A 576,716-nucleotide genomic window follows, 5' to 3' on the forward strand; every position below is an offset into this window, starting at 1 on the left:
CCTCAATGACACAGTTACGTTTTAGCCAATATTCTACCCAATTTATTCCTCTTCTCAATAACACTTAAAATTGTTATTTCCTCTTGCATCATTTCTAATACCCTTCCATTCATTTCCCAACCGACTCGCTAATTCTCTCTACTTTTCTACACAATCAATAAATTCGGAAAAAAACTTTTGCTGTTATAAATTTTCATTAAAGTTTTATTATAAGTGAAAATCCACAGGTACAATACACGGGTATGTTTCAATAATGGAAAACTTCCTCGAAGGAAAACAAGTAGCAAACAAAAGGATTTTGTAAATCAAAGTGATCAAAGTTAAAGCAGGTTTATGAAACAGCATATCATTGAAGTTACATTTTAGGAATTGTATTATGGACTTCTCTCCGGAAAATCGTAGTAATGTATTGGACGATCAAGGGAAAGATAGCAAACAGTAATAGGAAAACGGTATGATTAGAAAATATGGGCCAGACAGTTTAGCACAGTATTGCAAGACAATAATGCATAACCACAATGACACTAAATACTGATGCAAAAGTAAGGTATAATCTCAAATTTATGGTAAATCTTTTAAATATTTTATGAACATAACTGGTAAGAGCTGAATAAATCAGTGATAACGCCACAACTTAAATCTTCTGTTCGGGCTGGTAATGTATATTTTATCATAAAAATGTGGGTTCGGCCTTTCCGAGAAACAAATGAATTTAGTACCCCAGGAAATTAAAACGTTATTTGACATTTTCATCAAATAGGATCAATGTAGCATATATGTTTTTCTTAATGAAGAATATTTTCTTCCAATTACAGAGCAGAATCAGTTAAAAGATTTATTTTGTTCAATTTTGTGGGTTGACGCACTTCATGCATCGCATTGTTAATTTAGGGAATATTATTGTCAGAATTTAAAGCATTACGAAATACTGTAAAGTATTGTTTGATAACGAACACATTTTTAATACAGCAGGCTGAACACTGAGGTTCAGTTTTGTCTGCCTTTCTCTTTATAGTCATCAAGGTATTGCACAAAATCCTTCGAAGCCAACAGCATGTATTGCCTCTAGCATGGTAAGGTATTAAAATGTGCGTCATAAACAGTTATCAGTAAGGAAGAAATTCAGGCATTCAGTAATGAAGTGAGGAATTAGAAACAAACGACAGGTTCCCCCCGTATCGGAACAATTCCGAAGAGAAAATTAACCAAGCGCTGGATGCAATCAAGAAGGGGATGCCACAGGCGAAAGCAAGCAATGCATTTCGTGCATTACAATGTTTAATAACGTCCACGTTAGACAAATGGGCGCGCCTCGGCATCTACCTGTAGTGGAAGAACTGGAGGAATAAATGCTTCAAAATTCCCTAATTACGGAAAGCAGTTGTGGCTCTCGAATGACATCTAGCTACATTCGTCACATGACATACAAGTACGTGGAGATGGAGGTGCGAGTTGTGGAGCAATGGTAAGGAAGGAATAATGTCCAAGTTCCGACTCCCTCAAGGCATTCGCTGCAAGGTACAACTGAAGTGAACGATTGGCGACGAATATCAAGGGTCCAAGAGCATGAATTGGAGAGCAAGAGGTCAAGAGGTTATATGAGAACATATCATGATCTTGGAGACTGCTGAACCAAAGAACGTTTCCAAATACGACGAAATCTGTGTCGTGGACGATCCTAGAGCTGCAACTGATATTGTTTCTCTAGGATGTAGATGTGTTGAGTGGGTGATGGAACATTCTAAAATATCAACAGATATCATGTTCTTCGCGTCGGAGGACAGCCGCCTTCTGCTACCAATGATCGTATAAAGTGCAAAAATCTCTACGAGAACTGGGTGAAAGGAGAGACACCGGGAACGAAATACGTAAGCAGCACACGAACTTCTTCGAGACGTGATTCTTATATGTTCTTGTCCTACACCTCAATAAGAACACGACCCTGAGTGATCTTGAGATTGTGACTGGTGATAATCTCAACAGCCAATTTTCACTTATTTTCATTCATGGAGCCAATGAGAGAAGCATCTACCTCCTGCTCTGCCAATCAACTCGATATACCATCTCTGTCCGCTGGACGTGAGCGTGTTTTAGTCATTAACGAAGAATTGAAGAGTCGTACTGAACCCATGGTGGAAGAAGACAGGACAAAGCGGATCGATTCAGAAATAAGAGTTTTCTATTTACTGTCCCGATTCATTGATTCCCTCGTTCCCACTGCAGGCGAGAACGTGAAGGCAGAATTCCGTGCTAGAGGTCTGGTTCTCTAAACGTTGAAGGTCACCTTTCAACGTCAACCAAAGACTCCCATACCCTACAGGTTTAAGAGAGACATGGACCCAAGTCTCCTGCTGCATATTTACGATTCCAGAGTGGAGCCAAGCACAACAGCGAACACGGCCGAAGGAAGCGAGGGAAAAAGATCTTGGTTTCTCGTGGAAACCATTTGCTCCCACTGGAAATGGAATCAGAAACTGAAGATCCAAATATGAGAGAGTTGGAGTTATACATCGGACAGCCCTTGGTCATAAAAGGGGTAGTCGGCGAGGAACCAATGATAGTAAAACTAAAAAGTAGACAACCATCAAAGCTCCAATAGAATCACTGCCATGGAAATAGGTGAAGAAGGTAAAAGGGTATGACGATAACTTCTGTCTCAACTGTATGTGTAACTTTGAGACTACAAGGGTGGAAAACGGTGGGTTCAGTGTGTCAGGTGCTGAAAATGGGTGCGTGGGTCGGGAACCGGTCAAACCCCCACAGCCAAAACCCCCACACTCAAGAAATGTCAAAACGCCCACACAAACGGTCATAACCCCCACATAAATGGACAAATCTCCCAAACGCACGAACGGTCAAAACCCCCACAGCCAAAACCCCCACACTCAAGAAATGTCAAAACGCCCACACGATCGGTCATAACCCCCACACAAATGGACAAATCTCCCAAATACACGAACGGTCATAACCCCCACTGCCAAAACCCCCACACTGGTAGACGGTCATAACCTCCAACGGTCATAACTCCCACACAAATGGACAAAACAGCCACACATAGCAACGGTCACAATCCCCACATAAATGGACAAAACCCCCACACAAATGGACAAAACTCCCACATGCGGAAATAGTCACAACTGCCACACAAATTGACAAAAACCGCATACTCATGTATTGCCCTTGTACTTATTAATAACATTTTTTATTCCACTTAAACTGATGTTGCAACTATTCTTCTTGGGCGTCATAAAGAGCCGCAACAAAGACGTGAAATGACGATCATTTCAGAGTGTGGGGGATTTGTCCGATTTTGTGGGAGTTTTGTCCATTTATGTGGGGAATATGACCGTTGCTATGTGTGGCTGTTTTGTCCATTTGTGTGGGGTTATGACCGATTGTGTGGGCGTTTTGACATTTCTTGAGTGTGGGGGTTTTGGCTGTGGGGGTTTTGACCGTTCGTGCGTTTGGGAGATTTGTCCATTTGTGTGGGGGTTATGACCGATTGTGTGGGCGTTTTGACATTTCTTGAGTGTGGGGTTTTGGCTGTGGGGGTTTTGACCTAGACCCCGTGGGTCTTTCAATGATGGATTCAAAAACCTGCAGTTTGCTTGTTACGATTGTCATGACGATTAAGGTTTTCATTCCGTTGTTACATATAAATGTATGTTAGAAGTAAATATTTTGAATGTATAGTGGTATAGTAGTGTACAATGATGTAAAAAGATCAATATTCAGTTGTTGAAAAGGATACAGCATATATTACACATGATCAAAACAGTGCTTGATACTGCATTTGCTTTAATTCTATGTTAAAGTAACACCATACATCGGTTGACTTCGACCCTACGCAGTAAATACATATGGTATTCAAGTAGAACCATTCCGCGGGCTGCTTAATTCTTTAATGGATACCTATTGTTATGATGAGAATAGTATCATTGACTGGTTGCATCCAGTGTCCCCTGTACGCATGTATAATAGTACAAAACTAATCAAAGTAGCCCCGTTTTACGGTATATATTATTTCTTGGGGTATAGAATAGAATAATAGAATATATTTTAAGGCAACAGAAAAGATTACATTCGTATTTCTTTTAATATATTTTTGTGTTGCTTTTGGGCTTTAGTCAACCTGTTAAATGCTTCGTCTATACATTCATGTTACTATCTTTTTATATGGAGGGAGTTTGTGTCATTTTAAAGTGAGCTCTCACTCGTTCTAAGAAAAACTTAAATTGTGGTATCAGATCACATCTGCCCACTCACCTGTTCCACGTTGTTGAACAATGTGTCATTTATCATCTTGTGTTAGGAATTTTAACAGAAAATGTTTCCTTCTATATATCTATACACTATGCTCACAATCTTTAGAATTAAACGAAAATCTGATAAGTGAAAATTTTGAACACTCAAGTTTAAAATAATAATAATAATATAGTATATTGTCATTCCAGGAATAAGGGTTTAATGTATACTTACAAAATCTTTCATATAGCGTTCTAAAATCTATGGGACAGAAACGTAGTAATTAAGATAAAGGAATAAGAATAAACACGATCATTTTGAAATAGAAACATACAGGACCATGGGTAAGATAAGATGTGTCATACAAAATGGATTGAGAGGTATTACACATAGTGAGGGATAAAAACATATTTTAAATTTTGTTACAAAGAGAGAGAAAACCTTTTGCGAAATTGATAAGGAATTTTGTTAATATAATTAACGTCCCATACAGTTTCATGAGAGGAAAAACGGGGAGAATGCGATAAAATCTGAAGTTACAATATCTTACGTGACGACGAAAAGACTAGCTGAAGAGCATTTGGATAGTAAGTTCTCGCTTAACGAAGTTACTTGTGTATAATAGGTGAAGGCCCGTAATAATGATGATGTTGGTTTCTCTTTATCTCTGTTTGATGTATACAAAATACACTCAGCCTTATGTCTATAAGAATTGAAACTTTTTTCTAGAAATATTATCTTCTTTTGTAGCAGATTTAGAGTTTTGAGTTGACGTCATACTTAGGACAAAAGTTTCTAGTATAAATTAGTTTTTTTAACATAATTTTTAATTTTCAAATTGAATATTATTACCTTCCTTTTCCGGGCCGTGTGAAGATATTTTCTCAAAATCATAGTGTCAAAAGTGCATTATCTAGGTTGGTGGGAATAGCATTTCCCACTTGGTTATCGTGCAGTAAGGCAGGTCGAAAATGACTATTTTGGAGAACAAATGCCTGCTTCTGTGCGCACCATCTGGCGTGTAAATAGTGAGCACATTTTATTGATTTCTGTTTCCATACAATTCGATCCATACCTATTAGAATTCGGGAGGGGTTGGCAAGAGGGAGCATTTTCCCACCCCTGAAAATTGAAATACATGTATTACAGCCAGAATATATTACAAAATAATAAGTAAAAAATCTTCATTCTTCTACTGTTGGAAAAACCCAGCTTCTACTGTGGGAAAAAACCCAGCATCATATCTACAAAAAAACGGCCCGGAAAAGGGTTAAAATAATCATGTTTTCTGATGGCGAAACCTATCGTAAACTAATATATAACTGAAACAACATCGTTTTATAGTAGAAAAATCTATCTTGTGAGAAATTAACATTTCATACAAAATACATAAAAGGAAATTCGTATAAATAGAAAGAAATCCTGGATTTAAAAACAACACATTTGAGCTTTATACCTCACATGTATGCCAGGTAAGTTAATTAAATCACGACTGATGAGAATGAATGAAATTTTGGAATGAAGAAAGCAAGAACAGGCAGGAGAGCCACGTAAAATTCCATAGTGACATCAAACGAGAGAGCTCAATGATAATAGAGCAAACGGAGTTTCTTCTTACCGACAACTATGATCGAAGCAGGATTTCCGCATATGAGAGGTGAACGCTCTACCACCTAACCACCACGGCTCTCAAAATTTCGATCAATAACGTAGAGCTCCTTCGTGGTTCAGCATTTAGGATACGTGCCTGTTGCGTGAGAGACCGGGGTTTGATTCTCGGCTGGAGCTCATGTGGTTCGGAGTATTTCCACGCTAAGTATTTCCACGTCTCATGTAGCCTAGCTGCTGAAGGGAACTCAAACTGAATTCAACTCAACAACCTTATTATGTAACATGTTATTCTTGAGTTTGGAATATAAGAATTGAATGCATCAATATATATCTCTGTGTGAAACAATTCCAAATATTTATTGTTCCAACACTAATATCAGTTGGACGCTTAAAGAGAAATGCGGGTGAGTAGACGAAATAGTGTTAACCTGATTTTCGTTGATACAGAAATGATGGCGTTGAAGTTTGTAAAGCCTTTTATTATCACCATCCATAATTTTCTAATATATTTCCAACACTTATCGTCATAATTGTTAGTGGATCTACGTTTGCTATTACTATTTAGTATGGAATTATTAGGCCTCTTAACTTCCACTTTACTCCAAGCCCTTCTACAATACTTATAATGTTTTACAACTCTGATAACGCTATGTGAGTGATTTAACATTAGCACATTGACACGGAACTTGCAGTGTGTTATTGTGCACAAGGCCGTGATAAGGTTGCTTATTAGATTACGTTTAGAATTAGATGGAAAACATATATCTTCATTACCAATTGAAGATTACATTTATGTTTGTAACTCCTCATCTTCAGTATCTATGAAGGTAACCAAGAAAGTTCTATCGTTTTTTCACCCACCACTTTTGAACATCAAAAGTAGTCCCCATCGGCATTGGCAACCTAATGTCAACGTTGCCGAAGACCATGATTTCCATCGCGATAGAGCTTGCGAAAAATGTATAAAATGCATTTTGCAGTTTTACTAGGGATTTGAACTGGTGACCTCTAACATGATGGTCCAAGGAATACAACACGTTATAATAGGACGTTCCAATATGAAGGGAGTATGGCAGATGCAATAGTGTTTCCCACCTAAGTAGAAAAAGAGTGTCCAGGGTCATCCTAGCAACGTGAGGTTTAGCTTTATCCTATAAAGGGAAGACCTCTTAGATATTCAGAAGCGGTGGCTCCAGAAGTTTGAGTTTTCCTTGAAGATGGTTCAGCTGATGACAGTATACAGTTGCATTGATGTTCTTTCCTGCTGTTACGAGTTTCGGATGCAGGATGCTGCGAGCACTCCGCCAAATACACAGGGGGACCTTCTTCTGGTTTCAGCTGTTTTAACCGGTTCATTGGTTGCTAACCAATGCTGATAGACGCGTGGAGCTTCGTAAACGACCCACTTTTCATCACATGTGCGCACCCTATCCAAAAATGTCTCCTTTCTCAGACGAAACACCAAAGAAACATGCGTTTGCTCGCGTTGCGTTCTAGCTCGGAGTCAAATCATTTGAGACTCATCGACCCAACCTGTAATACTTTCCAAGTCGATAGGTGCTGCCAAATAGTATCTGCACTCACACTTAATTGCAGTCCAGCTCCTAATATGCCTTGCGACTGTTTGCTTAAATTGCTGCCTGAATATCAGCATTTTGTATATATGTTGGTCTTGCGGCACGTGGTGCGTCTTCGAGTGTTTCCTCACCGTCGTTAAACTTGTTAAACCACAGCTGCACTGTCCGAGTATTAACGACAGCTTCACCAAAGTTCACGCATATCTTCTGTCTGCTGTCCCTACACTCCATTATGACGCTCTTTGGAGGGTCCATGTTAACTCTGTCCATTCTCAAGTTCACGGTGTAAATACACTGCTCCACAAAACTTAACCAACCCGAGAGAACGTGGTATAAATGACATGTGGGGCCCATTCAACACTAGTTAGAGGCATGCACATACACAGAGACACACAGGCAAGGCGAGCACCCACTCTATCGCATAAGTAGCACCGTTGCAAGCGCGGTGAACAACTTATGCCATGAGGCGTACACGACACCCCAGTAGTGTCCGAGGCCCCAAGCATTGAGTTAGTGGTTCTTGTGTGGGGTACACATCTTGCAATGTCTGGAAGACGACATTTGAGTGACTTTGACCGCGGGCGAATAATTGGGCGGTTGGAATTGGGCCGATCGCAAGTGGAAGTGGCGCAGGAATTCAACGTGAACAAAAGTGTTTTGTCGAGGCTGTGGAGTCGCTTCCAAAATGGAGGTGAAGTCAGTAGACGTCATGGAGGAGGCCGTCCGAAGACGTCGGTCGTCGATGACCGATTTCTCACAATGTCTGCCAAACGTAACCGTCAAGCTTCATGCTCTCAACTGGCCAATGAGTTGTTTCAGGCTACAGGACAACGCGTGAGTCGTGAAACTGTTCGTCGTCGGCTCAATAGAGCAGGACTGTATGCAAGAAGGTCTGTGCTGTGTGTGTCATTGAAACTGGAGCACAAACGTGCGCCTTACACATGGTGTCAGGAACATGTTGTATGGGGGGAACACCAGTGGGCGCGTGCCATGTTCTCCGATGAGTCGAGATTCAGCCTGTCGTCTGATTCTGGCCAGACTTTAGTGTGTAGAGAGCCAGGAACACGCTATCATCCAAATTTCATTGCTGAACGGCCGTCCTATGGCGGTGGTTCTATTATGGTGTGGGTGGAATTATGCTGGATGGGAAAACGGACCTCCATATTGTGCAACATGGCACATTGACAGCACAACGGTACCGGGATGAAATTCTCAATACACATGTGCGCAATTTCCGCGGAGCATTTGGCCCAGACTTCCTGTTCATGGATGACAATGCCCGCCCACACCGTGCACATCTTGTGTCAGAGTATCTGGAGAGCGAAGACATTACGCGTATTACATGGCCTGCATATTCGCCGGACTTAAATCCCATCGAGCATGTGTGGGATGCTCTTGGGCGGCGAATAGCGCAGCGCAATCCACTAGCACGCACTCTCCCTGACCTGCAAACAGTTCTCCTCGAGTAGTGGCGCCATTTGACGCAAGACTTAATCAGCATTCTGATTTACAGCATGGAAGCCAGATGTCGTGCCTGTATAGCTGTTCGTGGTGGTCACACGCGATATTGACTGCCTATGCCCTCGCACAATTAAGCTTCACCTGTTGAGGTATCGTTGTGCTGAAATTTTTGGTCACTCTGTACATCCTAATTGTATTGTTCATCTTCACTTGTGTTGCATTGTGCATCTGGACCGTCTGTTTGTTCATTATACTTGCTGCAGTGATCGTGTCGTTTTATTTTCTCCCACTTTCTTCGAGTTGCTTAAGTTTTGTGGAGCAGTGTAGACTGTCAAAACTTATCTCCATTTGCCTTTAACTCACGGTGTGAGAGCCAATTGAACACGGATATCGACGAAAGGAGACACAACTTTCTTGATTATATTTATAAGTGCCTAGCGTATAAACCAGAGAAATGTAAAGTGTGATTCTTAAATTGTAAGTATTTTCTCCAATATTGTTTTAAACGTCCAGTGTACTAAATTAACTTTATCGCTTAAATAGAGACTTTTAATAAGTATGAAAGGTCTTATCGGTTTAGCTTCAACCTTTAATATATTTGCATTAACCAGAGTACATGTATGTACACTTTCCAACCACTAGGATTCCGTGACAAATAATTATCTACAAGCTTATATCTTGTATCATATAAACCTACACCCTCCAATATATTCTAATTTTAACACTATTTTACCTATTGTATCTTCAACCACGGTTTGGCTTTTGTTCCCCTTAATCAGGTCAGTCACTTATGGCTCCAATCTCGAAATTCGCAAATGTTTCACAATCAACAACCTCATACATTACAATAAAATATTTCATATTAATGTGCGTCATTTCTCATTTAATCTCTCTACATTTTTTCTGATTATTCTAGAACTATAAAAAAAGAAACAACATCATACTTAACAACTTTACAAAAAATACTCTCTTTTGTTTCTCTCCAGTATTCTTTTCTCCTCTGTTCTCTTTTCCCAATCTTCATTCATACATTGTACCCGTCATTCGCTTGACGTAAGCTCATTAAACATATACTGTAATAAATCCTGCTTTTGTTAAATAACTTTTCTTTCTATCAACATCGTCAAATACTTCTAGAAGTTTTTTTACCCTCTGCCCCCGAGTATTATTTTTTTACTACCTCACAATGATTTAATTTTGGAGACTTCGTATTCTTACGTCTACTAGTTCAATATACTGAGTGAGTTCCAGTTCTGTGATTGAAAACTCCATCATTATATACTATCACTCTTCTCCCATTGAAAAACCTTCTTTCACTAGTTCATTATTGTTTCGAACGACTTAATCAGATTCGGCCATAGTAAAAATAGAGTAAGCCTTTTTCTTTTTTGTGAGATTCTTTTTTGGGGGGAGGAGAAAAATATTTTCCTCTGATATCTGTTTCTTCACATTCATTTTGTTTGAACTGCTTAAGTAAGATCATTCTGTAATTTTTGATTTCATTTAACTCCGTCACGATAATAAAATTGTCATTCTTAACAATTTATTCTCTTACTTGCAGTTTGCCACACTGATATATTTGTTACAAAATTCAGATTTTGTCCAACGCCTTTCGTATTAGAAACCAACCCAACCGCCGAGCATTTTGGGTTGCCTGCTATTGCAGGAAACGGAGAATTGCAGGTGGCAATACACTTTTGGAGTCGTGTATACATAAAAATAACATTTGAATTGTATTACATACAACTTAATTCAGCAAGGAGGTCTAAAATGTATATTACATTTACACTTTCAATTTTTTTCAATTTACTACTTTATTCTTATTTTTTCTTTGAAGTTAAGAAATATAATCTACTGATATCGATTCCATAATTGAAATATAATTATATCATATTTTATATTTGTTAGTGTTATGATAATATTTTTGCCAAAATAAAGAGTTTTCTGAATCACGGAAAGTTACTTATTTTTTTCGAAAAATAATGTAAAACTATCCACAAAAAGCTTTAAGTGTTAGAATACTAGAGAAGATGAATAATGACGCAAAAACAGAAAAATGTTCTCTATTAGAGACAAAAATTTAAACGCCAAAGCCTCAAAAGGTTTTCTCTACTCATAATTTATATATTAATTCCAGGAGCAGCAAGAGGCGGGGAGCCTGAAGCCGGGGGGCCCACAAAATTTTTTGTTACATTCTGTAACAGTTTTAATTGTATAAAGAAATTGAAAAACACACTTATATTGTCAGACTTGATACCATTTATCATAATACGTACTTGCTTAGTTTTGTTCTTCTATTTATAAATAAACAAAGCATTGTAGGGTTCAGACCTCTCTGGTAATACTAAGGGGCTACCCTCAGCATACACTAACTTTTACATTCCAGCGTTTGGCTATTTATTTTATTTTCCTTTCGAACAATGTTGGTATTAGAATATGCATGAGCAATCTGAACTATTATACTGGTGCAGTGTTGCTAGCAACGCAATATAAATATTCAGTATATATATTTTTTTCTATTTATTTCGTTGGCATCTAAGTATTTTACTTTCCATTAGTTCATTCCCTCAAGCCTGCTAACATCTAAATATGACACTTTATATTATAACCACACACACACAAACATATATATATTGTGGCAGAGCCCGTATATCTTATTTATTTCAAGTATATTTTAATTAATCATATTATATTAAAAATCATATTATATTAAAAATTTAAATTTTAAGTTTTAAAAATTGTAAAAGCAACAAAGTAACACATAAACAATAATCAATAGCAAAACAAATTACATAAACATTATAATCATTACTTTTTAAAACTTATGTATGTAGCACGCTTTCTTTAACAAATTATTTTATATCAAAAAATTTTAAAAAATCTAATTAATGTATAATCACAAAATTCACTATAAATAAATTTGTAAAATGTTTGTAAACACCAAACACTTTCCCGGGTATGTTAAAATTGCCAAAATTCGTAAATCCAAGCATTCCAAAAATTGCCAGTCGTCAACCACAATAAAAAAACAACTGCGTTTCCTAAACAAAAAAAGCACACGCCTCTAACGTCATGCAGAAACGGCGGATTCCAAATGAAAAAAGTTCCATAAAACCAGGAGGACAAGTGGTCAGAAAAGCGGGGAGTTGAAGGAGAGTTAACGAAGAAATAATAAAATAAATTTCACAGAGAGTTTAACGAGGAAAGTTCTACATGAGGTAGCGACAGTTAAAAAAATCAAAAATTAACGTTAAAAAATTATATCAAACAATATGTTTAAGAGTCGGCGGGACTCAAGTGACCTTGACAAATCGAAGATATCTTCTCCTTGCAATACAAAGTGTTTCCTTATTTTGGCAACAGATGGGGTTGTTGCTGAAATTCCGTCAAAGCAAATGGCACCCCTCCTTTTCCTTCTCTTCTCCTGCATGTGGTCATAGTTGCACAGCGCAGGAGGGGGGTGATCACTTCTGCAAATGAGACAGAAGCGTGAAATTCCTTGTTTTGGCTAAAAAAGAAACAAAACTGAAGAAAAAATAAAGAGGGACCAACATGATATCAACCCTCAGCCCCGTGTCTAGAGAGCCATTCAAATATCTACAACGATTACAAACATATCATAGAGAACTAAAGCACTTGTCGCCTGTCTCTTTCTCAAAAGATTCTTCCTATGGTAAATAACAGGATAGTGCGGGAAGAGTCTGATATAAAATGAAGAACCATGCCATTATTTAAAAAAAAACGGGAGAGTCGATATTCTAATTTATTTAGAGCCTTCGTGGTTAAAAAAAATAAACTTGGAATTGAAAGGTAGAAAACCCAGCCAAAGATCTGAAATGTATTGACAATGTGACTCTTTTTAGTGGAATTCATTTCCTTATTTTCTTTTCAAAATATGACAACCCGATTTCCCCTGTCACCTTCATATTCGAATGGTTCGGGATTCGATACCAGTAGCTGACCATTCTGAGGCTTTTTTCCCTATTACAACAGGAAAGGGCCGCAATGTTACATTCAGTCTTGGAGACCGGCTTAGAAGGACAGGAAGTAGCACATGCCCTGCTTGGTGTTGGCTTTTACTTGGGGGAAATAGACTACTTCATTAACAATAGAATTAAAAGATGTGTCACCTTCTTGAATAAGGTGCACTCATGTCCAAAATTATTTTCGCATATCTATAAATATGTTGTTATAGGAATATAATTTGATAACGAATTCATCCGATATTTCTTATAATGTTAGTATGTGTACAATCGGCAGAGACATGTATGTGGCAAATTTCATGTCAAACGAGCAGTAAATAAGAACAATAAAACGAAAATAAATCTTTCGTGTCCTTTCAGCAACATTTGTTTTACTCATTCTAATTTTCGTATTTATAAATATTCTCCTATGAAATTTACCACATATACATTTCCCAATTGTATATACACATAGTATCAGTATTAAAAGTACCCAGCAAAATCGTTATTACATTATATTCTTACAAGAAGACAGTTATAGATATGCGACAATCATTTTGGACATGAGTGTACAATGGCGTAGCAAGTGTTTGTTTCAAACATTGAATAAGTGTTCGTATAAATTGAACTTATTTCCTAACGTCATAGAACTAAGAACTGTTGCAGAGCGACGTAAGTCCGGTGACAATACAACATTCCATTGTTACTTTCATACTTTGCAATATATCTATTTATTTTAAAGGCAAATTTTAATATGTTTTTATTTTCAACTTCCCTATCCTAAAATTAATACTAGCCTTTAACCAGCCCTGGTTTCCCTGGTTGCATATCACTTTAGGATTTGGAAAATGTGTCCAACGAATAAAAAAATGATAAAACACCTTTTAAAGACATTCTTTTGTTAATCAATTCGCACTAAAAACTTAAAAATATTTTGTTTATGCAAGACTAAATAAAAAGAATGGGGTGCGTCATTTTAAGAATTTATAAAGTAACTTTAAGCCTATATTAGAGTGCATCTCTTTTTTTTAGTCATGCATAAACAAAATAGTTTTTTACTTTTAAGTGGGAGTTGATTGATGAAAGAATTTCTTTAAAATGTTTATTATCATATTTTATATTATTGTTAATGTTTCCATCCTTGGCATAGGGTGTTTATTTTCTTAGGGAATCGTATGATGCGTTTCTATACTACTAGGGTATATTAAAATTTAGTTTCCTATGCGTTACTACATAAATTAAACAGCACTTTTTAAAAAAACTACTACCGAATGTAGAGTGTTTCTCCGCTAATAAGATGGAGACAGATTAAAGGTACCAAACACCCTACTGCTGATTGAGAAATATTTAGGTGTCGACACTGATGAGCAACATCTACATTTGAATTTGAATGTTTTATGGGCTTTAGACAATTGATTCAGACCGGGATACATGGGGAACGGAATGTTGGAAGCAAGTAGTCCAGTCCCTAGTTTGAATGCCTGGAATGAGTAAGGACTCTTCTCCCCTTGGTAAAACCTGCCAGAATTGGAAGCAATATCAAAGAAACACTGCTTCGAAAATAGAGAGAGCAAACATGCATAAATAGATAGTCAAAGTCAGATTTATGTTTAGTGGGGCCCCAAGCTGTTTAAGGAATGCGGCCCTTAATGTGTCCAGATGAACATAGGCACCCTACATACAGAAATAATAAAAACTAGAGATAATTTAGAAAGAAGACTAGCAGAAGGAGACCCATTAATTACATGAATGTAGGCTTCACAGTAAGAAGCACTGTTGCTACGTATATTTAAATTTAATTTTTTTAATTTTCTTACATTGTAGAAATGTATATCCAGTTTTTCTTTAGATTTTGGAATCCCCAAGATTTTAGAGCTACAGCTTGTTTATCTTATACGTGAATCCGGCACTGTAAATAGTATACATATACATATATATAGGTTCTACAGACCTTGGTGCAAATTAGTTATAAACCCGGTGCCCCACAAAATGTTCCCAATCGAGCCCCGCACCATCTAAGACCGGCCTTGATGTATATAATATGTGTGTGTCTAGTATTGTACGATGGAAGCTGATGAAAGAGTATAACGAAATACTTTAGTTTGTATAATATTTACCTGTACCGTGGGCAAAAAGTGCTCATAAATATGTAATATACTTAGTAGAATGTTCATTTTAAATTAACAGAAAAGAAGAATGTTTTTAATATATGTAAGAGATTATTATGGGATAGTTGTGGCTATGTACATGTTATGTGTTGACCTAGTCAAGTAAATTTATGTATTTTACGGTCTTAAAAAGAATATTTAAGACATATCAAGCAATAAAGGTGAGACTAATAATCTTAAAATATCTGAGTTGATTCTTGCATAAAGAAAAGTAATTATCGCTTCGTAACTGATATTTTACAAGACGAACCAGGTTGACGACGCTTTTCTATAGAGTCGTTATAAAAATTTGGTTTACCAAACCCGGGACTTTTGAAAATTCAGTTCCCGAAGAAGGAAAGTAGGGCTGAATTTACTTGGATATTACCATTTATGAATACGAACTTAACCGTATTACGAAGCGGTAAGGTCATCAAAAGAAAAATGGATAGTGAAATAGTGCAACAGGAATCTAATACCAGTAATCCAGGTGAAATTAGTGCAACACCAAGTTTGTCATCTGAGGATCGACTTTTGTTAGCTGTGCAGCGACAAATTATGCAAATGACGACTGAGATAAAACAAACCATGGAACAGAAGCTCAATGAATCTAACACAAACATGGAACAGAAGTTCTATGAAGCTAACCAGACCATGGAACAGAAGTTCTATGAAGCTAACCAGACCATGGAACAGAAGATAGAACTGAAGTTCTATGAAGCTAACCAGACCATGGAAAAGAAGATAGAACTGAAATTTAATGAAGCTAGCAAGCAGTATGAAGAATTAAGTAAACGAATAGAACGGATAGAACTGAAATCAGACGATACGAAACAAACAATCGTCCAGGTGATGAACGACATATCCTCGCAGTTTGAAGAGAAGTTAAAAAGGTTAGCCGATGAGTGTCAAGAAAAGCACGATCATCAAAATCATGAAATCTGTGCTGTAAAAAAGGATTTAACGTTAATAGAATCTTCCGTTAAACATCAAAAGATCCAGTTGGCTACTATGCAGGAAGAAATTAAAACGTTACAGGCTAGAGACACCATTTATCGCAATAATCTGGACAGTGATCGCTTCGAGTTTCCCCAATCACCGGATATAAATACGCCTTCGCCGGAATCTGAGGAGGATATTATATTAGAGGAAAATTGTCCGAAGATCACTGATGAACGAAATATAAATGGTATCATGACACAGCACGCTACGGACCGGAACAATCACACCACAAGAACAAGGAGTGAGAAAAGAAAGGTAAAGCTAAGTGTCAAGATGAGCGAAATCAAAGCCATGAGTAAATTTAGTGGTAAGTGCAATGAAAATGCTAGTTCTTTCTTAGAGAAGTTCCAAGACGAATGCAGTATAATGTCTATCGACCGATCACAATACATGAAATTAATACCCCATGTATTACTCCCACCTTGTTCCTTATGGTTTAAGGCAATACGTGATCACATTAGTACATATGAGGAATTTAAAGCGGCATTGATCGCGAATTACGAAAATGACTTTTTGCTGGCAAACAGAGATGCCACTCTTAGAAATCAACATTTCAATCCTCGATTGCACAAATCTATTGTAGAGTTTGTTATAAATGTCTATAATGAATTAAAGGTTGTTAATCCCTTGCAATCGGAATCAAGAATAATTGCATCGATTCGCAATTTGCTTCCATTTAAATTACAGCAGATCTTATTTTCCACACAGTGTATGAGTTTCAGTCATTTATTAATGCTTGTACAATGCTACGAAACTCAATACCATGCTATGAATCTAACACAATCAGGAATGGGTAAAAATAAGAATAATTCAGATCATTTGGTCCCTGTTCGGAATTTGAATATCCGAAGTGTGAATAATAATGAACCGAACCTAAGACGAGTATACTCTAGCAATCAAAATGAACAAAATAGACAAGGCTATGTAAGGAATCCGCCTAACCTAATCAACCGAAGTAGACACAAAAGTAATAGAAATACATGTCGAAATCCTAGAGATGCTATCAATCCTATGTATAGACATAATCATTGTTCACGAGATGGTACTTCGTATCCAAATTCAAATCACGATGAAAGACATGTACAACCTAATGTAGAACCTAACCACGATTGTGCGGTACAATGCACTTTATTAGATTCATATGCCAGTGCGAATGTAACATGATTACCGTTAACGAAATTAGGTTAAACCCTTGTTGGTTATAGATTCTTGTGAATTTTCGTTTTAAAGTTTGTGTTAATATTAATAATGAAAACGATGGTTATAAATATTTGAAATGCATCTAGTTAAAGAGTTAATAGCACCCAACATTCTTGATCAAATAAATAAGAATGAAAAATAACAATAATAATGAAAAATGTGTTTATTTAATAACAAAAGGGTGTCTTTTGTTTCTGTAAAATAAATTTATTTACTTCCGTTTGATTATTCAAACGTAGGTTATGTTTAATTTTTATTCTTTCTTATTAATGTGAAGAATCATAATTCAATTTATAATTAGTTAAAGGCAAAAAAATTTACTTTATATCAGATTGATTTGTGTTTAATTGTCAAAGATTATGTTAAGAATAAGATCCATTCTATAAAATCCATTATTCAATAACTACCTTGAATGAAATTCTCCATTATTTATGACATCTTAGTGCTACTATGTATACATTATAATTGCTATTTGTACAATTGCTAACACCTAACTTATTTGTTATACAATGCGCCCGAAAAGAATAAATATTATTTGTCACATCATCGTTTGTAATAATGATCGAAACTAGTAATCTTGATAATTTGTGTTTCACCCTCGTTAATTATATTTCTAAGCGACGATGTTTTTAATGATAAAGAATAAATAATAATGTAATAAAAGAGAAATATTAATGAAATCAAAGATTTATTGTAAATGTATTTATGTGAATGATAATAACTAATATTTTATATATATATGAGGGTTAACAAAAAAAATAATGAAGATATATACGAGGTGTGATCAAAATATAAAGAACATATGTAATGTACGAACATTAATCAAATCAGACCAGTGGTTCTTGAATATAAAAGCCAAGCCTACTCATGACTTTTATATTCAGTCCCTTTGTCGGGCGACATTTTCTATAACGAAATACTTTAGTTTGTATAATATTTACCTGTACCGTGGGCAAAAAGTGCTCATAAATATGTAATATACTTAGTAGAATGTTCATTTTAAATTAACAGAAAAGAAGAATGTTTTTAATATATGTAAGAGATTATTATGGGATAGTTGTGGCTATGTACATGTTATGTGTTGACCTAGTCAAGTAAATTTATGTATTTTACGGTCTTAAAAAGAATATTTAAGACATATCAAGCAATAAAGGTGAGACTAATAATCTTAAAATATCTGAGTTGATTCTTGCATAAAGAAAAGTAATTATCGCTTCGTAACTGATATTTTACAAGACGAACCAGGTTGACGACGCTTTTCTATAGAGTCGTTATAAGAGCTCTATATTATTCTTGATTTTTTTGACAGGTAAACAAAGAATATTTTGGGGATTAATCTACCCTAAAGATTATAATAATCTTTCTTATCTTTTCTCTTGCATGTATATTCTCAGTCCTGCAGGAAGTTTTCATTTCTTTCTTGGAATACATAAACGAAGACTTTGGTTGGGCTTCTTCACAAATCTTTGTCGGAAAGTTGACTTCCTAAATTACTTCTTCTCATAGAAACCATCTAGAAATACACTGTACTGCTGAAACAGAAACCATCAACTAATTAGGTCATAAATTTTGCCATTCCTCGATTTTAAAGTTTCCGTTCTTCACAATGATTTCCTTCCTTCCGCGCCTGTTAAGAAGTTCGAAGTAGGTTTTCAAAAAGACTGGCTCCCGCTGAGAAGGAAAGTGGGATGAGGAATGACTATAGTGCCATCTAGCAGTTAGACGGCCAAGTACGTGAACACAAAAAAATCTGATTTCTGATTTCTGTAGATTCAATGATGAGGGATATAATTTCTCATCGATTGTGTAATGCATGTATTTGGAAACAGCGAAAAAGTAGTACAGTAGCGCACAAATACAAAGATAGTACTCCATTCTCAAAAAAGTCCGAAGTTTTTAGCTCTTTTTCCTTACTGTAAAAAAAACAGAAGACTTTTCCCTCCAATTTTGATCATTTTCTTATGGGAATTTGGATTATAATTATCTGTTTTATGAGAAGAAAATATCACGCACAGAGTTCAAATTGCACCTTTAAAATGAGATGCATCATATTGAGTGAGCTATTGAGACATTTTTGCGAAAGAACGAAATGAAACCATGATTTCCCTAAAAAATGGTTGAGATCCCATGTTAAATTGAACACCAATATTCCGGCCGCTGTGGCTCACTCCTTCTCCCTCTTAATATCAGCTTGTCTTAAATTTCGCAACTTAACATTTAACTAAACAAACTCTAAAAATTCATTATACATCTCAAAAAATAATCATTATACTAACCGTTGGCAAAACTTCAATACATACAGCAGAGACCGCAGCTTGTTCGTAATTCAAACCACCGTCCCATCCAGTGGAGAGACCATCAGAGAGACACCGCCTAGCCTGTAGCCAAACAATTGAAAGGAATCATTAAACCAGCACCAGCAAGCAAAAACAAAAAATATATACTGCTTTAAAATCATTAATCAACAGCTCAATATTTAATATACAATATTAAATCTAAAAAAACTTCTAAATACCCAAATTAGCACACAACACGTACACTTACTTACATCTAATAATAAAAATACATCAAACATTTAACTATCAAAATTTTAAATCATTATTCTGTTATTAAAATCCCCATAATACCATAAATCAAACTATTACCTCTCGCATAATAATATATTACGTACCCACTCATTTCAAATAGAGAGAGAGAGAGAGAGAGAGAGAGAGAGAGACTCAAGTTTCAATAATGACAGGAAAGAACTATGTTGCAGCAACTCTGGTGTTATCAAGATTTTTAATCACAGAATTTACAAGAAGCAGCCTCCAACACTGACAGAAGACGCATATTTCATGAAAAGAAATTGTCAGTGTGTTATCCTGTGACTGTAAGTTAGAATCTGTAGCAGCACTGGAATAATGTGAAATTGTGCTCTTCGCCGAAGTTCAATTGAGGAAATCTTAAAGTGTTCTAAATGAATCTGACATAGAATATAGTGAACTCAAAGATAGCGTTGCGGATATAAACCTGTCACATTTTGATGTAAAAGAAAGTAATTTGAACCTTTTGTTTGATAATGTTAATGAAACAAATAAAAGCAGTGGTGCGTTTGTTGCTGCGAGTACCTTGTAATATTCATATTGCTTTAGTGTTGTTAGTTTACAAAACTGACTGACAAGTGGTAACTTGTTTGCTTATGCATACATGTGCATTCCACATGTGCAAAAACCTGACGTTGTGCTAACTGAATAATTCTAATTTTATGTTGAATTCGCAACAGTCCTTCTGTGGTGAGTGCAATGACTTCTACTGCATAATGAAGTTCCCTCTCACTGTTCATCGTTTCGCAGAAACAAAATTTAAAAGAATTTCGCCATTATAATGACAACCGGAATTATATAACTCTAAAGTCGCAATCACACTTAATTGTTTGCATGCTTGCACAAAACATACACACATCAAATTTCACATACATCTTTATCATGTGATGTGAGTAACAGGAAAATTCCGATATCGTGAATAAGGCGACATTTTTCATGTAAATGATGGGTCGAAATTTTTTGGCGTTTGGAAATGCTGGTTTTTACAGTAGTTGCACATATCATAGAAACGTCACATTTTATCTGGCAGTGAAGCTAAAAACATAGTTTTTGTTAGAAAAAAAGATAATTGAAATTCGTTTTCGTTTGGAGGCGCAAATCGAGAACATGTGAAATTTTTAATGGCTGTTGCTAGAATTTCAAAAATTCGAGGGCATGTTTATTTTCATGCGTAGTTTCCGAATGCGTGCTTAAAATTGAAAGAAATTGTCATATTTGGTGTAAGAAAGTGCTAGGAGTGTTTTATGGGGGCGTCTAATTCTAGACAACTTGTAGATATGGTGGAAACACGAAATTGCGTTCAAATGTGTAGATTGCAGCGTAAGTAAGGGGAGAAATCGTATATGTTGGAAAAGTCGTCATCTTCGATATAATATGGGGGCTCAAAAATTTGTAAGGATGAAAATAGTAAGATGTGCTCATGGTAGGTAAGTCAGGTTTTGCTATATTATTAAAGAAGATGTGTAGTTTAAGACCTAGAAACAAACCATTGGAGAAGTTGCCATCCTGAATGCAAAATTGCCATATTTTTGAATTTCCTTCATTTGGCCTGGTATTTGGTATGTTGAGGGTAATAGAACAAACGTAAATCAACGTAGTAAGTTGGCTCTGAGATAAAGCGTCTGCTTTCTAAGTAGCAGGTCTGGGCTCGATTCACAGCCGAACATTGATTTATCTTGCGTTTTATTCTCTTATCACCGTTGCTTCGGTTTAGTAAATTAGTTTCTGTTGGTATTACGCGAACAAAATCTTTTCTTTATTACAGACATAGACGGAAGGGGTATATTTATACGATAACAGTTGAGATGGTCTCGAAACTAGGCGGTATGTTCGTGTGAAGCTGCGAGACGATACTGAAATATTTAAAAACAAACATGTAGTTTTGGAGACGGGGCATGATCAGTGTTTCTTTCAGAAACAATGTTCTTGGGAGTGCGTTTGGTATTCCGCGGGGTCACTTCTAATAATATTCTATTTATTCTGGTATTATCTCGTATTATTTTGATCTTCTCCAGGGCCACTCACAGAGCTTGGGGGCAATGCCACCTAAAAATATAGGTCTGGAAGAAACCCTGGGCTTCCCTTCCACGATATAGTGCCCAGACCAGACAACAATTCAGTTTGTGTCGCAACAACAGTGTGTGCCTGAAACCGGAAACTTTGCGAGAAATCACAAAAAAAAAGTCTTATCCTTTTATGCCCCTTTTGGATTCTCGTTAAAATACATGCGTATACCAACTTTGAAGTCTATATCACAATTCTAGCCTCTTAACCAAAAGTACGTCAATATCTGAACAACGGTTTGGAAAATAGTCATAATAGATGCCGAAAAAGCATTATTATAATTTTTAAGAAAGCCCCTCACACACAAACATCTTTTGGTAATTGTCTCGTCGGCAGCTTACATAGTTATAATGTATGAGATACGTGAGAAAGTGCCCCTTTCGATTCAATAGATTGTCTTTTGACCAAGGTGGAAATCAAATTCCATGCATAATACACTCAAGCTTTTTAGGAATCAATATAAAAGTAAGCATTCGAAGAAAGAAAAAAAACAAGGCAAGAGGCTGATAGGAAGTGAACACGGGTCTCCTAGATAGTAACCTATGTTACCGCTGGACTACTCAATATCTTATATTTTTAATTTTGTTTCTACTTACTGCTCACATAGTACATATGGGGCAGGTGTAGATGGAATTACACTTCTGAAGTCGAAATACTAATGACCTTATATATATGTGCTCTTTAAAAAAATGCGAATGAATTTAAATTTAACTGGTAATTCTTTTTATTAATTAATGGGATTTTGAGAAATTGGTTACGTTATTATTATTTTATTTATTTATATGTGATTTAGTAATGGGAAGAATCGCTCCACTGTTTGATTCTGTTTCTTTTTCCTTTTTTAAATATGTGAATATGTTTGTTTGCTTTTAGCTTTCTTACTGTTTTCGGGAGTGTGTGTCTATTTGATATCATAGTGTTTCAATGAGAATTTTTTGTATCGTTTTGTTTCCTTAGGTTAAATATGTGAGTACTTTAGTTTAATTATTCCCCTGTATCTTCAAATGAAAAATATATATTAATTGGAGTATTGCATGATGTTTCTATACTGTTTAGTCTGATAGGTGAAATGTTATTTGTGAGATGAGTTTGACTATTCGTATTTGTTTTGAAACGAAGTATTTAAATGTTAGAAATAGTTTTCTTTTACTACTTTTTAATGAGTAAAATGTCTAATTTTACGTAATTATTATTGTTATGTTCTGTAATGTCTCAACATAGTTAATTGTTTTCATATTTCCCGAAAACATAAAAACAGAACATTTCGCGATATGTTCAGCATGTCGTGTGGGTAACGTGACAATTCGGCTATCGTGAGAAGGGCGCAATTTTCGTTGCAAATGGAGTGTGGAAATTGTTCATATTAGACGCTTCTCTTTGAGGTAATTCGCACGCTTGTGAATGGACTTGCTGCGATTTATGTACCATGTGGAAGTAATAGAATGGTCATTATTGGACGAAGTAGCTTGGGCAAGAAATAAGAAGTCCGCTTACTAGTATGACTTCCGGTTTCGATCTCGGAAAACACTTGTTTTTCTCTCTCATTTTTTTCCTATCATGATTGTTTTGTATTAGAAAAGAAGTTCTTGTTTGTATTGCGCGAGCCAAGTATTTTCGTTATTACATGATTTTATATATGCGTTTATTTAATAAATATCTAATTAAATATTATAAATATGTTTGAACAATAAAGACTAAAAATCAAAATAACAAAGCGGATACTTCAATAATGTATAAAACAATTAAAGTTTTCCACCTACTTATTATCTATATACGACGTTTCTTGAGCATGTCCTAGTTCTGAGTCGCTCATCTACGTTAAATCATTGTTAAAGGTTGTAAAGGTTTATGAATACATAGTTTACATGCAGTTGAAGATGATATGCAGTAAACAATGCCGCACTAAATAATTTGTGTACAGTACTTTTTTTACAAGTCATAACAGTTCATGGCAAAGCCATTGCCCAGGGGTCTGGGGGCGAAGACCCCAAGGAGCTTTAGCGAGTGAAAATTATAAAAGGTTTACCCTGAGTTCATTGGAATACTGAGTTACCCACTCTTCCCCATTCCATCCCACCCTACCGTAATACAACCGAAATTAGAATAGAAGCCACTTTTGAACTTATACTACTCTGCAGTAAGTTGCTATTGATCTATATAATATTTTCCTATAAAATAAATAGTTCATAGTTACTGAAATAAATTAAAATGGTAACTTAAACAATACTCACATGTAGTTGACAACACTGTACTTAGAAACCTAGTAACAATAGAGAATAAAAATATACAAGTTCGCTCATCAGGAGGGGCAAGGTAAGGCGCTCGTCCCCTAAGAGGAAATTATACTTGAGAATATCGAAAACCCAATAGAATTTCTACATTAGTTACAGCAAAATTTGAAACTATATTTGAAATCTCGCTTATGCTTGCCCTCCTTGGAAACCACAACATGGGCGCCCTTGAAAATATATGATGTCTTAGACAGCACAAGTTCATATCAGACAAGATAAGTTATTTTGGGTGAGAAATAATGACCTTTACGTTCTGTGCCTCAGAGAATCCCCCGTTGGTGTTTCATGTTACTCCAAAATATTTTTTAGTTCCTAGAGTTAACATTATCCTAAATGCAAAGTAGAATTGCTATAATTCCTGATGATTCTTTACCCTCAAGTAGTCTGATATGACTTGGTAAGCTATGGATGTTTGAACATCTAGTAAAGAACATTGGTTTTTGTGTGCTAGTGTGATATCGACTCCTATATTTGAAACTAATATATTTTTAAAACAAATTCAGGACCTGCTCGGAAATTTTAAGAAATTGTACTGTAAATGGAAAGGATGTAGATTGTTGTTCTTTGTTCACTCCAATTGCATCAGACCGTCCAGATTGTTTTGTGATGAATTCAATGCAAATCAGGTAATAAAATGAACGTAAGTTTTAATCTGAGATTTCTCAATGTACGTTTACGGAATCTTCGTTTGTTTGCTAAATTAATTGTGGAAATATATTTAGTTATAACCTGATAGTGGATATGTTTAAAATAACTCTTTAGAAATTTATTTTTGGATGAATACACGCTTATTTCACTATGTTGTACTGAATAGCCTAGAACATCACACAGAATGTTTTAGAATTAAACCATCGATTAAAACCTTCGGGGAAATGTTAGGAAATACGTCAAGAAAGTTATGTGGATATAAAAGAGAGTGGAAATACGAGAACATTTTTTAATTGAATTTATATTTAAAAGAAAGACAAGAGTGTGAATCCTGAGTCAGATGTAAAAGTTATTTTGGTATAAAACGGAATACAGATAATAGGACATTCTTTAGTAAATTTATATTCAAAACAATGACGAGTGTGAATACTGAGGCAAATGTGATTCCTCTAGTAAAGCAACGCTCGTTTCACATCTAATGACCAGTCCAAGTAATTCCCAACTGACAAGCAGTTCTTTCTTTATATTAATTCTTACCATAGCAGAGAGAATACGCATGTACAATGTAGTGAAAAAATTGCTTTTAAATCAGCAGATATCATACCAGAAATTACTTTCCTTCATTCTATATAAAAAACTTATCTAGGTAATAGTTACCTAATGTCGACTGAGAATTGTATCGTCTTTGTAATATTTCGTGGAAACCTATTTGTTTTTAAGATGTCAATTTCATTGAAGAATTTTTATCAATTTGTTATATTATTTGCTTCTTCAAGGTGAAGTTAAACTAATTTCGTGCTGCAACACCCTTGCTTGACCCCTGTGCTATTTAAATATTCACTCTCTTCTTATGCAACCTCTCCCCTTAAATATTCACTGTCTGCTCTTGTACAACATACATATTTTATATCACTAGCGCAACAACCCTTCTTTGCACGGGAATAATGCGTTTCATTTTATATACAAATGGCACCAAAACTGTCACAAATCAACTTAGGGACCCCGAAAACTATGAATTCGACACTAATATTGGTTATCTTCGATATATTTCGTCCTCCCCTACCTAAGGTTGCACCTTCAAAGTGAAATAAAAAAACGCATTCCAGTTCCGAAACTTCATCCATGTTAATAAATTGATCGACATCGATTGAGTGGTTCAAGAATTATTAAGTCACAAACATAGTCACTTTCACTTTCATAGACTTAACATCCTCATGTTTCACCTTATTCATTATGAATGTTAGATATGATATTTCATAGTAAATTAAATATCCATTTTCCAAGTGATGAGTAGTATGAAGGCTAAATTTGAAATTGAAATTTTCCTCCAGTATTAACTCCTAAATCGTAGTACCAGTGTGTGAGGTCTTCAACAATATTTGTTTTGGCGCGTCATACCCCTGATTCATTTACCATCTTTCGTATCTTTCCTATATGTTAATATATTTTCTGTTGCACTTCTGTAGCTCTTCAACAAACTTTTATTGATATTAAAACTCTCCTCTTGCCAATAAAGCTATCTAAAGTTTCCGAATCATCCAAATTCTAATGATCGTGAAAGTGTGTTGTAAAGGTGATTGCAATATCCTTTACCTCGTAATTATGATAAATATATCTAGATATGTATTCTAGCTTACTTTTTACTGACATATTACAATCAAGTATTAAGTGTTATCGAATTTTCGTTTTAATTATTTACAAATAAATTATTATATAATAATATTTAGCATTTACAAAAGTAATTTAACGAATAATGAAATCGCACAAGATCTTCTTTCAAAGTAATATTTCGTATCAATCAGTGGCGATGGAAGCTAGAAGCTGAAGCCCTGTTAGACTCGCAAAATTTTCATTAGTGGCTGAGTTCTTCCTCTGAATGATCAATCCATACTTTAATTGATTTGCAGGTAGGACTACTGTTAATAGTTTTAAAACACTATTTACGATTTGTTTTTTACCAGGTTTTAGCAACTTCATGCTACTGTTCTTGCTGCTCTACCAGGCATAATTAACCTTAGAGCGGGCATCAGTTGGGTTGCCTAAACTCACGGATTATTTACCTCAAAAACTTATGTTGCCCGCTGTATATTACACCTTCCCCTTTACACTCAAACAGCAGCGGTACTTATAATGAGCTGAAGGGTAGATGATATTTTCTTAACCTGAAATGAAAGTCCCAGTGGAAAGTTGAATATTGTTTATATGTTTAATTTGGTTTTTCTTACAGAATTGGCATTATAATAATAATTGTATTTACAAATTTTGTATTATAAAACTTACAATAACGTTCATAGTTCAAAAATTAATTTAAAATTTATTACAAATAAACATTTGTCTATACAGGATATGCAAGGATAAATAAGAAAGTTCGTAAAACTATTTATCTTGATCTCCTTTTATTTTACTGATACACACTACTTTCATAAGAAAGAGATTTTTACAAATATTTTAGCTTATTAATATGATGCGTATTTTAATATTTACAAGGAATACCTTTTTGTTCTTAGTTGGTATAATAACTATGTTTCCTTAATTCTAATTTGAATTCATTTAAATGTACGAGTGCAAATCCAACGCAACTACATGCTAACAACATTAACTTTCAAATATATTCAATATTGCTAAATAATATTAAAAATAATGTGTTTTCTCCTTGCATCTAAAAAGTGTAAATGCAGCAGGAAAAAATTCAAATTTTATCCAACTTAACCGTGGGACGTAAAACTCAAAGATTTCATTTCATTTTCAGATTTCTTACGTAAATGTGGTTCTGCCCTGGCAGTGCTTTGAACTTAGGGCAGAGAGGGGAGTAAAAATTATATAAAATAAATGAAACCTAATAACTCTTGACCCAAACGACCGATCTTGGTCAAACGTACAACATAGATAAAGATCAGGCATGTATTTTTTTTTATAATTTCGTTTGGACGAAGCAACGTACAAGACGGCAAGGAAAGGGATATATATACATATATATATATATATATATATATATATATATATATATATATATATATAGATAGATATATCAATAAATATCACAATAAAAGTGACTATGTTCGTGAGTGAATAACTCTTCAACCATCCGATCAATCTCAATTAAATTTTCGACATAGATGAGGTTCAAACCTCGAAATGTTTTGTCGTTTCTCTTTGATGGTAGATGTTAGGAGCGAGGGGAAGCAGGAGGGGAAACATTTAAAAATGAATAAATTTTAATAACTCTTGAACCACCGGACCGATCTCGATCAACTTTCAACAGAGATAACGTTCGGGCCTGGGATGTTTTCGTCATTTCACTTTTACCGTGCAAATAATGGGATTGGAAGCAGGGAGATACAGTTTAAAAATTAAAATAAAAGGAACATTTTTTGTGACTTCATCACTCTTGAACCACTTGACCGATCTGAAAAATGAATTGAAATCTTTGAGTTTTTACGTCCAACGGTTATGCCGGTTAGGCTAAAGGAGACGGTGATGATGAGTAATGAATGAAATGGTGGAATGAAGAAAGTGGGAGGAAACGGGAGAACCCCGAGAAAACACACGCACACGGTGTTTGTCCACCACAAAGTTCACTTGGCGGGGGCTGGGATCGAACCCGGGACCCCTAGCACCAGAGGTGAACGCTCTACCACTGAGCCACCGCGGTACTCGTTGCTCGTACATAAAAATTCCGTGTACAAAACACAAAAATATGTTAAAAACGTACGTAATCATGGTCATGGAGATATGTTTCAACTATAAGAGTAAGACAAGATCTGTTAACCAGTATTTCTCTATTTTTCTCACCTAAATGACTAAACAGGAAACAATTCAAATACTTACGATTTATACGGTAATTATAGAAACATTTTAACTTGATATGTGGAATGGATAGACAATAAAGTTAAAAGTTTTCATAATAATGGTGTTTTGTGATACCATTTTTTCCTTTTTTTCTTCAGAAACCCAGTATCAAGTGATGACTTTCAGCTGATACACGAAAGGAATTATAGAATGTCATATAATTTGAAATGGGACGGACAACCTACCATGGTAGGATATATACAATTTCTTTTTCTTGTTGCAGTTCTTTGTGATCAACTCAAAAGTACTTTTAAATAAAATATCAAGATTTATTTATGTGATTAAGGAATTCAGAGATCAGTACAATTTACATTTTATACATAAGGATTAATTAGTTAAAGATAAATCGAATCTCCCGAGAATCTTCACATTTGGAATTTATTTTTGTGGAAGGTCATATAAATGTTATCAAGAAAGTTCTTTCTCTTTTTCCCCACAACATTCGAACATTAATATGTCACCTAAGATATACCTGGACAAAAGTAGTTACTATCAGCACCTTCGATCTTCTGCCAATATTCTGGAAGGCCATGGATTCCATAATGATAGAACTTGATGGGCCTGGAAGCGAAGAATGTATCAAGTGCATTTTGCACCTATACTAGGGTTTCCTCTAAGGTGATTAAGGAATTGAGCTGCTAAAAATTAGACGGTAAACCCCGGTGATAATCACACAGGAAGTATGGCGGAAGCAATAGAATTTCCAATCCAATGGTGTCCCGGGTCTCCTAAATACGTGGGGTGTACCGTTGTTCTGTAACTGGAGAACACCTTTGCCATTCAGAAGTACTGGCACCAGAATATTGTATTCTTTAATTGGATATGGATCAACTGCTGACAGTGCACAGTTGCATTGATGTTCTTGCCAATTGGTATTAGTTTCCAATGCACGATCCCGCGAGTAGTTCACCAAACACAAGCAAGAACCTTACTTTGGTGAAGTGCTAGTTTCCGGTGTTTGAAACAGGTTGATTGGATGCTAAGAAATGATGACGACGTAGCTGAGGTTCGTACAGAACCCACTTCTCACCACATTTCAACACTCTGTACAGATGTACACCCTTCCTCAAACGAGACAGAAAAGAAACATAGGTGTCTGCTCGCGTTGAATTCTTGCGCGGGGTCAAATCATGTGGGACCCACCGACCGAACTAGAAGTTCTTCCAAAATTGATGAAGGTGGTTCCGAATGGTTTCCTCCCTACCATTTAATTGTAGTCGCAGGTCCTCACATGTTTTCCACGGTTTGTCTCAATTGCTGCCTGCAGTTCTTCATTTTATAAAAGTACTGCTCTTCCGACATGTGGTGCGTTCTCTATAGTTTCATTACTAACCTTAAACATGTTCAATCACTGTCGCACTGTCCACGTAGTCGCCACATCCTCACCAAAGGACTGGAATATCATCCGAAGCGCTGCAATGGTGTTTGACTCCATGTAGTTGTGATTCCACGTTAATCAGTAGGTCCGCGTCTCATATAGCCTCGCTGCTGAACGGGAAGTTAAACTCAAAATCGACTCAACTCAACGGTGTGTGACTCCAGTTTGAACTCGTACAGCACACACGCTTTTATGACGTTAAATGCAGGTCCCATGTTCACTCTGTCCTTAAGCAAATTAACGGTGTCACTGAACTGCCACACCCAGCTAATATATTGAATATATACACAACAACAACTGTTCTGTGCCTTTTCTCCATTTGCATTCAACTCATGGTCTGAGAGCAATTGAACATAGACCTTCACAGAAAGCGACAGAACATTTTTTGTTTACCTTTATAATTATAATTTGTCTCAATATCAGATATACGTTGATAATAGTTTATTGAAATATGTATCCTTAAAAACTTAAAGGGTAAAGACAATTCTAACAAGAGTTGAGTATCCCATGCATATCTGAACTTAGAGAGGTGAAATTAGGCACATTGACTCATACTTTAAAATTAAAAGGTATGTTTCACGGTTTTTTAAAACTCAGAGTCTAAAGAAATATGGAGTATTTTTCTAATAACATTCAAATTTACCCGTATTTATTAAGAATTAGCCTAATGTGACTATATATACACATATTTGTATGCATAATTTTATTTAGGTTGGAATTGTGAAATTTGATATGTACTCTATAAGTTAACACAAGGAAGAATATTTCAGCGTCTTAAACCAATGAAGCTATAGAGAGAGTAGATTATATATAAATTACTTCTTTTTATATCCTTTGTACTGCAAGATCTCAGCATAGGGTTACGTTAAAGTTTCAGGTATTAAGCTCTGTAAACAAACTCTTGATTCAAAATAATGAAATATTTGTTCAATGAGGCTAAACACCTCACTTCCATTGTTTGGAAATGCATCATTCCTGTGATATTCAAGTTGGCATTTAGTTATTAAGAAAATGTCAAATGAGAAGATTCACTCAAGGTAAAATTTTGTAATTTGTTGGATAAACTCCTAATTGAAGGTGAGAAAATATATATTTCGGAGATGTTGAACTTTTCTCCTAAAAAGAAAAGAGAAAGCTTCTAAATGTCATTAGCCTCTCTTTCGCTAATCTGAAATCGCCCAGCATATTCAAATATCCAGTTCAAACATACTACACCATATCAGTTTCGTGCTCAGAATGGACACGTTTTCTAGTATTCGTATAATAGAATGCTCGTTTATACTTTCATGCAATAACTTCCCATGGACGAAATGTAAAGGATTAGTTTGTAGGATCAACAAGAATTCAATTTGGTTAGTGCTTAAGAGTATATGATAGAGAAAAATTTAGAAATTAGGATTTCCTTTGATTTGTAAATTAAAAAGTCAAGTTTTGTTAATATTCCATATTTACCTTATTAATTCAATACATTCATTCTTTGATATTCCTTATGAACTAAATGTATATTATTTACGAAGATAAAATATTTTTTATAGACAGGGTTTGAATCTGTGCCAAAATGAACAGTGGCATAAAGCCTCACGGTGCTATCAACTACACTAAGAACGCATTACTCTAATTGTCCTCCGTTTGTTACTGGTTTTTTGAGGGAACACACTGTATAACCGCGAATCTGGTATCATACAGTATGCCAGTTCATTACTTTTTTATTTCTTACATGACTGTTTTCTAGATTCTAGTTGTAAATTTAATTGGCAGAATATTCAGCAAGCCTATTTATGTTAAGGAATACGTGTCATGGTCTGTAACAGAATGAACGAAAAATATATTTCCCTTGTAAGCAGAATTTTTGTTTAAGTTTTTGAAATAACTATCAGGAAAGAAGTATATTTTAGACAGAAATTTACATAAAACAATGATTTACGGCTCATGGGATTTATACATTAAAATTCCTCTTTATTTGATAACACAGCTCAAACTTCTGATGCTAATTCCTTCAAAAAATAAACTGCATTAGCGGTTTATTTTAAATGCCGAATTGTATTCCCGTTGTTATTCTTAGGTAATTCTTGCATATGCTACTGCTTTCGGATGTATTACTACAATACGTTCCAAAATTGGAACATTGGTGTGTGACACTACATATTACCTAATTACTATATTACATATCTTACCTATTACCTATATTACCTAATTACTATATATTACTATTACCTTTGAGAACATGTAGTTTATTGCTTTGGAATGCATTATATCTATAAATTCCTAATAAATGTCACAAATATTGTTATAATTAATGTCAAATATCCAACGCAAGAAATCCTGTCATTTATTATACCATTTTTACTCAAATAATATAATTCTTCTTTAACGATATATGATTACACTGTTACATATAAATTCAGCTATATAGGATGACAATAATGGATTATATAGAATTTATATCTAAAACAAATACAGAATACGCGTAAAATATTTATGATAATACTTAAGTTATAATAGAGTGAAATACAAGTGTTCCCATGTTGTGTTCCATACACAACCTCTCCAAGCGTTATCTCACTTCACAGTGGTATAGAGGGAAACATCCTCAGGTAGTATCTTAGCAAACATTGAACATTAGTGGTGCTTTTCTTGAAGAAAGCACACTGTCCTTGATTTCCCGTCATCAAATAACGGTTGTCAGAAGTTTTAGTTCGTTGGAAAGGTACTGTCTTGGTCTTTGCCTTTGAAAGCTTTTGGTTTATGGTGAAGAAGACAATGTTATCTCTCTTCCGACCGACAGATGTGTCATACTAGTGGCATCGTTTTTCTGAACCTTTTTACGAAGCAACCAACTTGCAACCACAGCGATATATTGAGCAATTGAGAACAAATTCTACTACCACTTTTTACTTCCCAAACGCAGTCTGTATGCAGAAAGAAGTTCACATAGCAAATAAACATTTCCCATTATCTCGATGTATTTTACAAGTATAGGGCATAGATCATGGCTTCTATTTACGCCTTTCAAATTTCTGGAAATAGTACTAAATGAAGTCAGTTTTGGTAGCAGTGATTAGTTGCTGGAAACTAAAATAAAAGAAAAGCAAGAACGTTATAGAACCTTTGCTACAACAAATATAACAAGAAAATGTAATACGGATAAATATTTGAAAGGTAGGATACCGGTAATGTTTATACTCTACATATTAATCTGCCATTCTAGTGAGCGCTTGGACCACTAAAATGTTCGTACCAAGCTTAATTAAGAAAATATCAACACCAAGTAATAATAATACAAATAATGTTTGAGGTCGCTTTCTAAGTAAGAAATTATGTTACAGACCAATGTTTCAAAATTGGAACGTTTTAAAATAGCATATAATTACGAATTAATATTTAAAATATTGGGCGAATAAATATTGTCAGAATTTTAAACGAACAATTTGCAAAATGCTACAAATTATACATTTTTGTACTAATAGGCTTTTAATAAACAACTATATAATACGAGGTAGGTACGAAAATTTATTGTTTTAAAAGTTGAAATGCGTAAGTCATTTAATTATGAAGAATTGTCTTATGATTCTATTCTTTTTATTTACTTTTTATCTATTCTTACCTACAAATCGATTTTTTATACTCTTGAGTTGATATTAATCATATTCTACAAAATTGGGAACATGAAAATCAATCCCAGTAAATATAAAAATGAAAATCACTTCAATTACAAAGGTTTCGTACAAATACTTTCAAATTTCTAAACGTTATGGGAAAGTGTTTCAGATAGCGTTGAAATAATTGTTTTCAATGCGTTCTAACAAATGGCTTTTCTAAATATTTTTTGTTTTATAATCTATATTATTTATTTTTACTTAATTTTCTTAAGTTAGTGTCGGAAGACTTAGATGTGAGACAAAATATAATTTCTGGTAAGCTTCTAACATAAATCACTGTCAGTCTCTCTTCAAATGTGACATACCTCCAAATCTGCAGACGTATTATTTCTACAACTTAATCGCCACATAGAAGCACCACTTCGTTACCATTGGCAGTATTTCTCTGATCTGAGTACGTACAATCGGTAAATAGTGTATTGTGTTTCACTATGAATGAATTTTAATGAAACAAGAAACCTATAATATTTCTGTTGTACTTCTTTTCCCTATGTGGACATTTCTTAGGTTAAATCTCATCCCTTTCCTTATAACTCCCTAGCGTATACGGCAAATTTAATCAATTCTCCATGACAAGATTCGCGCGTTTCTCTATTTATCTATATTGCTCTATTTATCTGTTTCATCACACTAATTAACAAAGGTTTTGTTACGTAAAAGGAAATACCTGTCCATAAAGGAACTTTTTGCGCTAAATTCGAATATGCACTCGGTTTTTCTCCATCACGTACGATTTTCCCGTAACAGAGGGATTTTCGGGAAAATCCCTCAAAAATTTCCTTTTTCGTTTATTTTACACCCCAAGATCTTGTCCCCTTGCATATACTAACATAGAAATTATACCTAAGTATACTTTGATTCATATTTAACAAACCCTCCAAGTTTCGTAATAATCGCTTTATTCTTTCTAGAGAAATAAATATGTTTGTATGTATACTGTGTGTACTGTTTATTGCACCTTATAGTAATGCTTTCAGATCTCTTAAGTTGACGTAAAACGTTTTGCTTTATTACCACAAACACATATATAGAATATAATACAATATAATTTACAAGTGTGACAATGTACAATAAACAATAATACAAATGTACCAAAAGGTCATGAAAAGACAATCAAAACTATCACAATATATGAAACTTCCATTGGGTTACAAAACGTACACTACTTCCTTCTTTTGTAAGAGATGTTGCATTCTCTAACAAGACCACTGGCGCAAATCCCGGGGGGACGAGGGGGACATGTCCCCCCAATGTTGGACCTGGAGGGGACAGTCCCCCCCAATAATCTGACTTAAAAAGTGCTTTTTGGGATAGCTTGATGATTTGTGTCCTACTGCCACAAAGGAATGTAAGATGAAATTGATTTCTCTTGGCTTTTCCATTTTTAAAAAAGAATCGTAATCTGTAGTATTTCAAACTCGGTACGTGACGTTTGGGCGCCGCCGTTTGGGCGCGGACGTTTGGGCCCCGCCGTTTGAGCACTGGACGTTTGGGCGCGAAGCCATTTGGGCGCCAGACGTTTGGGCGCGAGTTAAATTAAAAAGTCATTATGTTAGGCGCTGAGTACTAAGTTCCAATCAAGATATCACAAGGTGTCTACTGTAGTGGAAGTCCTTGAATTATACTGGATTTTGTTTTACATACTAGAAATACTGGAATTTCAAAATTCTAAAAACTGAATTAACAATTAAATTTTGTAAATTTAAGTTTCAGCCAAAGTTAAATGTGCTTTTTATTTGATAACTTTCCAAGCCAAAGGTAAGTAGACCAGACTAGATATGATTGACTGCATTACATACATAGCGAACCTATTCCATTAAAAAACTTAAAGCAGGACTTCTACTGTAGTTATGCAATAAGTGTGAATGTCAAACACATTTCTAGTGGCTAAATGACCAATACATGTACACTTAACAATATTTTTCACTTTGAAATAGTTCTTTTTTTTTGCTTTTGCCACTTTCTTTAATGCAGATTAAATGCTTACAATGGGACGAAAAAAAAAAGTGTGTTAAGTTTTGATTTTTATATTGGAATATTAATTTTAAAAAAGTGATACCAGAAATACGGCATACTGCAGTTCCTAAACTCAATATCTTAGACACCCTGTATTAACATCTTTCCCTCAACTCGATTAGGATTTAGGATTTTTAGATTTCTGGGCTCTCGGCATCTAAGGCCATTTAATCCGTCACGTTTGAGGGAGCACACTATCCGGGGAAAGGGAAGGAAAGAAGCGGCCTGGATCTATAAATTAGATACCACCCCGGCATTATTAACAGTTCGTCTGATTCCTTCATTTTCTAGCTTTCTTATATAATACAAAAATTAGATCATTAGATCAGAAGTACAAGAATAGTGAACAAGCGAAAAATCAGTCCATGACGAGGCTAGGCAACAAATACCACAAACGCATTAAACTATTTAATTTAGAAAATATACAGAAAAATGAGGTGAGATAAAAACAAAAGTGTAGGAAATGTATATATCTTGATTCGCGCTTGTGTCTATAGCTTACTTTATATGTCGTAAATTGTGATTTTTACTATGCATCTCGCGCCCAAACGTCTGGAGCCTAAACGGCTTTGCGCCCAAACGTCCGGCGCCCAAACGGCAGCGCCGAAACGTCCGCGCCCAAATGGTGGCGCCCAAACGTCCTGTCCCGTTCAAACTGAACTTCGTGCTGTAGTGCGTTTAGTAGTCTCATCAATATGTATTAATTCCACTTCCACTACTTGGGCACAAATTGCAATAAATGCCAGACACTAGCGTGCGCAGGACATTGGGAATGTGGGTGCTAGATCTAAAGTACCACCATATGGAATGTCGTCCTCCCCCCCCCTTTCCCCTAAGAAAAGATAGCATCCGACGCTGCGTCGGCGACGCACGGCACACAAGCAGACGGGAAATAATTAACACGTAATCTCTTCTCAGTTTGTAATAATTCTACATAAAATAAAGTTTGTCTAATGGGGGTGCCAAGGCACCTATGGCACCCACGTTGCGCACGCCTGTGATGCCAGAGGAGGATATACCCCTCTCCTCATGCTGAAAAGTTGTCTCAGCTGTAGGTACGGGCACAAATTCTAGGGAAATGGGGGATATATGTCCCCCCCAACATTGGAATTGGAGACTTTCCCAATAATCCGATTTGAAAAGTGCATTTTGCAGAATGATCTGTGTCCGAGTGCCACAAAGGAAAGTGAGATGAAATTTGTTTCTCTTTTCTTTTTCATTTTTAATAAAAATTAAGGCGTGCGACTGTGCGTGACGTAACCTGATATGAAATCTTCTCTCCTTTTCTCCCCTAGGCCCTAGAACACGAAGAATATATAGACTATCCAATGTCAGTAGAACCCATCTTTTCAGTAAATGGGCATTTAATCTATTTGTAGTATCAGACTAGGCATCTACTCATGCTTCGTAAGCTAACTAACTCTATAGCCTATGGAACCCGGAGGTTCAATGCCGCGTTCACAAAAGCTCTTCACTATCCTTTGCCAACTGGATCTAATTTTTACTTTGTATTCCTATTTTTGCGAGATCCATCTTAATATTGTCTTTCCATCTGCGCCTAGGTCTTCCTAATGGTCGTTTTCCGATTAGTCTTACCGCTAACACTTTGAAAGCGATCCTACTCTCTTCCATCCTGGCTACATGACCTGCCCACCTAAAGCCTCCTAGAATTGATGACCCTAAAAATGTTTGGTAAACCGTATAAATTATGTAGTTCCTCGTTATAAAGTTCCGCCATTCTCCATACCCGTTCCTCTTGGATCCGAATATTCGTCTCACGATCTTGTTCTCAAACACTTTCAGTCTATGTTCTTCCTTTAGAGTAAGCGACCATGTTTTGCAACCATATAGAACAACAGGTATGATTATCGTTTTATATATTTTAGGCTTCAAATTCCTCGACAGAATTTGCGACGACATGAGATTTGAACCGAATATTAACACGAATTCCCTGGTTTTAGTCGTCATTTAATTTCTTCGTGAATATGATTTTCGTCTGTTAATATTGATCCTAGATATTTGAAAGTATCCACTTTATCAAAAAAATTATTTAATATTTTAACGCATCCATAATTTATCGTATTACGGTCCCGATGCACTTCCATGTATTTAGTTTTCTCTGCATTTGCTTCTAAACTCATGCCCCTGCAAGCGTTTAATAAGATCTGTGCATTTCTTTCTATTATTCTCCTGTCATCCTCTATTAAATTTACATCAGCGTATGCCATAACCTGGTGAATACCGTTCAATTCTAGGCTCTGGTTGCTATCTTTGATTTTCCTTATAGCGTATTCCAGCACAAAATTAAATAATAATGGCGACAACGCATCTCCTTGTTTCAGGGCATTCTCGACGGGAAAGCTCGTGGCCAAAAATTTTCCTACCCGGACTTTACTTTGGGATTCATTTAAACATGCCTTAATAGATCTAATTAGCTTTATCGGTATTTCAAATTCTGTAAGAACGTTGTACAATGTTTCTCTCCTAGCCGAGTCGTAAGCCTTTCTAAAATCAATAAATAGTTGATGTACCGGGGTATTGTATTCCGACTTCTTTTCGAGTATTTGGGAAATGGTAAATATTTGGTCGATAGTTGATCGACTTCGTCTAAATCCACACTGATAATCTCCAATCATTTCATCTGCGTATGGGGCCAATCTTGCTAATAGAATGTTTGAAAGGATTTTATAGCATGTTGACAGAAGAGAGATATCTCGATAAGTCAGTTTTGTCGCCTTTCTTGTGGATTGGAACAATGATTGATTCTTTCCACTCTTGTGGCAATTCTTCCTTGTTGTAGATAAGGAGAATGAGTTTGTGTATCTTGTTCCAGAATTTTTCGCCCCCGGATAAAATTAACTCAGCCGGAATTTCGTTAATATTTGTGTTTCTTTAATTTCTTTATAGGGATTTCTACTTCTATTCGGTTGGATTCTGGAATATACGTTTCTGTGGTGTGTATCTCCATTTCCCCACGCACATTAGTTTTTGCTGCGTGTTAAGCAAATCGTTAAAGAAATCTTTCCATCTTTCTAAAACGCTATCTGTATCAGTGAGAACTGTTCCATCAGCTTTCTTTAATATAAGCACGAGGTTGATAGCCTTTCTTAAATTCGTTGATCCCTTTATACATATCCAGAATGTTTTTATTTTTACTATTATCTTCAAGTTCCTAAATTTTAGCTTTCAAAAATTGCGTTTCTTTGTTCTAAAAGTTTTGGAAGTTTCCCGCCTGATGTCTACGAAAGTTTGTGTGGTTATTTCATTTGGATTTTGTAGCCAACGTAATTTTGCTTGTTTTCTCTTTTCTGCTTGTTCGAACCTTGGTTTGTTGCTACGTATTTCCGCGTGTCCCAATTTTTCTTTTGAGAGAGGATGCTTTGTAAGCAAAGAAAAGAATTCAATTACTGGAATATTTATCTCCAGAATCTTAAGGTTACATCTGTTAACTAAAGAATATATGACATGCGTTAGATTTCTGTAACGTTTCCTTTAATGTTATTGAGATCAAGGGTGCCGATCCTGGGAAGTCGGAGGCCCCCCTAAAAGCTCACGTGGATTCCCTGTATTTTTATGAATATGCATTTTTCTATGTATTTTCTCTTGTTATATGTATTGTTTTATGCATTTTTATGAATGCCCCCCCAAAGTTACAGAGAAATCGGCGTCCTTGATTGAAATTATAATCATTTTGCTCAAAGAGTTTTGTTGCGTCATACATAATTGATATTCTTTCTTCATAGTTTTGGGGAAGTCATTATTTATATTATTATAAAACAATTTTAACGTGGATCGTTGTGGATGCCTAATTAGAAACATACAAATTATAAATATGCATGTATTCAGATTTCAGAATGCTTTCACGGCAGTGATTTGTAATACTGATATGTACTACTACTTCATCTACATCGCCTAATATATAGGCTAATATACTCTACAACAGCATTGCAGACCGATAAATCCTATGTGATATGATACAAAAATTTAGGAGTGAATCTAACCCTTTATTCTATTCATAAAAGAAAAAGGAAGCATCCTCTTGGCCTTCCAAATTTCCCGTGGTTATTTATTCCCCCGTTTTGCTTTTTTTTTAAAAAAAATTCAAACATTTCCTTCTTTTAAAAATAACTAAACGATATAATTTTCCTTTGTTATAATAACTAAAGTCCTGTCATGTTGATATACGCGCAAGCTGGTGTGGAACACCAGTTTCGTTTATCAACTCCTCTTAGTTTTGGTGTTACTGATGACGGCCGACTTGAATCACAACTGACAATGGTCGATAAAGTATGATAGACAAAATGAAAGCAAGTAACGTCAAGAAAAAGAAACAGAAAAGTAGAAAGAACGAAAGAAAGAACAAAAGGACGCAGTTCTTACATGGAATGAAATTTGGCAAATACAGTATTATTTCTGAACAAATAGCATAAGAAAATGGAAAGTCAATGACATTCTTAGAAATGGTTAGAAGGATTATTGTTGTACGTGGAATGCGAAAAACTAACAAATTTATTTCGGGGGGAGCTTGAGCCCGATAGCCTCCTAAATACGCCACTGAAGACAATTCTGTCCCCTGATTCTTCACAGCATTGTTTTTCAACTTCATACATATTTTGAACATCGCTTACACACACACACACATACATATATATACGTATATATATATATATATATATATATATATATATATATATATAAAATGGGAGCGGTCTTACCCATCCCCCCCAATGTTGAAGACAGATTTGCGCCGATGAACAATACCCCAACAATAGGGTGTATCGAAAAAAACTTTTTTTCGAAATCCGGTTACGGCTAGTGCGGATTTTTGGCCAAATGGCATCAATAAAACGTATAAAAAATTTCAACTCGATCAGACAACTCCTTCTGCTGCCGAGTAGAGCCCAAATATTAGAAAAATCAACAAAAGATTCACTTTTCAACTGATTTTCCAAATTTTTTTTTTAAATATTTCCTATATTTTTCGGTCTTTTAAATTATTGAAATAGCATTGAAAAGGAGAAATAAGTACATAAAACAAATTTATTACGGTTATTTCTGTACACCATAAGCATAAAAACCTAGTTAATTATTTGTAAAAATGCACTGATTTTCTGGCGTATCGTACAATTAAATTTTAATATAAAATTATTGAAGTCTCTTGAATAACGAAGAAAACACTTTAGTGATAAATTCTAAGAGCAGTAATAGTATAAATAATTTGCTCCCAATGCCGTATGCATCTGCTTATCACACTAGATCACCTGCCGCCCACCTCTTCCCGAACGCCTCTTCTCTTGTACTTGTCCAGCTGAAAGGATCGGTCTTATCAGTCGCCAGTAGTCAACCAGCTGTGTCGAACGTGATTGTCGCTGCTTGAGTTATTTATTAGTGCTGTAGGAAATTTTAACGAAATAATTTGTTTTCGTGTGAAGTGCAGTATGTAGAAGTGAGAACAGTGTTTCAGTTGTGTTAAGTACTTTTTATTAGGAAGAGAGTGACAGATACGCTGACGTTATGGCATCGACAAGTTTGTTACGGTCTGACGTTAGGAATAGCATTATTGGGACACCCAAGGAATTGGGTAGAACACAGCTACCAACCGTTGAAATGTATTGAGACAATACCTATGGGAGCGAGAAGAAAAAATGAGAATTTCGGGATCCCGGAAAGAGCCTTCAACAAAGGGTTTATCTTCTATCGTCGCCAGGAAGATTGTAGAAAATTGAGATTACGCCTCAATCAGCGGCGAAGCAATTTTCAGTGTCAGAAGGATTGTTGCAATGATATTGAAGTACCATAATATTGTCCGTGACTTGCAAAACTCAGCAAAGTCCGGTTTCCAAACTTCTCCGAAACGAATTGATGATTTTCAACAGCCTGCCAAAAATATTTCATTTGATATAGCCTTTTGTAAGTGTTCCGATCCTCTTGCCTGCAACTGCGAAAAAGGAAGAAAAGTACCAGTGCAAGAGGCGCCTTTTCTTCTAGATCAAAGAACCACAAGATTGAGGCGTAATCTCAATTTTCCACAATCTTCCTGGCGACGATAGAAGATAAACCCTTTGTTGAAGGCTCTTTCCGGGATCCCGAAATTCTCATTTTTTCTTCTCGCTCCCATAGGTATTGTCTCAATACATTTCAACGGTTGGTAGCTGTGTTCTACCCAATTCCTTGGGTGTCCCAATAATGCTATTCCTAACGTCAGACCGTAACAAACTTGTCGATGCCATAGCGTCAGCGTATCTGTCACTCTCTTCCTAATAAAAAGTACTTAACACAACTGAAACACTGTTCTCACTTCTATATACTGCACTTCACACGAAAACAAATTATTTCGTTAAAATTTCCTACAGCACTAATAAATAACTCAAGCAGCGACAATCACGTTCGACACAGCTGGTTGACTACTGGCGACTGATAAGACCGATCCTTTCAGCTGGGCAAGTACAAGAGAAGAGGCGTTCGGGAAGAGGTGGGCGGCAGGTGATCTAGTGTGATAAGCAGATGCATACGGCATTGGGAGCAAATTATTTATACTATTACTGCTCTTAGAATTTATCACTAAAGTGTTTTCTTCGTTATTCAAGAGACTTCAATAATTTTATATTAAAATTTAATTGTACGATACGCCAGAAAATCAGTGCATTTTTACAAATAATTAACTAGGTTTTTATGCTTATGGTGTACAGAAATAACCGTAATAAATTTGTTTTATGTACTTATTTCTCCTTTTCAATGCTATTTCAATAATTTAAAAGACCGAAAAATATAGGAAATATTTTTTAAAAAAATTTGGAAAATCAGTTGAAAAGTGAATCTTTTGTTGATTTTTCTAATATTTGGGCTCTACTCGGCAGCAGAAGGAGTTGTCTGATCGAGTTGAAATTTTTTATACGTTTTATTGATGCCATTTGGCCAAAAATCCGCACTAGCCGTAACCGAATTTCGAAAAAATGTTTTTTTCGATACACCCTACCCAACAATAGTCCCCCATCATTGAAGGATCCCATCGTCCCTGGTACCTTTTCTCCATTGCCATTATATCTTGGTGGAATCTTTCCCCCTGTTCGTCGCTGAGAGCACCTAGGTTAGCAGGAAAGAAGCTGATGTGGGAGTGCAAAAAGTGGATTTTTAAAGACATCCTACAACCCAACTCTTTGTATTTCTGTATCATGTCCTGTACGATTTCTGTGTAACTCTCAGGTTTGTTATTGCGCAAAAAGTTGCGCACAACGCACTTAAATGCTGTCCAGGCAGCTAGCTCAGCACTGTTTAACTTGCTGTCAAAGCTGTCATGAAGCATTAATTTCCTAATTTGGGGACCAATAAACACTCCCGCTGAAATCTTAGCATCACTCAGGTTAGGGAACTTATCTCGCAAATACTTGAAACCTTCACCAGATGTGTCCATGGCTTTGACAAAATTTTTCATAAGTCCTAACTTGATATGAAGTGGCGGTAGTAACATCTTATTAGGATCTACCAAAGGAGCGTATTTGACGTTGCATTCTCCAGGTACGTAATTCACTCTAGGTTCCCATTCCTTCACTTCATAATGTTTGTCATCAGCTCGGCTATCCCATAAACATAAAAACATTGGTACTTCGTGTAACCGCACTGCAGTCCTAATAAAATACCAACTACCTTGAGATCACAACATATTTGCCAACAATGGTCCTTGTAATTTATAAGATTTAGCAAAGTTGACATGGAGTCATAGGATTCCTTAATCTTCACTGAGCGCGCAAGTGGTATAGAAGGTTTTTTATTTCCATTATGTAAAAGGACAGCTTTAAGGCTGACCTTTGACGCGTCGATAAATAATCTCCATTCTTCATGAACGTAAGGAATTCCTAGCTCCGCCATCAACCCATTTATATCCGTACATACGCACACATTATCTTGCATTGAGAAATAGCTTGAAAATTGAACATGCCTTTTCCTGTACACTGATATGTTCGTTTCTGCATCCAATAAGTTCCACTGCTGAAGCCTTGATTCCAGAAGTTCCGCCTCTTGTTTTGCCAGGTGCAAATCACGGACTAGGTCATTAAGTTTACATTGCCGGATGAAATGTGGCTCGCGAACACAGTCAGGGATGAACGTTGGATCCTTGGATGTACATGTTGATGTCGATGGTTCATCAAGGTCATGATCATCATCAGAGTCTTTTGGCCATATCTCTTCCCAGTTGGTAGGGGGCTCGGGAAGTGGAAGTTCATCCCCGTGCGGAATAGGTCTAATTGCGGATTTAACGTTGGGATAACTTATTGTGTATTTGCTTTTTTTAGAATGTCCCTTAACTACTGTGAGACAAAAATAACAATCATCCAGATGATTGGTGGGTTCTCTCCACACCATTGGTACAGCAAATTTCATGAACCTCCGTTTCCCTTTGGCCCATGCAAGTAAAGTGACGTAGCACGACGCACAAATTATGTTGGGTGCCCAAGTTTTGTCCTGATCTCCCACACGACATCCGAAATATATATATAATATGCTAGTTTCACCGATGGCGTAATGGTTCTACACTGTCCTTTAACTACAAACTGGCCACACACATAACAAAAACTATTTGGTGAGTTAACACACGAACGCCGTCCTCTTGACGCCATTGTACTGATCACAAACTAAACTTCTGGTCTTAGTTGGGTATAATGCCGTTAAGATCAAACATGAAAGCACTCTTAGCAGCAAAGACAACTTTGAAAGTGAAGTAGTGTTAAACCACACCTCAATATAAAAATGTACAAAACTCCCTCACCAGGTGTCAAGAACACAAGAAAGAAAGAAATGCGCGGGGGGAGGGGGGAAACGATACCGTAGTGGAAAATTCAGACTGCATTACTTCATTGTTGTCAACAATGAGTCTGTATTCCATTCTTTCTTTCTTTTGCATTCTGTTACATTTGATAACAAATATTGATAGTCATTTCATGAACAAAACAAAAAAACTTGGAGAATTGTGTATTAAGATATACATATACTGTACGTTAAAAAAAATATACGTTGGAAGTACATTCTGTTTTATACACGTTTCTAATTTACAGAGAGCAATACAAGTGTGTTGTTGACTATTGTAAATATTCATTTTTATGTCTGTGTTTGTAGTAATAAAGCAAATCGTTTTTACCCCAACTCAGGAGATCTGAAAGCATTACTATCAGGTGCAATAAACAGTGCACACAGTATACATACAAATATATTTATTTCTCTAGAAAGAACAGAGCGATTTTTACGAAACTTTTAGGGTTTATTAAATATAAATCAAGGTATACTTAGGTATAATTTCTATGTTACTATATGTAAGGGGACAGGAGCTAGGGGAATAAAATATCTGAAAAAGGGAAATTTTTGAGGGAATTTCCCGAAAATCCCTCTGTTACGGGAAAACTGTACGTGATGGAGAGAAACCGAGTGCATATTCGAATTCAGCGCAAAAAGTTCCTTCAAGATCAGGTGATGTTTCTCATGTAACAAACAAAAAGTTTAAATTTGTTAACTAGTGTGATTAGTCTATTTCTGGTTCTTATTGTTTTAAATAAGTTTATTATACTTCTCTAATGCATTATGTACCTAATTGGTATTAGTTCTTCCATACCATTAGTCTAACTTTTAATAGAACCAAATTTTTCTAGAAGGTTGATAGCCGCTTTTCTAAGTATTCATGTTTTCAGCTTTCTTTGAGACCATCAATGCAAATCTTTTATGTATTGATTACAATGTATTTCGCTGTTAAATACAACTTTGGGATCACCTGGGCTACTAATTACATATTAGTTACCAGGTAGTGTTCTTATATTAGACTAAGGTATAACTTCTTCCAGCAGAAAACAATCAGTTTCGAACATAACTTCAACAGAAATGAAATTCTGCATTTCAATTATACATAAAGTGTTTAACACTTCTTTGATTCAATAATTATGACGTAATAATACATCTACTTCGAACAAAACAAAATATTGCAAAATAGGAAATTTTTTTCGACTATAAAATCATTTGTTATTTTTATAGAACAGTTCAATACTGTGACATAAGCCATGGTGTATGGAATCTTAAGCTTATTTATTAACGGAAAAGTCATTTATTTCCTTACAGATATTTTTTCTCCCTAATTCTAAACATTATTCCATTTAATTTAAATATTGTAGTTTAAAACTAGGCTAAGCAAGGTAATCCCTGATTATATACCGAGATATTTCTTCACTTAATCTTTGTTTTAAAAATACAATATTTCGTTATTTATATCATAGTTTGTAAACAAACATAAATTTCTTCAAAATAGCTACATAGTAGCTCCATGTACCTTAACGAAATTTCGTTATAGGAGAAAATGAAATACATATAGGAAATTGAAATTCATAGAACTCTCGGACTGTTTTTCATTAAATGAATAGCTAATGTTAAAAATCAATTATAATTCGATAATGTTAATTGTTTATTATAGATGGGATACATGCAAAGATATGAAGTACCTTTGCAGCAACCATTTCAGTCTATGTTTGGACTAGGGAGTATTTGGAAGAACAAGTACTATTACGGGGAGTTTCTGGTAGTAGATGAAGTAATAGATGACGATGTACACACCATTCCTATAGATTCTAGAAAGTGCAGGTTTCCCGACGAAAATGAAGGAATGTGGGCATTCCGGTACTACAGCTACTCTGCTTGTATAGCTCAATGCAAAGTGGAAAAAAAGATGGAACTCTGCAACTGCACTGACATAATAATTGGAATAAAGAAAGGTAATGTTCTCATCTGATTCGGCCTGACATAATAGTATTTATTCAATGATGAATCATATTCACTGCCAAATCGTCATAACAATTAATGGATGAGTCGTTCTCCCAAATCCGATGATGAAACTCTTAACTAACACAACAACTAAAGTAAGTGGAGGTTTGAGTTATAAGAACTAGTAGCTCCTTCCTGAAAGAAAACGGTTTCAATGTAAACCTAGTCGTTAGACAATCAATGTGAGAATAACGGTATGCGCTAAAACATGGTATGCGCTAAAACATGACACAGCTAGTGATGTGAAAATTCGCGGAAAAATATTTTCGGGAATATTCCCTTGGAGTATTCCCGGGAATATTCCCAAAAATAAAAAGATTGTGTGAATGTATTTACAAATACAAAGAAAATTGCGTTCTATTACTGTTTTGATTTCAAAATAAAATTCGTTTTTAACACAGTATACTTATAACCGTTGTCTCCAAAGAATTCTTTAAAATACATATTCTGAACGGTATTATGTTATTTTATTATTATTTTAGTATATTTAGAGACTACGCATAAATGTATGTTTACTAGCAATATGTTTTATGGGAGTTAATGTGTAGAAAAAACAATTGGTGTAGAAGGTCCAAAAATTTTTACACCGCTAAAACATTTGACATTTATATCTAAGTAGATTTTCTACTTTTCACGCTATAGTACTAATATTATAAGCATATTATATTTTTAAATGTTATAAAGAAATTAGGTTTGTAACTGCCAGAAAACATAGTCTCGCGAACAATTTGTAAAGTTGTTCGTGTATGGGATGGCATATATACAGAATGCTGATTTGAGGTGCACTGCTCTTTGTTACTGTGTTCTTACTGTGTACTGTTAAATCTCTAATTTAAGAAGATATGCTATTTCGAACAATATATACGGTGTTAAAAAATTAGCCAAAATATCTTGGTACATGAGTACACAAGTAAATAGAAGCAAACAAATCCCAATTAACAAAAGTATGGAAAGACCGGTACTAATGAAACATCTCAGAAGCAATTCTAATTTCGGTATGTAAACATTACTTTTCAAAAGTATATGTATTTACGACTGCAGAGATTTCTTTATTAAATATCTGCTTCCGCCTCCGGGAGCGAAATTCAAGTCATTAAGAGAATGCACACCGACATGTATCACTGACGGTGGTTCGTGGTGTATTGATAGTACTTAACCTCTATCTCCACAGAATTTCTAGATTACTTTACAAACTGTTTTCTTTAGATCATCTTAGTACTTTGCTACTCTCTCGTGCAAATGGAAATGGAAATTTAAAAATCATAATATTAATTAGCTATATAAAGTACAATAAAAGAATTTTAATTTTTTTAACGTCCAGATTATTTAAAACCTAGAAGTAAATTATAGAAGAAAAATAAAGTAATTAGTCATATGCTTCTTATAATTTGGAAAATATAGTGAGGAAATAAATTAAATACTTTCCCGGGAATTTATATGCGAGGGAAAAAACGGGAATATTCCCATTTTCTATTTTCCTTCCCACCCGAAATATTCCCACCGCCCATCACTAGGCATGGCTAAAGCATGGTATTCCTCCATTTGTAGCAAGAATGAATCTATACTTGAGTATCACTTAGAAAACTGCGGGATAGATAGGGAGAAATTTTATTCACATTATGTTCTAAGTGACAGGAATTAATGCAGAGAAAAGGAAAATACAACAGGTATGGTTCATCATTGTGGAGTACAAGAAACTTGTCTTTCTCTAACATAAATAAAGAGAGAGAGAAAACATGGAAAACCACCGAGAAAGAACGAAAAAGGAGGAAACAGGGAAACAAAAATAACAGAACACATGGAAGCAAATTATATTTTCACTCTTAAGGATACTTGATGTCCATCTCCCTCCGATTCCCCCTCTCCTTATAGTATTCTCTATTTACGGAATAGATCTCTTTCAGTCTGGATCGTGAACATCAGTTACAGTGCTCAGTTCCTTTAAGAAAATAATTGTAAAATTCAATTAACGGCCATTTAGGCATCTATGGCTTAGCCTGCTGCAACAACAAAACACTATCTCAACATCAAGATCAAGCAAAAAATATTCGAAATCTAGAAAACTTGCATCTAAACCAACATATAGATATGTAGACGAAATTAATCGAGGGTTAAAACACTGATTTCTTAAATCTGCGAAACGAGTCACAGTTCCTGAAGGGGCCGGTTTTAAAAGAAATCTACACAAATTTAAAATCTCCACTTATCTCCACAAATCCTTATTGTGAATCAGTGGTAAAAGCGGTGTAGTCTCGGGCGTTGGGTTTCGGATCATGAGGCTCAATCCCTTATAGGTTTCGAGTTTCTCTGAACAACATGGCTCTGAACAATATTAACTGTAATGGATATGATTTTGTTCGTGTAACTGTCCAATTTATAAAGGTTAAAATTATGTTCGAGGGAACTTTGGTGCTCAGGTTACTAAGAAATAATTGATTCACTTTTTAGAAATATCTTTCTGTAGCCTAATTGGTTATGTCTTCTGTTTGCTGAGTGAACTAACTCGGGTTTAAATGCCCAAATGTTCCTGATTTCTTCTTTCACTTTGAAAATACATTTCTGTATGTTCATAGTTCTTATTAATGACATAGCCAGATACAAAAAATAAATAAAATTTCTGTTCATATATCAAATCTATATCTTCGAGTCCGCTGCACTAAACTTTTGCTTTTGTATGGCTGTGTTATATGTATCGTCCCTATTCCTCATCGCTTCAGTTTTCCTCCATAAAAAACTTACACAGTCAATTTCCTGGCGTTTCGAAATTTTTATTCTGTGCAACAAACTAAATTCAATCCATATCCTTAGGTGCACTACATAAACTTTTACTTTTCTTAGTGGTTTGTAATTATTTCGTTCCATTTTTCTAGTTTATCTTAAATTAGTGATTATGATATATTGTCGGTTAGATGAGGTTAGGTGCATACCTGTTAAGTGTCGTTTGTGCTTTTCCAATATGCGGATCACTGAGAATGCCGGATTGTGTTATTGAAACGATTTTGCCCCTTACAAATCTCAGACTTTCTTTTGCGAATTAATTAGCCGGCTGCAAGACCATATGGTGAGTATGAAGTCAAAATTTAGAGCGTGAATTTAAAGTTTTGCAAATTTACATTTATTTTTCACTGCAAAATTTGTCGTCTCTTGGAGATTTTGTCGGTGTGATTCCAAAATAAGGGTCTGATGTAGGTAGGGTAACTAAGGAAGAGATAAACTTCACTCGCAGTACTCTTCCTTCGGCTACTTTTTCTACCACATATATATTAACAACCTTCCACCGTCGTGCCTATATAGCATGGGGATGAAATGTAAAATGGCGGTCGAAGATCGCTGCTACTCACCATCTAGAATGAGTAGGTACAGGATGACGGAAAGAAACCACATTAATTGACTTTGAACTAAAACTTTGTATTTTCATTAAAGCTTGTGTACTACTGTGATTGATCGTCGACTGAATATAAACGCAAGATCACATATCTTTAAGCAGCTAGGAAGTTAACCACGATGAACTCAAACATAGCTGAGATACACGTACCTTTATACAACTGATGACTGGAACTGCTATCGATGTTCTGGACGATCTTTATATTGCTGCCAATAGTCTACAATGGTCGACTATTGTGTACCATTATCCACTATAATGGTCTGCTGAACTATTAGATCTCCTGATCTAATACTGGACTTCGAATCACAGATAAGTAACTACTGTGACATGAGTAACTATGTGAATACTCGATGTACGATGATCTCTTAGACTGAACTCTGAGACTAATGCTCTCCAGACTGATCCACCGAGACTGATCCTTATCTCTAAAAACTATAAGGTTTTATACGAAGATTCCAGACATCTTGGAATTCATTGTCGTCGACTTTCTGTATATCTCAGCTATTGGTAAAACGTTGGTTTCACCCGAATTACATCGTGATCAAATTCTCAGACTTACAAATTTCTGCGAACTCAACGATTATATCACAGTCAAAGTGTGTCAATGTTACAATGTGACAATCTGATGACAATTCAAAAACATTACAAATACAAATTACAATATCTTACGAACTGACGACCAAGCGTCTAGCCGTAGAACATTCATTACATACACACAACATTGATGTCAACACATAAACACACACACGTGTTTACGTTACGTGATAACATTTAGTTTCTTAACATTCAATTTATTAAATATACTTCCTTTACCAAAAATAATCTCTTTTTGAATAAAATCAATGACATGCCTCAACATGCCCCTCCTTCAAAATGAGAGAACTCCGTTCTCGACTCAATTTCTTCCCTGAAATTGACCGAAAACTAATTACATATATTACATAAAATAATCATATATATTCAACCATCACCCTGTATATATCTTTATATTCATTTTTCACATTCGAAAAAAAAATCATCAAAACATTATTTATTTACCATCATTGTTTCCTTTTTTAAAAAAAATACTTGTCAAGAGTCCTCATAAAAATATGAGCTCCTGCCATCTATTGAGTTACATATATAACTACTTGAAGTTGTGTTGCATTTCCTGTGCTCGGAACTGCTCATATATATATTTTTCCGTTCTCGTTCTTGAAAAGTTTCCGCTGAATTCAGTCACAAAGTTCAACTCAGTGTTTATTGTCTCCGCATAGTTTCCACTAATACCAGTGACCATATCACTGATGCTTTCCATAAATATAATGCACTTCATTATACACTAGATATGTTGATATAAACCACTAATACACTAATGAACAACGTCTCTTGTCGCTGCATGATTTTAGAACACAAAAATAAAATTTGAAAATATTATTCACTTCACTTATGGTAAGTTTGCTATCTATAGAGTTAGCAACTCTTGATGCACTTCCTTCCGCAAAATGTTAAGTCAGCAACGTTTTTGACACTGATCTTGAAACCTCCACGTCTCATCCTGTTTGTCGCGTTGCTTGGATGGTTAAAGTTAACTTTAAATACGTGCTCCGCACTGTTCGTGAAAATTTCGGCAAAATGTTCACAGGACCAGTACGTCGCATGGACGAATGTATAGTTTTTCGTGTTTCAAGTTTGTGACAAAACGTTTATCCGTTTTTTCCGCTTCAAAACCGGATAATTCGTGATTTGTGATACATCCCTCTTTGGTTTTGGTGCAGTGCATACCAACAATGTTCAAGTTACCTTGTGGTTCTTCTTTGTGCTTGAGATAGTGATCTGCTTTTTGTTTTGTGCAAATAGTGTGCTTTTTAGTGTGGTTTTTATTTATTTCTGCATAGATTGGAAATAATCCGCAGTTTTCTACGTTACTAATATCGTCATATACCTTTTTATTCTTTACTCTTCCTTCCTGTTTTTTCTTTCTACTAAATCTACGTAATTTAATAATCAAATAAATGATAATTATAGACGTTGCTAGTACTAAGGCTGTTAACGATGTTAAAGCAATAGCTAGTACGGTAAACTTCTTTTCCATAATACCTGTAAATATATAACTAAGTGTGAAATCGTGTTTTTATTTTTCTTAAAAACTTATATAACTATACCGCGGTCTATGACTCTCTTCTGAACAATATATTCATACTTTCAGCATAGGCCTAATGTTAATGTTCATTAATCATTCATTATTCTCTATAAAATGCATAATCGATGCATATTCTAAATAATGACTAGTGTTCTAATCACTATGTAACCTATTCGGATACAAAAATGCTATCCTTGTTACATTTTCATTCGTTTGACGCTGTTATTGTCTTTTTTTTTTAAAGTCGTAAAATCCTACATTTTCATGCATATTTCAGCTCTTAAATACACTTTATTACTAGTTTTAACGTTGTTTGTAGGTACAGTTATCTTTATTGATGTTTAATCTATCTTATTTTTACATTCCAACACTCTCTGTACTTAGAAATCATTCATAAAGCATCAAAATCATTGTGAACACAAGTAACTAGTCACCAGTGGGCAGGACTTGTTGCTACGTTGGCGGCCATCTTCTCGTAAACCACGCCCCTTAGCAACCGCTCTTCGCTTGCACGAGCTGCAAGCAACAGGCTTCCGTTGGAACCTCCGCAAGTAGTATGTTTTAGAAAACAGAAAACTACTCAACGGAGTACAGTATCCTCATGAATATCAAAGATACTCATAACCTGAATACAATAACTTATTATAATACAAATAATCTATATACCAATTGATCATTTGATAATAATAATAAATCAATAATTCTTCTCTCATTTTAAAAAAAACGTGAATTTAGAAAATGAATTTTGATAAAAATAATGTGTTTTCATACAACTTAATGATGATTATTGATATGATGCATTATGATTGTATTCTATTTCCGACTATTTCCCGTCTCTTATCTATGATTTTCCTACTTTTCTATTAAAACTATTTACTTCTTTTTTAACGACTTTTCCATACTTTTTTTCGTACTTTTAACGACTTCTTATTGTAGATTTGTAAGCTTACTTGAACTAGTTTATAACACTAGCATCTACTTTATCTATGATTTGTCTATTTATCTAGCTTTACTAATAGACAACTTTTCTATTTTTCTTCTTTTCGCTTTTGTTTTCTATAGCTTGACGCTATTGATTTCACTAATATTCTGATGTTATTTAACTTAGCTATTATCTATTTACATGCTTTTATCTATGCTTGTCTATGATGATCTATTATCTATACTTATTTTCTATTGCTTCTTTTCTACCAAAAACAAAGAGTTTTGCCGTATTAGTACTACGTAACCATTTTTCTTCTACGATTTAATCGTTTTTCACCGACTCAACTAGACCAATCCTAGTTTTATCTAGGATGACATAACCAAAGGCTTTTCAACTCACGACTACCTCATGATATAGGTAAGTATGTCTACATATTACCAATTGTTTTAAATGTTAATCCGATATTCCTTTTCAGGTTTTATTGCAACTTAGATATTTTTTTTTCAAAATAAACTCCATTCTTCTTTATATTCATAAATGTAAAACTTTTTTTTTCATAACCCAAGGCACATACGATATTGATTTACATACTACGCTTACTTTATTATTACTTTTTGATGATTATTATTATTATTATTATTATTATTATTATTATTATTCCTGATTTTGAATTTTATACTTCCGTATTGCTCTATAAAGCCTACAATACAGTACTAATAACAATATTGTTGTCACAATTAATGATATTATTACTCCACAAATTACATACATGATATAGTCTGTTTTTAAATGTAGCTCTGGGATCGAAGTATCGACTTTCAATTTTAACAATTTTTCAGTTAAACTATTTAGCTCTTGCGTATGTAAGGTGAAATTTATTTGTCTCTCAGTCCAATTACCGATCAATTTAATGTGTTTATTCTGAATCTGAATTATCCGTTTGGATGGAATGACCAGCTCTCCAATTATTATGTTATCAAATTTATCATAGTTTATGAAATTTGATTTAGCTCTAGTTTGATCAAGTTTTGTTGAAGTAACTTCTTGATGTACACCCACTTTTGTCATGTACGCTTCTTCAATAGAAGAATACATCACACCAGCGTGTGTATATCTGAATATCACATTCCCCAAAAATTTTTCCGAATTTTGCTGGCATCCTCCTAGAGATTTATTTAAAATAATATTATTCAAACATTTCGATTCATGGTCCATAGTTATGCTCTCACAAAAATATAGAAAACTTTTAAATTCGCATTTACTTTTATCCAATGAGTGAAATTTACCTTCAGCCAAATAGACTGCTTCCGGTAATTGATAAAATATTCTTGTGTTATTTATTAAGTAGCCCATTGATGTAACGTCATACATTATTGAAATGCTAGTATCATATATTATCGGAGTCTTTATTATTAAATCAACATTATTATCTTCGTAATGGTATTTTACTAGATATACGCTAGACATTTGGTAAAACATTCCAATGTCTGACCTATAAATAGTATTTTTCAAAACATCATGAAAATTAATTAACTTTTTAACATCAGCATTAGATAATATATGATATGTTAACTCATTATTTAAAATGCTATTTACTATTTTATTTACTCTCTCCTGTACAAGATGGACAAACAAGTTTGCCATTATCCTGCGTTGGATTGATGCAAATAACAGTATAGCTCCTGAATTTTATTTTTAAAATCTTGCAACACCTGTTGTACTTTTACGACTATCCCGTGGACTACTGTTATCTCATTATTAAATGATTCTTTTAGATTCTTAATTTCATTAGTTAATACATTCTCATGTTTACTTAACTTATCAATAGACTGAGACAATTGTTTATTATGGATTAAATTATACGTCGATAAACCAATGGACGACAATCCCAGTAACCACGAAAATATAAATCTTTTATTTCTGAGATTATTATTACATCTCGTTCTACCATTTTCATAAACAAAGTGGCATGGCAATAAATTTACTATATTCTGTCTAAACTCTCTCACTTTTACTGCATAATCATTTAAAATCTCGTATGCGTCAGTACATTTGTCGTGTACTGGCACCGATTGTTGAAAATTTAAATGCATTTTAACGGTCGTAAACACCATGTTCGTCGCATGAACAGCATAAGCATTCTGTGTCAATGCTAGTCCAATATCTGATAACGTAATTTGTTGATGTTCTTCTTCAGCTACCCCAATACTAATCAATAGTACTAGACAAACGACAATCTTGACCATGATGATAACTGTAACAATTAAAACTTAGAATTACTATTCTGAATTTACTTATTTATTTTAATTATTTCTATATCTCTTATTTTTTTTATTTATTTATTTTACTTTGTATGTGTACCTTGGATTATTTTACAACTTAAATATATTTACTAGATATCTCTCTAATTTAAACAAAAAAAATTTCTCTAATTTCCTAGTCACTTTACGCTCTGTAAACAATATACTTTTACCAGTTAAGGGATTTTAGATGGAAATCAACATTTACTTTGATTTCGGGACACGGACTTTTGTTGATAAACAGCGGTCCACCTCGCTGTTTCACTGACAAAAACATCTTGTTTACAGATACCTAACAAAAAAAAATATTAAACTTGTTTACTAAAAACTTACTCGTGTTTTCGTAGTTGCAAAAATTTTTTTTTTCTGTGATGTAGTCCTTTTGAAAAAACTTTTTGGTTTTTCCCACGCGTTGTTTTTTTTTTTTTTTTCATTAGACATCACTGTCCAAATCCGATTCTTCTTCTGGTCTATCCGAATCTTCCTCATTTGCACCTACAAATGGTTTCAAACGTCTTATGTCAACAGAATCTGTCTTCTCTTGTCCTTTCTTAGTCTCGTATCTCACTTTATATGAGTTATTATTCAACTTTTGCACTATTACTCCTCGAATGTTATATCGCTTTCCAAAACAAGCTGGAATGCCTGCTCTTGGCATTTCACGAATCCAAACTTTTTGTCCCACGTCGAAGTTTGGTTGAGAGAACTTCTTCTCAATTTGTTTCTTTTGGGATTTGAACCGCTTCTGCAAATTCTGATACGCGATCTTCCTGGCTTCCTTTACATTTCGTATTCGCTCTTCGTTTTCCACATACTCACAAGGTATGTCCAGATCCTGTTCCAAAAACGTTCTGGGTTCACGCCCTGTAAGCAAATAGTAAGGCGAGTGTTTTGTCCCGTCATGAATCTGTGTATTCATGGTAAACACAATTGAAGGTAAGATCTCGTCCCAGTTTGTAAACTCACGGTCTATATAGTGCTTCATAATTTGTTGAATTGACCCGATGGCTCTTTCCGATGTTCTAATATTATAATGGGCATCTGTATTGGCAAAATTTAACCGCATACCAAACCGTTCAGCCATCTCTTCCATCACTCGGCTCCGGTGTGTGCTGTGACGGTCCATCGCAAGAATTTCAGGAATCCCATGTTTTGTAATTATTTCTTCAAAAATTGCTTCTGCTATAATTTCAGAAGTTATAGCAGGAACTGCTCTTGCAATTACGTATCGAGTAGCGCTGTCAACAAATACAATAACATATTTATTCCTGTGATTCTTCGATCTTTTAAACGGCCCAATCTCATCCATAGTTACATGCTGGAATGGCATATAACTCGGGTATGTTTGCGGATGCAGTGGTGTCCTACCAGCTTTACGTTTCTGGATTTGGCAACTGATGCACTGGCTGACCTTCTCTTGAAAAAATCTTTTCATGTTTGGGAAATAGATGGATTTCAATGCTCGATTATAACACTTCGTGTAGGAATAATGTCCTCCTCCGTATATCGAACAATGCAAGTTTTTGAAAACTTGTTCCCTCAAAGAAAAAGGAATGCATAATAGGAATTTCTTCCCATTAGCCATCTTCTGAGTTCTGAAAAGTTTTCCGTCCTTAATTTCATACCAGCGTGCCTGTTTTTCTGCTTTTTCATCTGCTTCTTCCGGATGTTCTATAGCCTTCATTATTGAACCGAAGAAAGGGTCTTTCCGTTGCAACTCTGCCACATTCACATCTTCGTCGAACGTGATGTTGACTTCAAGGTCTTCCGTCTTGACTGGTAATGCATCTAGATCGATGTCTTCATCAGTTGGTTGGATGTTCGTGTTTCTTGATAATACATCGCTAGGATTTTTCTCTCCTGGACAATGTACTGGCGTGTACTGATACTGCGCCATCTCTAGACTATACCGTAATAGTTTCGGCGATAATTTTGGCGTTGTTTGAAGGTATTTTATACACCTGCAATCAGTGTATAGCTCAAATTCTTTATTGTACAAATAATAGTTAAATGCTTTAAAAGCACTAACCACGGCCAAAATTTCTAGTTCCACTATATGTCTTCGTGTTTCGTTTGGTCTCAATACTCTGCTATAATACGCTATAGGTGTCCACTCTCCATTCAATTGTTTCTGCATTAGTACAGCCCCTATTGATTTTGTAGATGCATCCGTATACACTCTAGTTTCCAGCTTTTCACGGAAAGGTGCCAATAAAGGTGCACTCATCAACGCTTCTTTTAGTTTTTCAAAACTAAGTTGGTGTTCTTCCGTCCACACAAATTTATGGTTTTTTCTTAATAATTGTTGGAAATTAGATGTCATTTCCGCGTAGTTTTTACAAAACTTCCTCACATAATTAGTCAACCCAAGGAATGATTTCAACTCTTTCGCGCTTGTAGGTGGCTTACAAGCTTTTATTGCTTGAATCACTTTAGGACTGATTTCGTAACCAGCTTCGCTCACGATGTGACCTAAAGCCATTACTTTCTCTTCCATGAAGTGACATTTCTCTACTGATAACTTTAAACCATATTTCCTTAACCTTTGAAAAACTGAGTGTAACACAGATACTATTTTCTCCTGATTATTTAAATATATAAATATATCATCCATGTAAAATGACACCGCCTCCGGATGAACGTTAGCTAATGTCATTGCCATGATTTTTGTATATATAGCGGGCGATTGGATGTATCCCATCGGTAATTTCGAGTATTGATACGCTCCTACGCCTGGAATATTGAATGCTGTATACTTCCTAGAATCCTTAGAAATTGATACCGTATGATAGGCACTCTTAATGTCCAACACACTAAAGAATTTGTGACCACCCATACTTGTAAGAATTTGATGGATAGGCGGCAACGCCACGGAGTGGAACCGTACGTGCCGATTCAGCAATCTACAATCCAAGCAGGCCCTAATCGATCCGTTTGGCTTCTTTACGAACAACATCGGTGAGTTATACGAGCTATTACTTTCCTCGATGATATTTTGTTCGAGTAAAATGTTTATCTGTTCTTTAACTTTGTCTTTCATAGCTATAGGTATTGGATACTGTTGACGTCGAAACGGAACTTCCGTTTCCAACTCTATCTTATGTTCTACTCCCTTGACTCTTCCTAATTCATTTTTTCGCCACGCAAAAACATCTGCGTAATTGTAGCACAATTTCTCTAATTTCTTTTTGATTTCTGGTTTGGTATTATTGCCAAATTTTAACCGTGATTTATCGTAGTTTTTTCTCGCCTCTAACACTTCTTCAATTTCATCCTCTGATAATCCTTCTTTTCTTAATTCCGATTCATTCATGCATGCTTCTGCATCTCCAATTTTTAAATTTTTCGTCAACATGATCGTCTTATTTGACGGATTGATTACTTCTAAACACTTATTTTCATTCGACAATATTACTCTAGGTACAAATATGTTATATTGAGATTCTAACAATTTATCTGGCTCTAATAGAAATTCATTGTTCGCCCAAGAATTAACTAGGTTAACTTCGACAGTTGTCCTAGTTCTTGGTAACAACTTCACCCTATGACCAAGAACCCATTTTGGCTTTAAACTTGATTTTATACTAATTGCAACATTATCAGAAACTGTTCTGGTTTCCTGATCGTTTCTACAATGTTTAATTGGTTTCCCAAATCTTTGAACAATAATTTTACTAGTTCCATAATCAATTCTACAATTTTGCGTTTGCAAAAAATCATTCCCAATCAACATTTGATATGGGAAGTCTTTTATTATCCTAAAAGCCTGATGAAACGTTTGATTTAAAATTTTGAACTTAATTATGGCTAATTTGTTAATTACCAGCGTGTTCTGCGTGATCCCTTTGATCTTAGTTTGTTGTGGGATTATTTTCGCACTCGGTGGCACTAATTTCTCGTTAATTATTGAAATTTGCGAACCACTATCGAGTAACGCTTTAATCTGTCTATCATCGATTTCTAATGGTAAATATACCATGTTGTTGTCTAAATTAACTGAGGCAATTATTTCTCTTATTCGGCCATTTCGATTGCCTGTAAATGCGCCTCTCCCATTTACAGATGTGTTCCGTTTAAATTACTCGGACCTGGTGTTTGATAGTAAGTGCTGACTTACTTGACTTACAACTGAGTCAAGTAAGTTACTGACTGACAACTGAGTCAAGTAAAAAACTGACTGACTTACATTTACTTGTGCTGGTACCACTTGCACAAATCTCTGCTGATTCGGATTTTCGAAATTATAAGACTGGTGACAACACGAATTCTGACAATTCCCTTGCCAGTTTCCTTGCTGACCACGTCCTCTATTGTTTCTCCAAAAATTTCCTCGATTACCACGCTTACTGTAATAACCGTTATTACCTCTATTGTTGTTTTGATTCCTGTTACTATTACTGTGCCAATTCTTATTTTTATTTCCATTTCCACGGTAATTATTTCGATAACCACCCCTATTCTGCTTATTATTCCTATAATACTGATTTTTCCCTTGTTTTCTCGCGTTATTCTCTTGTTTCTCGTCGTCTTGTGTTTTTGCCGACAATGCTAACTGTAATTTGTCTATTTTCTTTTCTAATTCCGCGATTTGTGTAATACTCGGAGGTTCTTGTTTAATCTTACTTTCTTCTTTATGTTTTCGTACAACTACGTGATCTGAATCAGATCCACTCTCGTCATCTTCTACTTGCTCCCTAATTTTCTTAACAAGATCTTTGATTGTGACTTTACCGGATTCTTTTTTCACACGCTTTGCTATTTTACACTTATTCTTTTCTATCTTTTGCAAATCCTCAACGAATTTGTCTAAGCTCGAGTATTCTCGCGTTCCGACCTTTTCCATATAGTATGGATGTAGACCTCCAACTATAATACCTATTTTCTTAATATCATTCATTTTTGAATCTAGTCGTTCACAAAGAACGAGCATGTCATAAACGTAATTAATTACAGCTTCGTCTTCATGCTGTAACCGCTCCTTAATCTTATCTTCGATATCTATTGTTACATTAGATTTCGTAAACTCGTCTATTATTTCAGACTGGAACTGTTTATATACACACGCTGGTGTATATAAACATAACAACCTTCCACCGTCGTGCCTATATAGCATGGGGATGAAATGTAAAATGACGGTCGAAGATCGCTGCTACTCACCATCTAGAATGAGTAGGTACAGGATGACGGAAAGAAACCACATTAATTAACTTTGAACTAAAACTTTGTATTTTCATTAAAGCTTGTGTACTACTGTGATTGATCGTCGACTGAATATAAACGCAAGATCACATATCTTTAAGCAGCTAGGAAGTTAACCACGATGAACTCAAACATAGCTGAGATACACATACCTTTATACAACTGATGACTGGAACTGTTTATACTGTATTTCTGCCGTGTTTCTCCGTTTCAGGAACAATTTAATCCATTGCCTCCCTACTCCTTTGAAAATATTGGGCAGTAATTCCTTTCGTTTGCTTTCGGCGATGCCTGCCATTTGAGAAGCATCGTCGAATTCATCGAAAAACGACACAATGTCATTATCGTTTTTGAGATCGAATTTAGGTAACTTATTAATATCTGCGTAAAACGTAATGTTAGACGCCATCGTAAAATTCTTATTTTCACTATTTACTAACTTCGGATCTAAAGTTATGATTGAAGGAAAGTCTTCCGATACAGATTTCGTCACCGGACTACTTGGGAAATTAAAAACTGGTTCTTTACTCAAAACAATTTTAGGACTCGCGACTTTATCGTGACTACAATAAGTATTTTGTCTTTCTGGTGTCCTCACCCCAAATAAATTCACATCAATATTTATTCCCTTACTCGCTTTCTGTGCTCTAGTCAACACAGTTCTTTCATTCATTTAACTTAATACTTAATTCAACTTTAATTACGAAGTGAGGGTGGGTGGTGAGGGTTAACGTATTACTTATTCTACTTGAGTCAATTGCCTTAGTTATTCGAGATCCGAACCATATCTCGTCTTTGAGTGGTGAACGATTATAATACAAACTCTTAACATACTAAATTACTTAAATATAAACCGAACTTAACCATAACCTAATAAAATATATTCTTAACACTAAAATTATTCCGTTTCGGGATTCGAGTCATAGCTATTTTCACCATAAGACTGGTGCGACCTACTTTTAGCACTGTTCGGGAATCGAACCAAAATATCTCCACCATAAAACTGCCCTGGAATCGCTACAAAAACCAGCATCTCTACCATAACAATGGTGAGATTTACTCCTAGTACTTTTCGGGAATCGAACCTCAGCTATCTCCACATAAAACCGGTGTGAACTACTCTAAAATACACACCCCGGGTCTCGAACCGAAAGCATCTCCACCATAACAACCTTCCACCGTCGTGCCTATATAGCATGGGGATGAAATGTAAAATGGCGGTCGAAGATCGCTGCTACTCACCATCTAGAATGAGTAGGTACAGGATGACGGAAAGAAACCACATTAATTGACTTTGAACTAAAACTTTGTATTTTCATTAAAGCTTGTGTACTACTGTGATTGATCGTCGACTGAATATAAACGCAAGATCACATATCTTTAAGCAGCTAGGAAGTTAACCACGATGAACTCAAACATAGCTGAGATACACGTACCTTTATACAACTGATGACTGGAACTGCTATCGATGTTCTGGACGATCTTTATATTGCTGCCAATAGTCTACAATGGTCGACTATTGTGTACCATTATCCACTATAATGGTCTGCTGAACTATTAGATCTCCTGATCTAATACTGGACTTCGAATCACAGATAAGTAACTACTGTGACATGAGTAACTATGTGAATACTCGATGTACGATGATCTCTTAGACTGAACTCTGAGACTAATGCTCTCCAGACTGATCCACCGAGACTGATCCTTATCTCTAAAAACTATAAGGTTTTATACGAAGATTCCAGACATCTTGGAATTCATTGTCGTCGACTTTCTGTATATCTCAGCTATTGGTAAAACGTTGGTTTCACCCGAATTACATCGTGATCAAATTCTCAGACTTACAAATTTCTGCGAACTCAACGATTATATCACAGTCAAAGTGTGTCAATGTTACAATGTGACAATCTGATGACAATTCAAAAACATTACAAATACAAATTACAATATCTTACGAACTGACGACCAAGCGTCTAGCCGTAGAACATTCATTACATACACACAACATTGATGTCAACACATAAACACACACACGTGTTTACGTTACGTGATAACATTTAGTTTCTTAACATTCAATTTATTAAATATACTTCCTTTACCAAAAATAATCTCTTTTTGAATAAAATCAATGACATGCCTCAACAATATACTTGTTTCCATGAATTTTTTTAATTCAAATTGTATCACGAATCACCTTCCAAAGTCTTTCAACATGTTTATATTCGATTTCAATTGTCAGGAGTCGAGTTTACATTACAAACTTGCTAACCTGTATCTCCTGTTTTCAGTATTATTGTATTAAATTCAGGGAGATATTTTTACTTGGTCTCATTTCAGAGGTCACTTAACATAGTTTTTTTAGATCTTTTGGATTCACCCTGTAAATGCATGTATGTACTAAGAAGGAACATAATGAGAAGAAACACTGAAACGTACCACATTTATTCGCAATATCTAAGAATTTATGCCTTGAATTATAATTTAACATTATTGTTTTCACATTAAATTATATACGTCGAACCTATTTTTAGAATAGGTAAAATTTCAAGAGAAATCTACAACATACATTGAACAAAAGCCAAGGAATTGGTGGATTTATGTTTTAACATGAATTCTTTTATCTGTGGCGCATACTTTATTACATACGAGACTTCACTCTTTCTCTTATCTCTCTCCGTCTTTCTCTCTCAGCCTCTCTCTCTCTCTCTCTCAAGAGAAGAGGGAGCATTGCATCATGTAAGAAAGAAAAACTCAGTGTGTGTTCAACCCGAGAATTATACAGAAATAAATGATTTAAGCTTTATGTTTTAATTAGTGTTCGTGAAGAAATTTAGCGGTTTTGGGCTAGTCAGTGATGTTTCCAACCTGAAATCAGTATATTCACGCACTGCTACTTAAGTTTGGGCAATGAGAAGTAAAATTTGGTGTAGATAGTACTCAATTTTTGCTGTGTTTTGCTATTTATATTTTTACATTTAGTTTACTACTAAACAACATAGGAATATCGAAATTTTAGATGCCAATTTCACATTATCGCAAGTGGATATTTGCTTATTCTACTGGCGAAAAGCTCGAACTAAGTAGCCCAACCAGCCCAAAGGAAGTATTTCCCAGCACAAGTGAATGATTCGACTGGCTCAAATATTAAGACTCCAACTTCAGACTGCCCATAATCGTTGAACACTAATATCGTTCCTACAAGAATGGCCTACATCTAAAAGGGGCTATCCTGACCAGCACAAAAAGACTACTACTCAGGAAAAATACAGTCGCAACTGGGTCCAATCTTAGGTTAGTAAGCGGACAGCTTGCCCCACACTGGAAAGTTCTATCTCGTTTATTTGACTAGGACAAATGATAAAGTGTCTACCTAAAACAGTCAAAAAATAGTGCTACTATTATACCTTTCAAGTAAACTGTGTTTGCCCAAATATGTGTTGACCAACTTCACATACGTCGATGAATACCAGTATGGTACAGTTTATCCCAAAAATGATGCCTCATGCATTATGGCTGTTTTCTAAGTGCAACATCGAGAATCTTAGGAAACAGTATACTCAAAATGCCAAGTACGATTCTCCAAACGAACACTTACAATCAAAAAAAATATACACATATGTTTCGCTTGTAATAAAATAAGACGTGTTGGAATATAGTAAAGATGTACAAGGAGTTTGAAGAAAATGGAATAATATACTGTATGGACTTACGGAAGTCCAAAACGGGTGACGACCTTCACGTCAAATAGCTCATGACAGCAAGCGAACCATAAGTGACCAGGAATTACGTGACCATTACAATGGTGGAAGCACAACATCCACATATCACGCAATTATACGGCGTACTCTGGCATGCATGAAGTCCCGCATCAGACGACCCACTCCTCACTCACTCTTAGAAAAGATGTTAAATGCATTCTTGAATTACTTGATTCGAAATTTAGGTAATAGTAGGATGCGACTCTAACCAATTGATAATTTTTAAAGTTATTTTCAGTACTATGTTGTGTCTCAGTGAATTGTATCGAGAAAACCCAAGATAGGCATTTAAAGTTATTTAGTGAAAAATAAATTCGTTAATTTCTTTTTCCTAGTTTTTGGAATTTATAAATTTGAGTATATTACAAGTCGATTGATTTTGTTGTTATTTGCATCAGATTGATTTCAGTACATTGAACCCATTCTCGTAAAGTATCGTTACCTAAAACTATACTGAATTTACACCTTTGTGATCCATGCTCGAAACTTCTTACTAACTATCCAGCAGTGTTTGCTATGTACAACTGGACATATGTTGGTAAACTCTAAACGATTTGTACTTTGGGTACTACGTTTACTTTATATTCTTAACGGAAGCAATAAGTCATACTTTCCATTGACACAACCTCAGATAGAATATAACTTCTTCTACAAAGAACTTGAATCCACGTCAACAGTAAATCCAGTAACTTAGAGCTATCGACTGAAAATTCGAAAAGACAATACCTATATGATACGATACACAATACAACTTATTTTAACATTTTCGTATAAGAAATATATAGTACAAATTTTAGAGGATGCATGTTTGATCTTTATTTTATGATAGCATATATAATATATAAAGTTCATATTTAAATTGGTGCCGGACACTCAGAGGACGAACTGAGAAGCTACTTCATTAACGTATTTGAAAAATTAAGGCCGCTGTGACAATCCGCCTATCCAATCGAATTTATCTCTATGTCACCGCCATTACTCGAACGATTACCAAAAAATGTACTTGCAAATTCTACTTACCAAATGTATTAGAAATAAATACCTCAGTCCTTGTTGGTACTATTTGTAAGGAAGACTGAAACGAAATGTTTAATTTTTACGTCGCATCTTAGGTCGGGTAAGCTAAAGGAAATGGGGATGATGAGAAATCAGGAAAAGGGTGGAATGAAGAAAGTGGGAGGAAGCGGGAGAACTCCGCAAAAATACAGGCACGTGGTGTTTGTCCATCACAAACCTCACTTGGCGCTAGATGGGATAGACCGAAAGACCGCATGCATCAAAGATGAACGCTACACAGCTGAGCCACTGAGACTCTTTATAGCAAAAGAGCCTGTACTAGAGCACGAACTCCCTAACAGAAAACAAAGAGTTATTCTACATACCTAGTCAAAATGCATAGTAGTTAGTTCTAATGACTTTGTGAAGTGAGCAATAGCAATCCCTATCCAATGTACAATCTGTCTCTGGAATTCAAATGGTGATTTAGCTGTGTAGCTGAACGTTTGTCTTGATGGTGTTCCCTCTTGCTCATTTACCCGTAATTTAGAATGAACATTTGACTGTTAATAATTAATAGCTCGAACACAGTATCAGATTCAATGGAGTCCGTTACTGTAGAGTTTAGTCGGTAGTGTATAGTTCCTTTGTGACCAATCTGCATAACATGAGTTTATGAAATTTACAGTGCTGCTTCATACGGAAAATCCGTGCTCTTATTACCGTTCAACTTTGTAGCAACAATAATATTAAACACTGGAACGTATTTCTATGTATCCTGCACAGAGTCGATTTGTTTTCATTAGATTTAAACTCCAGGCAAATCAACTTTTGAGTACATAGACAAAACATTGCTGCGTTTCAAGTGCAATTTCAGGTTCTTGCATTACAACTGAAGTGTACCAAGATCTTTGCAGTCTGTCATTGAATAGAAGTCTATCAATTTGGTGCAGAGCTTTTAAATAATATATTTTGAATATAAAATTATATTTTACAGGAAAGCAAACCCTGTGTGACGAAAGAGGACGAGATTGTATCCGCAATATTCAAGGTATTATTTATTCCTAATATCAAATATTATTTTAAGTAAGTAGAATATATTATTACATAATAAGATAAAATTAGGTGTGTCATTTTAACTCTCTGCGATATTACTCGGCGGAATATGAAAGTATAATATCAACATAGAAATTTCACTATTGACAATTACCAGACATCTAAAGAATTCAGATACATGTTAATATCTTATGGTTATTACACTAGTATAACTCTTATTGATTTAAGAGCTAAATTTATATATATACTGATTTAAGGTAGTATAACTATGTCCACAAGAATTAATTTGAATATCAGTAATGCTATTTTCAAAAGTAAAAAAGATTTTTAAACTTTATTGTTTAGCAGAGCAGTAGTTAGGGGAGCCAGCGGGGCAGTTGCCTCCGGCGCTGATAGCAAGGGGGCGTTGAACATGCAAGAACAAAGAAAAACTGTTGGAAAATTGCAAACGACGCGCACAGTATAAGTATTGGCGCCCTCTTAAATCAATATTGTTGTCGGTTTGAAAGGAAAAACATTTGTTACAAATTATCTTACTTGTTTAAACCGCAATTCACACCTTTCAATTGTTACTTATTATTAGTTTGATTTGTTAATGACAACACAATATATAAAGTGTCGAGTAATGACTTATTTCGCAGGAGCAAATTCAAAATCAGAAACGATCAGTCTAAAATATGTGTTCGGCGTCGTAACGATAAGTTAACTTAGTTAATCATGCTTTTCATTCTAATCGGATTAATCAACGATGATGAGAATGAAGGTGTGAAAATGAGACGAGTAAAGAGACACACGCAAGCTATTTTCTTGCGCGGCAATATTAAAAGTATACTTAAGAAGAGTGATAATAACATTTTTGATCTAGTAGAATATTGGCTTAAGATTTCAGAACTTATCCCAACGAATTTTGTCTTTTTCAAAGCCTGATAACTACAAGTGATTTTCCTTTATTCCATTGTTATATGAAATACTTCCAACTCGAAGGAACTTATTGGGATAATTTCTCTATCAACTACTTGTACCGCCAGGATCTTTTTTCTGAGCTGGTCATTCTTGCTGTCTTTGAAAGTTGAATAATAATGTTCACAAGGCATCTCCTTATTTCATGCCACTCTCGACGTGGAAGCTCGTGAGCAAGAATATTCCTTCTCTAACTTTAATTTGGAGTTCATTTAAATATATCTTAATTAATCTAATTAGTTTCCTTAGTATTCCAACTTCTGTAAGATCGTAGTAGCAAGCCTTTTTAAAATCAATACATAATTCATGTATCGTCATATTGTATTCATATTTCCTTTAGAGAATTTGTCGAGTAGTAATTATTTGGTCGATAATTCATCGATTTCGTCTAAATCCGAACGGATAAACTCCAATAATTTCATCTGAGCATGGGATCAGTCTTGCTAATAAAATGTTTGAAAGGATTTTATAGAATGTTAAGAGAAGAGAAATTCCTCGATAATTACTACAATCTGCTTTGTCGCCTTTCTTGTAAATTTTAACAAATATGCATTCTTTATAATCTTATGGTAATTAACCTTGTTCCAGATAAAGAGAAAGGGTTTCTGTATATTGTGAGATAATGTTTCGCTTTCAACTAAAATTAACTCAGCCGAAATTTCGTCGACGAGATTTGTGTTTCTTTAATTTCTTTATAGCGATGATTCTGCCGTGTGCATTTCCCTTTCCCCACGAACATTAGTTTTTGGCTGCGCGTTGAGCAAATCATCAAAGAAATCTTTCCATCTATTCAAGATGCCATCTTTATCAGTGAAAATTGTTCCGTTATCTCTCTTTACCTTATACGCACGAGGTTGATATTCTTTCTTAAATTCAATTATGCCTTTATACATTAGGGTGGAGTGTTTAGCACTTTTGTTGAAAATTCGATTTCGGCTAGTGCTGAAAAGGTGCCATTAGTGGACAACCCCTTACCCTGCCCCAATGGACTTAAAGTTTTTAAGTGTTCGGTTATTCAACACACACAATACCAATTACACAAAAACTACTTGTGGTTGTCTTTAGTTACCTGATGGCTATAATACAATTATTTTATTAAAAGAATCTTGTAGCAATGCCAGTAAATAATTTTGTAATGTTTATGAGTAAAAATACATCCATATTAGCTCAGTTGTCGGAATTAATATCTGGATTGTGTTTGGGATGCCACGTTAAGGATGATTATTATAGGCATAAATCTTGATATAACACGGTTTGGTTTTTGGGAACTCTTCGTTTGTTATGTACACCGACAGCAAATTCCATCTAGCGGCAGGCTACGCAACTGCGTGGTTGCTTACCTTGGACATGCTCTTGGAGAGTCGTTCCAACGTCCAGCTCCGTCCTGAAGATTCGCGCACCTACCGATCGCCTCAATGGCTCCAGAATCTACACCGACGTTTATAGAATATTCTCGCTCGAAGTTCAACGGTAGTATAAATATTGCGAACTTCAGCCAACCAATTCAACTGGCCATTTTATTGAAGCTTAAGATTTAACAGTTTTATTTCGCTACTGTTTCTGTTAAGACAGAGAGTTTGTGCATTGTACCTAAAGTTACAGTCTTCTTTGTCCGATACGATTCAGAGACATTTTGTATACTTTGGTTTCCATGTTCGGAAGCAATGGATAGCAAGGTAAAAAAATGTCTCATAACAAACCAACGCCGGAAAGTGTGAAACGAGGCTTATTTGGTACTAGAAGTGAAATGAGTGAAATGCAGTCACCTACGTACGCTGACGCCATGCGAAATTATCATTGGTTTCGAAGTTGTTTCAATGTTGACGAAACTGTAACTAAACTACCAGTGACTGACATTTGTAAACAACTTGGACAAACAGTTGCACATATTTGGCGTAAAGCAAGCATTCCTGTGGTTTCAGAAAAGACCGTCGAAGATTGTAACTGTGAACGGACACGCAAAATTCCAAAACGAGAACTCAAGATTATTTTGGACCAGAGAACACCACGGAAAATGAGCATTGCTAACACTGACGTCCGAACAAGCAAACCTTTGTCAAACATGTTTTCCCGTAAAGTGAGCAGATTTTAGTGGCAGACAACCAAGAAAGACGCTGGAGGTGTTGAAACAAGTCCATCAACTAGTGGGATTAGGCATAGGCACAGGTCAAACATACTGGCGTCTTCAGGGGAATCCAGCTAAGCTCTTGAATCGGGAAGCACGTCGGGACCTGACTTCCAGGAGCGACCAAGAAGTAAACATAGCCTAAAGCGGATCTGTCTTCAAAATACAAAGGATGCAGCGTTTAGAACTGGAGCTTCAGACAGACACGTTGAACTGCAGCATCTCATTTGTCTTCTTCATACCAAAGTGTTTCCATTTCGACACCTTGTTACCGAATTTGATGATGATGACTGGACCCAACACTTTTTGCGGCTCCATCGGAAAAAACTTAAAGGATTGTGAACGCTCTTTACACACATTCCCGTTGAATGAGTGTCTTAAATGGAAAAACCAGATGGTTTAAGCAGCGACCAGAATTATCTCCTTGAAATTTGTAAGGCTGTTGCTACTGAAATGTGTACTACCGATCTAGCAAACAGAAAACCAGGACCATTATCACATTTACGATGGCTTACATTGCCCTGTAGAATGTTTCACTATTACATCAGTACTGATAAACCTAGATCAAGTTTGTGTCTACTTTGCCAGTACATTGTTAAAATATACGCTCCCATCTGGTTTTCAATACGTCAAAATCCTTCGTGCAAAATGGGCGTCATGCATCTGTTTAGCATAGTTAAGCTATCACGTTTTCTGCTAGAAAATCTACAACACATAGTTCATTCTGTTCTACAAACGAACGGATACTACGCTCATAATGAAAACCTGCTGATAGCGATGATATCAGATAATCAAGCCTTCCACGTGAAATTATTGTTCCGAAATTAAACTTTACAGCTGAAAATTACTACGACATGATCAATTGGTCTAAATGTCTAACAGAGCCGCCAATCACAAGAAACATAAGGGATCAGCAGCTTGAAGAAAACATCCGAACTTCAGCTACTCTAACAACAACATTCCCTTGCCAAGGCCAAGCTGTGGAAAGCACAGAGAAGCTGGTGTCGGAGGCAGCTTTGAAAAAGTGCCTCCAGAACGCAAGAGATATCTACGTTAGAGGCAAACTGAATTCTAGAACAAGAATGCACCGCTTCGAGACCAAGAACTACGTGACCTAAGGCCAAATGTCAATGTATGCCTACTTCGGAACTCGATGTACAACCACCTCCCCGTAGTGATTTTCTGGGTTATTTTGCGTAAGAGCAAATTAAACGAAGAGCTCCGCAAAGAAAATTGTGTTATTCCTATAATCGCCGTTAATTTGGCATTCCAAAAAAAATCTGTACATTAATTCCAACAACTGAGCTCCTATGCCTGTACTTCGACTTCTAAACATTTTAAAGTGATTTACTGGCATTGTTACAAGTTTCTTTTAATAAATAATTGTATTATATCCATCAGGTAACTCCATAAACAAACACAAGTAGCTTTTCTGTCATTGATGTTGTGAGTGTTGCCTAACCCAACACTTCAAAGAACTTTAAGTCCCTTGGGGCAGGGCAAGAGGTTGTCCAAAAAAATCTTCAGAAATCAATAAGGTCCATGGCACTAACGACATCTTTTATGCACTAGCTGTCATGGAATTTCCAACAAAAGTGCAAAACGATCCAGCCTATTAAACATGCATGGATTTTTTACAAATTTTCTTCAAATTCATTAATGTTTGCCTTCAAAAATCACGTTTCTTTTTTCTATACATTTTGGAAGTTTCCCATCCGATGTAAACGAAATTTTGGGTAGTTCTATCGGTCGAATTTTGTACCGAACGCAGTATACCTTTTTTCCTTTTTTCGTTAGTTTAATACATTCCGGTTGACCCATGGTTTATACCTACGTATTTCCGTGTTCCCTATTTCTTTCTCTTGCTGAAATTTTAATGCTATACCTAATTTGAACCCAAATATCCTTAACACTAGTGCTCTCAAAACCTTCTAAAACAGAGAATCAATTCGATACTACAATCTGGTATTCCTCTCTAGCCTTGTTTATTTGTTATTTCTTTTAACTAAACCTCTTCGTTTTTAGATTTTGAATTATTTAACGATAATCTCTCTCTTCCTATTGCTGCTACCGGATAGTAATCAGTGTCACAGTCAAGTCCTCTCAACGAGCAAACATCAATAATGCTCAACTGTATATTTCTATCTACTAAAACGTGATCAATTTGATTATGTGTTCTCCCATCTAGCGAGGCCATGTGTATTTTTACAAAATGCGATATGGGAATGCTGTACTCTTCACGATCAGGTATTTGATGTTGGTAAAATCGCGATTGTAACACCGTTGTGATTACTTTCGATGTGCAGACATTGTTTCTCTTTTGCATTGAAATCCCCTAATAGAATTTTCAAATGATATCGTGGGAGCTGGACAAATACCCGTTCCACTACTTCTTCGTAAACACTGTCTTTTATATCGTCCTCCTTATCTTATGTTGGGACATGAACATTTAATACAATAATATTAATCCACCAAACCTTCCGAGTAAAAAATAATGTATATCGTTAACAAATTCAACAGGTTTAATTGCTGGCATTAAACGAATCGAAATTAAAATGCTATTTGTCTGCTCATATACAGAATAAAATTACGAATGTTTGCAATCATTACTAGGAATTAATGCGGTCATCTATTTCGTACATTTTAAAAGCAAATTGTTTCTAATGTATTGACCTTGCATTTCTTATCGATAGTGTGAAGTGTTGTAAATAGATGTAAATTTTTATGCAACCAACGATAGTTTTGGGAAGTTTCAGTTAAAAAAAATCCTCTCGGAGACAATTCTTATTTGTAGAAAAATACCTAATGATAATTTTTGCATGTTGCAATGGTCTATCGAAGCAGCTTGATAAAAATTCAGCATAATAGCACAAGCTGACTCTCTCATATTAACAATACGAGGCCGCAAATGTTTGGTATGGGAAATGTATAGGCGCCAAATTCTACTTCGCCCTATGCGCCGAAGTCTCTACCTACGACTCTGTTGTTTAGTAATTCGGAACAATTGATTCATAGAACATCATAGAATTATTGTTCTTTAATTTATTAAAATAATATTTTGTTAAATTATGTTTCTTCATTCATAGTTGTAAACTAAATTAAATATACTTTTTATAAGCTCTCTGACACTTTATAGACGAAAATGTAGAATTAAAATAAGTATTTCAGCAATTGCTTACTAATCATATTTAATACTTGATTCTTTTACATTCAGATTTACTCACCATCATAGGTATTCTGCCTTTATTGGTAGGACACTTGCCGCAGCTGAGAAGCTTCCATGCTACACGGTCCTCCGCTAACCTTTTCCTCTTCGCGTATGATCTTTCTCTTTTAATAACATCCATTAATTGTAGTCTCCTTCGCCCCCTCCCTTTCTTTCCCGCCGCCATACCTTCTAGGACGTCCCTCATGATACAATCTCTTCTTAGGCAATGTCCCAACTAGCTTCTCTTCCTCTTTCTAATAATATCTAAAAGTGTTCTTTTCTTACCCACCATTTCTAACACTCTCTCATTCATTTTCCGCTTGACCCAACTAAATTTTTCCATTCTTCTCCACACCCACATTTCGAAGGTTTCCAGTCGATTTTCGTCACCTTTACATAATGTCCACCTTTCCTTCCCATACAGTACAACACTCCACACGAAGCATTTTATGAGTCTTTTTCTCAACTCTTTATTCAAGGTCCCACAAAACAGACTTTTCTTCCTCCTAAAGGCTTCTTTCGCTATTCCTATCCTTGCTTTTATTTCACATTCGCACTTCATGTTATTACTAAGAATACTACCCAGGTATCAAGAACTATTCACTTGTTCTTTTTTCTCCCCTCCTACTTTTATATTTGACACAGACCCCTTCGTTCCAATCACCATGGCTTTTGACTTTCTAACACTTATTTTCATCCCATATTCTTCAAAGCCCTTTCTTATTTTTTCTAACATTTTATTGATTTTCTTTTCAGATTCTGCAAGAATCGCTATATCGTCTGCAAATCTTATGCATGTAATCATTCTACCACCTACCGAAATGCCATCATCATCTTGTAGGTTCTTTTTCACTATCTCTTCTAGATAGACATTAAATAGTGTTGGCGATAGGCAGCATCCTTGTCGAACTCCCCTTCCAATTGCACTCTCTTCTTTCAGTTCTTTCCCTATCGTAACATTTATTTGTTCGTTCATGTATAAGTTTCTTATAAGTCTGCTATCTTTCCATTCCAACCCTATCTTCATTATAACGCCCAACAACAATTCCCAATTCACGAAGTCAAAAGCCTTTTCTAGATCAATAAATACAACATACACCTCTTTTCCTTTTTCTGTAAATCTTTCACCGATCGCCCTTAATAATCCAATTGCATCTTTTGTGCCCTTGCCTCTTCTGAACCCGAAGTGCTCCTCCTCAACATCTTTATTTGTTCTTTCATATAGTTCATTTGTTCTTTCAGATTTGCTAGGTACAGTTAAATTTAGGAAAGCATTGGTTTAGATATCACCTCTAAATGACATAAAACACTTTTTCAACAAATAAGTCATTTTCTTCAAGTTATATAAACATCTTTTAAGCAAGCTTCAGTAAAAAGTAATAAATATCGTGCGACTTTAAAAACACAAACTTGTATTTACTGTTAACGTGACAATTACGAAACATTTGACAAATTAGTACTGTATATGAAAGCTCTTTAGTGTATTGAGTGCGAAGAAGGAAGTTGCATACATCTGAAGGTGACAACGGTAAAGAGAAAGATAAAAAATCATTTTATTGTTAGTATGCAAGGTCTGCACAATGCCCCAAAATAATTATAATTATGTAGTTACATATGTTCTCCATGAATGCATCCTAAACCCTATCATAGGCAATTATAATCTATGTTTCCACACGTCAAAACAACATTGTACCACATTACATTTTCTTCGAAATCAATATTCCAAGCGTTTCATTTCAATCTTCTAGTTAAAAGCATTCATTAGGTAAAATGATGTTAAGGAGATTTTCAAGAATTAAGTGTTACGGTGAAATAAATATATCTTATTTATTTTCTATCGTTTTGTAAACACAAAGGCGAATATGGAAATGATTGAGTAGTTCCTGTCTCCGGATTAGGACATTGTTGTGGTAAGCAGCGTAAGGTATCGATGTACGAATTTCACATTTCCTCATTCATCATCATTCTCAAACAATGTTGAGTGAAATCTTTACGGTGAGATAATTAGGAAGAATATGTTCTTACGATGGTAATTTGAAACAAAATAAATATACAAATTCACAACAGAAGAAACATTCCCTTTCTTTTGTCCTTTTATAATAAGCAGCTTAATGAAGTATATTAACTCCGAAGATCCACAAGTTCTTTTAAGCTGTATTTTATCAAAACATGTGAGATTCTTTAACCTGTGCAGGCTTGTACGTTTATATAAAGGTAGTATATTTTGTATTCAGCAATATATAATGGAAGATATAAAACTTCATTTCTGTAAAACTTTATTTCTCTGTTTAATAAAGAAATTAATTACGTAGTTATAGTTTGAAAATTAGATATTTTCTAGCAAAATCATGTTTGTTCCTGGGTTAAAATATAGCATTAAATTACATATGAAAGTTTCTCGTAAATTAATAAATTATTTCTCCAAAAGTTTAATTTTAATGTATAGTTCAAATATGTAGTTCCTTCATACAACCATAGTAATGAAGGCCTAGCTACCATTTCCAGATTATATTGAAGAATGAGTAGAGTTTGTAATTCCAATGATGAAGCTTTTAAATGTGTCTCCTAAACATCCTGTCGTACATGTGTGTCGAATAGCTAGGATGTACAAATCTTAGTACAAGTTAATCTATATTTCTCAGAGCAGTGTACTGTTATTTAATGATTGACAATTAAAATTTTTTCTCAGACCTTCTCGACCCAGTGAACACATTTGTGGATAATGATCGCGGAATAAATTGTAAATGCGAGTTGTCTTGTGTTCAGAGTCATATCATTCCTACTGCTTCAATCAGGTAAGATAGAATGAAAAGTTGTTACAACCAATCTAATAAAATTAAAATAATACTCTATGTGTAATTGTTCTAATATCGAATAGAATGTTGAATAAAATAATATGTTGTTTATTATGATGATGCAGTATATTCAAAACGAATGTATCTCAGACTTTATATATATATATATATGATATTGAGAAATCATTCTGGCATAAATATTTTATATAAATAAAATATAAGATGACCATGAATATTATTCTCTATTGAAGCTCTATTGAAGAAAACGTACTCCTAATTTAATTGACATATATCGTTTGACCTATTATTAATGAACACGTCATTAATTGTATCATCAAACTCTAAAGAGTTATGTAATGAATTGCCAATTATAAATAACATGTGATTGAAAAAGTGAAACATGTTAAAGTTTTATATCCACTGAGTGAATAATTAATGAAGAATGAAATCTTACGTAGCGAAGAGCGTCATCATTATTATAAAATCAGTGTATAATATTTTCTGTTTTTCCATCTATGTCTATTTATAACATTGAAAAAATTTAAGACAAATTTATGACAATGTTTACAGGTTCAAACGTTAGCCCTACACAAGCAATTACGAAATTAGTACCTTTATCATTCTTTAAGCTTACCTAAGAACAAAACTGGCCGATCTAAGCAGTACTTGTCACAGCATCGGTAGTTTGAAGTCAAGCTCATAAAACGTACCTATTAAAAGTGGTATTACTGAGGAAGGTAACGATACATCCCTGAGGCATAAATGGTGGAATGAAATGGTGGAATGGAGAAAGTGCAAGGAAACGGGAGAACCCTGAGAAAACCTACGAGCACGGTGTTCTTCCACCACAAAGTCAACACGGCGCAAGCTGTGATGGAATCAGGGACTCCAAGCATCGAAGGTGAACGCTCTACCACTGAGCCACCGCGCCCCCTACACATGTTAAAAGTAAATAAGCAAACTAATATATTTATATGAAAAGAGTTACTGGCTTGTTTTGTTTATTAACGAATCCGGTGTGATTGTTCTGAGAAGAGCCACGAAAACTAATTATCTTCTTTATGGAAAATGAAAGCACACCTTAAATTTAAATCTTTAAAATGTATCTTATATTAAAGAACACGGAAATAAGTTGCATAGAAAAATGTGAATCTGAGTCTATTATCATAACAGATGAGTTACTTTCCAAAAATTATCGAAACCAGTTCATAAGGGACCAGAGAGTGTATTTGCTGCAATGAATAATTTTACTGAAATCCCTGTTCTTATTAAGGTCAAAGAAAATATAAATTTCATTTTCATTCATAAATGTGCATATTAAATCACATGATTTCCAAATATCAGGATAATATACCATATAGTCCTAGATATAGTATTTTTTATTGTTGTCTTGTCCAGATATAATACTCGTATTTTATCATTTAAATAACATTTTGAAAGAATTATTTTAACAACTTTTTGTCCATTTTCGTTACTGATCCCAAGTGTTTTCTTTAGTCCAGAGAATACCTTAATGTAATGTCCGTGTTTGCGATTTCCACATTTGTAAGATAATACAGAATATTGTTTTTAAAATGTAAGTAAATCTCAGGAAAACAAACTCAGGGTATTGTACTCACCTCCACATGCAAAACGTTAGCTTATTCTTATTTGATACTACAGGCTTATGATAATACGATATTATTTAAATGTTATTGTATACCTGATAAGTCTATAATAAAGAATGATATCCAAGTAAGAATAGATTCGTGCATTGCTATTGTAAGTTACTTGATATGTTCATATGATGTAGTACATATGATAAAATGTCTTCACGGTTCCATTACTTAAGGAAATGTGTTGTATACTAGGACCTTAGAGTTCGTTAAGTTGTATTCTCAATGAGGAGGTAATCCTTATTTTTAAATGTGCTCGTAAGTCGTTTAAGTGAGAAAGGTTAACCTTGTTTCTTATTTTGTGTGATGTATCATATATGTAAAAGTAATGGTGGCCTACTTGTGTTCTCATTCTCCGAAATTAACAATGCGATCGTTAGTAAAATTACATTAGTGTTGAATATCATTCCTCGCCAGATGGAGAAAATGTTAGTTACAAACATGTGCATAAAATTTCATTTCATTTTATAAGTCCTTTGCCAAACATTTAGATGTCTAGTTTTACACCTCGTGCACAGGCTAACAGAACAGGTGAGAAACGTAAATGGAGTTGAGTTGATTTTGAGTGTAACGTCCCGTTCAGCAGCGAGGCTATACGAGACGTGAACCTACTGATTAACGTGGAATCCGAACCACATGAGCTCCCGCCGGGAATCGAACTCGAGTCTCCCACGCCATAGGCGCGTACGCTAACCGCTTAGCCACGGATGAGCTCCGAAATTTAAATGGATGATCATTAAATGTATTGATAAATTGAGAATCGGAGGAAACAAACAATACAAACTCACGTGACACGGGAATAAATAATTAACAACCCACATTGAAGGTGAGCGATCTAATATAGAGCTACCGTGTTTCTTATAGTGAATGAGGTCTACTTAGAACTAAATAACTTGTCCTATATAGCTTCTCTTTTTGAAAAATGGCATAAATAATAAATAACGATCCTTTTCTCCCAATCCTGAAGTGCTTCTTAAATTTGACGTATGTAATAATCTTAATGCCGGATTTGTCTCCAGCGAGAATATTTCTTCTCATACAAATCATATAATTACTACAGCAATAAGACTGTTTTTTAAATAACCTTGGAACTGGAAGGGAGATTAAACTATAGTCAAAAAACCACTCTATAGTCTGAGAAACGCATACTGTAATATATCATGTCGTAAACGTAGACAATTGCACAGCAAAGAAGGGTTATAAGGTTATAAGGTAAAGGATAACTTTTCTTCTTTTTGTACTTCACTAATTTAATTTAATTGGAACGATGTAAATTATATTTGGTAAAATAGTTGCAAATTCTGTACATAAATTGAAAACTTTCCAGCAAAAGCCCGACAAGTTCAAAAAGTAAAAGTGCAAAGAATATAGTTTCACAAAGGTTTTTCGTCATTCGATTTTCTTCAAATTTGGCAGATATATATACTAGACCAAATATAACTTGATACGTATTTTGTTTCTTTCGGAAAATAGATTAAGGGGCAAAGGGTCCCTTTTCAAAAAAATTGCGAAATTGTTTAAAACGACCATATTAAAGAATCTGAACTCTGCCGATGAAAATGACTTCAAAGTAGGAAATACGTGTTTAGATCAGTGCAGACGTCCACAAAATGTGACCCAGAACCTTTTTGGAAACCTTTTGATAGATGACAAATGGGCTACCACAAATCTCCTTATGTTTATGGGCACACGTTTTGAAATTATATTTTTGTTACCAGAGTTCCAGATGTGGTTCAATGTTAAATTTACAAACCACAAAGGTAGTCGAAAGCATATTGAATGAAAGATGTTGTTAAATAGAAGGAGACGAAATAAGTCTCGAATCTCTACGATAGCCCTATGCAAAATAGAAACATAATCTACACTGAAACATAAATGGTCAGCTTTATAAATATGAAACGGTTAGATAGATGTGAAACAGGAAAAAACGTAAGGAAAAAATAGGTCCTAGAGTCTCAGACGAGTAATACTCATCATTTTCAAATAACAAATTGCGTGTCTTTTGATAGTTGTTATAAAGTGAAAAAGTATACAATGCATATTAATGTGCAATAGAAAGACTAGTCATTACGCCAAAAATGCTGGATATTATGCAACTTACTCAAAACGTCTACCGTCACTCCCAAAGATATGAAACGTTGATAAGAATATCAAACAGGAAAGCACGTATTCCATCATGTAAACAGTAGGGTAACATAGAGACGACACAAAACCATATAACATTTGTTCTGAGTGTTTACGTGAAAATGATTATAGATAAGGGATGAACGCCTCCTAAGAAGTTCCTAAATTACTAATCATTGAATCTCTACCAAACAAAGGGAAGAACTACATAAGATATTCGCAAAAAAAAAACGTCAAAAATATACAGTGGTGTCTAGCTTAAAATTGGATTAAGGTAACGTAAACCTTCTAGTGGCAGAATCAAATAGATGCCATATTTAATAAAGTTCGGCGCTAGACCAACAATAATATATCTAAGTGCAGCTGACCGAAAATGAGGGAAAATGGGCGTTTCGTGCTTCTGAGGAAAAACATAACGCATTTTATGTTATGTGAGGAGGAAACGATGAAACCGATATTGAGTGCAGTAAAATTAAATAGTTCGGTGAATAAACCGGTGTTATTCAAACACTGAAATCTGAGAAGAGACGGAAGACACAAACCACGTCCAAAGAAAATGCAAATATGCATGGATACCAACGTGACTCTGCAACTCAACTGTATGTTGATTACAAAGACTTTTAATGTAGAATTGACCTTTCCTCCTAATACTGTTACGCCGAGAAAACAGATGTGAATACGGGGGACTGGAATGTTTCCCATATGTTCCAAATGGGGAATGTTTTATCACCGATATCTTAGAATTGTTTCAGTAGTGTGTCCCTTTGCACGACACTTAGTTACGAAGGCACTTTCATTTCATTTGCAGCCGGTCCAATAATTTCCTTCATAACATAGATATATCTTTCTTTCCGAATTATATGCTCTTCTCTCCTCGCCTTCCAGGACTTCCTAACATTTCTCACTTGCTCGTTTTTCACTCGTTTTTTTAAGTCTTCATTCAAGTTATTGGTTATCTCACTTGACCTGGTGGTTTCACTGAAATCTTTCGATGTGCTTCGCATCTCATCTTTCCTTTTCGAACTTCTACCACACTCTCTATCCATACCTAACATCTAATGTACACTCTGTGTTCAACAGATTACATCTGATAAACCGCATTGTACTCATTGCAGCTAATTCGCGAGCTACAAATATGACGTGTTTGCTACTTAGCGCAAAGTATTTTTGCCTCGTGATTCAATTACGTTCCGACTTGTCTGTTTTTGCTACAAATTAGTGGAACACTGGGGAGATTTCACGTTGTCTTTGCATTGACACAGCTTCGTTTGTTTTTATCGAGCATGTATGAACCCCGACTTTTGCCTTCCTCGCCATATCGTGTTTCTACGCAGAGCACCAGCACGTGCACTTCATCTTCATTGTTTAACAATTTTCAAACCTTATGCACATCATCCCTCTTCCATTTGCAAATTTTGGGTTGGACCCCGTCTGTGAACCTGCGGGGGAACCTGGGGCCAAACTATTTCAAACTGTGTGCCCAAAAGAACACAATGGTGCCCGTAGTCACCCATTTTTCCATCCACCAAACGATTTCCCATAAAACAATCCGAGGTTACATTTTGTGGACTCTGCACTAATCTCGGCAAACTTGTAATTTAGAAGGTGACTATTGCATCTGCAATTCCTTTGTAGCAGGTATGAGAAAACACGTATTTTCTACTTTGAAGTCTTCTTTGCATCGGCAGAGTTAGTTTTATTTAATATGATCCCCTTAATCTGGTGGTCCGAAAAGAGGCCCTTTGTCCCCTTAACCTATTTTCCGAAAGGAACACAAAAAATACGTGTCGACTTATTTTTAGTCTAGTGAACGTGTGCCAAATGAGAAGAAAATTGGAAGCGAGATAATCCTGTGAAACTTTTTTGGACTTAACATATTTCTGCCCAAAAGTTTGAATTAAATACAGAACACTATATTTTCTATTTCTCGGAGCTTTTGCTTTTGGTGCCAGTGGGAGAACTCTATCGAAAAAGTGTAAAAAGCTTCTCCATGACAGACATCCTATGTGAGGTCTTCCTGGGTTTTCCTCAGTATCACCAGGCAACTGCCGGGATGGTACCTAACATACAGGTCCCAGGCATCTTCCTTCCATCCCCAATCCTTTCTTCCTTCAATTTCCTCGGATAGTGTAATCGCCGAGGGACGTCATCCTTCATACGTGACAGGCTAACAAGGCCACAGATGCTCGAAACAAAGAAATCTAATTTATTATTCTAATCATAATCTCCATCATGGTAAGCTATACAATGTAACTTTTAAGCTCGGGAAGGCTTGAGCCCAACGAGTCTGTCAGTACAGACAATGCTACAGACCTTATGATCATTTTGATAACGAAGAAAAGGTTGTGAGATATAACTCAACATTTAGTTATGCTTTTCGCAATACCGTTCACAGACATTTGATAAAACATAACATATATTATAAAATAATATTCTCAAGTTCTAGAGATATGTACCATCAGTCTCAAAAACAAATGTTATTCACGAGTTATGCAGCTTGTAGTGAGCTATACAGATCAAGTATGAATTGTAATTGCCTAAGGACTGAATAATACATAAGCAGAGTAATATTCAAATTTACGATGAAGAATAGCTCTTCATTCAAGTTAGGCCCGTATATATTCAAGAGAGGTTTCTTGAGGAGAAGAGCCCTAGTATTATGCGTGGAACGTACTTCGCTTCGACTGCACTTACGGATGGCCACGATATTCAATAAAGAAACGTTAGGGAAATGGAGTTTCTAAAACTGGTCTCTACATGTGATTACGTTTCAAAGGAGGTACCAAACGGTGAGGGTTGCTATTTAAAATTTTGTAGTTAACCCCCGTAACTCCTTTAGGCCCTTCTCTCGGAAAATTCTCTATAGCAGCATAATGTTATATTTTACGTCCCTTGAAGGTTAAAATGTTTCATGGTTCTATCTGCATTTGTTTCTTCAGGAGACGAGCCTTAGTGTTATTCATGGAACGCTCCGCATCAGCACAATGTTCTATCTTATGTCCCTTCAAGCTTACAGAAGGTTCCATGTTCATATCTGAGTTGGTTTCTTCAGGAGACGGGTCTTAGTGGTATGCGTAGAACGTACTTCGACCGTACTTCAAAGATAGCACCCATGTTAGATAGGGACACGCTAGCGACATGTAGTTTCCAAAAATTGGTCTCTACACGTGATTTCCTTTCATAGGAGATTCAACATGGTGGGGTTACTATTTAAAATTCTGTAGGTACCCCTAACTCCCTTGACCGCACACCATGGGGGGTTCCCCATATCAGCATAATGTTTTCTCTCATGTTCCTTGAAGTTTACGAAAGTTTCATGTTTCTATCTGCCTTGGTTTCCTCAGGAGACGGGCCTTATCGTTATTCGTGTATTGCACTGAAAATAATTCACCATGACTCTACAATGCGTGCATCTATCACGCAAACAATTCAAATTCTCCCAAAAACTATGCATTCAATTAAAACTAACCCACTAACAAAACAATACGTAGGGTGCCTACCAGCCAAGTTGTGACACTCACATTTTTGAGTCGTGTGTGGTCAGCACTTGAACCTTTATAAGTTAATCTTGGCTACTTGAACCGTGTAAGCTAATTCCTTATTTCAAGTAACTGCCAAATTCGCCTTTGCGTGTTATGCATTAAATTATGCATTTAATGCATGTTATGCATTAAACTATGCATTAAATTAAAACTAACCCATTAACAAAACAATACGTAGGGTGCCTACCAGCCAAGTTGTAACACTCACATTTTTGAGTCGTGTGTGGTCAGCACTTGAACCTTTATAAATTAATCTTGGCTACTTGAACCGTGTAAGCTAATTCCTTATTTCAAATAACTGCCAAATTCGCCTAACTGCACTTTGTAGACACCACAATCTGAGGACCAATTTCTCACTACGAATGATAAGCAATCTCTCCAGGTAATCCAACCATGTTTAATATGCTGGTATCGGCAAGACGGATGGGTTATAATGAAAAGTAAATATTACACCACAATTATCTGCCATCAGTTTCTATTCGAGCTCTTGCGAGATGTCTTGTTCAAAATCATACTACCACATGAATAATGAGACGTTCTCGAAATGTTGAGGGCACCCAATCCTGAAACACACAAAAAAATCAGATGCCGAAAATTTGTTGAAAAATAGCAAATATGTAGAATAACACAATGAAGTACTTAATTTTTCTAGTGAAGTTTCCTTAACGTTAACCTACGTTACATTAGTTTAAAAAACTTCGCACATTGGGCAACAAAACTAGCATAAAGGGAAAATTGTTAGATTTGATGTTCATCATGAAGGACCACTGCAATATTTAATATATCATATAGCATAGTAGGAGAACTAAAACGTGCTTAAGGTGATAAAATGTGGTATAATACGAACTTTAATAATAAAACATATATATATACAGTGTATCGTGGGTTCCTGTCACCACGGCATGGCCTCAGGTTACGGATCGAGGAGAAGGCCTCTCGATATAGAGGTTAGCGACTAGGAGTGGTCCTCCAGCTTGCGGGTTTGGGTAGGGCCAACAACCTCATTCTGTAAAAAAAAAAAAAAAAAAAAAAAAAAGCACTTGTTCAGAAATATTCACGAAAGCCTCGAACAAGGACTGATAATTTGCCACGACCTCAGCAAAAGAAAATGGACATGAGATTTGGAACTTGGAATATTAGAAGTCTTTATTGCGCGGGCGCGTTAAAATCCGTAACGAGCGAGATAGAGAAAAACAGGATGGACCTAGTAGGTGTTCAGCAAGATAGGTAGGAAGGCAATGGATCTAGGAATGCCGGAAATTTTACTTTCTTTTACGGGGAAGGAAATAAAAGTCACCAGTTAGAAACAGGGTTTTCGTTCAGAAACCAATATTACCAGTAATTAAACGGGTTGCATTTTTTATGACTGACCTTCCCTTATTACTCTTAAGGGGCTGTGGTGTGATATTATTGTTTTAAATGTACATGCCCCACCTGAAGATAAGAATGGCGATATAAAAGACTGTTTTTACAAAGAAGTGGAAGGATATTTGACAAACTTCCGCGATACCATATGAAAATTCTATTAGGGGATTTCAATGCGAATGTAGGAGGAGAGGACATTTTCAAACCGATTATAGGGAATAAAAAATGCAAAAACCTAATCGTGAAGAATACAAAATTCCCACATCGCGACGTTCATAAATGCACTTGTACATCACCAGACGGAAAAGCACATAATCAAATTGATCACATTTTAGAAGATAGAAGAAGGCAATCTAGCATAATTGATGTCCTGTCGTTTAGAGAGACTCATTGTGACACTAATAACTACCTGGTAGCAGCGATAATACAAGAGAGATTATCGTTGAATAATGGTAATATTCATTGTCCGAAAACGAAGAGATTCAATTTAAAGAAATTTGAAGACAGCCAGGTAAGAGACTAATACGAGATTGAAGTTTCGAATAAATTCTTGGCTTTAAAACATTCCGAGTGCACTAGTGCTTGATGATACCAAAAACTAGTGTGCGTGGAGAAAAGGAGATATACACTGCAGAACAATATATTCCAGAACCCAACCGAATAGAAGTTTAAACCGCTATAAAGAAAATAAAGAAACACAAATCTCTGGGTGTAGATGAAATTCCGGCTGAGTTAATTTTTAGCTGGGGGCGAAAAATTGTGGAACAAGATACACAAACTCATTCTCCTTATCTGGAACAAGCAAGAATTGCCAAAAGAGTGGAAAGAATCAATCATTTTTCCAATTCACAAGAAAGGCGAAAATGCCGACTGTAATAATTATCGAGGCATTCTCTTCTGTCAACATCCTATAAAATTCTTTCAAATATTCTATTAGCAAGATTGGCCCCATACGCAGATGAAATTATAGGAGATTATCAAAGCGAATTTAAAGAAAGTCGATCAATTACCGACCGAATATTTACCATTGCCAAATACGCGAAAGAAAGTGAAATTACAATACTCCGGTACATCAACTATTTATTGATTTCATAAAGGCGTACGACTCGGTTAGGAGAGAAACATTATACAATGTTCTTACAAAACCTGGAATACCGAGAAAGCTAATTAGATTAATTGAGATATGTTTAAATGAATCCCAGAGTAAAGGCCGGTTATGAAAATTTGTCCACGAGCTTTCACGTCGAAAATGGCCTGAAACAAGAAGATGCGTTATCGCCATTATTTAACTTTCTTCTGGAATACACTATGAGGAAAATCAAAGATAGCAACCAGGGTCTAGAGATGAACGGTATTCACCAGGTCATGGCATATGCTGATGATATAAATTTAATAGGAGATGATAGGAGAAGAATAGAAAGAAATGCAGAGTCCTTATTAAACGCTTGCAGGGCCATGGGTGTAGAAGTAAATGCAGAGAAAACTAAATACATGGAACTGCGTCGGGACCGTAATACAGTAAATTATAGATGCGTTAAAATATTAAATAATATATTTCATGAAGTGGATAGTTTTAAATATCTAGGATCAATATTAACAGAGGAAAATCATATTCACGAAGAAATTAAATGACGACTAAAACCAGGGAATTCGTGTTACTATTCAATTCAAAATCTCTTGTCGTCGCAAATTCTGTCGATGAATTTGAATCGTAAAATATACAATAATATACAAAATGATAATCATGCCTATTGTTCTGTGGTTGCGAAACATCGTCGCTTACTCCGAGGGAAGAACATAGACTAAAAGTATTTGACAACGAGATCCTGAGGCGAATATTCCGACCCAAGAGGAACGGGAATGGGGAATGGCGGAAACTTCATAACGAGAAACTACATTATTTATACGCTTTACCCAACATTGTTACGGTCGCCAACTCTAGGAGGCTAAGGTGGGCAGGTCATGTAGCTAGAATCGAAGAAAGTAGAAACGCTTTCAAAGTCTTGACTGGAAGACAAACCGGAAAACGACCATTAGGAAGACCTAGGCGCAGATGGGAGAACAATATTAAGATGGATCTCGCAGAGATTGGAAAACAGAGTAGAAACTTGATGCAGTTAGCTAAGGATAGATGTCAGTGCAGAGGTTTTGAGAAACGCGGCATTGAACCTCCGGGTTCCATAGGCCATAGAGTTATATATATATATATATATATATATATATATATATATATATATATATATATATATATATATATATGTATCGGGTACACCACTTATAGTGTCCTACCTTTATATAACACATGAACCAAGAGAGGGGAGAAGCGAATCTTTGGACAAAGCAACTAAAGGAAGTGGGACATCTACACATATATTGGGTAACATCATAAGATAAACAGTGGTGCTAAATCAATTTAAAGTTATGATTAGTTTAAATAGAATTACCTAAATTTAATATAATAATTCGAATCACCAATGAAAACAAAGACGAAAGAGATGACACTCGCTGATCAGTGTTGCATCCTTTTTGAAAAATATCGTTAAACATGTGTCAAATTTAAAAGGAAATCAACACACACAAGGAATAAAGTAATAACTATTTGTGTGCAGTAAGTTAAATACTGGGAAGAACTCTTTAAGATATCTTCACGTTAGAAGGAACAGTTAAACAGTGTTGCCACAACAGCAGAGAGAAAAGTTGAGTTTAGAAATCGTGCAATAACGTGGAAAACGTCCTTAGTACGGTATGTTTTAAAATTCAGAGAGCAAATCAGTATGTCATTAGGAGCATTGTCACTTTTATTTGAAATCGATGTGTCAAGTACTTACCGAGATATTCAGTACTTTGTAAGAGCAGAGAATTTTCTGCTGCGCATGATGGTAACGCTGTTTCTAAATTCTCTTTTTTCCCTCAGCTTTGGTGAAATCGTGAAAAAAATATTTAAACGAAGTAAAACATTAATGTATGGACATACAATGAAATGATACTCATTTGAGTTCGGGGTATGTTTAGTACAAGGGGTCCAGAAGCACGTAAAAAATACAAAATTTACAGTAGAAATGAGTGATGCAAGTACTTAGACGTAACTTAACGTAACCAAATCTAACCTAACCTAACATAAACTAACGTAAGCTAACCGGAACTAACCTAAACTAACGTAATAATAGAAGAAATAACCGAAATTCTATCATTTTTTAGAAAATTATGCGGGACTCTTACACTAATATAACATAAACTAAAATAACCTAACGTAACCTAAACTAGCCTAACCTAACTTAAACTAACCAACCCTACCCTAAACTAACCGAATGTAAACAGAAATTACCAAAATTGTAACATGTTTTTAGAGAAAAGACATTGGACCCCTTCTGCTATACATAGGCCTTGAGTTCTTGAAGGGAGTAATTAAACGTAATGTGGATATAAACTGTTCTTTAGTTATTAATACAAATTCACATTTCAACAAGATGGTACAAATACGTTTACGAGTTACCTAATAGCTACTTTTGTGCGGTGAATATACTTATTCTTGTCATATATTAGGGGAGTAATATCGTAACAATTCAACATTATGCAATTGAAGCAATACAAAGGATTGTTTGCAAACACAATTTTTTGACTGTGTGGTAGCTGGTCGGTGTAACCAAGATAATTACACACTTCCTTCGTTTGCAAATACACGTGTAAGAGGATCATTCGGAAGCAATTTTCAAGAAATTCTACATACAAGTAAGGCAAGAAGTCATTATAACTGCTATGCCGATGATCACTAACAAAGTGGTAAATATTGCTTTGCGTTGACGCAATCCATATCAGAATCCCCCCCCCAAGTCTCTCGTATTACCCATCAGGTCAAGAAAAAAAATTCTATGTGTGGTATACTTAGTGCATATGAACTCTCACATAGGAACTTAAAATTTTCAAGCCATTGGCCCTAACTGAGTATTTTTTGTTAGTTTGCTATCATATTATAAATCTCTGGTGTGAGTTGTAGCCTATATGCACCAATAAAGTAAGCATTATTCTGGAAATACATAATTACATTTACCATAAAATTCGTGATTTTTTAAAATATATTTGTACTTTGCCGCCAATTTTTCAAACTACCCGTCATCTTCTGTATTTGTCAGCTCATTTGTTGAATGCGTGGTTACAATTCACCGAATAAATTTGAAACGCGCTACTGCCTTTCATGTGAAGATCGACATAATGTTCTAAGCACATATTTTAAAATATTTCTCGTGTAGGTTTACCTTTGAAGTCCCGCTTGAAATAATTGTTTAAAAATTACAATTCTTTTACAAATTCCTTCTTATTGTTTAATCAATGATTTGCGCTGGACGATATGAAAATATTTCAAACGGCATAGTTAAATTTCAAGGGGACCATCATAATCAATTGTTGAAAAATTAAATTTTTTCTAGGATTTGTGTGTAAACACGGTGTCCGGATGTATGCATAAAACTGTAAAAAACATGAAACAAACTGTGCTAGGAGCCCACTAAAAAGTACGAATGCTATCTAACCGAGTCACGGCAGTACGCAGCTGGATGTCCCGAGCTCTAGCGACAGGGTGCGTTCTAAAGGAGCAGGTGCGTCAGCGCATGTTGGTATATGCAGAACTAAAATATTGAAAACGAGTGGATTTTGGAAATATGTCTTTCAATAATACATGTCACGGTTTCATACTAGTAGTCTTCCACTTGTAAACATAAAATAAGGCTCCTTTACACTGTGCACAATACAGGACCGGTGGAAAATAGTTTCTAATACAACCACCTTTCATATGCACTCACTTAGTTTATCCGCAATAAAGTACTTGTAAGTATTTTTACACAAGTAACCTTACACTTGTAAACATAAAATACAGGTGTATTACCTTGTATTTAATTCTATCGCTTGCAGAAATTTGTTTTTATGAACATGTCTTTTTCATGCGAATTATTGAATGTTATCTGTATATCTTTCATAATTAAACCAGCAGCATATTTATTATAAATTCAAAGGTAAATAAATTGACCAAAATGCAAGTAGTAGCAAGTAGTAAGACGAACCTAATAATACTATACAGAGAAACGCACAACTTTGCGTGGTATATATGTTTAACTTATGTAATATAGTGCTGAGGAGGTTCACTAAAATTAGTTTTTCTTTCTTTTTGTTCTTAAACATATGATAGGCAGGTTGGCTTTGGTTAGCTTAGCAAATTATACATTTGGTAAACTCCTTTATGATACTTCATTAAAGGTAAAGATATGTGAATTTTACGTTAATATCACAAAACTCACAGGTTCAAGTTTTCTTTTACGTACGCAGCAGCTTGGTGGTAATTAATAAATGTCTTAAAATTTTTATAGGCTTAATTCTGCAGTGGAGTATGTTAACAATATGTAAAGTCTGTTTTTTTTAAAAAAAATACTTGGTATGCAATTATAATTACTTATTTCATTATTTGCGTTCGTTTGCGATCCTCAAACTTTGCGAACATTATTACAAAATTAGACTCACATACTGTTGTTTAGCGTGGCACATAGACTGTTATTTGTTATGGTACCAATAATGTCTAATGTTTGCATTTAGTATTTACATGTACACTTACGTACAATGTTATGTTCTACCAACTGTTCGGAATATTTTTTCCAATATATTGTACGACAGTCATTTCAAAAGTTCTGGACACTTAAAGATGTTATGGAAGTAAATAATGTATTGTACAAAATACCTTTATAGGCCTTCAATATAAGCTCCATACTTGCTTATGACAGCTTCCCAATATTCGGTAAATTCCGTGTTCTGGCTAAGGCACTTTCATTGTTGAGGTGTCTGATCACTCGAGTCACAACAATGAAAGCTTCGTCAGTTGAATCAACAGATTTTCCACACCCTTTTTTCTTTTAATTTGGGAAACAAATCAAAGTCGTGTGGGCTCAAATCAGGACAATATTAGCAAGGAAAGTATTTCCCATCGATACTTGTCAAGTATCGCCCTTAGTTGTAGAATAGTATGCGGCCCTGCATTATCGTTGAAAATAAGGACACCAGCTGCAAGCATGTCATGATTTTTTTCACGAATTTTCAGGCACAAAACTTTTTGCAGAAATAGCTGAAGTATATGTCTGGTACAGACGTCCCCTGTGGCACACTATTGTAACCATCTCTCCATTCGTACCATACGCGAAGATCGTCATGAGTTTAACCTTTGATTGTTGGCGGCGGAATTTCTTCGGGCGTGGAGAGTCTCAACTGTTTTATTGTGACGACTGAATCTTCAGTTATGGTTCAAAATCTAGTATCGAGTTTCATCAATTGCAACACTCCTTTGTAAAAACTGATCATCTTCTGTTTGATAACGTTGAAGCAATTCTTCTGCGACATGCGTTCTGCTCTTTACTCAGATCATTTGGAACCCGACGACCCGCTCAAGGGAGTAATACTCCCGGAAGTACGATTTTCCGCGCGCTACTCTAGCCAGCTGTTTTACGCGCTATCCTAGCCAGTTGTTTTAAGTTGGTCACAAAATTTATATCATGAAGTACAAGGGGAACAAAACGAGCCTTATATAATGGAGTACAAGGGCATACGTACTACAACTACTTATCTGCACAAAAATAAATAAATCACTTTTTTAAGTATTATTTTCATATTTTAATTTAATAAATGTTATAAAAATGTAAAAAATGTTTTAAAAAAATTTCCTCGGGCCGGGTTTGAACTCGCGCCAAAAGAGACTTCTATTACTAACATATAGCGCTAGTCCACTTGGCCACGAAGGCCGACAGTAGCAAGGGTTTGATTTCTGCTACTTTAATATAACGTGGCAAGAAGTGGATAACGCCAGCCAATAAGAACTGTGTTTCTCGTTTCTGTCTCCCGAGCTAGTCCTGGAACCCGTCTCATCTTCATCTTCAGCTTCTCAGTAAGGATTCTGTAAACTGGAATGACAGACATTTTGGCCCATATGCAATTTTCTTACATGTTTCCGTGGATTCTCTCTCCAAATGTCGTTTACAATAATCTCAGAGGTGTAGTCTGTTGCAGTTTATGATCTTTCACTTCTTGGGTTGTCCGCAGACTATCTTCACGGAAACGAGCAGAGCACTGTAATACAGTGCTATGATCCACAATACTATCTCCACAAACCTCTCGCAAACCATTGCAATTTTCAGTTGGATCCTTTCCACATAGTTTCAATTTTTTATATAGGAACGCTTGGCATCATGTGCAACCCAACCTCAGTGGGTTCACCACTGAATTTCTCGCAACACAGCTACGCAAACCAGGAAAGACAGAACCAATCATCAAGCCGAAACTCTGAAACACAACTAACCTAAAAATGAATTTGATCAAACTACTCAAACGGTCGTGCTTGGGCTCAGGCACGTAGAAAGGATTTCGTGAAGGAGGGGGGGGGGGGGTCCGTGACATGAAATAGTGTGGCCATCACACCAGGATCTCGATCATTCTAAACTACTTTACTGAAACATATATTGGTTCGTTTAGCCAGGATTTTGTAACGGGGGGAGGGCGTGACATGAAATTCTGAAGGCCCAGGAGCTCGATTAATCTAAACTAGTTTACTATCAACATATGTTGGTTTGTTAGGACAATAAAATGAGGATATGTTGGCAAGTATGTTAATAGCAAACTATGAAGAAATCTCGACTATAATAATAATAATAATAATAATAATAATAATAATAATAATAATAATAATAATAATAATAATAATAATAATAATAATAATAAACGTATTGAAGATTTTACAATATTTACGCCCTTCCTCAGTTTATTCAAATATAACAATTTTCCTTTCATTGTGACTTCAACTATTATAAAAAGTACATATTCACTCTTATAAAAACAACATACTCAATAATGTCTTGTAAAATATTTTACAATATCTGCGTTCCTTTCTCTGCTGAATCAAATGCTAACAGAACTTTCCACACAAATTTTTGTTTTTATTATTGAGCCAACTACTGTCGGTTCCAAATGTCAGATTAAAGGAGCAGTAGAAATTTTTTTTTGAAATAACATGTTTGATACTGCAAGGATGCGATGACGAAAAATTATGATAAAAAATGTCCACGTTGTTACAAAACCGCACTATGCTTTCGGAAGCTTAAAATCTTCCTGACTAGTAGCAGATATTCTGAGAATTCAGTAACTTTTATTGTACTTTCAAATTCCCTTACTCTTCCAGGTTATCTCGCTCACCTCGCCACCATGTACTGCAAATAATACAAACCTCCTCATAAGAATGAGTAACTAAAAGCTTCCTGTAGTTTTTTTTTTAATTTTTATCCTTTTTTCTTTTCATTTTGATTAATCCTTCCTTATTTTTTTCATTTCTGGTCTCGAAGGGGGGTCCGGACCCCCCTTGGCTACGTGTCTGTTGGGCTGTGTGCAAGACTTCTAAAATAACCCCCGTACTTATACCTGCGCTCTCTCATTTCGTAACGGTTTGCGTCAACACAAACCAAAAATAAGCCTTTTGATTTTACTTTCACGTGCTGAAGTGTTTATTTTTTACGGACACATTCGCACGTTTGCTTATGCTGAACTCCAAGAATGTGTTACATCATAATGACCACGTAGCACAGGTTGCTGCTCGTTTTTCACCCTTGTCTTCCTTTACGCGTATACACACTGTCGGTGACATGTCTCCTTCATACGAACAAAAGCCCATGTGAGTTTCTAACTTAGGTCTGTTCAAATAGATTATAGTTTCTAGTGACCGCCATGCAGAAGTTTGTACGTATTTTTCGAGAATAATCGGTTTTCCGACATATCATTTGCAGTGTGTATTCAATTATTGTGAAGCATTCTACAAAAAACAAAAGATTTTGATTGAATTGGAAAATCGTGTGGTTGGCGATCTTAAAGTTAAGCTTCGGGGACGGTGGCTCAGCGATAGAGCGTTTATCTCTGGTGCGTGGGGTCCCTGATACGGTTTCCGGTCCAGTAAGATTGTGGTGGATAACATTGTGTCGAAGAGGTTGTCGGGTACTTTCGCTTTCACTCACATTCTCATCCCAATAAATCTTCCATCATCAGTCACTTGCATTAATCATTGCTTACTTGCATTGCTTGCATTAATCACTTGCATTATTCCTTAGCTTAAATGTCATAATCGTGGGACGTTATACAGAAAGTTAGTCTGCGCTAAGGAATACCATGTCGTATATTAATTTGCAGAAGAACTATGGAATATTCTTTACAGAGTATGTTTACACTCTCTTGTTTACAACCCTACCCACTTTTGGTAGCGCACCTGGTCCCTATAGACACTTTGAGTTTCCACTAATTCCACCTACCCTGACTTCGTTAAATACTTTCTTGCTTTTTGTGGCCACCCAGCACAGGTTTTATCATGTTTTTTACACTGTACTCGCTTACTCGCTAGTTCACTAAGGATCGAACAGTTCATGGACTCACCAGGTTCTCCGTCTCTTGACAGGTTGTTTGGTGTTTGTTCCACTATAACTTTTATGGTATATAGGCCCTATACACCTGCTGAATTTTTACGCATAATGTTTGAATCCTCGTAAGGGAACAGCACCTGCGAATCCATAAATGCAACTCGCTTCTTAAAAAACAATTTGTAGTTAATTTCGTTGTGAATGAAACACAAAATGAGTTGTGTATGTTCTCCTAAAATTTGACGGTACGTATGAATATTGGATTATCTGAAAAATTTTCCTAACATTTATTAGAGCTTACCCTATGTAATTTCAATTAAAATTAGGAAACTATTAATATATACCTTTTATTTCCTTTTCTAACGTATATTCAGGAGAAAAACATTAAATTCAAGAAATATATAATGATGATCAAGAAATAATTATTCCTAGCATACCTAGGTACATTACAAAATTCATGAAACAGAAAAAAATGTTTTCTAATTTTAAATTATTTGCCCTCGTTCGGCATGAAACAGAATATAATTTCAGTCGAAGATTACCATATTAATATTTCTCCAACGGAGAGGGAAAAAAGGGAATTTTAAAACAACGTTACCATCTTGTATAGCACAAGATTCTCAGTTTTTACATAGTACTGAATATCTCGGTAAGTAGTTGATCTATCGATCTCAAATAAACATGACAATGCTAGTTATGACATACTGATTTGCTCTATGAATTTTAAACCATAGTGTACTAGGAACCTTTTCCAAGTTATTGCACTAATCCAACCTCAACTTTTGTCTCTTCTGCTCTGACAACACTGATCAACTGATCCTTCTAAACTTGAAGTCACCTTAAAGAGTTCCTCCCAGTATTTAACTTAATGCGCACAGATATTTACTACTTCATTCCTTGTGTGTGTTAAAGACGTTTAAATTTGGCACATATTTAACGTTATTTCACAAAAAATTGCAACACTGATCTCCCAGTTCCATCTCTGTCGTCTTTGTTGTCGTTGCTGATTCAATTATGAAATTAAATTGAGGAAATTCTATTTAAAAATTCAAAACTTTATATTGGGTTGTCAACACTGTTCACCTGGTGATGTTACCCAATATATGAATAGATATGCCCTTTCCTATAGCTACTTTGTCCAAAGTTTCGCTTCTCTCCCTCTTTTGGTTCCTCTGTTATAAAAGTGGGACACTATAAATGGTGCACCCGTTTTATAGATAGATAGATAGATAGATAGATAGATAGATAGATAGATAGATAGATAGATAGATAGATAGATAGATAGATAGATAGATAGATAGATAGATAGATAGAGACTTATAAAAGAGTTTTTCTGCCTTCTTTATTATTAGTTATTTATTATAACTAGTTCCAGCTTATGAAGAAACAACTTTAACACGTGAAAATATTATGGGGGAATTACAATAAAGTACACTCTCTGATTTTTCCAAAGTGGTGGCCTCGAGCTTCTAGACTTTTAAAATCTGCTTTCAATAATCCTGCACACTGGGACACAAAGGTCTCATTAGTATTGTTTTCTTAGTACCCTTCTCTTACAAAAGTAGACACTCGAAAATACTGTGTCTTGATAGATAAAAAAGATAAAGTATATTTGTGAGAGGTCTGGTGATCGTACTGGTGTCTTAACTGACTCTTTTCGAACTTTCCATCGATTGGTTAATTGCACTGTTACAACATAGTAAACAGAAAGTCTCGTTATCCTGCTGATCCGCAATTATATGTCCCGTGGCATGTTAAGTTACATTTCGTGGGAAAGCAATTCTATTTAAAAGAAACATAGAATGAGTTTAGTGTTTACAACCAACCCTAGACGGATGTAATGTTCTCAAGTTTTATGTGGGAGTTTCTTTTATGTGACATGTCCAGTTGTGAATTTTAAGAGCACCGGAAAATTTAAAATTTACTTTATATGACCAACATACTTTACGAATGATACTAGAAACTTATGTTGTTACATTGTATGTTACGTCGCAGAATTGTAACCCGCGATTTGTATAATTCTGTAATAATCTCTGAGATAACCTTAGCCAATATAATTTCAAATATAAATGTTCCATCAGACACCAAAACGATCTATGAGAATAGTCCAACTCACGGGAAGATCATCAACCATTTCAACAATCCCTGTATTACCGTATTGTTTGATTATCCACTTACGTTGATATGGTTAAATTACCCGCAACGATTATATGAATAGAAAAAATAATAAATATGAAGTACATAATAAAATACAGAAAACGTATGTTTAGAAAATAATTAATAATAATAGACTCTATTCCTACTCTTTCAAAATCCAAGCTTTTTTCATCACAATTTATGTTAAAACGCTTGGTATGTATCATATACTTACAAACCTATCCCATTGCTTTGAAATACTACTTTACCCAAAGAAATTGAATGAGTAATATTTCATAAACTAAAAATGGTGTAAATTACATTGTGAAGTTAGACCTAAAGAAGACAAAAGATACATCTAGTATACTTGAACATAAATAAAGTCAAGAAATCACATTAATTTAATTAAGGATGCCAGTGAAAGCCTCTCTCAACTCTCGTGCTCCATAAAATTAATTAAAGATTTCCTTTCTTTAACCAGTACATGATTAGTTACTACAAATAAAAGTGTATGCTACTTATACTAGTTCAGAGTCTAGTATAAACTATACTAGTTAACTGAAATTTATATAAAGGAATTAGGGACTCTTATGAATACGGAAGCTTATGAACTTTATTGTTAATAGAGTTCTTCTTTTTCTTAGCTGTGAGTAAGAATGGAACTTATAAAATTACCTATCTCCAATTAACTTTTCGATCATCCAAAATTGAGTTAACTCATTACTGCATGGCGTATACTTATATCTGATATCCCGTTTGCTGACAAATCGCTATATAGAAAAACAGTTAGATATGTTTGGTTAACAGTAAAGAACACTTGTAGGTAAAAATTCGGTATTAATGTACTGTGCTTTCGAATCAATATTATAAAAACGCACATGTACTAGTTTGACCGATAGCTATCTATTATTTTCAAGCAGCATAAGAATTATGTAGCAACATAACTTTTGCAGTTTCTGGTTTCAAAAGAGATATGTGATTTTCACAGATTTGTTCAAATTAACCTGATATTTTTTAGGGAACACATGAGAATCTGCAATCAATGATAGCCTGACGGTGCAAGATCGGAACTCTATGGTGGGTTTATTACAACCTAAAAGAATACTTTATCAATTCATGATGGGTTTTTAAAAATGTATGCTGTCTGGAGTCATCAGCGAGATATTCAACATTCATTCTGGTAATCAGATCCGGCTGTTTCTTTTGAATTGCTAGGTTTACTCGCGGTAACACTCGACAAAAAATATCTGGGAGTAACATTCTGCCAGGTAATATCCGCTCATAGTGGATGACATATTTCCAACCCAACCAAACGCATACCCTTCCTAGTCAGTATGCGATTTGCCACACACTTTCGATCTTCTCCTTCAATGGACTGTGATGGTTTTGGTACTTCACTTTCCTAGGTTATCAACTTTGAATACTCGTGATCAATTGCAAGGAATGCTTCGAGTTTCTTAAGTCTCATTTGAGAGATTTACATACAGAAATTCCATGGAGTAAATGTTCTAAAGTCAGATCATGTAGCAACTAAACGTCGACCTTTTTGTAAACGGTTTTCTTCATAACTGCAAATCTTTCTCATGACGGTTTTTGATTATTGGTTATTTTATGACTACCTACAAACAAATCGTATTCGAGATTTGCCCCTGTATGGACCCCTTTTGCTGTGATTACTCGTCCAGAGTGAGGAGCATTATGAACATCGACTTTTCCAGAACACAACGTTTGAACCATATTTTGAGTTACGCTTTTGCTAATGTGTGCTATCGATAAATATAATATATTTTCTCTCTGGTCCAGGCAGCTTTTGCACCTTAATCAAATAAAATTGTAAAATTTATTGCAGTTTTGCTAATATTTCTCTCATCTTTTCGAAGCGAACCTAACATCTGAATATAATTAAAACATCATTTCTAGATCTGCAATCTTCAACATCGTTTCCACAGATCTGCAGATGTTATGCTTGCTCCACACTGATTCATATACCCTGATATTTTGGGAAACAACACCATATTGCATATAGAAAATCCACTACTTGTCACATTACTTAATATACATCTTATTTCTATTTATCACCATTTGCGTACTAACTAGTGTTTTCTTCTTCCAGTTATGGACCGATTGATATTCCTGGCAATTACGGATTTGGAACCATTACAGCGAAGCTCTCAAAAACTCGAAAACGAATGCGTGTTCTTAGAAGTATGGTGGATATTGCTGGTGAGACATTTGTTTACAATATAACTAATTATTCATAGTTTATTACAGCGATACATTCCTATTATAATTAATCTGTACCCATTTTACCAACACTGATCAGAGGCGCAATAATTAAGCATGTAGCTTAGATGTAATTAAAAGAAAGAACGCTGTTATTGACAGGACATGTTGTCATGGGAAAAGACTATGACAAAAAACTATCAGTTTGTTATTGACAAGATTATTAGTTGTTATGGGAAAGATCATTACTGAGCTATACACACGAAATTGGAAGATATGTACAAAAGCTATGGTTGCTGTTGATATTTCATGTACGTATAAAACAGAAGAATAAATCGACGATATCTGGACACAATTAATGTTTATGGTTAGTAATTAGTAGTTGATATATTTATTATAATAACGTAGTGATTTAAAGGTACATAAACGAATCAAGGCTAAAGCGAAGTGTTTTTATAATATATTTCGTTTTATCTGGTGCCGAAGACACGGGACTATACTATACTATTTAGTTCCGAAGAATAGTAAGAACTGAGTTTATGTGTATACGTATTTTATGAGTTTCACTACTTTAAGAAGTGGGAAGAGAATCCAAAGAATTAGCAATATGCAGGATTCCGAAATTGAAGAAGTACCCAGTATTTCAAATGAAACCATATCTGGAAATGCCGTAACTGTGTCTGAACATTCCTATTCTAATCTTATTGATATGTTTAGTCAACTACTAGATGAAAAGCTAGAACAGAAATTTGATCAACAACAAAAATTGTACGATGAAAAGCTAGATGAAAAGCTAGATAAAAAGTTAGAACAGAAATTTGATCAACAACAAAAACTGAACGATGAAAAGCTAGAACAGATACTAGTGCAGCATAAATCACTTGCAGATAAAGTACAAGGTGTGCAAGAGAATTTTGACCGCTTGCAACACAATTTGAAAGAAAATTTGCAAGTATTAGCTGATGAAGTTACCATCAAAATTACAAATGATATGACACGAGAAGTTGATACCAGGTTTCAACAATTTAGTAACAAATGGCAAGATAGACAGGATCAACTAACTCTAGAAACCGAGTCGATAAAGAAAGTCGTTGAAACCATGGAATCGACGACAGCCCAACAAAAAAGTCAGATAGCGAATATTACTGCCCAGGTCAATTCACATAGCATACTGATATCCAACATACAAGAGGAAATCAGATCGTTACAAGAGAGGGAATGTGACTACAATAATCCTATGTATAAGGAGGCTTTGGGTACTCCCAACCAACAGGAAACATTGCATCATCAACAGGAAACATTGCATCTTCAACAGGAAGCATTGCATCACTGCCCGAGAACTCCATTAATAGAAACTGACGGGATATCTTCTTCTAAGAGTTCTACTGATGATGGTTTAGTTGTGGAAAACCACAGAAGGCGATTCCAAAGTCCAGATCGCAAAAGGAGAAAGGAGATAAATAAGTGCGAAAGGGTTCCAGACCATTATCAACGCCAACAAAAACATAACTATAGCAAAATAAATGTTAAGGTCAGTGAAATTAAGGCCATGACTAAATTCAGCGGTAAGTGTGACGAAACCGCAAGCTCGTTTTTAGAAAAATTTGAAGCAGAGTGTGAAATTATGGGTGTAGATCAATCTAAATTTATGAAGTTGTTACCACATCTGTTACTTCCTCCTTGTTCCTTGTGGTTTAAGGCTATTCGCGACCATATAAAATCCTACGAAGAATTTAAACGGGCCTTGTTGGCTAATTACGAAAATGATTTCTTGTTAGCTAACCGTGATGCGATGGTGCGAACTCGACACTATTCACCTCGGGTCGATAAATCTCTTACGGATTTTACAATCAATGCATATAATGAACTTAAACTCGTCAATCCGTTTCAGCCCGAATCCAGAATAATCGCTTCCGTACGCATTTTATTGCCGTATAAATTACAACAAATTCTGTTGTCAGCTCAATGCGTAAACTTCAATCATCTCATAATTTTAGTTCAAAACTTTGAGAATCAATTCCCGAATCCTAATGGGAGTAATCGTAATCCATCGAATCCGATTGCCGTCAGAAACTTGAATATAACTAATGAAAATACCGAAAATCTTCGCAGCGATGAGAGATCACGTGACAATACTGGCATTGGAGTTAGTGAGAGATCTGTTATACGTACTGGAACTGGAGCCAATGGAAGATTCAATTCTAGCGGTAGAAATGGAACGAATTATAATAATCCGAGGAACAGTTGGACGAACGGGAGAAACTTTCGTGGAAGACGCAATTACAGTAACAATGTCATGCATACCGGTGTAACTCAAAACAGATGCAATTGGAGATCTCGAGATGGCAGGAACTGTCGGAATAGGACCGAAGTAATAAATGAAACAGGAAATGGATCAAGAGAAAATAACCAAGATTGTGGTGTTCAATGTACTTTAATTGACTCGTTTATTAATCATAATTTAAACTAAAACCCGCTGTTAACTAAATTAAACTTGGATAACAATTCTTAATTTATTCTCTCAGATGTTATGAGTTGTGTTATGAATACTTCATTTGGACTTTATATTTGAGCAACATGTTATGATGTGATTAATTTATCTTATCTTTGTATTAACTTTGAATGTTATGTTTACCTTTATTTTACTTTACATGTTCAAAAGAGATTTGATTGTGTTAACTTGAAATCCATGACAGTGAACTTAAATTGAAGCTTTTAAATGTAATTATTACCTTCTGATCTTGTTGTTGACGTGTGATATGGTGGCAATCTTAATTGTAAATAATGTTGTTTGTATATGAATGTTATCGCTCAATGTAAAAGAGGAACAATTAACTAGTAACTCTGTGTAAGTCATCAGTTACTTATAATTTTGAATGGACCCACAAATAATATTTTTTAATGAATCGACGCTTTATGATATGTGATTAGTAATAAAAGAAAAATGTTGTTATAAATGAATTGATATATATATGGAGAAAGAAGAGAAGAGAAAACTACTTATATTGATGTAATAATAATAATTAATAGGAGAGTTGATTTAGTAATAATTAGTACGAGGGCTATTCAAAAAGTGAATGTTTTGAAAATATACAGGGTTCTTTCCTTCACTATAACACTGTTACGGAATTCCCGTTCTGGGCGACATTCATACAGCGATACATTCCTATTATAATTAATCTGTACCCATTTTACCAACACTGATCAGAGGCGCAATAATTAAGCATGTAGCTTAGATGTAATTAAAAGAAAGAACGCTGTTATTGACAGGACATGTTGTCATGGGAAAAGACTATGACAAAAAACTATCAGTTTGTTATTGACAAGATTATTAGTTGTTATGGGAAAGATCATTACTGAGCTATACACACGAAATTGGAAGATATGTACAAAAGCTATGGTTGCTGTTGATATTTCATGTACGTATAAAACAGAAGAATAAATCGACGATATCTGGACACAATTAATGTTTATGGTTAGTAATTAGTAGTTGATATATTTATTATAATAACGTAGTGATTTAAAGGTACATAAACGAATCAAGGCTAAAGCGAAGTGTTTTTATAATATATTTCGTTTTATTATATTATTAAATACATACAAATTTAATTTAGATGTCCTTTAAAGATACAACATTTTTGGGCTTATAAAAATGAACATGCTGTGATAAATGCAAATTTCCTATGTTTATATTAACATCCTTGATCTGAATCGCATGAAGTCATTCTAAATATATTCATCCATTTATTCACTATATAAATAAAGTCAAATCTAGCATCACTGAAGAGATACTTATATGAATGGTAAATTTATTTATGATTTGATACACTTTTAATCGAACATTTTACATCAATTTTTGAATCTAGTGGCACTACTTTTAACCTAGTAGTGTACTGTAGTGTATTTTTTTTTAAAAAAAAAGAGTTGTGTATCTTGTAAATCTCTGAAGCTAATAAAATGGAAGTTGGCATATAAACTTTCCACTGTAAAGCAAACAAACAAGCAAAAAAAAAAAAAAAAAAAAAAAAACTGGCAGTTCAAAACATAGAGGGAAGGAACAAAGATGCACTTTCTTTAATGTTCTAATTAGTTAGTACTTTCTCAGAACATATTTATAACGTAAAGAAGGTTTTGCTTGAGCTGCATGTGTGAAACTCGATATTTCAACTTTTAACTAAAGTAATAAAGTATACCTTTCAGCGTGTTGAAAATTACATTTTTAAGAGGGAAGGTGGATCAATTTCTATAGTATTAAAATTTCTCACTGCTTATGAGATTTGGGCAGAAAACTATTTTCCTTTATGACTTGGTTCGTACAGCTAAGCCAATGAGACTTCAAAGTTAGATTATTAACTAGGTTATTTTAATGATTTTAACATGTTGACGTAGTTCATATTTTAAAAAGTGTTTCTTTCACATTCTATTATAAACATTATTAATTTGCTATAATTATTAAACACAGACTAACCCCATGTGTGGGGCCAAGAGTTTGTTTTAGGTGTTAAGCCATTACTTACCGTCTGCCACATAACCTTCGATTTTAACTTCACGTAAATCAAGACTCAGGTCTCAAAAATGTTGCATATCTGAAATATACTATTAATATTATTAGTATTATTAATATTACAACAACAACAACAACTACTACTACTACTACTACTAATAATAATAATAATAATAATAGTTCATTCAACGGTTACAGCTATGTTAGTAATACTAAAACAATTGAAATTAATGGTAACGAGTAAGGAATAGTTCCCTACGAGTATGACAACTATTTGCTACGGAAAGAGTTGAATATGATAGATATATGTATAAGAATAATTCACTTCTAATCAGCACAAATAAAGCAAACTTTGTGACGTGTATAACAAAAACACATCGTTATAATACTAATACGAGGTCAATGGCGTGGAAATAGATGAAAACAGACATTATGAAAGATCTGAGAATCACGTTTGATAGGTAGTTAATGTTATGTCACCACACAAATGCTATGATGCAAACACCAAGAAAGAACAATTTTCTTTATTTATTTGTTTTATTTCAGAAAGATAGTATATGTATTTATACAAATTACTGGTAAGAATTAATCTAGAATCTGGTTCAGTAATATGAAAGAGCATACTTAAAACTTTAACTAACAGATTGACAGTATTCTTTTTACGAACGCGATGGTAGTGACGCAAGGAATTTTTATATCCAGTGAAGTTTAAGACTTGTTCCCCTTCTCTCTGAAATTTTTAAGTCTTCTGTCGTTTAGGTCTTATGTCGTTTAGGATTTGTGCCCCGAAATGATTTTTAGGTCTTATGCCGTTATGTCTTATGTCGTTTAGGACTTGTGCCGTGAAATGATTTTTAGGTCTTGTGCCTTTTAGGACTAGTGCCGCGTCCTCCTTTAAGGTACTCTTTCTAAGTGGCCTCATACACGATACGTTAAAACAGTTTAATTGCATTCAGCCTGCTAAATTAGTATACGAATTACTATTAGAAATTTATTCAAGTTTAGGCACGCTTTCCTTGCCGCATAATTGTTAATTATTCGTAAGTGCATGTATCCAAAAACTATAATTTATTAAAAATGATTAACTTTCTCAGCTAGTAAATTATATACTTTTCTTTAATAAATTTCTACTTCCTCTGACAATAATTGAGAACATGAACGTACAAAAATACGTTCAAATTAAATGATTTGAAATAAGAAATTAGATGTGAGCTTTTATCGAATTAAAATTCAATTACAGTTAATTATTGTACGTTAGAATCCAATCTTATATAAGGATTTGTACTGGAAAGGACAATTAATTTATTAATTATTCACTTTAACTCAATAACAAACGGTAGCTACAGTACAATATGTCTTAAACAAATAAGAATGTCCCTTTGTTTTCACCGGCTTGGTTTCAAACTAACTCAACACTGATCACATAATTCAACAAGGGCTGATCAAAATGAGAACCTCATAGCGCCAATGCCATAATATAAAGTGCATGCACTAGAAATTCCAAGAGAAATGCTTACTACTTCTGATAGAACGTTCAAGGTTAACGTGATCTGAATTTGTCACCATTGTATACCGCTGGATTACTCTTTGAAATTTTTAGATTCCCAGTATATAATTTAGACCTGTAGTAGCAGCTACTGATAATACAAAATATTTCATTCCCACCAAAGAATAGTATAGCCTTCGTGGACCCCAGTGCAAGCTTTGGCACATAATGTGGAGACTGAATTTGTTTCGACCAAAATACATTTGTTACATTGTTTTACATAATTTTGTTAATCTGATAACCTGCTTCGAATATGAATCGATTTTTTATTCGGTCAAGTAGATGCTTTTTTCTACAGATGATATGGAAGTCAAATATCGAGTTCATTGTCGGATGCAGCTATATTGACAAGGTTTTACACTGTGAAATTGTATATATGCAGTTTCGTGAATATTCGGTACATATTCACGATGCAAATCCTTACGTATAATTTTAAGAATTCTAATACGTTTATTATATATATATATATATATATATATATATATATATATATATATATATATATATATTCAACCGCTATCTTTGTAGAACCATTATATTTAAAAATTACTTTTAATATGACATCTACCCTTTTATAACGGTCGTCGTATCATTTTTCATGCTTATTCTACTCTTCATTCTTCAGACTGAGGCCTCCCCTTGTTTGCAATAAATTTATATAGACTGAAGTACATACAAGGAATGGATTTTTAGGCAACACTGCTAAACATATACTCGGTGACAAAGCAATCCATGATAATTCATACCAGCAGTAAATTAGATGCCGACCCTGCCTCAGAGCACATCAATTCGCTGCTTTCCCCTCCATGCGCGCGCAGCGCCAGCAGTTAGAAGGCAGTTCTGAAAGAGTGCTCGTGGGCTACAATTGCGCTGCGTAAGTTCTCACGGAACACAGTCATGTTTACAAAGCAAGATCAGAGGAGCTGGTTGAAAATTAAATACTCAACAGGTAGAAATGCAAAACAGTGCTACAAAATATTGCAAGATGTTTGCAGTGCAAGTGCTTTACCATACTGTACAGTTGCGAGTTGCGTCAGAGCCTTTAATGACGGATGAGAAAATGTCATAGACATGCCTCGCTCTGGCCATCCTCCTGTAAGTAAAGAAGATGTGCACAACGTCAACACTTTAGTGCTAGCGGTCGGAACACCACGATTCGTCAATTGGCCAACGTTAAAGGACTATTGCATTCTACTGTGTTGAAAATTCTGAAGAACAATCTGGGAATGCGTGAAATCGACTCAACGTGAGTTCCACATAATCTGAGTGAACACAAGTGGCAGCGATATGATGCCGATCGAACACACTTAGAAGGGTAGCAATTTGAAGGTGAAGCCTTCTTACTTCGGCTATTGATGAGACCTGGGTTAAAGCGTATGAATCACAGCTGAAGCAGCAATCAAACGAGTGGCGTCATCCTGGGTCACCGAGAATAAAACAACGGTTCAAATACCCCAACCAATCTGAAAGCTATGGTCATCATTGCATGCGACTGAGATGGTGTAATCATAAACATACTGTTCCCCAAGGACACATTTTTAGTGCCGAGTACTACTGCAATACTAAGACGAAAACAACGCCACTTCCTAACGAATCCACCCGTCATTCTGAATGACAATGCAAAAGCATATTCTGCAGATGCAGTCACTGATTTGTGAAATCTTTGGGGATTTATGGTAAAATTTGCTATTGATAAGGTGTCAATGTCATGCGTTTTGTTTAAAACTTTTATCTGATTCAAAATGGCGGATTTGAACATGGCCGCCATCAAGGCAACTCTTACCATAGACCTAATATTTATCCACCTGCTTTTTATTTAATTATTATCATTAACACAAAATTTACAAGGTGGGGTAAAGGACATACATATGCTGCAACAATATTTAATTTCCCTGTAACTTTTTACCAATTGCGCGTAAATCAACATTAACGTCGCCATTGTTCTTCTGATTAAATTTGCGCCTTAAATCATGTATTATATGACCCTATTCCTATTTTAAAAACATAACCTTAATTCAATATGGCGGATTTCAAGATGGCCGCCGTCAGGTATACCCTTACTATATGACATCTCCCTAGTCCTAATATGTACCCAAAAATTTGTTATTCACCTTTTGTCGTTACAAGAGGCCTTACAGAGCATTTACCTTCAACTGTATGAAGACTATTCTGTACTTCCATGTGATGTTTTGGTAGCTGTATCTCCTAAATCCCTGGAGCTTCGCACCTACAACTTCACTGAAATACTGACCACATTTAGTACTACTTTCTCATATGTGTCTCAGTCAGTAACTCGATTCACCCAAACGTAAGGTTTGCTTGTGAGATATAGCCCGCCGAAAATGTGCCAAGATAGAATAAAAATGAATAGAACTAGAGAAAGAATTGCCGGGGAATAGTCGGGTCAAAGGAAATAGTGCATTATTTGACCTGTAGATTTGATTCATGTATAAATCAATGAGGAACAGTGGCGGCGCATTCGGCGCTCATACGACAACATTGGTTGGGGTCGGAAACATTGGGTGAAACCTACCGGGATGATGAAAAAGGACACAGAAAGCAATTCGAGAGACGGATAAGTATTTCGGAATTTCAGCAATCGCGAGCTATAGCCCGCCGAAACTGCGATTGACTGATAGTACAAAGAGTGAGAACGAGAGAATGAATTGTCGGAGAAAGATCGGATCAACAAAAATAGTGCATTATTTCACATGGAAATTCGGTTCATGCACAAATGGATGAAGAATAGTGGCGGTGCATGGAGGAGTTCACATGGCAACACTGGTTGGCATGGGAAACATTGGGTAAAACGTACTGGGAGGATCGGAAAGGACACAGAAAGCAATTCGAGAGACAGATCCCTAATTTGGAAATGCAGCAATCGCGAGCTATAGCCCGCCGAAACTGCGATTGACTAACAAAAACGAGCGAGAACGAGAGAACGAATTGTCGGAGAAAGGTCGGGTCAAACGAAATAGTGCATTATTTGACCTGGAAATTCGATTCAGGTATAAATCGATGAGGAAAAGTGGTGGTGTAAGGGTATGTTCACAGGAAATGGGCATACTTTCCGTGCAGAAGGCAAATAAATATCCGACATAGAAGCTGAGTTGTACTTCTCGTGCGTAGAACAGTTTAAAACATCGGGAGCGGGCAACATAAACACAGGATGTAAACAGTGTTATTTGTTTGGAAAACACATGGCTGCAGTAGCATCGAAGTAGGTTGCACTAGTTACCGACAGTACAAATATTGGTGAATTATCAGCATCATAATCTACTACACTTGGCGACTACTAGCCACAAGAGAGCTTCTATACCCACAGCGCGAACATTCTTCATATGTAAACATTACCTTTTAAAATAATTCTTGATGCATTGTGGTTGCACGGTAAAGCATTCAGATTTGAATCCAGGATTCCTGGAGTCGATCCGGAACCATGTAAGGTTTGGTGTTCGAAGACATCGTTGTATTGGTGTCTCTGGGTTTCTCCAATTTCCGTATTCAACCAATTATTGTAAATATCAGCAGGCCTGACTTCTAATAGCCTCAAGTTGCATTTTATTCCTCTTTCGTGACGCTATTGCAAGTACAATAATCCACACGCAATCTCACATAAATCTTTTTTTGAAAGCCCAATCTAATAACAAACAACAAAACACGTTTTGTCTGGGTAAAAGCGTCATTCGAAACCTATCTTTGCTTGAATATCATGCGTTACCTACGTTGTTTATTGCACACCAACATAGGAAACAAGAGCCCCTTTAGCCGTATGCACGCTGTGTTACAATACTCGGAGGTCATTTACGTCATCGTTTGGCATGTGAGTGTTTCGTTTACTAAACTGAAGAGGGCGTGTTCAGTGGGTGGTCTATCAGTATCTGTGCCCGTGCGTTATTTGTGTTCTTGGTCGGTAACAAGATTAGTACCGGAATGAAGTGAAGTACACGCTTGAAGGACTTGCAGATATGGTAGTTTTTTATGAGCCAGCTATTGGAAACAGTCAGGCAGTTACAAGGCTGTATCACAACATTTATCTGGAGAGGCGACATCTAAAGTACTCCATGTTTCCGTGGTTATTTCTGCGTTTACGGGAAACGGGACACTTGCGCTCATTACGTCACGACCACGGAAGGAAACGTAAAACCAGGAGTCCAGACGTTGAAGAAGAGGTTCTTGATTTGAGACAGAACAACCTTCGACAAGCACTAGAGCATTAGCACATGAAGAGGGGTTGATCACAGTACTGTTTAGAGAGCACTCCGTGAACAACGACTACATCCACAGAAAATTCAAGACCTCCATCCTACAGACTTCGCACGCAGTGTGTTGTTTACTGGATGGCTAGTGCAGCGCTGTTTGCTCTACCCGCAGTATGCCGCGTAATTCTTCACTGAAGAAGCTAGTTTTACGAAAGATGGTGTCTTCAATAGCCAGAATAGTCATGTGTTGTGCGACGAAAATCCCCATGTTACCAGTGTGCATAGACATCAACAGATGGGGTAAATATCAGGGCAGGCATCGTCGGTAACAAGCTCATAGCACCATAAATCTTACCTTCTCGCTTAACTGCACTATTGATCGAGCAAGAAACACTCCCTGAATTATTAGAAAAATATAGCTCTAAATGTTCGTCAACGTATGTGGTTTCAGCATGACGGGGCTCCAGCATACTTTGGAGTAGCTGCTGGCCAGTGTCTTGGATATTCCTTCCCGCATAGGTGAATCGGAAGGGGAGGTCCTATTTCTTGGCCTGCACGATCCTCTGACCTCAACACAATTGATTTCTTCTTGTGAGGTTATGGAAAATCTCTCGACTATGAAACACCGATACAGAACGAAGAAACCCTCCTTGCACAAATCCTCGCTGCGAATGTAAGTACATTTGCTCTCTTTACCAGTATAATTTTCAGTCTTGTCTATGATTAATATGTGTCATTCTCCATTACCATACACGCAATGTACGATTGTTGCACCCCTACTCGTACGTCACTCTGTTGTCTTTCATTACGTACATATTTCTTGCTCCAAGGATCCTGTTTCCTAGGATCGCTCACAGACTTGGGTGATATCCGGGCTTTGAGATCCCACATTTTGGCATAATTCATATAACTTTCGTGACGCCGGCAAATTTTCTCCAGTTTTGTTATGTTCTCTTGAATCACTATCAATTCTCCCCAGCGCTTTCTCTAACGCTTCATTAGTAATACAATACATTTCTGTTATCCTTCTCTTGCGCCACCACTGTTCCTCATCGATTCGTACGTGAATTGAATCTCCATTTCAAATAATGCACTATTTACTTTGACCCGACCTTTCTCCGATAACCCGTTATCTCGTTTTCGCTCATTTCATTAGTCAATCGCAATTTCGGGGGCCTTTAGCTCGGAATAGCTTCATTTCTCTCAAATTGCTTTCTGTGTCATTTTCCATCCTTCCGGTATGTTTTACCTAATGTTACCGATCCAAACCAGTGTTGTCATATGAATCCCTCCTTGTGCCGCCACTGTTCTCGTCGATATGTACATGAATCGAATCTCCAGAGGAAATAATGCACTACTTTCTTTTATCCGATTTTACTGCGAAAATCGAGCTCTCCTTTGTATTAGTCAATCGCAATTTCGGCGGGCTATAGATCGGTGCATTTCCGAAATTAGGATCTGTCCCTCGAATTGTTTTCTGTGTCCTTTCTGTAAGTTTACCGAATGTTTCCGATCCCAACAAATGCTGCCATATGAGTGCCCTCTTTCGCCGCCACTGTTTCTCACTGATTTGTTCATGAAGCGAATCTCCAGATCAAATAATACACTGTTTCCTTTGACCCGACCTTTTCCCAAGATTTCGTTCCGTAGTTTATTCATTTTTGTTCAATTTTGGTAGATTTTCGGCTGGCTATAACTCAGACCTGGCGCATTTAAAATAACAACTCCTTATATGAAATAACTTCTTTTGCCATTTTCTATCATTACTTGAAGTTTGACCCATCATTAAAGATACACCCTATAGATATATATATTATAGGGTGTTAAAACCTGCTTATACATATGTCTATGAATATATTGGGTAGTATAAATCTCGCGTCAATATTAGCAGGAAGTGTTGTTACATGTACAAATAAGGCAATAACATAAAAATACAATTGAACATCTCAAACTTGTCTTATCAGATGAGAATGCAATATATAAGACGATGAAGAAAATTAATCTGGACCGTCGCACAAAAATGTCTACCAGAGAATACCTACCTTTATGTCACAAATAATCTTCGTTTAAAGGGCGGATTGGCAATAATTTGAAAGGTACCATGGCTCGGAATAGAAAAACTCTGCAGGTTGACCAAAGATAGAAAAGTTAATTTCACAAGGACGATACAACAGAAGTAAAACCAAAAATAGTAACGTTTGTTGTTTCGAGAAAACAGCTAGTTTTTCTCAACATCCGAGTTGGTCAAAAGACCAAAAAAGGAGATTCATCTTATAAGTGGATGATGAGAGTAGGAAATTGTTGGTACGGAAAAATATTAACGTCCAAAAACATTCCAAGTTTATTTATTCGCATGGGGTAGCTATAAAAAATAAATGTCTTAAAGAAGATATGCATTAAGTGTATACTTTGTTTTAAAAGAGCACTTTAACCGTAAGTTAGAAGAAAGTAGTTAGTTCCTGATGGAGTAATAAATGATATCATAAATGATAAATAATAAATAATAAATATACTTCTCTGAGTCTTAGAGGACAAAGTTGTTTAATTCATATAAAATTGAGGTAAATACAATCTTGGATGTAAAATAAAGTGCTGAAACTATATATTACCGAAAGAAGCGCTACATGAAGTGTAGGCAAAACTTTTACCTCCAAGACTGTATTAACTTAATATATATATATATATATATATATATATATATATGTGTGTGTGTGTGTGTGTGTGTGTATTTATGTGTATTTATGCGTATGCGTGTGTGTGTATGTGTGCGTATGTGGGTGTGTGTATGTGTGCGCGCTTATAGATAGATAGATAGATGGATAGATAAATAGTTATACTTTAGCCGTTGATCTTGAATTATGGCATTGCGCATACACTAATTCTTACATAATGTTAGAATGAAATGCGGATGCCATACGATTAGTGCACGTATAATCAGACCTGTATTCAATTCCAATCTTATTTTAAATATAACTACATTAATATATGCACTTGCAAGTATTTTTAAAGACAAAAGTTGTATTTATTTTCTAAAGCTTGAAGCAAAAAACTTAATTTCACGTTTAACGAAAATTAACTTGGGTACAAACATTCAGATATATACGTTTTGTAATGGAAATGTTTGGATTACAATAACTTTAATGCATAATTAACATAGCTCATCTTGCACTAGTGTATAAACAAGACTTTTACTTGTGATTATAAACATAATGTATGTAGAAAAGACTGAGTAACAATGCACATGTTCCTTACTTTGATAAAGTGATAGTTTCATTACACCTAATATACAAACTACATCCGCAAATTTACCGAACTTCAACAAAAACAAACAAATCTCTTCAAAATGTTACCATACAGTTTAAAGCTGATATACCTTTATGCAAGATTCGTAATATTACCTGTTTAAGCCGGTATTACTCAGTTTGTATATGGGTAAATGTGCGATAAATTGATGAAGTGGAAGTCATCCATCAAAACTGTCTCTTACGTTTCACCATTCGGCAAAATCTCATTGATCGAGTTCAAAGGAGTTCAATTATGAACTGCTCTAAAAATGTTTGGCTTCAGTATTTAAAACAGTTTCATCACCTTACGGTGTATTTACTACCTACGTACAACGCTTCAACAATACATTTCAAGCAATATATAATGTTACAGAGTTATTCTTTTTCAAAGTGTGTGTTCGTTACGAAGATTTGACAATATTAGCATCTTTGTCAGACTTGTCCAGATACAAACTGCACCAAATCAGTTTTAGAGATACTATTAAGAAGATTAGACAAAGATATTTCCACTGCTTTTATACTTCAAAACATTTTCTAACAGGGTGTACAACTTGTGTACAAGAACGGTTATTTAATGCACGCACCTTGTACACTATATATCGTAAAAATTTAATTCGACATTGCATCATGCATTAAAAATAAATTAACAAATAATACACAATCACAGTCATACGTCTTGCAAAGAAAATTTGAAAAATAAACACACTGCTGAACAAGACTGCACTCACTTAACATAAAAACACATTTACACGTGACGTTTCGATCTTCTAATGAGGATCTTGGCTAGAAGATCGGAACGTCACGTTTAAATGTGTTTTTATATTAAATAAGTGCAATCTTGTTCAGCAGTATGTTTATTTTTCTAATAAATAATATGCCATAATATGAGTAATATAAATATTTTACTTGGCTGACGAGATTAATTATGAACTTCCAAAATATAGCTATTGCTAAGAAATACATGTTATAATTTGAAATAATATTAAACTGAAACAAGCCCAGTTTCACTTCTTAGGAATAGGCTAAACAATGACAGAAAAAAAAAAGTGTTCAGAAGAATACAAATGAAAAGTAAATAGTAATTAGATAAAATCCATAATTGGTGAGATCTATTTCGCAACTGCTAAAGCATAAAAGTATGTAATATAAGATAATATTTTCACGTAGATAGTTCATACCAAACCGGGGAGCATTATTAATTGAATACAAAGATCTCATATTTGATACAGCACAATATTGTCACAATGTATTGCAATATTAAATTGTATAATCAAAATGAGCATAACGAGCATCCGGACCTTCTTAGATACACTTGGTCCTGCATTCACTAATGCTAAATAATAAAACAAATTTATCCATTAAGCATTTAAGTTATAATGCTCCATGAAGCAAACCTAAATTAACGTTTTCTTTCTTGCAGTTTCAATTGGAGGTGTTTTTGGATTGTTCCTAGGTGCTAGTTTGATGAGTGCAGTGGAAATAATCTATTATCTTATGATAAAGCCCCTTTTTGTGCTGTGTAGTCGAGCCCATCACCCATATCCATAAGCACACATGCGGCAAAACAAACAGTACTGAAATCATCTCGTTGATATTTATTTATTTATTTTATGTATAACGTAATGAAATATAAGAAATGTCAAAAGGATGTCAACTAATTGTTACTCAACACAAATTGTAAATTTAAGAGAAATCGAGCCTGTACATCACATGTTCAAAATCTTGACCATTGCGTCTAACATTCTTCATAGCCGTTCTCTAGATCGATGAACATGTTAGTGAACACGGCTTGCTGGAACAACAAAACAAATGATCGAATTTTCTCTCTTAACTCCAAAACCGTGGTAGGGTATTATCTATTCGCAAAATTGCTTCCTTTAATATACCCCACATGGAGGCATCTCCACTCATCTCCTGCAGTGAGATGCTGGCCCCGCACCGTATGAGCGGAAATAGTGCTCTAAAATAAACAGCTTCTCCTCTGTTGTAAGTAACATTATCTTCGCTCCAAGTGCATACTCCGCTAGTCCACACACAGCTAAGCATACAATGTGGCGCTCAACGCTCGTGCCACATTGCGCCTGCGCGCCGTTTGCAGGCTAATTTCAGTACTGCTTATTTTGCCGCTTACTTATATATATATATATATATATATATATATATATATATATATATATACGCTGTTCTCATATGGTAATTTTTATATTTTTGATGCTTTTCTGATTCTGATAATTAATTTACACTGTATGTCAATTAAACTTTCTATATTTTGTTTTGATTCACATAATGGGTATATGTCATCTAAAGTGATTTTTGTTCATTACCTGCTTTAAGTTATTGATGCTAAACAATGACATGTATTTTTTCACTTTCTTATTTAGATTGTAGTTGTTCTTTGGTACATTCGCACAACAGAGTATATATTTTATGTTTGTATAAAGTTTTCATCTTACTATAATTTTGATGTGCAATTTTAACCATTACGATACGAAGGTGTTTTCTATAACGTAGCATACCAACAGGGGCGTGGACTCGTTGAACCTATAGACGAAAATTCTTTTTCAAATATAATTCTCAGATATTTTATTAAATAATCATTAATGAAATAGTGTCCCCGGTGGATGAGTGATTAAGGTCGTCGCCTTGCAACAAAAGGGTCTCGGATTCGATTTCACCAGTGGGACCACAAGTGGTTTGAATCCCACGTTTAACAGTAGGTCCCGTCCTCTGGACGTTATAATCATTCAAGGAAGGATATGGCAAAACCATGGATTCGTCTCGCCCAGGGATATTCGGGTACATGGCCTGCATTTGGGTAGAACACCACATCGTCATAATCATCATCATGATTGTAAGTGAAATTATACATGTAGGTTATACAAATAATTTATATTAATTTATGCTACTAGGTAAGTTATGTAAAATGAGATCAGTGCCATTGACTTTGCATTCGTTATACATTTCTCAAAACTAGAGAATTCAACTATAAAAGAAAGAGTTCAATTAAATGGACATATAACAAATTTCTCGATATCTTAGATTTAAACGCGCCTCAAATTCTTGCTAAATCACACACAGTTTTCGCATGTTACATTATTTGTATTGTGGTTTGTATACACTAGCTTGATACAGTCACCGCACCTTGTTTTCATTTTACTCAGGCTGTTGTACTTTTGCTTCTTGCTTTTGCACTCATTACAACATATGTAACACCTGCCACAAGAAGCTGTCGAAGCATCTGAAGTATCGGGTTCAGACTGCGACAGTTTACTCTCTAGGGTCTTTTGGATTGCCAGAATTGTCTTCATGTTGAGTCCTGTTGTTCGTCTGTCTCTGACATGTACTTTCAGCAACTCTTCACTAACAGAATACAGAAACTTACGGCTCCTATCCTTCAGGTGCCACTGAGAATTACCTTCAAAGAACATGGTACCTGCGTTGCGTATGCAATATCTAGGAGTGTATAGAACATTATTGTCGCCATCGGTTTGTTTTTCTCTTCACTTTGCAATTTCTGGTCACTTGATCTATCGTGTCGACCCCGCATTTTGTTGAGTTGTAGTATAGGCTTATTACTGGCTTCACTTTCTCTCCACAGCCCACTTCGTCATTTTGATGTTGCGTTGAAAGCAGATTCAAATTTCGTGATGGCTTCTCCTTCACAATATGTGATACAAGGGTCACGGGCGGCTTTCCTGTGGACAGATCAGTGAACGCAAATTCTGAAGAATACAGCTTGCGTCCTTAAACTTTCTTGAACTAATCGGATATGTGTTTCCTGTTGTGCTGCATAGTTCCAACTAGGGTCAATTTATATCCTTCAAAGGGCTCCTTAGAAAGGTCTACGGAGGCACAGAACCTGTCTGTGGTAATGTAGCGTTCTAACATTGCGATGGGTTTTGCAAGCCGTTTTACAACTTCCTTGTGTCCTCTTTCATACTGCGGTAAGCTGTTTTTCCCTGCATATGGCTCCATAGATACAACATAGCCTGTTTCAGCATTCTGAAAGCATTCTTATAAGAATCCCATTTTTACCTGGTCCTTCTTTCATTAAAAAAACTTCGAAAGGACATCTGCCTCCAAATAACGACAGCATCTCACCTATTGTGGTATGAGAACCTGGAACATAGAATTTAGTAAGCAAATCATTTATGTGAGTAAATAACTCTCTTATGGATGCGAACTTGTCATGTGCTCGTCTTTCTTCCTTGGTGCTCTTATCATCAAATCTTATAGTGGCGTGTGTTTGTAAAAAAAGTTCCCGGCTTTTTGTAGCACTGTACACTGGGCGGCCATACAGATTTGATCACAAATCGGTTATGCTATTTTGACATCGTGATTGGCTCCCATCAAAATTAGCAGAAGAAAGTAAGCCATGAGTTCATTTTTATGTCTTTGTTATACTTTCTTTGCGTAACGAAGAATTATATCATCATCAAAATACTTCAAATCATCATCATCAAAATATTTCAAGAACGCTTCAACAGGCTTCTCAGTTCTTCCTTATTTTGTGAGTTGAGCAGTAAAGCGAACTATATTCTGAGGACCTCTTCTGCACGATCTTGGAGGCTGAGAAACGTAACGTCTACTAGAAGTAGTTATGTACCCAGAACTACTGCACTTACTATCCGAAGCAATTTCCTCTTTCACTAACTCATCACTACCAATCACAGTATTATGATCCTCAACTGCATATTAAATTTCACTTTCACTTCCAAGTTCTTCACTATAATTTGGGTCATTACACGAATCATCACTCTCATAAAAGTTTTCGCCAAAATCCTCTACTTCTTCTTCTTTAAGAGCACGTTTTCTTGACATTTCAGTATTGGATAACTCGCTCGTAACATATTCACTGATATTATTTGGCGATACGACACACAAAAGAAACAATATTCCTCTTCAGAATATTAGCACTGAAGCTACTTAAACACTGCATTGCTATAAATCGAAACATTTAACTCGCAGGATGTTCAAAATATTAGTTCTCTTTTCAGTACTGCAAAGTCAACTATTACGTTCAATATTAACAAACAAAGTGACGATCATCAATGTAGCCAATCAATGTAGCAATGTACCAAGCCAATCAATGTAGCAAAACATTAGTGCTGCAAGACCCAGACATGCCCGTGTTTATTTGTAGCAGAAAAACACGAAGCGGCAACGATATCTTAAGTCAGAACGAAGAAAGGTAACATGCACCACCAAGGCTTGATCCTAGTTCGCATTATTGCCCTATACAAAATAAACGAGAACCCGTTTAGAGCAAAATCAAGAAGGACTCTTTTCTTAACATTCTATTACGCATTGTTAATTTACCGGATTTTTTATCCACGCAGAGAAGCACAATTGAATGGGTGAGTTGAAAAAGGGACATATTCCAAAAACCACAACTTTCAAACACTGGGTGGAAACATGAACACATTCCAGAAATACCTTCGATTTTTCACACATACGTTCCCGTAGACTTCAGTAAAGAGGACCTAAAATTAATGAATGCGTTCTTTGTTCCTCTCAAGTGGTTTAGGTACATACAAAATGAATATAACCATCTCAGTTTAGCTTGCCTATTTTCTGGAATGTGTACCTTTTTCAACTCACTCGTTCAATTCACAATATAATCACAATATTATTGGCTTTGGGTTCGACGAACACTCCCCTCGGTATCGTAAGGGTTAAGAGTGAATTGTAATGTTACCACTGGTTAAGAGAGACTGTTGGCTTATTAAATGTAAGTATGTACTATATGTAAAAATATCGAATGGAAATATCTCTTCGGTTCTCCCGATGATGTGTTGTAAGGTGTCTGTAGGTTAACATGATTTAAATGCCTGATAAAAATCACTAATTTGGCTAGATTGCTCTTACAATGATATGTGCAATTTTCCATGAACCCAGTCTAGAGTTTTGGCACTTGCAACAATGAAAATATAATGTAATGCAACTAAAATTATATATACAATGAACATTATTATATTTTTGTGCAACACATAGAAGGGAATATGTTGTCCATGGATTATAATATTTCCAATTTGTAGAAAAGCTTCAGAGTAGGGGATAAAGTTAGTGGGACTGCGGATGGACACCGCTACCACACTTCTAAGAAATATATATATATATATATATATATATATATATGGCGCCTCCAACTTCCTAAAAGAATTACAATGAGCAAAGACAGGTATGACGTCATGCGTCCCCCTACATTTTGAGATCCACTTTTACTCCTGCTTGAAACGAAGAAGTTAAGTATGTAGGGATGTTCCTTTAGAATATGATGTAAGTGAGCACCTGGTAATTAAGAGAATGTTGAAAAGGCCGATGACAAATTGCATCTACTTGCATTGCATCTACTTGCATTTAAGTCTAAAATCTGTTGGGTGTACATAAATATAAAACCACAACGACCACAAAATGTGGAGGTATTGGAAGATGAGTAATTGAATATCTCTTTCGATTGATTGAAGAACATAAAAAGAAAGAATATCAGCCCAAATACGCTTATTATAAGGTGAAAGGCACAAAATGCCAAGTTGTTTTATATATTCATCAGGCCCGTATCCACGGGGGGCTAGGGGGGCCGGGTCCCCCTAAACTTTGGCAGGCCCCGTAAAAGTTTCACGGTAGGCTTGCAAATGAACTATAATATGGTGATGAAGTATAATATGATTGGGTCGGGCCCCCCTAACTTCTACCGGGCCCCCTAAATTTTGGGGCTGGCTACGGGCCTGATATCCATTATTTCGTATTCTCACATAAAACAGATGGTCAGCACAGTAGGCTGCTCATACTCAGGAAATATACTTGTTTTGATATTTTTTGAATCTATGTAATTCACGAGCACGAATCCTAACAATTGTGCCGATAAAAGTAAAGTATAAAATTTTTATTTTTTCACTTTGTGTAACTCACGTTAATATGTGCTACAAAGAATAAATGTATTATTTCATTAATACTGTCACATATGATTGTAAAAGCCATGTGCCTGTTAGGACACTAATCTATGTAGGAACTGATGTAAATATAGCTTTTACCATGTTTAGTTGTGAGAAGTATGATTGTAAACAGAGAATATGCGTTTTAGTAACAAATCAGATTTTTACACGTGTCTTTAAATAAAATACTTTACCGTCCCCTCGGTACTCTCTGTTCTCAAATGGGAGCAAGCGAATAAGTCCCACTGGAATACTTGCTAAAGCGAAACCTTATAGAAAAACTTAATCCATTTCGATTTCATTAAAAGGTATAAGAAAAAGTTTACTCTAAGTAGGTAAATTTTGGACGAATGATGATTAAATATCGATGATCCTGCAAACGTATTCAGAGAAAGTTAGCTGGTTCATGTGGGTGTGTCGAGTCAGTTTTTGTAGTTAAAACCATATAAATAATTGAAAAGTAGATGTTGCAGCACGCATATAGAGAGAGCTTTTCTGGAAGAATTATATAAAAATAGCGAATCCATTTACTAAATATCTAGAAGTAATGATTGGCGCAGCATTACAAATTCGTTATATGTCGGAAACACAAGAAGAGACAGCTTGATAGTATGCCACTTTTGAATGGTACTGTTGACTATATGTTTTCTTTATACATCAAAGCTCCAGTTTCTGCCAATGTAATCGTTGATACTGAAAGATAGTTATCCCACAAGGGATTTAATATACTTCACAATACTGGCATTTCCCACTTTGCTTAAAAAGCAAAATATGACTGTAGATTTTGATTTTACAAGATACAGTGTCAGTTACGATGATACATTTCAAAAATAATCTTCAGTTACAGATTCTTGAAAATGGATGGCTATTTTCCTTACTTACTATGCGTATGACATAAAAAATATATACTTTTAGAGTCACAGAAACTGAAATCAATTGTACGACTTCACCAGTTAAATATGTGCTTCACCTTCAAACATCCATTTTGTTAGAGAATTTGTATTATCGACACTCCAATGACATTTCCTTCTCCTTTCAAATTGCTACAGGACGGAATAGGTTGGGCTTGTCATCGCAACATTAACGATAATTTGAATTAGAGTAAAATGTTTCAAAGCTCTGAAATCAGAAATATGTTCGATTTTCAAGTAGAAGTTATAATGGTGACAGGTGCATCTCCTACAATTGTGTGTAATCTGTATTTTAACCAAATAAGAGGAAGTTTGAAAATAGTTCAACGTCCGTGTAGCACATTATCACCTTTAGAAAGCCATTATATACAATTATGAACAGAAATATTAGCATTTATAATTCCAATAAAATTTTCAATGCCTTGTTTATAGTCAGTTATTTAAATCATTAACCAATTCTTAACTGCGTGATGAATTTTGGTATTATTTTACCACATTTTACAACAGCTTGATTAATACCATGGTTTCCCCTGTTATAATCTTATAATTTCGAAATCCCACGCTTCGTGAAGGAAGGAAGTGCGCAAATTCAATGCAATGGAAAGTCAAGAAAAGAAGTGTTTTCTCGGATGAAACTTTATTCATTAAAATAAACTAGCTAAAGTATTCTTCCGGCCTCATTGGTGGTTCTTTTGAGCAAGTATGAGCAAGTATGAACAAGTGGAAAATATAATATTACGCTACACAATGATGACAAAGCAAGTGAATAGAAGAAACCCGAAAGTAACAACAAATTAAAAACTGAAGTCTATCGTGTAAAGAAATGGATTTCTTCATATGGTTTAGAGCTTAAGAAGCAGTTTGTAATCATTCTTTCCACAAGGCATAATCTTGGCACTTGCATTGAGCAGCCTTTCTGCTCTCCCACCCACTTGTTTCCACTGCTAACTTTCTGTCTTCAAGGTTAAGGTCGTGATGTGAAAAGCTATATAAGCGAAGAGTTTAACCTCGAAATCGAGCAATCTCCAGTCGACAGCGCGCGGTTAAGATGTTCCCAGCTCTCTTTGCAGTTGAAGCAAGAGCGTAGGGAAAGGCAAAGTCCAGATATGGAGAAACTTATGTTTTTGCTGAGTCTCTTCATTACTATATTTTAACTTGGAAATTTCAGAGAGTGGTATCATGTCTAGTTGTGTCCGGGATCTCCCTTGAATTTTTTTCTTCCTCTTTTTAAGTTTTTTCCTCTTTAACGTTACTTTTTATGAAATGAAGGAAATACGTTCGTAACCTAACATTTCTCGAAGTAGTCGCCATGATAGAGTTCAATACAGCTAGACACTAATAGTTTTCCTCACGTTTAGAGAAATGTGATTGCTTAGCGAATATTTTTTTGTTAATTAGAATGTATATTCTTCTTAGTTTATTGTAATAAACCTCTTTTTATTCTGAAATTCTTGTTTTTAGTTGGATTCACCAATTTACATAAGTGTTATAAGGAAAAAGAAACGAGTACTGGGCAATTCTAGATACAAACCCTGATATTATCAACTCCTATGAGACTTCTTTTTCAGCAAATTACACAACACTTTAGTCTTTCTGAGGCCTACGTCTAATGAAGGCAGTTCTGCTTGAACAAAACGTCCTTCGCCCGCTTGTGCCCCTTAACACAAAATCATACTTAATTCCCGACGCAACATGAGTGGTTGCTGCACACAATATCGGAGTCAAATTCCCTGAGCACCAAAGCTCAAGGTACGAGCCGCAGTGGTTTACTGAACCGGGTTGGCAGATCATTCCAAAAACCACTCAGTTAACTCACCTGTATGCACATACAAACGGAATACAGATAATAATTTATGTTAATTTTTTAGTCTACTGGCTACGATGCACGAGACACTGCGATACCTCGGGCGTGAGAAAGTACAGATAAGGAACTGCAAAACCAACGTAGTTGGTGCCACTCTGATGCTCGAAAATCTGGTCAGCTAGTATTTCCATAAGCGATTAAAGAAAGCACTAATTTAGTTCCACATAACTGCAGAATATATACTGTGCATAATAATAAGTCAGGGAGAAACACTGAGAAGGTTTGTCCCTGACAAATATTCTCACCAAAAAACAATGCTTTAAATATATATATATATATATATATATATATATATATATATATATATATATATATATATATATATATATATATATATATATATATATATGAGAAAACACTAAGAGACTTCTTTGTGCAGTTGTGTGGGAAATAAGCAATTCCCACCCAAGAAAGAATTTATATGAGCTTAGTGCTTATGAGGAGGAGTAATAAGATACAAGGCTGTTATTAAATACTAATATCATGCTGTTTCAAAGGAGATAATCAACGGGATGTAGTTCTACAGGCAATGTTTGTTTTCTGATTAAACATGTACTGAGGAAAACAAAACATGTTTGCCGATACGTACATAACATAGGAAATAGACATTATAATTCCATGAAGTAACTTGTTACCGTTTGAATAATTGTTATAGCTTGAATTTAAAATTAACGAATGTCACAGGAGTGCTAATATATATAATTTAAACAACCAATATCGCTAGAATTTAGCTTAAACATTCTGAAGAAGGACGTTTGGAATTTATGCCGGAAATATCGATCTGAAGTTTAAGAGTAGAAACTACTCATCATTGCTGGAACACATAAGGTTAGTACCGTGTTGAATTTCTGTGTTCTACGCATTCAATTAGTTGTAATTTTGGGTGTTTTGGATGAGTATCTTTTAATGATTAATGAATACTAAAACTATTCTACGACTATAGTTAAATTCTGAATGACTGAGAATTTCTCCTTAATTTATAACAAATCAGTTTAAGGATTATGTTTACATTTGAAATAAAATGAAACAAGTTGTAAAGCGAAAGCAATAATAAATTTAAAGAACATAGCAACCTAAAATATAGGAATTATCGATCGGAATCATCCTTAGAACAGTTTTGGCCTATTAATGTACATTATATTATTTCGACGCCATAAACAAATGGAGACATAGGATGTTCCAAATTTAAATTTAGTTTCATACAATAACGTTCTGACAAATTTTAAGTTTTTTGTCACTCAAAAGTTGCCTACATTAATTTCAGTGCTGTGACGAACCGGTTACATGTTTGTGTGAAAATATTCAGATGATTTGATAAAGGAGTATTTACTTCGGCGCAGGCAACTAAGGAGAAACCAGGCACAGGAGATTCAAAATTCAAGTGCAACGCATAATGCAACAAATGTTCGACCGATTTGGAATATTCTTATTCTTTTCGTACAAGATTTGACCTTTGGTATACTAAAGTTAATCGACGTACATAATCCATGTTAGTGCGGAATCAAAGAGTAAAGAAGTGCTAAAAATTCAAACTTCAAGCGAACTATCGGCAAGTAAAAAAGCTTGACTAATTGGAGCCACATATAAGAAAAGTTTATCCCTAGGGAAAAGATCAGGGAGGGGAACAATTCATATTCTTCATCAACGCGGAAAAAGGGCTTAAAAATCTGTACACATTTAGTACGTCACAACGATCTTTTGTTCTCTAACGGTGCACATGAGTTGGCGCTGGAAGGCATTCTTAGCAGTAAAAACGTACATATTTGATAGGATTACTTTACTAAAACTTCTTTTTATTATTCAAATTGTATAGAGGAAGGACAACTCTTTCAACGTACGTCTAAGTATTCCTAAGAAAGGAATCTTTGTGAATAATTTAAAAAATGATGCCCCTAAAAGGGGACTCTATCTAAATTGGCACGATAGAGTCTATTTGCAAATACAAACAATAAAAGTATGACGGTTTATCTCTAGATTTTCGAAACCTTGTATTTGAAACTTGGCAGTTTATAATATCTGCCTCAATGTTTTCTTCTGTCTAACCGTGTGAACAGGTGAAGGATAGACAATATTCTACTTTTCCAGGAAAATTTCATATCATTTTCTTTCCCTAGGTTATCCATGAAGACTTCAAGAACTTAGAACATATCTCGCAATTCAATTAAAAATAAAGCATTTGCGTAATTACGTCAAGTTATTAGCGACTTTTTTATCAGCTTTGGTATTAGTTGAAGCAAGATCCTTTCTGATGTATCAGGCTTACTGTTGGCAATATAGTAGCTGTTTTAGAAGAGGATGACAGCATTCTGGAAGCAGATGTATTCATGATAGGCTCTCCAGAAAATGATTGGGAAAGTGACGGGTATACTAATGGAAAAGCACCCAACTGTGATATTAGTCATTTCAGTTGTAATCAGTTGTGATGACCTGCATAACTAGTAGTTGGAAAAAAACTTACTGGAGAAGGCGCCTCAATTTACGCTTGAATTTGAAGATATTGATACTAACGGTAGTTATTGCAGTCAAAATGAGGTTTGAGGTAGATATTTAGAATAAGAAAATGGATCCTTCTAGAATTTATTAGTAACCTCTTCTTCAATAAAATCCAGAAAATAAAAAAATCCAGTTGCGGGTTTTCCGCCATTTTGAATAAATAGTCTACCAACCTGGATTTCTCACTTGCACTTACTTTATTTCAAATAATTTCTAAAGGAATTAACGTAGAAGGATCATTCTTTCTTTATTATACTTCTAATATAATAGGCAATGTAACAAGTTATTATCACTTTCCTCCGAGTAAGCATTGTTGCATAATTTTAGGATAAATTGAAAAATGTGATCTCTATTAGGGGACTTATTCATTTCATTGACTGATGAAACTTAACAGAGTAGAAATATGACATAAAGTGCTCGAATAGAAGTTATTGCAAATTTCATAAGCTTTTAAAATATGTGTATATATTGTCACTATATACAATGTCATAGGTGCAAAATGAAGCTTCAAACGTCATCGGACGGTTGCGCAAAATTTCTGTAGAAACATATGAGTGTATCACTTAGCATGAAGAAAAAGATATTTAGTGATTTTATACGGCTTTTCATTGCAATTTTCGGTAAGTATCAACAGGTTTGGAAGTCCGGCTAGTTTAAAAATTAGTTCTTAAACAGTGGCACCTTCAGGGGCTGCACAAGAACCTTGAAAGTAGACATTCGAATTATCTTTCTGTATTTATGCCTGTGCGTGTATTGAAATTAGTTTTTTTAGATAAACGTGTCAAACAGAAGCTTAAATATATTGAAATATGTTTTGCTGATAATACATATAATAAATATTAATTAATAAATAAATAAATTCCTGTAATAAATCTAGTTGCGGGTTTTCTGCCGTTTTGAATAAATAGCCCTAGTCCAGTGCTATTATGACAAAAATTGACCAAAACTTAAAACAAAAAGCAGATAAAAACGAAGATAAGTTTGCTCATCTTACAGAGAATATTGCTAGATTAGAACGAAAAAGAAAATTTCGTCGAGTTAAAGTGCGAATTAGGTCAGAAGTTAGACGCCGTGCAAAAAGAATGTCGCAACAATAACGAAAGATTAGAGGAGAGTATTAGGAGTGTAGAAGTCGAAAATAAACGTAGGCACGAAATTCTCGAACAAAAATATGATGACATAACACTTAAGATTCATGACCAGCTTCACGAAGTCAGTCATACTACTAAAAAAGCAATAGAACTCGCCACAAAGACCATCGTCGAAGTTAGGCAACAAACTGAAGAAACATGTCATCGTGTAGAACAAATAGAAACAAAAGTCTGTAAAGTTCAGAACCACTTAGGAGGTTTGCATGAATACACACAATCCCTCCAGGGTAAGTTGGAATCAGCGCGAGATGTGTGTCAGGCTAATAAGGAGTGCCGCGTTGGTTTACATACAGACACAGTCGATAAATTAGATGAGATGCATGACCGTATCCGAACGCGTAGAAAGGCAAGGAAATGATATTAAGATGGTATATGGAGAAGAGAAACTAATAGATTATAATATGAAGGTAAAAAATGAATCTAACGCAGAATGTCGCGCTGAAATACGGGCAATAGATAAGAACATAAAATAAATTAGGCGTGATACGGTAGAACTCGCCCAGAGAATAGAAAGTACCGAAAAAGAGCGTCAGAATTTGAACCCCGAGTAGAAACAGATACTCTTAGACAAGTTAGAAATAGGCACTATAGGGATTCGGCTTATTCGGAATGTAAGGACACCATAGTAGTGACAGTGCAGATGATGATTCAGAAATCAGGGTTGTATGTGACCGAAGGCGCAAACGCGACAAAAATGTTACTTTCACAAATCGCCAGAAAAAAATACGAAATTAAAAGATGATGTCATCCTGAAGGAAATTCAGTGTTTTCTCAAATTTCAGGGTGATCCTTCCAGTGAATCAATTCACAATTATTTGCAAAAGCTAGAGCTTACAGCTCAATTAGCCAACCTTTCTGATAAAGCTCTGTTTAAGCTAATTCCACATTTATTGCAAGGAGTTTCATTAAGTTGGTATAATATCAGGAAAGACGACCTTACTAACTATGATCAAATCAAACAAGCACTCATTGAAGCTTTTGTGGGAAAAGCTACAGTACAACACAGGCTATCAATCCTTAAGTGTACTAGGTCCGATCGCAAGGCACATAGTTTCGTACATGATTTCGCGCTTGATCAATTCAATATACTTCGTGAATTGACACCGCAGTTGCCTGAATTTCTCATACTTACAGATGTAATACAGGCTTTGCCTAATAGATTTAAAACTGAAATCTTCCTTCATTCATGTAACAATATCAGAGAATTTTTGGCCGCAATTCAAACATTTGAAACTTTACATGCTCAACAAAGTCGTAGGGAGGAAAGATACAAGCAGGGTAATAATTATAATGTAATCAAAATTCCAGTTTCCAAGCTAACTAACGAAATTTTTCGTATAATAAGAGTAATAATCAAAGGTACCAGGATCAGCGTGTAAATAATATGAGAATTGATAGGAATCAGAACCGAGGTCGTACGCGACTTGACAACAGTAGAAATAGTAGGAACCGACCCTCGCGATCCCGTGATCAGAACAATAATGAGGAACGAAACAGGAATCGCAACTCGCCCGATAATTCTAACACTAGACCTGAGCGAAAGAACACTTATCCTAGGAATCAGCGAAACAATAGTAGCAATAATGAAAGGAGGAATAATAATAGTAGAAATAACAACAATAGTCAAAATCACAACAATAGAAACAACTCAAACTGGTCAAACCGACGTAACGAACGGAATTCTGGCCACTCGGAAAACAATTAGATAGCGGGACTGTGGACCGGGTAAATGCCAACACATACTATCCTACTGTAGGTCCAACTAAACATTTTCTGGTATCTCATACTGACATTTGTAGCGTAAATAATCCTCATTTGGCTAGAAGTGACTGTGAATCGGACACCGATTGTCTAGATCATTATATTAATGCGCAACCCAACTCTATCTCTACTAAACTTAAAATTTTAGTTTGCAATACTGAAGTCGAATATTTGGCGGACACAGGCTCCGACACGTGCCTCATGTCTTTAGCGCTTTGGAAACGCATTAGTGCAGATGTGACATCACCCATGCTCACTCCAGCTGATGATATACTTTTAGTGCATTTCAGTGGCTCAACCAGAAGAAAAGTAGGAGGTTACACATTAGTCACTATTCGAATTGATAACAATTCTGTTTATGTAAATGTTTCTGTTACAGAATCTCTTAATCAAGATCTTATTTTAGGACTTGATGCACTTACTGCTTCGAGAAGCCAAATTATTCTTTCGGATGGTACGATTTCCATGGAATATAATAATTTGAAAACCATTATTAATCTTTTACCAGAAATTTTTGACTTTCAGGAAATCTCCGAAAATGAAGAGAGAGATACGATAGATAACAATTTTTCTATTTCAGCTGCCACTTTTGTAAAACAATGTGCTACAAACGAACAGATTAGAGACGTAGTTAACCGCACTTTAAATTGAATCAACCAACAGACAAAGCAATTATACTCTCTTTTATCAAAATATAGGGATATTTTCACAAATTATCCAGGCCTTTGTAAAGATTTTGTTTACGAGATGGAGAGAAAAAACGACAAGCTATTGGTACGTAAAGGAGGATATGCCATGCCTCATAAGTATCTCCAAGATGTACGAGATGAGATTCATAAGTTATTAGAATTAGGATTAATTTGTCAATCCAATTCTGTTCACAGCAATCCTATCCTTGTAGTTACCAAGAAAAACGGGAATCCAAGGCTATGTGTTGATCTTCGCTTGCCGAACCAGTTTGTGCAACTTCGCCAAACAAAATCTGAGGGTATACAGGATTTGTTATTAAAAGTAAAATGTATACCTTTCCTTAGCTCTTAGGATCTTGTAAGTAGCTATAATTAGACTTTGCTTACTCCTAAGTCACAGGAATATACAGCATTCAATTTCGAAGGTCAGCATTACCAATATCGAGTCACATGTTTTGGTTACAAAAATGGTAGCAGCGTATTAAACAGTATGCTCCAAAAATTATTGGGACCAAAGTTACATGCTAAAATCTTATGATATATTGACGAATTGGCTTGCTTTACAGACAGCTTCGAAGAACACCTTGCCTTGCTGGGGCAAAGGTTTGAAAAGTTCAGAGAACACAACCTTACTCTTAATATTGAAAAATGTTTTGTACTAAGTCAGTATCTTTTCTAGGTTTCTTGATTACTCCCGAAGGCATCAAAAAGTATCGAAAAACCATAGAAGCGGTTCGTAACTTACACAGACCCACCAATATTAAATCTTTACAATCTGTAATTGGTCTCTTTAATTGGTCACGAAATTTTATTCCTCATTTGTCAGAAAAAATGCAACCTCTTTTTCAGCTTCTCAAAGAAGGAAAATTGTGGCTTTGCCTTGAAGTACACCAACAACCTTTTCAACAAATTAAGGACGATATTTGTAAAGATGTTCTCTTGTCTCACCCCGATTTGAATTTACCTTATTATTTAGAATCAGATGCATCCCGTCTGGGAGTCAGTGCAGTTTTATATCAGTACAGTGATGAACAGAAAAAAATAATCCAGTTCTCTGGTCGGACTTTAATACCTGCTGTGTCTTGCTATAGTGTGACTGAGCTGGAACGTCTTGCAATCATATTTTTGGTCCGAAAATGGCGCCAATTGCTAATTGGTCACTATGTTATTTTTATTACAGATCATAAAATCTTAGTTGGTTGGAACACTCGTCTTTTAAGATGGTCTCTGGAATTACAACAACTGGACTACGAAATACTTTTCCAGAAAGGCTCCGAGAATCTTTGTGCAGACACGCTTTCACGTCTGTTCCCTTCCAAAGAATTACCAACTAAACGTGTTCATATTTTACAGGCTATTGAAGACAAAATCAAAAATATTTCAGTTGAAGAGTTACAGAACGCACGAATGGAAGATCCTGATTATTTCCCTTTTACTTGTTTTTTAGCAAGCGAGAAAATAGAAGAGCTTCCAAGTAAATCACGCAATTGGGAAAATATTTTCAAATTCGATAACGGTATTCTTTTGTACAGAGATTTCCATTTTCCGGATTCATATAAAATTTGCATTCCGAGGTCATTAGGGAACAATGTTCTTACTGCTTACCATGACGACTTAGATCACCTAGGAGTAGACAAAAAGCTCAGGATCATTACAAAGTCATTTTATCGGAGTAAAATGAGATCAGATGTGAAGAAACATTTAAAGGATTGTGTGAAATGTATGCAATTTAAATCCGATCACCACCCACCAGCTCGTTTCTTGTCCACTAATCCTTATTCAGAACCTAGAGCTTTATTAGCCCTCGATTTTTTTTAGGTCCATATCCATCAGGCTCAAACGGTGCGCGCTTCGCACTGGTTACTGTTGATGAGTTTACTCAATATTGTACAGCTTATCCCTTGATGAACGCCACTGCTACTTCAGTTATCAAGTGTTTATTAGATATATATATATATATATATATATATATATATATATATATATATATATATATATATATATGCTTGTGCTGACGGACAACGCTGCACTGTTTCATAGCAAAAAGTATCTATCTAAAATGCAAGAGTACAATATTAAAGTCCATCATACAACACCGTATCACCCCATGAGTAACATCACAGAACACTCTACTAAAATTCTTGTATCTACTCTTAGGTTATTATGTTGCCAGGCACATAACAAATGGGCCGAAAACCTGACGCAAGCAGTTCTGTTACGTAACTACTCCATCGTTGAAATTCTTGGTGTTTCACCAGCAAGTTTGTATCTTAATATTCAATTTTTCCGTCCCATTTTTAAGCATTTTGGTTTACAAGTATCTGAAGATTTTGATAAGGAAGACGGGATTAGTTGGTCGAATAAATTACTTGTGGCAGACCACCGACGAAAAATCATCATTGAGAAGAGGAACGCACGATGAAACGACAGTCAGCAACAACGACATCGTATAAGACGAGGAAGTTTAATTTTTCTACAGCAGCGTAACATTAGTAGTCTATTAAAAGGTGAAATCTCCAAATTTTTTGATTTTTACCGAGGACCTCTTTCATGTGTAAAGGTTATTAATGAACGTGTTGTTGAACTTGTTGACCCTTCCACAAGTGAATATTTAAGGCTTCATTCCATAGATAGGAGTAAACTATGAGGACCTACCCCTGAAACCCGCGAAATCTGGATGGCCTTGGCACGTCGCCAAACAGTGGCGTAGAGAAGGGGACCCAGAGGGGCCGGGCCCCCCAAAGCGGTCCGTCAATGTTTTTTGGTACTTTGATGTTTGTATTTTATATATATATATATATATATTTATGTTTATATATTTTTGTTTCTAATTTTTCTATATGTATCTATAACAGCACTTGGGCACCCCCAAACCCAATCCTGAGTACGCTACTGTCGCCAACTACCAGAAGATCTTTTCCATGACATTAATTTGTCGCCTGTTAATGAAACTCAAGAACTAATCTCTTTTTCCCTAGTGGAGAAGTCAATTTGTCAGAATCAGAAAACACGTCTGATAAGAATAATTCAAATCCCTTACAGGTCAACAACTTATCAACCACTCGTTTGTTATCTCTATTTATTAGATCCTTGGTTACATTATTACTTCATTTCACCATATTGGGAGCCTACATGTATTCCATTGGTCAAACCCAACCTTACCGGTGGACTACAACTGCGTACAAGTTATGCAGAAAGAATAAACAAAAACAGATGTTAAGTGGTTCACTTCATTAAAAAAACAGAGACTTGCTACACTGACATTTTTTTCTGCGAGGAAAGCGGCATATTTCTTTTAATCTTTGTTTTGCTTTCAGCTTTTGATAAGCATACATGCACACGAAAAGGAGAACTACGCATTTCTTTTAAACTCCTTTTTGCTTGTAGTTTTTAACTGTTGAGCGAAGAGCAGCCATTATGATTTCTTTCCTTTTCTTGTTTTGATAAGATAGCCGCTGCATTTTCGACCACCTGTTTGTGCCTATGAATAACGGGCGACACACACCTGATTGATTCTTTTTCTTTTTCTATCTTTGCTCAACGTCATATTTCATACATTTAATTATATATCAATGTTGCAAACGTTATTAATGACTTACTATTAGTTTAATGTCAATTTTCATTTCACATGTTTGAATTTAGGATTTTAGTAAAAACGCATTCTAAGTGCTTAGGGGAATTGCGTTTTAAAAGCAATTTGAAATCTTGGCGAGATTTCCCCACCCTCAGCCAGTGGGAAGTTATTTTAGCGTTATAAATTATTTTTATTGTTTTTAATTTTTTTAAATTCCTTTTTAGGATCCCTTCCCACTTTCGAAATTCTTAAACATGTTATCATACGTATGACTCACAATTAATATTTGAATTTAAAAAAAATATGTATCGAGATGCCCAGGATACGTTTAGTTGTTAATTATATATATATATATATATATATATATATATATATATATATATATATATATATATATATATATATATATTTGTCATTCAAACTTAGTACGTAATCTTAGGCGTAGAATATGAAATTCTACATTTATAATCAATCTCAAATTTCTTTTTAAGTGTTAATCTTAGATTTTCGTTTTCATTTTAATAGAAACTCGTAACTAAGCATGTGTATTCTTAACATCTCAGTGAATATTTTAATGTTGATGAACCGTAATTCTATTATGTGGATTTGTATGTAAATGTGTTGTAATGTTTTGTTAGTTTTGACAAAATTGTATTTTAGTTGCAGTATGTCCTAGAAACTATTTGAATTCGATATAGATCCCGGAAATAAACTTATTTTCTTTCTTTTCAATAGCATGATGCCATAACGATTTATGAAAATTTCTTTCTGTTAATTATTTCATATGCTCGATGACTTTGAATTTTAATGTGTCAATAAAAGCATTTTGAATATTTTGTAGCGAAGGTGCTTGAGGAAGCTTGTTACAGATGTTTTGTAGGGAATTTAATTTTGATATTTTAGACCGACCAAAAAGCTGTAATGTCGTTGACTATATTTTGTGTTTGTATCTCATGTTTTTCTTTTAATAGGTCTCATGTATTTTGTTTTATAGAGATATATCTTTACGATGCTAGGAGAGCATTTGTATTTTGTGTGTTTACACATCTTTTCCAGGTGGAAGTCGTACGGTATGTTCCAGGAAACATATATGTATTTTACTGAATATTAAAGTGTTGATATTTCAGTTATGTATAGAAACATTTTGTAAGTGCCTATGGTTGCAGGCCTTTTCTCATTTCTAGATTTGCATCGCGGGTGTCGATGGCATATTTTGTGTAAATACGTGTAGTATTACACATTTTTCCCAAATATGGTTTTGGTCAATTCATGGCGGAATGACCGTTTGCTTTCAGGAATGTTTGGGCTAGTGAGTCAACTTCCTTGATTAAGACCTTTGAGAAACTTGGATCAACACTGATAGTTTTCAACGCTTTATTAATAAGTTCTTTTGCAAATAGTAGCCACCTATTCTGGTAACCTTACAATACTTACGTTTTTGGAAGTGAACAACAGCCATTATTCTAGGAATACGCTAATAATAACTTTGTTTCTGAATGAAACCATTTGTTGTATTGAGTATTATCGAAATAGTCTCGATTTTTACGTGACGAACGGATGGCATTTTGATCTTATGGCGTGCCGAATTTTCTTCATACATGTCAACAAAATCGCAATCCTTTCTTTGATATGCAGAATCATGCTTATTTCTTGGAATTACTATGAAAGTCATTTTGCACACTTTAGTTTATTTTTTTTTTCATTGAAAAACGATTTTTCGTTCTTTTCTGCCAAACAACACAAGGTACGATTAAAAAAAGGACATACAGGTTAAAATCTTATTTTGTTTGTATATTGTAAGTTTATCATTTGTTTACACTTTCATTCTTTATACTTTTTTCAATGATTTTCATATTTTTCAAATATATTATAGTAATATCGAAACTTTGACAATAATTTTAATATTTTAATACCTTTAACACGGTTGCTACTAGCATATTCATTCATATTCTAATATTTTAAATACATATATCAGTATATTTAAAAGAAGACATTTACTAACTTTTATTGCAATGTTTGATAATTCTTTAAGTCGATGTTTTCGTGAATAGTTATTGAGTATATTTACTTGATATTATACAAAATAAAGTGATCGAAACGGAACACTTAAAACATTTTGCGGAAAGTATTAATTAGTATTTTTTTTAAAAAAAGTAAAAATTAAATAGCCCTATAAACGATTTCTGCGCACTTTCAGTAAAAAGAGTTATCATACAGGTGTTTTAACCATACCTCGTTTCTCACACCAGTGTTAAAAAATCCCCTTCTCCCCTCATTAACTCATCGTTGGAAAACCGTGGAGGATATTTAAGACAGGAAGACAGCGTGGTTTCAACATATCAAGAAACGGAAGATAAGGAAACCCAACTGCACCAATCGTTCAAGAGGATCTTATCACCTCATGGAACATTTGGATTGGATACTGCTCATGCAGGAACCTCATCATGTTGTAGTGAGTGAACAAGTTATTTAACTATTTTAAATAGCACTTTCTCAGGTGAACAACCATTCATCGTTTATGCACGTAAATCTGACACCATATCCCAGTGTTGTCATCTAACTGATCTTAAATTTTTGGTGAAAACCTAATTTTATTCATATGTCATTATACGGCTAGGGGATCTTAACCTGTCTACGTGTGGACTTAACAGGTCGTTCCCTCTCGGACACCAAATCTATAACCGCCACCAGGTTATAGAAGTATTTTTTGTGGACGCTCTGTATATTTCGTAAAAACAGTGACTATTTTTTCGATTAATCTTTATTCTGCGACGCATATAAGTTCTTTCTTGGGTGGGAATTGCTTCTTTCCCACACAACTGGACAAAGAAAAAAATGAAATGAAATCTTTGAGTTTTACGTCCCACAGTTATGCCGGTTAGGCTAAAGAAGACGATGATGATGAGTGATGAATGAAATGGTGGAATGAAGAAAGAGGGAGGAAACGGGAGAACCCCGAGAAATCCCACGCACATGGTGTTTGTCCACCACAATGTTCACTTGGCGGAGGCTGGGATCGAACCCGGGACCCCAAGCACCAAAGGTGAACGCTCTACCACTGAGCCACCGCGGCCCTAACTGGACAAAGAAGTCTCTTAGTGTTTTCTCATATATATTTTGGTGAGAACATTTGTCAGCTTTTTGGTGAGAATATTTGTTAGCGACGAACCTTCTCAGTGTTTCTCCCTGACTTATTATTATGCACAGTATATATTCTGCAGTTATGTGGAACTAAATTAGTGCTTTCTTTAATCGCTTATGGAAATACTAGCTAACCAGATTTTCGAGCATCAGAGAGGCACCAACTACGTTGGTTTTGCAGTTCCTTATCTGTACTTTCTCACGCCCGAGTTATCGTAGTGTCTCGTGCATCGTAGCCAGTACCAGTAGACTAAAATTAACATAAATTATTTTCCGTATTCCGTTTGTATGTGCATACAGGTGAGTTAACTGAGTGGTTTTTGGAATGAACTGCCAACACGATTCAGTAAACCACTGCGGCTCGTACCTTGAGCTTTGGTGCTCAGGGAGTTTGACTCTGATATTGCGTGCAGCAACCACGTATGTTGCGTCGGGAATTAAGTATGATTTTGTGTTAAAGGGCACAAGCTATTAGCCGGCGAAGGACGTTTTCTTACGGCTAGCCACAACTAGTGAAGTCCCAGGTCCGCAGACCTTGTGCGTACATGTCAGTTATATACGCGACCTCCAACATCAGCATTCCACTTTGGTGGCTCTCTATTTTAATTTGCTGAATACTCATCTTTACGCTTCAGGATTGTTTGGCGCAAGAACTGGATTTTTATGTGGGATTATCCCGGCAACTTTCCCCCAGTGCTAATCCCCCTAAGTGCGTCAAGGTGTGAGAGAAGCAATAATAGTGAAATTTCAGATATAATCTCATATATATATATATATATATATATATATATATATATATATATATATATATATATATATATATATATATATATATATATATATACAATATAAACTGCTACATTGCATTAAAAAGGCAAAGTGTGATTTCAGTGATGAAAATTATTACACTTATTCTGTGTTAAGTGTTGTGTTCATTTCTCTTCGTTATTTTTTTTTATATATTAGTGGTCTAATAAATAAGTATAGTGTCATTTAATCCAGTGTGTTTTCGTTGTTTGTGTGAGTGATGTTTGCGTGCGTTATGGTCTGGATGACCATCTGATTGTCCGTGAGGTTTTTGAGACCGACGAGCGATTTGGAAACAATTTGTAACCCTTCTTGGAGAGGTCCTTCATCGTCCTATCCAGGTATGTTCAGGCCTCAGGGGAATATTTATTGGTAGGACCGCGAACAACGAGACTCGAACTCGAATTGGTTACAAGCTAATTTAACGATAATTAGAGGAGCTAGATGATACATTCCATCTTAGTCTGACGTATTTCGTCTACGTTTTATTTCACTCACGAAAAAGCTATTGGTTGAAGAAAAATATTAACGCTACACTAATTTAGAAAAAAACATTATCAAAAATTAAAATGTAAGATATACTCCGTTTTCAATCACTGTGATCCTTTATAATAGAAACGTAATGAAAGTTGGAAACACATAAGTTGTTGTCCAACACCTTTTTACTTTACTCAGGTCTAAATATGTTTTCCTCTTTCTAACTTACAGAGTGTGTTGAAACTACCTATGGAATTTTCACACTGGTACTATGTACGAGTAATGCCTTCACAAAGATAGGTCTTCTGAAAATCCATCATGTTATACCATAACCTGTATTCTTTTCTAAAATAACATATTTAATAATGTAGATGATGATAATAATGACGTCCTTTTCATATTTTTAACTTTCTAATTTTTTATCTATTTTTTAAAATATTTTCATAGCCTTTGGTTCAAAATTCTGTTTTATCCCAATTCAAGCCAGGATATTTCTTATCTAGATTTAATGTTGAACTTTTCCCGTGATATAACATGATTCAAAAACGTTCCGTTCCATGATCAACTCTTGTGAAAGACTTGCGCTATTTTGATTCTATGGTCGATATTTAGAAATTGTTTTCACAAATTTTAATGTTTTCTGTTCATCCCCTTTGTGCCTCCAAACGTTCCTTCACTCTGGTTTAAATATTTTTGTGGTAGATCCGTAATATTGTTCACAAGAACATAAAATCGATAAACACTCGAAAACAAAAGATTATCTGTAAAATGAACGATGTGGGGCAAGAACAGCTAACTCACAATTTTACTATTTTATCAAATTAGAAGTTTCCTGCTGCACAATTCATTTTCAAACTCGGAAAGCTGATTTTTCACATAAGACTATACATGAAGGATTAAACGGACAAGGCTAAACGAAGTGGTATGCGTTGCTCTTTATCGGGTGCTGCAGAACGCAGCAATTGCAAAATCATGGGTTACCATATTCTAGCCTTACACCCTTCAAATAATTTTTGTATCTAGATAATCCAAATAATAGTGTTTTCTTCTTAATTGGTAAGGTTTTAGAGTAATTTTTTGTGCTTTATTAGCTAGTTTTGCAAGTGTTTGAGATATTTCGGCTCGTACCAATTAGATCATTTGTCACTTTTCTTCTTCTTTGAGGTACTTTGAAATTTCTTACATTCTGAATAAAATTTCAAAGCCTGGTTTTGCATTTACTTTTAATCCATTTTTAATTCCGAGTTCAAAAATGAATTCCCTGTGTTTCGCGAATTCTTCGCTTGGATGTATTAACTATGATAAGTGCTCTAAAAGGACATTTTTCTAGATATTATTTTCAAAATCTCTTGTCATCGCGAATTATATCGAGGAATTTGAAACTTAAAATATACAAAACGATAATCATGCCTGTTGTTCTGTATGGCTGCGAAACATGGTCGCTTACTCTGAGGGAAGAACATAGACTGAAAGTATTTGAGAACAAGATCCTGAGACGGACCCAAGAGGAACGAGAATGGGGAATGGCGGAAACTTCATAACGAGGAACTACATAATTTATATGGTTTACCCAACATTGTGAGGGTCGTCAAGTCTAGGAGGCTTAGATGGGCGGGTCATGCAGCTAGAATGGAAGAAAGTAGAAACGCTTTCAAAGTCTTGACTGGAAGACCAATCGGTAAACGACCATTAGGAAGACCTAGGAGCAGATGGGAGGACAATATTAAGATGGATCTCGCAGAGATTGGAATGCAGAGTAGAAACTGGATGCAGTTAGCTAAGGATAGAAGTCAGTGGAGAGCTTTTGTGAACGCGGCATTGAACCTCCGGGTTCCATAGGCCATAGAGTTAGTTAGTTAGTTTAGTTAGTTTTTATTAGTTTTAGTCAGACAGGAATATGCTGATTTGTTATGACTGAAATAATTGCAAGCTGTGGGCTTTCTCTAAATAGTTGTATGGAACATTTTTGATATGCAAATGTAATGGTGTAGGAAATTTAAGCCTTGTTGGTTTCTTTTTCTTTGGTGGAATTTAATTTCCTGTAACTGTTATTGAATTCCGCTAGCAGATCATTCAAATATTTGTATTTGTAAATCTAAATTCTACATCAACAAATGTGTGCCATCTGGCAAATTTGATTTTTTTTTTATAAGGATCTTTGCTGAAATGCATACAGTTAAATAAGTTTGGGTGTTTGAGTGGAACTTTTAATGATATTAATATTACTAAATATGATAGTATATTTTAATAATTGGAAAAATGAAATGAAATCTTTAGGTTTTACTTCCCACGGTTATGCCAGATAGGTTAAAAGAGACGGTGATGAATGAAATGATGAAATGAAGAAAGTGAGGTAAACGGGAAAACCTGAAGAAACCTAAGCACACGCTACTTGTCTACCACAAAGTTCACTGGTACGAGCTTGGAACGAACAAAAGACCCCATGCACCAGAGGTGAACACTATTACAAGCCTCCACGACACCAGTTTAATAATTTGTGAAAGTTTCTATACCAATAATTTACTCAATACCAATAATATACCAATAAGAAACTCAAAAATTTTTTCTCTGTGCTTGTTCGAACTCTGCCAGGTAGATTTAGCACCAATTCTGATAAACATTTAGGAATTTGTAGTTGAAATGTTACGGTATATGCCGTAGATATGATGGACTTTGCGAAGTGCGATTGCTAAGCCCGGAAATGGTGGTTGAATGTTTTCTCGCCTTTAATAGTATTCCGAAACCTTAGTGCGTACAAAGTTGAAATTTCGTATACATGTTATCCTGAGATTATTACATTAGTGATAAGACGAGGTTTTATGGAAGTCATAACCTAAGAGAGTAGAAAGAGGATTAAATGTTTCACCTCTCTTCATCACTTCTGAAACCACTCGACCTAGAGTTCAAACTGTGTATTGATATTTTCCTTATATTCTAGATAATAGATAAGTTGGAAATTTGAGATATCACACTCCAAAGGACGCGTAGAGTTACTGAAATGACGTAGCATTTTTGCATTAAGAAAATATGTAATTCTGAATTTTAAGTGAATATCTCAGAATATTAAAATAAATTCAAGCATGAGTACTCCTCGTAAATTGCACTGAAATAAACAAAATTCACATGTCATTTGTATATATGTATGTTAATAAGTAATATTTTTTAAGTTGATCTATTCATTAAAAATTCAATAATCCAAACTTGATCGTCTTGGACACATCTTAAGCGAATCGTACAATGTGTGCATAGAATAAACGAATCTTGCTGATGCACTTCACAACAAACTATATGCAGAGTAAATGCAGGTTTACTTTAGCAGAAGTCACAATATTTTTTTTTTATTTTTAAAATATTCAGAAATTTATTTATCTCCTACTTCGATGCCTGGATGCCCTGATGTTGTTACGCATTAGATTGGAATTTGGTTTGTGCTTGTGTATTGAAGCTTTCATAGTTTGAAAAAAAAAACATATATTTTTAAATCGGTGAAATGGCGCGGTGTTTTGGTGCTAGAGTAATCGCCTTTGTTATGTGGTGTCCCTTGTTTGATCGTAACTCTCCCCAAATCGTATTTTTGTGGTGAGCAAGCACCGTTTGCATATATTTCCTTCTTGATTCTCCATTTCTTTTTTCCTCTTGTTTCATTTCATTAGTGTTATCCATCTTATTATCACTGTTTTCTGAAGACTCGACGCATAATCATGGTACGTTAAACGGCAAAAAAACAGTGAAATACGTATGAGGTCATTTTGGTCCTAATAGTTATAGTACTGAATGATTTAGATCTTATTTTATAATGTTCAAGTTGGAATTAGTACTTTCTCTTGTGTTAAGAGTGTGATGTTAATTTCTCTTCATTTTAATTTGTAAACATAGAATTTTATTAACTGAATCTAATATTTAATCTGCTAGAAGGTGTATTTTTTCGATGTTCCCTGACACTTTCTTCATCAAATCCGGACAAGCAGAGGTAAAATTGAGAGGGAGCACCGGGGTATGCCGTCCGCTCACCTCCAAAAAATATGTATGGCGTCCCGCCAGTTCACAAAAAATGCAATGGGTAAAACCAGGCAGGAAACGGCGTGACGTCATGCCACTATCTACCGTCCCCTACCTCTTCAGATCCACTTTTACCCCTGCGGACAACTCACATGCAATTCAGTTCACTTATTAGAATTTCATCTTACATGCACTATCCCATGTGTTGAGAAAATAAATAAATAAAAAAAAACATCAAGTATGTCTCTCTGTTTAGAGAGTCCAGACTCCACCGCCTTTGCCACTTTCAGTGACAGGTAAAGTTTATATGCAGAACAAAAAGTGTGAGTGATACAATTCAAGACGAAGTATACGCAGAGTAAAAGCAGGTTTACTCAGGGTGCGAATATCCTTCACTCATTATTTTTGGAATAAGATTCTTCCTACTCTAATATGCCATTAGGAGAAAAAAGTGACACTATTGTCAGAGGTTTGCAAATTAATTTCAATAATCTTATTTAATTAATAAGAATTTCATATGTAAATAATATATAATTGAAATGGGTGAACTAGTAGCATTGGAAGAGAAAACAACTGAAGTTAATTATTACTGGTCAACTTTGTAAAAGAAAATGAATGTGAAAGGCACTGTTATATTTTGTATTTACAGGTTTCTCTTCTCTTTGACTGTGATGATTTTACAACATAAGTGTCTTTAGCGATAACTACAGTTTTTTTTAACTCTAATGTGTTCAATAATTTGGCGTTCCCGTGAACAGAATACCCGTATACCTGTAGTTTTCAAAGATATTTAGGAAACATAACGAAAAATGAAATGAAATCATTAAGTTTTACATCCCACGTTATGTCAGGTAGGATAAAGAAGATGGTGAATGAGAAATGAATAAAATGGTGGAATGAAGAAAGTGGTAGGAAACGGGAGAACTCCGAGAAAACCTCCACACACGGTGTTTGTCCAACACAAAGCGCACTTAGTGCGAGCTGGAATCGAAACAAGGACCCCAGGCACCAGAGTTGAACTCTCTACCACTGAGCCACCGCGATCTCAGCCAATAAAACAAGTTTCATTAATTTCGGCATGATTATTCAGTAGTCTAACTCGTGCTTCTGCTATATAGGTCCCCTTGACTGTCTTAGACCATATAAGTGTGGTGATCTTTCTCAGCTCCGTATTCTTTCATTATCCATTTGCTATTACACAAGTTCTTTCATTCATCCTATATGATAAAGATTTCGCTTTAAAAATATATAAATCAAAGGTAATGGATTAATTTATTCTTAGTTCTTATGCATGGTACAAGTAGGGCTATTTAATGGGAGAGCACATTTACTTTCGGCTTGATCTCAGGTGACTTGAGTTAATTGTGAAAAGTTCATGTTCGTCAATTCTCTTGGGCCTATACCCTTATATTCCACTTTTCATCCTACTACCTGTTGCCTTGGAAGCATTCATTTGCATTTTATTATCCTTGAATATACAGAGTATAATCATGCGATTTCAAACTACGTATTTCCTTCAATTTATGTTTGTAAAGGAAAACGTGGTAGAGAAGATTACACTCGTTTGATGGATGTTTACGTTGGCTAGGCATCTTTTACGTTTCTGGCGCTGTACTGTAATATCTATAAAAATATAACCCTAGTACTCATAAAATAAACTGGTATTTACAGTAGTATCACAATCCTTTACATTTAGAAGTAATAGCTAAGCTACCGTCAGATCACTAGTATATATTGCGTTCGAAGATACGTTGTCAGAGAAGCTACACCCAATTGTTTTTAAAATATTTTTGGTGAATGTAGAAAAATAGACGACAAATTTAATATTAGTAATTAAATCTGAACAATGTAAAGTGAGTATCGATATATGGAAGTTGAAATAGACCTATGGCGAACATTGCTTATCAAGAGCACAATTTTTCCGCTGACAAAATCATTTTTGGAAGGCCGATAACACATTGAAGATGAACTTCACTCAGGCAGATATTCAACTTCAAAAATTAACGAAACCATTGAACGTGTGAGGGATATTGTGAGATCAGACCGTCGTTTAACAATAAGAATGAGGAGTGAATAGTTAAATGTAAACACTTGACAGACGATTTGAACATGCGAAGGATTTGTGACAAAATGGTGCCGAAAAACCTCACAACTGAACAGAAGAACAATCGAAGAAACGTGTGCGTTGATCTTCTTGAGTGGATTGCCAATGATAAAGAATTTTCAACTGTGTGATCACAGATGATGAATCCTGGGTATTTGAGTACGATCCTGAGAGAAAGCGGCAAAGCGAAGAGTGACACACTCTGTTATCTCCTCGGCCGAAGAAATGCCGAATGAGCAAATCAAAGATCAAGACTATGCTGATTCGTTTTTTGACAGTAACAACCCTTTCTCATTTGGCGGCGAACTGCCGCGCGCGCTGGCGGCAAATTGTCGCGCAGGGTAGAATGACATTGCAAGCAATGGAGCTTTTCATATATACGTGGCGGCCGCCGCAAATTTTCGCGGTAAGGAAAAACAGCCGCCTCTTCCTGCTAGAAAGCGGCGCGGCAGATTGCTGCGTATAGCGAAGCGAGACATTGCAAGCAATGGAGCTCTTTACATATAGGCGGCGATCTGCTGCTTGGATGTTGGGGGAGGTAGGAAGTGTTGCCAGGAAGGAGTAGAGAGTGGTTGCGATAATATGGATGTGTGTGTGTTTTATGTACATATATATATATATATATATATATATATATATATATATATATATATATATATATATATATATGTATGTGTGTGTGTGTGTGTGTGTGGAGTGTGTTTGTGTATCTGGTTATGTTCTAGCTTAGAACACCTGAAGTGCTTTTAACCAAACTTGTTACATACAACATATGGGAAAAGATAATATGTAAAAATAATCGAAAACTACCGTTACTACTGAAGTGTCGGATCCAAAGGTCGTTGTTCAAAAATAGTCCAAATCAATACAAATTATTATTTTTTATTTAATAGAAGATTGGGATATATGTGAGGGCAAATGAGCTTGTAATTCTATAAATTTCATGTGCTCCGAAATTGAAATATATATATACTATTAAATATTTCAACAATATTGCATATTTTACAGTCTTTTGCTATATATTTATGTACTATTTTGCTCTATATAATTTGTTACATAAAAATTCATAATCCGCATTTTAGTTACAATGCTGTACCTTAGCAAATGTTCCTTAGCATCACCTTGTTTATGTAATATTTGATAAATATACCGTATTATATATATATGTTTTATAACTCTTAACACTTCTATGGGTGTAATTCCTTGAATAGTCCTTTGAATTCAAGGACTAGAGCAGTGCTTTAAAGAAACTCTAGTCAATAGTCGGAACGCTTAAAACAGACGAACAAACCCGAAATACTGTGACTATAATAATAATAATAATAATAATAATAATAATAATAATAATAATAATAATAATAATAATAATAATAATAATAATAATAATAATAATAAAAATACCTAAGGACCAGCCTTGGGCTCAGTGGTTGAGTGTTGACTTGGGATTCTGGGATAGATCTCAATCACCGACTGTTCTTAGACTTTATCGTGGTTTTCCCAGTCACAATAGTTGAATATCGGGATGGTATTTTAAATATCCAGACCTGGCCGCTATTTTGCTCAAGTCTATCAATTGTGAAAACAGTACAGAAAATCTCCTTCAAGATACCACTTCTCTAAAAAAGGGTAAAGGTTTTTTTTCTTTTTTTATCTGTCTTAACAAGGCCAGTAGAAGACACTTTTTGCGTCTCTCCATTGCAACCACTACAACACGACAAGAGTCACAAGGTTTTGTTTCTTCAGTTTCACAGCAACCCTTCTCGCATTTTTTTTTCATTCGCGGCAAAACGCCGCGTAATGTAAAAGGGTATATTTCTCAAGCGGCGAACTGCCGCTTGCGGCGACGGCAAATCACCGCCTCAGTGTGAAAGAAGCGTAAGGGTGACAGTGCACAAAGAATTTATTCCACCAGGACAAACTGTCAACTAAGTGTTTTATAAAAGTTTCCTTGAAAGGCTCAGGAAAAGAGTGGTTCGTGTGAGACAACACATTGTAGACAAGTGGATGCTTCATCACGACAATGCCCCGCGTCACACGATCATTTCCATCTGTGAATTTTTGACCGAATCAGTATTAACAGACGAAAATCATATTCACGAAGAAATTAAATGTCGACTAAAAGCAGGGAATTCATGTTACTACTCGGTTCAAAATCTCTTGTCGTCGCGAATTCTATCGAGGAATTTGAAGCTTAAAATATATATAAAACGATAATCATGCCTGTTGTTCTGTATGGTTGCGAAACATGGTCGCTTACTCTGAGGGAAGAACATAGACTGAAAGTATTTGAGAACAGGATCGTGAGAAGAATATTCGGACCCAAGAGGAACGAGAATGGGGAATGGCGGAAGCTTCATAACGAGGAACTACATAGTTTATACGGTTTACCCAACATTGTTAGGGTCGTCAAGTCTAGGAGGCTTAGGTGGGCAGGTCATGTAGCTAGAATGGAAGAAAGTAGAAACGCTTTCAAAGTCTTGACTGGTAGACCCATAGGAAAACGACCATTAGGAAGACGTAGGCGCAGATGGGAGGATAATATTAAGATGGATCTCCCAGAGATAGGAATACAAAGTAGAAACTAGATGCAATTAGCTAAGGATAGAAGTCAGTGGAGAGCTTTTGTGAACGCGGCACTGAACCTCCGGGTTCCATAGGCCATAGAGTTAGTTAGTTAGAATTTTTGACCTCAAAACGCATTACTGTTATTCCTCAACCCCTTGTTCACCTGATTTGGGTCCATGTGACTTTTTCCTTTTCCCGAAATTGAAACATGTCCTAAAAGGACGTCATTTTGGAACTCTGGAGAGCATTCAAAAGACTGACCAACCAGTTAAAAGCCATACCAGTTGAAGACTTCCAGCGCTGCTACCAAGAGTGGGAACAATAATTCCGCCGGTGTACAGTTGCCCAAGGGAAGTACTTTGAAGGGGATAACATTGTTGTTTCAAAAACATAAAAACTTTAGTTTGTACAAAGTCAGTCTCATTACTTTTCTAACACCTCATAACATAAGAAGAAATAATAATATAGAATATAGCAAAACAGTACAGAGAGTAGAAGAAATTGGAAAAGAGAAGAACAGAAGTTCAATTTACATTGTTTAGTTCTTTTATAACGCTGTTTGTTCTAAATAAGGGAAACTATTATTCTAAATGTGGGAAACTATTTTTTTTAACATCATCGGTCCACTGGTGGGATAATATTTCTCCAACGTTTCGCCAGAATACTTGTATTGAGAAACACCCTAAAGAGGAAAAGAAAAATTTCTAATTCCTGAAAATGACTTCTGTTTGGGCTAGTTCTTTCAAAGAGATTGGAGCAAAAAAATATGAGAACTGTTGATTCCACCATTTATATTATTTCACTTAAAGTACCATGGAATTTACTATAAAATTATGAAACATTCATCAACGGATCTGACAATCAGGTAGGGTTGCGACTTTTCCCTTTTTGTTTTTTATTTCTTTTTTAATGCAAACAACGATTTGCAATTTTCTTCAATGTCACCATCTTTCTGCACTTTTGATCACCAATGACTATTATTGGGTGCTTTAAAATTTTTCAGCTATTTTAATTTTTTAATTCAAAATGGCTGAATTCTTTCAGCACGTTCTCGTTGAATCTGAATAGGCGAAGTTTAGTAGAAGAGAGAGAGAGTAATTGCAGCTCTCATTTTGAACACAGCATGGCGAAGTCCTCGATTAGAGTTTTTTTTTTATTAGTTTCTTGTAATCGTTATCCTGTCTGTCCATGTCTCTGTTATGCTTATTGCCTGCGAGGAGGAACAGGGAGAGAGGGAGACAAGGAAAATCAATGTGAAGAGTGTTATAAAAGGGAGTATAAAATACACCACTGCTGAGCAAGCTTTTGTCTCTTGGGGTGTTCATAACACCAACCCACGCACAAAACAGACAAAATCATTTACAATAATGAAATAAAGCATTTCTAGGAGTGAATTCTTTATTAAACAATGTAATGTGTAATTTCTGAGTACATGGTTGTGTTATTTTAAAACAGTGCAAAGACGAAAGCCATTTTTTTACAATTCTAAACTACTTGTCAGTATGCATGAGAACAATACCATGTAACGTAAACATGATTCCCATCCAGCTCGGTTTAAGCATGACCAACAATAATGTTGCCACGAGACAAAATTTTAGGCTGTCCCGACCCTTCTCTGGAAAACGCTGTCCCATCTCGAAAATCGCGTGTGTCTCGTCTTGTTAATCCATGGTTCAAATTCTGATAGAACTTGAAAGTAACCAAGTTTTATCATGTGATTCCACTTCATCATGGACATATGACGTACTCGAAATATAGCAGAATACCTCCAGAAATACGTATCTTGCACACAGTGCACATGCCAGGACAAAGAGGAAAATGAACCAATGTGGCACTTGTAACACTACTACTGGAACACCTTACAAATTTTAAATATAACATGAGAAACAGGACGAATCTTCGAGCTCTGATTATTTACAACTGCAGTAGGAATAATAAAATGAAACACACAAGCATGTCAGGAGACTGTACAAAAGCGCTTGGCAAAGAAAGTGGGTATTCGTCAAAGGAATTAATACAAAGAAATTTAGGCTCCCTCGTGGAATAGGAATAGAGCGCTCGGTTTCGTGCGCGTGGTCGAAGTTTCAAATTATGCTGGGAGCTCATGACCTTAGATTCAAGATCCAAGGTGGGTTTCTTATCCCACTTTAAACTGTAGGTTAAGTCTCTGAATAGCCTTGTCGCTGAAAGAGACGCTAAACGCCCTAATAAAAGCTAACGAAGAAAGTAGAGTAAACATGTACGATGCCAGATAACGTTTCTATGTATAGAAGACCTTCCAGGCATTTCCAGGGATATTTCTTGCTTGTAATCAACTAGTCCGGGGTGGGTACACAAGTGGTTTGGATACTATTTTCAAACTTAGAACGTCATTTTCTTCCGATGGAAGGCAATGGCAAACCATCAGGTTCACCTTGCCCAGAAATCTTTGGGTTGAACACTTACTTCCGTTCAGAACTCCATACCAGCTTCAGCACCATTTGTTGTGATTGCCAAGAGAAGTCATCCCACAAACAAGTGAAAAAAAACATCCTTTCTATGGGGCTGTACAACTCAATGACAGCTTGGTGTGAAATTGCTACCATGAAAGGAACGACCATACAAAGGCCAATCATAATAATAAAACTAAACATTATCGTAATAATCATACTACGATGTACGAAGAACTATATCCTAAAATGACGCTATGTAGTCAGAGTAGGTTGAAAACGATTTCAGCTATGTAATACAGAAAGCGCCACTAGAGGCGTGGGAATTATACCTATGTCTGCTGTGACATATTATGGTCGTTGAATATACCTAGTAACTGTTTTAGTCGACAGTTGATCGTTTTGTACGTCCTTTATTTTGCTGTTCTGAGTTTAGTCTGGCTTGTGGGTGTCATCGAATTGTGTCAAGGAGTATTCTACCTTCAGTGCGTATTCCAGTGTTCATTTTGGTTAAGTGGGTGAATACCTATGTGACATTACATGGATGCGAATCAAAATAGCCATCATCTGTAATTGGGACGTAACTTTCCACCCCATCCGTGTTCATCAGCTCTGGAACATTATAAAGGCGGAATACTCTATCCACGAGATTGCCGATATGCATCTCATCTACGGGAAGGAACACCAACACAGCCACCAAGCACGGCGTATATCAGGAACGCTTTCCAAATAGGCAGCTACCAGCACATACACTCTTTGCACGATTTGATAGTCGCTATTCTCTCGTAAGTGGTACTGTGAAAGACCTCGCACTGTGTAATTTGAAGAGGAGGTGTTGCATGCGGTATATAATGATTCTGGCATTAGCACACGTGCTATTGCTCAGCCGAGACAAGCCCATCCTAGTATTGTGTTCCGCGTTCTTCAGAGAGAGGGTTTGTACCCATACAAATTGCAGAAGGTGCAGATACAGCACATACTATCTGCGGAATTTCTCCATCGGATGGATTTTTGTCAATGGTATGTGCAACAGACACATGCCATTCCTGATTTTCCAACAATAGTGTTGTAGACGGTTGAGACAACAGTCAATAGACACAACAGACACGTCTGGGATATGGGCAATGTCCACGCAATACTTGTGCGTTATCATCAACACAAATCCATAGTGAATATGTGGTGTATCATCGTAGGTGACCATTTGATAGGCCCATACATTTTGCCTATTACCTTGAAAGCTGGGAATTATTATGTGTTTCTTCAGTATGTATTGCCAGAACGTTTCGGAAACGTGCCGCTCGCAGGTAGGTTACGACGTGCCTCCACGCATTTTGACCGGGAAACCAGGGTCGTACTAAACAACATTTTCGACGATTGCTGGATTGGCAGGGGTTGTCCTCGTCACCGGACCTCACACCAGTGGATTTCATTTTGTGGGGAGAAATAAAACGGTTTGTGTATGACATCACAGTGGAAAGTGCTGAGAAACTCGTTGCTCCCATCAATACCGATGCTGGGACCATTAGTGACTTGCAACATGGATTTGCATCTACCAGGCAGGCTGTGCTTAGTCGATGTCATCTTTGTCTTGACGTTAATGGCGAACATTTCTAACAACGTCTCTGAATTTTACAGTGTCTGCGAGGCTTTATTCCACTGCGTAGTGTCTGTAAGTGAGCTGTACAAGCTACAAGTAGTGCAGATCCTGAAGCTTATTGTTAATTGTTCTATAGTTGTTAATTATATTGTGTCCCCCCTTTTCTTCAGGCATTTTGTTTTCTTTCGGATTCTCTTCCAGCAGTAGTGGGACATGTGAAGAATTGTTTTATTTATTCTTCGTTGGAATGCGCACTGTACGAATTTGCGGCTTTAGTTTTCGATATTTTGAGTGCGTAATATTGTCCCAGAAGTAGTGGGATGTGCTAACGTGCTGTTACTTTCAAGTTCTATCAGAATTTGAACTATTTCTACTAGAATAATTTAGAGAGTTATTTCCAATGTTTAGAGTGTGAGACAATGTTCCAGGATTCATGGATTCAGTTGTGTTCTATTTACGTTGTATCAGATGTGACCCATGTGTACAAGAACATATTACAGTTATTCTTCTGTTTCGAGTGTGAGACAGTGTTCCAGCAGAGGTGGGGCATGGATACAATTGTGTTCCTTTTACGTTGCACTACAATACGAACCAAGTCTAATAGCAGAATGTACAACGTTATTTTCTATTTTTCACACGTGGGACGGTGTCCCAGCAGTAGTGGGACATGTTGGCATTAGCTACATGTCGAAATCAACATACGCATTGGCCACATTCCAGTATCGATCATGCGATTCCACTAGTGACATTCCTTTAGTTTCCCTAATTTCTTTGTGAGTTCCCTTGCACAATTTCAAATTGGTCTCGGTTGTTGTATCCTTATTGGCATTCAACTGTACACATCATATTGCATCGGTTTGAGGAAATATTATTGGTGAATTGGCAATGACTTTCACGTTCTTGATGCCATTAATTTGAACTCACGTTTACTGAATATGAATGCATTTCTGGGCATTTTTCATTATGTGTTTCCAAACATGTGAATCACTCTGCTTCATCTGTTGTGCTCTACTGACACTCCAGATGTCTTTCTAGAGCATGTTACTACAAATTCGCTACTATTGGACAGCATCCGTATTTAGGATTTGCAACCACACACAGCGAGCATAAAGTTACCTGCCATGTTGTACTTGTTCAAGATATCGACATAATACAAAGAAATTATTGTTACCTTGTAGAAATCCTATCGACTCATATCCGTTTTGACCAATTTTCATTTGGCAGATTATCCAGGATTTCCTACGTTCCTTTGGGGAATCCCTTGCGCGGGCATTGTAGGATTGCAAAACATGCATAATTCAATACAGCAGGTATGACTTCTTCAGTTAAATTTTTACCCGCCCTCTTTACGTTGGATAATGTCCGAACTCTTGGCGTCCGAAATTCATTTTTCCACGCTCTCCGCACCTTGTACGTCAGAAACTATGTCCTTTAGTCGAAAGTTCAATATAACTTTTTCTTGCCTCAGTGGGAGGAATCACCTCTCAAGAGTTGTAACTTATTTTGGAAAAACCGATATATATATATCTGAGTGGTTCACTAATGTTGGACAGTCCTGAAGAAATCGGAAATAAGAAGAGATATTACAAAGAAGAGACGTCTTTCGAAGTACCACGCAATGTTGCCAGCGCAATACAAAGTTGTATTTTTTTAATTGGAACATAGAGGAGTATATGCCAAAAAAGAAATAGTACAGAAAGTGAATACCAACAAGTGAAACCACATCTGTCAGTGTTGCCAAATAAGAAAGTTATAAAGCTTCAAAGATCAAGAAATTAAAGTGTCCGTAAAGCAGAACTAGCAAAAAGGCAAGAAAAATAATACTACGCAAGGAAAATAAGTAACCGAAAGAGTAAACCAGAGAACGCACAGCATCCAGTGAGTAACAGGGTTTCCACGGCAAAGGGGCAAAAAATTGAAAATGTTGCAGTTGCCATAGGAGGAAAAGTGCCCATATAACGTAATGCTGGAAACACCATAGAAAGTCTATGTAAGGTTCAAGAATCCCAATAGCGTTTGTTCAAAAGCGATATCTCTAACCGTTCCCGAGATACACCAAAGGTGTGCGGGGTTTACAACACTGCATAATAGGTCCCTCGCCCTCCAAACTACAGGAACGAGTAATCAAAATGACACGCCCAACGAAATGTAAGAACTACATGGGTCTAATCGTCAAATAGAAGGCAATGATGCCTTTATATTTACAAAAACATATGATGAAGTGTGGGAGTTTCCCCGTAACTCGCATGAGACAAGGAGACATCATTGTTACGCAACATCCGTGAAAACATACACATTATGGTGCACAAACCAGATCAGCTGTTCTTGTGATGTAGTGATTAACGATTCGAGCTACGACGTAGGTCGTTGGTTCGATCCCATTCAGGGCTACTATTTTGTTTATCTTCCAAATATCACTATCACTAAGGCAACTACATTAGGAGAAAAGTACGGTAAATGACTAAATAGAACGTACCTCATTCTAGCAGATGTTCAAAGTGTTGACTATTGGCGTCTGAACACATTCTGAGACGTCGAGTGAGAAATTGGATTGCTGCAATGGAGTGTTCTCAAGGAATGGCGTCGCAGCACGTTCAATGCGCTGCCTCATATCCTGAGGTGTGGTTGGCGGTTCCCTATACACAATAATTTTGTGATATCCTCACTGATAAAAGTCCATGGGGTCAGATCCGGCGAGCGAGCAGGCCAATGGATAGGAGCACCCCGTCCAATCCAACGTTCAGGAAACGTGGCGTCTAAGTGTCCCCGATTTACTCTTGCATTATGTGGATTCAGCCATCGTGTTGGGACCAAATCTGGCGGTGTTTATCAAGAGGAACATATTCCAACAACATTGGAAGTGTGTTAGAAGGGAAATCATAATATCGGGCGCCGGTGAGATGTCCCTCAAAGAAATACGGGCCAATTATCCGTTCATTTAATATTCTACACCACACATTTACGGACCATGGTTGTTTATGCACTTGCTGGCGCAACCAATGTGGATTGGTAGGCGCCCAGTAGTGTATGTTATGTTTATTTATTACACCGTGATTCGTCACTGAAGCCTCATCTGAACACAAAACACGTAAAACGAAGTCAGGATCCCTAGCAACCTGCTGAAGTCCCCATTCACAAAATTTCACGCGTGCTAGAAAATCTGTAAGCACTAGTTCCTGATGGAGCGACACATGGTATGGGTGGTAACGACGACAAGATAAAATCCGCAATGCACTGGTGTGACCAATACATCTTTCTCGAGCAATGTCTCGGAAACTTGCGTAGAGTTCACAGTAACCGCTGTTACGACATCCTCACCAGTTGCAGGTCGTAGGCATTGATTCGTATGACCAGTATCAACACGCCCTCTTTGCCACAAACGGTCACGAAGTGCAGAGAAAACCCCTCTATTGGGATGATGTCTGTGCGGAAATCTTTCTGCGTACACTCTCGCTTCTTTTGATGCGTTTTGTCTGCGCTCTCCATACACTAATAACATATCCACATATTCATGCCAACGTTGCTCCATTTTACCCCACTTAACGCGTACTTCCACACTTCCTGCGTTGTGTCATTGTTACAGCAGTACCGAGTGCAAGAGATCGTTACTCGAATCGAACGATATTAAGAAGAACTTCCTGAGCTCGTTGGGTTACCACAAGGTTGCAAGGGAGACAGGCTGTTTGCCATTACAACAAAGCATGCGAATAACAAAACTACCTTGTGCTGTTACAATATCATTTCCCGTATCACTTGTTTACTGCCTACATATTGTTCTTCATATGGTTGTTTCTTATTTGTAATAAATAAAACCACCAACATCAACATTACTACTGCTACTACTATGACCATGAAGAAGAAGAAGACGAAGAAAACGAAAGAGAAAGAAAATGAACAATACTACTATTACCATTACTACTACTACTACTACTACTACTACTACTACTACTACTAATAATAATAATAATAATAATAATAATAATAATAATAATAATAATAATAATAATAATATGGTCATCACAATCATACAAGACTGTCTTCTAGAGTAGAACTTTGGTTGCAAATGGACATCGGAAACAGAAGAATGTTACATTTGGGAATATGAGTAACATCTTGTTTGAAAATGAAACCATACCCTGAACTTCAGTAGCGTATTAAACATGTCAGCATCGCGGTTTCCCCTGAATACTTCATGTTAACGCGATCTCTCACTGAAGCTGTGTTAAATGATAACGGGTGTAAGTTGGAACATCGACTGGAACCGGTATGTACAGTCACCAGCAAAAGAATAGGGACTATAGTGCTATAATTCCATTACTTGGGGTCAATATTATTTTGCTGGCGATTGTACAAGGTGGGTTTTTTATGTCATTTCTCTTGCCTCTATCTAACACTGATTCACAAATTTATTGTTAGTATTTGTATGGTCAATGCACTGTATCCAGACAATATGACAGCTTGGCAAGGTTGGTAGTCACTTGCTTTCAGCTTGTCAGACTTCAGTTGTGAGAATTATGAATAAGCATGCTACAAGCATGACATTGAAGATGATTTGAAACAACATTATAGATGATTGTTAAAGCTGGCCTATTCCAGTGTTTAGTAAAACTTATTATTATTATTATTATTATTATTATTATTATTATTATTATTATTATTATTATTATTATTATTATTATTATTATTCAAGAATGGTTCACTGTTACAACCATGTAAATATTATTCTTTGTAGACTTTGGAATTATTATGTGTGAAACCGACTACATCCTAACGCGAAGCCAAACAACGTTATCAAAACGTTTCATAGTAAATGGCCTCTATCTAACGTATTATAGTGCTTTTTGAAAGAACAAACACAGTAGCCCTGAATGGTAGCGAACCAACGACCTACGTCGTAGCTCGAATCGTTAACCAGTACATCACAAGAATAGCTGATCTGGTTTGTGTACCGTAATGTGTACATTGTCACGGACGTTGCGTGACAATGATGTCTCCGTGTCCCATACGAGTTACGGGGAAAATCCCACACTTCATCATATGTTCTTGTAAACATAAAGGTATAATTGCCTTCTACTGACGATTAGACCCGTGTAGTTCTTACATTTTGTTGGGTGTGTCATTTTAATTACTCGTTCCTGTAGTTTGAAAGGCGAGGGAATTATTATGCAGTGTTGTAAACCACGCAACCTTTGGTGTATCGGTTAGAGATATCGCTTTCGAACAAACGCTATTGGGATTCTTGAACCTTACATAGACTTTCTATGGTGTTTCCAGCATTACGTCATATGGGTACTTATCCTCGTATGGCAGCTTCAACATTTTCAATTTTTTGCCCCTTTGCTGTGGAAACCCTGTTACTCACTGGATGCTGTGCGTTCTCTGGTTTACTCTTTCGGTTACTTATTTTCCTTACTTAGTATTATTTTTCTTGCCTTTTCGCTAGTTCTGCTTTACGGACACTTTAATTTCTTGATCTTTGAAGCTTTATAACTTCCTTATTTGGCAACACTGACAGGTGTGGTTTCACTTGTTGGTATTCACATTTTGTACTAATTCTTTTGATGGCATAAACTTCCCTATGTTCAATTTAAAAAATACAACTTTGAACTGTGCTGGCAACACTGTTGAGCTGGTAACATTGCGTGGTACCTCGAAATACGTCTTCCTTCCACGAGTATCAGGAACCACCACACTCTTGCTAATATCTCTTCTTGTTTCCGATTTCTTCTGGGCTGTCCAACAATACTGAACCACCCTATATATATATCAGTGGTGTGCACCCCCCCTTATGTCCATGACGCACCCCCCCAATTGTCTATCCGTAGGTGTTCTTCCATGAAAAAAATCTTCTTTTCGATTAATTTTACCCCTCCCCATCAAACATATTTATATAGATTTTTAACCCCCCAAATATTTCAATGATGCAGTTTGCGTCATAGCCCCCCCTTGTGGGCACCCCTGTATATATATATATATATATATATATATATATATATATATATATATATATATATATATATATATATATGCATATACAGATATATACATCAACCAGATTGAAACCACTGCCTATAACGTGCCAATGTCCCGGTACAAGTGACAAATTCTTCGGGTGTCATTTCCTCAAAGAAAAATGGGCCAATAATGAACATACCAGTAAATCCAACCGACACAGTCACGAATGGAGATTGTAATGGCTGCTCCTGTACAACATGCAGCTTATCTGAGTCATACCCGACAGTTTTGAATGTTCACTGCCTCTTCTGGAGTGAAATGCGCCTCTTTAGTCCACAAGATACCTCGAGGTCACATATCATCTACTTCCATCCGTTCGAAAAACCGAAGCCAAGGCGTTGCGGATGATCTTGGAATTTCAGTTACTATGCAGAGTGAATCTCGTAAAGATATTAGTGTAAAATGGCCCTAAGAAGTCATCTCACTGTTCCCATAATTGCCGTAATACCGCCAGAGCACTGATAGTGGAATATGAGCACTTGCTGCGTGGTCCACAACAATCAAAGCAACCTCGACAACGAAATCTCCGCGTGAAGAGGTACCACACGCCATTCACCCGTTGTCTCTAATTTCAATACCATCTTCCTTAAAGCAGATAGATAGCGGTTCTCCTCTCGTTCCTTTCTGACGCCAATGTTACCTCAATTCTGTACTCTAATTTCTCCCATTCTGATAGACAAATTTTACTAATAGCGCTGCAAGAGAATTTACCAATAGAAAAGTTGATCCTCACGCGATCGTATGTATGAAGTGTAAGCTTGCGTGTTATGGCTTATATAGCGCCACATTTTTCCTGGTAGCGGAAAGTGGAACGAATATTTCTTCCATCGTAATTCGCTTCCGTATGATCTCATTAACATATTTCCCAAATTTCAATGTAATAAGTTGATTTCAGCCCGCGCTGAACTGTTGTCATTAACGTCATTTTAATTGTAACGTCAGGCTAGATGACAGTCCATCGAAAAATATACAGAATGATTCACGTAGGTACGATGCCCCCCCCCCCAAAAAAAAAATCCACTGCTTTTGCACCTACACCTTTCAATTTTTTGTACATTGGTCACCAATACCTGGCGTATACGTAAGAACCTTTTCCTTGCGTACGACAACTAACAGTGTTGTCATAGCAAAACGAACTTTAAAAAAAAAGGTTAAAAATACTTGATTTTGCTTTACGGGTTGGGTACCGGTGGACAAAAGTTATCTCCTTGGACACATAAGCATTCCCACAAGGTATGCCTTATATGTATGTGACAATTACGGTTGCCGACGTCAGGGTAGACCAAAATATTTGAAGAAAATATATACCAGATTAATCTCCTAGAAAACACGTTCGGATTTTTTTCTCACTTGATATTGAACTTTCGACCACCATTTTTTTTTTTTTTTTTTTTTTTACATAATTGTACCCAATGTCTGACGAACAAGTGCAAATATTTCTTCCTGAGAACCATAAGTAAATGTGTTGCCAGTCTCTCACAAATTTCCGAAAACAAAAATCTATTTTTAAAAACTCCTCCTTTTTCTACAGATTCCACACGGGGCCATAAAAGTTAGCTCGTTAAAATCTATGTTTCATGTGCTTTACAACGAGGTATAGTTATTGTCTCTGTTGCAATTAGAAGCGGTAGTAGCTCCTGCAACGTGGAGGTCTACGATTTTCTTGAAATCCCTGTCGGTTCTGACGACGCATTTGCAGGCATTTCGAAAGAACTAATGCTTTTCCATAGGACCGTAGCTTGTGGCAAGACCGACAAAAATGTGTGCACACTAACGTAGCCAGGAACAAAGTACACATGAACATTAATGCTTACCTACTTAAGCGTTTCATTTGCCGCGGAGATAATGTCCAGAAATATATTTATATATATAAAAAATGAACATGAAAAGACAAGAAATGACCAATTTATTTATTTTGGAATGAAATTGTTTTTATGCCTATAACCAGTATGGTACTCTTTTTTTTTATTAGAGCAATTTTATGAAGTCTTGTATATTTGTGAATTTTGAGTTATATATTTAATGTCAATTAATTGTTATAGTTTGTTTTAACTCGTTCGCTAATATATATATATATATATATATATATATATATATATATATATATATATATATATATTAGGGTGGTCCTTAATTACATGGCGAAAATTTTTTTCCCGAATTTCTTTGCTCCCAACCCCAAAATTGGTTCCATGTCGGACCCAATTTATCCATAAAAAAATGGGCTCAATCGAAGAATATTTAACCGACCCCCAAGCGACCTAAAGTTTAAATGCATATTCAATATGTTATTATATAGGAAAAGTCTGGAATACTCCCTTCTTACTTTAAAGCGGCTGAAGCGAAAGGGATACAGGAATTGGAAGTAATCCACATCTGACCCTGAGAAATAGCATAATGGCGGCCATTTTGAAGTCCCCAATTTTGTATTCGGACCCACAATTTTAAATGGAAATGATGTTTTGTGGCATCGTTTTCGAGCAACCTTTCATTATAGAAACATATCTTCCTTTATTTTCAACTTATCTCGGGGCATTTAATTCTTTTTAGCTTTGAAATAATAGTTTATTATTTTTCAATATTTTTTTCTTTGTAGGCTACTGAAATATTAATAAACTATTACATGTATGTAACAAGGAAGTAATTATATATTTTACATAATTACATCTCGTCGAAATACACACCAGCCTATATTGGAATTATTTATATGAAATGAAATTACATAAATAATACCGTTTAAAATGATAATAGAAGAAAGCTGAAGGCTGTGTATAACTAGCCAAATTCTACTGCATCATTAAGCAAATTTTTGTAGCATCTAGATACTTTTTTCTGTGTTCACTGATTATCTGCAATATGTATTGTTTCTCTTTTTCGTTCTTTGCTAATATGTTCCCGTATTCTTGTATCAGTTTCACACCTCTCTCTGCAACATCATTCACCACCACAATGTTTTTCAATATATTCAACCCACGTTGAAAGTTAACATCTTCTTTCTAAGTAGATGGGCATGTGCATTTCTTTCTTTACTTTATGGTTTAATTCAAATAAGGGAAACTATTCAACAATCTTATAAATCTGCAGCCCGTACAGAGATATGAACTCACAGACTATTAAGTTTTGTTACTCCGGAGCTTTTATTTTCCATAGTTGATAATTATTACATGTACAGAGATAAGCGGAAAATAAAGGCAGACTTCTGTTTGTCGTCCAAAGCTACTTCAAAATGATATATCATACGAGGTCATTTCTATTTAAAATTTTGTGCCTGAATCCAAGATGGTGGACGTAAAGATATGCCTCATCTCGGTCACTACTCAGTATTAGGTATGGATCTACTTCTACAACCTCTATCCAAGATATGATTCCCGTCCCCCAGCCATTTTTAAGTTACAAGAGTTTATTGAAAACTTTTGCCATATACTATACATTATAAATGCATTCAGATGTTTAGGTCGCTTGGGGGTCGGTTAAATATTCTTCGATTGAGCCCATTTTTTTCACAGATTAATTTGGTCCGACATGGAACCAATTTAGGGGTTGGGAGGAAAGAAATTCGGAAATCGAAAATTAAGGACCATATATATATATATATATATATATATATATATATATATATATATATATATATATATATAATATATATATATATATATATATATATATATATGTGTGTGTGTGTGTGTGTGTGTGTATGTGCGACAATAGGTTTCTAAAATATACAGCACTAATATATAAAGTCTTTGCATCATGCTCCTTTACGCGAAGACCTCTCTATACTGCAGCACCTGTTCTCTACGGCGCATCTCTGTGTTTCAGCGCAGATCCCTCTAGTCCGCCCCTGCGCTGGCTGAGATTGTATTCGTGCTTTTCAGTGGAAATCTAGGACATATCGGTTTGTGTTTCTTGACTTGTAGTTTTTATTTCATATGTCTTGATGCTGTATTTATACCCATGACGGTTAATTTTTCCTAAAATGGATCTGCATCGAACGTGCCAAACAGTGCAACTTCTCACATAACAGACAACTTATAAGCTACTTAAATTAGTTTTCCTGGTAGAAGAACTACATAATAATGATATCATGTATTTAGGTCTAAAATAGGATAGCATGGTATTTACATATTTATATTTCATTCCCGTTTAATTTGGAACAAAATGTCTTCCATTGAATTTTTGCACAAAACCCTATTCAATTTGTAAGTAGGCAACTGATATCAGATAAGATCATATTTTTTTCTTCGGTATATAATTTAATGACTATTCCCCTCTTTTTTTCTATAAGGTTCATATTCTCATCTCTGTTAATAGCACTCTCACCTTTAGTACACTATAATGTACCTGGTCAAAAAGCAACCTTTTTTTTTTTTTTTTAATAATAATCTTGTATCGTATTTTACTATTGATCTAATATATATTGTTTAGTTTCCTAATTGAATATATGGATTAAAACTAAACTTCTTTTGAGTCTAGTAATTAACATATACGTTGTAATTTGTAGTATGAAAATCACCCCTTCCACCTACTAAGGGACGTATTTCCGTTATTGCTCGCCTTGCTTGTTTGGCGTTGCAGTTGAGTGTTAAATTTGAAATGAACGGAGTTAGTGATGTGGTTTGAAGCAATAATTTGGTATTAATCTACTTTGTTTTAAGAATACAGTTGTGATACGGTGAATTCGACCTTCCACTAAAGTTTCCGTACTTGTTAAAGTGACGAAATTATGGAAATGTGCAACATATATGAGTTTTTTGATCACTTTGATAGTGGATGTTGGAAGCACGACGCCCTACCATTTTGAGTGAACGAGAGTTGTAGAAGATAGATATGATATTCCTACCAGATAATAGTGGAATTTCTAGAAATCTTATTGAAGAAGTCTTCTAAGTAGTGTAGTGTCTGACGAAATACACTTAGTATCTTGTGGACGTTTTCCTCTGGATTAATGATGCATTTCCAGATGCTTCACCTGTCTACATCAGTTAAGGTAATGTTTTATTTTTCTTTTCAACGGTGATTATGTATTAATTTATTATGTATACTTTATACTTGTGTTGCATATAGTATATAGCAAATTTAAAGGGGTAAAATTATACAATGTACGGTCCAGCTGAGCATCGGTAACTAGGAATTACTAACAGGATATAGTAGCGTAGGATTAGGAAAATATAGACGGATTTTGTTAAAATTAATCTAGTGTAATTTGTTGTGTCTTCGTAAACATTTCAGCTGGAACTGGACTGAAGAGCATTTCATGATGAACATGCATTCAATCCATAGGAGAAACTACAAGAAATGCTTGACATCTTACGATACCTATCCCGGCTTGCGAAATATATGTCGTTATGATATGGGATGTTTTAAAACTAATTTGTCGGCTTTACGCAAGTATGAACTTCGAACCGAAGTTGATTTATTTTTTGACATCGTGTTAGCCCACAAGTCTCCCGCTTTGAATTTGATCTCTATCTCAAAATCTCAGGTTCACACCTAGAATTCGATACAATGTTACCTAATGAGTGCTTACACCGTTAATATTCTACGATACAGTGAATTTCCTATTACCGGTCTTAGTTATTTCTGTATTTGTATCTGCCATGTTCAGTAACACATTCCTTTTCATTCCTTTCTAACTTTGTCTAACGTCCCACGATTATACCCCTTAGGCTAAGGAAGATATATGGAAAAAGACAAATGAATGACGATGGAAGAATTGGAGCAATAATAATGTAGATAGAATCGGGAATATGTCGAGAAAATCCACGGACCAGGGGCGTAAATAAGGGCCCCGCAGACCCCACATTGCGAGGGGGGCAAGCCATGAGGGGGCCGCCAACTCGTAAAGTGGGACGTAGAGAAGTTGCCCCACTCCACACTGTATGCGGGGTGGCCCCCAAGCGTTTAGTTGCGCCACGGACATGATGTTCACCAGGGCTGTTATTTAGCTTTGGGAGGGGGGACCTTATTGATTACTTTTTTGCGACTTCTATTCGGATACGGTCGTTTTATGGTTGCATATTTTAAATTAGGATTCATAGTATAAACAGTAGTAGCGGGAGGAAGAGTAGGGATAGCAGTAGTAGTAGGAACGGGTTAGAAACTCCGCAGGGGTTCCTTGGGTTCTGTTCTCGACATAATTACCTCCATTACATAATTAGGTAATCACTTCCAATTACCTTTACCTACTACCTTTAAAGAAATGTGTACGATATTTTCTCAACACTATCAAGTCATTTCTCCTGTAAATCATCCTGTTTTTTCACTAATTTTGGCCTCCCATTTCTAACCAATTACTTCCACCAGAAACTGAATTTGCCGGGGATCAAACTAGTGACCTCACGCACCAGAGGCAAGCGCTCTAACACTAAGCCAACGTCATTTCCTCAGTATTCTCTTAGAATATGTATGTGCAAGAGTTATTGAATGTCAAATGTAAGTGATTCTAAAATTCATATTTTGTGAGCTTTAAAGCAAAGATTTTATACAATTCTCACCTGGGTTGTTATTGGTCACACACCCGCGCTGATGACACCAGTATTCCATAACCTTTCTGAGCTTTTACGATATTTATTCGTTGTGTAAAATGGGCGACCACGTGATCCATGTAATGTTTAATGTATTTGAATATACTTCAATAGTAAGAGAACATTGTGAAAGGTGACAGGCACAGGCAACGAAATCTTGTCTCAAGAACTGAAACTGTAGTTTACATTCTAGAAAACAATTTTGTTTTCAAGCAAATTATGATGAAATTACGAATGTCTTCTTATTCCAATGTTAGAATAACAACTAGGAAGTTGTATCACCTGACCACGATAGCAATGCCCATTTTGGATGGTGGGACCGGTTTCGCGTTTACCGCAATCACTCAGTGGCGCCTAGCCGTGCGAAAAATTCTATTTTGTGTGATTTTTTTTGACTAGCAATTCGCAGTGAGATAGGCCTAAATGAAATTTACGTCGAAATTGACAACAGGTATGGGAATTTTAACTACAGCCCTATGTATAATCTGCGCCAGCATAGTTCTCTAGGAGTGTAAAATAGATATATTAGTCAACAATACGAACAACAGTGTTGCCAGCTTTGTCTGAAGTTTTTTTTTTTTGTTATCGACAAAATCTATGCTACTGAGAAGTGGTTTAATAATGTGTTATTCTTAAAATTGAAGTTCTTAGAAACAAAACTTGTGATCTTAGTTTGAGAAAAGAGGAAAATAAAATAGCAAACTAATGAATGAGGTAATGTAAAATATCAAACGAGAAACAAACCAATAAGTGTTCCAAACGAAGTGTAGGGAGAACGAAACTTTTCCAGCGTCATTAGGCTGGGTACTAGGGATTGGTACAATGTCGTCACTGCATTTCTAACATAAGAAAATATACTTATTTTCGATTAAGGAAAGTAGCTATTCAAAACTATTTAATAAACGTGGAAGACCGAACTTTACTAATAAATCAGACAGGAATTCCAAAAAAGGAACTTACGACACACGTACCATTTTATTATTATTATTATTATTATTATTATTATTATTATTATTATTATTATTATTCACAATTGATAATTCAGTGAGCTTCTACCATGCATTATGTAGATTGTAATACTTTCATTTGATTTCATTAAATAGCTACTGTAAAATTGGAATATCTGTGAAATTCAGGAATGACGATCTGAATGACTAGAAATTAACTCATGTTGGATACTTTATGTCTTGCAAATGAAAATTTAAATCAAGTTAAGGTTAAATAAATGCTGATTACTCAACAAACTTCATGATGATTGCGTTTCTATTCTCTGAATGCAGGCTTAACTTTTTACACATGTCTCTAGTTTCAGCCCAAAGGGAATTCAAAGTTTTTCACACGAGGAACATGAAGTCTTCGGAGAGGGGGGAAGGGAGTAAAGGGAAATTTCCCCCTCTAGTTTTTTAAAGATTGCCACCGTGACTCACTTCTGGTGCATGAGGTCCTTGGTTCGATCCCAGCTGATGCAAGTAAACTTTGTGGTGGACGTACACCGTATGTGTGGATTTTCTCAGTTTCTTCATTTCACCATTTCATCTATCATTACCGTCTCCTTCAGCCTAGCCGGCATAAACATGGGGCGTAAAACTTAGATTTAATTTCATTTTTTAAAAAAGAATTTTCAAGTTTTACGGTCCATGATTATGCAGCGAGGGTAGGAGAAATGGTGGTGATGATAATGTAATGATGGAATGAATATAGTGGGAAGAAACGGGACAATCCCAAGCAAACCCGCACATGGTATCTATTCACCACTTCCGCGAGCTGGGATCGAACTACAGACCCTACGTACCTCATGTGAGCAGTCTTCCACTGAGCCATTTCGGCCCTACTCTTTCCAAAGCATTATGAGATTAGAGAGCTTCTGTTTCGGGATTGACTTCTATGACTAAATTATCTCTTTCTCCTAGGATCATTATCAAAAACCAAACTTTTTAGTTGAGTTGCAATGAAAGTAGTAGATAAAACATGGGCTTATGGTTAGTGAAAGCGTTATTATTATTGCTTCCGAATATAAAGTTTCTATGGTTTCCCTCTAACTTTATCTCTTACGAGGGTCACTACGAAAGTTTTTAGATGTGAAATAACTTACATACTTAAAATCAATTTAACATTTACATTTTCTCAAAGTATTCACCATTACACTGTACACAGTTTTGCATCCTCGAAACCCACTTTTGGAAGCAGTGTTGCCAGTCTTTTTCTTCAAGTGTTGAAAGTTCATTCTCGTAAGCCACTACAGCTTCTTTAGGGCTGCAAAATCTCTTCCCACGCATGCGATCTTTGATCCTGGGGAACAGAAAAAATCACACGGGGCCAGGCCAGGGCTATACGGATGATGAGTCATAAGTTTGACCTCCGTAGATTCTAAAAACTGAATTGTGATGTTGGCCGTGTGTGCGGATGCGTTGCCATGATGAAGCAGGATCCCACGCAATCCAATTCTTGGACGCCGTTCCCGAAGCTTCTGGATCACTTTTGTTAGGCAAATAGTTGTGTACCACTGAGCAGTAACAGTCCTTTATTCTTCAAGTGGAACAGTTGCAACATGACCATATTTGGAGAAGAAAGTTGCGACCATATTCTTCCCCACACTTCGCGGTCGCTTCACTTTCTTCTTGTTTGGTTTTTGATAATGATCCTAGGAGAAAGAGATAATTTAGTCATAGAAGTCAATCCCGAAACAGAAGCTCTCTAATCTCATAATGCTTTGGAAAGAGTAGGGCCGAAATGGCTCAGTGGAAGACTGCTCACATGAGGTACGTAGGGTGTGTAGTTCGATCCCAGCTCGCGGAAGTGGTGAATAGATACCATGTGCGGGTTTGCTTGGGATTGTCCCGTTTCTTCCCACTATATTCATTCCATCATTACATTATCATCACCACCATCGGTGGATTTTCGTCTGAAAAGATCCAAACTGTAGACTGGCGTTTATTTTCAGGGTCAAGTTGATAGATCCAAGTCTCATCGCCAGTAACAATGTCAGAGACGCGTCGAGAATTGCCTCCATCAAATCTTGCAAGCATTTCTTCACACCATTCCACACACATGCGATTCTGCTGTTCAGTCAAAGTGTGAGGCACCGAACGAGATTAAACCTTCCTGAGCCGAAGATGACCATGAAGAATTTTTGTTACTGCTGCCGATCAAATGTTCACTGTAGATTCAATGTCCTTGGAAGTTGTTCGAGGATTTTCTCGAATCATTTGTTCCACAGCGGCAATGTTTTCATCTGACACAGCTGTTGCCGGACGTCCAGCTCTCTCTTCATCTTTAAGCGATGTCCGGCCTCTCCTGAATTCACCAAACCACCAAAAAATTGTAGCACGGGAAGGAGCAAGGTCCCCAAATGCCCCCTGCAAACGGTCAAGGCTTTGTGTCTCGTTCAAACCACTTATGAAATCGTAAAGGTTCATTGCCCGAAAATGTTTCCTTTCGAGCTCCATTCTAGACAGCCGAATACTGCTCACATCAACAAACAAGTGAAGGCGATACGGCCACGCCGATAAGCGAGGCGAGTTGAAACTTGCTTCCCTTCTTCGTTCTGGATACCACTACCGAACGGAATTGTTCGAATTCAAATACTGTGCCTCAACAATTCGTATCTCAAAACTTTCCTAGTGACTCTCGTACTCTAGTACTCAGGTAGTAAAATAACTCATTGTCCTATCTACTTTCATGCAGAGTGACAGCAATTTTAAAACTATACGGTGGCGCCAATAATGATCCTACAAAATTCGCGTTGCGGTAGCGTCCATTTACATCAGGCTGTTTTCTTTCTTTCTTTCTTTTTGATATTTTGTTGGGAAGAGCAAAGCCTGTTGTACAACCACTGTTTAGGAGCCTAAGGCTAGGGACATGCCGAAAATACCTCGCGGTGGCACCCTCGTTATTGGCATAAACTCATGGATTCAAATGAGTTAGCACATGCCGAAGATGTACACTACATCGAAACCTAGAGGTCGACCTCGAGGGTGAATTAGTGGTCGCGATGATAAACAACCGAATTTGTTTTTACATCGATGTTCAGCGGAAGCATCGCTGTGGCTCGTGTACTCATTGGCTCTCCCTGAAGCGCTGCAAGGAATAAAGTCTTCATTTGCTTAGAATTTCGTTTGTAGAGGATTGTGTTTGTCTATGCTCGAGAGGTTTTGCTGCACTATTATATTTGATTATGAAAGCCATATTAATAGAATTAGCGAGGAATGTTCCAGCAATATAGGATAAGAAACACAAACATTATAATAGGTAAGTTTTAAATAGAGAATGGAAGAAAATAGCAACTGAAATGGGAATGTCAAATAAGTTATTCATATTTATATGAGAATTATAATGTAGCTTATTATATAAGGCAGTGGCGTTTACAGGGAGGGGACTTTCAAGGTGAGTCCGTAAATTGCGGGATTTCTAAAGAAAAAAGAAACTACTGTTAAACATATCTATGCTTAAAACCTCCACGCCCTCAATACAATTCCGAGATGAATATAAAAGAGTTTCTTCTAAATTCGCTACTGGTATAAGGTAAACAAGCACTTGTAAAGACGGAAACATATCCATAGGGAGGAAATGTCGAATAATGGAATTGCAGTGACGAACATTCATTTGCTGAAGTTCATACTCCCTCCACCTCGAAACTTTTTTTTTTTTGTAAGTTTACTGGGAAAAGATATCTCACCTGGGTGCTGAAAAGGGGCATTTCTTCACAGAAAATTGAATAAGTGTAAAAGTGTGATTTATTGATAGAGATGGGCAAGAGATGAGACTCATATATTTTTTTTTCGAAACAAGAGATAAGGCTTTGGCATTTCTCATATAGCACCCCACCGCGAACTAGACATCGAGGTAGCGACAGCGACTTAAACCTCGACCTCGATCGCGAGGTGTCTTCGGCATTTCGTACCCTAACGTTATCTTTGTATCCATGTTTGTTGACATAATAACGTTAGCAAGATATTCCATTGAACTGACTTGGAAGAATTATGTGTAGGATGACCTCCTGCTAAACTTACTAGATGTATAGTATTATATTCAAAAGATCGCCAACTTGTTTTTCATTGAAAACTAATCAATTTGGGGAATACATATTTCAATTCCTTACATTAGAATAATTGAATTAAAGGTGAATCGCCTTACGTCAATTGTGATTTTTAAGTCTAAATAAGTTTTTAAGTTCGTGATATATATCGTTGCGAGAGTATGGGTGACCAGTACTTTTCAACTGATGTATATTTAGGTGTTAGCGATCATGATTTGTGAGCAATTGCCTTAACAATGCTATCATCAACAATGAAATAACAGAGGAAAATTCGCTTCTAAATATAATTTCTAATTTAGTATGGCACAGTTATGGCTAAGGGGAGAGATTAATAATTAAAGTTAATTTTTATGAAAGAGTTAATGGAATGAGAATGTGGGGAAAACTGAAGAACCCGAGAAAGTAATGTTTTTCAAAACAAACTCATATGGCCTGAGATCGAACCAGCAGCCCCTTGAACCAGAAGTGAAAGCTCTACCACTGAGCTACATTGCCCCCTTGTTTGCATCTAGCGTGATTAACAGCCCGATTGATTTTCGATGAAAAACTTACGTCAATGGCTTTGTCCTTCATTTTCATTATATATATAATAAATTTTTGTGAGAGCCTTCTCATTCCTGAATCACTGTATCTATAAGGGCTAGATTCTTCGCTTGGATGATCAATTTCCCGCCTTCAAAACTGTGTCTGTTTACTGGTCTTGGATTTTTTTTCTTTGCAATTAACTCTGCAAATGACAACGTTGGAAGGAGACGAACTTACCTCAATGTGCCATCTCAAAACAAAACAATTTGGCCTCTCAAACACAGTTTTATCTGCTACTTTAAGAACACTTACGAACTCCCTCGTGGTTGAGCGGTTAGCGTTCACGCCTGTGGCGTGGAAGACCCGGGTTCGATTCCCGGAGGGAGCTCATGAAATTCGGTTCTAACGTTCAACTCTAGGTCTAAATCTCCTATAGCCTCGCTGCTGAAAGGGAAACTGAATTGAAAATCAATTTAACGCTCCAATATGCGCGCGGGCTACTATTGTAGCCCAGCGTTTTTGTTTCCTTTGCCGCAAAGTAATTCGAGAAGCTAACTCAAAGGTTGTCTGTGTACTTTTCTATCAACTATCATTCTGCGTGTTTAGTGTGTGGTCGAACATAAAATCGAAAGGAGCTCATTGCTATTCTGCTTGAAAGTTTCATGGGCTACACCTGTAGCCCGCGCGACTATTGCTGTCACGAGTGTTCCAACATGTCAAAGTTTTTCATTATAGTTTGAATGTTGATCAGATGGTCAATGACTTTGCAATATGCCAATTCTGATTAGGAATGTTTTCTAGATGGCGATAGTGAACATTTTGAGACCGCAGAAAAGCATTTTCGGACAAGAAATAGTGAAAATTCAGAAGATATGACTGAGAATTCCGGGCGGCAGGGATCACTGATGCCTGTTCATGATAGTTGTAGTAAAGACAGTTGTGAAATAAATTATTGTCTAGCAAATGAGAATCTCGAATGAAAAAAACGAAAATAAAGAAAAAACACTCCTCGTAATATTCGCACTCGTGCTCATAATATTGTGCTTCGTTTTCCAGGACCTAAAGGTGACTCCTAGGTCTGAGTTCTCGCAACTTGAATGTCTAGACCTACTTTTAGATGCAAATATTTTTACTTATAGTTGATTATACCAATATTTACATTGACAGTGTTTGATTGAGATTTGTACTTAACTGTGATGCAAAACTAACAGACGAGACTGTACGTGCCCTTATTTGGCATTTTGAAGCTTTTGATGAGTGGTCAATGTTTGAAGGAAAGTGTGCACTGACCACTCATCACTTGTGTGCAGAACATGCTTAGAAGAACATGAATAGGGAAACATAAAAAGAAAATATATAAGTGTAAATAGCATATGTATAATTATGAAAAATCGTAATCAAACTTTGATACCGGAAAATGATTATGTTGAAAAGGTATATGTTTTATGGATAATACGTTTATTTGTAAGCTTTGTAAAATGTTTGAAAAATTATATTTAATTTGGCAATAATTCTAACATATATGTTAGGATGAAGGAAAGTTTAAAATGCGCCAGATTCATCCATTTATTGCTAAATACAAATACCTTTTACAGTCTTATCCGTGTATCACTTTTGAAAAAATGAGTGGTGTTGGTTTTATTTGTATATATATATCTTTCAATATAAACATATCTCTCAAATTGTGTATAAAACCCTTAAAACAGTTTATAAATACAATTTTCTACAAAAAAGATAGAAATATTAACAAATCTAGGCAACATAATAAAATGAAAAATGGGCTACAGTGGTAGCCCGCGCGACTATCCACGTCACAAAAATCCGCGCGCGTATTACAGGGTTAAAATCCCAGAAGTTTATCAACAAGAGAGAAACTGTACGTGGACTGATATGTAAATTTTTGTTAGAGTGGCCAAGATGTAAATTAATTTTATTGGTTACCAATTTATTACTATTTATATAATTTATCGTGGTTACGTATAAGTAACGAGGGTACCTGTAAAATGTTACGATACAAATATTTTGCTGAAATTTTAGAATTTTCGGGATGTATCCTTAAGAAAGTTTAAACTGTTAACAACTAAACTTCTGTATTTAAAAAAATGATCTAAGAAATAAAAGTTTAACCACAATCACAGTGTGTCGTATTCGAGGTCAGTAATATTGAGGAATTGTAAAATTAATATTATTTTATATGGAGGGGAATAGTGAAGGGTATTAAGGAGGATGCATCTTAAGCTTCAGAGGAACGGACTCCTCTTTTATACTTTAAAAACTTAAAGGAAAATGCTAAATAAATACAAAGCACTCGTATCTTGATTTCAGGCCAAGTGAGTTTGTCCGTAGATTAATCCACATTCTAATTTCACAAATTATAGCATAATTATTCACTTTAATTAAGTACCCGTTCTCTTTATCTACAGGACATAACAGTACAAGATAAAACTTCTTCCAAGGGCACGGTGGCTCAGTGGTAGAGTGCTTATATCTGTTGCGTGGAGTCCCTGGCTCAATCCCCAACCAAGTCAGTTTTTCATGAAGACATCAAGTCAATAGATTTTCTCGGGATCCTCCCGTTTAATTACATTTTCTCTTTCCGCCAATTATTCCATTATCATTCACTTGCCTTAACTATCGTCTCTCTTAGCCTTAAGTGACACAATCGTGGGACGTTAAATGGAAAGATTTCGTTTCTTCTCCTTCTTTGCTAATTTAAAAATTATAATTTATAATTGTTAGTACACTACAATAATAGCATTGTCAATCTACTACCACAAACTTGTTTTAACCAAATTGCTTAAGTAATGCAACATTTTATTGTGATAAAATTAATAAACGTGTAAAATGAAATGGTTAACGTGGGTTCCTGTCACCACGGCATGGCGCGTCCTCAGGTTGCGGATCGAGGAGAAGACCTCTGGATACAGAGGATAGCAGCGAATATACTAAATAAGCAGTCACGGTCAGACGACAAGGAGTGGTCCTCCAGTTTGGGGGTTTGTGTAAGGCTAACATCCTCATCCTGTAAAACAAAAGGCACTTGTTCAGAAATATTCACAAAAGCCTCATACAAGGACATAACTTGGCACGACCTCAGCAAAAGAAAATGGACATGAAATTGGGAACATGGAATATTAGGAGTCTTTATAGGGCAGGCGCGTTAAAATCCGCGAGTTAGAGAAATATAGGATGGATCTAGTAGGAGTTCAGGAAGTTAGGTGGGAAGGAAATGGAACTGTGAATTCCGGAAATTGCACGTTCTTTTAAGGGAAGGAAATAAAATCACCAATTAGCAACAGGGTTTTTCGATCACAAACGAATATTACCAGCAATTAAACGGGTTGAATTTGTTACTGAGAGACTTTCTTTTATTACTCTGAAGGGTCGGTGGTGTGGTATTATTGTTTTAAATGTAAATGACCCAACAGAAGATAAGGATGACAATATAAAAGACAGTTTTTACGAAGAAGTGGAACGGATATTTGACCCACTCCCGCGATAACATATGGAAATTCTATTAGAGGATTTCAATGCGAAGGTAGGACGAGAGGACATTTTCAAACCGAGTATGGGGAACGAAAGTCTGTAGACTGAAAGTATTTGAGAACAAGATCCTGAGACAAATATTTTGACCCAAGAAGAGCGGGAATGGGGAATAGAGGAAACTTCATAACGAGGAACTATATAAATTATACGGTTTACCAAACATTATTAGGGTCATCAAGTCTAGAAGGCTTAGGTGGGCAGGTCATGTAGCTAGGATGGAAGAAAGTAGAAACGCTTTCAAAGTCTTGACTGGAAGACCAATCGAGAAACGACCACTAGGAAGACCTGGGCGCAGATAGGAGGAAAATATTAAGGTGGATCTCGCAGAAATAGGAATACAAAGTAGAAACTGTATCCAGTTGGCAAAGGATTGAAGTCAGTGGAGAGCTTTTGTGAACGCGGCATTGAAACTCGGGGTTCCATAGGCCATAGAGTTAGTTAGTTAGTAAAATGAAATGATAGAGGAACAGGCACAAATATGGAATAGGGGCACTAATATGTTATACTATAATATCTCGTAAGGTAACGTGAGTACTCTAGCGAACAAACTGTGAAACAATCCCTCCTTTCTTTCTTTGTTAACAAAAGTAGTCATTGTTGAGTTTAAAGCCGAAAGCAACGCGTTGGTTTCTTTTGATTGTTTTCCCGGTGAAGTGAATTTTTTGTAGGTAAGGAGCATTTCGTCGTATATTTCTAAGTGCCTATTCAAATACACTTCTGTTCGATTGTAAAGAGGACATTTGTAGCGACATTACCACATACCTAGTTTTTTTCTATTGTTTGAACTATGAGTGTTTTAACGTTTTGTTTCGCAAGACAGTAGTGGCTCGAATATGGAATAACTTGTATTCCATATTTAGACCCTTATTCTAGAACTGTGTTTCAACTATAGATATGGCGACAATATCGAAAGGTAGAAAATTGTCACCTGCTAGAAAAGTGTGGGATGAGGTTGCTTTGCAGGAGGCAATAAAATCGGTGCGACAGAAAAAGATGGGCTATTTGAAGGCAGCCAAGACATTTAATGTTCCACGCGCAACTCTCTTCCGACTGGCTAAATCAGACGTGACAGTGAATGAAGCCACCAAAACCAAGCTTGGGAGGAAGACACTTTTGCCGCAAGAAATTAAAGAACAACTGCTTAAATATGCTCTAACAATGGAAAGCAATTTTTTTGGACTGTCCAGACGAGACTTAGAAACAATGGCCTTTCAGATAGCCAAAAGAAACTGGATTCCAAATCCATTTCTGGGAGACAGAGCTGGTAAAGGATGGCTCCGCCTCTTCTTGAAAAGGCATAAGGATAGATGCTCGTTTCGAAAGCCAACAGCAACTTCTTTCCAACGGGCCACCGGCTTCACAAAGGAAAATGTCAACAAATTTTTCGACCTCCTAACTGAAGAATGGAGAAGAAAAAATACCCAGCAGACAGGATATTTAATGTTGACGAAACTGGATTGAGTGTGGTGCAGAGCAAAGTACCACGAGTTCTTGCAGTGAAGGGTAAGCGGCAGGTGGCAGCACTAAGTTCTGCTGAGATAGGTTCTTTGGTGACAGTCGTAACTTGCATGAGTGCTAGTGGAATATTCGTTCCACCCATGGTCATTTTCCCCCGCAAGAACATGAACAATCAGCTGATGAGAGGGGCCCCGCCTGGGTCTGTCGCTGCTTGTCATCCCTCAGGGTGGATTCAGAATGATCTCTTTACCCAATGGTTCCTCCACTTCATCGACAAAGTGAAACCGTCACCTGAGTCACCTGTTCTCTTGATTTTGGATGTCATTAGCCACTCCAGAAATTTAGATGCCATTAACTTGGGTCGAGAGAATAATGTCTGCATTTTGTGCCTCCCGCCTCATGCTACTCACAAAATACAGCCACTGGACAGAACGTTCATGAGTCCACTGAAGTCTTACTATAGCGAGGAAGTGCGGATGTGGCTAAGGCTTCATGATAGGCCTCTGAATAACATGGACATTGCTGAACTCTTTGGTAAGGCCTATCTCAAATGCCAGACTGGTGAGATCGCCGTGAATGGCTTTCGAATTACAGGGCTCTACCCAGTAAATCGGAATGTTTTCACAGATGCAGATTTCATTGCATCTAGTGGAACAACGGACAGTGTCAGTGAAGCTGAGCAGAAAGGAATTGGGCCAAGCAGTGAGAGTTTCTTGTGCCGATGAAGCAGGAGCATCTACCAGAGGTGCAGTCATTACTCCATGAGACATATCGCCTGTGCCCAACGTAGGGAAGAAAATCAGGAACTGCCAATATTATGACTTCATCACCATATAAAGCGTCCTTTGAAATGTCTCTGGGAGCAAGGAAGCAACGTGCCAAACGAAACAAGAGACAACGAAGACCAGCAAGATGTGAAACGTCCTACACTGCGAGTGATAGTGATAGTTCATTTAGTGTGAGAGACGACTCTTCTGATATTGATATTGGTGAAGGTGGAACACCCTATAGCGAGGACGCTGAATGCATCTTCTGCTCGGGTAAATTTTCATGTGATAAGGAAGGGGAAGAATGGGTTATGTGCCAGATGTGCACTGAGTGGGCTCACACTGCTTGTGCAGGTTATGAACATGTTTGTTACGTTTGTGACTTATGTAAGAGAACTGTACAATGACGTAATATGTCAGTGGTGTTCGTTTTTACTTTGTTTCTATAACTTGGTTTAATTTTCAACTCTTTTAGCTCACGAATTTTGCTTGTTAAAAGTGTTTGTTCGAAAGTGTTCAAGGTATTCCATATTTTTACCCCGTTTTCTAAAGTAAGAATTTTGCAACTTTATTGGAAATTGATGTTTATAAATATTTTCCCATTCCTTTACGCAGCACAAAATTTGGATATTGTTTAAGGATGTGTTGCACAGTATTTATAGAGTTTTTTGTGTTAATTTATGCAAATATATTGATTTCGTCAAACAAAAAGTAAATGGTATTCTATATTTGTACCTCTTCCTCTATACTTCCGCACGAGAGTTAAGTCTCGTTTGACGGAATTTCAGGAATCCAAAGGTGCTTCATTGAACGAAAATTCGGTTAAACCGTAATAAAGTTTTTTTCTTATAGTATATTCTGAATTATATATTTAACGCTTTTGTTTTCACTTTGTGTATAAGTTCTAATTTTCAGGATCAAAGGACGTTGTTGGCAACTTATGATGCCTTCAAATCTGTAAATTACAACTGAGTATTGCTAAACTAAAGGAGTGTGAGTAAAACATAGTAGTTTAATCACCTTGTGAGAAAAATGTTTTCGCATTTCTTTGATAGATTTTTTTATTTGCAATTCGGATAACTCGGAAATTCGGTTAATCGGGAGTCTGTTAAATGAAACTATAATACATTTACTTCAACGTCTCTACGGTTAAGACCTTTTACCTAGAAAAAAAAATCATAATTTGTTCTTTCTCGCGGAATGGCTAACGTTTCTACTAAAAAAGAAAAAGTTCAGGATTAAATTCTCGTTGGGATCCGTTTTAAGCAGTAGGGGCTGTTTCACGTAGCCTCGGTGGTGAAAAGAGAATAAATTAACCTATCAAATAATTAACCAATCAGCCATCATCGAAAACCCGGACCATAAGTGAATTATTAGCAAGAAATGACGGGGAATATTATTTCTACAGGAAATGAAACAACCCTCAGAAAGCTCAGGCAGTGATGTTGTCTATAAGAAAAATATATCTGAGCTGGGATCGAACCAAAAACCCTTGCAAGAAAAGTGAAAGCTTTTTCATGATACATTGGTCAAACGGGTTGATGATTTTGATTTTAGTATCCCTTTCAGCAGCGAGCCTATATGAGACGTGGATCTACTAAGTAACGTAAAATCCCAACCACATCAATTCTCGCTGGAAATCGAACATTGGTTTCCCACACAATAGTCAAATATAGTGTATCATGATTAGCAAGTTTTGGGACATCTTGTATAGTAGGGTGGTTCGAGAAAAATCATTTTTTTATTTCCGAAACGCTATAGAGCGCAAAATTTGCCATTGGTATAGACAAGAAAAAGCCCAAAAAGAAAAGATTTTATTTATATATCTTCCGGTGCCGCATCAGCGTTGAAATTGAAAAATCCTGTAAAAACAATATATTTTCAATATTTTTTTAAAGAAGCAACTAAAGAATATAGGACGAGAACCCTATATGGCTAAAAGTTTCTTCAAGCATGTAAAAACAACTTTAAAATAAACTATATTTGTATATTATCTTCTAGTCACGCATCGCTGTCAAAAATTCACAAAATTTTAGAGTTTAACATTTTTTTAAAAAAAATTCTTAAAACAAGTAAGGTAAGGATGCTACTCACCACGAGGGAGTGGGTACACTTGGAGTTCCACTACCCAACTAGCCATCCAACGATAAGGGTGTATTGTTTAATATTGTATTTACAAATTTATAATTTCACATAATTCGTCCCCTACATATTTACATTTTCCTGTTCAATTTTGTCCATTAGTAATGACTTTAAATTCTGATTTATGCGGGGGCTCAGTGATAAAGCGTTCACTTCTGGTGCATGAGGTCCTTGGTTCGCTTCAAGCTCGCGCCAAGTGTACTTTATGGTGGCCAATAACCGTGTGGATGGCTTTTCTCGGGATTTTCCCGTTTCCTCCCACTTTCTTCATTCCACCATTTCATTCATTTCTCATCATCACCGTCTCCTTTAGATTAGCGGGCATAATAGTGGGACGTAAAAGTTAAAGATTTCATTTTTCATTTTTTTCTGATTTCTGCGAAAATGTAGTCATGGATGATGTTGACAATAGTGTAGCTCTGATGAAGCCGTCACTAGCATTGTGTCCAGACACTCTACCGGTTATTGAATTTCAACCTATCAATTGAGTGATTCCTGAAGTAGACAAGCAGATACTCAGCAAAGACCAACTGTATTTACTGGACCTACCAAAAGTCATCCAGTTAGGGCACTGCTCTGAATACTTGTCCGTTCGTGACTCTCGCTCTTTGTCACATTCAAGATGGCTCACTACAGCTAACATAGTTCTACGGCTATACATTAGTGTGTAAAGTCCTTCACGTAATGAGTCAAATTGTCACCTTCATGTTAAAGTTATATATGCCAATGTAGTTTGCCATTAAGTTGAGCAAACATTTAACCGAAAGTCTATAACATGTTTACGAGACCATTCAGAAAACGCGGTATTTTGCCAGAAGAGAAGAAATAAATTGTAGTCCGCGTTATAGAACGGAATGCTTGCTTTGCTCATTCCGAAATTTTGCTTTTGGCGATGATCGTTGGCGACAGAAACCACAATCGAGAGCTTAGGTACAGGCGACTTTTGAAGGCAAGCAAAGTAGCTTTTGAAAGTGATCCTAATATACAATTTTGCCACCAAACATGAACTTTGTAGCTAAAGATTACACCGAAATACTACAATGGGATACTTGTAATCATACCTCTCCTTCTTTGTTAAGATCATTGACTAATGACGAAATAAGGTAGTTTATAAGCATACACTAAGCTAGTTATGAATTTCAAGAAGCTCCCATGTCATACTTAGGCTGTTGGAAGATGCGTTAAGCTCGTGACGGAAGCTTCTCGTGTAGTGTGTGAGTACAGTGGTAGGAGACGGCTTCATCAGAGCTACACTATTGTCAAGATCATCCATGCCTACGTTTTCACATAAACCAGAAAATGGAATCTTTTAAATTTTACGTCCCACGATTATGCCGGCTAGTCTAAAGGAGACGGTGATGATGAAAAATGAATGAAGTGGTGGAATGAAGAAAGTGGAAGAATCTCGAGAAAACCCCCACAACGGTGCTTGTGCACCACAAAATTCACTTGGCGCGAGCTGGGATCGAACCAAGAATCCCATGCACAAGAGGGTAAAGCTCTACCACTGTGCTACCGCTGCCTCCGCATAAATCAGTGTTTAAAGTCATTAGTAATGGACAAAAATAAAGGGGAAAATGGAAATTTGTAGGGGGCGAATTATGTGAAGTTATACATTTATAAATACAATATTAATTAATAAACCCTAACTATTGGATGGCTGGTTGGGTAGTGGAACTCAAGTGCAGCCACCCCCTTCGTGGTGAGTAGCATCCTTGTCTTACTTGTTTTAAGAAAAATAAAAAAAAACATGTTAAACTTTCAAAGTTTGCTAAATTCGCAAATTGCAAATTTTTGACAGAGATGCGCGACCAGAAGATAGTGTAGATATAGTTTATTTACTTTAAAGTTCTTTTTACATACATACTTGAAGAAACCTTTAGGCTACATAGGGTCATCATCCTATATTCTTCACTTCTTTTAGAAAAAAAATATTAAAAATTAATTGTTTTTATATGATTTTTGAAATTTCAACGGCGATGCGGGACCGTAAAATATATAAGTAAAAGCTTTTTTTCTTGTCTATATCAACAGCAACTTTTGCGCACTATAACGTTCCGGAGATATAAAAATTATTGTTTCCGAACCACCCTATTGTACCGGATTTTTCTCAAGAGGGTTGGTTCAAAAATGAACGTATATACTGGAAAAAATTATTATTATTTTGTGGATAAGAATGCGAAATTATATTTTAGTAGTTTTAGAATAGTAATTTTAGTGGTCATGTCGTTTGCGTGTATATATATATATATATATATATATATATATATATATATATATATATATATATATATATATATACATGTATATATATATGTATATATATATATGTATATATTATATCTGAATTTTCTGCATTTCGCGAATTCGGTTATTATATTACTTGGGGCGTTCAGAAATGATTAGCACTACAATTAATTTGTATTCACAGGAACCATTTATTGAAGAAACGATTACAGTTTATTTTAGAGCTATTCCCCGGAAATCTCTATGCACCTTTGCCACCGTTCTGGAAGCTTCCTTATTTGTGTACAAACCATTTTTTGGGGGTATCTCTCTTCTACTGGACTTGAAATGCGAGGAGTTCATAATTTGTGTTGAACTTTTTACCTCTCATGCCCTATTTCATTATGTCAAATAAAGCATAGTGGCTAGGAGCCAGATCCGGCGAATATGGAGGATGCGGAAGTACAGTAAACCCTAGTTCATACATTGTGGTAATTGTCTGGCGACTGACATGTGGCCGTGCATTGTCGTGTTGAAGAAGAACGCCACGGCCCCATTTTCCTTGTCGGCGTTGTTGGATGCGTCAGCGGAGTCTATGCAGTGAACTTCAGTAGCTCTCACTGTCGATGGACGTATTGGGAGGGAGCAGTATCCCTTCCTGATCCCAGAAAACGGTCGCCATGTGTTTCCGCACGAATAGTCCCATCCGTGCCTTCTTGGGACGAGGGCTTCCAGTATACCTCCACTCCATGGACTAGCATTTCTTTTCTGGAGCCTCGTAGAGGAACCAAGTTTCGTCGATGGTGACCAGATGCTCAAAGAATTGGGTCGGATTTTCACTGTACTGTTGCATCAACTGCTGACAAATCTCCACGCTTTTCTTTTCTTTTCTTTTTTTCTTTTTCTTTTTCTTTTTTTTTTTTTTGGTGCAACGGTGAGATCATGAGGCACCCATTGCGCAAACACCTTGTGCAGCTTCAAATCCTCTTGAATGATAGTGTAGAGGTAACCCGTGATAAACCTGTTTCTTTCTCTAGTTCATCAAACGTGATTCTCATGTGCTCCAGTATCAAATCATTCATTCGCGCGGCATTGCTTGGTCTGCGTGCAGTTGCAGGACGCCCAGTGTTTTTATTTTCAGCACCGTCTTTGCCTTCCTTGAATTCGGATACCCAACGAAAGACGGATCTGCGACTTGGTGCTGTGTCCCCACATACCGCTAATAATTTGTTTTGGACGTTTGAAGTATTTACTCCTTCCCTCCAGAGAAACCACACTGTCCACCGTTGCCCATGTGGGTCTGCTTCCATGCTGTCTTTTCGCTGTCCACCAGCGTCCTGGCAAGTTGTAAGAACTGCTGCTACAATGTGCTAGCTACGGAAAGAAACAAAACAATTTAGTGGGGTTTGATAGTACTAAAGTCTATTTTAATGCATATATGAACAAACATTTCAAACTGCAAACTGAGTACCAATCATTATTGAACGAACCAAATATTTAAGGGTGTATTTTATCATTTTCCATCGCTTTTCTGTTGAATTTGGAGCAAAGTCGAAACAGATGTCGAAATCATATAATAGATGTCAAAATTTTATTTTCGTAAATTCTTCTTTATTTTAATTTTCTAAAGATCAGCCATTTTATGTTGTTACTTTGTTTACTCAAGGTTATCATGATCTTTATCTCATCAAAATTTTCTTGCAAGATATATTAGTATCTTCTTATTGTGACGTCAGAGACTCGAAAGTCAGGGATCATTTCTCTTTTATGAAATGGTTCCTCAACGGAGAAAGTGATAAAATGAAGTCGACTTATAGCTATTCATAAATTTATTGTTATTTTCCAGATTTCCTATCATTAATTCACTTCATTTTTTTCTAAACTAAAACCCACTTATAGATTCTAATTTAAAATTAAGTTCCTGGAAGCACACTGTGATTCACTAAGGCCCAACTACTTAGGCAGTCAAAATTTGAGCAGTCGTTTTGGGTAGTATATGTATATTCGTGGACAAAATAAAGATCTTTTCTGTCAAATTTGGATGCTTCTTCTGTGAATTGCTTACTATTCGAAAGTATAATTTAAAGGTTAGTTCTGTTTTCATACAATCATACATGGATGGAGTGGGTCACATTTGCGAGTTGGTCAGTGTTTCAATCGGGTCAGATTTCTGAGTGGGGAATTGGATCCTGGACCAACAAGACGTTACCCACTGAGACCCACCATTCACCGCGACCGACTCTGGCCCATCATGTTCTACCGACCTACCATGACCCATCGAACCACTCTGCTCAAAGCGTTGTAGAGCATTTTCTGAACACTGGTAAATTTGTCTACGGTTTACTTTCAGGGCGTCCATTGTTTCTTTCTTTTCCATTTGTTTTTATTTATATACCTGGGATGAGTATATCTAAGTGAAAAAAAAGAACTTCAGTCACTTTCCAATATTAATATTTGTAATTGTGATAATAGCAATAGGACTTACTACTTGGTTTCCCATGAGACAGTTGAATTTCACACTGCTTTCCCCTCTTTACGTTAAGCTACTTTATCTTGATTTGAGAGTTTCAAGTTTCAAACCCACCGGTATTGAAACTCCGATTATGTAGTGATAATTTCACACCCTTGTTTTATTACAAGTGTAAATTCTTTAGCCTGTGGAGAAGAGGATATGGATCATGAGTCTGATTCGATGAAGATGGATTGTGGGGGTGATGGGTAAGAGTGGGTCACGGTGGATGGTGGGTCATGGATCTGCAATCTTATACTACGTATTTGTAAAATATTAATGAGGATTTCCATTTAACAGCTGCCATGGTTTTCCAGTGTCAGAAACAAACTTTTCTTCATAGATGTAAAAGCATTTTTTTCAGTGCATATCCTGTAGGTATACATGAAATTGCATGGTTATGGTACAGTTAACTCTGTGTATAAAGGAAGTTTTTTTCTTTCATAAGTTTAGAGATACCAGACGCTCATGAATCGTTAATTCACACTGCCATGCCTTTAAGAATTTTCCCGGTGGGGGCATTCGATCGGAAAAGTGTCATCCCTCACACATGAGGGTTGAAATAGCCATAAATGACGGAAACCTACATATCTAATTCTCCTAATACATATAACAATTTAATTGTGTTATTTAACTAAAAACGGAACCAAATCGTAGCTATTTATATAATTTGGTTTAATACCAACCAAGCAACCCCGGAATAAAGCAAATGAAGAATGCAGCTACCTCACACGAGCTCAGAGGACTCACCCTTAAACGCATTTGAGTTCAGCAGCTATGGTTTAGACCAATAATGCTCAAATAATAGCCTCCGACTATGTTTCACCCGGCCCGCAAATTAAAATTAATAACATCTGTTTTCCTTTCTTCTTTTAACTCCAGGCATAACAGGAAGTGTACTTGGCTATCATAATACCTGAATCGAGACTTGATTTTTAAATGTGAAAATACAAAATTGCCCTGATTATACGAACAGCCCAGAACTTGAACAATTTGGAATACAAACGGAAACTACGAGCAAATGTTGGCCAGGAATATGAACGCTCATCATATAACTTGTATATGTTTTGCGTACGTTTCCCCTGCACTTTGTTGTTCCGTTCGTAGTTAGAAGCTGGACTAAAAGCATCTCGTGTGGCTTTCACTGGTAATTTTATGCACCTGTTTTGTTCTATTTTCTTGTATAGTGATCCTATAAAGTTTATTTTTCTTCATAAATTGTTATTATTTGTTAATATCTTATCTTAAAACCAAGTATATTTGCTATTAAAATAGTTTGAGTTCTTGACACCCGGGAACAGATTAATCACCTATCACCCATTTCTATCATTTTAAAGAGAAAAATGTGTTCCAATGAATTTTCTTAGTATCATAAACTATCACTGTATTTTCTTAACTTTTGGTTACCAAGTCCAGTCTCTAAGGTGAGGCCATTGGTAGTAGATCGGTTATTAGAAAAAGAAACACAAATTTCATGAAGTAACTTTTAAATGATCATACATTAGGCTCTAACCCAGACAGCACAATGCACGTACAGTATCCGTATAGTACATGTACAATTGCACGGATGCAACATGTGCATCATCTGTATAAATGCACGCCTGTACATGTGATGCACATATACATCACAAGTCCTATTCAACATCTTCACGTGCACAGGACATGTGCAGTGTACACGTCCTGCACAAGTGATATACACCTACCGCGCAGGTGATTTACAAGTACCATGTATTCGATTTACATGTAGTGCACAGGTGATTTACATGTAGGACAGCGGTGATTTACACGTAGCACACAGGTGATTTACATGTAGGACAGAGATGATTTACATGTAGGAAAGAGGGGATTTACACGTAGCACATAGGTGATTTACATGTACGACAGAGGTGATTTACACGCAGTACCCAGGTGATTTACACGTAGTAAATGTACAATTGCACGGATGCAACATGTGCATCATCTGTATAAATGCACGCCTGTACATGTGATGTACATAAGCGTCACAGGTCCTGTTCAACATCTTCACGTGCATAGTACATGTGCAGTGTACACGTCCTGCACAAGTGATTTACACTTTCCGCACAGTTGATTTACACGTAGCACGAATTAGATTTACATGTAGGACAGAGGTGATTTACACGTAGTACATGTACAATTGCACGGATGGAACATGTGCATCATCTGTATAAATTGTAACATACCTTGTTTGTTACAGACAAGTTAATAGGCTCTATGTGAATTTTGGATAGTATCTTATTTTATAATAGGGCAATTTAAAGTATTCTTATGTTTATTATTCTTTCGCAAACATTGCGTTGTAATGCAGATTTTGTTGTGTTTGGACGGTGGTTCTCTTAGTAAACTGCTCTTGAGTTTGTTTTGTCAATGTTCTTCTTCTTCTTCTTTTGAGTCGCCCATAGTATTTCATATTACGGTTGTAGTGTTCTTTCTTACTATATATTTTGTTCATTAATGTCTATATTTTATGCGAATTATCTTTATTTCATTTAATAAAGCTGTGATAAAAATCTCACCAAAATTTCCAACAGCGGGAAAGAGAGAGAAGAGAAGCGGTGAAACGACTTTCTTTATATATAAGGTGTACTCTACCCCAAGCCGAACAAGATTGGCATCGTGTGTTTCTTTCTTTTGTTAGAAGAAATTTTATTTTGTGATGGACTGAAAGTGAGTTTGTCATTTTATTCTACATAATAATATGCTCCAAGGAGTAAAGTTACAGAGAGAATATTATCCTTCCTAAGTTCTGGATGGAAGGGGGATAATTCTAATATGGAAAGTGGAAGTTGGCCACGCACATGGTGATTCTCGTGTAAGCTGAACAATGCCGTAAAAATAGTTATTTGTTCTTCTGGTAGCAGCATTCCAGGTAATGTGACTAATTTTAAGTCTTTCTACAACGACTGTTTTGCATGGGAACGTCGGAGTGAAGTGAACTTAACCTTGTTTTATTGGAAATGTTTAATTGTAAACTAGAACCACTAAAAGTCAACAGATATATATTTAGTTCAGTTGAATTATTTTGGAACAGGATCATACTAAAAGAAACTATTCTTTCTTCGTACGAGCTACAGTGGTTTATCAGAGTTAAAATAAAAATCTATAGTTGTTTATTAGAGTTGAAATAACGAAATTAAAGCACTGGTGTTCTCCAGAAGTACAAAATAATATTTGTGAGTACTACAATGTATAGCTTACGAGTATATCTTATACACGACACGATGTCTGAGTAAAGAGTTCCTATGGGGGAAACCTCCTCCCAAAGGGGCCCAGCCTGTGCGCAGCCCCGAATAGTCTTAGACAGCCCTCTCATTATGTAATCCGCACGTTGTGTTAATCTCTCTCCCTCTCTCTCTCTCTCTGCTGTGAAGTTCATTAAGTATTGGGTTAACTGTATTATAAATTTACGTGAATATTTTCTATTAAAGCTCCAGTTTAAGTGAAGTTTCGTAGATAAATATATATTGACAGTATTTACCAGTGCTTCTGACTACTTGTTATAGGATTAGATGGTTAGAGTAGTAAGGTTGCCAAGTTACAGAAGCTGTTCTCAATAGTGTTTACACGTTCCAAAGTTTGTTGACATTCCAAGCTATGTTAAGCCCAATCGCTATACGTCAGTTAACTGTCTGTCCACATATGTTTTCTCGTCCATCAATCCAAGGTTTAACTAGTTAATACCTAAATATCTCGTCCAATCGCCGTTTACTAAGTGTACTACATATCATATGGTCCATTGTCTAATAAATTCAGATTTTCCACCTGTCCATACTGTCCGTCTAACTTGTCCGCCCGTAAGGGAATATTATTACTAAACGTCCAATTCATTAGTTGCTGTGTCGTCCCAGGAAATGTTCGGCTGTACATATTATTATTTAAGTTGTTATGGCATATTGAGTCATGTAAAGTGTATGAGCAGGAGTTCGTACTTGCTGACGCGGTGATTGGGATGTCAGGTGTACAATATTTGACTTCGTATAATGATTATGACATTATAATTGGTAGTAAAGTGCGCCCATGGTTGGAGCTGCCGAACGGGGATGTCTGTAAATATTACCTCCGTTCCTTCGTTGTTTGTTAACTTCGACACCTGAACTGAACCGGAAGCGGTAACACTTCTTTCAGCTGATGCTCACGCAGGCGAGAATCACTCTGTTCCTGTTATTATGTCGTACCTATGACGATTGATGTGAAATTCTTAAATGTTATTTAACTTTCTGTGACTGCAATACAAGTGTTTCTTTTAATGGTTGTGACGAAGTGTCAGGTAACGGGTTTTAACACCTACAGTACAATCTACTTCAACTATTGGTTTATTGACGGTTCTGTTATGGATGATGAACAATGGAAAGTTGATAATGGTTGATATTATAAACAAATTGAATATGAGATTGACAGACAGAACTCTAAATGTATTCTCTTGAGAGTTTTTTCTTCTGATGTCATGATACTATAAAAAATATACAGGCACCTTACGCTAATTGTAATATTGTGGTTAACTACCACGACAGTCAGAGGCAAGCATCGTTAATAAATCATATCTGGAAATGTTTTTTTTTTCTTTTTTTTCAAAGCATTTAATATCACTAAGGTAAAATAGTCATATATACATACATAGTTAAGTAAGCATTATTAAATGAGAGTTGAATGGAGCTATTACTCTTTACTCCGATCTGCATCCGCCGGAGGTTAGTTTCCTGTTCTTCATAATTTTTTTTCCGTTCTCCTTCTTTTTCCGTTGCGCGTTGAGTCCCTTCTCGGTTCCTCTCGAGGTTGCTAGGACTTCGAATCAGGGATCAAGAAGGTGAGTTCAAGGGAGGCGGTCGTTACGTATTAGCAATAATTAGGCCTTCCCTTGAACTGGGCTTTAGATTGTAGTAGTGGTTACAAAATGGACACCTGTACATGTGATGCACATAAACGTCACAGGTCCTATTCAACATCTTCACGTGCACAGTAAATGTGCAGTGCACACGTCCTGTACAAGTGATTTACACCTTCCGCACAGTTGATTTACACGTAGCACGTATTCGATTTACATGTAGGACAGAGGTGATTTACACGTAGCACACAGGTGATTTACATGTAGTAAATGTACAATTTCACGAATGCAACATGTGCATCATCTGTATAAATGCACGCTTGTACATGTGCAGTGCACACGTCCTGCACAAGTGATTTACACCTTCCGCACAGTTGATTTACACGTAGCACGTATTCGATTTACATGTAGGACAGAGGTGATTTACACGTAGCACACAGGTGATTTACACGTAGTAAACGCACAATTTCACGGATGCAACATGTGCATCATCTGTATAAATGCACGCTTGTACATGTGATGCACATATGCGTCACAGGTTCTATTCAACATCTTCACGTGCACAGTACATGTGCAGTGCACACGTTCCGCACAAGTGATTGACACCTTCCGCACAGTTGATTTACACGTAGCACGTATTCGATTTATATGTAGGACAGAAGTGTTTTACACGTAGTACATGTACAATTGCACGGATACAACATGTGCATCATCTGTATAAATGCACGCCTGTACATGTGATGCACATAAGCGTCACAGGTCCTATTCAACATCTTCACGTGCACAGTACATGTGCAGTGCACACGTCCTGCACAAATGATTTACACCTTCCGCACAGTTGATTTACACGCAGTAGTCAGATTTTTTTACATGTAGAACGGGAGGTGATTGACACGCAGTAGCCAGTTTTTTTTTACATGTAGGACAGAGGTGTTTTACACTCAGTACCCAGATGATTTTCATGTATTACACAGGTGATTTGCTCGTAGTGTAGAGGTGATGTAAAAGCATATTAGATGCTACGAAAAAAAGTTTATATATTTGGTGCCTTACGCAGTTCAAATACAACATTGTAAACGTTCTTGAAAAGTAACTTAGAGTTACATGTAACGAAAAAGCAATTATATACTTACCCAAAATTATTGACTCGTGCACTACTCTACCGCACCAATAACGTTCCAGGCCAGTAATCTCAAAGTTCTAGATTCCAATCCCCCATCAAAAGTCAGCTGCAGCATACTCTCGTCACCTGAAGACGAGACAATATGGTACTCTGTCGAAACTTTGTTTATCAGTAGTGTATATATTAACAAACCACTGTCACGAGCATTTAGACAATATTTTTCTTTGTTCCTACACATCTATTATTATAGACTTTTCATTTTGCTATGCAGCATATTGAGTATCCTGCATCATGCAGCATATTGAGTGAGCATTAGGGCCTGGAAGTTGAAGACCTTACCCAAAAATATATTTAAAAGCCTAAACATATTAAGAAAATGACCTAAAATTTAAAAAAAAATACTTAAAGTGTGATAAAATCAATAATGATACACTTAATGTGTATAATATTTAAATAATACACAATTCTGGTGATATGGTGCACGGCAAAAAAAAACTTTTAATTTGCATTTTCATCATCCTGTTACTGCTGTTCATTTTGAACTACTTTGGAGGGCAATCTTCGCAAGCATCTACTGTCTGGTCATACCTAGTATATCTGCTTCAGTCATTCGAGGGTTTCTATTGTCAGAGATGAATCAAATTTATTTAGATTAATACAGAAAACTATGTTTAAGAGTTTCTAATTGAGAATGGGCAGCAAAACTTATAACGAGCTTACCAAAGGTAATCGTTAACCTGGTTCGGCTAATAATTTAAGTCAAATTTTTGTGGTAGTAATTATTCACACCTCAAAATATCTTCTGTGAGTACATTTACTTGTATTCTCACCTTTTATACTGAAATTACAAAACGGTGATACGTATTAAACAGTTTTATTCGTTGATTCTCTATGAACGAATATGCACATAGACTGCCTTCCAATCGTACATGTTTGTTAGGTAACTATAAACAACTACATAGCAACTAATTACACAATAATGTATATTTCTTACATATATTAAAAACATTCTTCTTTTGTTATTTTTTAAATTAACACTATATCAGGTATAGTGCTTGTGTATGAGCACTTTCTGCCCAAGGTACAGGTAATTATTAAACGATACAAAGTATCTCGTTGTATAAAAATGTCGCCCGACGATGGGACTGAATATAAAAGTTACAAGGAAGCTTGGCTTTTATATTTAAGAACCACTGGTCCGTTTATAATAATGGTATTACATTACTTATGTCCTTTACATTTTGATCGCCCATCGTATATATATCTTCATTAAGCTTCATATATATAAATACATTTATAATAAATCTTTCCTTCCATTATCATTTATCTTTTATTATAAAAACGTCGTCGCTTAATAATCTAATCAATGAAGGGTGCGAAGTCAAAATCGGTAAAAGGCAAATTACCTTTTAAAACATAAATCTCAATGATTAACAGTTTCAATCATTATTACAAACGGTGATGTAAAGGAAAAAATGTTTGATCTTTCCAGGGCGCATTATATAATAACTACATTAGATGATGTTTTAAAATATACATTGTATCAATAAAGCGTCAGAATATAGAAGAATCTTATTCGAGTAATATGTAAGGTAGCGCATAAAGACAGTCGTCGGATAAATAGCTTAATAGAATGAACCTTATTCTTAACATAATCTTTGACATCAAATTCTCAACACAAATCCATATAATATAAATAACCTTTGCTTTTAATCAATTACAAATCGAATTATAATTCTTCACATTAACAAGAGAGAATTAAAATCATTTGAAAATTATCATTGGTTAATGAGAATTAAAGAAAATTAAATTGAATAAAAATAAAATAAATGTTCATGAAAATCTATAGCTGATATGGGTTTAACCCTTACTTCATCAATTGTAGTCAGCTTAAATTCGTATTTGCATATGATTCTAATAAAGTACATTGTACTGCACAATCATGATTAGGTTCCGTACTATTTTGTACATGTATTGCGTCGTGATTCTGATTTTGATACGAAGTGCCATCTCTTGACCTCCAATTACGTCTATCCACGTAGTTTGCTGTATTCCTGGAATTTCGCCATGTATTTCGTCTATTTTTAAACCTATTTTGAGTATATGGTCTTACATAAGGATTGCCACGACTAATTAGGTTAGGCGGATTCCCTACATAGCTTTGCCTATTTTGCTCGTTCTGGTTGCTTGAATTTACTCGGTTTATGTTGTGCTCCGTATCGTTCACACTACGGATATTTAGATTCCGAACAGGTACAAAATGATCTGAATTATTTTTACTTTTACCTACTCCTGCTTGTTGATTCAGAGCATGGTATTGAGTTTCATAACATTGAACAAGCATTAATAAGTGGTTGAAACTCATACACTGTGTAGAAAACAGGATCTGTTGTAACTTGAACGGTAACAAATTTCGAATTGATGCTATGATTCTAGATTCTGATTGCAATGGATTTACGACTTTTAATTCATTGTATGTATTTACAACAAACTCGACAACGGATTTGTGCAAACGAGGATTGAAATGTTGGTTTCTAATCGTGGCATCTCTATTTGCAAGCAAAAAGTCATTTTCATAATTTGCGATTAGCGCTGCTTTAAACTCCTCATACGTACTAACGTGATCTCGTACTGCTTTAAACCATAAAGAACATGGTGGGAGTAATAAATGAGGGATTAATTTCATATATTGTGATCTATCTATACACATTATATTGCACTCGTCCTGAAATTTTTCTAGGAAAGAAGTAGCATTCTCATTACACTTACCACTGAACTTACTCATGGCACGTATTTCACTCATCTTTACGCTTAACTTTACCTTCCTTTTATCATTCCGTGTTCTTCTTGAGTGACAATTCCTATCTATGGTGTGATGTGTAGTTACACCGTCTCTTTTCCGCCCATCTGAACTCCTCGGATGATTTTCTTCCAAAATAATGTCCTCATCAGATACGGGTGAAGGCGAGGTCATCTCTGGCGAACAAGGGAATTCCACACGATCATTAATCGTGTTGTTGGGGTACGTGTTGTCCTTGATCTGTAGTGTCCTAATTTCCTCTTGTAAGATAGCTATCAACTGCGTGTTCGCACGTATCTGATTGGAGTTATCCGTGACCTGGATTTTTTGTTGACGTACAGAAGATTCTATTGCTTCTAAATCCCTTTTTACACCACTGACTTCTTGGATTAGATGGCTGTGACTATCTTGACAATCCTCAGATATTCTTTTTAACTTTTCGTCAAACTGCGAGGTGATGTCATTCATCGCCTGAAGAATAAATTGTTTCGTCTCATCTGACTTCTGCTCCATCGTCTGCTTTATGGCTTCCATATCTTCTTTTCGGCTTTGTTCTTGCCGTTCCATATCTTCTTTTCGGCTTTGTTCTTGCCGTTCCATATCTTCTTTTCGGCTTTGTTCTTGCCGTTGTAAGAGTAGTAATATTCGGTCTTCTAGCGTCATTCCTGGTGCTGCACTTTGTTCACCATTATCACTATCACTGATTTCTTTTTCCATTGTTTCCCCGTTCATATTTCTTGAGATTATTCTACCACTTCTCAGTCTTGTCAAGTTCGTAGTCATTAACTTTTTTGCAGAAGTAAATTCACCCTTACTTAACTTCGGGAATTGAATTTACAAGTTCCCGGGTGAGGTAAACCAAAATTTTTATAACGAGAGCTTACCAAAGGTAATTGTTAACCTGGTTCGGCTAATAATTTAAGTCAAATTTTTGTGGTAGTAATTATTCACACCTCAAAATATCTTCTGTGAGTACATTTACTTGTATTCTCACCTTTTATACTGAAATTACAAAACGGTGATACGTATTAAACAGTTTTATTCGTTGATTCTCTATGAACGAATATGCACATAGACTGCCTTCCAATCGTACATGTTTGTTAGGTAACTATAAACAACTACATAGCAACTAATTACACAATAATGTATATTTCTTACATATATTAAAAACATTCTTCTATTGTTATTTTTTAAATTAACACTATATCAGGTATAGTGCTTGTGTATGAGCACTTTCTGCCCAATGTACAGGTAATTATTAAACGATACAAAGTATCTCGTTGTAAACTGTAGTTGAAAAAAGGTCAAGTACCAAAACCAGCTGTTAAGACTTAAAGGGTAATGGGGACCAATAAGCCAAATATAACTTAAAACTAAGCATTTCCTGGCCTAAAATGACCCAAAATGAACATATATTATGGTGTTCCTTACCTTTGGGCAGTTGGGAAAAACTGTCTTTAACTTCCGAGCCCTATATATGATACTGAAGATATTAAGAAAGAAAAAACTCATACTTGCCTGAATAATAAGGTTCTGAACTTATAAACAGTTGTAGTTTGCATATATTTTTTTCTTTTAGTAAAGTGCTTTGTTTGTTAACATAGCTTTTACATAGTATGATTTTATCAAAAACCATCATGGAGCTATTTCAGATTTAAAATATATGCATGATAAAGCAAAGTGGCCTAAACTCAATCACAAGTTAAATTAGATTTTAAAAATATCCAAGTGCAAAAATGTTTATATATTCTATTAACCGTAACTTGGTGCAACTCCGCTATAATTTTATGGAAATAGTAGGTATTACAACATTGATAACAACTGATTATATATATCTATACATTTATTTCTTATTAAATATAAAAAGTAATCTACAAGATGGTTGTAGTTTTTTTTTTCTTTTAATTTACTTTCTCCAATAATTCCTTGGCCTCATTCCTCTGCATCCTGTAAAGAGAAGTTTTAAAAGTAATACAGTAAGTGCAGACACTAAATCAATCTATTTAAACTAAATCACAGTAATATTCTTAGCATAGTTTGAGATTAAGAATTTAAATATGCTGCATCCAAATTATACATGCCATACCATTTTCTCCAGAAACAAAGCTAAAGACTATCATTTAAGCTCAATAAATCACCACCATCAGCATCTCTGAAATAAGATTTCTTAGGGTATTGAATCAATTCCAGTAAGAGTAAATTAGCAATTTGAAAACGAGGCTGACTTTTTATCGACAGGTGGCAATCCTGTGCAAACGTGTGTTGAAAACACGGGTAGAATATCTCATGAGTAAATGATACTAAATGCACTGACCTTGAATAACATTGACAAGTGTGGGTTAAAGTACACGTAAAACTGAGTTATTACAACAGGAGTAAATGTATGAGCACGCTTGTTCACCCCGTGCTCATTCGTACGGACAGTGAAGGATGAGAATAAACTGAAGACTGGATGTACTAAGAACTATGAGAAGTGAATTTGGTAGAGAAATTGAGGTGAATGTTCACGGATGATCGAAACACTACACTTCGAATGCCTTCTTAAAAGTTCAAAATGAAGACGAAAGCAGTGAGGCAACGCATAACGAAGAAAAATCTAGCACAAATGGAATTTTTATGTTACCTAAGCTAGGGGAAGTGGGTTGAAAGTAAGAAACAATATTCTGAGAAGCAAACAAGCTCAAAAAAGATTTTTTTTTTGGCATGAACAACCAATAAAAAACGTTGCCTTTTCCATATTATCAATTCTATATAACTGGCTGATCTCTACCACGTTATTCAAGATAGGCAGAAGTATATACAGTAGTGCACTCTGTATTCCTCTCTGCGAGCGGCCGAGGATGGTTTAGAGTACGAAATGCAAATAAGTTACGTATCTGCCCTTGAAATTATATTCATTTTCATACAAATTAAACGTTATGCGGGTTCAGATCCGACGGACTTCCTGTCAGTGCGCCCCTGACTTATATGACTCACAGTGATACAAGTTTATAAATCTTAATGCTATCAAGTACAATGGCATTATTAATAAATTTATTTTTAGATATTCATATTTCAAGTCATGTTACTAGATACTGAGACACTGGAAGACTAAGTACTGCTTAAAATTTAACCCAAAATATGCGAAAACACCGTGGTAAATTTGTGTAAGAAGAAAACATCCTATATCCTAGATAACCTATCGGCAAAATCCATATTCTCTGGTTGGTGCCTGCAAATCGCATAGTGCAATGACGGCACATCGGATTATCCTCCTTCCTAACTCAGCGTTGCAATCCTGACGTATTTTTTTAACTAACATAATGTAAATTTTGAATTTAAAGAATACTAGTAACGGGACAACACTAGTAAGATTCTTAAGAAACATTTCTTTTACTATCAATGAGTCAATTTCTTTTTATCATCAGGTGGTACAGTGTTCCACATAAATATCGCAACTCTATAATAGTACAATACTTTATTTTATGCATTTGAAATCAATATTTCGCTGGTTACCTGCCTATCAGGCGTTAGTTTAAGGTTGGATTGACTATGTAGCAACCTGCAGAACATTGATTTCAAATCTGTTGCATAAGATAAAATCTTAAGACTGTAGTCGATTTGCGATATTTATGTTGAACACTGTACAAGACGAAAACAAAAAAAATACAGTGTTCTTCTCTTTTCCGTCGATATTAACCTTTAAAAAAAAAGAAAAAACTTTGTTTCTGTCATATATAACTTACTAAAAAGTCTATAAACTTCTAATAGTTTGTAAAATACATAATAGACAAGAAGCGCTGAAATTTTGCACCCTTAAAATATCGGCAGGGTGACAATTTGACATACTAGCTAATACCACCAGTCTAACAATGTTACCAACCCAACATAAAGTTATTTTTTTTAAATAGCACTACCTCAGGTAATTACAATTTTCAAACCCATATACAAAATAAAAACACACAATACCGTAGTTATTGTTCAGTGTTGCAAACTAAGGACGCTACAGTGTTACAAAACAAAAAACACCTTGGAGACCCCCACAACAGTAACAACGCAAGTGAAACGGATGGGACAATGCACGTCGGAAGTACGTTACTGCAGAATACTGCGATCAGGATATGGCTCATTTCTAATGAACAGAAACAAAGTTACAGGGAATTAAATATCTGACTTATTTCAAAGGGCTTTATTTCGAAAAAGTGCTGAGATAAGTATCACATCTAATTACGTAGATTCTTTCCAAAAGTATCTGAAGATCATAATGCCGTTTACAGCAATTGTATATTTCTAATCGTTCGGGAAATATCATAAATAATGTTAAAGTTGGCAATACTGCTAAAAATCATGAAATCGCAAGAACCTGTATTAGTAACAGCTGCCAAAAACTATTGGTTAAGTGTCAAAGAAACTAAGACAAGCAACGCTCATTTTAAAACTCTTGCAACTACGTCATTTTAAGATGTATTGTCAAATTTAACAACAATCATTATATCTCCGGAACGGTTTAATATATCAAATTGCTGTAAACGGCATAAAATAATCAACGATACTTATCTCAACACTTTTTCGAAATAAAGCCCTTTGAAAATGGTCAAATTTTTAATTCCTTTTAACTGTTTTTGTTTATTACAAAGACGTCATATCCTGATCATAGAATTCTACAGTAACGAACTTCCGATGTGCACTGCCCCACCCATTTCACTTCCATTGTTATGGTTCTACAGACCACCAAAATTGGGATGTTTTCGGATTTATTGTGACATCGTAGCATCCTTAGTTTGTAACACTGAACAAAAAATGCAGAATTGAAAGTTTTCATTTTGTATGTAGATTTGAAATTTATAATAAGCTGACGTAGTGCCACATCAAAAATGTAACTTTATGTTGGGTTGGTAATACTGTTAGTCCGGTGGTATTAGCTACAATGTCAAATTCTGTTCCTTGCCGATATTTTAAGGGAGCAAAATTTTAGTGCTTCGTGGCTATTGGTTTAAAAGTTACAAGAGCATAATAAAATATATACGAAGACATACTTTCTAATTTGTAAGACATTTCATATTAAACAAACTTTTTTTTTATCATTGTGCTCCATTGTTTAAACCAAGCTAGTGAGAGTGACTTCAGTCGCGTCTAACCCGCCCTACTATTACTACTACTATTTCTTCAACTAATTCTGAGAACAGAACATAACAAGCCCTGCGGGGCTTCTGACCCGCCCTACTACTAGCGACCCAAAGTAAAGATTTACCATAAGTCTTCTAACCCCGTTCCCTCGCAGAGTTATATTTTGTGAAGTAAGTCACAATGGAGATGTTACATGTGTGACCTACAGTAAAGAGTTGCCCTTAAGCTATATCCTGAATCAATTCGAGCTATATTCAAATATTCTTTTTAAATATTGCATGTTGCAGTAAGGTCTTAAAATGCTTGTATGGGTTCACTGGAGCAGGCGGTTCCACCGAAAACAAAATTTATAGGTAAAATACGATGTGAAATACTTTTCGTGAAAGAAGCAGAGTGTAAATATAAGTAATTTCTGTCAGTGGATATCATATTGAAATACATTTTCAATGGTAGTGAACGTATTCTACATGTAACTATTTACTGAAGTGGAAGAATACAAGAATGCGAAGAAGGTGAAAATAAACGGCGGGAATGTTCCGTTCGTGTTAGCAATGGACGACTGCGATAGATGTAATGTAAACATACAATTTTATTACGAAGAATTGTGATAAAGAGCGTCGTATTATAGTTTTTCAAGCGTCATGGTACGTTGAAATCTACAATCAATGGTGCGAAGTGTAGAAAAGTAAAAATTCAGAGCAGACGAATTTCTCCTCGCAGCAGACCATTTGTACGCGGGAAAGCAGTGAAGCCATTTTGAAGTTAAAAATTACTACTATTATATAAGTGTTTTTGAAGGTAAAAATTATTGCAGATATTTTATGTTTCCACTATCCTCGTTTATGCGTATGCCCTTGTTGCTGACCCGCCTGCTCCCTACGGAGGCACCCCTATGCTCCGCTCGGGCCTCCTGCTGCGCTCCTGCCCTGATTCGGTTAGATAGCATTCGTGCTTTTTAGTGGCCACCTAGACAAGTTGGTTCGTGGTTTATGCACTAGCTCCTCATTTAGTGCATGTTCTGAAAAAAAAACCGGAAAATTCAATAAATGCGTGTAAATTTGGTAGAACCGTTTGCTCGAGTAATGCCTTTATACCTTTCTTAAAACATGGCTCAAGAAAAATATATGCATACTATCAGGTTCTATTTTAACTATTACCCCTAATTCCCATTCTGGATTTGGTAATGATACTAGCATACCTTGCTTGTGATTGTAAATTATCTCGGAGGTTCTGCCGTTGGAACACTACCTCCTTTCAAATGTAGGGTTATGTATGCATAATTTATTTCATGTTAAAGGGACTATGTGATAAAGACTCTTGCAGACCTTTCTTTAAAGAGATGCAAATCATGACAGTGCCTTCAATGTATATCCATAGCTGTCTCATGTATATTAAAGAAAACTTGGAAAATATCAAGTACCCGAAATAAAATTCATTGCTATAACACAAGATACGGAGATGACCTCGATACACCATATTTCAGGTTAAGTAAAACATAAAAGAGTTATAAATACACTGCGATGAAGATGTATAATCTTCTACCTACAGAAATTCGTGGTATGTGTAATAGAAACTGAGAAACACTGTAAATCTTGGCTCATTGAAACAGCTGTGTATAGCGTTTTAGAATTTGAAAAAGAATTAAAAAATAAAAAGTGACCAGTCATGTACCTATATATTCAATGTATATATTTTGTATACTCTCTTGACGTTGTCTATTGCAACAAATGTTGTTTAACGACAATAAAAATATTCTATTATATTCATCTGTCCCCTCTAAAAACATAAAATGTCAACTAATAAATACTGCTTGTGAAGAACAGGATGCCTGTATTCGGCAACATTAACGCATGTTTTATTGTTTAAACTGGTGCTTTATTAAATTTTACAAATTCACACTAAAATTAATTTCATCACTCACCTGATTATAAAATAACGTTGAATTCTTCACCTTCAACCACATGGAACAAACCACCACACCACAGCTCGTACCCGAACACACAACACACAAACAAATGAGCGCGCATGGCTAATACACAACACAGCTACAACCAGTGCGTATGCGCGATTCGAAATAAAAATTAATTTGATAACGAATAGAGAAAAATAATATTTTACTTGCAAACAATAATAATCTTATTAAGATTATTATATTTACATATCTTTTTGTATGTATATAATCAGACACATGTCTATCCGGTTCTCACGTCATTTATTTCATCAAAGCGAACACTGCAAATTCTTTATGCTACTGAGAGAGCCTTTTTATAGTGTTTACATTTATCTGATTGAATATTTATTCGAATGTATTTAAGCCTTCGAAAAATGCAGGTTACATTACATTGTTTATTTAGAATGAGTAATATAACAATTTTTAAATAATTGAACTTTCAATTAAAAATACTATTATAGCCATATTTAACGTTGTAAATATTAGGAGAATGAAACTAAATACACTTGCACGGTATTATGAATGTGTCATACACACGTGCAGTAGCTGTGCAAATGCACGTGTGCACACAACGGCTTATAACGGGTTATTTAAATGTGTGCTTCATCCATGCTAATGCACTTATGTACATGCAAGGCTTATGTACGTGCGCTGCATCCACGCAAATGCACATGTGTACATAACAGCTTAAGCACAGGTTATATAAATGTGTGCTTCATGCATGCTAATGCACATGTGCATATGCACTTCTTAATCACGGGTTATGTGCGTGTGCATTATCCACGCAAATGCACATGTGCACATAACGCCTTAAGCACGGGATATATAAATGTGTGCTTCATCAATGCAAATGCACATGTGCACGTGCGCTTCTTAATCACGGGTTATGTACGTGTGCTTCATCCACGCAAATGCACATATGCACATAACGGCTTAAGCACGTGTTATATTAATGCGATTTTCATCCATGCAAATGCACATGTGCACGTGCACTTCTTAATCACGGGTTATGTGCGTGTGCTTCATTTACGCAAATCCACATGTGCACCTAAGGGCCTAAGCACGAGTTTACAAATGTGTGCTTCATCCATGACAATGCACATGTGCATATGCACTTCTTAATCACGGGTTATGTGCGTGTGCTTCATCCACGCAAATGCACATGTGGATATCATGGCTTATGTACGGGTTATATAAATGTGTGTTTCACCCATGCAAATGCACATGTGCACGTGCACTTATAAATCACGGGATATGTGCGTGTGTTTCATCTACGCAAATGCCCACGTGCACATAACGGCTTAAGCACATGTTAAATTAATGCGCTTTTCATCCATGCAAATGCATATATTCACGTGCACTTCTTAATCACGGGTTATAAACATGTGCTTCATTTACGCAAATGCACATGTGTACATAACGGCTTAAGTACGGGATATATAAATGTGTGCTTCATCCATGCTAATGCACATGTGCACGTGGACTTCTTAATCACGGATTATGTGTGTGTGTCCAGTGGCGGCGATTGGACGTTAAAAGTGAGGGGGCAAGACATGATTTGAATATTTGTATATCAATCTTAGTTTCTTTGGCTGTTTCTAACACTTTGTTTGACTGAAGTTTGTATAACTAATAGGATACTATATTTTTCTGTTAAAATACCATATATCGTATTTCATATTTTATTAAGTAAATTGACAAGACCAACGCAATAGGTAGTAGGTACTAGAACTTTGTACTCTTAAATAACGAAAGTGTAAGTGATTTCTTGCTTATGAACATCTTAAAATTTTGTCTGGAAAATTGTGTGATCAGATTATGTAATAACAAATTTACAAAACAAATAAATAGAATTGATAATATTAATCATAGTAATGAATAATGAGCCTTGTTTTGTAGAAGTCATATAAGTGAGGATTAATGAACAACTTATATTTTTAATTCCACACATGCCATTAAATGCATGTTATTACTCTCAGAAAATGAAAGACAGTAAATACTACAAGCATATGCTACGACATTTAAAGAAATATTTTCTTCTGCAGCTTCCCGAAATATGTTCGTTGCCATTAGGTGCAGTTTTCACTTTCTTGGAACACGTCAAAATACTTAGAATCACTCCACTTTACAGTTATACAAAATAATCTTAGAACCTAGAATTATGTTGAATCACTAAATTTGAATGAATTGTATACAGAAGGTCGATCCGCGTATATGTGTCCAATTTTGAAATAGCACTAACCTTATGAAAATCCATGGGACCACCATCGGTTTGCCTCAATGTGATGGCCATGTGTTCTGGCAATAGCCCTGCACCGTAACTTCCACTGTAAAAGACTACGACGAAGTACAGGAAGTGGAATCTTCTCCCATTCCTCCCGGCAGGCTTTCCACAGGCACCCGAGAGTAGTGACACGACGAGAAGAAAGTTACCTTTTCAGTAGACAAAACCCGCAGAAATCCATGAGACTGGCATCTGGTGATTTCACTGGTATATCATGAAATGGAATAGCACAAATACCGGTGTCTATCTCCATCTGCTTCAGAAAGTTCTGGGTAGAACGAGATGTATATGAGGGGGCCTTATCCATATGCAGAGACACTTGCTTCATGGCATTCCCTTACAAACGAGGCAGATCTTCTGTATAAATTGGGGTCAGTATATGTTGCTGAAAGAATGCAGAGTTGATTTTACAGTTTTTAGGGACTTAACTTGTCCTGATAAGAGTAACCGGCGACAACCATAAATCCTTTCGCAAAAGTTGCTTTGCAATGACGGATGAACGAAGGACGGCTTTTTGTATCTCGCGAAGTGTAAGTTATCAAGCGAATTTTGCCACAATCTGATAAATACACCCATGCTTCATCTAGTGTGGCCACAAACTTCCACTTTCCCCCAGATAGATGGCGTTCATAGAGGCGCCTGCTGTTGGTCTTTCTCTCATGGCGATGGGCCGCACTTAGGTAATGTCCATGACTTTTAAAGACCCTCAGGAGGTTTAATTTCCCACTCAGGGCGCGGTTAACAGTTGACTGTGGTATGTGAAGTCGAACTGCCATCACACGTTGCGGAGGGGGATTTTCTTGTAAGGCCATTCGCCGCAACTTCTGAGCTACTTGTTTAGTCACTGTGGTACACGCTCGCTTCTTCGACCCCTTAGTGGGTGAATGCTTACCTGGTATATCTTCTTTTTTATACTGCTTGATTATGTTCTTGATAGTCGTCGAACCCAATGCACAACCATTTTCTTTGCACTGCTTTTGAATTTTAGAAACCGAATATTTGGCGTGGAAAAATCCAATTACGTAGCCCTTCCAAAAACGGTTCACCTTTCGAGCCATGATGCACACGATACACAGTTTCGCTTGGCAGACGATAGAAAAGACCTCCAGGTATAGCACACGCGTTTAACCACTTGGTTCGGTCGCTTCTGTGGTCAAGGGTACGGGTGTAAAATTGGACACATATACGCGGATCAACCTTCTGTACACACTTACACCCCTAAAGACACGCCACTTTACTCGTATATTACATTACAAAACAATTGAAAAGGTATAAGTTGTTTCTTATTACGCTCTTTTTAATCAATATTCCTTACTTTAGAAAGAAGAGAAAACATTTTAGGAATTGTCAATTTTTGTGCAAATAAAGAATGACTTGTGGAACTTTTTTTTTTTTGAAATGTTCTCTGAATTAGTTTTAAAGCGGCTAACTAACATATTGAACTCTTGTAAGAAGGGAATATAGAAGCAAAACCTGATAAATCCATTTTTGAATTTTGTCTGAGAACGAAGAAAACGTGGCGCCCTCATATTTTCAGAATTGTGGAACAACTTTTTTTGTTTAGAGGTTGATTTCACTCATTTGTATTAAGTAGGGACCACTAAACAAGAAATTGTTCAACAATTCTGAAACACAAGGGCATCACTTCTTCCTTTCCTGACAAAACTGAAAATGGACTTAGCAGGTTTGGCTTCTATACCTCTGGATTGAAAATATGCTCGAATTTTTTAATTGTTTTCCGTCGCACTTAAAACGCAATTCCTGTAGCTTTCTTAACTTTAGGGAAAGACAACCAATACGTACTCACGCAACGGCAAATATTATATAGTACAATTTTTCTATGAAACAGTAATACATACAAAAACTTTATATTTCCAAATGAAACATACATTAATAGGTTGCTTCAAAAAAGTGGGGGGGCAACTGCCCCCTTGGCCCCCCATAATCGCCGCCCATGTGTGTGTCTATTCTACGCAAATGCACATGTGCACATAACGGCTTAGGTACGGGTTACATAAATGTGTGCTTCATCCATGCTAATGCACATGTGCAAATGCACTTCTTATTCACTGGTTATGTACGTGTGCCTATTCTACGCCAATGCACATATGCACGAAACTGCTTAAGCACGGGCTATATAAATGTGTGCTTCATCCATGCAAGTGCACATGTGCACATACATGACTTAATCACGGGTTATGGGCGTGTACTTCATCCACGCAAATGCACATGTGGTTATCACAGCTTATGCACGGGTTATATAAATGTGTGTTTCATCATGTGCATTTTTGTAGATGAAACACACGCACATAACCCTGATCAAGGAGTGCACGTGCACTTGCGCATTTCCATGGATGAAACACTCATTTATATAATCCGTGCATAAGCCGTTATATGCACATGTGCACCTGCACTTCTTAATCACGTGTTATGTGCGTGTGCAGCATCCACACAAATGCACATGTGCATATAACGGCTTATGCACGGATTATATAAATGAGTGTTTCATCCATGGAAATGCACAAGTGCACGTGCACTCCTTAATCACGGGTTATGTGCGTGTGTTTCATCTACAAAAATGCACATGTGTGCATAACGGCTTAGGTACGGGTTATATAAATGTGTGCTTCATCCATGCTAATGCACATGTGCACGTGCACTTCTTAATCACGGGTTATGTGCGTGTGTTTCATCTACGCAAATGCACATGTGCACATAACGGCTTAAGCACGGGTTATGTAAATGCGTGCTTCATCCATGCTAATGCACATGTGCACATTCACTCCTTAATCACTGGTTATCTACGTATGCCTATTCTACGCAAATGCACACGTGCGTATAACGGCTTAAGCACGTGTTATATAAATGCGTTTTTCATCCATGAAATGCACATGTGCACGTGCACTTCTTAATCACGGGTTATGTGCGTGTGCAGCATCCACACAAATGCACATGTGCATATCACTGCTTATGCACGTGTTAAATTATTGCGTTTTTCATCCATGCAAATGCACATGTTCACGTGCACTTCTTAATCACGGGTTATGAGCGTGTGCTTCATCTACACAAATGCACATGTGCACATAACGGCTTAAGCACGGGATATATAAATGTGTGCTTCATCCATGCTAATGCACATGTGCACATGTACTACTTAATCACTGGTTATGTACGTGTGCCTATTCTATGCAAATGCACATATGAACGAAACTGCTTAAGCACGGGCTATATAAATGTGTGCTTCATCCATGCAAGTGCACATGTGCACATGCATGACTTAATCACGGGTTATGTGCGTGTGCTTCATCCACACAAATGCACATGTGGATATCGCGGCTTATGCACGGATTATATATAATGTTTCATCCATGGAAATGCACATGTGCACTTGCACTTCTTAATCACGGGTTATGTGCGTGTGTTTCATCTACGCAAATGCACATGTGCACATAACGGCTTAAGCACGGGTTATATAAATGTGTGTTTCATCCATGCAAGTGCACTTGTGCACATGCACGACTTAATCACGGGTTATGTGCGTGTGCTTCATCCACGCAAATGCACATGTGCGTTTGCCCGGGTTCTGTATGTGTGCTTCATCCACGCAAATTCACATGTACGGCTTAAGCACAGGTTATGTATGTATGCATTATTCACACAAATGAACATGTGCACATGTACGGCTTATGCATGGAAAGTGCACATGTGCCGTACAGGTATGTGTTGTCTGGGTTAGTTCTTACAAGTTATTTGTATAAATACATATTCTATCATTCTGAAATAATAAATAAATAAGTGAATGAATGAATGAAGCCTATTGTCCTGTCTTGCTCTTTCTATGATATATTTCTATGTTGACAAAATTTTAACTTCCTACCAAATGTAATTCCCACATTTTTCACAATGTCTGTTTTTCTCTATTTCCACACCATTGACCTCATATTAGTAACATAATATTGTGTTTTAGTTATGTACGTCATAAATTTTGCTTTCCTTGTGTTGTTTTGAAGTAAATTATTTTTACACATGTATTTCTTGTACAGAAGTCTTTCTGTAGCAAATAATTGTCATACTCGTAATTAACTACTCCTTACTCGTTATCATTATTAATAATAATTTTAGTGCTACTAATATAGTTGTTACCGTTGGAATTAAATACGTTCATATTGGTATTGTGCAACTACTTACTACTGAAATGCTTTATCGAATATTTAAGTCTGTAGTTTGTAGCAGGGTGGCCATAGAAGTTAATGGCTTATAGCCCATAGTACGTCACTGAAATTTTAGAGGATATTTGAAAAGCAACTTAATTGAAATTAATGAGAAAGATATATTTAAAATAAATTTATTTAATACAAGAACATTACGTTTAATCAATTTCGCAACCATTGTTGAGGAAGGGATGTATTAAAGAACGAACCATTCAAATAGTGCAGAAGCAATAGTTAATTTTTTTTATAAATATATATATATATATAAATGAAAATATACTAGAGTGTAACTAACTAGACTAGAAATGAAAGAATGCAACTATATATATATATATATAAATGAAAGTAACCATATTTGTAACTTAACAACATTTAAACCATCAGACTGATCTCGACAAAAACTTTCAACATAGATGAGGTTCGGGCCTGAAATGGTTTTATCATTTCAGTTTGAAGGTGCAATTTGGAGGAAGGAAGTGCGGATATATATTAAAAATTATCGATCTTAGTGTCGAACCCATAGTTTTCGGGGTTGCTGAGATGAACACTGACATTTCCGATGAAGCTTAAACTCTAATTCAGCACTGTAACTTGGGGGAAGGATAGGAAGATGTATAAAATGATCGAAAATGACCGCTATAAGTGTCGAATCCATAGTTTTTGCGGTCGCTGAGGTGAACAGTTACACTTTTGATGTCGTTTAAATTCAAATTTACTCCCGCAAATTGAGGGAGGTATGTAAAAATGATGAAAAATAATCGATATTAGTGTGGATCCATAGTTTTCGTGGTCGCTAAGGTGAACAGTGACACTTTCGATACCGTTTAAAAACTTTAAATTTATCCCCGCAAATTGAGGCTGGGGGAGGTATATTAAAATGATTCAAAATAATCGATATCAGTGCGAATCCATAGTTTTAAAAAATTCTTTCTTATTTCCAAAATACTTATTTCCAAAAATTCTTTCTTATGTCCTGCTTTCATAAGAAAATTATATTTTATAATTAAAATTTAACGACTCTACTTGTAGTAGTATGCCCAAAAAATCACTCATCTTTACTCTTTTATATAAGAGTACAGAAGATAAATACAGTCAAACAAATGGACTTCCATGAACAGTTTCCGATTTCTTATAACTAACTTATTCATACATTTCCCACAAGCTGTGGTTTTAAATTTACACTCTGTCAAGGTCCAGGTTTCAAAAAGGAACTAACTGGAAATATAATAATATTATGTATTTATGTACATGTGTAATATGTATAAATTAATTGTCTTATTGAAGCTTACGTAATCTGGAAATAAACTTTTGATTTGCTTTTAATATATAAAGAGTTTGCTCCCCTAGAAAAATTTGCAGGCCACACCCCTAAATGACTATGTAGTAATTTCTGCAAAAATGACACAGTACCTAAAATTTAGGTCTAGTGCCTATATTTTTAGAACTTGTGCCGTTTAGGACTTATGAATGTCACCCACTGTATTGCATAATAAATGTTCTTTGTTCAATTTTAAATTTACTGCGTTCTTTAGGTATACAGTTGGTATTTAATGTTCACTCGTGAAATGTCTAGTGAGATTTTGTCCTAATTAAGTAAACTTTGGTGGATTTTTGTTCTACTCTTAATAAAATACGCTCCGCATAGTATATATTGCAATTCTGAATGTTTGCTTGGTTTCAGAAGTCTGGTAAAATATGCCTTTTAAACATTTTTTTAAATTTTTATTTATTTATTTTTGTTTTAGGAATTTGTCTAGGGATTCTCGTATCTCCATTCGAAAGAAACGAATTTCTTAACTAATTATGTAATTAATTCTTAGAATGAAATAGGTTGTATTATGTAACTCGTGTATAAGTGCAGAACAGATAGTGATAATAATAATCTTAGTAGTACAAATATAGCTGTTACTGTTGGAATTAGCTACGCTCGTAACATTATTGCCAACTAGTTGCTGCATCGTCTCAATTTCGTGTGGTGGTGGCGAATTTCAGAACTAAAGCAAGTGAATTAAAAAGGCACAAGTCCTAAACGGCACAAGTCCTAAAAGGCAGAAGTCCTAAACGCCAGAAGTCCTAAAAATCATATCGCGGCAGAAGTCCTAAACGGCAGAAGTCCTAAATGCCAGAAGTCCTAAACTGCAGAAGTCCTAAACTGTGGAAGTCTTAAACGGCAGAAGTCCTAAACTGTAGAAGTCCTAAACTGTAGAAGTCCTAAACTGCAGAAGTCCTAAAATTTAGGTCTAGTGCCTATATTTTTAGGACTTCTGCCTTTTAGGACTTCTGGATGTTACCCTTGGAAATAAGTGATGTACTGCATGGGGAATGGTTAAATATCAATTTGATACTATTTATAATCTCTATGACTCCATTCAACGTCATTTTATAGCTTAGGATTAAAGGTAGTCCAACGCCGTATTCATCTGGTAAGCTGCACTTTTATCAAGTATTTATAATATTTTCGTAACTATCTGTATTCTAGTTCCGGAAATTCAATATTAGTTCGAATTATCCAAAATTGGAACTATCAAGTTTCGAGGTATTGAGGTCGTACGTATCTTAAAGAACAAATATTGGCCACACTTAATTAGTTAGCTTAGAAACTGATATTTTCTCATAGTCTTAGAAATTTTCCATTGTTGTTATGAGTGGGAAAAGAAAAGTAGAACACTAATTCGTTATTTTGCTGGGTTGGTAATAATATTTAATTGTAATTTATGAGTACCAAATGCGTTATCTACTCTTTTCTCCCACAGCTTGATTATTGGCCATAAGTTATGGCAGAGTTGAAGTTTGCCCTCAAATGCCATGGCTCAACGAAGCCCGTGCGGAAGAAAGATGAAGAGGATGAGACAGCAGACACAGCAAATTTTGTCCCTTTGAGTCCATACGCCGCAACATACTGGTTCTCATCTAAAGAACCAATATCTTGACATCATTTTGAATTGTATAAACTGTAAAATGTCGCTGTATATATAAAGTAAGGGAGTAACATATGAAAGTGTTGCTTATCGTTTTTTCTACCGAATGATGCAACGTGTTTTTTACTAGGAAAAATCCAATTAGATGCTTCAACGAATGTATTTATGAAAAACGTTATATTGTTAATATTTTCTGCTTCTATTTTGTAGCCAGTGTATTACGAAATAAAACAATTTTAAGTGTTTAAAATGCGTTACTCACCTTCCTCAACGAAACATGTGAACTCAATATCAGTGTTGAATAACCTCTGAATGAACTAAACTGACGCATGATTATAACTCTGCAATACATCTAAATATTTATAGATGGCGAAAATTTCAACTTCAACATCCATCTTCGTCAGTGACTTATAAAAGCTGTGATTATAACTTTTGAATACAAATAAATATTTATAGATGGCGAGAGTTTCAACTGCAACACCCACCTTCGTCAGTGACTTATATTTTACACAAAAACTGCTGTTCAAACCACATCTGATGGCTTTTTTATAATAATAAAACTTTCTCGGTATGGTTAAGTTTAGTGGCGACATTATGCAATCAAACTGCAGAATTAGTACTACACTAATATGTTTAATAGCTACGAATGCTCAAACGCTCCTGTTCCAATCATTTATTATGGCGTAAATTATATTGTGAACATTAGATTATTTGGAGGTATTACAACCAAATTTTCAAGAGATGGTTTCTATGTTTCTATGTTTTATGTTTCTATGTTTCTATGTTTCTATGTATCGGCAATGTTTTATTTCATCATATAATGGAAATCATTACATATGATTAAAACGACAGTAAGGGTTTATGTATGAAAAATAAAGCCGCTGACGAAGATGAGGTTCTCATTGAAAGTTTTGGCATTAACAAATGCATTGATGTCTTGGATTTCAAACTTAATCTGCCCTAGAAGCTCGTTCGAATTACAAGACAATTTTCTTTTTTAAAATTAACAGAAGTTTTATTAACATGTTTCTGGGTTCCACGAACACGAATTCTCAAAATAATTTTGACAGTAAATATATTGGAGTTCAAGATAAAATGTTACGTTCACAAATAATAATATTTGAATAAAAACATAAAATCTTATATTTACCTTAAAAATGAAATGATCGAGGAAGTTGAAGCTGGAATAGAAGGAGGGGAATATATCGGGAGATAGAGGGGAAGAGAGAGAGAGAGAGAGAGAGAGAGCGAGAAATAAATAAAAGAGAAAGAAAGGAAAGAGAAAGAAAGGAAAAAAAGAAATAGGGAGAGAGAATGAAGAAAGAAAGGGAGAGTAAGAAATAAAACGAAAGATATAAAGAAAGAAGAGAGAAAAGAAAGAAAGACAGGAGAGAAAAAGAGAAAGCAAAATGAGAGATGAAAAGAGAAAAAAGGAAGAAAGAAGGAAATAAGAAAAATAGCAAAAAATAAAGGAGAGAAAAAGTAAAGAAAGAATAAAAGAGTGGGAGAGGAAAAGATAGGAAGAAGGAAGGTAGTAAGAAAAAGAAAGAAAGAAAGAGAGAGATAAAGAAAGGAGAGAGAAAAAGGAAGAAAGAATAGGGAAAGAAAGAAAGTAAAGAGAGAGAGAAAAAGGAAGAAAGAAGAGGGAAAGAAAGAAAAAAGGAGAGAGAAAGAAAGAAAAGATGGAGAGGGAGAGATAGAAAAAGAAAGAAGAGAAAAAGAAAGAAAAATAAATAAAGGAGAGAGTAAGAAAGAAAAATGGAGATGAAGAAAGGAAAGAGTAAGAAAGAAAGAAAGAAAATAAGAAAGAGAAGGAAAGAAATATAGAAAGGAGAGAGTAAGAAAGAAAATGAAAGAAAGAAAAGGGAGAGAAAGAAAGAAAAAAGAGAGAGGAAGAGAAAGAAAGAAAAGACTGAAAGAAAGGAGAGACAAGAAAGGAAAGAGAAAGAAGAAAGAAAAGGAAATAGAGAGAAGAAGAAATAAAGAAGAGAGATAGAAAGAAAGGAAAGCGAAAGAAAGAAAAGTTATATCTCATGGTTTCCGAGACGCCTACCTCCTTAAACACAACTGTTCATGACCTTCTGTTATATAGGAACTTTTGTTTGGTTTTATGTGTCGTCACTTCCCATGCATTGTCAACGGTATTTTGTCTGTTACAAGGACAGCAGGGGTTAAGGGTAGGAACACCTTGACTCACTAGTAGAGCGTTCAATTTTACTGTAATAGGTCTAAGTTTGTCTAAAGATCCCAGGGTGAATGAGTTTGTGGGGAATAAGATCGTGTCCGTGGTTAGTTTTCGGTTACTTCCAGTTCCTCTCACATTATCATTCCACTATTATTAACAATCTTCCTCAAAGATCTACAATTTTACCCTGTGGCAAAACTATAGATTTATTTTAATTTTATCTACTACACTCACTCACTGCTGTATTTATGCAACCACACAGAACAGGGCAGAAAACCATGCTGATTCTGATCGAGATATGTTCTTTCCACGAATATTTATTTGCTGTGTGGATCGAATCATGAATCGAATCCATCTTTCATAACGGGATATCCAGAGAAACTCTTGCGCTGCCACTAAACATTTTGAATCATGCATATTTGGATAGAACAGGTTACAGGTCTAAGACGATAATATGCCACCTCGACTGTATGACTAGTAGTTATGGAGATATTCACTTCCACAATTCATTGTATCACACTTTTGGAAGCATGTGTGTCTAAAACAAAGTGATCACAAGAAAATGGGCCCCCATTGAAGAGAGAGCCCAAATTGCAGCTAGGTTTGAAGTGTAGTAGTCTGTAATTCAGGTTCAACGGTAGTGGAGGGGTGACCGCGGGAGGCAAACTGTTCTGGATGCAAAAACAATTAAAAAACCGTCACAGAAAATTAATGACTACCAGAAGTGTCGTAGGTATTAAGAGATCAGGTAGACCATCGACTTCGGTATCAGAGGGAAAGGTGGATAAAGTGAGGGAGAAGTTCGAGCGAAAACCTTCAAAATCAACAAGGCAGGCTGCAAAAGAGAGTGGCATTACACGCTATTCTGTGCGTGCAATTCCCCACAAAGTGTTACAGCACAGACCATAAAAGCGTTATTATGTCCAAAAGTTGCACCTAGATGATTGCGACAGGTGTGTTAAATTTTGTGAAATGATACCTGCATGGAATGAAGATCATCCACATCTATTTGAAAAAATTCTGTGGAGTGATGAAGCTCTGTTTCATGTAGGGGGGTTCACTAATCGACATAGTAGCTATTATTGGGCAGAAGGTAATCCCAAAGAGACCACTAAAAAATTCAGGGCAAGCCGAAAGTGATAGAGTGGTGTGGAATAACTTCTTCCCGCATTATTGGACCCGATCTGTAAAGAGACACTATGACTGCCAAAAGATATCAGGAAATATTAGATAATTTTTTAAGGCCTACAATTCCTGAATAACACGAATCACATGTACTGTTATTTATGCAAAATAGAGCTCCGCCTCATTACACCTTGCCTGTAAGACATTAGCTTGATGAACGCCCCGGCAGGACGGGAAATAGGTCGCTGAAGTCCTACAGAATGGCCAGGGCGAAATGCAGTCCTCACCTCATGCGATTTCTTTTTATGAGGATGGGCTAAGAAAGAAGTGTAGCGCAGAAAACCGTAAACTCTTGGCAAACTTGGGAATAAGGTAAGTGAGGTCATAAGTGGTGTTCCTGTTGAATTCTTGAGAAAGGTCGTAGCACAAGTACCTGTTCGTTTGAGACAGTGTCAAGAAAATTGTGGATCACATATTGAGTTGTAACTTTTGAAATGATAATGGTATATAATAAAGTACATGGGTGAAAAACATTGAGTATATACTTACTAGATTTTAGGAGGAAAAATATTAAAAATAGGGAGTTTCTTTCCGTTCACTCTGTGTAACTACCTACTAAATACTGAATTATACCTACTGAATTAATTGGTAGATCTATTTCTATTATCAGTGTTTGTGTGGGGCAGAATGTTAGTAAGAAAAACAGGGTCATTTTTGCAAGCGAAAAGAAGGAACACACTAAGTTTCATGAACATAGAATAGGTAATACGAGAATGATCTTGGAACAGACGGACGGACAGACACACAAGTTGGGTAGCATAATCTTTCCCAAAACGCTCGCTTCACTAATATAGATATAATAAAACCACACGTTTACTAACTGTGAAATAAGAGCCTTTACATTTGTTGTTGATGCGAAGCTAACCGTATGAAGGACTACTTGAAAAATTCCGTATTCTATCACTAGCATCTATCTCTAGCATCACTGCACGAGGGTGCATAACACAATTTTCACCCATTTTAAATATAGTAACAATGGCAATATGAAAAAGCCGAAGGTAAGTAGTGCAAACGTAAAGGTGGTCTTTGTCTCTGAGAGGGTCCAATCCATTTATGTAATAGTGACACAGTTCGGCTTAGTCTCTTTTACGGTGTAAAGTAATTTATGAAAGGATATTGGAATTGTGCAATACTTATAGAGTAACAAGGCTTGTTGTAAAAGCATAAGCGTTCGAAGAATTGGTGATTCTGTCTCACGAATCAATTCTGAATGCTTTTTAATTCAGTTGTATAAACTTCAGAGCATAAATAAAATACAAGCTTCAGAGAGCATAGGTTTGATTTTCAGTCGCTGTTTCCGTAGCACCATCATTTGATATATCCCTTCGGCACTAATGGATCAGAGATTTAAAGTCCAGATTCCAAGATTTGTCTGTTTACCAATCCTACGTGATGAAGGTTGATGTTTCATATTAATACTCCAGCTGGGCATTGAACTACTGATCTATCCAAGTGGTTACTTACCTGTACTGAAACTGAACAACTTATAACTAAGATGCAAACAGAATATCATCACTTATATGCATACTTATCGGAAGAACGAAGTTTTACTCTTATTAAATTTGATAAATATGAACATTTTTAATTATTTTTTTTTATACACATATGAACAATCGATGTAAAACTTCAATCATATCACCAATTTAATACACATATACATTAAACATTTTCTGCTCGAAGAAATATCTCAATTATTACTAGCATTTCTAAGAATAAACTTTTGCCCTTAAATATTTTACTTGCCATTCGCGAACGAAGCAAATTCAAAACCTCCTGTTTCGCGAACGGAAATAATGATAAAAATGCAAATTAGCACCTTGCCGTTTGAAGAATCTCACGCAAAATACTTAGGCTTTCACTCTTTCTTTTCCATGTAGTCCTAGTCAAGATATATTTATTTTTACCGACAAAATTAATTATATAAAGGAGTGACGTACTGATAATTCATTTAGCTTCTTTGCACTGTAACCACTCAGCACCGCTCTCTTCTCCTAATTACACACTTTGGTGCATGTGTGTTTGTGTGCTCTGTGCAAAGGCGAACGAGGAGAACTTAAAACGTTTGTAAAGTATAGCAAATTAATGTAATAAACACGTTTTATCTACACCAACAGACACTGCACTTTGTTTTTGATTAGACAGCACTTTCATATTTAGATTTTTTTTTTTTTTTTGTAAAATCTCTCTTTAGCGTGGAAAAAGCCGAAAACCATCAAGAAAATTCCAAAGAGTCCAGCTTCTTGTGACGCCATTGAAGACAGAGAGATGAAAAGAATCACTTCCTCTTGGTTGCATAGTGAAGTGAGTTTTAAAAATAGACACTGGTTGCGAAGGAAACCTTATTTGGAATAATATTTCAAACTACCATTCTTCGCTGACTATTCCAAACCAAGCCAATAGGCAATAATTAAAACAAAAATATTTCACTGGAATAGTGGTGTAGTCTACAGTTGGCATATAATGCTTCAATTAATTCTACAAGGAACTAGGCGCACACCATTTGTTTTGTGTGTGTGTGTGGAGGGATCCAATGCTTAGGGACGGGGCCCAAAACTACAACATGTCTATGTAGTATCTAACATGTAATTTTATACTCGAAAAGGCGATAAATAATTGTTAGAAATGAAATGAAATATTTCAATTTTATGCCACATGGATATGCCGGGTAGGCTAAAAGAGACGGTGATGATGAGAAACGAATGATTTGGTGGAATGAGTAAAGCGGGAGGAAATGGGAAAACCCCGAGGAAACCACGCACACGATGTTTGTCCACCAGAAAGTCCACTTGGCGCGAGTTGGGATCGAACCAAAGACCCCATGCACCACAGGTGAACGCTCTACCACTGAGCCATCCCGGCCCTCAAAAAATAATTGTTAAGTAACTGGCAGCTATAGTATTAAAAAAATAGAACTACTCTAGATTGTTTATTATTAAGAAAAGAAAGAGTACATATGAAATGTAAAATCAAATCCTTGTGCTACATCGATCATTTTTCTACTAAATAAATAAAGCTTATTAAGAAAGTGTATAAGTGATGTTTAGTTGCGAAAGTTTAGAATGTCCGGATACGGTGGACATTCCGCGTAATTGCGCCACTGCAAGGAACCTACTGGTATCAAAACTAAAAGCGAGACGATTATTCATAAGAACTTACTTGACAATTTCACTAAGGAGAAACAGAGCACGAATCCCAAGCGTTGGATGAATAATGGATATTTTTGTAACACTTTTTCGAAGGCCTGCTGATATCATTCTGTAGAATTTTCTTAACTTAAATGTTGAAGGTAATGGCTCATCACCGCAGTGGCAATAGACTACTCCAAAATCCCCTGCCACTTCAGATTCCATTTCGGCAAGACTAAACCTGAAAGAATTGAAAATAAATTTATATATATTGTTTTGAAAAGGATTAAGATTATACGATGAAATTAGTTTATGGAAACCATATGATATTCCTTGATTCAATGGGATACGTATTAAATACTTACTGAAGTTTTTACTCACAAACATCGTTTGAAAAGTTAGCTTTCAGAAGAACTGATGTTAGCACGTTTACAGTTATACGCAAGAACACTTAGAGGGAAAAGATTTCACCAAAATTAAATAACGGTAATTATTGCAAACATAGCAATATTTCACTCAATTAAATTAATAGAAAGTGAACAAACTGTTGGAATATTCGTCGCTAATACTGTTAGCTAATGTTAAATTTTTTACAAGCTCAATTTATTTATTTTTAATTAACTTTCCAAATCTATCCATGAATGATTATACCACTTGTTTTTTACAGTCAAACTTTAATTGACTTATACAAAGTGTATCCCAAAAACTAGACCAATAACATAAGCCACACCTGTTTTACCATACACCTTAAAATATCAGAAGCCACACTTGGCTCTTCAACCTAAAATATTATAGCCACTCCTTACTTCTCTTGAACATACAAATAACTTTAGGCAACAACTCAATTACACATTATTTATATTCATAGAAACGCCTTTCTTTTGTTACAACAATTTCTTAACACTTCGTCCAATTGTTCACAATCAATACGTTATCAGATACCTTAACAAATAGATAATGAAACTCCAAAACATTTGAAAGTTGACACTCCTTCCCGTTACATTTCAGGTACTAAAAGCGCATAAGAATACGATTCCACTTAGGTCTATAATCTTGGGAGGAAATTAGGGTACGGGAAATCAGTTTGATTTGCTTTAAGTTTAGCATCCCTTTTAGCAGCGAGGCTATATGATACGTAGACCTACAACTTAACATGGGATCCGAACCACATGTGCCCCCACCAGGAATCGAACCTGAGTCTCCCACGCCAAGGACACGTACGGTGACAGCTTAGCCACGAGGGAGCTCTATATGAGAAATCTGTTGTCTTCTCTTTTAGCTTATAGTTACGTACCATTTTGCATCCACAATTTTACGAGATCAAAATTTCTCAGATGCTACAGATACCTAGATTATGGAATTTTGATTTTCGAAGAGGAGAATGATTTCGATGAGTTATTCATGGAATTCAATAAGATTTGCAATTTGTTAAAGTTTATTCTCGAAAAATAATCAAGTAAAGCTTTACATTTTCTGAACTTAAACGTTATAGAACGAACAAGATCTACACCACTATTTACAGACAATCAGTAGTATGTAATTGTTTTGTACATCAAAATCGGCATATTGTTATCTAATCAAATCTAACATTTGGAAATATATATTTTCAAAAAAACATTTAGATAAAATCTTCGAAAACCAAGATTTAGGTAAACATTGTAAACTAATTTTTGAATTGGGAATCAAGAATGGATACAGCAAAAGTAGTATGAAAACTGAAAAGATCAGGCATAGAAATATTATTAGGAATATAAGGAATATCCAAATATGTCGAAAGGAAGAAAAAAGGTGATCTTAACTTTATAATGGGGAATATAACAAAAGCTTTGGATAATAGCAAATAAAACAAGATTAACATCTGGTTTGAAAACTATAATATAGAAAACTCATTGTGTACATTAGAAATTCTTGTACAGATAAATTTTGTCTTCAGGTATTTATGAAACCAACTTCCACGTGACCATGTTACATGGGTGCTGTTAAGAAAAACATTTCAACTGGGGTCAAAGAACCTCTCAGAGATACAAGAGAGGAGGAACATATTTCTTAAGACATTTGCAGAACACTGGTTATACAATTACAAAAAACTCAATCTTAACTTAAGATAAGAATAATCTAGACAGAGGATGGGATGACATTAACAGAAAAAAGATCTAAGATTATAGCAGGAATTAATACTTATTGAACATTTGAGTTATAATATTTTTACTAATAAATGGTAATTTGAATTAAAATACTTAAATTACTGAAGTGAATTATTTTAACTTTACAAAATTTACTTTTTAATTAGGATACAATTAGACGAATGCTCAATAGACAAAGTTTTTGGTAGATCTTCAATAGTTTCATCGCTACTTAGTAAGGATTTGGAAATTCCAATGATGCGAAGATAGTCTGAGAATTCTTAAATAGGAAAAAAGGAGTTTGAATAAAGAGAAAATGCAGAATTTTCAACCAAAAGTGGATTGTCTTATGTCTCAGTACGTTCATATTACGCACGGAGCAGAGTAATCAATAGGAACTAGAACTTAAATTTGTAAATTTGTGTATCTGATAACTGGAAACTTAGATTATAATGTAGTAAGGAATAATTAAGGAATAGATATCAATCTAGCAATCGTTTTACGAACCTAAAATTTCAATGAGATTAAAAATTTTTAATGTGCAGATGAAAAAACAAAAAGGTAGATTAAAAAAAACAGAGAAAGACGGAAAGAAAAAAAATTGTTAGAACATGTTTTTTTGTGAAAGGAATAGAATTGAAGCAATCGTTTTAAAAGTTAAATTCTGTCCGCTTTTTTTGACCAAATTATGTTTATCAATGAAATTAAATAAAACACGGTGAGGATTTCGAAAGCAAGGCTATTCATTACAAACCGCTAGATGTACAAGGAAAGTGTAGAGCAAAGACAGAAAAGTCAAAGTACAAGAAAAATTTAATTAAAAGACCATTAGAAATACAGAAGTTACGGATACAGAGAATATCCGTAAACAGAAAATAGACAACAGTGATTTAGTTCGTTAAGTAATAGTAGTTCTCTAAAACGATTCGTGCTGAAGATGGCTATAACCATTTGCCGAAACGTATATAGCTGCATAAATAAAAAGGCGTTATTTACTTTGAGTAAGTAAGGAACTTTAATAAGCATATGGTATTATGTTTATATTCGTTGTTCATAAATTATGGCTTAACTAGTGTTAAGATTAATTACTTATGAAATCTAGGTTCACTATCGGATTCGAGCAGTTACTAGAAAGTTAGGCAACCGAAACTTTGATTGTCCATATCTTTTGAAGCAAAACCTGATTATTGTAACAAAATTTAGCATTGCCCATGCAAATATTTTAAGGAGAAAACCAATGACAACAATTCGTAACATTGAATTGAGTAATTATTTAAATAACAGGAAGAGACATGAAAGAAATTTACAAATTGCGGATAATCAATTCTGAGAAGCTAAAAAAAAAAACAAAAATAATAATAATAATAATTGTGGTAATTAAAGGTGTAGATGTTTAGTACTCACCAATCTTTATCAGGTGGGACAAGTACTGCATGTTGTTTTGCAGCGTTGCCAGCTGTAAAGACTATATATTTTATGTATTCAGAAAAACACCTCCTAAAATTATTATAACACATTTTGGCAACAATGTTGTGGTAGCAACACTATTATAGGTGAATCTCATCATCGCGCATGTAGAGCAACGTGATTTAGTAATAAAATAATTCACTTTTTTTAAGAATTACTTTAAATTGTTGGTGGCCAACATATGCTTTAAACTATCTTGAGTTGACGTATTTTTTAAATTGTATTTTTTTTTTTTTTATAATTCCAACTCTGTGGACCATTGGCCTGCGTTATGCCTACCGATGTGTTGCTAGAGTAATGTAGTCTCCCTCCCAAAGACTTCGCAATGGGAACTCTATATTAAGGTTATGCAAGATTACTTTATAAAGGGGTTCAGCTTTTCTTATGCTCAAAATGAAATGCAGAATTACAATTTCGAAATAAGCTATATTTAACTAACGTTAATCTTTTCTGTAAGCTGTTCTTTTCTAACTTCATTCATATGAAATTATGAATTAAAGTTACTTGCAATACGCTGTTACAAGGTGTTCAAATATGCAATATAAATAGTCATCACAGGCTCTGAGCGATGCTGCTAGTTTCTGGGACGTACACACAAGAATTAGAATATCATGAACGGTATCTAGCTAGCAAAGTGCCTGGATTGATAACTATGAATGAAGATAGCAAATAAAGAACAACAGAAACGAATCATTAGGAACTAAATTTCAAAATGTCTGTCAAGGATATGTTTGCGTATTTTTCTGTTCTTTTCTGTACCCATGAAGTTATGGTTCTATGTTCAAATTACTATTAGTAAAGAATTTAACTGTACTACTAATTACTATTAGTAAAGAATTAAACTGTAGTACTAATTACTATTAGTAAAGAATTTAACTGAACAGGAAAGCTTTTTATTTACCGAGCTTTTTTTTTCCCAAGAAGGATAGTTTTATATTATTTGATTTACATTAAAACACATCACGTTCGGGGAGTAGGGTTAACTTCCGAGAGAGCTCCGCTTCCCCCTCTGAGGTCGTCACTAGTTCTGAGTGGTTATTCATTTAAATAAGACTACGTAACATATCAACATGTAATATTTCAGCAATTGAGCATGATCTTGTGAAAGCGAATTGATACTTACATTGTTAGATGCTCTATTATAGTTTCGTAACCAGACTTATCCTTCTCCAGGAGGTACTGAGGAAGAACAATAATTGTTGGCTGTTTGTCAGTGGATAAAACCCACGTCACTACCTAAAAATATGGAGTGCAACTAAGTGCAGAATTAATAAATATAAAAGTAAATAATTTACTCATGTTTTAATAGTATATTTCTTATAACATTAGTTCCTGGAGAATTGATCTAGTGCCTAGTAAAAATATTTATATAGAACCAAATCCATATATACGAGTAGAATTAACCAGATCTATACTTCAAATTAATAATATAGAATAATTTGATGGGGTAATATCTGCCATTCAACAAAAGTATCTACGATACAAAAGGAAACACTAAGATTAATGCTACCATTTCCCTTTTATATCTAGAACATTTGCTTTCCCATCAACGGCTAAGTACATTCCCATTACTGTGTATCGCTTTCTCTTTCTGTCAGATATATATGTAGATTCCCAAAATCTCATTTATTCGTATGAATAAATGCAATTTTCCATTAAATTCTGACTTTCATAATGCAATACTAATATCACAAAAGATTATTCTCATTTACACTACTTCAGGCTAAGAAGCTCAGAAACTATTATATAGGAATAAAATTAGCATACAGAGTTGTTTAGCCTACGTTTGGTCGATTTCGTTCTTTCCCCCTCCTGGGCAGAATGAACTCACCCAACCTGGCTCGTGGCGTCCTGCAGTGTTGTGCAGTGGCTTCCTGGGAACGGTGTTTTTTTTTTTTTTTTTTTTTTTTTTTTTTTTTTTTTTTTTTTTGCGCGGACGACAATAACACACAAAACAGGACTATTGTTGTGAGTGTTGTGTTAAATTTGCTTCCAAGTGTGTGGGTTTCCGCTCTGTGACCAAAATGCCGCCCAAACTAAACCGGTTTTGGGAAGGCTATGTTGCGGCTCTTTATGACGCTTACTTTATTAGTGTTTCTGTCATTAGAAAACAGTACAAGAAGAATGGTTGCAACATCAGTTTAAGTGGAATAAAAATGTTATTAAAAAGTACAAAAGCAACGAAACTCCACCATTTGGACCACCAACAAAGTTGCCTAGGAAGCGGGAATGCACCAAGGCTACCTCCACCATGCAGAGGAATCTTCGCAAAATGGCAATACACGAAAATCTGCCAACACAAAGGTGTATGACTAATCGTATTGACGTGTCTTTCGGGACAGTGAGACGGATGTTACGCCATCAACTCAAGCTGGAAAAAGTCATAAAAGCTCACGGCCATCTTCTCACGGATGCCCATTAAAAGGAACGGAAGTGTAACGCCCAGAAGCTGTACGAACGTCATCTGGTAAAACAAAGGCGGATGTATGTCGTAACGCTCCATGAAGCATGGATTTACCTTTCCGACTGCGGCAAACCGAGAGCCATCATGTACCGAGAGAAAGGCGCCAAGAACTTCAGAAGGTGGGTCAGTGTTTGTAAAGAATCTTTCCCAAAATGGTTCATGGTCGTTACCGGGTACTGTTATCGAGATAAACTGAAGATTCGTAGGGTGGCAAAGAACTGCAAAATAAATTCGCAGTATTTTCAGGAGCAGATCATGTGGCCGATCTACGAACATGAGACTCCAACAATGTACGGAAATGACGCCAATCCGGTACGCATTCACATCGATAAGGCCTCATCACATACCTCACGATCATGTCTCGCATCCTACAAGGAGATGGAGGAGGCAGGCGGTATACAGGTGATGCCTTTCAATGACGTACCTGTTAAATCTCCAGATGCAAGTCTTATGGACTATTGTGGTTTTGGATTGCTGAAGCGGGCTCTGGGAAAACGGCGTGTGACAACTGTGGAAGGAGTTTGGAAAGCTGTCATGGGACAAAGGGAATTGGACAAGATTCCCCTTCCAGTTCTTCATAGTAGTCTATTACAGAGGAAACTACGCTGTGGGGCTATTGTTAGAAACCAAGGGAAACACATCGAGCACTTACGGACCTGGCGCCATGGATTCTTCTAAATTTTTAAGTGTCTAAATTGGCCAATGTAGACTGAACAACCTCTGTATATACTAAACTTTCAAATGCTGTCAAAATGCTAAGGTTAAATTTTCTAAAACAGCTTAGGTTATTATTACACTATCATCTCTTCTATAATACAGAAGACTATCGTATTTCCAAGTAGATCTTTTCTCTAAAATATCAAGGTTAAAGATTATTTTGTGTGTCAAGCAAGTATGCTGTTAGTACAGAATGTATCATTCGTTATCTTGTACTGTTATTTGAATGTATAGTATTTAAAGCTTATATCTATATAGCCTATAAAGCCATGAAATCCCAGCTAGCAAGGGAGAAAAATAAATTAAAACAGAAAAGGGAAACAGTTATAATAATTTGTTAAAAGACATAGTGGCATATTTCATACATTCATCGTAGTACTGTCCCACATTCTCACCTTTAGGGCCATTTTATCATTTTCGTTGTGGTTGCCTAACTCTTGTAGTTTTTTCTCACATAGTTTATGCTACATGAGCAAAGTATTCATACTATACTGAAAATTATAAGTCTCTGTCATATAAGTTCCGAAGCATTCCCGCACATTAAAGATAAATAATTACAACTACTTCTTAAGCATATGGAATACCACAAATTACTCCCCTAAGAATGTTCCTCGCCTATCTTTTCTCCAATATTTCGAGCGTGATTAGGACACTCATCCTCAGGGGCAAACGATGGCTTAAATTCTTTTTCCCATTACAAATAAGAGCAATTTATAACTATTGGGAAGGGTAGGTGGCTATAAGTACCGATAAAATGTAAACAATATTCATAAATAATAATAATTGAAATGATAATGATAATATGAGGAGATCATTTTGTGAAAAAGGACCTACGTTTTTCTGTGCCCCTAAAGATGAATGTCGAGGGTCAATTGAGCCGAACCCATGTTTTGTCCTAATCGGGCCTGCTCGAGCTGTTCTCTCAGTTGAATCTAGCTGAGCCGGTTGACATCACTACCCGGATTGGGCTTCTTAGGTTCAAAAATTCGACCGTCAAAATCTCAGCTTCGATGGTATGAACTACAGGGTATACTCATTTAGATTGGCTCTCACGACATTTGAGGCTGTCTCGCTACAAATCTACCGTCTCGTTATCGAGACGAGACGAGATGCGAGCACTCGATCAGTGTCCCCTCTTGTGAGCAACACTAAAAATATTCCACATTACTGCTTATATTTCCCTTGGCTTTCGCTTTCAAGTCTAATCAGGTCATGAGTTCAAAACGAGCTAAGCGAGCGAGCCATTTATCAAACTCGACTTGACGCGAAACTCGGCCCGGAACTCGACTCGAGAAAATTACCTTGTACTCGACTCGAAACTCGGCTCGAATTTGAGTCTAGTTTTAGCTGGACTCTTGCCCATCCCTAGTCATATTTAAATATTCTATTCTAAAGCAAGAGACTGTTGATTCATTCTACACTTATGCACATCCCGATATAATTCCAAAAACATTGTGATTTGCAGTCATTATGATAAGACTATAAGAATATGTTAAGTATGCAACTCTTATATTATTTGGCAATCAAATAATTAGCTTCGTGTTCTATCCTGTTCTAAAAATGAAATTATGTACTGCAACTTTGAAATCAAGCTTTACCACTTGAAGAAAAATGGAATGGGAGAATTACTGTGTGATGCCAATATCAGGTATAATCAGGGAGCGTTTTGGTTTGGTTGGTCAGAGTGGACGCTAAGGCGAGCTCTTGCTCCGGGCGACAACTAACCTAGCTGCGTCACTGGCCCGATATCTAAATTGACAGACCAGCAAATGTACGTTCAAACTTCGAAAGATGATTGTTCATATAGTAAAAAGTATTATAAAAAATTCAACTGCTGCCTTATTAGTAATATTTTCTACCCATATTGCAATCGTGTGAACCCTCGGTAAAGAGACAGAAATATTCCAGGTAGGCCTAAGTGTGCAGTTGGCTTTCAGTTCATAATAATAAAAGTAGTGGATAAATCTACTGAAGGATCACGTTTTACTTCTTGAATACTTTTTGAACATTTGGGTGAATTTAACCCTTTTAAATTGTGGCTTTTTTGAGGTATTTTGTAGACTTTCACTCAATCATCTATTGCGTCAAGACTATTTATTGTAGGATCATGATTCATACCCCGTTTTGTTTCTAGTAAAGCAGTGTTTCCAACTGCGTCCGTAAAAGTTCCCTAAAGTGTACCAAATGCGGGAAATTTCCGCTAAAAGTGGGAAAAAGGGATTTTCTTTTTTTAAAAATCCCTTTTTTAGTGCGAATCTCTCCCCTTTGATATAGGATACGATCATGGGAATGCTACTGAAAAAACTTTTCTTTATGGTGAAGAGAATGAGATACAAATAGTGGCCCTGGAATGAATAGTTTTGATGCTACAGCCGATTTACATATTTTCCCTTGATAATACCTTTTTAGTGAATTTTTGTACTGTCATTATCATCATCACGACTGTTCATTGTGGGAACATGAATTGTTCTTCGCTTTCTTTGCCATGAACCAGTCTTTCAAACGGTACGACTTGCATGTCTCTAGCATGTACCATAGTGGAGAAAATTTGCAATTTTTTTTTGTAAAAAATCTCTTTTTCTCCGATTTTGATCCCCTCTGGCCGACCCCTGTGTCAACCCACAGAGCCCCCAAAAAATCACAAACATACTACATTCTATGTGTAATAAGTGTACGAAGTTTCAATGTTATATCTTGGTAAATAAGAGAGGAAAAATATTGCCTCATGTGCAAACAGTATCAGCTTTCCCCTATGTGAGCAATGGATAACCCATTTTTATATAAAAATTTCCAGACTCAGCCCTAATTATTGTAGAGACATGATTGACACACCGTTTCGTTTGGCCAAAACCAGTCTTTTAAACGGTACTACTCGCATGTCTCTAGCATGTACCATACTGGAAAAAATCGCGAAAAAGAGAAATTTTTGTCAAAAATCCCTTTTCCTCCGATTTTGGGCTCCTCTGGCCGGCTCCTGTGTAAACCCACAGAACCCCCAAAAATCTCAAACATACTATATACTATGTGTAATAAGTGTACCAAGTTTCAATGTTATATCCTGAAAAATAAGAGAGGAAAAAATATTGCCCCATCTGCAAAATGGGTTATCCTTTGCTCACATAGGGGAAAGCTGGTACTGTTTGCGCATGGGGCAATATTTTTTCCTCCCTTATTTTTCAAGATATAACATTGAAACTTCGTACAGTTATTACATATAGTATGTAGTATGTTTGAGATTTTTTGAGCTCTGTGGGTTGACACAGGGGCCGGCAAGAGCGGTCCAAAATCGGTGAAAAAGGGATTTTTGACAACAATTTCTCTTTTTTGCGAATTATTTCCACTATGGTACAGGCTAGAGGCATGCGAGTGGTTCCGTTTCAAAGACTGGTTCATGCCAAAGAAAACGATGTATGTATCATGACTTTAGAATAAATAGTGATAATACTGTAGATACTTTACTAAAGTAATTGACTAAAGATGTAAAAAGAAATGAAAAAAGAAAAAAAACGTTTTTTTTTTACACACGTCTGTTGACTCTAGCAACATGGGTCATACCTCATTTTCTTCAGCGTAAGACAGCCTTTCGAATGGTACCTCTCAAATTTCGCTATCGTGTACCTGTAAAGATAAAAATGTGGAAAAGGGCATTTTTCTTTAAAAAATCCATTTTTTCTATTTTGGACGAGATTTTCCCGCTTGTGGTACACGATAGGGAAATTTGAGTGGTACATTTCGAGAGCCCGTCTCATAACGAAACCAACGAGGTACAAACCATGATTCTAGGGTAAATAGTAATGTGTCAGGGATTTTTTGAAAAAAAAAAAAACTTCTCAAATATACCCCTTTTTTTAAAAACCTATCGTCCATGTTTGTGACGTCACAGCCCCAGACAGAGCACGCGAGGCTGCAAAATGCCCATAAAATGTTCTATGATGCTTTCACATTTGAATGAATGCAAAAAAAAAGGTCTAAAAAGCTTTACTAGAGACTTATAAAAAAATTCCGCACAGTAGAAATATGAACTGGTTTTATCATTCCAACCATCGCAATCACTCCAACCATAAAATTTTCGTTCTATTTGTGTTTTCTAGAGAAAAGAATGAAGCTAGATTTTACCAAAATGCTAAATAAAGATGTTAGATGCTAAGTGAGTGTGAATTATGGTAGATTTAGCACCAAAATGCTAGATATAACTCCAATGGTAGCGGCTGATTAGTATTTTGCTATATGCAAACAATGTTTCTTCCAGACCCGTTTTTTTGGGGGTGGGGCAGTGTAGTGCCCCACCGGAGCAGACCAAAATAATACGTTTATAACATAATATAATAGTATCAGCAGTGCCCCTCCGGAACGTTACTTCTGAAGGAAACACTGTATGCAACGATATTAGAATCTCTTCGAATGGAAACTAATCAGACAAGTGAGTCGATTGACATCAAGGTTGCTAACTTCAGAAAAAATACCGTTTTTTGCCTTTAAAATTACCATCTATTAGTTATGCACGCGATGTTTGTAGAAACATGTAGGCTATAATGTTAGTAATAATTGCAATTATACAAAATAAACTTATGTGATAATCTTTAGTTTCGGATTCAAATCGCCGTCAGTATATTTTAATTCTTATTAACACTAGCCCAAACAACAACAATATTTTCATTCTCTTCTAGACAGCAATTGAATTTAAAGAATGGATGCAGGATTATCTCAAATAATTACTGAATTTTTTTTAAAGCGGGAATAACTGTTAAAAACCTCTGTGTATGCTTTAAATTACTTGTAATCAGGGTGGAAAAAAATCATGATTTTTTAAAAAAAATCATTTTTGTTGATTTTTTTTATTTAAATCGATTTTTTTGATTTAAATGAAATCTTTCTCCTCGTATAATACAAGTCGCGAACTGAAGAAAAAGCATTAGGAATTAGTATTAAATGCTAATTATGCCATTTAAGTGAAAATATTGGGGTTGAATTTTGAATTATTCCCAACCGTTAAACTATATCAATCCCAAGCAGTGTTTCTTAACACTTTTATATTATGGCTGTTTTTAAAGATAAATTATAAACTTTCAGTCAAGCAGCTACAGCATCATCCCTATTTATCCTAGGATCATGGTACATGCATCACTCTCTTTAGAATAGAACAGCTTTTGAAACGGTAACATTCACATTTCCCTATCATGTCCTTGAAGCGGGAAATTCTGAGTAATAATAATACTTTTTTTTTTTTTTTTACTATTTTTAAAATTGTTTGATTCCCTCTGGATTCCCCTGTGTTAACGCACAGATCTCAAAATCAACTGGGAAATACTAAGGGGTTTACTAAATGTGTGTACAAAATTTCAAGCTTCTATCTTGAGTAGTAAGGGTGAGAAAATTATTTAACAGTGAGCTAGGAACATTCCCACAATGCCCCAGATGACCCGGACGTAATATAAAAATTTCCTCAGACATCCCTATTTATCCTAAGATCATGATTTATACATTATTCTCTTCAGAATAAAAAAAAATCAAACGGTATCCTTCAAAAGTTTCCATCATGTATCTGGGGCGGGTAAATCACGAAAAAAGGAATTTTGTTATATATATATATATCTATATATATATTTATATATATATATATACCTCTGTGGACCCCTTTCCCTGTTTTAAGGCAGAGATCTGAAACAAATCTGAAAAATACTGAGGGGTGCACTGAGTAAATGTGCAAAATTTCAATCTTATAGGTGCAAAAGTATTCTAAGCCTGCGAAAAATAATATTCCCCAAATACCCCAGATTCCCGCATAAAACAGGATCTCAGATAACAGTTTCCTGAGACATCCCTATTTACCCTAGGAGCATAGTACATATCTACATCATTTTCTTCAGAATAGAACAGCTTTTCAAACGGTACCATTCATATGCCTCCATCTAAGGCGGGAAAATCACGAAAAAAGCTAGTGTTGTTAAAAATATCCTTTTTTAAAGCATGTTTGTCCCTCTGGACCCCGCTGTTTTCACGCAGAGATCTGAAAACATCTGCAAATTATTAAGGGATGCACTGAACAAGTGTGCAAAATTTCAGTCTTCTGAATGCAAAATGTAACCTACCAAAAAATAATAATAATACGCATAATAAAAAATATCTTTTTAAATTTATGGCGTCATCACACATTATGCCTCAACGCAGAAAGGCGTGAAAGCATATGTAACGTGTTCTAAAATGCCTCTAGTCTTGAAGAAAACGAAGTAAAAAGCCTTATTGATACTTTTTTAATGGAATAATGAAGGTTCTATCTTATCACCTAAAAATAGATGATATCGTTTAAAAGGCTAAGCATTAAGGAAAAAGTACAGCAAAGTTTATCAAAATGACACTTTTTTTCACAAAAGTTACTGATATTTGGCAGAGGCCTATTTTTAAAAACTCAGAACTAGCTTGCGGCATAAAATACGTAAATTTCGCCTAAAATTATAAAATTAACAAAAAAATTTTTTTTTGGAGAGGAGATAGGACCTCTCTAAATACGACCTATTATCTGGGAACAAACAAACAGACACGCACAAAAAAGAATTTTCGTCTCAAATGTCGATGGTTCAGGTTCAGGTTCAGGTTCAAGGTATTTTCCTTCCTTCTCTTCGGAAGTTTGGATCCTGGAAAAAAAAGTAAGTACTGTTTTTTTTTTCATTTAACGTTTTCAATTTTCTTTTTCCACCAAAATTCAAGAAGTTCTTTGGTTTTTTCCATTTATTTCTCACTTAGTTCCTTCCATTTACATTAAAGCCCAGCCTCTAAGCTAATTTAACCAAATTTCCTTCCTCTTTCATTTCATCGATCCATTTCCATTTTTCCCTGATTTTTTGGGTTTCTTCACATTTTAACAATATGTGTTGTAATGTTTCATCTTCTTTAAAACATAATTGACATTTTTCATTCACTTCTTTAAATTTTTCCAGTCTTACCCCTGTTTCAAGGTTTCCTGACCTGGCTTTGAAAAGTAAAATGCTTCCTAAATCATTGTTCATGTAATTTATTTTCTCATAACTCTTTTTATGTGTGTATATTCCTTTTAAACTGCTCTTCTTAACAACTTCTTCATACCACTTTTCCTGCGCTTTCTCTTTAAATGTTTTTTCTGTGATTTTTTCCCAATTTTTATAATTTTCTTCTCTATGCCAGCGGGTAGTTTGATCATACTTTCTTTCTAATTTCCTAACTCTCCTAAACCATTTCGTGTTCTCCCCTTTTCTCATGTGTTTAGTGGCCTCATGCACCACTTTTACTAATCTTGTTTCTTCCACAAATTTTAATCTTCCAAGATATTTTACTTTACTCACACCTTCTCTTTTTTCAAAATCATTCCATCCCAATTCTCCTGTTATTGTTACATTTGCACTTAATTTATTTGCTCCTAGGGCAAACCTTCCTATTTGATTTTGTGTTGTAATTCTTGTGATTTCCCCGTTGAAATAGTTAACGATTTTAAAATCCAAACTCAATGTTACGAAAAGAAGAAAGCAGGGTTGCTCCGTTACCTGTTCAAAACGGGATTTTCCCTAATCATCCTCTGCATAACACTTGTTTTCATACTATACTGTACATTTAAATCTCATTGTATTATGATTATTAACTTCCATAATCGAAATAACAGAACAGAAAGGGGATTTTACTTATTTTCACTTTAAATTAATTTATTTTGGAATTTGATTTACATCAATCCACCCTGCTTGTAATACACATCTACAATTTATTTTCATATTCAAACACTGAAGAAAGTGTGTTTTATAATTATTGTATTCCATCTATTACCACACGTGTGAATTACTGTATAATATAACATTCAAAAAGTTTCATTCATACTTGATTTCAATTTATTATTCTCAAGGTATACTAGGAATCACCGTAGGTGACTACAACTAGTAATCCTTTACAAAAAGTAATTAATGCTTGTTAGCGCTAAGAATAAGATGTACCGCAGCTTTTTTTTTTTTTTTTTTTTTTAAATATGTTATACCGCACACGATAACGTCGTCTCTTCGGGAGTGATTCAGATAGACATTGGTTATGATTTAGCACATATATGGGCTATGAGGTTTAACAACAATAATAAAGTAAGTCACTTTATTCATACACAGGTGAATTATTATTGTTGTTGTAAAACATTGATGGTACAAACTAGAAACACAGATATGAATGTGGAATATTAACATGTAGTATGGAGGACAGACATAGCAGATAACAGTGATCAGATGTAAGGATTGTGAATTTTAGAAAGAGATGTTTATTTAATGAGCGGAGCGAATGATGAGATGAAGTGCTTAGACGCCACAGTACACAGGGAAGAGTTAGTATTCACAAATGAGCTTATCTTCTGTGTTGGGGCTACTCAACACTGATGATAGACACGGGGGAAGCCCTTGTTAGATGGAGTCACTGTGCAGACGATGGGTAGATGTGCGGATTGAATTCTGATGGATGATAAATGTCGAAGAAATGATGGTCAGGGTGCTCTGGATGCGTCCGGCTATAGATGGAGAGGAGATGTCGCAGTGGAGGATAGTAATAAGTAGGTGAGGCGAAAAGTCGACTATCAATGTGTATGGTGTCCATAAGTGTATGGTGTTGTGTTCTCCATTTCTTGTCTATGTAGCGAGAGCGAAGGTCTTCCAGATGTCGAGTGATGTGCGGGAATGTTAGTCGTTCGTATAAGAGACGTGTCGGGCTAGGTAATCTGATTCGAAATGCGAGACGTAAAGCATGGCGTTCTATAATACGTAGGCGCTCGTAGAAATCATCACTCGCACTAACCCAGGCAGTGTGACCGTGAGTGAGACATGGGCGAAGAAATGCCTTGTACGTGTTTAGAACAGTATCGGTATGCAAACCCCAGGTAGTACCGACGAGCCGTTTCAGGAGATTTAAACGATTTTGCGCTTTCTCCTTGATGGAAAGAAGGTGAGGTTTCCAAGATAACTTGGCGTCGAAGGTTACCCCCAGATATTTAGCAGTAGTGCTAGGGTGGATGGGTACACCGTCTACATTAATGTTAAGTAATGATGGATTGCGGCGTACTCGACTGCGTCTCTTGTGTGGAATGATGACGAGAGCCTGGGTCTTAGTACAATTTAATTTCAACTTCCATCTACTGCACCAGTTGGTAAAAGCATCTATGGCTTTTTGCAGAGAGATGTTGATTTGGTGCATAGTTTTGCCACAAGCCAGCAGTGCGGTATCGTCTGCAAATGTGAAGGTATAAATAGGCTCAGGCATTACAGGCAGGTCACTGACGTACAAGATATATAATAGTGGCGATAAGGCTGAACCTTGCGGGACACCGGTGTAAGGAAAAATAGGGAAAGATAAACTGTCGTTGATGGAGATGTATGCAAGACGATTCGTAAGAAAGTGGTACACCATACGTATATATGCGGCAGGAAGATTGAAGAAGTGTAACTTATACACAAGACCATTATGCCACACGCGATCAAAGACCTTTTCAAGATCGAATAAAAGTAGGCATGAGGGTGCAGTTCTATTATAATGGTTCGTAAGAATAGTGCTAAGTCGTAAGAGGTTATCAAGGAGACTATGCTCAGGACGGAAGCCAGCTTGATGTTTGGGTAACAGATCATGTATTAGCAAATGCCTATGAAGTCTGCGGACTACGATGCGCTCAAAGATTTTGCCGAGTGTGGACGTGAGCTGAATTGGCCTATAAGAAACTGGATCCGTTTTATCTTTGTGGGGTTTCAGAAACATTAGTACTTTAGAGACTTTCCAATTAGGTGGATAGTAGCCGGTTCTGAGAACAAAATTGTAAAGCGTTGCCAAAATATGTAGCAAAATAGCAGGACCTTCTTTAATATGGCGGTAGGTTATACCATCAAACCCAGGCGCAGTGTTTTTCTTGTGACGTATCACGTCTGTAATATCCAATGGCGTTATTGGCGCCGTTAAAGGATGCTGGTCATCCATAGTATGGTCTACGTTAATTTGGAGATATCTATTATGAGGATTGGTATATCTGTCAATGCGTCTGTAAAGTGTCGACCTATCTCGAAAAGAAGTTTCTGGTGTAAAGGTGGTCTGAAGAACATGGGCAAAGGCATCCGCTTTCGTAGAGTCCGTTGTAAGGGCAGTATTCTTGTCTAGTAGAGGATACTGAGAGGTGCTGGTTTTTCCTATTAGCCGATTGAAATGTTTCCAATACTTAGTTGGATGACTTTCCTCTGCTAAAGCGTTAACTGTCTTTATCCAGTTGCGTTTTTTGTATGCTCGGATGTAATTTTGAACCATACGAAGGTACTGACGATGAAGTCGCAGTGTGACATCGTTACGGCTGTGTAGGTATTCCTTATACGCTTTCCGAGCTAGAGATATGAGCGAGAGATATTGAGGTGGTAGTTTAGGGCGGTAAAGATTACCTGTGGTTACAGGAATGTGGTTTGCACCGCTGTTTTGAATGCTTTGCGTAAGGCGATCTAAAGTAGTGTCAAACGTAGGAATGTTAGATGGAAGTTCAATATCTGCTAGTGTGTCATGTATATCCTGCCGGTAGTCTAGCCAATTAGCACGGTCAAAATTTGGCCGGGAACGGAGAAATTCCTGAGGTGGTTTTGATCGATTAGGAAAAATTATGTCTACCTTTATAGGATCATGGTCGCTACCAATAGAATCGAGGACACTGATATCAAGGTATGGTACTATACTAGAGGAGGCAATCACCACATCAGGAGTTGTATTAGAGGATGGACGAGTCGCTCTAGGCAGTGGACAAATTTCGCCGTTCGTGTGAGCGTTAATGAAATCGGAGAAAGAGCGTTTTTCGGGAGCACTTCTGCTATGATAGTTAATGTCAGCCATGACGATATAGGAGCGGAAATTATTATCCAGGTAAGTGAAGAACGAAGTGGGTATTCGAACATATGGTCGGATATATATGGTTGCTACCGTGATAGGTCTGGAGTTGAAATAAATGGTGACAATATTGTGCTCCGGTAAAGATTCAGCGAATCTATGATTAATAGTTTTGCTGGGTAACTTATGTTGAGTGCCGATAGCTGTTCCGCCATTAGCTCGCTGACCCGGGGGTCCATCGTGGCGTATGAATTGATAGCCAGGAAAATAAACAGATTGTTTGGGAGTCAGGAAGGTTTCGTTCAGGAGAAAACTATGAACCTTGTGCTCATTTAATAAAGCAGTAAGTAGGTCTTTCCTGGTACAGAGTGACTGTATATTGAGGTAAAGGAACGTAATGAAACCCGTATCCATGATATATGACAGTTAAACTTCGGTTGTGAGAGGATAGATTCGAAAATGTACTGTCTGTCCGGAATAGGTTGCTTTGACATCTAGGTTGTAGAGTAGTTTAGTTGCATAGACAACTTGGTGGTTTATGTGAGTCCGTAAGAAAGGATGTATATTCTGGAGAGCTAGACTAAAGAAGCGGATCATGTCTTCAACTGTAACTGGTTCTCTGAGAGAATTATGCGGAGGCACTGGTGTATCTGGTGTACGTAAAGGCACCACCAGTTCGGGTTTAGTGGGCTCAGGTTGAGGTTTGGCCTTACATTTATAGCTGTAAGTAGGATGCGCATCATGACAGGTGTTGCAATTTGGTGGCGCTGCTCCATTAGGACAGTCTTTAGTCAAATGATTTTGGCCGCAGTAACCACATTTAGAAGTGTTCGGACAGTTAGGTGTCTGATGCTGGTTGTAAACCTGGCACTTTTCACAGCGAATCGGAAGAGGTGGAGGTGTGCGAGATGGTTCTACTTTATGCCGGCGTTTAAATATGTAGGCCCCATATTGTAATAAATGGTCAATAGCTTGCTGTTCGTTTGTCAAAACTCTAACTAGATAGGTCGGACCAGTATTGTTGCGTATACGAATACATTTTTGGATCTTGACGCCTTCAGCAGTAAGCTCTTCTTCCACTTCCGAGTCAGTTATCTCGGGATCGACACCTTTGATGACGACAGATAACAGCGGTTGTTTTCTTGGTGGTGGAGCTTGCGTCTGACGTTTCGGTTGCAAGATAGTAATATTTGCATTCTTGCCCAAGATCTCAAATGAAGCCTTGTTACGAACGTGGCGATGAAAATCTGGGTTCTTGGACTTGAGAATGACACCATTGTTAGTAAAACGAATCTCGGCTATCTCCAATCGTGGCACGTATTTAACAAGCTGTTGAAAAATATGCTTTGAATTTTTGAACTTTGTATCAAAGTTTGTCAGAAGGAAATTATAAATTTGATCCCGAGATGGAGTTGGTAGAGGGTCCGAGCTAGTTGAAGGTTGGAAGTCCATACGCAAGTCCTGGTCATCAGCAGTGTTAACATTGGCCACTTCAGGAGCAGACCCCGAACGGGGACGCTTATCAACCGACTTATCCGAAGTATCCGATTCCCGCCTAGTGCGCCTACGTTGATCCCTAGGCTGGGGGACCACAGGTGGTAGTTTGTGCATCGGCCCAGCGGCCCTACAAAAGTGATGAATATGAATGTAAATGTACAGATGATGCTTAGACTCGGCTAACAAGAAATGAAGTGAGATGAGATGAAATCAAAAATACAGGTTTGAACCCTCCAAAAGGCGCAGAATCCTTTTGTCCACCCTGTAAAAAGCGTATTTGCACCGATCTCAGAAATACGTATTACAATACTTCGTCATCGGTAGGTGCAATAACTACTTTAAGACATTTTAGGCTAACCCAGAGAAGATGTGTACAGCTTTTTTTTTTTTTAATGCTAGCCAGAGGCTAGCTACCTTTTAAAGGGCTACACCCTCTTTCAAGGAGGAGGTGTGAAGAGAAAAGGAGGCTGTAAAGGATAGGTGTTGGGCTAAGGGAGATAACTATATATCTTTATTTCAGAAACAAAACAAAAAATATAAATTTGGGACATTATGATCTTTGCGATCATAATCATAATTAAGGTACGGATGATATACAGAATACAACGAATATATAGTTAAATCTAACAAATAATTGAACAAATAATAGTAGTGTAAGTAAGTGCAGGTATAGACTTGAGTAAACTATAAATTAAGTGCAATGTGAAATAAATAGTGCTGTAATAAAAATGTATATAAATAAATATATATATTGAGAGTAGAAAATAGAATGAGAATGAGGGATGAGGTGAGGTGCAATCACGCCACAACACAAGATGAGAGCGGGTTAGCAGAACGAATGCAGTTACCTTCTGCCTAGGGGCAACTCTAGGCTGATGAAGACGAGATGAACCCTGTTAGTCATGATGAGATCACTGTGCAAAAAAAGATGGAAAAATATGAGGAAGATGAGCATGCAAACGATAATCTTGTAGTATAAGATGGTCCAAATGGTCTGGGGGAAGTGTATAGCAATATAGTGTAAAAAGTAGATGGAGGGGGGTAAAGTGATAGCGTGGCGGTGATGAATAAAGAGCAAGATGGCGCATGGTTTCCAGAAGAAGAGGCTGATGTGTTGTATAGCGACCAGTGATAAATTTGAGACGGAGGGCTTCTAGATGTGAATAAAGAACGGGAAAAGAGATGCGTGAATAGAGTGCACGGGTAGGGCTTGGAAGAGTAATCCTGAAGGCAATGCGAAATGCATGTCGCTCTAAGATGGCTAATTTGGTATAGTACGAAGGAGGTGCTGAAATCCAGGAGGTGAAACCGTAGGTCAAAACAGGTCGAAGGAAAACCTTATATGTATTAAGAACAGTATGGGGTTTGAGACCCCAGGTGGTGCCTGTTAAACGTTTTAGGAGATTGAGTCGGTTGTAGGCTTTAGTTGCGACATGTTTAAGGTGTTGCTTCCAAGTTAGATGATGGTCAAAGACAATGCCTAAGTATGTGACTGTTTTAGTGGCCAGAATAGGAGTATCTTGTACACGCAGTGACAACAGAGAAGGATTTCTATGGACTTTAGTGCGCTTACGTGGAGGTATGAAAACTATTGCTTGAGTCTTCGCTGCGTTGATCTTGAGATGCCATTTAGTACACCAGTGAACAAAGCGGTCAATTGAGTCCTGTAAGACGATGTTGATGCGAGAGATAGTGTTTCCCAGAGCTAGAAATGCTGTATCATCGGCATATTGCAAAAGATGCACATCGGGAGGGAGATGCGGAAGATCAGCTACGAAGAGAATGTATAAAAGTGGAGAGAGAGCAGATCCTTGCGGTACACCAGATAGAAGAAATATAGGGTGAGACAGTTGGTCGTTGATGGCGATGTAAGAAATGCGTCCAACGAGGAAATGATAGATAATGCGGATGTATGGCAGAGGAAGTTTAAAATGAATGAGTTTATATAGAAGGGCCAGATGCCACACTTTGTCAAACGCTTTCTCCAGATCAAAGAGAAGTAAACAAGAAGGTCGAATGGCGTTAAAATGGTTGGTGATAAGTGTGGTGAGTCGCAACAGTTGATCGTTGATTGAGAAAGCTGGGCGGAAGCCCGCTTGGTGAGTGGGTATTAACTGTCGGTCTAGCAGATATGGATGTAAACGTTTCACAAGGATCCTCTCGAAGATTTTACTGAATGTACTAGTTAATTGTATTGGCCGGTAAGATGATACAGCTGATGGTGGCTTATTGGGCTTCAAAAACATTAGCGTTTTGGAGACCTTCCATTCAACGGGGAAAAACCCAGTACGGAGGATGAATGTATATAGCAATGCCAAGAGAACATGGAGTACCATGGGTCCTTCTTTAATATGTCTGTAGGTAATATTATCGAAACCAGGCGCTGTGTTCCGTTTCCGTTGAAGGACAGATGTGATTTCAGGTACTGTAATGGGGCTGGTAAGGACGTGCTCTGGAAGATTGTGAGTGGTATTTGGTTGAAGTATGCGAGAAGATGGATTGATTTTTTCGACGGGATGGGTGGAACCTGTGGGCTCTGGTGCTTGAGGTGTGAAGATTGTCTGAAGATAATCTGCAAATGCATTTGCTTTGTCCACATCGGAGTGCAAGGGTGTATCTTGGAGGAGTAACGGATAAGATGGTTTGGTATGCTTACCACAGAGAGCGTTAAAACGTCTCCAATAGCGCGTCGGATGAGAGATGTCAGAGAGATGATTGCAAGTTTTCACCCATTGCCGGAGTTTGTACGCAGAGATGTAATTGCGCACCGTTCGTTGTAACTGATAATGAAGCCTGAGAGCGTCGGGATTGCGTGTACGAAGATATTCACGATATAATTGACGGGATCGACGAACTAAAGCTAGATAGTTAGGAGGTAGTTTCGGGCGATAGGGTATAGATTCGGTTTGCGGAATATATAGTGTAGAAGCCTGTTGGATAGTACTAGTGATGACAGTTACTTGATGTGAAAGGTCGCTATCGGTGGTTGGCTCTTCATAGTCGCTTAAGGCGTTAGAAATGTAGGTGCGGTAACCAGGCCAGTCAGCCTTATCATATCGTGGAGAGAAGCGAGGAGAAGGTAATGATTGACGAGTAGCTTGGCCAGTGTGATAGGTGACTTTGATAGGTGCATGATCACTTCCTAGTAAGTCTAGAACTGAAACTGTACAATGATTGACAATACTGGTGGAAATTATTGCTATGTCGGGTGTGGTATCTGAAATGGGACGGGTTGCCGAAGGAAGATCAATGAGTGTACCAGTCGTATTCGCTGTAATGAAATTGGTAAAGGCAGTTTTCTCGGTAGCCGAGCGACTATGAATGTTGATATCGGCAAGGATCATATAATGATGGTATGTGTTGGAAATGTGTGAAAAGAACTCGTGAGGGATTGGAACCCCAGGGCGAACATAAATGGTTGCAAGAGTAATTGTGATATTTTTGAAATAGAGTGTGGTGATGACATGTTCGGGAAGTTGCAGAAGAGGACAGTGGTGATGTCGAAAAGGTAATTTATTTGAGAGACCAATTGCAGCGCCACCATTAGCTCGGAGAAATGGAGGTCGATTATCATGTCGTAATAGTATGTAGCGAGGAATGCTGCATCTGGTAGATGGTTTCAAAAAGGTTTCATTTAAAAGAAAGGCGGAAACGTGTTCTTCTAAAAGTAGCGTTTCGAAGACTGTTTTGTTCTTGAGTAGAGAACGAATATTCAGAAATAGAAATACAATATCCATAGTGGAGGAAGTTAAACGGGAGTTTCAAGCCTGCTGGTATGAAAATAGACGTAGTTGTTGGAATAAGTAGCGTGAAGAGAAACTTGAAATACAGATTTGGCAGCTTGAATGATGTGATGAAGAACGTGTTGTCTCTGAAATGGATGGATGTTTTGGAGGGTGAGGGCGAGAAACTCGAGCAGTTTGCTGATAGTGACAGATTCATCTACAGAGTGGTTGGTAGAAGAATTTGAGGTTTCTGGAGTGCGTAGTGGAACAACGAGCTCAGGGTGTGCTGCTTGGGCCGATGGTTTTCCCTTGCACTTATAACTGTAAGCAGGATGTTGGTCAGTACAAGTGGGACACTTAGGGGGTTGCGTCATGTTTGGACAAGTTCGAGTGGAATGAGGTCCTGAGCAATAGCCACAAACATACGGATTTTTACATGCGGAAGTAGGATGAGAGTTGTATGTTTGGCACTTTTCACATCTGAGTGGTAATGGCGCAGATGATCGAGATGGTTCAACCCGATGTTTACGACTATAGATATAAGCACCCTGGGTGAGCAGAGTGTCGATGGTGTCTTGCGACGATGTTAGTATCCGTACCATGTAGGTAGGACCAGAGTCATTGCGAATTCGCATAGCTTTGCTCACCGTGTGACCCTCATACTGGAGTTCCTCCTGTATCTCATCATCGCTATACGATGGGTCGACGCCTCGAATGACTACAGAAAGTAGTGGCGGTCGTTTTGGCGGAGGAGGTTGCTTCTGACGGGTAGAGTTCAGTGAACTAATGGATGCCTGTTTGCTAAATATCTCGAATGATGCTTTGTTACGAACCGTGATTGCAAAATTAGGGTCTGGTGACTTTAAAATGATTCCATTTCGGGTTTTAATGACTTCAGAAAGCTGAGCGCGAGGAAGATACTTGCGAAGCTGAATTGTGACAAACTTTTCGTTGGTATACTTGGTGTCGAAGTTTTGTAAGAGAAAGGTATAAAGAGTAGGTTTTTGAGATGAAGATGAGTTGCTTGAATGAGATGAGTGATGAATGGTAGATGGTTCTGCTTCCATATTGGAGTTCTGTTCGTTAACTAAATGCGGTTTCTTTTTTGGTGGAGAGTTTTTCACTCGATCCGCGTAAAGTTCCTGGCCAAGTGGAGATCTGGAACGACTAGATGCGTTCGATGCTGTGGAGGCGTTTGATCGCTCTGAGGCACGTCGTTGGCGTTGTTTGTAGTCTCTCTGCTTCTCCACCTTCGTGGAAACAGCAGGGGGAGCTACGAACACCGGTGGTAAGCCTTCGTGTTTACCAGCTGATGAGAGACCAGGTTGAGAGCCAGGATCCGTCATAATAAAAACCGCAGACTAGGCGCAAGGCCTAAAACTACTCCGGAAGCCGACTGATGAGTATGAGTAGATGAGCAAATGAAGGTAAGACGACCCGTTCGGATAGCCGTCAAGGTGGGATAGTCCCTCTTCTCAATCCCGTAGCTCTATGCGCCCTTGGCTGGATCAGTCTGACGTACAGTGCTCTCAGGAATGATTAGAGAAAAGATCCAGGAAAAGGAACAAGAAGGTAATACAAAACACACCTGATATACGTTTGGTACGTCAGCAGCTGATGAGAATCGATATAAATATCGATTCTGAGTATGTGTACCGCATTTTTTTTTACCGGCTAGCCAGAGTGGCTAGCAACCTATAAGAGGGTTATGCCCTCTGTAAGGTGAGTGACGAAAAGGATTTTAGGTGCGAGGTACAGTAGGTGGTCTGTGTGCTTTATTGAAAGTTCTTAGTATTATGTCGTACACTAACTAACAAAAAGGACGTAAGGAACTTTGATCCTTACCATTGTGAAAGGAAAACATCCATATATATAGCAAGTGATAACTATAACAAATAACTGAACGTACATGAAAAAATATATAACATAAAATATCATACAAGAGAAAAAAATTAATAAGGATATACAAGTAGAACAAAATAATAAATATAAATGATTAATGAAATTTTGAAATGTTGATAATGAGGATGAAGAATGAGACGAGGTGCGAAGCACAGGACAACACGTGGGTTTTGTTAGTCAGACAAATGAAATTATCTTCTGCCTAGGGGCATCTCTAGGCGATGATGAGAACAGGGGGAGCCCAAGTGAGTAGACAAAGGTGATTACTGTGCATGGTATGATGGGTGAATGAGCGGAAGATGTTCATCAATGATGTAGTCAGAAATGAGTAAGAGCGAAGGATCTCTCGGAGGTAATATGTACTGATAGAGTGTAAACAGTAAAGCCAAGGGGGTATGGTAATAACGTTGTGGTGTGGGATTCAAAGCGAGGTATCGCATAGTATCATGAAGTAAAGGGTGCTGGATTTGAAAACGTTTATTGATATAAGTGAGACGTAGTTTTTCGATGTAATACTGTAATGTGGGGAAAGTTATGCGTTGGTATAGCTCCTGGGTAGGACTAGGTAATCGGACACGGAAGGCTATGCGGAAAGCGTGTCTTTCAAGGATCAAAAGTTTTTGGTAGAATTTAGCTGATGCGGCTATCCATGCAGTGAATCCATATGTTAAAGTTGGCCGTAAGAAAACCTTGTATGTATTTAAGATTGTCTGTGCGTTAAGTTCCCATGTCGTACCAGTTAAACGTTTCAGTAAATTGAGTCGATTATATGCTTTCGCCGTGATAGTTGCAAGATGTTTATTCCACGTTAAGTGCCGGTCGTAAGTAATTCCGAGATAGGTGACTGTGTTACTGAGTCGTATAGGTTCATGGTCTACATGAAGTGAGAGATGGCGAGGATTTCGACGTACTTTTGATCTTCGACGTGGTGGTAGAAAGACAATAGCTTGGGTTTTAGCCGCATTTATGGTAAGTTTCCAAAGAGTACACCAGGAGGTAAAGCGGTTAATTGCAATCTGTAAGACATGGTTTATTTGTTGAATTGTGTTACATAAAGCAAGGAAGGCGGTATCGTCGGCATACTGAAATAGATGGATCTTATCGGGAAGCCTAGGCATATCGGCAACATAAAGTAAGTAAAGTAGTGGGGACAAGGCCGAACCTTGTGGTACGCCTGAGAGTAGAAAAATAGGGTGTGACAGACTGTTGTTCACAGAGATGTATGCGAGGCGGTTGGAGATGAAACTGTAAATGAAACGAATATATATTATTGGCAGCTGTAATGCATGGAGTTTGTATATGAGCCCAGTATGCCATACTTTATCAAAGGCTTTTTCTAGATCGAAGAGTACCAGACAGGAGGGTTGAACTGAATTATATTGCTGAGTGATGAGTGACGTAAGTCGGAGGAGCTGATCGTTTATAGAGAATGATGGTCGGAAGCCTGCTTGTGTGAAAGGAAGAAGATTGCGAGTGGTCAAATATAGATGTAAACGTTTAACTAATATGCGTTCCAGTATTTTACTAAATGTAGAAGTTAATTGTATGGGACGGTAAGAAGCTACATCCTGTGGCGGTTTATTAGGTTTAAGGAACATTAGCGTTTTTGATGTCTTCCAAGATATTGGAAAGTATCCAGTGCGGAATATGAACGTATAGATGTGTGCAAGTAAGACCAACAGACTGCCAGGACATTCCTTAACGTGTCGATACGTTATAGTGTCTAAGCCAGGTGCTGTATTACGTTTGTTGTGAACGACTTGAGTGATTTCTTGTACGGTAATTGGCATTGTTATAGGCGAATTAGCAGGTAATGCATGGTGTATATTCGGCTGTAGTTGTGGTGAGGAAGTGTTAAGTCTGTCGACCACATGGGGAGCGTTGTCTGTCATGGAAGGTGTGAATATAGTCTGCAAATGGTTGGCAAAAGCGTTTGCTTTTGCAGTATCTGTAGATGCGGGAGTGTCACCTAGTAAGAGAGGATACTTTGGTGTGGAAGACTTTCCACAAAGTATATTGAATCTTTTCCAATATTTGCTGGGATGAGTAGTGTCAGAGAGATTATTGCATGCCTTTATCCAGCACCGAAGCTTGTAGGCTTTTATATAATTATGGACCATACGCTGGAGTTGTCTATGATGACGTAAGGCTTCTGGATTGCGAGTTTGCAGAAATTCTCTGTAAGACTGGCGTGAGCGCTTGATCAGAGTGAGATATTGCGGAGGAAGACGAGGTGTAAATGAAGTAGTTGTAGAAGTTGGGATGCAGGAGTTACTTGCATCTTGAATAACAGTGGTGATTCTGTCAACTGTAGCATCTAACTCCTCTTCAGTAGTAGGGTCCTTGAGATGTATGGTTTGACGGGAAATGTGATAGCGATATTGTTCCCAATTAGCTTTATCAAATCGTAAACTAGTCCGTGGTGATAGTAGTGAGCGTGCGGCATTCAGTGAACGTGATTGATATGTTAATTTGATAGGTGCATGGTCACTTCCGAGAAGGTCAAGAACTTCGACGGTGCAATGAGTTATGAGATTATTAGAAACTATAACGATGTCGGGCGTGGTGTCGGAAATCGGGCGAGTAGCTTGAGGGAGATGAACAATAATGCCTGTGGTGTTAGCCGTGATGAAGTTCTGAAAATTTGTTCTTTCCTGATTGGTGCGACTGTGCATATTGAAATCGGCCATGATGAGATACGAACGATAGGTATTTGAGATGTATTGCACAAATTGATACGGAAGGGGGTGCCCTGGTCGGATGTATATAGTAGCCAGGGTAAGGACGAGATTTTTTAAATAAACTGTGGCAAGAAGGTATTCTGGTAATGGCGTTGTGTTGTAGTGGTGCTGTCGAAATGGTAAAGAAGGTGAGAAACCAATGGCTACTCCTCCGTTAGCTCGTAGTGCTGGTACAGTGTTTTCTGCGTGGATCATTGTATAATGTGGCAAACGGCAGGCATGAGACGAAGTCAGAAAGGTTTCATTGAGTAAGAAGGCCGTGACGTGGTGTTCGAGAAGAAGATGCTCAAATAAAAGTTTGTTTTTTGGAAGGGAGCGTATATTAAGAAACATGAAGACTAGAGCCATAACACGAAAAAATTTAATCGATGGATGAAGCATGGGATTTATGAAAGTGCTCAGTATTACCAGAATAAGTAGCAGTGAAAGTAACATGGAATGTAGTTTTGGGCGCAAGTATGATTTGTTGTAAGATGTGAGGTCTGATAAACGGATGGATGTTTTGTAACGCTAGTGTTAAGAATGTAAGAAGCTGATCTAGATTAACAGGAGTATTGAGCGGATGCGGAGTGGCATGTGCCTGGGCCGGAGGCCTCAGTGGAACGATCAATTCAGGATGCTCCTGAGCAGGTTCTGGTTTTGCTTTACATCGGTAGCTGTACGTTGGATGTTGCTCATTACAAGTAGCGCATTTCGGAGGTTGTTGAAGATTAGTACAGGCTCGGGTATTGTGAGGTCCGGCACAGTATCCACACTTACTTGTATTCTTGCAGTCGACCGTGTGGTGTGAATTGTATAGCTGGCAGCGTTCGCAGCGTACTGGCATAGGAGGCGTAGACCGTGAAGGCTCTACTCGATGTGTGTGGTTATAGATGGATGCTCCGTGAGCTAACAGCTCGTCAATAGTCTCTTGATGTGAGGTGAGCACACGAACCATGTAAGTAGGGCCCCGGTCGTTGCGAATCCTGATTACTTTGGTGAGCGTGTGTCCGTCCAGGGTCAGTTCTTCTTGTATCTCCTCATCTGTATATGAGGGATCTACCCCGCGTATGACTACTGAAAGAAGGACTGGGCGTCGTGGAGGCGGAGGTTGCTTCCGTCGAGGTGTGTTGAGTGCTTCCAACTTGGCGTTTTTGCCAAAAGTGTCGATTGGTACTTTGTTCCTGATCGTGCTGAACAGTGATGGATCTGTTGTCTTCAAAATAATTCCATTTCTGGTGTGGATGATTTGTGCAATGGATGCCCGTGGCAGGTATTTCCGAAGTTGGACAGCAACCATCTTTGGTGTGTTGAATTTTGGATCGAAGTTGGTAAGAAGCATGGAGTGAGTTGATGCGACCTGTTGATTGTCGGTGTGGGATGCGGTGTTTCCTATATCCATTGGTCCTGAGTCTGATTCTGATGTTGAATCCATGTGGTGCTTCTTTGCAGGAGGAGAATGCTGAAGACGGGTCGCATAGCTATCAGTCTTGTCAGATGGTTGCGGTGACCGTGATCTGATGGATGAATGAGAGACTACAGATGCCGCTGATTCAATCGATCCTACTGAGTCCGTACGTTGAGGATGATGCTTGCTGGTGTTTTTAGTACGAGCTGCAGATTGGTCCTTGCGTAGCTTCACCTTTGTAGAGCTCTCGGAGGGTCCGCTAACAACTTGTGGTAAACCATGATGTTTTCCCTTGTTCTTACGACCTCCGACTGAGCCTGAGTCTGCCATGAAAAGGTCCGTCCGTGGGCGGCTGCCCAATGGTGTGAATACGGCAGTGTAGGTGAATGTAATGTAAAGTGCGGTGATGAAATGATATATTAGGTTAGACTACCCGTTCGGATAGTAGTCAAGGTGCAGCAGTTCACTTGCCAAACCTGTCGTACCGGTCGCCCTTGGCTGGATCAGTCTGACGAAACGGTACGCCACAGGATGACAAAGCAAAAGGCCGAGGATGTGGAAAAGGAAGGAAAATCAAAACTCGTCACCTCTTATCAGGTAACGCTTCAGAGACTTGTAGAGACAAGCTCTGGAAGGTATGAGTGTACCGCAGCGCTCTCTCCACTCATAAAGGTTTATAATATATAATCTCCTTGCGCGACTACAGAAATATTCAACAAAACTTTTATAACAGATTTTAGTATTGTAATATTGCTTGCTTCTAATCGTAAGATATAAATAACTGCTTTCTTCTTTCTGGTTAAAATTTGTTACTATACAAAAAATGCTTGAAACTGTTATCATTAAGTTGACTACTGAATGTGCTGCTATCTTTTGGTCATAAAAGAAATTATATCCGAAGAATTTAAGATACATTAGAAGGAAGGAAATTTCCACATCGAGCTCTTTTACATTGACCTTTGAATCAAAAGATAAATAAATTATCTAAATCATCAGTACAGGATTGATAATTTCTCAGATTAAGCGAACATTTTACCCTACGTATATTTGATGCAGATGTACTGTACGGGTCCAAATGTGGAAAATTTACAGAAGTTTGACATAGCGCAAGATGACTTTGCACTTTGAAACCGTTATATTCCGCGTGAATCAGACGAAAAAGAGATCGATAAATATTACGGATACACAAGAGAGTCTTGGGAAGTAAAGTAACGGAAGTAACGCGTTACTTGTAACGTGTTACTTTTTAAGTAACTCTCCCTAGTAACGCGTTACATTTCATAATAGTATATACAGGGTGGCCCATTTTAATCTTTCTACAAAAATATCTCGAAAACGGTTTCACATAAATAAACCGAACAACTCAAATAGGAAATACCATGGGCACATCGAATGGTGTTGTCGCTCTGGCTCTCAGGACCACCCTTCGTGGGGCCCCAAGGCCCGACTTTTAAGATTTTACGGAAACATGAGGCGAGTGATACTTCGTTCGATAGACCTTTAGAAACTTAAAAGCGTTGTGGAAGAAGATATTTCATATCGTTCACCGTAGTCAAAAAGACGGAAAACATGGTGCTGGTCAGCCGCGTAACAATATTTGAAATATAGGAGGCGGCAAGTCTTTTTGTTGCGCCTCTCTCTCAAGAGCGCCCCCCCCATCACAGCGCGTAATTTCCACTAAGTTTTACAGTATTACTGTAGTTTTTATTTGCATGTGTGTGGGAAAATAGTTGTAATTTACGAAAAAAGCTATACATTTGAAAAATTAAAATATTAGACTTACTTGAAGTAAAGACAGGTTCTACACCCGCCCAATGTATTCATTCAGCACAAGAGTTGCACATTAGTAAAACTAGTAGACCTCATTTGATTTGCGTCGGGATACGTATGAAGTACAGTTTATTAATAATTAATCACTAAATAGTACATCATTGTTCCGTATACGTTCGGTACCAAAATTACATTCTCTCTCCAGGACTCAGGCTGAAGACATATCACAACCACAAAGATTTTTTTTTTCTGCAGTGATCAACAGACTCTTACACCTACACGCACACTTTTCTTATTTTACTTTCACACCACATTAATCTTCAAATGTTTCAGTACATAGACTGTACTACACTTTGTATTCGTATACCTGACTAGAGATTCAAAATAGCCGAATTTTTGAGACATGCTTTATTTTCACTTTTTTTAAATCGGCTTTTGGAGAGAAAATGGAAATTTTCGCTCTTTTGACACATCTAACATTTCATAAGTGCCACCTTGGTTGCCTTACCATGATATCAAGTTCTTGAAATTTATATATCTTGAAATGTGTGTTCTTTCGGTTGCTTAAAGTCAAACTGGCAGACAAGAAAAAAGTATCATCGCCGTTCCGGAAACACTATTGTTTCAGATACTCTTCAATACCGTCGTTTATTCACTGTCACTGTCATTTATTCATTAAATATGAAATATTAAAAAAAAAAATCCCAAGCCAAAAAAGCATAGAAAAAATATTCTTTTTTTTAGAGCAGTTTTTTTTTCTTTTCAAGACCTTAGATCACTATTCAGAACAGTTATTGTTCCCACCACTAACTTTTCACTAAAACTTTTTTGTCCTTAAACATTATTCCAAGAACTGTACAAACAATTCGTTCGAACTAGAAAACCCTATACATTAACTCTTCTGAAACTTCCACTTTTTCAGGTAAATTTTAGACTTTCACTCAAGCAGCTATTGCGTCGAGATTATTTATCGTAGGATCATGGTTCATATCCCGTTTTGTTCGGAATGAAGCAGTGTTTTCCTAATTTGTAAATTTCCCAAAGATGTACCTAAGACAATAAAATTCCCGTCCAAATTGGGAAAAGGGATTTTTTTAAAAAAAGTCCCCATTTCCTGTGAATTTCTTCCATCCGGTACACAACATGGACATGCGAATGTTACCAAAAAAACTTTGCTTCAGTCCAAACAAAACGAGGTATGAACCATGATCCTGGGGTAAACAGTCTTGGTGCTAAAATTCATTTACTATTTTTTCCCGACCCATTTTTTCCTAATATTTACTAATCTATTGTTATTCAACAAGCTCTAATGTCAAGACTCTTTATCGTAGGATTATGGTTCGTAACTCCTTGTATTTGTAATGAAGGAATGTTTCCAACTGTACCATTCAAATTTCCTTATTATGTTTCAGGAGTGAAAAAATCCCTCTCAAATTGGAAAAAAAGAGACTTTTGTCAGGAAAAAATAACTTTTTCGGAAATTTGTTCCCCCAGATACATGCTAGCGCCACGGCAGTGGTACAGTTCGAAACGTTACTTTATTACAAACAAAATGAGGTACGAACCATGATCCTAAAATGAATACTCTTGACACTAGAGCTTATTGAATAACAATACATTAGTAATTATTACCCAAAAATGGGGAGGGAAATTTAGTAAATCAGCTCTAGCACCAAGACCATTTATTCTAGGATTATGGTTTGTACCTTCTTGTTCGTAATGAACCAGCGTTTTCAATCGTACCACTTCCATGTCCCTATCATATACTTGAGGGGAGAAATTATCGCCCAAAATGTATAAAGAAATAGCCGGAAATTCAAATTTTCAAAAATTAACTTTCTCGGAAATTTATCTCCTCAGATACATGACAGCGCAGCGGTAGTGGTACCGTTGGAAACGTTGCGTCATTACGAACAAGATGAGGGACAGACCATGATCCTACGACAAATAGGGATGACACTGAAGCTACTTAACTAAACACATTGATTAAAAATGTGTAATAGGAGAAAAATCAGAACTTTTTGAAAAATCACTATTTACCCTACGGTCGTGGTTTGTATCTTATTTTGTTTGGAATGATGGTAGGTTTTAAACGGTACCACTCACATCTCCCTCAGGGGAGGAATTACCGAATAAAGAAAAGGGTCTCATGAAAAATCCCATTTTTTCCACTTTGGGCAGGATATTCCCGCTTCTGGTACATAATAGGGAAATTTGAGTGGTACAGTTGGAAACATTTCTTTATTCCGAACACAAGGTACGGATCATGATCCTAGGATTAATAGCGATGTGTCAGGATTTAAAAAAAAAATGCTCTAAAATGTATCCTTTTCTTTTTTCCTTCGTCCATGTTTGTGACGTCAATGACCCCAGGCATCGCAAGCGTAACTGCAAAATGCCCATGAAACATATTCTTTGATGCTTCCCCACTTGAATGAAAAAAAAAACGTGTGAAAAGCTTTACTAGGAATTTATAAAGCAAATTCCGAAGATCGACGATATGGATGGATCAGATCTGTACCAAAAGTCCCCAAAGGGTTAATATATTTGCCCTTCTTTTTCTTATGAGTGATCGATTATCCTTGATTATTGAACTTCTCATATTTATTATTCTTCAGAATGCATTAATTAAGTCTCTTTTTCTTCTAATAATGGGGGAACAAAGGTGGAAAGTACTTTCTTTATTAAAGTTGAAATATTTAAAAGAAAAAAAGTTCAAAATTTGACAGACATAAAAGCGGTGGAAAAACTTTTTAAAAAGCCGCTTTTTGGACCCTTGCGTACGTAACATCCCACTTTTAATATATCTATTTAACAAGAACGGAATAATATAGTTTCAATTTTATTAAATGTTCATTGTAAAAATAACGAGCCACTGTGATCCTATAGCTCATTTCGACACCAAAACTGCACAGTTTAAAGAGTAGAATTCAAATTTTACCAAAAACTGTTGCACGGTAGGGGCTATTTGTGAATTCTCTACACAGTTCCTTCACGTCCAGTGAGTCAAGCCTGTCTAGGTATGCACTGCAAAATGGTCATTGTGGACCTCAGATAAGTTTTGAGACGCCGCTACATTTAGAAACTTCTCTCGGCAGTTGCAGACGTTGCCGGGATGACAAAGAGGAGACGGACTTTGAGCACTTCAGGAAACAACCCTCTTATTTCTTTACAGAGTTTCTTGAAGTTCTCAAGCAGGTCTCTCAGATTTTTTGAGATGGGAATAGTGGTGAGCAACTGTTGCATCTGTAGTTGTAGTCGGTCCGGATTGACATGGTATTCTTTGAAAATGTCACTAATGTCTTGAGAAAAGTTACCCTCCAGAATTGCATACTCTTTTGCACGATACTTCTTCAGTCCAGGCTGATGGAATCGACTCAATTTTGCAAATGATATCGTCCAAACATTCATAATAGGTTGCATGTAATTTCTCTTCTGCGGTGTTGAATTTGTAATTTTTCGCGGATGCCTGCGAGCGTTCTAGTCTTTTCGGGGTCTGTTTCCTGCGCGGTAGCAGAGGAGATCTTTGTATGTTCTGTCAAAGGTTCCCCTATACAATCAGGGCAACAAAAGGAATAATTAATATATGTACAGCGATTAATATATCTACAACGCCCTTGGTGAAATATTACATCCTTTTTTGTTATATCGAAGGCGCCCCTACACAATCAGGGCGACAAAAGGAATAATTAATACATGTACAGCGCTTTTGGTGCAATATTATATCCATTTTTGTTCTATCGAAGGCGCCTCTTTACATCCAGGGGCGCCAAAGGAATAATTAATATATGTACAGCACCCTTGGTACAATATTACATCCTTTTTTGTTCTTTCGAAGGCGCCCCTATATAATCAGAGACGACAAAAGGAATAATTAATATATGTACAGCGCCCTTGGTGCAATATTATAACCTTTTTTTTATCGAAGGCGCCCTATATAATCAGAGCCTACAAAAGGAATAATTAGTATATGTACAGCGCTCTTGATGCAATATTATATCCTTTTTTATTCTATCGAAGGCACCCCTTTACATCCAGGGGCGCCAAAGGAATAATTAATATATGTACAGCACCCTTGGTACAATATTACATCCTTTTTTGTTATATCGAAGGCGCCGCTATACAATCGGGGGCCACAAAAGGAATAATAATATATCTACAGCGCCCTTGGTGCAATATTACATTCTTTTTTTTTGTTATATCAAAGGCGCCCCTTTATAATCAGGGGTGACAAAAGGAATAATTAATATATCTACAGCGCCCTTGGTGAAATATTACATCCTTTTTTGTTCTATCCAAGGCGCCCATATACAATCAGGGGCGACGAAAGGAATAATTAATATATCTACAGCGCCCCTTGGTGCAATATTATTTGTTTTTTCTTCTATATATTTTTTTTATTCATATAGGTAATTTTTATTTCTTTATTGTATTGTATCAAAGGTGCCCTAGACAATCAACACCAAAAGGAACAGAAAAAGTGCCCATTAGTTATAATAATACAAAGCACTCTATATTTTGTCGAATATTTGGTAGTGCATACAAAACAGTGGTTTTGTACATAAACTTTTCATTCTTCAATCAACTTTAAAAAAGGCAAAGTAATTATTAGGCGCGTTCGGCGCCCCCAATAACTTCTACCAGAACTTAGGAGGGGGCAATGCCCCCTTGCCCCCCTTCTTGTTACGCCACTGGTGCTGGTATCAGATGAAACGTCTAGTACCACTAATATGAAATCGGTTTGAGATGAACAGAACAAAAAGTAAAACAGGAAAATGGCATAGGACACGTCGAATGATGTTGTCGCGACCGACTTTCATGAGGCCCGGGGCCGAACTTCGAAATTTTAAATAGAAACATGCGTTGAGTGATATCTCATTTGATAAATCTTCAAACATTCGATAAAATCAAACAAATATCATGCAGGCGAGAGTTGAAGAAAACCAACATTTGAACACATTGCTCTAAAAACAGTATTGTTCGACAATTTTGTTTTGCATTTCAGTTGATTAATTTTTGCATGAAATCATTGCCTGCAATAAAAAAAAAGTACCATCTAACACGAATTTTACGTACTTTTTCTGTACAGAGACAGCTATCTCTTACAAAAACACATTTCTGGTAATTTTGTTGCGTAGTTTCAATTTGCAAAACCAAGGTTCTCATTTGCAATTTCACCTTTCCTTCCCGCTTCCTCCACTTACAGAGGAAGGTTGGAGCGATAATTTTCTAGGAATTAGTCTCCTTCTTCGCATTATTGCACTTTTACTCTAACCATCTTTTCCTCTGTTGCAACAATCTCGAGCCGTGGTATGATAAAAACCCTCTGCGATTTCCTATTCGAATTTTTCTTCTGTATCATTCACTCAATGTTTCCAATTAAAGTTTTGAATTTGGGCCTTGGGGCTCCAGGAAGAGCGGCCATGGAGGGCACAACGACAACACCATTCGATGTGTCCCATGGCATTTCCTATTTGAGTTATTGTTCAATTCATTTATGTTCAACCGTTTTCATATTAGTGGTACTGGACATATCTGATACAGGCACCATATCTTAGCGGCCATTTTGAATATTGTGACTGATATGAAAAATCTTTTACCACAGCGCTTTTTAGTTTCTAAAGATCTATCAAACGAGGTATCACTCGCCCCATGTTTCCATTTAAAAAATTAAAGTCGGGCCCTGAGCTCCTATGAAGTGTGGCCCTGGGGGCACTGTGGATAACACCATTCGATATGCTCCATGGAATTTCCTATTCGAGTTTTTGTTTGGTTCATTTATGCTCAACCGTTTCCGAGATATTTCCGTGGAAAAGTTAAAATGAAACACCATATCTATACAGGGTGTTAGTTGTACTGGTAATTTTTATCTTCCTCTCGTTACAGTTGCTTGTTGGTTTTACATATATTTCGTATTTGGTTTAGAGTAGTAGACAACCCTCCTGTTTTAAGCACAATTTTTAAATATTTTCTCGTCAGGAGCTCATTTCTCCCCATTTAATAGAAATGACAGTGAAATGCCGATTACAATTATGAAAAGGCAGGTAAAATTAATTCTTGGAGTTTGTTTTACGTTTGCTTTCTCCTTACATAGGCAATCTTATTTTAACATTGAGATTTTCTACAATCTCAATACTCTGCAATAATTTTATAGCTGTTTAGTGCACTAAAATGTTTTAAATACAAGCATTTTTTTAAAAAAAATATTCATTCACTTAAATTTTTCTTTCAAGAAAACCAGTCGATATGGTCAAATGTTTTATCGGACGTAACTTTTGGAGTAAACAGCATTATTCACACAGGAACCGAGGAAGCCGCGGTGGCTCAGTGGTAGAGCGTCCACCTCTGGTGCTTGGGGTCCCGGGTTCGATCCCCGCCAAGTGAACTTTGTGGTGGACAAATACCATGTGCGTGGGTTTTCTCGGGGTTCTCCCGTTTCCTCCCACTTTCTGCATTCCACCATTTCATTCATTACTCATCATCACCGTCTCCTTTAGCCTAATCGGCATACCCGTGGGACGTAAAACTCAAGGATTTCACACAGGAACCAAACAATCTATTTTCTTTCTGACGCAAGGCTTTTATGCATATGCTACAGTCCTACTAGGGGAATCTGAAATAACCATTATCTGGAAATTCAGTTTCCCACAAATATCCTACCAGCAGAGGTAAAAATACCCATGACGACTCGTGCTAATTAAAATTAACACATAAATTATTAAGAGTAATCTCGAGAATAATCCCAATTTCTACCTTAACTTTGCTTTTTCATATGTATGTTCTGTTGGCAAAGATCCCCCGAATCTTGCTTAATGTTCCATATTTTAATTGCTAGCTATTTTATCATCTGTTTTTTCTCTCTCTTTCCTAATTCATGTAGAAAGCCTGTTGATTAAAACTGACTTAAGCCTTTTATACATAATCGATTATTATAATATATATTGTATCAAATGTTTCATCACAGTGAAATCTGAACATGAACGATACCAAGTTTTATCCAATTTTAGGGTTGCTTACATTTCTTACAACTGTTCTGAAAGATTTGTTCTTCCATTTCTATCCTACATTGCACCAAAGAAAAACGAAAAACACTGTCTGGTGGTGCTAAAGTTGAATATGGTGTGGACATGAGGAACTACTGAAAATCTTATTTATGCATTCAAGCAACATCATGTATTACCTAGGTATGTAACTGTAAAACCACCGCAGATTGGCCTCCTAAATTTACAAAATTTACGAGAAAGTTAATAGAATTAGACTAAATTTAAGCATTAGACTAACAAATACAGTATAGATTCATATGTATCAGTGGCGTATTTTATGGGCAACCGAGGCTACCGGTCGTAGTTTTTCAACATTAAGAAAGAAAGTTAATATAACACGTATAAACTAATTTAGAATAATAAGTTTACAGTTCATTATCTTCTTTTCATGGTACTAGTTTCTCTGTATTCTTCACAAAACATGAATAGTACTAACTAGGTAAGAGACAGCTGTTAACGCCCTGAACTCAATCCCTCTTGCTTTCTTAGAGACTGTTGATGTGGCACCCTCTTAGCATACTACTATCTATTGTCCTGTTACTGCCAACAGAAAAAAATCGTATCAATGCTTGCGTATCCTCGTAAAAGCTCAGCCTTAACAATCTGCTAGCGAGGTATGGGCTGGCAACCAGGCAGGTTTCTTCTGTGTGAATTGGTTTCCGTAGGCGAAACGACAGAGTAAATGGAAGTTATAGAACAATTACATAGCAGCCATTTTGGGGATATCTGACAAGGAATGGACATAAACGTGTCATCGGGATATCCGAATCAAACCTAGTCTATTCGAGAAAACATAACAAAGATATGTTCATGCACAAAAAATTAGGTGCCATGGACAATGGAGTAAGTCCCTGGGTCCCATTAACCCTGTTAATATAAAGAAAAATCTTAGACTCGCAGTGAAATAGCTATTGCATCAACACTGTTCATTGGAAAGTCATGGTTTATAGTTCATTCTCTTTGGCATGAAACACGCTTTCAAGAGGTGCTATGAATTTGGGCCCAAAACGTACTTGAACAGGGAAAATTGGGAGAGTGTCGGGGAAATTCCCTCCAGAAATCCTTCCCATCAATCCCTTGTACCCCTCTGGAGTGTCCCTGCTAAAAGCACACAATCCTAATGTATCTCGAAAAATACTAGAGGGGATAAGAAATGTGTGTATCAAGTTTTCTATTGATAGACAAAATAGATATGAGGGAAAAGCTTGTATACCAAATACACGCTTTCCCAAAATACCGATCACGATCAACGATGCTAGCAATGATTGTGAATTCAAATCATTCAGTTTTTGATTTAAAGTTTTTCTTTCTTTCTTTTCCTTTCTTTTCTTTTTCTTTCTTTTATTTTTGTTGAGAATTGTTTCACATTGAGTTATACAGACACTTAGTAAGCACAGACATTTCACAAATAAAAGATATCTTGTATTCTTCTTTTAAGAAGTGAGATTTAAGGGTAGCTCCGGGGAAGATTCTGTCCCAGAGATACGATATAGCCCCCAAAGCACCATATCTTTAATCATGTTCAACGTAAGTTACCACTATTTTCGCAGTATTACTTTTCACTCCATGTATATTCAAAAAATCCTTCAGTGGGAAAACTCATTTCAAATCATCAAAGACTACGAAAACAATTCTTTTTTAAAAAAGTATAATATTCATGTAAAATAATAAGTCTGAAACATATCTCTAAATTAAATATAAATTCGAAATAAAACTCTACTTCATATTTTGTTAGTTACCAAAGATGGCTTCTGATTCCCATGATGAGCCCAGTTAACTCACACATATTTTTGCTATATAATTTCTTTTTTTACTTTTCATTGCAAATGCATGCGCATACACGAATTAAATTAACTGTTCCTTATATCTTAAAATATATTATAAGATATATTCAAACTAAGTTGTTTGCTCTTTCCTCATTCCCTATTTGTCTTTTTCATTTTCCCATTTTCGAATCAGGAAGAAATTCAACTTTAGTGGCTGAAGGCTTGTGACCTGAAGGAGACCAATACTCCCCTCTTAAGATATTGTCATCGCTCCTATCGGTTAGTCGTACGGTTCACAAGTGGACTGAGAAAGATCAAGAGCCAAGTTCTTATTACACATGCAAACAGGTTCAACCTACTGAACATTTTTTTAATCGATCCAGTGACGTAACTAAGGGGAGGCAAACGGGGTTTGTGCCTGAGCACCGGGTTGGAGGAGCACAAAAGCTTTTAAAATATTTTTTTCATTATAAGGCAAGGAAACGAATTTTAGCAAACTAAAGATCATAAAAAAATATCTCAGAAACTCTACAGGCCTGTAACGACTCACCAACCTTAGGATAATATAGATAGAGCTTAAGTTAGCTTCAAAGCTATCTTTTCAGAACATTGTAAAAACCTTTGCAGACAAAAGAGTCCGCAAAGACGAATTTTAGTTCCAGTTGTTTGTATTTGCATTTAATTTACATCGATATAAGAGTTTAGCAAAATGTCAGAGTATAATAATCGAGACAACTACTTTACTGTTTGTCATAATTAAATATTCTATTGTAAAGCAACAGACTGTTGATTCATTCTACACATATGCACATTCCGATATAATTCCAAAAACATTGTGATTTGCAGTTATTATGACAAGACTATAAGAACATGCCAAGCATGGGCCATTCCATGTCAAATCACATAATTTCAAAACATGACCGTGCTTCAATATCTCAGATTCTCTTCAAAATTTTTTCATACATAAATACCAATGAAATTATGCTAAATTTATTTTTCCGATTTTTTGGATGAGAAATGGGCCGGAAAGAAATTTTTGAAAAATGTGAATTTGGCGCCAATTTCACTTTCCGTACTCAGCATCATGGAACTTTCTTATTTTTCAAGTTATTGGGCCCATCTAGGTGTCAAATGAAAGCTTAATTTCTGCTCGTTCAGTTATCCTAAGAAACCTTGCAAAAGATTATACTGTCAAACATTAATGGGCATACAAGCAAATTTTAGGTTTTTTTTTTTTTTTTTTTTTTTTTTTTTTTTTACAAATTGCGCCATTGCTCAAAAGTTATGACTATGAAAGTTCTGAAACATTTTTGTACATTCATCTTGACACGTACATGATATGATTTTAAAATAAAAAGGGTGTTTTTTTGTATTTTTGTAATTATTATTATTATTATTATTTTGTATTTTACATGTACGGAAATATAAAGTTCTAAGTTTTGTCACAAATTGTGTCATTGCTCGTAAGTTACAACTATGAAACTTTTGAAACTTTTTAAATAGAATCATTTTAGCACATGCGTGATATGGTTAAAAATAAGAGGGGTGTTCTTGGAGTTTTTGCAATTATTATTATTATTATTATTATTATTATTATTATTATTATTATTTTATTTAAATGTACAGAAATGTACAGTTTTAGTGTGTTTAACAGATTATGCCTTTCCTCTGAAATAGTGATGGCCAATTCCTAAATATTTACTTTCTGGGTTCCGGAAAGTAAAATCGGAAAAAAATTCGGAATCCGAAAAATTCCGATTTCGAAAAAATCCGAAATTTTTCCGAAATCCGGAAAGTGAAATTTCTGATTCCGGAAAAGTTTGGCCATCCCCTACTCTGAAATGACAACTGTCACACTTTAAAATTTTTTTAAATAATCATCTTAGTAAATATTAGGTATGCCTAAAAATAAAACTGGTGTAATGTTTAGATTTGGTATTACCATAACATTATATTTTTGCACTTTAACTGTGACTTTTTTCCCAATTGTACCATCTCTTACAAACTATGAAACTTTTGTAACTTTTTATAGGGTTAGTTAGCATTTACTTGGTATGATTAAATAACAAAAAGGAATGCCTTTTTTGTAATAATTTTGTGGTTTTGAGAAATGGAAAATATAGGCCTAGCAATGTAAGGGTTTGAGTGATTATTACAAAATCTATCAACAACAACAACAACACCAAATAATAATAATAATAATAGACTAATGTACATACTGTAGATGAGAGCAGTAAACACACATACCGGTAATACTTTTCAGAATTACATAGATTTACATTCAAAATGTTATGTCCTAAATGTCACAAATCGTTGTTTCCACTAATGATATGATGTCTTTATTTTTAAAATTTTCCTTTCATTTGCGTAAGTCCGGGCTGTTTGACCTGTAAGAGAAGGAACAGGAACTTCCCAGATGACATTTTCAAAAGGTACCTAACAAAGGTATTCATTTTCTGGTCAGTAGAATGTAGAAGGCCCAGAGCGATTCATGAATTGCACTCTGATGTACAAAAATAAAAATTACAAAACTACGAAAAACACCCTCTTTATATGATTTTATTAAAAAGGTTTCAAAAGTTTCATAGTTGTAACGTTCGAGTAATGACACAGTTTGTAACAAAATTAAAACTGTATATTTGAGTACATGTAAAATACAACAATAATAATAATAATAATAATAATAATAATAATAATAATAATAATAATAATAATAATAATAATAATAATAATTACAGAAATACAAAAAAACATCCTTTTTATTTTTAACTATACCACGTATACTATACGTATTAAGATGAATGTACAAAAAAGGTTTCAGAAGTTTTATTGTTGTAACTTTTTAGCAAATGCACAATTTGCAAAAAGCCCTAAAATTTGCTTGTATGCCCATTAATGTTTGACAGTGTAATCTTTTGCAAGATTTCTTAGGATCACTGAAAGAGCCGAAATAAAGCTTTCATTTGACACCTGGATGAGCCCAATAACTTGAAAAATAAGAAAGTTATGGTAATTTTAGTTTCATGATGCTGAGTACGGAAAGTGAAATTCGCGCAGAATTCACATTTTTCAAAAATTTCTCTTCGGCCCATTTCTCATTCAAAAAATCGGAAATAATTAATTTAGCATAACATCATTGGTATTTATGCCTGAAAAAAATTTGAAGAGAATTTGAAGCATTGAAACACATTGATCTAGGTGATCTAGGCTACTCTCAGTCTATTTTTCAATCAAATAATTAGCTTTGTGTTTTATCTTATAGGTCTACTAAAAATTAAACTATGTGCTGCAACTTTGAAATCAACCATTACTACTTGAAGAAAAAAGTGGGATAGAAGAATTAGTATGTGATACCAATATCGGGTATAATCGGGAAGCCTTTTGGTTTGGTAGATCGGGGGGGAAGGAGGGTGCTAAGGCATGTTCTTGCCCTGGGCGACAACTAACCTAGCTGCGTCACTGGCCCGATTTCTATAAATTGACCGGCTAGCAAATCTACGTTCAAACTTCTAAAATGATTGTTCATATCGGTATTATATAAATGCTACTATTGCTTTGATTAGTAACACTTTCTACTCTATTGCAATCGTGTGAGCCCCCGGAAAAGAGACAGGAATATTCAAGGTCAGTACTGTGGTATAAGCAACAATATTGGGATCTCTTCGAATGGAAACCAATCGACTGTCTTCAAAGTTGCTAGCCTTAGGAAAAAAAATCGTTTCTCGTCTTTAAAATTATCGTCTATTAGTTATGCACGTGATGTTTGTAGAAACATGTAGGCTAGAATATAATAGACTACTAGTAATAATTGCAATAATATGTAATAAACTTATCTGATAATCTTTAGTTTCAAACTCCAAATCGGCGTCTATATATTTTAATCCTTATTTTCACTATTTTGAGCAACAATCATTTCGCTCTCTTCCAAACAGCAATTGAATTTAAAGAACGGATGCAGGATTGTCATTTGCTAACTCTCAAATCATTATTGATTTCTTTAAGCGGGAATGACTGTTAAAAACTTTCGTCTGTGCATTAAATTACTTGTAATACACATCTATAATTTATTTTCACATTCAATCACTGGAAAAAGTGTGTGTTTTAAAATTATCATTGTCCACCTATTATCACAGGAGAATTGCCGTATAACACTAAGAAAGTTTGATTCATATTAGATTTGAATTCTCTATTCTCAAGGAAGGGACCGCGGTGGCTCAGTGGTAGAGCGTTCACCTCTGGTGTATGGGGTCCCGGGTTCAAACCCTGCTCCCGCCAAGTGAACTTTGTAGTGGACAAACACCGTGTGCGTGGGTTTTCTAGGGGTTCTCCCGTCTCCTCCCACTTTCTTCATTTCATTCATTTCTCATAATCACCCTCTCCTTTAGTCTAACCGTGGGGCGTAAAACTCACAGATTTCATTTCATTTCTATTCTATTCTCAAGGAAAACTAGGAATCACCTAAGTGACTACAACTAGTAAACCTCTACAAAAAGTATTTTATCAGTGTTAATGTTAAAAAGATCTCCTAAACGGTCGGTCGGTCGGTCTGTTTATAGCTAGTCCTAATGACTAGCACCCTTTTAGAGGGTTACGCCCTCTCTTAGGGAAGAGTGTTGCGTAAATAGAAGATTTAATTGATTTTGTGACGGTCTCAGAGAAGTTCTTTATTATAATAATTACTAAGGTCTTAAGGATCTTTCCGAACCTGAACTGGAGCAACTGATATATCAAAGTAATATGAGTACCTGGTGAGAAGGCATATCATAGATAGATAGATTGTGAAATGAGCATGAAGGGTGAGGCGAGGCGTGCTATCACATCACAACACTCAAAGTGTTAGTTCGACAGATGAAATCATCTTCTTGCCTAGGGGCTGCTCTAGGCTTCAAAGTAGATAATGGGAGTTCTGTTAGTAGCAGATGGATTCAGCGTGCAAATGATGGAAATATGAGTGGAAGATGGTCATGAACTTGATAGTCTATGAGGAGTTCCTGGTCTAAGGCGTCAGGAGGTAGAGTGTAGCAGTAGAGAGTATAGAGTAACGATAGCGGTGTAGGGTAATATCGAGATGGAGAAGGATGGAGAGCTAAGTGGTGCATAGTATTCAGAAGTAAAGGGTGTTGGGTGTTATAACGAGAGCATATGTATGTGAGACGTAAAGTTTCAAGATGAAACTGAAGGGTAGGAAACTGAATTCGGTTGTACAAGTCTGCTGTGGGACTAGGCAGTTTGACTCGATATGCAATGCGGAAAGCATGTCGTTCTAATACTAATAACTTTTCATAAATTTTGCGGGTGGCCGCAATCCATGCAACGTTTCCGTAAGTCAGTACAGGCCGTAAAAAGGCCTTGTATGTGTTCAGAATTGTGTTCGCTTTTAGTCCCCAGGACGTTCCGGTGAGCCTTTTTAATAAGTTAAGTCTATTGTACGCTTTAGTTGTGACTGTTTGAAGATGTTGTTTCCAAGTGAGATGTTTATCGAATGTGAGCCCCAAGTAAGTTACAGTTGATCGTGCCTGGATGGGAGTTTGGTCTATTTGTAGTGAAAGGCAGTTAGGATTTCTTCTGACTCTTGATGTTCGTTTTGGAGGAATGAAGACAATGGCCTGCGTTTTTGTGGCGTTGATTGTTAGCTGCCATTTGTCGCACCAGCGAAGAAAATTGTTAATTGCTAACTGTAGAGCAGTGTTGATGGATTGGATAGTAGGTCCTAAGGCAAGAAACGCAGTGTCGTCGGCATATTGAAATAGATGTATTTGATCAGGAAGTGGAGGCATATCGGCAACATAGAGAAGATAGAGAAGTGGCGACAGAGCCGATCCTTGAGGTACTCCACAGTGAAGGAAAATAGGATGTGAGAGGCAGTTATTTATTGAAACATATGACAGACGGCCGAATAAAAAGTTGTATATCAGTCGTATATATGGAACAGGAAATCGAAGATGAGCTAATTTGTATATAAGTGCGATGTGCCATACCCTGTCAAATGCTTTCTCAAGGTCAAATAATACAAGACATGATGGTTTGACCGAGTTATAGTGTTGTGTAACCATGGTGGTTAAGCGAAGTAGTTGATCGTTGATCGAATAACCTGGGCGAAATCCTGCTTGATGTATGGGAAGTAACTGGCGTCTTTCTATGTATACATGAAGACGTCTTACGAGAACACGTTCTAGGATTTTACTAAAAGTAGACGTTAATTGAATTGGGCGGTAGGATGATAAGTTGGCAGGAGGTTTCTTTGGTTTTGGAAACATTAACGTCTTAGAAGTTTTCCAGGTGACAGGAAAATAGCCAGTTCGCAGAATGAAAGTAAAAATCGTGGCTAACAGAGTAAGCAATATAAGCGGGCTTTCTTTTATATGGCGATAGGTTATTGTATCAAAGCCAGGTGCACTATTTCTTTTGTTGCGAACAACTGTACTGATATCTTGAACTGTGATTGGCTCGGTTAGAGGTTCATTTTGCGGAAGAGTATGAAGGGCATGAGGTTGTAATGAAGGAGAAGATGGATTGACTGTGTCAGCTGGATGTCTATATGAAGATGTGGAACTGAGTGGTGTGAAGATGTCTTGGAGGAAATCAGCGAAAGCGTCAGCTTTGGCGGAATCTGTTTGTATAGGTAAGTCACCATTTAATAATGGATATGGTGTTTTAGCATGTTTTCCGCAAAGAGCATTAAAACGTTTCCAGTACTTGCTAGGATGAGTGACGTCAGAGAGTGAATTACAGGTTTTAACCCAACACCTTAGCTTGTAAGCACAAATGTAATTCTTGACCATCCTCTGAAGTTGCCGGTGATGACGGAGTGATTCTGGATTTTTTGTACGTTGATAGTCTCGATAAAACTGTCGAGAGCGAGTGATAAATGTAAGATATTCTGGTGGCAATGTTGGTCGATAAGGCGTTGATGTAGTTACTGGTATGTAAAGTGAACTTGCTTCTTGGATTGAAGTTGTGATGGTATGAATGTCGTGATACAGTTCGACTTCTGATGTAGGAGGTTTTAATGGCTCTATTGCTGCCGATAGATATGTTCGGTATTGTTCCCAGTTGGCTTTGTCAAAACGGACGCTAGTTCTCTGAAATTCTGGAGAGGGAGACGTATGTTGAGTACGGAGGAGCAGTTTGATCGGAACATGGTCACTTCCTAATGGATCGAGAACATCAATATGGATTTGCGAAACGAGATTAGCAGAAGTAATGACAATATCTGGTGTACTTTGTGATTCAGGCCTAGTGGGTTTTGGAAGATCATGAATGATACCAGTCGTGTGAGTTGTGACAAAGGTTTGAAAGTTAGTTCTGTCTCTTTGTGATCTGCTGTGCATGTTGAAATCGGCCATAATTATGAATCTCTTATAATTATCGGAAATGTATTGCACGAATGCAGTAGGTAGCGGCTTTCCAGGTCTGATATAAACAGTGGCAATAGTTATGGCTATATTACGGAAGTATAAAGTAATTATAAGATATTCAGGCAGATCTGGCAGCCTACAAAAGTGTCGTCGTGATGGGATACGTGGAGAAAATCCCACGGCTGTTCCACCATTTGCACGCCTCCTAGGAAGAGTATTATCTTGTCGAATTAGTGTATATCCAGAAAAGTGACAAGTCATAGAGGGAGTGAGAAAGGTTTCGTTAAGGATAAACACTGCAGCTCTTTCCTCCAGTAACAACGCTTCGAATAAAGATTTATTCTGCCAAATGGATCTAATATTGAGAAATAGAAAGACTATATCCATGATGAGTAGGTTAGACAGTAGTTTCCAAAGGTGATGTGTGAAAATAGACATTTTGACCAGAATAAGTAGCATGAAATGTAACATGGAATATTTCTCTGGCTGCGTGGGTGATTTGTTTTAAGACATGCGAACGATGAAATGGCTGGATATTTTGAAGAGTGAGCGTTAGAAAAGCAAGCATATTGCGCACTGTTATAGAAGAGTCCAGTGAATGTGGAACGTCTGCAGAATAGTTATATGTATGTAATGGTGCCACGTACTCAGGGTGAGCCTCGGTAGGGGCAGGTTTACCCTTGCACTTGTAACTATATGTCGGATGTTGTTCGTGGCAAGTGTGACAATTCGGTGGTTGTTGTAGATTTGGACAGGTACGAGTGGAGTGTTCACCAGAACAGTAGCCGCAAACAGTAGTATTTGGGCATGTTACGGTAGAATGTTGATTATATGTCTGACATTTCTCGCATCGAAGTGGTAGTGGTGCTGGTGACCGTGAAGGTTCAACTCTGTGTCTTCTGTTATAAATGTATGCTCCATTAGTCAGAAGAGAATCAATGGTGGTTTGAGAAGGAGTTAGTACTCGAACCATGTACGTGGGGCCTGCAGCGTTTCTAATTCGCATAACCTTCTGGAGTGTGTGTCCTTCATAGGTAAGTTCCTCCTGAATCTCGTCATCGCTATAAGAAGGATCAACACCGCGAATTACCACGGAAAGGAGCGGAGGACGGCGAGGTGGTGGTATTTGCTTGCGTTGAGATGCATTAAGGTTAGTAAGTTTAGCATCTTTTCCGAAGGTATCTATAGGTACTTTGTTCTTTATAGTGCTAAGCAAGTTTGCATCTTCTGTTTTGAAAATGAAGCCGTTCCTAGTCTTGACTATTTCTTTGAGTGAAGCACGAGGAAGGTACTTGCGCAGTTGTATAGCAACTTGTTTCTCAGTGGAGAAACGTGAATCAAAATTGGTTAACAGAAACGAGTAAATTGATGGTGATGAAGAGCGAGGTAAAGCTGGAGCCGCAGTAGAATCTGTTTCCATATCCGTAGTGTTCTCCATTCTATCTGGTGCAGTGTGTGCTTTCTTTGCAGGTGGTGAAAATTGCAAGCGGTTAGAATAACTTTGCTTGATGGAAGAGCGAGAAGCCACAGACGTAACAGAGCTTTGAGATGAGCTTCTGGTACGACCAGAAATAGTTTGTGACTGCACCTTGCGTTTTTCCACCTTAGTGGAGCAACCAGGAGGACCAGGGATGATACTTGGTAAAGTATGTTTGCTCATTGTGCGTTTGCCTTGATCGATGCCATTGTCCGCCATAGTGAAAACCGTCTGGTGGGCTAAGCCCGAGTATGAGATGATGCCAAATAAACCGTAAAACCAAGAGAAATAGCAAAGTCGTCAATAGGTAAGACCAGTTAGGTGTGTTAGCCTCCGTGGAGGCTTAAAATCAACTCGACGGTTGTTTCCTTGAACCTCAAGGAGGTAAGTAATCCAACCGTATTTAGAAGTTCGCGATTCAATGGGATGGAAATACTAGTGACTTGCTTATTTTTCTCCGCCAGCTACGGATACCCTATTTTTTTACCTGGTTAGAGATTCCAGGTGGCCAGTTCCGTCTCCTAAACTCTCTCTCCACTCTAAAAACCTTTAATCTACTTTCTCTTTACGCGAGTTTAAAAATATTCAACAAAGCTTTTATAACAAATCTTAATATTGTAATATTGCTTGCTTTTAATCTTAAGAAGCAAATTACTGTTTTCCTTCCTTTTTTGTTCAAAATCTGTTACTATACTCAAAATGCTTAAAAATGTTATCAGTAAGTTGATACTTGTATGTGCTGCTATCTCGAGGTCACAAAAGAAATTATATATGAAGAATTTAAGTAAGATACATTAGAAGCCATTTCATCGTTCGCATGTCTTAAAACAAATCACCCACGCAGCCAGAGAAATATTCCATGTTACATTTCATGCTACTTATTCTGGTCAAAATGTCTATTTTCACACATCACCTTTGGAAACTACTGTCTAACCTACTCATCATGGATATAGTCTTTATATTTCTCAATATTAGATCCATTTAGCAGAATAAATCTTTATTCGAAGCGCTGTTACTGGAGGAAAGAGCTGCAGTGTTTCTCCTTAACGAAACCTTTCTCACTCCCTCTATGACTTTTCACTTTTCTGGTGCAAATGGAGGAACAGCCGTGGGATTTTCTTCACGTATCCCATCACGACGACACCTTTGTAGGTTGCCAGATCTGCCTGAATATCTTATAATTACTTTATACTTCCGTAATATAGCCATAACTATTGCCACTGTTTATATCAGACCTGGAAAGCCGCTACCTACTGCATTCGTGCAACACATTTCCGATAATTATAAGATATTCATAATTATGGCCGATTTCAACATGCACAGCAGATCACAAAGAGACAGAACTACCTTTCAAACCTTTGTCACAACTCACACGACTGGTATCATTCATGCTCTTCCAAAACCCACTAGGCCTGAATCACAAAGCACACCAGATATTGTCATTACTTCTGCTAATCTCGTTTCGCAAATCCATATTGATGTTCTCGATCCATTAGGAAGTGACCATGTTCCGATCAAACTGCTCCTCCGTACTCAACATACGTCTCCCTCTCCAGAATTTCAGAGAACTAGCGTCCGTTTTGACAAAGCCAACTGGGAAAAATACCGAACATATTTATCGGCAGTAATAGAGCCATTAAAACCTCCTACATCAGAAGTCGAACTGTATCATGACATTCAAACCATCACAACTTCAATCCAAGAAGCAAGTTCACTTTACATACCAGTAACTACATCAACGCCTTATCGACCAACATTGCCACCAGAATATCTCACATTTATCACTCGCTCTCGACAGTTTTATCGTGACTATCAACGTACAAAAAATCCAGAATCACTCCGTCATCACCGGCAACTTCAGAGGATGGTCAAGAATTACATTTGTGCTTACAAGCTAAGGTGTTGGGTTAAAACCTGTAATTCACTCTCTGACGTCACTCATCCTAGCAAGTACTGGAAACGTTTTAATGCTCTTTGCGGAAAACATGCTAAAACACCATATCCATTATTAAATGGTGACTTACCTATACAAACAGATTCCACCAAAGCTGACGCTTTCGCTGATTTCCTCCAAGACATCTTCACACCACTCAGTTCCACATATTCATATCGACATCCAGCTGATACAGTCAATCCATCTTCTCCTTCATTACAACCTCATGCCCTTCATACTCTTCCGCAAAATGAACCTCTAACAGAGCCAATCACAGTTCAAGATATCAGTACAGTTGTTCGCAACAAAAGAAATAGTGCACCTGGCTTTGATACAATAACCTATCGTCATATAAAAGAAAGCCCGCTTATATTGCTTACTCTGTTAGCCACGATTTTTACTTTCATTCTGCGAACTGGCTATTTTCCTGTCACCTGGAAAACTTCTAAGACGTTAATGTTTCCAAAACCAAAGAAACCTCCTGCCAACTTATCATCCTACCGCCCAATTCAATTAACGTCTACTTTTAGTAAAATCTTAGAACGTATTCTAGTAAGACGTCTGCATGTATACATAGAAAGACGCCAGTTACTTCCCATATACCAAGCAGGATTTCGCCCAGGTTATTCGATCAACGATCAACTACTTCGTTTAACCACCATGGTTACACAACACTATAACTCGGTCAAACCATCATGTCTTGTATTATTTGACCTCGAGAAAGCATTTGACAGGGTATGGCACATCGCACTTATATACAAATTAACTCATCTTTGATTTCCTGTTCCATATTTAAGACTGATATACAACTTTTTAATCGGTCGTCTGTCATATGTTTCAAAAATAACTGCCTCTCACATCCTATTTTCCTTCACTGTGGAGTACCTCAAGGATCGGCTCTGTCGCCACTTCTCTATCTTCTCTATGTTGCCGATATGCCTTCACTTCCCGATAAAATTCACCTATTTCAATATGCCGACGACACTGCCTTTCTTGCCTTAGGACCTACTATCCAATCCATCAACACTGCTCTACAGTTAGCAATTAACAATTTTCTTCGCTGGTGCGACAAATGGCAGCTAACGATCAACGCCACAAAAACACAGGCCATTGTCTTCATTCCTCCGAAACGAACATCAAGAGTCAGACGAAATCCTAACTGCCTTTCACTACAAGTAGACCAAACTCCCATCCAGGCACGATCAACTGTAACTTACTTGGGGCTCACATTCGATAAACATCTCACTTGGAAACAACATCTTCAAACAGTCACAACTAAAGCATACAATAGACTTAACTTATTAAAAAGGCTCACCGGAACGTCCTGGGGACTAAAAGCGAACACAATTCTGAACACATACAAGGCCTTTTTACGGCCTGTGCTGACTTACGGAAACGTTGCATGGATTGCGGCCACCCGCACAATTTATGAAAAGTTGTTAGTGTTAGAACGACATGCTTTCCGCATTGCATATCGAGTCAAACTGCCTAGTCCCACAGCAGACTTGTACAACCGAATTCAGTTTCCTACACTTCAGTTTCATCTTGAAACTTTACGTCTCACATACATATGCTCTCGTTATAACACCCAACACCCTTTACTTCTGAATACTATGCACCACTTAGCTCTCCATCCTTCTCCATCTCGATATTACCCTACACCGCTATCGTTACTCTATACTCTCTACTGCTACACTCTACCTTCTGACGCCTTAGACCAGGAACTCCTCATAGACTATCAAGTTCATGACCATCTTCCACTCATATTTCCATCATTTGCACGCTGAAATCATCTGCTACTAACATAACTCCTATTGTCTACTTTGAAGCCTAGAGCAGCCCCTAGGCGAGAAGATGATTTCATCTGTCGGACTAACACTTTTAGTGTTGTGATGTGATAGCACGCCTCGCCTCATCCTTCATGCTCATCATTCACAATCTATCTATCTATGGTATGCCTTCTCACCAGGTACCCATATTACTTTGATATATCAGTTGCTCCAGTTCAGGTTCGGAAAGATCCTTAAGACCTTAGCAACTATTATAATAAAGAACTTCTCTGAGACCGTCACAAAATCCCTTAAATCTTCAGTTTACGCAACACTCTTCCCTAAGAGAGGGCGTAACCCTCTAAAAGGGTGCTAGTCATTATGACTAGCTATAAACAGACGACGAACTTCCGTGAATCCTAATATTTAAGTACAAGGGCACACAGTGATGCCAATTGAAGGGAAATTGCCCTTGGCGCAGGGAAATTTTGAGTAAATTTTAGAGAAAAGGGAAATTGCTTATAATATTTCAATATTGCAGGGAAATTTTAACCTCTCTTCAATCATTTATGGGTTGAATGTATTTACGTATCTAATTAATCTAATTAAAATTCAGTATAAATTCAACATCCTATTTGTTCCAAATACAATCCGTTGCACATATTTCACATAAATTCTCACAAGTTATCTTGCTTTGCATTCGTTAATATTTATCAACATTACACATCGATCAACATATTAAGTTAAATTCGAAACATTACAACAATGCTTATTTAAAATCTTTTATCAAAATTAATCTTCCGATTGTTGAATTAAATGCAATGCAATAAGATTAAATAATTCTCAATTAAATTATCACTCCAACTATTATAACAGTTTGATTTTCCCAATCAGAAGATGTTTTTCCCAACCAAAAAATTGATTCTGAAGAGGATTGATCAATGTAAGAGAAGAAAATCTGCGTGTCGTGAATGTAAATATGTATATATGGGCGAATACTGGGTCATTAGTGTATGTGTGTTTGTGTAAGTGTACAGATTTCTTGGTGACTGTGTGCACAGAATTATAAATTCTTAAGAATTCCGCATCTCTAAACTTTGTATTGTGCTTACGAACATTCCTCGTGTACAGCCAAAGACAGTAGCAGAAGTTTTCTTTGTAACTATTCGTATTCGTTTCAGTAAATATGGGAGTTCTGTTCTTAAGTAAGTACATACCAAATATATACTTAATAATTTCTTTGTACCTTAGGTTACATTAATAATAAAATCTATCATGATATCTATAATAAAAATTAGTTATGTAATATTTATTTTATATTTTTTATGATTTATTTAGGTTGTCCGTCCTGACCGAGGTATTTATAGGGTTTTTCCTCAATCACACCAGGCAAATGCAGAGATTGCACCTTTAACATAGGTCCTGGCCTACACCTTTCCATATCTTTCCACTCCTCTACAGTGACGCCTTAGATAGGCCTATCTAAACAACAAATCAAGTTCAAATTCTGCGTAAGCTCAAAGGAAGGCTGTCAGGTATCTGCTTGTATGTGATTATAAGATTGCGGTGAGGGGGTGGAAGCGAAAACGATTAAAAATACGTTTACTAAATACAGTACTTGAACGTTTTGGATTAAGGGAAATTTTGTCCGGAAAAGGGAAATTCTGAAGCTTGTGAAGGGAAAACGGTTCTGAAGGAGTTGGCATCACTGAGGGCACATTTCTTTTTATTTTTTTGGAGGCGGAAACAAGTAAGAGTCATTAAACGTGATTCCTGGTATCCCTTATAATTTCTTGCTTGAAAACACCGAAAGATCACTTCATTGTATGCACTACAATTTGCTGATGATACAGATCCTCTAGCCTTGGGACTGTCGATTGAACGCATTAATCCACTCCTACAGCTAGTTTTGGACAAACGTCTTATAAGGTGCCTGAAGTGGGAGCTTAAGCTAAATCCAACCAAGATTACAATGACTTTCTTTGGGCTGAAGCTGCAAAAATTATATAACAGCCCCAATCCGTAATGTTTACATGTAACTCTTCGACTCTCCAATGTATCTTCAAAACAGTTTTAAATATCTGTAGGTCACATTCGACAAACATATTACTTGGAATCATCATCTCAAATAACTAGATTGTGGTGGACAAACACCGTGTGTGTGGGTTTTCTCGGGGTTCTCCCGTTTCCTGCCACTTTCTTCATTTCACAATTTCATTCATCTCTCATCATCACCGTCTCCTTTTGCCTAACCGGCATAAGCGTGGGACGTAAAACTCAAAAATTTCATTTCATTTTTCAAATAACTGGAAGCAAATATTTATTTATTTATTAAATAGAACACAACAGGATAAATCCCAATTACAGTGTTCGGATTATACATAACTCTTACTACAGTAAAAGTATAATATTCCCAATAATGCGTTGATTACCAATATTAGTTGTTTACTTATTTGACGTATTGCTTCATTATATCTGATATATCTCTTAAATGTTCGGATGTTGTTTGTATATACATCAATTTTTGGACATAATTTGACTGTGTTATTGTGGGCAGCACTGATTCTTATAATCGGTGATGTAGTCATTATGTCAGTGCATGACTTATTGATACTAAAGAAATTATATTTCATGTTCCGTGTTTTAGTCGATGGAACTGATATAGTTAAGCTGGATACAATTTCTGGAAAATCTACTTTCGAATGCAAAATATTATAACTAACTAACTAACTCTATGGCTTACCAACACGAGGTTCAATGCCGCGTTCACAAAAGCTCTCCGCTGACTCTATCCTTAGCCAACTGGATCCAGTTTCTACTTTGTATTCCTATCTCTGCGAGATCCATTTTAGTATTGTCCTCCCATCTGGGACTAGGTTTTCCTAATGGTCGTTTCCCGATTGGTCTTCCAGTCAAGATTTTGAAAGCGTTTGTACTTTCTTCCATCCTAGCTAAATGACCTGCCCACCTAAGCCTTCTAGACTTGATGACTCTAACAATGTTTGGTAAACCATATAAATTATGTAGTTTCTCGTTATGAAGTTTCCGCCATTCCCCATTCCCGTTCCTCTTGGGTCCGAATATTTGTCTCAGGATCTTGTTCTCACATACTTTCAGTCTATATTGTTCTTTCAGAGTAAGCGACCATGTTTCGGAACCATATAGAACAACAGGCATCAATATCGTTTTATGTATTTTAAGCTTCAAATTCCTTGACAGGTTTCGCGGCGACAAGAGATTTTCAACCAAATAATAATATGAATTCCCTGCTTTTAGTCGACATTTTATGCAAAATATTATATAAATATAAAAGAGTACTTGGAAGTCTTCTTTGTTTCACGTTAACATGTTATAGCTGCTAGACATGGTAGAGAAGCTAAATTTATTTGGGCAAAAACCTATGTCCTTGAAAGTTAAAAATTTCAGAAATTTAGCTTTAATTTTTTCGAGCATGAACTTATCTTTACTGGTTTGAGAATCCCAAATTGTACACGGATATTCAAGCTTTGAGCTTACGTACGCATAGTATAATGATTTCAAAGTATTGATATTTTCGAAATCTTTACCTAACCTTATGACTAGACCTAGATTACGAAATGAATCATTGGTAATATGTTCTGTATGAACACTAAACTTTAGTTTCGGATTAAAGTACACGCCTAAGTCTTTGACTACGTCTTTCCTAAATAGTGGCTGTTCATAAATTACATACTCAAATGAAATACAGGACTGTCTTCTGGTATACGACATTACCCTACATTTGTTAGCATTACTTCAATGTAATTATTTTTAATCCTACGGCTTATGTGATGCAGATCCTCTTGTAACAGTTCACAATTTTGAACTGAGTTAACTTCCATATGGATTTCGAGATCATCAGCAAAGAATAACTTATTTGATTTACTCATACAGTTCGGTGGTTCGTTGATATAAATATCCGCGGCTGTTAGAACTTCTTACGAAATCTCAAAGACAACAATACAAAACTTCTTGCATTTGCAGAGACTAGTTCTAGTTTGTTGAGCTCAGTGTAGTCACATTTAGCATGTAGGAGCTATATCTGGTGTGATTCACACGCACTTAGCATCTAGCATTCTTTCCAAATCTAGCATAATTTAATTCTTTCTTCTGAAGAATACGAAAACAAAGGGTTTGATGGTTCAAACACCGTCAGCAATTATCTCCTTTACATGGTAGTGTAACAATGAATGGAGGAATAAAACCAGACTGTATTTCCGTTGTGTTGTGTTGTGTGGTTGAATTTAGTTTTTCAAAAATATTGAAAACAAAAATAAAACTCAGACTACAAAATATTATTTGCTAAGGCACTAGTCTTATTATTGTCAATTGAAATCTGAGTGCGTGGTTATCTCGAATATTTCTGTCCCTTTACACTTTGGGAGTTGAGGTATGAGGGGAAGCATTAAGACAGATACAGTAATATGCCGCTAGAAATAATGCTTTAGCGCTGTGTTGGAAGTGGTATGTACTATACATATCAGAGGAGGATCCAGGACGGACTTTTGAGGGGGGGGCGGTGGGTTGTAATACTGCTACTTAGAGTTACTTTTAAGAGCTCCAAACTCTGGAATAGGTTTTATTTATATATAAAATAAAAACGTTTCCTCTTCTGGGGGGTAGGTCAGCGATTGCCTCGGTCGCTCCCCTGGATCCGCCACTGATACATATTGCTTACAACTTAACTCTTCATAAAGTATAAATGCTCCCCTTTCCTAGTTTCAGTACAGACAATCGACTTTTCTAATAATGAAAGATGTTTAGAGAAAATTAAAACAATTTCTTTGAACGTTTAACGAAACACTCTTAATCCCCTTTCTTTCCGAATGGCCACCCCGGGGACAAAATCCGTACTTGAAAGGATAAGAGAACACTACATATCTAACTTTCAAAATACAGACCTGTCCTCCGGGGAAATAATCCTGAAAAAAAAATGGGGAGAGTTTTCGCCGGTACTGTATTAAAAAGCTGCATAGAGCACCCAGATAATGTAAAGGTATTACTCTCACTTTTAATATACAAAACTTAAGCCAAAAAATAATTCAGTTGTTCCAGAAACTTACACCTAGAAATGACAACCCTACTATTTCAATGAACAAGGACAAATTATTTATTATAAATAATGCGAAAAATATAAAAGGAATAAGGATGTAACGAAAAAACACCCTTAATCCCCCTTCTTTTTCAGAATGACCACCCCGGGCTAAAATCCGTACTTGAAAAGAATGAAAGAACAGCACACTTCTAACCTTCAAAATACAGACCCGCCCACCGGGGAAATAATCCTGAAAAAAAGCGAGGAGAGCTTTCGCCGGTACTGTATTGAAAGGCCGCGTAGCGCACCCAGATTATGTATATGTATAACTCTAACCTTTAATTTACGAAATTCCAAGCAAAAATTCTCAGTTGTTTTAAGGAAGTTAATTAGCAATGACAAACCTACTATTTCAATTTTAACAAGGATAAACAATTTATTATAACAAAGAAAAAATAATAATAATAAAAATAAAAAAAACAAATAGTACACAAAATATTAACAGTTGGATATTAATAGTAATAATAAGAATAAACAATCTTACTGTTTCTGATGGAAAAACAGCCTAGCATACATTTAAAAAAAATCGCCATTCCAACATGGCCTACACCAACCTCTAATTTTTTGTCTTTTCAGTAATCTAATTTTTCAATCAGCAATATTTTACACTTGCTCGTGACTAAATATGACAATCCATAAGTATTTATCATTTTTCAAATACATTTGAGCATACTCACGAAATTTCCAATGATAAATTTCTCACCAATTTTCACAAAAAAACAATAATTAAATTTAACAAATTATAAGGAACAAACACTACGTACCTCGAACAGTGACCAACTGACGATATACGTCAGTTGATCCATGTCTTCCATTCCGAGTTCAAAACCAACCAATCACAATCCGGATTTTAGATCACGAGGACCTCGTCATTTTAGATTACCAGCTGGTACCAGATCTTCGAATATATTTTCATAATACACTACCAACCTGTTTTGAGACCAAAAAAGGTAGGATGGAAAAGGGCGAAGGGAGAATAAGGTCGTATGTCTCCTAAAAGATGGCGCCATCTACTTTCTAATAAATCCATAATAATAAATGACCTATATATATATATATATATATATATATATATATATATCACCCAAATCCACATTACATATTTGTGACGATCCACGTCGTCACACATCCCCCTCCGTAGATGAAAAATTTTACCCAAAGAAATTTTTCATTACTGACCAATTTTCAATAAAATAACCAAATTAAATCATCTTAATCAGATTTTAGGAGTACCTTACACATTTTTCAATAAAGATGAAATGAAATGATGATGGAAAAAAGTGTTAGTAGATGATTGATTGATTATGAAGGTGAACAATAACAACAAAGTATACACACAAAACCGGTACCCTCAATTCTCATTATGCTTTTCAATTTTCACTGATGTTATTAACATTTCTTTGTTCTCTATATAATTTTGCTAAACTTGTATGGGTAACAACCATTTTATCATCTTCAGTCTTACATTGAAGTGTATTGACAGTAGGTTTAGATACGACTGTAATTGGCCCCCACCACTGTGGTATCAATGACTTTGTTACGTTATCTTTCAAGGAAGATTTTAACTGAGACTTAACCAACACCCTGTCTCCGACAGCAAACGTGACTGGAAGCATCCGCTTATTATACAACCGACGCCTTGCTTCCCATGCTTTATCCATATTAACGAAAGCTTGCTTCCATATTTGGGCATTATTAGGACCCTCCAAATCCTCAGGTGTAATACCCCACTTTACCATCAACGTATCCACCGGTTCTCTCCCAAAAAACAGACGAAATGGACTAAACTTAAGCTCCGCATGTTCCGCAGCATTAAGACAAAATTGGAGCTCATTCAGGAAACGCACCCATTTCTCCTGCTTACCATCCAGATATGCCCGAAGACTCGTTTTAACCAGTCTCTCATATTTTTCGACTGCGTTCCCTCCTGGAAAATACGGAGAACAGCGTATGTGCTTTATCCCATTACCAAACAAAAATTTTCTGAAGTATGCCGATGAAAAACAAGGGCCCGGTCGTTGGAAATAGCTCTAATAAATCCTTATTTACAGAAAATATCATATATCGCCTTAACTATTAACTTACTAGTAGCATTGCGTAACGGAACTAAATGTAGATAACGATTCGCATTATCTAGGCACAGAAGGACATACTGATACCCGAAACTAGAAGGCAACGGCCCCGCTAAGTCTGCGTAATAATGGGCGTTAATTTCCCTACAATATTCCGAAATTAGTTGTCCTTGCGGAAGAGTATTTCGTGCCTTTACTAATTGACACTTATGGCACGAGCGAACGAAGTCCCGCACTTCGTTGAATATATTTGGCCAAGAAAAATATGTACAAATCTTTTTGTATACCTTCAATAAACCTAAGTGCCCGCCATTAGGGAATAAAGTATGATAATAACTTAGTAGTAGAGGTGTCAAAATACGTGGGACGAGTATTTTATAAGGCGACACCTTGGCCTTGGTTTTTATGTATAAAGTATCTCTCATTAGCTTATATTGTTGATGCTCTCCGCCATGGCTCTTTACCATCTCATAAATATCCTTAGTATCTGCCTCTGATTGCTGATACTGTTTAATGTCCTCATGTGTTAGCGGTAAATTCCACAGACTATACATATATCCCTCTGAGTCATTAAAAGGACAAGGATCAACATCAATATCATTCGGATTTATCTCATAAATCCTTGAAAGAAAAACTACCTGATAGTTCTTATAAGATGAGATATGCACTATTTTAAATCTGAACTCAAATAAGTTGTGCACAATGTTGGCATATCTTCCTAAGTTCTTAGGGTTTCGCAGCATATTAACCAAGGCACTATTATCCGTGAAAGTAGTAAACTCCGAACACAAAAACGGGCGAAATCTCATTACCGCATTATATATAGCAAGAAGTTCAAGTTGAAAAATAGTGCGATTAAAATCGGCTGGTTTCAAAGTTTTACTGTAGAACCAAACAGGACGCAATAAACCTTGCTCATCCTTTTGTGACAAAATAGCCGCTTGGCAACGTAAAGTTGCATCGGTATGCAAGTAAAAGCGCTTACTCATGTCTGGAATTCGCAAAATAATTTTTTCAGCAAAAGCCTCTTTTATTTGCGCAAGACTCGCATCCTGTAACGTACCCCACTCAAACTTCACCTTCGGAGATCTTAATTGATTCATCGGTTCTACGATACCTGCATAATTATCGCAGAATTTAGCGTAGAAATTTAAAAATCCTAACATTTTACACAACCCCCGGCGATTTACAGACAGACGGAGATCCTGTATGGCTTGCAACCTATCTGGCAACAAACCCAAAAAATTCAATACTACTCCTCAAAAGTAAACATTTATCTGGTGAGATGGTTAAGCCCCTTTTCGCAAAACGCGATAAGACTTCTTCTAATAACCGATTATGTTCTTGGATTGTAGAACCAAAGATCACAATGTCATCTGCATAGTATTCTACCCCGCGCCCACGTAGGTGTCCCAGGATATAATCCAAGGCCCTCATAAGTGCTTGTACTCCAACACAGATACCCATGGGGATTCGCAAATATTCATATAATTTATCCTGTACGGCGAATGCTGTGAGCTTACAGCTATCGGGAGTCAACTGTAACTGGAAAAAGGCTTTTTTTCATCGATCTTGCTTACATATTTAGCTTTATCGAGCGAACTAATGCATTCCTCTATATTAGGACATGGCAAGCCGTCCCCACAAATGAGCCGATTCAGTTTAGAGTAGGTGACTACTAATCGAGGTGACCCATCTTTATTACGCACTAGGAAGCACGGAGATCTATATTCAGACTTAGAAGGTTGTATCACACCATTTTCTAATAATTGTTCAATTAAGTTCGATAACTCTTGTTGCTGACTTTTCGAAAAAGGATATTGGCGCTCCCGAACTACTTCATCAGGCTTTAATTGAATAGTGTATTCAAAGTCACTCATAGTACCAATTCGGTGTAATGACATTCGCATATTTATCTAATAAATATTCTACATACTAAACCAAAGTAGGATCTTGTTTCACCATATCCTCATCAATACCATTCAAAATCTTAACCTTTTCATATGTACTAATTTCCCATTTATCGCTTTTACAATTATTAAATGCTAATAGTAACGGATCCCCTTCCTGACCCAAAACATCAGAAAAACAATAATCTTCATTACTATAACAAGACGTTACATCATTATTAACACACTGTTTTTCTCCCTCTATTGACATAGAACTAACAGAACCACCTACATCCGCGACACTTTTACGATTAGAATTAAAGCTGGAATTCTCTTTTAGTTCCACAACCGAATGTTTATTGTTTCTCAGACCATTCACTGTTTTATTTTGTTTCATCTGGAATGAATGCTTTTTGTCAAACCTGTTCTTTTCCTCTCCATTACCAAAAATCCTTGGACCACCAGACGAAGTTCCAGTGTCGCTCTCCCTATCAGCAGTAGTTTCAGGAAAACTCGAGCGAGCGAAGATCAATTGCCTATTTACTCCACGTTTGTTCTTTCTTTTGCTCCAGGGCGTACCATCGGGACTAGAGAGATCTCCCAAAAATAGCCTAGCGGATGACCCTCCGTCGCCAGGACCCCTGGAATGACAAGAAGCCACAGAAGAATTCGTTTGGAAAAATGAGGGGGGGGAGTCAACAAGAGGGGTTGTAACATTTCCTTTGCTAAAAACAACCTTAGATTCATTGAAATCCACTAAAACTCCTTCCTGACGAAAACAGTCTAGCCCCATCAAAATGGGAAATTCCAAATCTTTAAACAAAAACAGTTTGCATTTAAAGGTGTAATTATTCACCGTAAACGGAACCAAAACTGAAGGTCTCAACACAATAGATTCTTTATTTATAGTCTTTCCTTTAAAACACTCTTTATAATTTACTTGCACATCACTAGAGTATTTAATTTTATTGAAGAGCTCCAAATTCAAAAGATTAGTCACACACCCACTATCTAAACAACTATTCACTGCAATTCCACATACTTTAACTTCAATACACGCCGCATCATCTTTTTTATTTAAACGATTTAAGTTCCTATTAGTCTTATTTGAAAAAGAAGAAAATGTTTTCGAAGTATTGTTTTCTGAGCATAGCCTCACTGGATGTGGACCCTGACATTTGTAACAGCTTATAGTTCTACGAGAATTCTTAAAGTCACTCCCTACCGGAGCATCCGGCAACCCTGTTTGGGACCTCATTTTATAACTAAACTGCTTCATATAAAGTTCATGATACCTATATTCACTAACTAGTTTATTAAGTTCATCTATTGTCTGGGGTTTTCTATGGTAAAACAACCGCTCCCTTATGTTCGGAAGAACGCCACTAGTAATAAAACTAATCAGCTTTTCGTCCCCACAACGCAACTTCAAAAGTTTATCAACAGTGGTTACACGCTTTACAAAAGCTTTTAAATCCTCGTTATTCCTTGATGGCGATACATGTATTCTACTATTACTATCTGAATAGCACATTCTGATAATAAATTATGAAAAACAAAATCACGTGCAAAATCCCAGCTTTTACATGTATGTGGCAACTCGTTCAGAATTTCCTGCAGTGGACCCGTAACTTTCCCACGCAATGAATACAAAACTGTAGAAAAAGGAAAACGCTCAATATTACAAAATTCATCAATCTTTTGAATAAATTGATACAATTTTAAGGGAACCGTACCATCACAATTCTCTAATGATTCCATGAATGAACGTAAAACTAAAAATGCTGATGACTATTCCATCTTATTAAAACAACTATTTTGTGTCAATTCAGATAGAGGTTCAGCTCTAGCTTTATCGTTCACCGAGCTAAAAGGTAAATGACCTGGCTGACTGCCAGCTGTTTGCACACACACACTTCCACCCGCCTGTGTGGTTGTGTTATCAGTGCCTCTACCTTGACCTACTACAACAACCGAACCAACAGGTGTAGACTTGCTGTTAGCAGTTGTTATGGACAACAGCAGTTTCTTAGCGTCACTTTCATTCATAGAAAATATTTTTGATTGCTTTTCTTCTATAGTCATATTCAAAAACGCATTAACATCCACAGGAATTTCGTCTACAAACTCTTCTTCAATAAAGAAACTAGAGTCACCACCTACAGCCATTTTTTTTATTTTTGGATACGATTCTATACTTATATACCAGATAGCATGGGTTCGATCCCCGGAACCAATTCCTTGAACTGCCGTACAAAGACTTCCTACAAGGTACCCAATTAATATATACGAGCAAGTAATTACATGCACAGCCCTGACTTTATATGCCATTAACATGAAAAGTAAACAACTGAATTTAAATTTAAATTTAATAAGTGAGAGGATTTTAACCGAGTTGGTCACTGTTATGTAACGAAAAAACACCCTTAATCCCCCTTCTTTTTCAGAATGACCACCCCGGGCTAAAATCCGTACTTGAAAAGAATGAAAGAACAGCACACTTCTAACCTTCAAAATACAGACCCGCCCACCGGGGAAATAATCCTAAAAAAAAGCGAGGAGAGCTTTCGCCAGTACTGCATTGAAAGGCCGCGTAGCGCACCCAGATTATGTATATGTATAACTCTAACCTTTAATTTACGAAATTCCAAGCAAAAATTCTCAGTTGTTTTAAGGAAGTTAATTAGCAATGACAAACCTACTATTTCAATTTTAACAAGGATAAACAATTTATTATAACAAAGAAAAAATAATAATAATAAAAATAAAAAAACAAATAGTACACAAAATATTAACAATTGGATATTAATAGTAATAATAAGAATAAACAATCTTACTGTTTCTGATGGAAAAACAGCCTAGCATTCATTTAAAAAAAATCGCCATTCCAACATGGCCTACACCAACCTCTAATTTTTTGTCTTTTCAGTAATCTAATTTTTCAATCAGCAATATTTTACACTTGCTCGTGACTAAATATGACAATCCATAAGTATTTATCATTTTTCAAATACATTTGAGCATACTCACGAAATTTCCAATGATAAATTTCTCACCAATTTTCACAAAAAAAACAATAATTAAATTTAACAAATTATAAGGAACAAACACTACGTACCTCGAACAGTGACCAACTGGCGATATACGTCAGTTAATCCATGCCTTCCATTCCGGGTTCAAAACCAACCAATCACAATCCGGATTTTAGATCACGAGGACCTCGTCATTTTAGATTACCAGCTGGTACCAGATCTTCGAATATATTTTCATAATACACTACCAACCTGTTTTGAGACCAAAAAAGGTAGGATGGAAAAGGGCGAAGGGAGAATAAGGTCGTATGTCTCCATAAAAATAAAAGATGGCGCCATCTACTTCCTAATAAATCCATAATAATAAATGACCTATATATATATATATATATATATATATATATATATATATATATATATATATATATCACCCAAATCCACATTACATATTTGTGACGATCCACGTCGTCACAAGGAAAATACATCTAATAGTACAAAGAATATTAACAATTGGATAATTAATTTTAAAAAAATCCTGCAGTTCCTGATGGAACAGGCTAGAATACATTTTTCATTAAGTGCCATTCCAACATGTTCTATAGTAAACTCTAATTTTCTCATCTTTATGTAGTCAAAATTTCAATAGCAAAATTTTACACTTGCTCGTATTTAAATATGTCAATCTTTGAATAATAATCTTTCAAATACATTAAGTATATTCATGAAAATCCTCTGACACAATTTCCGACCATTTTTCACAAAAAATGTATATAGGCCCTATATAATTTAATTTAACAAAGTGTAAAAAGAAATAAACACTACGTACTTTAACCAGTTCCTAACTGACGATTGACGTCAGTTGATCTATGGCTTGCATTCCGAGATCGAAACCAACCAATCACAATCAGGATTTTAGATCACGAGGGCCTCGTCATTTTACACTATCAGCTGGTACCAGATCTATCAATATAATTTTTCAATTGATTACACACCCGTTTGAGACCAAAAAGGTAGGATGAAAAGGGCAAAGGGAGAATAAGGTCGTATGTTCCCATAAAATAGAAGTTGGCGCCATCTACTTCCTAATAAATAGTGGTTCTCGACTGTGTTGTTTTGTTATCAATATGAAAAACTTCCTAGGTGAAACAGTTGAGCAGGAAAAAAGTTGCTTGTTGGATTGAGTTTGAAACTAGGTATTTATATACTTGCAGAAGCATAAAGTGACGTGGGAAAATGAACCGATATACATAGAGTGGTTGCGGTCTTTTAAAGACAGTTCTACAAAAACGTACTGTTTTAAATGTAAGCAAGAATTGTAAGCTAAACGAAGTATGCCCAAGAAGAGTAGTGTAACTGAAAGCTATAGAAATACATTAATACTCAGAGGCGGATCTTGAAGGTAAAAACTGAGGACACCAGCCAGAACCTAGAATATGATGGATAAAGTTTTCTATTAACTTTACAAAATATATTGCAAGGATCCCCACATCACAACAGACGCACGTGTCAACTCAACACGTGCTATTATTTATAAACAACATAGCAGACAGCAAGCCAACACGGAAGAACGAGGAACACCGAAAGCAGACGGACCTCACGGAAGGACCCGAGGAGGACAAATAAAAGGAGGACCACCGAGGGACCCAGCATCAGTCGACCAACTGATCGCCTAACCTTTACCTTCCTATGTCGCTGTGGACTAGGAGCACCTCTTCCTTACCCTATGCTGCATTGAGCTAAGGATCCATCTTAAACTTATAATCCAAGCCTAACCAACAACCTGCCAAAGTGTTCTGGAAACTGCCTTGAGTGGAAGGGGCACCCGGCAAAACATTTAGTATTCCTTCACTTGGTCATTGAGGAAGAGACATTGAAATTAAAGACACTTGTATTTATTATATTATATTTTGTAATAAAATTTGGTGAAGGGGAAAAAGACACCCGGTCTATCATTTGACTCTACCAAACATTGCAATATAAACATACCTTAAATTATTTTTGTCACTCAAAAACTGAATGGGCCTATGCCCACCAGTCCGGGCTAGATCCCCAACTTGTAATGCTCGGCTTTCGAAAGCTCAATGTACTTTTAATTCACGTTAAAAATCATATTTAATCTATCTTTGATCTTAATTTAACTTAGCTACGGGGATCGTTGGGGAAACACAAAGGGTGAAAATATTCGAAAACATAAAACTAATTTTTATATCAAATTCACAGTTTTTTCCTGTTAAGACAAAATTTTGTGGCTCTAGTATTAAATTACACTACAATATAGCGTCCCTTTCATTAGCGAGGCTGTATGAGACTGACCTCAGCATAACGTGAGATCCCAATCAACGAGCTTCCACTGGGTATCAATCCTGGGTCTCCTGTACCGAAGACTCGTTCACTAAACATGTAGCCACAAGCGACCTCAACATTTTGTAATGGAATATTAAGTTATAAAACTACACTTATGTAACGAAATGCAATTCCTTTTACTAATGTAATCTTCACATTGTAAATCGTCCCATAAATATAGTATACCTCTTCGAAATATATTTCAGTTCCAGGTTCGACTGTGGGCTGAAAGAAAACCGAATTAGATACTTTTTGTTCCCAGGGCCGCGGTGGGTGAGAGGTATAACGTTCACACCTGGTGCATGGCGTTTCTGGTTTCATCCCATCCCACGCCAAGTGAACTTTGTAGCCGACAAACACCGTGCGCGTGGTTTTCCTCCCACTTTCTTCATTCAAGCATTTCACTCATTTTTCATCACCGCCGTGTCCTTTAGCCTAACCGGCACAATGTTGGGACATAAACTTAAAGATTTCATTTCATTTTATTTTTGGATCCTACTTTATGCAGTAGGGAAAACTGGCTTAAAATGACACCCCATTTTATTAACGGGAATCAAACCATAACCGAAAGAGCTAACAAAGTTATTTTTATTCCAAGTACCAGAACATCATAACGTAAGTACTGGAATTAAATCTTGGTTCGGAAGTTAATAATGTTCCCGTAATTATTATTATTATTTTCATTTTTGGCTCAGTGTGTGATATTACGCTTATACTTGAAAAAATGACATACAATTGTGTCATTTTACCTTAAGCGCTCAGTAGGTATTATAAAATTCTGTAAATCATTTTCCTGTAGAACACATCTACACAAAATGAAATGGAAACAACATTTGAAGGGCTCGGTGCAATAAGGAGCTAGCCCTCACTTTTGTCAAAATTGAGATAAACAGTGTACTACATTAGGCATGAAGGTCTGCTTCATTCATCAACAGATGGTGCTTGTGCTGTGTCGTCATCGCGCGCAATCACGTGATATCCTTCTTGAGAAGAAACGTACAAGCGGAAAGTTGTGTGCAACAAGGTGTTAAGCCACAGGAAAATGTCAGTTATCGAGAATGTTATGCAGAGCACCTCCGCACATATTAGTGTTTCTGATGAAGAAGATGGCCCCCTACTCGGTGAAAACAGCTTTGATGACCCAGAGTATGTGTTTGGAGTGTCAAGCAACAACAGCACCGACTCTGAGGTAAGAAACGAGTTTTATTTTTGTTATTTTGTTAAAATGTTGGTTAACACCTTATTGCCTCAGATATAGGCTTGTAAAAAACGGTCTTTAAGTGTGAGTTTTTACGTGCATCTTAATACGCAAATCAATTCCCTATGCATTCGTCAGGACTCTAGCGAGTTGGTACAGAAAAATCTTGAACTTTTTCTGATGACAACAGCTGCTAATATAATGAATGTTGGTTAGCGCCATATTGCTGAAATAATTAACCACAAAGAAAGCGAAATTACACATGTACATTTTTCTCTGATTATGACAAATTCTGACAATGTAGCGTCAAGAACGGTGCTGTAAATGCTATGAAATGAGAAAGGTAATAAAGCAATCATGTCAGGACAGTGTTGCCACAGTCCTAGGTCTGAAGGGAGCTGAAAAATAGTACCAAATTGAAACAAAAAGGGTTGAATTTATTCCAGTGTAATACATGACTCTGTAACACGAAACTAAAATAAGTAAATTTCTAGACCTCCCCCCCCCCTCTTTCAAGGGTCCAAATCAACGCGTCGATACAGATCTATAAAACGGAGAAATGTTCGGGTATCTTTATATACGTCAATATGGCGTAATTAGAAACAACTTACCGCGGTAAGGCAGGAATTATGTCAATATATTTTTCGTGCTATTTTCGTTTGGTGTAAAATCTTTGCAACGACGCATAAATTATAGACTTATTTGAGCATAGGCTGGTTTTCTTCAGAATATTCAACACTTGGTTCAACGTATTTGTGTGTTATTATTATTATTATTATTATTATTATTATTATTATTATTATTATTATTATTATTATTATTATTTTAAGAATATATTTCCACAACACTGTTACTTTCTCGTCTAGTTCATACGGGGCTCGGATGCGCCAATGTATCGTCATTTATTTCCTGGTATAGTTTCTAGCGTTAAGCGATGCAACGTCAAAGAATGAATGTCCAACAGCATTTTTTAAGAGTCCAACACACAGTATGAGTACTGTAAAATGTAGGAAAAGTCTTATTGACATTTTTGAAAATGTGAGAAGTATTTGTTACATTGGGTACAATTGGGTACAATTGTACCAACTTTTTTACAAAAGGGGATGAAAATGGGCCGTTGAATGACAAAGTGCTGAATTTGGTACAATTGCACCAAGTGTGACAACACTGTGTCACGATAAATGATCAGAATTGTTTTGTCATTTTCAATAATGAATTTGTTTCGAATATTTATGATTTTCGAGTGGATTGTACAGTCAGTGACAAAAGTTCTTTCCATTTCGTAAAATTATTTTGGGAATAATGCTAGTGTGGCTGGAATGTACAGAAAATTACAGTCTTTTCAATTTGCTAAAAATGTATTCAAATTTCCCTTACATTCTGAAGTTATTTACGAAACAATTTTCATCAAATGGAAATAATTTTTGTTACTGACTAGGATTTTTGCTAAATTTCGCGCACGCAGAATAGCAGTGGGGTTGAGACGTCATATCGGTTTAGAAATACAGTAGATTCAATAGCACTATGGCCAGAATATTTTCATTAGGTATTTCTAATTTCCTGTTGTAAAGAACCTAGTGTGTATTTATTAAAATCGTACTCTTATCCTTTTCAGAATGACCTTCACATCACAAGGACGACAGAGGGATCTCCAATCAAACGTCCTCCAGCCAGAAAGAGACGATGTGAGAGGGATAACTGGGAGAGAGTGAAGCGTAAGAGAAGAAGAAATAAAGGGGAGCAATATACCTCCAGTCATTCGAAGGATGTTGTTTCAGCCAGGAAAGTGGATGAACCATGTAAATGTCCAAAAAATTGCTGGAAAAAAATTAAAGGGGACATAGAGTTTATTTTTCATTCATTCTGGGACTTGGCTGATTATGCAACACAAAACACCTACCTCATGCAAAATATGAGAATTCAGAATACGAAACGTTCCTACACAAAAGGACAACCTTCGAGGAGATCATTCACGTTTTCTTATAATTTGAAAATTAATGGTGTAGATGTTAGTGTGTGCAAGAAGGCCTTTCTTGCAGTTCATGGACTTCACCGCAGCAGAAAACGAATACAGCTACTTCAGGAACAAATCAAGGGTGGAAACATCACAGCCAAAAGTGATGGAAGGGGTAGGCATCACAACCGGCCAAATGCTTTTACAGAAGCCAGTTTGGAATCTGCAAGGAAGTTTATAACATCCATACCGAAATATGCCAGTCACTACAGCCGGAGCCAAAACGCGAACAAGCAGTACCTGGACTGCGATCTCACGATAAATTCTCTATATGAGACAAAGTATATTCCGTGGTGTGCATCTCAGCAGACAACGTCCATTAGTTCTGACAGATTCCGAAGGCTTTTTTGTGAGGAATTTTGTATAGGGTTTAAATTACCTAAGTCAGACACTTGTTCCTTTTGCGACTCGAATAAAATAAATTTGGATCATGCTAAATCTGTACATGACGAAAACGAAGCCAAACAGTTAGAAGCCAGTAGAGCGCTACACCTAGCTAGGGCAGAAGCCGCTAAGGAGAAACTCACCTATCTCTCACAGCTTGCTTCTTCAGATCCTACGAAATATCATGTAATCTGCGTTGATTTACAAAAGACCCTCCCAACTCCAAAATTAACGGTTGGTCCTGCTTTCTACAAAAGAAAACTCTGGAGTTATAATTTCGCAGTTCATGATTGTGGCTCGGACATTGGCTTTATGTTTCTCTGGAGTGAAAATATAGCTAAACGCGGTTCCTCTGAAATTTCTAGTTGCATACTTAAATACATTATGGGAAATAACGTGCAAAGTGAAGAACTTCATATTATTAGTGACAATTGCAAAGGGCAAAATAAGAATTGGACCTTGATTGCCTTATATGAAGCACTGCTTCGGTGTGGACGATTTAAGAAAATTTTTCATCATTTTCCAGTCGTAGGCCACACACAACTGCCATGCGATCGTGATTTTGGCCGCATAGAACTGTACGCACGTAGGCATCACCCCATTGTGTATACAACAGATGAGTGGGCACATGTAATCAGCAGTGCCAACAGAAAGAAGAAATTTCATGTAACTCGCATGCAGCAAACCGACTTCAAGGATTTCACACCACTTGTGTCATCAATTTCCAAGAAAATAACCACAGACACCAAACAGCCTCTCAAGTTTTCAGATGCAGCCGTGTTTAAGATGGAATCAGCTACTCCCTATGTTTTGCATGTAAGCTATTCGTACCAGAAGGAAGCACCTGTATGGACTACGTGCAACCTAAAGAAACGAGGCCGCCCACAGCCAGAAGTGAACCTCAACGATTTGCCATGCAAGTACCAGGAAGGAATTCCTATAGATATCCGGAAATACTTTGATCTAATGTCTCTGTTGGAATGGATCCCCCCAATATACCATAATTTTTATCGTAGCCTTGTTCCGACGGAAGTAGCTGGAGAAGAGTGTGTAGAAATGTTGGATGGACTTGATGATTGATGCATAAGAAGGGTCAACCTTGGTTGAATTCAATGTAATTTGTGACCTGCAATAATATGCCACTATTTCATGTCAGCGCTAAGAGCATTGTGACTGACTTACATATTCATTAAACTTGTAAAGTATTTAGTTTTCCTTACATACTTCAGTTTGATTTTTCATTATTATGTATATTTTTTGTTCACCTTGTGCATTTATGTTAGTTGTTATCCCACAGAACTGACTCCTAAAATTCTGATGCAATAAGGAGCTAACCAACAATGAGTAATATTGAATTACAAAAAGAACAAATTCAACCTCTTTTCATTTTAATTGTACATAATTGTATGTCTAAACTAGAAACTTTAGTGAAGCTTTTCGAATGAACTGCACAACATAAAAATAATAATTCCGATTTATGGATTTTTTCAAACTTTCAAAAGCTATTATCTCGGAAACAACTTTTTGAGGGTTAGCTCCTTATTGCACCGAGCTCTTCATTTTTATAAAGAGCATGGAGTTGATTCTCATATGGGAAGGAAACCGTGTTAGACATGGAGTGTTGGACGCGAGTGCTGGTCCCCTAAGCACAGCGGTGAGTATTTTCGCCGATCCCAAGAGGTTCATCCAATACATGAGTAAAGTGGCACTCTTATTGGCCACGTATCGTTGACGTCACAAAGTTTCAAGTTCAACCTGCTACTATGCTTCTTGCTTTCGTTTCTGTGGATTCGTGTTTGAAAAAAGAGAATGGAGGTTGTCAATATAATTACTTGTGAAATACAATTCAATTATAATTCTTTATTTACGTTCACTTTTTACGCGTTACAAATATATTATCCTTTAATAAGGCTTAGTCCAAATAAAAGTTTTTAAAAACGCGCTACAGATGAAGGTTATTGTCTACAATTTTAAAATTTTTATTTAATCACATCTTAGGTGATGGTACTCACAATAAATGCACTGTCTTTTGCAGAAATCGTGCACTTTGGAAAGCAACACCTTTTGGTTTCAAATTTACATACAGATCTTGGATTCCACTCACTTGATGATGTAAATTAAAAAACGTCATTACCTTTTTACTTTTACTATTTACAAAATGTTTCCCAAATTAACTTTACATCACCACTCCAGTTCGTCTTCATTTGCATCCAAATGTAGGTCTGGTTTAGGAGTATTTTGCGGCGTTGCAGTATCGTTATAGATAAGCGATGCTCAGTTCAATTGCACTAGAAATGCCCACCAACTTCAGCTAGTTGCCTATTATTAGTTGGCATTGTTTATGAATAACATAAGAATAATAACTGGAGTACACGATATAAATTGCATTACATTTCATTGGAGTTTAACGTCCCTTTTAAAACCAAGGTTATAATGAAACTTGGACTTACTGTTTACATGGAATTCGAACCACATGAGATTAAGCCAGGAATCGAATCTGTATCTCACGGGTTTAATACGCGTACGTTAACGCTACAACCACGAGATATTTCTGGACAATGTAAAGTTAGCTTTGTTTGTCTTTAAAATGAATATACTAGGGTCAACTCTACATAGCCTTAAACTTTAAACCAGTAGTTTCCAAGCACTCGCCTCCTGGAGTGACCTTGAATAACAAGCGAGGGCATCACAAGCTAACAACAGAAATAAACTATAAAATTATCAATAAAGTTAACAGGTGTTACGTGTTTGATATTTTCTTCTTAGACTTCCATTCGAGATTTTTAAGTAATTGAACACGTAATAAATATAAACAGATGAAAAAATGATTAGTGGTTTGAGGTTTGGAGTTCCATTCAGCAGAAAAGCTACGTAAAACGTGAAGCTACAACTTGACGTAAAATTCTAATTTCATAACGTGCCTCTCGAGACATAGAGGCGTATCTCATTTTCTTATTTTGTTTTTTCAGGAGACAACTTTAAACATATTCTTATTGTTTATTCTATCGTCTTCTTTTAAAATTTCGTTTGATATCCTTCGTTCAGGATATAACTTACGAGATCAAACTAAATTTTAAAAGCAGACGATAAAGTAAGCAATGAGAAAAGGTCTCAACTTGTGTCCTGGAAAAGTTAAGGAAATGAGATACGCCCCTTTGTCTCGAGAGGGACGATGAGTTCTCACCGGGAATCAAACTCGTGTCTCCAGTGCCTAAGACGTCTATGCTAATCATACCGTCAATTGCATTATCGTTATTATTATTATTATTATTATTATTATTATTATTATTATTATTATTATTATTATTATTATTATTATTATTATTATTATTATTATTATAATTATTGAGGATTTGAGATTTCAATGCTGAATATAAATTATAGATTGATCAGACAGAAAAGCACAAATGGTCAATGAGTAGGAGAGATATTAGCGGAATGTATACAGGTTATATGCAGACGCCAGGTAAACATGGTTGGAAACCACTGTTTTAAACATTATCACTTAAATTTTATAACATCAATGTTATGTTTCCTGCTTTGCCATGCTCTTCTGTGTATACGATGCAAAACTAGCTTGTACAGACCACCCATCACAGATTTCCGTGTATTTTACACATTTGATGACATAATTGCATCGTGAAACGCTTATCAAAAAAGATACTACAGTAACATCTGTTAGAAAACACTTCTACACGTCGAATGCAGTACAAACTGCAGGATTTCGTTTTATTATCTTTATACGGAACTCGTGATCTGTAAATAGGTCTATTCCATCAGCGAATTTACATTCTGCTACGAATGCTTTCATGATCCACTGGGAAGTGTAGACACCTGAATAGCACAGGAAGTTAAATTATGAGTAAGGATAGTAGATCTCAAATCACAACCTTTAAAACACCGCAGGCAATTGTATGTTTCATTTGCTTCAGGTTTTGAAATCAGGTGCCAAAAGCAGAAAATTTACAGGAAAGATTTAGTAATTTAGTGTACCTTTCAGCAGAAGCCTATATAAGACATGAAGCTACAGCTTAGTATGAGACCCAAACTGCATATACTTCTGTCGGAAATCGAACCCGGCCGTAGTGCGCCCAACGTGCGTACGCTACCCACTTACCCGTGAAGAGTCTATGTGTAGTAATTTAGAAACGCAGAGTATCTTTAAGGAACTAGCTATGTACAAACAGCTTTCATCTCTTTATACTTATTAAGTGTTTTATTACCTAAAAATCTTGAATGGAAGTCTAAGAAAGACAAAATATCAGGCACGTAATACCTATTAAGTTTATTGATAATTTTATAGTTTAGTTTTGTCGTTAGCTTGTGATCCCTCGCTTGTCCTTCAAGTCCTCTCCAGGAGTCTTGCCCTCGGGAACTATTGTTGTAAAGTTTAAGGCGATGTAGAGTTGACCCTAGTATATTCATTCTAAAGAGAAACAGGATTAACTTTACATTATCTCGAACTATCTCGTGGCTATATCGTTGACGTACGCGTCTTAAGACCGTCAGATTCTTATACGATTCCCGGCTTAATTGTAAGTGCTTTAGATTCCACGTGAAACAGTAGGTCCAAATTTCATGATAACCTTTTAGTTGAAAGGTATGGTAAACTTAAACGAAATGTAATGCAATTTACATTATATACACCAGTTGTTATCCTTATGAGGTTCATAAACAATGCCAACTAATAATAGTCATCTAGCTCAAGTTGGTGCGCATTTCTCGTGCAATTGAACCGAGCATGGCTTACCTACAACGATACTACAACGCTATTTGCCACAAAATATTTCTACTTTTGGATGCAAACCAAGACGAACTGGAGCGTGTACTGTAAAGTTAATTTGAGAAACATTTTGTATCTGGTAAAAGTAACAAGGTAATGACGTTTTTAATTTTGCATCATCAAGTGAGGGGAATCTAAGTGCTGTATGTAAAGTTGAAACCAAAAGATTTTGGATTCCAAAGTGCACGAATTCTGCAAAAGACAATGTATTCATTGTCAGCACCATCAGCTAAGATGTGATCTAATAAAAGTGTTAAAATTGTACACAATAATAAGATTCATGTGTGGAGCGTTTTTAAAATTTTCTTAGGTGGACAAAAATTGGACAAAATTGTGAGCTAGTTTAAATTCGACTTGGATGTTTCACTACAACTAAATGGACCTTGTTTCAGGATATAACTTCTAGAAGATTTTTTTAGGTATTATTGTTCTGCCACATGATCACACAATTTCAGATCCATACACACACACACAACGGTAGCAACTTTAACTTCCGACATGGGAGAAGTGGAAATTTTGTTGTAGGTGATTTGACACCGTTATTTATATCTTCTATAGAAAGAAAGGTGTCAATCATGCATTATTGCCAGGAGGATGAATCACTCACCTCTTTCTTATTCTCATTTTACATTACCTTGGAAGATATTCGAAACCAATAACAACGAACAATGTCAAGGTCTTGAGTCTATTTCTATTAGACACTTGGAATTCCATTTATGGCGAAAGTTATTGCACGTTAAAAGATATAAATTTGGTTGTTTCTTTAAATATGCATTTATATGCAATAACAACAAAAATGCACTAACCTCCGAAATATGGAGATATATGCACTATAGAACTCTACTATTTTACCCCAAAACAGTAGAAACGAATTTCAACTTAAAGAGCACATCAATGTCACATCGGGAAAAAACAAGCAAGTATGCAAAAATCTGAAGTCTAGTCATGATCCATTTCATTTATTCCACGTATTCTAGATTATTCCACTTATTTTCTAAATTTGACTCAGCCTAGATCGTATTTATTTAAATTTAAATTCCCGAGAAACTATAACATTCTATACTGAATAAATTTGGCAACGTCATTAACAATAACAAGGTATCAGCTGATCGACATTAACTATAGGTTCATCAAACCATATTAAGTGAACAAATATTGTCAAATGTGATGTAAATTAACTATTTTTGTATTCATGATGATTATAAAAGCTGATTATGTAAGGATAAACTAAAATGACTTTCACTTAGGACTGGTTATGAAAAACGATTTGTTTATATGTGAGATCAACTATAAAAATCCATTCAAACTATAGGTCAACAAAAAAGAAAAATGTAATTTATTTTATTAAAGTAATGGCGGTACTAAGGCCTTATTCCTTACTTTTTATATTTGTTGGTACAAATTCTAAATTCAATGTTAATTTACATTATACTCGATCATTTTCAACTTTTTTTAAAAAAAAATACTTATTAAAGTTTATTAGTTTACTGTTGTCTCAAATTAGGGAGCTTTTTCTTTTATAAACAAGTTGTTCTATCCCTGACATCAATAATACTATTTTTTAAAAATTATTTTTAATAACGGTTTGATAGATTAAGGTAATTAAAGAGTGCAGGAAGTTTTTAGTTCAATCTATCACGGACTGAATTAAACTGAGTTTCACAACCTTTAGTCAAAATTCTTATTAAAATTAGTCATTTCATTTTCTCATCATTTCTTTTATTATTATTTTCCAATTTTCACGAAACTTCGTCCCTACAGACCAGAAATAAGAGCAAAATTCTTTTTCAGCAGTGCAGCATGTGACTGTGCAAATACACTACAGGAATAAAATAAAGTTTCGTTTGGTCTCATGGTTTAGGGGGATCTTATCTTCCTAAAGCCCTGGAATACCGCTGGGAGATCGGATTTCTTTTAACGTGAAATCAGTCTTCAAATTTTCTTTTAATATTACGTAATACTCCAATTAAAATATCTTGGGTTCGAAACCCAATCAACCCAACTAAATTTTTCAAACCGCTTACTAAAGTGTCAGACATTCTTTTAACGTCATATGGTTTATATAGTTCATATTTCTGCTTCATTACATAGAGGAAGGAATCCCTATCCGTTCGTCCATTTACTTCACATACGTCACGTCATACCAGGATCGGAAGCAGTGGCGTATCGAGTCATAAACCATTTTCGCACTAGGAACGGAGACTTCAACGGTGGTAACCAATAAAACAAATTTTGGTTCTCGGAATTTTGAGCACGAATAAACTCAATCTTCCTCGCTCATAGAAAATTTCCCTAGTTTCCTGTTTTACCAAAAACCTTATATTCGCAACAGAGACTAGCACACAGCCTTCTACACCCTCTCGTTACCTTTGAAACTGAATTTTTAGTTGGAGGCAATATCCAAATGGTTTAATTATAATAAAACACGCATATTCATCTGTAACAGAATGGAGGGAAAACAGATTTATGGGACCTAAGGATCTAGCTTCAGTTTACTTTGAAAGGCAGTCTAGTTTTGTATGATCAGGAGTGTACCATTACGTATTCTTCTATATTGTGCTGAAATGACCATCAGTCGTATTAGCTCAGATAATAGACTCTAAATTTATCAATTATTTTAAATTTTAAACAACGGAATATAAGTGGGGATGAGAACTGAAGACTCACACGGAACGTAAGTAATGGAAAGGTTATTCTTGCGCATAAATAAAACTGAGTTAAGTTAAATAAAAAAAAGGCCAATAATAAATAAATAAATAAATAAATAGACTCAATAAGATAAGGACCAGCTTAGTTGAAGGTAAAAGAGGGAGTGAAGTAGAGATTTAACTAAAAGAATAGTGATGAACACTGGCCTTAAATATTCATGGTCCTCGTTGAGATCGGTGTCGTGAAAAGTGCTGTGTAACATGCATGGCTTCCTGTAAATTTTGTAAATTTGAGAGAAGCCAGCACAGGTCATATAGTATATATCGTGTGAAGATCTTGGATTCGAGATTGGAAAATCAACAAATTTATTAACAAGTAGAAAAATGATTTTTTTTCTTACTCGTTGAATAACAAATAGTCAGTTCGTGCCTATGAGCAACAAGTAATATATTATTGAAGTTCCGAACGTAGTAGTATGTAGTTTATTATGTGAATATATTGTTTTGCTTAGCAAATAGTTTGTTTCTGTTTCAGTTTTCTTTATATATTTCACTGTGCTATAGAACAGATGCTTATGTATAAATAATTTTGTCAGCATTTTAACATTGGGAATTTGTCATTTATTTAACAGAAATTGAAAGTTCATTATACAATTTTATTCCTATGTGGGGTGTATCGAGTTTTGATTTTTTGTTAACCTAATAATTTATATATGAATATGACATTGATTTACAGTTTTTTCGGAGGAGGAGCAAGGATATTCATGTCGTAATGGATTTATTGGATTTTGAAAATGATCCGGAAATCTAATCAATCTAAAACTAGCATTGCAGGGGGATATTTTAGATAATTTTCGTAAGCGAATAGTTTAGTAATTTACTTTGGACGTGCACAAAATGAAATCTAGTTTTGAACCCTGAATCAATTAGGTTCTTATGATATTCTTTAGTAATCGACTATTGGAATGCCCTTGGAAAGAATGCTGCATATCCATTAGGATCTTCATTCAGAATACTTTATAGAATATAAAGAAACGATGAATGTCCTTCTGTGTTTCATTTGTCAATTAAATGAACGTGTCTTCTTTTACCATCGTGGTTGTAAGATACAATATCATTCATGCTTCTTGTGAACCGTGGGGCAACACTGATTCAATTCGCAATCGAACTCAGACTCTCAAGGGAGCATTTAAGCATCTTGCCATTAATATACATAAAATATCCTAGAAATAAGTTGTATGTATCGAGTAGAATCTTGTAAGTGTAACGGCATTTACCTGTTAAAGTATCTGCATAAAATGTACTGTCTATAAAGCAGAAATATTCGTTTGATATAGCCTTGCAACTAGTATTGCATGTAACTTTCTTATGCACATATACAATAGTGTCACAGTACTACTTTTTTGCTTACTATTAAAAACATATGATATGAATATGTTCGAATAGTTAGCGGAAGCAGCATATTATTACTATTATTTCTATAGGTAATACTAGCTTATTTCTTGAACTTCCTCTGAACCTAGTTGATGCTGTCATTGTGAAACATTGTGAAAATACCTAGACAATGTGCACTCATCAGATTAATATTTTCTCAATGTTCTGTAGCATGGTGCAATTTGCTCTTATGTTTGATACACTGAACTCAATAAAATACAATATCATACAAGAAGATATAAAAGAAAGTCATTTTTTCAATAGAACATTTTTATCGCAATACCCTTCACCAATTTTAAACCCAACCATCAGAGAACATACTGTTTCAATATTGTTTTTAAGAAACGAACGAGACCGTAAAGCACTATCTTAAAACTGGGGTCTGATGTCAACCAATAATAATAGACCTCACTAGGATATCTGAAAGAAAACACACAATATCTTATGAAAATTGGCAATTAAAAAAATTTTAAAAAACTAAAATTATATTTAGTGACTTAGGATTTAGATTTCTGGGCTTTCGGCATCTAAGACCATTTAGCCCTTCATGTCTTGAGGGATGACGTTCCTCGGCGAGTTCACTACCCGGGAAAAGGAAAGGAAGAAAGATGGGGGAAGGAAGGAAGCGACCTGGGACCTATAAGTTGGGTACCACACCGGCATTTGCCTGGTATGAATGAGGAAAAATCAGGAAAACCTCAATCAGGCTGGCTGGCCTGAAAAAGCCTTTTAGACTTTTTCGACCGAGTGTCCCCATCGGGAATCTAAAATTATATATAACATGCTTTCGGAAGATTAGAGAATTTCCTTTGATTAATTTCAATCCAAAACAAATCAAATGAAATTTATAGTTCAATGTCCCACGTTACACAACGAGGCTAAGGAAGATGGTGATGATGAGAAATGAGAAATGAATGCTCTACCACTGAGTCATGGTGACCCTAATCCAAAACAAAAGTACCATTAAACGATAAGAGTAAATTTCATGTTTCATACAATTCGCAAAATTTAAAAGAAATTTTAGCGGATCTTAATTCGATGGAAGCTAAACTCACCTCTTCATTATTTATTATCTGAAAAAGCAGTGAAGATGATTAAAAAGTCACAGGAAAAATATACACCATATTCGAAGTCAGAGCACATAATACATAGGTCTATAAGTTGGATGCCTCGAAGAATTAACGACACATTGCATCAAAATGGAATAGTTTTGATGAAAATTATGGGGAGAATTGTTTTATCATGTTATTTAATAATATGGAAATTTCGATTTCAATGTATCCCTGGTGCAGACAAAACACTGATATATTATTCGAAAAGAGTTACGCAGTTTTGGAATGAAGGGTTCGGATTCAGTGCCCCACCCCTCTCGTGTGTTATTTTTCTATGCAATATCTTTTCATACTAAACTTAGGCATATTTTTCCAAAATGAGGGATATTTGACACTCGTTAGAGGTTTTTTTTTTTTTTTTTTTTTTTTTTACCAGCAAGAACCTGGCTACACTGTTCGCTGGTATAAATGGATGCTGAAAGAGAAATCGTATCGAAGTCTTAGTTCAGTATGAATCGGTACCTAGATTTTTACCCAGTACCCGTTTCCTACACCTCCTGTAATTGGAAGTTCAATAAGGAGAGAAACTTCAGAATAATAGAGTTTATAACAAAGTTAGAATAGTTATACATGTTGATTATTACAAAGAAGGAAGAAGCGATTGCGTAAAATACTAGTTTCTTACGCATTTAATACATCTTTCCTTCTTCGTATGTAGTTCTCCGTATTCTGCATAGATGGCAGAATAATGATATTGAATCCCATTGAGAACAACTGCACGCATTGTCAGCATAATAACACATTTGGAGCAAGACAGAGAAACTATTTAAATTAGTATTCACCATTCTAGTCGAGTAATGTTTTAATATTTAACGTTTGTTAGAAATTCTTCTTTCATACTTTCGAACACAAGGTAGATTCGTGAAATCAAAACAATATATTAATTAGTGAAAGCTCCGTGAAACCTTATCTTTAAGTACAAGGGCGCATTTCTTTTTTATTTTTTTGGAGGAGGGAACCAGTATGAGTCATTACTCGTGATTCCTGGTATCCCTTAGTAATTTGTTACTTGAGAACACTGAAAGATCTAGTGATGGGCAGTTTGGTTCCTTTCCCGGAATCAATTCCTTTGAATCCGTTCCGAAGAAGGATTCGTTCCTCCGGACCGAATCCTTTGGTTCCGCAAAGTTAAATGATTCCATAGTTTTTTCGATTTGATTCTCCCAAACAAGGATTCGTTCCTCTCTGGATCGAATCCTTTGGTTCCGATGAAGCATGGCTCTCCAATTCAATTCTTCCTTTCACCTTAAGTTGCCAAACAACTCTTATCGCCTGAGAAGTTGCTGCAGTGTGGTGGTGAAGGAAATTGGAATGAGTAGAAGCAAAAGGAGGGATTGCAGTGTTTTGAAACATGTTCAGAAGGTTCCATTTTTTCCTGATAAGGCAGAGATAATATTGCACATAGGACAAGACCAGATACAAATATTGTTTGTTTCTTTGAAGTTTACTGTTTTATTAAAGCGTTTTGCTAAGGCCTACCGCTCACTGGCAACTTTTTGTCGGGCAACTATCTTGTTGCTCTGGCTAAATGCATTGAGTCTTATGGGAGTCCGCTCACTGAGGCGACGGCGACAGAAAAGTTACCGAGGTGTCGCCAAGCAGGGCGACAGCAGGGCAACAGCTCGGCGACGGAACAGTTGCGCAACATCTAAAAATGCATTGAGTCTTATGGGAGTCCGCCCACTGAGGCGACGGCGACAGAAAAGTTGCTGAGGTACCTCCAAGTAGAAAGGTAAAAAATATGTGTTTTCTACAGGTTTTTTCACGTAACAGTTCGTTCCGTGTGTAGCGCGTGAAAATAAGTGTTCGCAATAGAAAATAATACATTCTTTGATTAGTGACTAGCATGTTAGTGATAAAGACTATGAAAAATTGATTGAGGAAATAAAGAAACGCCTAGCGTTAAAGAGGAAATAGAGAAACGCCTTGCGTTAAAGAAGAAATATATGTAAAGAAGAAGTTGTGGAAGGAAGTGTGTTTCGCTGTTATAAGAAACTAGAATGTCCATTTCAGTCAAGAAAGAAACAACACAGGTATATCGATAATGACATATTACTGTCACTACACACCACTAATTTCATTAATTTCCCACAACTAGAAAAAAATACAGATAAAATTATCATTCTCAATTTTCTTTCCATTTCAAATATAAAAAAGTGTACAGTATAAAAATGGCCGATTTTAAAACGTGAAGAATATGCGGGAAGAACGAAGAAAGCCAATTTTTATTTTATTGCTATACGTAGAACACCTGAAAGTACAGTTACGGTACAGTGTTGTCGGATTGCAGCTTTTGTTAATTTCGTACTGTTAGTTATTTCCAGTCGTTTTATATTTTCGTTATTCTTGTTATCTTTTGATTCGAATAATTGTTCCCGTTCGTATTAGCTTACACAATGCTGTTATTTTTGTCACTCGTTGACGCTCAGGGACGTCATTTAGGGGGGCAGGAGGGGTCAATTGCCCCCCAAGAGTTTGAGGAATACATATATACTTTAATCAATTGTCTACTAACATACTAGTACAAAACGTGAAAGTCTTTTGTCGGTGGTGCTCGCCCCCCTCAAGCGAAGTCTGAAATGACGCCCCTGTTGACGCTGCCTTCTACTTCTAAAGTTTGATAGCATTGGCGTAATTAGAATAATTTGCTGGGGAGCCATGGCCCGTTACTTCTAAAAATTGCAAGAACATTTTAGAAGATCTTGTTATAATAATGTTATGTCGTCTGAGTCCATCCTCCGTCCTCATTGTTAATCTTTTCAAATTATTTAGTTCCGCATTGTTAGTTCCACTCATGACTTTTTTGAACTTATACACCTTTAACACGCCCGAAAACTTGTGCACTAATTCCGAGTGTGAATTGATTAAAAAAAAAAAAAAAACCCTCATATGCAAATGGTAAAGGTGCCCACGATAGGGTACATGTCTAATAGATCTTTCGTACTAATTTGAGAACGCTCAATCCACCCAATTTTGAGATTATTTTTCTCGAGACCCCAGAGAGGGACATGTGAAGAAAATAGTTCTATTGGATTGAGCGTCTTGAAATTAGTAGAAAAGCAGGTCTTTGAAATTAGTCCAAGCAGGTCTTATTTCATTTATTGAAATTGATTTATTTAACCATTTTTAATGGGCGGTAGTTTTTATTTTTTTAAATGCCCGAAACCAGCGATTATGTGAACTGTTCTGATTGCCGATTACGTAAATTGTGATATCAAATGCTGGGCAACTTTTCTGTTGCCGTCACCAGTGAGCGAGGGTTTGGCAACAAAACTGTTTTGTCTCTGTGAAGTTGCTGACTGCAGGCGACAGCAACGAGATAGTTGCGCAACTGTTTTGTCGCCAGTGAGCGGTAGGCCTAAGAGTTCACCTTGAAACTGTTAAAGAGTAACAAGTGGTCTTCTTTTTCTTCTCATTTTTTTTACATGACTATTAAACGCCAAAAAAATAAATGTTTGTTATTTTCATTCTTACTATTTATTTAAATACGTAATACCAGCAACATCAAACGAAGTCTCGGGCTTCCTTGTGTAGGAGGGTCATTTGGGGAGGGCAAGGGGCAATTGTCTATCCTGATTTTGAGAATTACATATTTTTTGTATTAAACTGTATAATAATAATAATAATAATAATAATAATAATAATAATAATAATAATAATAATAATTATAATAATAATAATAATAATAATAATAATAATAATAATAATAATAATAATAAACGTGACGCGCAATTTTGGTTCTCCTCGCGGGATACTCGAGTTGTATTTCGAGGGGGGTGCGGTGGCTCAGTGGTAGAGCGTTCACCTCTTCTGCTTGGGGTTCCTGGTTCGATCCCACTTTGCGCCGTGTGGACTTGGTGGTGCACACACACCGTGCTCGTGGGTTTTCTCGGGGTTCTCCCGTTTCCTCCCACTTTCTTCATTCCACCATTTTATTCATTGCTTATAATCACCGTGTCCTTTAGCCTCACCGGCATAATCGTGGGACGTAAAACTGAAAGATTTCATTTTCATTTTTTCGTGTGATTCGGATTTGTCATTAAATTGTAGACCCACGTCACATACATTAATATCTTCGGTGCTGAAAGAGAAGCTAAATACCCTTTCCGCAAAAGTATGAAAGAAGTGTGGTGAATTATGGGAACTCATAAGCAGAGTTTCTTTCACACATATTTCTCAGGGAGAGGGAAAAGGAGTTGAGTGTGTTGAGTTTATCGTCCCTTTCAGTAGCTAGGTTATATGAGACGGGACCTATTGATTAATGTGGAATCCGAACTACATAAACTTCCGCCGGGAATCGAACCCGGGTTTTCCACGCCAAAGGAGCGTACGATAACCGCTTAGCCACGAATGAGCTCGAGAGGGAAAGGGATAAGGTAAGTAAATCACTATTTCATATCATTCTTGTGTAGGGCATGACCTTTAGGAAATAGTCACATTTTGATCTTACCCTTTCGGAGAAAATTTTCTGGATGAATGCCAGAAGGGGGAGAATTTGTAAGGTTTAGGTTCCATTTTTTTATAGCTTGTATTTGCTAAACACAGATGACATATCATTCCCTAGTCTGGTTTAGAATTTAATTCCATTTTTTAATGCTGATTGTGAAACAACAAGGTCCTCTTTGATGACAATAAGCGCAACAACAATTGGATTCCTTCAGCATCTTAATAGATGAGTGCCCTTATCATGAATTATCTGATAAAAAAATTTCATTTCAGTTTAATATCCACTATTATGCCTTTTAGGCTAAAGGAGGCGATGGTTAAAGCAAGTGAATGATAGTGGAAGAATTGGTGAAATCAGAAAGTGGGAGAAAACGGCAGAGCTGGATTAACCCATCTGGAGGCCCATATGTGGCCGTTGTTGACTTCACTTAATACATTTTTGTAAAAGTACAGTAGGAAAGTTAAATGAATATGTTTCATATTTCTGGTCATATTTTGTTTTGATGATGATGATTGTATCTTCATTATTCTTTTTAGATAGCCAGTTGAGATATTAATCAGAGAGGATGCCCAGGGCTATAGCCCTCCTAAGCCTCCCCTTAATCCGGCCCTGGAAAACGGAAATACCCAAGGAAATCCACGGACACAATGTTGTCCAACACAAACACACTTGGCCCGTGATCGAACCAGGGACCCTGCACACCAGAGGTAAGCGCTTTACTATGTCCCTATTTTACATCTGAGGCACCATGCCCACTATTTTATAAAAAGTATAGCTAATTAACGTTGATTAAAGGTCGTGCCCAAGAAAGGTATTGTGGATCAAAACAAGGTCTCCGATTCTGGGGGCTCGGGACCCCAAATGCTTATGTTGGCCCCATGTATTTTTATGAATATGAATTTTTTATTTTCACATGTATTGTTACATGTATTTTTTTATGAATATGCAATATTTGGTATAATTTAAATTAAATTTCTCTTAAAATTCTCGTATATACCTTTTTAGACCCTTGTCTGCAACCACACATCTGTATGGGACCCTCCCAAAGTTAGAGAAATCGGCGCCCTTGGACCTAGGTGAAGTATTTTTAAAATATGGAAGCAAGTAACAATATAATCATCAGTTCTTCAAGTTAATTCTTAATTAATAGCAAACCTATAATTGCTTATTCATGTCTAATATGATACATTCGAGATTTTAAACCCAACTCTAAACTATTTTTGTAAGTGGTCCCGGGTTTGATCCCGGTGAGGATATTTGCCTTGGATAGAAGTCCCATCTTGTCCATTAAATCCTATTTCATATTATCTTGGTGTGTGTTGAAATAAGCATTAAAACCTAATCAAACAACCAATTGCAAATTTTATATTAATATAGTGTTATATGGACATTACATCAGAATATATTGAATAAGAGTTTGTGTGTTACAGTAAATAGTTTTATTATCCATTTTGCAATAAAAATCTATAGACCTGGTAACGCTGAACACCTGTAAAAAAGTAACAGCAAAAAGAAAGAAAAAAAATAGTGATAAGACTAGCAACCGATCTCCCCCTCTCCTCCAGTTGGGACAGCAGTTGCAATGGTTAGAATATTGCGGAAAAGTGACACGAGAGCGCGTAAGATTGCTTGTGTGATTCATTTGCTTCTCTGTTGTGAAGTATCGGTCTATTCTTTACTACTGTTTTTGTCCCATCCGTAAATCCATCCCGTGAGTGAATCCGCCCAAATGAATCCGATTCCTTTCAGAGATTGAATCCGTCCATTCCTCTGAAGGATTCGTTCTTTCGGAACGAATCCTTCCGGAACTACCCATCACTACCTACAACTAGCTTTGGACAAACGTCTTATAAGGTGCCTGAAGTGGAAGCTTAAGCTAAATTCATACAAGATTCAAATGACTTTCTTTGGGCTGAAGCTCCATAAATACTGTAACAGCCCCAATCCGCAATATTTACATTTAACTCTCTTCGACTTTCCAATGTCACTTCAAAACATTCTTAAATATCTGTATGTCACATTCGACAAACATATTACTTGGAATCATCATCTCAAATAACTAGAAGCAAATATTTATTTATTTATTAAATACAACACAACAGGATAAATCCCAATTACAGTGTTCGGACTATACATAATTCTTACTACAGTACAAGTATAATATTCCTAATAATGTGTTGATTACCAATATTATTGTTTACTTATTTGGCGTATTGCTTCATTATATGTAACATATCTCTTAAAATTTCGGATGTTGTTCTTACATACATCAATTTTTGGACATAATTTGACTGTGTTATTGTAGGCAGCACCGATTCTTATGATCGGTGATTTAGTCATTATGTCAGTGCGTGACTTATTGATACTAAAGAAATTATGGTTCATGTTCCGTGTTTTAGTCGGTGGAACTGATATAGTTAAGCTGGATACAATTTCTGGACAACCGACTTCGAATGCAAAATATTATACCCAACTAACTAACTATATGGCTTATGGAACATGGAGGTTCAATGCCGCGTTCACCAAAGCTCTCCGCTGACTCTATCCTTAGCCACCTGGATCGAGTTTCTACTTTGTATTCCTATCTCTGCGAGATCCATCTTAATATTGCCCTCCCATCTGCGCCTAGGTCTTCCTAATGGTAGTTTTCCGATTGGTCTTCCAGTCAAGACTTTGAAAGCGTTTGTACTTTCTCCATCCTAGCTACATGACCTGCACACCTAAGCCTTCTAGACTTGATGACCCTAACAATATTTCGTAAACCGTATAAATTATGTAGTTCCTCGTTCTGAAGTTTCCGCCATTCCCCATTCCCGTTCCTCTTGGGTCCGAATATTTGTCTCAGGATCTTGTTCTCAAATACTTTCAGTCTATATTCTTCTTTCGGAGTAAGCGACCATGTTTTGGAACCATATAGAACAACAGGCATGAATATCGTTTTATGTATTTTAAGCTTCAAATTCCTTGAAAGATTTCGCGGCGACAAGAGATTTTGAACGGAATAATAATATGAATTCCCTGCTTTTAGTCGACATTTTATGCAAAATATTATATAAATAAAAGAGTATTTGCAAGTCTTCTTTGTTTCACGTTAACATGTTATAGCTGCTAGACAGGGTAGAGGAGCTAAATTTACTTTGGTAAAAACCTATATCCTTGAACGTTAAAAGTCTCAGAAATTTAGCTTGACTTTTTTCGAGCATGAACTTATCATTATTGGTATGAGAATTACAAATTGTACACGGATATTCAAGCTTTGAGCTTACGTACGCATAGTATAATGATTTCAAAGTATTGATATTTTCGAAATCTTTACCTAACCTTATGACTAGACCTAGATTACGAAATGCCTCGTTGGTAATATGTTCTATATAAACACTAAACATTAGTTTCGTATCAAAGTACACGCCTAAGTCTTTGACTACGTCTTTCCTAAATAGTGGCTGTTCATTAATTACATACTCAAATGAAATACAGGACTGTCTTCTGGTATTCGACATTACCCTACATTTGTTAGCATTTACTTCAATGTAATTATTTTTAATCCTACGGCTTATGTGATGCAGATTTTCTTGTAACAGTTCACAATTTTGAACTGAGTTAACTTCCGTATGGATTTCGAGATCATGAACAAAGAATAACTTATTTGATTTACTTATACAATTCTGTAGGTCGTTGATATAAATATCCGCCGCTGTTAGAACTTCTTACGAAATCTCAAAGGCAACACGTGGGGTAGCAATACAAAACTTCTTGCATTTGCAGAGACTAGTTCTAGTTTGTTGAGCTCAGTAAAGTCATATTTAGCATGTAGGAGCTATATCTGATGTACTTCACACGCACATAGCATCTAGCATTCTTTCCAAATCTAGCATAATTTCATTCTTTCTTCTGAAGAATACGAAAAACAAAAGGTTTGATGGTTCAATCACTGTCAGCAATTATCTCCTTTACATGGTAGAGTAACAATGGATGGACGAATAAAACCAGACTGTATTTCCGCTGTGTGTTGTATTGTGTGGTTGAATTTAGTTTTTCAAAAATATTGAAAAGAAATAAAACACAGACTACAAAATACAGTTTGCTAAGGCACTAGTCTTATTATTGTCAATTGAAATCTGAGTGCGTGGTTATCTCGAATATTTCTGTCCCTTTACACTTTGGAAGTTGAGGTATAACGGGAAGCATGAGGACAGATACAGTAATATGCCGCTAAAAATAATGCTTTAGCGCTGTGTTGGAAGTGGTATGTACTATACATATCAGAGGAGGATCCAGGACGGACTTCTGGGGGGGAAGGTTGTAATACTGCTATTTAGAGTTACTTTTAAGACCTCCAAACTCTGGAATAGATTTTATTTATATATAAAAGAAAAATACGTTTCCTCTTCTGGGGGAGGGCGGCGATTGCCCCGATCGCCTCCCTGGATCCACCACTGATACATATTGCTTACAACTTAACTCTTCATAAAGTATAAATGCTCCCCTTTCCTCTTTTCAGTACAAACAATCGACTTTTCTAATAAAGAAAGATGTTTAGAGAAAATTAAAACAATTCATTTGAACGTGCAACGAAACACTCTTAATCCCCTTTCTTCCCGAATGGCCACCCCGGGAACAAAATCTGTACTTAAAAGAATAAGAGAACAGTACATACCTAACTTTCAAAATACAGACCTGTCCTCCGGGGAAATAATCCTGAAAAAAAATGGGGAGAGCTTTCACCGGTACTGTATTAAAAAGCTGCGTAGCGCACCCAGATAATGTAAATGCATTACTCTCACTTTTAATATACAAAACTTAAGTTAACCTCTTCCTGCATTTGGCATCAATTGATGCCACATCTTTCGGCGGGAAAAAATGTACTTTATTGCATTGAAGTAGTATCTATCGCTGCTCGTTGGCAACGCTTGTTGCCCGGATGATATTTTGACGCGCCACTAGATGGCTGGAACAACTACAACCAGTAGAAAATTTTGGCGCGCTTCAGAGAACTGCTTGTTTTGCCACTATGTGTGTCGCTCCGTTTTGTATTGTGTTTTTCATCAGGAAGAGTCGGAACTGGAGGTAAGTAAAAATCATATTCTGAGACAATGGTATCCCTTTTTTCATATTATTATGTGTGTATTGTAATATGTCGTTCCTTTCGAAAATTATGAACCAATTAAGTAATGGCATCAAATGATCCCTCTGTGCAGATACGGTTCTGATAAGTCGCATATACTTGATAACCGCTTTGAAATATAAAATAGTATCTAAATATTATTTCTTGCCTACATTGTGTAACAATAGATATTTGAAACAATAGCAGAGCCACATAAAACGTTTTTTCAGTGTCATAGTCTGTACTTGTAACATGGGGGTCGCCAATAAATCACAATAAAATGCTACCTTCTTATGTGCTGACGGCATTTCTCTATAATAAACACGTAGAAACGTGAGACTGAGGAGAGTACGGAAACGAGGGGGTGTTTTGGGGCTTTGTACCAGCAAAACCTAAACTTTATTAGTAAATTGTGCGTAGTTTTAGATTTAATTGTACATAGCATTTTCTCTGATATTGAAATTGTCTTGCACGAATCCTTGACGTAGCACTTGGTTCACGATTGTTCATTGCAAAATTAGATAATAGCAGATATTTCAAGCAATAAAAGTCAATATTGTAGATTACTGACCCCCGTGTAGTGCACCTACATAATATTTAATATTTTCCAAGTACAAAGGTCAATATATTATCAACTAATATTCCTAATAATATAAATAATTATGTTTGATTATTTCTAAAACAAATCAACCTAAATTTTGTAACCTAAAGCCAATTACGGGTATGGGAGGATCAGGGTCAGATATCTACTTCCTTCCCAAACAGACTATTTATTTTTGGCAGGTTCATTCTACACAAGTTTTAGAATTAAAATGCTCAGTGGCGGATCTAGCCCGGGACCGGGGGTTCTAGGCCTCCCCTGTTTTTTAGGCTACAAAATTAAATGAGGTTAAAATACTTATAATAACCATAATTTTGAAATCTTGCAGTAGCATATAGGTGATGATGGGTCACATTCTGAGAGCATCTGCAAGACCTCGTAGTTATGAGCTTCTAGATCCGCTACTGAAATTGCTATACATTTGTTAGTAGCTACAATGATCATATGTTTACCTACTTGTACTTGAATATTTATTATTTTTACAGCCTCTCTATGGCTCAAGGATTGAGGCAGGAAGAAATTGCCAGCCTTCTGTGTTCAGAAGTCCCATCAGACTCTGAGGCCAGCTTCTGCAGTAGTGATGAAGATGAATTCCCGCCCAACAATCAGCGTCATGCTCCTTTTGAGGAAGATTTTGCTGAAACATGTGAAGATGACAGCGGTCCTAATGTCCCTGAAGGGAGTGCTTCTCAAAGCGATCAATCACAAATTACGATAGTAAATGCTCCTGAAAATCAGGTGCCTTCGGTGACATCCCTAAGTAGCTCTGATGAGAATTGACGCCCCACATCACAAGATAGTTCAATTTTTAGTTTGAGAGTGCCTACTAATTCTTAAAAACGTTCTTTGATTTGGTTTTGCTTGTAAAGACAATGATTACACAAATAATGCCCCTCCTTTCAGCGGACAGCGTAATATCAATATTCACGGAAACGACCCATATGATTACTTTGTACAGTTGTTCCCTGAGACATTGATGGAACACATTGTTACAGAAACCCAACGGTATACTTTGCAACAAGGTAAACATTCATTCAAGATCACTCTGATGAACTAAAAACATTCTTAGGGATTGATATAATGATGACACATAAAATATCCAGACAGACGTATGTATTGGCCATTAGTTCAGAAATGTGAAAAAATACAGCTAGTAAATGTTTATGTGAAGAACTTTCAAGCGAGACAATGGAAGAAACAAAAACATGCTATTCATGAACATTTTGCAGTGGACTTGTGTGCCTTTTTAGTGAAATAACTTTTTATATACACAGATTATGTTATTTGTCAACTTTTATGTAGCAAGCTGTTTAAAATTGTAATACCTTTATTAAATGTACTTTTACTAATGTAAATATTTTATAATTTATGAGAGTCAATTCTGAGGATGTCATCACTTTCATCCCATGGAAGGAATAGCAAACCACTATGGACTCGCCTTGCTCAGGTACCTTCGGATATAATGTGCCTTTAGGAAGATCACCACATCATCGTCGTCATCATCGATGAAGATTGCAAATTATTTGTCAGTTTGTCTCAGGGTACTGGCATCGGTTGATGCCAAGTCAAATATTCCTCAATTGCATGCTGGCAACAACTGATGCCAGGTCCCTGGAACCCAATGGGACCCTGAGAGAGCAAACTTGATAGTTTTTACGACTTATACGTCTAAATATTAGTCGAGATACAACATGTCGATTTTTTTTCAACGTTGGAACACATAGCATGCAGGAAGAGGTTAAAAATTAACTCAGTTGTTCCAGGAAGTTACTTAGCAATGACAACCCTACTATTTCAATGAACAAGAACAAATTATTTATTATAAATATTACTAAAAATATGAAAAGAATAAGGAAAATACATCTAATAGTACAAAAATATTAACAATTGGATAATTAATAAAAAAAAATCTTACAGTTCCTGATGGAACAGCCTAGAATACATTTTTCACAAAGCGCCGTTCCAACATGTCCTCCAGTACACTATAATTTTCTCATCTTTAAGTAGTCAAAATTTCAATAGCAAAATTTTACACTTACTCGTATCTAAATATGTCAATCTTTGAATAATAATCTTTCAAATACATTGAGTATGCTCCTGAAAATCCTCTGACATAATTTCCCACCGTTTTTCACAAAAGATATATATATGCTCTATATAATTTAATTTAACAAAGTGTTAAGAAACAAACACTACGTACCTTAAACAGTGCGTAACTGACGATTGACGTCAGTTGATCTATGGCTTGCATTCCGAGTTCGAAACCAATCAATCAGAATCAGGATTTTAGATCACGAGGGCCTCGTCATTTTACACTATTAACTGGTACCAGATCTATCATTATATTTTCTCAATTGATTACACACCTTTTTGAGACCAATACGGTAGGATGAAAATGGCAAAGGAAGAATAAGGTCGTATGTCCCAATGAAATAGAAGATGGCGCCATCTACTTCCTATAAAATCCATTATGATAATCATTATTATCTATACATATCTCACACAATACCTCTTTACCATATAAGTGCCAAGTCATGTCGTCACAAACGCAGTATGTGGTATTTATAGTGACCCGCGAGTGTGTTGGTTTGATATCAATATGAAGAACTCTGTAGGTGAAACACTTGAGAAGGAAAAAAGGTGCTTGTGGGATTGAGTTCGAAACGAGCTATTTATATACTTGCAGAAGCATAATGTGACGTGGGAAAATTAACCAATATACATAGAGTGGTTGCGGCCTTTTAAAGACAGTTCTACAAAAGTGTACTGTTTTAAATGTAAGCAAGAATTGTATGCTAAACGAAGTATGCCCAAGAAGAGTAGTGTAACTGAAAGCCATAAAAAATACATTAATGCTCAGTGGCGGATCTAGAACGTAAAAGTTGGGGGGACCAGCCAGAACCTAGACTATGATAGGTAAGGTTTTCTTTAAACTTTAAAAATAATTATAAACATACCTTAAATTATTTTTGTCACTCAAAAACTGAGTGGGCCTACGCCCACTTGCTCCGGTCTAGTTCCCCCACGGTAATATTCGGCTTTCAAAAGCTCAGTATACTTTTAATTTACTTTTAATTCAGTCTACTTTTAATCTATCTCTAATCTTAATTTAACTTAGCTACAGGGATCGTTTGGGAAACACTAAGGGTGAAAATATTCCTGAAGGAACATTGTTAGAAAATAAGCAAAAACATAAAACTAATTTGATATCCAAATTCAGAACTTTATCTTGGTAAGACAATATTTTGTAGCTCTAGTATTAAATTACACTACAGTATAGTGTCTCTTTTAGTAGCGAGGCTGTATGAGACTCTGACCTACAGCATAACGTGAGATCCGAATCATACGAGCTTCCACTGGGTATCAACTCTGGGTCTCCTGTACCGAAGACTCGTACGCTAAATATGAAGCCACAAGGGAGCTCAATACTTGGTAATGGGATGCTAAATTGTAAAACTACTTATATAACGAAATGCAATTACTTTTACTAATGTAATCTTCACAATGTAAATACCCCCGTAAATATAGTGTACCCCTTTGTAATATATTTCGACTGTCGGATGATGGAAAACCGAATTAGTTTTTTTTTGTGTTTCCAGGGCCGCGGTGGGTCAGTGGTAGAACGTTCACCTGTGGTGCATGGCGTTCCTGGTTTGATTTCATTCCACGCCAAGTGAACTTTTTTGGCGGACAAACACCGTGTGTGAAGGGGGGTTTCTCGGGGTTCTCCCGTTTCCTTCCACTTTCTTCATTCCATCATTTCACTCATTTCTCATCATCACCGTGTCCTTTAGACTAGCCGGCATAATCTTGGGGCATGAAATTTAAAAATTTCATTTCCTTTCATTTTTGGATCCTTCACCAGGTTATGGCGTATGCTGATGATATAAATTTAATAGGGGATGATAGAAGAACAATAGAAAGAAATGCAGAGATCTTATTAAACGCTTGCAGGGACATGAGTTTAGAAGTGAATGCAGAGAAAACTAAAGGCATAAAAGTGCGTCGAGATCGTAATACGGCAAATTGTGGATGCGTTAAAATATTAAATAATACTGTTAATAAAGTGGGTACTTTCAAATATTTAGGATCAATATTAACAGACGGAAATCATATTCACGAAGAAATTAAACGTCGACTAAAAGCAGGGAATTCGTGTTACTATTCGGTTCAAAATCTCTTGTTGTCGCAAATTCTGTCGAGGAATTTGAAGCTTGAAATATATAAAATGATAATCATGTTGTTCTGTATGGATGCGAAACGTGGTCGCTTACTCTCAGGGAATAACATAGACTGAAAGTATTTGACAACAAGATCCTGAGACAAATATTCGGACCCAAGAGGAACGGGAATGGGGAATGGCGGAAACTTCATAACGAGGAACTACATAATTTATACGGTTTACCCAACATTGTTAGAGTCGTCAAGTTTAGGAGGCTTAGGTGGGTAGGTCATGTAGCTAGAATGAAAGGAAGTAGAAACTCTATCAAAGTCTTAACTGGAAGACCAATCGGAAAACGACCATTAAGAATACATAGGCGCAGATGGGAGGACAATATTAAGATGAATCTCACAGAGATAGGAATACAATGTAGAAACTTTATCCAGTTGGCTAAGGGTAGAAGTCAGTGGAGAGTTTTTGTTAACGAGGCATTGAACCTCCGAGTTCCATAGGCCATAGAGTGAGTTAGTTAGTTATTTACTTTATGCAGTAGGGAAAACTGGCCTAAAATGACACTGGCATTTTATTAACTCGAAACTGGCATTTTATTAACTCGAAATAAACCATAACCTAAAGAGCTAACAAATTTATTTTTGTTCTAAGTACCAAAACATCATAACGTAACTACTGGAATTAAATCTTGGTTCCGAAGTTAATAATGGTCCTGCAATTATTATTATGTCTTTCCTTTTTGGCTCAGTGCGTGATTTTATGCTTATACTTCGATAAAATAACATACAATCATGTCACTTTACCTTATGCGCGCAGTAGGCATTGTAAAATTCTGTAAATCATTTTCCTGTAGAACACATTTACACAAAATGAAATGGAAAAACAATTTTCCAAATTCAATGTGATAAAAAATATTTTTATAAAGAGCATGAAACTGATTCTCTTATGGTAAGGAAACCGAGTTGGACATTGAGTTGTTGGAAGCGAGGCCTGTCCTGGTGATAAATAATGGTCCCTTAGCACAGGGATGAGCATTTTCGCCGATCCCAAGTAGTTCATCCAATACATGACTAAAGTGGCACTCTTATTGGCCACATATCGTTGACGTCACAAAGTTTCAAGTTCAACCTGCTACTATGCTTCTTGCTTTCGTTTCTGTGGATGCGTGTTTGAAAAAAGAGAATGAAGGATATCAATAATATTACTTGTGAAATACAATTCCATTAAAATCCTTTATTTACGTTCACTTTTTACGCGTTACAAATATATTATCCTTTAATAAGGCTTAGTCCAAATAAAAGTTTCTAAAATCGCGCTACACATGAAGGTTATTGTCTACAATTTTAAAATTTTTATTGAATCACATCTTAGGCGATGGTACTCACAATGAATACACTGTCTTTTGCAGAAATCGTGCACTTTGGAAAGCAACACCTTTTGATTTCAAAATTACATACAGAACTTGGATTCCACTCACTTGATGATACAAATTGAAAAACGTTATTAGCATGTTACTTTTACTATTTACAAAATGTTTTCCAAATTAACTTTACATTACACTCTCCAATTAGTCTTCATTTGCATCCAAAAGTAGGACTGGTTTAGAAGTTGGACTGTATTTTGCGGCAAATAGCATTGTAGTGTCTTTGTAGATAAGCGATGCTCAGTTCAATTGTACGAGAAATGCCCACCAACTTGAGCTAGATGGCCATTATTAGTTGGCATTGTTTATGAATAACATAAGGATAGCAACAGGAGTATACAATATAAATTGCATTACATTTCATTGGAGTTTAGCGTCCCTTTTAAAACTAAGGTTAGAATGAAACTTGGACTTACTGTTTACATGGAATTCGAACCACATGAGATTAAGTCGGGAATCGAATCTGTATCTCACGGGTTTAATACGCGTGCGTTAACGCTATAACCACGAGATATTTCTGGACAATGTAAAGTTAGCTTTGTTTTTCTTTAGAATGAATATACTAGGGTCAACCCTACATAGCCTTAAACTTTAAACCAGTAGTTTCCAAGGGCTCGCGTCATGGAGGGAACTTGACGAACAAGCGAGGGCATCACAAGCTAACGACAGAAATAAACTATAAAATTATCAATGAAGTCAACAGGTGTTACGTGTTTGATATTTTTTTCTTAGAGTGCCATTCGAGACTTTTAGCTAATTAAACACGTAATAAATATAAACAGATGAAAACATGGTAAGTTGTTTGAGGTTTGGAGTTCCATTCAGCAGGAGAGCTATGTGAAACGTGAAGCTACAACTTGACGTAAAATTCTAATTTCATAACATACCTCTCGAGAGTTAGAGGCGTATCTCATTTTCTTAATTTTTCCAGGAGACAACTTTAAACATTTTCTCATTGTTTATTCTATCGTCTTCTTTCAAAATTTCATTTGATATCCTTCGTTCAAGTATATAACTTACGAGATCACAATAACAACTGTTACAATATACTTCTATACGTCGAATGCAGTACAAACTGGATGATTTTTTAATCTGGCTTATCCAGCTAGTGCGCCAAAGGTGCTTACGCTACCCATATACCCATGGAGAGGCTATGTGTAGTGATTTAGAAACGAAGAGCATCTTTAAGAAACTAGCTACGTACAAACACCTTTCATCTCTTTATATTTATTAAGTGTTTAATTACCTAAAAATCACGAATGGAAGTCTAAGAAAGACAAAATGTCAGGCACGTAATACCTATTAAGTTTATTGATAATTTTATAATTTATTTTTGACTTGACTTGATTTTGAGTTTAACGTTCCGTTCAGCAGCGAGGCTATATGAGACGTGGACCTACTGATTAACGTGAAATCCGAACCACATGAGCCCCGCCGGAATCGACCCCGGGCCTTCCACGCCAAAGGCGCGTACACTAACCGCTTAGACACGGAGGAGCTCTAGTTTATTTTTGTCGTTATCTTGTGATACCTTGCTTGTCCTTCAAGTCCTCTCCAGGAGGCTGGCCCTCGGGAACCATTGTTTAAAAGTTTAAGGCGATGTAGAGTTGACCCTAATATATTCGCTCATTCTAAAGAGAAACAAAGCTAACTTTACATTGTTCACAAAATATCTCGTGGTTATAGCGTTAACGTACGGGTCTTAAGACCGTGAGATCCTTATTCGATTCCACGGATTCCACGTGAAAGAGTAGGTCCAAGTTTCATGATAACCGTTTTGTTGAAATGGGCGCTAAAGTCAAACGAAATGTAATGCAATTTACATTATATACATCAGTTGTTATCCTTATCTCATTCATAAACAATGCCAACTAATATTGGCAATATAGCGCAAGTTGGTGCGCATTTCTCGTGCATTTGAACCGAGCATGGCTTACCTATAACGACACAACAACGCTATTTGCCGCAAAATACTTCGAAACCAGACCTACTTTTGAATGCAAATGAAGAATAACTGCAACGTGTACTGTAAAGTTAATTTGAGAAGCATTTTGTATACGGCAAAAGTAACAAGGTAATGACGTTATTAATTTCACATCATCAAGTGAGCGGAATCGAAGTGCTGTAGGTAAAGTTGAAACCTGGATTCCAAAGTGCACAAATTGTGCAAAAGCCAATGTATTCATTGTGAGCACCATCAGCTAAGATGTGATCTAATATAAGTGTTAAAATTGTAGACAGTTATAAGATTCATATGTAGGGCGTTTTTAGAATTTTCTTAGGTGGACAAAAATGAACAAAATTCTGAGGTATTTAAATTTCAGGTTTGAAGATGTCGCACTACAATTAAATGGACGCTGTTTCAGGAGATAAGTTCTAGAAGATTTTTCTTCCGGTATTTTTCCCTGCAACATGACCACAAAATTTCATATCCACACACACACACAACGGTAGCAACTTTAACTTCCGAGAAGGGTGACGTGGAAATTTTGTTGTAGGTGATCTGACACCGTTATTTATATCTTCTATAGAAAGAAACGTGTCAATCATGCATCGTTGGGGGGAGGATGAATCACTCACCCCTTTCTTATTCTCATTTTACTTGACCTTGGAAGATATTCGAAACCGACAACAATGAACCATTTCAAGATCTTAAGTCTATTTATATTAGAAACTTGGAATTCCATTTATGACGGAAGTTGTTGTACATTAAAAATTATCAATTTGGTCGTTTCTTTAAATATGCATTTATGTGCAATAATTATATAAACATGCACTAACCTCCGAAATATGCAGATATATGCACTATTGAACTCTACTATTTTACCCCAAAACAGCTGAAACGAATTTCAGCTTAAGGAGCATATCAATATCACATCGGGAAAAAACATGCAAATATGCAAACTTCTGAAGTCTAGTCATGACTCATTTCATTTATTCCACGTATTCTAGATGATTCCACTTATTTTCTAAATTTGACTCATCCTAGATCATATTTATTTAAATTTAAATTCCTGAGAAACTATAACATTCTATATTGAATAAATTTGGTAACGTCATTAATAACAACTAAGTATCAGCTGATCGACATTAATTATAGGTTCATAATCCCACATTAAGTGAACAAATATTGACAAATGTGATGTAAATGAACTATTTTTGTATTCATGATGAATATAAAAGTTCATTATGAAAGGATAAACAAAAATGATTTTCACTTAGGACTGGTTTTGAAAAACGATTTCATTGCTTTTGTTTATGTGTGTCAGATCAAATATAAAAATCCATTCAAACTATAGGTCAAGAAAAAAGAAAAATGTAATTTACTTTATTAAAGTAATGTCGGTATTAAGGCCTTATTTTTTACTTTTTATATCTGTTGGTATAAATTCAAAATTCCATGTTAATTTACATTATACTCGACTCATTTTCAACATTTTTTTTTTTTAAAAAAATACTTATTAAAGATCATTAGTTTACTGTTAACCCAATTAGGAAGGTTTTTCTTTCATAAACAAGTTGTTCTATTCTTGACCTCGATAACAGTATTTTTTACATTTTTTTAAAAATAAGGGTTTGATAGATTAAATTAATTTAAAAAATGCAGGAAGTTTTTAGTTCAATCTATCACGGACTGAATTAAACTGAGTTTCACAACCTTTAGTCAAAATTCCTATTAAAATTAGTAATTTCATTTTCTCAACATTTCTTTTATTATTATTTTCCAATTTCCACGAAAGTTCGTCCTTACAGACCAGAAATAAGAGCCAAATTCTTTTTCATCAGTGCAGCATGTGACTGTGCAAATACACCACAGGCGTAAAATAAAGTTTCATTTGATCTCATGGTTTAGGGGGATCTTTTCTTCCTAAAGCCCTGGAATAATGCGTCAAGATAAGATTTCTTTCAACGTGAAATCAGTCTTCAAATTTTATTTTATTATTATGTAATAGTCCAATTAAAAGATCATGGTTCGAAACCCATGAACCCAACTATTTTTTTTAAATCGCTTACTAAAGTGTCAGACATTTTTTAAAAGTCATGTGGTTTATATAGTTCACATTTCTGCTTCATTACATAGAGGAAGGAATCCCTATTCGTTCTTCCATTTACTTCACATTCCTTGTTCGTCCATTTACTTCACATACGTCACGTCATACCAGGATCGGAATCTGTGACGTATCGAGTCATAAACCATTTTCACACTAGGAACGGAGACTTCAACGGTAGTACCAATAAAATACATTTTGGTACTCGGATCTTTGAGCACGAATAAACTCAATCTTCCTCGCTCATAGAAAATTTCCCTAGTTTCCTGTTTTACCAGAAACCTCATATTCGCAACAGAGACTAGCACACAGCCTTCTACATTCTCTCGTTACCTTTGAAACTGAATTTTTAGTTGGAGGCAATATCCAAATGGTTTAATTATAATAAAACACGCATATTCATCTGTAACAGAATGGAGGAAAAACAGATTTAAGGGACCTAAGGATCTAGCTTCAGTTTACTCTGAAATTCAGTCTACCTTTGTATGATCAGGAGTGTACCATTATGTATTCTTCTATATTGTGCTGAAATGGCCATCCGTCGTATTAGCTCAGTTGTTAGACTCTAAATTTAGCAATTATTTTAAATTTTAAAAAACGGAATATAAGTGGGGATGAGAACTGAAGACTCGCACGGAATGCACGTAATGGAGATGTTATTCTTGCGCATAAATGAAACTGAGTTAATTTAAATAAAATAAAGGCAAATAATAAATAAATAAATAAATAAATAAATAGACTCAATTAATAAAATAAAGACCAGCTTAGTTGAAGCTAAAAAGGGAGTGAAGAAGAGATTTAACTAAAAGAATAGTGATGAACACTGGCCTTAAATATTCGTGGCCCTTGTTGAGATCGGTGTCGTGAAAAGTGCTGTGTAACATGCTTGGCTTCCTGTAAATTTTGTAAATTTTAGAGAAGCCAGCGCAGGTCATATAGTATATATCGTGTGAAGTATAATACGAGATTGTAAAATCAACAAATTTATTAACAAGTAGAAAAATGATTTTTTTCTTACTCTTTGAATAACAAATAGTCAGTTCGTGCCTATGAAAAACAAGTAATATATTACTGAAGTTCCGAACGTAGTAGTATGTAGTTTATTATGTGAATATAGTTTTGCTCAGCAAATAGTTTGTTTCTGTTTTAGTTTTCTTGATATATTCCACTGTGCTATAGAACAGATGCTTATGTATAAATAATTTTGTCAGCATTTTTAAATTGGGAATTTGTCATTTATGTAACAGAAATGAAAAGTTTTTATACAATTTTATTTCTATGTGGGATGTATCGAGTTTTGATTTCTTTGTTAACCTAATATTTAATATATGAATATGACATTGATTTACATATTTTTGGGGGGGGAAGGGCCAAGGATATTCATGTCGTATTGGATTTATTGGATTTTGATAATTTTCGTAACCATATAATTTAGTAATTAACTTTGGACGTCCACAAAATGAAATCTAGTTTTGAACCCTGAATCAATTAGGTTCTTATGATATTCTTTAGTAATCGACTATTGGAATGCCCTTGGAAAAATGCTGCATATCCATTAGGATCTTCATTCAGAATACTTTATAGAATATAAAAAAAAAAACGATGAACGGCCTTCTGTGTTTCAGGTGTAATTTAAATGAACGTGTCTTCTTTTACCATCGTGGTTGTAAGATACAATAGCATTCATGCTTCTTGTGAACCATGAGGCTGATTCAATTCGCAATCGATGGGGGCGCGGTGGCTCAGTGGTAGAGCGTTTACCTCCGGTGCTTGGGGTCCCTGCTTCGATCCCAGCTCGCGCCGTGTGGACTTTGTGGTGGACAAACACCGTGCTTGAGGGTTTTCTCGGGGTTCTCCCGTTTCCTCCCACTTTTTTCATTCCACCATTTCATTCATTTCTCATCATCACCGTCTCCTTTAGCCTAACCGGCATAACCGTGAGACGCAAAACTTAAAGACTTCAATTCGCAATCGATCTCAGACTCTCAAGGGAGCATTTAAGCATCTTGCCATTAATATACATAAAATATCCTAGAAATAAGTTGTATGTATCGAGTAGAACCTTGTGAGTGTAACGGAGTTTACCTGTTAAATTATCTGCATAAAATGTACTGTCTATAAAGCAGAAATATTCGTTTGATATAGCCTTGCAACTAGTATTGCATGTAACTTTCTTATGCTCATATACAATAGTGTCACAGTACTACTTTTTTGGCTTACTATTGAAAAACATATGATATGAATATGTTCGAATAGATAGCGGAAGCAGCATATTATTACTATTATTTCTATAGGTAATACTATCTTATTTCTTCAACCTCCTCTGAACCTAGTTGATGCTGCCATTGTGAAATATTGTGAAAATACTTAGACGATGTGCACTCATCAGGTTAATATTTTCTCAATGTTCTGTAGCATGGTGCAATTTGCTCTTATGTTTGATACACTGAACTCAATAAATACAATATCATACAATAATATATAAAAGAAAGTCATTTTTTCAGTATAACATTGTTATCGCCATACCCTTCACCAATTTTAAACCCAACCATCAGGGGGGGTATTTAACTCAGAGAACACTCTATTTCAACATTGTTTTTAAAAAACGATCGAACCGTAAAACACTATCTTAAAACTGGGATCTGATGTCAACCAATAATAATAGACCTCACTAGGATATCTGAAAGAAAACACACAATGTCTCATGAAAATTGGCTATTTAAAAAAATAAAATTATATTTAGTGATTTAGGATTTAGATTTCTGGGCTTTCGGCATCTAAGACCATTTAGCCCTTCATGTTTTGAGGGATGACGTTCCTCGGTGAGTACACTATTCGAGGAAAGGAAAGGAAGAAAGGATTGGGGAAGGAAGGAAGCGACCTGGGACCTACAATTTAGGTACCACCCCGGCATTTGCCTGGTATGAATGTGGAAAAATCAGGAAAACCCCATTCAGGCTGGCTGGCCTGAAAAAGCGTTTCAAACTTTTTCGACCGAGTGCCCCCCCGCCCCCGGGAATCTAAAATGATATATAACATGCTTTCGGAAGATTAGAGAATTTCTTTGATTAATTTCAATCCAAAACAAATGAAATGAATGTTTAATGTCCCACGTTACACACCGAGGCGCAACCTTCTAACGGCTGCTGGCTTTTCGCTGGCATAGAAAAAAAACGCACGTGAGTTCTGAGTATCTAGTTTCTATTACTTTGATCCTTTGGGATCATGCGTCGGCTACCGGAGATAGTTGTGCCTCCCACCTGCAATCCCTTGGCAGATACAGAAAGGGATCATCGCAAAAATCGGCGCAGTCGAACGTTGTCTGAAAGCAGTGCTGAATCAGTAGATAAACGCTCTCGATCCCGTTCACCTACTTATATACAGAAAGCACCTGAACGTACGGAAGAAATGCAGCTTACCATAGATCCGCAAGAGCCTACACCGTCTACTTCGATAACGCCTCCTGTCTACATTGCATCACCGACCCGCCCGAAAATTTATTCATTTCTATTGACTAATTATGACGCCAAATACAGCAACAGTCGTCATATTTTCAATCAAATCATAAAATACCTTCCGCGTGCTAGTGTAAAGCAAATTGTCTTCACCAAGAATGGTGTTATCATAAAGTCAGTTGACGAGAAATTCGGCATAACACTCTGTAACAAAGCTAGTTATGAAATATTTGGTAAAAATGCGAAGCTTTCGAATCTGACTGATAAGATAAAACAGAATCCACCACCACCTCGCACACCAATGATGTCTGTTGTTATTTGAGGTGTTTTACCGGAAATAACAGACGATGAAGTTCTCGAGGAACTTAAAGCAGAAGGTATAGATGTAGCGAAATGTATCCGCATTAAAAATAACAATGGTGCTACATACATGGTTCGTGTCTTAACCACGTCCCAAACTTCTATTGATACCTTATTGCAAGACGGGGATTATATCTTCAAACAACGACACCATCCCGTACTACCGCACCTCTCCCAGTTAGATGCGAGAAGTGTCAAGCTTACAATTCGCACGTCACGTCAAAATGTCCAAATGTTCCCAAATGTGGGTATTGTGCAGGACAACATGAAACCAAAGAGTGCCCTAATACGGGCAGACAACCACATTGTTCCACATGTTCCAATACTTCACATCCTACTTACAGTTACAAATGCAAGTCTCAAGCGGCACCTGATCCAAATCAACCAGAAATGACAGTTCCGCTCCGTACGACGGATGCTTCGGTACCATTCTCGCAATCTATTGCTTCACCTATAACTATGGAAAACTTCCTGAGATACATCACTCTTATTTTGAAAAATATTTTTCCATTTCAACGCCAGCTCATTCTTGACCATGTTATTGCGGCGGCCTCTGTTATTTTTTCAAGTTAATCTGTATGCCACCTATTGTGGTCCATTTGTTCATTTTCATATTGCACCACGCGATACTTCAGTTTAAACCGAATCTTTTCTGTCTCAATATGGGTCTTACCATCCTTTTTATGAATATTCGATCGTTATCTCAACATAAAATACTATTTGAGCAACTACTTTTAGAAGAAACAGTCGATATATTCGTTTTAAACGAGACAGCGCTTAAAGCAGCACATACCGTACGTTTTCCTAGGTATCAGTTTGTACGGCATGATTACCCAGACACCAACGCCAGAGCACAAGGCGGTGTAGCAATTGGAATCCGCAATAAACTTTCTTATATATGTCACTCTGTGCCAATAAATATTCCATTGCCCGAGCACTTAGTGACGACAATCTATCTTTCAAACTTGGCACTAACTGTTGCTACGATCGATGTCCGTCCCGGGCATATAACTCCGCTATACTTCTTTCGTTATTTGTTTTCCCAGTATCGCAATCTTCTAATCTTGGCGGATGTCAATATCCATAGTCGCTCAGACTGAGATAAAACTCAGTTCTTTGACTATATATCTCTGGGTTTACATGGTCATATATATAACCTACAAAGGCATCCCATGCCTAGTAGACAAACTACCCCTGATGTTGTTATTAGTACACCTACATTAGTTGATAAAGCCACTGTATCTGTATTGGATTGCATCGGTAGTGATCATCTATCCATAAAGGTTACAACCAACCATGCATGCCCACCATTGTCTCCATCATTCGAAAGAACTCTCTTCTTGTACGATAAAGCTAATTGGGAGCAGTATCGGACTGATATCAGTATTGCACTGGATCAGTTGGAACCGCCGACGTGTGAAACTGATCTCTACAATGCCGTTCAGGGCATTACAACTGCTCTTGTTGAAAGTGCTAGAAAAATATTCCTACCTGCCATGGTAAAACGTATTAACCAATATTGCCACCTGAATATCTTTCAATTGTAGGAAAATCCAGACAGTATTTCCGTGAGTATGAAAAGACACGAAATCCAGAATATTTGGCTCAGGCGCGTCGATGGCTACGCACTGTTCGCAACTACATTCTTGCCCACATACGGCTTAGCTGGAGTAAAACATGCAACAAGCTGAATCCTGAAAAACATCCTACAAAGTACTGGAAAAAAATTAACCTATTAACTGGGCAAAAATTTAATACTACATACCCTTTCGTACAGGACGATCATCTTTTGCAAACAGATCCGGCAAAAGCTGACGATTTTGCATCTCATTTGCAAACAGTCTTTACACCGCCTGTTTCCATACATCGCTTTATTCCACGAATATCTGAACCGGCAATTACCAACTCACTTCAGCCTTCGATATCGCATGAGATAGATAACACCCATCCTTTGACTCAGACGATTGCTCCTGATGAAATACGCGGAATCCTCAAACGCAAACGCAATACTGCTCCTGATTTCGATAGTATATCATACAGAATTCTTAAAGAATGCTCACTGCGGTTTTTTCTCTTCTTAGCAACAACATATACGTTTATTTTACGCACTGGCTATTATCCGCAGGACTGGAAGGTGTCTAAGATCTGTATGTTCTTAAAATCTAACAAACCACCTTACTCCGTGACTTCATATCGACCCATACAATTAACTTCTACTTTGGGTAAACTGTTTGAAAAATCCTGGTACGTCGTCTCCATCCATATCTTAGTGAGCATAATCATCTACCTTCTCATCAAACAGGATTCCGGCCGCTATATAGTATCAATGAGCAACTACTTAGACTTACCACTATAATTACCAATCATTATAACAAAACATTACCGTCTTGCCTTGTAGTCGTGAACCTCGAGAAGGCGTTGACCGCATTTGGCATTACGGCTTATTTTATAAACTATTGAAACTCGGAATTCCTCTTACTTATCTTCGAGTTATATTTTCGTTTGTACTGAATCGTATTGCCTATGTGAATATCAATGGTACATTACCACATCCGATATTCCCACTCACCGGAGTACCACCGGAGGGTTCAATCTTATCACCATTTCTTTACATCCTCTATGCATCGGATTTATTATCTCCAACACCTAATACATATTTGTTCCAATATGAGGATGATACCGCTTTTCTCGCGCTTGGTAAAACAATTCAGAAAATTAATGTCTACTTACAGGCTACAATTACAGCATTTCTTCAATGGTGTGTTAAATGGAGACTCACTGTTAACAAAGATAAGACAAATACGCTAGTACTTTTACCGCCTAACCTCCACTATAAGGATCACCGTAATCCAAATTTGCTACGGATACGTGTTGGTGATCATCTTCTACAGCCGACTAAAACTGTTACCTATTTAGGTATTGTTTTCGATGATAAATTGCGGTGGACAGCCCAACTCCAGAAACTTGTTGAGAAAGCAAAAAATCGATTACAGCTTTCACGCCGACTTGTGGGTCAAAACTGGGGTTTAAACTCTAAATTATTACTGAATACTTATAAAATGTTTATGCGTAGTGTCCTCACTTCCGGTCATATAGCGTGGTGCTCTGCTCTGCAGAAGTTTTACACTAGATTAGAAATTCTCGAACGTCATGCTATCAGACTCGCATTTCGCATAAGACTACCATACCCCAATGATGATCTCTATAATAGGATCGATTTTCCTCCGCTTGTTCAACACATCGCTCTCTTACGGCAAAAATATATAACTAACAGTCTTCATTCATATAAAGACATATTTCTCGAGACCATATTTATAGACTTCGAACAAGACTCCCAGTTCCGATACTGGTATACGTCACTCCGCATCCTCATTTCCATTTGTGCTCGACAACGTCCAGACGATCATCATCATGCAAGATTTTTCCGACGACAGCTCATTCATCATGATATTCCTCATCTTTTACCATCATAGCACTGTTTCCCACAACACTAATATGGGTTTCCCAACGTTTTTCATCAGTCTTGAGCCTCCCCAAGACAGAAGACTAACCAGCATTCGTCTCGCTAATTTATTTCATTGTGTTGTGATGTGATGTGCATTGCATTCATTATCATGAGCATGAATGTCATCCATTCAATATGCCTATATTTCACTAGCACGTTTTGGTTACCATATTTTGAATAGCCCCTATTCATATATTTTGATGCTTTCCCTGCACCTCTGCTATTATTTATCTAAATGCACGTATTATTCTATTATCCTATTATATTTTAGTTTAGTTATTGTTAGTGTTTATATTTTGTTTTGTTATAAGTTTTCTTTATGTATTAATATGCATATATGTGTTTGCAACTTCTTGCGTTTTTGTAATTGTCACATACCAACATTTTCTTGAACAGTACATTGCCCAACAACAAATGCAATACAAGTTAATTGATGCTTCCACATCCCAGGCCAAGAGAGAGGTCGAAACCTCTAGTGGCAGTTTTTCATATTTACATATATTATGCGACAATGAAGATTTCAACCAATCCTAACTTAAAAAAAAACATTATCATGAGCATAAAAATCTTCCCTTAAATACGCTCATATTCATTAGCACTTTTGTATAGTCTTATTTTGACTATTCATTTATTTTGTTGCTTTCTCTGCACCTCTTATTAATTTTACGCACTTATTCTCTTATACTATTTATGTATTTGTTTAAATATTCTTACTGTTCATAACGTTATATTATTATTCTTTCTTTTAATATTATTCTTATTTCAATGTACGTATATGTGTATGCAACATTTTGCTTTTTGTATATTGTTACTTATAAAAATTTTCCTTTGACAGCTCAGTACCCAACTAAAATGCAATCAAAAATAACTGATGCTCCCACCTCCCAGGCCGAGAGAGAGGGCGAAACCCTCTAGTGGCAGTTCTTCTTATTCCCACACGTTGAACGACAATAAAGATTTCTAACAAACCTGTCTCTCTAGAAAAAAAATCAGCAATCAACAAACACAGTCTGTCGTATTTCTACCACCCAAAATGTCAACTAGAATTCGCCGCAACCCCAATAGACTTACCATTCAGGTTGGCGAGATTCCCGTACGAGCCAGAAAGACAGCAACATATCTAGGTGTAACATTCGATCGACATCTAACTTGGAAGCACCACATGGCATCAATTACTTGTATAGCATACAATCGTTTAAATTTACTAAAACGTTTAACTGGTACTACTTGGGGTTTAAAACCAGCCACTGTTCTCACTACTTATAAACCATTTCTCCGTCCAACTCTCACACATGGCCACACAGCCTGGGTATCTGCCCCAACGACTTCTTACCACAAACTCCTAATACTTGAACGTCATGCCTTCCGAATTGCACATAGAATCAAATTACCCATTGGGGTCCCGGGTTCTATCGCAGCCTCCGCCAAGTGAACTTTGTGGTGTAAAAACACCGTGTTCGTGGGTTTTCTCGAGGTTCTCCCGTTTCCTCCCACTTTCTTCATTCCACTGTTTTCATTGATTACTCATCATCACCGTCTCCTTTAGCCTAACCGGCATAACCACGGGACGTAAACCTCAAAGATTTCATTTTTTTTCAAATTACCCAGCCCTACCCAACATCTTGACATTCTTATCACATTCTCTACATTACAGTACCATATCGAAAAACTCAGACTTACTTATCTTACTAAACGTTACCACGATCATCATCCTCTTCTTATAGATGCCATGCACCATTTAGCATTTCATCCCACGCCCTCTCGATATATGCATACGCTATTGTCATTATTATTCTCCCTGTATTGTTACACACTGAAACCGAATCACCCACACTTAAACCTCCTCGATGATTTCCATACTCATTTTCATCACCCATTCATAACTCCATCACAAATTCATATGGGCTCTTCCCTGTCCACATCGTAGCCTAGAGCCACCCCTAGGCAAGAAGATGCTCTCATTTGTCTAATTAACATTTCCTCTGTGTTGTGGCGTGTTTTGCACCTCATCTCATCTCTTATCCCCATCGTCATATAAATCGATACTATTTTGATCTAATGTTTAAATTATTTCCTTCTGCATCTGAGTAACAACTCTCATTATCTCCTAACCATCTCTTCTTGACCATCGAATCACCCATACGTAAACCTCCTCGAAGATTTCCATACTCATTTTCATCACCCATTCATAGCTCCATCACCCATTCATATGGGCTCTCCCCTGTCCACATCGTAGCCTAGAGCTACCCCTAGGCAAGAAGATGCTCTCATTTGTTTAATTAACATTTCCTATGTGTTGTGGCGTGTTTTGCACCTCATCTCATCTCTCATCCCCATCGTCATATAAATCGATACTATTTTGATCTAATGTTTAAATCATTTCCTTCTGCATCTGAGTAATAACTCTCATTATCTCTTAACCATCGCTTCTTGATTTATCATCATTTTTTCTACGTGTTTTTACATTTTTCTTCTCATACTATGTACATTATATGTTATGTTATCTTTGTATTATTTTGTATGTATACCAACCCAAATGTTAAGGCTGCAAAAGCCTTAAGTCCTGTGTTTATTTATAGATTTTACTAAATAAAGATAAAATTGATATCTACCTTCCTATAGACCATCTTTCATGCATCCAGTACTCATTCTCCATAAAATTCCCTTCCCTAAAAGAGGGTGTAACCCTCTAACAGGATGATAGCCGTTGGCTAGCTTCCAAAAAGAATTCAGCAGACTTCCGATCGATTGCTTAATTGACCATAATCGGCTGTGATGTACCAGACTTCAGAACAGCTGCTTTTCTGAAATACCTTCCTGCTCCTCATCCTCGGCTTTCTTTCCTAGTCATTCTGTCGAGTTCCGTTCGTCAGACTAATCAAGCCAAGGGCGAACGGTACTACAGGTCTGACTGGAAGCTAGCTGCACGTAACTACTATCCAAACGGGTAGTCTTACCTTTCATCAAACATCACGTTTCATCAAACCATTAGCAGACATTGACGCATACACACTTTGTGCAGTATCCCACGGACAGATTTTCCATGGTTGACCGGCGCACAGTCTCTGGCTACAAAGGAAACGCTATACATGCAGGTCTCCCTTAACTGGTAACCTACCCATCGGGGAATAGCACGAAGGTGCGACTACACAAGGACCAACATCGGCCACCTCCAGTAAAACCAAGGGTCACAAACGCCATGATTCTGCAGAGTCCATTGCCTCAACCGTTTCTAACGTCTCTATCCGCTCCAGATCGCCTCCAGTGTCCGACAAAAATACCACCTACGCCGACGGAGTACAGCACTCTCCACCGTCCAACAAGCATCACTTGGATTCAACTACGGCTTCCGCATCTGACCAGATGGACGAAGGAACCTCCAACACTGGTGATCTCTCAACTCCAGTTCACTCCATGCTGCTTATCAACTTCGATCCGAAGTTCAGCAATGCTAAGATGGTGCGACCCAGTTGCGCAAATAACTACCACGTGCTACGATCTCACAAATAGTGCACATCGGTAATGGACTAATCCTCAAGACTTCTGATTCTACGCTCCTCAGCATCATCAAGAACAAAGTGAAAATTGACATCTTTGGGAAGAACGCTCAGCTTCAGTCTCTTGCCTCCTCAAGGCACAAGCAACCTCGACCACCAATACATCCACCGATGCTCTCCGTCGTCATCCGTGGGGTTGACCCTTCTTACACAGATGAAGAAATTCAAGACACGCTCAAGCACGAAGGACACACCATCCACAAGGTGCTAAGGATTCGAAAGGATCGAGGTCCTACATACATGGTTCGAGTATTTTCTCCGCATCAAGCCACCATCGATGAGCTGTTAGGACACGGTGCCTCTATCTACAATCACATCCATCGAGTAGAGCCTTCTCGATCTTCAGCTCCTATGCCGATTCGATGCGAGCGTTCACAATCTATCACTCTCATCTCACCAGTGATTGTAAGAATCCAATTAAATGTGGTTACTTTGCTGGTCAACATAACACGCGCACTTGCACCAATCTAAAACAGCCACCGAAATGCGCCACCTGTAACGAACAACACCCGACGTATAGCTATAAGTGCAAGGCAAAACCGGACACCATCCTGAACTCATAGTTCTTCTGCGACCTCCAGCACAGACTCCTGACACACCTCATCCGCTTGAACCACCGGTTACCCTTCATCAACTTCTTACTTTCATAACACTTTTGCTACAGAACATACAACCATTCATTCGACCTCACATACTACAACATATCATCCATGCAGCCAAAATGACGTTTCATGTCACCTTCACAGCTACGTACTCTGCAACACCGTTCACTTTCATAAATCACAAAATATATCGAACCCATAACGTCATAATGGCATTGGTTTTTCGGTTTCTAAATATTGTTTCTTTACCGAAAAACAAACTTCTATTTGAACAACTTCTTGAAGAACGCGTAACGGCTTTGTTACTAAATGAAACCTTTTTAACCCAGTTTCGCTGTTGATGCATACCGCGCTATACGATGCTTCATGCCGAAAATTCCACGCCGGCTCTTCGTGACAACAGGGTTGTTGCCATTGGATTTACTACAAACTTACTATATCGCCAACATTAATATCAGTAGTAGAAAATGGATCGATCTGGAACAACCTAGGACAACATAGAACAACTCACAAGCCCCTGGGAAATTGAGCACCGTACACCGTGAGCCCACGGTCTTTTACGACCTCCATTTTAGGGGTGAATTTATTCCATTTTATGAGCACTTTTTAGGGGGTGTATTCGTTCTCTTTTACGAGCACATTTTAGGGGGTGAACTCGTTCCCTTTTATGAGCATATTTTTCAACCCCTATTTGAACATAGCAGAAATTACACTGAGACTATGAACATACAGCAGAACAGATAATACATAAGACTCGTTCTCTTTTATGACCACTTTTTAAGGGGTGAACTCGTTCCCTTTCAACCCTTATTTTAACATAGCAGAACTAGTAAAAGAGTATGACTTATTTTCCAACCCTTAATTGAAGATAGCAAAGAATACATAAGACTACGGGGGGTGTTTTCCACCCCTATTTGAACACAGCAGAGAATAGGGGTGTATTCGTTTTGGATTCCACCCTTAATTGAACATAGCAGAGAGTACGTTCCCTTTTAAGGGTGTACTCGTTCTAATGTAACATAGCAGTTGACTTATTTTCCAACCCTTATTTTAACATAGCAGAAATTACATAAGACTACGGGGGGTGTATTCCACCCCTATTTGAACATAGCAGAGAATAGGGGTTTACTCGTTACCTTTCATAAGCATATTTTACCATAACAGGGAGCCTCCCCTATTTGAACATGGCAGAGATTATTTTCTTTTACGGGGGTAGCAACACCCCCACCCTCCTCCTTTCTCATCCAGGGCTTGGGACCGGCAATGGCGGAGTTTAGAAAAATAACATCATCATACTCTCATAAATGAATAAAGCATAATATCATTAGCATCAATGGTGGTAAGTGAGAATTTGTTTAAAAAATCGTGCAGTGAATAACCAGATGCACGACATGCTAGATATAGGAAACAGTAATGTCCACAAAATTGAGATAAATCACCTTGAATACGTCTATTATTCCATGTATAATACAGACAGTTTCGTTTTAAAAACCTTATATGATGTTGTATATATGGAGGTATACCATAGCTATCAAAATACTCTCCCACACACATATTAGATATATAAACAGCAACCCAATGTTCACCAGGCTTATCACTAGAATCAGTGTTTATAATTATAGCGGCTGGAAATGTATGAATAAACAAAGGTAACTCATCAGCAGCATACACACCACTAAAATGATCTTTAGGCAAATTTTGTTGTAATGCTTCATAAAGCTCAATTGTATTTAACATTTTTAATTAATATATATTTTTCCCTGGAAATCAATTTCTAACTCTGAAGAGAATTCACCATAAATAATTGTTGTTACAGGAGATGGCAGTGCTTCTTTAAAATGAACCTCTAAACGTACACTTCCTTGCCGTTGTGGACTAGTATGAAATGCAGCACTTGCGCTTGAATCAGGAGTTAAATCAAACACCAGTAGAGTATAACCATTAGGATATTCAGCGAGTGAAATATTATTACCTTGATTAGAATAATAAATACCTGAACCTGTAAATAACGTAGAATATGCTTGTACATATAGATTATTATCAAAATCTGGTTGTAAAGGTTTGAAGGGCATTGGAGTTCCATCAGCATACAGTGTAAAAAATGACATACTAAAATGTTGAAAATTGAATGGATTTGTCTGATAAGTACCATTGAAAGCAGTATTAGTAACAAAACCAATAATAATACGTTTAGGCACTAGGCCTGAAAACAGATCTGGAAGTGTACTATCCATAATTCCTTGTGGCAGAGTTTCTGTCTTCACCAGCACTTTTGTTATAGGATATTTTATTCTAAATTTAGGATTTTGTAATACTTTATTTTGTGCTATTTTAACTGCTGGTGATACATCAACCTTTTTCACAAGCAATGTTGCATCTGTAATTACAACTTTTCCTTCAGCATCTGCGTCACCCATTAGACAAAATGTAGGTTTAGCTGGAATTAGTTTAATACGCAATTGTACACCATTCAGTAAAACTTTCTCCTGATTGAAAATATCAGCATGAATATAACCCAATAATTCAAATGACTGACTTAAAGCAGTGAGAAGAAAACGTTGTTTAAATCCTACATTAGCATCGGCCACAATGTCCATATGCCCTGCAGTATCTTTAAACCACATTGATGTTTGAAGATGCGTTGTTTTAGCTTCTGCATTATAATTTAGTAGTTTTTCAATATACGATCGATATGGATATGTATGTAAAGAGTAGGAAATAATTTGATTATTTAAATATAATTGCACTTCACTGAACATTGCATTGAGAAAATCATTTACAGGGCCGATTTTCTTATCGGCAGAAGTTAAATTAGAACCATCTGATTTAGTAATTTTACCTTTAACATATAACATTGTGTGCGGTAAGTCAATATAGTCATCCCCATGACCGGGGACTACAAATTCTATTGGTGCATTATCAGCTATTGAAGCCACAGGTTTATATGGAACTATTTTATTACCTGTAATACTGGTTTGAGTGGGTAAACCAGAAAATAAATCTAATTCTGATTTCATACACTCACACTGCATTTTTCTCTTTTCTTACTATTAATATTCACACATGGTAAAATTTACAATATCATATTACGTCTACGAAAATGTAATTTTACACATACACTGCCATATTGGAAAGGAAGTGGATTACCTGTACTATCCCTTAAATCAATAATAATTTGATCAAATTGTTTACGTTGCACAGTGACATAATGAGGATTATCAAAAATATGTACATTATTAATACCATGCTCTGTAATAATTGTATTTATAATACGTAACAATGGAGCTACGATGTCACACACCATTTGTGGTTCTACAATATCATTGTAAATATACATAAGTGTAGGTAGCGCTTTTTGTAAATCAGGTGGATAACGAGCATGATGCACAACTGCAATATCTTCCTGCTGTATATGATCAAAACCTAGTATTCTGGCTAGTTCAGGAGATAGGCGTACTTGTATATGCTTCTCTTGATCTTTTATTACTCTATTAACCTCAATTCGTTTCACTGATGCTTTGACTTTTAATTGTAAATTTAATATATCACTTTTATGATTAATTTGAGATAGAATATCATCAACATTATAATAGTGGCCTGGTAAGATTTGAGTTATGTTCCAGTTTTTTGTATTCATGAGACGATAATAAATATTATTTGTATATTTGGAAACATTCTGAAATGAACTTATATAATGTACTTCAACCACAGCTGTTTCCCACACTCCCTTCTCCAGTACAATAGGTTGATATAATATAGTAGTATAACAAGCAAGAGTATTTTGAGGAAAATATATCATAGAACTATTGCTAGGAAGTGTGAGATAAAAACTATCACTTTGCTCCATAATCAATCAAAAATATCTTTGGATCTTTTTATCCGTTTCACACCACCACCACTAAAATGAACTTTCTTTCTTTTTCTTCTTCCAGATCCTTCCAACACTTGATTTAATTTATTTTGAGCTTTATTTTTTATATTTGTTTTAGCTTCTTGCCATCGATCATGCAAAGACTCTTCAATAGGTCTATTATTATCTAGTACATCTCCTGCTACATTAATTCCTGTACGTATCAATTCTTTACCAACAGTTTTTGCACCTTGTTTTAATAAAGGAAATACAGTACGAAATAAACCTCCTAGAAAACTACCAATGCCATAACCTTCTTGATATGCTGTACCTCTATACACGTTATAATCACCTCCTGCTTGATGTATGTAATAATTAAGGTAGGGCTCATTCATCTTTCTTTCTTTCTTTCTATATACTTAAAAATATCAATAGATTACAATAGAATATTATTATTATTGCTTATAAGTACACCATTTGAGTTTGCGGGATGGAGGACCATCCTCTTCGTCATCTTCGTCTTCTGTTAGTTTTCTAATATAATCTATTCGTTGAGGATTACCAATGTACTCTAAGGGTATATTGGCTTTTGCTAATAATGTAGCAAAAGGTTTCCAGCCACCAACTGAAATATTTTTCTTACGACATCTAACAAAATCGGATATCAAATCCACTATATTTGCACCTGGAATTAATTTATTATTAATATTCACATTTCCATTATCGTCCCATTGAATATTTGGATTTTGTTTCAATTTACGTAATAAAGGTCTTGCTTTACGTTTACAAATTTCAGGGAGAGTAGATATTAATTCATCATCATCATCCTCATCATCATCCTCTTCTTCTTCTTCCTCCGTAGTAGTAGTAGTTGCTGTTGAAACTGCTGCCGGTTTTTGAATAATATTTAAATATTTTGTAAGACTTCTCTATATTTTGTCCATTTTTCTTCTGCATTTAAACTTTTATTATTTAAAATTTCTTTCATTTCATCATCAAGATTAGATATCGTTTGATAATGATGTAATTTTTCTGGTGAGATTAAAATAAGTTTTTGTGCGTTTTGCATAATTATTTAATTAAACTAGATAGTATACCTCCAATAATAGGTGCAAGTAATGCAGTAAGAAAACCACCTTTTTGTATAATTATTCGTTTTTTCTTTTGTTTTAATGACGGACCTTTTTTCACCAAATATCTCAGTACCTTTTTATATTTTTTTAGCTTATTTATCTCTGTTTTATTTAATGGAACATTTCCCTTTAATACGTTATAGGAACATTCACAAATAGAGCGAATTAAATCAGGATCTGCATTTTGTAAAATTGCCTTACGTGCTTTCGGTTTTGACTTTGCTAAAAGTTTTAACAAATGTGCATTTTCCTTACTAATCATTTTTTGCGGCTATTAAAGCACAAATAGTTGTTAAAATATAAACCATATTACAATTATTTTTTACAGGTACATAAACATAATTAAAAGAATCTGTTGGAAAGATATTTGTTTGAACTCGCTGCTCATCAGGAGTATTTTGTTTTAAATCAGAGTAAATAACCATGTTCAATTCGAGTCGCATCTTGATATGCTTCTTGAATAATTTTTTTTACCTGGATACAATTGTCGTGCGAGATAATTAATTTGAGCTTGGTCTCTAGGATTTTAAAAATAAATAATATAATGAAAATTTAACGAAATATCCCGCATTCCTTTTTGTTGATGGAAAATATTCTGTGTTATAAATATTACACTTATATTTCTATGATGGCTACTCTTAGTAAAAATATCTATAATCCGATGGTCACACTCACGCATTAAATCATCAATAATGACAAGATGTGGACCCTCATGTGCTTGAAATTCATTATTTTGAGGTAAACCTTCTTTAAACGTACAGTTTGAAAGAGTATCATACAACGGCTGCCATTCACCATAACACCATACAATATTTTTAAATAACTTACTATAATGGTCAAGAAATGTTTTAACAAAATATGATTTTCCACAACCTGTAGGACCTGCTACCATACATGTAAAAGGAATTTTCCATTCCATCTCTATTACAGATATATTGCTAGAGTTTAAAATACTTGTGACGACATGCTTCACCTATAAATTCTTGACTTCTCTTTTTTTACAATATAGTATGTTTTAAATCAATCCAAGAATTTTCACTTTTTGGCAGACCTAACCATTTCACATAGGCCTTATTATTTTTCTTTCGCAACACTTTTTCAATTAAATATGTTTTTGGAAATTTCTTTAATTGTAATTCGTGTCCGTAAAATCTTCCTTCAATAGGTTTATTATTTGAGTCTACTAAGTGATATGTCGGAGGATTAGTGAAGAAAACTTTAGCAATTCGAAAAATTTCTGTACTCCAATTGCGTGTAAAACCTCTATCAAAACCAGGACGTTTAAGTTTACTAATTCTTAATATTCACCTATCTTAAATTTACTTTTTCTTTTTATCACAGAAAACTTTTTGCAATAGATGTTTGTCAATAGATGTTTTTCATTTTCTTTTTTAATAGCGTCGATAGGTTTCATTTTAATAGTGGAATGAATAGTATTATTATATTTATGTAGTAATTCCGGCAGAATGCCAATCCATTTACAATTTCCCTGCAGTGTAAATTTTCTCCACATTAAATTACGTAATGATCTATTAAATCTTTCAATAATACTTGCTTTCACATCACTGTACGTGGAATAATGTTTAATGTTATTTTGGTTCATCGCCTTCTGAAACTCTGAATTATAAAATTCTTGACCCCTGTCAGTTTGTAAAAATTTAGGGCTTTTGTTTGCTTTTCTCAGTACTGTTATAAATGCTTGTGTAATTTCTTTCCCAGTTTTATTTTTCACAGGAATAGCCCAAGCATATTTAGAGAATGTATCTATCACAGTTAATAAATATTTGTAATTTCGATTAATTTTTGCTAGACCTTTCAATTTTCCACTATTCATTTCAACTAAATCAGCTTGCCATAAATCATTAATCCCTTTCGTTATAACGGGTATTCGAGGATAGTTTCGTCTTGCACTTTTATGTAATTCTGATACTATTTGTTCTCTAACTGATTGTGACATCATTTCTATATATTTCTCCTAAAATATTATTTACATATTTTACATTGATTGTCATTATGCTGTTTTCGTTTGAAAAACTTTCTTTAAAAAAAAGAATTTTTTTACATTTTACACTTATTACAATATTTCAATGGTAACTGATAATGTCCCCATGGCAATGTATGAATGTTACAATTAAGAATACATCGCTTGTCATCATGAGGATCTAAAGCAATTTTATTAACAGATACTGTAAAGATTTCATGTTCTTTAGATTGCAACTGTGTTTGTGTCTTTCTAATAGTTCGATTATTGTTTAAACAATCCTTAAAATCTTCGATCGAGATCATACTAGTTACATTTTGTCTTATACCCTTAATTTTTTTTATTTCTTTATCAGATTAAGTGCGAATTGCATAAGTTTTTGCTCGTAACCCAACATATTCAATAATGGGAACTCCACCTAATTCGTCTTTCATTTTACCCAAAACGTGTTTATTTTTTGTGTTATATAAAGAATTATTTTCAGGATAGTTTGAGGTATCAAAATATTCGTTCATATTTTTATATCGTTATAAATATTGTTAGTTTTAATATAGTAAATGAAAGAGTCAGTATCCATATATGCAATTCTAATTTTATCTCCATATCGAGGTTTCATTATATTATAATGGAAGTTATATATTGCTAATTTTGATAATTCTAAAACTGTCGCTCCTACGTAAATTGGTTTATTAAGGGTTACAGATTTATTTACCATATGAAACAATGCCAAATTATCAGCCAATTTTACCCAATTTTGAAACTGATTTTGCGCTACTAATTTTTTACACTTTTTTCATTGTTAATTAATTTTATATCAATTCATTTTCGTACATTCTCCATTGTCTTTCCGTATACAGAATTATTTAATAACTTATAGAAATCTATTTCAAATTCAATTGTAGCATTTGCACGGCGTTGAGTATTTTCTTGTATATAAGATGCAAGCCATTTAGATTGACGAAACCATAATATTTTATGTACTTTTACCAATATTAAACCTTGTTTTAGATAAAATTGTAATACTCTATAATGCAAGATATAATTCGATTTCGATTTAAGTGTCAATAGTAATTTTGAGTATTTACCATTTGGTGGAACTTCATTAGTGGGAGCACACGGAAAATCAGAATGGTATTCGTGTAAATAATTTGGATACTCTAAGTCCACTTCTAGAAAAAAACCCCATTCACTATCCGTGGGCCAATTGATAATATTCTTTTTGTCTTGCCAATTGTCAATTTTATCCTCCCACCGAAAACCACCATATGGTAAATAGTCAATCATTGATAGTCCGTACATATTGTTCATGTCAATATAGAGTAAATAAGATTTTTCTTTTTCCGCATCAAAATCATGTACATAAGGATTATTAGCTTTGGCATATCTTAACACAGCTTGAGTAATACCTCCGCGAATCGATTTTTCTACAAACATATACATATTGATATCTGATAAAAGTTGAAGTTCATTTTTTGTTCTATATAACATGGCTTGCCATGCCAACCCAGGTGTAATAAAACAATTAATCGGATCAATGCAAAAAGCATTTAAACATGTCTTTCTAAAATTCTTCAACACATCTGCTGTGAGAAGTACATCACATTTTAAATATAGATCGTGGTAGTCCCCTAAATTTTCACATTTAAACACACGCCAAATCAGTTTTGCATATTGATAATCAGTCTCGGAAATTTGTGTTCCATTCAATTTGCTATTAAATGCCTCTATTTCAGGAAATTCAATTTCATTAAATGTATCTAAATTTGTTATGTAATCATAATAATAAATTCCCTTACGAAGAATTAAAGGGAACTTATCATCAGAAAAATATTGCTTTGTATAGACAAATTGCTCAGGTTTTAATTTCGACACCAAATTTTCGAGACTGTACGGCAGGAATTTAAATAAGTCTACAAAACGTAACTCGATAGGTCTACCATTAAAATTAAAGTGCTTAGAGAATGTGATGTATTTCTCAGTGCTTTCAGCAATTACCGAAATATTGCCAGGGGTGCAACCTAATTCTTTCACAAATAAACGTGCATCATACCCAGACAAATTATGGAAGAAGACAGGGACAAAATTACTTTGACGTTTAATTTGTAAATTGCAACTGTTGCACACCGTGGCAATATACTGACCAGTTAAATGGTTATGATGTTTAACTTTTCTATTGTTACTCGTATATTTACTATCACAAACAGAGCATTCAGTGGATAGATTAAACTCCTGTAACTGAGAACTATTTAATGGTATTAATGGTTTTTGTTGATCTAATATGTTTATGATTTTTCTTAATTCATTCTCCGTAGCAGACATAAACTTCATCGATACATTTTCCCCCCGATAAATAACTAAATCTGATTTCATATAGTTGTTACTCCAACATACAATATAACCAAAACTGCATGGTATATGTTGCTGAATTTGTATTGTATTAGATCCACTTTGTTTATTTATAGGTTTTAATAAACTTTCAAAATCTGCAACTATTATCACATCATTCTGTAATAACAATTTCAAATTTCGAAATTTTAAAACTTCTCCTTGTTTCGGCATGTTAATTTTGGTTGGAGTGTGTTCTTTACATAATTTGTCATGTTCATCTAATTTTGATTTGTTATAAAAAGATACTGAACATCGTCTACAAATAAATGTTTGATGACTACCTAACTGATGTCTAACTTAACCATTTAAATTTGTAATTAAACAATAATGAGAGTTTAAATATAATAAATCTATATGTTTAAATACACCTGTATTTTTGCTTATACGTAACGGAAAAATTGTTTCATTATCATAATCAATACCATATATATTAATAGAAATTTATTCCTTAGTAAATACGAAATTATACATATGTTCAAATTTGCTTATGTGTTCTATTTCAACTGGAAATTTTATATTCGTTTTTTCAAATAATGGTAATAAAGTATTAATATATTGTATGTAATTATTTACACGATGTGGATTATCTTTTACTGGATGCAACGCAGCCAGAATACTATACATAAAACATCTATTATCGTTATTTTCAATATTTATAACACATTTTGTGGATAAAATCCATTGAGGCAATTTTACATAAGTTTTCTCTTTATGACTTTTCAATAACGCATTGAGATTTTTTATAAGACAATAATGAGTGTTGCAATTTTCTTCACAATACAGTAAATCTTTACGTTTAAATACAGATGTGTTTTCGCTTATACGTAACAGAAAAATTGTTTCATTATCATAATCAATGCCATATATATTAATGGAAATTTGTTCCTTAGTAAATACAGAATTATACATATGTTCAAATTTGCTTATGTGTTCTAGTTCAACTGGAAATTTTATATTCGTTTTTTCAAATAATGGTAATAAAGTATTAATATATTGTATGTAATTATTTACACGATTTGGTTGTTCTTTTACTGGATGCAACGCAGCTAGAATACTATACATAAAACTTCTATTATCTTTATTTTCAATATTTATAACACATTTTGTGGATAAAATCCATTGAGGCAATTTTACATAAGTTTTCTCTTTATGACTCTTCAATAACGCATTGAGATTTTTTATAAGACAATAATGAGTGTTGCAATTTTCTTCACAATACAGTAAATCTATACGTTTATCTACACGTGTGTTTTCGCTTATACGTAACGGAAAAATTGTTTCATTATCATAATCAATGCCATATATATTAATGGAAATTTGTTCCTTAGTAAATACGGAATTATACATATGTTCAAATTTGCTTATGTGTTCTAGTTCAACTGGAAATTTTATATTCGTTTTTTCAAATAACAGTAATAAAGTATTAATATATTGTATGTAATTATCCACACGATGTGGATTATCTTTTACTGGATGCAACGCAGCTAGAATGCTATACATAAAACATCTATTATCGTTATTTTGAATATTTAGAACACAATTCTTTTTAGATAAAATCCATTGAGGTAATTTTATAAAAGATGAAGCTGACAGAGGATCATATTTACCGATTTTAATTTCTAAGTGATGGTTTGGTTCAGAACTTAAAGACCACCCTGATTTCTTAATTGCTCTATTTTCTTGTTCAACTAAAATTTTATTAAATAGTTTTTCTATTATAGAATTCACATCTGTACTCGGTAAAATAATTTCGTTACCACTATTTACAAAGAATCTACATGTTTCTAAATTTACTGGTTTTATAAAAGTTGTAGCCAAAGAAAAATTTACTTTAAACGATGTCTTAGTTTGTTCTTGTTTTAATATATCTAAACAGTCTCTTCTTTTATTATTTAAAAAACATCCACTATCCTCATTTAAAACAGTATCACATTTTAAAATAATTTTTTTTTCAAATTATTATTAAATAGAGAATCAGTTGGTGACTTGATAGTATTTGATTTAACCTTTTTTGTTGCCATTTTTTTAAAAAAATAACTCAGTGTTACTATAATAATTCTGAAGTGAGTTTTTATAATATAATATTATTATTATAAAATGTCTTACCTAAAAAAAGAAAACAAAACCACACTAATAATATAAGCGCGCACACACACACACACAAAATATCTGAACTTTATTTACACTTCAAACACTAAACAGGAAGTGATTACAAAAAAACATGTCGGTCAGTCTTTTATACCTGTGTGATCGCATTACGTCATATTGCGCAATAGGTATGAGTCACGCTCGGGGATTCCCCTCTTTTTTATACCTTTGTGATTGATTGCATTACGTCATATTGCGCAATAGGTATGAGTCACGCTCGGGGATTCCCTTCTTTTTTTTATACCTTTGTGATTGATTGCATTACGTTCAGGGATTCTTTTTTTTCAATCCTATCGTTGAATGACAAGTTATTATCTGTTAAAGAGAAAACTAGCTCAATGTTTTTAAAATCCGGATGAATGACGTAATGAGAATTATCCACATATGGCGGAAGTTATTATGTAACTGATAACAAAACACGGAAGTTCGTATTCCTTTGCAATCTTTAAATAATCTCTGTTATGTTCAAATATAGGTTAGAACAAATTCACTCCTTAAAAGATTATATTTACTATAGAAGATTAGAACAAGTTTACCCCTTAAAAATGGACTATGCTCAAATAGGGGTTGAAAAATAGACCAACTGCTATGTTACATTAGAACGAGTACACCCTTAAAAGGGAACGTACTCTCTGCTATGTTCAATTAAGGGTGGAATCCAAAACGAATACACCCCTATTCTCTGCTATGTTCAAATAGGGGTGGAATACACCCCCCGTAGTCTTATGTATTCTTTGCTATCTTCAATTAAGGGTTGGAAAATAAGTCATACTCTTTTACTAGTTCTGCTATGTTAAAATAAGGGTTGAAAGGGAACGAGTTCACCCCTTAAAAAGTGGTTATAAAAGAGAATGAATACACCCTTAAAAGGGAACGTACTCTCTGCTATGTTCAATTAAGGGTGGAATCCAAAACGAATACACCCCTATTCTCTGCTATGTTAAAATAAGGGTTGAACAATATACCATACTCTAAATAAGGGTGGAACGAGTCTTATGTATCTGCTGTGTGTTCATAATCTCAGTGTAATTTCTACTATGTTAAAATAAGGGTTGAAAAAGGGAACGAGTTCACCCCTTAAAAGAGAATGAATACACCCTTGTGTGTTACTTATTCTTATGTATTATCTGTTCTGCTGTATGTTCATAGTCTCAGTGTAATTTCTGCTATGTTCAAATAGGGGTTGGAAAAGGGAACGAGTTCACCCCTTAAAAAGTGGTCATAAAAGAGAACGAGTCTTATGTATTATCTGTTCTGCTGTATGTTCATAGTCTCAGTGTAATTTCTGCTATGTTCAAATAGGGGTTGAAAAATATGCTCATAAAAGGGAACGAGTTCACCCCCTAAAATGTGCTCGTAAAAGAGAACGAATACACCCCCTAAAAAGTGCTCATAAAAGGGAATAAATTCACCCCTAAAATGGACGTCGTAAAAGACCGTGGGCTCACGGTGTACGGTGCTCAATTTCCCAGGGGCTTGTGAGTTGTTCTATGTTGTCCTAGGTTGTTCCAGATCGATCCATTTTCTACTACTAATATCTGACGGCACTTATACCGGAGTATCTGCTTACCACAATTTACTTTAAAAACGTGATCATTACCCTAGCCACTATCTATATACGACCAGTCATACATTTCAGTATCAATTTATACAATATATATCAAATACTTACAAGGCATACCTTATCATGGCGGACTTCAATAGGCACAGCAGCCGCACACTTCAAAACAAAACTACCTTTCACCATTTCATCACGACCAACACTACAGGTATCGCACTAAATCTGCCGAAAGCCACTCGCCCAATTTCGAATACAACACCGGACATTGTCATTGTATCTTCTAATATCATATCACATTGTACAGTTGTAATTCTAGATAACCTAGGCAGTGATCATGCTCCAATTAAAGTCATTTGCAAACCATTAGCAGTCCGTAACTTTCATTCTCTTGTACCGCATCGTACTGGGAAGAGTACACAATCACATAACTCAATGCACCATTCATCCCACCGAGCCCACCTCTGAAGAGACGTTATACACCACTATTGACACTATTGCAACTACCATAGAAGCCAGCACATTATATATACCCCCTACCACAGCTAAGCCATAACATCCTCCCCTACCACCCCAATACCTTACGTCGATTCGTCGTTCACGACAGTTTTATAGAGAACTTCTACGCACCTGAAATTCAGACGCACTGAGACACCGCACGGTCAAAAATTATATCAAAGCCTATAAACTATGATGTTACTATAAAAATGTAAGTCTCTTTCCGACGTATCACACACTAGTAAATATTGGACTTGCTTCAATGCGTTATGTGGCAAATTCTCGAGAACTCCGTATGCAGTCTTAACCGCCAACAATGCTCTCTCAACAGACAACGCTTTCCACTTACAATAGATTTTTACTCCAACTGCGCTAGGTCACGCCCCACACGCTGCAGATACTCTCAACCTATCATCGCCACTCCTTAAACCGAACCTTCACCATGTCTTATCACAAAATACACCTATCCTGGCCCTATCACCGTACAGGACATAACTCAAGTCACTCAAAATAAACGCAACACAGCCCGCTTTGACACTCACTTACCACCATATTAAAGAATGTCCCATGCCGTTACTAGTATTACTAGCTACTATCTATACCTTTACCTTTCTACAGGATACTACCCTTTGCCCTGGAAAACATCCAAAACGTTAACGTTTCCAAAGCCTAACAATTATCCTAAGGATATTACGTCATATCGACCTATACAACTGACCTCTACATTTAGTAAGATCTTTGAACGTATTCTAGTCAAACGCTTACATGCTTATCTAAACGACCACAATATCTTTCCTTTCACACAAGCTGCCTTTAGACCATCCTTCTCAATAAACATTCAACTTCTCCGACTGACAACTCTTATCACGGAACACTACAATTAAAACCAACCTTCCTGTTTAATCCTCTTTGATTTAGAAAAAGCTTTTGATAAAGTGTGGCATACTGGACTTATCTTTAAGCTACTACAACTTCGATTGCCCATAGTATACATTCGACTCATCTACAATTTCATTACTAATCGACTCATCCCATTTTCTTCTTTCCAGTGTACCACAGGGCTCAGCTTTGTCAAACTTATTGTACCTACTTTATGTCTCAGATATGTCTCAACTGCCCGAACATAATCATTTATTTCAGTACGCCAACGATACGGCATTCCTCACTCTTGCTACAACCATTCAACAGATCAACCTTCTCCAAAACGCAATAGATCGCTTTACATCCTGGTGTACTAGGAGGAGACTTACAATTAATGCTGCCAGAACCCAAGCCATAGTGTTTTTACCACGTGGACGCTACTCTAGAGTTCATCGAAATCAACGACTGCTCACTTTACAAGTTGATCACGTTCCTATCGAACCACTTCACACAGTTACCTATCTAGTTATAACATACGACAGACACCTGACTTGGACTAAACACCTGGAACATGTCACCCTTAAAGCATACAATAGGCTGAATTTGTTAAAGCGCTTGACCTGGTACTACCTGGGACCTACGACCGCATAGCATTCTAAATACTTATAAAGTGTTCCTACGTCCAATATTAACATATGGCTATACCGCATGGAGAGCCGCTCCACCTAAACTCTATATTAAGCTGCTAATCCTTGAACCCACGCTTTTTGCATCGCCTTCCGCATGCGATTACCTAGCCCAACTTAGGATTTATATCGCCTTATTTCATTCCCAACTTTACAATATCACATCGAGAAACGTCGCCTTACCTATATCAGTAAACGCCTACACACTCAACACCCCTCACTTCAAGACGCAATGCATCATCTAACACTCCACCCTACACCACACCGACATCTTCATCCTCCAATATCGCTACTGTTCACCCAATACCATTATACTTTACCACCCGGAGATCCCTTATTATTAGTCATTGGTGATTACCTTCTTCATGAACATCTTCCTTTCATTCATCCATCTTTCCCTGCACAGTAATTCCCTTTGTGTCTAACTTGGGCTCACTTCGTCTCTCATTATCGCCTAGAGTTGCCCCTAGGCATTTGTCTCACTAACAGAACCTACGTGTGTCCTGTGTGATGCACCTCACTTCATACCTCATCACCATTTTACATGTTACAATTTAACAATTACGATGCCTTAACTCTCTCATCACAGTGACTGTCGTTTTCTCCATGTTTCAACATCATTTGTTATTTCGTTGTTTTCGTGATTATTAAGTTATATTATTATATTATGTTACATTGTTTAATGTGTACAAATATAAATATGTTTTATGTAAACTGTTCACTATGTATAAATATAATATATGCTTCTTCTCCTTTCCTTCCACACCTCATGTTAAGAAACGAAGTTCCTTAAGTCCGACTTATTACAAGATTATGAAATCGATATGATAATAAAATAAATTCAAATCTCTTAGCTTACCAATCTCTTTCCCATAGCTCTCCTTTCTTCCCACCACGCACCTCGAAGAGGGCGTAACCCTCTTACAGGTAGCTAGTCACCACGACTAGCTTTGAAAAAAAATTGTGTTCACACACAAATAACACGCTAAAGTGGTAGTCATTTTGTGTTTTTTCAACATCTTATTTCCCGCTGTGTAAATATGTTGTGTTCTAATCTGTGAGATGGAGAAGTACCTAGAAATATATTAATGAAAGTTTAACCTTTTAAGGGTGGATTCATCCAGAAGCTAGCATTGATCACAGTAATCAAAGTGAAATGAGGTGTAATACCTGAAGATAGTCTGCTAACTAATGCCGCTAAACAATAGAAATATACGAGAGTTAGGGCGTCTACATAATGATGAAATTTACGTAATGAGCTGTACTACTTTGGAGCACAAATACGAAAGCAACGAAACCATATTATTTATAACATCTTTAGTAACGTTAAAATGCATAACGCGACATGTAAGGTAAGTGCTTTTATGACTATACAGTGTTTGTGCTATCATCGTTTATGTCTATACTCAACTTTGCTGCCGCGCCTGCTTCCTACGGACACATTTGGTCGCTATCACACGTGCCCTTTGCTTCACTCCTGCCCTGACTCGATCAGATAGCATTCGTAATTATTTGCGCCACTTAGCACAAGTTGGTTGGCGTCTTTTGTACAATAGTTCTTGCGTTATGTATAGTGATGGGTAAATTTCCGGGCAGATATTTTTCTGGAATATTCCCAGGTGAATTTTTTCCGGGAATTTATGTACAATCACAAAGAAAAGTGCATTCTATTACTATATTAAGAGTTCGAAGTTAAATTTCTTTTTTTTTTATCACAGTATATTATTACACTTGTCTCCAGGGGATTCTTTAGAATGTATATTCTCAACGGTACTAAGTTGCGTTATTAATATTTTATTATGGTTAGATAATACGCATAAATGTATATTTACTGACAATATGCTGTATGAAAGTAAATATGTGGAAAAATGGTATAGTAAGTCCACATATTTTTACACCGCTAAACAATTTAAATTTATAAGTAAGTGGATTTTCTATACTTGACTCTACTACTGATATTATAAACATATTAAATTTTTAAATGTCATAAACAAATTAGATTGGGTAACTGCCCTATGATACATGTCTCACCAATTTATCAACATTTGCGCATACGCATTTATGTTCAAAAAATTTGCAAGATACTGATTTATCTTTATAATTTAGCACGTAACATTGCCATACACGACCTTTCTTTTTACCTATTTCTCGAAATTTCATGCATTAATTCACATGTAAGAGAAGTCCGAGTACCTTTCAGAAATTCGAGTCACAGAGAGGTGACGGACCGACGTCTATTACTAACGGTGGTACAGGGTTTATTAATCTCTATTTCTACATAATTCTACATTACCTTACAAAATGGTTCCTTTTCATCATTTGTAAATTAGTACTTTGCTAATTTTGGCTATTGTTTAGCCTTGGGGGGGGGCAGCTTTTGCACCTACCTTTTTGCGATATTCTATTCCGATGCGGTTGTTTTATGGTTTGATACGTTAAATTACGTTACCAATATTAAATTAAGACAGCACTACAGAGCGAGCGTTAGCGAGTGAACGCGGGTTAGCCCCACATGGCACATTGTTTTCTATCTTCGTTACCAACAATTCACTTTTTTTTCTCACATAAATCAGTTCTATTTACCTTTACGGTTTGTACAAATTCCCTACTAGCCTAAAGAAAATTGTGTTCGATATTTTCTTGACTACTTGAACACCACTATCAACTCATTTCTTCCGTAAATCATCCTCATTTTTGCTAGTTTTGGCCCCGCAATATTAGTATTATTATTACAATTACCTTACTTTTAGTGCAAATGGAAATGTAACTTTAAAAAATCATATTATTAGTTATATAAACTACAGTCAAAGAATATTTAAGTTTTTAACCTCGAAATTCTTTCAAACCTAGAAGTAAATCATAATATATTAAAATAAAGTAATTTGTCATATGGTTCTTATAATTTGGGAGATAAAGTAAACAAATGGAAATAAATTCCTTCCCGAGAATTTATAGGCCAGGGGAAAAAACCCGGGAATATTCCCATTTTTAAAATTTCTTCCCACCGGGAATATTCACACTGCCCATCACTAGTTACGTACACTGTAGCCCTCTTGAATAGGGATTAGCAATGGATTAGCAAATTTCCTGGAAAATTTTTCGGGAGTCTTCCCGGGAAGATTTCTTAAAAAGGGAATATTCCGGGAATTTATGTAAAAACATAAAGAAAATTGCATTTTATTACTCTATTATGATATCAAAATTATTTTTTTTTTAATTGCAGTATATTTCATAAAGTTGTCTCCAGAAGATTCTCCCAAACGTATATTGTGAACTGGATTATGTTATTGGATTAATATTTTATTATATTTAGAGAGTACGCATAAATTCATATTTACTTACAATATGTTTTCTGCGAGTAAATATGTTGGAAAAAACATTTGGTATAGGAAGTTCACATACTATTACACGGCTAACCAGTTTAACTCTATCTGTAATTCGATATTGTAAACTATACCCTACGACTGATATTATAGACATATTGGACCTTATTCAGAGTTGTTCTGAAACGTGATTAGTGCCATACTAAAGAATTCGACTAACATATGCTTCCTGCAGTAGTCAGGGCTTTAGTATGACGCTAATCATTTATCAAAACGACTCTGCATAAGGCGGATTAAATTTTTAAATGTTATAAACAAATTAGATTGGGTAACTGCTGGAAAACACATGTCTTACCATTTTATCAACATTTGCGAATACATATTTATGTCCATAATATTTGCAAGATATTGACTTATCTTTAGAATTTTGCACTTTACATTACCACACACGACTTTTCATCTTACCTATTTCTCGAAATTTAATGCGTTAATTCACATGTAAGAGAAGTCCAAGTAACTATGCAGAATTTCGAGTCAGAGACAGGAGACAGACCGACGTCTATCACTAACGGTGGACCGGGCTGTATTGATAGTATTTCATCTCAATTTCTAGAGAATTCCTACACTTTACAAACTAGTTCTTTTTCATCATTTGTATATTAGTACATTGCTACTTTTTAGTGCAAATGAAAATGGAACTATAAAAAAAGTCATAGTATTAATCAGTAGTAAAAAATAAAGCACTGGCGTCGCTAACTTTTTAAATCTATGGAGTCGGATGAATCAAAATGAAAATCCTCTTTCCGACAAAAGTTATTTAGGGCTAGTTTCTTTTAACATATTTGACTAAAATCTGGGGGGAAGCGTCCATCCGAGCCCCGCTAACAACACCCGTGTGTACAGTCAATGAGTTTTAATTTTCTTAACTTCCAAGATATTTATGGAGTAAATGGAGTACAGTAAATGATAATAAATTAAAATCAAGTAGTTAGTCATATGGTCCTTATAATTTGGAAAATAAAGAAATCTAAAAAAATTATCTCACTAGAATTTATATACCAGTGGAAAAAGCCCGGAATATTCCCATTTTTATTTTCCAACTCAATCGGAATATTCCCACTGCCCATCACTACATTTGAAGTAAATCTGTATGGAGGAATCCAAGTCCACATTCCAAAAATCAATAAGAAACATAGATTCAATTTACCACAAATATATATAGAATAGTATTATTTTTATATGGAATCGTCCGGGAAAAATGAACCGTCAAGTATATCGAACAGATTAGCAGGTATACTAGGAATCACACAAGTGACTACTACTAGCATACTTTCCGAAAAATTAAATAACTATTATCAAAATTCAAACTAGGAACTCTTACTGGCACGTCAGTACTTAAGTCATTCCTAAAGATTTTAGAATCCAACGTGGGTTAGCAAATAATAACATGATTCTCTGACACATATAAAGACATTACAAGACTACCTCTCTTTAGTAACATGGAATTAATTATTTTCTTCAAGGAGAGGAAAATAAGTGTTATTATATGCAAAATGCTTGGATATATTTTTAGCTCTAATACATAAGTAGTTATGCTGCCATCTCTGGAGCATACATGAAACTATGTTGAAAAAAGAAACAGATGTAAGACATAAGAGAAAAAAAGTAAGAAAAAATTCGCAAATTCTAGTGTACAAAGTAACTAACTCTCCGAAACTTGCATCTCTAAATTCTAAGTTCCTTTTTCGCAAATGTGACAAACACGCAGCAAAATTTACAACGAGAGGAAAGTTTATGCTTTATTAGGAGTGCAATGCATAAGCAACGGCGCCGACTTTACAAAATGTATGTGGGTGCATGGGCGTGCTTGCCTATGTTTTCAGAAAATTCTTGATATTTTATTGATTTATTTTTAGTTAAAATCTTGAACCTTACTTATAATTGTTGAAAGCATTTCAAGTATAATAACATCTGTTTAAGAAAAAGTAATTTGCGTCTCACGATTACAAGCAACCAATACTACAATGTTTAAAGTTTGTTAGAATACCTTGTTGAATACTTTCTGATCTACAGTGAATATGTCGAGTTAACATTATAAATTTTGGGGTGAAAACTCCTCGAAACATTGACACAGTAGTGTGCAGTGAAATTGAAATGGATTGTTATTTTTTGGAGAGGTGTACTAGTTGGAGTCACGTGATTCCAAGTATTCCTCGTCAAAGTAGGTTATTTGAACTAGAATGTCATTCGACTCAATTCGAAGAGATCCTAATATTTCATAAAGCACAGTACCAATCAGTTGCTTCCGCTACTCTGACCATTTTGTGTAATATGATCATATCTAAAGCCCGGAATTAATGGTGAAATAAAAGCACGGAAATGGCTGGCAAAATTGCATAATAAACACCCAAAAATAGCAGGTAAAATGGCAAAATAAAATAAACAAACAATCAGGAACATTTTGGGAAAAAATAGATACTAAAATATGTAGAAGATATAATAGGCTATAATTGGTTCACTAATCGAATAAAATGTTTTGTTTTGCACTTTGAACTTATCACTTAAAATTCTGGAAACTTGCGCAACCCGTGAAGTGACGGCATCCAACAATTCTTTCGCCATTCTTCAGTTGTAACAATGAAACAACAACTTAAAAACACTATCACATTTTATTCACACACGGTTACATTACCACAAATATTCAAAGCACAAGAAATACTAAAGTCAAGTCATTTTGCACTACACCAGCAGTTTCTTTTCACTTACGAAAGTTTTTTCATATTTTTGTTCTCTGAAATTAGTAACAATTTTTTAAATTTTCAAAGGACAGACTTTGTCTTCTGTCCGAAAAATTCGCTTTAGATGTGAAAATAACCTTTCCACATCTACAGATGTCACTGGAGCATACTTGAAACATATAATTTGGGAGGATCCATGCCACTGTTAACTGTTGTATCAGCATCAACTTCCATAACAATAGCAATGTCCTTCAATTTAATCAAATCTGGATTAGCACTTACAACACGATCACACTTACGCAAAATGTACTCGTCCTTGTCACCAGGTACAGCACTCAGATCGTTGAAAGTATCATTGAAGATTTACAGAGAACTAGCGAGAGCCTGTTCTTTTGTCAAGCTTGGCATTAACATCTGGTAACTTTACAAAACGTGTTGCAATGAAGACCAAGTCCTTCTTCAAGGAATTCTTCTTAAACTTTGAGCAACCTTAACCCTAGATTACAAATTATTCGTAAATTTTACGAAGCAACATGTCAAAAATTGCTGAATTCACCAAACGGCGCATGCGCGGGCGCACTCCTTCTCAGTACCTTTCTAGCTCCTACGGCAGAGGTCAGTATAGGTTTGATAGCTGCGTCGGTCGGTCGTTGGTCGTGCTTATTTTAAAGGTGTACTCGTAATTTTTACGAATGGTTTGTAACTATGTTAGTTTTTTTTCGAAACTTTAGTAAATTATCTTGGTGATTCTTTTTTAGTTTCAAACATTAAATGAATGTTTCTAGACTAGAAACATTTTTCGAAGTGTTTGAATAGTATTTTAACTACAGTTGTTCTTCGTTGTTTGAGCAAGTATGGATGACAATGAGGAAGAACGTGCAAATAATCGAATAAGACGATTGTTGAGTGAGGTATCTTCTGATGAAGACAGTAGTGATGCTAGTGAGAGAATATTTGTAGAAGGAAGTGGTGAAGAACAAGACGAACTGGAAGAAGATATCGTAGAAGATACAGATGACTCGGACGCCGACCCATACTTCGTAATAGAAAGTTCCAGCAGTGAAACAGAAAGTCTCAGTAGTAAAACAGACTCGTGTGAAATCACTTGCGAATCAAACAAGGAAAAGACCTCGTATCACATTTAGCGAGCCTATAATCACTTCGCCTACCTGCGAGCCTTCTGCTCCCGTTGTATCTGATGCTGGTTCGTTTGCTTTGACAGTTCCTGATCCTATGCTGCCTGCTGCGGTTCCACGTACCACAATTCCTGCTCCCAGGCTGCCTGATGCCATGTCTTCTAATTTCGCAGCTGCTGGCCCATTGTCTCCTGATCCTGGTCCGTGTACTGCAATGCTTCATTGTGTGCCACCTGCTGCTGGTACGCCTACTCTCACACCCCCTGCTCACGGACAACTTGACGGAGATCATGACCATCATATTATCGTTCCTAAAGAACGCGTGGTTCGTGCTAAGGATAAGCATATATGGAATACTCGTCCAGGTGCAGTAAATGTTCGCACCAAGGATAGAAATATTGTTCTTACAAAGAGAGAAGTTATTGGGCAGGCAAAGTTGGCTACAACACCGCTGGAATACTTTTCTGAATTCTTTGACGAGGGGATGTTACAGAAATTCATACTGCATACAAATGAAGAAATAAATCGTGCGAGACCAAGTTATGCTAATCAAAAATGTACAACTTCATCTATAGATAATGAAGAAATGCTGGCCTTTATTGGTTTGTTGGTGAATAGTGCTGTTAGTAAGGACAATCATTTAGCTGTGAGAGAACTGTTTGACAATACTTGGAGCGGATGTCGGTATAAATGTGTAATGAGCAGCGAACGTTTTGAATTTATTTTGAATTGTCTTCGCTTCGACGACAATCAAACGCGTATGGAAAGAAGTAGAGATGATCGATTTGCGCCTTTTCGAGAATTATGGGATGACTTTACTATAAACTGTCGCACTAAATACAGACCTGGATCATACGTAACCGTTGACGAACAGCTATTAGGTTTTCGAGGGAAATGTCCTTTCCGTATGTATATACCAAACAAACCCTGCAAGTACGGGATAAAGATGGTCATGGCTTGTGACACCAACACTAGTTACATGATAGATGGAATCGCTTATGTCGGTAAGGGAATGCAGACTGGAGGTTTGCCTCTTTCGGAGTATTTTGTGAAAGAAGTTACAAAATCTATACATGGAACAAACCGAAATATTACGACAGATAATTGGTTTACAAGTGTAAAGCTTGCCGAAGACCTACTGGCAGATCCCTTCAACCTGACTCTGCTTGGCACCATAAGACTGGACAGGAAAGGTGTTCCATCTGAAGTACTTTCAAACAAAAAAGGAAGACCAGTGAATACTTCACTTTTTCTTTTTAACAGAGAGAAGACACTCGTTTCCTACAAACCAAAGAAGAACAAAACTGTTGTTCTTCTCTCGACCATGCACAGTACTCCAGAGGTGAATCCAACCACATATAAGCCCAGGATTGTTGAATCGTACAATGAAACCAAGGCAGGAGTGGACACAATGGACCAAATGTGCCAAAATATGTTCTGCAGCAGGAAGACCCAGCGTTGGCCATTATGCTTGTTCTTTGGAATGTTGAACATTTCCTTTGTAAACGCGTATGTTATCTACTGCCTAAATACTTTCGCAAATAAAACAAAGCCTATGAAGCGCACTAAGTTCATGAGACAACTTTGTGAAGAGCTAACTAATCCTCACATGCAAACTCGTTTACAAGCACCGACACTTCAACGTAAACTACGTATGATGATCTGTGAAGTTCTGGACATCCCTTCCACTAATCCTGTAGCAAACCCGCCACATGGAACAAGGAAAATCTGCTTTTATTGTCTGTCAAGAAAAAGGAGGATGACAACAACCTTTTGCAGGCACTGCAAGAATGCAATCTGCGCTGAACACAGAGCTGTGTGTTGCGTAGTGTGTGACGAGGAAAATTGAGAAAAACTTTTGTAGACAATTTCAAGTATGCACCTAATTACGTTTTTATAAGTTTATATGCATAATGTTACTTTTGTTGGTTGTCTTGACCTTTTACTTTAGTTATATATTATTTCAATATATATGATAAAATTTACACACATATATGTAACTGTTTCTTGATGACGTCATATATCTTATTCAAATATACACCTAATAACTTGCATAAATAATTATTGCATGTACTTATTCAATAAAGAATTCCAAAGGCATCCCATAGTATTGCCGATATAATTCTATAAACAAGCCTATTTTCAGATTTCAAAAATAATAATATAGACAGAAATAATAGAAATATAAAATCGAGTCTTAAAATTTACGAATGGTTTGTAACCACGTAAGTATAAAATAAGGTTTGTAATCTAGGGTTAATTGAAGACGCATCATCCTCATCAAAGTATCAGATTCTTTTGATGGGTTCAAAGTCGTTAGCATAATAGAAAACAGCTGTAATCCATGTACCCCATCTCATTAAGACAGGCTGTGCATACTTGTTCGCGAGGGAGCTTTCAGAAATACCCTTTTCACATTTGACACAAGAAGGTCAACATCCGAAAAATGAGAACGAACTTCCTCTGCAATTCTATGTAGCACGTGTGCCAGACAGGTGGCATGCAGCATACGTGGGAATAGAACCTTAAGGGCTTTTGTTGCACTTTTCATGTATGAAGCTTCGTCTGTAACAAGAAAGACCTTATCGTATTTTACACATTCTGGCCACTAATACTCAGCGATTTTGTAAAAACCTGTTCAATTGCTGTGCCATTTACTTTTTTCAAAAATTCTGTCGCAATCAAAAATGTTTGTGTGACTTTTTCCCCTCCCAAAGTTCCAATTACAATGTTGACAATGGAAAATCCTAGAATATCGCAAGTTTCATCAATTAAAATCCATATACTTTTGTCAGCAACACTTTTACGGATATGGTCAATAGTTTTGCTGTACACGCTATCAACGTATGAGATTCTTGGAACTTTTTGCTTTCTGTATTTCTCGAGAAAGTTTCTAAACGAAACATTTTCTAACTTCCATAAATGAATATCCGCGTTAATTAGAGCTTCACACAGATCATTCGCAAAACTGTTGGTACACGAAGCGGGATTCGTGACTGTTCCAAGAAGATTTTGAACCTTTTCACCAGCTGATTTGCGTGTCCTTGCAGAACTGTGTTTTGCAGTGTTTATATGGTGTGTTACAAAATAACGCATTTCAGCGGAAACCACCGTTTCATATAACTTACAAAACAGTATAGAGCCGTGTGTTGAAAACACAATACGCCCGAACTCACTCACAAAATTTTCCAACTTCTGTTGCCTAGAAATACCAACTTTCAGCATCTTGAAATACTGAAACGCACATAAATACCAGTTCTGTGTCATGCACGTACAAGATTCACAATAACTGGCCTGTGAAGGTGGCCCCCAAAAGTTTGGACTTCACGAGAACTTTATTGGGCCAGAAAGTACTTCATTTGGGCTGTTTTGCTAGCAACGTCTAGTGTTTGGGCTACACTTGAAACAAAGCTACAGCCACACAAAGTTTGGAGGCCAACTTCACATTAGCCCCCCAAGTGTTTGGGCCAGACGAGATTTTTATTGGGTCGGATAGTACTTCGTTTGGACTAATTGGGTCAGCAACTTTTAGCGTTTGGCCTATTTTAGTTTCGGAAATATGGGCTATCAAACTTTTTGAAAATTGATTCTGTCGGAGTGCTTTTTCTGTCGGAGCCAACTTCACTAATATGATATTGCTGACAATACGTTTATTGGAATTGACATTACTTTGTGTCCACCAGCAGTTTAGTAAGTTCCAAGATTTAGGCTGTATTTAAAACAGAATTAGACCTTCACAGTTTGGGAGGCAACTTCATGTTAGCCCGCAAGTGATTGTTCGAGACGAAATTTTTGTTGGGCTGGATAGCACTTCGTTTGTGCTGATTGGGTCAGCATGTTTTAGCGTTTGGGCTATTAAACTTTTTGAGAAGTGATTTTCCTGTTTTTTTGTCGGGACCAACTTCACTAATATGATATTTCTGACAAATATGTTTAATTGGAATTGATAGTACTTTGTGTCGATTAACAGTGTAGCAAAGTTTAATATTTGGGCTGTATTTGAAATAGTTAGACCTTCACGAAGTTTGGGGGACCAAGTTCAAGGCCCCCCATGTTACTCGACCTGACGTAAATTTTATTAGGCTGGATAGTATTTCATTTTGGGTGATTGGGTTAGCAAGTTTTAGTGTTTTGAACTATTAAGAGTTGGGCTGTATTTCAAAGAGGGTTAGACCTTCAGATATTTTGTTGACGGAAATAATATGTTTTAATCTAATAGGTGAAAATTTTTTTTATCTTCTTATAAACTGTTTGGACTATACATCGGTTGAGCGCCAAATGGTGAAGAAAAATGCAATCTTGCTATCTTCCACACACTATGCCAGAGGTTTTGACACAGAATTACGTCATTATTAATTTCTAGGATAGTACGAAATTTATATTTGGCAGAGGTTGAAAGTGGTCACCCAAATCCATTAAAATGTAGGTCATCCAATTACGACTCCCGTCTATTCACGGCCGTAACTGCGGGCACCTTGATCGTTTTTGGACCGGGGACATCGCCCCGGTTGCCCCAGCCTACTTAAGCCCCTCGACCTAGAATGGATATGCAAGACCAAAACTAAGACTAAATGTGAAAGAATACAAGGCTGCCAAGACTCCTGCAAAAGCTTGACCCACCTGCGTTGATACTTTTATAAATATTTGAAAAATAGAGAAAAGCTTTATACTTCAAATTCATAATTCTGTATTTCGTTTTGTTTTGTCAGTTTACGCAAAGGGCGCACCAATATGGAGCAGAGGGATTCGAGTACTTCCCTAGAAACATGATGTGCACATAGCAGTCTTTTGAAATAAAGGAATTGAGAAAAGAAAGATTGCTTTCTTACTGCTTTCCCTATATACAATATAATGTGGATGAGTATTCAGCTTAAAAATATTTGGCTTAATATATTACAGGTATATATTATTTACGTATTCACAAAAGGCTTAAGTAAAAAGTAAAGAATGAATGGATGTAAAAATTACTTGGACATAAGTCTCCAAGGTTTGATGTAATTCAATTATGTATGTAGTATATATAATTTTCAGCAGTGTTTTATTTACCGTATATAACCACTGCAATTGCAAAGTTAATCCTTTATACAGTTTATTAAGACAGTAATTGCTTTCCAGTAAAATAAATTTAGGGAATTAAAGCTGATAACTACTTAAAAAAATTTAGCGCTGTCAAAAATTCAGATTCACAAAATCCGGATTTAGAATTTCAACTGAAACCGGAATCCGAATTTCCGATAATGAAATGTCAAAAACCGAAATTAGAATTTCGGATAATGAAATGCCAAGAAAACGGACTTTGGATAATGAAATGTCGAAAGCCGAAATCCGGGTTTCGTTTAATGGAATACTAAAATCTGGGTATCTGGATATTGGGCAGCATTAGACAGATTCTTATGAAAAAAACAATTCTAATTGAATTACATGAAGACGAAGAAGATATCGTGTACTTGAGTTTGTAGTAACTGGTATCTTAATCAATCTTATAAATTAATTGGCACAACTATCATCTCCATTGTGAATTAAATTCAAATAAATAAAAAAAGAAACGGAAAAATGTACTAATTAATAAAAGTATTTGTCAGAAATATCATATAAGTGAAGTTGGCTCTGACAAACGAAGCAGGAAAATCACTTTCCAAAAAGTTTAATAGCCCATATTTCGGAAACTATAATAGTCTAAACGCTAAAAGTTGCTGATCCCATCAGCACAAACGAAGTACTATACAGCCCAATAAAAATCTCATCTGGCCCAATCACTTGAGGGCTAATATGAAGTTGGCTCCGAATCTTTCTGAAGCTCTAATTCAGTTCCAAATACAGCTCAAATCTTGAAACTTAAACTGCTAGTCGACACAAAGTACTGACAATTCCAATAAACGTATTTGTTAGAAATGCCATATTAGTGAAGTTAGCCCCGCCAAAAGAAGCAAAAAAATCACTTTTCAAAAAGTTTAATAGCCCATATTCCGGAAAATGTAATAGCCCAAACGCTAAAGGTTGCTGACCCAATCAGCCCAAACTAAGTACTATCCTGCCCAGTAAAAATCTCTTCTGGTCCAAACACTTGGGGGCTAACGTGAAATTGGCCCGTCAAACTTTGTGAAGCTGTATTTTTTTTTTTTTTTTTTTTTTGTCAGAGTAACCCAAACTCTAAAAGTTGCTAGTCTAAACACTCCAAATGAACTACTTTCTGGCCCCACAAAGATCTCGTGTAGCCCAAACTTTTGGGGAGCCAACTTCAAACATGCCCAAATTTCAGACGTGTACCTAGTCCCGCAAATCACTTGTATACACGACTCCAAAAGTGCATTACCACCTGCAATTCTCGTTTTCCTGCAATAGCAGGCAACCCAAAAAGCTCGGCGGTTGGGTTGGGTCCGAATTCGAAAGGCGTTGGACCAAACCTCAATTTTGTTAAAAATATATCAGTGTGGCAAACTGAAAAATAAGGAAATAAAACAAATTGTTAAGAATGACAATTTTATTATCGTGACGGAGTTGGATGACATCAAAAGTTACAAAATGATCTTACTTAAGCAGTTCAAAAAAAGATGAATGGCAAAAGACACATATCAGAAAAAACATTTCTCTCCTTCTCCCCCCCAAAAAAAGAATTTTAAAAAAGAAAAAGTTACATAAAGTAAAGGTTTAATATAAAAGACTCGCCCAAAATTTTGAAAATTGACACGCGAAAGGCAAGAATAACTGAACCCAAGTGAATAAAATTGTGCACAGATATTGCAGACGTAAAATGTGGGAATACAGGCTTCATATTTTCCTGAAAAAAAAGCGGTAGGGTGGGGCACGGACCCCTCCAAACCCTTGATCACGAGATATCAAAAATGCTTGTAACAGTATGTCAGATGTGTGTAAAGGACATGAAGAATTGTAACGAAACTTTTTCTATGGACAACACGTAAAAAATAAAGGAATACGAGGTTTTAATGTTCTGCGGAAAACGGTTTTATGGGGCAAAAGCCCCCACGAAAAATTTTGAAATTTGACGTCCGAAAGGTAAGAAGAAGTGAACCGAACTGAATGAAATTCTGCACAGATATTATAAACATAAAATGAGGAAATACGGGTTTCTTATTTTCCTTTAAAAAAGACTGGGTAGGGCGCGGACTCCTCCAAACATTTGATCATGAAATATCAAAAGTACTAGTAACAAATGTCAGATGGGTGTAAAGGACATGAAGAATTACAACGAAACTTTTTGTATGGACAATACGCAGAAAATAAAGGAATACGTTTTTTTATTTTCTGCGGAAAGACAGTTTTATAGGGTAAAAGAACCCATCCCAAAATTTTAAAGTTGACGCGAGAAAGATAAGAAGAAGTGAACCGAAGTGAGTGAAATATTGCAAAGATGTCGTAGGTTTAAAATGAGGAAATACGGGTTTCGTATTTTCCTGCAAAAAAAGGTTCGGTGAGGCACGGACCCCTCCAAACATTTGATCACGAAATATCAAAAGTGCTAGTAAGAGTATGTGAGATGTGTCTAAAGAACATGAAGAATTGCAACGAAACTTAATGTATGGATAATATGCGAAAAACATACGAATACTGTTTTTTTATTTTCTGCGTAAAAATGGTTTTACGGGGAAAAGCACCCACCCAAAATTTTGAAAGTTGACGAACGAAAAGCAAGACAAGTGAATCGAAATGAATGAACTTGTGCACACATATTGTAAACGTAAAATGAGTGAATACGGGTTTCGTATTTTCCTGGAAAAAACTGTTGGAAAGGGCACGAACCCTTCCAAAGTTTTGATCACGAAATATCAAAAGTACTAGTAACAGTGAGGTGTGTGTAAAGGAAATGAAGAATTGCAACGAAACATTTTGTATGGAAAATAACCATAAAATAAATCAATACGAGTTTCTTATTTCCTGCGGAAAAACTGTTTTAGGGGTCAAAGGCTCCTACCCAAAATTTTGAAAGTTGACACCCGAAAGACAAGAAGAAATGAGCCGAAGTGAATGAAATTTGCACAAGTACTGCAGACGTAAAATGAGGATAAGGGTTTTATATTTTCTTAGAGAAAACAGTTAGGTGGGGAGCCGACCCTCCCAAACGTATGATAACAAAAAATCAATAATAATATTAATAGTATGTGAGATGTGTGTAAAGGAAATGAAGACTTTCAACGTAACTTTTCGTGTGGGAAATGTGCTGAAAACAAAAAAAACGGGTTTTTCATTTTTGCGGAAAAATGGTTTTATGGGGCAAAAGGCCCCACCCCAAAATTTTGAAATTTGGCACCGAAAGGGAAGAAAAAGTGAACCGAAGTGAATAAAATTTTGCGCAGATATTGTAGACATAAAATGAAGGTATACGGGTTTCGCATTTACCTAAAAAAAAACGGTTAAGTGTGGCACGGACTCCTCCGAATCTTTGATCACGAAATTTCATAAGCGCTAGTAACAGTATGTCAGATGTCTGCAAAGGACATGAAGAATTGCAATGAAACATTGTGTATGGAGAATACGCAAAAAGAAAATGAATACTTGTTTCTTATTTTTTGCGGAAAAATTATTTTGTGGGCAAAAGAACCCACCCCAAAATTTTGAAAGTTGATGCCCGAAAGGTAAGAAGAATTGAGCCGAAGTGAACGAAATTGTGCACAGATATTGTAGGCATAAAATGGGGGAGTATGGGTTTCGTATTTTCCTTGAGAAAACGGAAGCGTGGGGTGCCGACCCCTCCAAACCTTTGATCACGAAATATCGAAAGTACTATTAATAGTATGTCAGATGTGTGTAAAGGACATGAAGAATTCCAAAGAAACATTTCGTATCGACAATACGCAAGAAATAAAGGAATACGGGTTTTTTATGTTCTGCGGGAAAACGGTTTTAAAGGCTATAGCCTCACCCAAACTTTTGGAAGTTGAAGCCCGAAAGGCAAGAAGAAGTGAGGCGAAGTGAATTAAATTGTGCACAGATATTGTAGACATAAAATGAGGGAATACGAGTTTCGTATTTTCCTGGGGTAAACGGAAGCGTGGGGCGCCGACCCCTCCAAACCTTTGATCATGAAATATGAAAAGTGCTAGTATGTCAGATGTGTGTAAAGGACATGAAGAATTGCAACACAACCTTTTGTATGGACAATACGCAAAAAATAAAGGAATACGGGTTTTTTTATGATCTGCGGGAAAACGGTTTTAGGCGGCAAGAGACCCACCCAAAATTTTAAAAGTTGACGCCCGAAAGACGCGGAGAAGTAAACCAAATTGAATCAAATATTACACAGATATTGTAGGTTTAAATTGAGGGCAAACGGGTTTCGTATTTTTCTGAGAAAAACGGTTAGGGTGCTCGGACCCCTCCAAACCTTTGATCACGAAATATAAAAAATGCTGGTAACAGTATGTCATATGTGTGTAAAGGCCACGAAGAATTCCAACGAAACTTTTTGTATAGACACATACGCAAAAAAATAAAGGAATGCTTTTTCATTTTCTGCAGAAAAAAAGTTTTATGGGGCAAAAGAACCCACACCAAACTTTTGAAAGTTGACTCCCGAAAGGTACATGTTGTCTCAAAGGTCGAGGGCATTCTTTATTGCTTTTTTAAGGAAAAAATTTTCTAAGTCCAGCTTTGTGTATCTTCGGGAAAAAGTAAACCAAGTTCGAACCTCGAAGTCAACCTTTGCAATCGGGAGAAATTTTGCAGATGTGTTTTTCTTCTTTTAAATATAATAAGACTTGTTATTAATTGTATAAAAAAGCAACATTGATTGAAATACTTAATAATTCAATATTTCGAAACTTTGTATTAATATCAGCACATGCCTGTTTGTCATTTAGCTCTCCATACGTAATGAAACATTTAGATACGTAAACGAACCTTTCCATATGTGAAAGAATGCAGAAAATTAAGACATAGAACACAATTCTCGTCTGAGTACTAAAATAAAAGTCAAAATGGAACAAAAACAGCGTTTGCAGTGGATATGAATCAGAGCCCTGCACGGGCCGGGCGCGCCCGATTCGGCCCGGTGCCCGGCCCGGCCCGACCCGTTTCAAGTAATATCAAACTGGACCGGGCCCTAACGGGGCCGGGCACATTTCGGGCCGAACCGGGCCGGGCACATTTCGGTCCGAATTGGCCGAACCGGGCCGAGCACATATCGGGCGGAACCGGGCCGAGCCGGCCCGATAGTCTGAAAGACGGTTCGGAAACTAATGTTGTCAGCCTACTTGTTTTTTTAATGTCCTCCACTAAATCTATTTTTGCCGTGTTTGTACGGTCTTACTGTCGGCCTATGTTAATCGTAATGTGTTTGGGAAACTGACTCTTTATTCAAGACTGTGATGTACTGGTAATACTATTACTATTGCTACTTCTACTACTACTATTACTACTTCTACTATTACTACTACGACCACTGATAATACTACTACCAGTGTTGGGCAAAATCAATTGAAATCAATTGCAATTGATCAATCAATTGAAAGTAATTGCTCTGAAAATCAATTGCAATTGATTTCAATTGCAATTGATTTCAATTTGTAATTGACAATTAATTTCAATTGCAATTGAATTCAATCATAAAATTTGCAATTAAATTTTCGTCAATTGTTAATTGTTGATTGGTCACCAGGCAATTGAAACTTTTAATTGTTAATTGTCAATTGCAAAGGGTGCAATTGATACATTCAATTGTTAATTGCAATTGACAATTGAAACTTGTAATTGTTAATTGTAATTGTTAATTGCAATTGAAATCAGCAATTAAAACTGAAGATAAGAAGATGTGTGTATAATGTATTGTCCACTTGTTACTGTTTTACATATTTCAAATAAGATACTTATAAGAAATGATGGATACCTACCACCCCTTTCCCCCCTGGGAAGATAGCCGTGAAACTAAGTATTTTTTTAAATATATTATGTTTATGGTTCTATCCCCCTCGAAAGAACTCTATATGCCCGTCATGCATACAATAGGAATGAGCACGAGCGAGTTCGAGCGAGTTTTCTCGAAGCAGACACCTTTGAGTTCGACTCGAGATCTCAGCTCGAAAAATTTCCCCCAACTCGACTCGAATTCGGATCGAGTTTCCAGTCGAGTCGAGCCAATTCGAGCTAAATCCTTTGTGTAGTTCCAAGTACTACTATCTTTAATTATCCTACATAGACAATATAATTATCAATGATACTACTACTACTACTATAACTAATTATTATTATAACACCGTGTACCTGTATAAACATGGAATATAGGCGGTTTGTATCGGAATACTAAAAATTAGTTAACTGTCGATCTCGGTAGTCAAGAAATCTTCAGGAGGCAAGGACATCGGTCACGAGGTTCTTGGTTTGAGTTCAGGAGAAGCAAGTATTCGGGCTCGAGCCAAAAATTGTTAGAAGTTATGGGACTCCAGCTAAACATGTTTAAAACTGCTCGACCCGGGTTTAGGGTTGTCAACGACTCAAGCGGCTCGCTCACAGCTCATTCACTTATCGAGCCGAACCGAGAAGTGACCCGAGCCAACAGCTTATCCAACCGAGCCAGCTCGAGCCGAAGGCTCACACGAGCCGAACCGAACCGAGCTGATTGCTTACCCCAACCGAGCCGGTTCAAGCCATTGGCTCAGTTAAGCTAACTCGAACCCAGCCTATGGACTCGTTTGAACGGAGCTGGTTCGAACCATTGGCTCCAATCGAGCCGAGTCGATAACTCGTCTTTACCGAGCCGGTTCAAGCCATTGGCTCAATTGAGCCCAGTCGATGGGTAATCCCAACCAATCCAGCTCAAGCTGTACGCTCAGTTGAACCGAGCCGAGCCGGTTGACATCACTATTCCGGTTGGGCTTCTACTTTGGCTAAAAAATTGGACCGTGCAGTTCTCAGCCTTGATGGTAAGAACTACAAAAAATGATAAGAAATCTTTAGTTTTACGTCCCACGCTTATGCCGGTTAGGCTAAAGGAGACGGTGATGATGGAAAATGAATGAAATGAAGAAAGTGGGAAGAAACGGGAGAACCCCGAGAAAATCCACGAGCACGGTGTTTGTCCACCACAAAGTCCAAACTGCGCGAGCTGGGATCGAACCAGGGACCTCAAGCACTGGAGGTGAACGCTCTACCACTGACCCACCGCGCCCCCTGGTAAGAACTACAGTATATACTTATATTGGTGCTCACGGCGTCATTAACTTGTTCCACCACCAACGAATTTCGAGGTACTTTGTTTTGCATCTTTTGTGCATGTTTTGTGTCGCTTTGTGCGCCTATTCCCACATTTTGTGCATCACTGGAAGTGGGTCAAAATGGGCCTACAAATATGGCGGAACAATTTATTGCTCTTCCGCCACCAATGAATTTCGAGGTCGTTTTCTTCACATCGTTTTGTGCCGTTTTGTGCGTCTACTTCCGTTTTGTGCGTCATGGGAAGTGGGTCAAAATGGGCTTCCAAGATGGGACGAAAATGACCAAGAGTTCCGCTACTATTGAATTTCGAGGTCGTTAATTTCACACCGCGTACCCTTTTGTGCGCCTATTTCGACGTTTTGTGCGTCACTGGAAGATGGTCAAAATGGGCCTCGAAGGTGGGACGAAAATGACCCACTTCTCCGCCACTAAAGAATTTCGAGGTCCTTCATTTTGCATCGACTACTGAATTTTCGTGCTGTTTCGTGCCCCCATTTCCACGTTTTGTGCGTCACCAGAAGTGGGTCAAAATGGGCTTCCAAGATGGGACGAAAATGACCCACTGTTCCGCCACTATCGAATTTCGAGGTCGTCAATTTCACATCGCGTACCCTTTTGTGCGCGTATTTCGACGTTTTGTGCATCACTGGAAGACGGTCAAAATGGGTCTCGAATATGGGACGAAAATGACCCACTGCTCCGCCACTACCAAATTTCGTGGTCATTCCTTTCGCATCGACTAGTGAATGTTTCGTGCCGTTTCGTGCCTTTATTTCCACGTTTTGCGCGTCACCAGAAGTGTCAAAATGGGCCTCTAAGTGTGACCAAAATGACCCATTGTTCCGACACTATCGAATTTCTAGGTCGTTTCTTTCGCATCGTTTAGTGCCCTTTTTTTAAAGTTTTCTGTGCCCATTTCTCGTCTTGTGCATCACCCGAGGTGAGTTAAACGGGGCTTTAAAGTGGGAGTTAAATGACTCACTGTTCCACCACTATTGAATTTCGGGGTTGGTTCTTTCGCATCGTTTAGTGTATATTTTGTACCGTTCTGTTCGCCTACTTCCACGTTTTGAGCATCACCAGAAATGTGTCAAAATGGTCCATCAATGTATGAGGAAATAGAGCCATTGTTCCGCCACTATCGAATTTGCAGGTCGTTTCTTTCGCATCGTATAGTGCCTGCTTTGTACTGTTTTGTGCTCCTATTTCCACTTTAGTGCGACAACGAAAATGGGTCAAAATGGCCTACAAGTATAGCGGAATAACTTAATGCTGTTCCGTCACCATCGAATGTCGAGGTCGTTTTCTTCACATTTTTTACGCATGATTTGTGTCGCTTTGTGCATCAGTGGGAGAGGGTCAAAATGGACCTTGAATGTGGAATGGATATGTCTTTTTCTGCCGTATTTGTAGGTCGTCTTTGACCCACTTTCGTTGGCCTACAAAACGTGAAAATATGCGCAGAAACGGTAAAAACATGCACTAAACAATGCGAAAAAGCGACCTTGAAATTCGATACTGGTGGGAGAGTGGATAATTTTTCTTCCCACATTGAATGCCCATTTTGACCCACTACCATTGATTCACAAAACGTGGAAATAGGCTTACAAAACGGTAGAAAACACGCACAAGATGATGTGAAGGAAACGACCTCGAGATTGTTCCTGACGGAACAGCATTAACTTGTTCCGCCATATTTGTAGGATAACATTGACCCATTTCCGGTGACGCAGAAAACGAGGAAATAGGTGCACAAAACGACACAAAAAATTTCCATGTAATTAAGCTAAATTTCCATTTGAGTTTTTAAGCTTAATTATATGGAAAATTTTATACATTTTTCCTTTACGTTGATTTGGGACTTTTAAATTTTATTCAGTTTTCCACTGAAAAGTATCTATAATTCAACAAGGAAATAATTATTAATTATAATTATTATCTATATAATTGAATTCATTGTAATTTGTTCCATAACAAACAATTTACCATTTCGTACTAGCTGTTATGCTCGTTCTTCGCATGGATCAGATAAAATATCAATGTAAACGAACTGAATAACGGGAGAACAATTAAGAAACATTTCTAAAATTGGATATATTTTGTGTGAATATATATCCAACAACGTACATGTGTTTTCATTGGGAAGGCCGATGGGGGCTGAATTTGAACGTATACACTATCGGGGGTGTCACTATACGTCTGAGCAACCCCAATAAATATGGATTCGACACAAATTCTACTACTTTTGCATGTCCCGGTGAACCACCCCTCAGATCCCCTTGGTTCGTATTGTGAAAAAATCTCCTCTGGCCCCCACTAACCCCCAACCAATACGCGAAAACTATGAATGTGACACTATCATCTGCCATTTTCTACTAGTTTTTACATATGCCGGTAAAAGTCCCTATAATCCTCTGGTTCCAATTTTGAAAAAAAAAACAATGCCTCTGGCCCACAGTCGATGGGGGCTGTATTTGGAAGTCAACGCCTGTGGAAGTATCACCATTCATTTCAGCGACAGCGAAAACTATGGATTTGACACTAATATCGGTCACTTTCCATTATTTTTACATGTCTCGCAATTCCCCACCCCCGGTGACTCCCGGCCCGCATTCAATGGTGGCTAAATTTGAAAATCATCGCTAATGAAAGTATCACCATTGATCTCAGCCACCGCCAAAACTACGGATTTGACATCGGTCATTGTGGATTATTTTTACATGTCTCGTGATCCCCTTTATAGTGCCCCCCTTTCTTAGCTGATGGGGGCTAAATATGAAAGTAAACGCGGTCTTGAGTTTCACCATTGAGCTCAGCTATCCCGAAAACTATGGATTTGACATTAATATCGGTCATTTTCGATTATTTTTACATGTCTCGGAATTCCTCCCTCTGGCGACCCAAGGCCCGCATACAACGGTGGATGAATTTGAGTCATCGCTAATGGTAGTGTCGCCATTGATATCAGCAACCGCGAACACTATGGATTTGACACTAATATCGGTCATTTTGGATTACTTTTACGTTTCGGTATCCCGCCCCCCGTTGACCCACGGCCCGCAGCCGAATACGGTGAATTTGGAAGTTAATGCGATCGGAGTTCCACCATTGATCTCAGCGACCGCGAAAACTATGAAATCGACACTGATATCGTTCTACTTTTACATGTCCCGGTAAACGCCCCTCTGAGACCCCCTGGTTCGAATTTTGTTGAAAACGCTTTGTTTTGGTGTGGGACCTGGACCAAGGTATCTTTGACCAAAATTTGGTAACTCTCGGTCGACTTTTCTGGTCCCCAGGACGGTTCCGGTAAACGTCCCCTGGAGACCCCCTAGTAAGGAATTAAAAAAAGTCTTCGTCTTGGTCTGGGGCCTAGACCAAGCTACCCGTCACCAAATTTTGAAAAGTTTCGGTCCACTCGTCTCGTCCACAGGCCGCACAAAGATAGACAGACAGACACACCAGCAAATTCTATTTCATTTATATTAGAAAGGTCAGATCCGCCGTTATTGTATTAGTGCGGTGCTTGAGCGATTGATAGTAGAAATTCAAACTCCGATGAGTGATAATTTCATAGGCTTGTTTTATTACAAGTTTAAACTCTTTATTCAGTAGAGAGGAGGGCGTGAATCATGGGTCAGAGTTGATGACAATGGGTTTTGGTGGGTCTGTGGGTCACAGTGGGTAAGAGTAGTTTATGGTGGGTGGTGGGTCAGAGTGGGTCACGGTAGGTCGTGGGTCACGACAGGTGGTGAGTCAATTGGTCGTGGCTAAAGTTTTCATTGCCCCACGCCCTCTCTGAACTACAGTGTTGAAAATTAATCAGTGAAAATCAATTGCAATTGATCAATCAATTGAAAGTAATTGCTGTGGAAATCAATTGCAATTGAATCAATTGCCAATTAATTTCAATTGCAATTGAATTACAGAATTCAATTGCAATTAATTTCCACTGCAATTACTTTCAATCAATTGATCAATTGCAATTGATTCTCCTTTTTCAATGGCCAACTGCAATTAACAATTAACCATTACTTATTTCAATTGTTAATTGCAATTAACAATTAAATTTACAGATTAATTGTTAATTGTTAATTCAATTGAAATTTGCCCAACACTGACTACTACAAGTGCTACGACTTCGCGTCAGAGTTGACATGTCTGATGGTTCCGAATTTACCTTCTAAGTACAGAATAAAATTGAGAAATGCTAGTTATTATGGCCGGTCTGCTTAGAATGTGAACCGATGCTTGATCTACGAGGGAGAATAGTGGCTCAATAGAAAAAACACTCACATCTGGTGCTAGAAGTCGTCGGATCAATCCCTGCTCATGCTATGTGAGCTTTGTTGTGGACAAACATCGTGTGCATGGGAGTTTCTGGGGTGGTCCCGCTTCCTCCCACTGTTTTCTTTCCACCAATTCATCCCATCATCATCCATTCAGCCTGAGCCGTAGTTACCTAAAGAACGTATGGTAAAGTCAAGTACTTGACCTAGTAAGTAGAATTTGGTACGCTACCATTGGACCACGGAGGGCAACACCATAAACTGGCGTGCTCATAAGATCAGTGCAATTTGTAGTAATGTTCAATTAGCAAGGCAAATATCGAATGGTGTTACATGTTCATGTATTGTTTATAGTATGATGCTACAAATATAACAAAATATAATGATCAAATAAATCACCAAATCGCCAGGGTCGATTAGGTGTTCCTGGAACGGTGGCTCAGCGGTTGAGCGTTCACCTCTGGTGTATGGGGTCCCTGGTTTGATCCGAGCTCTCGCCAAGTGAACATTGTGGTGGACAAACACCGTTTGGGGGGTTCGCGGCGTTCTCCTGTTTACTTCCACTTTATTTACTCCACTATTTCATTTATTTCTCACCATCGTCTCCTTTAGGCTAGTTGGCATAACTTGGAACCACCTACCAAGAAGAATAAACTAATGGATTGGGAAGATAGACATTCAGTCTCTGGTGAATTTGATGATGAAGTAGACATCTACCTCAACATGTCATCATGTGTAAGAGAACTAGATATACTGCAATGGTGGAAGCAACAAGAACAAACATTACCAAAATTGTGTAAATTAACGCGTCAGTATCTCGTCATCCCTGCTTCTAGTGCGTCTACTGAAAGAGAGTTTAGTACTCAGGAACGGAGAAATGCTCTAAAGCCTGAAACTGTTGAATCTGTTTCCGTGCTATTCGATGCGTACAAGGACATACAGTAAAGCGAAGTTCATTTTGCACTATTGGTTTCTTAGGAAACCTTATATTTTCATTTTCTTAATATAAACTATCCCTTCTATTATATGTGATGTTAAGAGGCATTTTTGATAGCTGATATCTATACATTTTTCATTCAGGGGACTTTTGAGGTATTTTTTGATCAACAATGATATGCATGGATTTTGTTTTGATTTACTGACTCGCATTCCGTCATATAGCTCTGTTTTTTACTTGTTACGCACCGTTCCAGGAACACTTCATCGATCCTGGGGTCTGGGTGATTTATTTGATCATTGTTTTTTGTTATTATTATTGTAGCATCGAATTATAAAGAATACAGGAACATGTAATATGATTTGGAATCTGCCGTGCTAATTGAACATTACTACAAATTGCGCTAATCTTATGAACACGCCAGTTCATGGTTTCGGCCTCCGTGGTCTAATGTAGCGGAACAAATTCTAATTAGTAGGTCAAGGACTTGACTTTCTCATATGTTCTTTAGGCAATTACGGCTCAAGACGTATGAATGATGATGGATGAATTGGTGGAATGAAGACAGTGGACGAAAACGGTCTAATCCAAAAACTCCCACGCTCACGGTTTTTTGTCCACAAAGCTCACATAACACGAGGAGGGATCGATCCGACGACCTCTAGCACCAGATGTGAATGCATTCTACTGGCCAGACTACGCAGACTGGCCATAATAACTAGTATTTCTTCGATTTTTTCTGTACTTAGATTGTAAAGTATGTACCACCAGACATGTCAACTCTGACGCTCGTAGCAGTTGTAGTAGTAGAAGTAATAATAATAATAATAATAATAATAATAATAATAATAATAATAATAATAATAATAATAATAATAATAATAATAATAATAGCAGTAGCAGTAGTAGTAGTAATAAGAGTAGTAGAAGTACAGTACTTTACAGTCTTGAATAAAGAGTTAATTTCCCAAACACCAGTGGCGGCGGTTGGACGTTAAAAGTGAGGGGGCAAGACATTATCTGAATATTTGTATATAAATGTTAGTTTTCCTGGTTGTTTCTAACATTTTGTTTGACGAAAGGTTGTATAACTAATAGGATACTATATTTTCAGTTAAAATACCGTATATCGTATATAATAGTTTATTAAGTAAATTGAGAAGAACAACGCAAGTAGATACTAGCCCTTTGTACTCTTAAACAACGAAAGTGTAAGAAGAGATTTGATTCCTTGCTCATGAACATCTTAAAATTCTGTCTGGAAAATTGTGTGATCAGATTATTTAATAAATTTGCAAAACAAATAAATAGAAAGGATAATATTAATCATAGTAATGAATAATGATGCTTGTTTTGCAAAAGTTATATTGAAACTGAGGATTAATGGAAAACTTAATATTTAATTCCACACATGATATTAAATGTATGTTATTACTCTTAGAAAATGAAAGACAGTAAATACTACAAGCATATGCTACGACATTTAAAGAAATATTTGCTTTTGCAACTTCTTGAAATATGTTCGTTGCCATTAGGTGCAGATTTCACTTTCTTGGAACACATCAAAATACAACAATACTTACAATCCACACTTCAGTTATACAAAATAAACTTAAAACCTAGAATTATGTTCAATTTACTAAATTTTATTGTATATACACTCGTACATCCTTAAACACAACACTTCACTCGTATATTACACTAAAAAAACAATGGAAAAGGTAGAAGTTGTTTCTTATCACGCTCTTTTTAATCGATATTCCTTACTTTAGAAAGAAGAAAAGACATTTTAGGAACTGTCAATTTTTGTGCAATTAAAGAATAACTTGTGAAATAGGCCCTACTTTTTTGCATAATGTTCTTTCGATTAGCTTCAAAGCGGCTCACTAACATATCGAGCCCTTGTAAGAAGAAATGAAAGTATGCTGAAATTGTGCTCCAATAGGTTATTTTTTGGGGTTACTTTCTGTGGCGATTAAAACGCAATTACTGTAGCTTTCTTTACTCCACGGGAAGACAACCAATACGTATTCACGCAACAGCAAATATTATATGGCAGCATTTTTTCCTATTAATCAGTAACACATACAAAATCGTTACATTTCCAAATGAAACTATATACATTAATTGGTTACTTAAAAAAATGCGGGGGCAACTGCCCCCCTTTGCCCCCCCTAATCGCCGCCCATGCCAAACACATTACGATTAACACAGGCTGCCAACATTAGTTTTCGATTCGTCTTTCACAGTGTTCGGGCCGAGTCGGGCCGGCCCGGCTCGGCCCGATTTGTGCTCGGCCCGTTTCGGCCCGATTTGTGCCCGGCAAGTTTCTGCCCGGCTCGGCCCGAAATGTGCCCGGCCCGGTTAGAGCCCGGCTCGAGATTCGGGCCGGGTCGAGCCGGGCACAGAATTCAGATCCATTCGGGTCGGGCCGGGCCGTGTTCGGGCCTGGGTTTGCAGGGCTCTGCCCTGGACGGGCTGGGCGTGTCCTGTTCGGCCCGGACACAAATGCTATAGGGCCGAACCGGGCGCACGTATTTCCGGGTTGGAACCGGGCACTCAAGGACGGATTGGAAACTAATGTTGTCATTTTTTCCCTTAAATGTCCTCCACTACCCCTGCCTTTGCCGTGTTCGTACGGTCTTACTGTCAGTCTATGTTAATCGTAGTGTGTTTGGGAAACTGACTCTTTATTCAAGACTGCAAAGTACTGTAATACTACTAATATTACAACTACTTCTATTATTACTACTACGACCACAGTTAATACTACTATAACTGCTACGATTTCGCGTCAGAGTTGAAATGTCTGGTGGTACAGAATTTACCTTCTAAGTACAGTATTTTACAACAAGACTTGTCAAACAGGGTGAAATATCCCTATTTTCATTTTCCAACCATTTTTGACCATAAATCGACTTTTGCGAGGTGAGAAAGGAAGGTACGACAGAAGGAAAACAAAGTTATTGTAGAAGCATTATCATCAATATTTTGCATTCCAAAATACGGAATGTTACTTAAAAAACATAACTTTAAAAGAAATATCTACTAAAATGAAAGAACAATCATGGCATTTTAGGCGTGTGCGTAACAGTAATATACAAAATAAATATTACAATACTTTTGAGGGTCTAGATCATTTAGATTAGATATTGGTATTCCAAAGGTAAACAAATGAAATGTTTTTTTTTCTTTTGACTGAAAACGTGATTTTGAATTATATATATATATATATATATATATATATATATATATATATATATATATACGTATATATACAGACTGTTATACAATTCGTGTAATTTTCTACAGCACTGGGAGAAGATGAAGTTTTCACACCATTAATATAAAATTTGGCACTCTTATTGAGAAATATCTGAATTTTTCGAATTTCTAAAGGAAATAGAAAAAAATTAATGTTTAGCCCCCCTTTTGGAAGTGTAAACACAGAAGTTCATTTTCCTTATGGGAGGTTCAATGTTAAATTTTGGAAGCAGTTTTCTCCAATAATTATTCGTAAAGATTTTGGGGCAAATGAGTTGTATTTGTTACGAAATGCAAAAACACTCATTCACAAAGCTAGTAAAGCCGTCTCAAACATTATTTTGGGAAGGCCCTCTTCGGGGGGCAAGGGCCGTAAAAAGCTGGTGGGTGATGTGTTACCAAATCCCAAAATTTATTTTCAGAGTGCCAGTAAACGTCAGATTAATCACGAATGTCACATAATTAATGCTCCAATGTTCCTTACATGTAAGAGTGACTGATAATGGGGCTATAGCCCCCTTTCAAAAGTAAGAAAATCCCCAGAAATATCCTTAGTAGGGACATACGAGAAGAGGGTGTTTTTGTTAATTAGTGTGAAATTTGGCGTCATTGTAGCAAAAGAGTATGCATTTTTGAAATATGGAATGCTATTTTGGTAACGCACCGCCTTAGGGGGGCACAGGAAACGAAGCATTAGATGATGTACCTTTATAAAAATTCAAAATTTTGTTCCGGAAATGCCAGTGAGCGTCAGATTTTTCACAAAATACTACAGAATTAATATTCTAATGCTCCTTGCATGTGCCAGTAACTTGTGTGGGGCTATAACCCCCTTTCATAAAATATCCCCATAATTCTTCAATTTATTTGAGGTGACCTTTGTGCTGCCTCTGTACCATATCGGGTTGTGCATTAATGGAAGCCATGGCTAAAAATAATATACATTTCCTTTCCCCCGACTTCGATCCGACATTTTTTTCTCGAGTTACGGCTGTTTTGGGCATTTTTCCGACTGGTTTTTGGCTGGTCATAGCGCCACAAGGAAGCATTGTGCACCCAGGTTGTCTTATCACGGTGTCAGGAATGAGCTCTCAAACGTTGTAAGTGTTGTTTTGAAACACCCTCTATATTTCTATCCTGTTTCTGATTAGCTTCTCTTTGCCAATCAATTTCCAGTATTCCCAAAATAAACCAAAAGTGAACTAAATTCACTAAATCGCCTTCCCCCTATGCTTTCTTCTTGTATAGTACTTATTATATATTTATATTGTAATTGACAGAGATTGCCAATATTGATTGAAATATCCGGTTAAAATTCTATTAGAGGAATTCCCTCTTCAGTACAGAAATTCCCTCCATGCATCCTACCGCCATTTTAGGCGAGATGGGATTAAGTAAGATGGAAATTCCCATCTCGCCTAAAATGGTAGACATTCTTATTTTTCAGATATAAGTGGCTGATAAATCGTAAGGCGAGGTGGGATTAGGCTAGATGGGATGGAATCATCTGAAAAGGTACGGGTACGGTAGGTAGCGGCATGACGTCACGCCGTCCCTCATGCTTATCTTTGCCCATTGTAATTGCTTAGGAAGTTTGAGAACGCCGTACACAGTTTTTTGGAGGTGGGGTAGGGTCCCCGCGTTCCCACGCACTTTAACCCCTGCTGCTAAGTATTAATTGCTGTGAGGACTAACGAAAAATATTATGCGATAATAATAATAATAATAATAATAATAATAATAATAATAATAATAATAATAATAATAATAAAGTATCTGAATGATACAGATATTTTTTCAACTTTTATTACAATTGCTGTGGGTTCCCATGAATCTGGTTATATTGTTTTTGAAAGGAATAAAGAGGCTTCAAACAACAATTGCTTGCTTTTTTGCCTCAGGCAGCTTCAGGACTAAAATTAAGACTTTGCTTCAGGCAGACAGTACTAAAATTCTGTCAATTTATGTGTAGCTATCAGCAACCACACAGGTTCTTTGAAACGCTGAATTTTACAAGAAAGGTTTTGTCCATCGGATAGGAAGCGAACGAAGCCCACCGTACGTTGTAATCCCTCCCCTCTTTTGCACACTGTATGAAATTTAACTTGTATACTGTAGTAAGTTACAGAAAAGAGAATGCTATTTTTTAAAAAATGACATTATCGAATAAGATTGACCATTATTACAATATATTCAAGATGAAAAATATTCTTTTAACAGTCGTCGTACTTAGTTGTCTGCACTGAAATTCCCATAATGTGCTTTCTTCTTTTCTAATATGAGCTCCGAGCTTCTTCGTGTCTAAGTGGTTAGCGTTCGTGCCTTTGGCGTGAGAGACCCGGGTTCGATTCCGGTGAGAGCTCATGTAGTTCGGGGTTGTCAATTAATCAGTAGGTCCCGTCTTATATAGCCTCGCTGCTGAAAGGGACGACAAAATCAACTCAACTCATATTGAGCACCATAGGAGATATAACTCCGAGGTGAATTTTGTCCCTGGAAAACCTCCCAAAATCATCAACGGTACGAAATATGTCTGCAATGCAACATGTCCATCATTTCCAACTCTATGCTCTGTGATCTAGTTTGCTTTTCATGTTTTCAGTAAACTAGACAGACAAAAGGAAGAATAGAGGCTTTCTTCCAGAAAATTGTGTTCGAGGGTGGGGGGTCACACAGGCTCGTATCCACGGGGAGTCTAGGGGGCCGGGCTCACCAAAAATGTTTACATTAGAATGATTTATGAGCATTAAAGTAGTCAGCCATTAGGATTTTTTGTTTTAGGATGATACCAGATTCGACTCCTGGTGTAAGCTCAACTTTCAGTATTGTGTCATTTGCAGGTCTCGTCTCATACAGATTCGTTGAAAAACCTCTAAACATGTGCTATGACTAGTATGCGAACTAAAGTTTTTTTAGCAAAAGAGAGAGAAATTTCTTGCTTTAGAATCTGCCCTGTAATCCAGTTTTTCTGGAGGCGAGATAGTATGGTTGGGAACGACCTATCAGATTCAAGTTCCGAACCCACATATCAAAGACCTTCCTTTATAACCTTGGTGTTGTATAAAGACGAAAAACAAAAATATACTGATAGCTCCAGTAATAGATATTATAGCAAAGAGATTTAAAAAATAGGTATTTTTGAAATAGAGAAAGGACAGTACCTGAGCTTTATTAGTATTACTAGCATATATTACCCGCTTTGCTAAGTTAAAATGAAAATTTTAAAGCACAACTCCGTATTTCATGTGTTTAGTACCCGTGAAATATGCTGTTTTCGTTTTTAATGGCATCAATTTAAACAGCATCGGAAAGATCATTGATCAACTCGGCGACCCCAAAAATCATGGATTCGACACCAATAATGGTCATTTTCGGTCATTTATATATATATTTCCTCCTCCCCTATGTTGCGGGCCATGGCAACGAAAGTGTCACTCTTCATCTCAGCGACCTTCCACAAATGTGGATTCAGCACTAATTAACGGTCATTTTCCATTATCTTTAAATATCTCTTCCTCCCTTTCCCCCAAGTTGTGGGGCAGAATTTGAATTTAAACATGATCAAAAGTACCACTGCTCATCTAAGCGATCCAGAAAACTATAAATTTGACACTGATAGTGGCCATTATCGATCATTTTATATATCACTTTCTCCCCTTCCCGCAAGTGGCGGAGCTGATTTTGCATTTAAACCGGATCGAAGATGTCACAGTTCATCAGAATGATCCCGAAAACTATGGATTAGCAACTAATATTGGTTATTTTCGATTATTATTATTATATATAGCTCCACCTCCCCCGTGCTGCGGCACACGAAATCAGAATTGTCACTGTTAATCTCAGCTACTCCTAAAACTATTGATTCGACACTAATATTACTCAGTTTCGATCATTTTTAAACGTTTATCCCCCTCTCCTCTATTGTACCCTCCACCTTCCCAACTATTAGGGCTGAACTTGGATTAAAACAGCATCAGAAGTGTTACTGTTTGTCTCATCGGGCCCGAAAACTATGGACTCAACATTAATATCGGTCATTTTTGATCATTTTTAAATTTCTCTCCCTCTCGCCCTCCCCTACGTTGTTTCATCAAAGTAAATAGCCTAAAGTAATCCCTGCCCCTATACTCATGTATATTGAAAATTTGATTTAGATCGGTCGGGTGGTTCAAGAGTGATGAAGTCACAGAGACAGGAATTTTTAGTTTTATTATTTTTACATATATCTGCCCCCTCTCCCTCCCCTACGTTGGCTCGTCAAAGTGAAATGATAAAAAAAACACCCAAGGCCCGACCCTCATATTTGTTGAAAATTAGATCGAGATTGGTTGGGTGGTTCAAAAGTTATTAGGTTTTATTAGTTTCTATTTATACGTTCCCCCTCCCCCCTAGGATGTACCGTTAAAGTAAAATTACAAAAATGTTTCCAGATCCAAACCTCATACATCTTGAAAATTTGATTGCGATCGGTCGGATATTCAAGATATAGTTCAAGAGTTATTAAGTTACAAAAATAGTGGCTTTCAGTCTTATATAAATTGATTTTTATATATGTATCTCTCCTGCTTCTCCGCCCCCACGTTACTTCGTCAAATTTAAATAACACGATCCCAGGCCTGAGCCTCATCTATGTTGAAAATTTGATCAAGATTGGCCGAGTGGTTCAGGAATTATTAAATTTTATTTATTTTTACACCCCCCTTAAGATGTACCATCAAAGTGAATAGCCTAAAACCAGCCCAGCCGCAAAACTCATCCATGTTTCAAATTTGATTAAGATCAGTGGGGCGGTTCGGGAGATTTATACTCACAAACATAGTGTTTCTCAATCATATATATATATATTAGTAGTGTCGAATCTAGATTTTTTCCTATGGGGGCAACGTAAAATTTTACGGCACATTCCACCAGCCCCCCTTCCAACAGAACGGCGAATATGCATCGTTTTTACCACTATCACTCTACATTGAGACTTTTCCCAAATAGGCAGTACTGGCTTCCATAGAAGGGAAAAAAAGTTTGAAGGGCCGGATCGGGACAGTGAAGAGAAGAGTGGCAGTGTTGGGCAAATTTCAATTGAATTCTCAATTAACAATTAATCTGTAAATTTAATTGTTAATTGCAATTGACAACGGAAGTAAGTAATGGTTAATTGTTAATTGAAGTTGCCCATTAATAAAGGAGAATCAATTGCAATTAATCAATCGATTGAAAGTAATTGCAATTGAAATTAATTAGCAATTAATTCAATTGCAATTTTTGATTTCCACAGCAATTACTTTCAATTGATTGATCAATTGCAATTGATTTTCACTGATTAATTTTCAACACTGTAGTTCAGAGAGAGTGTGGGGCAATGAAAACTTTAGCCACGACCAACTGACCCACCACCCATCGTGACCCATGACCACCGTGACCCACTCTGTCCCACCACCCACCATGAACCACTGTCACACACTGTGACCCAAGACCCACCGAAACCCATTGTCATCAACTCTGACTCACGAATCATGCCCTCTTCTCTACTGACTAAAGAGTTTAAACTTGTAATAAAACGAGGCTATGAAATTATCACTCATTGGATTTTAAATTTCTACGATCAATCACTCAAGCACCGCTCTATTACAATAACAGTGGATCTGACCTTTCTAATATAAATAAAATAGAGTTTGCTTGAGTGTCTGTCTCTCTATCTGTGTGCGGCCCGTGGACCAGACGAGTGGACGAAAGTTTTTAAAATTTGGTCGCGGGTAGCTTGGTCTAGGCCACAGATCAAGACGAAGAGTTTTTTTATTCAACCGGGACTGGCCTGGGAACCAGACAAGTTGGCCGAGAGTTACCAAATTTTGGACACGGATACCTTGGTTCAGGTCCCAGACCAAGGTGAAGCGTTTTTGACTAAATTCGAACCAGGGGGGTCTCAGGAGGGCATTAACCCAGACATGTAAAAGTAGTAGAAAATGACCGATATTAGTGTCGATTTCATAGTTTTCGCGGTCGCTGAGATCAATGGTGATACTTTCATTAGCGATGATTTTCTAATTCAGCCACCACTGTATGTGGGCCGGGAGTCACCGGGGTGGAGAATTGCGAGACATGTAAAAATAATGGAAAATGGCCGATATTAGTCTCAAATCAATAGTTTTCACTGTCGCTGAGATGAATGGAGATACTCACACAGGCGTTAACTTCCAAATACTCCCCCATCGGCTGCTGGCCAGAGGCATGTTTTTTTTTTCAAAATTGGAACCAGAGGATCATAGGGGCTTTTATCGGAATATGTAAAAGTAGTAGAAAATGGCAGATTTTAGTGTCACATTCATAGTTGTCGCGGTATCTGCTGGAGGCCAGAGGCGATTTTTTCACAATTCGAACCAAGGGGGTCTCAGGGGGCGTTTACCGGGACATTTAAAAGTAGTAGAAAATGACCAATATTTGTGTCGAATCCATATTTATCGGAATTGCTCAGATGTATAGTGACAACCCCGATAGTGTTTACGTTCAAATTCAGCCCCCATCGGCCTTCCCAATGGAAACACATGTATATATATTATTTTGTTTTCCATGTAGTTAACATTAATGTCATAGTAGATTAAATGATAAAATTCGAATTAGTAATTCTGTTTTACATTGCTCCATACATACACTGGAGCAAATCCCGGGGGGATGAAGGGGACATGTCCCCTCCAATCTTGGAACTGGGGAGATTGTCCTCCCCAATAATCCGATTTGAAATGTGTTTTTGGGAGAGAAATTTGATTATTTGTGTCCGATCGCTAGAAAGGAAAGTGAGATGAAATTAATATCATATCAGAATAAGCCTCAAATCTGCCCGCCTCCCAATGTTGAAGACAATTCTGCTCCCCTGAACCTCTACAGCATTGTTTCTCGGCTACAGAAATATTTTGAACATCGCCATATATGTATATATATAACATGGGAACGATCTTACCCGTCCCCCCCTCCCCTAATGTTGAAGACAGATTTGCGCTGTTGCATACATACCTGTCGTTTCTCGTTTCTTTTTGTCCATGAACTCAAAATCCTGGACAAGGCTTGCATAAATTTCTCGCCGTGCTTTTTGCTTTTCAATCCTGTCCTTGAAAGAGTCTGTTATCTTATCCCATATGCAAAGTCTACATTCCACAAGTTCAATAACGGTTAAAATATCGAATGGAAAAATTCCTGCCATCTCTAAAAATCTAAGCAAAACTAGAAAGGGAGAACGCAATAATACACAACCTTTTGATCCAGTCACTGTAGCTAAAATGCAGAACTCTATCAGGGGGTCGATCCCGGTACAAAGGGGAGAGGGAAAACTTGGATACATAGCTTTGGTCTTTGTTTTCAATTGCCATTCTACACATTATTTTTTAAAATGGGAGATTTGGGATAGTTTTGGAAGTGAGAGAAAAAATCTGTAACAAGTGAAGCATGAAGTCACATCCCTATTGTTGAGATCACAATCAAGAAAATGCCAAGTGAGTAACTTGTCATTGGAGCTTGGGAAAGAGTGTTTGATTGTGTTGGTTTCGTTTCAAAATAACAATTCTACTTTGACTTGTAAAAAAATATTTTATTCAATCACTGCTTATTGAGTGGAACCGGGAAAAGTGATCTGCACACAATTCTAATGAAAATAAAAGGAAGTAATAATAATCAGGATTTTTTCCATATGCTTATGTTCACAGTGTATCAAAATTTGAAAATTACGCTTAAATTAATTTCCAGAATGTATTGAAATTTAAATGCATTAATAGATTAAAAAATATACCATCAAAGAGTGTATGTGTGAGAGAGAGAGAGAGACAAGGAGAGAAAGAACAAAAATTAAAAATTAGTGGAAAATAATCAAGAACTTGGTTATCTAAATTTTCTATATTCTATTTGGTAATAGCTATTTAGAGTGAAACCAGTACTCTTCAAACTTCCCACATTTTATACTTATTTAATAAAGGGAATTAGCTACTCCAAAACAGAGACTGTAAAAAAAATAATAAGCTGTTCCGAAGTTGTTTTTAGGACAAGATAATAATAATATTATTATACAATTATAATAGAAAAAAATGGAAACAACAAAATTCCAAAAACAAGAAACGAAACAAAAATATACAGCTCCTTGTCACTCACTCTCTTCATCTAACCCACTGGCCGGCCGACATTATCGGCCACATGTGCATGCAATCATAAGAAAACATTGCCACCGACAAAATCGGTGTCGGCGATACCGCCGATATTATCTGGGGCTTGGCCGACAGCATCTGCGTGTTGGAGGATCGGCCGATAATATCGGTGGCGTGTGTAAGCTACGATTTGAGTACATTGAAGTCGATTTCACCGCCGACATTATCGATGCTTCCACCGATATTATCGTTGCCGTGTGCAAACGCACTAAGACTTCTCTTTGATCTGTATGTAAACTTTTGTCAGTTGATGCAAAAAATAAGTGAGTTTGTTCTACGCTCTACATTTCAAAACTGATTTCATAAGATGAACAGACTCCCCACACTTGAAAACAACATAGACAGATTTTCTGAAACTTTCGTACGTTGTTAGCTGCAATATTCCTGTACAGGTAATTATTCGCGGAGATGTTTACATAGAATCAAGGAAATCTTTACGATCTATGAAGAGAAAGAAAACAGACTTTGTTCTTATTTGCTGTCAATCTGCATTCCATCGGTTTCTTTTTCTCCGCGGACAATCCTAAGTTCACGCACGTGACCTAGCGAGGGAAGAGAGAGAAAGAAATCTACCTGGTTAGATTCCTATCTGCTGTTCTGCACTGTTGCAAAATCAGCCAATATCTTAAACAGCTTTTAAATGGAAGAGAATTAATTTTTAATTAGCGCGCTATAATATTACCTTAGCAAGAAAAAATAAAAGTGAACTTGCAATATTGATACTAATAAACATTTGGCCGAATTTTGAACTCTATAAAATAAATAGTTTTTATAAAATTTTGGAAAGAAATATGCTATGTTATTATATATATTAGGGATGGCCAAAAATTTTCGGATCCGGATATCCCGGATCCAGTGAGATCCGGATCCGGATCTTGCCGGATCCGGACCTAGATCCGGATCTCGGATCCGAATCTCAGATCCGGATCTCGGATCTGGATCCGAAATTCGAATCTCAGATCTTGATTCGTATCCAAACCTACATCTGAAATTGTGATCTTATAAAATTGAATATCTAAAATTCGTTAAAACTTTTTTCGGATTCACTTATATAGTAGGTTGCTATGCTTTTAAATGTTTCCGTAACACGTTTGTGCTACCTTTGTTCTTTATTTTATTTTAACCTTGCAATATTTACATGTTGCACTTTCTGTCGAAGTCGCTTTAGTAAAATGTTTCCAAGTTTGATTTCTTCCCATTTCAGAGTATAGTGAACTGTCTGAAAACTGATGTAAATGGTAACAAATTCTTCTGTTTAGCTCCTCTTCGAAACTTAATAGCTTCACATTGATAATATTTATTTTATTCTTAGAAAATAAACTTTCTCCTTTTCTCAGATACAAATGAAATATCTTTTAGATAAGGCCCTTTTAATCGCAGGAATACTAGACAAAACAAACTCTTTGTTAATAGTAGTTTCTGACTCACTAGAGTCCAACCATCAACAAATGTAATAATGAATATCTTTCACTTCGAAGGTATATGCAACAAAAAATATAGACTGGTTGGCGTGAGAATTTCAGGAGAGCGATATGGTTGTGTTCGTTGTATGACTTTATTACCTAACTTATGGCTTGCCCTTCTGAGGTCGGTCGTTTGTTGAAGGAGTAAATATAAAAGAGATTTCTATTATTTTTCTTCACCCTCCATGTTTCTTTAAACATACATTGCAGGAGGTAACCAAAACACATCCATGCGTCGTATCATTGAAGCGTTTTGTGTTTTGTATATTAAAGTGTTCAAAAATATTTAACATATTCGCATTTGTTCATGTGATCTCAGGTTCAATTCTCGGTGGGAACATACATGAGAAAATTGAAAGCTGAAACAATATGAAAATTGTATTTAAAAGTCAGGAAATTGATATTAAAACTTTAGCTATATATTGGGACTGTAAGGCTGTAGTTAAATTAACCCACACGTTTCGTGAATATATATTACGTCGTTATTGTTTTTTCACTATAAGCTACCAGATACATCCTCAGAGCCTACTTTACACTGTAGTAATCAACAGATGAAAAAATTGGAAAAGGAATGGAAGGAAGGTCTCCAGAGCCTTAAATCAAGGTACTAACCTAGCATTTGCCCAGTATAACTGAGAAACAACCCTGGAAAATCCTCAGTCAGGATGGCTGGTCTCCGAATCCGGTATTATCCAATTGCGAAGCATGAATCATAACAAGTAGCCTGAGCTCGCTCCGTATTATTATTATTATTATTTAATTAATGTAATGTTTTAAAATTAGTGCAAATTAAACCGTACTTCATTGATTGCTGATGTTATAGTTAATAAGTCTACATGAGGCATCAGTCCGCTATCAAGAAAGAATAGTAGAACTGGAATTCAGGAAGCGGGGGTAAAGAGATTAATGAGGATGAGGAAACTATGTACGATGCAAAAACTGAGTAATTATGACTTCGTCACAGATATATTCACTTACATACGTCAATTAATATTTCTCTGATACAGTGCACTCTTACTTTCTATAGTGGCAGGAAAATGGCCCGCTTTTGTAAACGAACACACTAAGCACGTGGGTATAGGTGCAATGTCCGTGCAAAGAAATATAGGTAAAACTAGAAAAAAATAGGGAAAGCGAGGGGAAATGATAAACCGCCTTTCAACTTAAAAAAACTAAAAATAACTAAACGTAGAGCTACGAAAGACGCGAGACGAATGTTATTGAAAAGATTGTTTTTCCTTAGTGATTAGTTCTTCTAACTATGAACATGAATTAAAAAGAAACCAAGTAGCTAGCTCCGAGTTTCGCAAACTAGTTGAAAAGAAAATATTGGATAAAATTTAATAATAAAGAAGGCATTTATGATAATTAAAACAAACTAAATTCTAGGCACGACAGTCCTTTGGTTCCTACCAGCGGCTTTACGTTCAAAGTGGGGATGTGTAGTCAACGCATCGACGCCCGAAGTCCGTATGCCGGCTTTCTAGACTGGAGTCCGCTACCTCTTACTTAAGATAACTCCCCCACGATGCTGGGTCAACATCGAAATTGTTGAGTGCCTCTCCGGAAATTGAACCCATGACCACGGGCACCGAAGGCAGGCTTTCAGTCGTCTATAGACGAAAAGCTATAGTTACCCACATTATCTAATACAGAAATAAGTTCTGATTCTCTAATAGCTGCTGATGGTGATAGTCAAGGTTCACCGAAGCATGAACCCAAACCCAAACTGAGATATTGATGTCACTGGAACGCCTGAAAAGTCATTGTGGGTAAGTGAATTGCCCGGATGTCCGGAATTGTCAGGATGAAGGGCGATGGTGATGTGAAATGCGGGGCTGTCAGAGGTACTACTTATGATAATTGGATTTATAATATATGTTGCCATAAACCCTCTTCAAGAACATAACTGTTAATCTTAGCTTTGAAAAGGTTACATAAGGAGTTTTATTGCTATTATTAGGTTGCATTAGGAATTATCGGATTTATTTTAACGCTTAATTTTTACATCTCTTCTAATTTACGAATATTTAAATCGCAATTATACCCTTAAGGTCAATTAGTGATATTTTAAATCATGAAATGAAATGAAATCTTTAAGTTTAACGTCCCGCGGTTATGCCGGTTAGGCTAAAGGAGACGGTGATAATGAGAAATGAGTGAAATGGTGGAATGAAGGAAGTGGGAATAAACGGGAGAACCCCGAGAATACCCACGAGCACGATGTTTGTCCACCACAAAGTCCACACGGCGCGTGCTGTGATCGAACCAGGAACCCCAATCACCGGAGGTGAACGCTCTACCACGGAGCCACCTCACCGTTCATTTTAAATCATTTCGAACCAACTTTATATACGGTTAGTCTTACTATATTTGAATAATTGAGACCAGAAGCAGTCTACACGCTAAGTCCAAAAGAATCTTGGCCGACCTCCTGATAAGCCACGTCTTTCAGAAAGGTGAATTGTGGCAATCCGATACCCACATGAGGAAATCTTCGGTTCAGTGTGAAAGCTTCCATAAGAACCAGCACTCTCATCAGTGAAATGTGCTTTGGTAATTTTTATTCAATGTGAAAGTACCTAACTTTATTGCTAAAAAAATTGGCATTTATTTCAAACAAGTCGCCATTACAGTTTTCGTATTTAAACACAACACTCATGAAAAGTCATGTTAAAGCGCGACTTGCCCCTGAAAAAGAATATATATCTGTTTTTAGTTCCCCAAAGTACGCCCGGACTTAGTGCAAGTGCCTTCCGCTCGCACTACCTAGGTACAAACTGCTACGATCTTGGTACTAGCACTTGTTTCGGTTTCCAGATCTCAAATATTTATCTTTCAGCCTGATTCTATGTATGAATCCGAAATTTCAAATCTAGATAAGGGGCAACAAAATTCATAGTTTATTCTCGGTGCTCATATTGTGATTTATTAAATAATTATTAAATCTAATTGTAAGTTATACATTTGATATTTTGAGCAGACTGAGCAAGATAAATATACGTAAAAACTAGTCAATACTTATCTTAACTGTTTATGTTTTCTTAACTGTCAATGAAATAGGTGTATTGAGGAATTTTAAATATTCGTGTTTTGTATTCCGGTTTCAAATATAAATTTGTATGTATTTCATCTCGGTCCTGCAACCGGGTGGACTTAGATTCGACATTCGAACTCTCATCCGGATCAAATCAGATTATTTTTTAGTTAGGCAAGCATTTAATCGTTAGTGTAGATTGAAGGAGACAAATAGACTTGCCAGTATTCTTCTTAATTTTCTGTTATCTTCTTCACTGTCAGGACTTCGTGAAATTTCTTTCGGCGAATTTTTGATATTCAAGTTTATCACAAATTGGGTGGGATGTGGGTTTGGATAAGAATCAAGATCTGAGATCCGAATTTCGAATCCAGATCCGGTACCAGTTCCGAGATTCGAGATCCGGACCCAGATCCGAGATCCGGATCCAGATCCGGATCTTCGAAACCGACCAGATCCGGATCCGGCCATCCCTAATATATATAACGTTACCCTCGCGTTCCCCCTCAGTTTTACCCCTACTATATATGAAAATTAACATTTCCCTTTATAGTTATTATGGACATAACAAAATGGATACTCAGAACAGTTTTGGTTTTCAAACACTAATGCCAAGAAGCAAGCATATCTCCATGAAACAAGCATATCGTTTTGTTTATTTCTTTCTTTCTTGACTCTTCGATCTAGTCGATCGCCTGAAGGCAAAACATCGCACAGCAAACCAGCTGCTTCGACACGTGCCAACGACAGAACGAAAGTCTTGATTTTAGTACTGAAACTACACTCAGGCAAAAAAAAAGCAAAATGCCCGCACGCTTCTGTGCCTTGTAACATTGTGTTAAAAAAAACACAAGGTCAGCTGTCAGACACCTGATAAGACTTTTATACAAATCGTCGTTGTTTGAAGCCTCTTTATTCCTCATAAAAACAATATATCCAGATTCGCGAAAGCCCACAGTGATTGTATTAGAAAGTTAAAAAAATATCTTTATCATTCAGATCATTTATTATTATTATTATTATTATTATTATTATTATTATTATTATTATTATTATTATTAGTAGTAGTAGTAGTAGTAGTAGTAGTAGTAGTAGTAGTAGTAGTAGTGTTACCACATAATATTTTTCGTTAGTCCTTACAGCAATTAATACTTAGCAGCAGAGGTAAAAGTGCTTGGGAATGCAGGGGACGCCGTCCCCCACCTCCAAAAAATGTGTACGGCGTCCCCCCAGTTCCTAAGAAATTACAATGGGCAAAGATAGGCATGGGGGACGGCGTGATGTCATGCCGCTACCTACCGTTCCCCTGCCTTTTCAGATTCACTTTATCTTTGCTTAGCAGGAAATCGATACAAGAGTTAGTAGGACAGCCACTCTTTATTGATAAAAATCGTAATTTGGCGTTATTAAAAACAAAATTTCTGTGTCTAGAGGTAGAAGAGAGGGGACCATGGAAGTTACTATTGCCACGTACAAAAATGAAACCTGTATTCAACACTGACTACGTATAATTCAAGGATTTTTTTAAAGCAAAATGCTTACACCTTTTCAAAAGTAAAATTAAAATAATTACTAAGAAATACATTCATTGAAAAACTCAGGGGTGGCAAGTCCACCGTTTTAAATCTGCTGCAGAGCGTTCGAGTCCAAATTCAAGTAAAGTTAACGCATGGAAGACCCAGGTTCGATTCCCGGTGGGAGTTCATGTGATTCGGATTCGACGTTAATTAGTAGGTCCACGTTTTATATAGCTTCGCTGCTGAAAGGGACGTTAAGTTCAAAATCAACTCAAGAAAAGTTAAAACAATGAGAATGTTTTCTACTGTTTTGTCGTATGCAATTCTATGTTAAATAAAACTACATACACTATTTGATAATGGAAGCATCGTCAGAAATACAGTATCCAATAAATAAGATACTGTACTTTTCACGGAGGGTTTATCTGAAGATACATACAATTATTGAAAATAGTTTAAAAAGGTGCATAATGCGGAAATACTATTTTATGCGTATGAACTTAAGGCTTCTAGAACAGCAAGTTCTGACCAGATATTAACACCGCAGAACCAGAATATGATCAAGGGATGGACTAAACCAGCGTTTCCCAACCAGTGTGCCGCGAATGGGTCGCTGGTGTGCCGCGAGGAAATCGGAACAAAATTATTAATTCTATAGCAATCAAATTGCAAGACATACAGAAAAAGGTATATTTCTATTTCAAATTACTACTATGAATCTAAAATTTAAAGTTTCATACTGTGTTACTTTTCTGTAGAACATTTTTCTGTACATTTCTAATTTTGAAAAAAAAAGTATTTATTATCATTGTTATGACCATTATTGCTTCTTTATTGTTGCAGACTATTTCGTAACTTGAAATTTTAAAATATTATTCAATCCTTCCGGCAAAGTAAACATGCATACGAATTACCTATATTTGTGTTTTAAAAGTAAAAGAGATTCGTATGTTCGTTCGTTATTTAGTGATCCTCCTTCTTAATGAAAGGTTGGATACAGTTTTCGAAAAAAAAGTGTATTTGTAACAACTTGAGTCCTATATCTGATTGTAATTGTTTTCTATTTTTAAATTAAAATGAAAAATAAGCATAATGATTTACCACGGGGAAAAAACAGTGGTCTAGCTTTCTTCTCTGTGAGAAGGATGTCAGTAATCAGAAAAAAATACTACAGTATTTTATATTTTCAAATAATAATAATAATAATAATAATAATAATAATAATAATAATAACAATAATAATATGTGTGCCGCGAGAATTCAAGTTACCCTGAAGTGTGCCGCAAGTTGAAAAAGGTTGGGAAACGCTGGACTAAACCATAGTTTCCAACCTTACAAAGTGTAAATAAAGTAGGAATGAAACCCACTCTATCCAGTGTACACCTGAGCGTCATGGGGGGGGGGCTGTATCCCTATCCCCTATAAAATTCCTCTTGGATCCGCGCCTATTGAAACCAATTCATATTTCATAACTTCATACACGGCACGATCAAGCACTGAATCTATTGAAATCTTACTACATAAAATAATTATCGAGTGTCTACACTTTTTCTATTAAAGCTCATAGTATATTCTATCATAATATAAATTGTCATAAATTGTCATGTAGTGTCTGCTAATATAACTAGGGATGCGCACGAGACAAGATTTGTGGCTGTCTCGTTTCGAAAATGTGCTGTAAAAGTGATGTCTCGACTAGAAAAATGTATATTTCTCTATTGGAAGTGCCATGTCTCGACTCGAATTTTGCCAGGAAAATCCTGTCTCGATTCGTCTCGTGCGCATCCCTAAATGTAACTCATGACAAAAATATTTTCTTTTAAAACAAAATTAAACGGTTGAAGTGGACTCTGCCGAGTAGCAGACATCCAATTTATTAAACCGCCTCGCAACTCACTTGGCAGCACACTTAGGTTACCCTCTTCACCTTTTTCCCATGCTATCTAAAGTATCGGCTAATCTTAAATTCGCATTGCCGATTCGGGTTTTCTAACAAGAATTATTATGTTGCAACATAATTTGGATGTGAAATCCTGACTTAATTAGCATTTAAGAACTTCGAAGTCTGCATTAAAATCATGACAGAAATATAGTTAAATCTCAGTTCTAAATTTTATGTCTACCTTGCATCTAAATACTTGTGCTGTCATTTCTTTCAATGTTGGTAGAAGCCGAAGTTCCAATTGATCCAAATTCTTCGCTTTAATTCCCTCTATTTGTTCATAAAATTTTAGAGAAATATTATTATTAACAAGCAACACTTCTGAAGTGTAACACTCCGATCTTGATAAAATTTGGAAGGTAGATACTATACATGAAATAAACGAATACGTGTTTCTTATTTTCTGCGGAGAAAAGGGTTTTAAGGGGCAAGAGACCCCACCCACAATTTTGAAAGTTGACGCCCCAAAGGCAAAAACCAAGGAAACCGAAGTAAACGAAATTTTACACACATATTGCAGATATAAAATGAGGGAACACGTGTTTCGTATTTTCCTGAAAAAAAACGGTTAGGTGGGGACCGGATCCCTCCAAAACTTTCATCACGAAATATCGAAAGTGATAATAGCAATATGACAAATGTGTGTAAAGGACACAAAGAATTGCAACGAAACTTTGTGTATGAACAACATACCAAAAAATAAAGGCACACGGTTTTTTCTATTTTGTGCTGAGAAACGATTTCAGGGGCAAAAGCTATCACCCAAAATTTTGAAAGTTAAGACCCGGAAGGCCAGAGGAAGTGAACCGAACTGAATGAAATTCTGCACAGATATTGTCGACATAAAATGAGGGAATACGTTTTTCTCATTTTCCTGAGAAAAAAAAGAAAACCGTTTAGGTGGGACACACACCTCGAGAACTTTGATCATGAAATATCAAAACTGCTAATAACAGAAGTGTTTGAAGGACATGACGAATTGGAACGACACATTGTGTAGGGACAATACGCAAAAAATAAACGAATACGGTTTTTCTTTTATTTTCTGCGGAAAAACGGTTTTAGGGGGCAAAAGCCCCCATCCCAAATTTTGCAATTTGAGGCCCAAAATGCAAGAAGAAGTGCACCGAATTAAATGAAATTGTGCGCAGATATTGTAGACGAAAAACGAGATTATTGGGTTTCGTATTTTCCTGGGAAAACCGGTTGAGTGAGGCACGGACCTTCTAAACCGTTGATTACGGAATATCAAAAATGCAAATAAGCATACGCAAAAGTTCCTAAAGAATATGGAGAATTGGAATGAAATTTCGTAAAGGGACTATTTGCAAAGCAGTATATGAAACGTGTTTTAACTTTTGCGGAAAAACAGTGTTGGGGCCTAGGTCCCATCCCCCCCCCCAAAAAAGGAAATATTACCGTAATAGCTCAGAAAGGAGTGGACCCAAGCAAATCAAATTGTGTGTAGACATTATATGTAAAATAAGGGCTCTCGTGTTTCTCAAGTGTTCCTATCCGTTTTGCATCAAATTTGGCATACCAATAGCAAACTGGAAATAAATCGACACGTGTTTTTCTTTATGCTGAAAAAAAATTGCAAGGGTTAAAGGTGCCTCCTGAAATACTATAAAATACGCTTTACTGTTTGTGTTTGCTGTTACTTGATCTGCCAAATTTGAAGAAATCGGATGGAGACACGACACTTGTGAAACACGAGAGGCCATATTTTACGTATCCAATATCTACATACAATTGCTTTCGCTTCGGTCCACTTCTCCCGCGACTCAACGCCTCGGTTCACTCAAAATTTTGTTTTTTCTTTCAAGAAAATACGAAACACGTATTCCCTCACCTTACCTTTACAATATTAGTGGACATTTCATTCACTTCGGTCCACTTCTTCTTGTCTTTTGGGGTCAAATTCCAAAATTGTAGACGGGGGCTTTTGCCAACCAAAACCGTTTTTAACCAAAATTAAAAAATGTATTCGTTTATTTTTTGTGTATTGCCCATACTCGCAGAGCTCCTCCGTGGCTAAGCGGTTAGCGTACGCGCCTTTGGCGTGGGAGTTCCGGGTTCGATTCCCGGCGGATGTGGTTCGGATTCCACGTTAATCAGTAGGTCCACGTCTCACATAGCCTCGCTGCTGAAAGGGACGCTAAACTAAAATCAACTCAACTCAACCCATACACGCAGTTTGATGCAATTCTTCATGTCCGTTACACGCATCTGATATACTGTTACTAGATATTTTGATATTTCGTGATGAAGGGTTTGGAGGGATCCATGCTCCACCTGGCCGTTTTTTTCCAGGAAAATAGGGAAACTTATGCTCTAATTTTCTGTCTACAATATCTGTCCAAATTTCATTCACTTCAGTTCACTTCTTCTTACCTTTTGCGCGTCAACTTTCAAAATTTTGGTTTTGGGTTCTTTTGTCAACTTTCTAAATTTTCGTTTTGGGTTCTTTTGCCCCTAAAACCGTCTTTCCGCAAAAAAGAAAAACATATTCTTTATTTTTTGTCCACACAGAAAGTTTTGTTGCAATTCTTCATGTCTTTTACACACATCTAACATATTGTTACTAGCATTTTTCATTTTTTGTGATCAAAGCTTTGGAGGGGTCGGTGCCCCACCCAACCGATTTCTAAAGGAAAATACGAAACCCGTATTCACTCACTTTATGTCTACAATATCTGTGCACCAATTCACTCCCTTCGGTTCACTTCTTTTTGCCTTTCGGGAGTGAACTTTCAAACTTTTGTTTGTGAGGTTTTGCCCCCCCAAAACCGTTTTCCCGCAGAACATAACAAAACCCGTATTCATTTACTTTCTGCGTATTGTCCATACACAAAGTTATGTTGCAATTCTTTATTTCCTTTACACACATCTGACATACTGTTATTATTACTTTTGATTTTTCGGGATCAAAGGTTTGGAGGGGTCTGTGCACCACCCTACTGTTTTTCCCAGCAAAATTCGAAACTCGTACCGTCATTTCACGTCTGCAATATCTGTGCACAATTTCATTCACTTCGGCTCACTTCTTCTTGCCTTTCGGACGTCAACTTTCAAAATTTCGGGTGGTGGCTTTTGCCTCTGAAACCGTTTTTCCGCAGAACAAAATAAAATGTATTCATTTTTCTGCGTATTGTTAATACACAAAGTTATGTTGGAACTCTTCAAGTTGTTTGCACACATCTGACATACTGTTGGTAGCACTTTTAATATTTCATGATCACAAGTTTGGAGGGGTCCATGCAGCACCCAACCCTGTTTTCCAGGAAAATAGAAAACTGTATTCCCTCATTTTACGTCTACAATATCTGTGTAGAAATTCATTCACTTCGGTTCACTTCTTTTTGCCTTTCTGGCGTCAATTTTCAAAATTTTGTGTGGGAGCTTTTGCCCCCTAATACCATTTTTCAACAGAACATAAAAGAACCCGTATTGCTTTATTTCTGGCGTATTATCCATACAAAAAGTTTCATTGCAATTCTTCATGTCCCTTATACACTTTCTACATACTGTTATTAGCATTTTAATTTTTTGTAATCAAAGGTTTGGAGGGGTCCGTGCCCCACACGAATATTTTCTCCAGGAAAATATGAAATCCTTATCCTTATTTTATGTCTACAATATATGTTCACATTTGCACTCACTTCGATTCACTTCTTGGGGCCGCGGTGGCTCAGTGGTAGAGCGTTCACCTCGGGTGCTTGGGGTCCCGGGTTCGATCCCAGCCCCCGCCAAGAGAACTTTGTGGTGGACAAACACCGTGTGCGTGGGTTTTCTCGGGGTTCTCCCGTTTCCTCCCACTTTCTTCATTCCACCATTTCATTCATTACTCATCATCACCGTCTCCTTTAGCCTAACCGGCATAACCGTGGGACGCAAAACTTAAAGATTTCATTTCATTTTTTCTCGATTCACTTCTGTTTGCCTTTCGAGTTCAACTTTCAAAATTTAGGGTGGGAGCTTTTGCCCCCTAAAACCGTTTTCCCGCAGAACTTAAAAAACCCGTATTCGTTTACTTTTTGCGTATTGTCCATACACAAAGTTATGTTGCAATTTTTCATGTCCTTGACACACATCTGACATACTAGCACTTTTGATATTTTGTGATCAAACGTTAGGGAGGGTCCGTGTCGAACCCACTCCTTCTTTCCAGGAAAATAGCAAACCCATATTCCCTCATTTTATGTCTACAATGTCCGTGCACAATTTGATTCACTTCGGTTCACTTCTTTTTGCCTTCCCGGCGTCAACTTTCATAATTTTGTGTGAGAGCTTTTGCCCCTAAAACTGTTTTTCCGCAGAAAAACCCTTCTCCATTTTTTTTTTTTTTGCGTATTGCCCGATATACTGTTACTAGCACTTTTGATATTTCCTGAGCAAATGTTTGGAGTGGTCCGTGCCCCACCTAACAGTTTTTTTTTCAGGAAATACGGAACTAGAATTCCCACATTTCATTTTCACAATATGTGTGAAAAATTTCATTCACTTCGGTTCACTTCTTCTTGCTTTTTCGGCGTCAAATTTCAAACTTTTGGGGTGGGTTCATTTGCCCCCCTAAAACCGTTTTCCTGCAGAACATTAAGAAAACGTATTCTTTCATTTTTTTGCCTATTGTTCATACACAAAGTTTCGTTGCAATTCTTCATGTCCTATACACACATTTGACACATTGTTACAAGAACTTTTATTTTTCGTGGTCAAATGTTTGGAGGGGTCCGTGCCCCACGCGGCCGTTTTTTCCTTGTGGTGGACAAACACCGTGTGCGTGGGTTTTCTAGGGGTTCTCCGTTTCCTCCCACTTTCTTCATTCCACCATTTCATTCATTACTCATCATCAACGTATCTCTCTTTTAGCCTAACCGGCATAACCGTGAGACGTAAAACTGAAAGATTTCATTTTTTCTTCTGCCTTTCGGGCGTCAACTTCCAAAATTTTGTGTGGGAATTTTTCCCTCTAAAACCGTTTTTCCGCGGAAAATTAAAAAAAAATATATTCATTTATTTTTTTGTCCACACATAAAGTTTCGTTGCAATTCTTCATGTCCTTTACACACATCTCAGATACGGTTACTAGCACTTTTGATATTTCGTGATCAAAGGTTTGGAGGGGTTAGTGCCCCACCGAACCGTAACTTCCAGAAAAATACTAAAACCGTATTCCCCCATTTTATATCTACAATATCTGTGCACAATTTCATTCACTTCGGTTCACTTCCTTTTGCCTTTCGGGCATCAACTTTCAAAATATTGGGTTTGAGCTTTTTTCCCTTAAAACTGTTTTTTTTTCACAGATAATTTAAATAAATGTTTTCCTTTATTTTTTGCGTATTGTCCATAGACGCAGTTTGATTAAATTCTTCATGTCCTTTACACACATCTGAGATGCTGTTACCAGCACATTTGATTTTCCGTGCCACGTTCCGTGCCCCACCTAACCGGTTTTTCGAGGAAAATACGAAACTCGTATCTTCATGTTACGTTTGCAATATCTGCGCTTAATTTCGTTCACTTCGGTTCACTTCTTGAATTTCAGACATCAAGTTTCAAAATTTTGGGTGGGAGCATTTGCCCCTAAATCCGTTTTTCCGCAGAAAATTTAAAAAGGCCGTTTTTGCGTATTTTCAATACAAAATGTTCCGTTGCAATTATTCATGTCTTTTACACACTTCTGGCATACTGTTACTAGCAGTTTTGATATTTCGTGATAAAAGGTTTGGAGGGGTCCGTGCCCCACCCAACCGTTTTTTTTTTTCAGGAAAATACGATACTCGTATTCCCTCCTTTTATGTTTACAATATCTGTGCACAATTTTATTGACTTTGGTTCAGTTGTTCTTGCCTTTCGGGTGTGAACTTTCACAATATAGAGTGGGGCTTTTATATTAAAACTTCCGTAACTTTATGTAACTTTTTCTTTTTTATGAGATTCTTTTTTTGGGAGGTGAGGAGAGAAATGTTTTCCTCTGATATGTGTCTTTTGCCATTCATCTTTTTTGAACTGCTTAAGTAAGATCATTTTGTAACTTTTGATTCATCCATCTCCGTCATGATAATATTATTGTCATTTTTAACAATTTGTTTTATTCCCTCATTTGCAGTCTGCCACACTGATATATTTATTACAAAATTGAGGTTTGGTCCAGCGCCTTTCGAATTCGGAACCAACCCAACCGCCGAGCTTTTTGGGTTGCCTGCTATTGCAGGAAAACGAGAATTGCAGGTGGTAATGCACTTTTGGAGTCGTGTATACATAAAACAGACCTAGCAAACCCGTTCACTAGTTTTTATTTTCATTTCCCATTTTAGTGTACTTCTTGTCTCGAATCCAGATCGAGTAATGGTTCAGATCCCTTTTAAACATAAGGTGCCGCCTCATTTAATCCCGTGTTGAAAAGGGATTCTTAATATAAATGAATCCAGTGTAATAAATCAAACTACGTTACTGAAATATAAATCTGTACGCATTCACCTTTAATAATTATTGTAAATGCAATTACTTATTACACCTAAAAGATCTATTATTGTGACCCACCAGCATCAGTTAAACTAGTTATTCAAAAACTAATTGATTGCATTTTAACGTCTTTATTCGCGCGGAGGCTATGTGAGCCGGGACATATTTGTTACCAAAACCGGGGCTACGAGCACTGGATGAACGCTTGAGCACTCGGGTAAAATTAATAGTACAATTTTAATAGTACAATGTGAGTTTGCAAACAAACAATATAAGCTAGTTTTCCACCGATTACTTTAATCTTTATCGCCTGGAGGAAATATGCTACATTTTCATATTTTTTCTAGGATCAGACTTCCATCACGTTTATTAGAGAGTAAAGAAGAGTTTATTAAGTAAGCGTTCTATGATACCACAACTCATCATTATACAAATAATTTTCTTCTTGCGATACTGTATGAAACAAAACTTAAGCAATTAATTTAAAATACACAGTGTTTCAACAGGGATCGTAATTCACATATAGCACAGTGATTTTTGCAGCAAAAACAGAGCAACATTACACGACAAGCATAAACGTCTGTCTTCAACACTGATTGAATACAATAGCAATAGAATATTAAGGGTTATATAAATGGTAACTATTGATTGTCTCAAATTTTAGTAAACACTGAAATCTATTATGCAATACAGAAGAAGTATTACGAATATAATAATAAATGCGTCTAATATAATGCTGTTCACGATTTGGTTTGATTTAGTTTAACGTCTCAGGGTTATGCCTGCTAGGCTAAAAGAGACGTGGACCTACTGATTATAGTGGCATCCGAACCACTGTGGTCGTTCAACTGTACCCCTACCGGGAATCGAACTCGGGACCACGCGAACCGAATTCAAGCATGTAAGCCACTAGACCAAGCGGTGGTTCTAAACTGCTGTCCACGAGACAAGACGAGAGAGAAATAAAGTTTCTCCCATTTCGATTATAGAAAACGCTTTCCTCGTCTACCTTCGAAAATTTTCTGGTCTTGGATTAAAATTCAGGTACAAAATTTATAGTCTGATAATTATGTTAATTTCACCTAGAAGATATCAGAATCCTTCAGCTTGACGAAAGGTCCACGAAGATAATGGGATAACAACATTCACCATATTTATCATTAGAATATATCGTCGCATGGGAACCAGAAGAACGTTAACTCCAAAAATGCGGTTTGAGTCTTCCTCATGTTTGGACATAATTTTGAAAGCCCCACTTGGTGTAAATGGAACGTAACGCCATCTGTTCTCTTTGTCTATCATCTCATGTAATGTAGCTCAATTACCATCTTATTAAAAAATACATCTTTGTAAGAAAATAATATTTTTGGTCTCTCGCCTGTAAACCTACTAAAATGGAGTTACGTTCCTCTGATTCGCATGAGACGATATATATTGTGTAATGACATGCGTTTCTTTAAAAAAGATTTTCACTGTGTTCGCACAGTCAGTTTATCAATTTAGTTTTTATATTATGAATCATGTATGTCAAAAACAGTATTTGAGAACTAAGATATATATAGTGTAAACACAAACTATGTATAGTGTATATATATAGTAAAACACAACCTATAGACTCGTAACATTTCTCGTGACGTCTCGATTCTAATCTCGAAAACGAAATATGAATTTTCAAATTTATTATCTTGCCTCAAATTTAAAAAGATGCGTCCCACGTCGTGGGCAACATTAGTGCAATGCTATACATCCTAACAATAAATTACGCTTAATTAGCCGTGTACAAGGGACGTAGAATTTAAGCAACATTATCAAAAACACTGGGATCGACTGATAATAATATAATGTAAAAAAAAATTTCAGTAGCATTTGGCTACAATAGTTAGATAGAAAATGTGGGTGAAATCATGTAACCGTGTTTATCATAATCATGAAGGTTCACTTTGTGGTCTGAACAATTCCAATTGCTTGTTTCTTGAAGTCATTACGGATTCAGTAATCAATAAAAAAAGTTTCATATGCACTCATTTAAAACCTCATTAAAGAATCTATAGAAGAACAAAGTTTATTTTTGTAATGACAATAATAATAATAATAATAATAATACGAATAATAATAATAATAATAATAATAATAATAATAATAATAATAATAATAATAATAATAATAATAATAATAATAATAATAATATATCGCTGCGAAAGTGCTATAAAAAACTATGAAATGCTATGGAAATTTAAATGTTTCTCAGCTTGTTGCTCAAAAAGCCAAATCTATAAAACGCTTTTATATATATATGAGAAGTTTTGCAACCGCTTGTTCTTTCACTGTTAGAAGAATTTTAGAAAGAACGCATAAAGTGAAATGTAGCAAAACTGAACTGTCACGTTTATTGACTTCCCTTCGAACAGCCATAAATAAGCCCATGTACTGAGTTTGGTGACATCTTCCACCACCTGCTGTGTGTCGGCATCCGACAGCAACTGTATACGAGGATAACGAACAGCCTATAACACATACAATCCTAAAAGTGTTACAGAAGGCCCTAACAGTGAAACACACAATCTTAACAATGAGTCACAATCCTAACAGTGGCAAATATAATCCTAAGAGTGACACAAAATCTAAACAATAATAAACACAAACGACACACATTGTCCCAACAGTGACACTCAGTCCCATGACATTAGGTCATGCTCATAATCTTAGCAGTGACATAAATCGCAATAATGGCAGAAGTCTTAACAGTGTCAAAAAATCGTAACCCCGTGACAGACACAATCGTATTAGTTACAGTCATAACTGGCACCGTAACACTGGCATAATACAGTAGTAATAACAATGTTGCAAATTCTAACGGTGGGAGCAATACTACTAACAGTGACACACCATCCTAACCGTGACACACAGAACTAAAAGTAAAACACAACCTTAACAGTGACACACACAGTCTTAACAGTGACAGTCATAATAGTAACACAATTACTCTAGCAGTGACACATACTTCCAAAAGAAGTGTAAACACAGTCGCGTAACTAACGGGCCCGCAATGCGGTGAAGCCCAGAGCAAAAGAGAACACAATTAAGTTTCAAAGAATAACTTTATTTGGGATGTTAAAATGTTAAGATGATGTGAAGAAGGGTGGGAGCACATTTTTGAGAGCAATGACCGCAACATCTAAGGGACTATTCAGCAAATTAAAAACCAACAAAACATACACTGACCAGCTAATCCATTACGGTCACCCGCTACTTTTGAACGGAATCGTTGAGCTGACGTAAGAACTACGAATCGCAGCAGAAAACACAGTAAGAATTATCTCACTCGATTACTCAGTGTAGGAGGCGGCCAGACGGCTGGGGATGGCACTTCGAAAATAACGCGACTTCCGATGTTCGCGATTTGCCGTGTTTAGTATCGTGAAAGGTTTGGGAAAGAACGGTGAAATCATAATCAAATCAAACCACAATAAGTGGGGCGGCCACTTTACATTCAAAATGTCTAACATCAGGGGCGGACCAAGGTCCGGGCAATCCGTGCGATTGCCCAGGGCACCACAATTAGGGGGCGCCCAAATGAGCCTCTAACATTTTCTACTGAAAATGTAGTTTAAATTCTTGTAAAGTAACATCAATTACATAATCTTTTTCCATTGCATCGTAGAAGAAGAGAGTTTGATAGTGTAATAGTAGGGGGGCTGTATCTACAAATGGAGACATGGCATGTAGAAGAAAAAGTGGAGAGGGAATTCGTAGGCCTATTGTTTATAGCTGGCCATGCCCTTTTAGAACTTTCATAGGTAATGAATTTTATTTGATTTTATATGTGTTACTCTTTTAAAGTCTTAGCGGATGGGAACAGTGTGTACAGAACTTACTTTTGACTTCTTAGAAACGATACCGCCGCACCAAACTGTCGGCGTTTGTTGAAAGTGGTGTCTAGGAGATAAAGTTTTGCTATGTACAGTTTTTGCCTAATCATTCAAACAATTTTGTGTAAATTATTCTAGATTTTAAAATCTTTATTGAAAAAAGAGATACGGACGCTTTGACATTAAGTGACTTTGATATGGTTTACTTACTTATCAAACTTACGAAAGTTAGAGGATTTCTAATACTTGATAAAACCTGTTATTAAGCTTTAGTCTTTTAAGAGTATTCACCTTTTGTATATACAAATTCACGAGGTACGTTTTATGAATGCTACGGACTTCAACTTAATAGGACCTACATAGAGAGGGTTGTTTATATTGCTGTGCATAAAATGCGTTCAACATACGCCAAACGTATTTATTGGTATTTCACTTTATTAGAATAGATTGTTACATAGTCTGATATATGGGTGAATAACCACTGAGTTATTGATATAATAATTTACAATATAGCTTTGTAATAATCATGTCACCATTAGTAATACTCAATAAATGTTGTTCGTTATTGTTTTCGTTTATACATATCAGTACATAAATAATAACATGTATTTGAGTATTAATATTTCTTTTCGAGAAATGGGTTTAAAATATTAAACTGACTGTAATAAAATAAATAGCACAATAAATAGCAGATTTCAATAGACTGTAGCAGTGGACAGAGAACGAATGTGTCTAAGCATGCTGTTCACCATTTGCTGTTACGTATAGGCCTCCACACCTGACGTCTCACACGTGTTACATGTTAAGTGGACGGCATAATCGGTAACCACTGGAATGGGCACGTGCTAATCGACATTGGATCGTAGAGGAATACACGGCATTGCATAGTCTTTTGAATCATGATACTGCTATCATTACGTTGATGACCGGATCAGAATCCGTCGTATTCCAGGGAACAGCTGCTCGAGATATGTAGAGCAGAGTGATGAGTCAGTGGTTGCTCCATTATGATTTGAAAAGCCTTTACATTTTCACTCATGCATCCAGTAGTGCGCGGGTGGCTCGTAGCTATCTACATGTCATTCATGGTCACGGACACCCATTCATGTCGACCATATTTCCAGCCGTAAATGGGATTTTTCAGCATGACAACGCCCCTCGTCACAAGGCCATCGTTGTGCAGTAGTTCGAAGAGCACTGTGGTGAATTCCAGCGCTAAAATGGTCACCAATCTCACCAGCCCAATTGAATGCCTTTGAGATGCCATTGAACGAAAGATCCGAGCTCATCGATCTCCTCTGAATTTCCGGGTGGGGGGGAGCGCGGTGGTTAAGCAGTAGAGCGTAGACCTTCGGTGTTTGGGGTTCCTGGTTCGATTCTAGCTCGCGCCGGTGGACTTTGTGGTGAACAAACACCATGCTCGTGGATTTTCTGAGGGTTTTCCCGTTTCCTCCCACTCTTTTCATTTCTCGTTTTCACCGTCTCCTTTAGCCTAACCGGCATAATCGGGGGACGTAAAACTCAAATATTTCATTTCATTTTTTCCTCTGAATTTACGCACCTAAGTGACTTATGTAATTCTCTCTGTGGTTAATGTATATTTATAGCATAATACTACAGATGATTGAGCATTTCCTCAATCTTGATCATTCAAAGCCAACAAAATCTACATGTTGATATTTACAAAGTAGACAAGGGTTTCCCCCTTCCAAACAATTCACCGCTTTTAGAATATTGTGAGCAGCATCGTGCAATTTTGGTGAGTTTTCATATATTACAAATAAACATGTTGTATTAATTTATTTAGGAAGATTTTTCTCCTAACAAACTTTTAGTTTCTTGAAATTGCTCAAATAATAATAATAATGATTATTATCATTATTATATTACTATGGGCAGTAATTATTATATTACTATTATATTACTATGGGCTACTTGAAGCCTGGGAATGCGCACGAAACAAGATCTGAGATTCCTCTTCTGGAAAAGGTGCCACATATGTTGTCTCGTCTCTAAAACTGTATCTGTTTCTATTGGAAGAGCTCTGTCTCGTCTCGAATTTCGTAACGAAAATTCTGTCTCGTCTCGTCTCGTGCTGATCCCTTATTCACACTCTAGCCGAAAACTTTATTTCGGAGGGGTTGGATATGGCTTTATAAGATGAGGATTGAGATATCAGTAATCGATATTAACAAAATATCGAAACTTGTTCGATATATCGAAATATAAACAATGTCGATATTTTCATATTTGAAAGCATCAATCGTTCGATCGAAATATCGCACAGCTCTACGCTCCATCTGTTGCCACCTTTAAAATTAATGGTAAAATTGCTAACTAATCTTCTATAAGTAGTAAGGGAGGGGGACTGGATCCCATGGACCAACTCCCTGGCTACATCCCTGCTAATGATTCACCTAATTAGGGGTGTAACCAGGGTGTAAAATCACGACAATTGACGTGGGGAAAGACTGGGTGGATTGACGTGGAGAAAATTCTGATATTATTTCACTTTATTCTACCCCTCCCCCAGCAGGTTTCTAGTGGGTGGAATTTTGTTCAAAAATAGTTTGTAGGGCGTATTCCCCCAGTCTTTCCAGGATTTTACATTCTAGGTGTATCTAGTGTGAGAGAAAAATTCACAGTTTTAATAAAGCTGTCAAACGTTGTATTGACAGTGTTCATTCCCGTAACGACTATTCGTTTCTTTAATATACAAAGTATGATCCAGTAGACGTCAGGTGTGGCGAACTCTAGTACAAATACGTAAAACATGATCCTGTTGCCATTAAATCATAAAATTGCTCGCGGATTTAAAAAAAAAAAAAAAAAACTGGCACGACAAATGTATTCTAGGGATATTAAATCTAAGGTTCAATCACTCAGATTAATAAGAACAATAGTCTCGCAATTCATATATGACCAAAAACATACCTGATTCGTTTATGTTTTTATTAAACTATAACATTAAAGGATAACTCATTTATTATTAGTTAAAAAAATTTTAACTTTCTAAGTAAACCTCGTACAAAGGCAGCTCTGAGAAATTTCTCTTCGCAAACAGACAAAGGTATATATATGTATGTGTGCGTCTTTGCGACACAGAAACTCCTTTCGCTTCTACAAATATGGTTATAAAATTTACTCTCTCTGCATCCTTAACCACAGTGCTTCATGGTTATTTTTTAACGATTACGTTATCCATTGTGTTGTGTTGGTGGTGGGAGCACCTTGGTGAGAAGGCACTGGCAACAGTGCATTGATTGGACAAGAGGATGTAGAACGGACAACTTCGGAAATTATTCAGTGCCTCGAATCACGAAATTTGTAAAACTACTAATATGTTTAAATAAGAAGATTATATTTAAAGAGAAACGTTTCAAAGAATAGAATATATTTGGAACGATGCGACGTGGTGAAAAGAAGATGGAACAAACTTTCTCATACAGATAAGTTAAAACTTAAAGGGTTTTTCCCTCTAAGAAGATGTTTACGTGAACGTGAATCGCGAATGTTATAGGGTCTTAGTTAAAGATAAAATCGACCGTTTGGAATACAAATAATTATCACAAGTGTTTAACAATGTCTAGTTGAATTATATATATAAATTTCTAGATATGCATGATATCTTTGCGTTTTCCTTGATTTCCTGTGTGCACGAAAATGAAGCGTTTTAAGTAAACTACTAACTCCATGTTCCGTTCATAAGTGTAATTAAATACTTAGTGCTAACGTTGTAAATACAGCTTAATATTGTGCCCTTACACTGGGTTACACGAGCACATTCTGGTCTCCGAATTCTGGGTTAAGTAGGTTGGAAGTGATGGTTGTGACAGGTTAACTTTGCGGGTGCCACTAGGTGATATCTGTGCGCGGGTCCAGCATGCAATAAAGACGGTACTATTGCATCGTGAATCCGGGCGGGGTGTAGCTGGGGGAACCCGCAAAGTAAACAGTAGTGCAAGGCTATTATGACGGTAATGTTCCTAACCACTGAAGTCAAAATCAGTACCGAAACAAAAGCACTGTATTATCACTCACCCACCCGCCTACATTTTAATAGTAAAGTAGCGGAATGCATCAGTGTGTAATAATCGAAATACCGCCACAATACAAGCAACACGTTGTTCCTGCTCCTGCACGTTGTTCCATTATACAGTTCGTTACTTTTCCCCCAAAGCATTCCTCTACAGAGGGTTGTGTTGTTACACGTCCGTGGCATTGTGGGAAAAAAGTGTGACGAACATAGCAGTGTAAGTCTGAGCTTTTAATCTGATGTGCTTTTCTTATTTTAACGATTTTATTGCCTAAACGACAGTCACTGGTGCAGTGACGATCACTTGTGCTTTTACCCTGTCAAGAAACCTCACGCAGGGGCAAATGAACTTCGGGAAGCACGTGCGCAGTTACAAAATGGAACAGCTGGAAGCAGAACTGGACTTGTTAAAAAAATCATCACTGGTGATGAGATGTGGATCTTTCAGTATGATCCTCAAAGAAAAAGGCAACTCATTCACTGGAAAACTCCCTCATCACCGCGAGCGAAAAAGACACGCAAGATCGAATCGAAAGTGATCACGCTCATTGTATTGACTCTTTACTAGAAACAAGAAAATAGGTCTTTCAGTATTCTCGAAATTTTGCTTCTAGGACGAAAATAGGGTATCGTTTCTATAATACTCAAATTTCTCTTTCTTTATTCGGGAAACGCTGAATGGAAATATACGCTTAAGTTGGATGTATGGAATTCGGCATATATGGTATATAAGATCTAAATTTAAAGTTAGGAAATTGTACGTTTAACAGTTTATGAAAAAAGTCATCTTTTATGGGAACAATTTTTATAGACAAATTTTCCTTTTTCTTCTTTATATTGAAAGTGCCAAATGCAAGAATTTGTTTAAAATGGAAATTTGGTAAATAAACCCTTAATTAAAATAAGAATATACCTGTTTCAGTGTTTCTAAAAATTCTGTTCTTCAGGATAGAAAGGAAATCATTTCTATAGTTTCCAAATTTAATTGCTTTATTCAGAAAATGCCTTAGTCAAATTTGAAGTATTAAATTCGGTGTGTAAATCTCAACTAAAAGTACGGGAATACATGTTTCAGAAACGTTACTTCTAAGGAAGAAAAAGGGAAATTTGATAAAATATTTAAATTTCTTTTTCATTATTCACGAAATGTCATGTAACTTCATCCATCTCGACTCAGGAACTATTACTTAAATAATTAATACTTTTTGACCAGAATATGTTTTTATTTATTAAAATTAAAAAATGTAACAATTTCAGTAACTTAACGTTATTTTCGTCAAACGTTAACTTTCAGAAATATTTAGGATTTTAGATTTCTGGGCTTTCGTCATCTATGGCCATTTCAGCCCGTCACGTCTTGAGGGATGACGTCCCTCGGTGAGTACACTCCGGGGAAAGGGAAGGAAGGAAACGGCCTGGGACCTATAAGTTAGGTACCACCCCGGCATTTTCCTGGAAAATTTAAATTATTATTGTTATATAATTTTAATTGTTTCATTTTATAATTTGAACTTTTTAATACGTAACACTCAGGTAATGTAATGGAATGTTAAAAAATCTATTTTAATAAAAATTTCGACATCATTTTTGCCTCAATAATGTTCTCTAGAGCTGGCATTGCACACACCAACAAGCAATCATTCCTTCAGACAGCCCCAATCCGTGTGTCAGTCTTACAACGATTTTCATAGTCAGTAAGAATCACAAGTACGAATAGCACTCTAAAAAATACATTCATGGAGATTATATCGTTCTACCAGTTTTCATCACGCAATATTTTACATTTACTTCCTTTATAGTTTTTCGTTTTTATATCATACGTAAATATTTATAGTTGCTTTTTTGTTTGTTTATTTATCTGTTAGGTTCGAGAGTGGAAGGTTGTGCATTTACTTCCAACAGAATGGAGTTGGATGCTGCAGAACGACTGTTCCAAACCCGTCCCGAGTGAGCTAGATGCGAAGGAGATTTGCAAGTGCCTGAGAAGTCTAAGATGTAGTAGTATGTGTGGCCACGGATGCCAGAACCGAGAACATTCTGACGAACTTGAGGGCAGTGAAACAGTAGACGCTAAAGCGTAATATGCAAAATACGTATTTTCAAAAATGTTATAGAATCACAATAATTGTGAATGCTTTGATTACTATAACAAAACCTTTGTACAATCAGCGTTTTTTCGGCTCTCATGGTGTGACTCAATTAGGACAATGCTATTATAAAGGTAACCAAGAAAGTTTTGTGGCGTTCTATGGATGTCTGTGTTCCATTGTTCCTCATACTGTGAGTTGAATGAGAATGGAGGTAAGCCGAAGATCAGTTGTTGGTGTGTATATATCAACATACTAGATGCTTTTGAAAGTTCAGTTACATCGTGAATTTGCGTAAGGACACAGACCCCACAGAGCTTCATAAGGACGTGTATGCTGAACGAGTTCAAACTGGGGTTGAATGCCGCCGCAGCGGAAAGAAGATATGACAGACCTTCAGTGAGGGTGTAGTGACTACGCGAACAATGCAGTAGTGGCTTAAGAAGTTTAACACTGCAGTGGTCGCGCGTTCTACTATTGTAGAACGGGTGTATTATTTTTAAAATCCTGAGCAGTTGGCAACACGCTCGACCTTGAGCGGTTATGTACCTTCCTCCGACAACCTTTTGTACATTCCAGTCTAATTTCAGCCCTTATTCTTGCCCCTGATTCGATTTGTTACATGATTTCATTAGTGTTCTATTATTGTAGATCGCGCGACTATAGGCGTACTAGTTTGTTTCGTATTAGTGATTTATTTCGTTTTACATTTTCACGTTATTTTTGTGCAATACGTGATTGTATATATTTGGAATGTCAGAACATAACAGAGAATAATTGCTTCTTTGTTTAGAGGAGGCAGAAAGTGACTGTAAATGTATATTTAGGATCGAAGACATGAAGGAGCTCGTAGAAGATTTTGTTGAATAAAGAGTTGAGTGCGGTGATATCGAAGATGTACCAGACATGGTACCAGAAGAAGAAGAAAACATTGCAGTAAAGCCAGTGTTGAAGTCACGGGTCCTGCTACATCACCTTCTCTCGACATATGTGCGTTTTATATCGGTAGAGAGAAAAATAGAACTTTCTCGCTGGTATGTAGATCCCATAACATCAATAAACTCATGAACTTCCAATTTGAATATAATACCAGCTTTTCGTAGGCCTGGCCCACAAGACATTATTTTCATACCTAATTGATGATGAATGCACTTATTGTTAATGATCTTAATATCTTCAGAGCAAATATGAACGATGAGAATGTCAGACGCAAGAATTTTCTACAGGATCTAACTTTTGAGTTGAAAAAACCAGCGAAAAGCCAACGTTTAGCCATGGAATACTTGCCAAACGAGCTTCAACACAAAAGAAGACTTCTGCTTGGCTTCAGCGAAGGTGTTCCATTACTACAAGACAGAGCTTCCGAGATAAGAAAATGTTTCATTTGTGGCCGTTCTCGCAACAATTCAACAAGAAAAATCTTTTGGAAAATGCCAGAGATGGATATGCCCAGACAACCAGGAAAGCGTGTGTGACAACTGCTTGGAATACACTATCATTCAAAAAGAGTACATCAAATCATTCTATCAGTATGATCTATCATAGAAGAAGGTTTATACTTTTATTTTAACTTATACGTAAACATTTATTAGATTTTTTGTTCGAAATTGTTAATATGTTAAATAAGATTTACCTAATGTTTATTTTTGTCAATATTCTTGTATTAGTCAAATAAAATAATTTAAAAAAATATTTTAAAACCTGTATAACATTATAACTAACATACCCAAGACCGAATGTTGCTAAAAGTCGTAACACTATAGAAAAATACTGATGTTCTACAATAGTAGAACGCGCGACCACTCACGTAACGGTGGAGGGTGCGACCAACGCAGTGTTAAGGACGATGACGAAACACTTGAAGACGCACAACGTGCCGGGAAACCAATACATGTACAAAATGAAGGTCTTCAGGCAACAATTGAGGCGAAGAGTGGCCAGACATGTGAAGAATCGGGACTATAATTCAATATGAGTGGAGAAATAATTCGGTAGCATCTTCATCAACTTGGGAAGCACTACAAGTTGGGTCGATGGATCCCACAAGATTTGACTCCGGGTCAGGAGGCGACGAGAGTAGACACATGTGTTTGTTTGCAGTCTCGTCTGCAGAAGGAACCACTTGTGGACAAGGTGTTGACATGTGATGGGAAGTGGTTCCTGTACAAAGCTTTACGTTGCAGCCATTATAGGTTAGCATCCCACGAACCGGTTCCAAAGCAGCCGAAACCAGCACTGCGCCAGACGAAGGTCCTCTTGTTTGTTTGGTGGACTCTTTGGGGCATCGTGCATCGGGAACTGCTACCAGCTGGTCAGAGTATCAATAGAAGTGTGTGGTATCAGCAGTTGACCCGTGTTCAAGAAAAAAATCAAAACTCTGTAACCAGTAATTCTGACTCCAAAGGTTCCTCCTGTTACAGGACAACGCTAAGCCACACTGGCTAGGATAGTCCGGGACACCATTCCGCCTTGGATATGAAACACTACTGCACCCGCCACACTCACCGGACATTGTACCTTCCAATTGTCACCTCATCTATTCTATTCCTTGGACAATAATTACCTTAGAGGACGCGAGTTCAAATTCTTAGTAGAGGTGCAAAATACTCTTGATATCGTCTTCGCTTCACGGCCCACCAAGTTCTACCGCGATGGAATCCATAGGCTTCCAGATCGTTGGCAGAATTTTCTCGATGCTAATGGGAACTATTTCTGAACTTCCAGGTACGTCTTAGCTGACATATCGATACTCGGAGGTGGTAGGTGAAAAAGCGACAGAAATTTGTTGCTTACATATATATATAGTTTCAGTAAACACTGTTTTGGTCCCTATTTCCAAAATATATATTTACTTCTAAGAATTCTACTGTAAAGATGTTTATTAAACATTTTAATTTTTTTAGTACACTATCATAGCAAAATTCAATTAAAGTGGTCAAGAAGCACTAAAGTATGGTTTTTATTTGAAGTTAACCTTTTAGTTATGTAATTTGGCCAGTGGCGGACTAAAGCTTTTGGGGCCCTGGAGCCGATTATTTCAAAAGGGTCGTATGTTACAAATAGTTCCAGAGCATACATTTTCTTTGCTGTCTTCCACAGCCACATAGGCTTATCGAAACACCGAGAACTATGCTGTAATATTTTAATATGTTCAAAGTTAATAATAATTAGTTTAATTACATTCATTATTAACAGTTAAATGCTCATATACTACAGTGTAACACACAAATGCCAAATATAAGGCAAATGGTCAACAGTCTCTGTAAAAACACTAATATAGGAAAGTAGATTTGGAAAATCTCTTAGATTTGCTTTACGGAATGACAGAGATATTTCAAACGAATTGTTACCACAAGCTAACAATTTGGTTTCTATTAGAGGCCCAAAATAGCTCACTTCCTCACAAAGTAAGTATCGTGAAAACGCTGATAGAAGAAGTTTTAACTTTAGCAATACGCGAGCGGGGAAAAAAATAGCATAGTCTGAAACCTATAATAAGTTGATTGCTATATTTTAGTGTTAAAGAGAGGGATCTTTGGGTCCTCCCTGAGACTGGGCTCCATTTGCTCCGCCTTCAATCTGCTCCTTAATCTTGCCTAAAAGTATTAACTTGACCCGAGAAATAGCTTTATCGGACTGCTACTTTGAAAGTTATACTCCAAAACGCTAGTACCCAAGATGGTGTTAGTTTTCAAAATGAAGGATTTTTACCAAAACGCATTCTTTGAAACTTTCAATATGTTAATTAGAACACTTCCCTGGATATTTCCACCAATTCTTAGTGTGTTTTTCAAAATGTCCGGATTAAAGTCTAATTTACCATTAGATGCGGCAGCCATATTAGAAGTGACCGCCATCTTATATGAGAAAAACGTTGGATCGGGGAGTACTTTTGGGGGATGTTGGTTAGGGTTGTGCCCACCAAGTTACGAAAATTCACTAATTCTGTGTAGGTTTCGCTATACTTTTACACCTACAGATTGGTCTTTAACACCTACAGCGTGTCAATAAATTTAATAACAGATTATAAAATTGAATATATCCGTTAGTTTTAGAGATGCAGCAACATAACTAGGATCCTTAAAAAGCTCTTGAAACGATGAATGGCAATTCCTTCAGTATATTTTCTCGTAAATGTACCCCTTTTCAAGTTATTTATAGTTAAATCTCAAGAAAATAGATCAAGGATGCACATTATTTTCACTTTGAGGTCCTCTATTTGAAAGCAGCGTCAATGTAAAACAAGTAGCCGTAGGAAATAACAATTTCCTGTCTATTTTCTGCAAAATGAATCATGAACGAAGTTTCTATCTTGAATTGCAAAGTAGATATAATTTTTTTAAAGTTTGAGATGAATTCGGCCAGCGACAATATTGAGGATGTCATATCTCGGTTTCCCAAGCTGGATTTTTCTGAGACCTTGAGTGAGTTGATTAGGATAACATCCTGAACATCATCACCAATTTTGAGCTTGTATCTTCAAAATGATCGGGTTAAAGCTTAAATTTTCTGGACCATAAAATATAATTCTTTAGTATTTCGCCCAAACAAGGGCGATACTCGGGGCGGGCATGGCAGGCAGGCAATTGTCCCCATGAGTCTGAGATTTACACGTATATACATTTGAATCATGTATTATAATATATTTATCAAAAATGTGAAATCATGTATATCGGAGAGTCTTGGCTCCCTCCCCAAAAAAGTGAAATCTAAAATGACACTATTGAAGGCAAGGGCAATCATCTTCTAAGAAAATAAATAACCATTAAATTATTTCAATACTAACAGATGTTTACTTTCTCGGTACGGAACGAAATAGATGGAATAAATATAAAATAGAAAATTTAAATATTGTAGAAATTGTCCTCTTCAAACGGATTTTTTTGTGTGTGAAAATTAGTCATGTATTTTTAAAGACCAGATTGTATACTGAAGAGCACACTCTAAAAACAAGAAATATACAAAATAAAAAGGATTATTGTAGGAAATCTAAAAATCGAAGTTAATGTGGGTGCAGCTGCACCCACTGCACCTACTGGGGCGCCGCCTATGCCGTTGTCACATTTTGTAACGCATAGTGATGGGCAGTGGGAATATTCCTGGTGGGAATGAAAATAAAAAATGCTGATTATTCCCGGGTTTTTTCCCTGGCTTATAAATTCCCGGGAAGGAATTTATTTCCATTTATTTACTTTATCTTCCACATTATAAGAATAATGTGACTACTTGCTTTATTTTCATTTATTATTATTTACTTCTATGTTTTAAATAATTTGGAGGTTAAAAAAATTAAATTCGTACTTTATATAACTAATAATATGATATTTTAAGTTCCATTTCCATTTGCACTAAAAAGTAGCAAAGTAGTAATTTACAAATGATGAAAAGGAACCATTTTGTAAAGTAATGTAGAAATTATGTATAAATAGAGATGAAGATCTATTAATACACCCCGAACCACCATTATTAATAGATGTCGGTCTGCGAACCGAGTCTACGATAGGTATATCATGCTTGTCTCTGACTCGAATTTCTGAAAAAGTGCTCGGACTTTTCTTACATGTGAACTAAGGCATGAAATTTCAAGAAATAGGTAGGAAGAAAGGTCGTGTATAACAATGTTAAGTGCAAAATTATAAAACTAAGTCAGTGTCCTTCAAACATAACATAAATATGCATATTATGAACATAAATATGCATGCGCAAATGTGTCTTCTGAGACATGGTGAGACATGTGTCTTCTGACAGTTACACAACCTAATTTGTTGATAACATTTAAAAATGAAATATGTTTATAAAATCAGTAGTGGAGACAAGTTTAGAAAATCCATTTCCATATAAATTTAAACTATTTAGCCATATAAAAGTATGTGGACTTACTATACCATTTTTTCCACATATTTACATGCACAGAACATATTGTAACTAAACATACATTTAGTATATGCGTACTCTCTAAATATAATAAAATAAAATAATGGCGTTCAGGATATACATTTTAAAGAATCCTCTGGAATAACAGTAATATTATATACAGTAATAAGAAACGAATTTACTTCTGAAATCATAATATAGTATAGAATTCAATTTTCTTAGGGTTTGTACTTAAATTCCCGGAATATTCCCATTTTTGGGAATCTTCCAGGGAATTTTCTCTGGGAATATTCCGGAAAAATATCTTCCCGGGAATTTACCCATTACTAGTAACGCATGACCGAAACCCTTCCTCCACTCTTAAAGCGTTACATAATATGATATATGCCAACTTCTTACATCCAGTAGATATTTTGCGTCGTTATTCTCCTTATGCCCAAGAGAGGGCAGAACATGGAAGCTTGTAGCACACTGAAAATGGTTGGAAGCACTGTCTACGCTATAGCATATTGTGATCAAAATGGAAAACAAAATAATTCATTTTTTACGACTAAAATATACGTAGATTAATGCTACAAATCTGATTTTCAATATTTTTTATTATTTCCTAACCCATTATGGATATTGTGTTTTAGTATTATATATTGTTGAGTGAAGACAAAAAAATCCAGAAATGTACACTAAATAAGTTAACAGAAATTGGGAAAATCACACATTTCCGATTTTCCCAATTTCTGTTAACATATTTAGTTTACATTTGTGGACTTTTTTGGAGAGGGATACTACAGAAAATCATTAACGTGGTTAGTAGTATTCCTGATAACTACTAGTTGTCTACACGAATAAATAGGATATTGACAGGCTCACTTATTCCATTGATTTTCAGCTCGAGGTTTCTTAATCCGGCTATAGAAGCTAGCATTGTAATCAAAAGCTATTCTGACTGTTCGTCTTTAATTTGATTTATTACTTTAAAAGAACAATTAAAGAATATCTGCGAAACCGATGAAATTCATGTGATCTTCACCAAACTCTGCATAGTGATAGAACTTCAAATGTTTAGCACGCATTTCAAACATTATAAGTGTGGAGGCTTTTGGTTCCTTAGTTATTGGCCATCAAATGTGGGGTTGGACTTTATGAAATGATATTTAATATTGTTATCGATGATACCAATCCAATCTTAACCTGACATGGTGATGGTGCTTGATAGGCTCCCATAATATGGTATGCACAACCATTGACTCTCGAGCTATTGTCATGTCATCACATTTGGACTAGTACTTAATAAAATTTCTTTAAATCGCGATCAATAAAACCCATTCGAACTTGATCAAAATGTACATAGTTGTAGTTGTAAAGTTCACGGAGTTCGTTCCGTGTGAAAAGCAAGCCACTTGTAACAGTATTGGCAATAACACCGACCCTGGGGGCCCGCCACTTCGCCCACGTTCATGGAGGCCAAAATGGTAAATTGAAGTTGCTTCTCTTAGTTTTACATGTCATTCATTTCACCTTCTACTAATGCGTATCTCTCTTTAGCAAATCTATTTTATCGATGAACATCTTCCCTGATCTAAAATACTTTTGTTACAGTACTTAAATACTTAAATTACATTATTAATGATAGTCTTCCTCTGGCTAAAGGAGCTAATTACTGCATTTATTCTGTTATTTCTCGGGATTCGTACGTAAAACTATAAATTCCATTTGAAAGGAAAGGAAACCGAAAGAAAGGATGAATGAAAAAAGAAAAATGGAAACAAAATTTTCTGTGCTTTAAAGATCATTCGTGCTTTGTTATAAACAATTTAAGAAAAGGAAAGATATACAAGAACAATAAGCGACAAAAATCTCACCACAAAAATAATTAATAAATATATCCATTAAACTTTGGTTTCCAGTTAAATGTTTCTAAATGCTTAATCTAAAAATATAGATGAATAAAATTTTGTCCATAACATATTTTACTAAATCGCGCTTAATTGGCAACCCTGTTTAAAAAGAAAAAAATATATTTGTCCAATATACAGCGGCAGATCTAGAAAGTAAAATCTGGGGGCGGGGGCAGCCAGAACCGAGTCTATGATAGGTATATCATGAGCTTACTATAAACATTCAAAAATATATAAATAATAGCATAAATTAGTTATGTCATTCAAAGAACTGGAAGGGGGGCCTAGGCTCCCCCGGCCCTTGCCTAGATCCGCCACTGCCAATAAATCAGTATCGCGGCGGAATAGTGAGTCACTGTTTTTAGAGTAGTTGTGTAATAATAAACAATAGAGTCACCTTCTCAATTGTTTGGGTTACTCGAAGACAAAGAAATCAACGTCTGTGAAATGCAAGCTATCTAATCATCACTTTAGAAGTTCAACTTATTGGTAACACAAATGACACTGTGTTTGTGAATGATGGTTTAAAAATTTTCTGTAGAGCGATGGAAAAAGGAAGCAAAATACGTTATACGTCTATTTCAAGAAGAAGACGAAACATGTAAGTACATAATATAATATCTGGAGATTGGGTTCAATTTTGGGAAGTGAAAAATTAAGCTGTTTCTACTAATTGAGCACAATCTAATGACTATCACAAGACGACATTCTATTTACATACAAGGATATCTCATTTAAACTCGTATTCATGATTGAATTTAAATTCCAATTAAATCTTCAAATGGTCGCCTTTTCATAGGGACAAGAGGAAAATAAACTTTGGAAACTGATATTTAGGGTCATCTAAACTTTAGTCACCAACACCTGTAATGATCGAAAGCCAAAAGAACTGAACACTGAACAGAGATCAGTACGTAGGCCAGAATAATCACGTAGTAGGCCTATCTACTGGTCTCTGTTCAGTGTTCAATTCCATTGGCTTTCGATCATTATAGGTGTTGGTGACTAAAAATTGAAAATTGCTGAATGTGAAAAAATTATAGTGATGAATGAAAATTGTTCAAGTTGTTTGTATATAACTGTTTATGAGTATTCTACAAGCTATTTTTATCTTTAATTACAGGAGAAAAATGAACAAAAAAGCCAGGAAGGTGAAGCTTCTACTAACAGAACTTCAAATTCAACTCCCTTGTTTCATCAAGTTCCAGACAATTATGATGATTCACAACTTACAGCCAAGAGTAGTCTTGAAGTGAATTCAGACCTGTCTGAAAATAAAGAAGATGATGATATTGATGATGATGGTGTCAAATCATTTTCAATGCCTGTTTATAAAAAGGGGACAAAAGTAGACCGTTTTCAGAACAAATGGATTGACAGTTTTCCTTGGATTCAACTACAACACCCAATTAATGTCCTTTGTATTATTTGTGTAAAAGCGTACGAGCAGAAGGACAACAAGTTAGATAGTCACGGAGATGAAACTTTTGTATCCGTTGGGTTTTGTAATTGAAAGAAAACCAAAGGTAGATTCAAGGGACATGAACAATCGAAAAGTCATTGTTTCGCAGTGTCAATTGTCCATCAAAAAGAGTCGTTCTCTATTGAAGTGCAAATTATCAGTCAAATAATGGTAGATCAAATAACAAACCGAAAATGTTTGGAACATATACTACAGGGGGTAGAAAAAAATCTAAACACACTTCATACAGGACACGTAAGTTTGGCCCACCACTGTACAATACGTGTTGCGGTTGCAGATGGTTTTTTGTTTTCAATGTGTCATGTGGACCTTCCTCTTCCGTCAGCAGTAACCAGTTCACCTGTGAGTGTCGTGATGTGAAAGTGGTACGGTAAAATGGGTGACTTGACAGACTTCCAAAGAGGCATGATCGTTGGTGCCCGTCTGATTGGAGCTTCAGTGGCAACAGTGGCGAACATTGTGGAGGTTAGGGTGGAACGAAAATGGCCTTTTTTAATTTTTTTAAGTTTTGTAATAGTGCGGAAAAGTTGCCTTTTAGGTTCAAAAAGAAGGAGAAAAAATTTGGTTGTTATACTGCAACATCTTCAGGTGCCGCAAAGAGCTTGAAGTTTGTAAAAATAAATTAAAATTGAAAAATTATAAACTTTGGCAAATTATTTTTTATGGTTTTCTCGTACATATAATGCTACAAAAGATAGTTGTAAATTCATATATAAGTATTAAAATTGGAAAAAGAAATATTAATTACAAAATATAATTTAAAAACATTATTGTGAAAAGGTTTGTATTTTTGCTGATTTTGAAATTTTTGGGAACTATTTTTGCTGTAACAAATAGTAGTAAATGAGGTTGGAATAAAAGCTCGTGGAATCAATTACATATATTTTTTATTAGAATACACGTAAAAAAATATCATAATACACTTTTAAAGACAATGAAAGTTCATTCTTTATCGTTTAAAATACTTACAATGATTACAAATGTTACAGCTGCAAAATGTTTGTTTCTACTTCATTGACACATTAAACTTTTTTTAAAAATCAAATTTTGGCATGTTCTCATGTGAGTCAATTTTCAGTCTTATATATTCTTCGCTTGCGAATGAACCACAGACATTTTGAGCCGATTCGGTCACCAGTTTCACAGCTCCTTTCACTGCTTGCGTGTAATAAGGAAGCCGGGGAAAGTCGATAAGCAGGTCCACTTGACTATTTGGTTGAGCTTCAGATGTCTTCCGTATAAAGTCTTTGAGAGAAGTACTGGGAACATGTTTTACCAAGGGGGGTTCAGTTACGTCATTTTCAGTCCATGATATGTCAATAAAACCTTTGCGTCAAAGATTATCTGTGGAACTTTAAACTTCCTGAATCCGCCTCTATTTTCTGTTCTTGCTTTTAAAACACGTCGTAAACCGAGTTCTCTTACATTTTTGCACTCATCACATAGCATGGACAAAAGGAGATTTTCTGCAGCAGCGAAGTGTCCATTTCTTTGAATAACTGGATCTAGAACGTTCTTGAAATCATCAGAGAGATAGCGTGAATATGAGATAAGCTTAAATAGATGTTTGGAACTATAAGTACATGAAGGTTTCAACTTAATGTTAAACTATATAGGTGCATACCTTTACAATGTACTCAAGTAGAGTCTTAAGGTTCTCAGTTGCCACATACAATCTAAGTATACGGTTAGTTAATGTAAGCCACCTGGAGTGAACAAGTTTTCCAGGGTTTCTTAAAGATAAATCTAGCGAACAATTTCCACTTGATACAGCGATACACATATCCAACAAATACTTTCGATCCGTACTTGAAATCATTTATGTTCTCCAAAAGAGGAAGGTTATTTTTAATTGGCAAGAAAGTAACCACAGCAAGATTAGTACAGTTTTGCAGCTGCTGACCTATTTCGCCTTTAAATTCATTGGGTCCCTACATTTTACCATCTAAATGATAGAAAAGATATCGCAAATGCAGCTCATTTCCGTGGAACAAACAAACCATTATAAAGGTGTTCCTATTTTATTTTCTATCGAAGAAATCACATCATTATTATGTTCAGTATTTACAACGGTTCCATCACACCCAATAACGGTACAGTTCAAAAGTTGTTCGTTGTGTTCTCTATCCTCAAAAAACTCCAGTATACTGTCGCCTATGTCCTTTCCAATGCCAGATTTAGGTGTTACGTGACCTAAAAACTTTGAGTTTGGTTCCTCTGTTAGTGAAACGTTCTCTTCTGAAATACGTTTTTGTATAACTTAGTTCCTTTCTTTTCTTGAACAATTGATTTGTCTTTTCTTTCATCAAAAAACAATCCTCATTTTCAATTATCTGATAAAGACTATCATTAATGACATTTCTTTGATTTTTTACCTTGCTCGTCTAATTTTCATCCTGTACTTTGCTTTCGTCTTCCCCTGTGATTAAACCCAAGTCCTGTAAAGCAGCAGCAGCTCTATCTGATATTCCGGTACGGTCACAAATGGAAGCTACAGGTGGCAATTTCATACGCATTTGAGTGATTATCTTTTCATATTTTTTCAGTTTAAAAGGGCCTGGTAGCTGCTATTCAAAAGTCAGGTCTATTTGGTCTTCAGTGCTGTCAATGTTGTCAGTAACCGTTTCTGTTACACTACTACTTTGTGTCTTGATTAAACTTAACTGTTTTCTGTATTTCTTTATTTTTTCTTGCTTCTTTCTTCTTCAAAGCTCTTGTGATAGCTCTATCAACATTACTCATAACCATTTTCCTGGTAGAGCGTTGATCTTTTTGAAAGTCTTGTTCTAAAACGCGTGTTTTTATTTCTTCTATACAACTACAAGTGTCAAAGTTTTGACACTTGCAGGCAGCAATGTCAAATAAACGTTTAGCTTCTCTAAATTTTGCGAGGTTCGAGTCAAACTTATCTGACCCTTTTCTACTTTTAGACCGTAATAAATTCTTATATTTAGCATGATTAACTTTTATCAATTGTGAAATTCTAAGGTTAGAAACAGTGGGAATAGAAGCTCTTGGCCATAACTTATTTATTCTATTTTAGGAACTAAAGTCTCACATGTTTCACTTACAGTAGGATACTTCCTTCACGCAACTTTGAAGTTATGTCTAATAAAACAGTAGCACTTCATTACATCTTCGTAAGTAGGCGTACAACTTCACACAAATCACTAAATCTTAAAAAAAAAGGACATTCTGACATTTGTCTTGTATTCACTTGTTCAGACTGAGCCATTTTAACTCACAACAATAAAGTAGCACACAAACTAACAAATATTACGTTGTTCTGTTACACAATAGACGCCAACTTAACTGAACTCGGCAAAGCTACTGACACCTAATCTGAGTTTTTCACCATACGGAAACACTGTTGCCAACTCCTATTGGCAAAATGTCACTAAATTTAGCTCCTAAAGTGTGCTTTTACAAAATTTTATTGGTCTTGCAGCACCTGAAGCTTTAATCCAAAAAGATAAAATATATATGTGTATGCCTTTTTGACATAAAGTTGCTTATTTGATAGTATTTGAAATTTAAAAAATATATGACAACTTCTTTTTTTAAAAAATTAAAATGTAGCGAAAATTGCAATTTTATGAAAATTTATCGTCCTTGCGGCACCTCAAGACGTGCTCCAATATTTTTCATATTTCATTTTTATCTTATCTACACCAAAAGGCAACTTTTCCGTGCTATTACAAATTAAAAATCAAAACTTGTTTTTTTCGTTCCACCCTAGTGGAGGTATCGAAAGGCACTGTGTCCAATGTCACGAGGGCATACACAATTCATGGTCAAACGACGTCTGCAAAGCACAACAGTGGTCGAAAAACAATCCTGTCAGATAAGGACCGGATGGCATTCAAACGGATTGTAGCAGCTAAAAAGAAGACTGCTGCAATGAAAATTAGTCCGAACTCAATTCCTGCCTACAGATCCCCGTTTCATCGAAAACAGTGCTACCGGAAATTCATATAATGAAAATTCATGGCAGGGCCGCTATCCCCAAACCCCTTATCACAGCAGTAAATGCGAATAGGCGTATCCAGTGGTGCTAGGACCACAAGGCGTGGGCTCATGAGCAGTGGAAACACGTAATGTGGTCAGATGAATCGACCTTCACCTTGTTTCCAACAACTGGTCGTGTTTACGTATGAGGAACACCGTCGCAGGCTTATGATACAGACCGTCTGCTCCCAACTGTAAAGCATGGGGATGGTTCTGTTCAGTAAGGGCAGTGATATCGTGGTTTTCTGCAGGTCCCATCATAACCCTGATTGGAATGATGAATGCTAAGATGTATGAGGCCATTTTGGAGGACCAGGTTCTACCCATCGCACAAATATTGTTCCCTGATAGTGATAGCATCTACCAAGATGAGTTGGCACCCTGTCACGCTGTAAAAACGGTGAAATCATATTTTGAAGAGCATGACCAGGAGCTATCACACCTCTTCTGGGTCCCACAATCACCAGATCTTAACATCATTGAGTCATTGTGGTCTGAGTTTGAAAGGCGTGTTCGGTCTCATTACCATCCACCAGCATCCATTAATGAACTGGAGTATGTTTTGGAGAAACACGGTACAAAATTTCACACACCGCTATTCAGGAGTTGTATACGTCCATTCCATGTCGGATGCAAGCTGTTTTGGATGCCACAGGAGGCTCCACACCATACTAGGTAGGATTTTCACACTTTTGCAAACGTTTTAGATTTTTTTGTCCAACCCATGTATGTACTTCGAACTATGTAGCAAGACAAGGATTACGTATTCGGCGGCACACAGTTTCGAAGAGTAATTTTAACATATCTTTGATGTTAGTGAGCAGAACTAATTATGATTTTACTATGTGGTTAAATAAGGAAACAACTTAGACAGGACATGAGGTGTAAAATTATCTTTTAGGAATTATTGGCCATAAAATTCTTCGGGAAATTTGCAAGGATGCTATGGCCAGTGTTCAATTTCCAGTGATTGTTGATGTGCACAGGATATTTCTGGTACATAACAGCAATCACATCCTCAGGAACAATTCTTTGAGTTTTATGCTCCCAAAGCTACGAGTGGAGAATGTCTTTCATCTATGCTTGTCGATGTCCTCTGCCGTCTTCAATTATCAATTTCGAACTTAAGAGGACAGACGGTGCACCAAATATGTCAGCAATATACAACGGTGCTCAAGCACATGTTAAACGTATTAAACCTCTTGCGCTTTACATGCATTGTATGGTGCACGCATCCACTCTCATAGTAGAGTCAGTTGCACCGGTTGTTCCAGTTGTGAGTAGTGCTATGAAAAAAGGAATTGAATTGGGTGTCTTATTGGAACGAAGTACTAAATTCAAGCAGAAGTTTCAAGATATAACTATGTTTCTAATGGCCCACCATCCAATATTAAGCTACTTTGTCTATCAAGATTCTTAGCTCGTGTCTTACCTATTAAGAGGACAATACGGCAATATGGAATTGTTCTCTCTTCACTTGAATATATGAAAAATGAAGGGAATGTAAGAGCTTCAAATTTACTGGACTCTTTTAGAAAAGGAAATCTGTTTGGGGCTCCAAGTAGCAATAGATATTTTCAGTGCATTAGAAAATTTTAATCGGTGTTAGCAAGGTAAACAACAAACTATATTTGGAACACTTACAGCTATAGAACATGTAAAACAAATGGTTCTGGAAATAAAAAGTGAACACTGAGAATGTCGTCTACTTAGCTTACTATTGTTAAACAACATAATCTGGAAGACGTATCAGCCGGAAGCAGGTATACAGGAGACGCAGAGTGTTTCTTTCAGGGTGATCTAAAGGAGTCTTCCACATTGTATATTTTGAAATGGACAGAGCCCAAGGTGAATTTGGGAAGAGATTTTCTGAAAAGCAAGAACGAATAAAAACTTGCGTGTAACTTAAGACAATTTTCTTGACAGGGAAAATAAATGATGCAATAGCTGTGTGTACTGAATTTGACAAAGATATGATATCAGTACAGTTGCCAATGTTCAAGCCCCAGTATAAGTACTCTACTCTTGCGGAGGCAGTTGCTGTACTAAAAGGAATGTGCCTAGAGGTAAATGAGAATTTTTCATATTTCCTACTATAAAGTGTACAGTTATATGTACGCCTGTACCTTCCCAACGTTAGTGCTGATATACGTAAAAAATAGAGCGACTTTTTTGTTGTATGCCAACTTGACGTCAAGTTAGCATACGCATATACAAAAATTAAAGCACTAACGAAAGTAACTATACCAATCGTTAGTGCTACGTCAGTGCTGGTTAGTGCTAGCTTCCCAACGTTAGTGCTCCTATACTTAAAAAAATAGAGCGACTTTTTTGTTGTATGCCAACTTGACGTCAAGTTAGCATATGTATATATAAAAATTAAAGCACTAAGAAAAGTAACTATACCAATCGTTAGTGCTATGTTAGTTTTGGTTAGTCTGAGGCGTAAATAAGGGCCCCGCAGACTCCGCATTGCGGGAGGGCAGGCCATCAGGTTACCCCAAGTAGTGAAGTTGGACGTAGAGAACAGGCCCGACTACACGCTGTCCGTGGGGGAGCCCCTTATGCCACTGTGGTTTGTGCTAGGTTCCCAACGTTAGTGCTGCTATACTTAATAAATAAAATCGACTTTTTTCTTGTATTCAAACTTGACGTCAAGAAGTTAGCATACGCATATACAAAAATTAAAGCGCTAACAAAAGTAACTATACCAATCGTTAGTGCTGGTTTTCCAACGTTAGTGTTGCTATACTTAAAAATAAAGCGACTTTTTAGCAAAATTACCATCCGTAAGTGCGAATACAAATCTTGTATTTTCTAACTTGAGTAAAAAGATACTTTTTGGTAATGGATTTTTTTTAAATAACATATTGTTAGTTTGTTAGAAATTATTATTTCTTTTATTAAATCTAATTGTTGAAACAATGATTTTATAATATCCTTTTTGTCAAATTTCTAGTGTTAATTAAATTTGAATGGTAGAAATTTGAATGAGGTCGTGAGTTATAGCAATATTTGATTGTTAAATTTGAAATGTAAAATAATTAGGCAAAAATCCCTTTGTTTGTGATTATAATCAAATGGTAATTAAACATATTGTGTGACAGTTATATCAAAGCTGACAGTAATAGTATCTATCGTAACATAAATAAATTAAGTTGGCCCAGACAAAGGCGATAGTTTTAGCTTAAAATCAGTATTAAAAAAAAATAAAAAACCCTTTTTTTTATTTCTTTATTCACGGTGGACAGATTTACCACACACATCTAACATAAAGTTTGCATAATGGTTTAGTATTGGTGTGAACGGAACATTTTATGGAGATTGAAACAGCCTGATGCAATAATTTGGAGAACAATCACCACGAATCCAAACCGTATTTTTCTACGTCTGTGAACTTGGCCCTCACTTAGGGCACTAACGATAAAATGACACTTGTTAGTGCTTCTTAGTGCACCAATGCAAAATTAGTGCTTCGTTAGTGTAGGTGATACAAGTAAAAAATCTCTGAGAGACCAAGTTCATGCTTCTCCATACTTCAAGCACTAACAAAAAATTTAGTTAGTACACCAACCCATAACGTTAGTGCTTCATTAATGTAGACTCTAGGGCCAAAACAATGCCGCGCTAACCCCACTTGGAGCACTAACAATTAAATTGGTGCCAATCATCTTTAGTGCTTCTAAAAACACTAATAGTTTCGTTAGTGCTTCACTACCCTAACAGCACAAGTACATAGCAGGCATATACCTATCATGTTCCCTCAGTTACATGGGAATGTGCCCAGTATGTGTCTTCTGTACCTATGAGAGAGAAATCAATGGATGGCAAGTGATAGTCACAGTCTATGTCCGCCCCTAGGCACATGCCTGACATGTTACTGCGGAACGTGCCTAGTATGTTCTAGGTATGTTCCCCATGCCGTAAGCGACAATGAACCACAAAATTACTCCCCCAAAATATGTTAAATCCCCTATATGCGTAATGTGTTTACATTAAGGTGAGTCTAAAAAACACTTTAAACAAGTGAAAAACTTTACCCCAGGGTAGAGTGGGTAGGTAGGTGCGAACCACCAACCTTTGAATTACTAGCCGCCTGCTCTTCCGACATGCCCACGGAGGCGATGAAGAGAATGTCGCTTTTAGAGGGATAAATTGTTGAGGTCTTTTGAATTTGACTAATCAGAGTGCTCCTTTAACCGCGTATATTCGACGATAACCGTTTGGGGTCAGATAAAATCTGTTCGCCATGTAATTTTATAACTAGAGACCGGATGTTAGGGAAAATGCCTATTCTTTAATATTAAAGATATGATCAAAAATAACGTTTTAAAGTTTATTTGGGAGATTATAGTTTCAATTTAAGTCAATTTTATTTTGCCTATTTTGCCTATTTCGCTCCTTACTGCCTAAATAATTGCTTTAGTGCCTAATGTTGCCTATTCTATGCATTTTCTTCAAAATAAGACTTCACTGGGAAAATATATACCACAAATAATACGGTACATAAGATATATATATATATATATATATATATATATATATATATATATATATATATATATATATATACATGGAATGCATGCCTAACTTCGTTTCTGGAACAAAAGATCCAATATATTTTAGGCAAAAATTTTCTTATAGGCCATATATCTGGAGAACTACATATAGTGTAGCCAAACAAAAACTACCACTTAACTCAGTATGATGTATTTATTCCGTAAAAAATAGAAAAACTCGTGTTAGGAGCCATTCACAATTTTTGTGTCCTCATTCAAAAAATTCTATATATTTCATTCACTCAAAACTTTTCTTGTACGCCCCATATATGGAGAACTACATATAGAGAAGCCAATCCGAAAATATCACTTAAAACAGTATGATGTGCTTATTCCGTAAAAAAAATGCGAAAGCTTGATTTAGGGGGCCATTCAAAAATTTTGTGACCGCTTATCCAAGAAATCCAATATATTTCATTCAATCAAAAATTTTCTTATACGCCTTATATCTGGAGAATTACATATAGTATAGCCAAACTCGAACTATCACTGAACTCAGTATGATGTGCTTATTCCGTAAAAAATAAAACTCGATTTAGGGTCCGTTCACAAATTTTGTGACTTCTGATCCAAAAACTAGTTATTGGCCAAGATCATAATCTTTTAATCAATTTTTTTGGATCATTTCTAAAATTTTTGTCATATACAGAGTAAAAGAAGATATTTACAAAGAGATATGTTTCTATGTTCTTTGAGATTATCTAAAACTTGAATTTATTTTTTAAATTGTATTGAGTATTCACCTTCATTATTTAGTGTTACATTTTAGTGCCTATTTTTGAAATTTTAAGTGCCTATTTTACTGCCTATTTTTGAAATTTTAAGTGCCTATTTGCCTGCCTATTTTGGAACTTTTTAGTGCCTAAACATCCGGTCTCTATTTATAACAAAATGACGAGTGTCTATTTACTTTATTTCATGGTTCTTCGATATTCATTTTCATATGATCGACGACAGTTGTCATCTAATAAAGTTGATGCGTTTGTTGCTTGAACACCTAAATGGCGCATGCCTAACACATCTTGTGCTGTTAGGGTATCTGAAACAGTATGCACCTAAAGGAAGTACCTAGAACATGACAGATATATGTCCCAAGTGACGACATAAAATTAAATGACTGTTAGAGTGCGAAACTGAGCCAGGTATATAAACGCTATATTTGTGGTACATAGTTGCAAATATCAATTAGGTGTAACAAGTACCTAAAACTGTAGGTAGCTGAAGTACATACTTAGCACATGAATATCATAATTGCTAAGTGTCGGGTACCTAAAAAGTAGCTGGGACACTTAAATGGCACATGCCTCTCACATCTTGTGCTGTTAGGGTATTAGTGTAGATTGGCAAATTATATCACGAAACACCCATAAGAAATACATTAGGAATTTTTCATTGGGTGAAATTCCCACCAGATTCAAAATCAGTAATGATATCTTCTATTGCAATTGTTAGTACTTCGTTAGTGCTTGCTAGTGCACCAACTCCGAGGATTAGTGTTTCTTGTGAATGTTCTTGTGGGGAGGGGCTGGCCTGTAGTAAGCTTCCCCTAAATTTCATTTTTTAGCGTCCATGCTATTGAACCACTAATGTTGAGAGTTCTGCAATAAGACCCACTAACGTAATAGTAACCATTAAACTATAAACTATTAAACTCATATATATCGTTATTAATATTTTGAAATTTGGCGGGAATTTTAGAAAATGGAAAATGTCACGTGTCGAAATGTAGCCCCTCACGCATCTCAAATACTACCAAAACTTTTTACATGGTTAGTGCCTCGTTAGTGCACATTACTGCACTAAACACTATCGTTAATACTATGATAGTTTAGGAGTTTTAATGAATAACTCTCGTGGGACTAAATTGAAATTTATCGAACTCTACAATAATTATCTTACAAAGGTGGAATAAACGCCAGAAGTTAGTGCATCGTTATTGCTAGCCGAAACACCAATCATAGTTTAGGAGTTAGAAAAAATATAAGTGAATAACACTCGGGGCTAAATTTAATTTATCTAATTTTATAATAATTGTCCCACAAAGATGGAATAAACGTCAACGGTTAATATAATACATCGTTAGTGCTAAAAAAATACTAAGCACGATAGTGCGATCCAGGGGCGGATCCAGGGGGGGGGGTGATCGGGGCGATCGCCCCCCCCCCCCAGAAGAGGAAACTTTCTTATTTTATATATATAAATAAAACCCATCCCAAAGTTTGGAGCCCTTAAAAGTAGCAGTATGACAACCCACCGCCCCCCCCAGAAGTCGGTCCTGGATCCGCCCCTGGTGCGATCATGTGACGATAGTGCTATTGTAATTTATAAGTTAATAGTGATTAACTAGGAGGTAACTCAATTAAAATTTATCAAATTTTACACTAATTGGGTAAAAGTTGAAACACCTGAAGTTAGCCCCGCCCGAGTTATTTATTACCAACAATACACTGACCACTGGTGATTATCTTATTTCTGTCTGACAATTAGTGTAAAATTGTAGAAAATTTGAAAGATCTCAAGTTAGCCCCGCACCAGTTATTCATCAAAATCTCCCAAACTACGATAGACTGACGTTAGAGTTTAGATAGCACTAACGTTAGAGCTTTTTAGAGTACTAAAGATGTACTAGCCTTTGACGTTTATTCCAACTTTGTGAGAAAATTGTTGTAAAATTCAATATATATTTGAATTTAGCCCCGAGTGAGTTATTCACTTATAACTCCTAAACTATGACAACACTAATCTTAGAGCTTAGAGTTTAGTGTCTTAGAGCTCTAACAATGCACTAACCGCTGGTGTTAGTCTCACTTTTGTGCCATAATTATGTAAAATTGTATATAAGTTGAAAAATCAAAAGTTAGGCCCGTCCGAGTTATTCACTAATAACTTCTAAAGTATCATAACACTAACGTTAGTGTTTAGTGCACTAATGTGCACTAACGAAGCACTAAACATCTAAAAAATAGTAGCACTTAAGAAGCGTGCGGGGCTAACTTGAAACACATAGCATTTTTCATTTTGTAAAATTCCCGCCAAATTTAAAAGCACTAATGACCATATATAGTAAAATGGTTACTACTTCGTTAGTAGGTTTTATTGTAGGACTCCCATCATTAGTGCTTCAATACTATGGACGCTAGAAAATAAAACTTAGGGGAAGCTAACTATACGCTTCCCCCTCCCCACAAAAGCATTCACGATGAGAAGCAATAATGTTCGAAGTTGATGCACTAGCAAGTACTAACGAAGAACTAACGATTGCACTAGAATAGATCATTACTACTTTTGAATTTGGCGAGAATTTGACCCAAAGAAAAATTTTCCATGTTTTTCTTACGGGAGTCTCGTGGCATATAATTGGCAATATCTGAAACACTAACTGAGCTATTAGTGTTTTCTAGACGAAGCACTATCGATTGCACTAGGTTTCATCGTCAGTACTTTCTTGGTGGCTAAAGCTTTTTGGTTCTAGCGTCTAACCTATTAAAACACCAATCTTGGGAGTTGGAGCTCTAAGAAGCACTAACAAAGCGCTAACGACTGAACTAGAAGACATTATTAGTGCTTTTGAATTTGGCGAGATTTGACCCAATGAAAAATTCCCTATGTATTTATTATAGGAATTTCGTGACATAAACGTCTATATCTACACTAATAGTGAATATCTAACGAAACTATTAGTGGTTTCTAGAAGCACTAACGATGCACTAACGACTAGCACAAATTTATTCGTTAGTGCTTGAAGTTGGGGCCAGCGCGTAAATTTGTTTTGACCCTAAAGCCTGCACTAATGAAGTAATAACGTTAGGGGTTGGTGCACTAAGAAGCACTAACGATACGCTAACGAATGGCACTAAATTTTTCGTTACTGCTTGAAGTAGGGGCCAGCGTGAACTTGGCCGCCCAAAGGTTTGTTACTTGTAGCACTTACACTGGTGAAGCACTAACGTTAGGGGTTGGTGCACTAACAATAAGTAGCGATTCACTAATGATTGCACTAGAAGAGGTCATTAGTACTTTTGAATTTAATGGGGATTTGACGCAATGATAACTACCCCATGTATCTCTTATGCGTGTCTCATGACGTGTAAGTTGCCATAACTACATCAATACTGAAGCACTAATGAAACTATCAGTGATTTCTAGAAGTACTGACAATGCATAATGAACGGCCCTAATTTTTTCGTTGGTGCTTAAGATGGAGGTTTAAGTTCACGCTGGCTTCCCAAAGTTATTTAATTGTACCAGCTACACTAATGAAGCCAAACATTAGAGGCTGGTGCACTAAGAAGTACTAAAGATACACTAACGACTGGCACTAAATTTTCCGTTAATGCATGAAGTGGGTGGCAGCGTGAACGTGCCTTCACAAAGATTTTTTTACTTGTACCACCTACACTAATGAAGCACTAACGTTAGAGATTGGTGCACTAAGAAGCAGTAACGATTGACACTAATTTGATCCTTAGTGTGTCATGTGGAGATCAAGTTCACGTGAGTAAAGAAATAAGCTTTAGATTAGTGATGATCGTTCTCCAAATTATCGTACGAGACTGTTTAAATCTCCATAAAATGATCCGTTTACAGTAATACTAAACCATTATGCAAACTTTATGTTAGATGTGTGTGGTAAATCTGTCCACCAGGAATAAAGAAACCAAAAATGGATATTTTATTTTTTAAAAAAATACTGATTTTACGCTAAAACTATCGCCTTGGTCTGGGCTAACTTAATTTGTTTACGTTATGATATATACTATTAATGTCAGCTTCGATATATAACTGTCATAATTAAAATACATTTAAGTACCATTTGTTTATAATCACAACAAAGCTATTTTTGCCTAATTACACTAAAAGTTTAACAATCAAATATTCTTACAACCCACGAAATCATTCAAATTTCTAACATTCAGATTTAATTAGCATTAGAAAAAAAATTGGCAAAAATAAGACAATATAAAACCATTCTTTCAACAATTAGATTTAATAAATGAAATAATCATTTCTAACAAACTAACAAAATGTTATTTTTTAAAATTTCACCTATCAAAAAGTAACTTTCTATTAAAATTACAGAATATCAGATTCGTATTGGTTGGTATAGTTAATTTTGCTAAAAAGTCGCTTTATTTTTTGAGTATAGTAGCACTAACGTTGGGAAGCTAGCACTAACCAGCACTAACGTATCACTAACGACTGGTATAGTTAATTTTGTCAGTGCTATAATTTTTGTACACGCGTATTCTAACTTGACATCAAGTTGGCATACAACAAAAAAGTCGCTCTATTTTTTAAGTATAGCAGCACTAACGTTGGGAAGCAAGCACTAACCAGCATTGAGGTAGCACTAACGATTGGTATAGTTACTTTCGTTAGTGCTTTAATTTTCGTGTATGCGTATGCTAACTTGTCGCCAAGTTGGCATACAACAAAAAAGTCGCTCTATTTTTTAAGTATAGCAGCACTAACGTTGGGAAGCTAGCACTAACCAGCACTAACGTAGCACTAACGATTGGTATAGTTAATTTCGTTAGTGCTTTAATTTTTGTATATGCGTATGCTAACTTGACGTCAAGTTGGCATACAACAAAAAAGTCGCTCTATTTTTTACGTATATCAGCACTAACGTTGGGAAGGTAGCACTAACCAGCACTAACGATTGGTATAGTTAATTTCGTTAGTGCTTTAATTTTTGTATATGCGTATGCTAACTTGACGTCAAGTTGGCATACAACAAAAAAGTCGCTCTATTTTTTACGTATATCAGCACTAACGTTGGGAAGGTAGCACTAACCAGTACTAACGATTGGTATAGTTAATTTCGTTAGTGCTTTAATTTTTGTATATGCGTATGCTAACTTGACGTCAAGTTGGCATACAACAAAACAGTCGCTCTATTTTTTATGTATATCAGCACTAACGTTGGGAAGCTAGCACTAACGTAGCACTAACGATTGGTAGAGTTACTTTCGTAGTGCTTTAATTTTCATGTATGCGTATACTAACTTGACGTCAAAATGGCATACAACAAAAAAGTCGCTCCATTTTTTAAGTATAACAGCACTAACGTTGGGAAGCTAGCACTAACCAGCATTAACGTAGCACTAGCGATTGGTATAGTTAATTTCGTTAGTGCTTTAATTTTTGTGTATGCGTATGCTAACTTGACGTCAAGTTGGCATACAACAAAAAAGTCGGTCTATTTTTTTATGTATAGCAGTACTAACGTTGGGAAGCTAGCACAAACCAGCACTGACGTAGCACTAACGATTGTATGCTTTTGGTCGTGTTGGCTAAATGTGTGTATGCTAACTTGACACATGTCTACCCCTTCTCCTATTCCAACTAACACTACCACTACCCGTTCCTACTCCTATTCCAAATACTACTTACTCGTACTTCTATTACTACTACTACTAGTACTTACTCCTACTACCGCTACTACTTACGCCTAGTCCTACTACTACTTACTCCTCCTCCTACTAATACTACTACTCTTACTACTACTACACCTACTACTACTACTACTACTTACTCCTATTCCTACCATTACTTCTACTCCTACCACTACTTATACTATAGATCCGTATAATTAAACTATACGTAACGTTGTTGTTTTGAAGAAAACCTGTTAAGGTGAATCAGCACCGGGGAATGCAAGAGCACACCTCGAAAATAATTGCTGAAGGTACAACAAATGAAATCAGAGAGAAAGAAGTATGTATTTTTTATGAATTTCTGTGGATCAGTATAGTAAAACTGTACGGAATTCAATACAAAGTAGTACACCTGTATTTTATGTTTAGAAGTGTAGGGTTACTAATGTAAAATGCTTACAAGTACTTTACTACGGATAAAATAAGTGAGTACATATGAAATATGGTTGTATTCGAAACTATTTTCCACCGGTGCTGTATTTGTGCACAGTGTACAGAAGTCGTATTTTATGTTTACAAGTAGAACGCTACTCGTATGAAACTGTGACAAGTACTACTGAAACTCATATCATTGCCAAAATCCACTCGTTTTCTTTATCCTCGTTTTTGCATATAGCAACCTTAGTTTATGCACATGCTCTCTTCGGACGCATCCCCTCGCTGGATTCTACATCCTTGGAATTCATACACGCGTTCTTTAGTGTCGGGATGTTTGTAGTAGCCGTCGTGATGAAAACCAGCAACAAAATCTTCTTTTCCATTTGCTGCATATAGAATTCAATGTCCCTCTGTTTCTTCCATGTAGGCAAGCCACTACAAAGCAATCCGTGACTGATTGTTTCTGTGATGGTATCATCGTGCAGGAAAAATGCTAATGGTATTGGATTCTGAGAAATTTCGTCGAAATACTAAATTGCACGCACTTGCCAAAGTGATAGCCTCCAGGAACGGATTGACGTGGGTTTCTTGTTCAAAGGTGGTGATGAAAGATATATAAGCCACTCGAAATACACTGACGTCCTGAACACAATATTTCACCAATTCTTCTTGGAAAATAAACTTATCGTTCTGGTGTTCGTTGTTCCACGTCATGAATTTCTCTCGTTCATCAACTTTCATTTCATCTGCACCATAATAATGAATGTTTGGTAATTTTCCCAACTACGCTTGATTTGCAGCAGTATTAAAAATGTGTGGAAAATATCTTTTGGTTGCCGGTAAATTAAACGCCTTGCATAATTTACTTAAAGCTATTGGCATGAAATTTAAGGAATCATTAAACGATAAGTGATTCACTTTCATGATTAAAATTTTTGCTCCATTCAAGATCAAAGTCGGTGTCAATTGATGTTCTTCCACTAAGGATTTAAAAATAAAATGTGCATCATAGTACTTAGAATTATGTGCCAAAGATGCAATAAGCTTGATGTTGGGTCTTGGTTGACGTAGATATTCAAGAAAGACAATGATGGGATCGTCTTGAAAAATATGTTCCCGCTGTCCACAAACTTCACATGAATGATGTATATCTTTATCTTGAATACAGTTGTAACATACTTGTTGGGCCACCAGTAAATTGGGCTTATGAATGAACGTGTCATCATCAAACAAAGTATCCTGTGTGGCTTCCATATCATAAAAAAACAATCATAGCCTTCTTGGCATGTAACACTGATGGTACTTCAGTTTTTAAATGAGTCGTATCGGGCAACATGTAACATTGGTGGGTAGACATAACGTGTTTATGACACGCATTACAAAAATAATCTGTACAATGATGTTCTCTTTCCCCTGTACAGACAAACGAATAAAAGCGTAGACATTTGGAATACTGTTTCACCATCTTGCATATTGGCTGGCGTTTATGGTATGGTACAGTCAGATGATTCCTATAGCATGTTTCACAATAAAATTCACGATTACATTCTTGGCATTGTTTTTCCGTGTTGGTCTTACTGCATGGCGGTTTTTGAAAACATTTCTCACAAATGGCTGAACAATTCTTGACGTGTCTATTAAGATGGTCATATTTTTTGTGGCATGCAATACAGTAGTATGTAGTAGAAAAAAACAAATGTTAATGATGTGATAATGTCATAATCAGAATTGAGGCACATTAAATTGATTAGAATTTTGTCTTCGTCAGCAGGTCCTTCATACAGAATATCTTCTCCGGAAAATCTGGTGTACACGGTAATTTTATAATTGGTCAAGTAGCGTTTCAATTGTCGCAATTCTTCCACGGATCCCCCATGATCTAAATTCACTGAGGATCTAGACAAAAGTTCATGTACGTCAGGGATAACGACACACTTCCTATGGTCCTGATATTGTCCGTACAGTTTCTAGTTCGTATACTTACATTTCTTTGGGCCAATAGCAATCACAATCGCATAAGCCAAACACTTCTTGTTGGTGTTTTTCACTCGTAAAATGCCATTCTTGCGTTTTAGTAACTCGTCGTTTCATAAAAGACCTTGACGCAATAATCCAAATCCATGGGGCATATCCACATGATGAAAATGTACAATGAACGGATCGTACATGAGAAAATCGTTACTTTGCAAAATGCGATCATACTGTATGGAAATATACAGTTTTAAGTTTTGTTACAAATTGTGTCATTGCTCGTAAATTACAACTATAAAACTTTTGGAACTTTTTAAATAGAATTATCTTAGCACGTAAATGATATGGTTAAAAATAAAAGGTGTGCTTTTGGTATTTTTACAATTATTATTATTATTATTATGACTTTTGTTTTAAAAATACAGAAATATATAGATTTACTGTTCTTAACAGATTATGCCTTTCTTCTGAAGTAGTGATGGCCAATTCCGGAATTTTTACCTTCCGGGTTGCGGAAAGTAAAATCGGAAAAATTTTGGAATTCGGAAAAATTCCGATTTCGGAAAATCTGGAATTCAGAAAAATTCCGGAAAGAGAAATTTCCGATTTCGGAAAATTTTGGCCATTCCTACTCTGAAGTGTCAACTCTCACATTTTAAAACCTTTTTAAATAATCATGTTAATAAATATTAGGTATGCTTAAAAATAAAACTGGTGTAATGAGTAGTTTGGTATTATCATAATATGATATTTTTGTACTTTAACTATGACTTTCTACTTTTTTCCAATTGTACAATTATCAAACTTTTGTAACTTTTTATAGGATTAGTTTGCACTTACTAGGTATGATTAAATAACAAAGAGGGAGGCCTTTTTTGGAATAATTTTGCGGTTTCGTGAATGGAAAATATAGGCTTAGCAATGTAAGGGGTTGAGTGATTATTACAAACCCTATCAACAGAAATAAAAAATAATAGAGTAATGTACATAGATGAAAACAATAAACATACGTACCAGTAATACTTCTTAGAATTACATAGATTTACATACAAAATGTTGTGTCCTATATTTCACAGCTCATTCTTTTCATTGATGATATGATGCCTTCTTTTAATTTTGCTTTAAGTTGCGTAAGTCCGGGCTGATTGGCTTGTAAGAGATGGAACAGGTACTTCCCAGATGATATTTCAAAAGATATCCAACAAAAGTGTTCATTTTCTGGCCAGTAGAATATAGAAGTCCCAGAGCGATTCATGAATTGCAGTCTGATGTACAAAAATAATAATTACAAAAATTCCAAAAGAACACTTTATTTTTTAACCATACGTTATGCTAAAATGATCCTATAAAAAAGGTTTCAAAAGTTGCACAGTTGTAATTTACGAGGAGTGACACAATTTGTAAGAAAACTTAAAACTATATATTTCAGTACATATAAAATACCAATAATAATAATAATAATAATAATAATAATAATAATAATAATAATAATAATAATAATAATAATAAATATATCAAAAGTACTCTTTGTATTTTTAACCATATCATGTATGTGCTAAAATGATCCTATAAAAAGTTTTAAGAGTCTCACAGTTGTAATTTACGAGCAATGACATAATATCTAACAGAACTTAAAACTGCATATTTCCGTGCATGTAAGATACCAAAGAAAAATTAATAATTACAAAATTACCAAAAGGACCCTTTTATTTTTTAACCATATCATGTATGTGCTAAGATGATTCTATTTAAAAAGTTTCAAAAGTTTCATAGTTGAAACTTACAACCAATGACACAATTTGTAACAAAAGTTAAAACCGAGGTCTCACGTCTATTACAAGATATCTCTGCTCCTGCTGATGTGTAATTTTTCCCAGTGACAATTTCGAAATGTGAAAATGGAAATGAAGACTACTACGAACCATATACAAATGGTTACTATTAGTACTCTTTCCCAAAAAGAAGAAATCAAATAAAAATCCTTCACTCAATAGTTGTACAAATAAACGACCACCTATATTTATAACACAGAAATTTTAAATTATCTAGTGTCTAGCTATATGAATCAAAATATTCTAAAAAATTCTAAATATTATAGGGTTATTTCTCTTTATGAGTGAAGCAAAAATTATTCGCTCTTTTAGTTTTGTTAAAAGGAGGCTGTAATATGACACCACTTGCAAACGCTTTTAGTATAAGGCATTGCTATTTGCTCTACTATCTATGGAGCCTAAAGAGAACTATATAGTAAAAATATGTCGTTAGGGAGCTAATGGAAGATACTACACACTTCGAACACATTAACATTGGAATGTCAGTCAAACGACAACAGTCTAAATTTTCAGTAAAGAATTGACATTAAATGAGGGGTAAATTTGGACAAGGGCGTAACCAGCAATTCTTTAATTTTTCAGGAGAGTAGAAAAGCAAACGCCCTTATCTAACTAACCAACGTATTTAAACTATTTTTGGCGACAGACGTTCGCTACAGAGCAGAGATATTACTTTAACACAGGCAAGTAGGGCAGAGCCCCTCCTAAATTTTTACTGCCTCCTCCTAAAATTTTCACGGAAGGCTTGCAAAAAATCTTCATTAATTCTATGTGTAAACACTAAGAATAAAATGCAATATAAAAGCGATTACCGTATTCCAAGAATTTTTCCATTTTAACTATTTGACGAACACTTCTGAACATATTTTAAAGGAGTTAAAGTAAAGTTTATCAGTCTTCTCGAATCTCGATATGAAATGACACAATACATATTGAAGAAAATTTTTACGAAAAGAAGGAATATGTTCATAATATTTCATGCCACAGTTGTAATAATGATCTGGAAGGTAAGAGACGAAGTGTGAAGTGCTTGTTGCAAGCCAAATCATAAAAACAGGAGCAGGAACAAAGCGTTTATCTTTTGTCGATTGCAGTAACGGCGGTAGGTTCGTTATTCTATTGTGTAGTAGTAGTACATACATGCATTGCAAAATCCTCCTCAACAGCAAACCTTAGATTAATTGTGGAACAATTAGTAGTGAAGTGAATTAAGACTTCCGACTTCCGTTACAGGGACTGATTCTAGTAAATTATTGTGGTGTGATATGTAAAACAAGAACTGTAGTGGAACATTTACCGAAAAAGTAATGGTTACAAAGACTTTCATATGTTTGTTCTCGTTGAAGAATAAAGTTAAGCTAAATTACCTTAATTAGATGAGTAACTGAGCAAGTGAACGTATTTAACGTTTAAGTTTAAGGATTAAATTCCGGGTTGCGAAGCCAGGACTAATAAAAATTTGCAAGATTTAGAGGAGAAATTAAGTAGCAGAATGTTTTGTATTGTACTTGGGGTGGGGGATCCCGTGGAAGTAGTTAGTTTTCATATAAAAACGTTGTAAATTGGAACTATTTCTTACTCGCGTACGCGTAATAATGTTGTAATTCAACATAAAAAAAAAGCAGGGATGCTTTTGCTCGATACTAGATGGGTGAGCGTTTTACTTACGCTAAGAAAAATCCGTTCTCCGGACAGTGGTATGTTGTACAAATATACGGAATGCTCTTGCTTACTACAAAAATCAGAACGGAACATACGTTATCTGTATGCTACATACGCACTGCCCTTAGATGTTACATCATGCCGTTGCAAGATGTCTGATGTCTAACAGTCTTCCCTATATTAGATACCGTACATATATGTATGTTACCTTCGTCAGGTATATGTTATATGTTTCCATTTGTATGTGAGATCCTGACCGCCTATGTATGTATAGATGGAAATAACTTATACAGAAAGTATTATAAAAGATGCGTTTTCAGTTATACGCTTGCTGTACGTTAAGACCAAAAACTACAGGATTTACAAATGTAACCTACGATATTACGTAGGCCACATACATTTTTTTCTAAGTGTAGCTTTGAATAACATTATAGTGCTTTGTTTTAGCGGTTTTGGTATGTTTTCTTGGTGTAGTGTGCAGGTGGTTCATTTATATAAAACGAGTTTAATTTAAGATTTTGAACAAGAACTTACTATAAAAATTTTAAAAAAAATAGAACTGAAATTGTAAACAAGGGAATTTCTTCAAAGTTACCCGTCCACCTAATTTTCAACAAAAACTACAATAAAATCTACAATCATTAATATCTACTTAAACTTTACTCATTTTATGTCCTGTTGCGTTACCTCGAGGGTTTGATAATGGGGAGGGAACCACAATTACATATGGAAATCCATTAATAATTTACATGAGAGATTGGCGGGCCGCGCGGAGCACGGTTGTGGGTAGGTAATGGGGAGTACGGAGTTGAGAGGGAAGAACGAGACATACGAGAAGCCAAAGCAAAGTGGGATGACGCACTAAAGGTTACTTAGGTCATATTATGTCTACTTTCCACTTACTTTAGTACTTAGTTTTGTAGAGCTCTCCTATTCAAGCAGAAAATCGTGAACGATTGTTGGTGGTCTTTGTTCTTTCATTCATTAATCCATGAATTTTACACATATTCTAAAGATTAAACTTATTATCAACATCATGTTTTACAAATGTTAGTACTGTCAATTTACATCCACCGCAAAGATCCTGTACACTTGCAGGCATGTATACTCGAATATTTTCCACAATCCAACCGTCCTGAACCTAGAGACAAGTAGTTTTCTCTGCTTGCGAATTGGTCCCGTCTTTATAACCGCTTATCTAAAGATATTACAAATAAATTACGCTTTACCTACATGTTATCAAGCACACAAGCAATCAAATTATTCATTCCTTCTAGGTAAATTTTCAAAATTTTGATAAAAACAGACGGCAACTTTGCAAGTTAACCCTGAACAAGAGCCTCAGTGAAGTGAAATTTCCTTCTTTCACAGTAGATCATCTCTCGTTCTTGATCTTAATGTTCATCCGTTTAGAGGAATGATAATAGTATATCTCTGACCCCTATTCAATAATTATTACTGATAGTTGTGTTTTTTAAAGAAAATATTGACTCTTGTACTAAGAAACTGCTAAGAATGTGTTGTGCTGGATTTAGTAAAATGAGTTTAAGTGTTACTGTTGTGAAAATGCAGCCTGTACTCTTACCTTATTTATCCTTGGGGTTTGGCAAACAAATAAAGTTAGTAACAAAGTAGATCTGTTCTTTGTATTTTCATTTGCATACACGGTGACAATAAATTCCAATTCCTCTAAGTGGGATTAATTGCAAATTTCTGGCTTCTATTCAGTATACAATGGTAGCAACCATGCACTTGAAGAAAATGTTGAGACTTGTAAAAAGAAATGAAACAAAGGAAACTAATGGAATCATTTTCATTTTTACAAAGATCAACATTTTCTTCAAGTGCATGGTTGCTTCCAGTGTATTCAAAATAATTATTCATTATGATACAAAGTTTAATCATGTCTAACGGACATTAAATGTAGCAACGGAACCTTAATTGTCCTACGAAAGGTTTGTTTTTGATAAATTTCGAATAAGTTTGTAGTGTTTAATTAGTTTGTACAAGTTTTGAATATGCCTAGGTATACAATGGTATTTCATAGTGCACGATATATATACATATTAACCCTCGCACTATGAAATATTCACTAGTAATATCATTAATTTTCAGTACTTTCTAGTTATTGAGCTATACTTTCCTGAAATATATACTAATCATATATACAATTTGAATGTTCTGATTTATCGTAAATTGACATCCTTTTATGTTGTGGACACAAAGTATCCCTCGTTGGTAGGACATTTTATTATTGTAGCGATCAGGTTTTTACACATAGAATTAAAATATATGTTTTAATACTCCCACATGTAATACTACTAATTCGTGAAGTTAGTAATACCTATGTAATAAAATTTACGTTTTTCTCACGTAGATTACAGAGTGTCAATGTGTGTAGGTAGAGGGGAATTATAGTATTATGTTTAAACATTCAAGAGAAGATATGATGAATTGCTAATGTTACTATTTGATGAACTATAATGTGGTTGGATCGGGACCCCCTAACTTCTACCGGCCCCCTCTACATTTTTCAGCTGACTACGGGCCTGAGGTGGACGGTGGATCTCCATATGTGAGACAAGATGCTGGAAGACGTAAAAAAGGAATTAGGTTTTACGTATTGTAAATGACATGGTGTTTGTTGCGCTGAGCAATATCAAACAAAAATTAAAAGATGTTAGAAAATTTGAATAAAAGCTGAAGAGAATATGCCCTGAAAATAAACAGTAGACAAAAGCAAGTATAGTCGCGGCCACCGATAAACGGCCCTTACCCATACCTTCGTAAGAAAGAGCCCCTTCCGCAAGCATAACCACAAGTGTGCACAAAAGTCTTTTCCGCACGTGCTGGAGAACAAGGTTGTCACATTTTTTTTTTCTTGAAAATATCTGAACACCACATGTTCCTTTGTCAAAATCAAGGACTAAGAATAGATTGTTTAGAAGTATGTCTTATAGGGGAGTAAAAGAGGGTTCAAATAGCTTTTGCTAAGAATAGAGTATCTCACGAATCCATAAATTATTTTATTTTAAAAATTCGGTTGCTGAGAAGGGGAAGTAGAGTCATTTTTCTATAATATTATACCTATAAGTTTAGTTTTATTGTAGAAAAAATCCCAGGTAATTAAAAATCAACATTAGTGCAAAATATCAGAAAATTGAAATTTGATTACCACTTGGTTGATAAAGCCGTTAGTAAACTAAACTTAAAATAAAATTTAAAACAGGCTATTGTGGAAATGATGACTTGTATGTAAATATTTTCCTATTATATTAAAATCAATATAATACAATTGCTTGCAAATGCCTTACGTGAAAACGTATCCTAAGCTTAGTGACTTGGGCTGGGTTTATGGTTCTTATCATTGAAGCCAATAAATAGGCGATTAAAGAAATGTTGTTTAGATTTATTGTATATTATCCCAATTGGGACGCGCGGAAACGATTTAAATCGATCTTGACTAGTGTTGCCCACGAGAAGAGACGTCTCGTTAAGTTTGAAGAAGCCTCATCTCGATTCTCAAAGAATTCTTTTTCACCTCGTCTCAAAAAAAAAAAAAAAAAAAAAAAAATCTTGTCCAGTAACTTTATATTCTTGACTTTTAAAAGTAATCTTGGTAAAGTTTTACATTTAACAATAAGAAATTTAAATGCATTACTGGAATAGGTGTTAAATAAGTAGCATTAATTAAAGATACATATCGCCCAGGTTTCTTAACCAATGTTCATCTCGAAATCAAATCTGTAACTAGGATTAGTTCGTCTTCGACTACTTTCAGCCCTCCTGAATTTTTCACTTCCTTGTTGGTTGTATGTCAGGTAACTTTGCTTCTATGTTATTTTCGGTCTTCGGGTAATGAATAATAAAGGATAAAAGAAATATGTTGTATTACCAGTGGTAATAAAATAAAACTGCCACCTATTACTCTAACTGTATGTGAATTCTTCTACAAGAGCAAGCGTTATATTACAAATTAAAAACTTGCAATAAAATATATCAATATCTTAATTAACGCAAAAATAAATAGGGAAATTATTTTTAAATGGGAAATTCTGTAAAAACATGCTATTATATATTCACCCATTCGTGAATAAAAATATTTTGAACAAAAAAAATAATTGAATAGCAACCAACCACAAACTTTATAAGGTGCATGATCTACGAAAATAAGAGAATATTAAAAACCATGGAGAAAAGTGCCAATCCCTAGAAAAGTGCTACTCCTGATCTAAGTCAGAATCGTCTGTTGACAAATCTGTTATTTCCACTAAAACTCTACTTGAGTTGATTGAAGATTTCTGTAACTGTCTTCAATATCCTCGTCAACTCTAATTCTGTTGAATGCACTATTTAAAAAAGACACCACTTTTGGTAGGAGTTCGCCTTTCATCTTTTGGGATGCCATTAGCGGATCCAGGGGGACAATCGCCCCCCCGCAGAAAAGGTAACTTTTTTATTTTATATATAAATAAAACCCATCCCAGAGTTTGGAGCTCTTAAAAGTAGCTCTAAGTAGCAGTATTACAACCCCCCCTGAAGTCCGTCCTGGATTCGCCCTTGTGGGGTGCTACCGTCCGTTCTAATTGCGACCACACCATTTCAATAATTTGGAGAACAGGTATTATCGGGACCGGACTAGATATGGCACTATTGTAGATTAGCATATAATTAAGAATAGTTTCTTTTTTCGACGAAGTATAAGGCTTCGGATGAATTACACAACTATGAGAAGGGGTAGTATACAAATATATAGAAGATACTTCCTCTAAGCGTTTTAGTATGGAGTTTTTAACCTAATGCTCGAAAATTTCTACGTTTATTATCCTACGATAGTCGACAGGAGGAGCATCAGACATCTTCTTGTGAGTTATAAATAAAGAACTATCTACAAAAGCAAATCGGCCGCTAAAGTGCATAATAACGATCCTTTCCCCTTTTTTGTCCGAAGCTGAAACTGTGCAATTGACAAGAGTTGTCGGACCAATTTTTGATTTGGCATGTGTTGCTATCGTACCAAGTTTCGTCTACGTATACATCACAGTATATCGCGGAACGGTAAGCTTTAATTTCTTCGAGATAATGGTATCTCTAAGTAATAACTTCATTGGACTCATATTTCACCCTTTTTCTTGACACTGATTTAAACGGAAACCCCACACTATGTAAGAGACGACGTAATGTTCTGATGGAATAAGGAAATTCATAGTTAGTCTTACACATCTTCACAAATCATCACGTTTCTTAAAAATAAATAAATAAAAAATAAATCGGATTACTGGAAGAGACAGTCCCCCCAGTTCCAAGATTGGGAGACATTTCCCCCTCATACCTCCGGAATTTGCGCCAGGGAACTATTGTTGGCTATAAACAATAAATTGAATCTTTCTATAAGGAACGAAGTTTATTGAGAAAGCATTTTAAGCTTAATATTTTTTTTTTTTTACTTCTTTCTATTCGCTTCTTTAATTTTCAAAACAGTAGAAAAAAAACTGTTTTGACTTTAACTTCTTTATATGTGTTACTGCTCATTCATGGATGAAGAAGACCTAAGTCAAACTGTTTTTCTTCCCATCCCCCCTTTATATATACATTTCAAATATATAATGTTTAAATTTACAAGAATGTGATTCATTTTATTATGGTTTGCAAAATCCTGAAAACTATAAAACACAAGAGGAAAAAAAAAGGAAAATAACTCTACTACCTGCCTTAAGTTGTATATTGTAGCACCGAAGACTCTTGCAGGAATTGATTAAATATCGAGATAAGAGGAGAATGTTGAAGAGGTGACTTGGCTTTCAATAAATATGTAGTATTAATTCGAAAATATGAATACCGAAGGGTGTACATGAATAAACAAAATAACTACAACACAGAAATCTGTAATTTTTAGTTGCAGAATTGATACATTATTTATATTATTAATCTAGAATAATTTAACGAGCAATGCAAGTACGGGAAATGACATAACTACAAATAGATTACAACGTTTAACCATCTACTTTACACAATTTGTTGATTCACTGCTAATTCGAATGTCCCCAAAACATGCTTTTGTCCATTTTCCTTCGTTGAACTTAAACCTAGTGAAATTTTATGAAGAAAGAAAAAAAAAAAACATCGATATGAGCAAAAGTAAGGATGACGGAAAATTTCTGCTATTTTCTGATGTAACGTGTGATTCATACAACCAGTGTTTTACATAGAAAATGAAATTGATCATGGTTTCTAAACGAATTGAAGACTTTAAGAATCAAAGGAAAATCACATTTACTTGCAATGTCAGTGTTAAAGTATTCATGGCACACTTAAGTTCTTAGAATATACTATTGCCGAAAATAAATATAAAATTTGAATAAATTTTGCTGCCCTTAAGGGTAGTTACTTTTCTTTAATTTTTAAAAGCTCGGTTCTTAAAACGATTTTTTTAAAGGGAAGCCGATAAACTTCAGTAATTTATCTCCTGTAAAGTTCATGAGCAATTAACTCAGCAATTAGTATTAAAAATAAACACAAAAGCACAATAAGAATATTTAAAATTATATATCATTATTGAAAAAATATGTTTGTCACTTATCTTATTTCTGCCACTTGTAGTCCCTAGACTTTTCGGTGGATAAACATCGTAAGTGTGGGTGTTGTCAGAATTCCGTCGTTTTCTCCCATGTTATTTATTACAACACTACCATCCATCCTATTATCACTGTCTGCTTTAACCCCAATGCACAATGGTGGGACGTTAATCTACCTAAAGTCTCTAATCTACTTTCAAATTACACCTCCAAAAATTTAAGTTAATTTTCAGAACAGTTCTACCTTTTGCCAGGAAGAGAAATTTGGATTTTACATTGTATGAATAATGATCATATTTCATTACGTGAAAATAATCATCAAGCATTTTAATTTAATATTACTCGACAACTAGAAAATAGGATTCTTGTAACAGCATTCCTTATTAGAATTTCAGGAGTTTATATTTATGTATATTTGCGTCACTTTGTACTTAATAAGAACCCCACTTTCTAACTAACTAACTAACTAACTCTATGGCCTATGGAACCCGGAGGTTCAATGCCGCGTTCACAAAAGCTCTCCACTGACTTCTATCCTTAGCTAACTGCATCCAGTTTCTACTTTGTATTCCAATCTCTGCGAGATCCATCTTAATATTGTCCTCCCATCTGCGCCTAGGTCTTCCTAATGGTCGTTTTCCGATTGGTCTTCCAGGCAAGACTTTGAAGGCGTTTCTACTTTCTTCCATTCTAGCTACACGACCTGCCCACCTAAGCCTCCTAGACTTGACGACCCTAACAATGTTCGGTGAACCATATAAATTATGTAGTTCCTCGTTATGAAGTTTCCGCCATTCCCCATTCCCGTTCCTCTTAGATCCGAATATTCGTCTCGTTCTCAAATACTTTCAGTCCATGTTCTTCCCTCAGAGTAACTGACCATGTTTCGCAGCCATACAGAACAACACGCATGATTATCGTTTTGTATGTTTTAAGTAAGCCAATATTTGAATCAAATATTTATCTCACTATTCGTCCTTCATCTGATGGTTGTTTTAAATATATTCATTGCAAGGATTATATATATTCATCTGATCTGCTTCAAAATTGAGACAGTGTGAATTCTTACTACCCAATGCCTGGACACCACAATACTTCATACACTTGTTAAGCTTCATAAGATCCATCACCATTTGAAACTTGACGAAGTAGAGATTTGTCTTTCAGAGTTATAATAAACCACATTTCAGGCTTGGACCTAACAATTTGTTAACGAAATTAAGGAGGGGCGGACCAAGACGAAATTTTCACCCGGATAAAGTGACTTTTTGGCGCCCCCTATTCCTAGCCTATATTTTACATTTTATTACAGTGAACATTTTAAATCAATTTTTCAAAAAGAAAAAAAAAATACTCAAATACATGATATAAGTATATTTAGACCTAGTACTTAAAAATATACATATTTTATTAATTACATTGTGCTCTTTTATTATTATTACTTATGCACCGATATGTATAAACAAACACAATATAGAACAGCGATAATTAAATACTACTAATGGTGACATGATTAGTGCTATATTGTAAATTGTTTTGTTATATCAATAAAATCAAGAGTCATTCTACCATATATCCAATTATGTAACAATCTATTCTAACAACATGAGACACCAATAAATACATTTTACGTATGTTGAACGTTTTTACACACAGCAATATAAACAACTCTTTTTATGTATATCCTAGTAATTGAAGTCCTTAGCATGCATAAAATTGTACAAAAGCTGAACACTCTTACAAGACTAAAGCTTAATAACAAGTTTCATCAAGTATTAGAAATCATCTAACTTTCGTAAGTTCGATAAGTAAGGAAACCATTTCAAAGTCAATTTAGGGAGCTTCATGAGAAAGCGTCCATATCTTTTCCTTCCATAAACACTCTACCTTAAAATATAGAATAATTTACACAAATTGTTTTCTTAATTTTGCAACCTTTGGCCTCAGACGTGATAGATAATAGCACCACAAAACTTAACAAAAATTCAATAAAAAGTTAAATTTCATTATTACTAAAAATTAGCAACAAAATAAACAATTTCAAATACATTACGAACGTACATAACGAAACAATAACATCTAGATACTTCTTTCAACAAAGTCCGACAGTTTGGCGCGGCAGTGTCGCATCTAAAAAAATCAAAAGTAACTGCTGTATAAACTGTTCCCCTTCCACTACCACTTTAAAAGAGTAACATAATTAAAATCCAATAACATTCATTGTCTGGGAAAGTTCGCAAAGAACATTGCCCCTATAAACAATAGCAACACTATCTCCACTCTTCTTTCTACATGCTATGTCTTCATTTGTTGGTACAGCCTACGTAGTACTATGAAACTCTCTTCTTACATGGTGGAATGGAAAAAGAATATGTAATTGACGCTACTTTACCATAATATAAAATAGAAAAGACAGTAAAAAACGTTATAAAATCTACTTTTGAGGCTCGTTTTGGCACCCCGGGCAGTTGCCGGGATTTCCCGGCCCTTGTTGGCCCCTGAAGCTAAGTGCAGTGGAGGTTTCTAATCAGAGTTCGCTGAAAATCAATTAAGGACTAGTTTTCTTCACTTTAAAAAAATTGGTATTTGGTAAAATATGATTCTGACATATTTCTTCTACCTGCGAATTATTCAGAAAAAAAACGATAGATTTACATAACAAAAGGGAGTTCAAATATAGAAAACTAATACTCGCAGAACTGTTTGAATACAGTACACAAAACCTCGAGGACAAGTAAAGATGGTAACAAGGATAATTTTAAAAATGATTTTTAGACAAAGCCATTTCTTTTTTATTATCTTTCAATTGTAGATTTCCCCGCTTCTCCCTCTTTTACCTTCCATTATTGTTGACAATTCTCAGTGAGTGTTCTCAGAAATTTCTCTTCCTGATTTTAAAACATTGTTTTTCTCATCGATTAATCCTAAAAGTTACGTATTCCTTTTTTCTCTATCCCAAACAATGTTTTCAACCCTCCGACATACTCTGGTTTCGAAACCCTCCAGTCTTTATTTGTTGGTTTTGTTTAGTGGCCATTTTCGTTCCCCATAAAGAACAATACTCCATAGGAAATAATGTATGAGGGTTTGTTTCTTAAAACTTTACCAATGAGGTACATTTTTTAGAACCTTTTCTTAAATGCATTTTCCATTTCCTATACTTACTTTCGTCTCATGTACAGCGGGCCACAGAAATTCTTGAGGTACAAAATCCGTGAGTTAGGCAACCCAAATAATGCCCGCTCCAAAATTAATAATGCCTGGTAGAGTAGCTAGAACAGCAGCATGAAGTTGCCCCCATCTGTTAAAAATTAATTAGTAAAGAGTGTTTTTGTGCAGGAGTGGGGCAAAACGCTGGCTGAAGAAATGACAAACAGGAGTCTTTGCATACTTGTACTCACAGTACACAGCACAGTACCAGAAAAAAATATACCAATATCAGACGCGCCGATGATAAGATAACAGCCGGGAATTTACATAATCTTATAATTAACTCAAATGAGGGATTATATAAACAAGCTATCTTACTTCAAATGGCTATACATACTGTGTATGCGTATCAAATAATATACGGATAGATTATGCGGTATATGAATTCTTTTAAGTAAACGCAAAGCCTTGCGCTGAGTTTTGAAACTATTAACAGTAGTCCTACCTGCAAATCAATTAAAGTGTGAGTGAATCTTTCAGGGGAAGAACCCACCCCTTATGAAAATTTTCGGGGTCTAACAGGGCCTGAGCTCCTAGGTTTCGGCGCCACTGATTGATACGTAATGTTACTTCGAAAGAAGAACTTGTCTGATTTCATTATTCGTTAAATATCTTTTAAAAACGCTAAATATTGTTATGCTGTCATTTATTTGTAAATATTAAAAATGCAAAATTTGATAATACTTTACGAGTTGAAGAACTTATCTATACTAAGCGTATTTCTCCTTAGGTTGCAAATATAACTGAGGGTTCATGACTTGCTTAATATTTGTGCAAATTTACACATTGAGACAGAAAGAGAAAAGGAGAGAATATAGTGTCAATAAACAACAACTTAAAAATGCACGGAATTAACGGTTAATATCAAATATAGAACCATTAACAGAACTAACTCTGTAACTTGTTTTCTCCATTCCAGGGACGTAGCTAGGGAGGGGCACGGAGGGGCAGCGGTACCCCAAATTTTGGCTTGTCCCCGTCAAATATTTATTTAAAATTATGTTACAAATTGTTTTTATCTGACAATAAACGAAAAAATTATGTATAGTAAACAAATTATTCATACTTCTAAGAAAAGGTTATTTTTTAAATCCAACTATATGCTATCTCTTAAACATTAAGTGAACGGTAATGTGAGTATAAGATCAGCAACTTTGGGGCTGGAAGTCATTTTCTTTAACATTGCTAGGTTCTTCCAGTCCATAGTGATTCCAGCCTTATAGTCGCCTTGAGATACTAAGGGCTAAAAATCTATGCGAATGCACTTTTTATAACCGACTAACAAGTAAAGAGTCCAAATGGATGAATTGAGATGTAGGATGAGACATAGTGTGCCTGATAGAGGATGTGAAAATATATTTATGTGCAAAATTGTAGCGGCTGAGCGCCATAAGGAACGGAGGGGAAGGGGTCAAAGTTGTGGGAGAACGGCTATGTTATGTTATGGAAATATATCAAATAAACTGTTGAATCGTAAAAGTAGTGAAAGATAGACAATTCAAACAGTGGTAGTTTCACATATTGAAAAGAAAAATGGGCAAAGTAGATCAGGAACCTCCGCCGCTATTTTGAAGTCCGTCATTTTGAAATATGTGATATTTTTTGAAATGGAAAGGTAGTCATATGATATACCAATTTGAGCCAACATGTTCTAAAAAAGTCAATTATGAAGTTTCGTGATTGTTATCTGTACTTATTTGGAAAATTTAGGACCATCTTTATAGTTATTTACGAAAATTTAGGAGAATGATAGTCGTATGTTGAAAGTTTAGATTATTACGAAAACAAATATAAGTTAAACATACATACAAGAAAAGAAAACTAACAGTGAAATTTGATATTCAAGTTGTATATTAGTACATTATTATTTATGATATTACTTCCAATTTGCTTTATACAGTGCCGAAGAGAGCTGTTCTGGTCTGGAGGTACCGCTTCGGCTTTTTCTTCCTTTCTTTTTTTTTCTTTTTTTCACTTTTGGTCGAAAACTGTGCAGTCGAAAACTGTGATATAGCCACCTATTGTTAATCCTTCGATGCATACCATGGGTCCAATGGACTCATAACAGAACGTGGTTATCAATATATAGTTACATATTTTATATATTCAACCGTGCTGCTAGGTATGCTCGTGTTGAAGGTTTAGGATTTCACTGCTATTGAAATTATTTTGCTTTCACTTTTTATTTTCTATTATTTTATGTTTAATATTTGTATCACACATTTATAGCATGGGTCCGTTGGACCCGTGGAATATAAAATTTATCTACTGCTTCAAGTAGAGTCTCTGTAGCTTATACAGTCCACCCTCAATCAAAGATAACAAAAATAATATAGATTGATGACTCAATGTGGAGGATTTGTACTGCATTTCCACTTCCATCTGGTGGCTGTTTCTTCAAACTGTGCGAAAACGCTGCATGAACTACCTTTTACGTTATGATCGGACCAATATTCATTCTACTTTATTTCGAAACGGAAGACGAATAGTTTATCATAGCTTTACGCCAAAAATCCCGTATCTGGTTTCCAAACTGTTTGAGGAAACAACAACCAGATGGCAGAGAAAATGCTGTACAAATCTCTAACGTTGGATATACCCATCTGCAAATACCCTCAAAATGTAAATCGCTTGGAATACCCGAAGGAGTTCATTTGGACATCTATACACTTTATTGTGAACTATAGTCATATTTCTCTTTTTTTCTATTTCTGTACGCAGCAACAATTTCGTCGGCTTCTCTGATACACTATATTGTTGCCTATTGTTGCTTTCCACCAATAACAGTCTTTTTTTCTGTTTTTTTATTTGTCTTGAAATACGTAGTTCAAAATACAGAACTAAAGAGCAGATTTTTGACATCTGTTGTAGTGTATGCAAGTACTACTTGAAGTGATCACTGGCGAATCTTGCGCCGAATTTTGATTTTCTTCTATACAAAGGAATAACCATTTTCTAATCTAAAATGGAATGCGCTAGTTCAAGTAAACGTAAACGACCTAGATCAGAAGGTGGTGTTTTCGTGGTACTGATTGGAGGCGTTGCAGTTGCGTCCATAATAGCATTTCTCGAGTTCTTATACAAAATGAAGAAAACTACGAAGAAGGACAGGGTACGGATTTTTCTAGCACTTTTCTTTGCATCTTCTCTGAGAAGTGTAAAATTATGCGTAAACTATGGTAAAAATATTATTTATAATTCAATTGAAAACAGGCAGAAAAAAAAACTACTCAATTACTTTTAAAAATTACACGACTAGCATTAGCAATTAGACTAAAAGAAAAGAAAAACACTAGATTAAAATAAGTGCATTAGAATAACTCTGCCAGAACCGGAAAGTAATTTAAACGGCAGAAAAAGTGACTATGGACGTCGACGTATTTTCTGAGGATAATTAATTTCATCGGTTTGGCACAACTTCAAAAAAAATGTTTACACATAGAAACAAATTATTTTCTGCTTTTAATGTTGTAATTTATACGAATCCATTAATATTTGAAAACTCTGTAGGAACATAGTTTATTAATATACCGGTAACAAATTACAACGTTAATATGTCCATAAAGTTTCCATCGATGCAGCTTCAAGTAGCTGTCGTTTATATTGAAGTCTTAAGCATTCTTTTTTAAAAGAACTTCATTGGCTCAAGACGAAAGGTGTTTATCGCCCATGTTAAATCCGTATCCATTCCTCCTGTTCCCCAGGGCCGGATTAAGGGAGGGGCTTAGGGGAGATGTATCCCCGGGTTTTCAGGTGGACGGGGGCCTTCACTCTAATCAAAATCTCAACTGTCTGTATAAAAAGTATCATACAAGATACAATTATCACCATAAGATAACATATGACCAAAAATATGAAACATATTCCTTTAACTTTCCTGCTGAACTTTCACAGAAATGTTTTAGACGAAGTCAGCAGGGGCCACATATGTTTTCTAGCTCCGGGCCTCCAGAAGGACTAATCCGGTTCTGCTGTTCCCTCTTAACAATGGAATTCTCAGCGGGAGGTGTATCACGTTTTTGTGCTTAATAAGAGATCAGTAGTATTTGCTTTTGTTTGTAGACTTTGAATCACAACGTCTACAAAAACAACTTTACTGTACTATGAAAAAAAAAATCCTCTTTTGTTTTGGCATCTTGGGATTCTCCAATTCCAACATAAATAAGTACTTTCCAATCACAGAATAGAGTAACAAAAATTGCTCTGATATTCATGTAGAAATATTATGAAGTAAAAGAGAAACAACTTTCTCACAGGGAATCCAACTTGGAGCCCAGTGCACAAGACACACACGCTAATCACAAGATCCGTCGGGAGCACATTTATATCTATAGTGCCGTTCTGTAACAGCGTGGACATTTTTTATCATAATTTTTCGTCATCGCATCCTTGCAATATCAAACATGTTATTTCAACCTGTCATTTGAAACAGACAGTAGTTTACGGAATAATAAAAACAAAAATATATGTGGAAAAAGTTCTGTTAACATTTGATTCAACAGAAAAAGGAACGCGGATATTGCAAAATATTTTACAAGACATTATTAAGTATGTACTTTTTATAATAGTTGAGGTCATAATGAAAAGAAAATTGTTATATTTGAGTAAACAAAGGAATTGGATTATGTCGCAGTTTTATGGTCCAGTGGTTGTTTATGGGAATTGAGCAATATTATAAGATGAGTATGCACTCATTCAAACAGCTGCAGCTGTTGCGGCGTGGCTTGAGGAACATCGGAATGAAATTGAGAATCTCCTCTGGCCAACTTAATCTCCAGACCTAAACATAACTGAAAATCTCTGGTTCGTTTAGGAGACTGGAATCCGGCGTACATTTTTTCCTTCATTCTCTCTCTTGGAAATAAGTGATGTACTGCATGGGGAATGGTCAAGTATCCATTAGCTACTATTTATAATCTCTATGACTCCATTCTACGTCATTTCATAGCTTAGGATTAAAGGTCGCCCAACGCCGTATTAATCTGGTAAATTGCACTTTTATCAAGTATTTATAATATTTTCATAACTACCTGTTTCCTAGTTCCGGAAATTCAATATTAGTTCGAATTATCCAAAATTGAAGCTATCAAGGTTCGAGGTATTGAGGTCGTACGTATCTTAAAGAAAAAAATATTGGGCACACTTAATTAGTTAGCTTAGAAACTGATATTTTCTCGTATTCTTAGAAATTTTCCATTGTTGTTATGCGTAGGAAAAGAAAAGTATAATACTAATTCGTTATTTTGCTGGGTTGGTAATAAAATATTATTGTAATTTTATGAGTACCAAATGTGTTACCTTTACCTACTTTTTTCTCCCACAGCTCGACTATTGGCCAGAAATTATGGCAGAGTTGAAGTTTGCCCTCAAATGCCATGGCTCAACGAAGCCCGTGCGGAAGAAAGATGAAGAGGATGAGACAGCAGACACAGCAAATTTTGTCCCTTTGAGTCCATACGCCGCACCGTACGGGTTCTCATCTAAAGAACCAATATCTTGACATCATTTTGAATTGTATAAACTGTAAAATGTCGCTGTATATATAAAGTAAGGGAGTAACATATGAAAGTGTTGCTTATCGTGTTTTCTACCGAATGATGCAACGTGTTTTTTACTAGAAAAAATCCAATTAGATGCTTCAACGAATGTATTTATGAAAAACGTTATATTGTTAATATTTTCTGCTTCTATTTTGTAGCCAGTTTATTACGAAATTAAACAATTTTAAGTGTTTAAAATGCGTTACTCACCTTCCTCAACGAAACATGTGAACTCAATATCAGTGTAGAATAACCCACTGAAGGAACTAAACTGATGCATGATTATAACTCTGCAATACATCTAAATATTTATAGATGGCGAAAATTTCAACTTCAACCTCCATCTTCGTCAGTGACTTATAAAAGTTGTGATTATAACTTTGGAATACAAACAGAAAGAAAGAAAGGAGATAGAAAGAAAGAAAGAAAAGAAAGAAAGGAGAGAGTAAGAAAAAGAAAAATAAACAAGAGAGAGAAAGGAGAGAGAAAAAGGAAGAAAGAAGAGGGAAAGAAAAAAATAGAGAGAGAGAAAGAAAGGAGAAAAAGGAAGAAAGAATAGGGAAAAAAGAAAATAGAGAGAGAAACAAAAAAAGATGGAGAGGGGGAGAGAAAGAAAAAGAAAGAAAAAATAAATAAAGGAGAGAGAGAAAAGAAAGAAAGAAAGAAAGAAAGAAAGGAGAGTAAGAAATAAAAAAGGAGAGAAAGAAAGGAAAGAGTAAGTAAGAAAGAAAGAATAAGAAAGAGAAGGAAAGAAATATAGAAAGGAGAGAGTAAGAAAGAAAAGGAAAGAAAGAAAGGAGAGAGAAAGAAAGAAAAAAAAGAGACAGGATATAAAGAAAGAAAGAGACTGAAAGAAAGGAGAGACAAGAAAAGAAAGAGAAAGAAGAAAGAAAAGGAAATAGAGAGAAAAAGAAAGAAAGAATAGAGAAAGAAAGGAAAGAGAAAGAATGTATGTCTTTTGGTAGTATGTATGTCTAAAACAAAGTGATCACAAGAATTGAAGAGAGAGCCCAAATTGCAGCTAGGTTTGAAATGTAGTAGTCTGTAATTCAGGTTCAACGGTGGTGGAGGGATGAACACGGGAGGCAAACTGTTCTGGATGCAAAAACAATTGAAAACTGTCACAGAAAATTATTGACTACCGGAAGTGTCGTAGGTATTAAGAGATCAGGTAGACCATCGACTTCGGTATCAGAGGGAAAGGTGGCTAAAGTAAGAAGTTCGAGCGAAGGCCTTAAATGATGATGCCTTCATGGAATTTATTTATTTATTTTATTTATTTATTTAATATACAACACAACAGGCTTAATACCCAATTACAGTGTTGTGTACATACAGCAAACGTTACATATATAAATTTCTTAACTATTACTACAGAAAATTTCTTGTTTCACATATGATCTGAACCTGTTTTGTGAAAGACTAAATACATCCACTTTATCAAGCTTATTTACAATATCATTGTATAATTTACACAGCCTCCACATAGGGGATTTATATAATATATTGCTCCTGGCTTTTGCACAATAAAATGTCCCTGTATTTTCTACTCTGGTTTTGCAAGTGGGAATCCGTAATGATATTTTCGAGACCAACTCCATACAGTCAATCTTATTGTTTAATAACTTGTATAAGAATAACAAGTCCAACATCCATCTTCTTTTTTCTAGAGTTTCAAAATTAAAGTTGTTTACTAGATCATTGTAGGAAAAATATTTGGGATAATAATTAGTTTTTTTGTATGTAAGCATTTTCAAGAATTTTGTTTGGATGTTTTCTATTTCTTGAGAGTATTTTTTATTATTGGGGGTCCATATTGTAGAACAATATTCTAATTTTGATCTAACATATGTAAAATAAAGTGTTGTAAACGTTGTCTCACTGGAGAAATCTTGCCCTATTCTGTAAATTAAACCTAAGTTTCTATATGCGCTGTTTGTTATCATATCTATGTGTTGATTAAAATTTAGTTCAGGATCAAAAATAACGCCTAAATCTTTGACAGTACTTGGTTTAGACAATTTAGTTTTTTTCAGTGTATAGTCAAAAGTGATAGGATTTCTTTTTCTCGTAAAAGACAGAGATTTACACTTGGATACATTTATTACTAATTTGTTGTCATCGCACCATGTTTGGACTCGCTGTAGGTCTTGTTGTAGTTGTGTGCAGTCTTCAGTTGAATTAATTCTAGAATATAATTTGAGATCATCAGCGAATAGGAGAATCTCAGAGTTTTCAATAAAAAGTGGAATTTCATTAATAAGTAGGAGAAATAGCAGAGGACCCAGATGAGATCCTTGAGGAACCCCAGACAGAGTAACAAACTTTTCGGTGACATGCCCCTTGTATAGAATAGATTGCTTCCGGTTACATAAATACGATACAATATATTCTATTGCCGACTTTGAAAAGTTTAGGCTTGTTAATTTCGCCATTAGAACATCATGATCCACGACATCGAATGCCTTACTGAAATCGGTATAAATAACGTCTACCTGGCCGCCTTTGTCTAACTCCGTTGCTATAAAATTTGTTACAACTGCTAGGTTTGTTGCAATAGACCTATTGTGTAAGAAACCATGTTGATGTATAGATATAATTGGCTTAACGTGATTCAGAATTCGTGTATATAAAATACTCTCAAGAATTTTGGCAAAAGGAGATAATATAGCTATAGGTCTAAAGTTTTGTATTTCGCTTTTATTTCCAGACTTTGGCACTGGACACACTAAACTTTCTTTCCATAAGTCTGGAAAAGTGCCTGTTCTTATGGACATATTGAATATAGTATGGAGCGGATGCTTGAATATATCAATACAGCCTTTGACAACATACGGAGGAATACCATCCGGTCCACATGACGCTTTTGGTTTGAGTGCCTTTATAGCCACTTCAATTTCTCGCAGTTGAATTTCACCAAGTTGAAAGTTGTCCAATAGGCTAATGCATTCCGTCTTGTTAGATATAAAACTGTCTACGTCATATTTTGCTGATACATTGTTATAAACAGATTGAAAGTAATGCGCGAAGGCCTTAGCAATCTCACTGTCCTTATTTAGTTCTTTCCCATTGTAAGTAAAGGAGGCTGATGACATATGCTTGGTTTTGCTTTTGACAAAACTCCAAAGTTGGCCCGGATCATTATGAATAGAAAGTTCTGATTCTAGAATGAATGTTTTATACGCAATTGATATGTCGGTCTTTATCTGTTTACGTAACTCATGAAATTTTTCACGATGATATAGGCTTGCAGTTATTCCACTTTTCCATTTTTTATGATGATATGATTTGGATTTTATTTTTCTAATTATACTATAAGTGAACCAGCTCGGATAATATCCATTAACATGTTTCTTGATGACATGGAATGAAGATCATCTACATCTGTTTGAAAAATTCTGTGGAGTGATGAAGCTCTGTTTCATGTAGGGGGTTCGCTAATCGACATAGTAGCCATTATTGGGTAGAGGTGATCCCAAAGAGACCGCTAAAAAAATTCAGGGCAAGCCGAAAGTGATGGTGTGGTGTGGAATAACTTCATCCCGCATTATTAGACCCGATCTGTTAAGAGACATTATGACTGCCAAAAGATATCAGGAAATATTAGATATTTTTAAAGGCCTACAATTCCTGAATAAGACGAAAATGAAATGAAATGAAATATTTGAGTTTTACGTCCCACAGTTATGCCGGTTAGGCTAAATGAGACGGTGATTATGATAAATGAATGAAATGGTGGAATGAAGAAAGTGGGAGGAAACGGGAGAACCCCGAGAAAACCCACGCACACGGTGTTTTTCCACCACAAAGTTCACCTGGCGGGGGCTGGAATTGAACCCGGGACCCTAAGCACCAGAGGTGAACGCTCTACCACTGAGCCACCGCGGCCCCTCCTGAATAAGACGAATCACATGTACTGTTATTTATGCAAAATAGAGCTCCGCCTCATTACACCTTGCCTGTAAGACAATAGCTTGATGACATCCCGCAGGACGGGAAATAGGTCACTGAAGTCCCACAGAATGGTAAGGGCGAAGTCCAGACCTCACCTCATTCTTTTTAAGAAAGAAGTGTAGCGCAGAAAACCGTAAACTCTTGGCAAACTTGGGAATAAGATAAGTGAGGTCATAAGTGGTGTTCCTGTTGAATTCTTGAGAAAGGTCGTAGCACAAGTACCTGTTCGTTTGAGACAGTGTCAAGAAAATTGTGGATCACATATTGAGTTGTAACTTTTGAAATGATAATGGTATATAATAAAGTACATGGGTGAAAAACATTGAGTATATACTTACTAGATTTTAGGAGGAAAAATATTAAAAATAGGGAGTTTCTTTCCGTTCACTCTGTGTAACTACCTACTGAATACTGAATTATAACTACTGAATTAATTGGTAGATCTATTTCTATTATCAGTGTTTGTGTGTGGCTGAATGTTAGTAAGAAAAACAGGGTCATTTTTGCAAGCGAAAAGAAGGAACACACTAAGTTTCATGAACATAGAATAGGTAATACGAGAGTGATCTTGGAACAGACGGACGGACAGACACACAAATTGGATAGCACAATCTTTCGCAAAACGCTCGCTTCACTAATATAGATATACTAAAACCACACGTTTACTAACTGTGAAATAAGAGCCTTTACATTTGTTGTTGATGCGAAGCTAACTGTATAAAGGACTACTTGAAAAATTCCGTATTCTATCACTAGCATCTGTAGGTGCATAACATAATTTTCACCCATTTTAAATATAGTAACCATGGCAATATGAAAAGTCGAAGGTAAGTAGTGCAAACGTAAAGGTGGTCTTTGTCTCTGAGAGGGTCCAATCCATTTATGTAATAGTGACACAGTTTGGCTCTGTTAGGGTGCAAAGTAATTTATGAAAGGATATTGGAATTGTGCAATACTTATAGAGTATCAAGGCTTCTTGCAAAAACATAGGCGTTAATGAGTGGTTCGAAGAATTGGTGATTCTGTCTCATGAATCAATTCTGAATGCTTTTTCATTCAGTTGTATAAACTTCATAGCATAAATAAAATACAAGCTTCAGAGTGCATAGGTTTGATTTTCAATCACTGTTTCCGTAGCAGCATCATTTGATATATCTCTTCGACACTAATGGATCAGAGATTTAAGGTCCAGACTCCAAGATTTGTCTGGTTACCAATCCTACTTGATAAAGCTTGATGTTCCATATTAATACTCCAGCTGGGCATTGAATTACTGATCTATCCAAGTGGTTACTTACCTGTACTATCACTGAACAACTTATAACTAAGCTGCAAATAGAATATCATCACTTATATGCATACTTATCGGAAGAACGAAGTTTGACTTTTATTAAATTCGATAAATATGAACATTTTTAATTTAATCTATTTTTTTTTAATTCACATATGAACAACCGATATAAAATTTCAATCATATCACTAATTTAATACGCATATACATTAAACAGTTTCTGCTCGAAGAAATATCTCAATTATTACTAGCATTTCTAAGAATAAACTTTTGCCCTTAAATATTTTACTTGCCATTCGCGAACGAAGCAAATTCAAAACCTCCTGTTTCGCGAACGGAAATAATGATAAAAATGCAAATTAGCACCTTGCCGTTTGAAGAATCTCACGCAAAATACTTAGGCTTTCACTCTTTCTTTTCCATGTAGTCCTAGTCAAGATATATTTATTTTTACCGACAAAATTAATTATATAAAGGAGTGACGTACTGATAATTCATTTAGCTTCTTTGCACTGTAACCACTCAGCAGCACTCTCTTCTCCCAACCACACACTTTTGTGCCTGTGTGTTTGTGTGCTCTGTGCAAAGGTGAACGAGGAGAACTTAAAACGTTTGTAAAATATGGGAAATTAATATAATAAACACAAGTTATCTACACCAACAGACACTGTTTATCTACAGCACTTTGTTTTTTGATTACACAGCACTTTCATATATAGATTTTTTTTTAAATCTCTCTTTTGCGTGGAAAAAGCCGAAAGCCATCAAGAAAATTCGAAAGAGTTCAGCTTCTTGTGACGCCATTGAAGACAGAGAGATGAAAAGAATTCCTTCCTCTTGGTTGCATAGTGAAGGGAGTTTTAAAAATAGACACTGGTTGCGAAGGAAACCTTATTTGGAATAATATTTCAAACTTCCATTCTTCGCTAAGCCTATTCCAAACCAAGCCAATAGGCAATAATTAAAACAAAAATATTTCACTGGAATAGTGGTGTAGTCTACAATTGGCATATAATGTCTTCAATTAATTCTACAAGGAACTAGGCGCACACCATTTTTTTGTGAGTGTGTGGAGGGATTCAATGCTTAGGGACGGGGCCCAAAACTACAAGATGTCTATGTAGTGTCTAACATGTAATTTTATACTCGAAAAGGCGATAAATAATTCTTAGAAATGAAATGAAATATTTCAATTTTATGCCACATGGTTATGCCGGGTAGGCTAAAAGAGACGGTGATGATGAGAAACGAATGATTTGGTGGAATAAGTAAAGCGGGAGGAAATGGGAAAAACCCGAGGAAACCACGCACACGATGTTTGTCCGCCACAAAGTCCACTTGGCGCGAGCTGGGATCGAACCAAGGACCCCATGCACCATAGATGAACGCTCTACCACTGAGCCATCCCGGCCCTCAAAAATAATTGTTAAGTAACTGGCAGCTATAGTATTAAAAATTATAGAACTACTGTAGATTATTTATTATAAGGAAAGAAAGAGTACATATGAAATGTAAAATCAAATCCTTGTGCTACATCGATCATTTCTCTACTAAATAAATATAGCTTTATTAAAAAAGTGTATAAGTGATGTTTAGTTGCGAAAGTTTAAAATGTCCGGATACGGTGGACCTTCCGCGTAATTGCGCCACTGCAAGGAACCTACTGGTATCAAAACTAAAAGCGAGACGATTATTCATAAGAACTTACTTGACAATTTCACTAAGGAGAAACAGAGCACGAATCCCAAGCGTTGGATGAATAATGGATATTTTTGTAACACTTTTTCGAAGGCCTGCTGATATCATTCTGTAGAATTTTCTTAACTTAAATGTTGGAGGTAATGGCTCATCACCGCAGTGGCAATAGACTACTCCAAAATCCCCTGCCACTTCAGATTCCATTTCGGCAAGACTAAACCTGAAAGAATTGAAAATAAATTTATATATATTGTTTTGAAAAGGATTAAGATTATACGATGAAATTAGTTTATGGAAACCATATGATATTCCTTGATTCAATGGGATACGTATTAAATACTTACTGAAGTTTTTACTCACAAACATGGTTTGAAAAGTTAGCTTTCAGAAGAACTGATGTTAGCACGTTTACAGTTATACGCAAGAACACTTAGAGGGAAAAGCTTTCACCAAAATTAAATAACGGTAATTATTGCAAACATAGCAATATTTCACTCAATTAAATTAATAGAAAGTGAACAAACTGTTGGAATATTCGTCGCTAATACTGTTAGCTAATGTTAAATTTTTTACAAGCTCAATTTATTTATTTTTAATTAACTTTCCAAATCTATCCATGAATGATTATACCACTTGTTTTTTACAGTCAAACTTTAATTGACTTATACAAAGTGTATCCCAAAAACTAGACCAATAACATAAGCCACACCTGTTTTACCATACACCTTAAAATATCAGAAGCCACACTTGGCTCTTCAACCTAAAATATTATAGCCACTCCTTACTTCTCTTGAACATACAAATAACTTTAGGCAACAACTCAATTACACATTATTTATATTCATAGAAACGCCTTTCTTTTGTTACAACAATTTCTTAACACTTCGTCCAATTGTTCACAATCAATACGTTATCAGATACCTTAACAAATAGATAATGAAACTCCAAAACATTTGAAAGTTGACACTCCTTCCCATTACATTTCAGGTACTGAAAGCGCATAAGAATACGATTCCACTTAGGTCTATAATCTTGGGAGGAAATTAGGGTACGGGAAATCAGTTTGATTTGCTTTAAGTTTAGCATCCCTTTTAGCAGCGAGGCTATATGATACGTAGACCTACAACTTAACATGGGATCCGAACCACATGAGCCCCCACCAGGAATCGAACCTGAGTCTCCCACGCCAAGGACACGTACGGTGACAGCTTAGCCACGAGGGAGCTCTATATGAGAAATCTGTTGTCTTCTCTTTTAGCTTATAGTTACGTACCATTTTGCATCCACAATTTTACGAGATCAAAATTTCTCAGATGCTACAGATACCTAGATTATGGAATTTTGATTTTCGAAGAGGAGAATGATTTCGATGAGTTATTCATGGAATTCAATAAGATTTGCAATTTGTTAAAGTTTATTCTCGAAAAATAATCAAGTAAAGCTTTACATTTTCTGAACTTAAACGTTATAGAACGAACAAGATCTACACCACTATTTACAGACAATCAGTAGTATGTAATTGTTTTGTACATCAAAATCGGCATATTGTTATCTAATCAAATCTAACATTTGGAAATATATATTTTCAAAAAACCATTTAGATAAAATCTTCGAAAACCAAGATTTAGGTAAACATTGTAAACTAATTTTTGAATTGGGAATCAAGAATGGATACAGCAAAAGTAGTATGAAAACTGAAAAGATCAGGCATAGAAATATTATTAGGAATATAAGGAATATCCAAATATGTCGAAAGGAAGAAAAAAGGTGATCTTAACTTTATAATAGGGAATATAACAAAAGCTTTGGATAATAGCAAATAAAACAAGATTAACATCTGGTTTGAAAACTATAATATAGAAAACTCATTGTGTACATTAGAAATTCTTGTACAGATAAATTTTGTCTTCAGGTATTTATGAAACCAACTTCCACGTGACCATGTTACATGGGTGCTGTTAAGAAAAACATTTCAACTGGGGTCAAAGAACCTCTCAGAGATACAAGAGTGGAGGAACATATTTCTTAAGACATTTGCAGAACACTGGTTATACAATTACAAAAAACCCAATCTTAACTTAAGATAAGAATAATCTAGACAGAGGATGGAATGACATTAACAGAAAAAAGATCTAAGATTATAGCAGGAATTAATACTTATTGAACATTTGAGTTATAATATTTTTACTAATAAATGGTAATTTGAATTAAAATACTTAAATTACTGAAGTGAATTATTTTAACTTTACAAAATTTACTTTTTAATTAGGATACAATTAGACGAATGCTCAATAGACAAAGTTTTTGGTAGATCTTCAATAGTTTCATCGCTACTTAGTAAGGATTTGGAAATTCCAATGATGCGAAGATAGTCTGAGAATTATTAAATAGGAAAAAAGGAGTTTGAATAAAGAGAAAATACAGAATTTTCAACCAAAAGTGGATTGTCTTATGTCTCAGTACGTTCATATTACGCACGGAGCAGAGTAATCAATAGGAACTAGAACTTAAATTTGTAAATTTGTGTATCTGAGAACTGGAAACTTAGATTATAATGTAGTAAGGAATAATTAAGGAATAGATATCAATCTAGCAATCGTTTTACGAACCTAAAATTTCAATGAGATTAAAAATTTTTAATGTGCAGATGAAAAAACAAAAAGGTAGATTTAAAAAAACAGAGAAAGACGGAAAGAAAAAAAATTGTTAGAACATGTTTTTTTTGTGAAAGGAATAGAATTGAAGTAATCGTTTTAAAAGTTAAATTCTGTCCGCTTTTTTTGACCAAATTATGTTTATCAATGAAATTAAATAAAACACGGTGAGGATTTCGAAAGCAAGGCTATTCATTACAAACCGCTAGATGTACAAGGAAAGTATAGAGCAAAGACAGAAAAGTCAAAGTACAAGAAAAATTTAATTAAAAGACCATTAGAAATACAGAAGTTACGGATACAGAGAAAATCCGTAAACAGAAAATAGACAACAGTGATTTAGTTCGTTAAGTAATAGTAGTTCTCTAAAACGATTCGTGCTGAAGATGGCTATAACCATTTGCCGAAACGTATATAGCTGCATAAATAAAAAGGCGTTATTTACTTTGAGTAAGTAAGGAACTTTAATAAGCATATGGTATTATGTTTATATTCGTTGTTCATAAATTATAACTTAACTAGTGTTAAGATTAATTACTTATGAAATCTAGGTTCACTATCGGATTCGAGCAGTTACTAGAAAGTTAGGCAACCGAAACTTTGATTGTCCATATCTTTTGAAGCAAAACCTGATTATTGTAACAAAATTTAGCATTACCCATGCAAATATTTTAAGGAGAAAACCAATGACAATAATTCGTAACATTGAATTGAGTAATTATTTAAATAACAGGAAGAGACATGAAAGAAATTTACAAATTGCGGATAATCAATTCTGAGAAGCTAAAAAAAACAAACAATAATAATAATAATAATAATAATTGTGGTAATTAAAGGTGTAGATGTTTAGTACTCACCAATCTTTATCAGGTGGGACAAGTACTGCATGTTGTTTTGCAGCGTTGCCAGCTGTAAAGACTATATATTTTATGTATTCAGAAAAACACCTCCTAAAATTATTATAACACATTGTGGCAACAATGTTGTGGTAGCAACACTATTATAGGTGAATCTCATCATCGCGCATGTAGAGCAACGTGATTTAGTAATAAAATAATTCACTTTTTTTAAGAATTACTTTAAATTGTTGGTGGCCAACATATGCTTTAAACTATCTTGAGTTAACGTATTTTTTAAATTGTATTTTTTTTTTTTATAATTCAAACTCTGTGGACCATTGGCCTGCGTTATGCCTACCGATGTGTTGCTAGAGTAATGTAGTCTCCCTCCCAAAGACTTCGCAATGGGAACTCTATATTAAGGTTATGGAAGATTACTTTATAAAGGGGTTCAGCTTTTCTTATGCTCAAAATGAAATGCAGAATTACAATTTCGAAATAAGCTATATTTAACTAACGTTAATCTTTTCTGTAAGCTGTTTTTTTCTAACTTCATTCATATGAAATTATGAATTAAAGTTACTTGCAATACGCTGTTACAAGGTGTTCAAATATGCAATATAAATAGTCATCACAGGCTCTGAGGAATGCTGCTAGTTTCTGGGACGTACACACAAGAATTAGAATATCATGAACGGTATCTAGCTAGCGAAGTGCCTGATTTGAATGAATAAAGATAGCAATTAAAGAACAACAGAAACGAATCATTAGGAACTAAATTTCAAAATGTCTGACAAGGATATGTTTGCGTATTTTTCTGTTCTTTTCTGTAGCCATGAAGTTATGGTTCTATGTTCAAATTACTATTAGTAAAGAATTTAACTGTACTACTAATTACTATTAGTAAAGAATTAAACTGTAGTACTAATTACTATTAGTAAAGAATTTAACTGAACAGGAAAGCTTTTTATTTACCGAGTTTTTTTTCCCCAAGAAGGATAGTTTTATATTATTTGATTTACATTAAAACACATCACGTTCGGGGAGTAGGGTTAACTTCCGAGAGAGCTCTGCTTCCCAACTCTGAGGTCGTCACTAGTTCTGAGTGGTTATTCATTTAAATAAGACTACGTAACATATCAACATGTAATATTTCAGCAATTGAGCATGATCTTGTGAAAGCGAATTGATACTTACATTGTTAGATGCTCTATTATAGTTTCGTAACCAGACTTATCCTTCTCCAGGAGGTACTGAGGAAGAACAATAATTGTTGGCTGTTTGTCAGTGGATAAAACCCACGTCACTACCTAAAAATATGGAGTGCAAGTAAGTGCAGAATTAATAAATATAAAAATAAATAATTTACTCATGTTTTAATAGTATATTTCTTATAACATTAGTTCCTGGAGAATTGATCTAGTGCCTAGTAAAAATATTTATATAGAACCAAATCCATATATACGAGTAGAATTAACCAGATCTATACTTCGAATTAATAATATAGAATAATTTGATGGGGTAATATCTGCCATTCAACAAAAGTATCTACGATACAAAAGGAAACACTAAGATTAATGCTACCATTTCCCTTTTATATCTAGAACATTTGCTTTCCCATCAACGGCTAAGTACATTCCCATTACTGTGTATCGCTTTCTCTTTCTGTCAGATATATATGTAGATTCCCAAAATCTCATTTATTCGTATGAATAAATGCAATTTTCCATTAAATTCTGACTTTCATAATGCAATACTAATATCACAAAAGATTATTCTCATTTACACTACTTCAGGCTAAGAAGCTCAGAAACTATTATATAGGAATAAAATTAGCATACAGAGTTGTTCAGCCTACGTTTGGTCGATTTCGTTCTTTCCCCCTCCTGGGCAGAATGAACTCACCCAACCTGGCTCGTGGCGTCCTGCAATGTTGTGCAGTGGCTTCCTGGGAACGGTGTTTTTTTTTTTTTTTTTTTTTTTTTTTTTTTTTTTTTTTGCGGGGACGACAATAACACACAAAACAGGACTATTGTTGTGAGTGTTGTGTTAAATTTGTTTCCAAGTGTGTGGGTTTCCGCTCTGTGACCAAAATGCCGCAAAAACTAAACCGGTTTTGGGAAGGCTATGTTGCGGCTCTTTATGACGCTCACTTTATTAGTGTTTCTGTCATTAGAAAACAGTACAAGAAGAATGGTTGCAACATCAGTTTAAGTGGAATAAAAATGTTATTAAAATGTACAAGGGCAACGAAGCTCTACCATTTGGATCACCAAGGAAGTTGCCTAGAAAGCGGGAATGCACCAAGACTACCTCCACCATGCAGAGAAAACTTCGCAAAATGGCAATGCAAGAAAATCCGCCAACACAAAGGTGTATGACTAATCGTCTTGACGTGTCTTTCGGGACAGTGAGACGGATGTTACGCCATCAACTCAAGCTGGAAAAAGTCATAAAAGCTCACGGCCATCTTCTCACGGATGCCCATTAAAAGGAACGGAAGTGTAACGCCCGGAAGCTGTACGAACGTCATCTGGCAAAACAAAGGCGGATGTATGTCGTAACGCTCCATGAAGCATGGATTTACCTTTCCGACTGCGGCAAACCGAGAGCCATCATGTACCGAGAGAAAGGCGCCAAGAACTTCAGAAGGTGGGTCAGTGTCTGTAAAGAATCTTTCCCAAAATGGTTCATGGTCGTTACTGGGTACTGTTATCGAGATAAACTGAAGATTCGTAGGGTGGCAAAGAACTGCAAAATAAATTCGCAGTATTTTCAGGAGCAGATCATGTGGCCGATCTACGAACATGAGACTCCAACAATGTACGGAAATGACGCCAATCCGGTACGCATTCACATCGATAAGGCCTCATCACATACCTCACGATCATGTCTCGCATCCTACAAGGAGATGGAGGAGGCAGGTGGTATACAGGTGATGCCTTTCAATGACGTACCTGTTAAATCTCCAGATGCAAGTCTTATGGACTATTGTGGTTTTGGATTGCTGAAGCGGGCTCTGGGAAAACGGCGTGTGACAACTGTGGAAGGAGTTTGGAAAGCTGTCATGGGACAAAGGGAATTGGACAAGATTCCCCTTCCAGTTCTTCAAAGTAGTCTATTACAGAGGAAACTACGCTGTGGGGCTATTGTTAGAAACCAAGGGAAACACATCGAGCACTTACGGACCTGGCGCCATGGATTCTTCTAAATTTTTAAGTATCTAAATTGGCCAATGTAGACTGAACAACCTCTGTATATACTAAATTTTCAAATGCTGTCAAAATGCTAAGGTTAAATTTTCTAAAACAGCTTAGGTTATTATTACACTATCATCTCTTCTATAATACAGAAGACTATCGTATTTCCAAGTAGATCTTTTCTCTAAAATATCAAGGTTAAAGATTATTTTGTGTGTCAAGCAAGTATGCTGTTAGTACAGAATGTATCATTCATTATCTTGTACTGTTATTTGAATGTATAGTATTTAAAGCTTATATCTATATATAAAGCCATGAACTCCCAGCTAGCAAGGGAGAAAAATAAATTAAAAAAGAAAAGGGAAACAGTTATAATAGTTTGTTAAAAGACATAGTGGCATATTTCATACATTCATCGTAGTACTGTCCCACATTCTCACCTTTAGGGCCATTTTATCATTTTCGTTGTGGTTGCCTAACTCTTGTAGTTTTTTCTCACATAGTTTATGCTACATGAGCAAAGTATTCATATTATACTGAAAATTATAAGTCTCTGTCATATAAGTTCCGAAGCATTCCCGCACATTAAAGATAAATAATTACAACTACTTCTTAAACAATGGAATACCACAAATTACTCCCCTAAGAATGTTCCTCGCCTATCTTTTCTCCAATATTTCGAGCGTGATTAGGACACTCATCCTCAGGGGCAAACGATGGCTTAAATTCTTTTTCCCATTACTAATAAGAGCAATTTATAACTATTGGGAAGGGTAGGTGGCTATAAGTAGCGATAAAATTGAAACAATATTCATAAATAATAATTGAAATGATAATGATAATATGAGGAGATCATTTTGTGAAAAAGGACCTACGTTTTTCTGTGCCCCTAAAGATGAATGTCGAGGGTCAATTGAGCCGAACCCATGTTTTGTCCTAATCGGGCCTGCTCGAGCTGTTCTCTCAGTTGAATCTAGCTGAGCCGGTTGACATCACTACCCGGATTGGGCTTCTTAGGTTCAAAAATTCGACCGTCAAAATCTCAGCTTCGATGGTATGAACTACAGGGTATACTCATTTAGATTGGCTCTCACGACATTTGAGGCTGTCTCGCTACAAATCTACCGTCTCGTTATCGAGACGAGACGAGATGCGAGCACTCGATCAGTGTCCCCTCTTGTGAGCAACACTAAAAATATTCCACATTACTGCTTATATTTCTCATGGCTCTCGCTTTCAAGTCTAATCAGGTCATGAGTTCAAAACGAGCTAAGCGAGCGAGCCATTTATCAGACTCGACTTGACGCGAAACTCGGCCCGGAACTCGACTCGAGAAAATTACCTTGGACTCGACTCGAAACTCGGCTCGAATTTGAGTCGAGTTTTAGCTGGACTCTTGCCCATCCCTAGTCATATTTAAATATTCTATTCTAAAGCAAGAGACTGTTGATTCATTCTACACTTATGCACATCCCGATATAATTCCAAAAACATTGTGATTTGCAGTCATTATGATAAGACTATAAGAATATGTTAAGCATGCAACTCTTATATTATTTGGCAATCAAATAATTAGCTTCGTGTTCTATCCTGTTCTAAAAATGAAATTATGTACTGAAACTTTGAAATCAAGCTTTACCACTTGAAGAAAAATGGAATAGGAGAATTACTGTGTGATGCCAATATCAGGTATAATCAGGGAGCGTTTTGGTTTGGTTGGTCAGAGTGGACGCTAAGGCGAGCTCTTGCTCCGGGCGAAACTAACCTAGCTGCGTCACTGGCCCGATCTCTATAAATTGACAGGCCAGCAAATGTACGTTCAAACTTCGAAAGATGATTGTTCATATAGTAAAAAGTATTATAAAAAATTCAACTGCTGCCTTATTAGTAATATTTTCTATCCATATTGCAATCGTGTGAACCCTCGGTAAAGAGACAGAAATATTCCAGGTAGGCCTAAGTGTGCAGTTGGCTTTCAGTTCATAATAATAAAAGTAGTGGATAAATCTACTGAAGGATCACGTTTTACTTCTTGAATACTTTTTGAACATTTGGGTGAATTTAACCCTTTTAAATTGTGGCTTTTTTGAGGTATTTTGTAGACTTTCACTCAATCATCTATTGCGTCAAGACTATTTATTGTAGGATCATGATTCATACCCCGTTTTGTTTCTAGTAAAGCAGTGTTTCCAACTGCGTCCGTAAAAGTTCCCTAAAGTGTACCAAATGCGGGAAATTTCTGCTAAAAGTGGGAAAAAGGGATTTTCTTTTTTAAAAAATCCCTTTTTTAGTGCGAATCTCTCCCCTTTGATATAGGATACGATCATGGGAATGCTACTAAAAAAACTTTGCTTTATGGTGAAGAGAATGAGATACAAATAGTGGCCCTGGAATGAATAGTTTTGATGCTACAGCCGATTTATATATTTTCCCTTGATAATACCTTTTTAGTTAATTTTTGTACTGTCATTATCATCATCACGACTGTTCATTGTGGGAACATGAATTGTTCTTCGCTTTCTTTGCCATGAACCAGTCTTTCAAACGGTACGACTTGCATGTCTCTAGCATGTACCATAGTGGAGAAAATTTTCATTTTTTTTGTAAAAAATCTCTTTTTCTCCGATTTTGATCCCCTCTGGCCGACCCCTGTGTCAACCCACAGAGCCCCAAAAAAATCACAAACATACTACATTCTATGTGTAATAAGTGTACGAAGTTTCAATGTTATATCTTGGAAAATAAGAGAGGAAAAATGTTGCCTCATGTGCAAACAGTATCAGTTTTCCCCTATGTGAGCAATGGATAACCCATTTTTATATAAAAATTTCCAGACTCAGCCCTAATTATTGTAGAGACATGATTGATACGCCGTTTCGTTTGGCCAAAACCAGTCTTTTAAACGGTACTACTCGCATGTCTCTAGCATGTACCATAGTGGAAAAAATCGCGAAAAAGAGAAATTTTTGTCAAAAATCCCTTTTCCTCCGATTTTGGGCTCCTCTGGCCGGCTCCTGTGTAAACCCACAGAGCCCCCAAAAATCTCGAACATACTATATACTATGTGTAATAAGTGTACCAAGTTTCAATGTTATATCCTGAAAAATAAGAGAGGAAAAAATATTGCCCCATCTGCAAAATGGGTTATCCTTTGCTCACATAGGGGAAAGCTGGTACTGTTTGCGCATGGGGCAATATTTTTTCCTCCCTTATTTTTCAAGATATAACATTGAAACTTCGTACAGTTATTACATATAGTATGTAGTATGTTTGAGATTTTTTGAGCTCTGTGGGTTGACACAGGGGCCGGCAAGAGCGGTCCAAAATCGGTGAAAAAGGGATTTTTGACAACAATTTCTATTTTTTGAGAATTATTTCTACTATAGTACAGGCTAGAGGCATGCGAGTGGTTCCGTTTGAAAGACTGGTTCATGCCAAAGAAAACGAGGTACGTATCATGACTTTAGAATAAATAGTGATAATACTGTAGATACTTTACTAAAGTAATTGACTAAAGATGTAAAAAAAAAATGAAAAAAGAAAAAAACGAGATTTTCTTGACACACGTCTGTTGACTCTAGCAACATGGGTCATACCTCATTTTCTTCAGCGTAAGGCAGCCTTTCGAATGGTACCTCTCAAATTTCGCTATCGTGTACCTGTAAAGATAAAAATGTGGAAAAGGGAATTTTTCTTTAAAAAATCCATTTTTTCTATTTTGGACGAGATTTTCCCGCTTGTGGTACACGATAGGGAAATTTGAGTGGTACATTTCGAGAGCCCATCTCATAACGAAACCAACGAGGTACAAACCATGATTCTAGGGTAAATAGTAATGTGTCAGGGATTTTTTGAAAAAAAAAAAAAACTTCTCAAATATACCTTTTTTTTAAAAACCTATCGTCCATGTTTGTGACGTCACAGCCCCAGACAGAGCACGCGAGGCTGCAAAATGCCCATAAAATGTTCTATGATGCTTCCATATTTGAATGAATGCAAAAAAAAAAAAAAAAACGGTCTAAAAACTTTACTAGAGACTTATAAAAAAATTCCGAAGGTCGACGCCATGGCACAGGTGTTGTGCCATCATAATTTAAAAGGGTTAACAACAGAACACAGTAGAAATATAAACTGGTTTTATCATTCCAACCATCGCAATCACTCCAACCATAAAATTTTCGTTCTATTTGTGTTTTCTAGAGAAAAGAATGAAGCTAGATTTTACCAAAATGCTAAATAAAGATGTTGGATGCTAAGTACGTGTGAATTATGGTAGATTTAGCACCAAAATGCTAGATATAACTCCAAAGATAGCGGCTGATTAGTATTTTGCTATATGCAAACAATGTTTCTTCCAGACCCGTTTTTTTGGGGGTGGGGCAGACCAAAATAATACGTTTATAACATAATATAATAGTATCAGCAGTGCCCCTCCGGAACGTTATTTCTGAAAGAAACACAGTATGCAACGATATTAGAATCTCTTCGAATGGAAACTAATCAGACAAGTGAGTCGATTGACATCAAGGTTGCTAACTTCAGAAAAAATACCGTTTTTTGCCTTTAAAATTACCATCTATTAGTTATGCACGCGATGTTTGTAGAAACATGTAGGCTATAATGCTAGTAATAATTGCAATAATACAAAATAAACTTATGTGATAATCTTTAGTTTCGGATTCAAATCGCCGTCAGTATATTTTAATTCTTATTAACACTAGCCCAAACAACAACAATATTTTCATTCTCTTCTAGACATCAATTGAATTTAAAGAATGGATGCAGGATTATCTCAAATAATTACTGAATTTTTTTAAAGCGGGAATAACTGTTAAAAACCTCTGTGTATGCTTTAAATCAGTGTTGGGTAAGTTACTTGTAAAAATGTAACGCGTTACAAGTTACTTTACTTTCTCTTAAAATGTAACGCGTTAGTAACGCGTTACTTCCCCCAAAAAAGTAACTGTTACTTTACTTCGAAAGTAACGCGTTACTAACGCGTTACTTTTAGGTCCGAAATTTTAAAAATGTGAAAAAAATTATGACTTCAATTTTCCGTACTACTATTAATACCGCTATTATTATTATTATTATTATTATTATTATTATTATTATTATTATTATTATTATTATTATTATTATTATTATTATTATTATTATTATTATTGCACGTTCTGGATCGCTTTATGTAAATGCAATTTCATATAATGTAACATTGATAAAATGCCATACTGCGTTACTCGTAGGGATGGACACGAGCGAGTTTTTGACACTTGATTCGACTAGTAACAAAAATATTTGAGCTCGACCCGAGCCAAGTCCGCTGTGTAGTTTCGAGTACATTCTTCAAGTATATTACATAGACAGTATAATTATTATCAATGACAATACTACTACTACAACTTTTATTATTATTATTATTATTATTATTATTATTATTATTATTATTATTATTATTATTATTATTATTATTATTATTATTATTATTATTATTATTATTATTATAACAACACTGTATATAAAAGGAAAGATAGGCGGTTTGTATTTGAATACTAAAAAACTAGTTGCTTGCCAACCTCGGTAGTCGTGAAGTCTAGGAGTCAAGGACATTGTTCACGAGCTTCTGAGTTTGGGTTGAGGGTCTAGGTTGAGTATTCGGGCTCGAGCCAAACACTGTTAAAAATTAAAGGGCACTGGCCAAATATCTTCAAAACTGCTCGGTCCGGGTTTAGAATTGTCAACAACTCGAGCAGCTCGGCTCACAGCTCATTCACTATCGACCCGAATCGAGAAGTGAGCCGAGCCAACAGCTCACCCAACCGACTCGGCTAGAGCCCTCGGCTCAGTTGAGCCGAACCGAGTAAATGGCTCATCCTCACCAAGCCAGCTCGAGCCGATGGTTCACCCCAATTGAGCCGGCTCGAGCCATCTTCTCAGTTGAGCCGAGCCGAGCTGAGCTTGTTATAAAAAATCTCTTGTGGTCACGCTATCGAGACGAGACGAGATGCGAGCCGTGTTCCCTCTCGAGAGCAACACTAAAAGTATTCCATATTACTGTTTAGCTTACATTTCTCATGGCTTTCGTTTTCCAGTGTAATCAGGCCATAATTTCAAGACGACTTAAAACGAGCGAACCATTTATCAAACTCGACTGGACTCGGCTCGGAACTCGACTCGAGGATATTACCCTTGACTTGACTCGAAAGTTGACTTGAATTCGAGTCGAGTGGAGTTTTAGCTTGACTCGTGCTCATCCCTATACGTTAGAAAAAATGGTTGCTTATTATTATTCTGTTAAACTAATTATATAATAATAACAATGTTGTTATGTAAAATTAAAAATAAAGAGTATAGAGAAACATTAGACTACTCTATAATCAACGGGACTCTAGGATAAGCAAACTGATCTGAAAGAACTCGAATATTACATACCATCAGCAAACTATTTTCTAGTAATAAAGTCACAGTTTATTCATATTAACACCTTACTGTAAATCGTTATTTATGCCACCCTAGTTGTTGATAAGTATTTTCCGCCGGGGCACTTCAGACACTTTACTTTTAAATTCTGTCTACCATCATCCTCAGCTCTTAAGAAAAAAAAGTATTCTTTCAAATGTTCGAACGGTAAAATATTTTTGTTCTCCATCTTTATAAAAACAACACCAATCAAAGTAAAATAGTTGCAATCCTAGTTCACTCACTGAATGTACTGATTTGGAGCTGTCAAAATCTACGACAAAATCTTCCAGGTGCTTGCAATCAGTACACGTGATTTCCCTAAGGCTGTCCTCATCTTCAAAAAACAGCAAGTGGCATTACGAACTTATCTGTTTCTCTGTGTGTCTGTGACTGTCGGTCACTGACATACGTAGTTCATGCTCAATTGTTTCATTCTGAGAAATTCACTTGCAGGAAAGAAACATTTGTTTCCGAAAAAAAATATATACATATATTGTAGTTACTCATCCTAAATGTAACGCGAAAAAAGTAACGCAAACTAGGTACGTTACTTAAAAATTTGTAACGCGTTACCGTTACAGTTACTTTTGAAAAAATGTAACGCGTTACTAGGAAACGTTACTTAAAAAGTAACGCGTTACAAGTAACGCGTTACTTGCGTTACGTTACTTCCCAACACTGCTTTAAATTACTTGTAATCAGGGTGGAAAAAAATCATGATTTTTTAAAAAAATCATATTTGTTGATTTTTTTGATTTAAATCGATTTTTTTGATTTAAATGAAATCTTTCTCCTCGTATAATACAAGTCGCGAACTGAAGAAAAAGCATTAGGAATTAGTATTAAATGCTAATTATGCCATTTAAGTGAAAATATTGGGGTTGAATTTTGAATTATTCCCAACCGTTAAACTATATCAATCCCAAGCAACGTTTCTTAACACTTTTATATTATGGCTCTTTTTAAAGATAAATTATAGACTTTCAGTCAAGCAGCTACAGCATCATCCCTATTTATCCTAGGATCATGGTACATGCATCACTCTCTTTAGAATAGAACAGCTTTTGAAACGGTAACATTCACATTTCCCTATCATGTCCTTGAAGCGGGAAATTCTGAGTAATAATAATATTTTTTTTTTTTACTATTTTTAAAATTGTTTGATTCCCTCTGGATTCCCCTGTGTTAACGCACAGATCTCAAAATCAACTGGGAAATACTAAGGGGTGTACTAAATGTGTGTACAAAATTTCAAGCTTCTATCTTGAGTAGTAAGGGTGAGAAAATTATTTAACAGTGAGCTAGGAACATTCCCACAATGCCCCAGATGACCCGGACGTAATATAAAAATTTCCTCAGACATCCCTATTTATCCTAAGATCATGATTTATACATTATTCTCTTCAGAATAAAAAAAAAAAATCAAACGGTATCCTTCAAAAGTTTCCATCATGTATCTGGGGCGGGTAAATCACGAAAAAAGGAATTTTGTTATTTATATATATATATATATATATATATATATATATATATATATATATATATATATATATATATATACCTCTGTGGACCCCTTCCCCTGTTTTAAGGCAGAGATCTGAAACAAATCTGAAAAATACTGAGGGGTGCACTGAGTAAATGTGCAAAATTTCAATCTTATAGGTGCAAAAGTATTCTAAGCCTGCGAAAAATAATATTCCCCAAATACCCCAGATTCCCGCATAAAACAGGATCTCAGATAACAGTTTCCTGAAACATCCCTATTTACCCTAGGAGCATAGTACGTATCTACATCATTTTCTTCAGAATAGAACAGCTTTTCAAACGGTACCATTCATATGCCTCCATCTAAGGCGGGAAAATCACGAAAAAAGCTATTTTTGTTAAAAATATCCTTTTTTAAAACATGTTTGCCCCTCTGGACCCCGCTGTTTCCACGCAGAGATCTGAAAACATCTGCAAATTATTAAGGGATGCACTGAACAAGTGTGCAAAATTTCAGTCTTCTGAATGCAAAATGTAACCTACCAAAAAATAATAATAATACGCATAATAAAAAATATCTTTTTAAATTTATGGCGTCATCACACACTATGCCTCAACGCAGAAAGGCGTGAAAGCATATGTAACGTGTTCTAAAATGCCTCTAGTCTTGAAGAAAACGGAGTAAAAAGCCTTATTGATACTTTTTTAATGGCATAATGAAGGTTCTATCTTATCACCTAAAAATAGCTGATATCGTTTAAAAGGCTAAGCATTAAGGAAAAAGTACAGCAAAGTTTATCAAAATGACACTTTTTTTCACAAAAGTTACTGATATTTGGCAGAGGCCTATTTTTAAAAACTCAGAACTAGCTTGCGGCATAAAATACGTAAATTTCGCCTAAAATTATAAAATTAACAAAAAAAAATTTTTTTGGAGAGGAGATAGGACTTCTCTAAATACGACCTATTATCTGGGAACAAACAAACAGACACGCACAAAAAAGAATTTTCGTCTTAAATGTCGATGGTTCAGGTTCAGGTTCAGGTTCAAGGTATTTTCCTTCCTTCTCTTCGGAAGTTTGGATCCTGGAAAAAAAAAGTAAGTACTGTTTTTTTTTTTCATTTAACGTTTTCCATTTTCTTTTTCCACCAAAATTCAAGAAGTTCTTTGGTTTTTTCCATTTCTTTCTCACTTAGTTCCTTCCATTTACATTAAAGCCTAGCCTCTAAGCTAATTTAACCAAATTTCCTTCCTCTTTCATTTCATCGATCCATTTCCATTTTTCCCTGATTTTTTGGGTTTCTTCACATTTTAACAATATGTGTTGTAATGTTTCATCTTCTTTAAAACATAATTGACATTTTTCATTCACTTCTTTAAATTTTTCCAGTCTTACCCCTGTTTCAAGGTTCCCTGACCTGGCTTTGAAAAGTAAAATGCTTCCTAAATCATTGTTCATGTAATTTATTTTCTCATAACTCTTTTTATGTGTGTATATTCCTTTCAAACTGCTCTTCTTAACAACTTCTTCATATCACTTTTCCTGCGCTTTCTCTTTAAATGTTTTTTCTGTGATTTTTTCCCAATTTTTATAATTTTCTTCTCTATGCCAGCGGGTAGTTTGATCATACTTTCTTTCTAATTTCCTAACTCTCCTAAACCATTTCGTGTTCTCCCCCTTTTCTCATATGTTTAGTGGCCTCATGCACCACTTTTACTAATCTTGTTTCTTCCACAAATTTTAATCTTCCAAGATATTTTACTTTACTCACACCTTCTCTTTTTTCAAAATCACTCCATCCCATTTCTCCTGTTATTGTTACATTTGCACTTAATTTATTTGCTCCTAGGGCAAACCTTCCTATTTGATTTTGTGTTGTAATTCTTGTGATTTCCCCGTTGAAATAGTTAACGATTTTAAAATCCAAACTCAATGTTACGAAAAGAAGAAAGCAGGGTTGCTCCGTTACCTGTTCAAAACGGGATTTTCCCTAATCATCCTCTGCATAACATTTGTTTTCATACTATACTGTACATTTAAATCTCATTGTATTATGATTATTAACTTCCATAATCGAAATAACAGAACAGAAAGGGGATTTTACTTATTTTCACTTTAAATTAATTTATTTTGGAATTTGATTTAAATCAATCCACCCTGCTTGTAATACACATCTACAATTTATTTTCATATTCAAACACTGAAGAAAGTGTGTTTTATAATTATTGTATTCCATCTATTACCACACGTGTGAATTACTGTATAATATAACATTCAAAAAGTTTCATTCATACTTGATTTCAATTTATTATTCTAAAGGAATACTAGGAATCACCGTAGGTGACTACAACTAGTAATCCTTTACAAAAAATAATTAATGATTGTTAGCGTTAAGTATATGTACCGCAGCGCTCTCTCCACTCATAAAGGTTTATAATATTTAATCTCCTTGCGCGACTACAGAAATATTCAACAAAACTTTTATAACAGATTTTAGTATTGTAATATTGCTTGCTTCTAATCGTAAGATATAAATCACTGCTTTCTTCTTTCTTGTTAAAATTTGTTACTATACAAAAAATGCTTGAAACTGTTATCAGTAAGTTGACTACTGAATGTGCTGCTATCTTTTGGTCATAAAAGAAATTATATCCGAAGAATTTAAGATACATTAGAAGGAAGGAAATTTCCACATCGAGCTCTTTTACATTGACCTTTGAATCAAAAGATAAATAAATTATCTAAATCATCAGTACAGGATTGATAATTTCTCAGATTAAGCGAACATTTTACCCTACGTATATTTGATGCAGATGTACTGTACGGGTCCAAATGTGGAAAATTTACAGAAGTTTGACATAGCGCAAGGTGACTTTGCACTTTGAAACCGTTATATTCCGCGTTAATCAGACGAAAAAGAGATCGATAAATATTACGGATACACAAGAGAGTCTTGGGAAGTAAAGTAACGGAAGTAACGCGTTACTTGTAACGTGTTACTTTTTAAGTAACTCTCCCTAGTAACGCGTTACATTTCATAATAGTATATACAGGGTGGCCCATTTTAATCTTTCTACAAAAATATCTCGAAAACGGTTTCACATAAATAAACCGAACAACTCAAATAGGAAATACCATGGGCACATCGAATGGTGTTGTCGCTCTGGCTCTCAGGACCACCCTTCGTGGGGCCCCAAGGCCCGACTTTTAAGATTTTACGGAAACATGAGGCGAGTGATACTTCGTTCGATAGACCTTTAGAAACTTAAAAGCGTTGTGGAAAAAGATATTTCATATCGTTCACCGTAGTCAAAAAGACGGAAAACATGGTGCTGGTCAGCCGCGTAACAATATTTGAAATATAGGAGGGGGCAAGTCTTTTTGTTGCGCCTCTCTCTCAAGAGCGCCCCCCCCCCCCATCACAGCGCGTAATTTCCACTAAGTTTTACAGTATTACTGTAGTTTTTATTTGCATGTGTGTGGGAAAATAGTTGTAATTTACGAAAAAAGCTATACATTTGAAAAATTAAAATATTAGACTTACTTGAAGTAAAGACAGCTTCTACACCCGCCCAATGTATTCATTCAGCACAAGAGTTGCACATTAGTAAAACTAGTAGACCTCATTTGATTTGCGTCGGGATACGTATGAAGTACAGTTTATTAATAATTAATCACTAAATAGTACATCATTGTTCCGTATACGTTCGGTACCAAAATTACATTCTCTCTCCAGGACTCAGGCTGAAGACATATCACAACCACAAAGATTTTTTTTTTCTGCAGTGATCAACAGACTCTTACCCATACACGCACACTTTTGTTATTTTACTTTCACACCACATTAATCTTCAAATGTTTCAGTACGTAGACTGTACTACACTTTGTATTCGTATACCTGACTAGAGATTCAAAATAGCCGAATTTTTGAGACGTGCTTTATTTTCACTTTTTTAAAATCGGCTTTTGGAGAGAAAATGGAAATTTTCGCTCTTTTAAAACATCTAACATTTCATAAGTGCCACCTTGGTTGCCTTACCATGATATCAAGTTCTTGAAATTTATACATCTTGAAATGTGTGTTGTTTCGGTTGCTTAAAGTCAAACTGGCAGGCAAGAAGAAAGTATCATCGCCGTTCCGGAAACACTATTGTTTCAGATACTCTTCAAAACCGTCATTTATTCACTGTCACTGTCATTTATTCATTAAATATGTAATATTAAAAAAAAAATCCCAAGCCAAAAAAGCATAGAAAAAGTATTCTTTTTTTTAGAGCAGTTTTTTTTCTTTTCAAGACCTTAGATCACTATTCAGAACAGTTGTTGTTCCCACCACTAACTTTTCACTAAAACTTTTTTGCCCTTAAACTTTATTCCAAGAACTGTACAAACAATTCGTTCGAACTAGAAAACCCTATACATTAACTCTTCTGAAACTTCCACTTTTTCAGGTAAATTTTAGACTTTCACTCAAGCAGCTATTGCGTCGAGATTATTTATCGTAGGATCATGGTTCATATCCCGTTTTGTTCGGAATGAAGCAGTGTTTTCCTAATTTGTAATTTTCCCAAAGATGTACCTAAGACAATAAAATTCCCGTCCAAATTGGGAAAAGGGATTTTTAAAAAGAAGTCCCCATTTCCTGTGAATTTCTTCCATCCGGTACACAACATGGACATGCGAATGTTACCAAAAAAACTTTGCTTCAGTCCAAACAAAACGAGGTATGAACCATGATCCTGGGGTAAATAGTCTTGGTGCTAAAATTCATTTACTATTTTTTCCCGACCCATTTTTCCTAATATTTACTAATCTATTGTTATTCAACAAGCTCTAATGTCAAGACTCTTTATCGTAGGATTATGGTTCGTAACTCCTTGTATTTGTAATGAAGGAATGTTTCCAACTGTACCATTCAAATTTCCTTATTATGTTTCAGAAGTGAAAAAATCCCTCTCAAATTGGAAAAAAAAGAGACTTTTGTCAGGAAAAAATAACTTTTCCGGAAATTTGTTCCCCCAGATACATGCTAGCGCCACGGCAGTGGTACAGTTCGAAACGTTACTTTATTACAAACAAAATGAGGTACGAACCATGATCCTAAAATGAATACTCTTGACACTAGAGCTTATTCAATAACAATACATTAGTAATTATTACCCAAAAATGGGGAGGGAAATTTAGTAAATCAGCTCTAGCACCAAGACCATTTATTCTAGGATTATGGTTTGTACCTTCTTGTTCGTAATGAACCAGCGTTTTCAATCGTACCACTTCCATGTCCCTATCATATACTTGAGGGGAGAAATTATCGCCCAAAATGTATAAAGAAATAGCCGGAAATTCAAATTTTCAAAAATTAACTTTCTCGGAAATTTATCTCCTCAGATACATGACAGCGCAGCGGTAGTGGTACCGTTGGAAACGTTGCGTCATTACGAACAAGATGAGGGACAGACCATGATCCTACGACAAATAGGGATGACACTGAAGCTACTTAACTAAACACATTGATTAAAAATGTGTAACAGGAGAAAAATCAGAACTTTTTGAAAAATCACTATTTACCCTACGGTCGTGGTTTGTATCTTGTTTTGTTTGGAATGATGGTAGGTTTTAAACGGTACCACTCACATCTCCCTAAGGGGAGGAATTACCGAATAAAGAAAAGGGTCTCATGAAAAATCCCATTTTTTCCACTTTGGGCAGGATATTCCCGCTTCTGGTACATAATAGGGAAATTTGAGTGGTACAGTTGGAAACATTTCTTTATTCCGAACACAAGGTACGGACCATGATCCTAGGATTAATAGCGATGTGTCAGGATTTTAAAAAAAATGCTCTAAAATTTATCCTTTTCTTTTATCCTTCGTTCATGTTTGTGACGTCAATGCCCCCAGGCATCGCAAGCGTAACTGCAAAATGCCCATGGAACATATTCTTTGATGCTTCCCCACTTGAATGAAAAAAAAAAAACGTGTGAAAAGCTTTACTAGGAATTTATAAAGCAAATTCCGAAGATCGACGATATGGATGGATCAGATCTGTACCAAAAGTCCCCAAAGGGTTAACATATTTGCCCTTCTTTTTCTTATGAGTGATCGATTATCCTTGATTATTGAACTTCTCATATTTATTATTCTTCAGAATGCATTAATTAAGTCTCTTTTTCTTCTAATAATGGGGGAACAAAGGTGGAAAGTACTTTCTTTATTAAAGTTGAAATATTTAAAAGAAAAAAAGTTCAAAATTTGACAGACATAAAAGCGGTGGAAAAACTTTTTAAAAAGCCGCTTTTTGGACCCTTGCGTACGTAACATCCCACTTTTAATATATCTATTTAACAAGAACGGAATAATATAGTTTCAATTTTATTAAATGTTCATTGTAAAAATAACGAGCCACTGTGATCCTATAGCTCATTTCGACACCAAAACTGCACAGTTTAAAGAGTAGAATTCAAACTTTACCAAAGACTGTTGCACGGTAGGGGATATTTGTGAATTCTCTACACTGTTCCTTCACGTCCAGTGAGTCAAGCCTGTCTAGGTATGCACTGCAAAATGGTCATTGTGGACCTCAGATAAGTTTTGAGACGCCGCTACATTTAGAAACTTCTCTCGGCAGTTGCAGACGTTGCCGGGATGACAAAGAGGAGACGGACTTTGAGCACTTCAGGAAACAACCCTCTTAGTGTATTTCTTCACAGAGTTTCTTGAAGTTCTCAAGCAGGTCTCTCAGATTTTTTGAGATGGGATAGTGGTGAGCAACTGTTGCATCTGTAGTTGTAGTCGGTGCGGATTGACATGGTATTCTTTTAAAATGTCACTAATGTCTTGAGAAAAGTTACCCTCCAGAATTGCATACTCTTTTGCACGATACTTCTTCAGTCCAGGCTGATGGAATCGACTCAATTTTGCAAATGATATCGTCCAAACATTCATAATAGGTTGCATGTAATTTCTCTTCTGCGGTGTTGAATTTGTAATTTTTCGCGGATGCCTGCGAGCGTTCTAGTCTTTTCGGGGTCTGTTTCCTGCGCGGTAGCAGAGGAGATCTTTGTATGTTCTGTCAAAGGTTCCCCTATACATTCAGGGCAACAAAAGGAATAATTAATATATGTACAGCGATTAATATATCTACAACGCCCTTGGTGCAATATTACATCCTTTTTTGTTATATCGAAGGCGCCCCTACACAATCAGGGCGACAAAAGGAATAATTAATACATGTACAGCGCTTTTGGTGCAATATTATATCCATTTTTGTTCTATCGAAGGCGCCTCTTTACAACCAGGGGCGAAAAAAGGAATAATATATCTACAGCGCCCTTGGTGCAATATTACATCCTTTTTTATTCTATCGAAGGCGCCGCTATACAATCAGGGGCCACAAAAGGAATAATTAATATATGTACAGCGCCCTTGGTGCAATATTATAACCTTTTTTTTTTTATCGAAGGCGCCCTATATAATCAGGGGCTACAAAAGGAATAATTAGTATATGTACAGCGCTCTTGATGCAATATTATATCCTTTTTTATTCTATCAAAGGCGCCCCTTTACATCCAGGGGCGCCAAAGGAATAATTAATATATGTACAGCACCCTTGGTACAATATTACATCCTTTTTTGTTATATCGAAGGCGCCGCTATACAATCGGGGGCCACAAAAGGAATAATAATATATCTACAGCGCCCTTGGTGCAATATTACATTCTTTTTTTTTGTTATATCAAAGGCGCCCCTTTATAATCAGGGGTGACAAAAGGAATAATTAATATATCTACAGCGCCCCTTGGTGCAATATTATTTGTTTTTTCTTCTATATATTTTTTTTATTCATATAGTAATTTTTATTTCTTTATTGTATTGTATCAAAGGTGCCCTAGACAATCAACACCAAAAGGAACAGAAAAAGTGCCCATTAGTTATAATAATACAAAGCACTCTATATTTTGTCGAATATTTGGTAGTGCATACAAAACAGTGGTTTCGTACATAAACTTTTCATTCTTCAATCAACTTTAAAAAAGGCAAAGTAATTATTAGGCGCGTTCGGCGCCCCCAATAACTTCTACCAGAACTTAGGAGGGGGCAATGCCCCTTGCCCCCCTTCTTGTTACGCCACTGGTGCTGGTATCAGATGAAACGTCTAGTACCACTAATATGAAATCGGTTTGAGATGAACAGAACAAAAAGTAAAACAGGAAAATGGCATAGGACACGTCGAATGATGTTGTCGCGACCGACTTTCATGAGGCCCGGGGCCGAACTTCGAAATTTTAAATAGAAACATGCGTTGAGTGATATCTCATTTGATAAATCTTCAAACATTCGATAAAATCAAACAAATATCATGCAGGCGAGAGTTGAAGAAAACCAACATTTGAACACATTGCTCTAAAAACAGTATTGTTCGACAATTTTGTTTTGCATTTCAGTTGATTAATTTTTGCATGAAATCATTGCCTGCAATAAAAAAAAAAGTACCATCTAACACGAATTTTACGTACTTTTTCTGTACAGAGACAGCTATCTCTTACAAAAACACATTTCTGGTAATTTTGTTGCGTAGTTTCAATTTGCAAAACCAAGGTTCTCATTTGCAATTTCACCTTTCCTTCCTGCTTCCTCCACTTACAGAGGAAGGTTGGAGCGATAATTTTCTAGGAATTAGTCTCCTTCTTCGCATTATTGCACTTTTACTCTAACCATCTTTTCCTCTGTTGCAACAATCTCGAGCCGTGGTATGATAAAAACCCTCTGCGATTTCCTATTCGAATTTTTCTTCTGTATCATTCACTCAATGTTTCCAATTAAAGTTTTGAATTTGGGCCTTGGGGCTCCAGGAAGAGCGGCCATGGAGGGCACAACAACAACACCATTCGATGTGTCCCATGGCATTTCCTATTTGAGTTATTGTTCGATTCATTTATGTTCAACCGTTTTCATATTAGTGGTACTGGACATATCTGATACAGGCACCATATCTTAGCGGCCATTTTGAATATTGTGACTGATATGAAAAATCTTTTACCACAGCGCTTTTTAGTTTCTAAAGATCTATCAAACGAGGTATCACTCGCCCCATGTTTCCATTTAAAAAATTAAAGTCGGGCCCTGAGCTCCTATGAAGGGTGGCCCTGGGGGCACTGTGGATAACACCATTCGATATGCTCCATGGAATTTCCTATTCGAGTTTTTGTTTGGTTCATTTATGCTCAACCGTTTCCGAGATATTTCCGTGGAAAAATTAAAATGAAACATCATATCTATACAGGGTGTTAGTTGTACTGGTAATTTTTATCTTCCTCTCGTTACAGTTGCTTGTTGGTTTTACTATATTTCGTATTTGGTTTAGAGTAGTAGACAACCCTCCTGTTTTAAGCACAATTTTTAAACATTTTCTCGTCAGGAGCTCATTTCTCCCCATTTAATAGAAATGACAGTGAAATGCCGATTACAATTATGAAAAGGCAGGTAAAATTAATTCTTGGAGTTTGTTTTACGTTTGCTTTCTCTTTACATAGGCAATCTTACTTTAAAAACATTACTCCTTTTGAGATTTTCTACAACTTCAATACTCTGCAATAATTTTATAGCTGTTTAGTGCACTAAAATGTTTTAAATACAAGCATTTTTTTAAAATTATTCATTCACTTAAATTTTTCTTTCAAGAAAACCAGTCGATATGGTCAAATGTTTTACCGGACGTAACTTTTGGAGTAAACAGCATTATTCACACAGGAACCGAGGAAGCCGCGGTGGCTCAGTGGTAGAGCGTCCACCTCTGGTGCTTGGGGTCCCGGGTTCGATCCCCGCCAAGTGAACTTTGTGGTGGACAAATACCATGTGCGTGGGTTTTCTCGGGATTCTCCCGTTTCCTCCCACTTTCTGCATTCCACCATTTCATTCATTACTCATCATCACCGTCTCCTTTAGCCTAATCGGCATACCCGTGGGACGTAAAACTCAAGGATTTCACACAGGAACCAAACAATCTATTTTCTTTCTGACGCAAGGCTTTTATGCATATGCTACAGTCCTACTAGGGGAATCTGAAATAACCATTATCTGGAAATTCAGTTTCCCACAAATATCCTACCAGCAGAGGTAAAAATACCCATGACGACTCGTGCTAATTAAAATTAACACATAAATTATTAAGAGTAATCTCGAGAATAATCCCAATTTCTACCTTAACTTTGCTTTTTCATATGTATGTTCTGTTGGCAAAGATCCCCCGAATCTTGCTTAATGTTCCATATTTTAATTGCTAGCTATTTTATCATCTGTTTTTTCTCTCTCTTTCCTAATTCATATAGAAAGCCTGTTGATTAAAACTGACTTAAGCCTTTTATACATAATCGATTATTATAATATATATTGTATCAAATGTTTCATCACAGTGAAATCTGAACATGAACGATACCAAGTTTTATCCAATTTTAGGGTTGCTTACATTTCTTACAACTGTTCTGAAAGATTTGTTTTTCCATTTCTATCCTACATTGCACCAAAGAAAAACGAAAATCACTGTGTAGTAATGCTAAAGTTGAATATGGTGTGGACATGAGAAACTGCTGAAAATATTATTTTTGCATTCAAGCAACATACTGTATTACCTAGGTATGTAACTGTAAAACCACCGCAGATTGGCCTCCTAAATTCACACAATTTACGGGAAAGTTAATAGAATTAGACTAAATTTAAGCATTAGACTAACAAATACAGTATACACTCAAATGTATCAGGGGCGTATTTTATGGGCAACCGAGGCTACCGGTCGTAGTCCATAAATATTAAGAAAGAAAGTTAATATAACACGTATAAACTAATTTAGAATTATAAGTTTACAGATTATTATCTTCTTTTCATGGTAGTAGTTTCTCTGTATTCTTCACAATACATGAATAGTACTAACTGGGTAAGAGACAGCTGTTAACGCCCTGAACTCAATCTCTTTCGCTTTCTTAGAGACTGTTGATGTGGCACCATCTTGGCATACCACTATTGATTGTCCTGTTACTGCCAACAGAAAAAATCGTATCAATGCTTGCGTGTCCTCGTAAAAGCACCACCTTAACAATCTGCTAGCGAGATACCGTATGGGCTGAAAACCAGGCAGGTTTCCTCTGTGTGAATCGGTTTTCGTAGGCGGAACGACAGAGTAAATGGAAATTATAGAACAATGACATAGCAGCCATTTAGAGGATATCTGACAAGGAATGGACATGAACGTGTCATCGGAATATCCGAATCAAACCTAGTCTATTCGAGAAAACATAACAAAGATATGTTCATGCACAAAAAATTAGATGCCATGGATAATGGTTTAAGTCTCTTGGTCCCATTAACCCTGTTACCTATAAAGAAAACTCTTAGACTCGCAGTGAAATAGCTATTGCATCAACACTGTTCATTGGAAAGTCATGGTTTATAGTTCGTCTCTTCAGCATGAAACACGCTTTCCAGAGGTGCTATGAATTGGGACACAAAACGTACTTGAACAGGGAAAATTGGGAGAGTGTCGGGGAAATTCCCTCCACAAATCCCTCCCATCAATTCCTTGAACCCCTCTGGAGTGACCCCGGCTAAAAGCACACAATCCTGATATATCTCGAAAAATACTAGAGGAGATAAGAAATGTGTGTACCAAGTTTTCTATTGATAGACAAAATAGATAAGAGGGAAAAGCTTGTATACCAAACACACGCTTTCCCAAAATACCGATCACGATCAACGATGCTAGCAATGATTGTGAATTGAAATCAATCAGTTTTTGGTTTAAAGTTTTCTTTCTTTCTTTTCTTTTCTTTTTCTTTCTTTTATTTTTGTTGAGAATTGTTTCACATTGAGTTATACAGACACTTAGTAAGCACAGACATTTCACAAATAAAAGATATCTTGTATTATTCTTTTAAAAAGTGAGATTTAAAGGGCAGTTCCGGGGAAGATTCTGTCCCAGAGCTACGATATAGCCTCCAAAGCACCATATCTCTATTCATGTTCAATGTAAGTTTCCACTATTTTCGCAGAATTACTTTTCACTCCATGCGTATTAAAAAATCCTTCCGTGGGAAAACTCATTTAAAATCATCACAGTCTACGAAAAGAATTCTTTTTTTTTTTAAAGTATAATATTCCTGTAAAATAATAAGTCTGTAACATATCTCTGAATTAAATATAAATTCGAAATAAAACTCTACTTCATATTTTGTTAGTTACCAAGGATGGCTTCTGATTCCCTTAATAAGCCCAGTTAATTCCCACATATTTTGGCTGTATAATTTCTCTCTTTATTTTCATTGAAAATTCATGCACATAACGAATTAAATGAGCTGTTTCTTATATCTTAGAATATAAGATAAGATATATTCAAACCAAGTTGTTTGCTCTTCCCTCATTCCTTGTTTGTCTTTTTCATTTTCCCATTTTCGAATCAGGAAGAAATTCAACTCCAGTGGCTGAAGGCTTGTGATCTGAAGGTGACAAATACTCCCCTCTTAAGATATTGTCATCGCTCCTAAGTCGTACGGTTCACAAATGGACTAAGAAAGAACAAGAGCCAAGTTCTTATTACACATGCAAACAGGTTCTACCTACTGAACATTTTTGTAATCGATCCAGTGACGTAATTAAGGGGAGGCAAACGGGGCTTGTGCCCTGAGCGCCGGGTTGGACAAGCGCCAAAGTGGTAAAATATTTGTTCTTCATTATAAGGCAAGGAAAAGAATTTTAGCAAACTCAAGATCATAAAAAAATACCTCAGAAACTTAACAGGACTGTGTCGACTCACCAACCTTAGGGTAATATAAATAGAGCATAAGTTAGTTTCAAAGCTATCTTTTGAGAACATTGTAAAAACCTTTGCAGTCAAAAGAGTCCGCAAAGTCAAATTTTAGTTTCAGTTGTTTGTATTTTCATTTAACTTACATCGATATAAGGATTTTGCAAAATGTCCGAGTATAATACTCGAGACAACAACTTTACTGTTGGTCATAATTAAATATTCTATTGTAAAGCAACAGACTGTTGATTCATTCTACACATATGTACATTCCGATATAATTCCAAAAACATTGTGATCTGCAGTTATTATGATAAAACTATAAGAATATTTCAAGCATGGGTCATTCCATGTCAAATCACCTAATTTTAAAACATGACCGTGCGTCACTACCTCAGATTCTCTTTAAAAATTTTTCATACATAAATACCAATGAAATTCTGCTAAATTAATTTTTTCCGATTTTTTTGGATGAGAAATGGGCCGGATTTTTTTTAAATGTGAATTTGGCGCCAATTTTACTTTCCGTACTCAGCATCACGGAACTAAAATTACCATAACTTCCTTATTTTTCAAATTATTGGGCCCACTTAGGTGTCAAATACAAGCTTAACTTGCGCTCTTTGAGACGACCCTAAGAAACCTTATAAAACATTACACTGTCGAACATTAATGGGCATAAAAAAAATTAGGGCTTTTTACAAATTGTACCATTGCTCAAATGTTATAACTATGAAACTTTTGAAACTTTTTTGTACATTCATCTTAACACGTACATGATATGGTTTAAAAATAAAAAGGGTGTTTCGTATGTGCATTAAATTACTTGTAATACACATCTATAATATATTTTTACATTCAATCACTGGTAAAATTGTGTTTTTTAAAATTATCATTGTCCACCTATTATCACAGGGGAATTGCCGTATAATATAACAATAAGAAAGTTTGATTCATATTAGATTTGAATTCTCTATTCTCAAGGAAAACTAGGAATCATCTAAGTGACTACAACTAGTAAACCTCCACAAAAAGTATTTTATCATCATCAATATGAAACTTTGACTAACTTTTTTGTTCCTATGCCAGCTAAAAGCCAGCAAACGTTAGAAGGTTGCGCCTTCTGTGCAAGAGATTATGCACATAATTCATTGGATAAGGGATGCCGGGACTCGAATCTGTTAGAAATATACTTCTTCCGTAAAGCTTCAAGATGGAACAGAAGATGTGGGAAAAGGCATAATTTCGTAAATATCTTGAGTAGCACTAGGAAGTTTTATTCTGTAGACTATTCGGATGGCATGTCGTTTTAGTATTTTCAGTTTTTCATAATGACGCTGGAGTGCGGCTATCCATGCAGTGAATCCGTAAGTCAGGACTGGTCGAAAGAATACTTTGTAGGTGTTAAGAACGGTATTAGCTCGTGGTCCCCAAGTAGTACCCGTGAGACGTTTGAGGAGGTTAATCCCGTTATATGCTTTCTGTATTACATTCTGAAGGTCAGGGCGCCAAGTAAGGTGGTGGTTAAAAATAATACCCAGATATGTTACATCTTTACCTGGATGAACCAGTATGTTATCCACTTGGATATTCAGTAATGAAGGATTTCGATGTACTCGTGATCTGCGTTTTGTCGGGGGAAAGACTATTGCTTGTGTTTTATCTGGGTTGAGTTTCAGACGCCACTTCGTACACCAGGTGAGAAAAGTTTGAATTGCTGCATTAATTTCAGTACTTATACGATGAGTAGTTCGGCCTAATGTAAGAAATACAGTATTCTCTGCATACTGAAAAATATGTGTGTTTGGCGGCAATGGTGGCATATCTGCTACATATAGAAGATAAAGCAAAGGTGATAAGGCAGACCCTTGTTGTACTCCAGAGAGAATAAATATCGGGTGCGAGAGAGTGTCATTAAGAGCGACATAAGCAATACGGTTGTGAAGAAAATTATAGGTAAACCTGATGTATGATATGGGAAGTGTCAGACGGATAAGTTCATATATGAGAGCTGCATGCCATACCTTATCGAATACCTTTTCCAGGTCGAAGAGCACTAGACAAGATGGAAATTGTGTATTAAACTGATTGGTAATAATATTAGACAGACAAAGTACCTGATCATTGATACTAAAACCGGGGCGGAAACCAGCCTGGTGTAGAGGGATCATATGATGTTCTGTTAGGTAAGAATGAAGGCGTCGAACAAGGATTCTTTCAAGAATTTTTCAATACACAGAAGTAAGTTGAATAGGCTGGTAAGAAGAAACAGTATGTGGCGGTTTATGTGGTTTTAGGAACATCAGTGTTTTGGAAGTCTTCCACTCACAAGGAACAAAACCTGTCCGAAGGATGAATGTATAAATGAGAGCAAGAAGGTAAAGGAACTGATAAGGTTCTTTAATATGTCGATAAGTGATCCCATCGAAACCAGGTGCAGTATTCTTCTCGTTATGGACAGTTCAACTGATACCCGTTACTGTAATTGGTTTTGTAAGAGCAGTCGTGTGCGAGAGAGTGCGATAGATGTCAGGCTGAAGACGAAAGGTGTCGAAATTAAGTTTCTCAAGCGGATGAAGACACTGAGAGTATGCAGGTGGTAACGAAGTAAAGATTCCCTGGAGATATGTTGCAAAAGCGTCGGCTTTATCCTTGTCACCTTGTAGTGGCGAATCTTTATCTATGAACGGATATGAAGTACGAGTGGATTGTCCTGTGAGCTGACGGAGGCGCTTCCAGTATTGTGTTGGATGAGCTGTTTCGGCTAAGGAATTACATACAGGCTTTTATCCAGTTGCGTAATTTATAAGCTTTAAGGTAATTGGAGACGGTGTGTTGAAGTTGACGATGATGACGAAGAGCTTCTTCGTTTCTGGTATGGATATATTCTTTGTTTCATATTAGTTTGATTCATATTAGATTTGAATTCTCTATTCTCAAGGAAAACTAGGAATCACCTAAGTGACTACAACTAGTAAACCTCTACAAAAAGTATTCCATCATCATCAATATGAAACTGTTGCTAACCCTCTCTCCACTTTAAAAAACTTAAATCTCTTATCTTCTTACACGAATTCAAAAATATTCTACAAAGCTTTTATAACAGATGTTAATATTGTAATATTGCTTGAGTTGAATCGTAAGACATAAATTACTGCTTTCTTTCCTTTTTTGTTAAAAGTCTGTTACTATACTCAAAATGCTTGAAAATATTATCAGTAAGTTTACAACTGTATGTTCTGCTATCTCTGGGTCATAAAATAAATTATATCCGAAGAATCTGCGATACATTAGATGGAAGGAAATTTCCACATCGAGCTCTTCTACATTGACCTTTCAATCAAAAGATAAATAAATTATCTAAATCACCAGTACAGGATTGATAATTTCTCAGATTAAGCGAACATGTTACCCTATGAATATTTCATGCAGATTACTATACGGATACAAATGTGTAAAATTTATAGAAGTTTGACTTAGCGCAAACTGACTTTGCACGTTGAAACCGTTATCTTCCGCGTGAATCAGACGAAACAGAGACATCGATCAATATTACGGATACGCAAGACAGTCTTAGGAAGTAAAGTAACACGTTACATTTTTTCGAAAGTAACTAACGGTAACGTGTTACAAATTTTGAAGTAACGTACCTAGTTTGCGTTACTTTTTTTGTGTTAAATTTCGAATGAAGAAGTATAATATATATATATATATATATATATATATATATATATATATATATATATATATATATATACAAGGGCGCCGATCCTGGGGGGCGAGGGGTCCCGGCCCCCCAAAGCCCATGTAGGCTCCTTTTGTATTTATGAATATACAATACTTGGCATAATTTGAGTGCAATTTGTCTTAAAATCTTCATATATATACCTTGTGCATCTGAATGGGCCTCCCCCACATTTACAAATAAATCGGGCCCCTTAACATATATATATAGGGTCTATATATATATATATATATATATATATATATATAGTTTCTTTCCTGTAAGTGATTTTCTTAGAATGGAGCAATGGAAAGAAACAGATATTTTAGTGCCACTGGCTGTTTTTGGAAAATGAGTACAGCCTCAGGGAAATCACGCGTAACGATTGCAAGCACGTGAAAGATTTTATCATAGAATTTGACAGCTCCAAATCAATACAATCAGTGAGTGAACTGCGAGCACTATGGGGTTGTTTTTCTAAAGATGGAGAATGAAATGTTTAAAATAGTGTGGTAGTTAGAATTTAAAACTTGAAATTATTCTCGGGAGCCAAGTACTCGATAGGAAAGTACCGGTATCTCTTCCTGTCATATGTTGAATTACATGCAGGATAAGGTTAAATCAAAAGATTAATCAACTTTTCTCTACAAACATGCAAGGCTTTATTTTCGTAAACTTAAGGACAAAGGATATATATATATATATATATATATATATATATATATATATATATATATATATATATATACAAGTGAAATAATTTTCTACTATTAGGCGGGAAACCAATTCGTTAAGCTTGGAGCCTTAAAGTGACACCATTCGATATACCAAGATGAAAAATACAACTTACGGTAAAAACAGCACTTGTCTACCCATGTCCGAGTCAGACTATCTTGTTGGATTAGAATTTAGAATTTGAATGAATTCTGGTTGATGCCTGGTATCACCCTTACATTTTTATATACAATGATTACATCATTTTAACCCTGAGGTTCTCTATAGTAGCTTTGTGTTTCTCCTAATGGCTTTCAACGCTACCTGACTACCTGAGAAGTTTATCAAACTATAAGTTAACAGTGTTTATCTAAAAATTATTTTCACCTAATTAAGTATTATTATATATTTTTTTACTATCTACAATTCCATTACTTAATTATTATTTGTTTTACAGCTGCTATTCCTAAAAAATACAAAAATAATATTGGTTATAACTTTAACAGAAGTAAAACTTCTTAATATATTTTGAACAGTATTATTATTTTTTTTTCAAACTCAACTCTTAAAGTTTCATTACAGAAAATATTTTACTGTTCTCACATTAAAAAAAAATATATTTTTCTTGATAGCTGAGGATGGTGGACAGAATTTAAAAGTAAAATGTCTGAAGTACTCCAGCGTTAAATATTTGTCAGCAGCCAGGAGTTCGTCCACGAGTTTGAAAAAGCATCTAAAAATAAGTATTCTCTTGTAGTAGTAGTAGTTAAATTTCTAGTGCAGACCGAAACAGGACACAGAAACATTCGGGATCAAGCTATTGTCCAAATTTGTTTACGCAGGCTTTTAATAATACTGTATTATATTAATGTCCTTTTCAATATAAGAACTAAAATCTATTTGTAGGAGAATTAGACAGGGATTGGAAAGATCTGCTTGCATCTCATTTTCGATAGTACGGGTACAGTGGTACTATGAAGGCATTGGGCTGGTAAAAAGGAAGGGAGAAAAACAAAGAAATTTCAAGTGGGAAGGCCAACTCCGTGATTGAAACGAGACATCCCGAATACGAAGAACGCTTTCATTGCACCGCTTTTCTTGGTATTCTTGTTATTTGTGAAATATATGAAAGTTGCATAGGGCTATTCTCTTTATAGTTATGGAGATATTAGAACTTGTCGCGGGGGGAATAGTTTCAATTGGAACATAGTGGGAAAAGATATAATATTCCATTTTCTCAAAAGGTTAAGGGTTTTAGTGTAAGTGACCGGTTTCTACCTATAGGGGATGCAGGCTAACTCAAGACAATTTAGTTGAAAATACGTATTGAAGTTGTTTTCAGTTCCAACAAGGGAACAATAAATTCAAGGGTAATGGCTCCTTAGTCCTTCCCTTGACTACACACATGTTCATGAGTCACTACTGGCTGTGTGTGTGCGTGTAGGCCTACTACACTGTTAACAGTGTTTTCTTAAATCTGAGCAACCGTTTCTTATCTGTGCACCGAGAATTTTTTTATAGAAACAAGAGTTTGGAATTCTCATTAACGAAAAATGAAGAAAGATGGAGGAGGATGTTTAAAGAGGAACGAGACACTATACTACTCTTTTCTAGGGATGCGCTCGAGTCGAGTCGAGACAGAATTTTTCTGACAAAATTAGAGTCGGGACACAGCTCTTCCAATAGAAAAATATATATTTTTCGAGTCGAGAAATCACTTTTACAGGACATTTTCGAGACGAGACAGTCTCAAATCTCTCCCGTGCACATCCCTACTCTTTTCCTTATGATTGATAATTATCAAATATCATTTCTAAGAAAATATTGTCTCGGTGCAGAGATATGAAATGGTTTCTTAAGTTTATTATTTTTTTAACAGTGTAACAGTAGTATATTGCGAATATTGTGGTGAGTTGGTGACATGTGATTTTAGTTATGCTACCGATAGTAACATTAAAATAATAATTTGAAATAATAATATAATACTAATTTATGGGATTCATCCTAGGGAAATGTATTAATTACACAATTCATATGGGTCTTTAATACGTTGGAGTCGCCGAATCGAACTGATCATACAAAAATATTACAAATATTGTTGTAGCTGAGAATCCGATTAACTGTTTGCTTTCTGGTATTTTCTTAACATTTCAGTTCACAGCGATTAGCAATAGACCATAATTTCACCCTTTCCAAACCCTAGAAAATAAATCACACCTTTTAAAAATTATTATTATTAAGTTGCAACTTCGATTGCTTTCCCTACTATCCTAAACCTCGAGAAGATGAAAAGAACCTTCCTTATTTGTATCCCGAACTTGTTGTTTCTCTAAACGTAAGCCTAGAATTGAAAAGCGTTTTAAAAAAAGAAACTCCATTATAGCTATGTAAAAACTATTCGCAGTATTCTCGTTCAGTTTCAGTACTATTCCGCTAGGTTTGCAAACCATTGCTAACGGTTAGAACGTACAGTACGCAAATAGCTGCATATTTGTGACACCAAAACTGTAGTAAGGATTGCGTTCTTTGTGCAATACTCTAAGCGTAGAATTGTTTCATTTGGTGAATTTGGTTTTCTTTAAAATCCGAAAGTGAAACATTAGGCTTACAGTACATGTATCGAAGTTCGCATTTACACCGGACGTTTTATAGACTGATAGCTGGAAGGAAATGAGGTTTTATGTGCAAAATTGTCATTTTAAGTTGCTATGTGCATAGGGAAAAGGGAAAATTCATTTGAATAAGCATTTATGGCAATTGTGACCTAAGCCCGTCTCAAAGTAGAAAGATGACGTACCACAACGTACGATTCCGTTCACCATGGTTTTATTCAAGGTACCATCCTGGCATTCGTATGCTGTGACTGAGGAGAAAGCTGGAAAGCCTCAGTCAGGATGGCCGGCGGGAGGGTTCGAACTCGTTCGCTTCCGCAATTGCCTGCTCCGAGAACTGATGTGCGACGCTGGGTGAACGCCGCAGAGTTGAATACCCACTGGAAATCTAACGAGGGGCAGCATAAACAGAACTCCAACGTTTTAGCTACTAGAGGAAACCGGAGCTCTCTCTATAGATTGTCTTTCTTTAAACATCGTATTGGTTCTATAGCCTATCTTCTGTTTCATGATTCAGTTTCTAATTTTCGGAAACAATTTAAGAAAGCCGTTATTGTAATCATAGTCGTGTCCAATGGCAAGGGAGAGGTGAGGGGTCGTTCGCCCTCCCCAGTGGAACTCTTCGTAGTATTTGCATAGGCGTATGCAGGTAGGGGGCGGCAAAGGCAGTTCTTATGAAGCCCCGTTCATCAAGGCCCTTAAGCACTAGCATCTATGACATATAAAATTTGGAGGGACATCACAGCAAGTTCTGAAAATGGTAGTTCCTAACCCAACCTGTTTACTATATTCAATTCCTTTTGTAACTTTTCTTCTTACCTTCACGGGCTCCGTAAGAACTCTGAACCCTGTTGTAATCATTTCACAGCCTGAATATTATATTCCAAGTAAATATAATTTTTATTTTTTAAAGAATTACAAAATCAATTTATTTTATTCAAGTTTAATTAGATTTTTTTGTTGACAAATGTTTTTATTTTATTTTCAATTTAATTAATTATTTTTTGCTTTAAAAATTCCTCATAATTTTTTATTTTTGCACAAGTGAGCAATTATTTTATTTATATGTTATTCTGTTGCTAGTAAATATAAATTAAATTAGAGTAAAACATTGTATATTTTGTACTCAAAAATATTGAGGGAAGCGCCCCTTCGGCCCCCGCCAGAGACGCCCATGCTCTTAAGGATCATTCTCCGGGTGGGCCCTTATACTTCCAGTCCACCTCTATCCTACATCCGCTGTAGTTGGAAATTAAATAAGGAGAGAAATTTTAGAAGAAAACAGTTTATTACACAGTTAGAATGGCAAATTTTTACTTTGACTCAAAAAGTGACTTCAACCGATTCATCTGATCCGGTTCCCGGAGCAGTTTAGGAATCATTCCTAAACTGCTCCCGGAACCGGATCAGATGAATTCCTTAGAGTTACTAACATAGTGAAAGTAATGTACGATGTTAAGTATATACTATAAGTACATGGGCCAAAATTTTACTAAACATCATTCCTAAAGTCTTCCGAGAAATCAATTCAGGTGAAGCGGTGACTATCAATTTTGAGATCGAAATGGGGGGCTACCGCCCCCCAAACCCCCTCTCAAGTACCATAAAAACATCCAAAACAACAATAAATAATGAAACCACTACTATAAACCTAATTTAGAAGCGGAAAACAACTCAAGAATAAAAATAATATAAATTTAAAAAATGAAAACACTCACCGCTAATGATAGACATATCCAGCATGCCGTAAAAATTGAAAATATCGCTCTCCAACTTGCGCAATACTCTAGTTCACATTACTGAAAAATGTTCCTTTCGCACAGACGTCTATTTATTAAACCGAGCACATTTGCTATTATTACAAACAAGAAAAACCAATAAACGCCCACTTCTCCCATACTTCGGAAGTAACTTCAGCCTTCGACCACAACCATCACAGGTTTTTCTCTAACTCAATTAAACCACATAGTGCCGCAAAGCGATATGAGTTAATATCCGAATCTAATACAAACTTATTTAAAAACGACAAGCTCAAATTCTTTGTATTAAATTCATGAAACGGTTTCTCATTTGCTAACTCGATCGTCGCCATGAAACGAAATTCAATTACGCGCTACCCGCATGCCACCAGCAATAGCACACACATACAAGCAGACAGAACATGTGACATCACACTAACAAACTACCATATGACTGTACAGAGACACCTGGTGGGAAAGATATGAACTAAGACGTCACACCAAAGGCACGAACAGTTCCAACAAGTGACTCACGCAGAAACAATTCCAGGAAGCGACTGAACCTATAAGAACCGATTAAAGTCACAGTTTGAGTCAAAGTAAAAACTTGCCATTAGAATAGTTATACAGTTCATGGTGATTATTAAAAAGAGTGAAGAAGTGATTGCGTATTACATTTCTTACAAAATTAAAGCATATTTTCTTCTTTGTACGTTTTTCTCCTTAAGCATAATAGATGGCAGAATAGTGACAACGAACCCTATTGAAAAAAACTGCAAGCATTGTCAACATAATAATACATTTGGACAAAAGACTGAAAGTATTTAAATTGGTTTTTGTACTCAAGTCGAATAACAGTTTAATATTTATTATTAGTTAGAAGTTCTTCTTTCATATTTCATAACACAAGGTAGATTCTTTAATATAGTACAATATATGATTAAATGAGAATATCCGTGGTGCTATAGGTAGACAAAACATTAAATTATTTTTGAAGAAGGGAACTAGTAGAATTCACTATATGTGATTCCTACTATACCTTATAATTTGTTGCTTAAAACACTGTAAAAGATCACTTCTCTTAACTGTGTTACATATCCCGTATAGCCGACATACCACAACCTCAGCCTTCATTACATGCACTACAATTTGCTGATGCTTATAGCGTTGGGATCCTTTATTTATCGTATTAATCCATGGACGTATCGCCATTCCAATTTTCTCTGGATCCCTATTCTGTTGCGAAGTCATTGGTTGGTATAGCCCAATCATCTGAAAAAAGTAAAATAAAATATAAGATTATATACAAAGTAGCCTATATCCTCACAAAATGATTATATCACTCAAAATAATAAATACACAAAAAGACTAGGAATTCATGCACAATATGCAATCTACGAGGGCTAGTCAAGAAAGACTTGGACTGATTTTTTTTTTAGGCAATTTATTATTACTCAGCAACAGGCACATGATCCTTTTCAAAGTAGTCCCCGCCCATTTGAATGCACTTTTTCATTCGAGTCTTCCAGTCCTCAAACACGTGTCGCAGGCCATTCTTTGAGAGGTCCTTCAAAACCGCCTCCGATGCCTTCAGAACCTCGGGATTATCGGAGAAGCGGCGTCCACGCAGTCTGGATTTTAGGGCAGGGAATAGAAAAAAGTCGCACGGTGCGGTAGGCGTCTCCGCCATCCTCAAACCTTTGCAACAGCTCCCTGCAAGTCTCCACTCGAACGGCCTTCTGCTCTGGTGTCAGGAGTCGCGGAATCCATCGCGCACACACTCGGCTCATGTGGAGGTGGTCATGCAAAATTTTGAAGGCACTGCCATGAGATATGCGTAGTGCGGCTGCCAGATCGTCGATACTGATGCGGCGATCTTCTCTAACAATGACTGCTGCCGTGTTAATGTTCACCTCAGTAACAGCTGACGCTGATACACCTGGTCCACCAGCTTTCGTGATTGTCATTCGGCCCTCTTTAAACTCTTTGAACCACCAGAACACGGTACTTCGTGGCAGAGCGTCACCTTTGTAGGCTGCTCTCAACATTCCTAGAGTTTCTGTTGCACTTTTCCCCAGGCGATAGCAGAACCATATAGCTGCAAATTGTTCATCTCGTAATGACTCCATTTCTTCTACAGGCGACTTCTAGAGGCGGCGCAGAACATCACCTGCAATAAAAAGTCGTGGTTACCAAACATGCAATGATTCCTTAACAACATTTCATATATATGCACAGCAAGACCCACCCTACTTGTATGCCAAACTATGAAGCTCCAGCGTTAACAGAACTGCCGGGAAAAAAATCAGTCCAATTCTTTCTTGACTTGCCCTCGTAGATTTCTTGATTGCGACTTTCACAATCTTTTAGTCAAATGTCTAAATGCCATACGTTATTTCTTTATTTCTTATATTACTATAATTTTACCAATCTGTTTTATTTAAGAAATTAATATTTGAATTATTAATTTAAATAATACTTATTAATACACACAATAATAGTTTGTTTTTTTGCCTAGTCTAACAGAACATTAATCAAGGAGAGGAGGCCCAAACAAGTGAATAGCTAGAGTACAAACTATTGCAGTTATCATGGTGTTACATATAATTAAAAAAAATAGTTTCAAATATTAAAATGAAACATATAACACTTAACTGTAGTACGTGTACATTCACAATTATAGTCCCATTAAGAAGTCTAAAGGGACTTTCGGGAAACTGATGTGACATCTCCCTACCCGCTACCACGGCTTGATAAATACTTGGCCAGTTACTTAGAAGCATCCTTTATCCGTTCCGAGTAAATCCAAAACACAAGAAGAAAAGAGAAAATGTAAGAGTAAAATGACATACCTTAGTACAAAATGGCCTGCTATGCCTTTTTGCCCTAACGATAGGTATGTCATTTTATCCTTCAACATTTTATCAAGCAGAAACAACAAGCAACCAAGGTCTTTGCTTTTACATCTTTCAAAACACTACGTTGCCTTTCTATAATCCCACGTTAATGTATAATCTTGATTAAAGTGTTAAAACAACAATACGTTTTTGAATTACAATAAATTTGAAAAACTTATAAAAATATTTGGCATATTACTTTTCAAAAATAACATTTCACGGCGTCCATATCGAAACTTCAGTTCCGCCAATTGCAGAAGATTACTGTTGCCAGCTCCATCCTTAAATTTAAAATTCTCAGAGCTCTTCCTTGCATCAGTCGTTCGAAAGCCCGGTATGTCGTTTTATCATGGTATGTCATTTTAAGCCAGTTATCCGGGGATACTAGCCTACAATGACACAAACCACTTTTATTAACGCGAATAAATCCATAACCAAAGAGTTAAGAATGTTATTTTTTGTTTTAGTACCAGAACGTTATAGTAGTAGAAAATGAATCGATCTGGGCCATATGAGGCCAACATCGCTCTACTCAGGAGCCCCTGGGAAATTGAGCACCTTACACCGTGAACACACGGTCTTTTACGACCTCCATTTTAGGGGTGAATTTATTCCCTTTTATGAGTACTTTTTAAGGGATGTACTCGTTCCCTTTTATGAGCATATTTTTAGGGGGTGAACTCGTTCCCTTTTATGAGCATATTTTTCAACCCCTATTTTAACATATCAGAACATCAGACTACGTAACATAACGAACACACAGCAGAGCGGATCACCCATATTTGAACATAGCAAATTACACAGAGACTACGAAACATAGTGAAGATTAAAGGATGAAATCGTTTCCATCCCTTATTTTAACATAACGATCATAGCAAAGAATATGGGTGTACTCGTTCCCTTTTATGAGCATATTTTAACATAGCAGAACTAGTAAAATAGTATGACTTATTTTCCAACCCCTATTTTAATTACGAACACACAGCAGAGCGGGGTTCATTTTTCAACCATTATTTTACCATAGCAGATAAAACATAGCACGGATGTATTCGTTTCCACAGCATAGATTTAGATTCGTTCCCTTTGAACATGGTAGAACATAGCAAATTCGTTCCACCCCTATTTTAACATAGCAGGGGTGTACTCGATCTAATGTTAACATAGCAGTTGGCCTATTTTTCCACCCCTATTTGAGCATAGTTCATTTTAGGGGTGAACTCGTTCCCTTTTATGAGCACATTTTTAGGGGTGAACTCGTTCCCTTTTCCAACCCTATTTGAACTTAGCAGAGAATACATAAAACTACTCCAACCCCTATTTTAACATAAGATTCATTCCCTTTTATGAGCATTTTTTCAACATAGCGGACAATGAACATAGCAAAGGGGTACGAACACACAACTATTTAACATAGCAGGGGTGTATTCGATCCACCCCTATTTTAACATCTTACATAGCAAAGACTACTAAGACAATAATGAGGGTGTACTCGTTTGTATTCGTTCCATCCTCTATTTTAACATAACGAACATATCAGAGAATAGGGGTGTACTACAGCAGAGCGGACCACCCCTATTTGAACCTCGTTCCCTCTTATGAGCATATTTTAACATAGCAGAACTAGTAAAATAGTATGACTTATTTTCCAACCTCTATTTTAATTACGAACGCACAGCAGAGCGAAGTTAATTTTTCAACCATTATTTTACCATAGCAGATAAAACATAGTAGGGAGCCACCAGTGGCGTATTTAGTGGGGGGCTTCCGGGCTTAAACCCCCCCCCCCGAAATCTTACTTACTATAGTAAAGTATATCAAATATCTTGCAGAATTTTCACATTTTCAGGCAAAGCCCTCCCCGAAAATTAGCAAAGCCCCCCCGAAAGAAAATCGTAAATACGCCACTGGGAGCCACCCCTCTTTGAACATGGCAGAACATAGCAAATTCGTTCCACCCCTGCAGGGGGTGTACTCGTTCCAACCCTCTATAGCGAAGATTCTTTTAAGGAGTGAACTTGTTCTAACCTCTATTTGAACATAGCAGAGATTATTTAAAGATTGCAAAGGAATGCAAAACTGCCGTGTTTTATTATCAGTTACATAATAACTTCCGTCATATGTGGATAATTCTCATTACGTCATTCATCCGGATTTTAAAAACATTGAGCTAGTTTTCTCTTTAACAGACAATACTGATTTAATAGTATAACTTGTCATTCAACGATAGGATTAAAAAAAGGAGGAAACCCCGACCGTGACTTGATGATATCATTTCTATTGCGCAATATTACGCAATGCAATCACACAGGTATATGTTGATCGCTCGCGGTCTGTCTTGTCATTCACACCTGACCGTGACTCAGTGACATCATCCCTATTGCGCAATATTGCGCAATGCAAATTACAAAGGTACAAAAGACTGATCGAGAAGTTCTTTTTTAATCAGTTCCTTGTTGGTGTTTCAGGTGTAAAGTTCTGATTTTTTGTGTGTGTTTTGTTTTTCAGTTGTTTATAGGTAAGATATTTTATAACAATAATATTATATTATTAAAACTCACTTCTGAACTATTATAGTAACGTTGCGTTATTTTAAAAAATGACAACGAAAAAGTTTAAATCAAACACTATCAATTTATCTACTGATAATCTATTTAATAATAATTTGAAAAAATTCATTTTAAAATGTGATAATGTTTTAAGTGAGAATAGTGGATGCTTTTTAAGTAATAAAAGAAAAGACTGTTTAGATATATTAAAACAGGAACAACATAATACGTCTTTTAAAGTAATTTTTTCTATGGCTACTACTTTCGTAAAACCAGTAGATTTAGAAACATGTAGATTCTTTGTAAATAGTGGTAACGAAATTATTTTATCGAGTAAAGATGTGAATTCTGTAATTGAAAAACTATTTAATAAAATGTTAGTTGAACAAGAAAACAGAGCAATTAAAAAATCAGGGTGGTATCTATGCTCTGAACCTAATCATCTCTTAGAAATTAAAATCAGTAAATATGATCCCCTGACCGCATCGTCTTTTATAAAATTGCCTCAATGGATTTTATCTAAAAAGAATTGTGTTTTAAATATTCAAAATAACGATAATAGATGTTTTATGTATTGCAATATAGCTGCATTGTATCCCGCAAAAGATAATCCGCTGCGTGTAAATAATTACATACAATATAGTAATACTTTATTACCGTTATTTGAAAAAACGAATATAAAATTCCCTGTTGAAGTAGAACACACAAACACATTTGAACATATGTATAATTCCGTATTTACTAAGGAACAAATTTCTATTAATGTATATGGCATTGATTATGATAATGAAACAATTTTTCTGTTACGTATAAGCGACAACACAGCTACAGATAAACGTATAGATTTACTGTATTGTGAAGAAAATTGCAATAGTCATTATTGACTTATAAAAAATCTCAATGCTTTATTGAAAAGTCATAAAGAGAAAACTTATGTAAAATTGCCTCAATGGATTTTATCTAAAAAGAAATGTGTTTTAAATATTCAAAATAACGAGACTAGATGTTTTATGTATTGCATTCTAGCTGCATTGTATCCCGCAAAAGAACATCCACATCGTGTAAATAATTACATACAATATATTAATACTTTATTACCGTTATTTGAAAAAACGAATATAAAATTCCCTGTTGAAGTGGAACACATAAGCAAATTTGAACATATGTATAATTCCTTATTTACTAAGGAACAAGTTTCTATTAATATATATGGCATTGATTATGATAATGAAACAATTTTTCCGTTACGTATAAGCGAAAACTCATCTGTAGAGAAACGTATAGATTTACTGTATTGTGAAGAAAATTTAAATAATCATTATTGTCTTATAAAAAATCTCAATGCGTTATTGAAAAGTCATAAAGAGAAAACTTATGTAAAAGTGCCTCAATGGATTTTATCTAAAAAAAGTGTTTTAAATATTCAAAATAACGATAATAGATGTTTTATGTATTGCATTCTAGCTGCATTGTATCCCGCAAAAGAACATCCACATCGTGTAAGTAATTACATACAATATATTAATACTTTATTACCGTTATTTGAAAAAACGAATATAAAATTCCCTGTTGAAGTAGAACACATAAGCAAATTTGAACATATGTATAATTCCGTATTTACTAAGGGACAAATTTCTATTAATATATATGTCATTAATTATGATAATGAAACAATTTTTCCGTTACGTATAAGAGAAAACACAGTTGTATGTAACCATATAGATTTATTATATTTAAACTCTCATTATTGTTTAATTACAAATTTAAATGGTTTAGTTAGACATCAATTAGGTACTCATCAAACATTTATTTGTAGACGATGTTTAGTATCTTTTTATAACAAATCAAAATTAGATGAACATGAGAAATTATGTAAAGAACACACTCCAACCAAAATTAACATGCCGAAACAAGGAGATGTTTTAAAATTTCGAAATCTGAAATTGTTATTACAGAATGATGTGATAATAGTTGCAGATTTCGAAAGTTTATTAAAACCTATAAATAAACGAATTGGATCTCATACAATACAAATTCAGGAATATATACCATGCAGTTTTGGTTATATTGTATGTTGGAGTAACAAACATATGAAATCAGATCTAGTTATTTATCGGGGGAAAATGTATCGATTAAGTTTATGTCTGCAATGGAGAATGAATTAAGAAAAATGATAAGTATATTAGATCAACAAAAACCAATAATACCATTAAATAGTCCTCAGTTACAGGAGTATAAGCTATCCACTGAATGTTCTGTTTGCGATAGTAAATATATGAGTAACAATAGAAAAGTTAAACATCATAAACATTTAACTGGGGAATATATTGCCACGGTGTGCAATAATTGCAATTTGCAAATTAAACGTCAAAGTAATTTTATCCCTTTATTCTTCCATAATTTATCTGCCTATGATGCACATTTATTTGTGAAAGAATTAGGTTGCACACCTGGCAATATATCTGTAATTGCTGAAAGCACTGAGAAATACATTACATTCTCTAAGCACTTTAATTTTAATGGTAGACCTATCGAGTTACGTTTTGTAGACTTATATAAATTTCTTCCGTACAGTCTCGAAAATTTGGTGTCAAAATTAAATCCTGAGCAATTCGTATATACAAAGCAATATTTTTCCGATGATAAGTTCCTTTAATTCTCCGTAAGGGAATTTGTTTTTATGAATACTTAACAAATTTAGATATATTTAAAGAAACTGAATTTCCTGAGAGGCATTTAATAGCAAATTGAATGGAACACAAATTTCCGAGACTGACTATCTATATGCAAAACTGATTTGGCGTGTGTTTAAGTGTCAACATTTAGGGGACTACCATGATCGATATTTAAAATGTGATGTACTTCCCACAGCAGATGTATTGGTAAATTTTCGAAAGACGTGTTTAAATGGTTTTTGTATTGACCCAATTAATTGTTTTGCTGCACCTGGTTTAGCATGGCAAGCCATGTTATATAAAACAAAAAATTGAACTTGAACTTTTATCAGATATCAATATGTATATGTTTGTAGAAAAATCGATTCGCGGAGGCATGACACAAGCTATATTAAGGTATGCCAAAGCTAATAATCCTTACGTACATGATTTTGATGCGGAAAAAGAAAAATTTTATTTACTCTATATTGACATGAACAATTTGTACGGACTATCAATGATTGATTATTTACCATATGGTGGTTTTCGGTGGGAGGACAAAATTCACAATTGGCAAGACAAGAATAAAATTATCAATTGTCCCACGGATAGTGAATGGTTTTTTTTTGCTAGAATTGGACTTAGAGTATCCAAATTATTTACACGAATACCATTCTGATTTTCCGTGTGCTCCCACTAATGAAGTTCCACCGAATGGTAAATACTCAAAATTCTATTAACACTTAAGTCAAAATCGAATTATATCTTGCATTATAGAGTATTACAATTTTATCTAAAACAAGGTTTAGTATTGTTAAAAGTACATAAAATATTATGGTTTCGTCAATCTAAATGGCTTGCATCTTATATACAAGAAAATACTCAACGCCGTGCAAATGCTACAATTGAATTTGAAAAAGATTTCTATAAGTTATTAAATAATTCTGTATACGGAAAGAGAATGGAGAATGTACCAAAACGCATTGATATAAAATTAATTAATAATGAAAAAAGTGTAAAAAATTAGTAGCGCAAGATCAGTTTCAAAATTGGGTAAAATTAGGAGATAATCTTGCATTATTCCATATGTTAAAAAAATCTGTAACTTTAAATAAACCGATCTATGTAGGAGCTAAAGTTTTAGAATTATCAAAATTAGCAATGTATGAATTCCATTACAATATAATGAAACCTCGATATGGAGATAAGATTAGTATTACTTACATGGATACTGACTCTTTCATTTACTACATTAAAACCGACGATATTTATAAAGATATAAGAGACATGAACGAGTATTTTGATACTTCTAATTATGCGGAAAATCATGCTTTATATAACACAAAAAATAAACTCGTTTTGGGTAAAATGAAAGATGAATTAAGTGGAGTTCCTATCATTGAATATGTTGGTTTACGAGCAATAAATTATGCAATAAAAACTGATCGAAATAAAGAATTGAGAAAATGTAAAGGGATCAAGAAAAATGTAGTTAAAGAACAAATTACGTTTGACGATTATAAATCATGTGTATTTCAAAACGAAACGATTCATAAAACACAATTTGAAATTAAAAGCAAATATCACAATTTAACAACAAATCAGGTAACAAAATTAACGCTAGATCCGTATGATGACAAAAGAAAAATTTTAAATTGTAATATACATACTGTTCCTTGGGGTATCATAATAAAGATTTAACATGTAAGATTTGTATATTGTAAATATGATATTTTAATTTTTGTATATATAGTATTGATAAACAAAAAATATGTCACAATCAATTCGAGAACAAATAGTTGCAGAATTACATAAAGGTGCAAGACGAAACTATCCTGGAATACCCGTTATAACGAAAGGGATTCATGATTTATGGCAAGCTGATTTAGTTGAAATGAATAGTGGAAAATTGAAAGGTCTAGCAAACATTAATCGAAATTTCAAATATTTATTAACTGTGATAGATACATTCTCTAAATATGCTTGGGCTATTCCTGAGAAAAATAAAACTGGGAAAGAAATTACACAAGCGTTTATAACAGTACTGAGAAAAGCAAACAAAGGCCCAAAATTTTTACAAACTGACAGGGGTCAAGAATTTTATAATTCAGAGTTTCAGAAGGCGATGAACCAAAATACCATTAAACATTATTCCACGTACAGTGATGTGAAAGCAAGTATTGTTGAAAGATTTAATAAAACATTACGTAATTTAATGTGGAGACAATTTACACTGCAGGGAAATTATAAATGGATTGGCATTCTGCCGGAATTACTAAATAAATATAATAATACTATTCATTCCACTATTAAAATGAAACCTATCGACGCTATTAAAAAAGAAAGTGAAAAACATCTATTGACAAACATCTATTGCAAAAAGTTTTCTGTAATAAAAAGAAAAAGTAAATTTAAGATAGGTGAATATGTAAGAATTAGTAAATTTAAGCGTCCTGGTTTTGATAGAGGTTTTACACGCAATTGCAGTACAGAAATTTTTCTAATTGCTAAAGTTTTCTTCACTAATCCTCCAACATATAGACTCAAATAATAAACCTATTGAAGGAAGATTTTACGGACACGAATTACAATTAACGAAATTTCCAAAAACATATTTAATTGAAAAAGTTTTCCGAAAGAAAACTAATAAGGCCTATGTGAAATGGTTGGATCTGCCAAAAAGTAAAAATTCTTGGACTGATTTAAAGCACACTATATTGTAAAAAAGAAAAGTTAAGAATTTATAGATGAAGCATGTCGTCACAAGTATTTCTTGTAGATTTTATAATTTCAAAAGGTGAATTTTATATTTTAAATTCTAGCAACACTGTAAATTTTTGTTCCTTAGTTAAATTGTCATCATGATCATCATCACGAGGTTTATCAGTATCACAAGTAAAAAGTATATTAAATCAAAATTCTTCTTCCACAAACGCTGTTTTTTTATGTAAAGGAGAAAAGAAAGCAAAATATTTAAAAACGCTATTTAAAATAAATGTAATATATCTGTAATATGGAATGGAAAATTCCTTTTACTTGTATGGTAGCAGGTCCTACAGGCTGTGGAAAAACATGTTTTGTTAAAACATTTCTTGACCATTATAGTATGTTATTTAAAAATATTGTATGGTGTTATGGTGAATGGCAGCCGTTGTATGATACTCTTTCAAGCTGCACGTTTAAAGAAGGTTTACCTCAAAATAATGAAATTCAAGCACACGAGGGTCCACATCTTGTAATTATTGATGATTTAATGCGTGAGTGTGACCATCGGATTGTAGATATTTTTACTAAGGGTAGTCATCATAGAAATATAAGTGTAATATTTATAACAGAATATTTTTCATCAACAAAAAGGAATGCGGGATATTTCGTTAAATTGTCATTATATTGTTTGTTTTAAAAATTCTAGAGACCAAGCTCAAATTAATTATCTCGCACGACAATTGTATCCAGGTAATACAAAATTTATTCAAGAAGCATATTAAGATGCAACTCGAATTGCACATGGTTATTTACTTTTTGATTTAAAACAAAATACTCCTGATGAGCAGCGAGTTAGAACAAATATCTTTCCAACAGATTCTTTTAATTATGTTTATGTGCCTGTAAAAATAATTGCAATATGGTTTATATTCTAACAACTATTTGAGCTTTAATAGCCGTAAAAATGATTAGCAAGGAAAATGCACATTTGTTAAAACTTTTAGCAAAGTCAAAACCAAAAGCACGTAAGGCAATTTTACAAAATGCAGATCCTGATTTAATTCGCTCTATTTGCAAATGTTCCTATAACGTATTACAGGGAAAAGTTCCATTAAATAAAACAGAGATAAATAAGCTAAAAAATATAAAAAGGAACTGAGATATTTGGTGAAAAAGGTCAATCATTAAAACAAAAGAAAAAAGGAATAATTATACAAAAAGGTGGTTTTCTTACTGCATTGCTTGCACCTATTTTAGGAGGTATACTATCTAGTTTAATTAAATAATTATGCAAAATGCACAAAAACTTATTTTAATCTCACCAGAAAAATTACATCATTATCAAACGATATCTAATCTTTATGACGAAATGAAAGAAATTTTAGATAATAAAAGTTTAAATGCAGGAGAAAATGGATAAGATATAGAGAAGTCTTACAAAAATATTTAAATATAATTCAAAAACCGGCAGCAGTTACAAACACAGCAACTACTACTACTACTATTGATAAAGAGGAGGAGGAAGAAGAGGATGAGCAGGATGATGATGATGAAATAATATCTACTCTCCCTGAAATTTGTAAACGTAAAGCAAGACCTTTATTACGTAAACTGAAACAAAATCCTAATATTCAATGGGACGATAATGGAAATGTGAATATTAATAATAATTTAATTCCAGGAGCAAATATAGTGGATTTGATATCCGATTTTGTTAGATGTCGTAAGAAAAATATTTCAGTTGCCGGTTGGAAACCCTTTGCTACATTATTAGCAAAAGCCAATATACCCTTAGAGTACATTGGTAATCCTCAACGAATAGATTATATTAGAAAACTAACAGAAAACGAAGAGGACGAAGAGGATGGTCCTCCACCCCGTAAACGCAAATGGTGTACTTATAAGCAATAATAATAATATTCTATTGTAATCTATTGATATTTTTAAGTATATAGAAAGAAAGGTGAATGATCCTTACTTTAAATACTACACTAATCAAGCAGGAGGTGGTTATAACGTGTATAAAGGTACAGCATATCAAGAAGATTATGGCATTTGTAGTTTTCTAGGAGGTTTATTCCGTACTGTATTTCCTTTATTAAAACAAGGTGCAAAAACTGTTGGTAAAGAATTGATACGTACAGGAATTAATGTAGCAGAAGATGTACTAGATAATAATAGACCTATTGAAGAGTCTTTGCAAAATCGGTGGCAAGAAGCTAAAACAAATTTAAAAAACAATGCTCAAAATAAATTAAATCAGGTGTTGGAAGGATCTGGAAAAAAAGAAAGAAAGTTCATTTTAGTGGTGGTGTGAAGCGAATAAAAAGATCCAAAGATATTTTTGATTGATTGATTATGGAGGAAAGTGATAGTTTCTATCTCACACTTCCTAGCAATAGTTCTATTGAATATTTTCCTCAAAATACTCTTGCTTGTTATACTACTAAATTATATCATACTATTGTACTGGAGAAGGGAGTGTGGGAAACAGCTGTTGTTGAAATACATTATACAAGTTCATTTCAGAATGTTTCCAAATATACAAATAATATTTATTACCGTATCATGAATACAAAAAACTGGAACATAACTCAAATCTTACCAGGCCACTATTATCATGTTGATGATATTCTATTTCAAATTAATCATAAAAGTGATATATTAAATCTACAATTAAAAGTCAAAGCATCTGTAAAACGAATTGAGGTTAATAGAGTAATAAAAGATCAAGAGAAGCATATAGAAGTACGCCTATCTCCTGAACTAGCCAGAATACTACGGTTTGATCATATTCAACAGGAAGATATTGCAGTTGTTCATCATGCTCGTTATTCACCTGATTTTAAAAAATCGCTACCTACACTTATGTATATTTACAGTGATATTGTAAAACCACAAATCGTAGGTGACACCATAGCTCCATTGTTACGTATTATAAATACAAATATTACAGAGCATGGTATTAATAATGTACATATTTTTGACCATCCTCATTATGTGCCCGTGCAACGTAAACAATTTGATCAAATTATTATTGATTTAAGAGATAGTACAGGTAATCCACTTCCTTTCCAATATGGTAGTGTATGTGTAAAATTACATTTTCGTAGACGTAATACGGTATTGTAAATTTTACCATGTGTGAATATTAATAGTAAGAAAAAGACAAAAATGCAGTGTGTGTGTATGAAATCAGAAATAGATTTATTTGCTGGTTTACCCTCTCAAACCAGTATTATAGGTAATAAAATAGTTCCATATAAGCCTGTGGCTTCAATATCTGATAATGCACCAATAGAAGTTGTTGTCCCCGGTCATGGGGATGACTATATAGAGTTACCGCACACAATGTTTTATGTTAAAGGTAAAATTACTAAATCAGATGGTTCTAATTTAACTTCTGCCGATAAGAAAATTGGTCCTGTAAATGATTTTCTCAATGCAATGTTCAGTGAAGTGCAATTATCTTTAAATAATCAACTTATTTCCTATTCTTCACATACATATCCATATCGATCGTATATTGAAAAACTACTAAATTATAATGCTGAAGCTAAATCAACGCATCTTCAAACATCAATGTGGTTTAAAGATACTGCAGGGCATATGGACAGTGTGACCGATGCTAATTTAGGATTTAAAAAACGTTTTCTTCTCACTACTTTAAATCGGTCATTTGAATTATTGAGTTATATTCATGCTGATATTTTCAATCAGGAGAAATGTTTACTGAATGGTGTACAACTGCGTACACATTCAGTAAACTGTACTAATTCCAGCTAAACCTACATTTTGTCTAATGGGTGACGCAGATGCTGATGGAAAAGTTGTAATTACAGATGTAACATTGCTTGTGAAAAAGGTTGATGAATCACCAGCAGTTAAAATAGCACAAAATAAAGTATTACAAAATCCTAAATTTAGAATAAAATATCCTCTAACAAAAGTGCAGGTGAAGACAGAAACTCTGCCACAAGGAATTATGGATAATACACTTCCAGATCTGTTTTCAGGCATAGTGCCTAAACGTATTATTATTGGGTTTGTTAGTAATACTGCTTTTAATGGTACTTATCAAACAAATCCGTTCAATTTTCAACATTTTATTTAAATAGTATGTCGTTTTTTACACTGTATGTTGATGGAACGCCTGTCCCATCCAAACTATTACAAGCGGATTTTGATAATAAGCTATATATACAAGCATATTCTACGTTATTTACAGGTTCAGGTATTTATTATTCTAATCAAGGTAATGATATTTCACTGGCTGAATATCCTAATGGTTATACTCTACTGGTGTTTGATTTAACTCCTGATTCTAGTGCTAGTGCTGCATTTCATACTAGTCCACAACGGCAAGGAAGTGTAAAATTTAGAGGTTCATTTTAAAGAAGCATTGCCTTCTCCTGTAACAGCAATTATTTATGGTGAATTCTCTTCAGAATTAGAAATTAATTTCCACAGAAAAATATATATTAATTAAATAAAAAAATGTTAAATACAATTGAACTTTATGAAGCATTACAACAAAATTTGCCTAAAGATCATTTTATTGGTGTATATGCTGCAGATGAGTTGCCTTTGTTTATTCATACATTTCCAGCCGCCATAATTATAAATACTGATTCTAGTGGTAAGCCTGATGAACATTGGGTTCTGTTTATATATCTAATACGTGTGTGGGAGAGTTTTTCGATAGCTATGCTATACCTCCCTATATACAACATCATATAAGGTTTTTAAAACGAAACTGTCTGTATTATACATGGAATAATAGACGTATTGAAGGTGATTTATCTCAATTTTGTGGACATTACTGTTTCCTATATTTAGCATGTCGTGCATCTGGTTATTCGATGCAGGATTTTTTAAACAAATTCTCACTCACTACTATTGATGCTAATGATATTATGCTTTATTCATTTATGAGAGTATGATGATGTTATTTTTTTAAACTCCGCCATTGCCGGTCCCAAGCCCTGGATGAGAAAGGAGGAGGGTTGGGGGTTGCTACCCCGTAAAAGAAAATAATCTCTGTTATGTTCAAACAGAGGTTAGAACAAGTTCACCCCCGTAGTCTTATGTCTGCTATGTGTTATCTGCTATGTTACGTATTCTTATGTCATTTCTGTTATGTTAAAATAGGGGTTGAAAAATATGCTCATAAAAGAGAACGAGTTCACCCCTAAAATGGAGGTCATAAAAGGAGACGAATACACCCGTGCTATATTAAAATAGGGGTGGAACGAATTTGCTATGTTCTACCATGTTCAAAGGGAACGAATCTAAATCTATGCTGTGGAAACGAATACATCCCTGCTATGTGTTATCTGCTATGGTAAAATAATGGTTGAAAAATGAACCCCGCTCTGCTGTGTGTTCGTAATTAAAATAGGGATTGGAAAATAAGTCATACTATTTTACTAGTTTTGCTATGTTAAAATATGATCATAAAAAGAACGAGGTTCAAATAGGGGTGGTCCGCTCTGCTGTAGTACACCCCTATTCTCTGCCATGTTCGTTATGTTAAAATAGAGGATGGAACGAATACAAACGAGTACACCCTCATTATTGTCTTAGTAGTCTTTGCTATGTAAGATGTTAAAATAGGGGTGGATCGAATACACCCCTGCTGTGTTAAATAGTTGTGTGTTCGTACCCCTTTGCTATGTTTATTGTCTGCTATGTTGAAAAAAATGCTCATAAAAGGGAATGAATCTTATGTTAAAATAGGGGTTGGAGTAGTTTTATGTATTCTCTGCTAAGTTCAAATAGGGGTTGGAAAAGGGAACGAGTTCACCCCTAAAAATGTGCTCATAAAAGGGAACGAGTTCACCCCTAAAATTAACTATGCTCAAATAGGGGTGGAAAAATAGGCCAACTGCTATGTTAGATTAGAACGAGTACACCCCTGCTATGTTAAAATAGGGGTGGAACGAATTTGCTATGTTCTACCATGTTCAAAGGGAACGTATCTAAATCTATGCTGTGGAAACGAATACATCCCTGCTATGTTTTATCTGCTATGGTAAAATAATGGTTGAAAAATGAACCCCGCTCTGCTGTGTGTTCGTAATTAAAATAGGGGTTGGAAAATAAGTCATACTATTTTACTAGTTCTGCTATGTTAAAATATGCTCATAAAAGGGAACGAGTACACCCATATTCTTTGCTATGTTCGTTATGTTAAAATAAGGGATGGAAACGATTTCATCCTTTAATCTTCACTATGTTTCGTAGTCTCTGTGTAATGTGCTATGTTCAAATATGGGTGATCCGCTCTGCTGTGTGTTCGTTATGTTACGTAGTCTGATGTTCTGATATGTTAAAAAAGGGGTTGAAAAATATGCTCATAAAAGGGAACGAGTTCACCCCCTAAAAATATGCTGATAATAGAAAACGAGTACACCCCATAAAAAGTGCTCATAAAAGGGAATAAATTCACCCCTAAAATGGAGGTCGTAAAAGACCGTGGGTTCACGTGTAAGGTGCTCAATTTCCCAGGGGCTCGTGAGTTGAGCGATGTTGTCCTCATATGGCCCAGATCGATCCATTTTCTACTACTCGTTATAACAAAACGACTTGAATTAAATCTTGCTTTGGATGTTAATAATGTTGCTGTAATTATTTTTTTTGCTTAATGTTTCATTTTACGCTTGTGGTAGGATAAAATGATATGCAGGAAGGCCACTTTGCCTAAATACGCAATAAGTGTTAGAAAATTCTATAAATCAGTTTACTCTAGATGATACTGGACCCAAAATGAATTGGAATCACATTTTTTTTTGAAATCCAATGTGATAAAAAATATTTTAAATACATTGCTACTTTCATTGTTACTTGTTAGTATAACAGAAATAACTGTAAACACAAATTCTGAAATATATTGTGAAAAGAGGTGTAGGTTTATGCACATAGGCACTTTCCTTGTTCTTTAATATAACAACGTTGCACTTATAAAAATAATTTTTTTTAGAAAATATTAAAAAAATTTCAAATTTAGAGAATATGCAATCTGATAACTTCCAAATGTCAATAATATATTACATGAAATATAATATCATTTATAGGGACAAATCTTAGTGGTAAGTTAAAAAGGAACACTTTTGTCTTGGTAGAAACGTCTGCACACTTTTGCCCTGGTAATACCTCAACCAAAGTTCTTTTAGACGGAACACAGAGAATAGCTCGTTACAATAAAGACATGAACAATCGTTTCATCCTCCGTTCGTGCTCATCTTCATTCTTCCTCTTCAGCACATAGATCTAGTTCTCTCCAAACTTTCCTTGTTGACCTCTTTATACTTTTTCAGTCTTCTCCGCTTTTTTGTTCAATGCATTAAATTATGGACTGCTGGTGAGAATTACAGATTCATGAACTCTGGTCCTTCTTCAGATGCCTACATGAGGAATCGGAAATGTGGAAATCTTTCACTGGTACATGTTGATCCTCTGAAATCAGAGTGGATTTCTGTGAAACACAGGATTCTTCAGATATGACTGGTCTCTTTTTCTGAGAAGTAGAATCATCGGACACTGATGTGGATCCGTTGTTTTGGGGTCTAGGAGTTTTATGTGAGCTTTGCTGATAATGGAATATTTGCTGTTTCTGATGGTGGAAACAGATGATCCTGAAACACACTGGGATTAATAGGCCAGAAGCCTGTCTTTCGATATCCGCTCTCTGCTTTATGAGCCTTTGTAGTCTTTCCATAAGCTGAGGAAAAAGGAGAGCTTATCTGGTACTAAGTGACAGTCTTACTTGGGTAGCATTTGATCCATATTGACATTAAAGCAGGTTTCAATAAAGCAGGTCTTCAATAGACCAAAAAGTGGTATATAAAAGGGCTGCATGCAATGTGTACAGTGAAGTGCGAGACAAAGAATTACGATTCCATTCTCTTCGGCAAATGTAAGAATCTCCAAGTTTATTATACCCAAGTGATACTTCAGTCTTGATCTTTTTACGATATTCGTCTTTCCGAAACATATTCTTATATTATTTTATCGTCTAATTTACAACACTCCTGCTTTTGACAGAATAACGCATAGTCATCAGTTCCCATCACCTCATATTCCCTGAAAACCTAACTCTTTTAGTGCTGACGTAAGAACAATGGTCCTCTAGTTTCTACAAAACCTATGAAGTTATATATTTTGAATTAGTTGCTACTATACATAAATTTCGTCCTTAGAGTACTACATGTTACGTTTTGTGGAATTACGTTTTCTGAAATTAAGTTAATTGACTATTGTAAAGACTTAAGTAAATAATACAATCACTATATACTGGAATAATTTAATATAAGCAAGAAGGAAATCTCGATTAAAACAGAGCGAATAGACGAACTCTACTGTGTATCCCCTATCCTCTACACAATGGTTCAAAACCTTATTGAATATAAAGGAATGTACCGGGTCCAATATACATTGGTAAAACCTTAAAAATAGGTTTGCAATCTACCTTAAACGTGACCGGTTTTGTGACGTAAAAGGCAGTTAGAAACTTCTAAAGGCATGTCGAACGGAGACCTCTTGTCTGGGTCGCAAACCCCAAACAATTCTCATACATGAAAACTACTGAATGGCCTTGACATCCACCCAGTTCCTCCAAGAAGTAATTTAAATTAATGCAAGTCTTGGGGGCGTAGATAGCGTAGCTCAAAATTAGTTAGAAACATGGGAGTAGTATTTCAAAGGTAAAATTCGACAACACAGAAATAATTTAGAATAAGAATTTAATGAACTGATCTTGAATGACTGAATAACTACAGAGCATGATGTGGACTGGTATGACTTAAAGACTAGAGAAGACAATGCATAATCACTTACTTTTGGTAACGATGACGACCAGAACCTCTGATGGACAGAATGACGGAGTGACTACTTATGAATAATTTGACTCGCAGAGTTTCGACGTCAAAATGGAACTTCTCATACCCGGAAGAGAATCCGGTAGTATTTATATGATTTTTCCGTCATGTCAACATTCTTGCACATTCTTTCTGAGTCTTCCTAGTTCTAGAAGTGATCGCCGGTCATTTGCATTGTAGAAGTCAAGGCACTCTAAATTTTCCATTGGATTATGAATCCTAAAGAGTATTCAAACTGTCTCCACTTCATACATTGCCTGTTTTATACACATTTTAAAATTCAATTAAATATTTTGTTTCATTACATTGTGGTACACAATATTCCCTGTGCTTTAATTAAATATTTGGTTTCTTTGGTGGTTGAAACAAAAGCGTGAAAAAAAATAATAAAAGTTAAACCAAAACCAAAAGTTACATAAAATGATAATAGTAATAATAATCAATTCTTCTTAAAATATTGACCCATAAATTGTGAAACACCCTATATGTGATATAAAGTATCCTATATGTAATACATGATGTATAAAATGAACATCAAAATGAATAAAAGAAAAATAATGCTTGATTGAAATTTAAAAAAAAAAATGTTCTGAAATATTGTCCACATTGGATTATCCTGTATATAAAAGAACATTTTATTGCAATGTTAAATAAGTCTTTGCAATATTGTTAGTTAACGTCTGTTAAAAGCAGACACATAACAGTTCAGGAACGTAGAATAAGCAAAGATGGTATGAAGTCATGTTAGATAACAGATTATGTTTCTGTCGAGTTATCACTTTTATGTCTGTTGGAACAAACCACCATTCTCTGTTGTTGGCTCAGAGACCAAGTTCTCAAGAATGTTCACAGTGCGTTGCCAACTGTATTTAAATTCACCAAATTTTAATCACTCAAAGTATGTGGATATGCACAACTTAGGAAGTATATAATCACTGGAATAAGCGCTTGCACACAACACTAAAATATTGGTTAGGAACATACGCTCACTCACTTATGTCATCACTAAATATGTATAAATAATACGAAAAAAATAAATCAAATCACTTCACTATATCCGTAACTCTAGAATATTTAGAGTTAGCAACACTCTTGAATATTCACAGTTGATACCTGAAATGCAGCGTAGTAGTGTTCAATGACAGCGGAAGCAGGGGGAAAGCTGGAGATGCGTAGAATGACACTGATTGGTAAAATCCCCTCGTATGATGCTACAGGAACTGGTGCTGAATGCATCTTGTCTTTATTTGTCTGTGTGTGAAGTCTCTTGTTAGAAAAGTGTATTGAAAAATAATAGTTGCTGTTTTCGGTGTTTCCTTTTTTTTTTGTGAATCATAGTGCTTCCAACACAATACAGTGATAGGTCATTTCTGTTCTTTTAAAGTTCTCGTGGACTGTGAACAAAAGGGAAAAAAATGTCGTGAATTCAATTACAGTTCAAAGGTGTTGTGCATCAGAAGTGAAACCACTGTTTCCCTTTTCTTTTCCATCCTCACTTCTTTTCATAGCTAGTAATGCTATAATTTTCTTGTAGAAATTATCCTCTAATCAATCAGTCATGTTGCTTTTAGTTGTTAAAAAGAATTCGTGACCTGCATTGCCTGGGAAGGATATATAGGGTAAAGGAATGCTCTGTTTTAGATAATAGTCATTTGCATATCGCAAACGGCTAAGCGAGTTTTATTGAAAGAAATTGAAGTAAAGTTATTACTGGATAGAGGAATATTAGAAACATAATTACTAGGAATAGAAATATTGACATCGTCATATAAATGTAATGAATTTGACGTAGATGAAATTACACATTGATTGTCACGTGACTCGAATGACAGATTAGAAACGTAATGAGGTACGTGAGTGCCAGTGGGTTGCGGTGTTGCCAAATTTCGCATACAATATTTCGAGAAGGTGCAATCATATTTGAACAAGAGTCTTACAAATAATATAACTGCAATAATTATACAAACTAATGCCGTAGCTTCGATGATAAAAATAATTTGTCCGTCCATTATCTGTAATAGAAAGAGAGTGAAGGGACTACTAAATATTTTGACCATAACGAAATAAAATAACATAATATCTACAACAACTACAAGCAATAATAAAACTTATTTCCTATTTCTCAACTACTTCCTTTTGTGTTCTCTTCGTCTGTCTGAACCTTAGAGATCAACTATAAGTTTCTATAAACATCATAAACAAAAGGTACGTTATTCAATCTTAACCTAGTTCAGGATAGTGTAAGTCCTGAACAGTCTCAAGCCTGTAATATGGGGAGAGAGGTTGAATCTCGTGCCTCACTACACTAGTCTTATTATTAATATTGTATATCCTTAATAAAATATTCCAACAAAAACTAAATGTTCCCTGCGCTTTAATACGCAGACCAAAAATAACATACTCTTAACATTATTGCATGAAAATAAGACGAACACATTTAGCATGACGTCTCACACCTTGGTAGCCTTAGATCATGAATTGAGTTAATTCAAATAAAAGCTAAATACATCTATGAATTATTACCATTGTCATTCTATCTTAAATTATTTAGAGGAAACTTAAAAAAATTCTCAAAATCAATACTGAACTTTGGAATGAGATGTGGAAGTGTACTTGTGCTTCATGCAAGGTACAGTGCCCACATTCCTATGAACTATCTCTATTAATTTACACTACTAACTTATTTCTACTAATATTTGGAAGTATTTAAGTAAAAGAAAACTAATATTTTGTTTTTCTTTTCTTTTTTTAAATATATTTTCCAGGTATGTATGTTGTCACTGATATACATAATAAACTTAAATACATAAATATATTGATAAGGATAAAATAAATATACATAGTTCGGTAAGTAGTTCAATGATTACTACCTTCAAGATTGTTTGCATGTGAGTTAGCGTAATTTTTCTCTAGTTTTCGCAATTTAAAAATAAATACAACAATAGAGCAAGAAATAAAACTAACATAATAGGGATTACAATTGAAAAAAATGCTATGCAAGTTGTCAAAATGTAGCATATGCAAACTATTTTCATTAAGTTTGAGTGATTCTAATTCAGCACTGATTTGATCTAAAGATTTAATTGCATACGTTACATTTAAATGTAGAGCTGAGATATTTATTGTCAAAACAACATTCGTGTTGACCACATTAATAGTTTGCCTTGAGGGCAATACAGTGTGTTTTATAAAGATGTTTCCAAAGTTTTCATACAAAATAAATTGTGTTTTGTTATTACCATAGACTAATAGTTCAGTATGAAGAACATTATGAGATGTTCTTTTTTTAATGTGTCCTGGTATTAAAGAATTAACTAATAGTCCTGCAGGAGTATAAAGATGACTATACTCAAGCTTATGTGGAATAGTTTGAACTTCGCAATCACTAAATGATTTATTGAAAACCATGTTCGTTAAACATTTCGATGGGGAAGTGACTCGTAAACTAGACGTCTCGCATAAAAATAAAAATGAATGCCATTTACATAACTTATTGATTTCCATGAATTTGTTGTCGCTTTCATATACCTGTTCTGGAATATTATACTTTACAAGCTTATCAGATTGTAACATTCCTAAATTGGAAACTTGAAACAATTTTGAAATTTCGTTTGGTGTTACTACTGGTGTTTTCAAAACTAAATCAACATTCAGTGTCTCAAAATTGAAGTTAACCAAAAATACAGATGAAACTGAATAAAATAAACCTATATCATGGACATACAAAGTATCTTTTAAAATTGCATGGTTTTTAACTAAACTTAAAACTTGCTTTGAATTTAATATTTCGTGAGTCATTCTATTTTGAAGAATATCATATATCATTTTCATAATCCTTTGCTGTGATTGCTAGTATGTAAACATTGCAAGCAAATTGTTTTCTATGATAGGTACTTTACAAAATCCTTCTTCTATCTGTGATTTCATTTTCAGCATAGTGTGTTTGACTGTTAAGGCTACATTCTGTACAATTTTAACTTCATGATTAAAAGCTTTCTTGAGATTTTGAACCTCTGTTGTTAACAAATGATCAGGTTCCTGTAACGCGTTTACAGATGCCTTTAATTGACTGGTTTGATAAAAATTATAACCTGAAAGACCTAAAGATGTAAGACCAAGTATCCAAGATACAATTGATCTACGATTACGATGTTTAGGATTACACAATGAACTGAATTGTTCGAAAATTGGAAAGCACATGGTATAACGTCTCTGATTTCTGCAAAAAATTCTCTTTCATGTTCCAATAATTCTTGCCTGAATTGAGTCCAATCTGTACAACTATCATTGTGTGGTAACGTGAAATTAATATCCAAATGAATCCGAAGCTTAGTATAGATGTTCTCTGCATCATGAACTGCAAAGCTAGCTTGCGAAATAGCAATGCCTAGTTCTGCTAAAGTAATTTGTTGCTGAGGGTCAAGATTTAGCTCACAGTAGCTACTCATGGACCATACAAGAATCAGAGTCATGGAAATCCAATTCATCTTATATGAATAAAAATTTCCACTAAACGGCTTGTTGAAAATGAAATCTCAGATTTAAAATTTATTTATAGGATGTTCTCTAATCTAATGTTTACTTTACAGGATCATTTTTCTCTAATGTTGATTCGTTTCTCTAAGTATGGAAGAAAAATCCATAATTCCTAATCTAACCCAAAAGGATAGAATAGAAAACGACACAATTGAAGATTATTAAATTACGTTTTGATATTGAAATTTAGAAAATGTTAACATATTTCTATGTCAACTTCCGTCGATTGTCTGGACTTGGTTGAGGTTCAGCGTCCAGAATTTGCTGAAGCATATCAAAACGCAAAATAATAAGATAGTCCACCACCAGTTAATACCTATACTAGATAATGTTATATTTCATAAACTCTTTTTTTACACTAACTTTCCCATTTGGCAATTGGAATCTTCGTAAAACGGACGTAGTCTTCTAATGTCAAACGAATCCCCGACTTCTTCATTTTTGTTTGTATTTTGTAAGGCATGTTTGTATTTTGTCGTTAAGTTTCTCAGCTAATCCAATGGTATAGCTACTGGCTGTATTCGCAAATTTCAACTTGATGTTGAATCGTTCTGCCATTTCTTCCATGATCTTCGATTTATGAGATGTCAATCTATCTAAGTAAATCAATTGAGGAATACCAAACTTGAGAATTATTTCCTCATAAATGGCATTAGTTATCGTTTCTGCCGTAATGTCAGGAAGACTTTTAGTCACCAAATATCTTGTACAAGCAGCCACCATTGTCAAAATGTATTTATGTCTGTGTGTAGCCGATAAGGCCCACACTTGTCAATCACTATCGTACTCATAGCAGAGTATGCTGGATAGGTTTGTGGATGTAGAGGTGTTCGACCAGATCTTCGTTTGTTCATCTGACAAGATATACACTGCTGACAACGTTTCTGTATGTACTGCTTTAAGGATGGCATGTAAACTTTCTTAACTGCGGCTGAATACGTTTTTGAAAAGCTTAGATGTCCCCCTCCTAGTGGACACAGTCAAAAACATAGTCTCTCAAAGAAGAAGGAATACATAATAAATAATTAATTCCTCCAAGATGTTTTTGTATACGAAAAAGGCGTCCCTCTTTAATCTCAAAGTAGTACGATTGTCTTTCCGTCTTCGCGTCCTTCGGTTCTTCTCCTTCCAAAACTCGGATGATTGGACCGCAAAAAGAATCCTCCCTCTGAAGTTTAACATCAACGTCCTCCTTGAATGAAATGAATGTATTCAGGTCTTCAACATCAAAGTCCTCTTTTGTTGGTTGATTATTTCTTTCCCTGGAAAGTACATCTGCCACATTGTCTGAAGACTTAACATGAATAGGAATATACTGATATTCTGATATCTGTAGTTGCCATTTCGCTAGCTTCGATGGAAGGTTAGGAGTATTTTTCAAGTAGGTAATTGACCTATTGTCACAAAGCAACTTGAACTCTCGACCAATTAAAAAGTACTCTAAGCGCTTTGAATGCACTTAGCACTGCGAGTAACTCTAAAGAATACATGTCCAAATTCTTCTCACTGTCTCGCAAATTTCTGCTGTAGTAGGCTATTGGATACCACTTCTTATCTTCATCGCATCAAAATTCCACTCACAGATTTTCGGGAAGCATCTGTGTACAAAGCTAGAGGTTTCTACGCATCGTACGGCTTCAATATGAGTGTCTTCATCAATTCTGATTTTAATCTATCAAAACTTCTCTGGTATTCGTCTGTCCAATGAAATTTCACATTTTTTCTCGTCAGTTTTTGAAGAGGGTCCACTATTTCTGCATAGTCCTTGACGAATTTCCTAACATAATTCGTAAGTCCCAAAAATGATTTTAATTTTTTAGTTGATGTTGGTGTCTGAAATGTTTTAATTGAATTAATGATCTTGTCCGAAATTTTGTAGCCAAACCTGGATAATTCATGTCCTAACGCTATTACTTTATCGTGGATAAACTTACATTTCTCAACAGAAAGCTTCAGACCTACATTACGTAATCTTTGAAACACTTTTTCTAAAATTTCAATCATGTGCTCCTGAGAATTTGTTGAAATCAGGACATCATCCATGTAACACATCACATGTTCAGGATAAACGTTTGCTAAACACATGGACATAATTCTACTAAATATTGCTGGAGAATTTAAGAAACCTTGGGGAATTGAACGGTAACGAAATGACCCGATTTGAGGCAAACTAAAAGCTATATAAGGTCTAGATTGTTCTGCCAAAGGAACAGAATGAAATGCGTTCTTGACATCTAACGAACAATAGTACAATCTTCCTCCTATAGTAGATAAAATGTCATGTATTGGTGGTAAAGAGACGGATTGTAAAACTGCGTGAGAATTAAGGAGACGCGAGTCCAAACAAAGACGTAAATCTCCATTTTTCTTCTTTACAAACAGCACGGGCGAGTTATATGGACTTTCACTATATTCAATAACTTTTTGGTCTAAAAGAAGATTTATTTGTTCTCTAATTTGTGGTCTAAGGGCCGCAGGAATGGGATACTGTCTTCTATAGAAAGGAACCTGTGTTTTTAACTCTATTACATGCTCATAATTCTTAATTCTCCCTATAGAATCCTCTAACCAAGCAAACACGTCGGCATACCTATAGCATAAATCAATCAATTGTTCTCTAATCTCAGGTTTAACCTCTGTACCAACATCTAGTTTTGTACTATCAAACAATTTCTGATCTTTCAACAACTGCTCTGAATGTATATCCTCTGACTGTACATTGAAACATTGAAAATCACTTAAATATGCTAAATCTTCGGCATACCCTAAAATCTCATTTTTCGCTAACGAAATTGAAGACACAAAAGGATTATAACTTGTATAAAGTGTTGTTTGGGAGATAAAACTGTCCTAGGAATCAAAATTCCTGTCTTGTCTTGTAACGATTTGTTTGGTTCAAGTAACCATTCTTTTCCTGTCTTTGAATTCGCTAATTTTACTTCAACAAATTGTTTCGTTCGAGGCGGAATAGTAACATCATTAACCAAAACAAACGCAGGGTTCATACTATTACAAACTAAATTATTAGCCTGTGGTGATAATTCCTTTGAAATATCCCTGTTATCACTTATAGCAAACCTAGGAGGTGTTCCAAATCTACGTAGCAACAAAACATTTCGATTCAAGTCTATTTGTGCTCTCTGGGATACTAAAAAGTCATTCCCTAACAACATGTCTTGGGGAAAATTGTTTAACACGGGAAAAGCATGATGAAATGTTCTCCCATTAATCTTAAAACGAACAATTGCTATTTTATTTATCAAAAGAGAATTTTGAGTAATTCCTTTTATATGAAACGATGTTTTAGGTTGTCCGGGGTAAAATAGGAGACTGGAATCATTTCCCCGAACAATACCAAGAGTCACGAACCCGAGAAATCTCAGGTCGGAGATGTTTCAAAGAAAATTTATTTACCCCAGGTCTTCAAGGCTTAGAGAGAACAGAACATAACAGAACAAATGCAAATTATTATTAATGATTATTTATTAAAATAAAATAAAAACAAACAAAATATTAAAAGAAAACGAAAAACAATAACTGACAATGGATAAGATGACGTAAAACAACACAACATTGTAAAAAGGATATAGCTCATTCTTTATAATTCAAAAGATCCTCTAAAGCAATATGACTAGCAATATGTGTATGCCAAGTGGCACCTGTTCTAGTTTTTGTATCTTGAAATTTTGTAAGTCATGGCTCTGAAAAATTTTAAACTATTACTTGAGCCATGACAATATTAATGTTGTCTAGGGGAAAGAAGTTACAATTATAACAACTCTGCCAATAACAAAGTCAAAGACATATTTACCTCATATAAGGTGACGTCCCACGAGGATAAAACCTCTGCTGCTGGTAGTTGGAGAGTGTCTCCTCGAATTTTATAAATTTTTGTTATATATTTTTCAGATAGGGTGTTGGCCGGAACATACAGTCACACAATGTTAATTGACGTAATTGTAAGAAAGGGGGAATCGAATAGTATGATTAGGCGGAGTTTATGGTGATTCCTTTGACATGTTTATTCGTGATTGGTTATGAACTTGAGTAGGATGGCACAGCGACGTAGAGATAGGAAGAATATCCGTTTTTCGGATTTCATTATTTTCCCTATTTTTCTTAATTTAACTATCCACTATCGATGAAGACAAAATTCCTGTAGTTGCTACAACCACATTTTCCGTACAATGTGTTTCCCGTAGGAAATCACAACCATCAAATTTAACTTAGTGGTTTATGCATTTCCAGGATAATATCTGCCATCCTCTTATTCTTTGAGCTTTGAAAATATGGAATTTCATTTTTCAATTAGAATAATAATAAAATTGCAAGTCCAAAACCGACCAAGAGAAAACATGTCTCTGTTATAAGAAAAATTATGATTCAGTTAATCTAAAATTACCTACAAATTATCCAAATCAAAAAATCCCTTGCACATGCGTGTATCAATATTCAAAATCTTAGCCTTTGGTGAAACTAAATTTTCTCTAATTATTGATATTTGTGAAGCAGAATCTAACACAGCATGAGCATTTTTATCTTCTATCAGTATTGGCATTAAAATCATATTGTTTTGAGTGGTAATGGAGGATTTTACGACATGACCCTTTTTCCCGAATACTGCGTTATCTGTAAATGTACCTCCTACATTTACAGACATCACGCATTTAAAGACTGTTTCCGCAATAAACATGTATCCTCTGTGTGAAAACCATGACCACAAACAGAACAAATGGGATGTGTTTGTGCCTGAGTCGTATAATGTTGATAATTACTACCATACATAGGTGTTTGGTTCTGGTAATTATGAAAATTACCTCTAGGATAAAATTGGTTTCTCGACTGGCCTCTACAATTCCTATAGTTACCACGGAATCGACCTCTAAAATTTCCTCTATGACTAGAGTTACGATTCTGATTTCCTCTATTTTGTCTGAAAAAGTTATTCCCTTTTCCTTGAAAATTCTGTTTGTTTTTATTACCATTGTTTTTATTACTACTATTACTGTTATTTTGATCAGATTGTTGCTGACTAATTTGTAAAGTTAATTTCTCTAACTTTTTCTCTAACGACTGCAATTGATCGGAGCTAACTGGACTTTGTGCCTGATTACTTGATTGACTCTGCACTTTCGGTTCACTAGCTTCCTGCTTAACTAACTTTTTCTTTTTCTTCCTCTTTTCCTGATTGTTCAGCGCTTTCACCTCTACTTCACTATCTGACTCGACCTCGGAAGAATCTGCTGTTAATGAAGTTTTCAACTTTGGAAGTACGGACTTCCAAGATTGTTTCGTAACGGAAGTATTACGTTCGCGTTTTTCCCTTCTCTGTACACGAGCTTTATTTTTCTCAAGCTTAACTAAAAAACCTAACATTTCTTCTACAGTTGTAAATTCATATACTCCAATACGCTCTAAATAATAAGGTTGTAATGCAGAGGCTATAAGAGCAATCACCCTTTCCTCTGACAACTTGTCATCAAATCTCTGAATCAGCAAAAGCATGTCATATACAAAGTTCGTAACTGGTTCATCAGGTTTTTGTATTCTTTCTCGCAATTGATCTATGCCTAAACCTAGTGTAGATCTACCAAATTCCTTAAAAATACGTGTTTTTAAATTGTCAGAAGATTGTGGCTCTTCACTTTGTCTCTGTAAAAATACCCGTAATCTTTTTCTAAATTGCCCTGTAAATGCTAAAGGTAACATTTCCTTTTTCTTATTTTCGTCCCAACCATTGATTCTACATACTTCATCATATTCTTCCATCAATAAACGTATATCATCACCACTTTTGGCATCGAACCTCGGAATACGCAACAAATCTCGAGCAATCTCAATCTTACCCGAATTGTTTGCCGGAGTTTCTGTGTTCGTTCCCTGATTCATTTTGCTGTTTAGCCTAGTATTATATTTATGTGGAATTCTTGTTTGCGTTTGGGCTGACTTTTTCTTTAATTTCACTACATGTAAATGTATGTCATCTAACAATTCTGTTAACTCAGCAATGGGCATGAGCAAAATAAGACAAGGAAAATAGTCTTTGAACTTAAATAACTAATATGACATTGTATTCTATGTAATATAACCTTAAATTCCTAAACCACCTTAAATACAACCTTAGCATTTAAATTCTAAAACGTTTAAATACACTTTGAAATATGATTGCACACTCCCGTGCTTGGAGAAACATTACGATACCGAAATCAATTTGAACAGTGAATTTCAACATACAAAATAGCATGTAGCACTATCCAAAAGACCGCGCACTCCACCATGCTAAAACCTTAAAAATAGGTTTGCAATCTACCTTAAACGTGACCGGTTTTGTGACGTAAAAGGCAGTTGGAAACTTCTGGAGGCATGTCGAACGGAGACCTCTTGTCTGGGTCGCAAACCCCAAACAATTCTCATACATGAAAACTACTGAATGGCCTTGACATCCACCCAGTTCCTCCAAGAAGTAATTTAAATTAATGCAAGTCTTGGGGGCGTAGATAGCGTAGCTCAAAATTAGTTAGAAACATGGGAGTAGTATTTCAAAGGTAAAATTCGACAACACAGAAATAATTTAGAATAAGAATTTAATGAACTGATCTTGAAAGACTGAATAACTACAGAGCATGATGTGGACTGGTATGACTTAAAGACTAGAGAAGACAATGCATAATCACTTACTTTTGGTAACGATGACGACCAGAACCTCTGATGGACAGAATGACGGAGTGACTACTTATGAATAATTTGACTCGCAGAGTTTCGACGTCAAAATGGAACTTCTCATACCCGGAAGAGAATCCGGTAGTATTTATATGATTTTTCCGTCATGTCAACATTCTTGCACATTCTTTCTGAGTCTTCCTAGTTCTAGAAGTGATCGCCGGTCATTTGCATTGTAGAAGTCAAGGTACTCTAAATTTTCCATTGGATTGAGAATCCTAAAGAATATTCAAACTGCCTCCACTTCATACATTGCCTGTTTTATACACATTTTAAAATTCAATTAAATATTTTGTTTCATTACATTGTGGTACACAATAATATATATCGGATCATTTTGTTTCTTAATCTAAACAGGAAGTTAATATACAATCGTGTCACAGTGAATGCATTTAACATTTAATCAAATCACTGTCAACATACGCTATATATTTAAAGAAATAGGTATATAGAGTTTTGTACAGGCTACTCAGTCAAAAACGAAGTAGTTGTTTCAAATACTAGAAAAATTTGGAAGTCCCTTTCCAAACAATATGGGTTCATAAGCATAGGCATGCAATTTATAATGTATAAATTGAATGCTCTTAGAAGATACTAGAACAGATTCACTTGGTAAGGGAGGGTTTTCACTTCACTACTTCTTATTCGTACCTCGTATATGAATGATTAATAACAAACATTAATACTTCATAACAGAATAACGTATGTTTCAACATCACAGTGTCCAAAATAAAATTGATATATATTTGAAATATCTATTGGCAAGAAAGTTATTTTTATGTTGAGGTTTAGTTGAAAGTTTATAAATCTTTTCTCATCGTGCTCTTGTAAGACCCAAAATATTTAATTAAATGTCACCTTCCCTTTCAAAAATTTATGTGCAGCTTACACATGTGTAAATATGTTGATACTTACTCCTTAAGGCAGTATACTATGAGCAATACAATACAATATATGTTATGATAGGTTATACCACAGCACATTGATTCTTAATGATTTTTCTTCTTTTGTTTGAAAGCCATATTCATATAAGCACCTGACACGTGAACACAGGAGAAAAGAATGGAAATGTTATCTCTGACAGAATACAGCACTGAAGGAGAATGAATACTCTACAAGATTCGAATTATAAGTGATCAGAATACATTATGTTTAAGTAGATACAACATAAAATAATTAAGATAAAAATATCATTCATAGTGCTGTATGTAATACCATGGAATTAGTTTAATACCCAAACGGTCTTTCTGCTATAACTACATGGTTGTCAAACATTTACAGTAATATACTTTTCGTAAAACAATTACAAATTTAATTAATCCAAACCAATATAGTAAGTACAACAAAACTAATTAGATTAGTAAAAGAAACATACAATTAATAGTAAGATTGAGATAAATTCTTTTAGTCTCTAAAATCGTACTACTATTTGAATTTTACTGGCGCCTTACATTTTGCACACACCAGAGACAAAACAATAATTAATATGAGAGACGGACTATCTGTTTATTAACACACTTAAGAAGTTACCTTAAACATATTTAGTTTATATGAGGATTCCTTAAATTTAATATTTTACTTCCCGATACTGAACTCATTAACATTAATGCCAAAAAGTATTTTCTTTACAGCTTTTTTGAACTTATTCTGAATGAATTATTTAATAATCATCCTCACATAAACGAGTTTAGTTAGTTCGTAAGCGAATTCGGATGGTTATTTATCATGTAGTGATATTCATCAAATTAATTTTGAACTTGCATTTTTCTAGTTATGACCATTCAAATTACCTAAGACAGAGATATTTTTAAAGATCATGTCGTACTATAAGTTTGATCCGCATACAATCTATGTTGGAACACAAATGGTCAACGCTGATTTAATTATGATTATATGCGATTTCCTTACGAATACGAAACATGAGATATGCTAGTATCAGTTATTTAGTGTTTACAGATACTCCTCCTGGTATCCCATCTTATTATTTACTTATTCATCAACACTACATTCGATTTCAGTTACTGAAAGGACAAAATTTCAACTTTACATAAATTAATTACTAGAGCAAATTGTATTCATGTATTATTTTCCTTTCATTCAATAATTGTTTCACACATTATACACATTTATTTTTAACGGTACTGATGCCAGCATATTTAGTTATTTTTTAAATAACCTAACCATTATATATATCATTTAGTATTTATGCTTTCCTAAATTACTATTTAATTAAGTCATGACCTCCAAAGTTCGATTTCAATCTTAATATTGTAAGACACTATTTCAGGAATGATATGTTTTTGCGATGTTTCTTAATACAAAATCACATTTGAAACTACCTTTTTGTTTTGTAGTTGATAAAACCAAATTTCTTTATTTTCCTTTTTGGAATATACTCAGTTAATCCGAGTTAATTTAAAACAATTGAGCTGAAGGCTCTCGTCGGAAGCATTAAAATGAAATCAACTAACAATACCTTACGCGAGGTGCATACTATTCAAACTAAAATATAGTTACACTTATAGCGTAAATTTAATTTTGTATAATTAATTTTTTATAGATATACAAATTATATTCATTAGTCTAACCAATAAAAAATTACACAAGAACTCATTTCTGTACCTCAAATGATAGACAGTAATGTGCAATAGTGAACTAAATAAATATTCATTTTACACCATGCAACATATTTTCAAGTAGATTACTGCAATCTTTCTCTAGAAGATATTTTTTCCTGTTCAGTTTAACATTTTTAAGTAATTTGTTCACATACTTGCATCATACATAATAATTTAGCTTTAATGTTTGGTTCCTGAATTGCAATTGATGGAAGTCCATATCGAGTCATAGCATCATCAACATCGGAAGTTTACATCAAGCCATCAACAAGAACTAGGTTCAATTCCCAATAAGATATTTTTAGCTGAAAAACAAAAAAGATTTTAGTAACGAATGCATCATTACGGCAGTCTATAGCTTAGCAGATAGTGTTATCAGGACTCAGAATAGGAAGGTCAATGCTACTTCCGTGTCTTTGCAGTTGAGATATTTCAGTTCTTAACAGTCAGAGTGTATTACTTTGTGAGCATAGTGCGTGTGAAATGAATTCGAAAACAAGAAACAAAATGTGTGCAAAATTTCTGCATGCACGTGAGCGTATGCGAATATTTTTGTATTTGTGTATGCATAACAGGTGTATTCTTGTAAATTAACATTAAAAGTGATATAAATTCTGCCAAAATTAAGACAAGCAAAGTAAAATAATAATCATTTTGCGTTCTCTAAAGGTAAGTACGTATTGTCGTTTTTAACTGACATATAGTTTTTCTAATCTCTATAGACTTTTTTTTAGCATTGTGATGACCTTCGTATTTTGAGAATGATTGGCTATTAAAATCAATTAAAATCCAATATATTTTATTTTTATATTTACATTCGTTATTGTTCTTTAAGCAACAAACTAAGGCAAATCAAGATAGAAAATTCCACAATTTTTAGCATTGAAGTTTACTAACAGAAGTTAGCATTGAAGTTTATTAAGTTTGAAAATTTAATATTATAATCACTAAGTAAATTTTAATTTAATTTCATTAATTGAAATTAAACAAAATCAGCAAAATTTAATGTCAATTCTTGGTCATTTCAAATAATTCAAGATGCAATTGACATTTATTCTATATTCTTTTTAATGAAATTACCTTTTAAAATCATAATTTGATAGCCAATCATTTTAATGAAAATTTATATTCAATAAAGTATCTATCCTAAAATACATAGGAGTATGTCTCTTCAATTGTGTCATATAGGCGTAGTACTCATATGGTTGAATTTTTAATAGCATTGGGATTGTCTCCAAAACTTTGTTTTCAAAATAAATCAGTACCACCTAAACATAGGGATTGCATATCACACAAAAAATGCTTTCGTACAACTATCTGTAAATTCCACATTTATGCAATGGCAGGGAAGAGTTTATTCTTGTTTTCCTTATAACACAATTGAATCGACTAACTCAAGAAAATCAAAATAAATTGAAATCGTTTTTGCTGTAAGAGAAAACATTTTAACCAGTCGTTAATAGATCTCTAGTTGTTACCCTCTCTTCTTATGTATGGACTGTATGCATTCTTATGGGCTGACTCATCCATGCACATCCATGTAACAATACAGTTTTCGGTTATATATATATATATATATCCTGAAAGATAGTGAAGGTTAGTTCATGTGTTCACATTTCTTCAACTGATTTTCAAATTTTCTTCTCACAACCTAATATATTAAACCACAATTCAGCATAAATACTATGGTATATATATATGAGTTAACACATTCAATGATTATATAATGTTTATTAGGCTTTCTCTTTTTAAATGTGATGGGCGTATTTTTTTGGGGGGGGGTTATCCTTTCATTTCACAATATGTTCATTCTACATTATATATTGTGACTTAATTCAGCCATAGGACAAATGACATGAAGTCGACTTAATTTATTGCAGCCAGCTCTTGGACTATACTTTTTAATCTCTCACTGATCTATGGTCAGCATAACAATTATCTGATCTTCTTTCACAAGCCGCGAAGCTCGTTTTTAAGCAGAAACGTTTACGTTGCTTTCTCTAATTTTTCCTGTATCTGTCTATACAGATTAAATACAGCATAAGCATGAATATGTGTACTCTATAGGTCTTCCAAACGTCCATTTACATATGACTTCCTTATTTGGCTATTCTTGTACTGGCCCAAGGTACCCTTTGATTCAATTGATGCGTGCTGTGATCGTCATTAAAGTAATAATTGATTATATTCGTATCCCACGTTCACTATTATGCGCTATACTACAATAAAAATCCAATAAACGCTTGCCATGTGGTTTATGGCGTATATTTAGTGTGTATAATGCTGTACATTAAAACAATCAATTATTTTGAATTATACTACCATTCAAGTTCAATGATGATCACTTACAAATTATTTGCCTAGCTTTCTATAGGGATATTCCCTCGGTATTATCCATTATATAATCATTAATTACTAGTAATTTTAACTTTTACTCTTAATCCTAATTTTAGTTCTAATTCATTAAGAAACTATTCTAAGGTTAATGTTAATAAATATTCTGTTAATTTATCCCAAATTTTTGTGCTTTGCATGCTCTATACATTTCTTCAATAAAAGGGTAATAGTGGCGTACCGTACCTATTTGGGATAGCTAGCTTCCACTTCTTATATAAGTATCTATTGTTTATTCTATAGTCACCCTATAATCTTTAATTTATTAGATATTCGAGGAAAGAATTATTTCAGCTAAATTGGTTAATGTTTTTCTTTGAAAAGGAAAAGAAAAAAAGGAAAGGAGAGATACTATCACATTCTATATAACTACTCATTTCCTTTGTAATATTATAAGATGATTCTAACCGTTCGCTCTCAACCCACAAAAATACTAGATTCCTTCCCAGCGTAGTGAAATTGAATCACTACTCAGTCATATTCAATAGTGTGTTACACCCTTAACCATCTATAATGAATAATAGATTCTATAATAATAATATGCTTTTCCAAAATTCAACGTTTGAGTGACGGAATAATTGTAAAAGAGTAAAATTGTAAATGCCGCTTGTTATTGATTAATAGTTGTCAATGATATTTTTCGTAAATTAAAGTTTAAAAAACTGCTAATGGACATCTTTTAGTGCACAAGTGTACATACAAAGGAATATTTGATTGACCACGAGTGTACATTCTATTTCTCACATTCGGTTGAATATTTTTTAACGAAATATATTAGAGCAAGAAAAACAAGGAAAAAAATCAGATTGTCTAACGGAAGAGCTACAATGTCATCATCCGGAGGTAGTGGCAACCCGAATTCCCGGAAGTAAGATAAAAGAAAGAAGATCCTTTTGACGTGACGTAATCCTAATCAGCAAACAACGGCTTTAATAGTTACATAAACTTTTTGTTGAGGTTTATTTTTCTTTCCCGTGTATCTAATATTTAAAAGAATTACTTCTAGTACAACGAGATACTTTGTATAAATTGATAATTATCTGTATTTTTGGGCAGAAAGTGCTTCTACATAAGCACTATACCAGATATAATGTTAATTTAAATATAACAAAAGAAGAATGTTTTTAATATATGTAAGAAATATACATTATTATATAGTTCGTTGCTATGTAGTTGTTTATAGTTACCTAACAAACATATACGATCGCAAGACAGTTTATGTGCATATTCGTTTAAAGAGAATCAACGAATAAAACTGTTTAATACGTATCATCATTTTGTAATTTCAGTATAAAAGGTGAGAATACTAGTAAATGTACTCACGGAAGATATTTTAAGGTGTGAATAATTACTACCACAAAAACTTGACTTACACTATTAGCCGAACCAGGGTTAACGATTACCTTTGGTAAGCACGTTATATAAAAATTTTGGTTTACCTCACCCGGGAACTTGTAAATTCATATCCCGAAGTAAAGTAAGGGTGAATTTACTTCTGCAATGGAGAAAGAAATCAGTGACAGTGGTAGCGGTGAACAAAATCCAGCACCAAAAATGACACTAGAAGACAGAATCATACTAGCTTTACAGCGGCATGAGCAAAGCCTAAAAGACAATATGGAAGCCATGAAGCAGGAATTAAAGCAGATGATACAGCAGAAATACAATGCATCCACCCGACAGTATGAAGAAATTAAGACGTTGCTGATTAAAGATAATGCATGTCATAACAACAAGGTTAAGGATTGTGTGGAAGTTCCTTGTTCACTAGAGATGACCTCGCCTTCACCCGTATCTGATGAGGACATTACTTTAGAAGAAATCCATTCGAAGAATGAGGACATTATTTTGAAATAAATCCATCCGAAGAATGAGGACATTATTTTGGAAGAAATCCATACGAAGAGTACAATTGAGCGGAAAAGAGACGGTGGATCTACACATAACGCCGTAGATAGGAATGGTCACTCAACAAGAACACGGAATGATAAAAGGAAGGTACAGTTAAGCGTAAATATGAGTGAAATACGTGTTATGGGTAAATGCATTGGTAAATGTAACGAAAACGCTACTTCTTTCCTAGAAAAATTTTCGGACGAGTGCAATATAATGTGTATAGATAGATCGCAATATATGAAACTAATCCCTCATTTATTACTCCCACCGAATCAACAAGCAGGAGTAGGTAAAAGTAAAAATAGTTCAGATCATTTTGTACCTGTTCGGAATCTAAATATTCGTAGTGTGAACGATACGGAACACAACCTAAACCGAGTAAATTCAAGCAATCAAAACGAGCAAAATAGGCAAAGCTATGTTGGGAATCGACTTAACCTAATCAATCGTGACAATAATTATGTCAGATCACTCAACCGAAGTAGACACAAAAACAATCGAAATACATGGCGAAATTCTAGAAATGCTACAAATCCTATGTATAGACATAATTGTTGTTCAAGAGATGGCACTTCGTATCAAAATCAGAATCACGACGCAATACATGTACAAAATAGTACGGAACCTAATCATGATTGTGCAGTACAATGTACTTTATTAGAATCATATGTAAGTACAAATTTAAACTGACTCTAGTTAATGGAGTAAGGTTAAACCCATACCAGCTATAGATTCTTACGAATATTTATTTTTAATTTGATGTGTTAATATCAATAATGAAAACAATTCTTATGACTTTGATATACAAGCACTATACTTGATAGGATTAGTTAATGGACTCATAAATATTTTATCACATTTGTTTCAACAAATGATAATTTTCAAATGATTTTAATTCTCTCTTATTAATATGAAGAATTATAGTTCGATTCATTAAAAGCAAAGGTTATTTATAGTATATTTGATTTGTGTTGAAACTTAATTGTCAAAGATTATGTTAAGTATAAGGTTTATTATATTAAGCTAATTATCCGACAACTGTCTTCATGTACCATCTTATATGCTACTGGAGTAAGATTCTTCTATACTCTGACGCCTAATAAATACAATGCATACTGTAAAATATCATTTTAAGTAATTACTATATAATGCGCCTTTGATCATGGTGACTCATGTTTTAAAATGTAATTGCTTCTTACTATTTTGAATTCGTACCCTTCGTTAGTTATATAAATAAGCGACGACGTTTTAATGATAATAATATATATATATTAATGTAATAAAGGATAAATGATAATGAAATGAAAGATTTATTATAAATATATTTATATGAATGAAAATAAATAATGTTATATATATATGCGAGGGTCGATCAAAATGTAATGGACGTAATTATGGAATATTGTTATTATAAACGGACCAGTGGTTCTTAAATATAAAAGTCAAGCTCCCTTGTAACTTTTATATTCAGTCCCATCGTCGGGCGACATTTTATACAACGAGATACTTTGTATAAATTGATAATTATCTGTATTTTTGGGCAGAAAGTGCTTCTACATAAGCACTATACCAGATATAATGTTAATTTAAATATAACAAAAGAAGAATGTTTTCAATATATGTAAGAAATATACATTATTATATAGTTCGTTGCTATGTAGTTGTTTATAGTTACCTAACAAACATATACGATCGCAAGACAGTTTATGTGCATATTCGTTTAAAGAGAATCAACGAATAAAACTGTTTAATACGTACCATCATTTTGTAATTTCAGTATAAAAGGTGAGAATACTAGTAAATGTACTCACGGAAGATATTTTAAGGTGTGAATAATTACTACCACAAAAACTTGACTTACACTATTAGCCGAACCAGGGTTAACGATTACCTTGAGTAAATCGTTGTACTAGCAAACAATTGAAAAGGAGTAAGAAATGTTATATCGAGAATGTAATGATTTTTCTACATTAAGTGGAATTACATAAAACACTATGTTAAAAGGTCTCGAATAAAAATAAAACTATCAGTAACGTCAAGAATATAAAAAAATGAGATTTTCCAACTAGATGGACTGGAATTCGAATCCAGCTCACTACATACGTTTTCACATTTTTTCTTTAGAGCAATAATGCCTACCGATGGCACGGCAATATGCGACTATAGAAACATAATTTAACTATTTACTGCACAAGTTGTGATTTACTCATTATAACGCTTTCTCATATATTTATTTCATATCAGCCTTCCGTACATTAACTAATTAATTTCAGAAATTAATACATAAGCACTTTTATTGTTAAAATAGGATCGGAGGATTGTTGTTCATTACTATCTATCATAAAATACAAATAATTCTTGATTAATTTAGATGGTTTTATAGAAAAGCTACAATTCTTCCTTGCCCACCTTATGAATTTCCTTTTAATTCTTACTGCAACAGATTAATAACTATCGTCCCACATGTGAGGATTTGATAGTGTAGCCATCTTCGACGTACTGTCATGACTACCCGAACCCAATATGTAGTACAGACTACAAAATGGTTCTGTTACGTAAGGGCATCCCACGAGACCTACGCTCGGTAATTACCCTTAATTTATTTCTATATATTTATTGCGAAATTCTCTCAAGATAGTAAAATTCCTAGATTAGCCATTATATGATCTTTCTGTGGAACTCTCGGTTATAGTGTTACCTACGTATCTGTATCGTATTCTTTTGGTTTATCCATCCTCCATACGGCTCTAGGGAAAATTTAGCTCTCAAAAACAATATAGTATCATGTGCGATACCTGAACACGACGTTTTAGGTCGGAATAATAATTTGACAGTCTAAAAATCCCTATAGTGGCCTGGAAAAATGGCTTCCGTATTGGAACAGCGCTCGACACTTATGACCAATGAGAATCCAGCTCATCTACGTCAAAACAGAAGGAAGACGAATTATGTACCCCTCTACACAGATATAATCTCAGTTCGATATTGAACCAGTATTTTCCCGTTTCATCCTCATATCCGACGAAGCAAAGGAACCAGATTCTAATAAAGTACCCACTTTAATCGGATGAAGGAAATCTTAACATATTTTCTTATAAAAGTTAATTACCTTAGTCTATATACAAGTATAACGGTAATAAAATACAAAGCATGAAGCATATAACATTTTCTTCCCATATTCCAGTTAAGAGGGAAAATCAGAAGGTTTTCTTTTTGTGGCGGCCCCCGATTATCACCACTTTTATATCCACTTCTTTTCCTCAACTGTTTTTCTTAGGGAAATAAGGCAAAAACTAACTATTCTAAGCATAAATACAATGTAACTATATGAATAACATATTTACATTTTTTTTAAGATTTCTTCTATCCCAATCAGTATTCTAATGTATTTCCTTTTTGTAGCTTAGAAGGTTTGCCGGAAGGTTTTAATGACGTGCACGTACATGAATATAGTTACCCATTCCAACATGTAACCAACAATCTTGCTATTCAAAGGAATATATTGATCCTCTCATTCAATAAAGTTGACTTTACTTCCTACAGTGGGTAAAGACGTAATACTCTATACTTCGTGACTAAATATTCTGTTTTCTAGAATTCGTATCTTGAGACAATCTCCAAAAATGTGTTTTTGCTAATGCTGTTCCCACCTAAGGCTTAAGCATGAAACCTTAATTATACGTCTTTATGCCCTTTGCACAAGACGACCTCACATATCTCTCAGTATCTATAAAATCTACTAACAACACACTCCTATTCAAAGGCATAGCAAGTAGAGATTGCCTCGTTTCTATGTTTGCAACAATATTTTACGTTTATTTTCTCCAATCCAGTGAAGATGTCGCATGAGATTCAAGTGCCCTAACCACTAGCGAGCAACATGCACATTTAATGAATTTACTTGCAGTATTGTTTCAACTTGCTTCACACCTCATAAGCAAATATTATCTACTTAAGGGATTGCTAGGGATAAAACACAGGCTACCGATAATTCGATAGTGGAGTTTCTACGATTATCATTAACAGTTTTTCGTCCTCCGCTCGGGATACCTTATCTTCCATTAACTTACGAAACATTAGTAATATTACTGAGTCATATTGACTACTTACTATACCCAATTCTCAGTAAAAGAATGGATTAATCATAATTCCATATATGTGTTTAGTGTAAAGAGACTGTGGCCCTCAATCTCATTTACCACCTATAGGTATATCTGTCCATTTTCCACAATATATCCCATATGAAGGGATTATGGGTCTTTTCTAGTTCTTCAATGAGCGCTCTTTTCTGTTATAAGCAGCTAAAATTCTCTGAACTTAATTACAATATACATCTCTCTAACAAATAGAATATAATATTTTCATTTAAAATTACCAACACTTATCTCTTAGTTTCTTCACTGGATTAACTTTATATACTCCTTTTCCTAATAATTATCAGAAAATGGAAACAAAATTGAACATAACGTTTCTCAGAACAATCCTCCTATCTTTCCTACTTCTTATTCAATAAGTTGTCTAATTTTCATCTTGTCTTTTAAATGACATTAGAATAGCTTCGTTCTAGTCGGTTATTCAAGCGAAAAATTTTCTCTTTCGTTACACGATCAAATTCAAACTTTAAGGAACAATGCTTCTTTCAGCCACTTTCTTCTCTCTTTTATTTAATTATGTATTTCCTAGAGAGATTACAAGAAGCAAAAACACTTCATTGACTCGATCTGGTTTAGGGTGTGGTAAAAATGCGATTTGTCCGAAGATAAAAATAGCATCACCTTTCTCTTAATAACAACATACTATCTTTAATTACTATTTCATCCTGAATAACCATCAACTCTACTGTTATCTTATAACTAACGGAAAAAGAAAAAAAGAAAACGAATAAGAGCTAATACATTAGTTAGTATACCTATTTCTACTGGAGCTAAGAGCTGCTGACGTGAGATTCCGAAAGCACAAGTGGTATTTTATTCAAATTCAGTTATCATAATCTGGATTAAAAAGCAATATTCTCTTAACTAACGGAACTCACTAACTACTTCTGTTTCTATAAATAAAGCTTCATGGGACTCACTAACAACACTATCATACAGAACGTGTAAAATACTGGAGTGTTACTTTTAACTTTTTTTTCAGCTTAACAATATTTAGTCTATCCAGCCTAATAGGAATACTAATTCAAATGTAAAATTAGAACAAAATCAACAGACTTATTGCTAATATATTAAATACAATAAATCATACAATTAATAGTTGCTATAATCGTTAGTTTAGTATGCTCTTCTTGAAGAAAATAAGAGAAAAAAAACAGGTGTCCTATTCTCATAACAGATTAATTTTGAGCCCATGGTAACTACGTACCGCAATATAGACAGTAGCTCTGTTCTGCTACAATTCAGTCTCATACCATAGAATATGATTAGGTCCTGAAGGAGATCTAAAACGCTTTAAATATCCCGGCTGAGCCCCCATTTGAAACGATGTTCTAGGTTGTCCGGGGTAAAATAGGAGACTGGAATCATTTCCCCGAACAATACCAAGAGTCACGAACCCGAGAAATCTCAGGTCGGAGATGTTTCAAAGAAAATTTATTTACCCCAGGTCTTCAAGGCTTAGAGAGAACAGAACATAACAGAACAAATGCAAATTATTATTAATGATTATTTATTAAAATAAAATAAAAACAAACAAAATATTAAAAGAAAACGAAAAACAATAACTGACAATGGATAAGATGACGTAAAACAACACAACATTGTAAAAAGGATATAGCTCATTCTTTATAATTCAAAAGATCCTCTAAAGCAATATGACTAGCAATATGTGTATGCCAAGTGGCACCTGTTCTAGTTTTTGTATCTTGAAATTTTGTAAGTCATGGCTCTGAAAAATTTTAAACTATTACTTGAGCCATGACAATATTAATGTTGTCTAGGGGAAAGAAGTTACAATTATAACAACTCTGCCAATAACAAAGTCAAAGACATATTTACCTCATATAAGGTGACGTCCCACGAGGATAAAACCTCTGCTGCTGGTAGTTGGAGAGTGTCTCCTCGAATTTTATAAATTTTTGTTATATATTTTTCAGATAGGGTGTTGGCCGGAACATACAGTCACACAATGTTAATTGACGTAATTGTAAGAAAGGGGGAATCGAATAGTATGATTAGGCGGAGTTTATGGTGATTCCTTTGACATGTTTATTCGTGATTGGTTATGAACTTGAGTAGGATGGCACAGCGACGTAGAGATAGGAAGAATATCCGTTTTTCGGATTTCATTATTTTCCCTATTTTTCTTAATTTAACTATCCACTATCGATGAAGACAAAATTCCTGTAGTTGCTACAACCACATTTTCCGTACAATGTGTTTCCCGTAGGAAATCACAACCATCAAATTTAACTTAGTGGTTTATGCATTTCCAGGATAATATCTGCCATCCTCTTATTCTTTGAGCTTTGAAAATATGGAATTTCATTTTTCAATTAGAATAATAATAAAATTGCAAGTCCAAAACCGACCAAGAGAAAACATGTCTCTGTTATAAGAAAAATTATGATTCAGTTAATCTAAAATTACCTACAAATTATCCAAATCAAAAAATCCCTTGCACATGCGTGTATCAATATTCAAAATCTTAGCCTTTGGTGAAACTAAATTTTCTCTAATTATTGATATTTGTGAAGCAGAATCTAACACAGCATGAGCATTTTTATCTTCTATCAGTATTGGCATTAAAATCATATTGTTTTGAGTGGTAATGGAGGATTTTACGACATGACCCTTTTTCCCGAATACTGCGTTATCTGTAAATGTACCTCCTACATTTACAGACATCACGCATTTAAAGACTGTTTCCGCAATAAACATGTATCCTCTGTGTGAAAACCATGACCACAAACAGAACAAATGGGATGTGTTTGTGCCTGAGTCGGATAATGTTGATAATTACTACCATACATAGGTGTTTGGTTCTGGTAATTATGAAAATTACCTCTAGGATAAAATTGGTTTCTCGACTGGCCTCTACAATTCCTATAGTTACCACGGAATCGACCTCTAAAATTTCCTCTATGACTAGAGTTACGATTCTGATTTCCTCTATTTTGTCTGAAAAAGTTATTCCCTTTTCCTTGAAAATTCTGTCTGTTTTTATTACCATTGTTTTTATTACTACTATTACTGTTATTTTGATCAGATTGTTGCTGACTAATTTGTAAAGTTAATTTCTCTAACTTTTTCTCTAACGACTGCAATTGATCGGAGCTAACTGGACTTTGTGCCTGATTACTTGATTGACTCTGCACTTTCGGTTCACTAGCTTCCTGCTTAACTAACTTTTTCTTTTTCTTCCTCTTTTCCTGATTGTTCAGCGCTTTCACCTCTACTTCACTATCTGACTCGACCTCGGAAGAATCTGCTGTTAATGAAGTTTTCAACTTTGGAAGTACGGACTTCCAAGATTGTTTCGTAACGGAAGTATTACGTTCGCGTTTTTCCCTTCTCTGTACACGAGCTTTACTTTTCTCAAGCTTAACTAAAACACCTAACATTTCTTCTACAGTTGTAAATTCATATACTCCAATACGCTCTAAATAATAAGGTTGTAATGCAGAGGCTATAAGAGCAATCACCCTTTCCTCTGACAACTTGTCATCAAATCTCTGAATCAGCAAAAGCATGTCATACACAAAGTTCGTAACTGGTTCATCAGGTTTTTGTATTCTTTCTCGCAATTGATCTATGCCTAAACCTAGTGTAGATCTACCAAATTCCTTAAATATACGTGTTTTTAAATTGTCAGAAGATTGTGGCTCTTCACTTTGTCTCTGTAAAAATACCCGTAATCTTTTTCTAAATTGCCCTGTAAATGCTAAAGGTAACATTTCCTTTTTCTTATTTTCGTCCCAACCATTGATTCTACATACTTCATCATATTCTTCCATCAATAAACGTATATCATCACCACTTTTGGCATCGAACCTCGGAATACGCAACAAATCTCGAGCAATCTCAATCTTACCCGAATTGTTTGCCGGAGTTTCTGTGTTCGTTCCCTGATTCATTTTGCTGTTTAGCCTAGTATTATATTTATGTGGAATTCTTGTTTGCGTTTGGGCTGACTTTTTCTTTAATTTCACTACATGTAAATGTATGTCATCTAACAATTCTGTTAACTCAGCAATGGGCATGAGCAAAATAAGACAAGGAAAATAGTCTTTGAACTTAAATAACTAATATGACATTGTATTCTATGTAATATAACCTTAAATTCCTAAACCACCTTAAATACAACCTTAGCATTTAAATTCTAAAACGTTTAAATACACTTTGAAATATGATTGCACACTCCCGTGCTTGGAGAAACATTACGATACCGAAATCAATTTGAACAGTGAATTTCAACATACAAAATAGCATGTAGCACTATCCAAAAGACCGCGCACTCCACCATGCTAAAACCTTAAAAATAGGTTTGCAATCTACCTTAAACGTGACCGGTTTTGTGACGTAAAAGGCAGTTGGAAACTTCTGGAGGCATGTCGAACGGAGACCTCTTGTCTGGGTCGCAAACCCCAAACAATTCTCATACATGAAAACTACTGAATGGCCTTGACATCCACCCAGTTCCTCCAAGAAGTAATTTAAATTAATGCAAGTCTTGGGGGCGTAGATAGCGTAGCTCAAAATTAGTTAGAAACATGGGAGTAGTATTTCAAAGGTAAAATTCGACAACACAGAAATAATTTAGAATAAGAATTTAATGAACTGATCTTGAATGACTGAATAACTACAGAGCATGATGTGGACTGGTATGACTTAAAGACTAGAGAAGACAATGCATAATCACTTACATTTGGTAACGATGACGACCAGAACCTCTGATGGACAGAATGACGGAGTGACTACTTATGAATAATTTGACTCGCAGAGTTTCGACGTCAAAATGGAACTTCTCATACCCGGAAGAGAATCCGGTAGTATTTATATGATTTTTCCGTCATGTCAACATTCTTGCACATTCTTTCTGAGTCTTCCTAGTTCTAGAAGTGATCGCCGGTCATTTGCATTGTAGAAGTCAAGGCACTCTAAATTTTCCATTGGATTGAGAATCCTAAAGAATATTCAAACTGCCTCCACTTCATACATTGCCTGTTTTATACACATTTTAAAATTCAATTAAATATTTTGTTTCATTACATTGTGGTACACAATAATATATATCGGATCATTTTGTTTCTTAATCTAAACAGGAAGTTAATATACAATCGTGTCACAGTGAATGCATTTAACATTTAATCAAATCACTGTCAACATACGCTATATATTTAAAGAAATAGGTATATAGAGTTTTGTACAGGCTACTCAGTCAAAAACGAAGTAGTTGTTTCAAATACACTTTGCATTGGTAAATACGTCACATTCTGGTCTAGAAATTACCGTATTAAGCTCGAAAAAGAATATTTCTATTAGGAATTATTCTCTTCATTTTACCGTTATATATGTGTTGGGAAATGTATTAATTTTTCCTTTTCTTTCTTTTTTATATTTATGTAACGTTCTTATAACAAATAAATGTGATTTTGTATTTCTTTCCCTTTTTCTTTATTGAAACACCAATAAATCATTGTGTACTGAAAGAATGAATGTATGTGATAAGAATTGTTGTGGAAATAAGCATTCATATGCATATGTGTTTTATTTAGAGTAGAGTATTTAACCGGTATTTGTTTTCTTGTATTATAATTAAGACATTCAATAGTTATTCAATAATAAGTTTACAATATTTATTGTTACTTTTTTGACGTGTCTTAAGGTATTTTATATCAATTACACAATTGGTAACTTTAACTTTTCAGAATTTGTTAAAAATAAGAAAATTCTCAAGAAATCTATTCAAAATAAGCGGTGGTCGTATAGACGAGTAAATAGGGTAGCTGTATTCTGAGACTCGCTTCCAATTTTCATTACTTTAAAATCTATTGGTGTTTCTCGTAGTAAACAAAACAAAACCGTAACACAAACAATTGCTAGCATGTGTGTTTTTCTATTGATTTTTCCCCTTCATCTTTCTTGACAAATAAATGCTTAGTTGCAAGTTTTGTCATATTAACCAAAAGAAAAGCGTTTACGTTTGACATTATAAAACAATAATTTTTTTAAAAAAAATTGATATCATATTGAAACCAAGAAATCTACAGATTCAGTTTAGATAAGAAGAAAGGAGCTGATTGGAAACCTACAGTGGGGGATGCAGTGCCGTGCTATGCGGAGGGGAGGGGGCAATGTTCCGACGGCCCCGGGTGCCGAAGTAAGGGGGCGAAAAATTTGGGAGGAAAAATTAAAGAAAAGAATGAAAGAGAAAAGATTTTTGGCAACGTATAAGTACAAACTAGTATGTACTTAAATCTTCTTCCTGCTTTTGTGAAATGGTCCTGTAATGTTACTCATGTTAGAAAAATGCATGTGCACATAGGCCTATATAAAATGGAAGGAAAAAGTAATAAAAAGTGCTCAAAATCAAAGAAAAGCAGTGTTTATTTTTGAAAATTTCCGTACGTTTCGCGGCTGTTCTGTCGACCTCACTCACATGTACGGAGGAGCCATCGTATACTCTCGCCTCAGGCACTGATTTTCAACGGCACGGCACTAGAATTCTGAGAATCTTGCAATCTTTGATAAGATATTTGTCAAAGAGACGAAGAATTGAAAGAACTAAACAATGAACATAGTCGTTGTGTAAGACTCCGATGGCCTTTGCAGCGTAGTTTTGACTTATGATTAACACCATACTACGGGGTTGACTAACAAATTGTTATTTAAATTGTATTCAGAGTCTCTGATTAAGACGTAATATTTGACGAAGTTAATCATATGTCACTAATTAATCTAGAGCAGAATGAGTTCGAATGAGTCAGTTTAAAGTGATCGTGATGTAGTTTGTGTATTAATCTTTTATTCTGTGAAGTCATATAATCGCGGCATAATGGGAAAAGCCAGAGATTTCCTCCACGAAAAGTGGAAGTTGTCAAAACATTTCTGTCGGAAGGAAGATATACATAACGACAAATTGCTAGTAGACTTGGGGTAGGGCAAAAATCTGTGAGCAAAATCTTCGTTGCGATTAGCAAGGAGACAATGCATCAGCAAAATAGGCTTGGGAAGTGTGGGCGAAATCCAATGCTATCGCTAAGAGGTATCAAGAAACTAAAAAAAGATTAGCTCTGGGAAACAGAAATGCAACTTCAAGAGACTTAAGCATATAAATGTCTGAATTTGGCGTAGACATTTCGCCTGAAAATGTTCGAACGATTTTTTGTGCTGAGAGAATAAAAGCACTCAGGCCAAGAATGAAAGCAAAACTTACTCCAATCATGGCAAAGAAGCGCCTCGCATGGGTACGAGGCCTAGAATATTGGACTGTTGATGATTGGGGAATAGATGTTTCAGTGATGAATCATGTGTCTTCGTGTCTGATGAATGTTCACAATATGTGCGACTTGGACCTAGGGAGGAATTCAAGTTGGAATGCCTCCAACAAACCGTGAAACATCCTACTTCAGTCATGGTCTGGAATGTGATGTCAGTCTTTGGGCCTTGGAAATTGTATATAAAAGAGGGAACAATGAATCACGACCACTACCTACAAGGTCTTCAAGAAGAACTGCTTCCCCAGACTGCAGTCTGGTTTGATGATGCACACTTCATCTTTATGCATAATGGAGTCCCATGCCACGGGGCGAAACTGACAAAATTCTTCGAGAACAAAGAAATTAGTGTTCTTCCCTAGCCGGGCAATAGTCCTGATATGAACCCGATTGAAAATCCTTGGAGCTTCATGAAGGAAAAGCTAAAGAAGAAGCGTATTAAAACCAAACGTCAATTGGTTGAGGAGATCAACAATTTGTGGTATCATGATACTGAATTGAAGTCAAAATGTGCTAAACGCGTACATATCATGGCACAAGGAATAAAAAACTTAATAAAGAATAAAGGATTTCATGTCAAATATTGATCTTTGTGTGAGAGATCATTTTCTTGCAAGTATTCCATTTCATTTTTGTTTCTAATTTAGATACACACATTGTATAGTAATTATATTTGAATGTTACGTACGGATTTATTTTATTGATATAGAAAAATATGTGTCATGGCCACAAGAAAGTAGAACAGAGTTACAGAACAGTAATTTGGATTAAGTTCAAACACATTTTCTGACGCAATATATTAAGAACAGTAAAATATTCAGAAACTGAATGTCGAGTCTAATACTTTGAACACGTCTGTATATCTCTGATTACTAAATATCAGATAACGGAATGATACAACCTGGCCACGGGAGTAACTACCACTTCTACACAAAATAGTATTACTGCCGCGACCAAGTTTTATCATCTCGGTATCTTACCTGATGGTTGGTAATCAGGAGATTGTAGCACTGGTTCTGTGATAAACTTCGGAATTTCTCTAGAAGTAGCAGTTTTGGGATTAAGCTACAGTTAAAATCGTTTAAAAGAAAATACTTCTAATCGATTTATTTATAAAGAATCACTGATTTTTGTTAGACTCATTTCCCGAGACTTTAGTTAGTACTATGGATCCACCAAGCGCTGACTCCGTTTTGCTTGGAGATCGCTAGTATGGTTTGTTAACATCACAGCAGAAGGTTTCTACTGAGTTTCCAACGGCCAAGAGCGTTAGTCAATTAGACATACTAGAGGCGAGACCAGAAGGTAATCGAGAAGGATAACCAGTATCAGTAGCAAATAGTAGGTGTTGGTAGTATTCAGTATCTTAATTTTCTCGAAAGATTGGGATACGAACAACACAGAGAATGACAGAAATAATAATACAAATTTGCTCTCTTCTTTTACTGTATATTAAACAAGACGGCTGGATATTATTTGATAATAATAATAATAATATTAATAATAATAATAATAATAATAATAATAATAATAATAAATTATTTAATGGATTCTATGCATTTCTTCTATGTCGCCATAATCAATGGAAATTAATTACTTAGTGTACGAAGACTTCTTTCGTCTTACTGCAGTGCATGCTATTTGTAAGTAAGCATCACTTATTTTAGTATGACTTTCAGCATGGAAGCATATGAGAATGCCGACTGATTTTGCTTTTCATATTTTCTGGTTCTTTGTCGAAAACAAAGATAACCAGATAAGGGACAAAGGTTAAAAGAAACGTTCAGATGGTGAGGTCAATGGATGGAACTTACAAATTTTGATGAATTAGATCTCGTTGTACTAAAAACAAAAACGAGTCTGGAGCTTTTTACTCGGAACGCAGACTATTGCAACATAGGTATACTGCAGTTGGTAGCTGTGTTGTCGAGATGTTTCGATGGTAGTTTCACTTGTGGCCGCTATCAACACACCGTTTGTCGACCTATAGCAGTAACATTCTTTGTATGGGGGGGGGGGCGCTAGGGAGGCCATAAATTTGAGCTAGGGGGCCTGGCCCACCAGGCCCTCCCTTGGCTCTGCCACTGGCCCCACCCTTCATAGTCAGTGCAACTTCATCAACCAGTTAGTGGTGGTCTCGATGAACGATGACTTGTTTAATTTTCGGAGGCTATGTGATAAGAACACACAGTGTGAGTTCGTAGCAAATTAAGAATCACATATTATTCCTTCTAAAACAACTTTCTGTATAGAATCTTGCCTTATATGCATTTGGAAGTTTTTCTCTCTCTCTCTTTTCTACCAGCCAGATGGGGCTGTGATTTGGTAACATCCCGTATTTAACCTCGGATACTGCTATCTTCATTGGTTCGCTGGTATAAATGGATGCTGAAAGAGAAATCGTATCGAAGTCGTAGCTCTGTATACATTGGTACCTAGATTTTTACCCAGTACCCGTCTCCACTTCCTACACCTCCTGTAGTTGGAAGTTCAATAAGGAGACAAATTTCAGAATAATAGAGTTTATAACAAAGTTAGATTAATTATACATGGTGATTATTAAAAGAAGCAGTGATGTAATGCTAATTTTTAGGTGCGTATACGCTCCATCTCTTGTCACACATAAACACACACACACACACACACACATATATATATATATATATCGGCTGTTTCAATACTTCAATACTATTAGTTTTGCACTATTAAGATTTAAAGTTCAAAGTTAATAAGAAAGTTTGAAATATCCTTGCTTATAGTCTAGGCTCTGTCCATAAGAGCTGTAGAAAAGTCGGGAATGACAGCAGATCTCTTCTGAACCTCTTAGAGGGCGATCAATTAATGGAAAAATCGAAGGTAACACTTCCGCAACCGGGGCCTTCATTGTGAAATTCAATATTCAAAATGGCGCCCGCGCGAAGTACCAAATTATATCTGAACTAAAATATCTTCTCATAGAAACAAGTTAGAAACTTCGTTTGGACCAAATTAAAGATAATTGATAGTAGAAGTAAGAAAACTAAGTATATTGTTTACATGTTGCCGCCATATTTAAAAATAACGGATATTTAGGCCAAAAATTAGTTTTTCTCATTTCTCTTTTTTCATTTCATGACAAATAACTATGAAGTTATTAAAAATATGAAAACGCAGCCAAAACTAATTAAAGGAACATAATCTTAGCTTTCTATCGTTACCAATATCTTTAGTAGATCTTAAAAAATGATGGAGGTATTTAAATTTAAGTGGCGCAGGGTGTAGCGTTTTTTGGACTGCTTAATAAATTACCGGAAAAACACTCACTACGCGCAAAACTTTCAAAGCTATTACTTTTCAACAAATTAAAATAGTCCATTCATTTTATCGATAAATTAAAGGTAATAGGTTGCTGTGTCGTAGGAAATGAAATAATAATGTTATTGTATTTGTCAAATAGTATTATTAACATGTTTGTTCATATAATATGTAGCTAATGTTGCAGACTCTAATGTGGACAGTGGAATAATAAAAATCCATAGTTGGCGCCAATATCCTAGACAATGACTATAGAAAACTCTTTGACATGTCCCTATTCCGAGACACATCTTCCTCTGCATCCGTATTAGACGTAAATGCCTGCATCATTTGCTAGAATCGTGAGAAATCTTCATGTAAAACAATGTCGTCTTTCCGAGGGAGAGAAAACGTTTTAGCTACGGCTGAAATTCGGAAGGATGGTGTTCTGAAAAGACTTAAGGATCTTCAGCGAGGTACAGAATTTGTGTATCATTGTAATGACGCATTCTATATGTTATATTCAAAGAATGTATTGTTATGGAAGGAAAATGAAAAAGAACGCAGTGAACCTGAGGAGCTGGATCAGCGTTCCATAAAATCTCAATCTGAGCCAATGGCAAAGAAAATGAGAGTAGATATTCCACGTCGACAGTCACCATCTTCAAACAAGAAACCAATAAATGTTTTATGTGTAGTATGTGGGAAAGAGAAACACAACGGAATTAAACAAAAGTACAAAATATGTTAATCAAACCGTGCAACTACATTTTTATCCGCAAGCATGTTCTTTAAAGATGACGAATTTACGAGAACACGTGACTTGGAGGATGAATTCCCTGTTTTGGTGCAGATTTATATTATCATAAAGCCTGTCTTGAGCACTATCTTCTGAAGTTCAATAAATATTCTCAGAAATCAGATAGCACAACTACCGAGTCCAAGAAAACTAATAAAAGTGGAGTGCTTAATAAAGTGCCGCCAATTATCGAGAAACTATTGGATGAGGTGTGGATTGACATTGTCGAAAATTCGAGACTTTATTAATGGAAACAGTGTACTGACTTTTAATAACAACAAAGTTAAACTTTGGAGAAAAAGTAAGGTTTTCGAAGCCTTCGAAAAGAAATAAACCGATTCTAGGTTTCAATTCATTATTTAGTGCCGAAGAAGTAGCTGACAAACTGAGATCGATTAACATCTTACGAGTGCAGCGAAAGAAGTACGAACGGCTCTCCTTCACACATATTTCGGTATTGATGGAGAATTTGGAGACAGTAACTTCATAAGTCCTGGCCAACAACTAGAATTCCTCAACCTTTTTTGGATTTCCTAGCAGAGGTGCTACAAGTGATCAAGCTGAACATCATATCTGGGACACACGCGAAGATCTACATATCAGTGACGAAGACAGTGAAAGTGATCTTGAAGAATTTTCTGACCAACAAAATCTAAATTTTCATAATCTATTGAAGTCAATCTTCCAGACTTTATTCTATAATATATATTGTCGTAGGAAAGCAACCTCCATGCATTTGATGGTGGCACATTAAATTCATGAGAAATGCAAAATCACACAACTGATCTGAACTATGAATAAATTAGATGTGTCAGTTGGCTATAAAGATATCATGCAAGCACGAAGCAACCTTACACAATATACACTGAAACCTGTTGCTCCACCTTGTCTTTTTCAAGCCACTTTCAGAGTGATAGTTTCACTGTAGCTATGGACAATTTCAACCGTGAAGAGGCTACTCTGTCAGGAATCCGTGATAGTCACAATACAGTCATGGTGTTTTTCCGGGAAATGCCAACAAAAGTCCCATCGAAACCGAAATTGTCGAAGTCGGTATTAGCAAGACCTCCAGTCATCTTCGATCCTTGCTTCCATCTCAGCAAATGAAGAAATAAGAAAGGAAGGTACAACCTATATCGATTCAAACACGCTGACAATTTCTCCCGAACTGTATGATTTGGAAATCGATAATCTGCGTCAGAAGGAGTTTATTCAAGACATAATGCATACGAGCTAGAAAATAAAGAATCCACTTTAACGCGGGGTACTGTGAATGCGATAATAACGGATTCAGATGTTTCTAAGAAACAAGTTGGCTTTCTTCCAGTACTGCCGTATCCAGTAACGGAATATAATAGTGTATACACAGCAATGAAAAAACTTCCAGAGCCTACTTAAACACTTAAACCAATCTTCAATGCCTGTGACGAAGGGGTGTATCACATTGCTGCCGAAATTCAACTTAGGAGCAATGAATTTTCAAACATTGTCCTCATGCTAAGATCATTCCACATGACCTTCTTGTCTACACAGGAAACTACATTTCTGGTAGTGGTTTGGAGTCTCTATTCATAGAAAATTTTTAGGTCCAAAGTAACCGAGAGTATTCTAAAGGGAACTATCTACGTTAGGGCAGTGAGAGGTATGTTTATGATTGCAGATGTATTTATGCTAAAGGGAAGGCTTTCCTGGAAGGAGTAGGTGAATATTATATGTCTGTCATCCAGCAGTTCGTTGACACTATGACTATTATGAAAGAAAGACAAGCTTAACGTGCTTTTATCAGTTCATGGAGTTGGGCATTAATTCAGAGGAAATACCGAAGTTTTGCACAACTTTTCAGAGAAACTCAGCTCAATCTCAGAGCAGTGCCGCTGCCTTGAACAGTTTTTACATATTTTATTTCTGCTGAAAAGCCTTATAAGAGCTGACCGAAAAGGATACTGGCTGTTGCATCTGTATATTGTACAGCAGTTGCTTCCGGTATTCATGGCACTCAATCGAATCAATTTTCTGTGGTGCGTGTCCCTCTATCTTGAACAAATTAGAAATTTGGAGACTCAACACCCGGAAATAAATGCTCAGTTCATGAATGGTCACTTCGTAGTCGGAAGAACGAACAATGTATTTAACGCAGTTGGTGCTGATATGATACTTGAACAGATTATAAATAGATCTAAGAAATCACCGGAATTAATTATGAGTCAGACGCTCAGAAAGAATTATATTACGGAGTGCGAACTGTCGTACCACGAAGTTCTTTCGACATGCCAAATCTTCAGTCAGATTCTTGGTATATCACAAACAGACCATGGGTTCCTTAGTAATGTACTTGATGAAGTTTGTAATTCTGTTAACAGAATGGTAGAATTTTATGGAGCGCAGGAAAATCCCGTACAAAGTTCACAGTCCTGTGAAGTTGTATCATTTCATGTCGCATGAAGTTGTACCAGATTCTAATGGAGAATAAATCCTCAATTACCAGATACGTAGCCATGAAGCTTATGTGGCATTCCGAAACGAGCGATTTTTGTACAAAACAACTCCGTTGTCAAAGACCATTCACAGACGAAAACTTCCACTGTTTCGTCATGCAAATAAAGTAGTCTACTTGTCTACTTTGCAAAAGTTGTTGGAACCGTCTAAGTACGTTTCCGAAGGACATTCATCAATGAATACAATTATTGCTGATGTTATGAACTAACTTCGTAAAACTTGTGTGAAAGGTTTACAAACATTTGCTGATCTGTTTGATTTACTCTTCAGGAGCTGCAGCAAGGTTTAAACACGCACCCGCAGGGATTTTATTTGACTATCTAATCACCTCGGTCAAAAATGTTTGAAGACAGCAAAGGGTAACCGCCTCACCTATACTACTAACTAATATGTCATGTACACATTTTAACTGTAGCTACGATTACGATTCTGGAAAATCCAAATTTTTTTCTGAAAAATCGCCCTCTCGGAATATTTGCGCCCCTCGGGCCCGTGTTCAGGTAGGAATCTTAAAAAGATTGAGAAATACTCAAAGGTGCACAATCCGTATCCAAAATTTTAATCTTGATATTTTGAAAACGACGGGTGGGATTTGTTTTAAAATTTCCCTTAGGAAAAAAAATAAAAAGTCACATACCTCCGCCCCCACTTAGCACCGCTAAGTTTACCATTCGATTCTAAAACGCATCTTGGGTGTTCTTTTTTCTATACTTGACTTGACCAAAAAAAATTCGGGTTTAATACGTGTTATATGAGCTTAATAAGTGTTTAAACACAACACTACTCCTCGTTACCGATTCGTACCATAAATCTCCAAAGGGTTAAGCACTAGCAAGCAAATATTTCCAGTGACGGCTGTATCGAAACGATCAAAGATTGCTGTGACATGCTCATATGCTACAATTTTTCCTGACTTTTGTTTTCTACCCCTTCCTAATAACTTTTCTTCAATTCTCTTTTTTTATCTGAAGAAAATGAAACAACAAAGAATAATGTCTATTTTTACCACGTTCCTTTTTTTGTTCAGTAGATTGTGGAAAAACTACTACTAGTACTAGCTGCTGAGTATTTATCACAATCAATCGTTCCTATCTTTGATGTCATTTGCAGGTACAAATGAGCAATACTAATCCTAGGTTCGCTGTTGTATTTGGTGGTATTGGGAACGACGGTGAATGCTTCCCGTCACGATAGGTCATATGTTTTGTTATTTTTGTGGAGGCCAACGATTTCTTGGTTCAAATATATTCATTTAATTTCCTCTTAACTCTTAAAATAAAGACCACATTTTTTCTTAACCTCCTTCCGCGATTAGAAATGAACTGGTTCCATTCCATATTGCCTTGCTCAAATTGTACACAATCGACATTGGAATTTGGAAGGTAATGACAACGCATTTGACATCTGAAGGAAAATCACTGCATGTCAAGAGCGTCGTTTTCCATTTATAGATGAGATTCTCAGAAAATTTGATTTCTACGCCCCGAAAACGCAAATATTTTAAAAGAATTTAGACATCATTCGCGGTAATAGCCCCACGACCAGCTGGTTAGTGAGTTTTTTTTAATAAAGTATATGAAAAGCAGTTGTTTGCTCCAATGAAGTGAGTATACTATTGATCGAATCTAGCGTATACCCGCGTACTTCCTAAATTTTAGGTAGTTATACGATAGGTTTCAAAAATTAGAGGTGGGTATACGCCGTATACCGCTTATACTCTCCATTAAATCCTTGTAAAGAGGGAAGAAGCGAATGCGTAAAATACTAATTTCTTATGCATTTAATACATCTTTTCTTCTTGGTATATAGTTCTCCATCTGCTGCATAGATGTCAGAGCAATGATCTTGAATCCTATTGAGAACAACTGCAAATATTATCTGCATAATAACTTACTTGGACCAAGGTAGAGAAATTATTTAAATAGATATTCACCATTCAAATCGAATAATGCTTTAATATTTAACATCTGTTAGAAATTCTTCTTTCATATTTTCCAACAAAAGGTAGATTGATGAATACAATACAATATATAATTTGCTGAAAGCTCCGTGAATCCGAACATGAACTACATATGGCAAATTTTTATTTTTGGAGGAGGGAACCAGTATAAGTCATTATACGTGATTTCTGGTATCCCTTATAATCTGTTGCTTGAGAACACTGAAAGATCACCTCTGTTACCTCTGTTGTATATTCTTTACGTAGCCGACATACCACAACCTCAGCCTTCATTGTATGCACTACAATTTGCTGATGATACAGATCTTCTAGCCTTGGGATTCTCGATTGAACGCATTAATCAACTCCTACAACTAGCTTTGGACAAACGTCTTATAAGGTGCCTGAAGTGGGAGTTTAAGTTAAATTCAAACAAGATTCAGATGACTGTCTTTGGACTGAAGCTCCATAAATACTGTAACAGCACCAATTCGCAATGTTTACATTTAATTCTCTTCGACTCTCCAATGTCACTTCAAAACATTCTGAAATATCTGTATGTCACATTCGACAAACCTATTACTTGGAATCATCATTTCAAATAACTGGAAGCAAATATTTATTTATTTATTAAACAGAACACAACAGGATAGATCAGGGCCGTGCTGGGATACTAATGAGGGCGGTGGACAAGTCTACTAAAAGGGCGCCATAGAAACGGGTTTTATATATATATATATATATATATATATATATATAGAGAGAGAGAGAGAGAGAGAGACTTTCAAAGAAAGTATGGGTGCCATTTTATATCAAAATCACCACCAAATTTGTTTTAGTATTAACGTAAATAGCTAACCTCGAATCGAAATTCTCTTTGGGGGGCGCGGTGGCTCTGTGGTAGAGCGTTCACCTCCGGTGCTTGGGGTCTTGGTTCGATACCAGCTCGCGCCGTGTGGACTTTGTAATGGACAAACACCGTGCTCGTGGGTTTTCTCGGGGTTCTCCCTTTTCCTCCCACTTTCTTCATTCCACCATTTCATTCATCTCTCATCATCAACGTCTCCTTTAGCCTAACCGGCATAACAGTGGGACGTAAAACTTAAAGATTTCATTTCATCTCATTTTCGAAATCCTCTTTACTACAGAAAAACTTTTTAGTTCCTGTAATAACATTTCTGTCAAATAAAAAGGAGCTAAATGTATCAACAACTTAATATAGCTCTGTGGCCTATGGACACAGGAGGTTCAGTGCCGCGTTTACAAAAGCTCTCCGTTAATTTCTGTCCTTAGCCTACTGGACACAGTTTCTACTTTATATTTCAATCTCTGCGAGAACAATTTTAATATTGTCCTCCCATCTGCACCTCGGTCTTCCTAACGGTCATTTTCCTATTTGGATTTCCAGTTACAACTTCGAAAACGTTTCTAATATCTTCCATTCTATCTACATAACCTGACCATCTGAGCCTCCTAGACTTGATAACCCTAATAATGTTTGGTAAACGGTATAAAATTATGCAGTTCCTCCTGTGCAGTTCCTCCTTATGAAGTTTCTGCCTTTCTCCATTTCCGTTCCTTTTGGAGTTCAAATATTGGTTTAAGAATCTTGTTTTCAAATACTTTCAGTCTGCGATTTTCCCTCAGTCAGTGACCATACAGCATAACAGGCATGATCATCGTTTTATATTTTGAGCTACAAATTCCTCAATAGAATTAGAGACAACAAAAGATTTTTAATTGAATAATAGAATGAAATCCCTGCTTTCAGTTGACATCAAATTTTTTAGTGATTACCGGTATAGTTTTGGTCTGTTAATAATGATCCTAGATATTTGAAAGTATCCACTTTGTCGAAAGAAAATATTATTTGGTATTATAACGCATCCATAAAATGCAGTATTACAATCCCGACAAACTTCCAATTATTTAGTTTTCTCTGCATTTACTTTTAAGCCTATATGCCTGCAAGCGTTAACTAAGATTTCTGCATTCCTTTCTCTTATTCTATCATTCCCTATTATATTTACATCATCAGCATACGCCATAACCTGGCAAATACAATTCAGCTTTAGGACCTGATTGCTGTCTTTGATTTTCCTGCAGTGGTTCTCATAGTCAGGTTCGCGGACCCCTGGGGCCCATGGGACGTAGCCAGGGGGTCCGCGATGCCTAAAAATTGAAATGTTTTATAATAAAATGGAACTCACAGCTGCTTTGCAAGAAGTATTTTTTTCAGTTACTAAAAAGAAAGCAATTATAAATTATACTTACATTTGTAAATTTAAATGTTTTCTTACTTTAATAAATTTCTGCCCTGTGAGTCTAAAAAGTCATTGCAACATTTGATGCCTTTCCCTACCACTTACTTATGTGAAAAGTCCTTTTCTGCTCTTTGAAGCCTGAATGCGAAATCGTCTTAATGCGGAATCGGACCTAAGATTAATGGTGACAAAACTTACTGCGAATTTCAGTGCAAACAGAAAGAATTTAATTCCTCATATTAGTGACCCCACATTTGAGAACATTATTTCTCAAGAAAATTTCTCTTTTTTTTTTTTTAAAAAAAAAAAGTACATTGATTTTCAGTCTTGAAAGTTATTGTATTTTCAATTGAAATTTCGTTCACTAGGAAACAATCATGTATCTTTAGAATAAATTACTTATTGCATTATTTTTCTTGATCTTTTTCTTGTCAGTGGTAATTCTAATCAGTATAGTTTGTAATGCCATGTGAAGTTTCAGATAGCATTGCAATGGGGTCCGCGGATCACTTTTCGAATGCACTGGAGGTCCGCGTTATCGGAAAGTTTGAGAACCTTTGCCTTATAGTTTTCCAGAACAAAGTTAAATAATAATGACGACTACCTATCTCCTTGTTTCAGGTCATTCCCAACGTGAAAGTTCGTGAACAAGAATTTCTTTACTCGAACCTTACCTTGGGATTCATTTAAACTTCTTAATCTTAATTAATCTATCTTTTTCGGTATTGCAAATTCTGTAAGCATGTTGTACAATGTTTCCCTCCTACCTGAGTCTAAAGTCAATAATTGATGTGCCAGGATGTTGTATTCTCTCATTTCTTTTCAAGTATTAGTCGAATGGTAAATATCTGGTCGATAGTTGATCGACTTTACCTAAATCCGTTCTGATAATCCCAATAATTTCATCTGCGTATGGAATCAATCTTGCTAATACAATGTTTAAGAGGATATATTGGATATTTACAGAAGAGAAATGCCTCGATAATTATTAAATCTGTTTTGTTGCTTTTCTTCTGAACTGGAACAATGATTGATTCTCTTCACTCTTGTGGTAATTCCTCCTTGTTCCAGATAAGGAGAATGAGTTTGTGTATATTCCTCTACAATTTTTTCCCTCCAGCTAAAATTAAGACAACCAGAATTTCGTCTGCACCCGGAGATGTGTGTTTAATTTTTTAATAGTGATTTCTATTTCTGTCTGGTTAGGTTCTGGAATATGCGGTTATGCTGCATGCATTTCACTTTCTCCATGCGCATTAGTGTTAAGCAAATCGTCAAAGAAATATTTCCATTTATTTAAGATGCTATCTGTATCAGTGAGAACTGTTCATTTAGGTTTCTTTGATATATATGCGCGAAGTTGATAGCCTTTCTTAAGTTCGTTGATGCATTTATGTATGTCCCGAATGTTTTTGTTTTCAAGTCTCGTTCCTTTGTTCTAAACGTTTTAGAAGTTTTCTGCCAGATGACAATGAAATTTTCGGTTTTTATAGCCAACGCTGTTTCTTCCGTTTTCTCTTCTCTGCTACTTTAGTACATTCCTGGTTGAACCATGGTTTGTTCCTACGTATGTCTGCGTGCCCGAATATTTCTTTTGCTGAAATTTTAATGTTATCACTAATTTCAATCAAATATCTTGAACACTAGTGAACTCCGAACCTTCTAAAACCGAGAATCTATTCGACACTTCAATCTGGCTCCTCTCTCACCTGACTCTCCTCTATTTAAAAAAATAAATAAATAAATAAATAATCCGCTTCCTTTTCAGATATTGAATTTTTCCTTTATTCAACGATAGTCTCTCTCTTACTATCACAATCAACTCTTCTGAACGACCGAACATCAGTTGTGCCAGACTGTTCTTTTCTGTCTACTAAAACATGATCAGTTTGAATATGTGTTTTTCCATCTGATGAAGTCCATGTATACTTATGAATTTCGCGATATTGGAATTTTGTAATCTTTACGATAAGGTTTCTAGATATTTCACAGTTCACGAATCTAACGCCGTTGTCACAACCATCCTTATATAAACATTTATTCCCTAATCAGTTTGAAAATACCCTCTCATCCTACCTTCGCATTGAAACCGCCTAACAGAGTTTTCATATGGTATTGCAGGAGACGATCAAATACCCGTTTTATTCTTTCGTAAAAACTGTATTTTTTAAATCTCCATCCTTATTTTCTGTTGGGGCATGTGCATTTAATGGAATAATATTACACCACCGCCCTTAAGGGAAATAAAAGAAAATCTATCATTAACAAATTCAACCTATGTAATTGCTGATTTTACGTATTCGTTTGTGAACGGAAAGCCCTGTTTCTAGTTGGTAATTTTTAATTTGTTCCCCGTAAAAGAACGTAAAATTTCCCGACTTGACTCCTCCATTTCCTTCTCATTTAACTTCCTGATATCCCATTAGGTCCAACCTCTATTTCTAAACCCACTTTTTACAAATTTTAACGCGCCTGTCCTATAGAGATTTCTCATATTTCATGTTCCAAATCTCATGTCGATTTGACTTTGCTGAGTTCGTGCCAAGTTATCAGTTCTGATCCGAGGATTCTGCGAACTTATCTGAACATTTTTTTTTACAGGATGAGGTTGTTAGCCTTACCCAAATCCCCAAGCTGGAAGATCACCCCTTGTCTTTCCGCGACTGCTTGCTGAGTATATTTGCAGATAACCTCTATATCCCAGAGGCCTTCTCCTCGATCCACAACCTGAGGACGCGCTGTGCCGTGGTGACAGGAAGACCACATTTTACGGAAATTAATACAGCTATATTTCAGAAATACAACAGGTACTGATTATCCGAACACTGCTTTAAAACACACAGGAACAATCAATATGCTCGGGTATATGGATCCATATTAAGACTGTGAAAGTTTCGATACCGTAAAAATCGTAAATTAAAGACTAGTGTCAGTGTAGTATTACATAAATGCATCGTACGTTTGACTATCCGAACTATTCTTCATGTATCACATTGTTTCGTTTTATAGATATATAAACTTTATAATATTTTTGTAAGTAATTACACTCTTTACCTCTTCTCTGCCAATAGCAACTGTATGAATTCAGAATAAAATAATAGAAGAATAAGGTGATATTTTGCAGGACATCTTATGTAAAGGGCACCTTGTATTCTTCACAGGTTCTGTACTACCAGTCAGTATTTGAATTTATTATACAGAGTTGGTATACAGGATAACTAAATCCACTTTTCTATAATGTGATGTTTCGTAGGGCGTCTTATATAAAGGGCGCACTGTACCTTTCCTGGGTTCTTCGCCAACAGTAACTGTGTGTATTGTGCTATACACAAGAGTAAATAAAATCGTTTATGGTCTCGGAAGAGCGCCTAATGTAAAGGGCGCACTGCACCTTTCGCGAGTTCTTTACCAATAAAACTGTAAGAATTTATTACTAAAAACTTATACATTTATTTATACTGTGATATTTCGGAGGGCGCACCGGGACACGTCCCGGTGTCCCGGTGGGCCAGCACGGGCCTGGGATAGATCCCAATTACAGTGTTCGGACTATACATAATTCTTACTACAGTAAAAGTATAATATTCCCAATAATGTGCTGATTACCAATATTAGTTGTTTACTAATTTGGCGTGTTGCTTCATTATATCTACAAAATATCTCTTAAATGTTCGGATGTTGTTTGTACATACGTCAATTTTTGGACATAATTTGACTGTGTTATTGTAGTTAGCACTGATTCTTACGATCGGTGATTTAGTCATTATGTCAGTTCGTGACTTATTGATACTAAAGAAATTATGATTCATGTTCCGTGTTTTAGTCGATGGAAATGATATAGTTAAGCTGGATACAATTTCTGTACAATCGACTTTCGAATGCAAAATATTATAACTAACTAACTAACTCTATGGCTTATGGAACCCGGAGGTTCAATGCCGCCTTCACAAAAGCTCTCCACTGACTTCTATCCTTAGTCAACTGGATCGAGTTTCTACTTTGTATTTCTATCTCATCGAGATCCATTTTAATATTGTACTCCCATCTGCTCCCAGGTTTCCCTAATGGTTGTTTTCCGATTGGTCTTCCAGTCAAGACTTTGAAAGCGTTTGTACTTTCTTCCATCCTAGCTATATGACGTGCCCACCTGAGCCTCCTAGACTGGATGACACTAACAATGTTTGGTAAACCGTATAGATTATGTAGTTCCTCGTTATGAAGTTTCCGCCATTCCCCATTCCCGTTCCTCTTGGGACTGAATATTCGTCTCAGGATCTTGTTCTCAAATATTTTCAGTCTATATTATTTTTTGAGAGTAAGCGACCATATTTCGCAACCATACAGAACAACAGACATGATTATCGTTTTACATATTTTAAACTTCAAATTCCTCGACAGAATTCGAAATGAGAAGAGATTTTAAACTGAATAATAACATGAATTCCCTGCTTTTAGTCGACATTTTATGCAAAATATTATATAAATATAAAAGAGTATTTGCAAGTCTTCTTTGTTTCACGTTAACATGTTATAGCTGCTAGACAGGGTAGAGGAGCTAACTTTACTTGAGTAAATACCTGTGTCCTTAAACGTTAAAAATCTCAGAAATTTAGCTTTAATTTTTTCGAGCATGAACTATATTTCCTGATTTGAGAATCCCAAATTGTACACGCATATTCAAGCTTTGAACTTACGTATTGATATTATAATGATTTCAAAGTATTGATATTTTCAAATTCTTTACCTAACCTTATGACTGGGCCTAGATTAAGAAATGCCTCGTTCGTAATATGTTCAATATGAAAACTAAACTTCAGTTTCGCATCAAAGTACACGCCTAAGTCTTTGACTACGTCTTTCCTAAATAGTGGCTCTTCATTAATTACATAATCAAATGAAATACAGGACTGTCTTCTGGTATATGACATTACACTACATTTGTTAGCATTTAGTTCAATATTCTTCTTATTATTAATCCAACTGCTTATGTGATGCAGATCCTCTTGCAAGAGATCACAATCTTGAACTGAGTTATCTTCCATATGGATTTCGAGATCGTCAGCAAGGAGTAACTTATATGATTTACTTATACAGTCCTACAGTCCAGTAGGTCGTTGATATAAATATCCGCCTCCGTTAGAACTTCTTACGAAATCTCAAAGGCACCATGTGGGGTAGCAATACAAAACTTCTCGTACTTAGCTATAAACTCTTTGTATGCCCAGCAATTACCTACAGTCATCTCGCCTGGATATCAGAAGCCCCTAGTCTCTATGAGTGCCTCAAAGTTCTTGAACGACATGCTTTTCGCCTGGCCTACGCTTATGTTTTCGATATTCCCACTGCTGAAATACATCGTCGCGCGCAATTTGCAACCCTTTTGCCGCAACTCTATCTACGCCATCGCTATATGCGCAAAAATATCGATCTGGTACATCCAATTGTCCATGAACCTAGGGCAATTTCCAACTTTGCCACGCTATACATAGGCACCACATGATTATCTGATCATCATATAGCTATATACTAACGCACCGGTGCTATAGACCAACACTATTCAGACTGTCGTATCTACTGCCGCAATCCACATAAAAGTTGCACATCACATCAGTGTATTATTGCATATCACATACTAATGAAGCACGTTTTCATCACAGTCAACCATAATCATTACTGTTCTCCAGTACTTTAGCCTTTATACGTTCTCCTACTTCAACTCATAGTATCAAACAGGCTGTAACCATTCTGTACATTTACCCCTCAATAAACTGAAGATATCTCTGGTCACGGACAAGGTATTGACTTCTACGGCCCGCACATCTTCGTATGGGAATGAAACTCTTATTAGTAAAAAAACGAACTACACAATTGAATGAGATCCAAATTTACGTCTTTTTGTAAAGTGTACTAATAGGAGTTGTAGGTGCAAGAAATGAACAATAAAAAGATCAGAAATGTATAGTGGCAAGAAATGCCTTGCTTAGAGTGCCACTGAATTTATTTGTTAAAAAGACAAATGAATAATCATTTATTTTAAATGAAGAATGTTTGTTGTTTAATGGTTACGAAGTTGGAATATAAGATGATATAGTGATTTGATTGTTTAGTGGAAGAATTGAGTATCTCAAGTGTCAAAAAGAACGTTAGAGTTACAGTCGTAAGTTGATGCAAGGAATAATAGGAAAAGAGTATGGAATAAATAAGTATGATTGGAAATACTGTTAATTCTAAATGATAATAGTGATACGTATGAAGGCGTATACAACTGGTTGTATGAGTTAATGATTAGAGTTATTTCAGAAGTCTAATTTGAAATAGTGTCTTTTCGGAACGTAACGTAACCTAATTTAAGTAGTAACAGGAGTCACTTGCGTGATTCCTAGTAATCCTGATAGTCCATTGTATCAAAGAGGATAGTAGGACATGTCTGTCCATTTCAGTGTGCCATTCATTTTGAACTAGTTCGTTGCAATTCCAAAGACTAATTCTGGTTTGTTCAGTTCAGTGAAGTCATATCTAGCATGCTGCAGCAATATTGTCGTAATTCACACGCACTTAGCATCTAGCATTCTTTCCAAATCCTGCATAATTTCATTCTTTCTTCTGGAGAATAGGGAAAACAAAACTTTTGATGGTTTAGTCGCCGTCAGCAATTATTTCTTTTTCATGGTACAGTAGTAATGGAGGGAAGAATAAAAATAGACAGTATTTCAGCTGTGTTGTGTTCTGTTGTTGAAATCAGTTGTTCAAAACTATAGAAAAGAATTAAAAGTGAGCCTACAAAATACTGTTTACAAAGCTACTACTTTTATTATCATCAATTGAAATCTGAGTGCGTGGTTATCTCGAATATTTCTCTCCCTTCACACTTTGCAACTTGAGGTACGGGGGAAGCATTAGGATAGACACGGTAATATGACGCTAAAATTAATGCTTCAGGGCTGTGTCGGAAGTGACATGTATGATACACCTTGCTTACAATCTATCTGTTGATAAAGCAAAATTCTCCCCTTTCCTTTTTCCAATACAGAGAATCGACTTTTCTCATGAAGAAAAATGTTTAGAGAAAATTCAAACAATTTCTTTGAACTCAGTATTTTGTATTTATAGTGAGTCGCGAGTGTGTTGTTTCGCTATCAATATGAAAAATTCACTAGGTGAAACACCTAAGAAGAAAATTAAACGTGCTTGACTGGTTGAGTTCGAAATCAGCTTTTTTTATCCTTGCAGTAGCATGAAGTGACGTAGGAAAATGAACCATACAGTGGCTGCGGCCTTTTAAAGAGAGTTCTACAAAAGCATACTGTTTTAAATGTGAGCAAGAATTGTATGCTAAACAAAGTATGCCCAAAAAGCGTAGTGTAACTGAAAGCCATAAACATACACCTTAATACTCAGAGGCGGATCTAGAAAGTAAAATCTGGGGTGACCAACCAGTACCTATACTATGAGAGGTAAAGTTTACTATGATAGGCAAATTTTTCTATAAACTTAAAAATATATAAACATGCCTTACATTATTTTTGTCACTCAAAAAACTGAATGGGCCTACGCTCAGCAACCCCAGGCTAGATCCGCAACTGGTAGTACTCGTCTTTCAAGGGTTCAATGTACTTTGAATTCGTATTGAAAATCATATTTAATCTATCTCTAATCTTAATTTAACTTAGCTACGGGTATCGTTTGGGAAACACTAGATGAGAGGAGAGCTTAAGATATTCCTGCAAGAAAAATTGCTAGAAAGTAAAACATAAAACTGATTTGATACCCAAATTCAAAACTTTATATTGGTAACTCAATATTTTGTAGCTGTAGTACTAAATTACACTACAATTTAGCGTCCCTTTCAGTAGCGAGGCTGTACGAGACTTGGAACTACAGGTTAACGTGAGATCCGAGTCACACGAGCTTCCACTGGGAATCAACCCTGGGTCTTCTGTACCGATGACTAGTAGGCTAACATAAAGCCACAAGAGACCTCAATATTTAGTAAAGGGATATTAAGTTGTAAAACTACATTTATATCGTGAAATGCAATTCCTTTTATTAATATAATCTTCACAATGTAAATCGCCACACAAATATAGAATACCTCAGTAGAGTAGTCGCTACAAATGGTAGACAATAGAAATATTGTTTGATTAATTTATTTATTTCTGTAACCACTTCCTTGTCTGTAGACCCAGTATCCTTGGACAGGTTCCTGGAAGGAGAAAGATTTATTACCCTGGCGACAGAAGGGTTCGTGGAAGGTTGAATGACCTATTTGCTGTCTGGTACATGATCCTACACGTTTCTTTAATCGAAATTTAAAAATTATTTCTCTCGTAACTACGCGAACACACTTATTTGACTCGTTACCCTAATGTAATCGAAAAAAAATTTTTAATTGTGATCCTACTAAAAAGCTCGTAATAGACTACTCGTTTATAAAAATTCTTGCAGAAACTCTTTGTTAAATAATTTATCTTAACAGAATACTCATTGAGTGTGAACTTAGAAAAAAAACATATGAAAGTTGAATATGTTAATTCTTATGAAAATATTTAAAAATGAATGCACACTAATAAGATGCAGGAAAGGAAGAAAGGAATGAATATTTATTTATTTATTTTGCATTTATTTTTTCGCTGCGAAACGAACTTTGCGAGACGTGTGCTGAAACATGGATACAACCATCCTTCCACTGCGTGCGCTTTCACTGAACTGAGACCAACCAGCAAATGCTTCCGCACAGACACTATTGCACAGCTAAAATTAGGGAGACCTTCTTAGTCACGCCTCTACCATGCGATAGACAGAACGGTATATCTACACATTGTTAACCAGTATTGTAGTAGCTACGGAATATATATTCTTTAGAATATTCTTCTAGAATAGAATATTCTTTCAGAAGAAGTCCATAAACTATTATTTTAAAAAGCTAGGAAGTTACAGAGTTTAATAGAATGCACTAAAAGGTTCAAAATGTGCTAAGGCGCCTATACAAAATGGACGCTACAACCAAACTTGCGGTGCTAAAAACTAAATGAATACCCGTTTTCAACTCCCTAAAATGTGGTACAAACTTAGGTAAAAAAAAAATAATAAAAAACTAAATTTTGTCAGCAGCCGTCATTGGTCGCTTTCATTTGGATTGCTCCAAGTACGTTCTAATTACTTTTACTTACCGTAATACAGTACCAAAAGCCCATTATCTCCCTGGCTTCTATGGCAATATTTTACAAATGGGAACTTCCAATGGATAATCAGCCAAAAATGAAGAAAAACGATAACTCCACAGCAAAAGAAGGAAACCACAGTCCTCTCCTACTACCACTTGCAGAAAAATAAACAACAAAATGTTTTTTTGTTCTCTTTTCAATTCGCTGATAGCCAAGACAGCAAAGCAACATGTCAAAGATGTTAATCAGAAACACTCTCCAAAATTTGAAACTTTTTTTTAAAAATTTCCAATTAAACATTCATGCAGAATCAATGTGTTATAATTAACACTGCTTAGCAACAGAATTAAGGTAGAAAAGTTTAGCTTGAATCAAAAATTCTTGCATTAAATACTAACCAGTTAATATAATTTAAGTTGCAACCTCTGATGGAGTTGCCCAATTCAATATAAACACAGCTAATGAATGAATTCTAATTGGTTGAGAAGCACACTGAATAAAAAAAAAGAATTAGAATGTGAATGTGAAGTAGGCTGAATTGCACACACTAAATTTAAATTGTTGAAATTGGTTTGGCTGCTAAATGAATCTAAATGGTATTTGCAAAACGAAGTTAAAACGGATATTTCCTCTACTGAATGTAACAATGCCGTTGCGAAATGATTTTAAGGTGTTTGAGTTGCGAATACTGAATTTAAGTTGCAGTTGCGAGCCAGATTCTTGTAGCAGCGCTACCACGTTTCTTAGGAAATCACAATTCGAAAACTACTAGCCAATCCATAATAGTAAATAACCAATGTGAGAATTGTAGATCCAATTCAGCAGGCGACTAACGGGAAATCCAGAACAGAACTCAAAATTACTTATTATAGTCTCTCACACCCGGTACTTTCGTCAAATCATATCTATTTAACGAATAAATACCAAATTTCATTCAAATATACAAATTGAAACAATTTTCCAAAAACTAAAGACAATTATTAAATTCTATAAATATTGTTAACAATAAGCAAATTATGTGCAAATTAACTTTCACAATAAATCTGAAATTTAACCACAATCAGAAAAATGAGTTTTATGATCGACTAGAATCTCCTTTCGAGAGCGAGAGTTCAAATTTATCATTAATTATTCAACAAATTATACTCTGAAAAATTGTCCAATTTTTGTGTGGAAACCCTATATATTGTATTATTACAACATTATAAAAATTGTTATGACTATATTTCAACAAAGTCAGCATTCAATAATTTATTGAACCTAGATAAATCTTTAAAGATACAAAAATTCTGCAAAATTCTTAATTGGTCAAATCAAAGTCAAAGCTAATGAGTTTATTAACGTATTTCAAATCTCTCGTTTAATTGACTTCAAAATTTTTCAAATAATAACGCTGAGACAGAAAAATTACTATATTTCAAGCTGTCTATTATCAGTATATCTTGCTCGCGGAGCGAGAGGTCCTGCGTTCGATTTCCGGTGCGTATATTCAGTTGTAAAGATGTAAGAAACTTTTTTCAGGTCAACCATTCTGCATGTGTGATATTTCTACTGGGTATTCTTCATTGACACCAGCCAAATGCCTTCATAGTACCGAACATAAAGGTTCCAGGCCACTTCCTCCTTTACCCACTTTCCTAGACCATGTGATTGCTTAAGAACGTTATCTCCATATATGTCGGGGGCCCAGAAGTATATTGCCCAATTACTCAATTAATGAAATCTATATTAAATTATACTAAAACATTAATACAGGACTATCAATAATAAGTAATTATTTATGCTTGAATAGCAAAAACTATTAATATCTAGAACATTTAAAAATCAATCGTTATAATGGCTTTCGGCTTTCATTATTCTTTGATATTTAGCTTCCTGACGAAGTTTAAATTATTCTATGACTCCAATTTAACATAAGGTCAATCAAATTATCAGAGCAACAACTCATTACTAGAACTTGGACCTCGAAAACTTTCCAAAGTATTTACTATGACCTCTGCTAATTTATTTACTTGATTTAAATACCTAATTCATTCTTTGTTCCAATTTTTCTTTCCTCTTTCACATATTAATATATATATATATATATATATATATATATATATATATATATATATATATATATGTAGAGAGAGAGAGAGAGAGAGAGTTTGATAGTATATACACGTAGTGATATACATTTTGTGTCTTTCGAATGCCACGTTTTTTAAGTTTGGCACAACTTTTATCATTGAAATAAGTTATATATATAAGTTTAGACCTTGAACACCAAGAGGATATATGTGATTGAAATGAAATGTATGCATCAGAGTTGTTATGTGGCCATACACAGATAATCAGTGTTGTAGATCTCTACATGATTTGCGACTCCGAGAATTCAGTATGAAGCGATGATACAAGAAATTCAGCTCCTCGCTCTTATTGACCATTTCCTGCGCCTCATTAACTTGTTTGGTTGCAGTAAATTACTGGTAGCTTTATAACAAAATCCATAATATCTTCGGTTTTCTACTTATGTAACTGTTAGTAATCTGTGGTCTACAAAGACTATTTCTGAAATATTAATTACACTATTAGACGTTCTACAACACTCCAACCTCGCGCCTTTCTTATTCCTATATAACAATTAATGATATAACTGAATCTACTTCTTACTTACAGGGGATCAGAAATTATATACTAAAAAATTCAATTAATGACTGCATAAAACTGTAAATTGATTTACAAAGTGCAACGCCATAGTGATAATAAATTTACGCTATATTTCCCCAAATGTAAACTCGTTTTGTTTCTTAAAATTAGAAATATTTAAATACGTATTATATTGATGGAACAAGCTATCATAAACCTGAAATGAATAAATATTTCGGAGTGATATTCGATTCAAAGTTATCATTCACTCATCACTTCGAAAACATCACAAATAATGCAAACAAAAATCTTGGTCTCGTTTGTTGTTTTAATAAGGAATTTCGTAAAGAATCCAATTTTAGATCTCTACTAGAATGTGCTTGTGTTATTTGAAACTGCAACGTTCAATTCCACTACCACTCCACACGAGCCAAATATAACAGGATTCAGCCCGTATAGTTAGGCTGCAGAAGAAACTACGAAGGCGTAGACCAGCCGGGGGAAAACCGATTCAATGATTACTACAATTGATAATCCAGTCATTACAAAATATACCAACAATAATAAAAATATAAAATAAATAACAACAACAAATTCCAAATAACTTGATTTATTGCAATTAACCATACAATTTATTCAGTTTTTTTAAAAGGCTCCAAATACTCGACGAGAATCTAGTCCTACATTGATTTGCTATATATTACTTGGCTCAAATTGCAATTTTATTAAACAAATATTTTGAGAACGTAATCTGTTCCAAATCAAATTTACTAAAGAATGTCTATTTTGGTATTTGATAATCAAAACGCTACAATCAAGTAAATTCCAAGTCAAAATCTTCTAAAAAAAGAATATATCTCACAATCTGTTCTTTTTATTCATTAAAATAGCGACAGGAAATCCTTTGCATTAGTTATAAGGAACCAAATTACATTTATTTTACTATTACAAATATTCGGGGGGGGGGGGCAATTCTAACTTAACGAAATTCCGTTAGATCAAGATTAACCAAATATTATTCAAATAGTAATATTAAAAAACTTTACTGTTATGAATCATAATTTAATTGTAGGTGTACAATCCAAGGACCGTGTCACAAAAATTTACGTTGCACGAAAACATAGTTGTTTGTTTAGCCTTCAATAGGGTGTAATCATTGTCTTTAACGGCCAAATAGCATATATATTAATGAGGTTCAGGTTAGAGACCCTCTCCCCACATGAAACTGGACTATCAATCAAATCTCGTCTTAACGAGTTAAACCTTTTCGATACAGAACCAAAGGAATACAAGAACACAACCAACACAAACATAAAAAAACTCACAAAGACAATCTACACTTAATAATAATACTCAGTCACTCACCTCTCGTTTAACTGGTAAATTTTACCTTCAATCTCAGGCCAATGGTTATGTACTTGACTCTTAATAATTTAGAAAAATAATTCAGGTGTAGTAAGATATACTGCTTTTCAACTCTGAAAAAACACTGAATGTGCTATTCATCCAAATACGGGCGTTAATTGAAACAAACAAAAGAAATTACTTCAAAAAGTTTTAACGTAAGCAAACCTCACGAAGAAATCTACTATTAAAATTCCAACATTTAAATTCACTGATTTTAACTTCCAAGAAAATTCTCTTTTGTAAATCTCAAAAATGGGACGCTAAATGGAAACTAACCAACCGAGTTTCCTCCGCAAAATTTTAACAAATACAAATCCCAAGAAGACTTTACTATAAGAAATTCCACTCTTTTAAATTCACTGATTTTATTTTTTTTTCTGTCCTTCATTCACTCACAAAGGACGACTCCTAAGGGAAGTCATCAATGGCAAAAATTAGTACACTTTAACTTAGATAATTCATATTTCATAAAGCAATATATCTTCACTTCACCCTTTTTATTCTTCCATTCACAATCCAACTGAACAGTTGAAACTTCAACAAATTGTTGGCAAAGAATAGACTGAAACAACGAAGTCCCACATGTCTCCATTCACCACACGAATTCAACATCAGAGCGAAGAGGCAGCTGATCCACACCTCACCAAGGCTAGCGAACAATTCACGAGAAGAAAACATGAAGACACAAGCAGAGTAGCCAAGTCCCGCGCGCTATGACCTTGACCTCTAACTTTAATGCAAAGGAATTTCTTTTATATTCGCTCAAACACTACAAGAATTCCATCGCTTCGTTTTTTTTAATTTTTTTAACAGAAAGAATCTGAAATTCAGAAATAACAATAAATTAATTACACTTATTTATTATTTTTTTTATTTTTCTTTTCTTCTTTTTTTGGGACGTAATAATCTAGTTTATCAGCTTCCTTGGTAACAGAATGTTACAAAACACAAATTTAGAAAATACTTTAGCATGATAGAAACTATTCAGTGTATATATTGTATTATTGGAAGTTTCCTTGAATTATTGAATTATTTCAATATTACTGTCACAAATATTGAAATTATTAATGTGGAAGAAAATAGGTCCAATGCAGAATATTGAGAATACTTTATTGATTAAACAAGGAATATACATTCAAGACTGATTTTTTCATAAAATTGTGAACAATAATATTGATTCTGTTTAGATAAATTTCGACATAATATTAGATGTTCCAACATCCAAAACTACAATTTGCAATAGTAATATATTTTACTGCACGAAGGTACCATTGACAAACTATATAAATCTGTTGTATGGCGAATGTGTTCTTGAATAATATTGAATCAGTTGCTCAAGATATTTATATGTTCGGAATGAGTGAATATGTTTTTAGACGTTTATGCAAAATGATGAATGTAGACCAGGAAACAAAGTAATACTTGCTGTAAAAATAAGTGTAATTTGTAATTGCTTCTAAACTTTTATATGATATTCTTGTATATACGCAATATTCTAATTTGACATCATTCCTAATACATCGAAATAAATGAATGACACATGTATAGCGACAGAAAAACGAATAATAAAATAATTTGTTTCTCTTACTCCATTACTTGGTGCACCCTGCTCTATATGCAGATAACTTACTAGAGTCAGGAAAGCTTTGTGCTATAGAAGTAACACACTAGTATTATGAGAGAGATAGAGGAAATATTAGTCCCATTACAATGACGGTTGCTGATTTGAAATATGTCTTGAATTTGTTGCAATTTAGAATAATAATCTTAAGATGTCTTATAAGTAATATTCTCATCAACTGAATTGTATGATTATTTTTAAAGTAATACAAACCGTAACGATGTTTTGATCGTCATTTAGTTCTTTATTCATCTAACATACAGTCTCTACTTGAATTCAGTCTTAATTGATACAGTGGACGATAAGAAAATATAGGACTGACCTAAGTAACACGGTTCTGGATTTAGAACAATGTTAAATTGGGAAAGAAGGAAGATGCTACCGTAACTACGTAAATAGAATCATTAAACTTTTAACCTCATATGACGAGAAATTGTCGGGCAATTAACTTTCAGCCTTCAACTAAATTGTCGAGAATTTATCACGAGTTCACTGTCCACCATAAAAGTACATGTTCTTCATTTCATGTAATGGGGCTCATTTTCCTTTGCATATCCCTTATATATATATATATATATATATATATATATATATATATATATATATATATATATATATATATATATATAGGGTGTTTCAGATAAAACGTCCAGTGCTTATAAATCCGAAACGGCTGAGAAAAAGATGAAACAAAAAGTGAGATAGGAAAATGTCATAGGGCGCATCACATGGTGTTGTTGTTGTGACCCCCAAGGCCCTCCTTCAAGGGAACCCTGGGGCCAACTTCAAATTTTCAAATAGGAACATGTATTGAATCATACCTCATTCAATAGTACTTGAAAAACGAAACAACTTTTGTAGGAAACAATTTTCGATTTGGGCCACCGTTTTTAAATGGCGCAAAAAGTGGGTCCTATATCAGATAAAACGTCCAGTGCTTATAAATCCGAAATGGCTGAGAATAAAAAGATGAAACAAAAACTGAGATAGGAAAATGTCATAGGGCGCAACACATGGTGTTGTCGTGGTGACCCACAGGGCCCTCCTTCAAGGGGGCCCAGGGGCCAACTTCAAATTTTCAAATGGGAACATGTATTGAGTTATACCTCATTCAATAGACCTCAAAATACGAAACAACTTTTGTATGAAACAATTTTCGATTTGGGGCACCGTTTTCAAAATGGCTGCAAAAAATCCTGTATCAGTTTGAAGTTGGCACCTGGGCCCCCTTCAAGGAGTTTCCTGAGGGTCACCACAACAACACCACTTGATATGCTTTATCATCGTTTCTATATCAGTTTTTGTTTCATCTCTCTATTCTCAGCCGTTTTTGATTTAGGGCTATAAGCACTGGACGTTTTATCTGATACAGGACCCACTTTTTGCGGCCATTTTGAAAACGGTGACCCAAATCGAAAATTGTTTCCTACAAAAGTTGTTTCGTTTTTCAAGTACTATTGAATAAGGTATGATTCAATACGTGTTCCCATTTGAAAATTTGGAGTTGGCCCCTGGGCCCCCTTGAAAGAGGACCCTGGGTCTCCACAACAACACTACGTGATGTGCCCTATGACATTTTCCTATTTCAGTTTTTGTTTCATCTTTTTATTCTCAGCCATTTCGGATTTATAAGCACTGGACGTTTTATCTGAAACACCCTGTATATATATATATGAAATATGCAGTACTCATGTGCGTTGGCCTTCCCAGCTCTTCTAGTGGGATACACGCATTTCTTTGGTTCACAGGTTTCTTGGTTTGATTCCTAATGGAAGAGTGTTGCACACATTTGATGATTCTCATTCCAACTCGAAATGTAACTCTCTTATTATGTAGCATCAATGTTGAAAGAGGACGCAAAATTTCAATAAAGAAATAAGCATACAAAGAATTGCGTTTTATTTCTTAGTAAAGAACTGACGGAAAAAAGCAATTTGCAATGAAAAGAACATAGGGTATACCTATTCATTTACTTTTGTATTTTAAGTCTACTATAGCCAGGTATGAAAATTTGAGCGTCAAAATCTCATAGTTTATTTTTACAAATACTTGTAAGTATTCTCTCATATACATTTATTAGAATTTAAATGATTCCTCAGTATCAGTAGCGGCGTTTAAAAATGAATTGCGTGACAATGGTAAGATGTGAGAATTTTGTTCGTAGTTTTGGCTGTGAAGCAACAACTAAGAATCTAATGTACTAAAAGTTTTCCTTGCACTTAATGCAACATAATTGTGATTGTAAATGATAGTTCATTTACAAGGACTTACACAATCACACTAGGTCCAATGCACATTTTGGCAAAGACCCCGTATAAGGATGCTGTTTTCATGTTGATAGATTTTCCTTTTATTCCGAGTCACATTCTGTGAGTCGTAGTTGAATGAAATTGGATAGTTTGATATACTAATACTTAGAAAAACACTTGAAACATGCAATACTTTTATTACTTATGATCATATAAACATCTTTCAATGAAATATAATAAAATTGTTAACGTTATAAGACTGAAAAGGAAACTATTTTAAATGAGTGTATAAGAACAATTTATTTACAAAGTATAATCACCATAAATTATTTTGTATGAAAATATATTTCATTAATTTACACAGTAGCAATTAAGAGTGGGTATAGTAAAATTTCAAAGAAATCCCTTTGAAGCTACTTATTTACAATACAGGTAATATTAATAATCACTTTACGTTTGTTGTTAAATGCAAAACAAGTAATGATGTAATAATACAAAATATCATTAAACGCACAACAAATTAAAAGTATAGTTAATATAATTAAGAAATTTACAAAATATGTAAAAGATATTTAATTTTAATAGCAAGCCTTTATAAAAGGACTGCATACTATGTGGAACACTAAAATATCTGGAAGAAATACACCAAACCGTTGTAAAAAATTCAGCGTATAATGATCTTAACATATAATTGGATTTACTTAGTTTGCCCTACCGGTCTTGTTTATGTTTTCTTCCATATACATTTTGTAGTTTGTTCATATTTCTAAAAAGCTACATTAATAGTTTGTAAAGGCACTACATTAAACACCCTCCACAAAGTATATTTAGTCGACTAAGGAGCAAAATTTTATACATGTATAAACAAAAAACAAACACACACACACACACAAATATCACACAAATATAACATTTGTTAAAAGCAAAGTCTTAAACAGTTACGCTGCTCACAGTTGGTAGCAATGCTGTACCAAAAATGAAAACGAATACAGTGATAACTATGAAGCTACTTTTCTGCCTGGGATAATGTTGACTACAAGTAGAATGAAACCATTCAGAATTGGTGCTTCAGTATGTTGTACAAAATTTGAATTCTGAATACGAGAAAATTATTCTTTTTATGACAGTTCCTAATCCAAAACCTTATCTTTAAGTATTTTAATCTGTGTTAATATTCTTATGCTTATGGAAAACTCTATTAATCAGTTCACACAATCACAACAGTTTTTATGATTGAAACAGACACACAGATGTAGCTTCTTTGTCAGTTGTTTACTTACTTAGCGTTGTCATGTTTGGAAGATTATGGAGAAACTAACTAAACCATCATATTATTGCAACATCTAAGATAATAATAAAATCCATACAATAAAAGTTAACCAAACATGAAATCATCTTTCTAAAAAGAAATAGGAATGTAAAGCTGAGATGTGAGTTTTAGCTTTTCTAATTTCATAATTAGGAAACTTTTAACTATTCTTCAAAGCTTGGTTCACTTTATGGTTCAATATATTTTAAAAATTGTTCGTCACAACATAAGAAGTTCGTATCTAAATTCTTGTTACTGTTTACAAAAGTTGTAACATTGTATTATTATTCCTCACAATCTAACTAATATCTGATTGTAAATATGGAGAGCTGCATCAGCCTCATAAAAGCCTTTTCTATACAAAAATATGTAACTGCGTTCAAGACAGGGTACGAAATAGTAGAATTTTTAATTACACTCGTGTAACAAACTCTGTTTCAGGAGGCATCTTCTTACCTGAAATACTCTTTCAATAGTCTAAAGTGAAGTTATTTGAATGTCGAAACTGAGAAATATTACTTTTCACTTTTCTTAAAAGTTTCGTAAAATGTGGAAAGAAAAATAGAAGAAAATATTTTTTGATTTCTTCCAAAACTGGAAACATTAGCGACATGTATGGGTTTTTACCGGATCAATGATCTATCCAGTAAATAACTTAAGTTTTCAAGTTTTTCTATTTCCATTAGCTATTGCGGTGATTTTGAGTAAAGAATAGTTCTAATTAAAGTGTGTTTACTTTACCTAGTGATATTATGATAGAGACTGTAGGTTCTCCTGTACATTCAATAGGGAGATAACCTAGCATATCAATCACGTGTAAAACTTGTCACCGATGAGTGAGTACGGAACTCAGTTTATGATCAGATTTTGCAGGTAACGTGAAAACAGGTGAACAGAATAAGAAATTTAATAATGATGTAAAATAATTTTTTGTAAGAAACATTTGAAGAAAATCAACGAACACAGCCAAAATATCTATGAACCCTTTTGAAAAGGGAAAGCTTGGGAATTATTTTGAAGCATAATTTCCGATTGATTCCTGTAGGATTTAATAACGAATAATGAATTAATACTTAATGTTACTCTCCGAGTGGACCAATTTAGTGCTGTAAATAAAAAAAACGTTCGTACTTTTTCAGAAATGTACGATTTTTTTAAGAAAAAACATTGCCTATCGTTTTTTTCTAAATTTCGTTTTTTTTTTCAAATAGTCACTTGTAACTCATCTTAAGTCTATTCAAGTATGAAATATTTTTATGTAAGTGTAACTACCGTAAAATGCAACATAAATTAAACGCTAGATACTGATACGCTACAAATATTTTACAATTTATATGAGTAGTATACCTATTTACAATTCGGGTTTCAGCAGTTTTCATCAATATCAACCAAGAAATGAGAGCTCCTCCGTGGCTAAGCGGTTAGCGTACGCGCCTTTGGCGTGGGAGGCCCGGGTTCGATTCCCGGCGGGAGCTCATGTGGTTCGGATTCCACGTTAATCAGTAGGTCCACGTCTCCTATAGCCTCGCTGCTGAAAGGGACGCTAAACTAAAATCAGCTCAACTCAAAAGTAGAAATGACATTTTTTTTTCGTGAAAGCAGGCCTTTAATAAGTACAAAAACAATGTCACGAACAGTATAAAATTCCAATAACTTGTCTAAAGGTAAAAACTAAAACTAATTTACCTAATAGTATTTTTCTAAATATCATATATAAATAATTTGTCGACTAGATATATATGATGTGAAGAGCCGGTTCTACCATATGTGCAACATTTGCATTTGCATGGAGATGCAAGTTTGGAGGGTTCGACAAAATCTGTCACAAATATAATATTTAAATTAAATATTTCTTGTTTGAAACAGACTTCGTGATGATGATAATTACACTTACTAAGCTGACCTTCTGTTTGAATACTACATTTATTAATTTATGTTTAAGTCGCATTAGTTTAAGGTCACATGGACAATGCTAAAGCAAATGGTTAAATAAATCCCAACATGAATTGTTTGTTTGTTGTCAAATGCAAGAACTCAATTCTCGAACACCTGTTCCATTTAGTTAGTTATCACAGTTCTGATATGATAGCTAGTCTTTTCTTTGTCACAAACAAGTTCCTTGTCACTGAAGGTAGAAACAAGTTTTTTTAAAAAAACAGATGTAGAAGTAAAATCAAGCAATAAATATAAAAAAGCTAGTTGCATTTTAATTGCAAATTGATATATTGAGATTGAACCTCGATATTAAATTCTATAAAAAAGGTTACCATTTTTAGGTGTGTTTGCTGTATCTTCACTAACATAATAGATTATTATTTAAAGAAAAAACAGACACAACGAGATTGTATTTGTAGTATTAAGGCCTTTCTGAGTGCGAGTGCATTTTCTTCCTCTTAATAGCATACTAAAAATCGTGAGTTTTAAGATTTGTTCTTTGTGGAGAAAGAGGAAGGCCGCAAATAATGCAATTGCACTGGGCGACAAATTCCCTAGGGCCAGGCCTGATATGTACATACAAGACATGAATATAGGATGACACAATTTGAAGCAATACCGGATATTTCAAAATGAATATTAGGGTTTTGAAACTTTGTAGAATCTATTAGAATTAACTTACAATTATAAATGTTATCAAATGAAACAGCAACTCAAACAGTTTTGTACGCACGCTTGCACATGCATTGTTTCCTCTGTCTGCCGTTAGAAAGAGCTAGTAGTAGCAAAGATGGAGACTAGAGAGCAGAAAGCTTTTTGTGTTTTATTTAATAAAGACTGAATCTATAGTTACAGTGCAACCGCTGTGTGAAGAATATTAAGGAGACGCTTGCAACTACGTCCTTATCGTTTGCAGTTGCTACAGGTCTAAAGCCTACAAACTACGATTTACCTGCCAATTTCGCAAATGAAATATTCCTGCATAGTATGAAGATTTTCTGGATCGTACGTCTTTAGTGATGAATCGACATTTCACGTAAGAGCTAATGTGAACACACATAATGTTCGCATCTGGCGGTCAGCAAATCCTCACGAGATGGTACAGTTGAAACGAGACTCCCTTAAATTGAATGTGTTTTGTGCCATATGGCTGAAAGTTTATGGGCCTTTCTCGTCTATCGACTAGATATGTTCCGTATGACGAATGAATCTCACATCAAACACTTGTAGCAAAGACTGTTTGATGTGCTCTTTTACTAGATGTATTGTTTATAATTGTACGTAACATGTAATAAGTACTACCAAGACTAAATCCTCGTCATTCATTTTGAAACACCCTGCATTTCTCACCAACAGTATTGGAACTAAGATGTAGAAAGAAGAGAAATTTTTCTTATAAAGTTATTGTTTACAAAAACGATTACAACAACACGAGTTAGTAGTCAAAAAATGTAGTGAAATGTACACTCGTAAAACTTTCGGACCCAGGTGGCCAAAGTGGCACACACGGGTGTGTCACTTTTTTAATCTGCTCCTGTGTTGACACTAATTAAGATGTCGGGACATTATTTTTGCCAAATATGTTTGAACCATAGCTTATCACATTAATTTCTTTTTCTTCTTGCTGTCGAATTTCCTTCTCAAATTTCACCCCAGTCAAATATTCGAGAATTTTCTAATTTCGAATTTCCTTTACTTCTTTTTTCCCTGCAGATTCTTCGTTGAAGAGAGACCGCTTTAAGACTTGCCCGGCAGATACCTCGGATGGATACCTAATTGTTAACATCAATTGGACGGGACTGCGCGCAGTGTTGCCAATTAGGAAAATTAAAATTTCTCTAAATTTGGGCAAAACATTCGAAATTTTTGTTTATATATCCGTACCTATAGGTCCGAGTGCAAATCAACTTGCGTCAGTCGAACGTTTGTCCTTACTGAACAAATACGGGTATAGATCGTTAAAATGTCGTAATTAGGGAGCGCACAAAAAATTCGTATTTAGGTTCTAAAACTTAATTTTTCTAGTTTTTCCCTAATTTTCTGTTTTCCGTAATATGTTTTTGGTAATTAGAAGCTTTGTTCCTTAAATATCGCCATGATACTTGTAGGATATATTAGTGGTGTACTAGTGTCTGTCTGGTAACAGTGTTGCCAGCTACAGATAATTTTAATTCGAGATTTTAGGGGAATATTTTGGGAAAATTATCTGTCTTGTCTCTATTATTTCCCTCTTGTTGGCTACATTCGAACAAACGTACCAATATCTAAAAGTATCGCCTTTTCCCTACACAACGCACTATAGAAAGTTTCAATAGGATACTTAGGGGAAGTACAGTTGAGGTTTACAGTAGACCTTGTTCTCTAAGTGTAAAGATAACTGTAATTTTTTTTAGGTAGAATGAGATATTTATTATTGACATGCTTACTTTATTATATATCGTCACAATACTTGTAGGATATATTAGAGGAATACCAAAGCTTATTTTAAGATAGTTTGTGTGTGTGTGTGTGTGTGTCTGATAGCAGTGTTGCCAGTTACAGAAAATTTTAATTCCAGATTTTAGAAGGAAATTTTGGAAAAACTCCCTTATTTGTTTCTATTATTCCCCTCTTGTTTTCTACATTCCAACAAACGTACATGTGTCTTAAATCCTCGTCCTTAGCCTACACAGTACACCATAAAAAGTCTCACTAGAATAATTAGAGGAAGTACAGTTAAGGTTTATAATAAACAATGTTCTGTAAATGGTAAGAAAATAGTGAATTTCTGAGGTAGAATGAGATATATTGTTTTTAATTTCATGCTTACTTTGTTAGATATCGCCATGATACTTGTAGGACATATTCTTGGGATACCAAGGTTTATTTTCAGGTAGTATTCGTTTGTCTGATGGCAGTGTTTCCAGCCAATACAATTAATTCCCGATTTTATTTGAAAAATTCGGAACATTTCTCTTTTCTCCTCTTTTATTTTCCTCTAGGTGGCTACATTGAAACAAACGTACCACTACCTGAAATCATCTTCTTTGACCTACAGAATACACCATAAAAAGTTTCAATAGGATAGTTAGAGAAGCTGTAGGACCGGCATATCTGTTGATTTTTACTTCTGAGGCGTAAAAAGTGTAAAAATTTCATGTGTATGATGATAGAGAATTTATGGAAGCCAGCGACTTCAGAATTTCACTGTACCTTGTCAACACACCAAAGATTTTTTTAGGTGACTTGAACTCATATGGCAGCAGTGGTGCTAGATACAAAAAATAATGAAATACGGTTAGGGAATTTTTTGTAATTTCACCCGTACATTTTCCTCAATAATTTCTTACCCGTTGGCAACACTGCAATGCAATTCACGATAAAAGATAGCCACATGCATTTTCTAAAAACAGAAGGCCTTAACCATATCAATCGAATGAATGGTTTTTGAGCAATAAGTCACTAACTGAAAATGTAGTAAATAGCCAAAAATGACCTGGGTCCGAAAGGAATAATCACACAATTTTGCTAGTATATAGGTTCAAAGAAACAAACGATTTGTAAGTTACGAGGGCTTCAACTCAAGTTCTATTGATTATTTCAATAATCTGCAACATAAATCAATAAATAATAGTTGGCAAAAAAAACAGACATTTGAAAAAAAACATGAAAAATGACGATGTTTTTATTAAAAAAAACTTCACAGAAAAACACCGTTCTTTTACAACAAGAGGACCAATGGAATAAATGTTAATGGCAAAATGTTAAAATGCTAGTGATTGTACTTATTCTGCAGCAACTGTAACTCTAACATAACTCTGTTATAGGACTAATGTAGGCAATCAAACAGCGCAGATTGGAATATCAATATACATATCTTATAGCAATACCTAAACTCTAATTTTCCAGTTGACTATACAAACTTAAAAAAAAAAAAAATAAAATAAAATAACGCACTAAAAACCAGGAAACAAAATCTATAAAAAGCAATTTCAACAGAAACACTAGAAAATATAAAATAATAAAAGCATTAGAAAGTGAAAATAATAATAATAATAATAATAATAATAATAATAATAATAATAATAATAATAATAATTTAATACTAGAAAGGAGTAAATAATGCACTAATATTACGTACATATGAAAGGTATTAAAGTCTGTGTGAAACCAAGGAAATGAAAGCCTCATAAAATTATCATGGAAAGTAATATTGTGAAGATATGTGTATTTGGACATATGGAAAAGTTTCTTATTTTGAACAATGGGACATTTTATTTTAAAAGAACATCTCAGTCAAAAGCATCATCATTCGTTTCAAATTAAATCACCTATCGACTTGTTTTTTCTAAGTTCATTTGCCTTTGCTGTCTGCCATTCATTTCTTACGTTGTAAATTTTTCAGTTAATAAAATAACAGATTGCTTCCCCGTCCGCATTCCTATCATCACTTTACCTTGGTTAATCTACGAGCATGCACTTTTTCCATCGAGACACAAATCAAAGTGAATAACCGAGGATATGAACCCGGAAGGAACGCCAGACAAAATGGATTGAGAGACTATCGGAAGGGACAGTCGACATGGAGCGAGGGACGAGATAGAAGGTAGACCGCTAGCTACATTTGAAATTGACGATTGATAGCCTTGCTCTATCTTAGAGAGCACCTTTGATTCAACGACGATGTATTGCTTTTTAAGAAGAAGTTATAAGTTTGTCTAAAGTTGCGGTCTTCGCGAAGTTGGTTACTCAGTCCGGGTTTCCCCGACTCTTAACTTTGGTTACTTGAACGACCAGCCAGCCAAACAGAGGGATGGACGGACGTAGGCCCGTTGGAGGAATCGTGGAGAGGACAACGATCAGACCTGCAAGTAAGTGCGAGTAGATTAACCTATCCCGAAAGTTACTCCCTTCTTGCCCCTTTTCACCCCCTTTAACATCACAGTCTGTTTCTTTTGTACGTGTTGGATTTCATTTAAATGCAACCCAGGTTAGATCCCGTACCTCACATTTTGTTAAGTTCTATATTTACAAAATCCTGGGCGCAACTTGTCGGATCTGACATCCCCAAACACGTCAATCATTAACTCATCATCTGAGCTCTCAGACCGACAAGGGGCGACTGCACATGGCGGAGATGTGGTTTTAACTTGTGTGGATGCACACATATCTGCGACCCTCGATTTATTTTGCATTAGTTTGTTTGCCGCCCACCGTTAGAATTTGATGAAATTCTATTTGTTTTGCCACCCTCCCTCCACCCTCTCAATTTGTTGTGTTATTTTGTTTTGTGTGCTTTTAGTTATATTATTTAGAGATATTTAGAGAAAATGGTGAATACTAGCATTATGGCACAAACTCGACTTACGTCTCTAGATTCTATTGTGCGCCCCACATTTTTTCACGGCAAGTATGGGGAAGACGTCATTCGTTTTTTTGAGTATTTCGAATCTTACTGCGTCATTTATGAGTTCAATGCAGTAAAGAAGCGTCATTTGCTTCCATATCTGTTAAGGGACGGAGCCTTAGCGTGGTTTCTAGCTTTAACTAGGGCAGACGAATTTGTGAACTTGTCGTATGTAGACATAAAGAGACGAATGATCACATTATTTGGTGGTTTTGTAGTTAAGAAGGTGACGGAACATACTATTCGTTCCAGAGATCAAAAAGAAGGGGAACCTATTATGACATATATTTATGAGAAGCTAGATCTCATACTTAGTTTTGATAAAGCCATGCCTATTCAACAACAAATTAATTTCCTTATTGAAGGGTTATTGCCTCAGTATTTTAAGCTTACATGCAACAAATTGTTTCCATCTGTTGATGCGTTATGTGAGTTTTTATTACAAGAACAGTCAGCTGAGTTAATAGTAAATTACAAGACGCTCATTAAATCTAATTCGAAAGAACAAGTCTTGCAGTTTAGTACACCGGAATTTATCGCTAAGATAGCTGATGTTTCATTGCGCGATAATTCTCATGTTTCATTTCCTCTCGAAGAACAACGGGAAAAAAAAGAAATGCTTGCACGTTTGCATTATGATATCTTATCCGCTGAGAAAGAATGCGGTGATCAACAGTCAGTAGATTCTATTCCGTCTCATCAACAGAAATGTAACTCTTTTTCTTCTTTTTGTTCCTCTGAATGTAAGAGTGCCAAGAATAGTAATAATATGCATGATAGAATGGGCTCTGCGACGAATACCTCTGTTATAGTTAAGAACGAACAGAACAAGTGCAAACAGAATCATAGTACGTCTCCCGCGAATAATAAAATACACTGTCCGGCCAAAGCATTAGAGTGCAACATGGCGCAAGTCAGGAGAAGTAATAATTGTAATGTTTTACATAGTGGAAATAGTTCAGGGAATAGTGAGAGACCTGTTTTTAAGACCCACACGATTACTACGCCTATTGTTAGGGATAGGATTCTGCCTTGTATCAAAATTACTATTGGAAATAAAGAGTATAAAGCGTTATTGGACTCTGGGAGTCAAATTTCAATTTGCACTAGAGAGCTCCTTCCTCCGAACACTAGACTCGTTAAAAGACGTACTATTATCCGTGGCATCTCGGGTAAAGGACTTGAAACTAACACGTTAGCTGTACTGAAGTTCAAAATTGACGGCTATTCATTTACGCATACTTTTAGAGTTGTTGACAAATTTGCATCTTCTGTTTTGTTGGGAAATGATTGGTTACTTCCTCAACATGTCACTATTAACCAGGATATTCACGTAGTTCACATAGTTAGGTTTGGGAAGCCTACTGATCACGCTTTACCTGAAAGTCATGCTATAGGCACAGTTTCTGAACAAACAGCGAACCTTATGCAAGCGTATTTCATAACGGCGAAATCTGTTACTTTGCCACCAAATTCCAGTGTTTCAGTACCTGTTAGAAAAATTAATGATTTAGTGGGAATTAAAAATGTTTTGCAACCCAATGAAAAAATCTATTCTAAAGCCGAAATTTTTGTTAATGAGTCTAGAGTGGATCCTGTTAATCCTGTCATTAGAGTAGTCAACCCAACCAACAAAAAGTTGTGTTTAGAGAAAAATCTTCATTTAGGTGAAGCTATTGACATTAGGCCGGGTGCTCATTATCCAAATGATACAGATAGTGTTCAAAATCATGGTTTAGCCAGTAAACAAGACAACGATAACTTTCCTGCTGGTTTTGATGTCAAGCGTGTGGACATTAACCCTCAACTTTCGGACGATCAGAAGCAAATGTTTTATTCTGTTATAGAGGAGTATAAGGATTGTTTTTCTTGGTCAGAGGATGATTTTGGAGTGGCCAAGGGCTACGTACATGAAATTAAAATGCTAGATAACGTCCCAGTTCACACCAATCAGTTTCCTATCCCCTTCCATTTAAGAGAAGAAGTTAAAAAACAGATTGATACTTTGCTTAAACAAAAGGTTATTAGGAGGTGCATCTCGAGTTATAACTCGCCTATTCTTCTCGTGAAAAAGAAGTCTGGATCTTATAGATTTTGTTTGGATTGTAGAGCGATCAATTTACACATTGCACCAGACAGTTTTCCTGTACCGTCGATAGAAGACATTCTTTCGCGTCTTAGTAAGTGTCGCTACCTGTGCTGCTCGGACTTGCTCAGTGGTTTTTTTCAAGTGAAAATCGCGGAAGAATACCAACACGTCACTGCCTTTTCAATCCCAGGAGCTGGTTCTTTTTGTTTTACAGCACTTCCCCAAGGCCTTATCACTAGTTCCGCTGGTTTAAACAGATTAGTGAAAATGACATTGGAAGGATTAGAATCTGAACAAATTTTCGGGTACCTTGATGATTTTTTCTGGGGTGGGAATACTTTTGAGGATGTTATCAACCTCACCAAGAAGTTATTTCAACGAATTAGAGAACGTGGTCTTAAACTTGCACCAGAAAAAACGAAATTGGCTTATTTTTCATTAACAGTTTTGGGACACGATATTTCGTACGATGGCTTGCGAATTTCCAAGAAAATAACTGACTCCATTAGTAATTATGAACGTCCGAAGACGAAAAAACATGTGAAAAGTTTTCTAGGATTAGCTAGCTTTGTAAGACGATTCTTACCTAATTTTTCTGAAATTGCGGAACCTTTGAATTCACTTCTCAGAAAGGATGTACCGTTTAAGTGGACACAAAAACAACAAGATGCTTTTGAGAAAATTAAAGATCTTATCATAAAATCGCCATATTTGATGCATTATAATCCTAAACACCCTGTATACTTGTTCTGTGATGCATCAACTCGCGGTCTGGCTGCCGTGCTCAAACAACCTATATCCTCTCCAGATGACCCAGAGTTAGCACCCATTGCTTATTGTAGCCGTAGCTTAAATAAAAGCGAGAAGTCTAGACACCCTTATGAACTTGAACTTTTGAGTATCATATATGCCTTTAGATCCTTTCGTTATTTTTTACTAGGACGTCACTTTTTTTTGAAAACCGATTGTAAGAGTCTTTTGTTCTTAAAGCAGACGAAAAATGTAGGCAAATTTGCTAGGTGGCTTAGTTTTATTGAACAGTATAACTTTACTGTGACACACATATCTGGGGTATCTAACATAGAAGCCGATGCACTTTCACGTTTTTCTCGTGCCCCCAGGGACATTTCTGATGAGCAACAAAATGAGGAAGACCCTCGAGTATTTTCTTCCACTGTTACAGAGTGTAACAATATGCTAAGTGACGAGCCTTCTCTCAGAGATGAACAAATGAAGGACCCGTTTTATAAGGATATTTTTGATTGGTTAGAAAACAAGGAAAAGAAAAATCCCAAAATTGAAAGACAGGCCTTTTATTTCACGGTTAAAGAAGGAATCTTGTATAGAAAACAAAAAACATCTAGTGGTATGAAATTTTTAGTTGCTGTACCTGTTTCATTACGCTACAAAGTTTTTGATGCGGCTCATACTTCTGCCATTGGTTCAAGTCACGGAGGTTTTTCTAAGACATATGATCTTTTAGTGAAATCTGTGTATTTTCCTAATATGAAACAATATATTTATCAGAAATGCAAAGAATGTTTAATTTGCCAGTCCAGCAAAAATAAACCTGGTTCTGCTTATGGTACATTGCAAACGTATCCTCAAGTGCCGCCCTTCTATCGCATTTTTGTAGACATTGGAGGGGTGTACTCCTCGAGTAATATTTTGAGACACAAGTATTTGATTGTCGTAGTCGATGCAGCTACTCGGTATACTATCTGTGGTTCATTAGCAGATATAACAGCGTCTTCTGTAAGTAGTTTTCTTTATGAAAATGTAATTTTGAAATACGGTATTTTCAAAGAATTAGTCACAGACAAAGGTCCATGTTTTACAAGTAACCTATTCAAGGAGTTGTGTGCAATGATTGGAGCTAAGATTCGATTTGTAAATGTTCAAGCTCATTACGCTAACGGGACTGCTGAGATAGCTATCCGAAACATTGAACAGAGACTGAAATCTGCGTTGTGTAATAAAGATCAAGGAAAATGGGTCGAACTGCTGCCATCTATTGTGTTAGCCCACAATTTAACTGTTAACTTATCCTCTGGATACAGCCCTTTTGAACTTTTGCATGGACACCCCTTGGAGATATCGCTATGATTAAAGCTGACGCCGTTGTCAATCCCACGAATGAATTACTTATTCCATTAGGAGGAGCAGATAGAAGTATCCAAGAAGCTGCAGGAGAAGAATTTCGTAAAGATTGTGAGAAAATACGTTCTTTAAAACCAGGACAAGTGAAGATTGCTCCAGGCTATAATCTCCCCGCTGATCATGTATTATTGACGTGTGGTCCCAGAGATGCGAACAAGAAGACTTTGGAGAATTGTTATAACAATTGTTTTGATTTTGTGTTGAAAAATCAGTTTTCAACTGTGGCTTTTCCTTGCATCGCTGCTGGTGCATTTCATTTCCCTAAGGAACCTGCTGCGAGAATTGCATTGTTGAGTACACGAAAATTTTTAGAGGATCATGTGGACAACGTAGACCGTATTGTATTGTGTATTTTCGACAAGGAGAATTGGGATCTCTATCAGCGTCTTTTACCTGTGTATTTTCCCTTGGAAGAAGGAAAAGAAGTGGAAGCTGTTTCTCTGCAATGAAGTTTTTTTTTTAAAAAAAAAAAGAAGGAAAAAAAGACGGTTCTCAAAGGAAGATTTGATGGATTAGGAACATCTGTGAAGTTGGTGACGAATTTTGTTTTGACACTGGCCATGTCATTATGGAATTTGTTTTGGTTTGTTTGTATTTCTAAGTCTTGCCGGCAATAACAATTACAACGAAGATAAGGAGAAAAAGGAGTACTCATATAGACATCATTTTTTTCAGTCACTTAGAACTGTTGGTTAACTTTGTAGAACACGTTCTTTTTCTTGGTCATCTAATCAACATCTTATTGATACATTATGTCTAGCAGAAGAAAACTAGGGAGATAGACGCAACTATGAATTTATATTTGTTTGCTATCTATGTTATGATAGTGATGAAGAAGGAATTCTTACGTTTTTTGCATTTTTCAAGATGCATTTTATGATATTAATGTGGATGTAAAGAAGAATGCAGTTTTTTTTCTTTCCCTGGATTTTTGATTTGATCCTACGATTTGTTATTAGTTATTGGGAATATACTCAGTCAATGTATTCTTTTC

The 576,716-nt window shown here is 35.7% G+C and overlaps 2 protein-coding genes and 1 long non-coding RNA gene across 3 annotated transcripts; 2 read left to right on the forward strand and 1 right to left on the reverse strand.

Moving 5' to 3' along the window:
* Nucleotides 1–210,274: 210,274 nt before the first annotated feature.
* On the reverse strand, nucleotides 210,275–454,737 carry LOC145682543 (protein prune homolog 2-like). The gene is made up of 5 exons (XM_081754067.1): nucleotides 454,732–454,737; nucleotides 454,188–454,300; nucleotides 449,508–449,717; nucleotides 215,007–215,119; nucleotides 210,275–210,534 (listed from the first exon to the last, which is right to left on the reverse strand). The coding sequence occupies exons 1-4, from the start codon at nucleotides 454,735–454,737 to the stop codon at nucleotides 215,116–215,118; spliced, it is 333 nt and encodes a 110-aa protein (XP_081610193.1). The 3' UTR covers nucleotides 210,275–210,534; nucleotides 215,007–215,115.
* LOC145665711 (uncharacterized) lies at nucleotides 299,549–301,222 on the forward strand. Its single transcript, XM_081732862.1, has 2 exons — nucleotides 299,549–299,804; nucleotides 300,928–301,222. Exons 1-2 carry the CDS (start codon nucleotides 299,749–299,751, stop codon nucleotides 301,220–301,222), a joined length of 351 nt encoding a protein of 116 aa, XP_081588988.1. The 5' UTR covers nucleotides 299,549–299,748.
* Nucleotides 440,035–442,723, forward strand: LOC145668288 (uncharacterized). Its single transcript, XR_014128004.1, has 2 exons — nucleotides 440,035–440,126; nucleotides 442,338–442,723. It is a non-coding gene; the product is annotated as an uncharacterized LOC145668288 (long non-coding RNA).
* Nucleotides 454,738–576,716: the final 121,979 nt, after the last annotated feature.

This window comes from Thermobia domestica, chromosome 1, assembly GCF_964235325.1.
Source record: "Thermobia domestica chromosome 1, izTheDome1.hap1.1, whole genome shotgun sequence".
Taxonomy (NCBI): Eukaryota; Metazoa; Arthropoda; class Insecta; order Zygentoma; family Lepismatidae; genus Thermobia; species Thermobia domestica.

Coding starts and splice junctions, on each gene's coding strand:
- LOC145665711 (XM_081732862.1), top strand. CDS start 299,749: ATGTGTGTCGCTCCGTTTTGTATTGTGTTTTTCATCAGGAAGAGTCGG. Junction 299,805..300,927: donor AGGAAGAGTCGGAACTGGAG/GTAAGTAAAAAT, acceptor TTATTTTTACAG/CCTCTCTATGGCTCAAGGAT.
- LOC145682543 (XM_081754067.1), bottom strand. Junction 449,718..454,187: donor ATAATAGAGCATCTAACAAT/GTAAGTATCAAT, acceptor CAATTCTTTCAG/GTTTAGTCTTGCCGAAATGG.